Source organism: Hyla sarda, chromosome 3 (assembly GCF_029499605.1).
Source record: "Hyla sarda isolate aHylSar1 chromosome 3, aHylSar1.hap1, whole genome shotgun sequence".
NCBI classification, from domain to species: Eukaryota; Metazoa; Chordata; class Amphibia; order Anura; family Hylidae; genus Hyla; species Hyla sarda.
The window spans coordinates 142781174-143272917 of NC_079191.1; the positions used below are offsets into that span (position 1 = coordinate 142781174).

The 491744-nt window shown below is 42.3% G+C and overlaps 1 protein-coding gene and 1 pseudogene across 15 annotated transcripts; both read right to left on the minus strand.

The window, feature by feature from the left end:
- Positions 1-69818: 69818 nt before the first annotated feature.
- Positions 69819-420357, minus strand: TNIK (TRAF2 and NCK interacting kinase). 15 transcript variants are annotated; one of them, XM_056565174.1, is made up of 35 exons: positions 419946-420337; positions 357234-357299; positions 271100-271156; positions 253042-253167; positions 252850-252960; positions 236842-236932; positions 230245-230375; positions 228115-228169; positions 224075-224153; positions 209340-209515; positions 208291-208357; positions 205013-205217; positions 168404-168508; positions 162381-162467; positions 160271-160486; positions 155741-156130; positions 150078-150242; positions 138113-138352; positions 137867-137973; positions 135969-136132; positions 131062-131156; positions 127929-127952; positions 114786-114860; positions 103838-104016; positions 101746-101863; positions 99525-99689; positions 96746-96881; positions 92301-92471; positions 89721-89864; positions 89205-89339; positions 88858-88958; positions 86537-86686; positions 85137-85296; positions 82177-82316; positions 69819-71674 (listed from the first exon to the last, which is right to left on the minus strand). In XM_056565174.1, exons 1-35 carry the CDS (start codon positions 420000-420002, stop codon positions 71591-71593), a joined length of 4572 nt encoding a protein of 1523 aa, XP_056421149.1. In that variant the 5' UTR covers positions 420003-420337; the 3' UTR covers positions 69819-71590. The 15 variants fall into 15 exon arrangements, with proteins under 15 accessions (XP_056421149.1, XP_056421148.1, XP_056421155.1 ...); XM_056565173.1 differs by having other exon boundaries at positions 168404-168514; XM_056565180.1 differs by lacking the exon at positions 99525-99689 and having other exon boundaries at positions 168404-168514; positions 419946-420339.
- On the minus strand, positions 125142-125274 carry LOC130363249 (U2 spliceosomal RNA; annotated as a pseudogene).
- Positions 420358-491744: the final 71387 nt, after the last annotated feature.

The following is a 491744-nucleotide window of genomic DNA, read 5'->3' on the forward strand; positions in this document are numbered from 1 at the left end:
TCTCCCCCTGGCTGTCGGCGCCGCTGCCCCATTGCCGGCGCCGCTTCTCTCCCCCTGGCTATCGGCGCCGACAATGGGGCAACGATAGTCAGGGGGAGAGAACAGGCAGCGGCGCATATAGCCAGCGGGAGAGAAGCAGCGGCAGCAGGGCTCTAGACCCCAGGAAAGGCAGGGGGAGAGAAGCTGGCAGTGACGGCCTCTCTCCCCCTGCCTTTCCTGGGGGTGTATCGGGGTATATACGCGCACACACGCACCCTCATTTTACCATGGATATTTGGGTAAAAAAACTTTTTTTACCCAAATATCCTTGGTAAAATGAGGCTGCGTGTTATAGGCCGGTGCGTGGTATACCCCGATAAATACGGTAAATATTATAGAGATGTTGTTTTTTTCTATCACATGGTCACACAGAGTCCACTGTTCCATCCCAAAAGTGTTCCCAGCAGCCGGCAGTGTTAGTGATCAATTCCCCTGGTTCAGAGATCAGCCTCACTAACATAAATGAGTGCTTGTACAGTATAACAATGGTATCAGTCTGTTATCAGTTACCGAATGTATATTTCTCCATCAAAGATCCATCAACCTGATCAAAACATCATCCTAATGGTAGTCTATGACTTTACCAGGCATCATACCAGCGATGTAAATAAGATGCAGACACTGCAGATTTATTGCAGATTTTCCCATTGATTTCCATTGAGAAGCTAAATCTGCAACTGCAACAAAATTTTTGAATGTTCAGTAGCAGGGACTCCTGTTTATTCCTGGACTCCCTGACCCTGTACAGTACTGAGTAGCAATGCTAGCAGTACTGTGTACATCACCGTTCACTTAAAATATACCTTTAATTTAAAAAAAACAGATTATTGTGCAGAAATGTGCACTGTAATCATTTTTCTAAATTACGTTTACTTAAAATTTTGTAGAAAAATCACTGTGCATCCTGCTCTAATTCCAGCACTTTAAAATGTAATATGATTCTATAGCTCTGGAGGTAAGATCCAAGGGAACACACCAGGACACTTTGGGGGAGATTCAGCAACACCTGTGCAGAGTAAATGCGGTGCAATTGCCCATAGCAACCAATCAGATCACTTCTTTCATTTTTTAGAGGCTTTAAAATAAATAAATCTGGTTGTTGCTATGGCCACCTGTGCACCTTTACCTTTGCACAGACTTTAATAAATCTCCCCCTTTGTCCTTTAATGAACAGCTGGCAGTGCAGAACAAGGCCAACATGTGCAGCAATTTCACAATAAATTCTAAAGTAAAAGTCATTTAGATAAATTATTATAGTGCATATCTTTCTTTATAATTGCTGGTGCCTCCCTAGGTTATAATTAGTGATCAGTAATGCATACTACGATACAGAAGAAAAGAAGTCTGGGGATAACAGAAGTCACTGCACCTATAAGTTGCAGAATATTTGTACCTAAATTAGGCTGGGTTCACACTACGTTTTCTCCCATACGGGAGCGCATACGGCAGGGGGGAGCTAAAACCTCGCGCTCCCGTATGTCATTCATTTCAATGAGCCGGCCGGAGTGAAACGTTCGGTCCGGTCGGCTCATTTTTGCGCCGTATGCGCTTTTACAACCGGACCTCAAACCGTGGTTGACCACAGTTTTAGGTCCGGTTTCTCCCATACGGGAGCGCATATGGCAGGGGGGAGCTAAAACCTTGCGCTCCCGTATGCCTTCGTATGCGCTCCCGTATGGGAGAAAACGTAGTGTGAACCCAGCCTCAGAATGATTTGATGCAGATTTCCCTTGCAGAAATTGCTGCAGAAATGTTGCAGATTGTCTACTTTAAGCGCTCGTTCACACGAGCGGATTTTTTTTTCCAAATTCGCAGCGGATCTCCCGTGCGCTTCCCATAGCAGAATTTCACCAACAGAATCTCCGCTGTTGAAAATCCGTTGTAGGCCCTATTGACTTCAGTGGGGTCTGCAGCAGATTTTTAACAGCGGAGATTCCGATGGAGAAATTCTGCTACGGGTAGCGCATGGAGACACCGTCCCTTTTCAAACTCGCAGCGGGAGATCCGCTCGAATTTGCTAAGAAATCCGCTCATGTGAACAAGCCCTAAGGGTGCATTCACACGCTAGTAACTAGCAACGGGTTTCCAGCTGTGGGAAACCCACTTGCGAGTTACTTTACCATGCATTTGAATAGGATTGTGGGCAGTCTGCAAATCTGACACTATTGCTGACTGTCTGGGGACCCATTTAAATGAATGGTAGCGTAACTCGCAACGGATCGCCTGAAGCAGCAAAGCCGCAGCTAGTTACAGTGTGTGAATGTACCATAAAAAAATCTGTAGTATTTATACCACATCTGGACACACCTTAATAAAAATGAAGGTCTATTTTTCTCCTGGGAAATAAAAATGTGAAAAAAGAGGGGGTTTGGAACAAATGAATGAAGAGTTTTTACGGCACATCCTCACATTTATACCCTGAACAACTTTTCTTCCTCTCTCATGAGATATGCCTTAAATGGATTGTATGATTTAGAAAAAAATATGAAATTAGGAGTCAGAAAAAAGGCCCACCATATTGAGGACACACCACACATTTATTAGTAATGTATAGAGAAGGCATAGGCAACCTTCGGCACTGCAGATTTTTTGGACAACATCTCCCATGATGCACTTACAGACAAAATGCTGACAAAGCATCATGGGAGATGTAGTCCAAAACATCTGCAGTGCCGAAGGTTGATTATGCCTGGTATAGAGAATGTCCGGCACGGCTCCTGTGTGGACACGTATCAATAGAAGATTGCGGCTCAACCTGATAAAAGGACTAGAACGGGAGTGGAGTTCTATGTAACATTGTAAATCACATATAAAGAATGAAAAGAACGCACTCACCCATGAATAACTTGCTTGAAGAACTTTATTCCTTAAAAGCCAAACATGGTACAGCAGGTAGAAACAGAGGAGCAACCTCACAGCAACATACTGTTTCCTGCGCCCAAGCGCGCTTCCTCGGGCCACTGGTGGCCAGAGGAAGTGCACTTGGGCGCAGGAAACAGTCTGTTGCCATGAGGTTGCTCCTTTGTTTCTACCTGCTGTACCAAGTTTGGCATCTAAGGAATAAAGTTCTTCAAGCAAGTTATTCCCATAGGTGAGTGCATTCTTTTCCTTCCTATTACACTAATGGACATTTACACATTTATTAGTCACAGCAAAATGTGGTAACAAGAAGTATAATTCTGGAGGACCTGGGATATCCATGCATCACATGGGCAGTGCATTTATTTCAGTGTATAATGCTTAAATTCCCCCGTAATGGTGCTGCAGGGAAATTGGACACTTGCTACCACTTTATCCAATTAGATTACAGCTTACTGGTGGATATCCAAACAGTGGGAAACCCTCTGATCAGTTTATTGTCATGGGACCCTTTTAACAAAAGAAAAAAAGTTGAGGGGTGAATGGAGAAAAGACGTCAATAGGAAAACGTTTCTTTATGTTTATCACAGATCAAAGACACAGCATGATGTTTTTGTGCCTCATCCTAAAAAGCTGTTAAAAAAATATCCATGGCTTCTTTCTGTCATCTACTACTTTTTTCACATGTAGATAATGGCTGCATGAACTGGATATAAAGAAGGGAAGGGTTCATACCTTTTGGTTTTAATCTTGTTGTGTGACTGAAATACATACAAGTTGCTCTTGGAATGCAGATAAGATTATTTTGGAACTTTTGTAAGGGTCACGTCACGTGACTAGGTACACCACATAGTCCCCTGTATGCATAATGTTTACAGTTAATACTTGTAAATGGAAACTAAACTGTAGACTCAATATATTTTCCATGCAAAGCTGTTGAACCAGTTTGTCTTACAAGGTACAGAAGAATGCCTATTGACCACTTGGAAATAAAAACAAGTGAATATGTAAGATTGTGGCGAGTTCAGGGGAAGAAGAGACTATTTATGCCAAAGGTTAACAAACACTTTAAACATTTGCCAATCAAATGCTGTCACTGTGTGTTTATTGTGTTACTGACCTTTAAAGCGGTACTCCCCCCCCTGGATATCTTATCCTCTATGAAAAGGATAGGGAATAAGATGTATGATTGGGTGGGGGGGAGGGGTTGGGGGTCTGGCCGCTGGATTTCCCCCCTACCCCCCCCCCCCCCCCCGGATCTCCGAGCAGCACCCCAGAATTCTGAACATTTCTGTTCAGAACGCTGGGTTCGGGCGGACATGGCTGTGATGTCAAACCACGCCCCTTCATTCAGGTCTATGACAGCTGTGGTCGCTCCCCATCCCACAGACATGAATAGAGGGGGTGTGGCGTGACACCACGGCAGCCCAAACCCAGCGTTCTGAAGAAAAATGTTCAGAAGGCAGGGTGCCGCCCTGAAATCGCATGGGTCCCAGCAGGGGTCCTATCTTTTTGATAGGGAACAAGATGTCCACAGGCAGAGCACCCCTTTAACTTAAATGTATACTGTATATATGTGTTTCTTTGCACTCCCAGACCCCTAAGAAGTTGGGAAAGTTAAATGGTCACTGTTGTTTCAAACAAGTTCCAACCATCTGATAGCCTATGTGATTTCTAATATATTTGAAAATCTAAAATTACTTACCCCTAAATTTCACTAAAGCCATGGTGTCTTGCTTTCTTGGATACTACTGTTTACTGCCTGTTAGGAGAATTCCATCTATAGCAGCAAAGTGGAACAACTCTTGGATAGTGCATACATTCCATTGTCCTTGATCTTGTGATCATATAACCAAAGCCTGCCACCTCCTCCTCCAGTGTGTCTATGTAGTACTTGAAAGGTAAAGCCACCCATAAATTCAATCCCTTTATAAAATACTAGGGTTTCTACTTTCAAAGTCCTACCACCTGAAAATTAACTGTCTCATGTCCCTACCTTTAATCAGGCAGCTTGTCATCCTTATTATCAGCAGTGTATTGCTTAGACAATAGCTGCTTTTGTTATGTAAACCCATTCCCCGTTGCTATGCTCTTCATGATTCTATGATACTGTTTGACTACTTTCGGCTCACGTAACACCTTGCGAACACAGTTTATCAAAAAGCCCATCTCCACATGCTATCTATAGTACTGTCAATCCCCAACAGAGTGCCAGCCTTTTAAAGTGAAACTGACAGCTGGTTCACTTGCTTTAAACCAATACACTGGGTATAGTGCAGGTGCATTGTTTACGTCTACCACAGTAGTGAACCTTTATAAATTGTGTTCCACAAATGCAGGACCTCCACCCCAGCGTTGGTGCACAACTGCACTTGGGGTTGAGCACCTCCTGCCATTTCAGACCACGTCAATGTAGTTGTTTGTTTAAATTATGAGTGTTACACATCCACACATTTATCTGGTGTAGGATGCCATTGTGGTACTTGTGACCGTCTGAAGGCATCCTCTATTGTATGCATATTATGCTGGGGATCGCCCATAGCAATGGACCACAAGTGCAGGACCTCCACCCCAGCGTAAGTGCGCAACTGCACTTGGAGTTGAACACCTCCTGCCATTTCAGACCACGTCAATGTAAGCTGTTTAATGTATAAAGTTTATACTAATGCACCCCTTTTATCATATTGGGTAGCAATAAGGTTTCACCTGTGAGGCCGGCAATATATTAGCCAACCAGGGTGGGGCTTGTAGCCTGTCTCCCCCTTCCCATTGTATGTGCGCTTAGTCACACAGGAGGTAACCGGGGAGCAGTCTACAAGTCGGACATAATGCTGCTGTAATTTGGTTCCTGGTTTTGCTTATCCGGCACAGGTAGATTAGTGTTAGGTCCTGTACCACTTGAGAAACCTTGGCGTTTGTGTGCGGGATCAGGTATGTCCTTCATCTATGGATATACTGGCTAATGTCTCAATTTTACATCAGTTTTGAGGGTTAGCTAATGTCATTGTTTACATCTACCACAGTAGTGAACCTATATTGTGGTCCACAAGTTCAGGACCTCCACCCCAGTGTAGGTGCACAACTGCACTTGGGGTTGAGCACCTCCTTCCATTTCAGACCACATCAATGTAGTTATAGTGCAGGTAAATCGGATTAAAATGAGATATCACTTACCCAGATCCGTGGTAAGGTTCTGGAGATAGACCTATTATTAGCCAGCATTGCTAATATGTTAATCGCTAGCTTTGCACAGTGGAGGTGGGACATGGCATACCCAGCTTCACTGCCTCATGACGGGCCCAGTCTCCATTGCGCAAAGTCGGCAAACAATGTATTAGCAATGTCCACTAATAACGGGTCCACCTCTGGAACCGGACCTCAGATCCGGGTATGTAATACCTAATTTTAATCCGGATCACCTGCACTTTAATGGCTTGTATTGGGTTAAGTGCGGGTGTACTGGTTGTCAGCTTCCCTTTAAGTCTCCGTTCTCTAGCAAAGAGAGTAGGTGCTCTCCTATCATTGGCCAAAGAATTTAGGGATAGGTATTCCAGGTGTGAGTACTGCTGAAATACATCGCAGATCTGATCCCACCTCCTCAAATGGAGAGCATGAAAAATAGCAGAAAGTGCCCAAAATCACAGTCACCATTCTGAAGGTTCATTGAAACAACAACACCAGGCAGGTTTTTAAAATTCTTTTGAAAGTACTGGTAAAATTTCACGTCAGGTAGGGAGCATTGCAGACCTGAGTTCGCCCCAAACCACTTTCCCTACCTACTTGAACAATCTTCTGTAAAGCGGTCTGTACACTCTAAGTGCAGGGGCATTAAGGGTGGTTAGAAAGGCAGGGTCATCAACACACGGGCAGAGAAGGTACTAAATCAGTAAATAAGGGGTTAATCAGGGACAAGACCAAAAGGGGAGCGCAGTACAAAAACAGAACCAGAAGCCAAAGCAGGCAAGGGTCAATAACAGGATGATAGTGTCAGGTCCAATGCAGCAGGCTGGTGGGTAGTCAAATAACAGGAAAAAGGACAAGTCAGGAGGTCAATGTACTATTTATTCTGGATCTTGTTGGATTAAGTCTGTTTAGCATGGCATTGGAAGGGGGGGTCCTATGATAGGACCTTCCCTGCCAAATACCATTCATTCATGAGACATAAACTGCAGAAGAGGTTTGAAATGTATTGATTTCATGCTCAGAAAAAGAAATTGTTTTTAACTCTCCTTTTACCGAAACAAATAAAACATTGGTCCTTTTAATTAAAAAAAAGTGTATAGTATACAATTGGAAACATCACCAAATATAGTGAGGGGGGAAGGGAGATGGGGTATAGGTGAGTACCTAATCTAACAATAGTCCTGTCCCTACCTGAAGGACATGACTCTCCCTAAGCTAAGTGTGGACCGGGGGAGTAAATAAAATTACAGTTGTGGCAGGCTTCTCTTAGCCTCCCCCAGTATTTCCCCTCCCCCAGTCCACACTTAGCTTAGGGAGGGTCATGTCCTTCAGGTAGAGACAGGATTATTGTTAGATTCGGTACTTTTCCGTACCCCATCTCCCTGCCCTCTCTCTGTATTTGGTGATGTTTCCAATTGTATACTATACACTTTTTTCAATTCTGTAACATCAATCTTAAATTACTGAAGTAAAGGTTAAGTTTTATTTAATTAGATATCTCATTGGTGTGTTCTTTATGTGATATAGTGTAATTATAAATCACCAAGGGTCATTGATATCTTTAGGTCCAGGGTACCTTTTGCGTCGGTTTCTGTTGGTCCTTTTAATGTAAGATTTGAGAAAATGTGTTTTGGATACAACAAATTTTTTTTTGTGTATATATCAATGGTCCCAACTTGGCCTTTCCAGTTCCATGTACTGTATGAACTAGATGGAGTGGGGTTCAGGAAATTATCTTGGTGTGATAGGCCAAGGTTCCTTATTTTTCACTATGTAAAAAATAAGATTGAATATGTGAAAATCCAGCTTACTTGTTCATGTGGCCCCCAGAACCATTATATCACTGCCTTATCCTAAAGAAAGCAGATTCAGCTCACATAAATCTTATGTGTATAGTAAGGGGATAGGGGATAACATGTCTGATTGTGGGGGTCCGGTCGCTGACCCCCCACTATCTCCGCCACAGCACCCAAGTCATCCGGTGCATAGAGCGAACTCCACTCCGTGCCGGATGACTGGCGATCACAGCCACCATGTCCACTCCAATCATGTCTATGGAATTAGGCATGACGGCTGTGTACTATCCGTCACACCCCCTCCTATAGAAATTAATGGAGGGGGCATGGAGTGACATCACAATCATAGAAGCCCCAGGCTTCCATGACCGTAACGCCGCAGCGCCTGTAAGGAGATTGTGGAGGGCCGGCTGCTGGGACCCCCCGCGATCTATTCTTTGGATAGGGGAATAACATTTCTAGGGGCAGAGTACCCCTTTAAGGCCAGGGCTGCGCTGCAACTTTTGAATGCTCTAGCCACTGCTTTTATTAAGTGACAGCTACAGCACACAAAATTGAATAAAACCAATGAATTTCTATGGACTATAGCTCTAGCATGATAGCTTAAATCAATCTGTAGCACTAAAAAAAAGTCACAGTGTTGTCTAGTCCTTATTGTAGGTTTACATGCTATGATCCTACATGCAAATGGACCTGTTCAGCAGCCTATTCTATATCATAATTTTTATTCACACATTATTGCTGCAAATAGGGAGACAAATGGTGTGCTGTGGCTCAGCAACTAGGCAAGCATCTCACAGAAAATCACAGAAGTCACACTAGCAATAGTTACACCCCCTGCTGCTGATAACTCTGCACCATCCATAAATATTCATCCCCCTTCCTTAGCATGCCTGTAAGGAGAGTGAAGTTATCAACAGAAAGGGTCTTGGTTATCAGCCGATGTAGGTGGGAAAAACCATTGCACATACAACAGCAGTCCGCCTCCTTTGCACTTAAATAGGTTGTCCAGCAAAAGGTCCCTGGCAAACAGGAGGGGGGAGCTCTGCTTTTATCAAGTGTGACAGGACCTCACTGCTACAAACCAGACAGCTCAGCTGATGTAGAGAAATCTGCGCAGTATGACTAAGAACATTATATTAGTAAATTGCTTTATTACACTATTTGACACCATACACAGTTTGTTTATTTTGCTGAACAACCCCTTTAAGAAGATGTTAACACATTAGAAACAAGATGAATTTCTCCTGAACAGCTGCACCAATTTGCATATGGTAAGCAGCGTTAGAAACAAGGTCACCCCCACTACCCACCTGTATATTTAGGTAAGTTTGGTGGACCCTGCTGTCAGTTCAAGCTTAAAAGGAACAGTGGTATTAGGCCTACTTTTATACATTTCCAATTTTGTATTAATTAACCCAATATATCCCAATATGTCCTTGTCTGTGTCAGAAACACAGAAAATTATTTGATCCTTATATGAAACAGAATATACGAATTCAGGGATATGGATGTGTTAGCTGTTCATACAAATGATTCATTAAACAATACAAGATATTATCTACAGTGCAAGATGGGAAATTTGTCAATGTGCATTACTGAAGACTGTGGAATGTCCTTGGGACAAGACACTTTTGTTTGTTCATTAAAAAAAAGTGTCACCTTCTTTTACAACAAATAAAACATTAAACTTGTGGAGTATGCATATATTTATACTATTTTACATCTTCTTATGGTGTCTGGAATGAGTCTGAGGCATTAAAGGGGTACTCCAGCGCTAAGACATCTTATCCCTATCCAAAGAATAGGGGATAAGATGCCTGATCACGTGGGTCCCGCCGCTGGGCTGAGCATTGTGACGTCACGGCCCCGCAGCAGGCTGGACCACTACATTGGAGCCACGGTTCTCCCAGGCTGCTTTATGGTGGTGCAGCATATTTTGACGCAGGGCCGTGGTGCCAACATTGGGACTCTGGCCACGCTTCACCTTCTGCAGACACATATTGCATGTGGCTATGTTGACCTCCTCCGGATGCTTGATGAAATACTGCCACACCGCCGAGTAGCTGATTTTTCCCACCAACAGTCCGCACTAATTGACTGCTACTGCCGCCGTCTGCAGGAACCCCTGTTCCACTACCTCCCGGGAAGGTAGGCTGCCGCAAAGCAGGTGGTCTTCCCTGGGCACGTTTGGCTTCAGAATTTCCACTTCTGCCACCATACTGACTGCCAAACATGCCACCACCTTGCTGGCTCAGCTGCTGCCTCATGGGCAACCTGCAACCCTCTTCTCTTGATGATGAAGCCCCTTCTGTACCCGGCTCCCAATTGCGATCGGCTTCATCATCAACAAGTGTCTGCACGTCACTGATGTCCTCCTCAGGTTCCTCAACAGTGTCTGCTTCAGGACCCTGAATGCTGGCAACACCACCTTCCATGTCACTCTCCTCATTACTACTTGCCCGCCTAGCGGAGGAAGCGGCTGATGTCTCCTCCACTTCTTGGCTGGGCAGTAGCTGCTGACTGTCCTCTATTAGATCGTCCTCACTGAATAGTGGAGCTGAACCCACAGCATAAGATACTTCTTTAGGGGAGGGAACAGCATAGGACAGAGGTAATGGGAGGACAGGGACTACTCCCGGGCCATGCCAACTGAGGGTTGTGTCTGAGGAACCCACCGACTGTTGACTGGGGGTATCAGATGTCACTTGTGATGAAGTGGATGACCGTGTTAACCAATCGATGATGGCAGATGGGTTGCTGGTCGAGACAAGACCGCTAGCTGATACCGGGAGATCAGGCCTCTCGCTGCAACTCCTGCTGCCACTCGCCCCTAGTCTGCTTTGACCTCTGCCTGTGCCTGATGAATTTAGGCCTCTGCCACTCCTCTGTGCACGTCCTGGCACTTCTCTGCCTGATATACTTAGTGCGTATAAAAGGGGAGTACAATAAGCTTCACTAAGCTTAAAACAGTATTTGTCTAGAACAGCAGCAGGTGTCTACTTTTGGCTTTCCTTTCACAGTATCTAGGCCCTTGACAGATTAACAGGTCCAAAATAGTACACTACTAAGATGTAGGTATGTGGTATGCACTTATGAGGGCAGAAAAATGTGCTACAGTACGCTTAAAAAATTATTTGAGTAAAACACCAGCCGGTGATTACTTTTGCCTGGCCTTTCACAGTATCTAGGCCTTCGACAGATTAACAGTTACAAAATAGTACTCTACTTAGATGTATGTATGTGGTATGTACTTATTAGGGGAGGAAAATGCGCTACAGTACGCAGAAAAAAGTATTGGAGTAAAACACAAGCCGGTGATTACTTTTACTCAAAGCTGAGCCGCGCGGCTAAAAATGAAAGTAAAAGTGGCCAGCTAGCTCAGGGAGCTGTTCGGGATCGCCGTGGTATAATCGCGGCATCCCGAACAGCTGTAGCACAGGAGGAGGTCTTCTTACCTTCTCCTGCGCTGCCCGATCGCCGAATGAATGCTTCAAGCCTGAGATCCAGGCTTGAGCATTCAATCGCCAAAAACACTGATTGATCCATTCCTATTGATGCATCAATCAGTGTAAAAGATCAGTACATGCAATGTTATAGCCCCCTATAGGAACTATAATATTGCATAAGAAAAGTGTAAAAAAAAATCATTAACCCTTTCAATTATCCCTTCCCCTAATAAAAGTTTGAATCACCCGGCATTTCCAAGAATAAAAAAAAAACAGTGTAAATAAAAATAAACATATGTGGTATCGTAGCGTGCGGAAATGTCCGAATTATAAAAATATACTGCTTTTTAAACAGCACATTCAATGGCATATGCTCAAAAAAATTCAAAATTCCAAAATAGCGCATTTTGGATCACTTTTTATACCACAAAAAAGGGAATAAAAAGTGATCAAAAAGTCTGATTAGAACAAAAATGGTACTGCTAAAAACTTGAGATCACGGCGCAAAAAATGAGCCCACATAGCGCCCTGAACACTGAAAAATAAAAAGGTTATAGGGGTCAGAAGATGACCATTTTAAACGTATAAATTTTCCTGCATGTATTCATGATTTTTTTTCTGAAGTGACACAAAATCAAACCTATACAAGTAGGGTATCATTTTAACCGTATAGACCTATGGAATAAATATAAGGTGTCATTTTTGCCAAAAAATGTACTGTGTAAAAATGGAAGCCCACAAAACTTACAAAATAGTGTTTTTTCATCAATTTTGTCGCACATTGATTTTTTTCCCATTTCACCGTAGATTTTTGGGTAAAATGACTAATGTCATTACAAAGTAGAATTAGTGACACAAAAAATAAGCCATCATATAGAATTTTAGGTGAAAATTTTTAAGAGTTATTTTTTTTAAGTTAAGGAGGAAAAATTGAAAATGAAAAAAACGGAAAAAGCCCGGGTCCTTAAGGGGTTAAAGAAGTATTGGAGTTAAACACAAGCCGGTGATTACTTTTGGCTGTCCTTTCACAGTATCTAGGCTCTTGACAGATTAACAGGTACAAAATATTACACTACTTAGATGTAGGTATGTGGTATGCACTTTGTTGTGGAACAAAGACACAGAGTTGCGCTAAAAACGTATTCCTCCCTCCTCTGCTAAGCTTTCTCCAGCTGAGCCAGCTTGTTTAAATGTATGGCAACACACAGCTCTCTGCCCCTCTCTGTAATACAATGCTGTATACAATGACTGGGAGGTTAATCGCTGCAACAAAAAAAAAATTCTGTGAAAAACGCACTGCTCTCTGTCAACCAGAATGCTGACGTGACTAGGAGATGAAATGCTGCTGGAAAAAGCTTTTCTGAGTAAGGCTGGGTCCACACTACGTTTTGTCCCATACGGGAGTGCATACGGCAGGGGGGAGCTAAAAGCTCGCGCTCCCGTATGTTACCGTATGCGCTCCCGTATGTCATTCATTTCAATGAGCCGACCGGAGTGAAACGTTCGGTCCGGTCGGCTCATTTTTGCGCCGTATGCGCTTTTACAACCGGACCTAAAACTGTGGTCAACCACGGTTTTAGGTCCGGTTGTAAAAGCGCATACGGCGCAAAAATGAGCCGACCGGACCGAACGTTTCACTCCGGTCGGCTCATTGAAATGAATGACATATGGGAGCGCATACGGTAACATACGGGAGCGTGAGCTTTTAGCTTCCCCCTGCCGTATGCGCTCCCGTATGGGACAAAACGTAGTGTGGACCCAGCCTAACACACACACAAAGCGCTGTCTGTCCTATCTCTCTGCAGTAAAAGGATGAGGTGACTAGCTGGAATATAGCTACCGATTGTATTGGGCTTTGACATCACAGGAGTGACTGGCTGCTGATAGGCTGCATCCTGCATGTGATTCAGGGTCATCCCACCTACCCTTGTTCCCGCCTTCCCAGGATTCCTTGCCCCATGTCCTTACATGTGGATCGGCCATTTTAGATGCCCTGGAGCCTGGACCATACTAAATGGAGTTTAACCTCTTAAGGACCCATGACGTACCGGTACGTCATGAGTCCGCTCCCGTTCTATAATGCAGGGCCACAACACTGTGCCACGCTCTATTAACCCTTTAGATGCAACGTTCAAAGTTGATTGGCGCGTCTAAAGTTAAATTAAACTAATGCCGGTCAACTCAGGGGGCTGTTTGGGATCACCGCAGTGAAATCGCGGCATCCCGAACAACTATAGGACATGAGGAGGATGTCCGATCGCCTAATGACTGCTCAGTGCCTGAGATCCAGGCATGAGCAGTGAAGTGGCAGAATCATCAATCAATGGTTTCCTATGAGAAACCATTGATCAATGTAAAAGATCAGTGTGTGCAGTGTTATAGCCCCCTATGGGAGCTATAACACTGCAAAAAAGAAGTGAAATAAAAAAAGTTAATAAAGATCATTTAACCCCTTTCCTAATAAAAGTTTGAATCACCCCCCCTTTTCCCATTTAAAAAAAAAAATGCGTAAATAAAAATAAAATTAAACATGTGTGGTATCGGCGAATGCAAAAATGTCCGAATTATAAAAATATCTCATTAATTTAACCGCACAGTCAATGGCGTAGGCGCAAAAAAATTCCAAATTCCAAAATAGTGTATTTTTGGTCACTTTTTATGTCATGAAAAAAGCGATCAATAAGTGCGATCAATACAAAAATGGTACCGCTAATAACTTCAGATCATGGTGCAAAAGATTAGCCCTCATACTGCCCCATACGTGGAAAAATAAAAAAGTTATAGGGGTCAGAAGATGACAATTTTAAACTTACAAATTTTCCTGCATGTAGTTATGATTTTTTTCAGAAATATAGCAAAATCAAACCTACATAAGTAGGGTATCATTTTAATCATATGGACCTACAGAATAAAGATAAGTTGTAAATTTTACCGAAAAATTTGCTGTGTAGAAACGGAAGCCCCCAAAAGTTACAAAAGTGTTTTTTCTTCAATTTTGTCGCACAATGATTTTTTTTCTGTTTCGCCGTAGATCTTTTGGTAAAATGACTGATATCATTACAAAGTAGAATTGGTGGCGCAAAAAATAAGCCATCATATGGATTTTTAGGTGCAAAATTAAAAAAAATAATGATTTTTTAAGGGTAAGGAGGAAAAAACGAAAGTGCAAAAATGGAAAAAACCCGGGTCCTTAAGGGGTTAATGAAGCGATTTGCGCTATAGAATCGCAGCGATATTTGCATTCGAATTCAGATTTATCATATTCGATTCGCTCATCTCTAGTGGAGGTAGCTGGAGGGCTTACCTCTGCATTCATGGCTGCCCCCGTGTATCTGCATTTGATTGAGCCGGCCTTGAGCAGTGGAGATCAATGGAGTTCAATAGAACTGAATTGATCTGTATGAGGAATCTAATGATTCCTCCTAATAAAGTGTATTTAAAAAAAGTTTTAAAAAACACCCATTAACCCCTTTCATATTAAAAGTTCATGTCACCCCCTTTCCCTTTTTTTGTATAAAAAATATGTAAGCATAATAAAAATAAACATATTTGGTATTTACGCATGCGTAATTGCGTCCGAACTATTAAAAAATAAAATGTTATATCTCATACGGTCAATGGCGTTAACGTAAAAAAAAAATTTATAACAATTGCATTTTTTATGTTTATAACATCATATCCCAGAAAAAGTTAAGTAAAAAGTGTTCAAAAAAGATGGAAAAGTCACGTGTGACCCATATGACCCGAATCGCGGCAGATCGTTAGTGTGAATTCAACAACGATCTGCCGCGATCGCCGACATGGAGGGGTCTACCTGGGCATTTGCACGGGATGCCTGCTGAACGATATCAGCAGGCATCCCATCCGGTCCCCGCACGGCGGGGACCGAAATTCCCACGGGCGTATGGATACGCCCTGGGTCCTTAAGTACCAGGACGCCAAGGCGTATCCATACGCCCTAGGTCCTTAAGTGGTTAACCCCTTAACGACCAAGGGCGTAAATTTACATAGTGGTGCTGCGGTACTTAGCGCACCAGGACGTACATTTACGTCCTGTACATGACCGTGAGCATCGGAGCGATCCTTGGATCATGTGCGGCTGGTTCCGGCTGCTGATCGCAGCCAGGGACCCGCCGGTAATGGCCGATATCCATGATCACGCGGATGTCTGCCATTAACCCCTCAGATACCGTGATCAATATAGATCACGGCATCTGCGAAAGTGCGGTCAGAAATATGGATGATCGGATCGCCTGCAGCGCTGCCGCGGCAATCCGATCATTCAGAAGGGCGCACAGAGGTCCTTTTTTCCCATTTTACCCCCATAAAGTGTAAAAAAAAAAAAATTTTATACCCATATTTGTTATCGCTGCGTATGTAAATGTCCAAATTATAAAATATAATGTTATTGATCCCGTTCGGTAAACTGCGTGGACGTAAAAAAAAAAAAAAAAAGCAAAATTGCTTCCTTTTTGTCACATTTTGTTAAAAAAAATGAATAAAAAAATATAGAAAAGTTTTATATACACAAATGTAGTATCAATAAAAAAGTACAGATCATGGCGCAAAAAATTAGCCCCATACCGCCGCTTATATGGAAAAATGAAAAAGTTATAGGTCGTCAAAATAGAAGGATTTTAAACGTACTAATTTGGTTAAAAAGTTTGCGATTTTTTTTTAAGCGCAACAATAATAGAAAAGTATGTAATCATGGGTCATTTTAATCATATTGATCCACAGAATAAAAAAACACGTCATTTTTACCATAAATTGTACGGCGTGAAAACGAAACATTCCAAAATTTGCTAAATTGCGGTTTTCTTTTCAATTTCCCCCACACAAATAGTATTTTTTTGGTTGTGCCATGCATTTTATGCTAAAATGAGTGATCTCATTATGCAGGACAACTGGTCGCGCAAAAAAACAAGCCTTCAAACTAGTCTGTGGATGAAAATATAAAAGAGTTACGATTTTTAGAAGACGAGGAGGAAAAAACGAAAATGCTAAAATAAAACTGACCTGGTCCTTAACCACTTAGGGACCAAGGGCGTGAAGGTACACCTTCACTCCCTGGTACTTAAAGACCAAGGGCGTACCTTAACTGTACGCCCGTTGGAATTTCGGTCCCCGACACGCGCTGGGCGGGGACCGGACTGGGGTGACTGCTGATATCTATCCCCCCATGTCGGCGATCACAGATTTGCGGCAATTCCGGGTCTCCAATGACCCGGTGACCTGGAAAATAATGGGGATCGGGGTTGTCCAAGACACCCACGATCCTCCTGAAGGGATAGGAGTGAGGTGGAAGGGGTGCAACCCATCCTATCCCTGCTATTGGTCGTTTAGAAGTGACGACCAATTGCAGATCGGGGGCGGGGGGGTTAACGTTCGGTTCCCCCACTCTGCCCACCCACTCTTGTCCGGCAGCGATCAGTACATGCTGGGAGTTGTAGTTTTGCAACAGCTGGAGGCACACTGGTTGGAAAATATTGAGTTAGGTAACAGAAACTAACTGAAGGTTTTCCAACCAGTGTTTCAAAGTACAACCCCCAGCATGCACGGTCTGTCAGTACATGCTGGGAGTTGTAGTTTTGAAACAGCTGGAGGTTTGCCCCCCCCCCCATGTGAATGTACAGGGTACATTCACACAGCCGGGTTTACAGTGAGTTTCCAGTTTCCTGCTTCAAGTTTGAGCTGTGGCAAATTTTTCGCCACAACGCAAACCCCTAGCAGGAAACTCACCGTAACCCGCCAGTGTGAATGTACCCTAAAAACACTACACTACACTAACAAATAATAAAGGGTAAAACACTACATATACACCACTTACACTGTCCCCCCCAATAGAAATGAAAAACGTATCGTACGGCAGTGTTTCCAAAACGGAGCCTCCAGCTGTTGCAAAACAACAACTCCCAGCATATACGGACAGCCACTGACTGTCCAGGCATGCTGGGAGTTTAGCAACAGCTGGAGGCACCCTGTTTGGGAATCACTGGCGTAGAAAACCCCTATGTCCACCCCTATGCAATCCTTAATTTAGTCCAAATGCACATGGCGCTCTCTCACTTCGGAGCCCTGTCTTTTTTTAACCCCTTAAGGACACATGACGTACTGGAACGTCATGTGTCCACTCCCGATTTATAACGCGGGGCCACGGCGTGGCCCCGCGTCATAGCGGTTCGGGCCCGGCCTCTAACAACGGCCGGGACCCGTGGCTAATAGCGCGCGGCATTGATCGCTGTGCCGCGCGCTATTAACCCTTTAGACGCGGCGTTCAAAGTTGAACGCCGCGTCTAAAGTGAAACCGAAAGCATGCCGGCTAGCTCAGTGGGCTGTTCGGGATAGCCACGGTGAAATCGCGGCATCCCGAACAGCTGACAGGACAGCGGGAGGGCCCCTACCTGCCTCCTCGCTGTCCGATCGCCGAATGACTGCTCAGTGCCTGAGATCCAGGCATGAGCAGTCATGCGGCAGAATCATCGATCACTGGTTTCTTATGAGAAACCAGTGATCAATGTAAAAGATCAGTGTGTGCAGTGTTATAGGTCCCTATGGGACCTATAACACTGCAAAAAAAAAGTGCAAAAAAAAAGTGAATAAACATCATTTAACCCCTTCCCTATTAAAAGTTTGAATCACCCCCCTTTTCCCATAAAAGAAAAAACACAGTGTAAATAAAAATAAAAATAAACATAAATGGTATCGCCGCGTGCGGAAATGTCCGAATTATAAAAATATATCGTTAATTAAACCGCATGGTCAATGGCGTGCGCGCAAAAAAATTCCAAAGTCCAAAATAGTGCATTTTTGGTCACTTTTTATATCATGAAAAAATGAATAAAAAGCGATCAATAAGTCCTATCAATGCAAAAATGATACCGTTAAAAACTTCAGATCACGGCGCAAAAAATGAGCCCTCATACCGCCCCATACACGGAAAAATAAAAAAGTTATAGGGGTCAGAAGATGACAATTTTAAACGTATAAATTTTTCTGCATGAAGTTATGATTTTTTCCAGAAGTGCGACAAATTCAAACCTGTATAAGTAGGGTATCATTTTAATCATATGGACCTACAGAATAAAGGTAAGGTGTCATTTTTACCGAAAAATGTACTACGTAGAAACGGAAGCCCCCAAAAGTTACAAAATGGCGTTTTTTTTTTCAATTTTGTCTCACAATGATTTTTTTTCCCGTTTCACCGTAGATTTTTGGGCACAATGACTGACGTCATTACAAAGTAGAATTGGTGGTGCAAAAAATAAGCCATCATATGGATTTTTAGGTGCAAAATTGAAAGAGTTATGATTTTTTAAAGGCAAGGAGCAAAAAACGAAAATGCAAAAACGGAAAAACCCCCGGTCCTTAAGGGGTTAAGGAAACAGTTTAGGACCACATTTCCGTACTCAGGAGAAACTGCACTACAAATTTTGGGCGGCTTTTTCTCTTTTAACCCTTATGAAAAGGAAAAGTTGGGGTCTACACTAGCCTGTTAGTGTAAAAAATAAAAATAAAAAAATTACACTGCTGGTGTTACCCCATACTTTTTATTTTCACAAGAGGTAAAAGGAAAAAAAGACCCCCAAAATTTGTAACGCAATTTCCCCTGAGTATGGAAATACCCCATATGGGGACGTAAAATGCTCTGCGGACGCACAACAAGGCTCAGGAGTGAGACCGCACCATGTCAATTTGAGGCCTAAATTGGTGATTTTCACAGGGGCGGCTGATTTTACAGTGGTTCTGACAAACACAAAAATAAATACCCACATGTGACCCCATTTTGGAAACTTCACCCCTCATGGAATGTAACAAGGGGTATAGTGAGCCTTAACACCCCACAGGTGTTTGACAAATTTTCATTAAAGTTGGATGGGAAAATGAAAAAAAAAATGTTTTAACTAAAATGCTGGTGTTACCCAAAATTTTTCATTTTCACAAGGGAAAATAGGAAAACATTTCCACAAATTTGTAACCCCATTTCTTCTGAGTAAGAACATACCCCATATGTGGAAGTAAAGTACTCTGCGGGCGAACTACAATGCTCAGAAGAGAAGGAGCACCATAGGGCTTTTAAAAAGAAAATTTGTCCGGAATTGAAGGCCACGTGTGTTTACAAAGCCCCCATATTTCCAGAACAATGGACCCTCACTGCACCCCTTATTAAATAATGGGGTCATTTGTGGGGTATTTCTAATATGAAGACCCTTCAATTCCACTTCAAAACTGAACTGGTCCCTGAAAAATTCAGATTTTAAAAATGTTATAAAAAATTTGAAAATTGCTGCTGAGCTTTGAAGCCCTCCGATGTCTTCCAAAAGTAAAAACATGTCAACTTTATGACGCATACATAAAGTAGACATATTGTATGTGTGAATCAATATATAATTTATTTGGAATGTCTATTTTCCTTACAAGCAGAGAGCTTCAAAGTTAGAAAAATACAATTTTTTCATAAAATTTTCTATTTTCCACCAAGAAATTATGCAAGTATCGACAAAAATTTACCACTAACATAAAGTAGAATATGTCACGAAAAAATAATCTTGGAATCAGCATGAAAAGTAAAAGTATCCCAGAGTTATTAATAAAGCAAATGGTGCAAAAAACTATTTTGCAAAAATTGCAGCTCCCAAATCATAAAATTCAAAATTTATTAAATCATATTAAAATGATCCCCAAAATGTGAAGGATAAAAACAATAAGAAATGCCAACGCGTTTCGAACCGTGCAGTTCTTAGTCATGGTGCCATGTTTTAATTCTTCACATTTTGGGTATCATTTTAATATGATTTAATACATTTTGGATTTTACGATTTGGGATCTGGAATTTTTGCAAAATTGTTTTTTGCACCATCTGCTTTTTTGGATACTGTTCACTCTAGGAATTGCGGCTTGGACCTGTATTCCGTGCTCCCTGCACCATTTGAAATTCCTTCCTATCCAGTGATGTTCATAGGCGGTGAGCTGGTTCGTTTCTCTTATTGACTTTGTTACCAGAGTTATTAATGCTTAAAGTGACAGTGGTCAGATGTGCAAAAAACGCTCTGGTCCTTAAGGTAAAAATGGGCTTGGTCCTTAAGGGGTTAAAGGGGTACTCCGGTGGGAAACTTTTTTTAAAAAAATCAACTGGTGCCAGAAAGTTAAACAGATTTGTAAGATACTTCTATTAAAAAATCTTAATCCTTCCAGTACTTATTAGCTGCTGAATACTACAGAGGAAATTCTTTGGTGGATAAGCAGCCCCAAACAAGTTCCAAAGATATTCAAGCTGCCCTGCAGGCTCTGGGAGCATCAGTGTCAGCACGGACTATCCGTCGACATTTAAATGAAATGAAATGCTATGGCAGGAGGCCCAGGAGGACCCCACTGCTGACAGAGAGACATAAAAAGCAAGACTACATTTTGCCAAAATGAACTTGAGCAAGCCAAAATCCTTCTGGGAAAACGTCTTGTGGACAGATGAGACCAAGATAGAGCTTTTTGGTAAAGCACATAATTCTACTGTTTACCAAAAATGGAATGAGGCCTACAAAGAAAAGGACACAGTACCTACAGTGAAATATGGAGGAGGTTCAATGATGTTTTGGGGTTGTTTTGCTTCCTCTGGCACTGGGTGCCTTAAATGTGTGAAAGGCATCATGAAATCTAAGGATTACCAATGGATTTTTGGTCGCACTGTACAGCCCAGTGTCAGAAAGCTGGGTTTGTGTCTGAGATCTTGGGTCTTCGAGCAGGACAATGACCCCAAACATAAGTCAAAAAGCACCCAGAAATGGATGGCAACAGAGGCTGGAGAGTTCTGAAGTGGCCAGCAATGAGTCCAGATCTAAATCCCATTGAACACCTGTGGAGAGATCTTAAAATTGCTGTTGGGAAAAAGTGCCCTTCCAATAAGAGAGACCTGGAGCAGTTTGCAAATGAGGAGTGGTCCAACATTCCGGCTGAGAGGTGTAAGAAGCTTATTGATGGTTATAGGAAGCGACTGATTTCAGTTATTTTTTCCAAAGGGTGTGCAACCAAATATTAAGTTAAGGGTGCCAATAATTTTGTCCAGCCCATTTTTGGAGTTTAATGTGACATTATGTCCAATTTGCTTTTTTTACTTCCTTTTTTGGTTTAGTTCCAATACACACAAAGGAAATAAACATGTGTATAGCAAAACATGTGTTGCTGCAATCCTTTTCTGTGAGAAATTCTTCATTTTCTTGAAAGATTTCAGGGGTGCCAACATTTACGGCCATGACTGTATAAGGGGGATGAAGGTAGAAGAAAAAGGCTAAATCCACCATAGAGGCCAGATAATCAGTATTCCTCTCCAATAGGGGTGTCCAGCTATGTAAATAGTCCCTCAAAATAGATGGATACTTTTTATCCAGATAGATAACTCATCTTCCTTATACTAGTCACATGATGTAAATAAATTGGCAGTTGCAGTGTGCGATATCCATATGAATTGGGGATCTATACTTTGGGATCATAGCATGGGAATTTGTGAAACTGTTATGGACACAGGAACACCTTTGTAGGTGGAATATGTGACATCAGGGTCATTTACATCCTGTGACTAGTATAAGGAAGATGAGTTATCTATCTGTTTCTTCTACCTTCATCCCCCTTATATATCGTAGGTTAGTCTACTGATTGTTGGGGGGACCAACAATTGTCCAGTTCAAAGAAACTTCAAGCAATATGTCCATAATTATGTCCATGTGATTCATGTGGAATGCTAAGTGTCTTCTTGACTTTCATCTTGTAAATATTTCCAACACCCTTTTGTCACTTTATCTTGCTTATTTTTGTTGTTGCTTATTCTATGTATACATTGTTGTCTGTCAATGTATTTTCCCCTTTCCTGTATACTATTCTATTTGTAATCCCCTGATGAACATCTGTATAATATAGGATACACAGGGAAATGTGTTGGGATATGCAGGTGTTCATATCAGAAGAACTGTTGGTTTACTTGTTATTATAATTGTACCCGAAGAGTAATTTTCTATGAATTTTGAGTATTGATGTAATAGGGTTTTAATGGTATTCATAATAAAGTGATATGTTTTTAGCTCAATTGTGGAAAGTTGTTCAATAAAACTTATCCCTTATCCACAGTATAGGGGCTAAGTTTTAGACTGCGGGGGGGGGGGGATGGGGGTCTGACCGCTGTGACCCCCCATGATCTCTTGCACGGCACCCCGGCAATCCCCAGGAAGGGAGCATGTCGCCCCTGCAGAAGGCCACGGCCAACATGCCCGCTCCATGTTTCTCAATGGGATACATATACAGTATTCATGAAATAGAAATAAATAAATATATATTTTTTATATATATTTTTGGTGATAAATTTTTTTTATACAAAAGAGTAAAAGAAACAATCACAGTCGTCACTTGAGGTGCACAGTGGAATGGCATTTCTTGTGTTTTTTGCTGCTCACTTGGGACATGTCTAGCAGTGTCTTACAAGATTTGGGTGGATATAGCAAAACCCTTTTAATGTACACATTGTCAAAAAGCAACTAATTTATAAATACTAAAAATATTCCAGCAATGTGTCCCCATTTCTTGCCGCTGGTCCTTTAGGAAGTGATGTCATATCATAAGACCATAGCAGCCATTGGTATTCTGATCAGTTTAACAACTTTTCTTAGTTTTTTCTATACCAGTATACTAAAATATTCTGCTCTTAGTTTGGTCCAAATTTCTAAAAAGAAAATATCACCTAATTTTAGTATAATAGTATTCATATGATAAACTTCTTATCCCAGCTTCTGGAAAATGTACTTGATGTTTTCCATGCTTGGAAGCCTGAACTAAACTTGGATAATTTATGTACATTGTATGGTTTTAAAAAACAAAATAGAAAACTGTAAAAATAATAATAATAAATAAATCTGTTCATTGCCGTGTTCTGACCCCTATAACTTTATTTATAGCAGTGAGAGCACTAAATTCAGCTTGGCATCACCACTCTGAAGGGTTTAAAGGAGATATCCAGTGGTGAACAACTTATCCCCTATCCTGAGGATAGGGGATAAGTTGCAGATCACGGGGGGGTCCGACCGCTGGGGCCCCCCACGATCTCCTGTACGGGGCCCTGACAGCCCGTGGGAAGGGGGCGTGTCGACCCCCGCAAGGTGGCCAACACGCCCCCTCAATACAACTCTATGGCAGAGCCGGAGCGCTGCCTTCGGCAATCTCCGGCTCTGCCATGGCGATGTATTGAGGGGGCGTGTCGGCCGCTGCTTCGTGCAGGGGTCAACACCCGCTATCTGGCCGGAGAGCCTGGCCCCCGTATAGAGAAATCGCAGGGGGCCCCAGCGGTCGGCCCCCCCGCAATCTCAAACTTATCCCCTATCCTTAGGATAGGGGATAAGTTTTTCACCACTGGACTACCCCTTTAAGTAACAAAACTTAAAAAAATTAAATTGAATCACAGCTTAACTGTAAGAAATTATACTAGTAACACCAATGCATGCGTGGTCCCAACTAATCTTAGTTTTTTCTGTTTCCTGGAGCAATGACATGCAATAGTTGCCCATGATCCATGCAGCTAGTCATTGGCATCAGAGGTATATGTAGCATATGCTGCTCCGGTCCAGTATTGTTCCAGGACAGTAAAGTCTGAGACATTTAACAGGCCTGATTTTTTCCCTTTTCAACCAGCTTCTATCATTAGTATATTCTATTAAACACGTCTCCTCTTCATCACTCTCAGTTTCTGAGCCTGTAACGGAGGATGAGGTTTCCAGGCTCCTCTCCTCCGCCCGCCCCACTACCTGCTCTAGTGACCCCATGCCTTCACACCTCATCAGGTCTCTCTCTCCTGCTATCAGCTGTCACCTAACTAAAATCTTTAACCTCTCCCTCTCTTCTGGGGTCTTTCCCTCCTCCTTCAAACACTCTATCATAACCCCACTATTGAAAAAACCATCTCTGGACCCGTCTTGTGCAGCCAACTATCAACCCGTCTAATATCTCCCCTTTATCTCCAAACTCCTGGAACGCTTGGTCTACTCCCGCCTTATCCGCTATCTCTCCGAGAACTCTCTCCTTGACCCCTTACAGTCTGGTTTCCGCTCCCTTCACTCCACAGAAACGGCCCTAACCAAAGTCACTAACGATTTTCTGACGGCCAAATTAAATGGCAATTTCTCTTTACTGATTCTCTTGGACCTGTCTGCGGCTTTTGACACTGTGGATCACCAACTCCTCCTCAGTAGTCTCCGCTCCATCGGTCTCAAGGACTCTGCTCTCACCTGGTTTTCCTCCTATCTCTCTGGCCACTCCTTTAGCGTGTCGTTTTCTTGCTCTACTTCTTCTCCTCTTCCCCTTGCTGTCGGGGTCCCCCAGGGATCGGTCCTGAGTCCTCTACTCTTTTCACTCTACACATCCCCCATTGGAAAAACAATCAGTAGATTTGGTTTCCAGTACCACCTCTACGCTAATGACACCCAACTCTATACCTCCTCCACCAACATCACCCCTGCACTCCTACAGAATACCAGTGACTGTCTCTCTGCTATCTCAGACATCATGTCCTCTTTATATCTGAAACTAAATATTTCGAAAACAGAACTTCTTGTTTTTTCTCCATCAACTGATACTGTACCTAACCCTGACATTTCCATCTCCTTATGTGGTACTACCATAACTCCCGGGCAGCAGGCTCGCTGTCTTTGAGTTATACTTGACTCTGATCTGTCTTTCACTCCCCATGTTCAGTCTCTTTCACGTTCTTGTCACCTGCATCTCAAAAACATTTCCAGAATCCGCCCGTTTCTCACTACTGAAACTGCTAAAACTCTCATTATTGCTTTGATTCACTCCCGCCTCGACTACTGTAACTCTTTACTAATAGGCCTTCCTTTCTCCAAACTCTCTCCTCTCCAGTCCATCCTTAATGCCGCAGCCAGACTCATCTTCCTCTCCAGCCGCTACACCGATGCCTCCTCCCTGTGCCAATCACTATACTGGTTACCAATTCAGTCCAGAATACAGTACAAAATCCTCAGTCTCACACACAAAACCCTCCACAATGCTGCACCTCCCTACATCTCCTCTCTCATCTCCGTCTACCATCCTACACGTTCTCTCCAATCTGCTAATGATCTCACACTAACATCTTCTATAATCCGAACTTCTCACTCCCGTCTCCAAGACTTCACTCGTGCTGCACCGGTTCTCTGGAATGCTATCCCTCAAACCCTCAGACCCAACAACAACATCCATAGTTTCAAACGTGGCCTAAAAACACATTTCTTCAGACAGGCCTATAACATTCTCTAATTGGCCTCAACATATCCTCAACAAATCCCCACACCTCTTGTTTGAATAGTTATTGTGTAATATTATGTCTGATACTTGTCTTTGTTTGTACCCCATAATTGTAAGCGCTGCAGAATCTGTAGGCGCTATATAAAAAAATAAAATAAATAGAATAAAATATAACACTTGGACAACCAATTTATGTTACTAATTCACTGTGTTCACTCCGGTACTTAAATTCTTATCCCCTACCCACTATAGGGGATAAGTGTCTGATTGTGAGGATCCCACCGTATAGCTCCCCGATTTTCTAAAGTCTTCTTGCACAGATCTGCGGTGGTTGACACATCCCCTCCAAGCACTGTCTTATGGGAGAGCCGGAGATACAGAAGTGCTGTATTCGGGTATCTCCGGCTTTCCCATAGAGATGCTCTGTGCAGCCATTTTCACACTTGATAAGAAACACAAAAATACCAGGCAGCATTATTTGTGGACTTAATGCAGTAGACTACTAAGTGGTGTTAAAGGGGTACTCCGGTGAAAAACTTTTTTCTTTTTAAATCAACTGGTGACAGAAAGTTAAACAGATTTATAAATTACTTCTATTAAAAAAATATTAATCCTTCCTGTAGTTATTAGCTGCTGAATACTGCAGTGGAAATTCTTTTCCGTTTGAAACACAGAGCTCTCTGCTGACATCACGAGCACAGTGCTCTCTGCTGACATCTCTGTCCATTTTAGGAACTGCCAGAGAAAAAGGAAATCCCCATAGCAAACATATGCTGTTCTGGGCAGTTCCTAAAATGGACAGAGATGTCAGCAGAGAGCACTGTGCTCATGATGTCAGCAGAGAGCACTGTGTTTCAAAAAGAAAAGAATTTCTACTGTAGTATTCAGCAGCTAATAAGTACAGGAAGGATTAAGATTTTTTAATAGAAGTAATTTACAAATCTGTTTAACTTTCTGCCACCAGTTGATTTAAAAAAAAAAAAAAAAAATGTTTTTCACCGGAGTACCCCTTTAAGCTCTCTCTCCCCCATGTAAACTGTAGATATATTGGCACTATTCTTTTTTACGTCATTATGTTAAATAAAGCAGCAGTAAAAAAAAAATGTACTAGATAATGAAGCTATTCTTTAATGGAGTCTATACACCACCATCACAGTGCTGCACTACTAATAATTTACTAAATCCAATCACTGTTGGCTTTTTCTGTGATAGTAATTTATGACTTGTTTCCTCCTTCTGGTCCAGACCATCTTGGGGCTTCCTTCAGAAATAATTAATTTAGTCTTTCATTCATTGTTTTACAGCGTAGATCTACGGTACTTCATTGACGCTTGCTAACTGCATCATTAGTAGACTACATTTTACTTTGCTTTATCTACAACAAAGTTAGAAGAGACATTCAGTCTGGTTTTGTGTCATACCAAATAGTGACATTTCGACACAATGGTCTCCAGCTGTTCAATAACTGAGTTACACCCTAGTTGCTCTAAACGATTTCCTGGAAAAAAAGAACGGAAGAGGCCAACATAACGTCTTTGTTGAGATTCTTATTATTTACCATTTCAGCCTGTACTTGAAAAATCCCTTTGTAGTAAAAGTATAGTAAATTTATATAAACTGCAATAAATAATTATAAACTGTCCTGTAGAGACATGGTCAATAAATCAAAATATATTTTTCATTCTTTAGGTTATTGAACTGATATTAACCCCTTAAGGACCACGGGTTTTTCCGTTTTAGCATTTTCGTCTTTTCCTCCTCACCTTTTAAAAATCATAACCCTTTCAATTTTGCATCTAAAAATCCATTTGATGGCTTATTTTTTGTGCCACCAATTCTACGCCATTTTGTAACTTTTGGTGGCTTCCGTTTCTAGTCAGTAAATTTTTCGGTAAAAATGACACCTTATCTTTATTCTATAGGTCCATACGATTAAAATGATACCCTACTTATATAGGTTTGATTTTGTTGTACTTCTGTAAAAAAAATCATAACTACATTCAGAAAAATGTATATGTTTAAAATTGTCATCTTCTGACCCCTATAACTTTTTTATTTTACCGCCTATGGGGCAGTATGAGGGCTAATTTTTTGCGCCGTGATCTGAAGTTTTGAGCGGTACCATTTTTATATTGATCTGACTTTTTGATCACTCTTTATTCATTTTTTCATGATATAAAATGTGACCAAAAATATGTTATTTTGGACTTTGGAATTTTTTTGCGCGTACGCAATTGACCATGCTGTTTAATTAATTATATATTTTTATAGTTCGGACATTTACGCACACGGCGATACCACATTTGTTTATATTTATTTTCATTTACATGTTTATTTTATGGGAAAAGGGGGGTGATTCAAACTTTTATTAGGGAAAGGGTTAAATTATTAACTTTTTTTTTACACTTTTTTTTGCAGTGTTATAGCTCCCATAGGGACCTATAACACTGCACACACTGATATTATACCCTGTTCACTGCAAAGCCATAGCTTTGCATTGATCAGTGTTATCGGCGGTTGATTGCTCAAGCCTGCATCTCAGACTTGGAGCAAACAATTGCCGAAGGGACACGCCGGAGGAAGGTGTCCCAGCTGATCTGCTGATTTTCACTGCGGTGGTCCCGATCAGCCCCACTAAGCAGCCGGGCAGCTTTCACTTTCGTTTTAAACGCGGCGTTCAACTTTGAACGCTGCGTCTAAAGGGTTAATAGCGCATGGCACCGCGCTATTAGCCCCGGGTCCCGGCTTCAGATACATGACGGGACCGCCCCGATATGACCCGGGGTCACCGCGTGTAATAGTAACATACATACAGATGAATACAATAAAATAAACAAAGACCTGTTAGCCAGGTAAGGCCAGGAAGAACAGGGCAGGCTAATAATAAAATGTGGTAATAACAGACAAATGCTTATAAAATTCAACATATGCAGAACAGAGCCAAAATGAAGCAAAAGGAGTGGTATCGGAGAGAACAGAGCAGGTACAGTTGGACAAAAAAGTATTTAGTCAGCCACCAATTGTGCAAGTTCTCCCATTTAAAAAGATGAGAGGCCTGTAATTTTCATCATAGGTATACCTGAGCTATGAGAAACATAATGAGAAAAAAAAAACATAAAATCACATTGTCTGATTTTTAAAGAATTTATTTGCAAATTATGGTGGAAAATAAGTATTTGGTCACCTACAAACAAGCAAGATTTCTGGCTCTCACAGACCTGTAGCTTCTTCTTTAAGAGTCTCCTCTGTCCTTCACTTGTTACCTGTATTAATGGAACCTGTTTGAACTCATTATCAGTATAAAAGACACCTGTCCACAACCTCAAACAGTCACACTCCAAAGTCCACTATGGCCAAGACCAAAGAGCTGTCAAAGGACACCAGAAACCAAATTATAGACCTGCAATTATTAGAAAATGGAAGACATACAAGACCACTGGTAATCTCCCTCGATCTGGGGCTCCATGCAAGATCTCACCCCGTGGTGTCAAAATGATCACAAGAACAGTGAGCAAAAATCCTAGAACCACATTCGGGGACCTAGTGAATGACCTGCAGAGAGCTGGGACCAAAGTAACAAAGGCTAATCAGTAACACACTAAACTGTCAGGGACTCAAATCATGCAGTGCCAGACATGTGTCCCTGCTTAAGCCAGTACATGTCCGGGCCCGTCTGAAGTTTACTAGAGAGCATTTGGATGATCCAGAAGAGTATTGGGAGAATGTCATATGGTCAGATGAAACTAAAGTAGAAATTTTAGGTAAAAACTCAACTCATCATGTTTGGAGGAGAAAGAATGCTGAGTTGCAACCAAAGAACACCATACCTACTGTGAAGCATGGGGGTGGAAACATCTTGCTTTGGGGCTTTGTTCCGCTAAGGGACCAGGACGACTGATCCGTGTAAAGGAAAGAATGTATGGAGCCATGTATCGTGAGATTTTTAGTGAAAACCTCCTTCCATCAGCAAGGGCAATGAAGATGAAACGTGGCTGGGTCTTTCAGCATGACAATGATCCCAAACACACCGCGGGGCAATGAAGGAGTGGCTTTGTAAGAAGAATTTCAAGGTCCTTGAGTGGCCTAGCCAATCTCCAGATGTCAACCCCATAGAAAATCTTTGGAGGGAGTTGAAAGTCTGTGTTGCCCAGCGACAGCCCCAAAACATCACTGCTCTAGAGGAGATCTGCATGGAGGAATGGGCCAAAATACCAGCAACAGTGTGTGAAAACCTTGAAGACTTACAGAAAATGGTTGACCTCTGTCATTGCCAACAAAGGGTATATACCAAAGTAGTGAGATTAACTTTTGTTATTGACCAAATACTTATTTTACACCATAATTTGCAAATAAATCCTTTAAAAAAAGGCAATGAAGGAGATTTATCATGCTCCGTAATAGATTTTCTTTGCTTTTACTTTTCTATACATTTGATTTTTGCTTATTGTAAAGCACATTTCTGAAATCTGCTCACGTAGTAATTTTTCGCTATATAGTCGCTATTTATGAAGAAAAAAAGTTGCATCTCCATTTAAAAGTGGCATATGTATTTTAGGTCCAACCTGTCTTACAGAAAGTGCATACATCTGCAGAAAAGGACATTAACACCCACTTTAACAACTGTTCTTGTTCTGCATGATTAAATAAAGCTACTACATTAATGTTAATGTTAATTATAGAAAAAATTAATTATATAACTAATAAATCTATTAATTTTAAGGTTAAAAAAACACACTGCACACCTTATTAATTTTAGGACACATACCCACTCAATTTTAAAATTAATGTTGTGTTAAAATAGAATAAGGCACAAAATAATTGTGTAAGAATTTTTATAAAAAAAGAAACATCCATAGTAATCAGCTTCATGCACATTTCGGGGTGGGTGACGCATCGAGCCATTTTTTTAAAATTGTGTATTCATCATTATTTATGTGCCTATTGGTGCTGCGCTGCCTTCCTTTCAGACGCAAACTTCGGCCTCAATGCAGCGACGCAAGACTCCTCCCACCAACGTCACAAAATGCAGGCTCAAAATTAAACAAAAAAGCCTCCAGAGTATGGATATTCATGGTGCTGCATAGTATGTTTTCTGAGGAGGGGGGATGGGTTGTTGCGGGATAACTGGAGTGCAGCTATTTAGTGCCAGGCAGGCCAGTCAGGGTGTCACCCGATGTGGTATGATGTCTCCCCCCCCCCCCCCCCCCCCCTCACTCTCTAGCAACGCTACTGGTAATAAAGGGTAGATAAAGAACTTCGGCTATTAACATAAGGGAAAAAGTTTCCGCTTTAAAAAATGCTTTTTTAAGCGGGTTTCCCGGTTTTGCTTACGTGTGATCTATTTAGCAAGGTTGTGCGACTATTTCATAAATAGGTCGCATGTAAGCAAAAGTAAGTTAAAAAAATTGTTATATAAAAGCCATACGTTTGAAAAGAATGATAAATCTCCTTCAATGTGATTTTATGGATTTTTTTTTTCTCAATAGTTCTCTCATAGTTGAGGTATACCTATGATGAAAATTACAGCCCTCTCTCCTCTTTTTAAGTGGGAGAACATGCACAATTGGTGGCTGACTAAATACTTTTTTGCCCCACGGTATAGCAAGCAACACTGTGCATCGAGTCAGCTAACCACTTGTAAAGTTCAATGTAGACCAAACGGGAACATGTGCAGGGAAGCACGGATCAGTGTACTCGAGCCGGTTCTCGGAAAGGGACTTCCAAACAAAAGAATATGGTGTTCCAGCTCCCCTAAAAAACAACCTTTAATCTAACTATTAAAATAGATTAGCTCAAAACAGCCTTATTAAAAGCTAAATGAAATGCCGACGCGTTTCAGTTTATCACAAAAACCTTAATCATGGCGACAGCTTTACTGTGGTTACTTGCTTCTTATATATCCTATGCCAAATGACTTCAGTGTACTCAAGGTCCACCCACTGTTACCTGACCACACCTAATTGTGTTGCACACACACCTGTTGTATGCAATCTACTGGGCTGCAAAGTGAGAGGCAGAGAAGCATGGGTTCACATACGGAACAATACACATTGGGTAAATGCAAACATATGCGTTTTCTAGTAAATTCAAGTTTGCCAATGTATAAACAAACATTAGTAAATGTGTGCTAGGTCATTTCTGTAGTTCAATCCTTTCGGATATCTGGTGTCCAAATGGAGGATCCAAAACACCTCCCATCTGAACACCAGCTTAGTCCAGTCTCCTCCTCGCTTGGGAGGCTTGACTCTTTCAATACCTTGTAATGTAAGGTGAGAAAGGTCACCTCCTGTGAATCTCCAAAAAATGCCGCGTGAGACCAGACATTGCTTTCTGGGTTTCATGCACATTTTGTGGCATGCAAACATGCTCCACAATCCTGATTTCTAGACTTGCAGCCCACATACTGAAGGCTGCATGCAGAACAGGTTGCCAGATACACAATGTGAGTTGTGGAACAATTAATGAATGACTTTATATGATACGTTTTCCCAGTGCTAATAGAATGAACAGAGGAAAAAGGATTAATATATTTACATACACGGCATCTTGTTTGGTTACATTTATAGGTACCTTTATAGGATAACCATGTGGATTTATCGCAGCTATTTGAAAAGTTACTGGGTGACAATTGATTGTGTAAAGAAAAACTTTTGCGTGGTACCAGTCTTATGCCATTCCTTAATATTTTAGACAAGATTTCATCATGATGTAATGCCAATATATGTTTCAAAATTATATTTTTTATTTCTTGGAAATGAATGCTGTATGGAGTGCTGAATGTAGGCAAGTTATTGTTTTTGTTACTGTTCTTGGTGGGATTACTTTTGATATTTCTCAATATTTCATCATTGTTGGAACTATTTGTTCCATTTAGTTCACTTGTGTTATTTTGTAATCTGTCTACCAGATAATAACCCTCTGGTTTGGAGTCCACAATCTTTTTTGCTCTCATAATTGTATTTTTATTATATCCTCTGGCTTTAAGATGATCTTGAATATCTGCACATGCTATATCATAATCCTCATTGCGGGTGCAATCCCTTTTCGCCCTGACATATTCGCCGATAGGTAGATTGCGTGTCACATGTTGTGGGTGACAGCTTTGAGGAGGCTGTTTCCAGCAGTATCTTTACAGTAAGTTTAGTGTAAACTTTGTTGTCTACAGAAGATCCAATTAAAGTCACATCCAAAAAATTAGTAATAGTAATTTGGTCATCCCACTTCGCTGTAAATTGTAAACCAAACTGGTTCTCATTGAGGTAGGTGACAAATGACTCTTGTGCAGTACCCCTCCATACCTGGAGGAGGTCGTCAATATATCTGCCGTACCAACCCACAAGATGAAAAAAATAGGTTGGTACAGGCATAGAGGATGACCTCCTCCCAGTATGCCTACAAATTGGCCAGGGATGGAGAGAACTCGGCGCCCATCAAGCATCCTTTTATCTGCAAATAAAAAGTGTTGTTAAAGCAAAAGAAAGTTGTTATTAACAAAAACAATAAAACATCCAGCATATATTGAATTACATCAGAACCATAATTGCTGTATTTTTGGAAATGATGTGCAACAGCAGTAATTGCAGTAGAATGAGGCATACATCTATACAAAGAGACTACGTCACAAGATAGCCATGATGCTTCTGTGGGCCATTCCATTTGACTGGTGGTTTGCAGCAATGTTTTACTTTCACGAATATAACCAGGTGTGCATTTGACCAGAGGTTGGAGAAGGGTATCCAACCAGGCACCTAGTTTTTCCAATAGAGAATTGATTCTGGCCACTATGGGCCAAAGTGGTGGAGGAAACTTATTTTTATGTGTTTTGGGAAAAGCATGGAATATCGGACAGCCTGGATGTGATGGTAGTAGGTATTCTTTTTGTTTATTATTTATGATATTTAAATATACTCCATCCTGTAGTAGTTTATCCAATTTATTTTTTATGGTTTCAGTGAGATCACCTGGGATGTTACGGTAGGTGTCAGTATCTGTTAGCATTAACATGACTTGTTGGTCGTAAAGGCTTTCGTCCATCACTACCACTGATCCGCCTTTGTCAGATGGGCATATTGTGATATGTGTATTATTGGATACACATGCCTTTGTTTCGCTGTTAGATTATGTACTCTGGAACTTTCCTGTAGTTCCAAACATCTCAGATCTGACTCCACACGCTGCTGAAATATATTCATTGCCTCGCACCTTGAGTTTATGGGATAAAAGGTAGGGTTGGTTGTTTTAAAGGTGGTTATGGTTGTGTCTATGGAAGATGGAGAGGGGATTGTAGTAATTGTGTGACCATTTGACTGAAGCTTGTTCCATAAAACTAGATGACAGTGGAATCACATTTATCCCTTGGATATTCAGACTTGATTTGGTTCCTATAACGGTACCAGAGTCTCCACTGTCATGTATGCAATCCTTGAACAACAGTTTGAGGGTGCATATTGTTGTGCCAGATGTGTGCTAGTTGTCCGTTTGGAAGCCCAGATCCTGCATCTAGAGGGGCGACTGGCAACAATGAGAAGCATTAACAACATGGAGAGGAGTCTCCTGCTCACTGAGCAGGCACTCTCGGGAGTAGAGGTGGGGGAGGACAGTGGGACGGAGTTGCAGGACAGTCAGGCAGTTAGCTGGGTTACAGTTAGAAAGAGGGGTAGGGGAAAAAGTGTCAGGGAGGCTAGTCCTGAACTGGCACACCCCAACAAGTTGCCCGCTTGGCAGATGAGGGGGGTGCCATTACAGAGCTAGGAGAACTGCAGCAGGATACCACCTCTGACCGCCAGGGGGGTGTCTGCTCCAGTAAGGAGGGAGGGAGGAGTACAGGGCAGGCCAGACAGGTACTAGTGGTGGGGGACTCAATTATTAGGGGGACAGACAGGGCAATCTGTCACAAAGACCGGGATCGCCGAACAGTGTGTTGTCTGCCTGGCGCACGAGTTCGACACATCGCGGATCGGGTTGACAGGTTGTTGGGCGGGGCTGGAGAGGACCCAGCAGTCATGGTACATATTGGCACCAATGACAAAGTAAGAGGTAGGTGGAGTGTCCTTAAAAATGATTTCAGGGACTTAGGCCGCAAGCTTAAGGCAAGGACCTCCAAGGTAGTCTTTTCTGAAATACTACCAGTACCACGGGCCGCACCAGAGAGGCAGCGGGAGATCAGGGAGGTAAACAAGTGGCTCAGAAGCTGGTGTAGGAAGGAAGGGTTTGGGTTCATGGAGAACTGGGCTGACTTCGCTGTCGGTTACCGGCTCTACCGTAGGGACGGGCTGCACCTCAATGGGGAGGGTGCAGCTTTGCTTGGGGAGAAGATGGCTAGAAGGGTGGAGGAGTGTTTAAACTAGGGACTTGGGGGGAGGGAACCTACAGCAAAGAGGGGGAAGATAGTGTAGATAGAGAGGTGGGAATTATAAATGTACCTGGGGGTGGAGCGGAGGGAGGGGTTAGAATAGTTAATAGGAATAAGCTTCACAGGAAAATAAAACTTACACCCTTGAATCCCATTAACCCCAATAACATAAAGGATGGAAATGTAAAGTGTATGTTCACAAATGCCAGAAGCCTAGCAAATAAAATGGGGGAGCTTGAGGCCTTGATACTGGAGGAACATATTGATATAGTTGGGGTCACTGAGACATGGCTGGACTCCTCGCATGACTGGGCTGTCAATCTGCAGGGGTTTACATTGTTTCGCAAGGATAGAATGAACAGAAAAGGTGGTGGAGTCTGTCTGTATGTAAGAAGTGGTATGAAAGTCAGTGTGAACGATGCCATAGTGTGTGATGATTCTGAGGATGTGGAATCACTGTGGGTAGAATTACAAAAGGAGGGAAATACTGAAAAAATAATATTTGGGGTAATCTACAGACCCCCTAATATCACTGAAGAGATAGAAGTTCAGCTTCATAAACAAATAGAGAGGGCCGCCCGGGCAGGTACAGTGGTAATAATGGGAGATTTTAACTATCCAGATATAGATTGGGGTCCGGGGTTGGCTAAAACTACAAAGGGGCGACAATTCCTAAATTTATTGCAGGATAATTTTATGGGCCAGTTTGTGGAGGACCCAACAAGAAGTGATGCCTTGTTGGATCTGATCATTTCCAACAACGCAGAGCTGGTTGGTAATGTAACTGTGCGGGAAAACCTTGGGCATAGCGACCACAATATAGTTACTTTTGACTTAAAATGTAGAAAACAAAGACAGGCGGGGAAGGCAAAAACATATAACTTTAAAAAGGCAAATTTCCCTGGGCTGAGATCTGCACTACAGGACATAGACTGGGGGGAGGTGTTCTCAAATACTGATACAGAAGGTAAATGGGACATCTTTAAATCAACTCTAAATAACTATACAGCTAAATATATACCAAAGGGGAACAAATATAAACGATTAAAACTAAATCCTACATGGCTGACACATGATGTTAAAAGAGCAATAAACAACAAAAAAATAGCCTTCAAAAAATACAAATCTGATGGGTCAGCTATAACATTTAAACAGTACAAGGAGCTTAATAGAATCTGTAAAAATGTAATAAAAACAGCAAAAATTCAAAATGAGAGACAGGTGGCCAAAGAAAGCAAAACTAATCCTAAATATTTTTTTAGACATATAAATGCAAAAAACCCAAGGACAGAGCATGTAGGACCCCTTAATAATGATAATGGGGAGGTTGTCACAGGCGATCAAGAGAAGGCGGAGCTACTGAATGGGTTCTTTAGTTCTGTATACACTATGGAAGAAGGAGCTGACATTGGCCAGGTCAGTGCTGGTAACACATCATGTAATGTACTGAACTGGCTTAATGTAGAGATGGTACAAGGTAAGTTAAGTGATATAAATGTAAGCAAATCCCCAGGACCGGATGGACTACACCCAAGAGTTCTTAGAGAGGTAAGTTCAGTAATATCTGTACCCCTGTTCATGATATTTAGAGATTCTCTGGTGTCTGGTATTGTGCCAAGGGACTGGCGCAAGGCGAATGTGGTGCCAATCTTCAAAAAGGGCTCTAGGTCTTCCCCAGGAAACTATAGACCGGTAAGTTTAACGTGCATTGTGGGTAAATTGTTTGAAGGACTTATAAGGGATTACATACAGGAATACATAGGGGATAATTGTATTATAAGTGATAGCCAGCATGGGTTTACTAAGGATAGAAGTTGTCAAACCAATCTAATTTGCTTTTATGAAGAGGTGAGTAGAAGCCTTGACAGAGGAATGGCTGTGGATATAGTGTTTCTGGATTTTCCTAAAGCATTTGATACTGTCCCTCATAGACGTCTGACAGGTAAGTTAAGGTCTTTGGGTTTGGAAATTTTAGTTTGTAACTGGATTGAACACTGGCTTATGGATCGTACCCAGAGAGTGGTGGTCAATGATTCGTACTCTGATTGGTCCCCGGTTATTAGTGGTGTACCCCAAGGTTCAGTACTGGGCCCGCTGTTGTTTAATTTATTTATTAATGATATAGAGGATGGTATTAACAGCTCTGTTTCTATCTTTGCAGATGACACCAAGCTTTGTAGCACAGTACAGTCTATAGAGGATGTGCATAAGTTACAAGATGACTTGGATAGACTAAGTGTCTGGGCATCCACTTGGCAAATGAGGTTCAATGTGGATAAATGTAAAGTTATGCATCTGGGTACTAATAACCTGCATGCATCGTATGTCTTAGGGGGGATTAAACTGGCAGAGTCACTGGTAGAGAAGGATCTGGGTGTACTTGTAGATCACAGACTACAGAATAGCATGCAATGTCAGGCTGCTGCTTCCAAAGCCGTCAGGATATTGTCATGTATCAAAAGAGGCATGGACTCAAGGGACAGGGACATAATACTCCCCCTTTATAAATCATTGGTACGGCCTTACCTGGAATATGCTGTTCAGTTTTGGGCACCTGTCCATAAAAGGGACACTGCGGAGTTGGAAAGGGTGCAGAGACGCGCGACTAAACTAATATGGGGAATGGAACATCTTAGCTATGAGGAGCGATTAAAGGAGTTACAATTGTTTAGTCTTGAGAAGAGACGTTTAAGGGGGGATATGATAAACGTATATAAGTATATTAATGGCCCATACAAAAAATATGGAGAAAAACTGTTCCAGGTTAAACCCCCCCAAAGGACGAGGGGGCACTCCCTCCGTCTGGAGAAGAAAAAGTTTAGTCTCAAGGGGCGACACGCCTTCTTTACCATGAGAACTGTGAACTTATGGAACAGTCTACCTCAGGAACTGGTCACAGCAGGAACAATTAACAGCTTTAAAACAGGATTAGATACATTCCTGGAACAAAATAAGATTAATGCTTATGAAGAAATATAAAATCTCATCCCTTCCCCAATATCGCGCCACACCCCAACCCCTTAATTCCCTGGTTGAACTTGATGGACATATGTCTTTTTTCGACCGTACTAACTATGTAACTATGTAACTATGTTCAAAAATATATCTTTTAACTGTTAATAACCGGATGAACTTGATATTAAAAATAGTTAATTGTAGCTATGGACCTATTGCCCTGCTGAACTCAGACCTAAAATTGTTCACCAAGGTGTTGGCTGCACGCCTCTGTAATTTCTTGCCTGCTCTTATCCAAAGGGACCAGGTTGGTTTTATTCCCTGTTGTCAGGGGGGGGGGGGGGGGGGGGGTGACAATACGAGACATGTTGCCAACCTCATTGACCTGGTCAACAAACGTTCCGAACAGGCCTTACTTTTGAGTCTAGACGCTGAAAAGGCTTTTGATAGGTTGGGTTGGCCATCCATGTTTGCTACGCTCCAGCAATTTGGAATCACGGTATTTCTCACTGCACTGCGGGGCCCCTACTCATCCCCTACTGCTTCTCTTAAACTGCCCTCTCCCACCTCTACTCCTATTACTATCCGCAATGGCACCAGACAGGGCTGCCCACTGTCCCCCTTGATCTTTGCTCTTTGCATAGAGCCGCTTGCGGCCTTGATTCGGGGGAACCCGGATGTCTCTGGTATAACTTTACATGATAGGACTTTTAAGGTCTGCCTCTTTGCCGACGATGTTCTGCTCACTCTCACTAACCCTCTTTTGTCTTTGCCCTCTCTATATAAACTTTTGCATGACTATGGTAGGGTTTCGGGCTATAAGATCAACCTCTCTAAAACTGAGGCTATGCCTATAAATCTTTCCCCTTCTTTGGTCGCTCAGCTGCATGCTAACTACTCTTTCCGCTGGTCTCCCTCCACTATTAAATACATGGGCGTTTCCCTCTCTCCTAGCTATTCCTTTCTTTACTCTGTAAACTTTCCCTCTTTGTTTCGAGAGCTTCGCTCCCCCCTGGATAAGTGGAGGTCACAATATATCTCCTTTTTTGGTCGTATTGCTGCAGTTAAAATGACTATTCTCCCTAAGTTGCTTTATTTTTTCGAAACACTGTGGGTACGGGTACCGTTGGCTGCATTGCGATCGTTTCAATCGGCGATTTTTCGGTTTATTTGGGATGCTAGGAGACATAGGCTTCCCATGTCCTTCATGATGGCGAACCGATCTTCGGGGGGCTTGGGGTTCCTGATATTGCTAAATATTATTGGGCAGCGCACCTCCGCCATCTTGCAGCGTGGTCCACTCGTCACGCTTATAGCAAATGGATGGAAATTGAGAAATTATGGTTGGCTCCTATTCATCCCAACTCTTTCCTGTGGTCTTTTCCGCTTTCCTCTCCTCCGCCCTCCTTCCTAGGCCCCATGTTGTTTACTAAATATGTGTGGACTTATTTTTCTAGGCGGTTTCAGCTCCTATCTCCTTTCTCTCCTATGCAATCTTTCCTTTATCGCCCGGATTTTCTTCCAGGTGGCACTTCCCTCATGGCCCGGGAGTGTGGCTCCCAGGGGCTGTTCTGTTGGGCTGATATAGTGAGCCCTGCCATGCGTGTGCTCCTGCCCTTTACTGATCTGCAGTCTCGCTGGGGGCTCCCTGCCTCTGAACTGACCCACTATATGCAACTTCGGCATTATCTGTCATCGCAGTGGGGCTCGTTGACTGTGTTTTGAGAGGTTGTGTAGGAGGGGGCCGCAGACGAGGGGGCTCCTATCGAGAATTTATTCTCTACTCTCCGCCCCACTGGACGGTGCCCCCCCCCCCTTCTCATCGTTACATGGGCGCTGGGAAGAAGCCCTTGCCTCCACCATTACGGTTCCTCAGTGGCGGGTGATTTGGGATAGGGCCTCTATCTGTACAGCATACAAGGAGACACAGTATAAAATGCTTATGGGTTGGTACCATACTCCTGTCCTGTTAAATAGACTGAACCCAGACATACCCCCTCAATGCTGGCGTTGTGGGGTGGGCTTGGGGGATGTATATAACATTTTCTGGACATGCCCGCAGATTACCCCCTTCCTGACTATGGTCCAACGTTTGCTCCGGGAGGTCTTGGGAGTTGAGGTACCTCTAGATCCTTTAGTTTACCTATTACAATTGTCTACTAGAACGTTAGCTAAGCAACCCTTTAAATTGTTTCTGCATATTGTCTTGGCGGATAAGACTCTTATCGCGAAGTATTGGAAGCGGACCTCACCCCCTCCTGAGGGTGAGTTGCTTGCTAGAATCCGTGAAATTCGATCCCTGGAGTCTATTACAGCCTTCCTGAATAACACGGTCCCAAGGTTTCTCTCAGTGTGGGATCTCTGGGACAGATTTACCTCCCTGATGCACTGGCCATGGACCTTATTGTTCTTCTTTATTTGTTCTTTATCTGTTTTTCTCCTTTGTTTCTGTCTACTTCTGTTGGTGTACCCTTCCCTGGTGTGGCTCGTATTGTTTCCCTCCTCCCCCCCTCCCCTTCCCTTTCATTTCTCCTTAGTATACTGCTGGTAGGCTTGTTACCATATATGTTGGGGATGCCTTCTAGCGTAATTGTGTTTTCACCGGATGCATGTTGTTCTTATTGATTTTGTAATTTATCTTTTTGGGGTTTGCTCCCCACTGCTTTATGCCTGTTTGTATTCTTTTTGTTCTTCTGACAAAATAAAAAATTACAGTTTAAAAAAAAAAAATGGTTAATTGATATTAAAAATGGTGGAATAAAGATCAAAAGATCTATTAGGAACAAAGCTGAGACCTCTTTCTAACACCTCAATCTGTGGCATGGAAAGGAGGATGGATGCTGATAAATGATACACCAGATAGAAATTTACTTGTAAAGGTTAATTTTTAGGGGAGCTGGAACACCTTATACTTTTGTTTGGAAGTCCCTTTCCGAGAATCGTCTCGAGTGCACTGATCCCTGCTTATGTGCACATCCGTGCTGATGTGTCTACATTGAACTTTACAAGCGGTGAGCTTACTCTACGCACAGTTTTTATTTTGTACAGTTGTATCTGTATTAGAGCCGTGCCTGCCCTGTAATATTATGAACATGATTATGAAAAGATCATTTTCTTTTGATTACCACACAGAACACATCATTCAATTACATGCAACTTTAATTTTTTAATTAAGTATTGTTTTGCTAAATGGAATCTGGAGGGCTTGCCTCTCCTTCACTGTCGGCTCCAGTGCTGAGAATGATAAAGCCTGGCAGGGCCAGTCTTTATCAATCGAGCGCAGAGCACACAGATCAATGTGGTTTTATGGAACCACATTGATCTGTATAAGGAATCAAATTATTCTTCCTAAAAGTCCCCTAAGGGGACTAAAAGTGTAAAAGAAATAAAAAGTTTTAAAAAAGGTTAAAAACACACACATTAACCACTTCCTTATTAAAAGTTTAAATCACCCCCCTTTCCCCAAACTCCATATAAAATATATAAACATAATAAAAATAAACATATGTGGTATTGCCGTGTTCCTAAATGTCCAAACTATAAAAATATCTTGTTAATTAAGCCGCAAGGTCAATGGCGTACGCGCAAAAAAAATTCCAAAGTCCAAAATAGCGCATTTATTATTTTTATACCATAACATTTTTTTTATAAAAAGCGATCAAAAAGTCAGATCAAAACAAAAATGGTACCAATAAAAACTTAAGATCACAGCACAAAATATGAGCCCTCATATGCAAAAAAAATTAAAAGTTATAGGGGTCAGAAGAGGACAATTTTAAGTGTATAAATTTTTGTGCATGTAGTTATGTGGTTATGCATGTAGAATGACAAAATCAAACCTATATAAGTAGGGTATACATTTAATTGTATGGACTTACAGAATAAAGATAAGGTGTAATTTTTCTGAAAAATTTACTGCGTAGAATCGGAAGCCCCCAAAATTTACAAAATTGTGTTTTTTTTCTTTAATTTTGTTGTACAATTATTATTTTTTTTCTGTTTCACCGTAGATTTTTGGGTAAAATGACTGTCATTACAAAGTAGAATTGGTGGAGCAAAAAAAAAAAGCCCTCATATGGATTTGGATTTTTAAGGTGCAAAATTGAAAGGGTTATGATTTTTAAAAGGTAAGGAGGAAAAAACCAAAGTGCAAAAACAGAAAAACGCTTGGTCCTTAAGGGGTTAGAACAATATGTTGAAAAATCCATGATCTCCAGAGGGCTAAGAATCCATAAGAGATCAACATCGGTATATGATGAGGACTTTAACATCAGGTGGGATAATGCCCTCACAAAATGCTCTTTTGAATTGATGTCTCTACTCATAGAAAAAGAACAGGTTAAAAGAACAACTTTAACAGTCAATCGCAACTTTGCATAAATCGTTGGAACCGTACAAAAACACTATCAGCGAATTTGTCAGGGCAAAAAGGGCTTGCACCCGCAATGAGGATTATGATATAGCATGTGCAGATATTCAAAATCTTTCTAAAGCCAGAGGATATAATAAAAATACAAATATAAGAGCAAAAAAGATTGTGGACTCCAAACCAGAGGGTTTTTATCTGGTAGACAGATTACAAAATAACACAAGTGAACTAAATGGAACAAATAGTTCCAACAATGATGAAATATTGAGAAACATCAAAAGAACTCCCACCAAGAACAGTAACAAAAACAATAACTTGCCTACATTTAGCACTCCATACAGCATCCATTTCCAAGAAATAAAAAATATAATTTTGAAACATATACATATGCATTACATCATGATGAAATCTTGTCTAAAACATTAAGGAATGGCATAAGACTGGTACCACGCAAAAGTTTTTCTTTACACAATCAATTGTCACCCAGTAACTTATCAAAAAGCTGTGATAAATCCACATGGTTATCCTATAAAGGTACCTTTAAGGCTAGGTTGAGGCTATGGAATCTCCAGGCAGAAAATTTCCGCCCGGAGATTCAAAGTGCGGCCAGCGCTGACTGAATCAGTTTGCACTAGGACCGCGCGGACACCGCAGTCTCCAATAGACTGCAATGTGTTCCGCGCGGATTTCCGCCTGAAGAAAAAGCAACGCCATTCTTCAGGCGGAAATTTCCAAGCGGATTTTCCGTTCACAAATTCCGCTTCACAAATTCCGAAGTGTGAACTTGTGAACGGAAACCCTTTCACTATACTATGCATTTTAGCAAGCGGAATTTCCGCCTGCAATTTCAAAGCATAATTGCAGGCGGAAATTCCGTAGTCTGAACCTAGCCTAAATGTAAGCAAACAAGATGCAGTGTAAGTAAATATATTAATCCTTTCTCCTAAGTTCATTCTATTAGCACTGGGAAAACGTATCCTATAAAGTCATTCATTAGACGCTTAACGACGCAGATCATATATTTACGTCCTGCTCCGGCTCCCGATATGTGAAACGTGCTCAGGGGCTGAGCGCGCTTCATACCTGGCAAATCCTGGTTGCTTTCAGCAACCAGGACCTGTGGCTAATATCGGACATCGCCGATTGGGCTGATGTCCAGCAATAACCCTTTAGACGCCATGATCAAAGTTGATTTCGGTGTCTAAAACGTGATAAAACTGTTGCCGGTTAGCTTAGTGGGCTGTTCGGGACCGCTGCGGTGAAATCATAGAATCCCGTACAGCTGAGAGGCATCTCACCTTGCTTCCCGCCGTCTGATCGTCACTCTGCTGCTTCATGCCTTAGATCCAGGCTGGGGCAGCAGAGCACCGATAACACAGATCAATGCTATGCTATGGCATAGCATTGTACAGTGTATGCAATCAAAGTATTGCATGTAACTAAGAAAAAGTGTACAAAAAGTAAAAAAAACAAAAAACTTTATAAATGTGATTTAACCCCTTCAGTAATAAAAGTTTGAATCAACCCCCTTTTCCCATATAAAAAACAAAATTTGAATAAAAATATACATATGTGGTATCCCCACGTCTATAAATGTCAGAACTATAAAAATATAATGTTAATTAAACCGCACAGTCAATGGGGTACACATAAAAAAATTCCAAAGTTCAAAATTGCGTATTTTTGGTCAGTTTGTATACCTTAAGAAAATGTATAAAAAGCAATCAAAAAGTCCCATCAAAACAAAAATTGGACCAATAAAAACTTCAGACCATGGTGCAAAAATAAGCCCTCATACATCCCTGTATGTTAAAAAATAAAAAAGTTATAGGGGTCAGAAAATGACAATTTTACACATACTGTATATCCCGGCGTATAAGACGACTTTTTAACCCCGAATTTTCTTCTGAAAAGTCGGGGTCATCTTATACGCCAGGTATTGAGGTCCAGGATAGGAAAACTTCTGATTATCTGCCCGGGCCGCCTCCCGTGTGTGGCTGCAGGCAGGGGCCGGCCAGAGCAAGTAAAAACTAATACTGTATACTAAAAACCAGGGGGCCTCCAGCTGTTGTGAAACTACAACATCCAGCATGGCAAAGGCTGTCCGGGCATGCTGGGAGTTGTATTTTCACAACAGCTGGAGGCCCTGGTTTTTAGTATACAGTATTAGTTTTTAGCTGATCTGGCCGGCCCCCGCCTGCAGCCACACAAGGGAGCCGGCCCGGGCAGATAATCATAGATATTCCTATGCCGGACATCCCTGTGTCCCGAAAAATGTTTCCGGGACATAAGGATGTTCGCCGGTCACTTACCATTCCCCGGCCTCATTACCAGTCCTCCTGCGGTCCGGTCCTCCGTCTCTATGGTTGTATGCACGGGACATCACGTGCCTACAACCATAGAGGCAGAGGAGCGCAGGACCAGGAGGACCGCAGGAGGACGCGCCGACCAGGGCCTGGTGAGTGACCGACCGTGCTATCTTAAATGATCCGGTCACCACTCCCCGGTCCCGGCACCTACTGCTATGGTCCATAGGCCATAGCAGTAGATGGTGACCCGGGCCGGAGGAGCGGTGATCGGAACACTGTGGGGGCAGTACAGACAGACAGCCTGCAGCCATACACTTTATATGGCTGGAAGCTCTATGTCTGTTGGGGGGAGCTGCCAATCTAATGTGGGGGAACTGCTGACCTAATGTGGGGGGAGCTGCTTACAAATGTGGGGGGAGCTGCCTACAAATGTGGGGGGAGCTGCCTACTATTGTGGGGGAGCTGTCTACAAATGTGGGGGGAGCTGCCTACTATTGTGGGGGAGCTGCCTACAAATGTGGGGGGAGCTGCCTACAAATGTGGGGGGAGCTGCCTACTATTGTGGGGGAACTGCCTACTATTGTGGGGGAAATGCTGACCTAATGTGGGGGGAGCTGCCTACAAATGTGGGGGGAGCTACCTACTATTGTGGGGGAACTGCTACTAATGTGGGGGAGCTGCCTACTAATGTGGGGTAACTGCCGACCTGATGTGGGGTAACTCCCGACCTATTGTGGGGGAGCTGCCTACTATTGTGGGGGAACTGCCAACCTAAAGTGGGGGAGCTGGCAATCTAATGTGGAGGAACTGGCAACCTAATGTGGGAGAACTGGCAACCTAATGTGGGGGAACTGCCAACTTAATGTGGGGGGAACTATACTGCCTACCTAATGTGGGGGGAACTATACTGCCTACCTAATGTGGGGGGAACATGATGCCTACCTAATGTGGGGGGAACTACAAGGTACCGTACATCGAGGTAGGAGGGGTAGTCTTATATGGCGAGTATATCCCAAACTCTATATTTTAACTGTAAAAGTTGGGGGTTGTCTTACGCCAAGTTGTCTTATACGCCGGCATATACGGTACTAATTTTGGTGCATGTAGTTATAATTTTTTTTACGTAGTAATATAAAATAAAACCTATATAAATTAGAAATCCTTGTAAACAGATGGACCTGCAGAATAAACACATGGTGTCATTTTTATCGAAAAGTGCACTGCATAGAATCAAAAGCCTCCAAAAGTTACATAATTCCAATTGTTATTTTTCTAAATATTTTTTTCTGGTTTTGCCGTTAATTTTGTGGTGAAATTATTGATGTCATTTTAAAGTACAATTGGTGGGGCAAAAAATAAGCCCTCATATGGGTCTGTAGGTCCAGAATTGAAAGCATTATGATTTTTAGAAGGTGATGAGGAAAAAAAACGAAAATGCAAAAACAGGAAAACCCTGAGTCCTTATGGGGGTTAATTGTTCCACAACGCACATTGTGTATCTGGCAACCTGTTCTGCATGCAGCCTTCAGTATGTGGGCTGCATGTCTAGAAAATTCAAAATCAGGATTGCGGAGCATGTTCGCATGCCGCAAAATGTGCATGAAACCCAGAAAGCAATGTCTGGTCTCACGCGGCATTTCTTGGAGATTCCCTTAGGTGACCTTTCTCACCTTACACTAGAAGGTATTGAAAGAGTCAAGCCTCCCAATCGAGGGGGAGACTGAACTAAGCTGGTGTTCAGACGGGAGGAGTTTTGGATCCTCAGTCTAGACACCAGATATTCAAAAGGATTGAACTACAGAAATGATCTAGTGTGCATTTACTAATGTTTATACGTTGTCAAACTTAAATTTGCTAGAAAACGCATATGTTTGCATTTGCCCATGCTTCTCTGCCTCTCACCTTGCAGCTCAGTAGTTTGCATACAACAGGTGTGTATGCAACACAATTAGGTGTGGTCAGGTGACCGACTGAACAGTGGGAGGACCTTGAGTACACTGAAGTCATTTGGCATAGGATATATAAGAAGCAAGTAACCACAGTAAAGCTATTGCTATAATTAAGGTTTTGTGATAAACCGAAACGCGTCAGCGTTTCATTTAGCTTTTAATAGGGTTATTTTGAGCTCATGTATTTTAATAATTAGATTAAAGGTTATTTTTAGGGGAGCTGGAACACCATATTCTTTTACTATGGGATGTAGAGGGAACAAAGAAAAGCAATCCTGGGATAATCAACAGGAAATTCACAAAAATAGTGCCACACCACTACAAAAAGACAGAAGCGAACTACGACTCTAAGAACAAAAACAGAACAGAAGAGGACACAAGGACAAGACACAGCACTAGGAAAAGAAAAAATAAGAAACGAAAAAGGCACAAAGACCACGAAAAACCAGAGACCAGAGATCCAGAGAAATTATCTGATAAAAAGGAGAACCAGCAAGACACTGTTACGTTATGCGCTCCAGCCGCACACGCTGGCCGTGAGCGCATGGTCCCGTTACCTGCTGCTGCTGGAGGGGCTGGGATTCGCATCACAGGGCACACCTGTATGCGAATCCCAGTCCGTCACTCACCTGGTGCTTCTCCTGCCCCCTCTTCTGCCTCTCTGCTCCGGCGCGCGTGTCCCCGTTTCCTAGGGCGTGTGCCCATTTAAAGTGTGCCCATTTGTGAAGTAACACCTGTGGCTCATTGATAAATTCCTCCACCTCCCACACTTCCCTGCCGGATCTTTGTTGCCCTAGGGCAGGGCCTGAGAGAAAGCGTTCCTGAGAGTTACCTTGCCGTGTATCATACCCTTTGCTCCGTGACCTGACCTTGCTCCTTTGCCGCCTGCCTACTGACCACTTGCTACGTTCCTGACTATGCTACTGTGCCGCCAGCCCTGAACTTCTACTATCCTGACCATGAGTTGCCTTATCCCACCTGTGACTCGAATCTTCTCAGCCGCCCTTGTGGTCGAGCCGTGCCAGGGGTAGCGACCTGAGTGCCGCCTGCTGCAGCAAGTCCATCCCACTTTGCGGCGGGCTCTGGTGAACCAGTGGCACCTTAGACTCTGCTCCGGTCCGAGTCATCTACCACACAGGTCCAGTGGATCCACTATTTTCAGTGTTCCAGTCTACTGAAACGTGTTACAGACTCGAGCCGCCATGAGGAAATGCAAAGGGACAACACACCCACCCCACTATGACCCACCTACCCCAGAGACCTATACCATTGGGAGGAACCGTTGGGCCCAACAGGAGACCCTTCGAGTCAACAGCAGATGGCTGTGGTGCCTGGGGAGGCCAAGGAGGGACCCCTGTCTGGGGGAGGCTGAGGCAGTCAGTGTAGAAGGAGCTGGATGGGTATGGGCAGCAGGGTCCCTCTGAAGAGAAGGCTCATTGTGGCCCACAGTGGAGGAGGCTAAACATAGCATAGGCGGGGGAGACTCCCGGCTCACCTGCTGTCCGCCGGGACTTCCGTCTTCCACCACGGCGCCTCCATGACCCCACACCGTTCGAGAGCAGGAAGCCGGAGACCAGGCGGCGAAGCCATCTTGCGTGATGCAAAGCGCCCTGGAATCTTCTGACCGTGGCTGAAGGAGAAAAAGCCGGGGGCCCCGATGGTAGAGGGGCAGCAGGCGCGGTCACAGCAGACCGTATGACAGGCAGCAGCGTGCCAGGGACGGAGACCGTAGCCGGGTTAGGGTGCTGAGGAGACCACAAACCTCCAGCAGGCCGCACAGCAGGGTCCAGTCCCTTAGAGGATGAAGCCGCCATCTTGCTAGGAGGTAGGGATGTGCACCTGCGTGGCTGGGAACGGGTGAAATCACGTGTTAAAGGGAACCAATCATCAGATTTTACCCTATATAACGCTTGGCAAAGCGTTATATAGGGTAAAATCTTTATTTTCACCATTCCCGGGGGATGCTCCTGCCCCCAGGGATGGTGAAGATATGAAGTTATAAACTAGTCACTGCCGCCGCCGTAAGTAGTCACCTGGGCGGGGAGCTCTTCTCATCTACTCCCGTTCTTCGTCCGGGAGCGACGCCCCCTCCGCTTGATTGATGGGCCGCGTCATTGTTCCGCTCACTGAACAGACGGAGCAGAGTGATGACGCAGCCCATTAATCAAGCGGAGGGGGCGTCGCTCCCGGCCGAAGAACGGGAGTAGATGAGAAGAGCTCCCCGCCCAGGTGACTACTTACGGCGGCGGCGGTGACTAGTTTATAACTTCATATCTTCACCATCCCGGGGGGCAGTAGCATCCCCCGGGAATGGTGAAAATAAAGATTTTACCCTATATAACGCTTTGCCAAGCGTTAAATATGATAAAATCTGATGATTGGTTCCCTTTAAGTCTTTTTGAGGAGAGGATGAACAGGTCTGGGCCCCTTTCTTCATTCTTTTATAATGTTCCCCCATAAAATCTGCCAGAGAACTAGTCAATAACAGGGATGCAGGACCGGAGCTTGAGCCACACACGTCCTCACACTTCCAAAGCAGGCCACACCCCCAATGTATTCATATTTAGAAAATTTTTGTATTCTTCAGTGGGGAGTTTTCACCCATAATATGGATGATTGTAGTGCAAGCTATAATTTTAAAATACATGCATACATTTGTGATGCTATAAAAAGTGGACAGGAGAGACATTACATATACAGTGGTCCCTTAACATACGATAGTAATCCGTTCCAAATGAACCATCGTTTGTTGAAACCATCGTATGTTGGGGGATCCTTGCAATGTAAAGTATAGGAAGCTGTGCTCACCAGTCCCTGCCGCTCCGGACCTGTCACCGCTGCCCTGGATGTCCCCAGCGTCCCCGTGATGTCCCAGAGGTTCTGGAACGTCTCTGCTTCCCCGGGATCCTCGCTCTCCGTCGCAGTCATCACGTCACTACGCACGCCGCTCCTATTGGATGACGGGACGGCGTGTGTGCGCGACGTGATGACGATGATGGAGAGCGCCAGCGATGGAGGGGATCGTGAATATGACACTCCGGAGCCCCGAGGACAGGTGGGAGACCATCACAAGCACACGGGGAACCGTAAACGGCTATGCGGCAGCAGCTGAAGTAGTCTGCGCTGCCGGATAGCCGTTTATGCGATGGCCCCGACATACAAAAGCATCGTATGTTGATGCTGCCTTCAACATGCGATGGCCTCGGAGAGGCCATCGCATGTTGAAATTATCGTATGTCGGGGCCATCGTAGGTCGGGGGGTCACTGTATATAGTAAGGGAGGGATATAGTAAAGGCTAGCTAACCACAAAAGGGATTAATAACATTTTCTTTAGGCTAAGTTTCCACCTTTTTTTTTTTTTTTTCAAAAACTGCCAGGAAAAAAACCAAGTGGAAACTTAGCCTAACAGGGAAGGAATCCGATCAAAAATTTATAGTAGAGAAAACCACTAATAAGTGCCATAAAAAGGACCTTTGTCATGTAATAATAACACCTCCAAAGATCCTGCCAATGTTCTAGTAAAATTTATTAATTTTTATTTTGTGATGTAAGTTTGGTTCACAAGAACCCAAAACGGTGCAAAAATGGTTAGTGGTTGTTACATCAAAATTAGGAACATTAGAATACAAGTACAAACCATCTTTCTAAAATAGTTCTATAACCCCTCAAAACATCATGGGGCAGAGAGTTCCATTGTCTCACTGCTCTTACAGTATATATGTTCTTTTGTATGTTCTTTTTATATACAGGTGCCCAAAATTGGACACAATACTTCATAAGTGGTCTGACTAATGATTTATAAAGAAGCAAAACTATGATCATGTCATGAGCCTCTGTGCCTCTCTTGATACATCCCATGACTTTGTTAGCCTTGGCAGAAGCTATCTGGCATTGATAATTTAAATTGAGTTTACTGTCCACCAGTAGCCCCAGGTCCTTTTCGGTACCCTGACAGATTAAATCTTTTCACTATGACATGTAACCATAGTCTAGCTTAAATAAAGTGTTTTGTGTGGCCAAATGACAATCAATAAAAACCTATTAAAGTACATAAAACCACTAAATAATCCTGAAAGAGAACTTCTTTATTAATAAGTGGATGTGAATGTATGCTAAATAGCAGACAAGTAAATAGGCATATACATACTACTAGGATAATAAGAAAGGTAACAAACCTAACCTAAATACATCCACAAATAGTGAGACATACTGATTAATCTCCGGGTAGGCAGCCCATTTCTTTTCCTTTTACCTGTTTGCATAGAGTCAGACTCCAGGGATTACCAGCAGAACATGGCTCAGAGTATCACACATCCTGCTGCCATCTCTTCTCTGGGTGATGAATACTCACCTGGCCATACACATATTGAGAAGAAAACATTTTCGCTCCATGGTCCAGTTCTAATGTTCACATGCCCATTGTAGACGCTTGGCAGTAGGCAAAGGTCAGCATGGACGAATCACCATATGCAGAAGTTGCAATTTGAACAACAGAAGGTTGGGATCTCATCATCCTTTGCACCCACCTGCATTAATAAGCTTGAGAACCACTGACCTTGTTGCCAGTTTTCTGTTTGACATTTCTTGGACAACTTTCAGTAGGTACTAACTCCTGCATACTGAGTTCACCCACAAGACCCATAGTGTTGGAGAGGCTCTGACCCAGGCAGATTTGGTCCTTGTCATTCAGATCCTTACTCTGGCCCATCTTTCTTGGTTCCAACACATGAATATAAAGAACTGTCTACTTGCTGCCAACTAATTTCCACCCCTTGACAGGCACCATTGTCACATACTCCATGTTATTCATTTCACCTGTCAGTGAAGTTAACGTTACAAAAACTGAGAAGATTCAGAAGATCGCACTCACCATTGTAGCTCCAATCCTTTATTGGGGCATGTAAAGCAGTTACAGAAGAAACAGATGCGGGGGCGCCTCCATGGGACGGTCTCCGTTTCGTGCACGAGGTGCACTTCGTCAAGCCAGGTTGGCTTGACGAAGTGCACCTTGTGCATGAAATGGAGACCGTCCCATGGAGGCGCCCCCGCCTCTGTATCTTCTGTACCTGCTTTACATGCCCCAATAAAGGATTTGAGCTACAGTGGTGAGTGCGATCTTCTGAATCTTCTCAGTTTTTGTATTTGCTAGTTACTTGGATTGGATCTGCACCTCCACGCTCATTCACTAGTGTTCACTCCCACTCCTGCATATGTCCACTGAAGTTGCCCATTCTGTATGAAGTGAAGTGCCAGACTCCTGCCTCTATTTTGTGAAGTTAACGTTATGTCTGACTCAGGTTTTTTTTTTCTAATCTCCTACAACCCCTTTATGCGCAACTATATAGATGTTGCATGCCAAATAATGGGCCATTCACATTTTACATCTTTCTGTAATATTTAAAAACATAGATGAAGTCCAAGCAATGATGATGTGGAAACGTCAAATCCTTTAATAGTTTTGAACTATGATAGCAGTCTGCATCCTGGAACTTACTTTCCTTTCCTAAGCCTTTGATGTCAGCTTGTGCCACCATCTTGTAGACATCTTGTCTGCTTTCAGGGTTTCTCACAATGAGCATACAGAAGTAAACAATAGGCTCCAGCTGTTCAGCTACCTGGTGTAAAAACTTCACACTGAGCTTCTCCAGCTCTTACACAAATACATCTTCCTGGAAAAATTAAACAGGAAAATGCAGCCTTTCCTTAAGAAAAATATTTTTTTTCATCATCATTTTCAGAACTGATTATACTTAATATCAGATCTACTTGTACTGTACACATCATACACCAACATCCCAGTGGCCATAGTTTCAAATAGTTGGACTTTTTTTTGCTACTGTGACATGATGACGTGAATATTATGATACAACTAAATTCTTTTGACCAGGTGACTGAAGATTTGCTATTCATTGCCAAAAAAGCTCTTCAGTTTTAGTTATTTTTGGATATTACATTATTAGTTTTTAAAGAGAATGTTAATTATCTGCATGCAAAATATATAATACAATTTATTTATGCACTGTAGCAGTACACAATATATAATAATTACACATGCACTGCAAAAACACACAATACATAATTATACACACTGTGTTTTCTATCCCCTCTTTTTTTTTTTTTTTTAACATGTGCTGCACTCTTCCCCACCCCCTCAGCCCAACCCTATATAAGTAGTAATTAGCTACACAATGGCCATTTCTTTCCTAGCAGCCTCCCAGTCTGACTGGGAGAGCATGGTAAGTGAGTTATTACACCTTGTTCACACTGGTGTGGTGCTGTGCGGCGTCCGTTGCTGCTGTGGCGCCGTGTCTGCGGGGGGGGGGGGGGGGTGCGACCCATAGGCTGGTTTGAGTGGCATTGGGGACGCTCTGCCAGTGGGTTGTTCCCCCCGTGGGCACTGGTGTCGCGGCGGTGGTGGTCGCCGCCCAGTGCTCCGCCATTTTATGCTAGGGACGTTAGGGACCCACTCTAAATAGGTGGCCTTGACGTGGCGGGTGGGTTTGTACTTTTTGATCAAAAATATATACTAACTACCTGTTAGTTTTTGATATTATGCTGAGAAGCAGTCAGATCATTATACAAGATTGTAGATGTGCGACCATGTCTGTTTTTCTACCCAAATTCATAATTATACATACATTGTAACAGCACAGTATCTTATCATTATACATGTACTATAACAGTGGATACTATGTAATCATCATACATGCAATGTAACAGTACACGGTATATAATACTATATTCACTGTAACAGCACAATATCTAATCATTACATGTACTGTAACAGCACACAATATATAATCATACATGCAATGTAGCAGCACACAATATATCATCATTATACATGCACTGTAACTACACACGATAGATAATCATTATACATGCACTGTAACTACACACAATATATAATCTTTATACATGCACTGTAACTACACACGATATATAATCGTTATACATGCACTGTAACTACACACGATATATAATCGTTATACATGCACTGTAACTACACACGATATATAATCATTATACATGCACTGTAACTACACACGATATATAATCATTATACAGCACACATTGCATTCTGTGTGCAAGCCCTGGAAAAATTTTTGGAATCCACAAATTTAACCGGTACAGGACCTAGGGCGTATGCATACGCCTTCTGTACCTGGGTCTTAAGGACCCAGGGCGTACAGGTACGCCCGTGGGAATTCCGGTCCCTGCCGCGCGCCGGACAGGGATCGGACTGGGGTGACTGCTGATATCAATCAGCAGGCACCCCGCGCAAATGCCGAGGGGGGTCATCAGACCACCCCATGTCGGCGATCGGCGCAAATCGCAAGTAAAATCGCACTTGTGACCCAATGACCCGGAGATACAAGGTGATCGGAGGTGTAGAATACACCCCCTATCACCTACTGTATCACCTACTGTATCTATGGGGAGGCGGCGATTTCGCCACCCCCTCAGGAGAGCTGCTATTGGCTGGACGATCGTCCAGCCAATAGCAGCCGGCAGGGGAGGGGTTAAACGGCATCCTCTGCAGCGTTGACCGTTAGCTGGGTTCAGTCAGCGGTCAGAGCTGCAAGAGGAGCCAGGGACCCCCCCCTCTGCCCTATCGGATCGCCTCAGGAGACCCGAAGATTCCCTAGATCAGGGACAGAATCAACAGAGGGAAAGGTAGGGAAATCCATGTAAATAAAGTTAAAAAAAAAGTTAAAAAAATAACCCCCCCCCCCCCCTGACCCCCTAATAGAGCTCAAGAGTATGCCTCATCTTTTTTTAGCGTGACCCGGGCCCTATTAGGGGTTCAGGGCACTGCGATTTGCCCCCCCCCCCTTTTTTTTGGGCCGCAGCGTTTGTTTGTTTTTTGCTCACATAACGGTTACTCACATTACTAATCACACGCCGTTATACATAGTTACACCAAGCACTCACTACACACTCCCCGCCCCCCCCCCCCACACCCCCCACACCCAAACCCCCCCCCCACCCCCCCCTCCTCCACTGTAGATAAAAGGAGATGGCTCGCCGGGCATTTTCGGTAGCGGAGACATACGCTTTTCTTGCCTCCGAATCTGCCAGTGAGGACGAGGAAGATCCAACATTCCTGTGTTCTTCCTTGTCCTCCACATCATCTAGTAGTGATGATGAGCCCCCTGCACGGCGGCGGAGACGCCGCCAGGCGAGGCCACGCACCCCCCTTGAAAGTGCCCCAGTGGCTGGCACTAGTGCGAGTGGTGATGCCGCTCGTACTAGGAGTCTGACCCCCCAGTCGAATTTACCGGAGCTCCCTTCTGGTGAACCTGTCTGGAGACCCCCAGGGGGTTATCAGCCACGGGTTACGGAGTTTGTTGGCGACTCCGGAATCCGGATTGACACGGCTGGGTTCACTGAATTTGACTATTTCAGTTATTTTTTCAGTGACAGCCTGGTCAATCTAATGGTGGAGCAGAAGAATCTGTACGCCAGGCAGTTCATCGCCCACCACCCAGATTCTTTTTTGGTCAGGTTCAATGAATGGTACGCCGTCAGTGCAGCAGAAATGAGGACATTTTGGGGCCTCTTGCTGCATATGGGCCTGGTCAAAAAGCCTAGTGTCAGGCAGTATTGGAGCGGGGACATCCTATACCAGACCCCGCTGTACAGTATGGCCATGACACGTAAGCGGTTCAAGGCTATTTGGAAATGCCTTTATTATGGGGCCAAATTTTTGGAGGCCTACGTACCGCTTAGGGAGCTCTCGGTTGATGAGTCTCTTATCAGTTTTAAGGGGAGACTCATCTTCCGCCAGTATATTCCCTCAAAGCGGGCGCGGTATGGCGTGAAGCTATATAAACTTTGTGAGAGTACCTCCGGGTACACTCTCAAGTTTAGGGTGTATGAGGGACGAGATTCCCGTATTGAACCCCCAGATTGTTCCCCCACTCTGGGTGTTAGCGGGAAAATCGTTTGGGACCTTATGTACCCATTGCTGGATAAGGGTTACCACGTGTACGTGGACAACTTTTATACCAGCATCCCTCTCTTCACATCCCTTGCCGCCAGATCCACGTCCGCTTGTGGGACCGTGCGGAGAAACCAGAGAGGCCCCCCTCTAAATTTGATCCAGACACCTATTCCCAAGGGTGAGTCCCGTGCCCTTACCTATGAAAACCTGTTGCTGGTCAAGTATAAGGATAAGAGGGATGTCCTTATGTTGACCACTATTCATGGTAACGGCAGCTCACCTGTCCCTGTGCGAGGTACCACAACAACGGTCCTCAAGCCTGATTGTATTCTGGACTACAATCAGTATATTGGGGGAGTTGATCTCTCAGATCAAGTCCTCAAGCCATACATGGCCATGCGGAAAACATGTGTATGGTACAAAAAAGTTGCGGTCTACTTGGTGCAGGTTGCCATGTACAACTCTTTTGTACTGTACCGGAACGCTTGCAACACAGGGACATACCTCCAGTTCCAAGAAGAAGTCCTAAAGGTCCTGATCTTTGCTTACCGGGAAAGAGCAGGCCGGACTTCCCAAGGAACTGGAGTAATAGGTGCCAGGATCGTCCCAGGCCAACACTTTCCAGGTGAGGTCCCCCACACTGGAAAGAAGGGACGATCCCAGAAAAAATGTGTATGAATGTGTAACAGGAGGGGGATACGGAAGGACACCACCACTCAGTGTGACACTTGACCCGATCATCCGGGCCTCTGCATTAAGGACTGCTTCAGGGAGTATCACACTTCCATGGAGTACTAAATTTTCACTCTTCATTTAAATTTTCCATAATTTGACCCCAATGTACCAAGTCCAGAGTACATTTCAAATTTTAACCCCATAAAACCACTAAATTGCCCAAAAAACTATTTCATAAAAAAAAAACTGATAAGACCTCAGGGGGTATTTTTTCCAAAAATGGGTCATGGGTCACTGAGTCACTATCATCGGGGACTTTTTATGTTGCCTCAATTGCGCAGCGCTCTCTCTCTCCACCTGGTGCACATTTGAGGCAACAGGTTAGGGACGGCCACACACGTCACATTCCTAGAATGATGATTCATAGCATAGGGTTTGGGGTGGGCATATTTTTTTTAGTTTTGGCTATGCTCTGGGTCATCATTCTGGGAACATAACCTGTTTTATAATTTTATGTCCCACTGTACCCCTTGTTAGTTATTAGTGTACCCCATATAATGTCCCTTGAGGGGGGGGGTCCCACTGTTCTGGCTCCATAGGCAGCTGTCTAGAAGCTCCAGGCCCCTGACTGCCCTCCTGTTCCTCCGTGACCAGTGAGCAGAGCCGATCTACGCCCAGATATGAGGTATGTCCTTACTCCAAAGAAATGTATTTACAATTTTTTATTTTTTTTTGCTGTTCTGGCACTAAATGTGACATGCCCCCCCATTTCAGCAAAATGTGACTCCTTCTCTTCTGAGCATGGTAGTGCGCCAGCAGAGCCCTTGATATCCTTACATGGGGTACTTCCATACTCAGAAGAGATGGGGTTACACATTTTGGGGGACATTTTCTTCTATTAAACCTTGTAAAAATGTAACATTTTGAGAAAAACTGCATTTTAGTAAAAAAAATAAATAAAAAAAATTCATTTACACATCCAAAGTCGTCAAACACCTGTGGGGTGTTAAGGCTCACTGTACCCCTTGTTACGTTCCTTGAGGGGTGTAGTTTCCAAAATAGTATGCCATTTAGTGTTTTTTTTTTTTTTTTTTTGCTGTTCTGGCACCATAGGGGCTTCCTAAATGGGACATGCCCCCCCCCCAAAACCATTTCAGCAAAATTAGATTTGCAAAAGCCAAATATGACTCCTTCTCTTCTGAGAATTGTAGTGCGCCAACAGCGCGCTTGACATCCACATATGTGGTGTTTCCATACTCAGAAGAGATGGGGTTAGAAATTTGTGTGGGCATTTTCTCCTATTACCCCTTGTAAAAATGTAAAATTTGGGGGGGAAAAAGCATTTTAGTGAGAAAAATAAAATCATTTACACATCCAACTTTAACGAAAAGTCGTGAAACACCTGTGGGGTGTTAAGGCTCACTGTACCCCTTGTTACGTTCCTTGAGGGGTGTAGTTTTCAAAATAGTATGCCATGTTGTTGTTTTTTTTGCTGTCCTGGCACCATAGGGGCTTCCTAAATGGGACATGCCCCCCCTCAAAACCATTTCAGCAAAATTTGATTTGCAAAAGCCAAATATGACTCCTCTTCTGAGCATTGTAGTGCGCCCGCAGTGCACTTGACCTCCACATATGTGGTGTTTCCATACTCAGAAGAGATGGGGTTACACATTATGGGGGGCATTTTCTCCTATTAACCCTTTTAAAAATTAAAAATTTGGGGGAAAACTAGAATTTTAGTGGAAAAAAAAAAGAAAATCATTTACACATCCAACTTTAACGAAAAGTCGTGAAACCCCTGTGGGGAGTTAAGGCTCACTGGACCCCTTGTTACGTTCCTTGAGGGGTGTAGTTTCCAAAATAGTATTCCATGTGTTTTTTTTTTGGTGTCTTGACACCATAGGGGCTTCCTAAATGCAACATGCCCCCAAAAACCATTTCAGAAAAACTCACTCTCCAAAATCCCTCTGTCGCTCCTTCCCTTCTGAGCCCTCTAGTGCACCCGCCGAACACTTGACATACACATATGAGGTATTTCCTTGCTCGAGAGAAATTGGGTTACACATTTTAGGAAGATTTCTCTCCTTTTACCCCTTGTAAAAATTTAAAAAAATGGGTCTACAAGAACATGCAAGTGTAAAAAATGAAGATTTTGAATTTTCTCCTTCAATTTGTTGCTATCCCTGTGAAACACCTAAAGGGTTAACAAACCTTTTGAATGTCATTTTGAATACTTTGAGGGGTGCAATTTTTATAATGGGGTAATTTGTGGGGTATTTCTAATAAGAAGGCCCTTCAAATCCACTTCAAAACAGAACTGGTCCCTGAAAAATTTCGATTTTGAAAATTTTGTGAAAAATTGGAAAATTGCTGCTATACTTTGAAGCCCTCTGGTGTCTTCCAAAAGTAAAAACATGTCAACTTTATGATGCAATCATAAAGTAGACATGTTGTATATGTGAATCAATATATAATGTATTTGGAATATTCATTTTTCTTATAAGCAGAGAGCTTCAAAGTTAAAAAAATGCAAAATGTTCAATTTTTTCATCAAATTTTGGAATTTTTCACCAAGAAACGATGCAAGTATCAACAAAATTTTACCACTAACAGAGTAGAATATGTCACGAAAAAACTATCTCGGAATCAGAATGAAAGGTAAAAGCATCCCAGAGTTATTAATGCTTAAAGTGAAAGTGGTCAGATGTTCAAAAAATGGCCGGGTCCTACAGTGAAAATTGGCTGGGTCCTTAAGGGGTTAAAGGAGGTTTATCCAGCTTTTTTTTTACATTGTAGAAAGTACACATCACAAATATGACACAAAAGTTGTTTAACAGCAGAACATTCTGGCTTTATGAAATACACCGAAACATTTGATTTTAATAAGTGAGATATGTTTTTCTAGATCAAACAGAGAAAAAAATAAGGGTGTATTCAAACGTACAGTATTCTGTGCATATTTGATGCGCAGGATTTTAAAGTGGTACTTTGCTGTTGGACATCTTATCCTCTATCCAAAGGATAGGAGGATAAGATGTCTGATCGTTGGGGTCCCACTGCTGGGTTCCTGCCGCCGTGATGGTGATATCACGCGCACACGCCTTGTGATGTCACACCATGCCCCCTCCATTCAAGTGTATGGCTGACACGCCCTCTTCCATAGACATGAATGGAGGGGGTGTGACGTGACATCACGGGGGCGTGGCCGTGACATCACGATCATGGCTCCGGACGTTCTGAACACAGTTACTTTCATGCTACACGAAATCTGCTACACAGCAGGAAATACACTGTGTATTCTCCTATGAGCAGACACACAGGGCTACCCTTGGCAGCCCTGTGTGTGCAGTGAGGTTTGGAAGTGGGCAGCACTCAGACATGACTGTGATTTGCGGGCCCACCTCCATACCTTACAGCAGACACAGGGCTGCTGCCAGGTAACCCTGCGAGTCTGCTCACAAGAGAATATGCAGTGTATTTCCTGCTGTGCAGTGGATTTTATGCAGCGTGAAATACCCTGTACACATGTACACTATATGTGACCCTACCCTCACATGTGCAGTACAGGTAGATTTTATGCTGTAGAATTTAGTGTTAACTAAATGACTGAACACAGCTTCAGCTTTTCTGTAGCTTCAAATCAAATAAGTGAAGGATACTATATGTGTCAATGGACCGTTAATCACTTAATGTTGAGTGGATAAAAAATCAGGGAATCATGAAAAAAAAAAAAAAAAAAAAAAAAAAACACTGATTTGCACTTCCATAGCCTTCTTTCCATAGGCTTCACTTTAAACAACTTCCCTAATTTGAAAGCATTTCCAATACGATTGTAAATCACTTAATATACCAAAAATGGCTACAGTGGTCCCTCAACATACGATGGTAATCCGTTCCAAACGGACCATCGTTTGTTGAAACCATCGCATGTTGAGGGATCCGTGCAATGTAAAGTATAGGACAGTGGTCTACAACCTGCTTACCTCCAGATGTTGCAAAACTACAACACCTAGCATGCCCGGACAGCTGTTGGCTGTCCGGGCATGCTGGGTGTTGTAGTTTTGCAACATCTGGAGGTCCGCAGGTTGTAGACCACTGTTAGAGGAAGTTGTACTCACCTATCCCCGCCGCTCTGGACAGTCACTGCTCTTCACCGCTGCCCGGGATGTCACTGTCCATCGCTGCGGCCGCGTCTCCAAGGTGTCCCCGACGCTCCGGTAAGTCCTCTGCTTCCCCGGTATCCGCGCTCTCTGTCGCTGCCATCACGTCGCTACGCACGCCGCTCCTATTGGATGACGGGACGGCGTGCGCAGCGACGTGATAACGTCGATGGAGAGCGCCGACGATGCAGGGGACCCCGAAGAGGACGTGCCGGAGCCCCGAGGATAGGTGAGTGACCATCACCGGAGCTCACGGGGCATCGTAAACGGCTATCCGGCGGCAGCTGAAGCAGTAGAGCGCTGCTGGATAGCCGTTTATGCGATGGCCCGACATAAAAAAAGCATTGTATGTTGATGCTGCCTTCAACATGCGATGGCCTCTGAGAGGCCATCGTATGTTGGAATTATCGTATACACCAAAAAATACGAAAGTCTTGACCACTAGACGTTTTTCCCCCTTTAATCTGCTTTTCACTGCCTGTTATTAGGGGAATGCTGTCTCTAGTAACAAAGACCCCATGATATAGATACAAAGTGGGGGTGGGGCTTAGCTATGGATATGTGCAGGACAGGGAGGGCGCTTGGTAAATCAAAGCTTCTCTCCCATCTCAGTAGCAGCAGTTCAGTGCTTAGTGTAAACTCTTTCTAGCTGTGCTGCTGGTTTCCTTAATTTCTACTCATATTACCTTGAAAAGCCAGTGCATCAGTAACCTCTTCTCTCCTCACATGCCATGTATGGTAGTGTACTGAAAATCATCATTCAGCAGAGTGTCAGCCTGTTAAGTGAAGTGCACTTTCATCAGCATTGTGTCATGAAATAGCAGTAGGTGCTATGCTGTGACTGTCCAGAGAAGTATTAGAAAGGAAGTGCCTCATTATACTACTGGCAAACAGCCCATCTCTAATTCCAGCCCCTATAATGGACATAATGAAAAATACTTGTTCCCCATGGAGAGGACTTTTCATCATCATCTTGGCACTACTATGAAGAGTTAATCTAACAAAACCATGCAGGTTTTCTTTAAAGGGGTACTCCGGTGCTTAGACATCTTATCCCCTATCCAAAGGATAAGGGATAAGATTCCTGATCGCGGGAGTCCCGCCGCTGGGGACGCCCGTGATCATGCACACGGCACCCCGTTTGTAATCAGTCCCCGGAGCGTGTTCGCTCCGGGTCTGATTATGCTCGACCGCAGGGCCGGCGGCGTGTGACGTCATGCCTCCGCCCCCGTGTGACATCATGCTCCGCCCCTCAATGCAAGCCTACGGGAGGGGGCGTGATAGCTATCATTATACATGTCTTAGATGTCTAAGCACCGGAGTACCCCTTTAATCCTTTGAAATGACAGGTACGCTTTAACAATCAGCAAAACTCTATATTGAGCTGATTCCAACTCTACCAAAGCACAGTAAACAGAGGAGGTTTCAGGGTGGAGCCTTGGCATCCTTGGCAAGTTTAGAAATTTCTACAATAAATTGTCAAGAAGAAAATGCCACTAAGTTGTTATTCTTTTCCTGAAGAAAAGCTTTAAAGGGGTACTCCAGAGGAAAAAAAGGTTTTCAAATAAACTGGTGGCAGAATTTTATACATATATGTAAATTACTTCTAGTAAAAATCTTAAGCCTTCCAGTATGTATTAGCTGCTCTATGCTCCAGAGGAAGTTCTTTATAGTCTATCCACAGTGCTCTCTGCTGCCTTCAATAACTATTTTCAGTGGTCCTTTACCTGACATTCCACCCCATCCCATAAACCAGTGAAGAAATATGATTTTATTCCTCAGGCATTATCTTTACAATATTCTTAACAAAAGTTTTCTTCTGCCTATTAATTACAACTGCACTCTCCAATATAAAGAAGCAAGGAAAAGAGAAAGAAAAGCTAAATGCACTCATATGGATTAGACTGCAAGATTCCGTCCGAACCAAATACACCCATTAAGCCATCACAATACAAAGAAAAAAATGTAATACACAAAAAATAACCAACAATAAATCATTATGAACACACCATTACAAATCATACGGAAAAGGTTTGTGTAGCTCACTTAGGACTAAGGATGTACCTAAGGTTACTAGTGTTATAAAATTAATTAGCCTCCTATCACCTTAGCAGGGCCCTTGCATCAGATGGAGGGGCTAATACAAATGTGCAATCAATTATATAAGATAAATAAAACAATGCATGTATACCAACTAGATATCGCAATATAATAGCAGCAGAATAGCGTATTGACATTTTATAAATTTTCTGTAGTTTATGTTAGGATATATCTTAATAGCAGCAACTGGTTATAGGATTGTTCATGGAAAAAGTTCCATTTATGAGGCAAAATCGTTGGTGGTATAATAAAGGCAGTATTTCACCTTAAAACGGTGTCTTTAAACAGGGTTTGGTCAGGCCCGGACTTGCCTACTGGGAAATTTCCCAATGTGCCGCCGGCCCTGGGGCCGCTTTTCAGGGCCGGATTAACGTAGGGGCTCCAGGCCCCTACATGAAAATAGGCCCAGCGGCCTGCACAGGCAGCCCACATAGGCTGTCCGGCGACCACGATAAATATGTTAACAGAAAAAGAGGGACGGCCCTGCATTGTCCAAGGCCGGCCCTGCTTCTTACTTACGGCCCTGGGTGGTCAGTGTGGCCGCCTGGGAGAGGCGCTTTGAACTCCGGCGTGGCGCTCTGCTGCGCTTAGATGTGAGGTCACATCACCGTGGGGGTGACGTGACCTCACGTCTAAGCGCAGCAGCGCCACGTCGGAATTCACTGTGCCACCGATCAGTGCGCCTGCCACCCTGCTCTCTCTCGTACAGGCCCTGCTTATCCTCAGTTACAGAACCCTGCTTGTCGTCAGTGCACACGGCCCTGCTTGTCCTCAGTGTTCAGAGCCCTGCTTGTCCTCAGTGTTCAGAGCCCTGCTTATCCTCAGTGTACAGATCTTCATTGGGTAGTTTAGGTATGTGTTTTCATTGCTGCCCAGGTCTGTGCTTATCAGCATATCAATGGAAAACGAAGTGCATAGCCTTGAACAAAGGTACACAGTCTACTGAAGGAAATGAGAACAATTTCAAACTTGCACTTTACTGACAAAGGGGAATAAAGAACACAAATGTGTGTCTCTATTAAATGGGAAAACCTCATAGTGAAGGTCTGCTAGTGGTTGAGAATTAAGATGTCCACAAATCTGATTTTGATGACCTATCATAAGCAAAGGCTAACATTGTTCTAGTCCAGAAAAGCCCCTTTAGATGTTTGCGTGGCGCAATTCATCAAATATTTACCAGGAATGTTTGCTTTTTCGACTTCAATGCTAAAAGATTATAAAGACACGTGCATGCAGATGAATTGCAAAAAAAACAAAAAAATTTAAATTTTAAACAAGCAAAATGTCTGAAGATCCCTTAGTCAGAAGATTAGGGGGTACCATGGCTCCTTCAAAGCTAGTAGTGTCACAAAGAATAAACCTTTACTGGTGGCATCTTTTGACATGACAATGCTCCGGCCCCCATGACCGCCAGTAATCAGACCCGGAGCGAACATGCTCCGGGGACTGATTATAACGGGGTGCTGTGTGCAAGATCACGGGGGTCCCCAGCGGCGGGACCCCCGCGATCAGGCATCTTATCCCCTATCCTTTGGATAGGGGATAAGATGTCTTAGCGCCGAAGTACCCCTTTAAAGAGGTTGTTCAACGAAAGATACAGCCTGTGTTTTGTGTCAAAAGTATAACAAAGCAACATACTAATATTATGTTATTTGTGATAATGTTATTGGTGGACATATCTCTCAGTATTAGCTTTGCTCTCTCACTTGTAGCTGTGACATCACGTCACACACTCTCGCGTTCCTATCCTGGTCCTCCCTAGGTGAAGGGATTAAGAGGATAACTGTGCTCTTTGGGCATGACTGTTTGATGGTAGTCTTCTCACACAAAAATTCCCACACATTACATGGGGAAAATATGTGAATGTTATTGTTATATCTAAACACTGCACACAATGGTCATGGCAAATTGTAATTGCTGATATCAACCCCCTAGACATCATAGGGCATAAATGTACACACTGGGTGATTAAAGGACCATGAAGTGAACACAGGAGCTGCACTCATTTTATAGGCGGTGAGGGACGGCTACTAGCAGTAGCCAGGACTTGATGTTAAATGGTTACTAAATAAGATTTGTAATTTACTCCCTGTAAAAAAATGTCTTTTTGGGTCACTTTCATGGTTTTATAAATCTGGCCACTAGTGGGTCACCATTCTGGTCCAGACTGCATTCCGTCTGCTCAAAAGCAGACTTTGTCTCCTGGAAGGAGACCAAACTCAGGAAGTGTTGTATGGCCATAGGCAGTGAATAGCACTCACTCTCCCCTGTTTCATACACAGGCAGAGAGCGAGTACTATTTACTGCCTATGTCCACATAGCACTTCCTGAGTTCGGTCTCCTGCCAGTCCAGCAGGAGACCAAAGTCTGTGCTTTTGAGCAGACATTTTTTTTTCTTTTTACAGGAAGTAGATTACAATCTTATTTATTTTACCTGCTGTATCATATGCAAAAAAAAATTATTTTAATGACAGTGCCATTTAAAGGAAATCTGTCATCAGTATCAACTGTACTAATCTGTCAGTACAGACAGGTAGTGCAGGTGACTCTGATGACAAACATACTTACCTAGTCCTGTTCTGTGCTCCAGTTCTTCCGCTATCTTCCTCCCTTATTCCGGGGCCGATTTGGAACATGGACGGAGCTTTCTGATGTCAGAAAACTCCGCCTATGCTCCAAGTTGGCCCCGGAACGAATACAATGGAGAAAGAAATACTGATTTTCTTTAATGATTGCGGCTGCTTCCGCCATTAACCCTTTAGACGAAGTGATCAATGCTGATCAGAGACAAAAGTGAAAAATGGCGGTAGCTCATTGGATCTCTGCAACATGAACACGGGGGCCAGGTGAGTTAAAAGTGGAGGGCTGTATCAGCCAGGCTATATCAGTGGAGCAATGATATCACTGTCCAATGCTATGAATATAGAATAGCATAGCATTAAACAGTGAACTTAATATAATAATTGCATAAAAAGTCCCCTAAGGGGACTTAAAAAGTGTAAAATAAAAAGTTATATAAAAAAAAAACACCCCTAAAATAATAAACATTTTGCATCATCCCAGGTGTAATTGTCCGAACTATTAAAATATAATGTATGCCATACTGCATGGTAAACAACATAAATATAAAAAAAATATACCAAATGCCAAAAATGCAGATTTTTTTGTCACATTATATAAAACAATAAATAAATAATGAAAATTAATAAGTAAAAAGTTCCATCAAAACAGAAATGGTACCGATTAAAACTATAGATCATAGCGCAAAAAATGAGGACTCATACAACACTGTATACGGAACAAGTACAACATTTTTCAAAAGGAAAATGGTCAGATATTTTCTCCCGCACTATCCACAGTACTGATGGATAGTGCAGAAGACGCTGATTCCAATGAGCCCTACCTTGCCCGGATCCGCCCGGCCGTTCGCCCACAATTGTAGTTTTATTCTATGTGTATATCTTGCTGTAATTGGCACGGGCAGGGCTTCTGCACTGCCGTCAGCGCCGCTTATGAATATTCATCCCCCCTCCCTCCAGTTAGGAGCGCCGAAGAGAGGGAGAACTGGAGGGAGGGGAAGCCCCGCCCGTGCCAGTTACAGCAAGATATACACATAGAATAAAACAACAATTGCGGGCGAACGGCCGGGCGGATCCGGGCGAGGTAGGGCTCATTTGAATCAGCGTCTCCCGCACTATCCAACAGTACTGTGGATAATGCAGGAGAAAATATCTGACAGATTTCCTTTAAAGGGTCAGAATAGGGCAACTTTAAGCATACTGATTTTGGTAAACTAACAAACAAAAAAAATACACTTTTTATAGTACAGTAATAGAAACTATATAAATTTAGCATCATTTTAATCGCATTGACCTTCAGAATAAAGAGTATATGTCATTTTTGCCATATATTGCAGAGTGTAAAAACAAAATCCCCCAAAAGTTGCAAAATTGTGGTATAATAATAATAATGGGACCCACTCTGAATAGGTGGCCTTGACGTGGCGAGAGGGCTTGTACTTTTTGATCAAAAATATATACTAACAACCTGTTAGTTTATGATATTATGCTGAGAAGCAATCAGATCATTATACAAGATTGTAGATGTGCGCCATGTCTGTATTCTACCCGAATTCACATAATAATAATAATAATATTTTTGTTAATAATTGTTATTAGAAAGTACAATTGGTCATGCAAAAAACAAGCCCTGATATGGGTCTATAGATAAACATTTTTTTTGAGAAGAGATGAGGAGGCACTTGCATTGCAGCCAAACAGAGGTTTATTCCATGAAGTCAGAGATACAACACAGGCCGACGGGCTGTTTCTCGCTCACATGCACTTAATCATGGCCATGGCCGACGGGCTGTTTCTCGCTCACATGCGCTTAATCATTGCCATTAAAAAAATAAAAAAAGTTATGCCTTTTAAAAGGCGAGGAGGAAAAAAAATGCAAAAAATTGTATTGGCTGTGTCCTTAAGGGGTTAAAACGACTGTATTTTTTGGCGTATAACACGCACCCTTATTTAAATAGGGAAATAAAATTAATGACTAGGAAGCTCTGAACTTAATGCCACATCATTTCTCCCACTTTATCAGTCCCTGTGCACATCATATAACCTTCCCCTCTGATCCCCCCGTTTCACATCTGTACCCATCTCTGATTCCCCCCTCCCCGTTTCACATCTTTAGGCACCTCCGACCCCCCCCCCCCTGTGCCATATCTATTCTCACTCCTCCCTTTGCTCCCCTGCTTCCCCCCCCCCCCCCCCTAACCTGACCTGTGTCTCCTGGTGCTCCAGAAGGATCAAGTACAGAAAGCGTCCAGGATGCTCTTCTGTGGGCATTCAGCACAACAATGAGTAGCGTCCTCTGCACGGCTCCTCAGCACGACATCACTTGTCAATTCCGTGGTGCTGGCTGCTTGTTCAAGATCAGCAGCCCGGCTGTGGATACATTAGAACAGTGACCAGCGGCGGATGATTTATCAGCATATAACACACAGTAAGGGTTTCTGCATAATTTCTTAGGGTGCGTTTCCACCTGGCGTATACGCTGCGTATTTCAGGCTGCGCAAAATTTACATCAACAGCGGGAAATACGCTGCGTATTCCTTGCTCACTATACACACAGGCCTTTCCGGCAGCAACCCTATGTGTGCAGTAAGTTTTGGAGGCGGAGCCACACGTCACAGTCTCACCGACACACGGCCCCACCTCGAAAACTCACTACACACGGAAAACCCTGTGTGTATAGTGAGCAAGGAATACGCAGCGTATTTCCCGCTGCTGCCGTAAATTTTGCGCAGCCTGAAATACGCTACGTATACGCCAGGTGGGAACGCACCCTTAGTTTTAAAAGTGCATGTTATATGTGGATAAATAGGATTTGCACCTCCCTACATTTATCTGTCATTCATCCTAGCTGGGCTTTACATTCTATAAATGATCGAAGGTTAACTTCCTCTATAATCTGAACCTCCTACTTTTTTCTACAAGACTTTCCTTCCCCCCCCTCTACGTCTGAATTCAGTACCCCTGACAACAATTATAGTTTTAAGAATATACTAAAAACACATCTATTTCAGAAGGCCTACTACATTGCCTATTTACATTGTGTATTTGAGGATATTTGTGAGCAGGGTCCCGATTCCTCTTATATGAATTGTTAATTAGTTTGTTACTATATCATTCCTGATTTTATCTATATCTGTATCACCTAAATTGTAAAGTGCTGTTGACTTTTTATTATTAAAAAATATTTATTTAAAAGGTAGCTCCCACCATCATGTTTTTTTTTTCTGTCCCTGCCTATTGCCCTTCTATCCCTAACAGCCTCCCTGCCTTTATTTATTTTTTTAACTATTTTAAAAATGGCATTTAGTCTGCCTGGTAGTGTGCTCACTACCAGGCAGACTTCCCCAGCAGGCACCACGTCACTGATGCCTGCTGGGGGGGCCAACTTCCGCCCTTAGTTCTCCTAACAGGTTGCCTCCAGCTGTTTCTCCACTACAACTCCCAGCATGCCCTGACATCTATTGGCTGTCAGAGCATGCTGGGAGTTGTAGCGGTAAACCAACTGGAGGCACCCAGGACAGGAGCTTCATGGGGAAGGAGTGAGCCGGGAGCCGATGCGGGAGGGACGGGTGCGGGGGAGCCTCTTCCTGCCGCTCGGTGAGTAACACCCAAACACCCCCGCACCTTGCAGCAGCGCCCCCCGCACCTTGCAGCAGCGCCCCCGTACCTTGCAGCAGCGCCCCCCATCCCCCCCGCCCCCCTCACCTTGCAGCAGCGCCCCTCGTACCTTGCAGCAGCACCCCCCCGCAGCATCCCCCCACACCTTGCAGGAGCAGCCAACCCCCCGCGCCCCCCGTACCTTGCAGGAGCAGCCCCCCGCACCTTGCAGCAGGGCCATCGGCGAGTGCCGGAAGCCGATGAGCAGCCCTGGCTGTTACTGCGCCTGCGCAAAATTTTGACTGATGCCCTGCCGGAATCAGTCGGAATTTTGCAGTGACGTCACTCCGCACTGCATTCGGCCACTAGGAGGGCGCCCCCTAGTGGCCGAATTTCAAAATGCTTTTAAAATGTTTTAAAAGCATTTTTTAAATAAAAGTATATTAGAGATATGTTATCAATCATATCAAAAATAATTTTTCATGACAGTGCCCATTTAAAATTATTGGAGAGCTTACCTTTTGTAACTATTTGATCTTTGGACTCCTCATGAGGCTGGATGACTACATAAATAGTTAAAGGGGTACTCCACCCCTAGACCTCTTATCCCGGAGGATCGCTCCGTGGCTGATGACAGGTGATACAGGGAACGGAGTATCATGACATCACTGCTCCACCCACTCATGCAAGCCTATGGGAAGGGGGCGTGGTGGCCCTCACGTCCCCTCCCATTAGCTTGCATTGAGGGGGGGGTGTCGTCGCGACGAGGGCGGAGCAGTGACGTCACAGCACTCTGTTCCCTATAGCGCCTGTCATCAGCCACAGAGTGATCCTCGCTCTGTGCAGCTGGAGAACAGGGGTGCTGCAGGAGAGATCGTCCTTTGGATAGGGGATAAGATGTCTAGGGGCGGAGTACCTCTTTAACAGTAGAAAGCAGTATCGGTCCATCCATTACTTTTATTCTGCATACTGGAATTTATATTTTTGATATCTTTGTTATAATTATAACCAGGTCAATCTAGTAAGGGTACATGGAAGCAATGTGAATCCGGCTTTATAATAAAATTGTTTCACACTAAGAAATAATTTCATTTTCAAATTAGCTATTTTATACAAAATACATGAAACAGCAACAAAACAGTCTTTAAACATGAATTTCCTTTATTTCATTACTGTATACCCAAAAAAAAAACAAAAAAAAAAAAACACAATAAAAAGGGAATAAATTTAAACAGTGTATTTTTTTATTATTTTACTGGTAAAAGGTTGTCAGTTAGCAACAGAATGTTAAAAGCACCCGGCGAAAGTACAATCACAGCCACCAAATAAAAACAATTGCAACCAAATTGTAAATGACACAGGGTGCCACACTCTTCTTCCTTCTGACCTGTAACCGCTACATAAGCATTATCCAGTAAATCAGTGTCCAAACAGAGTGCAAACAATTTTATGAATATTCTGCAGTCTTATGGTCTAAAATTCAGTGTATTTAAAGGAAAGGGACTAACAGGATTTAACTGCCAGTTACCAACACATCTCTGCAGGTACTCAAAGGAGTAAGAATGCTGCAATAAACAGATAAAGAAAAGACATCCAAAGAAAGACATAACGAGGTAGGTAAGAAAACAAAGAAATGGAGAAAAAAAAATCCTAAACAAAAATATAATAAAAATTAAAAAAAAGAAGCGCAACACAGTTTTCTGGATGTAACACCCTATTACCACAGCCAGCCATGCTTGTAGCTAATAAAAATAATCTTCTGTTACACGTATTTTAATCATTTCATTATTAGAGCATTTTGTGTTGAAAGACTGAATCACCTGAACTACGTACACACTTATTTTTTATATAAATTTTATATTTTTTGCACAGATGTGGTCTGTTACTGTAGGTTGGGTAATTTTTTGGAAACTAAATATGTCTGTCTTTACAAAGTTGGCCAGTAAAGTTTGATGACTGTAACCGACTTGGGGCAGTTCTCTAAATCCTGCCATCCTTTGGTTAAAAAGATGTATTTTTGACCAATCTTTGACTTAATTGGCCACAGACTTCCAGAATCTCCTGACACCAAAATTTATTAATACTAGAAAGTGTCGCTGTGACAATATTGGCAAAAGTCCTATTATTGCCTAATAGCCATCTATCTGAATAGCTGCATCAGTGTGAATAAAAATTAAAAGGTGCCTTCATCTACACTCGCATATTATTTTCCCTGACCTGTTGCATAATATACAAAAAGAAAAACACCACAGGTAACCCCCTATGTGCCTATTTCACACATAACCCTGCTGCCTATTACTATACCAACACACACCAATATGCATGTATCGATAGACTATATGAACAGACAGATTGAATAATGGCATTAGATTTCTTTAGACTACGGCTAGTTTAGCCATATAAATTACGTTTCCCAAAAGAGGAGGAAACTTTGCTTTCCGATAAAAATTATTTAGGCTGTTGCTATCAAAAAGCAACATTCAGGCTGATGAAGGCAAAAAGGTTTTTTCTTTTAATTACCCAGCTATACAGCTTTAGCTTTCAGCAAAACAGAAAAAGGTACATTATTGTGCTGTCTCATTGTACTCATTGTAATTTTACAACATATGTATATTTATATATAACGTTAGAGCAGGCAGACAGAAATTAACAAACTGGCTCAAATCTCAATACTTTTCTTGTTTTGCCATTCTTACAAAATAAGACACAATGAAAAGGTAAAATGAACAAGCCACTATAACACAGCTTAATCTGTGGAACTCTGAGCCACAGTTCTCCCAGTGTTCAAGTGCAAAGTCTCTGTTCTGGCTGTAGGGCAAGGTTGCTGGATATTTGCACAACCTGCTACCAAGTCATGTGCACTCTGTAGAATCCACAACATGAATGCCTGGCCAGTAAAAATGGTAGCAGACTGTTCCACGAGGCTATGCACATCTACAAAACCAAACCTAGTTTAGAAAGAATGTCTTGGGTAGAGTTCCTTGCAATGCTCTGTTACCAGTTCATCATGGAGTTTCTGTTCAATGTCATAAAAAAGACTTGACTACTGCCTCCTGACCGCACTGATGCAAAGAATACCTGCAAAAGAGAACATGATGAATATGTAGGATCACCTTATAATCCAGATTTATAAAGCATTTTTATACCTGCTTTCTACTAATAATGGTAAAATATATATATATATATATATATATATATATTTTTTACCTGGTAGCTTTTCCTCCCTTCTCAGGTTCTATATTGTCCCTCCTCTATATTTTCTCCCATATTAAAACTATCTTTGCATGCATATTCTCTTTTTCTTTTACTTCTGTACTCAGCTATAAGTTTCAGTAGATAGTACTGCCAGTTTTCTTATACTGCTGATGTTTATGTACTTATATGTGACTGGTGCGGTTTCCATTCTGAATTTGGCACACGCTTCTTAGAGAAACTCCCTTAGCTCCCAGAGAAGAATTTAGGGAGCTAGTCTTTAAAATTTATAAGCGATTTTTTTCTTTATGACGCACATCTACATTTTATATGACAAGTAATAATGGCATTCATTTGTGCAAGATGTGTTTTTTTTTTTAACTACCCCCCCCCCCCCCCGCCCCTTTTTTTCCCCTTTCTTGTATTCCTTTTGTTTTACATAAATAAATAAAAAACATTTTCTCCATAGATCTTTAGACAAAATTGTCCTTACTGTTGCTTCATCTAATTAGTAAGACTAATAACTTGTGCACACATTGCTTGTCATGCAGAGAACTTTAATGTTTTTTCTATCCTTCTATAATATTACATTGGCTGTGAGCTATTCTGTTTAATCCTCATTAATCCAGTGCTGGTGAAAAGGCTCTCTATTTAGCGTTTCTTCAATTTTCTGTTGTGTTTAATGGAACCTGTTTCATGCTGTCCAAACATTGGGCAGCATGAAACTAATACAGGCAGCAGGATGCTGGAACACACTGATTTACTCTGAAATGCCTAAAAACATCAGGACCCGAGTAAGTAGTCATGGGGGGAGGGTCCCCACAGCTGCTCCCTGCAGGCACTGAGTGACACGTCCCTGCGTATACACTTTTAGGGAGAGGCGTGTCCCTCAAGGCCGGCAGGGGGGAAGAACAGCAACGAGGAAGGGGACTACATATCCGGGTCCCAGCAGCTTTTAAAAACTATGATTTTTCCCCATTTTGTTGGCACCCTGCTGCCTGTATCAGTTTCAGACTACCTTTGGTTTGGGCAACATCAAACAGGTTATAATGAGGGTTTTAATGTTCTTAAATAGATCAGAAAAGAACTTTACCCTAAAAAAATGAGAATCACTAAAAGCTCTTATACCCCAGTATCTAATATATGAACTGTAATATTCTGTACAGAAATCTATTGAAGTGAATGTATCACTAAATTGGAATCGTATTATACAGTACATGGAACATTGTGCGCAACCACAGCACTTAACTAATTTGCTTTTGGCAAAATGTATCAAGAATGTTGCTGATAAATCATCATTAGTCAGAAATACAGACAGACATCTGCAAAGAGGATTAAAGTATGTTAATTGCTATAGTGTGGAAATAATAAGGAGGAATCTTTTACAAAGTAAACACGTCCAGAAGATGGATTGTCAAATACAATGCGATGAGTTTTAAACCAAAAGTGTAACCCTCTTCCATGCTCTACATGCAGGGTTTACTGTTACAGGCTAAGGCACTGGTGGCAATATGGGGTCTATCATTTCAAAGAACCACAGTAAATTATTTTCCTATTAGATGAGAAAGCAGAGTTATTATTGTAGTGAGATTTTGTGCTATGATGTACATAAATAAACCTTCCCTTCTGCTGCCTACTTAACAGTCCTATCCTAAGCATGCTCCTTCCTCCAATGCCCTCATAGCAATAGATACTGTACCCCCACAGAACAGTGCCCCACATGTTAATAGTTCTCCTTAGTGGCATTAACAATAATAGTGCCCCTTTTATGTCTCTACAAAGTAAGTGCCCCTTTTGTGTCTCTAGACAGTAATAGAGCAACCTTTTGTGTAATACTACTCCAATTAAAGTTAAAGTCCACCTTAGCAATTTTACTCACTAAAGAATTTAAGTATTTTAATACCTTACCAACCTACCACTGTCTTTTGACAGTGGGCGGTCCGCTGAGGCATCTTTTGGAATCACTGCAGTTGAGTGGTGTTTAAGGCTCCTGAGTTGTTCCTGCACTAAAAACTTACAGCACTTACAACCTTGGTTCATAAGCAGTCTTCAAAGCATGGTTAGGATCACAGAAAGTATGATTAAAGGGAATCAATCATCAGTGTCAGATTGGAAGTGAGGCTGACACTGATGAGAATGATACTTACCTGTCCCTGATGAGTGGACCTGTTATGCCTCTTATTTGGGTGGCAGGCTTGGTGCACAAGCGGAGCTCCAGGAGTACGCTGAGAAAGCTTGAAGAAGCAGCAGCGGTGACATTAGTGCACTCCTGGATCGCCGCACATGCACCAAACCTGCTGCCCGAATAAGAAGCATAACAGGGTCATGGATCAGGGATATGTAAGTATCATTATCATCAGGGTCACCCGCACTACCAGCTTGTACCAAAAGGTTAATGTGGGTGACACTGATGACAGATTTCCTTTAAAAAGGGGATTCCCTGATCGTATCCCCAATCAGACACTGCAGAAATGCTCTTCAGACAGTCATGGGGATCTAGAAAGGACCTCAGGGCTGTTTGTTCAGAGAATCTGCTTCTATGGCACAGTCATGGAGGTATTGGAGTATGTAAGATGTAAAATAAAGATCCTCCCTTTTAGAAGCAAAGAGTGTCTCACATATTCTAAAACTGACAAGTACAGTAACAATGGGAAGTACCATGAATTATTGATGCGATTAAGTAGTTAAAGGAGATCTCCAGTCTTGAAAAACATAAATATAAGTTTCAGATTGCGGGGGGTCCGACCGCTGGGACCAGGGACGTGCACACATAGGGGTAAAAGGGGGCTGAAGCCCCTGCCCTTTTCCTCACCTGCCCCTATAGTGCCCTCACAAAAGGAGCTGCAGACTCAGGGTGACAGGTGCAGTAAAAAGAATCTGTTGCTGGGGAGATTTGTATGTGGTATAATGGAGGGTGCTGTGCCCTCCCTGCAGGAAGGGGGCGCCACTCACCCTGTCATTATCAGCCATTTCTCTGCTTCTCTCCACACGGAGAAGACAGGAGCAGAGGAGGCAGAGAGAAGCCCCACCCACAGCATGTCCGGCCAGAAACTTCAGTCTATGCAGAGAGGGATGGGGCCTTACTTACTGTAAGTGACTGTGTATATATGTGAGTGATTGTATGTCAGTGTGTCTGGTGTATATGTGTGTGTGTATCTGTATGTCTGTGCCTATGCAGAGAGGGATGGCTGGGGCCTTAGTGTAAGTGACTGTGTATATATGTGAGTGATTGTATGTCAGTGTGTCTGTATGATGTGTATATATGTGTGTGTATCTCTATTTATGTGCCTATATATGTGAGCAAGTGAATCTATATGTGTGTATGTATGTGTATATATCTGAGTGATTGTATGTGTGTACCTGTATGTATGATATGCTTATTGGCTATATCTTTTAGTATACATTCCATGTTATATGTGTGTTTGTGTATTTATGTTTCTTAATGTATATTTGTACCTGTATGTATGTGTCAAAGTGTCTCTTTGTATGTGTGTATATTACCTATGTACAGTATGTGCCTTTATGTTATGTGCTTGTATGTATTGTATGAAGCACATTATTAGGGAATTATTGGAGGAATGTAAGCACGTAAATGAAAGCACAGTATATAGGGAATTTATGGAAGCACAGTATATATTTCATTATATTGGAACATAATATTTTTTATGTATGCTGGCACTGTGTATAGATCCTTAGGGTGAGTTCACATGTGCCTATTTTTGCTGCAGATCTGCTGCAGATTTTGCTTCCCATTGGGACTTCAATGGGAAGAGAAATCTGCTAAAGCAAATCTGCAGAAGATCTGCAGCAGAAAATACGCACGTGTGAACGCAACCTTAGTGGTGGCACAGGATAGTTAAATAATAGTGGCACAGTATATAGTTCATTAATGGTGACACAGTATATAGGGAATTAATAGATGAATGGTGCCACAGTATATAGTTCATTAAGGGGGGTACGGTATATAATTAAAGAGAAACTGACCGGCTGTTTACTTGCACTAAACCCAATACACTAGGTTACAGTGCAGGTGAATAGGAGAAAAATAATGTCATACAAAAATTGGTCTTCCCCTTTCTAGGTATTGCCCCACATTGCTAATATGCAAATTCAGTCTTGTGCGCTATGGAGGCGGAGCTTCCCTGCCTCCATCCTGTATGCTGTGCTATGCCCGGCTCTTTGCATATTTATAATTCTTCGTTCTCGCATCTTGTTTTTTTTTGCCAACTCTTGTATATGGTAGAATGTAAGCATATACTTGTGTGGTGTTCATCTCTTCAGTTTAAGAACCAGGGCTGTGTGGAGATTCCTGCATAAGGTGGGTGCTGGGTGATGAGTGCTGGGTGATTGGGGATGGGTGCTGGGTGATTGGTGCTGGGTGAGGCGAGATACAGTGCACGTTCTGTCATATAGAGCTCAGACCGGGGCATATAGGGGGAGATTTATTAAAACCTTTGCAGAGGAAAAGCCTTCTGCAAAACGATCTGATATGGTTGCTATGGGCGACTGCACCGCTCTTTCTCTGCACAGGTTTTGATGAATCTCCTCTATAATACAGTATATTATAGGGCAGCTGTCAGATGTTTTCTGTAAATAAGACTGGCAGCCCACCAAAGAAACTGTTCTTGACTTTATTTTACAAAAACACCAACCTTTATGGGGGATAGGAATGTCGAGGAGGCCTGGCGGGAGTCCACTGTGTCCCTGGGCCGCAGCGCATCTGCCCATTAAGTCTGGCAGACGTTTTTTAAATTATGAAAAGTGCCCTCTTTTTTACTTGAGCCCCTGCCCTCCAAAAGGTCTGTGCACGTCCCTGGCTGGGACCCCTGAAATTTCCCGTACGGGGCCCCAGCAGCCTGCGGGTAGGGGGCATGTCGACCACCACAAGAAGCGGCGGCTGACACTCCCCCTCAATACAATTCTATGGCAAAGCCGAAACGCTGCCTTCGGCAATCTCTGGTTCTGCCATAGCGCTGTATTGAGGAGGGGTGTCAGCCGCCTCTTTGTGCCGTAGTCAACACGCGCTCTCTGGTCAGCGAGCCGGGGCCCTGTACAGGAGATCTGAAACTTTTGTGCAAAATGTGCTATGCTAGAATAGGAAGGTGGATTCATAGATACAGTGAAGCACAAAAGGTGAAATTTGTCACATAACATCTACTATAGGTCGATAAACAGGAAGAAAAGGGAGCAAAGGTTGATTTCTGTATATATAGCTGAATAGAAAAAAGCTAAAATCAATAAGTGTGAATAAATAAGTGAATAGCAAGCTAGCTGATAGCACATTGCACATTGATACCACTACCACTTCTAGATAACGGGTAAATAACATACAGAATGTGTATACCACAGATGTGAATGTTGGAGATTCTAGATCATATAATTATTTACCATGTAAATGATGCATTATATTTTCAATTAGCCCATATTATTCTCTGTTAGGTACATATTTATTTACAGAATAGTCACTGGTGCAAAGTGCTCCTTAGGTAGTTGTCGGCTGAACAGCTTTTCCTTCCTGCTCACCCATATATATGCATTGTCAGCTTGACTGATAGCACAAGTGTTTTCACTAAGGAAGCAGGAATGGCCACCACAGATCCCTCTGGCAGCAACTTATCTTATCAGCCATATCAAAACGCAACATGCCAGATTCCTTTTTTCCCTTGACATCTTAGTAGTCAATGGCTATTTTTTATTAAGCAATGCCTTAATACATACCGTAAATGGACAGATATCTCACTGAATCTCTCTTAATGGGAACCAGTCCCATGAAAATGATAATCTGATCTATCAGCAGCATGTTATAGAGCAGAAACAGCTACGCACTGTGATATATATATATATATGGGAAAAGATTCAAACTTGTAACTTATTATGAGAAATGACTGCCTTTTCCTTTAAGGAGCCCAGTGGGTGGTCTTACCATTGAGTGACAATGTCTACTGGATTCTTTAGTATAGAAAGAACTGGGAATTAAATCAATAAATGATAATTAATACTGAATGATAATTAGCTTATTTCTGCACTATAACATGTTGTTAGATGGTGATTGATTAGAGAGAATTTTAAACAACAGGTTTCCTTTAACTGGTAAGTATCACTTATGAAAAACTCGTCAATATCTCCATCCATTGTTAAGGCATTTCACTATGGAATTCGTCAGGCACTTTTGACGGATATTCTACACTTGGTTATGAGTGATGAAATATAGTAATGAGCATTTGAATAAAGAAGCAGTGTGTCTCCTGTATTTTTATTTGTATAAATCTATAAACTGTATGTGCCACTCTCCAAGGAGAGCTGAAGTTAAAGGTCAAGTTTTTGTAAGTTAGAGAGACCCTTCAAGGCAATGAACTCTACTGTTCCTGATTGTAAGGAATGCTTAAAGAGTACCTGTCATCAAACCATATTTTCTAAACTAACTCAGATTATATTTAGAGATGAGCGAATTTACTGTAAACTCGATTCGTCACGAACTTCTCGGCTCGGCAGTTGATGACTTATCCTGCATAAATTAGTTCAGCTTTCAGGTGCTCCGGTGGGCTGGAAAAGGTGGATACAGTCCTAGGAAAGAGTCTCCTAGGACTGTATCCAGCTTTTCCAGCCCACGGGAGCACCTGAAAGCTGAACTCATTTATGCAGGATAAGTCATCAACTGTAAATTTGCTCATCTCTAATTATATTCCGAAACTACTCCTAACACCCCTCTTGCCCATAAAAAAAAATTCCAAGCTTTAACCACTTAAGGATGAAGGGCGTACCTGTAAGACCTGAGTCCACTCCCTTTCTATAGAGCAGGGCCACGGCATGGCCCCACGTCATAGCCGGTCGGGCCCGGGACCCGTGGCTAATAGGATGTTGCCCTGATCGCAGCGCCACACACTATTAACCCTTTAGACGCGACGTTCAAAGTTGATCGCCGCGTTTAAAGGGAAAGTAAACTGCTCCCGACTAGCTCAGTTGGCTGTTCGGGAATGCCGCGGCGAAATTGCGGCGTCCCAAACAGTTGGACACAAGGAGGGTCCCTACCTTCCTCCTGTGTGTCCGGTCGCCGAATGACTGCTCAGTCCCTGAGATCCAGGCATGAGCAGTCAAGCAGCAGAATCATTGATAAATGTTACCCTATGGGATAACAATGATCAATGTAAAAGATCAGTGTGTGCAGTGTTATAGCCCCTATGGGGGCTATAACATTGCAAAAATAAAGTGGAAAAAAATAAGTGGAAAAAAATAAGTGGAAAAAAATAAGTGGAAAAAAATAAGTGGAAAAAAATAAGTGGAAAAAAATAAGTGGAAAAAAATAAGTGGAAAAAAATAAGTGGAAAAAAATAAGTGGAAAAAAATAAGTGGAAAAAAAAAGTTAAAGGGGTTATCAGGGAAAAAACTTTTTTTTAAATATCAACTGGCTGCAGAAAAAAAATCTTAATCCTTTCAGTACTTCTGAAGTTGAGTTGTTCTTTTCTTTCTAAGTGCTCTCTGATGACATGTGTCTCGGGAACCGCCCAGTTTAGAAGCAAATCCCCATAGCAAACCTCTTCTAAACTGGGGCGGTTCCCGAGACACGTGTCATCAGAGAGCACTTAGACAGAAAAGAACAACTCAACTTCAGAAGCTCATAAGTACTGAAAGGATTAAGATTTTTTAATAGAAGTAATTTACAAATCTATAGAAAAATGTGTGGGGGTGCAGCTCACAAAAAATTAGTCGAGGTATGAATGGGTAGTACTTACACCGCAAAGTACAATGTAATTGAAATAAAATAAATATATAGGGGTCCCATTCACCTCTAGACTAATATCAGAATAAACTGATACATGATGATGATATATATATATGTAATAATTAGAGATGAGCGAATTTACAGTAAATTCGATTCGTCACGAACTTCTCGGCTCGGCAGTTGATGGCTTATCCTGCATAAATGAGTTCAGCTTTCAGGTGCTCCCGTGGGCTGGAAAAGGTGGATACAGTCCTAGGAGACTCTTTCCTAGGACTGTATCCACCTTTTCCAGCTCACCGGAACACCTGAAAGGGTCAATATCCAGTACCCTGAAACGCGTCTAGAGCTATTTTTACCGCAACAATACCGCTACAAGAGAAACCATTGCATTGTTGCCGCAATTTAGCAAAGGATTTCTGCTATCCATCCAGCCGTCCATGTGGGGCTATCATTGCTCTCATTAATCCAGCCGCCAGCATTTGGTTACCACCGCTTCCACTAACAGCACCCACCGGGCTGACATCCAGCGCTGCTGAGCTGACATCACACGCCGAGAATTCCTCCACGAGGTCTGTTTCCATCACCGGAGTTTCTACATATACCTCCGTGACCGGCGGCATTGCTGGGTCTGCGACTAGCGGACCAGTCGCCGGGGCACATGCCAGCGCACATCAGCCTCTATAGGACGATCAGCAACTACAGCTCCAAAGCTCGGCACGTCTATTGCCATCAGCCGGTAAATATATGCTGCATAAATTTATCTAAATGCGGACTTGGATACATGTTCAATCTGTTTAACTGCACTACCTATATGCTGGATTACTGGATCTAAGACTCTTCTGTGGTATTACAATATTTTATATATTTTTTAAAATTATTGTTACCTTTTCTCCACACAAGGGCCCTGTGTGGGATACTGTTATATATTTTGTTACATTGTTATTACCATGTCTAAGATATTTTACTAGCGGTTATTTTATAAGAATAAATACAATCTTGTTTTCACCATAAATCTGAAGCACGGTTCTAATCACTATTATTACATATATATCATCATCATCATCATGTATCAGTTTATTCTGATATTAGTCTAGAGGTGAATGGGACCCCTATATATTTTAATTTACAAATCTGTTTAACATTCTGGAGCCAGTTGATATATTAAAAAAAAGTTTTTTCCAGGATAACCCCTTTAATAAAGATCATTTAACCCCTTCCCTAATAAAAGTTTGAATCACCCCCCTTTTTCCCATTTAAAAAAAACAAAACTGTGTAAATAAAAATTTACATATGTGGTATCGCTGCATGCGGAAATGTCCGAATTATAAAAATATAGCGTTAATTAACCGTATGTTCAATGGCGTATTCCAATTCCAAAATAGCTTATTTTTGGTCACTTATTATTTCATGAAAAAATGAATAAAAAGCAATCAAAAAGTCCGATCAATACAAAAATTGTACCGCTTAAAGCTTCAGATCGCGTCGTAAAATTTTCTTCCTCATACCGCCCCGTTCGCGGAAAAATGAGTTATAGGGGTCAGAAAATGACAATTTTAAACGTATACATTTTCCTGCATGTAGTTATAATTTTTTCCAGAAGTACGAAAAAAATCAAACCCATATAAGTAGGGTATCATTTTAATCATATGGACCTACAGAATAAAGAGAACGTGTCATTTTTACAAAAAAAATGTACTGCGTAGAAACGGAAGCCCCCAAAAGTTACAAAATGGCGTTTTTTCTTACATTTTGTTGCACAATGATTTATTTTGCGTTTTGCCATAGATATTTGGGTAAAATGACTGATGTCATTTAAAAAAAATAAGCCATCATATGGATTTTTAGGTGCAAAATTTAAAGAATTATGATTTTTTTAAAAGGCAAGGAGGAAAAAAACGAAAGTGCAAAAACTGAAAAACCCAGGGCCTTAAGGGGTTAAAATGGTCTGTAACATACATTTCCCCTTGCTCACATTGTGTGAGCTCTCGGCAGGAGAAAGTGGGGGTTCCCCACTGTTTGACTTGTGAAGGGAACAGAACAGTGCCACCTAGTGGCTGTATTTTCAATCACATTAAAAACATATAAAGGCTGATAATTTTAACAGCAAGTAAATAGCAAAGTGTCTTATAATTACATATACACAACAATATATAAAAAAAATTTAGTTTGGTGACAGGTACTCTTTAATATCTCCTTTTTCCAAATACCTGTCCAATCATCAGGTGAGCCTACAGAATCCAAACATAGATTTCTAGGACTCTAAGCCAGAAACAGTCAGGTGAACATATCTAAGGGTTCTTTTACAGGGGTAGATAAATTACCTGTAATAAGTGGCAATTAACAACATAGAAAGTGGAAAGTGGGATCATTCTCATGATTGTTTGATCAAATCCCCCCCCCCCCCCGGCATGACTGTTTGTTGGCAGCAGTTTCCCTGTTTACATGTAGAGATGCTATGTCAACAAATGATGATTTTAACATATGCACAAAAGATGCAATCGGACGAGAAATGTGCATTTCTTGTAGCGTTTATGGTCAATAATAAGACACAAACGTACACAGGAATTTTTGTTCAACTAATCATTAGCATGTGTAAGAAGGCCTTTACATGCCATTTTATAACAGTGGTACATGTTGAGCAAGTCACAAAAGCATTATCTAGAAATACCTTATCATTCCTTTCACACAGAAATTTTAACCTCTGGGCTCTCTTGTGCATGAATACCCCATCTAAATGCCCGGTTTCCACAGAACGTATTTCAATAGCTTTCTCTCCCCAGCCCATTATCTGATTGGAATGGATATAAGCTGGAAGTAAAGAAAACAAACAAAACAAAAACATAGTATTAAGGCAGGAATACAGAACAAATTGATGTAAAGCAAAAAAAGGGCAGTTTATTTTTAGCCATTTACTGTTGATAAAATGGTTAATTTTACATTACATGGTCTAAGTTTGGATGTCCATTATATTATAATAAATACTGTACAGCAACTGGAGAAAAAGAAATAATCTGCTTTTCTGCATATAACCCTACTTATGATGAAGGGTAACCAGAACACACGTTGAAGTGCATTCTTGGTGTTACAGGGTGCAGGTAAAACAGCAGTCATTTAGCCTAGACTATCACTGGTAGTCTAACTGTACTTGTTTGTTGGGCTCCCTTTATGTACACACAAATGAGATCCTTACCTTTCTATGACCCTTTGTTATGTTGCACTTCACTTCATGGTGATCTGTAATCACCAGCGCATTACGAAATATTATGTGCATAAACTACTAACAAGCACAGCAACTTTAAAGCAAATCTGTCATCAGTGTCACCTGCACTAACCTATAGGTACAGGCATGTAGTGCGGGTGACACTGATGAAAAATCACACTTACCATTCCTCGTTCCGTGCCTCCAGTCTTCATTATATACAAATGTAAAGCTTGGTGCATGGTGACATTCCTGAACTCCTGGTGCACGGTGATGTCCGGCCAGCATGTTAATGGTAACGTCTCCTCCCCAGTGTTGAGCCTCCACCACTGCAGAATGAAGCTCCACTCTGCAGAGGCTCAGCATAGGGGAGAAGGAGTCTGCCATGTGTCTTTTATAAATGTAACAACCTAAACTACCTTGTTACCTTGTATAAAAGACACCTGTCTACAGAAGCAAGCAATCACATTCCAACTCTCCACCATGGTCAAGACCAAAGCAGAACCGAGGAGGTCAGTGACAAGATTGTAGATCATATAGAAGGCTGGAACGGGATACAAGACTATTGTTAAGCAGATTGGTGACAAGTAACAATTGGTAATATGTACAGACTCTGCATGAAGTTTGCTAATGAACACCTGAATGATTCAGAGATTCATTGATAAAACTCAGCTAAGCTTTCTTGAGCAGGGGGACCTTGTGAGCGCTGCAAGATTTCAGTCCATTAAGGAGTAGAGTGTAACCAATTGTTTTCTTGGTGACTATCCCAGCTGCAATGAGATCATTGACAAGATCCTCCTGTGTAGTGTTCTGGTGTGATTCCTCACCATTCTCATGATCATTGACACTCCACAAGGTGAGATCTTGCATGGAGCCCCCAACCGAGGGAGATTTTTTTCATGTTTCTTCCATTTGCCAAAAATGCATTAAAGGGGTACTCCGGTGCTTAGACATCTTATCCCCTATCCAAAGCATAGGGGATAAGATGCCTGATCGCGGGAGTCCCGGCGCTGGGGACCCCCGGGATCATGCACGCGGCACCCCGTTTGTAATCAGTCCCCGGAGCATGTTCGCTCCGGGACTGATTACCGGCGACTACTGGGCGGGCGGCGTGTGACGCCATGCTCCGTCCCTCAATGCAAGCCTACGGGAGGGGGCGTGACAGCTATCACGCCCCCTCCCGTAGGCTTGCATTGAGGGGCGGAGCGTGACATCACACGGGGGCAGGGGCATGACGTCACACGCCGCCCGCCCTGTAGTTGCCGGTAATCAGTCCCGGAGCGAACACGCTCCGGGGACTGATTACAAATGGGATGCCGCGTGGATGATCTCGGGGGTCCCCAGCAGCGGGACTCCCGCGATCAGGCATCTTATCCCCTATCCTTTGGATAGGGGATAAGATGTCTAAGCATCGGAGTACCCCTTTAACTGTTGTAAACTTCTCACCAAGCTGCTTGTAGCCCATTGCAGCCATTTGCAGGTCTACAATGTTGTCTGACATATTTGAGCAGATCTATGGTCTTGGTTATAGTGGAGAATTTGGATTGATTGATTTAGTCACTCATTACTTTTGTGGACAGGTGTCTTTTATACATGTGACAAGCTGAGATTTGGAGCCAGAAATCTTGCTGGGGATCACTGAGTAAAATGTAAATCAATTCATAACTTATTATGATGCGTTTTTCAGGATTTCTTTTGTTATTTTGCCTATTACTGTTCAAATAAACCTACCATTAAAATTATAGACTGATCATTTCTTTGTGTGTGGACAAATGTACAAAATCAGCAGGGGCTCAAATCATCCTTGCCAATTGCTTTAGATCTTACACCTGATCATGTCCTAATTTTTTAACCAAATGCTAATTTTGCCGGGGCAGGGAAAAATAAAATATTTCTAGTACATAGTATAATATTTTCAAAAATGAAAAAATAATAACACTTTCATTCATGACTAGGAAAGAACATATATGGACATTTATCAACGGGTTTAGTCAGGTTTTCTTTACTATAATTGTGGCAAAATTGTTGCAACTGCGACTACGCGATTTTTCGTGCAACATTTTGACTGGAAAGCGAGAAAAGCAAGTTTTCCAAAAATTAACTATGTAGTAATAATTTTAAAATGGACTACGGGTAGTCAGGTATTTATTAACTGCGACAGTCGCAACTGCGCAAAAAAAAGTCGCAACAGGGTTAAAAATTGACTAAATTTACTCCAGCTCAAACATGGAGCAGAAAAAGCTACTACCAAAGTAAAAAAGGAAAAATTGCTTACGTGAAAGAAAATTATCAACAGGCTGAAACCAGTTGATAAATAAGTCACACATAAGCAAAAAAAAGTAAGGAAAAAATTACTAAAAAAAAAGAATACATAAGCAAACATTGATAAATGTCCCTCATAGTGAATTATGTATAGAAACAAAACTCACCTACTGAAGTGGGCATTTCACCCCACTGAAGCACTACATCTTTAGTTATTCGGCCATAAGTATTAACATACACCCCTTCATCCTCGTAGCACACAAGCATTTCCATTCCATCTGTTTTAGGCAAGATGACAATGGCATGTGGCGTGATGTTACCTTGAATCTACAAAAAAATAAAAAACAGTTCAGGCATAGGTACAGGCAAAACTAATAGGTCTTAAAGGGGTTGTGCGCTGCCCTGCCTTTTGGAGCTCCGCTCGCAGCGTCCGGAAGTTCATTACTCCGAACGCTGTGTGCAGGCTTCCGTGTTCGCGGCCGCCCCCTCGTGACGTCACGCCCGCCCCCTCAACAAAAGTCTATGGGAAGGGGGCGCGACCGCTGTCACGTCCCCTTCCCATAGACTTTGGTTGATGGGGCGGGCGTGACGTCACGAGGGGGCGGGCGTGGCGTCACAAGGGGGCGAAGCCCGAACACAACGTTCGGAGTAATGAACTTCCGGACGCTGCGAGCGGAGCTCCGAAAGGCAGGGCAGCGCACAACCCCTTTAATATTCTGACATTTTTCTAGTTGATATAAGTAGAGAAGGGCAATTTACAGTGGTTCAGTTCCATTGGTCTAGCAGAAGTAGATAAAAAGGGTGGAAGAAGAATTGTTACTCATCATTCATCTACTCCCTCCAAAGATTATTGACCCACTGCAGAACAGATGTAGTACTGTATTTTGACACAAAAAAAATTTAATTGAAAGAATACAACTACGTAGGCGACACAAAACAGTGTCTATGTGCAATTGCCCCATAGCAGTCTATAGCTAAGCAAAATTTCTTTCCATTAGCACATAATCATATAATTAAGAAGCTGATCGCCCGTACATACTACATATCAGGCTAAAATTTGTTTAAGGTCACATAGCCAAATCCAAAGTTTAAATAGACTAACATAAATACTATTTTATAGAGAGTGTAGCAAAGTGACCAGCACTACTATTGTATTAAATTCGGCTGGAGGTGCAAAGCTAATTATAACGTTATTTACATCAATATTCACATAGAATAGAAAGAAATAGCTTGCACTCACCGCCGCTTGTGATCTTCTTTTCAAGACATAGATTGTAGCAGGGAGCATATTAGGATATTGAAGGGGCGCTCAGAGGCAAGGGACCGCTTTTGTGCACAAAAGCGGTCGCCGGCCTCTGAGCGCCCCTGCAATATTCCTAATATGCTCCCTGCTACAATAGATGTCTTGAAAAGAAGATCACAAGCATGTGGCGACTAACATCAATATTCGGAGAGTTTAAATTGTGTATATCTATTATATTCTTATCTGTATTTATATAACCAATTACAAGGTGATCGATATTTTGAGAAGCATTTTACAATGACACAGTGTTTTTCCTTTACTTACATGAGATGGTATGTAGATGTCGTACGTATTTCCAGAATCAACATCAATGACATGGAATCCAGTGCTAGAGCCAAATATCACTTTTAACCTTTGACCTTCTTCTACAGTCAGGTCACAAAGCAATGGCTTATGTTGTAGATCTGTAAAGGACTAAACATGTGTATTTCATTTTATTCTTAAATCTACAAAATAATGCTTAATTTAATAAAGAAGACGATATTTGCGAGAAGAAAAGATATCACAATGTAAGGAGGAGAAATCTGCTTTCTAAACACATTAGGCATGGATACATGCCTATTTGTAGGGAGTGGCATCAGGGGATGCTTATTGAGCCTTCCAGTATTTGTGAACATGCTTCTTTTAGGGCTGGTAACTGCTCATTTTTCTTGCCTACATCTTATTAATCTGTTTAAAACTTTAACCAATGTTTCTAAAAACACAAAGCATCTAAGAAGTATCGGAATAACAAAATAACTGACCCTGTAAAAAACACATTTACAATGATGTGATGAAAATGGATACACTTTGGCATCAGTTTAAACTCACAGAAATGATACATTCTTTAAAAAAGTTTTTATATTTTCTTGTTACAAGAAAATACACTGCAAATATAGCATTAAGATATTGTATGTAGACTATATTTTGCACTAAATTAGTGGCAATGACCTTTTGCAACTTTTCAAGTAGAGGATTTTCTCATGATTTTGTAGGTATGAAAAAATCAAGTTGTTCTTCTGCAGTGGTCATGAATTTATAGTGTGTGACTTTTGCCTCACACATGCTGTCTGTGGACAGCATTATTAAACAATAAAAAATAAAAATAAAAAGTCACACGAATTGTCACAATGGTTTAAAAAGTCGAAGATGAGGAACCAAATAAAAGTGGTGCCTTACAATGTTTATGAAATACCATATCTATCACATGCCATGCAACCATTTACCATATATACTCGAGTATAAGCCGAGTTTTTCAGCACGATTTTATAAGACATCGATTGTAGCATGCTGGGAGTTGTAGTTTGAAACATCTGGAGGTCCGCAGGTTGAAAACCACTGCCGCGCCTTCGTCATCATCCAGACCCCCCTTTTGTTTTATACTCACCTCCCTTCGGTGGGAAGGAACGGCGAGCTGGTCCGGGCCGACTGTATTCGACCACCTATGCTGCAGGGACCATCTGGTGGGGAGGGTTAGTCGTTCCGGGCTGTCCATCTTCACCGGGAGGCCCTCTTTCCCGCTCCGGGCCAGCCCCGGACTAGTGACGCTGCTTTGACGATGACACGTAGGGACTTTCATGCGCAGGGACGTCACTGCGAGTCGTCGTCAAGGCAATGTCACTAGTCCGGGGCCGGCCTGGAAAAGGGGGCCTCCCGGTGAAGATGGACAGCCCGGAACGACTAATCCTCCCCACCGGACGGTCCCTGCAGCATAGGTGGTCGAATATGGATGGCTCGGACCAGCCCACCCTTCCTTCCCACCGAGAAACTGGGGAGGTGAGTAGAAAACAAAAGGGGGGTCTGGATGATGACGAAGGCCCAGCAGTGGTCTTCAACCTGCGGACCTCCAGATGTTTCAAAACTACAACTCCCAGCATGCCTGGACCGCCGATGGCTGTCCGGGCATGCTGAGAGTTGTAGTTTTGAAACATCTGGAGGTCCGCAGGTTGAACATCTGGAGGTCCGCAGGTTGAAGACCACTGAGAAGGGATTGACAGGCGGTGATGATGAAGGGGGGTGTTAATGACGGGGATGATGATGACTGGGGGTGTTAATGACAGGGGTGTGGATGATGACAGGGAGGGGGGGGGGGAGATGACGTATTTCCCCACCCTAGGCTTATAGTCGAGTCAATAACTTTTCCTGGGTTTTTGGGGTGAAATTAGGGGCCTCGGCACACCAATTAAACACCAATTAAAGGTGTAGAAAAATCCTTCACCTACGCAACCCTTCATAAATTACTCCCCCAGGCACACAGGAATACTATGTTTCTGACCACAGATATAGAAGAGAAAAGGTCTAGGGCATGCCAATTATTGATCCCAAAATCTATTCTGTAAATGTCATAACCTATTTGCGGTGATATACTTGCAATAAATAGACATTGGTGCACTTTGCACTCATGCCACCATTCAAGAAAACTCTTAAGATAGGTGTAACTAATGTCCATAACACAAATTTGCTGCACGTCGTTCACTTTTTGTCACAATCTGCAACCAACTTTAGTTTTTTGCATTTACTTAGTAAATTTCACTTATTGTTGTACACAATTCAATGTAACCTATGTATGTTTTTACACTGTAAATCTGTATGTTATTTATACATACCTTAAAAGCCATAAACTTATGATATGGCTTTGGAGCCCAGGCATAAATCTCTACAGCATTCTTTAATGCAATAACTAAGAACTTGATTCTTTCATATTTCACTGTAAAGATAATTAAAAAAAAGTAAGGCTATTAAAATCCAGAGAAAGCAGCAATGAGACGGTGCAAAAGCTTCCAAAACATCACAATGACATGTAAAGACTGAGTAGGATTATACATGTATGTAAAAATAATACTGCAGCTGTGGATCAAATTGGAATTTACTGCCCAGTATCAATGATACGTAAAGTGTACAATAGAAATGTAAAGTGTACAATAGAAATGTAGGGACCTGGATAAGAACTTACCAACTTTATAATGCACACAGCCTTCTAAGTCACCTACAGTTATCCAGCCCTGTTTTTTCTCCACCTCTGGATCATTGTGCAATATTCGGTTCCTCAACCAGGAAAGGTAGTACACTCTTAGCTTGTTCTTTTTCCCTAAAAGAAAACACATTGGAAAGTTAATTATTATAATTCCCTTTTAAACGTACAGTTACTTATTAATCCAATGAACATGCGTTTGAGCCAGCACTGATGTTTTAAAGTTTTTCTAAAAATATCCAAACATATAATAAGGCAGCCCCATAACATAGACAATAAGAAAATTCACCCATGTACTCTGATGCAAATCATTAGTCATGGCAATGACTGCTATAACTAAGAATCAATCCAGTGCAGGGGTGCGGTTTCTTATTGTCTATTTTATGATGCAGCTTTATTGTATTGTAATATATTAACGATATTTCATGATCGTACCTGAATATTAAAGGCCTACTAATGCTAAACTAGGCTTAAATTCCTGAATTTAGTATTTCACACCTGATATGGTTACAAGGACATTAAGTCCTTCTAGCACATCCATCTGCTGAAACCTTCGCCTGTTGATAAGGTTGTAGACCTTTCCTTGCCCACTTCGATCCAACAACATAAGTCCATTCTCTGTGCCCACTAGCAAGTTTACACCTGTGTGCAAGAAACATGAAATGTGTATAAGCAAAACAGTTGTTATAAAAGCTATATTTTGTTAAGTTCTTTAAAGGAAAGAGTGCAGGATTGCGCGTACACAGAGATGGAAAAACTAATTTAATAAAACTTTCAGAACAGAATGGGAAGCTAAAAAAATTAATTATTGTGCTGGTAAGTTAGACTTCCCCCATGTACTTTAAGGGTATGGTAACATCCGCATATTTTTTATGCTGCGGATGCACCAACAGCAGTCGCACATGGACTCTCTGTGTTCGACCGTACCAGCGGATTTCCTGCTGTAGAAATCTGCCGCTATGAGCAGACACACAACGCTACCTGGCCTCAGCCGAGCGCTAGCTCTGCAGTCCATCTGTGACTGCTGTTGGCGCATCTGCAGCATGAAATATGCGGATGTTACCCTACCCTTAAAGTACATGGGAACAATTCTACTTTAACACAAAAGAAAGTTCATGTTGTATAGTCGAAATCTTTTTTGTAGAGAGTGATAGGATTTTCTTGTCACATCTAAGTTATATACAGTATATATTTGAATATAAAAAGTTGTTTTAGTTGCTTCATTTTGTCCATCAATGTAGCTGGCTAACACAAAAGAAGTTACTCTAAATGATAATTCCCTATACTATCTGTAATCTGAAAGTGCCTGTCACATAATTGCATGGCAGCCATGTAAAATGTTTTTAAGCATACCTGCTTCAAAAAAGATTTTTTAAATGTGTTTTATTTTTTTTATTTTTTTAAGATTCCAAGAAGTGACAAGGTGATTTTACAGCTTTCACTGCTGTTATTAGGTTCCTGAAAGTTTCCTCCATTGTGAACAGCTAATTTTCATTTCAAGGGGTATGTTTGCCAGCAGTACACACATAGTTACTTACTACCTTACACAGCACAGCACCTTTAGTGTTATTTACTAAGGCTGACATTTTACACAGTAGCCTTTAGTAAAGTCGAGGCAGCTATATCATTCAGCCAGATTCATTAAGAGGCTAAAGTCTCTTAAAGGGGTAATCAGGTGTAAAACAAATTTAAAATCAACTTGTGCCAGAAAGTTAAACAGATTTGTCAATTACATCACGTGTGAGTGATGTCAAAATCAAAAGTCACATTTTTGCGCAAACAGAGGCTGTGCAACTTTTCTATGCTTAAAAATCAAAGTCGCTTAATAAATTTACCCCCTAGTACTTACTGCTATGACATCACATAGTTCTAGTAAAATGCTCTGAACTGAACAGGCTGGCCCTGTGCTGTGGGATGATTTACAGTACATTATTATATATGGCATATTGTAACCCTTTCCTTATTGTACTGTTGAGAAGGACGCATTAATCTACCTTTCATGGGCAGCACTGCAGTAAAGGGATTACACTAAGCACTGACCTGCACCTATTGAGAAGGAAGGCTTGATCTTCCTTTCATGGACAGTGCAGATCCTATGGAGGCCTCACCTTACACAGACACATCCTAGGGTCACATTAGATCTTTCACTATCCTGCACAAAGCACACTCTAAGCCCTGTCCCCACTTCCTGTGTCTGCTACTACAGACACCCCCTATTAACAACAATGGATATTAGATTTCAATGAAGAGAAACACCTAGTGGCCAAGACTATAGAGTTTTTTTTTTTTTATAGACTATGGAGTTATTTTTGGTAAATTAAGGGAATTACAAACATGTTCCATATCACATGGGCTATTAAGGGGGTACTCCACTCATAGACATCTTATCCCCTATCCAAAGGATAGAGGATAAGATGTATGATCACGGGGGTCCCGCCGCTGGGGACCCCCGCAATAGAGCATGCGTCACCCACCTGTTTCTTGTCCGGAAGTGCTGGAGAGTCTGGGTCGCGACCACGGGAATGGAAGTCTGTGACGTCACGACTCCGCCCCCACGTGACATCATGCCCCGTCTCCTCAATGCAAGTCTATAGGAGGGGGCGTGACGACCGGCACGCCCCCTCCCATACACAAGATGCAGCCTGGCTTTGTGATGTTGGACCACTAAAAAAGGTATCATAACTGCTAGACTGCAATCTAATCAATATTTTGCACCAATGTGGCCTCTCTGCATTCTGAAGATAAAGAGCCATTTGCATGTGGCGATCACTGGCTGAATTAGCCATAAATCACTCTGTGTAAACAGCAGATCTGCTGCCAACAATTAAGTAAAGTGCTGCACAATTGATCGAGCGATTGTGTGGCCCTGCACTGATAAGCCATGTTAGGGTTTGGGTCTGTTCTTCTAAAAGGACCCTAAATGGTGTTTAGGGGGTTTTCAGGCTTTTTCAGTGAACCAAAACAGATAGTGCAAAGAATGTAAAGTAAAGTATGTTAATTAAAGAACGAAAAAAAAAAAACTAAACATGAACATTTCATTTCGTTTACTACAAATCTGAAAAGTATAGCCTTACTCACCCCATAATGCTGCACAAAGTATCTCAGAATTAAAGCGTTTCTTGTATTTCCGGATCTCTGGAGTATCGCTGTGAGGACGAATATTGGTAGGGTTCACGTTTACCACTGATATTTTTCTGGCCTCATTCAGCTTGGCTTGTTCTTGTCTAAGCAGTTCGCTAGTAAACAGGGCTAAAAAAAACACTCTCTTCATTCAGCAAAAAAAAGAATAAGAAAATGGAGCATGCGTGTTCTGTCACAAATCTCATTATTTAACAATTCATGCTGGGCACAGGCAACCTTTGGCACACCAGATGTTGCTAACCTTCATTACCCAAAACTATCCATGCAAGGGTCACGGAGACTAGAAAGAGCTGGTGTGCCCAATATTGCTAACCCATATTTTCACATTCATTTTCTTAGGGGAAAGGAGATAAAGAAATAAAACTTCAAGCGCAGCAAAAGAACAAAAATAAATCAAAATGCCTATCATCATCACTCAGCCAGGAAGAAGGACAGCTGATACTGCTTCTTTTCTTATGGTACAGTAAAGAAACCTTACATAACATAGGTTTTCTTTGTCAGCTTGTAACCAATTTCTTATGTGCATTTTATTTCGTTCATATATGATAAGTTAGAAAATCATTATGAAGCTTTAGCAAGCTGATATCTCAGGAAAAGGCATGGAAGATGGAAGACTTATGTTCTATTTCAAGTAATGGGGTAGCTAAAACTAAACGCAATGGGGGGCTTCTACTAAGACTAATGTGAAACTGCCAGATGGGTTGGCAGCCTAGAAAAACTGCTGCATACACATGTTTCTCAACATTGAGCACATTTCTAAACAACAGCCGGTTTCACCTAGAAATGATTACTACCACTTTCCTTAGGAAAATAAATTATCCCTTGAAGGGCTCACTGGGAAGAACCACTTACTTTTCTGAACTAAAGTTTACTGCTGCATATGTTGGAAAAAGTCCTGTAAGTATGGCTTTCAGACTGACTGCCATTTTTTCAGTGCATTTGCATTAATACCACTCAGAGCATACAATGTTAATTTATTTTTTACTATATATATATATATCAAGGAAGTATGTATTTCTTTGGGTAACCTATTAATCTTTTTTCTTCTGTGCAACAATTAATAATTTGAGTGGTCACTTTCCTCCCTCCCCACATCAGCCACTCTACCCACTGAAACACAAATGAGCTGCATTCCATTCAAAAGACCAGTGTTTTTTTTTTTAACCAGGGTGCCTACAGCTGTCGCAAAAATACAATTACAGAATGATCTCTTTCCCACCCTGCAGTCGCTTCACCCATTGAAGCAGGACAGGCTTTCTTTGCACACCTGACTAGTGATGCCATGTCTCATCCACACTGCAACCTAGGAAAACCTGAGACCTGAGTAATTTTGTACGCTGTTAAAAATAAATATAGGGGTGAAAAATCACAGAAGAATTGTGAGTCCACCATCACACACAGGTACAGACACTACATTATGAACTAACTTTACAGCCCCTGTAGCATAGTCAAAACAAACAAACTGGAATACCCCCTTTAAAAAGGTTATTCCAATATTAAAACGCTATCCCCTATCCACAGTATAAGTGACTAGGACACCCAGTGACCAAGAGAATGCATGTCCCTTGTCTTCTGAGTAAATAAAGTAAATAAAATATTAGTAAAATGTACCTACTAGGGTTATTTCAAACTGCAGGCCTGTTGATTCATTCACTCCAAGGTGCTCTGGACACTACAGGTCCATATAACCGCAGGCGATAGCATAATGGCTAATCACTAATTGGGATTCGGTATATGATGTTATTGTAGACGAAAGCTTGGGATCTAGTGATCACCAGTCAGTGTGGTTTAATATAAGAACAGTGAAGGAGTCACACCACACAAAAACAAAAGTTTTTGATTTTAGAAAAACTGACTTTTCAAAAATTAGATTAGACATTAAGGAGTCCCTATCAGTCTGGAACAAATTACATGGAGTCCATGAGAAATTGAACTACTTAGAAGACGCTTTATTGAAGGCAACAGAAAATTGAATTAGACTTGTCAGTAAAAGCAGAAAAAGGAAGAGACCACTGTGGTACTCAACAGAAGTGGCCAAAATCATAAAAAAAACTAAAAGCTAGCATTTAGTAATTATAAAACAACCCAGAGAAATGAAGATAGGGAAATCTACAAGACTAGGCAGAAAGAGGCCAAGCACGTTATAAGAGCTTCTAAAGCGCAGGCAGGAGAAAAATTTGCTCAGTCTGTGAAAAAGGGGATAAGACATTCTTCAGATATATAAATGAAAAAAGGAAATTAAAACAAGGAATAACTAAATTAAAAATAAAGGATGGAATGTATGTAGAACAGAATAAAGGGCTAGCCGACTGCCTTAATGAATACTTCTGTTCAGTTTTTACAGAAGAAAAAGAAGGAAAAGGTCCTCCATTCGGGAGGAAGACTAATGAATTGTTTGATGCATGTGTCTTTACAGAGGAAGAGGTTGTACGTTTGCTGTCTAAAGTGAAGACAAATAAGTCACAGGGCCTGATGGGATACACCCAAAATGTTTAAAAGAGTGGTGAGCTAACACAACCGTTAACAGATTTATTTAACCAATCAATGGTAACAGGAGTCGTCCCGGAAGATTGGAAATTAGCAAATGTTGTGCCCATTCACAAGAAAGGTAGTAGGGAGGAATCAATCAACTATAGGCCAGTAAGTCTGACATCAATAGTGGGGAAATTAATGGAAACCCTACTAAAGGATAGGATTGTGGAACATCTAAAATCCCATGGATTGAAAGATGAAAAACAACATGGGTTTACTTCAGGGAGATCATGTCAAACAAATCTTACTGATTTTTTGACTGGGTGACTAAAATAATAGAGGGGCAGTAGACATCGTATATCTAGATTTTAGTAAGGCTTTTGACATTGTCCCACATAGAAGACTTATCAATAAACTACAGTCATTGAGCTTGGACTCCCATATTGTTGAGTGGATTAGGCAGTGGCTGAGTGACAGACAACAGAGGGTTGTAGTCAATGGAGTATATTCAGAGCGAGCAAGGTCTTGTCCCCAGTGGGGTTCCTCAGGGATCTGTACTGGGACCAATATTGTTTAATATCTTCATTAATTATATTGCAAAAGGTCTCAATGGTAAGGTGTGTCCTTTTGCTGATGACACAAAGATATGTAACAGGGTTGATGTTCCTGGAGGGATACGCTAAATGGAAAAGGATTTAGGCAAACTAGAAGAATGGTCAGAACTCTGGCAACTGAAATTTAATGTGGATAAGTGGAAAATAATGCACCTGGAGCGTAAAAACCGTCAGGCAGAATATAAAATATTTGACAAAGTCCTGACCTCAGTATCTCAGGAGAGGGATTTAGGAGTGATTATTTCAGAAGACATAAAGGTAGGAAGACAATGTAATAAAGCAGCAGGAAACGCTAGCAGAATGCTTGGATGTATAAGGAGAGGTATAAGCAGTAGAAAGAGGGACGTGCTCATGCCGCTGTACAGAACACAGGTGAGGCCTCACCTGGAATATTGTGCGCAGTACTGGAGACCATATCTCCAAAAGGATATAGATGCTAGAGAGAGTTCAGAAAAGAGCCACTAAACTAGTACATTGATTGCAGGATAAAACTTACCAGGAAAGGTTAAAGGACCTTAACATGTGTCGCTTGGAAGAAAGACGAGACAGAGGGGATATGATAGAGACTTTTAAATACATAAAGGGAATCAACACGGTAAAGGAGGAGAGCATTATTAAAAGAAGAAAAACTACCACAAGAGGACATTGTTTTAAATTAGAGGGGCAAAGGTTTAAAAGTAATATCAGGAAGTATTACTTTACTGAGAGAGTAGTGGATGCATGGAATAGCCTTCCTGCAGAAGTGGTCGCTGCAAATACAGTGAAGGAGTTTAAACATGCATTCGATAAGCATAAGGCTATCCTTCATATAAGATAGGGCCAGGGACTATTAATAGGATTCAGATTATTGGCCAGACTAGATGGGCCAAATGTTTATCATCGGCCGACACATTCTATATTTCTATTTTCTAGTTTGTACAAAGGAAGTTACCAAATATGATATTGTTCTCTGACACCAATCCCTGCCCTGTAGTCACTGGCTCATGTTGCACCTCAGGGACTTCCTATTCTGCCCACTATACACACAGTATTGGTACTATTGTCCATTCCTGTTGTGTTGGCCTTTTTGTAGTACATAACTGCAAAGATACTGTAGAACATGAGTCTCCAAAGTAATCTGGAACACTATTCCTGCACCACAAAGGAAGCAACCATCATGTCAGTTCTTCCTAGCATTCAATTGGCTAAGCCATCCCAATAAATTAAACATACTCCTAAGCAGGTTGCCTATCTACCTACCTGTTGGCTCCAAGATGGGTACCAACTTATTTAAGTACAAACCATTTTTCCTAATACCTGTTGCAGAAGACTCTTCATCATCATCATCATCGTCATCATCGTCATCGTCGTCATTATCAGTAGGGGAAGTCTGGTAAACTCTTGGATCAACAAATGGAGTAAAGGATGATTTGGTGGTGCTTCCCATGCCATACTACAATGGTTAAAATGGTAAAGGTCAATACTTAATGTTATGAGTGGGTCATGCATAACTAAAAATAATGTATTTTTGCAATAAATGTATATGCAGCAGAAAGAAATCCAAGTGCTGGGAACAGGAACATTCTTCTCAAGTTTTATCATTACTTACTTGAATGTCAGTGATATTTCTGGTAATAGCTGACACTATTCTAAGACCTAATTGGTTTCAGTGGACACCACCTTTACTGTAAGTGCAGTTTTACGCAATATGTTTATAAGTGTGCAGTTTTATTACAAAAACCACATAGAATGCTATATGAAACAACCCATTAAAGATCACTTTAGGGTGCGTTCACACATACAGGATCTGTTGCATATTTTCTCATGATGCAACTCATTAAAGTCAAGGGGGACCAAAATCAACAGCAGAAAATATGCAGCTGATCCCGTTCATGTGAACATACACTTAATCCGTATTTGCTGCTAAAAGCTGCAGACATTGTTGAATAGCTTTTAGGGTAAAAAAGAAAACTCTACCTTTCCTGGAGCTAATGGTGGTTGCCAAACTTCTAAAACCTCCTTTTTATTTTCCTCATCCAGATGTCAAGAGCCAAAGCGGCTCAAGTACAACAACCTGCCATGCCTTCTCCATTGGCCTCACCTCCCAGGCCCTTCTTGACTGACATACAGAGACCTGTACAAGAAGGGTCTGGGAGTGAAGGCCAAGCTGTAGAACCTAATAGCGGTAAATACAGCTGAAAGACTCCTTTCAATGACAGAAATTTTATCTCCTGGTCCTCCAAGATATATATACACACATAGATAGATAGATATATTACAGATATATATTACTTCGATGAAAATTATTTTTTTTTTGTAATTTTAGGGTGTTTCATTTATGCAACATTTCAATAAGCGGTAAAACTAATGTTATTTTTATTCTGTGGGTCATTAAAATTACGATACTAAATTTATTCAGTTTCTCTGCCTAAAGGGCTATTCCCATCTATCTCTTTACCTTGCTGTGCTGTTGCAGGCTTAGTGCAGCTTTCTGGTTTGGCTCTGGGACGAGAGGGTGCTTCTACAGAGGTCAGGCCAGGAGCACACAGTCACACACACACACACACACACACACACAAATAGTCACAAACACACTTTAATCCCCTACTTGCTCTTATCATCCTTGCACTGGCTTGGGACAGATGCTCAGTTATGAGGGCCCCCTCCATAAGAAGTCAGGCAGCTGTCACTAGTAAAGTAAACATACAGATAAGGGTTCCTGCACTTACAGCAGCCAGAAGAGGTCGCCGCCAACCACGGCTCAAGAGAGTAGTACTAGTGGACCGTAGCCTTGACCACTGCTCAGTGCTATCAACAAGACAAAAGCCCATGCAGGAGATTTATCAAAACCTGTGCAGAGGAACAGTGGATCAGTCGCCCACAGCAACCAAGCAGGTTCTTGCTTTCATTTTTCAGAGACCTTTTTAAAAATTAAAGAAGAAATCTCAGAGGTTGCTATGGGCAACAACCACTTTTCCTCTGCACAGGTTTTGATAAATCTCCCCTACATATATTTGAAAGGATGTAAGAAGGATCATTATAAATATTTGCAAAATACAATCTTTCAGATGGGAAGACCCCTTTAAGAAATAATTTTTTTTGCCATCATTATAAATGTAACTTTTAGATTTTTATATTTGAAAAATAGTTGATTTATATATTTACTATGGGTAACATTTTAAAATATTTTATTTAAAGTCATCACTTGATTGCTATAAAAAAAAAAAACACATCCTGAAAGGGGTACTCCCGTGGAAAACTTTTTTTTTTTTTTTAAATCAACTGGTGCCAGAAAGTTAAACAGATTTGTAAATCACTTCCATTAAAAAAAAATCTTAATCCTTCCAGTACTTTTTAGGGGCTGTATACTAAAGGGAAATTAAAAAAAAAGAAATGCATTTCCTCTGATGTCATGACACAGTGCTCTCTGCTGACCTCTGCTGTTCATTTTAGGAACTGTCCAGAGCAGGAGAAAATCCCCATAGCAAACATATGCTGCTCTGGACAGTTCCTAAAATGGACAGCAGAGGTCAGCAGAGAGCACTGTGGTCATGACATCAGAGGAAATGCCTTTCTTTTTTGGATTTCCCTTTAGTATACAGCCCCTAAAAAGTACTGGAAGGATTAAGATTTTTTAATAGAAGTGATTTACAAATCTGTTTAACTTTCTGGCACCAGTTGATTTAAAAAAAAAAAGTTTTCCACGGGAGTACCCCTTTAAAAAAAATGTAGTTTAGTTTATGTCAAGAATAAAATTCACTGAACAAAAAAGCTGCTTAGTTTGTAGATGAAAATATACAGTTCTGACTGGTTGCACTTTTCCAAGTTCACAATGTTAAAACCAGGGCTAACAATGTTCTAATACTGTCAGGATAACTTCTATGAACCTTACAATCACATTTCTCTGCACTGTGACTACAAAGATTATATGCAGCAGAGGGGATAAGATGTAAAATTTATTCCAGCAAGTACTTGCAAAACATGCATTAATAGGGTTAGAAAATGATGCTCATTTATGTAGAGCTACACCAGTATTAATACTCATAACCAGTTAGCCAGCAAGCGTTAAGGTTAGTTTGGTAGTGCCACCACCTACTTCAGTCCCAGTCTCCATTTCCTGTGCATGCGTTGAACCTCTCCCTAAAGCCTCAGTTGGAGTACCCACCGGGGAGTGGCTCTGTTGAACTAAGTCAGGGAGATTTATGTGGCCGGCAAAACCATTACTTTCTGCATGGCCAGAGCGTTTTTTATCTCCAGATGTCTGCAGAGATACGAAGGAAAGTACATGGAACATTAAAATTAAAAGTTCTTCAATTGAACATGTAAAGAAGACCAAGCATGTTAAGTCTTAGAAACATAACTGGGAAGCTATAAAGAAGAATAAAGTAATAATATTAATTATTTTAGTATACAATAGAGTAGCTTAAGCACACAAACTGTCTACATGCAGTGAAATGCATTTCACAAGAATATGAGCAGGCAATTCAGGATTTTTATCAACCCTTTTGTCCCTGATGATGCTAATGAATCTGCAAACAACAAATTGGTTATCACCCGCTTATGCAGAACATTAATGTAGCTCACCCACACCTTAGTATTTTCAACCAATATGACCACAACATAATCAGAATGCAAGTATACTGTTTATTTGAAATCTTACCCATCTGAATGGATTATAATCATCAAAATGATCAAGGAAATTATTATGGAGGCTGAATCTGGCCTGATAGAGTCCTAAGAGGATACCAGCCCATACCACCAGTACACAACTATGACGAACTACAGGCAGGGGGCCCGAATGCAAAACTTGCCTTAAAGGACAGGAGGGCACACAATAAAAAGAATATATGTTTCAAGAATGAATTTACACTGTGACATTTCACAGTACAGTACAGTAATTTGCGTTGCAGACTGAAAACCAAAGCCAAATCACCAAAATATAAGATTGCAACCGAGAAATCAAATCACACAACTATAGTTTAGTCTTGTGTTACTGTCAGTCACAATTCCGAGAGAATAATATTTATACAATAAAATAGCAGGTTCTTCATACCTAAAAAGGTGCCATTTTGCATAGGATTAATAAAATTATTATCTGGACTGGTCTTCCTTCTTTTTAACTACATCCATCAATGCCAGAAGTACCTGCTTTTTGTTTTTTATTTTCAGTGTATCCTTTGGTTACAAGGTGTCGCATACAGTTTTGGTCAGTATGAAGAGCAGTGGTACAACATTTCATATTATAAGGCTTTCAGCTGCACTGTGTTCACATTAGACAATGTAGCCACGGGACATATTACCATATACCTATGTGCACCAGGCTCTTTAATGTATAGTGTAATGCTATGTCCTCCTGCACAAAAGTACCTGCAGCACACATAGGGATCCATATGTAGGCTGCCAGGAGAAACTATAGTTAGTGAACAATGATGTACATCTTATAAAGAGCTACTGGGTGCTATATGTTTTATTGAAACTATTGCTATGAATGTGATACAGGAATTGAAGGCTTATTCATATTAATTCTAGAAATTTATAGAAATTCAGAATGCAACCCTTACCAGGTTGAAATTATGAACGTTCAAGTAGCGAATGCTCTTTTGTTGTCAGCTATGCACAATTCTTTTCCGACATGCACTAGCAGGATTGACATTCATTTAATGAAAAGCTGAATATGAAATACTGATCCTCTCAGCTGCCACATACACATATAGTTCCTGGCATTCATTATTTTGCCAGATTGCTGACATTGTCTTGAGAAATTTTTTTCCTGAATTTTTTTTTTAAAAAACTATAAAATGATTAAAGAAAAATTCAGGCAAGTAAGAAGTTTGAAATTAAATCTACGGGGAGATGGCTAAGCCTTTTCACTCCCACGTCTTGGCTATTTTCCAGTAATCGATGAGAAGTTAAATCAAAACCAGAAATATAACAAGAATGTCAGATGTGCCATCTTCATTAATACATTACTGTCTTATTCCAGTGTGTTTAGAAAACTTCTTCCCTAAATGCACAGATACTTAGTAACCTCAGCATTTAAAGGATTCTGAGTAGCCGCATTGCTGTATAGTACGGTACTTTCTAGGTTGTTATTGTCAATGTGACATATCTGTTTCCATTCTGGTTAGCCATTGCCTATACATCTTTGTTAGGTATAGCTGTCATAAGGATCAATGGCTACCAAAGTGAATGCTAACAGCTAGAATATATGAAATATCCCTGCCCATACAATTTCTAGAAGGGGAATCAATTTACATTCTAAACCAACTTTGGTCCCTGTAAAAGAAGTGGCGTGAATGCAGAATTTAACTTCTTACCTCTCGTATCATTAAAGTCCCTTCCCTTGAGTTACTTCTGAAGGAGTCTGATTGAGAGTTTTCAACATTCTGTGTCCCTGTATTATATGGCTCATTGTTTCCAGACATTCCAGTAGGTCTACATACAAAAAGAAAAGTGTCAGGCCACCACTGAATATGGTCTGTGTGAATTACGTCTGAGCATTGATATTCCCTACAGAAACAATATAAACATTTATGACATCCCTAATGTGTAAGAATAATAAACCCTTTCTACTTTAAGCTATGGTGGAAAAGGTTGTCCAATAATAGGTTTACACTGTGCACCTTGTAAGTGTTATAACATTTTACACTTTGGATATGTGCACACAGGCAAAATGTCTGTGTACAGGGATGTGCCATGGATTTCTATAAGCCAGGGTTAGTGCTGGGGTGCTACCATGTAGAATGACATCAATTCATTATTTTGATTGCATAATTTGATGCAGTAATATGCATCAACTTCATGTTTTTTCATGAGAAAATCGTACCTGTGTGAACATACCCTTAGATTAGAATCAGCTTAGCATTTTTGTGTTTGTATTATGACTAAGTTCTGGCCTATCCACAGGTCTGATGACTTGAACTTACAGCTGACAGTTTAGGAAGTCAGACCACTGGTTGGACCTGAACTTGTGACTATAATATGGATATCTTATGCTAGTATTAACCCAACTGTAGAGGTTAACCTACAGTTAATGTCAATGGACTTTTTGGTGCACAAGGCACCAACTACTGTACATGTTATATTGGGCAATAAAGAGCATTAAAAGGGGGGGGGGGGAAATATGTAAAAACAGATAAAAGCAGGAAGAGTGGAGAAAGAAAGACTCATTGCCAAAGAGAGTAAAACAAACCCCAAAAAGTTCTTAAACTATAAAAATAGTAAAAAGGTTACAATTGAAAGCTTTGCTTCTTTAAAAAATGATGAGGGAGAAATTATTGATAGTGATGAGCAAGAGTGAATATATTAAAATACATTCTTCACTGTATTCACAGGAAAACAATATGTCAGGTGTAAGGTAAACTCCCCTGTCTAACCCAGGGGAAAAAAAAAAAAATCGACAAGTCACCAGGTCCAGATGGCATTTATGGCCAGCATTCAAAGGGAATTAAGTAATTGACAGACTTCTAAATCTAATATTCAAGTACTTTATAAAGACCGGGTCTGTTCCCCAGGACTGGCAATAAAGTAAATGTGGTACCAACATTCAAGAAGGAACCAAAAGTTGACTCTGGTGATTATAGGCCTGTTAGTTTAATCTCTGTTGTATGTAAATTGTTTGAGGGTTTTCTAAGAGACATTGGAGTACCTTAATGAAAAAAGATGTATAACCCTATATCAGCATGGGTTTATAATGTTTTTTTGGGGACAGAATAGGGATATAGGTTGAAAAAAAAGACAATAGATTGACTATTGCCTTTTTTCAACCATATGAACTACTGTAACTACTCTTCCACTTCTATCTATAGGTATGTAGTATATCACAACTTAAATCTATGATTATGCTATGCCTTGAGTTATACATAATGAAATTAAAGGAGAACTCCAGCTGCCAATATCGCTGTCCTGTCCTCTAGCCCTGTTCCTCTTTCGGCGCTTGACACATTACACTGCAGCTCAGAAAATCGCCAGCCGCGGTGATGTCCCACATTGACAAGTGGTAGGCTGGGCTGCAGTGTCAATGTAACGGGTCGGCAAACAAGACGGGACATCGCCGGGAACAAACACCGGAAGAGAACTGGGGCTGGAGAATGGCATGGCGATATCAGCTGCATCAGGGGAGTTGTGGAAGGCAGGTTAATGTTTTTTTTTCTCCCCGGCAGCATAAGGAATAACAAACGAAAAAATATCACCGAGTCCTCTTAAGAAAACTACATCAGCAAAAGTACATTCATATATGTCATAGTCTGACATGGGGCATGGTGTTGGACCTATGGGCACCTGTACATTTGGTGAATCAATAGTGACTGCATGAATAGTTGGTGAAATTATGCCAGATATATGTAAACCCACCCACATTTTTCTTTTGCCATGAGTACATTACCAGCTGTATGATGTAAGAGTACTTACATGAGACGAGGGATGTCATTTACTGCCACAGTTCCATCCTGAGCCTCACTCTCACCATCCTCCTCTTCACTACTCTCAGATTCCTCGCTGGATGAAGAATAGTCTGTCACCTTCTTCATTGGTCTATTGGTCTCCTCAATGCGAAGTTCTCTCAGCTCTTTTGCTAAGGCAGTCAAGTCCTGTAAAAAGATTGATGTTCTTATTTATAAAAAAAAATAAATGAGGAAACAGAGTGCCTGAGACGTCTCCTCAAAGTGAGAGGTAAACTGTGCCATGACCAATGAGAAAGCAGCCAGACAGTTAAAGTACACACATTTCTATCAGACATACAGACAATGTTAAAGGCAGAGGAAACAATAAAAGACAACTTATTTCATTACAGACTTTTTTTTTTAAAACCATAAAGTGCTTATTGCGTATAGCAGATGGATACAGTCCTGTGAAATATTTGAATAGTTTGTCATAGTAAGCTGGAAAATACTTTTAGTGCTTCTATATCTCAGGAAGTTAAAATTATTTTCAAAAGACACAATGTAATATATATCTATATATTTATTTGACTACTGTATCTATCTGAGAATCTTGAAATAAACAATACTTTTCCCAGTTTACTATGAATTAGCCATGATTATAACACAGCATAATTTCTCCACCGGGACATCATAGCCAGCGCAGATTATATATATTGTGTGTATACAGGTCATGCTTGTAAAGCAATGTAGGTGAATTTGTGAAGAAGCATGAGAACTCTGAAGATGATGAATTTGCTGAATCTGTGGAAGAAAACATGCACAAGACAAACACACCATTGGTCTTACCATTTCCCCCTATATTTGTGACCAATGACGCCGCCAATGCATTCGATTAGGGGTTAAGGAAAAAAAAGTATTGAACATCACCACATCCATTTACACCCAGACATACTTAACATTTCTATTGTTGTCTACAGTTATTTTCTCCCTAAGACCCATCATTTATCTCTATAGCTAAATTAATATATATATAGATAGTGAAATGTACATGCATTATCTTCAAACTCCTTGTACAATCTAAATCTAGACATTGGTAACTAAAGATTTTATTTGATGGTCCTGACCTACCAATGAGGGACCCATTGTTGGGCTTAATCTAAAATGTAAAGATGGCCCTCGAATATAGACGCTGCCTTCCAGACAATTTTTATCATGACGCACGGAAGATTAATATAGTGGTCAGCCATAAGACCGAGCAATGAACAGAAGTCCTCCTAAAAAAGGTATGGGTGTAGAACAGATTTCTGTGATTGTTTATGTTGCATAAGATAACCAATACAATGCAACTCTATGTTACTATAAAATGAGTGTATAAGAAATAATACACACGCCTAAATGAAGATTAAAATGCACTAATGCATTTGTATTACATTTTTAATACATAGAGGTATACTGGAAGAATGTCTTGATGTTGACCTTGCCTTATGCACAGACACACTTTTCTGGATTGATATCGCCATAATACAGACTGTCTGAACTAGGACTAGTATTAGGAGAAACAGGCATTTTTTGCTTTTATAATGAAGCACATCTATCTCTTGTAAGTAAAAATAGCAGTAATTACCTTCAGCGGTAATACATTACATTACTGTTCATTAACATGTTAATGGAATACTAAAGTGATAAGAAAACTCTGCACAAGACCAGTTACAGGTCTATTAATTCTAATGCCTTAGGCAGTCAATGAAATTGCTCCATTCTCAGCTTTTACACAAACTGCTGAAGACATACCATTCTGGGTCATGTGTACAAATCATTGTGTGTTCTTTACTCAAATGAAAAAAAAATGTCATTAATTACAGTTTTAAAATTAACGGTGCAAATGGTGATCAATAACAGTACATAATAAAATGAGTATTGGATAAAGGGAACCAAAGTGATGTAGAAATTATGTTAATTTATTTTATTAGTTTCAGCACAACTATATATTAAGGAAAACTGCAGGTCCACATTTTTACAATACTTTCTTGGATGGACCAGATCAACCTTACAAAAATATTCCTACCAAGGCTTTTTCACTAGGATTTTGTGTAGAAACTACATTCGGTAGCCAGAATGCTACATGCAAACTGTAAATCTGAGTAAAAAAATATAGGTTACTGCCTTGGATTTCTGATGTGGATTCAGAGGTAGTATTTTCAGCCTCTTATAACATGTATGAAGGGCTAAATAAACTATTTAAATGAAGTACAGTATGAATGTTCCGGTAGCAATTTCACAAGTTCACATCATTCAGATTTCTCAGGGAACCGTCTATAACACATGTCAATATGATATATTTATATATTTATATATTATATATATATATATATATATATATATATATATATATATATATATATATATATATATATATATATATGGTAAAATCTTCTTCCTCACATTCCCAGGAGACGTTCTGCCCAGAGAGATGGTGAGGATATGATGTTAGAAAGTAGTCCCCGGGGAGGGGAGCTATACAGCCTAGTCCAGTCTTCTACGGCTGTAATCACACCTCCTCAGCGTTACTGACAGAACGTCCCCGGGGATGGTGATGAAGAAGATTTTTAAAATATATAACGCGTTGCCATTTGGTTATGGTAAAATCTGATGGCAGGTTCCTTTAAAAATTAATATATCACCTAGGATTTTTCCCGATTAGAGCCAGTTAATAAAATATTTTGTTTCTAATATATTTATATTTTCTAACTTTCATTTCTTTAATTATAATTTTAGTACATTATTATGAAAGCTGCCATCGGGTCCAAGCTGTTTTTAACTGCATTTAGTAATTGTTTTATGGCAGGACCCATAGACATAGGCCACAATGGACAGCACGATCAGTCATATTGAGTGACATTACTAGAAATTCTCTGTGACCTTTTGAGAGGTCATTCTAGAGGGAGGGAGGATGCTGATCCCAGATGGTGGTGGATCCAGTGTTATCTGTACTTCTTTCTGTGCTGAGAAGGGCACTGCTGGGGAAAGAACTGTACAGAGCAGTTTGAAATCTAATGGACAGAAACTGCAATACTTCAGGATTATTATAAAATATACAGGGGGTTAAATAAGTATTGAGCACACCATGCTTTTCACTAAATATATTTTCAAAGGTGCTACTAACATAAACTAACATTGCAATCCAAGTGATCCAGACATACAAAGAAATCAAAATAAATACATTCAGAAATTAAGTTATGTGTAACAATGTGAAATGAGCACGCTTACTGATATTTATTTAATACTATGTACAAAACTCTAAGTTGGTAATGACAACTTCTATATCCCTCCTGTATGGAGAAACTAGTCGCAAGCATTGCTCTGGTATGATTATGACCCATTCTTTCACACAAAAACTGGCTTCAAATCTTGAAGGTTTCATGGGCCTCTTCTATGAAACATGATCTATAGTTTTTTCCTTTTTCATTGGTATTTAAGTTAGGCGACTAGTTGGACCATTCTAGCAGTTTTATATTCTTTCTTTGAAGCCATATGAGAGTTTCCTTGGCAGAGTGTTTTGGATCATTTTATTGCTGAAATGTAGACCCTCATTTCATTTTCCTTATCCTGGTAGATGGCAGCAGATTTTTTTTGACAAGAATCTCTTGATAAATTTGCCAATTCATTCTTCCTTTAATTATGTCAATTTTGTCAGTATCATTTGCTGAAAAGAGGCCCCACACCATGATGTTCCCACCTTCAAACTTCAGTGCTGGTATGATGTTTTAGGGCGATGTGTACTTCCATTTCTCCTTTAAACAGGGTGTGTATTATGGCATACAAACAGTTCAATTTGCTCTGATCTGACTGCACTATATTATCCCAGTATATTATCCCAAATTTATGGTGAAATGACGCCATCATTATGTTCTGCAGCAAATAGGTTGTGAAAGTCATAAGATTTGTCTTGTATGACACCTTGGCAATGAGATCTTTTTGTACGCCTTCAGCTGAGATTGAACCAGCTGATATTAATTTGCAATGACAAAGGGCTGGATTGCTTTTTAATTACTGATAGATTTCAGTTGTTGTCTTAGCTTTTTATGCCTTTTGCATTTCCTTTTCTTCATTTGTTCAATACTTTTTCCCTGTATCATTCCACATTATTACATAACTTAATTTCTGAGCTTAGATTTTTATTTTTTTTAAATATATGGATTACTTAGGTTGCTACCAACTTGGTGAAAATTTTATAACAATAGCACCTTTGGAAATATACTTTATTAGTGTGAAAAATGGTGACTTCATTACTTATTTTAGCCCGCTGTAGAAAATATAATGGAAAATTAAATAAAACATAACCATATTTTTAAAGAATTTTTGGTAAATAGGTAATTTTCTGATGAAACATGAATAATTAACTCCAAAGGATAATAGGTCATAGGATGTCGGATCGCGGGGCATCTTAGCTGTGCTAGGCTTCAGGTGGCCGTGGTAATCACGCCCTCTCCATTAATATGGAGGAGGTGTGACGGCTGTGGCTCACTCCGTGCAGCGGATAACTGGGATGCTGGGCTGGAGATTGTGAAGGGTCCCAGGGACCAGCCCCCCCCCCCCCCCCCCCCGTGATCATACATCTTATCGCCTTTCCTTTGGATAGGGGTAAGATGTCTAGGGGCGGAGTACCCCTTTAAATCTTAAGGCTAAGTTTCCATTTGCTTTTCCTTCTGGCCCAAAAAAATGCAAGAAAAAATGGCAGATAAAACGCCACGGCATTTTCCTGCTTTTGGTATTTGTTTCTTGCGAGTGGAAATTGCATTTTTGGCCCCTTTGGCGTTTTTTACAAAATTTGTTGGGTACCAAAAAAAAAAAAAAAATGCAGGATGCAGTAGGGATGGAAAATGTATTTAACGAAATTTGTATTTTTTTTATAACAAAATTTTAATTCATTTTTAAACAGGGACCAATTTATGTGGGCGGACAGTGACCTTAAAATGTAGCCAACAATAATAAAAATGTGGAAAGGGGCCATTTAAATATTTTCTATAATAACATTTTGGTAAACTTTTTATTAGTAATGCATTTTAATTATGTGTTAATGATGAGGGTAGTAGTACCTGTACTAGAAACATAGAATGTATCGGAAGATAAGAACCATTTGGCCCATCTAGTCTGCCCAATAATCTGAATACTATGAATAGGCCCTGGCCCTATCTTATATGAAGGATAGCCTTATGCCTATCTCTATCTTATATGAAGGATAGCCTTATACCTATCCCTATCTTATATGAAGGATAGCCTTATGCTTATCGAATGCATGTTTAAACTCCTTCACTGTATTTGCAGCGACCACTTCTGCAGGAAGGCTATTCCATGCATCCACTACTCTCTCAGTAAAATAATACTTCCTGATATTACCTTTAAACCTTTGACCCTGTAATTTAAAACTATGTCCTCTTGTGGTAGTTTTTCTTCTTTTAAATATGCTCTCCTCCTTTACCGTGTTGATTCCCTTTATGTATTTAAAAGTCTCTATCATATCCCCTCTGTCTCTTCTTTCTTCCAATCTAATCATGTTAAGGTCCTTTAACCTTTCCTGGTAAGTTTTATCCTGCAATCCATGTACTAGTTTAGTAGCTCTTCTCTGAACTCTCTCTAGAGTATCTATATTCTTCTGGAGATACGGCCTCCAGTACTGCGCACAATACTCCAAGTGAGGTCTCACCAGTGTTCCGTACAGCGGCATGAGCACTTCTCTCTTTCTACTGCTTATACCTCTCCCTATATATCCAAGCATTCTGCTAGTGTTTCCTGCTGCTCTATTACATTGTCTTCCTACCTTTAAGTCTTCTGAAATAATTACTCCTAAATCCCTCTCCTCAGATACTGAGGTCAGGGCTGTGTCAAATAATCTATATTCTGCCCTTGGGTTTTTACGCCCCAGGTGCATTATTTTGCACTTATCCACATTAAATTTCAGTTGCCAGAGTTCTGACCATTCTTCTAGTTTGCCTAAATCCTTTTCCATTTGGCGGATCCCTTCAGGAACATCAACCCTGTTACATATCTTTGTGTCATCAGCAAAAAGACATACCTTACCATCGAAACCTTCTGTAATATCACTAATGAAAATATTAAACAATATTAGTCCAAGTACAGATCCCTGAGGTACCCCACTGGTGACAAGACCTTGCTCTGAATATTCTCCATTGACTACAACCCTCTGTTGTCTGTTACTCAGCCACTGCCTAATCTACTCAACAATATTGGAGTCCAAGCTCAATGACTGAAGTTTATTGATAAGTCTTCTATGTGGGACAGTGTCAAAAGCCTTACTAAAATCTAGATATGCAATGTCTACTGCCCCTCCGCCATCTATTATTTTAGTCACCCAGTCAAAAAAATCAATAAGATTTGTTTGACATGATCTCCCTGAAGTAAACCCATGTTTTTCATCTTGCAATCCATGGGATTTTAGATGTTCCACAATCCTATCCATTAGTAGGGTTTCCATTAATTTCCCCACTATTGATGTCAGACTTACTGGCCTATAGTTGCTTGATTCCTCTCTACTACCTTTCTTGTGAATGGGCACGACATTTGCTAATTTCCAATCTTCCGGGACGACTCCTGTTACCATTGATTGGTTAAATAAATCTGTTATCGGTTTTGCTAGCTCACCACTAAGCTTTTTTAATAATTTTGAATGTATCCCAGTGTGATTTATTGGTCTTCACTTTAGAAAGCAAACGTAGAACCTCTTCCTCTGTAAAGATACATGCATCAAACGATTCCTTAGTTTTCCTCTCTAATTGAGGTCCTTTTCCTTCTTTAAAAACTGAACAGAAGAATTCCTTAAGGCAGTCGGCTAGCCCCTTATCTTCTACATACCTTCCTTCCTTTGTTTTTAATTTAGTTATTCCTTGTTTTAATTTCCTTTTTTCATTTATATATCTGAAGAATGTCTTATCCCCTTATTTCACAGACTGAGCTAGTTTTTCTTCTGCCTGCGCTTTAGAAGTTCTTATAAAACTTGCTTGGCCTCTTTCTGCCTAGTCTTGTAGATTTCCCTATCTTCATTGCTCTGGATTGTTTTATAATTACTAAATGCTACTTTGTTGTTTTTTTATGATTTTGGCCACTTCTGCTGAGTACCACAGTGGTCTCTTCCTTTTTCTGCTTTTACTGACACCCGATGAGATTGTCCTTTATATTTACAAACCAATGGACACAGTATTGGGAAGATGCTACAGAAAATTTTGTCTACCGTCTAGTGACACTCCAATTACCAGTGCAGGCCGTATAATTTAAACTCCAAACTAATATTTCAAAAACAAAAGAGAGCACAACGGAGTCATTTCAAAAAAAGAGTATCTGCCAAACATGCACAAATATTATTTCCGTAGAAGACCAAACAGTGCATGAATAAAAAACATGTATATGCGAGAAAGAGGAATACAACAATAGATGGTGATATCACCGACTCTGCACAGAAAGAGATCAAGGTACATAAATAATGGAATATATCCCAATTCAAGTATGAAGGGTATATGCGTATAAAAAGATGGCATAAGCACATCTACAGTACATATATATAGCTATTGCACATTAATGGATATTGCACATAACAAAAGTAGCTCAAATACAGAGCTTAACAGTGTAAACATTTAAAGAAAGTGCAATGTGCATATAACAACTGCCTATGAATGCAGCATGAAGGGATACAGACCTAATAGCAGCATGTAAACAAAGTGCTGTGCGCTGGCAGAGACCGGGATAGCACCACTCCAACGTACGTTTCGGTACGTCACCTTCTTCTGGGAGTGGTCCTATCCCCGTCCGGCTGTCTATTTAATTGCCAAGACACCAATCAGAGAACTAACCTTGATGGATAAGTGGCTAACACCTGTGGCAAAGTTTCAGCGTATGAACGCCGTCACAGGCAATCGCCCGGAAGCCGGAAGGGGCCGCGACACATGACCGGGCCATGCAAATAATCACATGACCCCGCCATGACGTAGATGCGATCCTCCGGATCCCAGACAGCACCGGACCAGCGCATGCGCACTGGCAACAGGAATAGTGTTTATAAACCATAAGACACTGAAATAGCCATGCAAACTAGTGTTAGAGTAGACAAAATATACATATGGAGGCAGATGAAAGGTAATATTGTGTATAGATAGGTAATATTGTCATAATTTTTACCAATTTGATAAACAGAAAAAAGGAATTAGATATTATGACTATATGTTAACAAATAAAGGTATAATATTGCATACATGTTTGGGATTGTGTCCATGTGCGTTACATCAATATAAGACAATGTATAAATGTAAAAAAGGTGTAGTATAGGGAGTAGATAACACTACCATGTGTAAGAAAAAAATAATATACACATAGGGAGACCATCACTGGTGTATAAAATCATCAGTCACAGACAAACGTGTGTGTATACATAATGGGCACAGTATGTGTGGGGAAGATATAGGAATCGGGAATAAGTAATATGTGGCATAGGGGGAGAGAAAAAAGAAAAAACATTGGGGGTGTGGCCGAACATCAAATTAGTGAGCCAAACACTGAGAGGTAAGTGAAATGAGTAAAGGGATGTGGAAATAAGTGAGAGTGACGGAGAAGTAGGAGGGTGAATGAGTGGTGATTCTATGAAATGAGTAGGTAGATGATAATAAAAGTGGTAATTGAGTTGGGAGTATGGAAAGTGAAGGGGAAACAAAACAATGCAAAATCAAAAGTGAAAAACTAAAGAAGTGCAGGCGTGAATTAGAAGAAGTGAGTAAAAAATTATGAAATAATACAATAATAATGAATACAGGGATATATAAATAAAGTGTGATGTGATGGTGAATGTAAAGTGAATGACAAAATGGCAAAAAGTGAATGACATGATTGATGTCCTGGAATATCAAGAAAAAACAAAACAACTGTTAAAATATTTTAACAGTTATTTTGTTTTTTCTTGAATTTCCAGGACATCAATCATGTCAGCTATCCTGTATGGAGTGTTGCAGAATAAGCTCTGGAGCATCTACAACGATTTTGTTTCCATTTTGGGAAATTTAAGTCCATGGCATCCATTTTTGTACCATCATTGGTATACTTACATGTGCATGTTCACTAGTAGGTTATAGCCATATATTGTTATATCTAAACCCTGTTAACACTATATCGGCATTCGTTCACTCCTTTATATATTACCTTTTATATATTATGATTGTCACACTACTGTTCTCTTGGGCCATTGGGGAATTATTTGGGCCCTCACCACTCACTATCATTTTGTCATTCACTTTACATTCACCCTCACATCACACTTTATTTATATATCCCTGTATTCATTATTATTGTATTTCATAATTTTTTACTCACTTCTTCTAATTCACGCCTGCACTTCTTTAGTTTTTCACTTTTGATTTTGGATTGTTTTGTTTCCCCTTTACTTTCCATACTCCCAACGCAATTACCACTTTTACTATCATCTACCTACTCATGTCATAGAATCACCACTCATTCACCCTCTCACTTTTCCTTCACTCTTACTTATTTTCACATCCGAAACGCACGTTGGAGTGGTGCTATCCCGGTCTCTGCCAGCGCACAGCACTTTGTTTACACGCTGCTATTAGGTCTGTATCCCTTCATGCTGCATTCATAGGCAGTTGTTATATGCACATCGCACTTTCTTTAAATGTTTACACCGTTAAGCTCTGTACATGAGCTAATTTTGTTATGTGCAATATCCATTAATGTGCAATAGCTATATATATGTACTGTAGATGTGCTTATGCCATCTTTTTACACACATATACCCTTCATACTTGAATTGGGATATATTCCATTATTTATGTAACTTGATCTCTTTCTGTGCAGAGCCGGTGATATCACATCTATTGTTGTAATCCTCTTTCTCGCATATACATGTTTTTTAGTCATGCACTGTCTTGTCTTCTACGGAAATAATAACATTTGTGCATGTTTAGTACATACTTTTTTTTAAATGACTCCGTTGTGCTCTCTTTGGTTTTTGTCCTTTATTTTGCAGAGATGTGCGGCTTTCTCCTGCGCTCGCATCTCTGCACTATACTCCAGGTGGCCAGTGATGTGAATAGAAATTCACATTACTGATTCATTTTTTCCGCCCAGAATGGTGATTGGCTGGATGGTGGCAGCCAATCACTGCTCTCAGCGGGAAATATGAATAAGTGATGTGAATTTATATTCAAATCACTGGCCGGCCGGAGTATAGTGCAGAGATGCGAGCGCAGGAGAAAGCCGCTCCGATTCTCTGCAATAGATCGGACGATCGCATCGGGTGTCAGGAGTGACACCCGTCGTGATCTGTCCTTAACTTCAGGTACTACTGCTCCCAACATGGAGAACACTCTGCTCCATGCGGTTTATTAATGCAAGTACAACAGTTCCCAGCATGGAGCAGATTGTGCTCCATGTTTGGAGCAGTAGTACCTGCAGTTTTTAATGGTACCCTACGAAATTTTATTAAAAAAGGTATCTCCATCCCTTTTTTGGATTTCTAAAGTCCAAAAAATAATAAAAACCACCTGCAAAAATGGCAAAGATAAAACCCACATGGCGTTTTCTTTGGTGTTTTTTTTTTTTTTACTCCCATATTTCTATTGACTTGCAGCTAACATCTGGCCGCAGCTTTTTTTCCCTGAAAAAAAAACAGCGTGGGGCTGTTTTTGGGCAAAAAACTCAAGTGGAAACTTAGCCTTAGTGAATCAACTGGTACAGTCACAGCTAAAATCAGAAACAGAATTCCTTAAGAGTGCACATCAGCATTGCCACAGGCAAATCCGACACCTTGGTTTCCATGACCATTTTACTATGTAATCCTTCTACTAGTTAATGACTATTCAACTTTATAACTGATGTGACGTAAACTTTTTGTCGACTTCAAGCACTGATTTTCAATGTGAACGAACTTGTAGTGAAAGGCAAGAAAGAAGTTTTCTTACCGTTTTGTTTTTAGTTTTCACTCTCCGCGGCATGATCTTTCCATCATCCGCGGGCATTGCCTGTGAGATAACAGCCTGTAGAAAGGTATCAAGTGTGAAAGGAGAGGACAATAAGAAACTTGGGATTTGTTAACGATATGTCCCAGGCTTCCTGACCATACCATTACCAAATATGTGCAAAAGAGTAGAAGATTTCTTTCCCTTCTCACAAGAACTGCAATGTACCCATAAAAATCCATGTTGTAGAAATGAGAAGCAGCGCATAATGGACACCATCACACAAGAGCTGTCTAAATCTCTCCTCACACATGCAGTGACCCACAAGCAAACATGCACAATAGGTCTATGTGAGCGCCAAACACCAACACAACATGCTATATTACGTAGGGAGGTGACAAGTATAGCGATGAGCAAAAAACTTTATTGGAGAGTTAACAATCTCATAAAAGAAAAGAAAAAAAAGAGTTCAACTGCAAGTACGTCCATACTCTACCCACTATATTCAATAATTAAATTTGATGTATTATTCCAAAAATTATGTAACAAGTGAATGCAAACATATAAATAAGGCTTGCATTAATTTAGCCAACACTTTTTTTTACAGAACAATATAGAGGGGAGGGATGCCAGTAGAAGAATGGTTCCATTAAAGGAAAGTCTAGTGGTATGAATAGTAACACAAAACATGTGCAGGTCTTAGGTTCAGCAGTGAATTATTAATTTCTCTAACAAGTCTGGAATAGTACAGCCACTATGTACTTTCTATTTACCTGCCCATTTGAAAAAATAAAATAAAAAATAAAAACATATTTGGCTTTTCTATCAAGCATTTTTATTTGCCTTAGTTTTTTATGTTCTTGCGTTAATTCTTTTAGAAAATCTGAATAGCATAGCATGCTGCACTATTCTATCCACATAACCTGACAAACTCATTATCTGTCAATAACAGTGATGGATCATAATCTGTCCCGATCCTGCAGAAATGGAAGCCATGACACCTGTGTGAGCAGACCTTTCATCTGTACATATGTAACAGGTTGTAAGCCTTCCCCTTAAATGGGTACTCTGGTGGAAAACTATTTATTTTTAAATCAATTGGTGCCAGAAAGTTACACAGATTTGTAAATTACTTCTATTAAAAAAATCTTAACCCTTCCAGTACTTATCAGCTGCTGTATACTACAGAAAAAGTTATTTTCTTTTTTGAATTTCCTTTCTGTCTGACCACAGTCCTCTCTGCTGACACCTCTGTCCATGTCAGGAACTGTCCAGAGCAGGAGCAAATTCCCATAGCAAACCTCTCCTGCTCTGGATCGTTCCTGACACGGACAGAGGTGTCAGCAGAGAGCACCGTGGTCAGACAGAAAAGAAATTCAAAAAGAAAAGAACCTTTGTAGTTTACCAGCAGCTGATAAGTACTGGAAGGATTAAGATTTTAAAAAAAAAGTAATTTACAAATCTGTTTAACTTTTAGACATCAGTTGGTTTAAAATAAATTGTTTTCCACCGGAGTACTCCTGTAAGTCAACACCCTAGTCTTTAAAGGGTTACGCCAGTAGAGAACATTTTTTTTTTTTTTTAATCAACTGGTGCCAAAAAGTTAAACAGATCTGAAAATTACTTCTATTTAAAAATCTTAATCCTTTCAGTACTAATCAGCTGCTGTATGCTCCACAGAAAGTTGTTTAGTTCTTTTCTGTCTGACCACAGTGCTCTCTGCTGACACCGCTGTCCGTGTCTGGAACTGTGCAGTGTAGCAGCAAATCCCCATAGCAAACCTCTCCTGCTCTGGACAGTTTCTGACATGGACAGAGGTGTCAGCAGTGTGCACTGTGGTCAGGCTGAAAAGAACTATACAATTTCCTTTGTAGCATACAGCAGATGATAAGTACTGGAAGGGTTAAGATTTTTTAAATAGAAGTAATTTACAAATCTGTTTAACTTTCTGCTACCAGTTGATGAAAAAAAAAATAAAAAATAAAAAACAGTTTTCCACTGGAGTACCCCTTTAAGACATACTATTGTATTTATCTGCTACAACGGGCCTATAGTTGCCTCCTTTCTAAGAGGTGATACACTAGTTTAAATATTGGCATATTTCTTTCATTTATCATTCACAAATCTTTCTTAAATGCAGTACATGCAGTCACATATACTTCTTAAGCCTGTATACACATGTACAGTATTCTACACATATCTGGTGTGCAGGAGTTGAAGCTGCAGATTTCAATGTAAGCTAAATAACTGAACACAGCTTTAAAACCTGTGCATCAAATATGCACAGGATACTGTACATGTGAATTGACACTAATGGTGCATTAAAACGTACAGAATCCTGCGCATGTTTGATGCTGCAGATTTTAATGCACACTACATGACTGAAAAGAAATCTGCAGCATTAAAAATGCGCAGAACACCATACTTGTGAGTAGGATAAATTCACACATCCCTTTGCTGCAGATTAGCAAAATCTGCTACAGTGTGAACTGGATTTAAGGGTGTGTTCTCACACACCAGATCCACTGTGAATTTGAAGTTGCAGATCTGCAGTTGCAAAATCAGCTGTTGCACATTTTACAAAACAATTACTTTATTAACATGCCAATGAAAAATACTTAAAGGGGTATTCTGATGGAAAACAAATGTTTTCTAATCAGCTGGTTCCAGAAAATTAAACAAATTTGTAAGTTACGTCTATATAAAAATCTTAATCTTCCAATACTTATCAGCTGCTGTATGCTCCAGAGGAAGTTGTTTAGTTCTTTTCTGTCTGACCACAGTGCTCTCTGCTGACACCTCTGACCGTGTGAGGAACGGTCCAAAGCAGAAGAGGTTTGCTATGGGGATTTGATCCTGCTCTGGATAGTTACTGACATGGACAGAGGTTTCAGCAGAGAGCACTGTGTTCAGACAGATGAACTATACAATTCCCTCTGCAGCATACAGCAGCTGATAAGTACCGGAAGTATAAAGATATTTAAATAGAAGAAATTTACAAATCTGCAAAAAATTAGTTTTCCACCAGAGTACCCCTTTATTTGCCTTGTTAAAAAGATTTTACAACTTCAAATCTGCTGCAGATCTGGTAAGAATGCAAACTAAGAATATATGTAAACTGTAGTTACTAGAAAACATGGAGGGAACACAAAGCACGCTAAAGCATATATTTTCAAGTAAAAATGAACACTGCTCAAAAACAGTAAGTAAATTTAGGTCACAAGCTTATCTGTCAAAATTCCCTGACTTTGTCTATAAAGGATTCCAAACTGAATGCTATAACATTCTATTTATTGTTAATATTTATCAATGTTGTTGGTAAACTGCAGTCTTAGCCATACTTCTATGTAAGTAACAGAGGAGACTGATTCTGTTGCCTAGGGTCAATATCCCATTTTTATTGACCAAGTCTGTGGCTATAATTATATTTGGAGCACTGTGCCCACTTACTAGTTAGCTTTGAGTGAAACAAGGTAAATGCCATATTTGAGAATGCCTGACTATTAGGCTGAAATTCCACATTTTTATTTTATTTTAATTTAATGAACGTTTGGCATGACCGAACAATCGTGTCTCAATGAGGAGGGGTGAGCCGTAGCCAGACAGCTCTGGCGGAGGCTTATAACTTCCAGAACAATAAGCGTTGGGCAGTTAAAATTCAACATGGCCAACCCCTGTCTTCACTGACATCTGTTGATCGGGTGTCAGGAGGCCACCATACAGACTGCACAGTAAAACCCATCAAAGGCAGTGTGTTTAGCCGATTATAGATTAAGCTGTATGGGCATCTTTCAGCAACAGGGCCCTACACCCATAGTTCTCTGACTGTATATTTGCAAGGCAGATGCACTTAAAGGGAATTTGTCTGCTATAGGTAAGGTTAGCAACTACAGACATCTGTCAGGGATCAAAACTGGTCTGATGTGCCCACAGCAACCAATCACAGCTGAGCTCTCATTTCTTGTATTGCTCTGGTAAATTGGAAGAGGAGCTGTGATTGGTTGCTATGGACGAATCAGACAGTTTTTGTTTAGACAGAAAGATGCTCCCCCTTGCCTCCTTGTCCCTCCATGATTAACAGTCAGGGATCGGCCTATGGCACCAAGTCCTATCTTCTGATTCTATGGGCAACATGAATACAAATAGCAGTGCATGCATCGTGACTGTCTGAGGCCTGTACCCACAGCAGAAAGTCTAAGTACGGTCACTGCTATTTGTGTTTTCGTATTTCAGTTATACTACACTCCAGTGTGGCTTCTTAAAATTAAAGGGCGTGAAAATTCTTTTTGCCCTTAATGTGGGTATGGAGAAATGGGCTTTCTTCATTTAATATGAAAGAAATTTCGCATTTTTGGATGGAAGTCTTTGCACAGATAGGAGAAAAGCTTAGTAGCTCAATAGACGTGTTGATTAAGATGGCTATTCTTGGGGAAGTGAGGGGAACAGGAAGATTAAGTCTGCTATACTTTAAACTTTTTTTTCCTGGCTAAGCTGGTCATTCTGAGGTTATGGTTTAAGAAGGAACCTTCTATTTGGCATTGGAAGGAATGCAACCTTCATTGGGGGACACCTAACTGATGTGCACATGCTCTTGACACTAGGAGGCGCTGACACTAGGAAGAATAAAGTCTGCTCCTCCCTGGCAGAATATACCTGCCCACTGGTAGTGAGGTAATCAGTTTTTTCACAAAGCAGCAGGAGAAGCCAACAAAAAACATGTCCGAAGGACCCTAGAAAGAATCCCAGGTAAAAAAATTAAAATAAAAAATGGAAAAGATAATCCGGACAAAAAAATAAATGAAGAATGTAAAGGTAGATAAATGGAAGAAATGGTGCGGTGTCCCCAATGAAGGCTACGAGAAAGAGATGTCACAGCGAGTACAAAAAAAAATCTCCTTTTCTCGGTCACTCTTCATTAGGGGACACCTAATTGATGGGACGTACCAAAGCAGTGCCTTAGGGTGGGAACAACAACCACTAGAGAAAGGGAAACAGTCGGAGACCAAACCCCCTTGTCCGTAAGGCCTGCCGACGAGACCCCAGGCCAGAAACAACCGAGGCCCAGAAACTGAGCAACTAAAAGGTCCCACGACCATGGAGACTGACCAGGACGACAAAGGAAGAGACACTACACTAACCTACAGTCCATATAGGGAGACAAGAAAAAGTCGACTAGGAAGCCAGATGGGCCGGAACCATCCCGGAAGTCGGTAGAAAATCAACCCCAAGGAGTACAGAGCCAGACAGAGGGCTAGCTTGGCTGGGCACAACAAGAGAACCCCATGCAGAAGAACACAGACGCCAGAGAGAGCAGTGTACGCCTGAGCAGAAGGCGAGCACCGAAGGTGGAGACCAGAAAACCACTGGATAAAAGAAAGACGGAAGCCGGCTCCAGAGAGGTCTCCCGCATAAGATCAATGACCCGAACATCTGGAGACCCAAAACCCCTGTCTCAGGGGCCTGCCCCAGGCATCCAGAAGGCAAAATTAGCTGGAATGGTGTAATCTGGATGACCCAAATGCCCCCCATCACGGGAGTACATGAATGAACCCCGAAGAAGAAGACTATAGCACTAACAGCAAAAAAAGGAACAGAATGCCCTGAAAAAGGGTCATCCTGGAACGCCGGAGCGACAGACATGGGAACTGGAGGCTCCTGAGTCACCTTGAAGACTGACACGGAAGGATAAATGGCCAAGAAGAATAGTGGTACAGAAAGACCACCCCACCAAGGGATCGCTGAGAAATCTCGGCAGGATCGCTACCCATGCCCAAGACCTCAACCATCACTAAGGCCCAAAGACCTGGCGGGCCAACTCAAAAAAGAAGACATGCCACCGCAGTCTAGGATAGTGTCCAGGCCAAGGAGACAAACCAGAGTTGGACCCCAGCGGTCCGAGAAGACCAGAGCACTCTGAAGCAATGTCCCGTAGGACGGGAATGGAGGGAAAAAACAAAAGGGAACCCAGCAGAGACTCCCAGGTACGCGGCACAAGAATGTCACCCTAAAAGACTGTGTTGTCAGTGTCTCACAACAGACACTGTCAAAGGGAGGATACATATACCTTTCCAGGGAGATTGTGCCAAGAGAGGAAGAGAGCAATGGCAGGACCCAAAGAACAGACAACGGCTAGACTGGCCGTCGCTGAGTCATACATGAGTGCATAAACTCCTACAACAGAGAAGAACACCAAGGCTGCATGAGCAGTAGAAGAAACAGGAAGAAAGCCAGGCTGCAATGGTGGGCAGTAAGACCTAGTGTTGCTCGCGAATATTCGCAATTCGAATATTATTCGCGAATATCGCATATTCGCGAATTCGCGAATATAGCGCTATATATTCGTAATTACGAATATTCGTTTTTTTTTTTTTGTTTTTTTTTCTTCACAGTACACATCACAGTGATCACCCCTCTCTGCTTCCAGCTTGTGTGGTGTAAAGAAGGCTCTAATACTACTGTGTGAGACTGGCGTGCAAAAATTCGCATATGCTAATTTGCGCATATGCGAATTTGCGCGTATGCTAATTTCGTATATGCTAATTTTCACATATGTAAATTTTCGCATACGCGAACTTTCGCATATGCGAAAATAAAACGAGAATATAACGAATATGCGAATATTCGCGAATATATGACGAATATTCGTCCATATATTCGCGAATATTCGCGAATTCGAATATGGCCTATGCCGCTCAACACTAGTAAGACCACAAGCACAGGCAAGGAAAAAGCTCTACTGAATGCTTTAAGCAAAAAACAAGGGCCCAGCCCCACCTATATAAGGGAAGAATGAGATGGCTCCATCTTGGCAGAAGAGAGCGCACAGCGAAATAGCCCCCCAGTGGAGGGTAAAAAATAAAGGGTGGTCAAGAGAAAATCCAGGCACCGACCATGCCAGCACCCTGATCCCCGAACCCCCTGGAAGGGGAATTGACAGTGCTCCAAGGACTGTTGAAGCAAGGAAATGCTGCCCTATGGCGACAGGACAAAGTACTGGGCAGACTGATCCCCCAAGGAGCCCTACGACAACATACAGTGGGGATCAAAAGTTTGGGCACCCCAGGTAAAAATTTGTATTATTGTGCATAAAAAAGGAAAGATGGAAAAATTACTGATTAGACATTCTTATAATATGTCAACCAAAGTTAGATTTTATTTCCATCATTTACACTTTCAAAATATCAGAAAACAAAAAAAAAATGGTGTCCGCAAAAATTTGGGCACCCTGCAGAGTTAATATCTTGTCCTGCCCCCTTTGACAAGTATCACAGCTTGTAAACCCTTTTTGTAGCCAGCCAAGTGTCTTTCAATTCTTGTTTGAGGTATCTTTGCCCACTCTTCCTTACAAAAGTCTTCCAGTTCTTTGAGATTTCTGGGCTGTCTATCACACACTGCTCTTTTAACCCCTTAAGGATGCAGCCCTTTTTCACCTTAAGGACTGAGCCCTTTTTCGCAATTCTGACCACCGTCACTTTACGCATTAATAACTGAAACGCTTTTACCGAATATCCTGATTCTGAGATAGTTTTTTCGTGACATATTCAACTTTATTTTGGTGGTAAATTTTCGGCGTTCCTTGCATCCTTTTTTGGTGAAAAATCCCCAAATTTCATGAAAATTTTGCATTTTTCTAACTTTGCAGCTCTCTGCTTGTAAGGAAAATGGATATTCCAAATAAATTAAATTTTTATTCACAAATACAATATGTCCACTTTATGTTGGCATCATAAAATGGACATATTTTTACTTTTTGAAAAAATTAGAGGGCTTCAAAGTAGAGCAGCAATTTTCAAACATTTCATGAAAATTGCTAAATCTGAAGGGACATATGTTACAGAACTACAACTCCCAGCATGCCTGGGCAGTCTAGGCATGCTGAGAGTTGTAGTTTGGCAACATCTGGAGGGCTACTGTTTGGGCATCACTGTAACAGTGGTCTCCAAACTGTGACCCTCCAGATGTTGCAAAACTACAACTCCCAGCATGCCCAGACCGCCTTTTGCTGTCTGGGCATGCTGGGGGTTGCAGTTTGGCACCCACTAGGAAGAGCAGTAAATATCACTTAATGCCCCCTTCCTATCCCCCCCCCACCATCGTTTCCCTACCTGCACCGTGATCTCCACTGATCGCCGGGCCCCATCGCATCTGGTCCTCAGGTAAAGGCCTCCATCTTCTCCCCCCGTTCTTCCAGACATCCAGGGGTAGGCAGAACGGGGGGTTGCCATGGCAACCCACTGCTCTGCACTGCCATTGGTCAGAACTCATTTCTGACAAATGGCAGGGGATAGGAGGAGATCGCAGCACTGCGACCTCGCTCCTATCCCTCAGGATGATCGGGGCTGTCACTGACAGCTCAGATCATCCCTATTTTCCGGGTGATCGGGTCACTAAAGACCCGATCAGCCCGGAATAGCAGAACCCCCTCTGCGATGTGCCGGGATGCCTACTGAATGATTTCAGCAGGCATCCCGGTCCGGTCCCCAACCGGCTAGCGGCGGGGACCGGAATTCCCACGGGCGTATGCATACGCCCCACGTCCTTAAGGACTCGGGATGAAGGGTGTATGCATACGCCCGGCGTCCTGAAGAGGTTAATGTCTATCCATAGATTTTCAATTATGTTGAGGTCAGGAGATTGTGAAGGCCATGGCAAAACCTTCAGTTTATACCTCTTGATGTAATTCCCCGTGGATTTTGAGGTGTGTTTAGGATCATTATCCATTTGTAGAAGCCATTCTCTCTTTAACTTCAGCTTTTTCACAGAGGGCATCAAGTTAGCATCCAAAATTTGCTGAAATTTTATTGAATCCATTTTTCCTTCTACTCGTGAGATGTTCCCTGTGCCACTTGCTGCAATGCAACCTCAAAGCATGATTGATCCACCCCCATGCTTAACAGTTGGGCAGAGGTTCTTTTCATTAAATTCTGTTCCCCTTCTTCTCCTAACATACCTTTGCTCATTCCGGCCAAAAACTTTGAATTTTAACCTCATCGGTCCACAGAACTTGTTTCCAAAATGTACCAAAACGCAGATTTTTGTGGTGAGGACGTAGAAGAGGTTTTCTTCTTATGACTCTTCCATGAAGACCATATTTGTACAAGTATCTCTTTATAGTGGAATACTGTACCACAACTCCAGTGTCTGTCAAATCTTTCTGGAGGGATTGTGCAGACAAACGTGGGGTTTGAATTGTTTTTCTCACAATCCTGCGAGCTGTTCTGTCTGATATTTTTCTTGGTCTTCCAGATCTTGCTTTAACTTCCACTGTTTCTGATGACTGCCATTTCTTAATTACATTCAGAACAGAGGATATTGACATCTGAAAATGTTTTGCTATTTTCTTATAGCCTTTAGAGATGAGCGAACTTACAGTAAATTCGATTTGTCACGAACTTCTCGGCTCGGCAGTTGATGACTTATCCTGTATGAATTAGTTCAGCTTTCAGGTGCTCCGGTGGGCTGGAAAAGGTGGATACAGTCCTAGGAAAGACTCTTCTAGGACTGTATCCACCTTTTCCAGCCCACGGGAGCACCTGAAAGCTGAACTAATTTATGCAGGAAAAGTAGAATCCCCGTCACCCTGGGAGATCAGGGGAGGCTTAAGAGCCATGGATTGTATCCACTTCGCCCTGCCTAGGGTCCAAAGGACACGTCAGATCACACAACCGGACACAGCGCACTAGCAGTGTGTTACCAGAACTGCAGCTGCAGATACTTCAGCCCTTGGAGAAGTGACAGATGCCAGAGAAAACCATGCAGACCACTGTCTGGCTTACTGGCATGGGTCCATGTAGAAAATGGGGCACTCCTGCAGTCACCTCGAACTAGCAGTGGGCTACCGGAACTTAAGCCACAGATACTTCAGCCCTTGAAGAAGTTGGCAGGCGGCAGCGAAAACCATGCAGACCGTCATATGGCTTACTGGTAAGGGTCCATGTAGACAACAGGGCACTCCAGCGGTCACCTCGTACAATAGTGGGGTACCACAATCCAGCCGCGGACATGGCATTGGAGAGATTAGTGATAGGCGAGACTCCTGGCTTAATGAGAGCAGGTGCAATCCATGGCCACGCAGGGACACTCCCACGGAGAACTCGCCGTGGACGAGGGGATCCAGGACAGCAGGCGTGGATGTGGCAGCCTGTGGAGGAGGGAATTATGTCCGCATGTCAAAAACACCTGCAGACATGGCAAACATGTTATGGCAACCAGTGGTAGAGGAGAAACAGTCCTGACTGTAACCCCGGTATCTTCCAAGTGGTCATGAAATCCCCGGCACGACCCGCCACAGCGAGTCACATATGTCTCTTGGCAAAAACAGGCCAGAGGCATACCTCAATAGACTTAATGCAATGTAATATCAGGTCCCATACATGGTGATGGAGACTATAAGGGGGGCCCCAGTATACAGTCCCAGAAAAAAAAAAAAAAAAGATAAAACTCATAAGAACAGATAGTACACTTGATCTTGGCCAAAAGGCAGAGAAGTGAGATATAGTACAGGCTAAGGCTGTAATTATGTGTCCCTAGAGGTCACGAGGGTGCAGGCACAATTTAATTATAGTCCACAAGAGGGTGCCAAACACCACTTAATGGTCTGAGAGACCAGCAGCAGAGAGTACAATTTTTTTTTTAAATGCACACACTAAGTGCAGGGAACAAGGCGCCTTGCACTCACACTGACCTAGAGATCCCAGAAGGTAGAAGGGGCTAGGAAGCCCACACAATGACCCTCATGCAGGGACACTAGGAATATTCATGCTGCAGCCTCGGAGCGGCAAAGGTAGGGAGCAGTGCGCTTAGAAGCGTCTGCTAAGGAGGAGCACAATGCCAGTGGAGGGGCGGAGCCAGATGCAGGCGGAGGGGCAGCGATAAACGCCGCTGAAGGCACCATCTATACATCTGCATGCTTACCCGCCGGTTACAGGCATGATGTGTGTGGCACGCGAACCAAGAGAGGAGGTGCTGCCTGGCCTCCTGGTCTGCGCGCTCTCAGGGGGAGAAGAAGGGCGGAGCCACGTACGTCCATAACCCCCTGAAAAATGGAGAGGAGGCATAGTCTGGCCTCCTGGGGCGTGCTGGCTCAGGGCAGGAAGAAGGGCGGCCATGTGCCGCCTGAGCCCCCAGCGCGCTGCAGACCACCAAGTGGGGAAAATCATAGACGGTAGAAGTAGGAACAGCAAGGCTGTTCAGAGGAGAGCCGGAAAATAACTCCAGTGGAGAGAACCGCTGCAAAAGGTCGGCGGCTGTCCTCCACAGGACCAGATATGCAACAGCACAGCCCCCAGGGCGCCCCAACATAATCTCCCAATAAAGGACAGCGTCCCTCTGTAAGAGAAAGAGGGGAGGGGGGGGAGGGAATTTACTCACATGTCTTCTTACACTCACCTCAAGATGTCTTCAGCCAGCTTTTAAGTCACCTGCATCACCTCAGGTTGAGACAGCAGGACGAGCAGGGAAGATAGGCGGATCCGGACCCTAGATGCAACCCCAGGCTGTGGCCGTTGGCGGGAAGGGGTTAACGGTGCATACTTTTATGTCCTGTGCCCATTAGTTGCATATGGACTGCAAAATAATAAAAAAAGACCAGGTGTGGGGAACTCTCAGACCTGTGTCTTGCCTCCTAATGACACTAGCTAAAACTGCCAGGGAGGAGCCAACTTTTTTCTTCCTAGGGTCAGCGCCTCCTAGTGGCAAGAGCATATACCCATCAGTTAGGTGTCCCCCAATGAAGAGCAGCTGAGAAATAATAACTTATGAAGCAATGATTGCAAATTGCTCTAAAAAGCTTATAAAAAAAAATTAGGGATCATGAAATTATTGGAAACAACGATTTTTTTCCCGTCTCTCCCGCATTGCGGATAGGGGTGGGGGGAAAAAGGGATTAAGGGTAAAAAAGTAATTTTTTTATCCAAGGCTATTGGTGGACCCTATATCAATAAGTTAAAATGGATAATCTGGGGGAATATCCCTCGTAATATTGGGGTTGTAAATGTTGTCCCTTAAGGACTTTGCCCAATTATATTTTTGCATTTTCATTTTTTTACAAGATATCTGCATCATTGGACTAATACGGCTACTCAAATTTACTATATATATATATATATATATATATATATATATATATTTATTTAAATTTATTGAACATGAGACTTTCAATAAAGAAGAGATTAGGAGGCATGCCAGCCCATGGCACTTCAGGTGCTCTGTCCTGTATGACACTTGTCTCCAGATAAAAAACAAACAAGATTTGGAAGCATACAGAGGGAGATTTATCAAAAGCTATGTAGAGTAAAGGTGGTGCATCTTTCATTTTTAAAAAGGCCTGTGAAATATGAAAGAGGCGATCTGATCCCCCCCGTGTCCTGCTCGCAGCGTCAATACACGCGCCGAGAAGCCACATGGGCCTGCGAGTCCCCAACACGTACTCGCAGTGTACTCACAGACATCAAGGCGCAGCCGCGATGTCTAAGTACACCGCGCATGTGCGTGCTGACTCTCATGTACCTGTGTGGTTGCTCAGAGCGGCGCATTGCCGCTGCGAGCAGGACACGGGTCAACAGCTGGAGGCACAATATAGGGTCAGGTCATCGGCAGATCCGCAGAGGAAAATACGCTGCAGATCAGTTACATGTGAACCTACAAACTACCCTAAAAACATGTCATGGGTATATTTAACTAAGCCTGTGCATAGGAAAGGTTGGTCAGTTGTCCATAGCAACCAGGTTGCTTCTTTCATTGTAGTTGCTAACCTGGCAGATTCCGTTTAAGATATGGCTTTAAAGCAAATAAAAGGGTGTCCATACTTTAAACTGAACACACCTTTTAAAAAACATGAAAAAACTTCCTAAACAGATAGGAAGAGTGTGCCTTTAGTATAAACCTCCCTATTGGATTATTTCCCTAAACGGTTTTCAGGCTTGGCCTATGAGTTTACCAACTTCAGTCAATGGCAATCACATTTTAATTCTATAACTCTAAGATTCTTGCTAATGGATAAAGCATGAGTTGGTCTGGAGCACATAGTTCTAGTCAAGTGAATGGTGGTCAGTGAGTTTGAAATGAAGACACAAAACCTGCTGGATATTACACTCAAACCCTACAGAGAACAGGTCACAATGTGGACTGTAAAATGGGATCACTAACCTCATCTATTGCTTTCTTATAGCTCTTTGAGCAAGGGAGGGATAATCAGCATCGGAGAAAGCAGAGCAGGTCAAGGGAAAGCCACAGGGAAGGAAGCAGGTTAAAAATACAAGTGTTAGTTACATGCTTGTCAAGCTTTTTGAATGGGCAGATACACAGCCAAGTGCTTGCCAAAAAGCGCACAAAGTACACAAAACACTGCGAATGTGTTGGAGCATCATTAACAGACCCTGGATGCTGCTACCTGATAGATTTATTAAGTCATTCTTCATTCGCCTTAGATATGTAATGCAAACATACATCAATGAATATTACTTTGAATGTTTTGCCCACAAGAATTATTGCAGATTATCCAGTGGTATTTCCTTGAACGTACCTATTAACACATTTCTAATAAAAACATTGTTGAGAAGCCAAGGATTATATAAGAAGATGACCTTTGCAAATAGGTCTGTGGAAAACATGCTTTATGCTGTAATATATAGGGCAATGTACATATATTCCAGAAGAGAAAGAGCTTGCTCTCTATTATCAACTATTGGAGGCAGCTTCCCTATCAGCGTGACCCCTAAAGAGCCTTGAAACATGACTAGGATATATCAGACAAACCAAAGTCTCATCCAAAAGGAAGAGGTATCCAATCTGTAGACATCTGTATCAGGGTTGTTGCCCCCAACATCAGGACAGAGCAGAATGCTGGCACTCTGCTCAAAGACACTAATTACCCTCTCAGACCCTCATATAATGGCCTGAAATGTCTTTCTACAAATGGGAGTATCTTCCTTTTAAAGACTTATTTGGCTGATAATCCCTAGCCATAATTCAAAGCCTTTTGGGGGTCTGAGCAGTAAATTCCAGGACAGCAAGAGGTGGCACTACAGAAAAGATTTTTTTTTCCATTGGAGGGCAAGTCAGAATATTTTTTTCCAGGGGGCATTACATGGCTTATAAGATTTACATCTTTGATGTTCTGCCCAAGATGATAGATGGCCCTCTCAGACCAAAATCTAAATATAGTCATTGTTATAGAACTATTACCACATAGTCAGGCATATGTGGTTTATAATTACGGTACTTTATGATATTTGGATCCTGCTACTGTAGTCGAAAAATCTTTCCTCCTCATAACCAGGGTCTCTTATACAAATCTATAAAAGATGGTAATTCTCTCAATCTTAAATTAATACAATAAAAATTATTCAATTTAGTTTTTAGTTATAGAACTAAAGTTATAATGAACAAGTCAAAAATAAATTTTAAATGAGTAACCATAGTGTAAGCGGTTCTCTCAAACACTTCATTTCATAGTCTATCGAGATGCTGCTGCTACACTCTATCACTAATGGGAAATTAAAATACATTTGGCTCAAAATCTCACCTCTCCTCCTGGTGCTTGCATTAGGCTTATTACATTTTGAAAATACAAAAGCACTTTCTATAATCTGTGCTTACAATACAGAGCTGCCAAATCAGTGAATAGTAATATAAAACACCAGCAGACTATGTTGTGTTACTCACAAACCTGTCATCTTTTAATGTCAAAGAGAAAGCATGCTGACGAATGCCGCTCAATAGAGAAATTAGTGGAAAAAAAACATATGGCAATTTATAGTTCTAGTTATATGTGAACCAGTAATGACAAGCTGAGTATCACACTGCTGGATCTTCATATACAATGCAAATAAAGGTATTAAAGGGAAACATTGATTTACCATTTTTTGCAGTGTAGTTACCAAAGATAACTTTTTGTATGATGTCCCCTGAAAAGTGATGTATCCTATTGGACATGAATTTGACGATGAACCTCAGCGAGAACAAAAGATGTATCTGCTCACGTAACTTTAGGAAAACTAAACGCCATAATAACATGCCAGAATATTGTATCGCTGGGAGTCCTGGTGCTGACAAGACCCCCACTGATTGCTAGAATGATGGGGCAGAATTGCACAGCTGCATGTTCTCCGCTTAACCAGCCCTTAAACGGGTACTCTACTGCTCAGCGTTTGGAACTAACTGTTCCGAACGCTGCAGCCGGCGCTGGGAGCTCGCGACGTCATAGCCCCGCCCCCTCAATGCAAGTCTAGGGGAGGGAGCGTGACAGCCATCATGCCCCCTCCCATAGACTTGCATTGAGGGGGCGGGCATGACAAGATGAGGGGGCGGGGCTTTGACATCACAAGCTCCCGGCGCCGGCTCCAGCGTTCGGAACAGTTTACTCTAAACGTTGAGCAGCTGAGTACCCCTTTAACCTGCTGTTTGTGGACAGCTCTCACCGTATGCCCAGTAAGATGCCAATCAGCAGCTGGTGGCTGGAGAATCCTGAATATTATGAATATACTGGACTCTGGTGGCATTGTGCACATTCTATTAAATTAAACACAGCATGGGCTTACCTATATGCTGCATTAAGGTCAGACATGTTACTTTTAAGGTGCTTGACACGCAAAAACTTTTCAAATCAATGACAAATTATTGATCAGATGGACATTTACTGTACATCATTACCATGCTTGCAGCCAGCAGAGATGAGTTTCCGCTTAGCCACATAAGAAGCTGAATTGTTGCCCAGAAATGGCTCTACAGAGATGAAGACTGTAAATGGCACTATAAGAAGAATTTACGTTTACAGGTTGTTATGCTGATAACATTGCTTTTTATGGTAGTATAATCAATAAAATAAAGTACTGTTTTACTTTTTGTCAGCTCTCTAACTGCAGTCACACTGGCCAAATACAGTATTAGGATTCCAAATGGAGTTTCTCTTCTGTTACCCAGCATGATTGGCACTCCCAAAGGTGCCAACATGATACTATTCTAATTCTTCTTGTCCTAAATACTCATCTGTTACTGGATAATTGAGGAAACTGAAGAATAATAACTGTAGCGTCTGATAAAATGCTGTTAGGATGTTAGTCAATGTTCCCCTACCTAAGATGCCTGTGTAAAAAGTGGACAGTCCACATTATATATTTAGTGTGCAAAAATAGTTTTATATTTTGTAGTTGCAAAAATAGATGAATTCTTGTAGCTCTTTTGTTCCACAAAATGGAATACAGTGCAACCAAACAGGACACCTTGTGGAGAAAAAGTATTATGACAATGTGTGACACAGATAAACATGCAATAAACCTACAGCTGGTCGACTTGGTCGCGTCATATTGTCTTCAGTTTTTGCATTCAATCCATCGTTTGGTAACACTGGAGATCCTTCGGGTTTATTGTTACCCGCTACAAAGAAAATAACATGGTATTCAAATTAGAATTGTTAACATGATGACAACTAGCTACTGACAATAAAACAAGAGTTCCCATCTGTATAAAGTCTCTCCTCCTCATTATTTGATGTAACTCCACTTTTGTGCGACCAACAACTGTATGTGTAGTATATTCTGAACATAAAGGGGGAGATTTATCAACCTGTCCAGAGGAAAAGTTGCTGAGTTGCCCAAAGAAACCAATCAGATTGCTTCTTTCATATTTTTAATAGTCCAGGGATGTGGAAATCCTATCGCCCGACGCCCGGGACAAGTAGTTTTGGGCATCGGGCAGGTGAATTGTTTATAGATTTAGCCCTGTATCGGGCTAGCAGGGACAGACAGACGTCCCCCTTATTTTTCATTACTGCCGGTGTGAGGCGCAGGAGCGGATGCAAGTCTACACCTCACACCGGCGCTCAGTGTGTATGGAGGGGCCGGCGGCGGCCCCCAGCAGACCGCAGAGCCCGAGGTCGCACGTTCGCATTACATAATTGAGCCACAACCCCCTTATCTAATCCTCCCGGAGGATGGAGGACGCAGCTACACATAACACAAGAAGACAGGGGGAGAGAAAGGATGTCCACAGCTCGGCACACAACTCCTCCCCTCCCCCGCACACCGCTCTATCCCTCCCCCTCCCCCTGCTCTTTCTTCACAGGACCTAATCCACCACGGGGAGGATGCATGTTTGCATGGGGAGAACACAGAGCAGGGGGGGAGGGGAGAGGATGTCCAGTGTGAGGGGAGATTTTCAAACCCATGTAACCTCACACCGGCCGGGACTACAGCTCTGATGTCCACTCATGGCCAGCTCAGGTGAGGAGGCAGAGAATGCAGACGGCGGCGACAGGAAGGGTGGTTGTATATGTAGGGTGTGAGTGTATGTGTGATGTGTGTATAATGTCTGTGTGTGATGTGTATGAAATGTATGATGTGTGTATGATGTCTGTCTATGTGTGATGTGTATGTAATGTATAATGTGTGTATGATGTCTGTCTATGTGTGATGTGTATGTAATGTATGATGTGTGTATGATGTCCGTTTATGTGTGATGTGTATGAAATGTATGATGTGTATAATGTCTATGTGTGATGTGTATGTAATGTATAACGTGTGTATGATGTCTATGTGTGATGTGTATGTAATGTATAATGTGTGTATGATGTCTGTCTATGTGTGATGTGTATGTAATGTATGATGTGTGTATGATGTCTGTCTGTGTGATGTTTATGCAATGTATGATGTGTGTATGATGTCTGTCTGTGTGATGTGTGTATGTATGTGATGTATGATGTGGGGTGGGCAGCGGTGTATGTATGATGTGTGTGTATATGTATAGTGTGAGTGTATGTGTGATGTGTGTATGTCTGTGTGATGTGTGTATGTAATGTATGATGTGGGGTGGGCAGCAGCAGGTGTATGTATGATGTGTGCATATGTATGGTGTATATGTATGGTGTGAGTGTATATGTGTATGATGTATCTGTGATGTGTGTATGTGATGTATGATGTGGGGTGGGCAGCGGTGTATGTATGATGTGTGTGTATATGTATAGTGTGAGTGTATGTGTGATGTGTGTATGTCTGTGTGATGTGTGTATGTAATGTATGATGTGGGGTGGGCAGCAGCAGGTGTATGTATGATGTGTGCATATGTATGGTGTATATGTATGGTGTGAGTGTATATGTGTATGATGTATCTGTGATGTGTGTATGTAATGTATGATGTATGATGAGGGGGGGGGGGCACTGCCGCCAGTTGTGCTATGTAATTTTATTTATTTTTAGTGTCTTCTGGCCACCCACACTGAATTGCACCCCCAGAATCCCGCCCTTCATACTCATCCGCCAAACAAGAGCCCCACGGATGCATGCAAACACGCCCGAACCAAAACTACAACTCCCAGCATGTTGCACCATAACCTAAACTGTAGAACTATAAAGTGTAACATGCTGGGAGTTGTAGTTTTGGTTCGGGTCAGCTGCAGAGCCATAGGCTGCATCAGGGCATGCTGGGTGTTGTAGTTCCTAACTGCAATTCCCAGTATTCCCTGACACAGACTATGGCTCTGCAGCTGACACAAACCAAAACTACAACTCCCAGCATGTTAAACAATAACCTTAACTGTACTACAATACAGTGCAACATGCTGCAACACCCACACAACCATAGGCTGTATCAGGGCATGCTGGGAGTTGCAGTTGTCTAGTAACTAAATGCAACTTCCAGCATTTTCTGACACAAAATGCAGCACATAAACTGGAGAAGCAGAACCCCCCCCCCCCCCCCCCCTCAGTAACACATAAGTCCCTATGAAGACTGAAAAATAGTAATTAAAATATTTAAAAAAGTGCGTATACATGTGAATAAGCCCCTTTCCTAATAAAAGTTTCCAATTTTCTTTAAATGAAAATAATGTACAAAAATAATCATAAGTGGTATCGCTGCATGTGGAAATGTCCAGGCTATTAAAATATAATGTTAATTAAACCGTACGGTGTAAATGTAAAAGAATAGTCCAGAATTGTTCATTTTTGGTCACTTCATATTAGAAATTTTTTTATGGTGATCAAAAAGTTACATCTAGACTTTTCTGGGCTTGGCCTGGGTGTAAAAGGAGCTACAACTTTCCCGCCGCTAATAGCCTGGCATGCTGCGATCACCGTTGCCGCTATTAAACCATTAGATAACCGCTGTCAGCAGTGTCTAAAGGAATCTTATATCCATCCCTGGTGGTCTAGTGGGGGGGGGGGGGGGGATCAGACTATTTTGGTCGAAATTATTTTATCTACCAGGACAAGTGGATTTTCTTGAGGGACAAGTAGATTGTGTTCCGCTTTAGTCCCTTGGACAAGTAGTTTTTTTTTTTTTTTAATTTCCACACCCCTGTAGTCTCTGGAAAATTAAAGAAGCAATCTGATTGGTTTCTATGGGTAACTCAGCAATTTCATCACTGGTCCAACCTTTAAAAAGTACCTGTCACCAAATAAACTTTTCTAAACTACCTCAGGATATGTTCCCCAACACTCCTCCCACTCTTAAAATTTTTATTCTTGCCCACATAGTGCGATCTCAAAGCAAGAGAAAGGGGGTGTTTCCCAGCAGGCATGACATAACTGAAGTCTGCTGGGTGACCACATCATTGCAGTGCTGTGATGAATAGAAGACCTCAAGCTCTGTGCATCTTTCAGTGAAGCCCTATGCAACTTTCAGTGAGGCTCTGTCCAGCTTTCAGTGAGACTCTTTGCAGCTTTCAATCAAGCTCAGTGCAGAGAAAAACTTCCTGAGTTTGGTCTCCTGCAAGGTCGGGAGGAGACCAAACTCACTGCATTAATTGTGGCAGGGAACAGAACAGAGCCACCTAGTGACCGATTATTCTATTACATTTTAAACATTTATGTTGATAATTTTAAAAGCAATTGAATAGGAAAGTGTCTGCTAATTACACAAGGAACACTATATTAAAAGTTTTATTTGGTGACAGGTACTCTTTAAACCTGACATCTCTGAAAAAAACTGTTGCCAATTAGAAAGTCAGTAAGCAGCCATATTCATGAACGTTTGACTACTTGGTGCGTATATCCAAATAAGTCTATCCCGATTCTGCATGTGCTAAATATGCTGGGGTTGGCTCCGCTCTCACGTATACAGGACATAATACTAAAATAACCCTGAAGCTGCTTTTCTATTGAAATACAGTACAAGGTTGACATTTTTCTATCAGTATCACTGCTTATAAAAGTTTTGTATTCTGGAAGACCAGCATGGGCTGAACAAAAGTGAAAACTACAAAAGCTGAAGAGATAATGAACCAGAACATATCTGAGAAATAAGAGCTGTATTGCTCAGTAAGTATCATAGACCGTATTAGGTATATAGGGTAATAAAAGTTAAAAAGTTACTTCAATTTACATTTTTATTTTTGCAGGTGCTATATGGATTGGAAAAAAAAACAAAAAAACAAGTGGTACTTGTCTATCCCAATTACCCCTCGCTACTGGGTCCAGCAGCTTCCCAATTTTTTTCTCTGCTTCCAAGATGCAAAGTCTCAGCAGGACACTTCTGCATCCAGCAATTGGCTGAGCGGACAGGTCTTGCTTTGACATCCGGATTTGGAAGCAGAGAGAAACATTGAGCAGCAGGGGACCAGAATTTGCTTAAGCAGGAGCTGTGGGGGGAAAGCAAAGTAGGTATGTATCGCCTTTTCTAAATTTTTATACTACCCCCAACAAAATCTAAAAATAACGTATTATACTGGGTTCCCCATTTAAATAGTAAAAAGTATAGCTACCAAGAGAGTAAAACAGATTTGATTTAGGTGAAATATTCTGGAATAGGACTAGCAGTTTTAACTCCTCCTTGGGTACATTAACTTGGATGCGACATATCTAGCTATAGATATTGTACACTGTGTTCTTTGAAAGATTCCATTGTGATTCAATGTTCTAAGACAAGAACTCAGCTGGAAATAGGATGGAATGCCAACCATAATACAAACACAAATCTTTATAAAAGGAAAGTGTTTTATTAAACTAATTCACCCTGGCACAAAATGAAGCTCTACTCGCACACAGATAAAGCTAAAATCAAAAGTCAGAGCAATGCTCCCACGCACACAATCACTTCCAAGAGCTGCATGTGGGTGTAAAAGTGCAAGGCACTGTTATTATTCAGTGCTGTGACAATGCAGCCCTACTGCTCGCAGTGTCGGTGGTGTATACTCATGTGGGTGTACCCTATAAATCTGACTGCCAAGCAGGAGGATTTCTACATCAGCCTCACCTCGAACTCTGTTTCTTTCACTGGAACCTGCTTGAGAACCTGGCTGGGATCCTCCTTGTGAGCTGGGTTGGGAGCTTGGCGTGCTGGAGCTGGAAGAGCTTCCGCTGCTAGTTCTTTGAATGGGGTTTTCTATGACCGTTTCAGTTCTTCTCAGATCAGGGTTACTGTAGAACATAACACTTAATGAAGTCTAAAGATCTCACTGTCCTGAGAGATAGTTACACTGAAGCCAATTAGAGGAGGTTAAAGGTTACCACTACGACAGTGCAAATCTGTATTTCTGAGAAACCCTAAAACAAATATTACAGTGCCCTAATGAGCTTCTTAAGAGCCTATAACTTTCTCATTTGGATATCTTCAAATAATAAATTACAGGGAAACCTCTCCAAAAGACCACCTCTTTAGGAAAGCCACTGCCTCATTGAAACCAAATTCTGTAAAATGGATTTCTAGTACTCATATGGATTTATAGGGGGAGATTTATCATAAACTGTGCAAAGGAAAAGTTGAATAGTTGCCCATAGCAACCAATCAGCTTGCTTCTTTCATTTTGCAGAGGCCTTGTTAAAAATGAAAGAAGCAAGCTGATTGGTTGCTATGGGCAACTGGGCAACTTTTCCTTTGTACAGGTTTTGATAAATCTCCCCCATAGTCCTCATACATTATGCAGTGTGGCCATTTTCTTTTGGAAAGACCACCCCTGTACTAGACCACTTTTCAATGTAATTTTTGCTTTTCTTTTCAGAGAGGTTTCCCATAATTTGAAGAAAGACTGAAATATGGAATTCAATTACAGCAGCATGCAATTATCTGTATGAGAATTAGATCCATAAAATGTAGATAAGTTATAAAAATGCCAATACTGTGCTCTTTTACACTATACTGAAACAACTGGTGCCAAAAGACACCATCCAGGGTGGCTTTTCCACACATAATTATGGACATTTATCAACGGGTTTAGTCAGGTTTTCTTTACTATAATTGTCACAAAATTGTCGCAACTGCGACTACGTGATTTTTTGTGCGACATTTTGACTGGAAAGCGAGAAAAGCAAGTTTTCCAAAAATTAACTACGTAGTAATAATTTTAAAATGTACTACGGGTAGTCAGGTATTTATTAACTGCGACAGTCGCAACAGGGTTAAAAATTGACTAAATTTACTCCAGCTCAAACATGGAGCAGAAAAAGCTACTACCAAAGTAAAAAAAAGGAAAAATTGCTTACGTGAAACAAAATTATCAACAGGCTGAAACCAGTTGATAAATAAGTCACACATAAGCAAAAAAAAAGTAAGGAAAAAATTACTAAAAAAAAGAATACATAAGCAAACATTGATAAATGTCCCTCAATATTGTTAAAATTCTTATAACATCTACTATCACAATAGCATAGGCCAGACCCTATGTATATGACGATAGAAATGTTGATTATTCTTTTATCAACAGGTTATCAATTCTTTTATTATGGTTGGGCTGAAGGATACAAAGAAACATTTCCTCTATAAACAGTGCAGAGCAAAGATATAAGTAAGGCTGCTTTCACACTGTGAAATAGTTCCGTTTAGGAACTTCCGCCAGAAGTTCCGTCACTATATCGGCGAAACCCGGCCGTTACAAAAACGCAGTAATTTTTCCGCCACGATGTCCCGTCACTATATAACGCCCAGAAAGAATTACGGGCATATGCGGGTGCAAACGGGCAGTTACAAAACCCCATAGGCTGCAATGCACTTTAGTCACGGCCGTCAGGGGTTTTGTAACGGCCAGGTTTCGCCGATATAGGGACGGAACTTCTGGCGGAAGTTCCTAAACGGAACTATTTCACAGTGTGAAAGCAGCCTAACCGGATTTAGATTTATGAATCTATTATACTAAACCATTCTTTAAAATGATGCACCTTGCTCGCACAGGCTGTGTGCTCAGTCTACTTCCTAGATTACTGCCATTCCCAGGGCAGTTCCTCCTTGCCAGTGCTGGAGATATTGAAGTAGTCCTTTGAGGCACCTGAAAGTAGAAAAATCTCAATCAGCGAACCAGTTAAGGCATAAATATAATCTCTCAGAAACATCACAGAGGTTACATAGCTGGGTATTGTAGACATAAGAATACACAGTAAAAGCTTAATACATATCAGAAGAATGACCTTTGGTGGAAGATCTTCCTCCTGACGTAACCAAGAACTACGATCAAACTTGTTGTCAATGCGAGGAGGGAGAGGAGGATTCTCAGAGGTCGGGTCTGAATTCTGCCTTGGCATCTCAGGCCGGTGAGAAACCATGCCTTCTTGGAATGCAGACATGCCCTTAGCGGACTGTTCATGTAGTGATTGAGATGCTGAGAGGGATGGTCCTGGGGTTTTCACGGACACCAGCATTGGAAGTTGCTGAACAGATCATGAATATAAGTTTAATTTCATGTTTTAGGAAGCAGTTTTTTTTGTATAAAACAATATGAATACTTTAGACATTTTAATAAGGAAAAAGAGCAGTCTGAAGATAAATTACAATGGGAAATTTATATATAAGGCTTTTATTTATTTATTTTATATTATTATTATGTTTTACCAAAAAGAAATGAATATAGTATGTTAAGTCTGAGTGAACAAAATGATAAAACAGGGAAAGCGTTTTGAGTCTTTCATTAGCTGGAATATTATGTTGAATCTGTAGTCAAATGACCTAGAGATACAACTGACAACCATTTAGTTAAATGTGTTTTCATTGAATCATTGATCAAAACGGATTGTAGAGCACATCATAAGTCTCAGATAGACAAATTGAACAAAACCTTATAGAATTTCTTAGATAATCAGCACCACTGGGACCCCACCAATCCCGAGAACAGTGACAAAATCGTCCATGAAATGAACCTGAGTACATTGTACGTGTACGGCCCCCGTTCCATTCATTCTCTATGAGGCCGTTGAACAATGCAGAGTTCAGCACATAGAAATGTTTGGTGGCTTCATAGAGAATGAATGGAGCAGTGCACTCTCTTCCTTCCAGGGACAATACTGTCCCAGTTTTTTTTTAGATCAGTGGGGTCCCAGCAGTTGTACTGGCACTATGAATAGGTGATAAGCTGCAATGGAAATTTATCTTTAATACTGTGAAGTTTAGATCCCTATTTTTTTATGACACTAAAGGGGAGCAGACAGCTGGTTCACCCGCACTAAACCGAATACACAGGGTTATAGTGTGGATGAATTGGATTAAAATGCCTTTCAACTGTGGTCAGTCTTGAGTGCTCTTCCTCCACAGCAGCTGCCTCTATCCCTAGAACATGCTCACATAACTTTCTGTGCAGTTCCCTTGTCATGAGGCCTACATAGATGAGACCACAGGTCAGTGGCATGATACACAATCTCTATGGTATTGCAAGGGATGGTTTCCTGCTGAGAGTTTGAAAGGGTGCGGTGTCTACGCTGGCTGTCTGTGGGAAATTTCCGACAGTGAAATCTCCGCTGCTGAAAATCCCCCGCAGACCCTATGGAAGTCAATATAGTCTGCGGTGGATTTCCAACAGCAAAGAGTCGCAGCTTAAAATCTGCTGCGGACAGCCCACCTGCTTTTAAACTCACAGCGGGAAACACGCTGTGAGTTTGAGAGGAAATACGCTTGTGTGAATGCACCCTAAGGGTAGGGTCCCACGCTATGCAGATTCCCGCTGCATATTCTCCAGCTGGCATACACACAGAGGTACCCAGGGGAAGCCCTGTATGTTCCATGAGGTTTGGAGCCCCACCTCCAAACCCCATTGAAGGCACAGGGCTGCCGCAGACTAGCCCTGTGTGTATGTTATTCGGAGAATATGCAGTGTATTTCTGGCTGCGCAACAGATTTTTATAAAACTGCTGCCTAAGCGTTACGTTCACACATGAATATTTATGCTGCAGATTTGCAGCTGCAGATTTTGTTGCCCACTGACTTCAGTTGGTAGCAAAATCTTTAGCAGAAAATACGTATGTCTAAAAGGTACGCCAAGTGTGTGTTCCCACTCTAGAATTTCCTTTGCACGGAATTGTGTTTGGGAGTTCCATTGTATGAACCATAACATTGGTGTGAATGGCTCTGCCATGGACCCATTCACACTGCAGAACCACAAGTATGCTGTCTCAAACACTGTTCCCTTCAGTGTCAGTTTGGCTACCACAGTAAGAGGATGTCTCCTGTGATTGCGGCTGCAATGTTATTCACGCTGCTGCTATTATGTAATTAATTTCCCGCTATGGGGACCTTGCGCCCGCGGGGGGATCTGTATGAGATGCTGAGCTTATGCCAACCACGGGAAGGTACTGAGTCATGTAACACATTCAGAGGCAAAACACAAAATATGGCACTACACCGTCAACGGTGGCAGCTCAGGTCTGCCCGGTCCTACTGCCAAAGGATTACATCAACAGCCCCTAATCTCAAATTAGAATTCCATGCGCTGAGATAACGTGGTGTGAACATACCTTAAAGGGTATATATCAACTGGCTCCAGAAAGTTAAACAGATTTGTAAATTACTTCTATTTAAAAATCTTAATCCTTTCAGTACTTATGTGCTTCTAAAATTAAGGTTGTTCTTTTCTGTCTAAGTGCTTTCTGATGACACGCGTCTCGGGAACCGCCCAGTTTAGAAGAGGTTTGCTATGGGGATTTTCTTCTAAACTGGGAGGTTCCCGAGACACGTGTCATCAGAGACAGAAAAGAACAACCTTAACTTCAGAAGCTCATAAGTACTGAAAGGATTAAGATTTTTTAACATAAGTAATTTACAAATCTGTTTAACTTTTTGGAGCCAGTTGATATATATATATATATATATATAAAAGTTTTTTCCTGGATAACCCCTTTAATACTGTTTAAAGGGGTTATTCACAATAATAAGAGGTCCAATTGTCAAACATATACTCACTTATCCAACCCTGCAGCAATCCAGCACAGAAGCTCTGATGGGTGTTCTAGCGTCTGTTTACTAAAAGCCAACACATAGGGGTATTCTTTGTGAGCACACATTTTTTGCGCAATGCAAAACCTGCTCAGTAAGTGTGTTTTCCCAGTTGCTGCTCAAAATTCATGACGTGGTGTACATAAAAAATTAGCGCAAATGACAGGAAGCCCCTAGATAGCACAAAAAAAGCTTACACACATTCATACACCAGACAGTCACTGGAATAAATTTGTGCACAATTTTTCACAAAAATAAGTTGTGTGTAAACAATAAACCAGGGCATCTGCAAACACGCCCCCTGCAAGCGCACAGCAAACAAAATGATGAAACCAATGCAGAGATGCCAGTAATACTATTAAGGCCTCTGATTGACTCAAGTGTTGGCTGATAGCAAACAAAGACTTGGGGCCCAACTGGAACCCATTGGGATTGGACAGGTGAGTAAAGATTTTTATGTTATTTTACAATATTTGGGCATCTAATCACATTTTTTCAAACAGTAGATAACCCCTTTATGTTTTAGGTATCAATATGCAAGAACAATCACATCATAATTTATGTTCTACGGGACCAAAGGAAACAGCAGAATAAACCCCATAAACATTGAATGGAGCTCAATGTGGTCTTGCAGTGAAGAGGAACAGGGGTCTCGTGAGCCATGTTCTAGTGATTGTTGGGGACTCCAAGCTGTGAGACCCCAGGATTATGAAATGTATCACCTGTCCTGTGAATAGGTGATAGATGTCAATTATGGGAAAAACCCCTTTGACGGCCAGTCGGCAAGTCCACAACTCATCACAATTGGCACCTTCAAAAGTGCATTTCACTGTATAGTCTAAACACCTTTAATCTCCATCATCAGACTTTTTACAGCAACAGGAGATGGGTGTGCTGATCCTGTGGGGGTAGAGACTTTTCCGCTGTTGTGATAATGTAAATAAGGCGGAGGCTTGACACGGGTCATGGTGGGAGGGTTACAGCAGCAGGTATGAGATACCAGGTATTCAGGTTCAGAGAAAGTATAGTGTAACACTTGTATCAAGAAAAGACCTTTATCCACTTTTTAGCACTCAGATATGGCTTTTGATGTCTTGAGGCTAATGGTAAATTCATATTCCTTAGAAAAATGTGTATTTGTGTTTATTTAATTTCTTCAGATCTGCAGATCAAAGAAGAAATGTGATTGTTTCCACTGTAAACGAACTACGTCTGAAGCTGCATTTACACTGATAAGACAATGCGGTCCTAAGGACATCCATGATGTAGCTTTATTGTGGACACAGCCCCTATTTGTATTGTTCACAGCCTTTTCATCTACAACCAGGGAAGGACAGGAAATCGATAAGAAAGTTCTTTTCTCTTTTTGCTTTTCTTTATAAATTGCAAACTATACCGAGGGAAAAGAGTAGTGTGAAAAACTACACTGAATGAGGAAGTAGTAATATTGTTGGCTGCAAAGTCATTTTCATAGACTTATTAATTTTGCAATATTTTCCCTATATGTTTACATAACCAAAATAGATAAATAGCAGTGTTAAGCCATAGCTATTGTGTAATATTATATTCTAGCAATCTTTAAGTGCCAATAAATATGCTGATCAAATCTGCTTGACTGAATTTTTGCATCTTCTTTTGACAAAATTATCAGCGTCAACTAATGGACATTTTTGTCAGCCTGTTTAACAATAAGGTCACTAGTCATTATTATTATCACCTGAGAGCATCCCAGGAAATGTATCACTTAAAACCAAATACTGTTTTTTTCTAACCCATTTTTAATTTTTGTTAAAGGTACAAAGTAGAATTTTTATTCTATTTTTGAACATGATTATGGGGCGACCATCTTGCATGAGGTGCTGCTCTTAACAACAGCTTAGAGATTTGCTTCACAGCCCCCAATGAACATCAGATACCCGTATCTAGAGAGGACTCATTTAGGCCATTAAAATAAATAGGACCTGCGCCTCTCTGTACAGGTCAGCATCCCATTCTGATATTTTGCCAACCTGTGCCACAGATGGCAAAAATGTCACGTGAAAGTATTCTTCAGGTCTTTTCATAGAGTCAGACTGACGCCCAATATCACCACCAATCTAGTAGAAAAGCGCTTTTTAGATTGTTCGGCCCTTCACTAACATTGTCAAGGACTCATCACTCGTTTACACACGGAGATGTGTGGCAGTAGACGAATAAGTGTTTGTTATTTAATGGTGACTTCCTGGGTCATTTATATGGGGAAATAATTGGTTTGTTCAACCGATAATCTGCCTGTGTAATAGGCCCTTAAATTAAAATTAGACTAACTTTTTGGCATATCCTGTGAAAAATATACTGCATATGCCTTATTTGATAAATCTGCCAAAATGGCCGCATCGGTGTCCCGTCTAAGTCAATGATCAGTGGAGCTGGCAGGTCCTCTTCACATGTCAATGTACATAGTGTACAACATACAAGACCCTAAGAACTTTACTAACCATTGTACATGTTCAGCTGTACCCTGGAGTATAGCACTGCCACAATGACCCATTTTATTCTTTAATTTATATTCTTAACCTTAGTTTTCTAGTTTTACATGCGAGTTGTAGTGCACCACACTAATATTGGTTTATGCTTTGGCAGAATTGTAGGAGTATATTATTTAAAGTTCTCTTACGTTTTTGGTAACGTTTAACATTAGTGGTACATTCCAATGGTGGTAGGTGACTGTTCAACACTTTCTGGTGGCATCTTGGCAAAAGCAAGTGCCCACTCAGACAATCAATAGCTGTGATGGTGACTTGCCTTAGTCAGCTCTTGACTTAGTGGGCAAGTTTCTGTGTCAAGAGGCAAGCAGGAAGTTGTAAGCTGAGCGGACTGTGTACCTTTGGAGGCTGGGGATTGTGACAGGTAAGTACTGCTTTTTACACTTTTTCACCCAAGCCTGGTCATTATTAGGTTCTGTTCATATGGCGTAATTTTTGTGGCAATGCATTCCCAGTGGGTACCATCGAAAACATTGACCTGTTAGTTCCGGAATTTGAGGTTAAAATTTTTATTTCCACAGCCGAAATTCTGCTGTGTGCATGGTTCAGCAAAGTCCCATTAAAAACCACAGAATTTACGAGCTGAAGTATTCTGCCAGAAATTCCATAGTGTGAACGAGGCTTAAAAGGGGCTGAGGTCAGAAATGTTTAGAAGCCTCATAGAGAATAAACGGAGCACTAGCCATTTTTGCCATTGCACAATTCAGTGCAAATAAGTCTAATAATAAAAAAAAAAAAATTATGTCAGAATTGCTTCCCTTCTTTTTTGTTTTGCTAATATGGCTAATAATGAGAGTATGGGGGTAAACAATTCCTGCACATTCCAGCACTTTAGAGATGAGCGAAGTTACAGTAATTCGATTCGTCACAAACTGCTCAGCAGTTGCTGACTTTATCCTGCATAAATAAGTTCAGCTTTCAGGTGCTCCGGTGGGCTGGAAAAGGTGGATACAGTCCTAGGGAAGAGTCTCCAGCCAACCGGAGCGCCTGAAAGCTGAACTAATTTATGCAGGCTAAAGCCAGCAACTGCCGAGCAGAGAAGTTTGTGACAAATCGAATTACTGGAAGTTCGCTCATCTCTACAGCACTTGTTCCTTCATTAATACAACTTTTAAGACTTCTAAATACTGTAAGAGTAAAAAGCGCTATTTAACCATTTAAAGGGGCACTCCGGTGGAAAACAATTTTTTTTAATCATCTAGTGCCAGAAAGTTAAACAGATTTGTAAATTACTTATATTTAAAAATCTCAATCCTTCCAGTACTTATCACCTGCTGTATGATCTACAGGAAGTTGTTTTCTTTTTAAGTTTCTTTTCTGTCTGACCACAGTGCTCTCTGCCGACACCTCTGTCCATGTCAGGAACTGTCTGGAGCAGGAGAGGTTTGCTATGGGTATTTTTTTCTTCCTACGGACAGTTCCTGACATGGACAGAGATGTTAGCAGAGAGCACTGTGGTCAGACAGAAAAGAAATTCAAAAAGAAAAAAACTTCCTCTGTAGTATACAGCAGCTGATAAGAACTGGAAGGATTAAGATTTTTTTTTTAAATAGAAGGAATTTACAAATCTGTTTAACTTTCTGGAGCCAATTGATATATAAAAAAAATTCCACCGGAGTACCCCTTTAAAGGGGGTACTCCGGTGGAAAACTTTTTTTTTTTTCAACTGATGACAGAAAGTTACAGATTTGTAAATTACTTCTATTAAAAAATCTTACTCCTTCCAGTACTTATTAGTGGTTGTATACTACAGAGGAATTTCTTTTTTGTCACAACCACAGTGCTCTCTGCTGACACCTCTGTCCATGTCAGGAACGGTCCAGAGCAGGAGAAAATCCCCATAGCAAACATATGCAGCTCTGGACAGTTCTTAAAATGGACAGAGGTGTTGGCAGAGAGAACTGTGGTCGTGACAGAAAAGAAATCCAAAAGGAAAATTTCCTCTGTAGTATACAGCTGCTAATAAGTACTGGAAGGATTAAGAATTTTTTATTGAAGTAATTTACAAATCTGTTTAACTTTCTGTCACCAGTTGATTTAAAAAAAAAAAAAAAAAAAGTTTTGCACCGGCGTACCCCTTTAATGATGCTGAAAGGAGTTTTAATTTTTGCACTTTTTTCCTCCTTGCCTTCTTATAGCTAGAACATTTTCTATTTTTCTCCTACAGACCCATACAATGGCTTGTATTTGCACCACCAATTGTTAGTATTTACATCACTGATTTGACAACCAAATCTATAGCAAAAAAACAAAAACAAAAACAACATTTTGCTAATTTTGGGGGCTTCAGTTTCTACGCTTTGCACTTTTCTGTAAAACTTACACATTATATTTATTCTGTAGGTCCATATGTTTACAACTATACCCATTTATATGACCCCTTTAACTCTTAATTTTCAGTATACTGGGCTACATGAAAGCTTATTTTTTGGGCCATGATCTGTAGTTTTTATCTGTTCCATTTTTGTTTTGATAGGAACTTTTTGATTTTTTTATACTATTTAAAAAATGGGAAAAGGGGGTGATTCAAACATACTAGGGAAGGGGCTTTTCACATTTATTAACTTTATTTTCCTTTTATTCACAATTTTTATGTCCCCATAAGGGAACTATTACTTACAATTTTTTTATTTCTATAGCACCGCATTAAGCATTATTATCGGTGCTCCATTGCTACAGGCTACGATGGCTTCCTGCAGCACTGATTGGACATGACGGAGACAGGAAGGGACTCTACGCCTGTACTCACAGATTTCAAAGTGGGTGTCCTGATCAGCTAAGCTGCCGTGATTAGATTTTCTGCATTTTAGACTCCGCAATCAACTTAGCTATGTTTTAAGAGTTAATGCTGTACATCAACCTGATCGTTGATGACCAGTATAAGCCATGATTGGATGCTAAGCACTCTTGATAGACTTGGGAAAAGGGACAGGACATACACGTATACCCTGCGCTGTTAAGGTATTAACACCTTAAGGACAAGGGGGTACCTGTATGCCCTCGTCCCGCTCCCCTTCTATGACGCGGGATCAGGAGCTAATCTCATGTCATAACGGGGTGTTCCCGACAGCTATCAACCGCTGGGACCCGTGGCTAATACCGGACATCACCAATCCCGGTGATGCCCGGCATTAACCCCTTAGGCACCACGATCAAAAAAATTTAAAAAACCCCGGCAGCTCAGCACAGCTGATCGAGACCACTGCTTTAAAACTGTGGTGTCCCGAATAGCTTAGAGGATGGTGGGAGGGCCTTTTACCTGCCTCCTCGCCATCCTATCATTGCTCTGAAGCTCCAGCAAGCCATAGCAGGCTGGAGCAACAGACCACCGATAACACTGATCAGTGGCATAACATTAAAAAGTTATGGGGACTAAAAAATACTGTAAAAAAGTTTAAAAAAAGTGTAGAAAAAAAAAATTTCAATGTGAATTACCCCTTCCTTAATAAAAGTTTTAATCACCCCCCCTTTTCCCATTTAAAAAATGAAAATTTGTAAACAAAAATAAACCTAAACATATGTGGTATCGCCACTTGCGTAAATGTCCGAACTATAAAAATATAATGTTAATTATAAAACAAAAATAGAGAAAAAGAAACAGCCGCACATCCACAATTTGTACTTTGATCTACTTACTTAGCATAAATTCAAACACTAACAGGTTGTTAGTATACATTTTGATTATGAGAAGCAAGTAGATCAAAATAAAAATGGTGGATGTGCGGCTATGCTTCTCTATTTGTGTTGTACATTTGTAGTCTCTCCCTTCCTCCATGGCAAGCACTCCACTCCACCCATTCAGCCCAGGCGTTTATAATTAGCAGGAGACTGCATAAGAGTTTCCTCCTTACATTCTCCGAGCCCTCTGGTAGGGAGCACATGGTAAGTGTTCACACTGGTGTGGTTCTCTGTGGCGGCCATTGTTTCTGTGATGCTTTGTCTGTGGGGTGGTGCGGCCCAAAGCCAGGGGCTTGGTTGGGCAGCGGTGGGGCTGCCTGGCCACTGGGTCGTTCCCCCTGTGGGCATGGTGTCTCGGAGGCAGTGGTTGCCGCCCAGCGCTACGCCAGTGTTAGGTTGGGGACCCACTCTGATTAGGTGGCCTTGACGTGGCGAGTGGGCTTGTACTTTTTGATCAAAATGTATACTAACTTTAAATTATGCTGAGAAGCAAGTAGATCAAAATACAAATGGTGGATGTGCGGCTGTGTTTCTCTATTTGTGTTGCATAATGTTAATTAAACCGTACGGTCAATTACATTTATATAAAAAAAATACCAAAGTCCAAAATTGTGTATTTTTGGTCACTTTGTATACCCTTAAAAACAATGTTTAAAAAGCGATCAAAAAGTCCCATCAAAACAAAAATGTTACTGATAAAAACTACAGATAATGGCGCAAAAAAATTAGCCCTCACACATCCCATCATACAGAAAAATTAAGTTATAGAGGTAAGAAGAGGACATTTTAAAACGGGAACAGGGAACAAAAAATAAATACCAACACGGTTTTGTACTCATGATTAATGAACCAAAACTGCCTGTGTAAAGCAGTTTGTAGCTCTTTATGTAACCCCATGTCACCAAGTACACTGGACCACTAGGTCTCACGTGGTCTACACATTTGTTTGTGACTTTTATATTACTTTGGGAATCACTCTTTTCTGTCTGGTGGCTTTTAGATACGTTTTAATAAATACTATAGTTTTAGCGACACCCCTTTTATAATTTTTTCGCCTTGATATCATTTTTGGTATATTCTTGAGTCTGTGGGGTATCATTTTTGGCTTCCTATATGGTTCATTACAATTACATATAGTCTATCTACATTTTTAAATGTTCTAATTTTGGTGCAAAAAGTTATAATTTTTTTAGCAGTAGCAGAAGTAAAACAAAATCAATTTAATGGGTATCAATTAAATTGTATTGACCTACAGAATAAAGATTACGTGCCATTTTTACCGATAATTGCAAGGTGTAGAATCGGAAGCGCCCAAAATTTACAAAATGGCGTTTTTTTTTTCAAGTTTGCCCTACAAATATTTTTGTTCTGGTTTCGCTGTAGATTTTGTGGTAAAATGATTGATGGTATGTTATGATTTTTAGAAAGTGACGAGGAAAAAAATGAAAGTGCAAAAAAAAAACAAAAAAAAAAACTGTGGTCCTTAAGGGGTTAAAGAGGATCTAGGATAAGGTCGCACGTATTGTATACATATTTCATGCTGCACGGTGGGAAATACGCTTCGTATTCTCCTATGAGCAGACACACAGGGATAGCCGGCAGCAGCCCTGTGTGCGCATGGGGTTTGGAAGCGGGCCTGCATGTTACAGTTACATCATTGGGTTAGCCTTCAAACCTCAATGCACACACAGGGATGCCACGGGTAGCCCTGTGGGTCTGTTCATGTTAGAATGCACAGCATATTTCCCGCAGTGTTAAAAATGCTGCATATACCCTACATGTAACCCTACCGTTAAAGTGGTCAACTCTCAAAATGTTTTACTGCATTATCATTAAATAGCCTAGGGTGCCCCGGACACATGCCTTTTTTAAATTTTCTTGATTAAACCCCTCCGTTCCTGAGATATGAGGGTTTATAGTTTGTCTGACAATTCAGGGAATCAGTGTAGGAGAAGGAGTCGGCACTTCTGTGTTTTTGGTGGTGCGCGTGGAGAAAATCAGGAGCATGTAGAACAAGAAGTCCAGCACTCACCAGGTTACAAGCCAATATTCTTTTATTGTTCACAAGAAAACAGGACGCGTTTCGGCAATAGCCTTCCTCTTCCTCTGCTGTTCCAACAGCAGAGGAAGGCTATTGCCGAAACGCGTCCGTTTCCTTGTGAACAATAAAAGAATATTGGCTTGTAACCTGGTGAGTGCTGGGACTTCTTGTTCTACAATTCAGGGAATCAGTCAGATAGGCATGAACTTCATTTTAAGAGAGAGAGTGAATATCAGGTTATGGGCAGGATTATACAATCAAGGGATGTATATAAGGCATACACACCCCTCAATGTAACACATTCACATCCTGACTGTATTATCCCGCCCATCACCTAATAAACCCACATAAAATCTTATTTTGGGGGGGATGGCCACAGGTCCTCTTTAAATGTTAAAATTTAGCCCCATGTAGTCACTATTGTGAGAAAAGAGGTGTAGTGGGAGGTCAATTAGTTTGCAACAACATGCATTATCATTTCAGAAATTCTTACATGGAGCCAAGAAAGTTTTTTGCTTTAGCCTTGCTAGTAAGTCAAATAATTTTGAAGAGACATTAAAACTAAAATAAATGTGCCACTTAAATTTAACATTTTCTAAAACTTACTTAGAACACAGATTTATGAATCAAAATGACCCATATGCAAATTGGTTGTGCAGGTATATATATATATATAGTAATTTCATCACTAATATGCCATGTTCTGAGATATATATGAGTCAGCTTTGTGTTTTGCCATGATTTAATCATAAGCCGGAATAGGAGATAATTCAGAAGAGGAGAGCAGACAACTACCTTGACAGATTTCACTGTGAAACAAGCCCATGCCATGTACTATTGATTTATATAATATACAAAGCAAGTTCATAAAATAAAACCACATAACATAGCGTATACAATTTACATAACTTTTAATATGTAAAGTTTTACCTGTGGGTCTATCTGTCTGTGCATTGGCGGTGTTCGTGCTGGCTGCACCCCACTGATACTAAATGATTCTGATCTTGGGGGAAGATTTGGGTCAGATATTCTATTAGCTACTTTATGCGGCATTGCAGGGGAGCTCTGACGATTGAGACGTGATCGCTCCTCTACCTATGTAACAGGAAAACAATCAAATAAGCAGAGAAAATTCACATTCTGTGCTCGAGTTAAAGGGGTACTCCGCTGCTCAGCATTTGGAACAAACTGTTCCGAACGCTGGAGCCGGCACCAGGAGCTCGCGAGGTCATAGCCCTGCCCCCTCATTACATCACATCCCGCCCCCCTCAATGCAAGTCTATGGGAGGGGGCGTGGCAGCTGCCACTCCCACTCCTTTAGACTTGCACTGAGGGGGCGGGGCGTGATGTCATGAGGGAGTGAGGCCATGATTTCACAAGCTCCCGACGTCTGTTCCAGCATTCGGAACAGTTTGTTCCAAACGCTGAGCAGCAGAGTACCCCTTTAAGGCTAGATAACACCCTCAAACCAGGTGAATAAAATTAAAAGGTTAAGGTTAGAGAACGGAATTTCATAATATATAGAAACAGGATAGCTTCAGCAAAAAAGCACAACATCACTGTGCCCAGTATTAGCTTTATGGATATGAACCAATGAACCAATTATAAAGCCACCGGTTTGGAAAGAGGTAGAAACAGCCCATAAGAACATATCTAAAAAACCATAATGCTTAAAGGGGTACTCCGGTGGAAAACTTATTTTTTTTTTTTTAAATCAACTGGTGCCAGAAAGTTAAACAGATTTGTAAGTTACTTCTATTAAAAAAATCTTAATCCTTCCAGTACTTATTAGCTGCTGAATACTACAGAGGAAATTATTTTCTTTTTGGAACACAGTGCTCTCTGCTGACATCATGGCCACAGTGCTCTCTGCTGACATCTCTGTCCATTTTAGGAAATGTCCAGAGCAGCATATGTTTTCTATGGAGATTTTCTCCTACTATGGGCAGTTCTTAAAATGGACAGAGGATTCAACAGAGAGCACCGTGTTCATGATGTCAGCAGAGAGCTCTGTGTTCCAAAAAGAAAAAAAAAATCCTCTGTAGTATTCAGCAGCTGGAAGGATTACTTTTTTTTAATAGAAGTACTTTACAAATCTGTTTAACCTTCTGGCACCAGTTGATAAAAAAAAAATAATAATAATAATAAAGTTTTCCACCAGAGTATCCCTTTAAGGTGCATCCTCCACCCACACACACAGCCAGGACAAATAGATGTGTCCAGCACTGTAGGCTGTGAGAAAAGGAAGCAGTTATTCTTCATGAAAAAGGGCAGGTACTCATAGGGAAGATACATTTCTCACTATTTTTACAGATTTAAAAGGTGTTATTAAAAAGGGAAACTGAAGTAATAAAAAGACTAAATAATTTAGCCAGAGTCATACAAATATAGCTTTTATATGATTGGGCGATAAGCTACAGTTTTAAAGTAAAAATATTATTTTAAAATATCATGTTGTAAAAAAACACATGAACGAATAAATACATAAATATAGACTTTGGCAAAGAAGACCCTGCTTATTTGCCTATTAAAAGGATCAGGGCTTGTTCACCACAGTGCTAAAAATGATGGCAGTGACCAACGTTGCCCAACTTACTATAATGGGGTCAGTCAGCTTTTAGCAATGGTGTCTGAAATTTAAGCAGACAAAATAGAGCTATTTTGTCCGGATTTTTGCCTTAATCTGTGATGGAGGCTCTTAACAGAACATATAACACAGATGTGAACAAGGCCTTATATCTACATAGGTATCCGTCTCATACATTGGGATCCTACTGGTATATCTCCAACAGACACTGCAAAACGCAGTCAGAGCAATCGAAGAGATTTTGCTAAAAGGAAGACGATAGTGTCCTTTCATACTGTCTACTTGACTAGAAAAATGTCAATAGTAAAATGATTTATTGCTCTTCTGTTGGGATTGATGTTTAGTATGTGCATTCATTGGCTATTTCTTCATCCACTCAAAGGGGTATTGAAGTTTTAATAAATAAATTGTATTCTTGTATAGTGAAAAGGTGAGTCAATATCTGATATTTTTCAAGATGTCTGCTTGCAGTTCTTCAATATGAAACTTCATTGTTTACTTCTACAGTAGAGTATGCAGATCTGTCCTGTTTATGTCTCAGGGTACTGTATAAAATAATGGTACCATAATTCTAATAGGCCATTCATCTGTGTGTCAACCATGTGACCAGGACATCTTTTTATACTGGAAGTAAAACATGAAGTAAACAGGGGGAAAAGTCAGATAGAAATAAGGGATCAGGAAAATTGGAAAGGAGTCAGAAAATTCAAATAATTATAAACGGGCAAGTAACCAGATAAAATAACAGAGCAGCCGCAAGAAAATGATAATATTAAAAGGAGTGTAATACAGGACTTCTCACCACTGTTTGTCACACTTTGAGCTCATCATTAATAACCGCCAACATTGGTGAGTACATACACTGTTTCACCTCCGCAAGACACAGCAGCACAATTTTACTGTTAGCCATGCACAACACCTCAAAGTAATAGAATATTGTGCTTGAAACATGCTTCAACATAAAAAAAAATGAAAATACATAGATAAACACACAGCACACTTCTATAAGAAAGAGTATTGCATACAATACACAGAGTTTCAGAAAGGATCAATATTAACCACCACCAGCCAATTTAGAGACATACGATTACATATACAGGAATACTCCGCTAACTATAGTAATGGCAGTACAGCCAAAAACGATTTTTTTCTGTTGCTTTTCTAATGTATAGAAAAAGGAAATAAAATTTAGAATTTTTTTTTTTACGTGCTCTATATATAGCTCTATAAAGAATTTTGCATGAAATACCCTTGGTATAAAAGAGTGATTTCAACACTCAGGAGAGACCATCCTAACATGTGCTTTGATGTGACGGGATGAATGATGCAAAGCTATTCTTCCTGCATGCCCTCCTTATTCCACATTGGCTTTGACTAGCTATGATATAGTTGTCAGGGACGTGACAATTCTATTTACCCCTGCTATTACAAGCTTCCTAAGAGTGGCCCTGATTCACTAAGAGTGTTGTGTAGGTTTCTTTGTGGGTTTTCATTCTCTACAATTTTTTTTCCACAATATTTACTAAGGTTTCCCTACATTTTCCACTTTCCCTACACTTTGCTTTTTTTTTTTTTTTTTACACATGCTCTGATCTGTAGGGTTTTCCTCAACTGAAATCCACCACATTTTCTGTGGAAACCTTAGTAAATATGTTGTTTTTTGTGAAAACATCGTGACCACGCCCCTTTTTGGTGACCACGCCCCTTTCCCGGATTCTCTTAGTCAAATGGAGAATAAGGGTGCGTTCACACGCTAGTAGCAAGTTTCCCGATGCGAGTTACGCTACCATTTATTTAAATGGGTCCCATTTTTTGACACTATTGGGGATTGTCCGCAGACCCATTCAAATCAATGGTAGCGAAACTCGCAGCAGGTTTCCCGCAGCATGAAACCCGCTGCTAGTAATAGCGTGTGAGCGCATTTTTTTTTTTCCAATTCAGGCGCAGACAGAATTTGTGGCGTGATGCACCAGAATCTGGTGCACAACCCAACAAAACATGTCGGGTTTGCAATAGTAAATGAAGGCCAATGTATACATTACAGCGTCAAGAGGAAATGGATAGCTAGTCTAAGATATTTATCCTAACCAGTATGTGGTTCATTTGTTACTGTTACAAACAGAGATAAGGCTGATAGTAATCTCAAATGAACCAGCTTTACTCTTGCCAGCTTAATATGTGACACCAAAATAAGAGCATGGGGTTTAGTGCAAAAATAAGACAAAATTTGAGTGAAGCAAATGTGGAAGGGGTAGATATGATATGAAAGTAGGATATTTAGACAGTAAAGAGCAGTTGGATGCACTGCAAAACATGAGACTAGAGAGAATGCAAAAAGGAGGGTAAATGACCCAAATGTGTGCATGCAGAAAACTCTGGATAAGCAACAGATAGCTAGCATAATGCTCCATGATGGACTAGGCCATATAAAGGAGATTGAGAACACTAATGGCTGCTCAAAAGGAGGCGTCACCCAAGAGTTACTGGATTTTATTTTTTAACAGATAGTTGCTTTGATCTGGCCTAATCAGGGCTGTGGGGCACCTAAGAAAATTCTATTATCTTAATATATAATATATTTCGGGGGTAATTTTACTTTCAATACATAAATCATATCTATTACTGAATCTTACAATTTTTTTTTATATAAAATGTTCTAAAATATTTTGTGTATAAATTCCCTGGATATGCCATGATTACATAGGTGCACCATTTGTTTATTACATAGCTCTGAAAACTCAGTTGTAAGGAGAAGTTTTTCTATTTGATGTTTGGACCAGTCTCTTGTCCCCACTGACACACCAGATGCAATAAAGAGTACCTGTCACCAAACTAAACTTTTTTATAATTTTTCCTTATGTAATTATAAGACACTTTGCTATTTACTTGCTGTTAAAATTCTCAACCTTTATATGTTTTTAATGTGATTGAAAAAACGGCCACTCGGTGGCTCTGTTCTGTTACCTGCACAAGTCAAACAGTTAGTTTGGTCCCCACCCGGACTTGCAGAAGTCCAAACTTAGGAAGTGAGCGCGGGGCATGACGAGGCACAGCTCTCACAAGCTTCAGTGATTTCATATCTGCTGGGGAACGCCCACTTTCTCCTGCTGGGAGCTCACACAATGTGAGCAAGGGGGAAAGGTACACCGCTTTTTCTAGCTCAGATTTTTTTTTTTTTTTTTTTTTTTTAAGTGCAAGGAGTAATTATGGAATATAATCTGAGTTATGATTAAAATACGTTTGATGACAGGTACTCTTTAAACAATCCCTTTGACTACATTGGGATCAGTTCTAGTACCAGTCATGACTATCCAATCAGTGACAACACCCAGATTTCAATATACTCATATAGACTGACACAGTGCAGACTCCTAATAAGATGCTTTTCATTTGTTATTTCATGGGGACTACAAGTATTTAATAGTCATGAAGCTGGTAACTTTTTTTTTTTTTTAATACCGCTGTACTAAATTTTAAATGCATATGTACATAACAAATGCCTAAAAATTAGCAAAATTGACATCAAGACTATTTAAAAACTAAGCCTAAAAACTTCAACTCACATACTGCCAACATTTTTGCATTTAGGAGTAGCTGATCAAACAAACTAGAACCTGATGACGTAGAAGACAACACTTAGAACAAGTAGGTGACCAATGAAAAGAGACAGCTGTTAGTTAGTGGTAAAACGGAGATGTAGTAAAGTAACCGTTCCCAAGGTAGTTGTTAGGACTTGATGCTACAAATGACTTTTTATTAAATTTATCTTGAAGCCACCACAGCCAGTTAATATATGAGGTTAATACATGCTTTTAACAGCAGGTATGACATTTTTTAGAATGACTCGTAGTAGCAAGACATACACTACTCATGCATAACCTGTCCTCCCGTGAAGTTACACTTATACACAAGAAAAGCTTGTGACTATATTTCTTGTGCCTTCACAGATGCTTGGTAAATGGTTCATGCATGTATGTTTTGGTAAAAAATCGAAACCTCTCATGACCTTGGTAAATCCTGTATCCCTGGCTGGACTACATCCTTGTGATCGGGACCCTTTAAGGGAAGTTACTGATTTTCTCCCTGGTTCATTTTCTTGTGAGTTCACTTGGAGTAAGAATCTCACTTCATCATCTAGAGATTGCACTTCACTCTGTGTTGCTTGTGACCAGGGCCCTGATTTGGAAATCTGAATTGAAGGCAATATCAAAGGTGGAGCTAAGTTGTCCATTTTCACACGACCTGATGCTTGCAGGTTCTGAGAATTTGGCCTAGTTGAGGGTTGCCAACTAGTAGATGCATCTTTGGTTACCAGGGGCACCTGCTGCTCGATAACAGAAGTGTGCTGCTGCTTAGCTGGAAGAACAGGCGAATTACTAAGAGATCGCTGTTGAACCTGGGAGTGGGATCACACAAAATTATACTATTACAACACAACATAAAAGAAAAACTCACAATGACAAATTAGATCATTTAATGGAGCATGCACATCACATTCCTTAATGACTCTGGCATACCATGTATTTGTTTGTTCATTTTACTTTTTTGTTAGAAATGGTTTGTTGTTACATGCAAAACTGCATTCAAGTTAGGCTTGGGTTACTATGTAATGAGAAGGCCTATGAAATTATTTAGATATTATTTGATACAGGATACACATACATTTGCTTATTAATTTGGTTATTAATTTAATGGGCAATCAGGGTTTTTGAACAACTAGCAAGTATAAGGCTGTGTTTTCATGTTTAGGTTTTTGAAGCCAAACCCAGAAATATATATATATATATATATATATATATATATATATATATATATATATATATATATATAAAAAAAAAAATCTCTGTCTTTTCTTTATTTCCATCCTTCAGTTATGATTTGCTACTGGCTTTAACAAAGAAGAATCTGTGGCAAAACTGAATGAGAGCACACACCCAATCCTTGCAAAGAAGTATGGCTGTCAATCGTACATTAAGATTCTGCTGTTAGAGAGAACCTGTGACATTGCAATTTAATCTGCAGAATATTATTGGAGAGGAGCAGATTGACATCGTTTTGTGGGAAAAAGTTACAGAATAACTTCATTCATAAACGTCATTTATTCATGTTATTAAAGTTTATATAGATGGGCACTGCTAAATACAGACGAGTGCAAAAAATGCCAATAGTACAGACACTAAACAAAAAGAAAAGCTGGCACATATTAAAGATACACACACAGAATAAAGGACGCAATTAAAATACATTATAATCCTTAACCAATACACAGGCTACAAAATAATTTGAAACCAATAGTATTATAGGATGGAGGTAAAAATTAAGTCAAACCTCATGACCCCACCCACACACACCTGTGGCGACTACCACAATGGGAAAAATTTAAAGGCTCCCCAGTATACTATAAGGATATAACGAATATTTCAGCCCCCAAAACCAGAAAATAGAATTAAAAAAACACACTATACACCAGAGTAAAGAAGGTTTCTATATCAGCCCAGAGAGGGATTCTTTACTGTAAGAGCATTGAGACTATGGAACTCTCTGCCAGAGGAAGTGGCCATGGTGAACTCAATAAAAGAGTTCAAAAGAGGCCTGGACATGTTTATAACCTGTAATGTTATAACTATCAATAAAAACTATAAATAAATACATACAAATAAATAAATGCAAAATTGAACTTCATGGATTCATGTTTTTGTTTCAAGCTTAAGAACTATGAAGCATACAATATTTATATATGGACCATCAGAAATGATCAATTTATGTGCAAATAAAACAATAGCTCTTGCAACTGCAAACGTAATATCAGTGCAGCATATACAGCAATATATACTACCAAATCCACAATTAACAGAAAGTTAACAGAAGTGCTAGTGCATTCTAAAATGGGTGGAACTACAGAGAGAATACCTTTGTATGTGCCAGACATGCCAGTTTTTTGTTTAGTATTTATTCATTTGAATTATTCTGGGAAAAGTAGTTATGTGGGTGGTGCTACTCCATGACTCAGTTGTCTGTGTTTAAAGGGATGTACTCTGGCCCTAAGACATCTTATCCCCGCAGGGACCCCCGCAATCTTTCATGCAGCACCCCGCTATCATCAGCCTCCGGAGCCAACATCGCGGGGCGGAGTATTGTGAGATCATGGCTCCGCCCCGTGTGACGTCACGCTCCGCCCCCTCAATGCAAGCCTATGGGAGGGGGTGTGACAGCCACCATGCCCCCTCCCAAAGGCTTGCATTGAGGGGGAGAAGCGTGACATCACACGGGGGCGGAGCCATGACATCACAATACTCTGGCCCCGTGATGGTGATTCATCAGACCTGAAGCAATGTTCGCTCCGGAGGCTGATGATAGCGGGGTGCTGCATGAAAGATTGCGGGGGACCCCAGCAGCAGGACCACCGCGATCAGACATCTTATCGTCTATCCTTTGGATAGGGGATAAGATGTCTTAGGGCCGGCGTACCCCTTTAAGTGTGTACCTAGAGACAGTTGTCAATCACCGAGTAGGAAAGTTCCCCATAAGACTATTTATCAATCTGCTCAGCTCCTACAGTTCCAGCACAGGTTCCCTTCAATTTCAAACAGTTTGGGGAACAGTCTAGGCAACAAATTAAAAAGCAAACTATAATGATTCTCATACATCTTCATAAAGTAACATTTTATGTTGTCCTATGTGTAGGGATAGAGCCTATTAGGTGACGTAAGGAAGTTAGTTCTACAGTTTTATATAGTGAATTGCGCGAGACGGCTCAGTTGCAATACGATTTTCATGTGGATTCTTTCTTTCAAGTTCATCTGGTGTGAAAAACAGAGCAAACAAAGTTGGGGGCTTCCTCAATCATCTTTACCGCTTAAAGTTTCCAAACTTCCAAAGTTTCCTGTGAGCAGCATGGTCTAGAGCAGATGGAGATAAGTAAGTATGTGTTTGTGTGTGTGTATATATATATTATAAATATATATATATATATATATATATATATATATATATATATATGTATATGTATAAAGAGAAGACTCACTGACTCATCAACGCCCAGCCTAAACCCTTGGACCTAGAAAGCTGAATTTTTTCACAGGTGTTGTTTTTAAGACTTGGACCAGGAATAAGAAAGGATTTTTTGAAATTCAACCCTTAAGGGGGTGAAAAAGGGGTAGAAAGTTTGTATGGACGTTCGTAATTTTTGAAGCTAGAAGCATGAAACTTTGTTTTTAGGCTAACAATTAGAGATAAACAAACATGTGTTTTAACGTTTTCTAAAATTCTACCCCTGAAGGGATGAAACGAGGGTTCAAAGTTTGTATGATTTAACCCCTTGCCGCAGAACGCCTGGTATACCCAGCGCTGCGGCACGGGAGGGTTGGCAAGTGAGCTCAGGAGCTGAGCTCGCATCACACCCGCACGGTCCAGGCTACTATCAGCAGCCAGGGCCCGTGGCTATTGCCGGACATTAACTCTTTAGACGCAGCGATCAAAGTTGAAAGAATTCGGGTTGTTTGGACACCCGTAGACTTTACCCAGAGCTGCCTCATTACTATTGGATCGTAAAAAGTAGATCTATGTTACCCCAAATTTAACGCGAGCGAAGCCGCGGGCAAAAGCTAGTGTATATATAAGAATTTTTTTTTTTTTATTATTATTTTTATTTATTTTTCTGGGAAAATATACTGTGTAATTGGTAATTTATTCATCTAAATCTCTGCTCATTCTAGGCTTAGAAATCCAGTCAGACATCCTTTTCTGGGATTGCCGATTAATCTTTTATATACACTCATACAAGAAAGGCTGTTAATCATTGAGCTGGACCACCACACTGGATTCCTAAGACAAAAATGAGTAGAACTTTAGAGAAATAAGTTACATGTTATGATTATTTGTTGGCAAAAAAATCAGTATATCAATCTACTCCGCCGCTTCTGCTCTATGACAAATTGCCTACAAAATGGACTGCATTCTTAACATGACAGGTTCCCAATGGTATTTTTTTAATGATATTTTTCATTTACAGAGAATTCATTTTGCTTGAATCATTTAAAAAAATGTTAATGCAAGAACCAGCTCATATATATCATAAAGCTTAGTTCTCAAATTGCATTTGTTCTGAACACACATCTTTGAACAAAACATTTGTCCATTTCATCTTCAAAATAGTCATAATATATTACATTTTCATGAAGTCTTTTTTCAAATCCACATATTAGTGGAATGAAATTCGAAGGGAGAGGTAATTTTAAGGGAGTAAACAAAATATTTAGTATAAATCTTATTCTTACTTGACATTACATAACATTTTAACAGCTAACATTTTATAACATAAAAAAAATACACCCAAAAAAACAAACAAACACCAATACATGAAAAGATTCACAATGTAAAACAGTTCTCTCCACAGGCTCACCATTACTAAAATCACATGAATTTAAAAAGTACATTAAACATATAAACATGAGACAGTGAACATAAATGGAAGCTCACTGGCCTTACATAAGCTTTAGTGGAGGGCACCCCTTTCTAGATTATACAACCACCATACCTCTTTTGCCCATGCAGGTTTCTCGGCGGGGTTCAGACCCTCCTTGTAATGATAAAGGGGCTTCTTGTCAGGTGGTCTTTGCTCCTGTTGCCGCTGCTGCTGCTGTTGCTGCTGCTGCTGTTGCTGCAGAGAGACTAAATAGTCTCGCTCCTGTTGCAATTGTCTTTGTAGTCTTTCTGCTTGCCTTTGTTCTTCTAGCTGTTTGCGCTTATATTCCTTTAGGAAAACCAACAAAGTACTTCAAGTTATACATGAGTCAACTTTAAGGACTACCCAGCTTAAGCATGGGCGATGTCTGCAGAAAGTGAGTTAATATTCAAAGCACCAAAAATGTGTATTTTACGCGGTGAAGATGATTTATGCGGATTATGTCATTAAGGCTGACCTAACTTTAAGTCACTTCTAACTTAAAGGCACTTTTAATAAAGGACCTGCAAAACCTAAAAGTCTGACGGATATCAATGAAGCCATGGCATAAAAACCAGCGCCTGTACCCATTAACTGTAATTAAAGGTGGGGGTCCCTGCGCTTGAACATAGCAACCGATATGATCTGTCTGATTGATGAGTCATTAAACCGTAATACAGAAATACCCCTTAAATTGGGTAGCACGTCTGATTTATCGCTACCTGCCGAGCTGTCGGCCAATACATTAAGGTGCAAATTAAGGTCGAGCAGTTAATAGTGGAAAATTACAAGCACTACCAACAGCCACCAATGCTATGATTATGATCCCCCTTAAGAGATGGAGTAAAGACAACATCTGCTACAGAAAAAAATATTAATCAAGTAGTTAAAGATTAATCAAGGGGTTTTTCAGTTACACATATTTATGGTCTATCCCTAGGATCTAGTAGCATGCTCTCTGCCTTACAGAGGGCATCAGGCCTTGGCACCCAATAATACCTCATACTGTATTAGGTTCAAACATACATATATATTATGCTCATCATACTAAATTTAATAGGAGTAAATTGATTAAGAAAAATATTGATTAAGAGTCTTTATGAAGTGATGAAGTACAGTCTTGTCCTCTTTAGAGTGACATGCATACAGAGCCTAATCTGCTTCAACCTGCGCAGGGACGTTCATGCGCAGGGACGTCACGGACATCTGCTGCGCACGGACGTCCATGCGCGTCGTCGTCAAGGCAACGTCACTAGTCCGGGGTCAGCCTGGAGCGGAGAAGAGGGCCTCCCGGTGAAGATGGACAGCCCGGAAGACTAACCCTCCCCACCGGACGGTCCCTGCAGCATAGGTGGTCGAATATGGACGGCCCAGACCAGTTCACCCTTCCTTCCCACCGAGGGGAGGTGAGTAGAAAACTAAAGGGGGGTCTGGATCATGAAGAAGGCCGCAGTGGTCTTCAACCTGCAGACCTCCAGATGTTTCAAAACTACAACTCCCAGCATGCCCGGACAGCCGATGGCTGTCTGGGCATGTTGGGAGTTGCAGTTTTGCAACATCTGGAGGTCCGCAGGTTGAAGACCACTGAGAAGGGATTGAAAGGCGGTGACGATGAAGGGGGGGGGGAGAAGATGATGACGAGGGGGGTGATGACGAGGGGGGTGATGACGAGGGGGGTGATGACGAGGGGGGTTTGGATGAGGACAGGGGGGATGATGACATGGGGGGATGATGTATTTTCCATCCTAGGCTTATAGTCGAGTCAATAACGTTTCCTGCGTTTTTGGGGTGAAATTAGGGGCCTCTGCTTATATTATAGTATATACGGTAGATGAAAAAACATAAATTTAACATAATAAAACCTTGTTTAAATATTACATGATTTTCTGATGATACATTTTGATAAATCAATTTCTATTCCAAATGCAAAAAAAATTGGAAAGTTTTTAATCTTCACTTCATGTCCACAATCCATTCATCACATTGAACTCTGGATTCTTTTTGTTTACAGGATGATACTATATTAGGATAAAACATACTATGAAAACAATTGCACAACTAGTGCAAAACATCATAAATAGAGACACAAAAACATGCAAATGTCATACAATATGTCATGAGGGTGGCATGATTGACAAACACTTGCTGTCATGCACACATACACGATGGATGGACATGCAAGAGCAGGGCACGTGTATATTACCAGAAGCAGGGCTTGTTCCTGCAGTAATTGCTGCTGCAATATCTCTAACTGCCTCTGCTCTTCCTCTAGCTGTCTCCTGATGTACTCCTGACCGTGTCCATAGGAAAAAGAAGCAAGAAAGCTTAGAGGTTAGGAAAATAGAACATTGGATGCATAAATAGGAAAAAAACTAATTAGTAAGAAGAGCAGTATAGAGTTCCCCAAATAAAATCAGGTAGAAAAACTAGATACAGGTACTTCAGGTTACTTGCCTAACATTGCAAAAAATGCTGTTTCAAAGCTTTGACCTCTTTTATATTTATTAATCAGCATGTGCCTGCTTGCTCCATCGCATTGTTCTTCTTCCATCCTAATGTAAATTGCTCTTACAAATTTCTACAATACGTAAGTTATAAATTTATGTTTTGGATCTTTTTCAATGGATGCACAATTATTTGTTTGGCTAACGGTATGACCTTATATTTAACTAATAATAAACCTAGAATGGAACCTGTCACATGGAACAAGCAGTCTGACCTGCCAGCATAATGCTACAGTAGCAAGAAGAGCTGAACAAATTGTTGTATACGGGTGGGTTCACACTACGTTTTCTCCCATACGGGAGCGCATACGGCAGGGGGGAGCTAAAACCTCGCGCTCCCATATGCCTTCGTATGCGCTCCCGTGTGTCATTCATTTCAATGAGCCGGCCGGAGTGAAACGTTCGGTCCGGTCGGCTCATTTTTGCGCCGTATGCGCTTTTCCCCCGGACCTAAAACTGTGGTCAACCACGGTTTGAGGTCCGGTCAAAAAAGCGCATACGGCGCAAAAATGAGCCGACCGGACCGAACGTTTCACTCCGGCCGGCTCATTGAAATGAATGACACACGGGAGCGCATACGAAGGCATACGGGAGCGCGAGGTTTTAGCTCCCCCCTGCCGTATGCGCTCCCGTATGGGAGAAAACGTAGTGTGAAACCAGCCTAACCCTGTTGGAAAATATTCAGTATAACTTATTTTATTCCTTTAAGTCCCTGATTATTTCCGTTTTAGGAGTTCAGTGGGTAATCCTAAGTGGGGAGTGGGGATGTTAGTCTAAAAGTTAATAATTTTACTGAATCATTTTACACAAAACTATGTATATCTCTGCTCATCTCCTCATGATGTTGGTAAACGGGGCAGAATTTTCAAGGTGACCTGTTTCTATAACCATAAAAGTATACAGAAGATTGTGCAACAGCTTATACGTGTTTTTGAAGCAAAGTAGCCATAATTTATCAAGATGTTAGGCTCGATTTTTTAGCAAAGCTCACTAATACAATTTTCTTTCTAATTTATGACTTTTTTGGTTTGGAAATGGACTTCAAAGGCCTGACATACAAAATGTACATCAGTTGGAAGCCTCAGCTTTGTACACTGCGTAACGGAGGTGCAAGGGTACTGTAGCTTCAATGGGAGCTGCACAGCAGAACTCCGGCGTTATCACAACACTGTGTACAGAGCAGAGGCTTCTGGATGAGGAACATTGGCCTTGGTTACTAAATAGTGGAGTGGAGTTTTCTTTCCAGACAGGTATATTTCCTAATGGTTCCCTATGTTTTGCTTTTTTACAACTGCTCTGAGCCATGTGGTTTTCCAGAGCTCAAATCATCCACAATATGTTTGGATTTCGGGGACAGGCCCTTTTCCCGGAAGCCATGTCCCTTTTTTGGGTTTTCTAAGTAAAATGTAAAGTTGGTCTGTTTTTTAATTTTTTTTGCAAACTCTGAAGCAATGCTCCCCATTTTGGCGCACAATACAATAGTAAATCGGGGCCATTTTGTATATATTGTCCAAACAGCTGATTGCACCTTACTGATCAGATACTGATGGTCAAACTTGAGGACAGGCCATCAGAATCCTAAAATGAAGAATCCCTTTAAAAGTAATAAAACTTTTAAAAACTCCTCTCTTACCCACAGGACAGGGCCTGACTGTCCCCGATAAGCCCTCCAGCCCCCACCTTCTGAGATGTACTCATCTCAAGAGTGCAGTTTTTAATAACCTCACGTGTACAGTTTCCTGCTCATATTTGATGTGCAGGATTTGAAGCTGCAGATTGTATGCGGAGTTCAACATTTACTAATTGACTAAACACAACTTCAAATCTGTAGTTTCAAATCCTGCACATCAAAAAAATGCATGTATGTATGTATGCATCCTAATTTCCATATACACCTTAAGAAATAATGCAGAGAATGCAGGGATTTCGGCTGGCAGACAATCAAGAAAACAGGGCTTAGGGTATGTTCACACGGTGGAATTTGTGTGTTAAATTCTGTGGAAGAATTCTGCTGAATATTCTGCTGTAATTTACTGCCTACTGATTTCACTGGGATTCTGCAATGCCATTCAGACAGCAAAATTTCTGCGGCAGCATGCTGCTGCGGAAATTCTGCTTTCTGTATTCCGCCGAAAGAAAAGATCAGTTATATTTTGCAGAATTATGCTGTGGAATCCCATTAAAGGAGAACTCCGGTGGAATTTTTTTTTTTTTTAATCAACTGGTGACAGAAAGTTAAACAGATTTGTAAATTACTTCTATTAAAAAATCTTATTAGCAGCTGTATGCTACAGAGGAAATTCTTTTCTTTTTGAATTTCTTTTTTGCCTTGTCCACAGTGCTCTCTGCTGACACCTGATGCCTGTATCAGGAACTTTCCAGAGCAGGAAAAAATCCCCTATGCTGCTCTGGACAGTTCCTGACACAGGCAGAGATGTCAGCAGAGCGTACTGTGGACAAGACAAAAAAGAAAATAATTTCCTCTGTAGCATACAGCTTCTAATAAGTACTGAAAGGATTAAGATTTTTAAATAGAAGTAATTTACAAATCTGTTTAACTTTCTGGCACCAGTTCATTTAAAAAAATAAAAATAAAAAGTTTCCACCGGAGTACCCCTTTAAAGTCAATTGGAGTTAGAATTTCGGAGGAATTCTGTGTTCTGAGAACACAAATTCCGCCATTCCGTTCAGCAAGCTTTGCTGAATGAAATTTGTGTGGAATTGAGGAATTTCCTCCGTGTAAACATAGCCTTAGTTTTTTCCTCCTTACCTTTTAAAATTCATAGCCCTTTCAATTTTGCACCTAAAAATCGATATGATGGCTTTTTTTTTTTGCGCCATCAATTCTACTTTGTAATGACATCAGTCATTTTACCCAAAAATCGAAGGCAAAATGGAAAGAAATATCACTGTGCAACAAAATGAAGAAAAAACACCATTTTGTAATTTTTGGGGGCTTCCGTTTCTACGCAGTAAATTTTTCTGTAAAAATGACACCATATCTTTATTCTGTAGGTCTATACGATTAAAATTTGATTTTGCCATACTTCCGGAAAAAATCATAACTCGATGCATGAAAATAAATACGTTTAAAATTGTCCTCTTCTGACCCCTATAACTTTATTTTTCTGCTTACGGGTGGTATGAGGGCTCATATTTTGAGCCGTGATCTGAAGTTTTTATCATACCTTTTTTGTTTTTTGATAGTTTTTTATTCATTTTTTATGGAGCAATCAAACGCCGATCGGACAGTGTGGAGCCAGGTAGGGAGCCTCGCCCTGTCCAATCAGCTGTTCGGGACACCGCGATTTCACCGTGGCGGTCCCAAACAGCTCCGCTGAGCTAGCCAACATGGATTTCTCCCGTTTTAGATGCCACAATCAAGTTTGATCGCGGCGTCTAAAGGGTTAACACCAGACATCAACCCGATCGGCAATGTTCGGTATTAGCCGAGGGCTGACAGCAACCAGGACACCGCAGATACGAAGCGTGCTCAGCTTGTTAGCACGCTTCACAGATCGGGAACCGGCCACGGACGTTAAGGGGTTAATAACTCTTGGATGTTTTTCCTAATCGTTCTGATTCAGAGATAGTTATTTCGTGACATATTCTACTTTATGTTAGTGGTAAATTTTCGTTGATACTTGCATCCTTTCTTTATGAAAAATTCCAAAATTTCATGAAAAATTTTAAAATTTAGCATTTTTCTAACTGCTTGTAAGGAAAACAGACATTCCAAATAAATTTTATATTGATTCACATATACAATATGTTGGCATCATAAAATTGACATGTTTTTACTTTTGGAAGACATCAGAGGGCTTCAAAGTTCTGCAGCAATTTTATACTTTTTCACAAAATTTTCAAAATCGGAATTTTTCAGGGACCAGTTCAGTTTTGAAGTGGATTTGGAGGGCCTTCATATTGGAACTACCCCATAAATGACCCCATTATAGAAACTGCACCCCTCAAAAGTATTCAACATGTCATTTAGAAAGTTTGTTAACCCTTTAGGTGTTTCATAGGAATAGCAGCAAAGTGAAGGAGAAAATTCTAAATCTTCCTTTTTTTATGTTCTTGTAGACCCAGTTTTACATGGGGTAATAGAAGAAAAAGCCCCCTAAAATGTGTAAGCTATTTCTGTTGAGTAAGAAAATACATCATATGCTGATGTTTAGTGCTCTGTGGGTGCGCTAGAGAGCACAGAAGGGAAGGAGCGACAATGGGATTTTGGAGAGTGAATTTTGCTGAAATGGTTTTTAGGGGGCATGTCGCATTTAGGAAGCCCCTATGGTGTCATAACAGCAAAAACACCCCCACATGGCATACCATTATTGAAACTACACCCCTCAAGGCACGTAACAAGCGGTCCAGTCAGCTTTAACACCCCACAGGTGTTTGACGACTTTTCGTTAAAGTCAGATGTGTAAATGAATTTTTTTCCCACTAAAGTGCAGTTTTCCCCCCCATTTTTACAAAGGGTAATAGGAGAAAATGCCCCCCCCCCTCAAAAAAATAAAATGCTCTGCGGGTACACTACAATGCTCAGAAGAGGAGTCAAATTTGGCTTTTGGAAAGCAAATTTTGCTGAAATGTTTTTTGGGGGGGGGGGGGTAAGTCTTATTTAGGAAGCCTGTATGGTGCCAAAACAGAAAAAAAAAGGCATACTATTTTGGAAACTACACCCCTCAAGGAATGTAACAAGGGGTACATTGAGCCTTCATGTGTAAATGAAAAAAAAAAATTTTTCACTAAAATGCTGGTTTTTCCCCAAATTTTTTATTTTTACAAGGGGTAATAGGAGAAAAAGCCCCCCAATTTGTAATACCATTTCTTCTGAGTATGGAAATACCCTATATGTGGATGCAAAGTGCTCTGTGGGCGAACTACAATGCTCAGAAGAGAAGGAGCTTTTGGAGAGAGAATTTATTTGGAATGGAAGTCAGGGGCTATGTGCGTTTACAAAGCCCCCATGGTGCCAGAACAGTGGACCCCTCCCCACATGTGACCCCATTTTGGAAACTACATCCCTCACAGAATTTAATAAGGGGTGCAGTGAGCATTTATACTCCACTGGCGTTTGACAGATCTTTGGAACAGTGGGCTGTGCAAATGAAAAATTAACAGAGAGCTGAACTTGAGCTGTGGGGGACAAGCAGGTGACTGGGACTAGGATAGTGTGCATTTCTTTTATCTATTTTTTACAGGCTCCAGGACACCATTTATATTTATGCAAGTGCCAGAATACATCTTAAAGAAGAAGTATCGTGGGAAAAAAATGTATCCCCTATCCGCAGGATCTGCTGTATGAAGCCCCGGCTCTCCTCCACAGCGGCGTGTTACGAACCCGCGCCCAAAGTGGGGGCCACCACAGCCCCTCTATATAGCTCTACGAGAGAGCCGGAGATTGCTAAATGGCTCTCCCATAGAGATAGTGGCTCCATACATGAGATTGTGGGGAGCCTGACCCCCGCGATCTAAAACGTATACGTTTTTTTCACAATACTTTTCCTTTTAAGGGTCCATTCACACATTTGAAGTTGTGTTGAGGCATTTCATTTACATTTAACCCAGCAGAATAAAAGCTGCAGCTCCAAATCCTTTGCATCAAATATGTGCAGGATACTGTACATGTGAATACACCCCTAATGGAAATTTTTCTACAATCAATGTTTAAATTCTCACAGTATTCAAATATTATCCAATTTTAAGACATAAAAACCTTCTCATGTTCTGCTCTTCTTCGCTCCTCCTCTCTGCGCATTTGCTCCTCGTATCGCCGACGCTGGTCTCTTTCCTGTTGCTTCCTCATCTCCTTTTCTCTCCTCTGTTGCTACAACAAACAACAAAACGTTGAAGTACAATCAGTTTATAATTCAGAGAACAGTGTGCATTTTAAGTTCTCTTTGTAGCCTGATCTATCATGTGTATATCATGATGTGCTATCCACACTATGTGAGCCTAAAATGCACATCTATTCAATACTTAAAGGGTTACACTGGTGGAAAACTATTTTTTTAAATCAACCGGTGCCAGAAAGTTAAACAGATTTGTAAATTACTTCTATTTAACCTTTAATTCTATTTAAGGTCCGGGTTTTTTTCCGTTTTTGCACTTTCATTTTTTCCTCCTTAACTTTAAAAAATCATAACTCTTTCAATTTTGCACCTAAAAATCCATATGATTGCTTATTTTTTGCACCACCGATTCTACTTTGTAATGATATCAGTCATTTTACCCAAAAATGTACAACGAATTGGAAGAAAAAAATAATAATTGTGCGACAAAATTGAAGAAAACACAATTTTGTTAATTTTGGGGGCTTCCGTTTCTACATAGTACATTTTTCGGTAACAATAATACCTTCTCTTTATTCTGTAGGTCCATATGATTAAAAGGATACCCTACTTAGGTTTGATTTTGTCGTACTTCTGGGAAAAAACATCATAACTACAGGCAGGAAAATGTATACGTTTAAAATTGTCATCTTCTGACTCCTATAACTTTTTTATTTTTCCACGTATGGGGCGGTATGAGGGCTCATTTTTTGAGCCATGATCTGAAGTTATTAGCGGTACCATTTTTGTATCGATAAGACTTTTTGATCGCTTTTAATAAATTTTTTCATGATTTTAAAGTGCCGAAAAAGACACTATTTTAGACTTAGGAATTTTTTTTTGCGCGTACGCCATTGACCGTGCGGTTTAATTAACAATATACTTTTATAATTTGGACTTTTCCGCACGCGGCGATACCACATATGTTTATTTTTATTTACACAGTTTTTTTTATGGGCAAAGGGGGGTGATTCAAACTTTTATTAGGGAAGGGGTTAAATGATCTTTATTCACTTTTTTTTTCACTTCTTTTTTGCAATGTTATAGCTCCCATAGGGGGCTATAACACCACACACACCGATCTTTTACATTGATCAGTGATTTCCTATGAGAAACCATTGATCGATGATTCTGTCGCTTGACTGTTCATGCCTGGATCTCAGGCACTGAGCAGTCATTCGGCGATCGGACACCAGGAGGCAGGTAAGGGGACCCTCCTGCTGTCCTACAGCTGTTCAGGATGCCGCGATTTCACCACGGCGATCCCGAACAGCCCACTGAGCTAGCCGGGCGTAGTTTAGTTTCACTTTAGACGCGGCAATCAACTTTGAACACTGTGTCTAAAGGGTTAATAGCTATTAGCAACGTTAGAGGACAGGCCCGACCCGCTATGACGCATTATAGAACGGGAGCGTACTCGGGGCGTACAGGTACGCACTTGGTCCTTAACAGGTTAAAAATCTTAATCCTTCCAGTACTTAGCTGCTGTATGCTCCAAAGTAAGTTCTTTTCTTTTTGTATTTTTCTGTCTGACCACATTGCTCTCTGCTGACACCTCTGTCCATGTCAGGAACTGTCCAGAGCAGGAGCAAATCCCTATAGACAATGTCTCCTGCTCTGGACAGTTCCTGACATGGACAGAGGTGTTAGCAGAGAGCACTGTGGTCAGACAGAAAAGAACTATACAATTTCCTCTGTAGTATGCAGCACCTGATAAGTACTGGAAGGATTAAGATTTTTTTTAATAATAATAGAAGTAATTTACAAACCAGTTTAAAAGGGGTATTCCGGTCTTCGACATCTTATTGTCACAGCAGTCACGCCCCCTCTCATAGACTTGAAGTGAGGGGGCGTGATGTGACGTCACGAGGGGGGTGTGGTCATGACATCACATCTCGGGAGCAGCGCAGAATGCCTTGGGCTGAACAGAGATTGCGAGGGTCCCAGCAGCGGGACCCATGCGATCAGACATCATATCCTGAAATACCCCTTTAAATTTCTGGCACCAGTTAGTTTAAAAAAAAAAATTGTTTTCCACCGGAATACCCCTTTAAAAGGAAAGCTATATACATGTTCAAACTAGAAATGTACAGAACAGTATTAGAATTTTTTTTTTTTTACATCATAAAATTTGTTCCAAGATTCTAAATACAACAGCATAGTAAAGCTTTGGAAGAATGACAACTGTCCATCCAGCTTCATCTTTAGTGCACGCCAGGGACATTAGGGGGAATTTATCACTGTCTTTAGAGCTGTTTTTGTGTATATATTTTTGTCACACAGTTGGCGCTGCAAAGCAGTCAGGCTCTTTTTTGAGACTTTTTTTTTAATGAATTTATCAATTGTGACTTTAAATAAAAAAATAAATAAAAAAAAGGCTCTAATTTTAACACCATCAAAAAGATGCAAAAATACACCAGCCCAGACTTTGTTTAGATTTCTGGTGTGTATGTAGAGTAAATTCAGAAAACATTTACCTGCACAAAATTTTGCAAATGTTTAATAAATTTGGTGCACCTACACATTACCAGCACACAAAACAAAGGTGTACAAAATGCTTCACTTACACCTACAATGATAAATTCCTCCCATTCTGCACAAAACATGAAATCTCATTTCAAAGCCTTATGGGAAAAGGTAATATTTTAGCAAAAACTAGTCTGGCAAGTCGATGATAAAGAAAAGTGCCAGTTGTTTTAGCTTTTCTATTGTTACCAATCTCAGCCTGGTTATGCAATGACATTTTGTACTATGATGTTTAGCAAATGAGCTTTTCAGAAGACTAGAACAAGTGACAACGGTTGGATAAAGTATGCATATATTTACAATTAATAATACACTGTAAAATCACCCACAAATATGTACAGAGAACTCATAGTTCATATAGAAAAGATAGACGAGACTAAAGTAGACCAGTATTGTGGCCATATAAACCAAAGCCTTGAATATAAACAGAGAACGTTAAATAGATTATCAACTGCAAATGATCAAAAAAAAAAGAATATACTTCAAAGTGACACAATGAATGTGTGAAAGGAGGAGTAATATCTCGTGTGAGATGCTGCGTGAAGCCACATGGATGTATCATAGGGAACGGGCCACCGGAGGGCAGTGCTGTGTTAAATTAGGACAAGTGACTGCATGTGGAATGCTTTATGATTAACATCACATGAAATGTTCCCCAAATCAATCTTTAATTACTACAATTCAGCAAATACGTAGAACATCAAATATGTACAATGTGAACCTGGACCTGGAGAAGGGAGGAAGGAGAAATGTACATAAGCTGTTTTAGGCTGTGTTCACACTGGGCATTTTTAACAAATTTTTTTTGATTGGCAAAATATATGTGATTGACCTGGGAGTTCACCAATCAAAATATAAACTGCACATTTTTAACAACGCAACAAAACCACAAAGGGTAAACAAAGCCTTATAGGCAGTCACGGTGTATATAGCAGACTAATGGAAACTAGAAACATTGATTCCTAAGGGAATATTCACATGTAGTTTTTGGGGCCTCCAGTTGTTGCATAAAATTTATACCTTAAAGAGTACCTGTCATCATACCATATTTTCTAAACTAACTCAGATTATATTCCCCAATGATTCCTAACACCCCTCCTGCCCATAATTTTTTTGTTCTGAGCTTTAAAAAGCCCTGCATCATACCTTTCCCCTTGCTCACATTGTGTGAGCTCCTGGCAGGAGAAAGTGGGCGTTCTCCAGCAGGTCTGGCGTCACTGAAGCCTGCGAGAGCTGTGACACGCCATGCCCCGCACGCACTTCCTGAGTTTGGACTCCTGCCAGGCCCGGAGGAGACCAAACTGACATTAAAAACATATAAAGGTTGAGAATTTTAACACCAAGTAAATAGCAAAGTGTCTTATATTTACATGAGGAACAATATATTAAACATTTAGTTTGGTGACAGGTGCTCTTTAAAAACAGGCCCTTTAACTGCATTAAATTCAAGGGGGAAACGTCTGTCAGTTCACAAGTATAGGCCATAAAAGGTGTCCATTTTTTGAAACATTTATACCACTCAAAATGGCTGGTTTTACTGTAGTCCCTTCCAAAGACTTTTTGGGCCATAAAATATACTGCGTGAAAAGGACCTATGAAGCAGACTGTATAATAATCATGTTGAATCAAGTAATGTCTACAGAATATATATATATATATATATATATATATATATATATATATACATATACACTGTATATACTTAACATATAACACAATTGATACACAGTTATTAAATATACTACAAAGCAGAGGGCAATCTAGAAGCTGTGAAGACATTAAAAACATTACAAATACAGTATACAGTAATATTACAAATACATCCCAAAAATATCAGGTGTGTAGTGCAATACCAAAGGCCGTCCAGGGAAGAAAAAACCCTTAGTCGGTGGTATGGCCATGGGCACCCAAGACTTAGTGATGCATATGAGGGAGTAAATGGTAGCCTGTCTGTTTCACAGAAGTGTTACAGTAAAAAATGTGATAGAATGAAGAATAAAGGTGTCAGAAAACACAGAGAATCCCAGCTTGCTTACTAAGGGTATGTTTAGTCCCTGATTAGTCATGGTGCCCTTGCTGACCCACTATACACCACCAATGTGCCTACAATAGGTACATGGGCATCATAAACACAAAAATGGAAGAAGGTGGCATTTTCTGATGAACGACATTGTGCAGATGGCTGTGTGTACATCACTTGAACACTGCAGCAGCAAGTGTCTGGCTGACTGGGCAGGGAGAAACAACAGGGGACCGGAATAGGAGTAGAAGGGAACAGGGTAGGTTAAGTATCCCTTTTTTTTGTTACATCAGTCCCAACAACATATAAAATGTTGTTAAACTGGAATACCCCTTTAAGGGATGGCCTGTCCTTAGTTTTAAAGTGATATGAAGGGTCCTCCAGAAAAGCTATGAACTTGTTTACCTCTAATACATGGGAATTCCAATAATTTATGGTGCTATTACAACAGGCAGCACTTGGAATGGTTTCATCTTGCAACTACAGGCGTAAAGCAGCAATTAGCAGTAAATCGGAAGAGCTTATCTTGAAAACGCATCTTTAGTCTAGATTCTGTTATAGGATCTCAGAAACCAGAGAATTTCTTTAAAATAACATTAAAGAACTATTTTAGTAACAATCCCCTGGCAATGCTTGGAGGGCAGCAGCAGAGAATTTGACTTTCCCCTCATTACCCTGATGTTACACATATAGCTCCTTCTCATGAACTATTTAGGATTACATTTTTTAGTGAAGTGCATTAAACGCAAAAGAACACCCAATGTGGATCTTCATGTTATATGCTAATAAATTAAACACAATCAGGAAGATGTGAAAGCAACAAGTCACAAAAGAACATATAAAAAGCCAAGTAGTACTGGCAGCTTATGAATAATGCATGTAAAAAGATCCATTCATGGCTCCAACAAAAGTGTTTAAAGCAGACTTGAGGGCAAATATCCAAAACAGTGGAGAAGAGCGATGTGATAAAACATCAGCATGAATCAGGGTATTTCCTGCACACGCGTTCTGCGGAGAACGCCAACCCTGTTTATTACCAAGCACATGGGGATCTATCTACAAATAATATTTTTCACTCCTATAACTGCCTGAATAAAAGGGGAATCCTTTTCTTTTTCAAGGATGTTCTCTATAAATTGAGCATATATAGGATGGTCACTGAAAGACTAATAGCTCTCCATTACCAGGGGCAGAGTCTGTACATGTGGCTTGGAAAGATCTGTTTTGGTGCCAAAAACAAAGTACGTGTGCGTTACATGAAAAACCAACGGTTACAGGAAATACATTAAACAGGGGTGTAAACATAGTGGTAACTGATTAAAATGTAAGGGCATTACTGGAATATAATTAAACAGACCTACTGCCAAAAAGCCTTCTCCAGCCTGAGATGGCTGCATACATGTCTCTGAACGTGTCACCTGTACATCAGATGTTGGTAAGCGGGACTTTAAATCCATTTCTTTCAACGTAAGCTTCAGACAGTTCACAGAACATCAGTAGGGTTGAGACCCCAATGACCATTTTAATTAATGAGAAGCAGAGTTCTTTAAAGCCAGTCATGGACAGTAATGAGAGTCCATGAAAAGCCCTACAGTCCCCTTTATCTTACTATAAAATAGAGGTACAGATTGAAAAAACTGGCAAATTATCAACCAATGAACAACTCTAAATTAAGGTTACACGCAAGATCAAGTTTACGGTCTACAATTTCACCAAATGATCCCCTTACAAACAAAGGTGAGTGTAAAACGGATGCATTTTTTAAATTACCAGTTAGTTCCTTGTATTGACTGCTACCCTTTGTTCACCCTGCATAGGTCATGTGACCAAAACAACCATTTCCGTATTTTAAATGGCCACTTTTACAAAAAATGTTTTTGTTAAATACAATAGATCACTATAAAATATGATTATTTGTAAATACATTCAATAATGTTTTTCATTGATTTAACTTACAAATCGCATGTATAAAAGTGGCCACTAGGGGTCCTAACAAAGGAGGCCCACGCTGATCTCTGTCCGTCGCTGTATGAAAACAGATCGTGGCAACAGTTCTGGCCCGTCAGAATACAGGAAGTGAGGGCGGGCTTTAGAAGTCTCTGCTCCCGGCCTGTCACTCACCAAAAGGAGAAACAGAGGCATGTATTCCCGTGTTGCGTGCCGTGCTGCAGCTGCTCATTCATCCATCACAGGTACTGCCTGGGGCTATAGCTCTATCCCAGTCAGAGTATACGACTGGCTGGGATTTGTAGTCCCATTATGCAATATGTAAGAGGAGAAGAGGATTATATATATTATCCTCTGCTCCTCTTTCATATTGCATTAGATATTGTGTGTAGGGGACTACAATTCCCAGCCAGCCATGGAATATATAAGAAGATTATATATATATATATATATATATATATATATATATATATATATATTATACTCTGCTCCTCTTACATATTGCACAACTGGCTGGGATTTGTAGTCCCAAACACACAATATCTTATGCAATATGAAAGAGGAGCAGAGGATAATATATTATATTTATATACACATATACACAGTGGGGATCAAAAGTTTGGGCACCCCAGGTAAAAATTTGTATTAATGTGCATAAAGAAGCCAAGGAAAGATGGAAAAATCTCCAAAAGGCATCAAATTACAGATTAGACATTCTTATATGTCAACAAAAGTTAGATTTTATTTCCATCATTTACACTTTCAAAATAACAGAAAACAAAAAAATGGCATCTGCAAAAGTTTGAGCACCCTGCAGAATTTATAGCATGCACTGCCCCCTTTGCAACGCTGACACCTGACAGTGTCATGGATTGTTCTCAATCATCATCTGGGAAGACCAGGTGATGTCAATCTCAAAGGTTTTAAATGCTCAGACTCCTCTGACCTTGCCATAACAATCAGCACCGTGGGTTCTTCTAAGCAGTGGTCTAGAAATCTGAAACTGAAAATAGTTGACGCTCAAAATGCTCAGGAAGGCTATAAGAAGATAGCAAAACATTTTCAGATGACAATATCCTCTGTTCGGAATGTAATTAAGAAATGGCAGTCATCAGGAACAGTGGAAGTTAAAGTAAGATCTGGAAGACCAAGAAAAATATCCGACAGAACAGCTCGCAGGATTGTGAGAAAAACGATTCAAAACCCACGTTTGACTGCACAATCCCTCCAGAAAGATCTGGCAGATACTGGAGTTGTGGTACACTATTCCACTATAAACAGATACTTGTACAAATATGGTCTTCATGGAAGAGTCATCAGAAGAAAACCTCTTCTATGTCCTCACCACAAAAATCAGCGGTGTAACTTTGCAAATGAACATATAGACAAGCCTGATGCATTTTGGAAACAAGTTCTGTGGACCGATGAGGTTAAAATTGAACTCTTTCGCCGGAATGAGCAAAGGTATGTTTAGAGAAGAAAGGGAACAGAATTTAATGAAAAGAACCTCTGTCCAACTGTTAAGCATGGGGGTGGATCAATCATGCTTTGGGGTTGTATTGCAGCCAGTGGCTCAGGGAAAATCTCACGAGGAAAAATGGATTCAATAAAATTTCAGCAAATTTTGGATGCTAACGTGATGCCATCTGTGAAAAAGCTGAAGTTAAAAAGAGAGGATGGGTTCTACAAATGGATAATGATCCTAAAACACACCTCAAAATCCACGGGAGATTACATCAAGAGGCGTAAACTGAAGGTTTTGACATGGCCTTCACAATCTCCTGACCTCAACATAATTGAAAATCTATGGATAGACCTTAAAAGAGCAGTGCGTGATAGACAGCCCAGAAATCTCAAAGAACTGGAAGACTTTTGTAAGGAAGAATGAGCAAAGATACCTCAAACAAGAATTGAAAGATTCTTGGCTGGCTACAAAAAGCGTTTACAAGCGTTGCCAAAGAGGAAAGTACAAGATATTTACTCTGCAGGGTGCCCATACTTTTGCAGACGCCATTTTTTTTGTTTTCTGCTATTTTGAAAGTGTAAATGATGGAAATAAAATCTAACTTTTGTTGACATATTATAAGAATGTCTAATCTGTAATTCGATGCCTTTTGGAGATTTTTCCATCTTTCCTTGGCTTCTTTATGCACATTAATAAAATTTTTTACCTCGGGTGCCCAAACTTTTGATCCCCACTGTAATCACTATCCCAGTCACAGTACACGACTGGCTGTGATTTGTAGTCCCAAACACACAATATCTTATGCAATATGAAAGAGGAGCAGAAGATATATATATTATCCTCTGCTCCTCTTTCATATTGCATAAGATAATGTGTGTTGGTGACTACAAATCCCAGCCAGTCATGCAATATGTAAGAGGATCAGAGGATGAGGCGATCCAGAGAGGAAAGGGTTACAGAGCAGCCTGCAGTGATTGGCTGACTGCCAGGCTCCCTCCCAGGCTCAGTGACACATAGTAAGGGAGGAAGTTTAGTCATGTAGAGTGAGGGCAGGAGAGGGACACGCCCCCTGCCTGAGAGAAGATGAGAATCCAGACCACAACTGATGTAAGCTGTTTTTATTAGAAATATAGGGGCTAAACACATAAAATTTACATCAGTACACAACAGTTTTTTTTATTATTTGGGGGAGATGACAGGTACGTTTTAAGCCTTTCAAAGTTTAAAGTTATGATTAAGAGTCTGTGTACTTGAAACATGTTAACCTTGCTTTATTACTGGATGTATTTAATCTGCATTGCAATAAACCAAAGATTTTTTTTTATATCTGCAGCCCAATGTGCTGGACAGTTGGCTTTCCTCTATGTATACTAAGTAAAACATACACTTGCGGCTGGTCCGGGCATTTCAAGGTGGATTAAGGTACATGGTGTTTAGCTGATAATTCTATTTTGATTTGTACCTCTAGATTTTTGTTAGAGGACCGCACAGGAACAGCCCAGTCCACCATGCCTGTGGTCAATCGGAGAGCTACTTCAGCGTCAATAGATATCCAAGTAGCAGGCTACAGCACCAAAAGACTCCTCAATTTTATACAAAGAGTAATGATTTATTGGGTCCCCACATGCAACGTTTCGGCTCAATGTCAGCCTTTCTTTTGTGAATACAAAAGTGCCATACATACACATTGTCCAATGAAATGGTATCTATCAATACTTGTATACAATTACAACTTGATATAAAACACTCCCTCGAGTCCCCATTGGTTATGTTGTTTATCTCCATAGTAACACAATTGTTTGTGTGTATCACATCATTAAGATAATATAGTGCATTTGTATTTGTGTAATTTTTTATTTTATTAATGAAAACATTTTTATTTCATTTTTAAAATGTTTTTATTATTATTTTATTACTTTTTTTTTTTCATTAGAATTTTTTCTTCTTGCTCAGTGGATTTTAAACATGCCGATTCATCGGATTTTAAAGGGGTTATCCAGGAAAAAAATGTTTTATATATCAACTGGCTCCAGAAAGTTAAACAGATTTGTAAATTACTTCTATTAAAAAAATCTTAATCCTTTTAGTACTTCTGAGCTGCTGAAGTCGAGTTGTTGTTTTTAAGTGCTCTCTGATGACACGTGTCTCGGAAACCACACAGTTTAGAAGCAAATCCCCATAGCAAACCTCTTCTACTCTGTGCAGTTCCCGAGACAAGCAGAGATGTCAGCACTGTTGCCAGACAGAAAACAACAACAAATTCAGCAACTGATAATTATTGAAAGGATTAAGATTTTTTAATAGAAGTAACTTATAAATCTGTTTAACTTTCTGGAGCCAGTTGATTATATATATATATAAAAAGTTTTTTCTGGAATACCCCTTTACTATTTTTGTCTTTTCCCCTTTTTTTTTTTTTTTTTTTTTTTTTAGATTGCTCAATTCACTAATTGTTCACCTGGAAAACCACACATTTTTATCAAGAGGAATGTGAAGGGATGACCCTATGGATATGCCACTTCCACTCTTATTAAATTTTTTTTTATACTTTCTTAATAAAAGATTAGCAGTAAATTATATTTGTTTTACTCTTTCTGGGTGTCCAATGAAAAACCATTTTCTTTGCTATCAGACAATATGTGCCCTTATAGATAATAATTTTCTCTGTTGAGTGCTGCACATGCGGCTTCTGCAGTGCACAACCCTAGACTGACATAAGTATAGTATCTGGGCATTGACATAGTGCGCTAGCAATAGGTGCCGATGTCCCTAGCTGTATGCACTGTGAATGCGGTATTCACCATGCGCAGCCGCAGTAATATTTACTGGTCATGTATGGGTATGGCCATGATGCGCTGGCGCTCTGATGCACGGACCAACCAGTTTGGATGGGAAGTGATGTATTGTCCCTGCGCTGCATGTCTGTTTGCATACGGACACTCAGGACTACACTCGTGATAAATGTAAGTTCCGATATGATAATTCATCATCGATCATGTGAGTTTTATGGAATGGAGCTGGCATGACTCACGGACATCCTATATTTTGTGGATTTTAATTGCACTATATTATCTTAATTGGGATGTAACGTGAAGTGATACACAAACAATTGTGTTACTATGGAGATAAACAACATAACCAATGGGGACTCGAGGGAGTGTTTTATATCAAGTTGTAATTGTATACATGTGTTGATTGTCCAATAAAATTTTTCTATGTATTTATATGCCAATTTTGTATTCACTTTATTTATGCTTGAGAAAGGCTGACATTAAGCTGAAACGTTGCATGTGGGGAAGCAATAAACCACTGCTCTTCGTATGAAATTGAGGAGTCTTCCATCTTTTGGTGCTGTGGCCTGCTACTTGGATATCTAGATTTTTGTTACACACACATAGAATTTCACTGTGCACAATCTCTCCAAGTGATCCCCTCTTAAAGGGGTATTCCAGGCAAAACCTTTTTATAGATATATCAACTGGCTTCGGAAAGTTAAACAGATTTGGAAATTACTTCTATTAAAAAATCTTAATCCTTCCAATAGTTATTAGCTTCTGAAGTTTTCTGTCTAACTGCTCAATGATGATGTCACGTCCCGGGAGCTGTGCATGATGGGAGAATATCCCCATAGGAACTGCACAGCTCCCGGGATGTGAGTCATCAGAGAGCAGTTAGACAGAAAGCAACAACTCAACTTCAGAAGCTAATAACTATCGATTTTTTAATAGAAGTAATTTACAAATCTGTTTAACTTTCTGGAGCCAGTTGATTTATAAAAAAAAAGTTTTGGCCTGGAATACCCCTTTAAAAGCAAAGTCAGGTTTTACACAAGCCTAATACTGTTGCATTTTTGCACTTATACTACAGATGCATATTTCAGCTTGACCGCGGGTCTGATAACGGGAATGAACAAGTAGCTAGTCGGAGCCAAGCTTGCATTTGGGCACGAAAATGTGTTAGTATTACGCTAGTGTGAATCCGTCCAAAATCTGCATCAGTGTTTTGAACTTAAATGAGCACTGTCATATACAATAACTTTTGATATGTTATAAAGCATGCAAAAACAATATGTTTTGCAATTGCTTTTATCAAAAAATTTCATTATTTCATAAAGAAAAAGCCAGTTAAAAAAGTGGCTACTAGGGGCCCCCTGCCTCCTGGGACACATACCAATCCTGCAGTGTCCAGTGGTGATAGAAACGTCATGGACACCATGAGTGATTGACAGGGCTGCCGGCAGGTCCAGAGCTGCTGTGCTTGTTCCCAGTCCTCTGAGTCAGAGCAGATTAAGGGAGGGGGAGGAGTCATCACAGTGAGGAGAAGAGAGGGACATGCCCCATGCCTCTGCATGGACAGAAACTTCACTGAGCAATGATGGCAAGTAAATAAAAAGGTAATTATGAGAGAAATGTAGGACATAGACACAAAAAAATTAGATGTACATGATCAGGATGAGGTACTAAGCAACATATAACAGTTTTTTTTGGGGGGGGGGGGGATCTGACAGGTACACTTTAAGGTTTACAATATAGAGTATAAAACTGTAGGCCACTTCTAACACAACATTTTAGCAGTATTGCAACACATCAGAATTTTATAAAATGTGCCTGGTCACTGCACTGACAAAGCTCATATCTCTACCATAAACAATTTTTAATAAAGTTTTACTTAGGAACTACGGTAGTTTAAATCTAATGTGATCATATAATGCAGACTCCCTATATTCAGATGACAGTATTATAACCTATGTGGTTTACGTTTCCTTCCTCATGTCATGTTCTGACATTTTGACTTCTTCAGTGTTTACAAGATCTTAAAGTAACCTTACTGTGCTGTTTTTATCTCTTAATATTGGATGTTACACTATGGGCCTCATTTTCTAAGAGAGAAGTGTCTGTTTGTGTTTCTGTTTTGTGGTTTCTACCTTTTTTTAACTTGGTATTTACTAATCTGTCGCACTTTTCCCAATATTTTTTGTCGCAGGGAAAAATTCTGATGCATGGTCATTTCTGTCACACGGTAATTTCTGTCGCAGGCAGGTTTATTTCTGTCACAGGGTTTCTACTAATTCTAATCATAAAAAGTGGCAATACATGGTAGGACTACGCGTTTCTGAGGGGCTCCCTCCTTCCTCAGGTCCGAGTTACAGTGTGTGGATACAGTACTTTATATATACATATTTCCATGAATACATTAGCCCATTAAACATTTGAATTTTGCCGGGTCTAAATGCCATTGGAGGCTGAGTATGCATCAGCCTCCAGGGTTTATTGGTGGTGTATAGGAATGAATGGGCTAGATCTATAACATTGTGATTTTTTTGCCCATTGTGGTCGATGGAGATCTTGCGGCAAACGGGGTATAAAGCTAAACAGCAGGATCCTGGTAGTAACGTGGATGGGAGACCCTGGTGTAGGTTCAATTCCAGGGTTGGTATACAGTGTTGTGATTATACTTTAATTCGGATAGACTTGATTTTTTGAACCATGGGAACTAGGTCAATTGGATACCACACATTACCTCCTGTTTCAATTAACCTAGTTGCCCATTTATGGTATCCAATTCACCTAGTTCCCACCGTTCAAACAGTTTCTTAACTATCAATTGACCCATATATGTCTATCCTAATTAAAGTATAATCACAACACTGTATATCAACCCGGGAATTGAACCCACACCAGGGTCTCCTATCCACGTTACATCCAGGACCCTGCTGTTTACCTTTCTACCCCGTTTGCTGCAAGATCTCCATAGACCACAATGAGCCCATTGTTTCAATGGGCAAAAAAATCACAATGTTATAGATCTAGCCCATTCGTTCCTATACACCACCAATAGACCCTGGAGGCTGACTTCCTACTCAGCCTCCAATGGCATTCAGACCCGGCAAACTTCAAATGTTTAATGTATTCATGGAAATATGTATATATAAAGTACTGTATCCACACACTAACTCTGACCAGAGGAAGGAGGGAGACATAGATATATGTATTAAATGAGTATATATATTAGACATGTGCAATTAGTTTCGTAACAAATTTTTTTTTTTGTCAGAATTGATCCGTATGTACAAAATATTTACATCCGAATGAATCCGAATTTGTAACAAATAGTAGGGCAACCTACAGTCACTGGAAGAATGTGGTAAACTGAGGGAGGACCTCGATTTATGGGGTCAGAGAGAAGGTGTCACTTCCGGTCTATGCGGAAGCACAGAGTGTGGAAAGAAAGTAGAAAATAGAAACAGTGGTTGTTGTGGGGCAAGGTGCAATATGTAGGTAACTAAAGAATAGGACCATCAATATATAATCAGTGTACCTGTTATGGCTGTAATCTTTAAGTGTGAGGAAGGTCCAGTGTGAACCAAAACGTCATTGTTTCGATGGATTGCAAATAAAGTGCTAATTAATATTGGATGTTGTAATAATTTTGCAGTTATTCCATATTTATGAAGCGTTATTGTCTGCCCAATAGTGGTAAAAAGAATTTTATCATGGGTGTGGAGAATTCAGCAGAATTCACAGGTCAACTGGGTAACAGATTAACAAGTAAGTTCCTAATAATTCCTCATTTACCATGTATAAAACATCTAGGAACTTGCATCTAAGCAGAATGGATAGAGCCAAATGTTTTATTTTAGGAAGTTGTGATCAAATTTGTGATACTCATTTTCTATTAAACATATTCAGAGCTTTTCTGAGAATGAGAAAACCTTCTGAAGCCCCTATATTAATATAAACTAGGGCTGCAACAAATATTAAATTGTGCAATAGTTTTGTCGCCGATAAATTAATTGATTAACCCCTTCAGGACGGAGCCCATTTTGGCCTTAAGGACCGGAGAGTTTTTTGCACATCTGACCACTGTCACTTTAAACATTAATAACTCTGGAATGCTTTTAGTTATCATTCTGATTCCGAGATTGTTTTTTCGTGACATATTCTACTTTAACATAGTGGTAAATTTTTGTCGATACTTGCATCCTTTCTTGGTGAAAAATCCGTAAATTTGATGAAAAATTTGAAAATTTTGCATTTTTCTAACTTTGAAGCTCTCTGCTTGTAAGGAAAATGGATATTATGCATACATTTTTTTTTGTTCACATATACAATATGTCTACTTTATGTTTGCATCATAAAATTGACGAGTTTTTACTTTTGGAAGACACCAGAGGGCTTCAACGGTCAGCAGCAATTTTCCGATTTTTCACAAAATTTTCAAACTCAGTATTTTTCAGGGACCAGTTCAGGTTTGAAGTGGATTTGAAGGGTCTTCATATTAGAAATACCCCATAAATGACCCCATTATAAAAACTACACCCCCCAAAGTATTCAAAATGACATTCAGTCAGCGTTTTAACCCTTTAGGTGTTTCACACGAATAGCAGCAAAGTGAAGGAGAAAATTCACAATCTTAATTTTTTACACTTACATGTTCTTGTAGACCCAATTTTTGAATTTTTACAAGGGGTAAAAGGACAAAATTTTTACTTGTATTTGTAGCCCAATTTCTCTCGAGAAAGCACATACCTCATATGTCTATGTAAAGTGTTCGGCGGGCGCAGTAGAGGGCTCAGAAGGGAAGGAGCGACAAGGGGATTTTGGAGAGTACGTTTTTCTGAAATGGTTTTTGGGGGGCATGTTACCTTTAGGAAGCCCTTATGATGCCAGAACAGCAAAAAAAAAAACACATGGCATACCATTTTGGAAACTAGACCCCTCGGGGAATGTAACATGGGATAAAGTGAACCTTAATACCCCACAGGTGTTTCACGACTTTTGCAAATGTAAAAAAAAATAATAATAATTTTACCTAAAATGCTTGTTTTCCCAAAATTTTTTTATTTTTAGAAAGGGTAATAGCAGAAAATACCCCTAAAAATTTGAAGCCCAATTTCTCCCGATTCAGAAAACACCCCATATGGGGCTGAAAAGTGCTCTGCTGGCGCACTACAGGTCTCGGAAGAGAAGGAGTCACATTTGGCTTTTTGAAAGCAAATTTTGCTCTGAGGGCATGCCGCATTTAGGAAGCGCCTATGGTGCCAGGACAGCAAAAAACCACCCACATGGCATACCATTTTGGAAACTAGACCCCTCGGGGAACGTAACAAGGAGTTAAGTGAACCTTTATACCCCACAGGTGTTTCACGACTTTTGCATATGTAAAAAAAAAATTTTTTTTTTTACCTAAAATGCTTGTTTTCCCAAAAATTTTACATTTTTATAAAGGGTAAAAGCAGAAAATACCCCCCAAAATTTGAAGCCCAATTTCTCCCGAGTACGGCGATACCCCATATGTGGCCCTAAACTGTTGCCTTGAAATACGACAGGGCTCCAAAGTGAGAGCGCCATGCGCATTTGAGGCCTAAATTAGGGACTTGCATAGGGGTGGACATAGGGGTATTCTACGCCAGTGATTCCCAAACAGGGTGCCTCCATCTGTTGCAAAACTCCCAGCATGCCTGGACAGTCAACGGCTGTCCGACAATACTGGGAGTTGTTTTGCAACAGCGGGAGGCTCCGTTCTGGAAACAGTGGTGTACCAGACGTTTTTCATTTTTATTGGGGAGGGGAGGGGGGCTGTGTAGGGGTATGTGTATATGTAGTGTTTTTTACTTTTTATTTTATTTTTTGTGGTAGTGTAGTGTAGTGTTTTTAGGGTACAGTCGCACGGGCGGGGGTTCACAGTAGTTTCTCGCTGGCAGTTTGAGCTGCAGCAGAAAGTTTGCGGCAGCTCAAACTTGCAGCCAGATACTTGCTGTAATCCTCCGCCCATGTGAGTGTACCCTGTACGTTCACATTGGGGGGGGGGGACATCCAGCTGTTGCATAACTACAACTCCCAGCATGCCCGTTGGCTGTCGGTGACTGCTGAGAGTTGTAGTTTTGCAACAACTGTAGGCACACTGGTTATGTATCACTGAGTTTGTGACCTAACTCAGTGTTTCACAACCAGTGTGCCTCCATCTGTTGCAAAACTACAACTCCCAGCATGTACGGTGCATGGTGTACGGTGACTGCTGAGAGTTGTAGTTTGCAACAGCTGGAGGCACACCGGTCGTGAAACACTGAGTTAGGTAAAAAAAAAATATGAGTTTCACAACCAGTGTGCCTTCAGCTGTTGCAAAACTACAACTCTCAGCAGTCACCGACAGCCAACGGGCATGCTGGGAGTTGTAGTTATGCAACCAGCAGATGCGCCACTACAACTCCCAGCATGCACTTTAGCTGTTTGTGCAAGCTGGGAGTTGTAGTTATACAACAGCTGAAGGTACACTTTTCCATAGAAAGAATGTGCCTCCAGCTGTTGCAAAACCATAAGTCCCAGCATGCCCATAAGGGAATGCTGGGAGTTGTGGTGGTCTGCCTCCTGCTGTTGCATAACTACAGCTCCCAGCATGCCATTTTTGCATGCTGGGAGCTGTTGCTAAGCAACAGCAGGAGGCTGTCACTCACCTCCAACGATCCAGACGCTGCAGGTCAGTCCCGCCGCCGCCGCTGCTCCTGGGGCCCCGATCCCAACATTAACGCCGGGGATCGGGGTCCCCAGCACCTGGGGTGCACGTCCCGCACCCGCTCACGTCCTCCGGAAGAGGGGCGGAGCGGGTGCGGGAGTGACACCCGCAGCAGGCGCCCTGATTGGTCGGCCGGTAATCCGGCCGACGAATCAGGGCGATCGTGAGGTGGCACCAGTGCCACCTCACCCCTGCAGGCTCTGGCTGTTCGGGGCAGTCAGAGACGGCCCCGAACAGCCAGTAATTCCGGGTCATCGGGTCACTGGAGACCCGATTGACCCGGAATCGCCGCAGATCGCTGGACTGAATTGTCCAGCGATCTGCGGCGATCGCCGACATGGGGGCGCATAATGACCCCCCTGGGCGATATGCCGGGATGCCTGCTGAACGATTTCAGCAGGCATCCGGCTCCGGTCCCCAACCGGCTAGCGGTGGGGGCCGGAATTCCCACGGGCGTATGGATACGCCCTCGGTCCTTAAGGACTCGGGATGCAGGGCGTATCCATACGCCCTATGTCCTGAAGAGGTTAAATCGATGAACCAGGGAAAAACTGCTAAATAACCAAAAAGTTATTTTTTTTGAGCTTTACGTTAACACAATATGTACAGAAGACATATAAAAACAAGTGAGCAAGGTATTTTTTTTTATATTTCCCCTGCACCCCTATCATTACTTGGCACAGTGTTTCCCATCCTGGGTGCCTCCAGCTGTTGCAAAACTACAACTCCCAGCATGCCCGGACAGCCTAAGGCTGTCAGGGCAAGCTGGGAGTTGTAATTTTGCAACAGCTTGAGGCACCCAGGATGGGAAACACTGACTTAGCATTTAAAGAGAAACAGTCACCTCTGTACGAGGTATGGAGGTGCAGGCACCATCAGTTAGGGCATAATGCAATCTAAGAGAAGGTCCTTTTCCTTACTTTGTCCGCGTTTTGTGAAGTTATAGTCATGCCATTTTGTAATGCCGGTGAACAGTTGGAGGGGCCAGCCAACTCTTGCAGCGGCACGCCTCCTCACCGCCCTAACCTGCTCCCAGCATGGAGCCCTATACGTCAATCATACAGGACCAGAAAAGTAAGGAAAAGGACCTCTTTTGAGATCGCATTATGCCCTAACTGATGGTGCCTGCACCTCTGTACCTCGTACAGAGGTGAGGGCAGCACTGTGGACAGCTCTGATTGGTCAATCAGTGCTGAGCAATTAGAGCTCCCGGCGGGGAATATGACATCACAGCACTGTACCTTCATATTCCAGCGCTGGTAGCCTACCGGAGAGTAAACAGAGCTCAGTGCTGCATGCAGAAGTGAAGCACTGACCCCCAAAAATTGGTTTCAAATGTCATAAGGCCGGCATTATGACATTAGTAACTCGTTTTTTCCTTAACAACGAATCCAGTTATCGATAATAGTGATTAATGGTTACAGCCCTAATAGAAATTATACATTTTTTTTATGTGATGGTAACGGATAGCTTATAATGAGGAAAAAGAGCAAGAGTGTCCGACATTATCAGATATCCATCAACATCATGTGTCTTCCACAATGAGATGCATCATACAACCACAACAGTCAAATAATATAAGCCATGGTGACATTATGTGAGAACACAGTTGAAATTAAAGTTGTAGAATGCCAAATGTCAGTCTGCCAAGATACTTGCTGCAACACAGTAAAGGAGGAGAGCATATTTAAAAGAAGAAAAACTACTACAAGAGGACATAGTTTTAAATTAGAGGGGCAAAGGTTTAAAAGTAATATCAGAAAGTATTACTTTACTGAGAGAGTAGTGGATGCATGGAATAGCCTTCCTGCAGAAGTGGTCACTACAAATACAGTGAAGGAGTTTAAACATGCATGGGATAAGCATAAGGCTATCCTTCATATAAGATAGGGATAAGCATAAGGCTATCCTTCATATAAGATAGAGATAGGCATAAGGCTATCCTTCATATAAGATAGAGATAGGCATAAGGCTATCCTTCATATAAGATAGGGCCAGGAACTATTGATAGGATTCAGATTATTGGGCAGACTAGATGGGCCAAATGGTTCTTATCTGCCGACACATTCAATAGCCCTCATTTACTAAGGTAATCCTGTCACTTTTTGTCGGGTTGTACGACTAAAATTGTGTTGCACAGCTCGCGCGACACTTTATGCCACACATTTTACCGACATGAACCAGCTTCTCTCCGAGTGGTTTTAAAACTTGACAAAAGGGGCGTGGTTTTTGAAAAAAGGGTGTGTTCGTGACAAAAAAAAAAAATCACTGAGTGTGAGAGAAAATACACATAAAAACGTGTTTGTTTAAACCAAAACCCTACACCTTTGAGCAATCGGTAAAGTAATTAAAATGGAGAGTTTATATTGAAAACCTTTTTATAGACCTTTGTATATTATTTAGACCCATTTTTAGATTTTTTTAAAATTATATCTGTTAATTACCTATGTTTATTACTTCGCAACCTTTTAGTATATAATTAAAATTTGTACATAATACATCACAATCAGCGCTGCCGCGGGGATCCGATCATCCAGCATGGCGGCCGAAGGTCCCCTCACCTTGCTCCGGCAGTCTCCCGGGGTCTTCTGCTCTGGTCTGAGATAGAGCAGACCAGAGCAGAAGATGACCGATAATACTGAGCAGTGCTGTGTCCTATACATAGCACTGAACAATATTAGCAATCAACTGAATGCTATGAATAGTCCCCTATGGGGACATAAAAAGTGTAAAATAAAGTTAAAAAAATTAGAAAAATTCCCTCCCCAATAAAAAAAAAAGTAAAACGTCAGTTGTTCCCATTTTACCCCCCAAAAAGCGTAAAAAAAATAATTAATACACATATTTGGTATTGCCGCATGCGTAAAAGTCTGAACTATTAAAATATATTAACTATCCTGTACGGTGAACGGCGTAAACATAAAAAATCAAAAAAAGTCCAAAATTGCTGCTTTTGTCACATTTTATTCCAAAAAAAATTTTATAAAAAATTTATAAAAAGTAAAACCTATGCAAAAGTGGTACTGATAAAAACTACAGATCATGGCTCAAAAAAAGAGCCCTCATATCGCCCCATATACGGAAAAATTAGAAAGTTGTAGGTGGTCAAAATAGGGCAATTTCAAACATACTCATTTTGTTAAAATGGTTTGAGATTTTTTTTAAGCAGTACAATTATAGAAAAGCATAAATAATATTTGTTTGGTTGCGCCATACATTCTATGGTAAAATAAGTGATGTTATTACAAAGTACAATTGGTGACGCAAAAAACAAGACCATCAACTGGCTCCAGAAAGTTAAACAGATTTGTAAATTACTTCTATTAAAAAATCTTGGGGGGCGTGGCCTGAATGCCGGAGTGAGCAGTCGCATCCGGCAGGAGCTCCTGCTATCCCGGCATATGTCACCCTGACTTTCACTCACCCAGAGGTGCTGATCCGACTCTGGTGTGTCCTGTGCACCGGAGAGTCTGTGGGGAGGCGGAGAGCTGGTCCCGTTGGTGGCTGGGGTCGCGGTGGCGGTCGGCTGCCGCAGCCCGTGGATCCGGTCCCTGGAGGTGTGAGGTGGTGGGCCTGCAGAGTGGCGCGGTCTGGTGCTGGGATCCTCCGGGCTGTGGCGGTGTGTGAGGTGTGGAGGTCCCTCTAGCTGGTGGCACTGATATCTGGGTCCCTGGCCTTCGGACTTCATGGGCGGGGCCTAACTGCTGCTAAGGTTACTCCCGCGGCGGCTGCTGCTTAGTGTCTCCTGCTGTGTCCCGTGTCCCCTGCTGGGAAGAAGCACTGGAGAATCCTGCCTACTGCAGTATCGAGTTATTAATCCCTTCTGCTCCTGCTGTCCGGCTCTTCACTGCTGTCTGCCCTACATTGTGGAGTGCACACCTTGGACTGTCTGGTGCTTCCCTCCTCCATTTCCCTATCCTACTGGCTTGGTGGAATGTGAGTACCCTGAGAGGGACTTGGGTGATTGCTGGGACTAGTGGTGCCTTCCCCAGTGGGAGCGTGCAACTCTCCCTTTGCTCCAGGGAGAGCAGTGGTCTTTGGGACTTATATACTAGTGACTTTCTACCTGTTCAGTGTATCCCTCTCGCCATGGGAGGGCTCCCGTAGTAAACGAGGGCATAGGAAATCTACACGTAAGGCTAATGCCTCCAGGCAGACCTCTGATGAGGATGCCTCCTCTGATGATTGCTCCCCTCGTTCCTGTGGCCCTTCTCAGCAGGATTCTGGAGCTCGGATATCGCTTGCTACTAAAGTGTCTGCACAGGCAGCGAAAGCGCTGAGCCAGTTTTCCAGACCTCCGGATGGGCATGGGGGGCTTCTCCTGTTCCACCTTTATCCCTGATGGATGGTTCTCCAGCTTCTCCACAGAGCCTAAACTCTGATAGACCTGCTTATGATGCAGCTGCCTTGGATCACAGATTCTCCGAACTGTTGGCTGCTTTTACCTCCTGTCAATCCATCATGTTGACGAAAGTTGATGAACTGCGGCATGATTTTGTTCTTTTGCGCCATGAGACCCAGAAGATCCGTGAGCGCACTGAGGAGGTGAAACGCAGGGTGTTAGCGGCTGAGGACACTCTTCAGCCAATACCAGATAGGGTGGATTCACTGCAGCACCAAGTGTCAGGAATTCTGGGCTGGTTGGATGACATGGAGAACCGCCTGTGGCGCAATAATCTCCGCCTGGTGGCCTTCCTGATAAGGTGGAAAGGAGGGATCTGGTTCCCCTCCTTGAAATGTGGCTCAAAGAATTCCTTCATGTGGACATTTTCTCTTCGTACTTCTTAGTGGAACGAGCGCACAGAGTCCCGGCCAGGCCTCCTCCTCCTCCTGGGGGTCCCCCACGTCCTTTTTTTGGCCAAGCTTCTCCTAATTCATGGGATTGTTTTGTTTATGCGTTGTTGCATCTGTTTCTTTGTTAACGGTTTGTGCCCTGTTTGTCTTTTTGTGGTATGTGTGTGGTGTGTGTGGTCCTGGTGCTCCATCCTTCCTCCTCTTGGACTTTCATTGCTTCCTACTGCTCCTATCTTTGGTCATTACTAGTGATGGGTACCTTGAAAGTTCTTAGCTGGAATGTCCGTGGGCTTATTTCCAAGTTCAAGAGGGCCTTATGCTTGGACTTTGTGAAAAGACAGTCACCACATATTTGCTTACAGGAGACTCACATTACGGGACAGAAGGTACTTGCTCTGAAGAGGGCATGGATAGCTCAGGGATATCATGCTTCCTATTCCAGTTATGCCAGGGGTGTTTCGGTCTTAGATACTAAGTCCCTGCCATTGGTGGTTTCTCAGGTAGCCTGTGATCACTTTGGGAGGTTTGTCATTTTGCACTGTTCTCTGGGATTTTTCTCGTTTGTCCTTGTCTCTGTCTATGTCCCTCCTCCATTTCAGGTCTCTGTCCTGGAGTCCATTGCTAACCAACTCTTGTCTTTTCCTTCAGATCCTGTTTTACTTGTAGGAGACTTCAATGTAGTTCCTGATCCTCAGCTCGATTGCACCACTGCTGCTGACCCTGGCTCCCTTCATTTTAATACCTGGCGCTCGGCGTTGGGCCTGACTGACCTTTGGAGATGGAAATATCCCACAGCATCTGCTTTTTCCTTCTACTCTGCTGCTCACAGATCCATCTCTTGTATAGATCTCACACTGGTGACTGAGGATCTCCTTCAAGTGGTAAGAGACGTTTCCTACACCACTAGGGGGATCTCAGACCACTCTGCAATATTGGTAGTTCTCACGTTAGGTCCTAGCCCCCCCCCCCCCCCCCCCACTAACGTATTTGGCGCATGCACCCTGGTTGGCTACAGTCGGAGGTGGTAGTAGAGGTCTTGGGGGCTGCTCATTCTGAGTACAGGGTGCATTATGCTCTGTATCCTGATCCTCTAATTCAGTGGGACACCTACACGGCTACAATTAGGGGTGCTTTTGTAGCGGGGGTGACAGGTCAGAGGAAGCTTAGGTTGGCCACGTAGACTAAATTGTTGCATGAAGTTAGTGCTTTTGAGGCAGCTTACATTAGAGATCCTACCCCTGATGGTGAACGGGCATGGGCGAAGGCGCAGAGGGCTCTACTGCTTGTCCAGAAGGATAGGGTTCAGTTGAGGTTAGCTGATAGGGAAGCGGCGCTCTTTGCATTTGGTGATAAGAATGGGAAACTTTTAGCATATTTGGCCAGAAGTGGTCGCCCTGCAGCGTCTATTCCCTGTATTAACCCCTTAACGACGCAGGACGTATATTTACGTCCTGCGCCGGCTCCCGCGATATGATGCAGTCAAGCAGCAGTCAAGCGCCGATAACACTGATCACAGGCGTGTTAATACACGCCTGTGATCTGTGTAAAAGATCAGTGTGTGCAGTGTTCTAGGTCCCTATGGGACCTAGAACACTGCAAAAAAAAAGGTTAAAAAAAAGTGTTAATAAAGGTCATTTAACCCCTTCCCTAATAAAAGTTTGAATCACCCCCCTTTTCCCATAAAAAAAATAAAAGTGTAAAAAAAATAAACATATGTGGTATCGCCGCGTGCGTAAATGTCCGAACTATAAAAATATATCATTAATTAAACCGCACGGTCAATGGCGTACGCACAAAAAAATTCCAAAGTAAAAAAAAGCGCATTTTTGGTCACTTTTTATACCATTAAAAAATGATTAAAAAGTGATCAAAAAGTCCGATCAAAACAAAAATCATACCGATAAAATCTTCAGATCCTAATACTAATAAAAATGAGTCCTAATACCGCCCTGTACGTGGAAAAATAAAAAAGTTATAGGGGTCAGAAGATTACATTTTTAAACGTATAAATTTTCCTGCATGTAGTTATGATTTTTTCCAGAAGTACGACAATATCCAACCTATATAAGTAGGGTATCATTTTAACCGTATGGACCTACAGAATAATGATAAGGTGTCATTTTTACCGAAATATGCACTGCGTAGAAACGGAAGCCCCCAAAAGTTACAAAATGGCGTTTTTTCTTCGATTTTGTCGCACAATGATTTTTTTTTCCGTTTCGCCGTGCATTTTTGGGTAAAATGACTAATGTCACTGCAAAGTAGAATTGGCGACGCAAAAAATAAGCCATAATATGGATTTTTAGGTGGAAAATTGAAAGGGTTATGATTTTTGAAAGGTAAGGAGGAAAAAACGAAAGTGCAAAAACTGAAAAACCCTGAGTCCTTAAAGGGTTAAGGGTTGTCTGATCCCCAGCTAATTAACTCGGTCTTCAGGGATTTCTACTCCTCTCTTTATTCTGTCACTTCTATACCCTGTCAGGGGGAAATTCAGTTATTTTTTTTTTTTAAAGGATTTGTCACTTCCAAGGCTTACCCATACTCAGGGGGAGGCGTTAGATGCCCCTTTTACTCTAGAGGAGGTGACACAAGCTATTAAAGATCTTCCCCATGGGAAGATGGCGGGATTAGACGGGTTGGTGATTGGTACGGGATGAACGAGGAGCGTTTGGCCCATATACTCCTTTACTTGTTTAGATCGGTGGCTGAGGCTGACTCTCTTCCCGATTCTATGAGGGAAGCATTGATAGTGGTACTGCCCAAGCCTGGGAAGGATCTATTGTTACCTGATTCTTACAGACATATCTCCCTATTAAATGTCGATATTAAGATCTTTGCTAAAGTATTGGCTACTCGCCTATATGGGGTGATAAGCGCTATCGTTCATCCTGACCAAACCGGGTTCATGCCGGGCAGGGCCACTGATATTAACGTGAAGCGCCTACAGCTTAATATTGCGGCAGTGGGGAAAGGCTTTCCTTCTAGGGTGGTGGTTAGTCTATTAGTCTAGATGTGTATAAAACCTTTGATTCTGTACTGTGGCCGTATCTCTGGGAGGTGTTGGGCGAATTTTGGTTTGGCCCTTAGTTTTGTACTTAGTCTTAGTCTTTCGTACTAATCTAGATGTTTCCGCTCCCTTTTTCTTGGGCAAGGGGACAAGGCAGGGATGCCCTCTATCCCCTTTCCTTTTTGCGCTGGTGATGGAGCCCTTGGATCCCGCTATCTGTGGTATTCCCAGGGGGTCCATTGTGGAGAAGGATTCTCTCTATGCAGACGAAACTCTGGTATATTTGGCAGATGCAGGGGTTCCCTTCGCTCTTTGATTGACTTACTAGATAGGTTTAGCTCTATCTCAGGTCTACGGGTCAATTGGGGTAAGTCCTCTCTCATGGCTCTCTCGCCTGCAGTTTCACTTCCCTCTGCTATCCCAGCGGGGGTGCAGGTGGTTTCCCGATTTAGGTATCTTTAGGTTACTGCATCTTTGGCCGATTATATGTCCCTGAATTTAGATCCGCTCTTGGCTTCCACGGTAGATAGGTTGCAGGCCTGGTCCTCCCTCCCTCTCTCCCTAGCTGGATGGATTAATATTTTTTAAATGATTTATCTGCCTAAATTCCTTTATCTTTTCCATTTGGCTCCAGTGGTCCCCCCAAAGAAATATTTTAATAGACTGTGTGGTGCTCTGGGATCCTTCTATTGGCAGGGAAAGTCTCCCAGACTCGGTCGGGCTCTCCTTCAGGCCCCTAAAAAGCACGGTTGTTTAGCTGCTCCCGATGTATATAACAATTTTCTTGCCTCTCAGTTGGTCTATGCACCATGGTGGATTGACCTGAATCTGTCGAACTCGGCGACTGCTTTGGCTGGAGCACTGATGGCTTCGAATGAAGCTCTCACTAACTCACTGTATAGGTATCATTCTTGTTCCTCTTATCCTCTCCCTCTGCAAACTATAGCTAAGGTGTGGTCTGCGGTGTCGAGAAGGTTTCCGCAACCGCTGGTCTCTCCTAGGGCACCCTTGTGGGGGAATGTACATTTACCTCCCCTACATGGGTTACCGGAGGCTGGTTTCTGGGGTTCTCATGGAGTCAAATTTGTGATTAATTGTTCCGGGAGGATCAGGTTTTCCTATCCTTTGCGGAGATGAAGGACAGATAGGAAATTCCTGGCAGAGCCTTTTATAGGCACCTTCTGCTGCGGCATGCGGTTCAAGCGCAGTTTGGCTCCCTGATGTTTACCCCTGTGTTTTCTGATGTAGAGATTCTCCTGGGCACCACGGATCTCACTAAACCTCTTACCCAGTCCTATGCTCTCCTTCAGACGCTGGGGCCTAGCCCGTCCTCGCGAGCCTATCATAAGTGGGTGGCTGATGTTCCTGATTTGTCTGAGTGCCCGTGGAAGGTAATGGAGGGCTCCTATTAATCTACGGTGGTTAGTAGTAAGGACATGTTGATTCAGTCAAGGTATGCTTTGAGGTTATACTATACTCCTGTTAAACTGAAACGTATAGGGGTGTCCTCGTCGGATATAGGTTTCCGCTGTTCTGTGGAGATAGGTACTTTTATGCATGCGGTATGGGATTGTCCTGTGATAGCCTTTTTTTGGAGGGAGGTGATTGGGTTTTTAGCGGATAATCTAGATTTCCCCTTCCTGCTTACCCCGGTGGTGTGCTTGTTGGGAGTCCTCATGAGGTGGTAACTGGGTCGCATAGACGAACCCTGATCCGTTTCTTGCTATTCTGTGCCCATAATGTTGTTGTGATGACGTGGAAGGATTCGTACCCTCCCCTTTTATCCCCATCTGGTGCAGCAATGCGAATTTCATATCTTTGCCAGGAGGTCCACACCACTGGGATTTTTTGGGTTTGTTTTAAGTCTTTTAATAATATGGGGGCTCATTTTGAGTATATATGGAGTTGTTGTTAATAAAAGGTGTTGTGTTATTATATGGTGTAATGTTTTTATAGTTCTGATATAAATTTGGGCTGTCTTGTAAGATGCTGACATGACTGTACCATTAGGCTCATGATTATCAATAGCCTCTTATACTACTTGGATTTGATCTTTCTTCTTCAATCCATTAGTCATGTCCCCCCATGATAAAACAATATTATAAGCCTTTTGGACCACTACTTTTCCTGTATTGGTTGGCTTCCTTGCAACTCATGTGATGTTTTCAGGATCTTATCTCCTCACTAGTCTTTTTCCTTTTCCTCTATGGGAATATCCTATCTGCAGCAATGAAGCCTCTTCTTTAACCCCTTGGGGACGGAGCCCATTATAACCCTAAGGACGGGAGCAATTTTTGCACATCTGACCACTGTCACTTTAAGCATTAATAACTTTGGGATGCTTTTACTTTTCATTCTGATTCAGAGATAGTTTTTTCGTGACATATTCTACCTTATGTTAGTGGTAACTTTTTGTTGATACTTGCATCATTTCTTGGTGAAAAATGTTATGAAAAAATTTTAAATGTAGCATTTTTCTAACTTTGAAACTCTCTGCTTGTACGGAAAATAGACATTCCAAATAAATGATATATTGATTCACAAATACAATATGTCTACTTTATATTTGCATCATAAAGTTGACATGTTTTTATTTTTGGAAGACATCAGAGGGCTTCAAAGTTCAGCAGCAATTTTCTAATTTTACAAAAAAAAATTCAAAATCTGAATTTTTCAGGGACCAGTTCCAGTTCAGTTTTGAAGTGGATTTGAAGGGCCTTCATATTAGAAATACCCCACAAATGACCACATTATAAAAACTGCACCCCTCAAAGTATCCAAAATGACATTCAGAAAGTGTGTTAACCCTTTAGGTGTTTCCCAGGAATAGCAGCAAAGTGAAGGAGAAAATTCAAAATCTTCATTTTTTACACTCGCATGTTCTTGTAGACCCAGTTTTTGAATTTTTACAATGGGTAATAGGAGAAAAAGCCCCCCCAAATTATTAGTGCAATTTCTCCCGAGTACGGAAATACCCCATATGTGGCCCTTAACTGTTTCCTTGAAATACGACAGGGGTCAGAAGTGAGAGAACGCCATGCGTATTTGAGGACTAAATTAGGGATTGCATAGGGGTGGACATAGGGGTATTCTATGCCAGTGATTACCAAACAGGGTGCCTCCAGCTGTCGCTAAACTCCTAGCATGCCTGGACAGTCAGTGGCTGTCCGGAAATGCTGGGAGTTCTTGGTTTTCAACAGCTGGAGTCTCCATTTTGGAAACACAGCTGTACGATATTTTTCATTTTTTATTGGGGGGGGGGGGGGCAGTGTAAGGGTGTGTATATGTAGTGTTTTACCCTTTATGTGTTAGTGCAGTGTAGTGTTTTTAGGGTACATTTGCACTAGCTGCGGTTTACGGTGAGTTTCCCGCTAGGAGTTTGCGCTGCGGTGGAAAATTTGCTGCAGCTCAAATTTGAAGCAGGAAACTCTCTGTAAACAGCCCGTGTGAATGTACCCTGTACATTCACATGGGGGGGAGCAAACCTCCAGCTGTTTCAAAACTACAACTCCCAGCATGTACTGACAGACCATGCTTGCTGGGAGTTGTACTTTTGCAACAGCTGGAGGCACACTGGTTGGAAAACCTTCAGTTAGGTTCTGTTACCAGACTCAGTATTTTCAAACCAGTGGGCCTCCAGTTGTTGCAAATCTACAACTCCCAGCATGTACTGATCGCATGCTGGGAGATGTAGTTATGCAACAGCTGGAGGTACGCAGCTACAACTCCCAGCATGCTGAGACAGCTGTTTGGGCATGCTGGGATTTGCAGTTTTGCAACATCTGGAGGGCTACAGTTTAGAGACCACTATATAGAGGTCTCAAACTGTAGCCCTCCAGATGTTGCTAGGCAACTCACCGGCTTCCGTAGGATGCAGGGAGCCGCATCGCCGTCCTCTTCTGCCACAATCCCCGCCGCTGATCGTCGCCTCCGCTGCTGCCTATGGGCAAGGGGATCTTCGGCACCGGTCCTCCTCGGTTTCCCCGTACTGCCCCGCCTATTGCGGGTGGGCAGAACGGGGAAACCGAAAGTTAACCCCCCCCCGCCCCCAATCTTCTATTGGTTGTCGCTTCTAGATGACCAATAGCAGGGATAGGAGGGGTGGCACCCCTGCCACCTCACTCCTATCCCTCCAGGGGGGATAGTGGGTGTCTTGGACAACTCTGATCCCCCTTATTTTCCGGGTCATCGTAGACCCGTATGACCTGGAATAGCTGCAAATCACCGGTGTGAATTCACCGGCGATGTACGGTAAACGCCGACATGGTGTGGTCTCAGGACCCCCTGGGCATTGGCACGGGATGCCTGCTGAATGATTTCAGCAGTCATCCCGGTCCGATCACCGCCCTGCAGTTAGTCCAGTGGTGTAGTCCAGTGGTGAACAACTTATCCCCTATCCTAAAGATAGGGGATAAGTTGCAGATGGCGGGAACCCCGACAGCCCGCGGGAAGGGGAAGTGTCGACCTCCGCACGTAGCGGCTGCCGACACACCCCCTCAATACAACTCTATGGCAGAGCCGGAGCGCTGCCTTCGGCAATCTCCGGCTCTGCCATAGCAATGTATTGAGGGGGCGTGTCGGCCGCCGCTTTGTGCGGTGGTCGACACCCGCTATCTAGCGGGAGAGCCGGGCCCCCGTACAGAGGGATCGCAGGGGGCCCCAGCGCTCAGACCCCCCGCAATCTCAAACTTATGCCCTATCCTTTTTTTTTCACCACTGGACTACCCCTTTAAGTACGGGGACGCGAGGGCGTATCCATACGCCCTCCATCCCCAACAGGCTAAAGGGGTACTAACTAACTTTCTGGCACCAGTTGATTGGAATTTTATTTATTTATTTTTATTTTTTACAGATTTGAAATTACTTCTATTTAAAAATCTCAATCCTTCCAGTTTTCTCAGTTGCTGTATGATATAGAGGAAGTTGTATAGTTCTTTTATGTCTGACCACAGTGCTCTCTGCTGAAACCTCTGTCTGTGTCAGGAACTGTCCAGAAAGGAATGTGAGAGCGCTCCATGGTGCATTAAAAGAGATAAAAATTAATTAATAGGCATGAAAGCCGCTCACCCCAAACTGTTGTGTACCAACATACACAACTATGAATGCACGTAAAATAAATGAGAAATCCGCTGCCCTCTGGCTGATATGGTTCAAAGAAGAGATATGGCTTCAAACAGAACACCGGCTCCATGAGGCGCAGGACAGACTCTACATAAGACCAGGTAAAAGGGAAAGTGGTTTATTACCTAGATGCAATGCGTTTCACTGCAATCTCGCAGCTTCATCAGGCATGACATAGACCGGTAAGATGCTTATTTATAAGGGTAACAATTAACCATCTCACTGCTGTAGCAGTGGTGGAGACACAAGACAGGTGGAAAATTGCTGAACATTCAACAAATATGCGCATACAATTCTAGTAAACAGTAACATAAACCCACATTTGGCTAAAAAAAAGGAAAAGTGAAAAAACAAATAGGACATATATATAAAAACAAAAAAAGAGGAAAAAAAAAAAAAGAAACCAGTGGCAGGGTTAATTGTTACCCTTATAAATAAGCACCTTACCTGTCTATATCATGCATGATGAAGCTGCGAGATTGCAGTGAAATGCGTTGCATTTTGGGAATAAACTTTCCATTTTACCTGGACTTATGCCGAGTCTATCCTGTGCCTCGTGGAGCCGGCGTCCTGTTTGAAGCCATATCTCTCCTAGGAACTGTCCAGAGCAGCAATGGTTTGCTATGGGGATTTGTTCCTGCCCTGGACAGTTCTTGACATAAACAGAGGTGTACCCCTTTAACCATAATCTCTTCCTGACACCTTCATCGGCCTTGCTGCCTTTTCTGTTGCAGGCAGTCAATTCCTCTTTCTGAGGTCATGTAAGTAGATGCCTTCTTTTGAAGCTTTCTGGCCGTAACCCAATTCTCCTTTTGAACTTGAGTCATTCAATCCACAAAATAAGAGTGAGTTGGATGGAACTATGTTAAAGGAGATCTGCAGCCCTAGACATTAATCCCCTATCCGCATTAGCCGTGCGGAGCCTCAACAATGCTTTTTTGGAGATCGCGGGGGGTCAGAGCGGTTGGCCCCTCTGCAGTACTCCTTTAACCACTTAGGGACCCAGGGTGTACAGGTACGCCCTGACTCCCTGATACTTAAGGACCCAGGACCTACCTGTACGCCCATGGGAATTTCGGTCCCCGCCATGCGCCGGGCGGGGACCGGGGTGACTGCTGATATCTATCAACAGGCACCCCGTGCAAATGCCCGGGGGGGGGGGGGTCCTGAGGTTAACACCAAGCACAAACATACTACATACTTCCCCCCCCCACACACACCCCGATTGTGCTCCTGCTCTTCAGAGACCGGTGTGCACCCACAGAGCTGTTTACGTCCAGATATGAGGTATGTCCTTACTCCAAAGAAATGTACTTACAAATTTACGGTGACATTCTCTCTTGAACATTTATCAAACACCTGTGGGGTAAAATTTATGAGCATTTATCTAACATCTGTGGGGTGTTAAGGTTCACCGTACACCTTGTAACATTCCTTGAGGGGTGTAGTTTCCAAAATAGTATGCCATGTGTTTGTTTGTTTTTTTGCTGTTATGGCACCATAGGGGCTTTTTAAATGTGACATGCCCCCCAAAAAGAAGGCCCTTCAAATCCACTTCAAAACTGAACTGGTCCCTGAAAAATTTCGATTTTGAAAATTTTGTGAAAAAATTTAAAATTGCTGCTGAACTTTGAAGCCCTCTGATGTCTTCCAAAAGTAAAAACATGTAAACTTTATGATGCCAACATAAAGTAGACATATTGTATATGTGAATCAATATATAATTTATTTGGAATATCCATTTTTCTTATAAGCAGAGCTTCAAAGTTAAAAAAAAAATGCTACATTTTCAATTTTTTCCATCAAATTTTGGAGAAATGATGCAAGTATCGAACAAATTTTAGTAGAATGTGTCACGAGAAAACTATCTCTGAATCAGAATGAAAGGTAAAAGCATCCCAGAGTTATTAATGCTTAAAGTGACAGTGGTCAGATGTGCCAAAAAATGGCCGGGTCCTTAAGATGAAAATGGGCTGGGTCCTTAAGGTTAAGCATCAAGGAAGCCTTATGTTCTAGTATGTAGTAGTATAATCAGTATGTAGTAGCAAAAAAGATTATTATAGACCTGGGTAATTCTTTAACATCTTAAATGCATTAAATTTTTTTCACACTTGAGATTTTAGTGCATTGGTTGCATTACGTAATTCTAAAACTACAGCACATTTATCTGTATTTCAAACAAATATATGTATAAGAAATTATCTATCTATAACCACAGTAATATGTAGTATACATCTATTTATAAATATATCCATCTGTGCACATACACTTCTTTACTTAGACATGGGTAGTACACTGTAAAGGAACTTGTCAACACTGATGCATCTGTAATCGCTCTCTCCACTTCCTGTTGAAGGGCAGCAGCGCTGCTGCGCCTCAGTGCTTATCAGACAGGACATCTTGTCAAGCATGTGCTGAGCAGCCACTACAGCACCCACTCTTTCCTGTGTTTAGCAAAGCCAATTGCCAGTAAAGGGACATAAAGTAGGCACATAATGCTGCAGTGATATATAATACCTTGAGCTTGTTCATCATTCAGCCTTTACAAAAGATGCAATCTGCCTATGTTTCAGAAAGCCCATATTTAGCTTCCGTGTGCTGTAGTGCTATATGTCAGCCACTCTATTTTAAGTGAGCAGGTTTTTTGTACCTTGGACTATTGAAGAAGTTTTGCAACCTATATTTTGTATAGCAATTTGTGAAGCATAACGGGAACAGTTCATTCATGGGTTGCGCTGCTGTCTGCTCAACATTAGCACCTTAAATTGCTGGTTTATCACAATACAAGAGCTACCGTAGTTGCTTTTTATGTCCACCAACTTACATATAAACTATTTATATACCAAAAACTATTCATATAACAAAGCAAAGAGAACAAAAAATGTCCTCTATAATGTAGTACATTATTGTTAGAGGAAGTAACAAAAAAAAAAAAAAAAAAAACAGTTCACAAACCGGCCAATATCCTAAAAAGAGTTCACATGGAATTCAAAACATACATAGATTAACACTATCATATTAAAAACCAACAGTAACTAGAAGCCATGAACCTTTCCATTTGTGTAGCACATAGAAGCTAGAACATATGCTGCCTGAACCATGAATCATGGCTGTGGCTTTTCTCACTGCCCCTAAGGCCTTAATTCATAGATCTCTCTCTGTTTGGATATACAGTTGGAAGAGATCTTTCAATCTATGCCAATGGGGCCGGCAAACAGAAGCTGCTGGAGACAATCCAATGACTTAAAGGGGTTATCAAGGAACCGAAAAACAGAGCTAAATCCTTTCAAAAACCGCTTCCTGTCTGTCCCCAGGTTGGGTGTGGTATTACAACTTGGCTACATTCACTTCAATGGAACTGATCTGCAGAACCACACCCAACCTGGAGACATACAGGGAGCGTTTTTTGAATGAAATTCGCTCTGTTTTTCGATTTCTGGTTAACCAGAACCTTATTTTACCCTTCAACATATTCCTATTCACCCTCACCCTCCTGCTTTCCTCCAGACTATACAGATTTAACTCTATAAATGGGGTTTTCTGGCAAAATTGAATGGATGATTTCTCCTCAGAAAAAGGTCATCAATATTATAGACACCCGGCAACCCCTCCAATCAGCTGTTTGCCAGGGAACGGACACTTAAATATACAAGTGAAACTCAGCAGGAAGCATGCAGCTCTCTACATGATGTAGTGATCAAGCTAGGTTACTGTAGCTCAATTCCCATTAAAAAATATAAGAGCTAAACTGCAGTAACCGAGTATAACTACTGCACAATGTATGGAGTCACCTGTATCCTGCTTTGTTTCACTGTGTATGGTGGCCGTGTGGCAATGACAAACCGCTGATTGCAGGGGATGGTAGGTGATAGCACCCTGGATCTGTCACCAACGACCTATCCTAAGGAAAGGTCATCAATAATCAAGAAGTTTTACCCAGAAAACAAAAACTATTTTATACATTGCTATTTGTTGATGAGGTCTCCAGAACTGAACACAGTGGCCCAGATTTATCAAACTGTGTGAGAGAAAAAAAAGAACCAATCACAGCTCTGCTTTCACTTTACCAGAGCTCGTTAGCTGAACTGTGATTGGTTGCGGTGAGAACATCACTGTCTTTCTCTCTCACACACTTTGATATACGGTATCTGGGCCAGTATTCCAGATATAGTGTTACTAGAGGTCTATACAGCAGGATCACAATTTCCATCATCCTATAGGTTATACTTCAAGCTATGCAGCAAAGCATTCAACCTGCTTTCCCTACTGCCTGGCAGCACTGTTGACTCATTTGAAGCTAGTCAGAAATCACTACCCCTAAATCCTTCTCTTCTGAAGTCTTTGCAAACACAGAACTGCCCATACTACATTTTAGACAAAGCATTCCTTTTGTGTCATCAGTAAACATTCAAACCTAATAAAAAATTAATAAGAAAATGGCTGAGAACATAAGTACTTGCCTACACACACTGCATTTCAACTATTTATATTGCTTCTAGACAGATTTATTGACTAGAATAACATTTCATTACACCTGCTATTTTGGTAGAGAGCTGTCTTGTATGTTACATATTCAATATACAGTGGTCCCTCAACATACGATGGTAATCCGTTCCAAATGGACCATCGTTTGTTGAAACCATCGTATGTTGAGGGATCCGTGCAATGTAAAGTATAGGACAGTGGTCTACAACCTGATGACCTCCAGATGTTGCAAAACTACAACACCCAGCATGCCCGGACAGCCGTTGGCTGTCCGGGCATGCTGGGTGTTGAAGTTTTGCAACATCTGGAGGTCCGCAGGTTGTAGACCACTGTTAGAGGAAGTTGTACTCACGTGTCCCCGCCGCTCCGGACCATCACCGCTCGCCACCGCTGCCCAGGATGTCGCTGTCCATCGCTGCCGCGGCGTCCCTGACGCTCCGGTAAGGCCTCTGCTTCCCCGGCATCCGCGCTTCCGTCCCGCCATCACGTCGCTACACACGCCGCTCCTATTGGAAGACGGGACGGCGTGCGCAGCGACGTGATGACGTCGATGGAGAGCGCCGGCAATGCAGAGGATCCCGAAAAGAACGCACTGGAGCCCCGAGGATAGGTGAGTGACCATCACCGGAGCTCACAGGGCACCGTAAACGGCTATCCGGTGGCAGCTGAAGCAGTCAGCACTGCCGGATAGCCGTTTATGCGATGGCCCCAACATAAAAAAGCATCGTATGTTGATGCTGCCTTCAACATGCAATGGCCTCTGAGAGGCCATCGCATGTTGAAATTATCGTATGTCGGGGCCATTGTAGGTCGGCGGCGGGGGGGGCACTGTATATCCAAGTAGCATAATTTATATATCTTTTAATTCCGACATAGTAACTGATTTATTATACTTACAATTGTGCTAATAAGCACTATATGGTTGCTCAATTGCGCTCACATATAAAGACTACAGAACGGAGCAAAAAGCGATCAATAAAAATTATCAATAATGTTATCTTTAGTTATCTTTATTTAGATCCAAAATAAGTAATTAAAAAAAAAAAACCTCATTATTATTTTCTGGTGTTTGCCAGTTGTTCCTATGCCACCTGGCTTGTGTACCATATATAATATTTACTATTTTGATACAGACCAATTTGTACCATCTATATGGGTGTATAAATGTCTGCTTTTTAATGTCTCTATTACTTTGGATTTGAGTAAAGATACATTTACTGATCTTACTCATTTTGTACTCTGCACTTTCTTGGTGTGATAATTGATTCCAAATGAAGTAAAATACATGTTTGTATGCAGCACGTGGGAACTTTTCCATTTACGTGTATTTTCTCAGCTAGCAGCATAAATAAAAGCATTAGAGTACAAGAGCAAAAAACCGGACCTGAAGGAACCATTGAGGAATTCTAAATAGATTGCATAGCTTTTACATAATGCAAGCATTGGGGGAAGAGGGGGGCACCACTGATTTCCACAATGGTTTGCTAAATGGATTTTTTTTCCAGGTAAAAATAATATAAAATTAACACTATAAAAATGATTTTTAAAATTTAAATAGATGTGCTCTCTGCCCTAAAAAAACTGCACATTCATTTTCAGAGCGACACAACGCGTACCTCTTCTAAGCGTCGTCTTTGTTCTTTCTGCTCTTCAATACGTTTTTGCCTCTCAGCCAGAAGTTGTCTTTTGTGTTCTTCATTTTCACGCTGCTGCTGTTCTAGTTGCTGACGTCTAAGGGCCTCTGAACGTTCCTTGTTAGCCAACTGCAGCCTCAAAAAGTCCCGTCTGAGGGTGGACTCCCCGGGTAGATTTAAGATGGAGCTGAACACACAGGTAACAAACCATTAAGAAATGCATAATCTATATAGAATGAGCAGGTCTTCTCTGTTTTGTAAGGACTGAGACAAAACAGGAGGTGTTAGCTGATACTATTTCTTAAGATTGGGAAGAAATTCTTTTAGTCCCTAAAAAAGGTGCCATGGCCCCAAGGTGCCTTGAGGGAGCAACCTAGTTATGTGTCCTACACCGGGCGTTCTTTATTACAGAGTGGTTAAAAACTGCCTGGTAGGAGGAAAGGTCTGTCCCATATGTTATTTGGAGTCATGATCATTTCATTAGCTTTTATGGCAATGCTCCTACTTAAAGGCTTAACAGGCACAGGTGATTAGATTTCTTAACAACTTAAAGGGGATTCCCGAGTCCCCTGATCTTAAAGTGTACCTGGAATGACGGGCACACTTTAAGGAGAAGCTGCTATATTTCTGGCTATTATATAAACTGCATAGAAAGTAAAAAAAAATTGTGTAGCTCACCTAGGATATAAGATATAGTACTCGAGGTTAACGGTGTTACCTTCACCCTAAAAGGCCTAAAGCTATGTAGTATTGTAGATATGTAATTACCAGTCCTCTAAAGTACTAAAAGTGTAGATTATAGAATAATGAAAAATAGAGAAAAAGGTTAGGAGATGATGATATAAGTATATAATGTTTATTATATGTAATCTGCCTTCACCTCAGCAGGGCCCTTGCATAAGGTGAACGGCAATATAAAACACTTTGTAAATTGTGGCAGTAAAATTGTATCATTAAAATAAGACAATATAAAGAAATCTAAAATATGCTTGTTGCACTTAATCCGTTGGTGATATAGTTCGTATATCTATGAATTGTAATTGTCCGTAGGTGATATAGGTGCACTTATTGCATTTAGTTTAAGATTATTTGCAGAAACAGTTCTTGCAAAAACAGTTCTGTTTCTGCAAATAATCTTAAACTAAATGCAATAAGTGCACCTATATCACCTACGGACAATTACAATTCATAGATATACGAACTATATCACCAACGGATTAAGTGCAACAATCATATTTTAGATTTCTTTATATTGTCTTATTTTAATGATACAATTTTACTGCCACAATTTACAAAGTGTTTTATATTGCTGTTCACCTTATGCAAGGGCCCTGCTGAGGTGAAGGCAGATTACATATAATAAACATTATATACTTATATCATCATCTCCTAACCTTTTTCTCTATTTTTCATTATTCTATAATCTACACTTTTAGTATTATATAAACTGTATATGTTATTGCTAGCTGATTTCTGTTCTGAAGGCTTCATCTATAATTTGCAGTTCCTACAGAGCTGGTGGGCGGGGCTCTCTCCTCCCCCCTTCATACATTGTATTGCTTATGTAGTAGGATAAAGCTGAGCTGATTTTCGGAGAGGATATGAGCAACAGAAAGGGGGGGGGGGGGGTAATAACAGGACAACTACTAAGATAGATTACAAATGTTTCATATATTCGATTGTAGTGCTGAGATAAACAAGTGGCTCAGAAACTGGTGTAGGAAGGAGTGGTTTGGATTTGTGGACAAAATGTGAGGAGTGTTTAAACTAGGGACTGTACAAGTAAGAAAAGGGGAGGGGTTTGCTTATATGTAAAATCCTGTCTTAGGCCCATTCTGCACAAGGCCATAGGTGAGGAAAATGATCATGTAGAGTCTCTAAGGGTGGAATTAAGGGGAGGGGGTAAGAACAATAATTTACTGATAGATGTCTCTTATAAGTTGCCAAGTATAATAGAAGCAGCAGAAAACCTACTGAGAGAACAAATAGATGAGGCAGCAAAGAAGGGGGAAGTAATTATTATGGAGGATTTTAACTACCCTAATATAGACTGTGAAGCTGAAAACTGTAGGTCCAGAAAGGTAAACAGGCTCTTGGCAGGAAAAAAGGACAATGATCTTTCCCAACAAGAAGGGGGTCACTTCTGGAGAAAAGAGATATTTCTAGTTATATTCTTATACCTAGGCCGGTAACCATGTCAAGGGGACATCCTCTATGTTTAGAGCAGTGGCTTTTTTTTGCCTGAGTATCCCTTGACAGCCCATTCTCAAAAATTGTACCCCCATATTAGACATTTTTGTAATGAATATAGTATAATTAATAAGGTTTACTTTACTCTATATCCTCTCCCCATGCCCCTCTCCCTACCTACCCAATCCCCTAATTCAAAGGTGATGTTTTCTCTTATCGAAGGTGTTTACTTTTTATTTTCTTTACTATCTGGGCTAAATCACCATCGATATTTCTGCAGGTCAAGACCTGTCTCCACAGAACCTACCAAACAAAACATTTTAGGCTCCTTTCAAATCAGAGATGAACTGCGCAGCACAACATAACTTCATTTCATGTTTTTGCTTTTATGTATTAAGTGCCATTTGACTGCTATTTCTGTTTTGTAATAAATTATTCTCCTTAAATAAATTAAAAAATAAACTCATTTACAAGTTGACTGGACACCAATTACACATGCATACCAATTCAGTTTAAAAATACATACTTATGCATTGAAAATATTGCATAACAGACTAGGCAATAGACTAGAAAAGAGGAATGAACATCTTTCTAAGTGCATTATGGTGTACTATGTATTTACTAGAAATTTCAAATGTTGTTTCACCCAAACAAAGTTTAAAATACATACTTATGCATTGAAAATGCATTGAAAATATTGCATAACAGACTAGGCAATAGACTAGAAAAGAGGAATGAACATCTTTCTAAGTGCATTATGGTGTACTATGTATTTACTAGAAATTTCAAATGTTGTTTCACCCAAACAAATCAAAAAAATAAAAAGTATCCTAGAATAAAACTATATACAAATGTTTGTAGTAGTGTCTGTCGTACTATTATTGGTAAAGTCTAAGAGGAAAGGGACACCTCCGCCTTTGGAAAGCAAACACACCCTTTCAGATTGAGTACAATAACCTTGAAAAACTAAATTCATAGTTATACGAAAACCCATCACTGTCAGTAGTTCTTTTAATACATCAAATGTAATTCATTTGAGCAGAGAAGCATTTGTTTATAAAATGATTTACCTTGGTTCCCCTGAATCATTATCTTCCTCCTCCTCTTCACTTCCACTATATTCGTATTCCGTTTCATCTGCAAAGATGCAGTTTACTTTTAACCATCAACTAACAGTTTAGGAGCATTCACTAAACATTTAGTAAGAACTGCTATAGAGAAAGTCTAATCAACATAAATGCAAGAAAGAAAAGGTTTATAATTTGCCTGAAATTAAGCTTAAAGGGGTACTCCGGCACTAAGACATCTTATCACGGGGGCGTGACGTTACAATGCTACGGCCCCCGTGATCACCAGTAATCAGACCCGGAGCAAACACGCTCCGGGGACCGATCTTAACGGACTGCTGCGTGCAAGATCACGGGGGTCCCCAGCGGCGGGACCCCCACGGTCAGGCAACTTATCCCCTATCCTTTGGATAGGGGAGAAGATGTCTTAGTGCCGGAGTACCCCTTTAACTAGGTTCATTCCAACAGCAAAGACATTGGCCCAGATTTATCAAACTGTGTGAGAGAGAAACTAGCTGTGGTAAAGTGAAAGCTGAGCTGTGATTGGTTGCTGTGGGAAAACCACTCCACTTTTTCTCTCACACAGATTGATAAATCTGGGCCACTATGCCATGGTGATAAAAATTAAGAATTGACAAGGCGATTGTCACACTTGACATCTGGCAAACAAAAAAAATAAAAAGCAGCATTGTAAAATCTTCAATAGAACAAGGTTTATTTATTTATTGAACCTTATGTTTCATGCAACATTTTAACCCTTCCATGGAGATGTTGCATGGAACATGCGAGTAAACAAACACTATTCTATTGAAGACTTATGGGGTGCCACTTTCTTTGTCTGATTTCTTGATTGTCTGGACCATTGAGCTGTGTACCCTCTACTATTTCTGGATTTACGCACAGTGCCGTTCATTACATTTTCAGTATATTTGAAATCGGAGTTACTCTTCCATCAAGGTCATTCTTAATCTCATAACCGGGACTGAAATCTGGTTTATACATCATAAAACTCCATTCACAAGTCATGAATATTGGTACGGTAATTTCCTCACCTTTCTCTCCTCTTTTTTTCTTTGTTCGATCAATATGGTCCTTGAGCTGAATTCGAACTTGTCTCTCATTTGGTTGGTCTCTTATAAATGGATGTTTCATAAGCTGCTCTGTTGTGGGTCTTTGGCTATGGTTTTTTACAAGACAGCTTTCAATAAAGGACTGAAATTTTTTAGACCTGAAAACACATTAAAAATTGAATGTAAATATATAATATAAAGATTAGTCGATTTATCTAACACAGGGAATGACATTCCAATACTTTCATGTTCTCAAAGTATGCTATCCAGATACACAAAGAAGGATCAGGATCATGGTTTTAAAACTTTATAGGGGCTGTGTGTTGTGTTTCCACCAATCAGATACTGATTGCCTGAGGATAGGACATCAATGAAAAAATCCAAGAAAAAAAAAGGCTTAAAGAATCACTTGAATAAACTTTTGATATGTAGCCTTTTAGAACATAGCAGGTATTGTCATTTAGAACACAGCAGGCAGTGCACACACAGACTTTCCTCCCTTCGGTGCCATGAGTCACAGGTGCGGGGTCGGGAAGGTGATGCACGCGCACACACACACGCGCACACACACACGCAGGGAAAGGGATACTTTTCTGTTCCTCGTGTATCCACCTCTGGATTCTTGCCTGTCCCCCACAGCTAGGCATGGAGCTGGAACCATAGCTCAGCTTCAGGTACTGCACCCTCTGTCACCCCTCTGTCACCTATGTACACTCCTCTACATTCCTCTGTCACCCCTGTATATTTGTGGAGAAAAGGGGAGGCTGATGCTGGAAAAATGCGGGTTCTGCGTTGAAGAGTTGTGGCTAGAAGAAATAGTCATCTCCCGGGCCAGATGGAGAAGAAAAGGGAAAAGTGAAAGAGTCTGAACAGAGAAGACGTCATCTATGAGATGCTGCATATAGCACCACTGCAATATATATATATATATATATATATATATATATATATATATATATATATATATATATATATATAGCCAACAGATATATAGATATTGTGCATTGCTTCTTTTTAGTATTTTTTTTTTTTTGTTGCGTGTCAAAAAATTTCTGAAAGGGACGCTTCAAGCCGAAAAAAGTTGGGAACTTTTATTCAAATGACAGCAATTAAGCTTTAAGTTTTTTTTATATAATAGTAAAAATGAAAAGTTTCTGATTGATGCTATAGCTGCAAAATCACAAACCAAAACCTTGCAAAGCAAGAATATAAAAGTGGTTAGAATCACAATCTTAGATAAATTTGCAGGGAAGCATGTGCTTCACAGTGTAGGCGATTTAATAACCTGAGATTCATCTATTAAATAAGACTGCATAGGCTGTTTTTCACAGTGCGGCCAGTACTTTGGAGGTAAATATGGTCATACTAGAAGACCAGGATGTTCACAGCAGGCCCATAGAGTTTAATGTTTAGAAGACTGTATGTAGTCTACATGTGACTACATATGATCAGTTCTCCGAATGTATACCTTTATTATTTAGGACTCAAAGCACCGCAGACAATGTAGTCCTATACAATAAACTTATACGTTCAGAAATGAAACCCATTTAGTCACTAGTAGACTACCACTAGAGCTCGCCTCCTGGACACTTGTCATGGCAGAAGCCAGATGTTAAAAACATTATCAGTCATGCAAGTTGCATATGGGAGACATCCGATATCGTTCCACTTCCCGCTCCATCCTCTGTACAGGAGAGCCAGCTGTTTTGGTTGCTTAAAGGGGTTATAAAGAAATTTAAAAAACTGCGGATTTCCTGCAAAAAAGTACCATTCCTGTCCACCAATTGTCTAAGAACATGCAACTTGGCCCTATTTACATCAATGGAGCAGAGCTGCAATACCTCACACAATCTGAGAACAGGTGTGGTGCTAATTTTTGAGAAATCAGTTCTATTTTTCTATTCTACAATAATTCCTTTTAGCCAAGGACAGATTATCTTTTAAATGTGTTTTTTTGTATGGTTTGTTATCAAATGGATAATTCCTAATGAAGATTTAACTGTTCATAGAAAGTTTTATATCAGCAGGCACACATCAGTGGTCAACTTTCCACCCTACATGCACAGCATTTGTTTGGCTCTTCTCCAATAATAATGGCAATAAGGGACTATGTAAGGATTTCTGTATGAGCGGTGGTTCGTTGTATCAGATATTTCAATATACATGCATTACCAGCAATAACAAAATATAATTTAAGAGGTGTCTGTGTACCAGGTATGATGTAGGACGTGTCGGGCAGATGTGATAGAGTACATAGTAAACCAGTGAAAACCAGTTCCTTTGTGCACATTCCATGAACTCATATCACACCTGTTGGCAATAGGTTAGGTACAGCCATATATATCAGAATAGAATGAGGACACACTCCATCTTCTCCTATTTGCAGCTACTCCACCAGAAATTGCATAATCCTCCTATGACAAGTTCACAGCTTCTGTCTTCATTTTAGCCGTTCGCTTTAAAATGTAGTAACAGACTTCCTGGATTCCATCCACCTTAGTCCCTCCCTCCTTCTCTAACCCACATACCGTATCACTCACATTCACTTTCTTAACTAAAGCCATCTGATTCCACTGTCAAACACAAAAGCAGGGATCATAAATCACTGAACCATCAGCTGTCTATCTTTATACCCCCGCCATCAACTGATGTAATCATCTCTACTAATCCTGGTTCACTTACTGCTAATTCCTATTTCTTAGGCTGGGTTCCCACCAAGTTTTTACAATACAGTTATCGTATCAGGCTTCAGGTTTTTGATAAAAAAACGGATTCCTCAAAACCTGACTAAATTGTATCAAAACGTGTGTACAAATTTTAAAATCTTATCCGGTTTTAATAATGATGTCAGGTTGCATCAGTTATTTAAGAAAAAAAAAAAATGATACGCTTTATACTTTTCATTCCATTAAGAATAAAGTTTCACTTGTTTGATTAAAAATTCCAAGCAAAAAAACTGTGCAAACTCAAAAACCGTATGGTGAAAACTGGCTGGAACTGTACGCACATACGGTTCTGTATGGTTCCCATCGACTCCCATGTTAAAAAAATAAAGAGGGCTGGCAGTTCGAAAACATTTGTCGCATGTCTTCTATCTCTTAACTTTGTACTGTTGAAGTTTCTGTCACTGTGCAACAAACTCCCCTTTTTTTGACTTATAACTGCCTTCCTTATTTCTTATTTTGTGTAATACCCACTCACAACCCCTTTCACCACCCAATCTGCTTCTCAGTTTTTTTTAACTTCCTCTTACAGTCTTTTACAACCTTTTTCTGACTACCCAACAAGAAAAGAGATATGCTAGATCTGGTATTTTCACATTTTGCTTTGTTTATGGCTTTAAAGGGGTACTCCGGTGAAAAACTTTTTTTTTTTTTTTTTTTAATCAACTGGTGCCAGAAAGTTAAACAGATTTGCAAATTACTTCTATTAAAAAAAATCTTAATCCTTCCTTTACTTATTAGCTACTGAATACTACAGCGGAAATTATTTTCTTTTTGAAACACAGAGCTCTCTGCTGACATCACGAGCACAGTGCTCTCTGCTGACATCTCTGTCCATTTTAGGAACTGCCCAGAACAGCATATGTTTGCTATGGAGATTTCCTTTTACTCTGGCAGTTCCTTAAATGGACAGAGATGTCAGCAGAGAGCACTGTGATCGTGATGTCAGCAGACAGCTCTGTGTTTCAAAGGGAAAATTATTTCCACTGTAGTATTCAGCAGTTAATAAGTACAGGAAGGATTAAGATTTTTTAATAGAAGTAATTTACAAATCTGTTTAACTTTCTGGCATATCTTTAATATGACTTTCCCTTCTTGATCTCTGACCACAACCTACTCAGGACACACCTATAGATATCTGTATGCCATTAAAGGAGTAGTCCAGTAAAAAAAAAAAAAAAACGTAATCCCTATCCGCAGGATAAGTGTTAAATTGCAGGGTCCGACTTCTGGGACCCCGCGATCTTCTGCCGGTGCCACCACTCTCCATATGAATTAAATGTGTGGAGGGGGAGCGTTAGCCATCTCTTCGTGCCGTGGTCAACACACTTTATTCATGTGGAGAACCAGGGCACTGTGCAGGAGATTGCGGGGTGTCCCAGCGCTCAGACCCCCTGAAATCAAACACTTATCCCCTATCCTGCAGACAGGGGGAGGGGGGATACATTTTTTTTTTTTTTTTAGGCCTTTAGAACTCCTAGATATAGACACTTTAGAGTATGTTTACACTACAGAATCTCCACTTGTTCAACCATGCAAGCGGAAATTCTATCTGGGGGCTGCCAGTGAAATCCTCCAGTCGTAAGACTGCGCAGCCCTGCGTTGTCACTATTGACGGCAATGCAGTGGGCGCATAATTCCGTCGAAAGAATGAACATGTTCATTCTTTCTGCTGATCAGCAAAAAATACCCACATGGCATACCATTTTGGAAACTAGACCCCTTGGGGAACGTAACAAGGGGTAAAGTGAACCTTAATACCCCACAGGTGTTTCACGACTTTTGCATATGTAAAAAAGATTTTTTTTTTCTTTACACTAAAATGCTTGTTTTCCCCCCACATTTTTACAAGGGATAATAGCAGAAAATACCCCACAAAATTTGTAACCCCATCTCTTCTGAGTATGGAAATACCCCATAAGTGGATGTGAAGTGCACTGGGGGCGAACTACAATGCTCAGAAGAGAAGGAGCATCATTGAGCTTTTGGAGGGAGAATTTGGCCATGTGCATTTACAAAGCCCCCCGTGGTGCCAGAACAGTGGACCCCCCCACATGTGACCCCATTTTTAAAACTACACCCCTCACGGAATGTAATAAGGGGTGCAGTGAGAATTTACACCCCACTGGCATTCGGCATGACGGATCTTTGGAACAGTGGGCTGTGCAAATTAAAAATTTTATTTTTCATTTTCACAGACCCCTGTTCCAAAGATCTGTCAGACACCTGTGGGGTGTAAATGATCACTATACCCCTTGTTACATTCCGTGAGGGGTGTAGTTTCCAAAATGGGGTCACATGTGGGTATTTATTGTTTTGCGCTTATGTCCGAACCGCTGTAAAATCAGCCACCCCTTTGCAAATCACCAATTTAGACCTCAAATGTGCACTCACCCTTCTGAGCCTTGTTGTGCGCCCGCAGAGCACTTTGCGCCCACATATGGGGTATCTCCGTACGTAGGAGAAATTGCTTTACAAATTTTGGGGGCTTTTTTTCTTTTACCGCTTGTGAAATTCGAAAGTATGGGGCAACACCAGTATGTTAGTGTACAAAAATTGTTTTTTTACACTAACATGCTGGTGTAGACCCCAACTTTACCTTTTCATAAGGGGTAAAAGGAGAAAAATTGTTAGGCAATTTCTCCCGAGTACGGCAATACCCCATATGTGGCCCTAAACTGTTGCCTTGAAATACGACAGGGCTCCAAAGTGAGAGCGCCATGCGCATTTGAGGCCTAAATTAGGGATTTGCCTCCAGCTGTTGCAAAACTCCCAGCATGCTTGGACAGTCAATGGCTGTCCGGAAATGCTGGGAGTTTTTGTTTTGCAACAGCTGGAGGCTCCATTTTGGAAACACTGCCGTAGGATACGTTTTTCATTTTTAATGGGGGGGAAGGGGGGGGGGGGGTGGGCAGTGTATGTGTGTATATGTAGTGTTTCACTCTTTATTTTGTGTTAGTGTAGTGTTTTTAGGCTACACACTGATGGCGGATTACACTGAGTCTCCCGCTAGGAGTTTGAGCTGCGGCGGAAAATTTGCCGCAGCTCAAACTTGAAGCGGGGAACTCACTGTAATCCGCTGCCAGTGTGAATGTAACCTGTACATTCACATGGGAGGGGGGGCAAAACTACAACTCCCAGCATGCACTGACAGAACGTGCATGCTGGGAGTTGTAGTTTTGCAACAGCTGGAGGCACACTGGTTGGAAAATACTGAGTTAGGTAATAGAACCTATTACCTAACTTTGTATTTCCCAACCAGTGTGCCTCCAGCTGTTGCAGAACTACAACTCTCAGCATGTACTGATTGCCAAAGGGAATGCTGGGAGATGTAGTTATGCAACAGCTGGAGGCACGCAAGTACAACTCCCAGCATGCCGAGACAGCCTTTTGCTGTTCCTGAATGCTGGGAGTTGTAGTTTTGCAAGATTTAGAGGGGTTCAGGCTGGAGATCACTGACAGTGGTCTCTAAACTGTGGCCCTCCAGATGTTGCAAAACTACAAATCTCAGCATGCTAAGACAGCAAACTGCTGTCTGGGCATGCTGGGAGTTGTAGTTTTGTAACATCTGGAGGGCTACAGTTTAGAGACCACTGTCAGTGATCTCTAACCTGAACCCCATCTTGCAAAACTACAAATCCCAGCATGCCAATACAGCAAACAGCTGTCAAGGCATGGTGGGAGTTGTAGTTTTGCAACATCTGGAGGGCCACAGTTTAGAAACCACTCTCCAAACGGTCGCCCTGCAGATGTTGCTAGGCAGCAGACTCCCGGGCACGCCGCCATACTCGCCTCCACCGCCGCCATGATCACAGCCGCCGCCGCCGTCATCTGGAGCTCCGCCGCCGGGTAAGTGACCGCCACCGCCGCTACTACACAGTTCCCCCCGCTGTGCCCGGACACCGATGGGTGGGCATAGCGGGGGGGAACCGAACTTTAACCCCCCGTCCCCAGTCTGCTATTGGTCGGTCGCTCCGCCGATCAATAGCAGGGATAAGAAGGGGTGGCACCCCTGTCACCTCACTCCTATCTCTTCAGGGGGTTGGAGGGTGTCTTGGACACCCCCGATCCCCCATATTTTATCGCGGTGCCGCCGTTGGTGGGCAGGGGGAGAGCGCTCCCCCTGCAAACACCATAGATGCCGTGATCAGAACTGATCACGGCATCTATGAGGTTAATGCTGCCGGAACCGGCGCGATCGCGGCCCCAGCAGCTGCGGTGGGATTCCGGCTGTGATTGACAGCTGAGTCCCGCCGGCGATCTCCTGCGCTGCCCGCGACAGAGCAGGAGATCGCTTGGACGTATGCATACGTCCATTTGCGCGAACATGTAGTTCGCCTGGACGTATGCATACGTCCAATAGCGGGAAGGGGTTAAGGTACATGATAAATTGTTCAAATTTGCCCTATTAACCCCCTTTTGTACTGTTCCTGTTCCACAAATTGGTCATAAAATGTGATCTGATCATCTAAGTCACAATAGACAATCACAGTCTGCTTAAACTAATAACACACAAAGAATTAAATGTTACCATGTTTTTATTGAATTGTCTATAAATTGAGAAAGTTCAGCACTGCTGCTACTCTCCCTAGGAGTGGCCATCCTGTAAAGATGACTGCAAGAGCACCGCGCAGACTGCTCAATGAGGTGAAGAATCCTAGAGTGTCTGCTAAAGACTTACAAAAGTCTCTGCCATATGCTAAACTCCCTGTTAGCAAATCTACGATACACAAAACACTAAACAAGAATGGATTACAGTTTGCACAAGAGCAGTACTGGCAAAATATTCTGTGGACTGATGAAACCAAAGTTGAGTTGTTAGGAAGAAACACACAACACTATGTGTGGAGAAAAAGAGGTACAGCACACCAACTTCAAAACCTCATCCCAACTGTGAAGTATGGTGGTAGGGGCATCATGGTTTGGGGCTGCTTTGCTGTGTCAGGGCCTGAACGGATTGCCATCATCGAAGGAAAAATAAATTCCAAGTTTATCAAGACATTTTGCTGGAGAACTTAAATGGGTACTCAGGTGGAATTTTTATTTTATTTTTTTTTTTTTTAATGAACTGGTGCCAGAAAGTTAAACAGATATGTAAATAACTTCTATTAAAAAAATCTTAATCCTTTCAGTACTTTTTAGCAGCTGTTTGCTACATGGGAAAATCTTTATTTTTTTAATTTCTTTTTTGTGTTGTCCACAGTTCTCTCTGCTGACACCTGATGCCTGTATCAGGAACTGTCCAGAGCAGGAGAAAATCCCCATAGCAAACCTATGCTACTCTGGAGAGGTGTCAGCAGAGAGCACTGTGGACAACACAAAAAAGAAATTCAAAAATCAAAGAATTTCCTCTGTAGCATACAACTGCTAAAAAGTACTAAAAGGATTAAGATTTTTTAATAGAAGTAATTTACTAATCTGTTTAACTTTCTGGCACAAGTTCATAAAAAAAAAAAAAAAGTTTTCCATCGGAGTACCCCTTTAACCCCTTAAGGACCAAGGACGTACCGGTACGTCCTTGGTCCTGCTCTTCTGATATAACGCGGGGTTACACAGTAACCCCGCGTCATATCATGGCGGGCCCGGCGTCATAGTGAAGCCGGGACCCGCCTCTAATAGCGCGCAGCGCCGATCGCGGCGCCGCGCGCTATTAACCCTTTAGCCGCGCGCTCAAAGCTGAGCCGCGCGGCTAAAAGTGAAAGTTCCCGGCTAGCTCAGTCGGGCTGTTCGGGATAGCCGCGGCTAATCGCGGCATCCCGAACAGCTGACAGGACAGCGGGAGGGCCCCTTCCTGCCTCCTCGCTGTCCGATCGCCGAATGACTGCTCAGTGCCTGAGATCCAGGCATGAGCAGTCATCCGGCAGAATCGTTGATCACTGGTTTCTTATGAGAAACCAGTGATCAACATAGAAGATCAGTGTGTGCAGTGTTATAGGTCCCTATGGGACCTATAACACTGCAAAAAAAAAGTGAAAAAAAAAAGTGAATAAAGATCATTTAACTCCTCCCCTATTAAAAGTTTGAATCACCCCCCTTTTCCAATAAAAAAAAAAAACACAGTGTAAATAAAAATAAAAATAAACATATGTGGTATCACCGCGTGCGGAAATGTCCGAATTATAAAAATATATCATTAATTAAACCGCTCGGTCAATGGCGTGCGCGCAAAAAAATTCCAAAGTCCAAAATAGTGCATTTTTGGTCACTTTTTATATCATTTAAAAATGAATAAAAAGTGATCAATAAGTCCTATCAATGCAAAAATGGTACCGTTAAAAACTTCAGATCACGGCGCAAAAAATGAGCCCTCATACCGCCCCATACACGGAAAAACAAAAAAGTTATAGGGGTCAGAAGATGACAATTTTAAACGTATTAATTTTCCTGCATGTAGTTATGATTTTTTCCAGAAGTCCGACAAAATCAAACCTATATAAGTAGGGGATCATTTTAATCGTATGGACCTACAGAATAAAGATAAGGTGCCATTTTTACCGAAAAATGTACTACGTAGAAACGGAAGCCCCCAAAAGTTACAAAACAGCGTTTTTTTTTCAATTTTGTCGCACAATGATTTTTTTTCCCGCTTCACCATAGATTTTTGGGCAAAATGACTGACGTCATTACAAAGTAGAATTGGTGGCGCAAAAAATAAGCCATCATATGGATTTTTAGGTGTAAATTTGAAAGAGTTATGATTTTTTAAAGGCAAGGAGCAAAAAACGAAAATGCAAAAACGGAAAAACCTCCGGTCCTTAAGGGGTTAAGGCCATCTGTCCACCAGCTGAAGCTTAACAGAACATGGGTGTTGAAACAGGATAATGACGCAAAGCATAGAAGCAGAACAGCAGAATGGCTTAAACAGAAGAAAATACGCCTTCTGGAATGGCCCAGTCAGAGTCCTGACCTCAACCCAATTGAGATGTTGTGGCATGACCTCAAGAAAGTGATTCACACCAGACATCCCAAGAATATTGCTGAACTGAAACTGTTCTGTAAAGAGGAATGGTCAAGAATTACTCCTACAGGAAACGTTTGGTTGAAGTTATTGCTGCCAAAGGAGGTTCAACCAGTTATTAAATCCAAGGGTTCACATACTTTTTCTACCTGCACTGTGAATGTTTACATGGTGTGTTCAATAAAAACATGGTAACATTTAATTGTGTGTGTTATTAGTTTAAGCAGACTGTGATTGTCTATTGTTGCGACTTAGATGAAGATCAGATCACATTTTATGACCAATTTGGCAAAAATCCATATAATTCCAAAGGGTTCACATACTTTTTCTTGCAACTGTATGTCTGGATGCAGCGTTCTACTTACTTCTATGAAAATCATCATATGGCACATTTTACCAATTTTGCATGGCAAGACTGACTAGCTGATAAACAGGTGTTTAGACTTCACAGTAACTTCTGGTTTCTCAACAGGAATTGATCAGATCATCTTTCTGTCTGATTATTCCTACCAGTCAGTCAATAAGAAACCCTGGTTGTACTGCATTAAACATAAGGGAGGAAAATCCTCTAACCTTTTTAAAAGCCTTTAGATGTTATTTACTTCTTTTGACCATGCAATAATTCCAAAATACCTCAAACAAAGCCAGATTAGAAGAGATAAGTAAAAAGGAAACAGTCCTCAATGCTCTCTACAGGGATAAGCTGGGACACAGTGGGAGTGGTGATACTGATTGTAGTGTTATGATGCTAGTAATATAAAGGTATGGTAGTAAAAATTGGTTAAAGTAACATTATAAATAAATAAATAAAGAATATATCAAATACCGTATATATAGTGATAATGGTGAGAATTTAGAAAAAGGAAAGGAAAAAGGGGAATAAAGAGATAAAGAATGAAGGGGGAGAGACAAGAGGGGTTGGTAAGGAAGGAGAAGGGTAAAGAGTAAGAGTAGGGAAAAATGATCTGACCACTACTAAATTTATAGCTGATAAAATATGCAATTTATTAATAGTGATTAGGGATGTCGCAGGGCCCTTGCGATTCTCTTCTACAAATAAAGTGATAAAAATGGTGTACAAGCAGTAAAACAATAACAACAATAAAGGAAGTATTACAAATCCCCTGTTTTGCAAAATATGCAATGGTCCTACAGATATATGTCCGTGCTGTAATAAATATTCCTGTAAGGGAGAAGAAAAAAAAATGGCAAAGCAGTATGTCCAATCCGATAAATCAGGCAATCCTATGAAAAGGTGTATACCAGTATCTTGTAGTGGTTGGTAAATGCACTGTTCCTTTATGCTGGGTAGAGAAAGATATATTATTATTGTTTTTGCTGCATATATACCATTTTTTTATCACTTTATGTGTAGAAGGGAATCGCAAGGGCCCTGCGACATCCCTAATCACTATTAATAAATTGCATATTTTATCAGCTATTTATTTACTAGTGGTCAGATCATTTTTCCCTACTCTACTATTTTACCCTTCTCCTTCCTTACCCCAACCCTCTTGTCCCTCTCCCCCTCGTCCCTTATCTCTTTATTCCCCCTTTTCTTTTCCTTTTTCTAAATTCTCACAATCATCACTATATATTTGATATATTTTTATTGATTTATATATTTATAATTTTATTTTAACCAATTTTTACTACCATCCCATTATTACTAGCATCATAACACTACCATCAGTATCACCACTCCCACTGTGTCCCAGCTTATCTCTGTAGAGAGTTTGTTTCAATTATAGCACCTTGGCTATTGTGTGCGTACAGTTAGCCTCTGCTATCTGTCTTGCTGCACAAACCTCTGTACATAGAAGAGATATGTATTATAGGAAAGTAAGTTATGGAATAAAACAACCTGCAGAACTGTAAGCCCCAAAAAAGGCCACGTCAATGATGCGTGGACAACAAGTGGCATTAGCCTTTGTCTTTCCTGAATATTCACTTTATTATTGCCAGACTTTATTATTGCTATTTTTTGAGTGTGACAACAGCTAGAAGGACATTGACTTTCTATTACAGTATGATGCCTCGACTGCACTATTAACATCATGATCCACCGGGCCAAGGGCTAAATGCATCAATATCTGAGATCACAAGCTGTTTGTATCCTGTCACTCTTTCCAGATTTTATTCTATTTCCTTAATATGACTTTATGACCTTTTGTCTCTGCTTATGCTTGTAGGATGTGTGAAGTTTAGTAAGAAGCATACAACAAATCTGCAGGCATCCTCTCTGTTCAGCGAAAAATGTCTTCGGAATTTAAATTACAATTATTGACTCAAATAAATTCCTACTAAACAGATCTACTAATAATTAGGTCCCTACTATCTCTCTATTACAGCTTAAATAAATACATAATAAGAGGATGGGTTCACATCGCACTTTTCCTTTCCATCACAGGTATCAATCAGCATCCCATTATAAACAGGATGCAGACATAGGCTGTGGCAGAGCACAGCTGGTGCCATTCATATTCAATGGCCCAAATGGAAACACAAATAGTGACTTTGGGCTGTATACACTATACACACACCCACTATTGAGTCCCATTAAAATAGCAGTCGAAAGTGGACTAAATGGACTCACAAAGTTACTGTTCGTGCTTTACGTCGGCACTCCGTTTTTTGCACAACTGCCTACTCCACCTATCTTACGTCCTGGTCCTGCTGCAAACAGATGTGTTACCCCTAAAGGAAATGTTAAAGGGGTATCCCCTTTGGATCTTTTCCTTCTGAAAGAAACACATTAACAAAATAAGCTTATTTACAGGATGCCTCACTTCAGTAAATAGTAGTGAACAGCTGTAATCTGCAGAAAAATCTAGTATAAAAAGTATTTCGTTCCCACGCAATTCACCAACACCAGAGGGAAAGCATAGTATTACATGGGGACTACAGAATTTTATGTGATGTGTAATGGGTCTTGAGCATGCGCAGTTGTCTAACTGAAGGCCAGTTAATGCAAGTCATGAACCAGGGATTTCTCTCTATTAAATCCCATCTCCCCGATAGGCTATTTGACAATATATTCTGCAAACCTGAAGGGAGGGGGAAAAAAAATCACTGATTCAGTCTATTTTAATATATCATCGAAAGGAGACTTTCTGATTGTAGGACTAATGGAAATTTTATTTTCGCTTAAGAAAATGTATATTTTATAAGTACTGCATTATACTGCCACACAAAGTTTTTCTCTGTAAAACTATATTGTATGTGGAAAGGGTCGTTGATGCAAGCAATTGTTTTACAAAAGATGACATTTTGCTGTTATTTTGCATTTCTCAGTGCCATTTTGGTGATCTATGCAGGATCACGCCATGTGTTCATTTTTTTTTCCCTGAGCCACATGCACACCAGGTGCTGTTCCCAGTGGAAATGGGAACTTTCTGTTCAGATCACTGAGCTGGCATCTTTCCTTCGTAATGAAAAAGCAGAAAGTTGTATTCTCAAGTCAAGCAGAGAATGAGATAAGACAAAACAGAAGACGATAGCCACAAAGAGGAAGGACTGAAGAACAAAAAAAATGAAAGGACTTAGTAGAAAGGCAAGGCCGAATAACACCTGAAAGAGAAAATATAAGGCCTCACAGCCGAAAAAGAACATAAAAGGCATCATACCATATACAAGTCTTTGTTGGGAATTTGATCACCAACTACCAATAGAAAAGTGGGCACCACGTATAAACAGAATGCCAGCCTGCATGGCAAGAAAAAATAATTCCAAGAAAAGAACACAGCACCTTGCAAAAAATCAACTACACATGCCATACATTGTTATTCTTTGTTTGCGTCACATATAAATGGACATAATTCATTTATTAAAGTGCAAATGCCACGAAAACAGGTGTAAAATCACTTAAAACACTAAGTATAGAATGTTCATTCTTTCGCACAGAAATGCATTGCTGTCTATGGGGAAATAAAAATGAAGACTTCATATACTGGACAGAATATAGGGATCACATTGTGGAAGAATAATGCAGAGTCAATGCAAAGTGAAAATACATATACAACAACTACCCTGAGGGTCTCAAGCTCCAGTGAGGTGTTGGGGCTAAACATTTCACTGGAGTGATGTCCACTCTCTTATCGGGATGTGGCTGGTACATTCAGGCGCGTTCACACCTCGGAATTCTCGCGGATGAATTCCGCGAGTGGAGCTTCCACCTGGCGGCCGGCGCCGAAAGTACTTCAACGCTAGGGCCGCGTCACCATTGACGGCTATGCAGTGCTCGCGGAATCCGCGCAAAGAATGAACATGTTCTTTCTTTGCGCGGAACACTTTCAGCGGCGGAAATGTCCGCCGCTGAAATTCTGCAGTGTGAACGGGTCTCGCGGAAACCCGCTCACACTAATGTTAAAGTTCATACTTTTTCAATAGTGTGAACGGGGCCTTAGGTGGAAATTTAACAACTGGTGTGCTCTGAAAAGTTTAAAATAATCATCAAATTTTTCACTATTCTTATGTTGTCTGCGCTTTGACATTTTACTTGTGTGATTCCATATTTGCTGCGCGGCTGCATGGCAAATATGCTGGATGCCACACGAGGCCTAATTTTCCTTAAAAACTTTTTGTTTCTTTTGACAATAACATATCCCAATAGGAAATCAAACAACAGCTGTACAGAGTAAGTTTAGTTCTACCTTGCCCTGGATTTTTTAAGATTTTGTTTAAGCAATCGGAGAAGCCCATCCCAAGTCTGAATGCTATTTAAGTGGATGCATTCCTAATCCTTCAAGATAAATAATGCCTTACTAGAATGACAAGCTGTTTCCACTGAGAAATTATGTTATGCTACATGCAGAGACTTTGCCAAATCAAGTTTCAACTAGTGAGAGCCTTTACTAGGAAAGACAGTATGCACTGCAAACAGCAACAAAACTGTATAATAGGACAAAAATGCATGTGTAGAGGTGTTTACTGTGTTTACTATCTCTTATCCTGGAGATCTCATATATTCTCTGCATGTAGAGACATAGTGCCAACACAGAGCTTACTTGGGAAAGTCAGTCTCAACAATGACTCACCATTTCTTTGATTTCAATCTAGGAGCTGGATTCCGAGGGATTAGAAAAAGGGCTCTCATGGGATGCATATCACAGAGTGCTAAAGGTTAAGAAAAAGTATGTTACAGACGGAAAAACGACAGTAAGACATTTTCTACTAGACGTAAGTGTGAAATTAAATTTTAGGCAATTGGCTTATAGCGGCAGAAAAATTTACCTGCTATTAACACCTTAGAGATTTACACGCCTTAACACTAATCCACTGAAATCGAGGCCTTAATACCTCATGGCATAGCAAGTAAATTATGAAGTAAGAGAGATACACCAATCACACCAGATGCTTGGGCTGGAATATGAGTGATTTAAAGGAATAGTCTTGTGAAATACAACTTATCCCCTATCCAAGGCATAGGCAACCTTCGGCACTGCAGATGTTTTGGACTACATCTCCCATGATGCTTTGTCAGCATTTTGGCTGTAAGAGCATCATGTGAGATGTAGTCAAAAAAATCTGCAGTGCCGAAGGTTACATATGCCTGCCCTATCCAAAGGAGATATGCCATAGATCACGGGATCATGGGGATAAGTTCTAGATCACGTGAGGTCCGAGCGCAGGGACCCCCCCCCCCCCCCCCCCGCAATTTCCTGAATGGTGCCCCTGCAGTTTGCCAGAAGTGGTCATTCTGACCCCCGCAGGAAATCGCGTCCGGCACACCCTATCCATGTACATGGAGGGGGCGTCTCTGCCAGTGCTCCGTGCAGGGGTCGGCACACTCCCTTCCAGCAGACTGGAGATTGGAGATTGTGGGGGTCCCAGCGATCGGACCCCTCGCGATCTATAACTTATCTCCTATCCTTATAAGTTATATATCACCAGACTTCTCCTTTAAGAGGACCATTAATACAGATATTTTTTGAGCACAAAATGGAAAAGAATAGTCCCTAAACTGTCAATTCAAAGACTTTCAGGTCTAATACAATACATTACCATATAATGTGAAAGTAATGTATTTACTGCATCAGTATCATGTTCTTGACTTCTCTTAAAGAAATGTATTTCAATGGAATACAATATTACAATATTTAATGTTAGATTAATGTTCGCTGAACCAGTCGTGTGCCTACACAATCTCCCTCAGCACCTGGAATTCAATATGCATGAGTTTTTTTGTTCAAGAGTAAGATAGTAAATGGCAACAGTTTACTTCCCATCTACTGAATCAAAAAACATGCGTGCTTGGCCGAACAGAGGATATATGTGTATAGTGGGGTTGGGAGAGATACATGAGTTCTAAGTAAGGTGAACAACAGGTGACAGACAGATGATATTTATTCACTCTTCAGTCTATGAACTCCCTATGGGTAAGACTAGGCTAACATCACACTCAATCCAATTAGCATTCTAATTAAGATATTCTGACTAATAATTGTGCAACTTTTCAATAGCAATAATGTATTTCCTTTTTTTAATTCTTTAATGGCAACATTTGACAAAATATATTATGGTTCAAATCAATAAAATAAATTGCATTTATATGTTCTAGTAAATATCAGTGCATATTAATTAAATAACCAGTCACCAGTCAACCATAATATTTAAACCACTTACAAGTGAACTGAATAATATTGATTATTTTGTGACAATGGCCCCTGTCACGCAGTGGGATCCATTAGACAGCAAGTGATCAGTCAGTACTGAAAGATGGGAGCAGTTGTCCATAGCAGTCAACCAGAATGTTTCTTTCATTTTAAAAAGTCCTCTGATGAACAAAAGCTGGAATCTGATTGGTTGTTACAGGCAACTGAATCCCTATACCTTAGCACAAGATTTGTTACAGCACCCCCATTTGCTTGAAGCAGAATAAAAATAAGTGAGATTTTGACAGTTACCAAATTGTCATGGAAAGACAACCAGGTCCGAGCATCTCTATGTGGGGTGTTCCCGGTGTTCAGTGGTTATTACTTATTAAAGTAGTTCAAGGAAAGAAAACTGGTTTTATGGGTGCCCAAGGCTCATTGATGTGCAGGAGGAGCAAAGACTGGCCAACCTGGTCCCATCTTACAGAAGACCTACAGTCAAACAAATTGCTAAAGAATTTAATGATGTGTGTCCTAAAAGTTGTCAAAACACACCATGCATCATAGCTTATGTGTATGTAGCTACAGACAGGTAAAAAGTGCCAAGTTATTCCCTGTTCACCACTGAAGGCATCTACAGTGGTCCCATCAAAACTGGACCATGGAAAAAAGGTGGCCTGGCCTGATGAATCAGTATTTATTTTACATAATGTGGGTGACCAGGGACAGGGGAGTCACTTCTAAAAACAAGATGGCACATGGATAAACTATGGGAAGATGTTAAGCAGGTGGAGGCCATGTGATACTCTGGATAATGTTCTGCTGGGGAAGCTTAGGCTCTGGCATTCTTGTAGATGTTAATTTAACACATACCTAAACATTGCTGCAGGACAAGTCCACCTTTTTATTGCAAGTGTACTCTCTAATGGCAATTGTGTCTTTAAACAGGACAATGTACTTCCAAAAGCAAAACAAAAATTATCAAGAATGGTTTAACACCCCCCCCCCCCCCCACCCCCCCCCCAAAAAAAAAAAGAAAACAGACCATTTTGGCCTTCAGGACAAAGCTTTTTGATTTTAATTTTGCATTTTCATTTTTCCTCCTTGCCTTTCTAAGAGGTATAACTCTTATTTTTACATCCACAGGACCATCAGAGGGCTGTTTTTTTGCACGACCAAATAAAACTTTTGGAGGGTTTTGATTTTACACCATACACTTTACTGTGAAACAAATCTATTCTCTTTATTCTGTGGATCAATAAAATTAAAACGATACCCATGTTTACAGGCTTTTCTATTATTGTACTGCTTTAAAAAAAACTCAAACTTTAACTAAATAAGTATGTTTAAAATTGCGCTATTCTGACCCTTATAACTTTCTTACTTTTTCTGTTTATGGGGCAACATGGAGCTTATTTTGCCCCGTGATCTGCAGTTTTTATTTCTAAGTACCGTATTTTGTGCTTATGTGACTTTGTGATCAATTTTTATTGGATCTGATTTGACCAACAATCTGCAATTTCAGGCTTTTTTTTTTACTTTACATTTACACTGTATGTCATTAACCGTTTATTATTTTGGACATTTACACACAGCGAAAGCAAAAAGGTTTTTTATTTATTTAAATGGGAAAAAGGAGCGATTAAAATTTATGTTGGTGGAGAGGCTTATTCACATTTCATTTTTTTAACCACTGATCAGTACAAGTACAGATCTACTTGTACGGCTCACCTCTGTGGGCAGACTATACAAGAAAATCCTTCACGCGGCATGGGGCAGGTGTGGAGACCCTGGCCGTCATCTTCACTCATTGGACCTACGCCATGTTGCTGCAGGTGGTCTTATGAGTGCGTCTAAGCACTGTGACCGTTTTAGATGCGACCAGTATTGATCACTGCATCTGAAGGGTTAATGGTGAACATCAGCAGGATTGCTGACGTCTGCCATTAGAAGAGAGGTCCTGACTGCTAATAGCAGCCATCTATGAGGATAGGGGATAAGATGTCTGATGACAGGCGATACAGGGGCCGGAGCATCGTGACGGCCACCACGCCCCCTCCCATAGACTTGTATTGAGGGGGCGGAACGTGACATCACAACGAGGCAGAGCCGTGACATCACGATGCCCCCGCCCCTGTATCGCCCATCCTTACACACACAGCGAGTTTGCTCTGTGCAGTGATGACAGCGGGGTGCCGCAGCCGAGATCACAGGGGTTCACAGCGGTGGGACCCCCGTGATCAGACATCTTATCCCCTATACAAAGGATAGGGGATAAGATGTCTAGGGACGGAGTACCCCTTTAAGGTGTGGTGCTGAAACAACAAGTCTGGTCCATGGAGGTCCCACCTTACAACTTACAGGACTCAAAAGGCAGGAGGATTTACAGGACTCAAAAGGTAATATTAGGTAGGAGGATTTAATGTTATGGCTGACCACTTAAGTCCCTGTTGGAAAACAAACAAACAATCTACATTACTTACGAGGAGCTCCTTCTGCCATCTCTATGGCTGTTATTCCTAGGGACCACAAATCACTCTAGAATAAAAAAAAAAAAATAAATAAATAAATAAAAAAGGTTTATGAAGCAGAGAACATCTTGAAAACAATACAGAATTTATGAATGGTTTACAGCTTCTTATATTACAAGACGTTCTATCATCAATATTCTGTTTTCTGGATAGAAGTGATATTTAGAGTAAAAATAATGAACACGCCATGGTGCTGTCAGTCTATATTGATGGAAAACGCTTTCCCAATAGTGATGGGCTGCAGCTTTCAACCCTGATGAACAGTGACAATGAACAAGATGAATTGTTTGTTATTTGCTGCTTCGGCTGTTGCTCCTTTCCTAGTTTTTATTATTTTCCTTTTTCAGTGAAATGAAATGAAGCTTGAAGTGGGACAGCTGTGTAAGACTGCAGCACTTGCAGGGCTTCCCACTAAATCTGGCTAGAAGAAAAGCTTTTACTGAGGAGGGAATATGATCTGCATTAATCTGAACAGCTGATACAGTGCAACACCAAGTCAGAATGAGTTTTGGCAAATTTTCACACCATTAGGCCACTTGCCGGATTTTATATCAACTTTGGGTTTAAAAGCAGCAGTAGACCTGTGGAGTTGAACAGTATGGCAAAACCTTGCAACCACACTATAAACAATACAGAATGTGTAAGGGCAAGCCAGCTTACGAATGGAGTTTACACTGAAGAAGTTGCACACTAGCATGAGTGTTTTGTAATGACACCTTTTATGTTACTATAATTTGTTGGGGGGGGGGGGGGGGGGTTAAAATGAAAAGCGCAATTTTTCAACTTTTTGATGGCTTTCATTTTAAACCATACACTTTACTGTGAAACTTACCTATTCTCTATATTCTGTGGATTAATACAATTAAATGATACCCCTGTTTACAGGCCTTTCTGTTATTGTATATAGGGCTGCATGGAGCTTATTTTTGAACCATGATCTGCAGTTTTTATCTGTAACAATTTTGAGCGCATGTGATTTTATTGATCACTTTTTATTGGATCTGATATGACCAATAATCTGCAATTTCAGGCTTTTAGTTTTTTTTACTATACATTTATACTGTATGGGATCATTAACATTTAATTATTTTGGACATTTACACACAGCGATACCAAAAAAAGGTTTATTGTTTCTTTAAAATGGGAAAAAGTAATTAAAATTTTTATTGGGTGAAGGGCTTATTCACATTTAATTTTTACATTTTTAAACTATAAATAATACAGTAATACAGTATAAGCCAGCTGACAGATGAAGTTAACGCTGAAGAAGTTGCAACACCGCATGAGTGTCACGGTCTTTCCAAACAGTAGATCGGCATGGTGTAGGTAGTCAGCCCCCTGACAAATATATTAATAGTAACACATTAAATTTATTTAACAAAACAAAAAAGGAAAATACTATATCCTGCTGTTAGTGGGTTATCTGGGTATGTAGATTAAACAAAGATTTTGTACATAATTTTTCATAAAAAAGATAAGAAGACAATCAAACTTCACATAAAAAAGGACCATTTGAAGAATTTAAGCCTATAATAGGATTACATTTAACAGCAGCAGAATGTAAGTACTTCTTATCGGGTCAGATAGTGCTTCCCTTGCATGTTCTGTATTACTTGTTCACAGAGTTGCAGAACAGTCATTGTAAAAAGTTCCAAATATATTATATAGAAATATTTACAGTAAAATAGCAGGACTGACCAGAAAAGAGGTAAAAACAAGCGGCAAAAGATACACAGATGGCAATTTTACTTGAGGCTCAAAATTAGCAAAGCTTCTCTGATAGACTGCATCATTTTCTTTGGAATTGGGACTGAATAAAAGAGGATTTGCTGTAGCTTCAGTTTGCCTGGGGTGTCTAGAAATCTGACTCATTTCTCCAAAAAAATATGGTACACAGAGGAGTGTACACAAGCAGAATATTATTATGGCTGAAGTTGACAACTTTATAATAGCCTTAATTCATTATAGAAGCTGAGGACTTTGTTTTTCGTTGACAGGTACCAAGTATTAAGCAATGTTTATGCCTACAGAAAACCCCACAGGAGGTGTAACTAGCAGCAGTAATATTTTTGCCTTACGTACCTTAAAGTCATATGTTGCATCAGGGTTTTCATCGCAGGCAATGACTTCAGGAGCCATCCAATATGGAGTACCAATGAAAGTGTTTCTTCTTCCTACTGTCCTGTCTAACTGTGCGCTCACACCAAAATCCACTATGGCCAAATATAACAAAAATAAGTTAATCAATGCTGCATATCTAAAAATGACAAATGATGAACTGTTTATGCAAAGTGCAATACAGCATTAAAGGGATTATCTAGAAATAGAAAAAACTGAGCTAATTTCTTTCAAAATCCATTACCAGCCATCTTCAGGTTGGGTGTGGTTCTGCAGCTCAGTTCCATAGAAGTGAATAGAGCCAAGTTGTAAAACCACACCCAACCTGGAGGCCGACATGGAGCTGTTTTTGAAAGAAATTAGCAGTGTTTTTTCTATTCCTGGATGACCCCTTTAAAGGGGTACTCCGAGGAACTAAACCCATAGCTCATCCTTTCCCTCTCACCAAACTATTAAATTGTCTAAATATCACTCATTAGCTATATAGAGCAGTTTTCACTCACATGCAGGTAGTAAGAAAAATAGGTCATCCAGCCATACACTGTGTCTCTGTCCAAGTCTCTCTCTCTCTCTCTGAAAACAGCCCCCAGCCTCCTGAAAGACACAGACCATGTGGTTTCTGCCCTGCACCAATGAGTCATGATGCTACCTTTAGTGCTGGGAGGTGTGTGTAGTCTTAGACAATCACACAGGAGGGTAGGAGTTGCTTTCAGAGAGGGAGCTATGGGAAGCTGGACAACAGAGAGAGAAGAGCTGCACTGGCTGCCAGGAAATGTAGTATTCAAGCTGAAGAGGAAGGATTAAAAAAATATCAAGCAGCCAGAGAAGACAACAGGGGCCACAGGAGCCATGCATACCAGGCAGGATCATTTACAGAGAACATATCCAATTAGGGTGGTAGCTTTGGAGCTTTCTTTTTATATATGTACTTCTCTGGAGCACCCCTTTAATTTCTTAAATAAAGTTGTGCACATTCATTTGGCACACCTCAAATTTGTTAATTTCAGTAAAATGTGTGAGATAAGTTTCAAATGAACCTCTCAAAATGGCATATGCTACTACTTGCCCTATACAACAACCTTGTTACTCATGTTTTATATTGTACCACTGCTGCTGGAAAGCCTACCCTGCACAGGATAAATATAAAAAACTTGAAACCCATGAAACCTCATTAACTTTTTAGGGCAATCGGGGTCCTTCTTATAAGGCCTAAATTTATTCAGATAGAATTGAACCTTACAACCAATTCTAAAGAATTAAATCCTAAAAAAAAATTTTTTAGGAAATTGCCTCATCTTAAAATCCTCAGCTTTTAAGAAATGAATGTCTGATTCCAATTTCGGATAATCTACTAAACTAGCACCCAGTTGTTGTTGCAAGTGTTTATAGGACATGCATAATCACCTTCAGTGGGAAACAACTACATTCATTAATCAGAAAGTCTTCCGAATTTTAATCAGTAACAACATTTCTAGTGTATATAAAAAATAAATATATATTTATATATATATATATATATATATATATATATATATATATATATATATATATACGTATATAGTGAGCGAGATACATACACACTTTACACCCTCAACTAACCTGCTCACTCTAGGTGATCCTGCAATTACATCACATTCATAGTTCACTTGAACCAATCAATTGCCTCTGCAATCTTTTGCTGCCTACAGTGGAGGAAAAAAAATATTCGATGCCCTGGTGATTTTGTATGTTTGCCCACTGACAAAGAAAGGATCAATCTATAATTTTAATGGTAGGTTCATTTGAACAGAGAAAGAAAGAAAAAAAAAAATCCTGAAAAATGCATTTCAATTAAGTTATGAATTGTAAACCCAAAAGAAAAGACAGATCAGGCACAGTCCTATATGACTCTGAATGAAAGCTCCTGATACAACATGATTTGGTAGGGCAGGTATGCCGTCTCCTATGGGTGGTGCTCTGACGCCAATGGCACAGGTAAAAAGTAACGGTCACAGGAAGTAGTAGTAATAGTGGAGCAACTCACCCGGTGTACTGGAGGTGATTCAACCGAGGAACATCGCAGTCAAGCGAGGAAGCAGCGGGATGCTGAAGATGTTACGGGGGGAAGTCAGACATCGGGCCACAGCCGTATCGCACCGTTTGGTGCTTCGTCAGGCCCCAGCGACGTCATCATGTTCCCTCCGGTGGTTTTTATCTGCTTTGTCATGTGATTACAGGCGAGTAGGTGTGGTTCACCATTAACTCTTTTTGCGCTCAAAAGAAACAAAAGAAAAGCAGTAAATTAAAAACTGTGAGAAGAAAACATAATCCTGCATGTGAACAGGTACTAAGAAATTTAAGGACTAGGACCACAGGGTCTAAACGATAAAAATGAGTTGGGTGCTCTAATTTGATATTTAAATATCTCTTAGTACCTGTTCACATGCAGGATTATGTTTTCTCCTCACAGTTTTTAATTCACTGCTTTTCTTTTGTTTCTTTTGAGCGCACAAAGAGTTAATGGTGAACCACACCTACTCACCTGTAATCACATGACACAGCAGATAAAAACCACCGGAGGGAACATGATGACGTTGCTGGGGCCTGACGAAGCACCAAACGGTGCGATACGGCTGTGGCCCGACGTCTGACTTCCCCCCCGTAACATCTTCAGCATCCCGCTACTTCCTCGCTTGACCGCGATATTCCTCGGTTGAATCACCTCCAGCACACCGGGTGAGTTGCTCCGCTATTACAACTTCTTCCTGTGACCATTAAGTTATGAATTGATTTGCATTTTACTCCGTGAAATAAGTTTTTGATCTTCTATCAATCAGCAAGATTTTTGGCTTCCAGGTATCTTCTATACAGGTAACAAGGTAAGATTAGGAGTTGAGCAAAGGTACAGTGATTCGACTCTCCTAGGACTGCATCCACCTTTTCCAGCCCACCGGAGCACGTGAAAGCTGAACTATTTTATGTAGGCTAAAGTCAGCAAACGCCGAGCCGTGAGGTTCGTGACAAATCGAATCACTGTAACTTCGCTCATTTCTAATTAGGAGCACTATCCTAAAAAGGGAGTGCTCCTAATCTAAGTTTATTGTGTGTATAAAAGACACCTGGCCACAGAAGGAATCAATCAGAGTCTAAACTCTCCACCATGGCCAAGACCTAAGTTCTGCCCAAGGATGTCAGGGACAGGATTGTAAACCTACACAAGGCTGGAATGGGATGCAGTTGGTGTGATTATTTCCAAACTGAAGAAACACAAAATAAAAGTTAATCTACCTTGGTCGGGGGCTCCATGTGGAGTTTTAATGATCATGAGATTGGTGAGTAATCAGCCCAGAAATACACAGTAGGCTCTTGCCAATGATCTCAAGGCAGCTAGAACCATAGTCAACAAGAAAAAAAATGGTGACACAATAGGACATGAAGAACTGAAATTCAGCAGCGCCTGCAAGGTCCCCTTGATCAAGAAAACACATGCATAGGCCCGTCTGAAATTTGCCAAAGAACTTCTGAAGGATTGAGAGGAGAGGTCCTTTGGCAAACTTCAAGGGGCCATCCTTGGAAAGCTTATTGGTCTTGGCCATGGTGAAGAGTTTTGAATCTGATTGAGTAAAATGCAAATCAATTCATACATTATTTGAAATGCCTTTTTATGGATATTTTTTTTTTAAATGGTCTTTCACTGTTCAAATAAACATACTATTAAAAGCATAGACATTTTCTTGTCAGGGGCCAAAAGTACAAAATCAGCAGGGGATCAGATAACTTTTTCTTTCTCTGTGTAATTCATGAGATCACTGAGGACAGTGACTGGCTGCAGTACCGCTTGAGCAATGTACATTAGGTCAATGCACACTTCCTGCAGGGGATGACAGAACAGAAGAGTAATTAAGGGCGACTACAGTTATTTTTATTTTTTCTGACTCTAGTTGTAACCTGTGGTAAGTTTGCCTAAAACTATTGGAATATTTTAAAAAGGTAAGGCATAGATACTGGGCAAGAATGGCAGATGGCATATAGTACAGAAAGATGACAACTCACATTCTTAAAAGTTTCCTAATCTGGATCTTACTGTGGCTCCTGGAAAAACCCATTTAACTTTTTACCACTATAAAAATTATATTATAAATAATAGGCTACTCCCCTGCCCTGAACCCTCATCTCTGCCATTCTGATGTCAGTCAATCCCAGCAACTCATCACTTCCTGTCTCCCCCTCGACATAAGGGACTGGCCATTCATCCCATTACTGGCTAAGACTGGTACTATCCCCTGCCTTCGTATCCTGTTTGTATATATAACCTTTTGCAGCACAGGACAAATCACCTTACAGAATCAGCCACCCACAGTGACCGTTTTAGTTGGAAAAGCCAGACACACAGTATGCAAAACAGCAGGATTGATATCTACCAAAAGGTTGAGATCCTGAACCACGGATGATCCATCTGCTGGAATTAATCTAGCATTTCACACATAGATTATGCTATAACTAGATATAGTCAGAATCAGTGGGTTCTAGGCTTTTATGGTTTAGATGGTGGTAGGAGGAGACATCAAGCTGTTGCACTGAAATTGTCCAAAATTTGTCAAGTGTGGTCTCTAATGGACTGCCCAAGAAATATGAGGAACAGAGTGAAATAATTGTGCCATGCGCAGCAGGCATGCTGTTGCACATTTTGTGTTGAACAGTTCACAGCTGAAGGTCTGATTTAGCTTTTCCCTTTCTATTTTAAAAGGTTATGATGTACTTACATCTATATCTTTTTTTTGTGAACCAGCACTGTAATTTTATTTAACTCAGATTACATTTTCAATACATTATGTCTCTTAGTTCTAAGTTCTTTCTTTAAAGAGTAGCTCCCACCATCCTATTTTTTTTTCTGTCCCTGCCTATTGCCAATCTATCCCTAACCCCCTCCCTGCTTTTAATTTTTCTTTTTACTATATTAAAAATAACTTTTTGTCTGCCTGGTAGTGTGCTCACTACCAGGCAGACTTCCCCAGCAGGCACCACGTCACTGATGTCTGCTGGGGACAACACTTCCGCCCTTAGTTTATCTACACAGGGTGCCTCCAGCTGTTTCACCACTACAACTCCCAGCTTGCCCTGACATCTATAGGCTGTCAGGGCATGCTGGGAGTTGTAGTGAAACAGCTGGAGGCACCCTGTGTAGATAAACTATAAGTTAGCGCCATGCGGCGCTACGGCACTAGCCCGTTCCCTCCGTCAAAGCCCCCCCATACCCCTTTCCCTCCATCACAACAGCCCCCCCCCCCCCACCCGCATACCCCGTTCCCTCCATCACAAACCCCCCGCCCGCATACCCCGTTCCCTCTTACTTACAGATACTGCAGAGTCCGGCAGCGGGCGTGCAGGGACAGCGGCGGCGACATGTGCGGGAGGAGTGGCCGGTGAGCCAATGCGCTCGCTCCCACCTGTCTGATTGACAGGCAGGGAGCGAGAGCAGCCTAAATGAAAAAGGACTGATTGCCATGCCAAAATCAGTCCTTTTTCAGGCATGACATCACGCCAGGCTGCAGCCGGCCACAAGGAGGGAGACCCCTAGTGGCCGGTTTTCAAATGTAAATTACACCATGTTAATAAAAAAAAAAAATAATTATGAAACTATATTAGAGATATGTTGTAGTTCATATGTACTACAACATATAAAAAAAAAAAAAGTTGGTGACAGTGCCCATTTAATATGAACTTAACCCAAGGACAATTTTTTAGTCCATGTTACTCAAGTTAATTCTAGAGATATCTACGGTGGAAATACTGCAATTTCATTTTTTTGGGTTTTTTTTTTTTGGGGGGGGGGGAATCCAAGATGCTCTTATAGAATGCTTGCAAAACATAAATTTATGCCAACAAAACCTACATTCATACTAATGTTTGGGGGGTGATCAGTAGGATTTGCACGTGATCACTTGGTATTCTGCAGTAGAAAGTGACTGATGCAGCAGTACTCCGGGTGTTATTTATTGTACCTCCATACTCCTGTACTAGTCTGGCCGATAGCAATGCCTGTGATAGTTGGTCACCACTCCAGTCACTAAGTGGGCAATTCCTTGTGATGAGAAGTTATCAAACAAAGGGGAGTTGTGGGACAAAGCAACGTGGAAACAGCAGCGGCAGGAGATCGCATCAGGAGAGAAAATTTTATTTTATTAATTTTTTTTTTTTTTTACTTTTTTAGTGTAGCTTGGTCACTATTTAAATAATAAAAAAAAAAAAAGCTGGACCTACACTTCTGAGGCATTTATGAAATATATACTGAGAATTTTCTATTTGGAAAAGCATAGCATAGTTAGATCAGCCTCGTCTAACGCACACAGAATCTTTTTTCCTGTGCGCAGCCTGGTAGTTTGATTCAAGATTACACAATTCGGTTTATTAGACTCATGTAACAAGTGATTGTGAATGGCACAGTGATACGATCAGCAAGGGCTTTATCCTGCAGTAAACAGTGTTATTTCATTTACATTGCATTTATGTGACAAGAGTAAAAATACAGTTCAGCAGGAAACATGTTTTTCAGTGCTCATTGGAATTCACATCTTCTCTTACCTAGTTTTACTTCAGCATTTTCTGTCAGCAAGACATTTTGCCCCTTAATATCTCGATGAATCACCTTGTGCTGGTGCAGATGACTCAGACCCTGGAGAGATTGATGAGGAAAAGTAGACTGTAATTTGTATCTCAAGGTAAAAGAATGAATTAACACAGCAATGCCTATCTGTCACCCGAAGAAGGGTATGCAGGACTCCAAGCGCGCTTTTAATCGAGCATTTGTGGCTACTTAAGAGTGGTTTTTAGCATACTGTGCATGCTGATCTGCAGTTTATTCTAAGACAAACACTGCATAAGTAAAATAACCAGAATATTTCTAGACAAACACCAGAGAGATAATTAAGATCTAAGGTATCAGATATGCCTTCTGCAAAATAAGAGAAGACATTTAAAGTGATATTCCCAGTAACTATGGTCTTACTGCTGGGATATGTCCTAATCTGATTAGTAGGATCCAACCTTCGGGACCTTTTGTATGCAAGTATAAACCTGTATTCTATGGTTTGAAACATATTTGATTTATCACTCTGGCATATGTAAACTTTCATCAAACTTAAGTATAATTTCTACTAATCTGTTTGAATGGATATGGATAAAAAAACAAAACATGTTTTATAGCAAGAGGATGAGTGCTGCATAACCTATTTTACTGTGGCCAACCTCTATGACCCTATCTACAGAGAATAAGAATCCCAGAGGTTGGAACCCCACAAACTATTATGTCATTCCAGACGTCCCACCGTATGTCATTCCAGACACCCCACCAATAATAGGCATGGGCACTCAGCCTGCCCTCCCTGACCATGCATTCACCCCCTGAGTCTACTGTGCTGAGTCTCTTCATCTCATCACAGGAGGCTGTTCTGTAAGCCCCTCCTCTCTGTTTTTAGGAGGAGTCTGATGAGCTACCCCAGACACCAGAGCCCCTAAACAGGGGTCAGAAGCAAAGGGACGGCTGTGTGGATGGCTGTTCACCTTGTAGGGGTAGCCGCAATTCTTGGGGGGGAGAAACTGCTGGATAGGTGCTTTAACTCTTCCCAAGAATAAAGAATGTCCAATGCTGTAGATACCTTTACAAGGCCCTCAGGCACTAGCTTATTGGAAGTTACAAAACCCAAAAAAAAAAAAAGGCAATATGGCAATAGGATTATGTTGTGGAGGGACCCCTAGTTTTTTTTTTTGTTTTTTTTTAATAAGCCATGATTTGTATAAAAGGGAGATTTTTTTAATGAAGTATATTAGAAAGGTTGATGTTTTGCCAAGATGTACAACATTTTAAATTCCGACAGTGCCCATTTAAAGCGTACTTTTTGGGTGAAAAAATGTTGTCCCTGCAGATATTGACTGTGTCTCTGTGAGGAGACAAAATACAGGAAGTGTGGGTGGACAAGCAGGGTGTGTCACATAGCCTCACTGCACAGAGCCCCGCTTGTCCACCTACACTTCCTGTATTTGGTCTCCTCACAGAGACATACAGGCAATAGCTGAAGGGACAAACCTATACACATTTTTTAACCAATGTATTTTAAAAATAGTCATATAATGGTCTACATTATACAAAAGGTTTTTGCTAATGATACTTTATTTTTATAAAAGGTGCCAGCAAGTTAAACAGATGTGTAAATGTTCTTCTATTTAAAAATCTTAATCTTTCCAGTACTTATCAGCTGCTGTATGGTCCATAGGAAGTTCTTTTCTTTTTTTTTTTTTTTTGCCTGACCACAGTGCTCTCAGCTGAGCACTCTGGACAGACAGAAAATAAATTCGACATGAACTTCCTGTGGAGCATGCAGCAGCACATAAGTACTGGAAGGATTAAGATTTTTTTTACATTGAAGTAATTTACAAATCTGTTTTAACTTTTTGACACTAGTTGATTAAAAAAAAAAAAAAAAATCCACCGGAGTACCCCTTTAAGGGTTGACCAAAATAAAATGAAAGACTCAGCTCCAATAAATAAAAATTACATTTTTTATTGTTTTCTCATTAAAAATCCATAACCACAAATAGAGCCCATTCGTTTTGGGCCTATAGTCCTTAGTCATGGCTGTGATACAATACTAGCATAAATATATTGTAAATGGAAAGTGCATTTATAAAATCTTCAGCCTTTACAGGCAGATACAATGAATTCTAATATGTTTCACCATATGGCCAATATTCTAACGGAGAAGCATAACCTGCTTACACAGAGGAAGCCATCCTCCCAAGTATGCTCAAGGAAGATGCTGACAAAGTTTAAGGGGGTTGTCTGGCATTGATAACCATTGCCCAAATACTCTGTAAGAGAAACATTAAATAATAGAGGTAGGTCCCTCAGGAGTTTCATCTATCATCCAGTATAGACAGTGCCTATAAAGAATGTATCTCTCACTTTTATTTCATCTACGGCCTAGTATGTTCACCTATTAAAGTAAAGTACTTTTTAGTTACAGAATGCCCATGAGAGTCAAATGTGGCCATTTCTAATATTCTACTTATGAAGATAATGGCCCTGATTTACTAAGAGTGTTGGGTTTTTACTGGTGTGAAATGTTGTTTCCAACTTGCAGGATTCCACTCTATGTACTATGAGAAGTCTCTGATTTACAAGTCGGGAAAGTTTTCTGACCAGCTTTTCTTGGTGAAAATTTCCAGCCATTTATTCACAGGATTTTATGTGAATTCAATAGTAAATAAATTAGGTTGTGAAACCACTCCCCTTTTCCAACCACCCACACCCCTTTTTGTAGGCTAATTATGGTGCAATGTGCCAAAAAATCTAGGGCAGGCACAATTTGTGGCACACAACCGGAGAAGAGCAGTAGAGATTACAAAGGTAATTTAGGGCTAATGTTTCCTCAAGGTCAAAACCTAAGGCCCATTCATAAACAATCATAGCTCCTGATGACAGGCCTGGACCCTAAAAAGATACTGACACCATCCATCCATATATATATATAAAAAAAAAAAAACTCACATCCTTACTGATGCATCCAACTCATTACGGCAATAATTCGACACACAGGGGTCTTGGCCATGCTTGACAAAGATCCACGTGTGAGTCTAAATGTTGCTGCTATGGGTAGGAAGCATCAATTGTAACCCATCATTTGTTGTATATATCATATCCAGTACACCATGCTGACTTTAATATGCATGGTACACAAACAACACCTAACTATATCACATGTAACATAGTAACATAGTTCATAAGGTCGAAAAAAGACCAGAGTCTAAGTTCAACCTATATCCCTAGCGAGTCCCTACTGAGTTGATATAGATCTAGAACCCATAACCTGTAATGTTATTATTCTCCAAAGATGCATCCAGACCCCTTTCAAATTCTTTTACAGAGTTCACCATGACCACCTCCTCTGGCAGAGAATTTCCCAGTCTCACTGCTCTTACAGTAAAGAACCCCCATCTGTGCTGGTGTAGAAACCTTCTTTCCTCTAGATGTAGAGGATGCCTCTGTGTTATAGATACAGTCCTGGGTATAAATAGATCATGGGAGAGATCTCTGTACTGCCCCCTCATATTATATATATAAATAACCCTAATTCTGATAATCTTTCTGAGTACTGTAGTCCTCCCATTCCCCATATTTCCCTGGTTGCCCGTCTTTGAACCCTCTCCAGCTCCACTATATCTTTCTTGTACACTGGTGTCCAGTACAGTACACAGTATTCTATGTGTGGTCTGACTAGTGATTTGTACGTATGAATAGCCATAATGAATTGGCAGTATTCATGCACTATGTGCAGGCACATGGAGAAAATATTTCAGGCATATGAATGCAAGCTACTAACGAGGGGGAGGAAACCATGTGGAGAATATGCTAACAAATCGGGATGCATATTGAATCTGCATGCTCCACACTATGGTCTGTGTCTAAACAGAAGACATGATCTCATACTGCATTCATTAAAACAAAAGTGGGATCTAAAATAATGTAATCGCTTCCTAGAGCTCCTACTTGGTTGCTACTCATCTATTTATGCAGTTATTTTTGATTGAGATGTGAATTTAGTACATGCCAGCCATTCAGATGTAGTATATGGAAAGGCCAGGTTTACCAGAGCAAGAGGTGGTGGGTGATATTTTAGCCCCACCAGGACCAAGGGTGTACAGGTACGCCCTCACGTCCTTGTGACCTAAGGACAAAGGGTGCACCACGTCACCATCCCAGCAAACGCTGTTATTGCTCGGATGGAACAAGGTGGGCAAGCCAGCAGAGCAGAGAAAGGGGAGGGGTTAATGTCCACCTTTCTCTGCTCTGCTCGCTTGCCCACCTCAGCCGGCTAGCAGAGCAGAGAAAGTGTGCCAGAGCCTTCTGTGCCCCCTCAGGGCACTGGTAAGTGGCCTCCTGCCACAGTCTATAGAGCAGGGACAGCAGAGTTAAGGGGACAGGTAGGTAATAAAAAACACAAAAGATTAAAAAAATCTTTTGCCCCTTATTTTATAACTATAACCGTGTATATGATTTCTAATCACACACAGTTATTACAGTTTGCACCAAGCACACACATACATGGGCAAGGTACAAAAAAGTTGCAGTCTACATGGTACAGGTTGCCATGTACAACTCTTTTATACTGTCCCAGTACGTTGGCAACACAGGGACATACATTCAATTCCAGGAGGAATTCCTAAAGGTCCTGATCTTTGGCGACCAGGAAAGAGCAGGCCGGACTTCCCAAGGAACTGGAAATATGCAGAATGTGTTGCAAGAGGGGGAGACGGAAGGACACCACCACTCAATGCGACACTTGCCCCGATCATCTGGGCCTCTTCAGGGAGTATCAGACTTCCATGGAACACTACGTTTTCCCTTTTCATTTTAATTTCCCATAATTCGACCCCAATGTACCAAGTCCAGGTACATTCGAAATAAACCACTAAATTGCCCCAAAAAAAACTTTCAGAAAAATAAATAAATAAAATAAAAACCTGATAAGACCTCTGGGGGTATGTTTTCCAAAAATGGGGTCACTAGTATTGGGTCTTTTTTATGTTGCCTCAAATGCGCAGCGCTCTCTCCACCTGAGTGGTGTGCGCATTTGATGCAACAGGTTAGGGACAGCCACACATCACATTCCCAGAATGATGATTCAGAAGATAGGGTTTGGGGCAGGCATATTTTTTACTTTTGGCTATTTACTTTTGGCATATCAGTAGTAATCTCCCCCCCCCCCCCCCCCCCCCATGGTACACTTCATCCATTCCTGGAAAATAAATTTAGGGAACACCTGTGCGTTCAAAATGTCGACTTTAGCCCTATACCCATTTCTCAAGGAGGGTACTTTCTGTAATTGTGTAACATGTGGGTGTTTCTTTTTGTTATTTTCCGCTGAATATATGTAACAGTCAGCTACTAATATGCCATAGCCCTCAAATGCAAACATAGCTCTATGACTCTTGAGCCCTGTAGTGCGCCCGCACAGCATGTTACATCCACATATGGGGTATTTCCATACTCAGAAGCAATGGGGTTACAAAATTTGGCATTTTCTCCTCTTATCCCTTGTGCAAATGAAAAATTTGGAGTAAGGGTGGGTTCACACTACGTTTGTAGTGTACGGTTGCTGGATTCAGCCCAAACCCCATTCATTTCAATGAGCCGACCGGAGTCAAACGCTGACTCCGGTTGTCTCATTTTTCCCTGTATACGGTTTTCTGACCGGACCAAAAACCGTGGTATACCATGGTTTAAGGTCCGGTCAGAAAACCGTATACGGGGCAAAAATGAGACAACCGGAGTCAGGGTTTGACTCCGGTCGGCTCATTGAAATGAATGGGGTTCGGGCTGGATCCGGCTGTTATACGGGAGCGGCCGGTTTTTGCCCCTCCCAACCAGCAACAGTACACTACAAACGTAGTGTGAACCCACCCTAACACCGACATTTTTGTGGAAAAAAAAATATTTTGTTATTTTATGGACCAATGTTCCAAACACCTGTGAGATATAAATACTAACTGTACCCCTTATTACGTTCCTTGAGGAGTGTAGTTTCCAAAATTATGGCACTTGAGGGGGTCCCACTGTTCTGGCTCCATGGTAGCTCTGTAAACGCTCAAGGCCGCCGACACAGATTTCAGCTAAATTCTCTCTCCAAAAGTCGAATGGCGCTCCTGCTCTTCCGAGACCTGGTGTGCACCCGCAGAGCAGTTTACATCCAAATATGAGGTACGTCCTTACTCCAAAAATGTATTTACAAATTTTGGGGGCATTTTCTCCCATTGCCACTTGTGAAAATGAAAAATTTGGGGTAACCCCAGCATTTAAGTGAAAAAAAAAAAAAAAAATTTTTCCTTTTCACATCCCACTTTAATGAACATTTATCAAACACCTGTGGGGTGTTAAGGCTCACTGTACCCCATGTTACGTTCCTTGATGGGTGTAGTTTCCAAAATAGTATGCAATGTGTGGGGTTTTCCGCTGTTCTGGCACCATAGGGGCTTCCTAAATGCAACATGCCCCCCAAAAACCATTTCAGCTAAATTTGCTTTTCAAAAACAAAATTTTTGACTCCTTCTCCTCTGAGCATTGCAGTGCGACAGTAGAGCATTTGATGTCTACACATGGGGTATTTCCATAAAAATTTTAGGAGGTATTTTCTCCTATTACCCCTTGCAAACATTTAAAATTTTGGGTAAAACCAGCATTTTTGTGAACATTTTTTTTTTTTATTTACACATCTGAATTTAACGAAAAGTCGTCAAACACCTGTGGGGTCTTAAGGCTCACTGTACCCCTTTTACGCTCCTTGAGGGGTGTAGTTTCCAAAATAGTATGCCATGTGTTTTTTTTTTTTTTGCTGTTCTGGCACCAAAGGGGATTCCTAAAATCCACATGCCCCCCAAAAACCATTTCAGCAAAATTTACTCTTCAAAATCCCATTGTTGCTCCTTTACTTCTGAGCCTTCTAGTGCACACGCAGAGCACTTGACATCCACATATGAGGTATTTCCTTACAAGAGAGAAACTGGGTTACAAATTTTGGGGTTATTTCTCTCCTTTTACCCCTTGTAAAAATTCTAAAGCTGGGTCTACAAGAACATGCAAGTGTAAAAACTGAAGATTTAGCATTTTCTCCTTCACTTTGCTGCTATTCCTGTAAAACACCTAAAGGGTTAACACACTTTCTGAATGTCATTTTAAATACTTTGAGGGGTAAAGTTTTTATAATTTGGTCAATTATGGGATATTTCTAATATGAAGGCCCCTCAAATCCACTTCAAAACTGAACTGGTCCCTGAAAAATTCTGGTTTTGAAAATTTTGTGAAAAATTTGCTGCTGAACTTTGAAGCCCTCTAATGTATTCCAAAAGTAAAAACATGTCAACTTTGTGATGCATAAAGTAGACATATTGGGGGACATTTACTAATCTAGTCTATTCTGGGTATGCTTATAGACCAGCGTATGTGGTAGTCTCCTGTCTATTGTGCTCCTAATTTATCAAAGGTCTCACAGCCCTTGATAAATTCTGTGCTCAGACTTCAGGGTCTACAGCTTAAACTGCATTTAGACCTGCTCCAACATGGTCTGACATTTCAGCGTATTTTGGGCAGATGCGACTTGTCGCACAAAAGTCGCACTTGATAAATTCAGCACCAATGCATTTTCCAATGCATTTCTGTCTAAAATAGACTTGCATGCATCATGTTCTAAAAATCCTCTACAGCAAAAGTCGCAGAAAAGTCGCACAGGAAAAACCAGTCTAAATCCTTTAATAAATCTCCCCCACTGTGTTTGTGAATCAATATATAAATTTGGGATGTCCATTTTCCTTATAAGCAGAGAGTTTCAAAGTAAAAAAAAAAGCAAAATTTTCAAATTTTTCATGAAATTTTTTAATTTTTCACCAAGAAATTATGAAAGTATCGCTGAAAATTTACCACTAAAATAAAGTAGAATATGTCACGAAAAAAACTAAATCTTGGAATCAGAATGAAAAGTCAAAGTATCCCAGAGTTATTAATGCTTAAAGTGACAGTGGTCAGATTTGCAAAAATTGATCTGATCCTTAAGGTGAAAATGGTCTTGGTTCTTAAGGGGTTAAAGGGGTACTCCGGTGGGATTTTTTATTTTATTTTTAAATCAACTTGTGCAAGAAAGTTAAACAGATTTGTAAATTTGAATTTATTTCCCGTCTGAACACAGTGCTCTCTGCTGACACCTCTGTCCATGTTAGGAACTGTCCAGAGTAGGAGCAAATACCCATAGTAAACCTATCCTGCTCTGGACAGTTCCTGACATGGACAGAGGAGTCAGCAGAGAGCACTGTGGTAAGGCAGAAAGGAAATTCAAAAAGAAAAGAACTTCCTGTGTAGTATGAAGCAGCTGATAAGTATTTTTATACAGATTTTTATATAAAAGTAATTTACAAACCTGTTTAACTTTCTGGCGCCAATTAAAAAAAAATAAAAAAATAAAATAGTTCTCAGAGTACCCCTTCAAGACAATATTGCAAAAAGTAGAGTACCAAATTGAGATCACCCCTCCATGATGTCTGCAAGCCCTCAAAGCTTATATGGACAAATGGAGCCTGTATGAGACTCCCCACAAATTAAAAAAAGTAGCCGGACTGCCACATCTATCAGCGCTGAACATGATGGGCTCATTTTTTGCGCTCCACTCCAATATTAGCTGGAAACTGTCCTTTTTCCTATAGTAATTATTATGGTTTATGGGCTTTGTAAGATATTTGTGCTCCTCTTAATTAAGAATCATGAGCGCTGAGGTTTAACTAAACATGTGCAGCTTGCAATGAGCTCTTATCACAGCTTGTGGTGCAGCCCAAATAGAGGAGGTAATACGGTACATCAGGCCGTGTCAAATATATATTAACAGGTCTCATGCTAGAATTCTAAGCAAACCTTTATGCTGCAGGAATCTAAACACATTTTCTTGGGACCTGATTTCGATAATAAATCAGGCGCTCTAGCAGGTACCATGTTATTTTTAGTACAGGTGACCCATTTTATGTCCCCGCAAAGTCACTGGTGCCGCTCTTAATAAATAAATATTGAGCAGAAGATTTTTTGTTCCAGGATTTATATCCCAACAAATTAATGAAAAAGTTCACTGGGTGAAAAATGGATATATGTATGATCAGGATACTGTCTCAATCCTCTATATGAAAAGGCAGGACAAGGTTATGTCTGCGCTATCAAAGGTCAAAAGAAAAATGGATTTGTGTTATTTCTCAGTTTGCCCACAATTATACTACAGTGGTCTCTCAAGTTACAATATTAATTGGTTCCAGGACGACCATTGTATGTTGAAACCATCGTATGTTGAAACCAGAACTCTATGGAAACCTGGTAATTGGTTCTGAAGCCACCAAAATGTCATCCAAAAATAGGAAAAAGTGAGAATTAAAGAAAAATAAGTAGATAACTAAAATAGCAAAAGCAAATTCTTACACGTAAAAGTAAAGATCTGCTGGGAGCTGTAAATCACTGTCTATGTCAGTGTTTCCCAAAGAGGGGGCCTCCAGCTGTTGCAAAACTACAACTCCCAGCATGCCCGGACAGCCTTCGGCTGTCCGGGCATGCCTGGAGTTGTAGTTTTGCAACAGCTGGAGGCACCCTCTTTGGGAAACACTGGTCTATGTAGAGGACAGAAGCTTCTCCAGGGTCCTGTACAGAACATGCAATGTCCTAGAAAAAAAGTAAAATGGAGCCGCCCTCACCTGATGCCCAAAGGAGCAGCTAACCCTGGCACAGGTAAAGAGTATAGAACATGTAATACCCCCTGTACTGTAGGGGGCGCTACCAGACACCAGTCAGTGCATACACTTCAGTAATACAGGTAAAGAGTACAGAACATGTAATACCTCCATGTACTGTAGGGGGCACTACCAGACACCAATCAGTGCATGCACTTCAGTAATACAGGGGTTTTACCAGTAAAATGTCCATTCTGATTGGTCGGTTCTTCCAGCCATTGACACGTTTCGCAGAATCCATAGCATTGTATGTTGAGTCTGGTTTCTAGTTACAATGGTCCAGAAAAGACCATTGTATGTTGAAACTATTGTATGATGAGGCCATTGTAAGTTGAGGGATCACTGTATATATAAAATATACAACGCAACAGCAAGCTTTTCATACAGAAGACTTCCAGTCAGCTGTGTTCTAAACCTACAATTCTCCCTGCCATCTGCAGAGCTCCCCCGAGCTTCATACATCTTTGGTAATGCTAAATGTTGGAACATTACACTATACCAGCCTATTTCTACACAATCAGGTAAGAGGCTCCTGACTTCTTTCCTATGGTAAATTACTCTCATGGGACAAAAGGATTGTGCATGAACCGGATAGGGAGCAAAACCTATCTCGAGCTCTGGGGCCCCAAGCCCTCTCTGAATTGGGTCCAGCTGCTGGAAATAGAAGCCAAAACAGAAGAGTCAGCGGTTTTGTTTTTTTACATAACTGTTTATTTGTTGTTTTCAAATTTTTCAAAAAAAAAAAAAAAGAGTAAAAACATAAAGAAAAAACAATATAAAAGATATAAAAGGAACAATGGATAGTGTAAAGTATTACTGACAAGAAGTTAACAAATCTGATACCATCCAAAAACAAGTACAGTGATCCCTCAACTTACAATGGCCTCAACATACAATGGTTTCAACATACAATGGTCTTTTCTGGACCATTGTAACTTGAAACCAGACTCAACATACAATGTACAGACAGTCCAGATCTGTGAAACGTGTCAATGGCCGGAAGAACCGACCAACACCAATGGGCATTCACTGGTACAACACCTGTATTACTGTATGCACTGAATTCCTCTCTGGTAGCGCCTCCTACAGTAAAGGGAGGTATTACATGTTCTGTACTACTATTTACCTGTGCCACAGTTACCTGCTCCTTTGGACACCAAGTAAGGGCGGCTCCTTTTTTAAAACTTTTTTAGGACATTGCGTGTTCTGTACAGGACCCTTAAGATGCTCCTGTCCTCTACATAGACAGTGATTACAGCTCCCAGCAGATATTTCTTACTTTTATATGTAAGGATTTGCTTTATCTATATTAGTTATATACTTATTTTTGTTTAATCCTCACTTTTTTCCTATTTTTGGATGACATTTTGGTGGCTTCAGAACCAATTACCAAGCGTCCATAGAGTTCTGGTCTCAACATACAATGGTTTCAACATACAATGGTCGTCCTGGAACCAATTAATATTGTAACTTGAGGGACCACTGTATACAGAGTTACAATTTGGAGCTAGCATTATATAGCAATTTCCTAATTAACGATTTGAAGTATGGTCAAGTTTGCGAAATAGCTTCAATAAACCACATTTCAAACAAGCCTAATATGGAAAAAGTTTAAGAGGTATTAATAACAAACAAGCTGTTTTATGCAATTTGTGTAACTCTCATTTAAGGGAGTGTAGGCTGAATTTGCTGGCCGTTTTGAATGACCCAGCAGGCGCTAGGACCGCTCGGAAATTTGCCGTCTCAGACTGCAATGCATCTCTGAGCAGAATCCTCAGAAAGAAAAGACAAGTCTATTCTTTCTGCGGACCCCGGAATAGTGTTCTCAGTGCAGCAGTATCCCAATGAAATCAATGGGACTCTGCTGCAGCAGAATACCACACAGACACCCTGCCGTGTGAACATACTCTAAGAGTCAATATATCTTCAATGCCATGTGGATTTGTTGCAGAAAAAATAAAACGACACTTTCATTTGATGTTAGAGAATCTGAAGATATTATAGTAGTAACACACCGGCTGTAGAAGCACTGCTTAGTGTTACAGTTATTGCATTATTCTATTTTTTAGTACATAAAGACCATGGATGATCAGAAGTTGTGAAACGAACACAATAAGCCCATTATAACAGCATGTCGTCATAAGGCCTCTACTAAAAGTCAACATCAGGGTATGTACGTCTGTCTACATAATGCCCCAACATAAGCCCATTCACTACCAGTATTTTTCTTTCCAACAAGCTGCTCATGTATCAGATGCGATGCCCACATGACCCTTTTCATACATCCATGAATATTTATCACTCGCCTCTCCACAGTGAAGAACTGTGTGTCACAAAGGCCTGCCAATGGCTATGGTAACGGTTTATATTAATGACAGAGAGCTCGGCCATTAGAAGAGAGTGGTCACTTATTTAGCTTCTTGCCTCAAATATTCTCCCAAAAGCCTTGAAGAGTATCTGCATCCTAAATGCTAGAGAAGGGTTTAAGATTCATATGTCACAGAAAAGAAGAGAGATCTGGACAAGTATACACTATTACACGAAATGTATTTATATTGGGCCTCAATTACTATTGCAAACCCGACATGTTTTGTCGGGTTGTGCACCAGATTCTGGCGCATTTTGCCAGAAATTCTGTCTGCGCCAAAATTTGCACCAGAATTGAAAAAACCCAACTCACTCTCCATTATACTAAGAAAACACGAAAAGGGGTGTGGTCATTGTGAAAGGGGCGTGTTCACAAAAAAGGGGCATGTTCCTGACATTTTCACAAAAACCCAACATATTTGCTATGGTTTCCACAGAAAATGTGGTGGATTTGAGCTGAGGAAAACCCTACAGATCAGAGAATGTGTAAAAAAAAAAAAAAAAAGCAAAATGTAGGGAAAGTGGAAAATGTAAGGAAACCTTAGTAAATACCATGGAAAATAAATTGTAGGGAATTAAAAGCCACAAAGAAACCTACACAACACTCTTAGTAAATCACGGCCATTATGTTTAAGAAATCGTGAATTTGGGAGGAGCAGAGAGATTAAAGGCTGCCTATCCTTATGCTTCATGCCAATCTTAGATGCTGGGAGGACTTTTTTTTTAACCCTGTATTGCTCCTGCGGCTCCTTCAGGTCCCAGCCCAAGGAAGGGATCAGTCATGTCACCACCCTGTTAGAGAAGCGGGAGGGGATTACTTGGGGGCTGACCCATGATGAAAGCTACATATAAAGATGTCTGCTGTACACACAGATCCTAATCTGTTATGTCATGAGTCACTAGTGGTGAGAGATTACATAGTGAATACACATTTTAACATTCCCAGAAGTGAATGAGGAAGACAACTGTGCTTTATGGTTGCAGTAAACACTGGTGGCATTATTAGGTTGGTTGAATACACAATGGCTCACTTGGGAGCTGACGCTGAATGATTCATTGCCTTTCCACTGCCCTTCCAGCAATACCGATGTAATGACTGCACTACTGACCATAATACACTAAATGCTGAGTATTTCATTTGCACAGGTAAGTAAATATGACATTAACCAGAAGACATTGCATTATGTGCTGGACTTTTCCGCAGGACTTTTCCGCAGGACACTGTTTCAAGACAAGCACCTGTCAGATGTTCGCAAGATGGCCAAAGAAATTTTACTATACATAGATAGGTTCATTGTTAAATGTTGTTACAGTACTACAAAAAAAAGAGAGCAACTGTCCCAGATAGATAATGAGGTCTTCAAATAAGGCTGGGTTCACACTACGGTTTGTAATTACGGTTCCCGTATACGGCTGGGAGGAGGGGTGGGCGGGGCTTAATCACGGCGCCCGAACTCAGCCGTATTCGGGAACCGTATTTAATGTATGTCTATGAGCCGACCGGAGTGAACCGCAGCCTTCGGTCGGCTGCTTTTTCGGCCGTATGCGGTTTCCCGACCGGAAGCAAAAACGTGGTCGACCACGTTTTTGCTTGCGGTCGGGAAACCGCATACGGCTGAAAAAGCAGCCGACCGAAGGCTGCGGTTCACTCCGGTCGGCTCATAGACATACATTAACTACGGTTCCCTATACGGCTGAGTGCGAGCGCCGCGATTAAGCCCCGCCCACCTCTCCTCCCAGCCGTATACGGGAACCGTAATTACAAACCGTAGTGTGAACCCAGCCTAACAATGTTTAGACAAGATACGGTGGATTTTAGCTCACCTATATCTTTTTTCTTAAAAATGTATATAGCAATGAATGTAAAAGTTAAAGTGTAAGTGTAACTAGAAAAAAATCAATAGTACAAGCGAATAAAGAAAACTACTATCAGGGGCGGACACAGACAGCATAGGGCCCCTGTGCAAAGAACGTGAACCCCCCCCCCCCCCCCCCCCCCCTCATACATCAATTGTTCAGGTAGGAGATAAATATGAGATATGAGATAGATAGATAGGATAGAGATAGATATGAGTTAGATAGATATAAGATAGATAGATATGAGATAGATAGATATAAGATAGATAGATAGATATGAGATAGATATGAGATAGATAGATATGAGATAGATAGATAGATAGATAGATATGAGATGTATATAGATAGATAGATAGAAAGATAGATAGAATAGATAGATATGAGATAGACAGATCGATAGATAGATATGAGATGGATGGATAGATAGATAGATGTGAGATAGATAGATATGAGATGGATGGATAGATAGATAGATGTGAGATAGATAGAAAGATATTAGATGGATAGATAGATGATAGATAGATAGATACAGTAGATAGATAGATAGATAGATAGATAGATGATAGATAGGACATGGATATCTTTTTACCAACCAGGGTGCCTCCAGATGTTGCAAAACTAAAAAACTACAACTCCTGGGTAGATAGATAGTGTTTTCCAACCAGGGTGTCTCCAGCTGTTGCAAAACTACAACTCCCAGCATGCCTGGACTGTAGTTTTGCAACAGCTGGAGGCACCATGGTAGGAAAACACTGATCTATGCCCAGTCAATCTATCTATCTCAGTGTTTACCAACCAGTGTGCCTCCAGCTATTGCAAAACTACAACTCCCAGAATGCCTGGACAGTCTTTAGCTGTCCGGAAGTTGTAGATTTGCAACAGCTGGAGGCTTCCTGGTTGGGAAACACTGCCTTAATGGATTAATGATAAATAAACAAGCAGTGTGTCCACATGTTGTGGCCCCAGTGGGGTCACTTTCCCTCCTCCGGGCTCCACAGGTCATCTACAGGTCACATTACAAGAACAATTTTTTGAAAAATCGCGGCAAAAATGGTGCACCATTTTTGCCGCAATTTTTCCCAAAAATTGTTCTTGTAATGTGACCTGTAGCTGACCTGTGGACACCAGAGCAGGGAAAGTGACCCCACTGGGCTGCTACCCCCCAGCCCCAGGTTATACTGCTAGTGAGAGGTAGGACAGGGGACATAACTTGCCCTCACAGCCGCTGTGCTCCTGGGAGGCCGGTCAGCTCTCGGCCTCCGTCCTCTTCCAGTGCTGGGGGCGGAGCCATGAATCAGATTCCTTCATCCCTGCACTACTGCCTGTCTCCCTAATGATACCGGAGCAGGAGCAGCGCAGGGATTTAAAAATAAAAATAAAAATAGAGCTTGTCTGAGAGGGGATCGGGACAACTGTCCTGGATCCTCACCAGCTGCACCTCTATCTCATGGGGACCCTTGGCCAGTGCCTGAGGTCCCATGGCTGAACATGCTGCACATGTGATTTGTCCGCCCCTGACTATTATGTTAGTGTAAAATGCCATATACAAATTATAAAGTGGCCAGAAATAGTGTTACTCCTCATGTACACACGACCGGAAATATACAACAGTTGCCTAAAATACCCTTTTTGCTAAAAACAACAGAGACAATTATTTAGCAAAAATGTTTCTTAATCTACACTTTGGACATAACTACACAAACTGTTCTATTGGATACAAGTTGCTTATATTTTTAGCCATTTTGTTGCTTACTAGCATCTGATTCCTCAACAAATATTTTTAAGGAGCAGTCACAAAATTCAGGGTGAATCAATGGTTACTAACAAAACTGAGAAGTGTACAGAATAATAATTATACAATCCTCCCATTAACCAAACGACAACATTGATTTTCCATTTTAGAGGCCAAAACCTAATAAGCCGTTCTGCATCATTGTATTCTCTGTAGAACAGCCTATTAAAAGGGCCATGAATATTGAGTGGATTTTTTGTGTGATCATTACTTAAAAACAGAAACAACCACTTATCAATGGAATATATAGAAATCATGGAATAAGGACATACCCGCAAGATCTCTCTGCAGATGTACGCGATCCACTCTTCTTTCAATGTATTGCCTTTGGTGTTCTTGATTAAGTCAGTAACTGATCCAGCACCACAAAACTCCATCACCAGCTGAGAAGGAAATGGCACTTGTTAGAAATCTGTGAAAAAGTCAGAAATGCCAATGCTCCTACAAGAATAATATGCCCTTACCCATAGCTGGTCATCCATTCCAGGGGGGTTCTTTTTTATGAATGCTCCATAATATGTGGCAATATTTCTGTGATGTGAATATTTTTTAAGCATGTTAATTTCCTGTTTGATCTCTTCTTCTTCATCCTATAAATTATAAAGCGAGAAGGCTATAATAAAGGATCAGATGACAAGAAAAATACATTCTTTAAATTTATCTTAAATACATTGAAGGGAATTTACTAAAGACTGTTGCTTTCATGCAGGTGTTTAGCTTAACTATGTTGGAGTATGACACAAGATATTTATTAAGGCTGGGTTAACAAATGTGGCAACACTGGATCTTTTACACCTGAGGGTCCATTTCCTGTAGGCTGCAATGGGGTACAGCACCAGACCTGTGGAACATCTGACATATTTGCCATCCAGAGTGAGAACAATCAAAGTTTTTATACAAAGTTTTGTAACTTTCCCCATTTCCCTTAAATTTAACACCAACACTTTAATTGGCATTCCCAGTTCATAAAGTGATGGCATGTCACTAGGGTATGATTGGTGGGGGGCTGACTTCTGGAATATATTGCTGGTGTTGATTTATTGCCTGCACAGCTGCCCCTGGCAGGTAACAGAGGAGTGGCTCCATTTAGGGGACAGGGCACAATGTTCTCCAAGGAAAAACTCAGAAGCGGATGCAGCTCTACACAGGCCCTATGTCCCCTTAATTGACAGAATGAAAAAGGTTTTATGGGTCTGACCCCACTGATCAAATGATGACGTCGATTTGTGTAATCTCTCTTTAAAGGGGTTATCCAGGAACAGAAAAACAGAGCAAATTTCTTTCAAAAACAGCTCCATGTCTGTCCCCAGGTCGAGTGTGGTATTACAACTTGGCTCCATTAATTTCAATGGAACGGAGCTGCAGAACCCCACCCAAACAGGAGAAAGACGGGGAGTGTTTTTGTTTAAAGAAATTTGCTCTGTTTTTTTATTACTGGATAACTCCTTTAACATAAACTGACAATAAGATCAATACAAGTGTGTTGCACTTGGATGCTACACAATTATGTGCTATTAAAAAATGTGAAGTTGGCAATATATTTACATGACAGATTTTGACCTTATGGACCATATTTCACCCCTCACTGCTCCATAGAAATTGTCTAGTGTTATACGTCATAGATTTGCATAATCTCAGGGAGCTTGGCTAGCTCTGCTGTCTGGATTCAAGCCAGCCCCCTGATAAATGTCCCACCTCCCCAGTGACGTATATAGTTTAAGCGCTGCACACCCACCTATGGTGAGCTGTTGCATCATCTTCGCGGCAGTTGGTGATGAACATAGGAGGTGAATAGAGGAGGGGGATTTGGGAGGGTGGAAGGGCTACAGCATGCTGAGGCAAGGAGCAAGAAATGCCAATAGTATGTACTACAGAGATTGACAGCATAAGAACAGGCCCCCGCTCCATTGTTTGATAACCCCTTTAAATCTATAGAAAAAGGACCTTGCTGCAGGAATGCAATACATGTTACTTTTAAATAAACTGTTAGGGTATGTTCCCACTGAGGAAAATTTACTCCAGTAATTCCGCTTGCTTATTCCTCTCCAATTGAGTCAGAAGTGAAAAACCCAATAAAGTAGCTCCTTGGTCACACTGAGGAATTTCCACAATCGGAATTCCGACACTGAATTCCATTCCGCGTGAAAAATGAACATGTTCTTTCTTCATGCGGAATATGCATCTTTTCCCGTAGAAATCAATGACATTTTTTTTTTCAGCCCGACGCCATTCCGTGGGGAATTTGAAAAAAACAAAACAAAAGGAAATTCTAATTGGTGGTTATCGTCCATCAAATAAAAACAGTTTCCTCCTATATTTCTGCACGGAAATTCGGATCAATTCTGCGCTAGAAAATAAAAAAAAATTCTGCGGCTGAATTTTTAAGCGGGAATTCCTCTCAAATTATTAGTTCATATAATGAATAATTAGATAAAGTATCACTGATGACTCCTCTAATGACAGTAAAGGAATGTGAAATCCTCAATGGCTGAATTTGAACTAAAACCTTTTTTGATAAATTTAGAATTTGATAACAATTAATGTTCGTCAAAATTTACTGTTTAACATTCCTCACCTATAAATCAACAATCTGCTCTCTAATGTCATTTGATTCACCTTTGTGCGCCTCGACAACTATGTTATTTTAAAGGAAATCTGTCATCAGAATCACCCGCACTAAACATGTTACACAGGCTTGTAGTGCGGGTGATCCTGATTAAAACGCTCCTTACCTGGTTAAAAATGGTTCAGCGCTTCTTCAGATATCTATATTTTTAGTTTTCTGTTATTCCCTGGCTTGGGACTCAGTGGGAGGTGTTATCATCTGGGACTCGGCCACACGTCATTATAGCTGGGCGGAGCTGCCGCCCTGCTCATGAATATTCATGAACGTATCCTCCTGGTCTAATTCTTCTTTCTCGGTCTGTTTATGAATAAATACACCCTCCGTCCCTCCCTTCCTCCCACCCCCGGCTTTTCACTTATGCAGCCCGTCTTCTTACTTGTATAGGGCTGCAGCTTGAGTGAAGCCGGGGGGAGAACGCCGCTTCCGGGTGTACGGAACGCGGCGCATGCGCGGCCCTCCACACCAGACCGAGAAAGAAGAATTAGACCAGGAGGATAAGTTCATGAATATTCATGAGCCGGGCGGCAGCTCCGCCCAGCTAGAATGACGTGTGGCCGAGTCCCAGATGATAACACCTCCCACTGAGTCCCAAGCCAGGGAATAACAGAAAACTAAAAATATAGATATCTTAAGAAGCGCTGAACCATTTTTAACCAGGTAAGGAGCATTTTAATCAGGATCACCCGCACTACAAGCCTGTGTAACAGGTTTAGTGCGGGTGATTCTGATGACAGATTTCCTTTAATCTATATTATGTAAACTTATGATATTTTAAAGTGAACCTGTCATTTACAAAAACTTTTTATATAATGTAGATAATACATTATATGTATATTTGTAAACGATATTGGTTAAAAAAATGTGTAGATTTTTTGTCCCTACAGCTATTGTCTGTGTGTCTCTGTGAGGACAAGCGGGGCTCTGTACACAGAGGACAAGCGGGGCTCTGTACACTGAGGACAAGCGGGGCTCTGTACACTGAGGACAAGCGGGGCTCTGTACACTGAGGACAAGCGGGGCTCTGTACACTGAGGACAAGCGGGGCTCTGTGCAAAGGGTACATTCACGCAGGCGGGTTTACAGCGAGTTTCCCGCTTCAAGTTTGAGCTGCGGCAAATTTTCCACCACAGCGCAAACTCCTAGCGGGAGACTCACCGTAACCCCCCAAGAGTGTGAATGTACCCTAAAAACACTACACTAACACATAAAGGGTAAAATAATACATATATACCCCCTTACACTGCCGCCGCCCCCCCAATAAAAATGAAAAACGTATCTTACGACAGTGTTTCCAAAACTGAGCCTCCAGCTGTTGCAAAACAACAACTCCCTGCATTTACGGACAGCCACTTACTGTCAAGGCATGCTGGGAGTTAAGCAACAGCTGGAGGCACCCTGTTTGGGAATCACTGGCATAAAATACTCCTATGTCCACCTCTATGCAATCCCTAATATAGTCCTCAAATGCGCATGATACTCTCTCACTTCAGAGCCCTGTCGTATTTCAAGGAAACAGTTTAGGGCCACATATGGGGTATTTCCGTACTCAAGAGCAATTGCACTAAAAATTTTGGGGGCTTTTTCTCCTTTTACCCCTTAAGAAAAGGAAAAGTTGGGGTCTACACCAACCTGTTAGTGTAAAAAAAAAAAAAATGTTGACACTAACATGCCGGTGTTGCCCCGTACTTTTTATTTTCACAAGAGGTAAAAGGAAAAAAAAAAAGACCCCCAAAATTTGTAACCCAATTTCTCCCGAGTACCAAAATACCCCATATGTGGGCATAAAATGGTCTGCGAACACACAAGGCTCAGTAGTGAGAGCGCACTATGTACAGTTGAGGCCTAAATTGGAAATTTGCACAGGGGTGGCTGATTTTACAGCAGTTCTGACATAAACGCAAAAAAATACCCACATGTGACCCCATTTTGGAAACTACACCCCTCACAGAACTTAACAAGGGGTATAGTGAGCCTTAACACCCCACAGGTGTTTGATGAATTTTTGTTAAATTTGGATGGGAAAATGAAGAAAAAAAAATGTTTTCACTAAAATGCTGGTGTTAAATTTGGTGCTAATTTCTCATTTTTACAAGGGAAAATAGGAAAAAAGACCTCTAAAATTTGTAACCTCATTTTTTCTGAGTAAGAAAATACCCCATATGTGGATATAAAGTGCTCTGCGGGCAAACTACAATGCTCAGAAGAGAAGGAGCGCCATTATGCTTTTGGAGAGAATGTTTGTCCGGAATTGAAGGCCACATGTGTTTATAAAGCCCCCATAGAGCCAGAACAATGGACACCACCCACATGTGACCACATTTTGGAAACTACACCCCTCACAGAATGTAATAAGGGGTGCCGTGAACATTTAAGCCCCTCAGGTGTCTGACAGATTTTAAGAACAGCACAGCCCACTGTTCCAAAGATCTGTCAAACACCAGTGGGGTGTAAATGCTCATTGCACCCCTCATTACATTCGGTGAGGGGTGTAGTTTCCAAAATGGGGTCACGTGGGGGGGTCCACTGTTCTGGAACCATGGGGGGCTTTGTAAACGTACATGGCCCTGACTTCTATTCCAACCAAATTCTCAATGGTACTCCTTCTCTTCTGAGCATTGTAGTTCGCCCGCAGAGCACTTGATGTCCACATATGGGGTATTTCCATACTCAGAAGAAATAGGGTTACAAATTTAGCATTTTCTCCTATTACCCCTTGTAAAAATTTAAAATTTGGGGAAAAGCCAGTATTTTAGTGAAAATTTTTTTTTTTTCATTTACACATCCGACTTCAACAAAGTCGTCAAACACCTGTTGGGTCTTAAGGCTCACAGTACCCCTTGTTATGTTCCTTGAGGGGTGTAGCTTCCAAAATAGTAGGCCATGTGTTTGTTTGTTTTTTGCTGTTCTGGCACCGTATTGACCTAAATGTGACATGCCCAAAAACCATTTCAGGAAAATTCACTCTCCAAAATCCCATTGTCACTCCTTCCCTTCTGAGCCCTCTACTGCGCTCGCCGAACACTTCACATACACATGAGGTATTTCCTTACTCGAGAAAAATCTGGTTACAAATTTTGAGGGGCTTTTTCTCCTATTACCGCTTGTAAAAATTCAAAAACTTGGTCTACAAGAACATGCAAGTATAAAAAAAATAAGATTTTGAATTTTCTCCTTCACTATGCTGCTATTCCTGTGAAACACCTAAAGGGTTAACAAAATGAATGTCATTTTGAATACTTTGAGGGTTGCAGTTTTTATAATGGGGTCATTTATGGGGTATTTCTAATATGAAGGCCCTTCAAATCCACTTCAAAGCTGAACTGGTCTCATATTGTATATGTGAATCAATATATCATTTATTTGGAATATCTATTTTCCTTACAAGCAGAGATCTTCAAAGTTAGAAAAATGCTAAAAATTTTAGTGATGATCCAAGTATCAACGAAAATTTACCACTAATATAAAGTAGAATATGTCACGAAAAAACAACCTCGGAATCAAAATGACAAGTAAAAGCATCCCGGAGTTATTAATGCTTAAAGTGACAGTGGTCAGATGTGCAAAAAACGCTCTGGTCCTTAAATTGAAAAAGGGCTTGGTCCTTAAGGGGTTAATGAAGGCAACATGCCTCTAGCAATAAAAAAAAATAAAAAAAAATCCTCCAACATTATGTAGTGTAACATTCCCAAAGTTCACTTTATACAAGACATGATTACATCTCACTGCACACCTCACTGGTTCTTTTACAGTAACAATATTTCGGTGGAATGTTCCGTGTTAATATGTTTATTTTGGAACATGCGAATGACCTTAACTGGAGGCTATCCAGATAAAGCAAGGAAAAGATAACAAAAAACATGTCTGTGGTAGAACATCTACCTCCTGCCAACAGTGCTGTGGATATCCTCAATGAAGTCTGCGGCCTGGAAGTAGCTGTACGTACAGTAGTTGTATCAGATGGCAAAGGAAACAAAGAAAAGCCTCATTCTTTATATCAACATCTACAGATACACTGAGGTGTAAATAGAAGAATAAACCATCACTAGATAAAATTATTCCATCTATCGGAGCAGATAAGCCCCCACTACGCTGGGACATACTGTTTAACATCCTGGATGAATAATGATTCTAGTGAAGACTTCCAGGCGAATTCCTAGGAGTGGGCACATTTTTATATAAATAAAACCTATAAATTCAGTCATTTCTGAGCTATGGATATAAATATTTGCCGATCAATTACACATGAGGTCATGTTTACAAGGTGACTGATGGGTTATTGAGGAAAATAAGAAACAAACTTTAGCCATGTGAAACTTATGTCACAAAATTAAATGGCTGCATTATGTCAAATTAAACATATTGTTTACTCTTTGAGAGAATAATATCCTTTCTTATTTCCCATGTGTCCTCTTTGTTTTGCCCTGTTGTCCTTTGTTATGACCACTGAGAGGGTCAGACATGCTCAGTTCCAACTGCATATTGCTTGTAAGTCCCATGCAAGGGGGATTGTGGGAAAAGGTCATATGTTCAGGAAGGAATCCAGGAAGTAATCAGTACAATGATGTGGGTCCTTTTACCAAAAAACAGCACATGTGCACTCCTTTACATATGTGTAAAGGCTAACAAGTTAGCCTGTATTTGTGGGAGGAGCTGGAAGGACCCATAAGAGCCCGTGGCCGGATACCAGTGTGCGCCGCGGGTTCTTTGCTTCCCCTGATCAGCTGACTTGCCGTAGTCAGCTGACCGGAAGTTGACACGCAGCAGTTCGGCGCAAGTTCAGGTAAGCGGTCGGGGCTGAGCGGGGTCTTGTTGTTGCTTCCACTACGGAGGTGAGCCGTAGATGGAAGGGATCCCCGGTCAGCCCGACCCTAGGTTTATTTAAATTCAGCCCGCTCGGGCCATGCTACAATGTGGGGCGCTCGTTCATGCAGGCTCGGTCACGCTACGGTCCCGGTGTCAGTGCTGGCACAGGCATGACACTCGGGCTTTTCAGTGAGCAGCAGTACCGGCTCAGAGGGCAGTGCCGGCTCGGCCACGCTACATAGCACAGACACGGGGCTGTACCATTATAAGTTTTGTTGCAGGGGGTTATTTTACAAGGGGGACAGGACCGGGTTGTTGTTTTAAATGTCAGCGTTGCTTGGCCACGCTACACAGCGCTGACACTAGGCAGGCTGATTAGTTGCGCTGCTATGCGGGGGGAGCAATGCCGGATTCATTTCACAGTTATATTTACAGGGTCAGCGCCAGACTGGCCACGCTACGTAACGCTAAATACGGGGGGGGTAGGTTAGCTTAAGTCATTACCACAGATCAGGTTATAGGGGGACTGGGTCGGTTATCTATTCAAATGCATATTCACAGGAGACCGCGCTGGCTCAGCTCAGCAAGGCTGGCTCAGGTTACGCTACTACAAAGTACACAGTGAAGGGTATCACTGTCACTAACCATGTACAGGGGGCAGTACTGGCCCAGGTCGCATTATTTAAGAGATCAGTCGTGGCTGACTCTGGTTACGCAATAACTACTGAACACGTTTCTTCAGTTATATTATCCATAGACCTGATCACATTGCTCGACCCAGCCACAGCCTGTCAATATTATGTGCAGAGGCTTCACTAACACGATCAAGTTGCAGCTTGTCCACGAGCGGCAGGTTGGCTGAGTGATTCATTTATTATCCCGAGTCTTTTGCAGCCACAGTACGGTCTCAGGGTTAAGCATTCTGCATAATTCGGGTTACATATACATTTCTTTATCGTATAGTTATTGGTTCAGGTTGCCACCGTCGGTGTGAGTATATATATATATATATAAGTGTTTGTGTATGTATATATACGTGTATGTGTGTATATAGTCGGCAATGGATGGTCCAGGTTGGCTTTAGATGTTATGTTTATGTTGGCAACTGTTTCACAGTCATGGTGGTTGTGTGGTCATTAGGTTCTCATATACTCATCTTTAGTTACAGCTTGAAATTTTGAGTATTCATCATATTTACGTCACGTGCTGTTCGGTCATCTTGCAATACGGATGGTATGTAGCCTCATGGGTTATAGCCAGTAGCGCAATAGTAGTTTTTCAAGTCATGGCCATACTTAGGTACGATAGATTATGTGGCATAGGGAAGCTTACGAGGTTATTAGCTCAGTCGAAGCAAGATAGAATATATAATGAATCACATCGCGCAGCATTGTCACAAGCGATCGGTTCCCACAGTTAAAGATATGCAACTACATGCGCTTTGTCAGAAGGATAACCAATATTGTTGCAATTTGTGTGTATATGATCAGTTACGAATTATTCCTTTTTAGGTCCGGGGTAAAATTGGTCGGTCTTTTGAGTCATCTGCCAGTCTTCAGTAGCTATCACCGTATGAGCAGGAATCAACCAGGTATAGTGCATTGTTAGTTAGTGTTCACGTGGTGACAAGTTGTCATATAATAGGATGTTTTTGATAATTTAGATTATCTTCACGACTTTGTTCGGGCTGGACGTAGTTAGACTAGGCATATTCCTCACGACAAGGAGACTCTCTACATCCGGGTAGGTGATAAAAAAAAAAAATAAATAAAAAAAACTGCTTCAGCACAGGTAGGAGGTAATAACTTGGTGTATTTGATTTCAGTTAGTCGAACAGGGGTGTCATCAGTGAACATTCGCTCTCGTGCAGTAATCCTCAAGTTTCGGTCGTTTTTGGGTACGTGTTCAGCTACTTGTTAGGGGCACCGTTAGTTCAGTCGAATGTTGTGGATGTAAATGGTGAATAATTATAATAAGGTTATTGTTCAGCTTTAGGTGGTGTGATTCGTGATCAGTTCGGGTAAGGTATCCTTTTGTTTATCCTAGATAGTCGCCTCATGAACCCGACACGCCTTTGGGTTGCGACTATCTCGTGGATTCGGTGCACTATTAATCACGGTAGTCGTCACATGTCCAGGACATAGGGTGCAATTCTGGTACAGGTCATGGGTAGATGATTCACTTTTCACGGTTACAACACAGGGTACGTTACCCATCTCAGCTGTTTTCTGGTGGTATCCATTATGTCTTCAGATAAGTTATCGTTGTAGTTATGGTTACAGTCGGCAGGTGAGTAAAGTTCAGGAAGGAATATTGGTTGGTGACAGTCACGCTATTGTACATTCACTGCAGCTAGCTGGAGTAAGTTGAGTCTCATTGTGCTGGGGGGGTTTTTTGGGGTTCTTTTTCAGAATGTCGCATGTCTCAGATATAGAGGAGTCAGCCTCTCTCGTGGACAATCCAGCCAGGTCTTCAGAACGGGGTAGTGTGATGTCATACAGGAACTGGACCATCCCCAAGATTATGGCTGAATTGGCCAAGAAAGGAATCCCCTTTTCTGCGACAGCCAGAAAAGCGGAACTTTACCGGCTATTGGTGTCAGACACAGCGAGTAATTCCAACGAAGTAGTGTCCATGGATACACTACACACGTCGATTACTCAGTTACATACACTTATTAATAATATGGCTACTAATATGTCTGACATGCAAAGTAGAGTGGAGGCTTTAGAAAACAGGCATGTCACTCCAACCACTCCTTCCGCAGGGTCTGCACCACCAGTGGCACTCATACCGTCGGTCATGCCACCACCTCCGGTACCGCAAGCTAGTCAATCAGGTACGGTGTCCACGGTGCCCAATATAGCTCCAGCACATTTCATCCCTGCACACATTAAGAGTGATATTCTAGAAGGGAAAGACGTGAATTTAGCTTCATTATTGATAGCCACGCATGATGTTGCCGAAAACAAGACTATAGCCTGCGGTGATGTTTCGGTAGTACTGAAATCAAAAGATGCTAGGCTTAATAGGAAGCTGACTTTGTCTGAATTTATCATGGCCTTCAGTATATACAGGGATGTTATATGCACAGTCAAACCGCACAGAAGAGAAGAACTAGACCAGTACCTGTACAAGCTAACAGAATTTTACCATAAGTATGGCGGTTATCATTTCTATGATTATCACAAATCATTTGCAGCGAAAGCAGCAGCAGCACTCAGTCAGTTTAATTATGTTGTCAACTGGGCTACTGTGGATACAGAGATATACTGCAACCATTTCGCGGGTCTCAAGGCAGCGGTATGCGCTAGGTGTCAGTCCAGCACACATGTTACTGAGTGGTGCAATTTAGTTAGTTCAGGATCTGCAGACAATCAGCCAAGCACGTCAGGGGCCAACCAGCCGAGAAGCCAGAAGGTGTCCGGGCTGGTTGATAAGCTGGGACGTCCTATTCGTTACCTGGGTAAATCGCAAGTATGCAACAACTACAATTACACCTCGTGCAACTATGGGCAATGCAGGTTGCTGCACATATGCACAATCTGTTTCAGGGCTCATCCGAAAACAGCTTGTACCCAGAAAAACGAAAAGGCGTGACTAAGCGTGGTCAATATAAAATTCTTGAACCTGTTCTTGGCAGATCATCCTGATCAGCGTTTTGTTGAGTTTTTGGTTAACTGTTTCCTCAGTGGGTTTCACACAGGTTTAGTGTCTCTTCCCGAGGTCACACATGAGTGTAGGAATCTACTGTCGGCATTGGCAGATCCATGCACAGTATCTTCCCTTGTCCAAGTCGAGTTGGAGAAGGGTTTCATTATTGGACCATTCCGGCAACCTCCGTTTGACATCTGGAGAGTGAACCCTATTGGTTTAGTCACCGGGAAATTCTCCAATAAAAAGAGATTGATTTACGATTTGTCCGCCCCATATTCTTCGCATATACCTAGTCTTAACTCTCTCGTACCAGCAGAAGAGTTTTCCTTAAAATATGCCTCCATCGACAGTGCCATCGCCATTATCCTTAGTGAGGGGCAGGGAGCGTGGCTTAGCAAAGCTGATATTTCCGATGCATTCAAGCTCCTGCCCATACTCCCTCAACTGTGGAAATGGCATGGCATTAAGTGGTTGGACAGGTATTATTTTGCTATCAAATTGACATTCGGAGCTAGGAGTAGCCCATGGCTGTTTAACAAGTTTGCCGATGCTCTACATTGGATTCTGGAAAATAGATTTTCATCCCATCATGTCATCCATTATCTTGATGACTTTTTGCTTATCGAGCCTCCTCATAAGACGCCTAGGGACTTAGCAATCCTGTTGGCAGCTTTTGAGCAACTAGCGGTACCTGTGGCACCCAATAAAGTAGAGGGCCCCACACAAGTTATCACTTTTCTTGGAGTTGTGCTCGATTCACAAAAAATGGAGGCAAGATTACCAGCAGACAAGTTACAGAGAGTCAGAGAAGCAATTGTCAAGCTAAAAAACAGTCCTCATATACTCAAAGTCGAGCTACAATCAATTCTAGGTATGTTGAATTTTGCGATGCGCATAATTCCACAAGGTCGCACGTTTATTTCCAGGTTGCTTGAACTTCTTCCCACGGCCCCTGAACAAAACAGCATCATTCAGCTAAATCAGCAAGCGGTAGCCGATTTGAGGATGTGGGAACTGTTTTTTCTTAACTGGAATGGGATTTCCTTCTTCATCCCTGAAATTTCTGATCAATCCCCCATAGTGTTTTCAGATGCGTCCGCCATCTTGGGTTATGCTACTATTTGGGGTAAGAGATGGCTGGCGAGTCCGTGGCCTCCCGAAGTAAGCCAGATGCCTGGTTTCCAGCGTAATTCTGCCCTGTTCGAATTATACCCTATAGTAGCAGCAGCCCAGGTTTGGGGTCGTTACTGGGAGAAGTCTACTGTACTCTTTGTATCAGATAATGCAGCTATAGTGGAAGTACTCATGAAGGGTAGGTCCAGAAGCCCCCACATCATGTCCTTCGCTAGGAAACTAGTATGGTTATCATTGTATCATAAATTCAATTTCTCCTGTGCGCACATAAATGGTGTTGAAAACATAGCAGCCGATGCTCTTTCTAGAAGGAACTTTTCGCTTTTTTCACAGGTAATGCCAGAAGCAGAGCCAGAAGGGGCCCAGATCCCGCCGTGGCATTCACTGATCCTAGACTAGTAAAGCACTGGCTGACAGCTAAACAGCTTGTGGTTAATTCTTTATCTCCTAATACTCAGAAGATTTATGATGCTGCATGGAGAGTGTTTCAGAGATTCTGTCTAGATTTTCCAGAAGGAGATGTGAAATCTGTAGAATTTGTTCTAGCTTTTATCGGGTTTTGCCATACTAATTTACAGTTAGCACACAATACAATAAAACTATATTTATCAGGAATCCACCATTACTTTTCCTTGACTGAGCCTGACAGAGACTCTGTGTTTTCATCCCGCATGGTCAAAGCAGCGCTGAAAGGCATTGCTAAAACAGAGCCACCCAAAGTAGCCGTCAGGCAGCCGATTTCAGGAGAGCTGTTCTGGCAGCTTTCGGATGCATTAGATGGTGCCCCATTCGGTCAGCATGACAGTCACGTCGTAAAGGCGGCTATGTATCTTGGATACTATGGTTTTCTCAGACCAGGAGAGTTCACCAGTAGTAACAGTCGCAGCTTGTTTCTTAAGGTGGGTCAACTAGAACGCAAGTTAGATTATTTTGAGTTGTTGTTGAACAGCACTAAGACTACGTTACCGGGGCATGTAGTAGCCATTCGGTATTTCGCCACGACTCATAAGTGGTGTCCAGTTAAAGTATTGGATTCATTATTGGCCCTAGGTCATTTCAGTCAGCCTGATGCTCCTCTGTTATTGTTTAAAAATTCCCCATTAACGACTTCAGTGTTCATAAAACACTTACGCATTCTGGTTAGGTCCGTAGGTGGTGATCCGGCTGCGATTTCTGGTCATTCGTTTCGTATTGGGGCTGCCACTGCCGCGTCACGCAATGGGGTACCAGCGCACATTATAAAGAAGTTAGGTCGCTGGAAATCTGGCAGTTTCACGCGTTACATTCCTAATCCTCGCAGAGAAATGGCGGAGGCATTCCAGTCTCTAGTGATGTGAACTGTGATTGTTAATAAAGAGTTTTGGTTATATTAATGAGTTTTGCCCTCTTTTATACAGGTGTACTCTGCACGCAGCAGTAATGGCACACATCAGACTGCATAGTTAGATACGAGGTGGTCAGGTAGGATAAGAATAGGTAGGGACGTTCGTCTCACGATAAGATCCGACCACAAGTGTAAAGGCTAACAAGTTAGCCTGTATTTGTGGGAGGAGCTGGAAGGACCCATAAGAGCCCGTGGCCGGATACCAGTGTGCGCCGCGGGTTCTTTGCTCCCACCCACCCTCCCTTTATATTTATATTTATATCTATTTCTCTTATAGGGTATGCCCTCTTTTATACAGGTGTACTCTGCACGCAGCAGTAATGGCACACATCAGACTGCATAGTTAGATACGAGGTGGTCAGGTAGGATAAGAATAGGTAGGGACGTTCGTCTCACGATAAGATCCGACCACAAATGTAAATATATATATTTGTGAGAACTTGAAATTCTTATTATTGCCCCCCTTGTGCTGACTTGTGCAGCTATTTACAAGATTCAAGGAACTATGGTATAAATGTGAATTTTAACATAGGAAAATACAATACCTATGGAGCACTGTGGAATCTCCCACCAGATCATTTTTTGGTGCTAGGACGGCATGGACCTGCGCTGTTACCATTGACGGCAATGCAGTCCGTGCATAATTCCATCGAAAGAATGAACATGTTCATTCTTTTGGGCAGGTTTTTTTTTTGCGGCTGATTTATCTGCCACTGAAATTCTGCAGTGTAATTGTGTCAGTAGACCCATTCACACCAATGCTAGATTAGTGCGCAGAATTCCCCATGGTAATTTTGTAGTGGGTACATACCTTTAAAGGGAATTTGTCATCAGAAAATGACCTATTGTTTAAATTTTTTTACAATATACATATTTTTGAAGAATTTGGGGTGATTTATTTATCATTTTCCATTCTCCACATGTACAGTATCCTGTGCATATCTGATGTGCAGAATTTAAAGCTGCAGATTTTATGCTGCAGAGTCCAATTGCAAACTAAAGGACTAAGCACAACTTCAACTCTACAGGCTCAAATATGCACAAGGAACTATACACGTGAAGGGTCTATTTACGTGTACAGTATCCAGGGGCGGACTGACCAGCCAGTCCAATCGGACTTTGTCCGAGGGTAAAGGGCCCCCTGCCACCGCAAATACTATGGATCCAAGACCACTTGTCCCGGATCCCCAGGCTAGCACTGCTTTCAGCTGTGTGCACGACTGACGCATACACAGCTTAAAAGCCTCCTCTCTGTGTGAGCCGCATCTGCGCAACCTCCACCCCCATGCAACACGATGTGCAGGCGCCGATGTCCCTCATCGGTACCTGCACTGTATAGGCTGAAGAACGCGGCCGGAGGTGAAGCTGAGGAGATCGCCGAATGGGACAGCTGAGTATATGTTTTCTTCTTTACTTTTTTTTAATTTAAACTTGGCAGGGAGGGGAGGGGACCCCAGAAACCTGGCTGCCCCACATACCCGACTGCCCCCACATACCTGGCCCACATACATGGCTGTCAGCACATACATGGCTGCCCCCACATACATGGCCGCCCCCACATACATGGCCCACATACATGGCTGCCCCCACATACCTGGCCCACATACCTGGCTGTCCCCACATACCTGAACCGCATACCTGGCTGCCCCCCATACCTGTCTGCCCCCACATTTCTGGCTGGCCCCACATACCTGAACCGCATACCTGGCTGTCCCCACATACCTGGCCCACATACATGGCTGCCTCCACATACCTGGCTCACATACCTGTCTGCCCCCACATACCTGGCCCACATACCTGTCTGCCCCCACATTCCTGGCCCACGCACCTGACTGCCCCCACATACATGGCTGCCCCCACATACATGGCCCCCATACCTGGCCCACACATACCTGACTGCCCCCACATACCTGGCCCACATACCTGACTGCCCCCACATACCTGGCCCACATACCTGACTGCCCCCACATAGCTGGCTCACATACATGGCTGTCCACACATACCTGGCTGCCCCCACATACATGGCCCATATTCCTGGCTACCCCCACATACCTGGTTGTCTAACCATGCCCACATACCTGGCTGGCTAACCTGGTCCACATACCTGGCTGGCTAACCTGGTCCACATACCTGGCTGGCTAACTTCCTACCTACCTTCATACATGGCCTACATACATGTCTGCCTAACTACCTACCTACATACCTGTCTACCTACCTAAATACCTGGCTGCCTTATTACCTACATACCTGTCTACCTACCTAAATACCTGGCTGCCTTATTACCTACATACCTGGTCACAGAACTACCTACTTACATTCTTGGCTACTTAGTTACCTGGATACCTAAATACCTAATTACATACCTACCTACATACAGGATCTGTATATCATATAAGTGATTATATACAGGACCATATAGAGGTAGAGACCAGTTATACACAGGATCTGTATATGTTCATTGTATGTGGGAATACTTGTCTGTGTATAGTGGTTAATTCTATTTTATTTTGTGTGTAGGGGTGGGGCATGGGGAAGGATTTGGGTGGGATAGTGGCATGACAGAGGCGTGGCCACGGGTGGAGTCTCACAGGGGACCCTTGCTTTATTTGGTCCAGGGGCCCTAAGTGTTGTCAGTCCGCCCCTGACAGTATCCTAAGCTTTTTTGATGTGCAGGATCTGAAGATGTGTTCAGTCACTTTGTTTACATTGAACTCTGCAGCTTCAAATCCTGTGCATTAAATATTTTTAAGATGCTGTACAGGTAAATACACATTGACACATACAGGATCTGCTGCATATTTCTGATGCATATTTTCTGCAGCCGATTTTGATACCTATTGAAGATGTGTTCTGTCACTTTGTGTAGATTGGACTCTGCAGCTTCAAATCCTGTGCATTAAATGTGTGTAGGATACTGTACATGTGAATATGCCCTTAATGACACAGCCCATTTTGGTTTTAAGGACACAGTCAATTTTATTTTTGCATCTTTGCTTTTTCCTCCTCAACTTCTAAAAGCCCTAACTTTTTTATATTTCCATCCCCAGACCCATAAGAGGGCTTGTTTTTGGCGTGACCAATTGTAATACATAATGATATCACTTATTTACTATAAAATGTACGGCATACCTAAAAATAATTTAATTTGTCTGAGGAAATTAAAAGGAAAACCAACATTTTGCTCATTTTGGTGGGTTTTGTTTTCCCGCTGTACACGGTAAAAAGGACATTTTCTTTATTCTTCAGGTCAACAGTTTACATACTTTTCAATTTTTTTTACTGCTTTAAAAAAAAAAAAAGCAACTTTTTTTTCACAAAATAAGTTTAAAACGATTTTAAAATTGCCTAATTTTGACCACCTATAACTTTCTTTTTTTTCCGTTTTTTCTGTATGAGCATAATTTTTGCGCCATGATCTGTCTTTTTTGTACCACTATGGCGTATATGTGACTTTTTGATCGCATTTTATTTGTTTTTTAGAATGTGATGTGAACAAAAAGCAGCAATTTTAGGGTCATTTACATTATATTTTGATAGTTTGGACAATTACGCATGTGGCAATACCAAATATGTAATACATTTTTTACGCTAAAGTAAAATGGGGAAAATAGGTGATTTAAACTTTTTATTGGGGAGGGGCTTTTTCATATTTTGTTTATTTACATTTTAAATGTCCCCACAATGTCCCCTATGCATAGGCATAGCACTGATCAGTATTATTGGCAATCTAATTCTCTGGTCTGCTCAATGTCAGACCACAGAAGAAGAACCTGGGAGAGCAGCAGAGGCTGGTGAGGGTAGCTCTGTCCGTCATCTTGGCTGATCCCCGCAGGTAATCAGATCAGCCATTACAAGTGCCGCATTTGCTGTGATCTGTATTGATCATGGCATCTGAGGGGTTAATGGTAGCCATTACCAGCGGATCCCTAGCTGCTGATAACAGCAAGGACCAGTCCGTGCATGATGCGAGCATCGCTCCAGTGTTCGGGTCACGTACAGGACATAAAGTCCCAGGACATAAAGACATACATTTATGTCCAATATCCTCAAAGGATTAAGGGGTTTTCCAGGTAATTGATTCATGGCTTATGTTCCTAGCCTAGCTATGGCTCTGCCAAACAGCTGATTGGTAAAGGTGTCTGATGTCAGCACCCTACCAAATTAGCTATTAAAGGCCTATCCAAGGGTAAGTCCTCAATCACTATTGCTTTGAAAACCCCTTTAAATCTTGCGTTTTTAGTCTAGTCAGTAAGTCCAATAAGTTGACACTTCCTGTTCTATGGAGCAGTGTTTCCCAACTCAGTCCTCAAGGCACACCAACAGTCCAGGATTTTAAGTTTTCCCTGTTTTATTCCAATGGAGTAAGTGAAAAAACCCGGAATGTTGGTGTGCCTTGAGGACTGGGTTGGGAAACACTGCTATAGAGAACACTTTTCAGTACTTTTCTTCTCATTATCACAAGCAGGATTACAATGAAAGATAACGCACCAGAGCGTGGATTAGATTGGATCGGGCCCCTCCCAACAGATGATGGTCAGAGCTCACCCCTCCCTATAATAATCCCTGCTCAGAACACACAGCATGATCAGAAAACTCTCCCATAGAATTAGCTCTAACCATTTCCTATCTCCATGGGGTTTGTGGTAAACCATCTCTCTAAGTGTTGTACAGAAAGCTCAGGGAAGATGGCTGTACTAAAAATTTCACACAGAAACAAAACGAAAGAAAAAAAACATGTTTCAGTATTTGGCTCTACGATTTCATTTACAGTGCACACCTAGAAAATAATCTGCAGAATAATATGTCACAAAGATTAGTTAAAAATAAATAAATAAATAAATAAATAAATGGAATACATGAATGAATGAATGAAAAAAAATTCTTATTTCGGACATAAAAGAAATTAAAGCTGTATTACCCCTGTGACGTCCATGACCTTGATGGCCGCAAGCTGTCCAGTTTTAACATGACGACCCTGTAATGAAAAAAGCAGCTATATTAATCTTATTTTATATGCAGAGAATCAGTGTGGATTGAGGCAATGCATTTATGCCAGTTTGTACATCATAGGCAGGTTTGCAGTCACTTCTGTGATAGATAAGCCTCAATGTAGAAAATAAGCAGATTTGTTGACATTTTTACACAAAGGGAATTGAGTGCACGGCCATTTACAGATCAGTGAGTCAGCTGCTGCTTTCTACATGACTAAGCAGTGTAAGGGTAATTTTTATTGTACCTAGGAACCAGATTGTAAAAAAGGAAAAAAATTAAATAAAATAAAAAAATGTTTAATACACCTTATTGCACAAAATGTACATTTTACAATGAGAATTCTCTCTTGCGACAAGTAAATGAAACACACAGGTCAGCATAAGCATCACATAGAAATGTCAGAAGAAGCTCCCAGGGAGGAACGATCACAGCCCATTCATCTACAAGGGACACTTTCCGATTTTCAGAACACAGGCACAGACATTTTAAGTCACAGGAAGAATGTGCCAAACCTTGAAAAGCCTTACAATATTATAAGAGCAATCTAACTGGACTCTCTCTGATCAAACACCACGGGTGGAAGTCCTATCTTCTCAGTATGACATGATGTGTCTAAAATAACAGCACATAATAAAACAACATCTGGCCGGACGAAGCACGCTAGGCGTGTGAAACAGGAGCTCGGTCGCCACCACTTGTCCCCCCCACCACCCCTCTCTTCTGTACCCTTACTTGTGAGTATGTCTCAATAAAGAAGACTTCACAGCCACATTGGTGAGTGCCGATATTTCTTTATGCTTCTCTATGGACACTAAAAATAAATGTGCACCATTAGACTAAATAGACATTGGACCTTACATAAGCATGAATAATAATTTGGTTACATTGTTTCAAGACGCACATCAGCATGGTGCCAACTGTATGCACTCCCATGTCCATCCCCCCCTTATCCATATTAAAAATGCTTAAAGGAGTGAGAAATTTTTTTATGCTTCTCTATGGACACTGTGAATATTGTCTCTCATATCTGAGCACCGCCTAAGGCAAAACAGCTATACCTGTTCCCACTCGCCATCCTACCTCCAGCACACTCCATAACGCTGTGCCGCACCATCTCCAAAGTGAATCACATTTATTTTTATTTGCACATGACCTTCTTGTGTGTGGAACCCTACCCTTTACCAGTGACCCTGGCACTCTCCTATAACCACCATCTTCTTGGTATCGCCCTAGGCAACAACTCCAGTTGGCCTGCTTCTACATGAACAGGTGAGGATGGTAGTGATTTTATAGTAGAGAGCCGCAGAACGAATGCTCTTGCCTTCTGGATGACAAGGCTAAAAGATGCGTCTGCCATCACTTTATTATAAGTCAACAAAGCGCTTCCCTGTATGTGGCTCATTTCTCAGTTTCCTTGCTTTTACTACAGCGGATTTTGGATGCCAAATTTCATAACAAGTCTGTATGTATTATATTAATATAGAGCTGTTTTGTTGCCAATTGATATGTTATGAACCACGCAATATTTGCCCATATGGGTTTCTTCATCCATGACTTTATTGTGGCACCTTTCCAAGCAATGCGTACAGGATATCTTTCGAAATGGGATCTGGTTCACATGTGAAGCTCCAGCACTGACAAAGCCTTTCCCATCACATGGAAATAAATTATTTGGAAAACAATTCTGACTTAATCTGCCAAGAATTTGTGCATTCCAGCTTCGGTTTTTATAGGAGAGCAGACTATCCACAAGTTATTGACGCAGAGAATTTTAAGCTCACATTTTATACTTTGTGTCAGAAGAAACAGTGGAAGGTTGTATTAAGACAGAATACAGTGGTCCCTCAAGTTACAATATTAATTGGTTCTGGGACGACCATTGTATGTTGAAACCATTGTATGTTGAGACCATAACTCTATGGAACCTTGGTAATTGGTTCTAAAGATCCAAAATGTCATCCAAAAATAGGAAAAAGTGAGAATGAAAGAAAAATAAGTAGATAACTAATATAGATAGAGCAAATCCTTCCATATAAAAGTAAGAATGATCTGCTTGGAGCTGTAATCACTGTCTAGGTCAGTGTTTTCCAAGCAGGGAGCCTCCAGCTGTTGCAAAACTACAACTCCCAGCATGCCCGGACAGCCAAAGGCTGTCCGGGCATGCTGGGAGTTGTAGTTTTGCAACAACTGGGGGTACCCTGCTTGGGAAACACTGGTCTATGTAGAGGACAGGAGCTTCTTCAGGGTCCTGTACAGAACACGCAATGACCTAAAAAAGTAACATGGAGTCGCCCTTAGCTGGTGTCCAAAGGAGCAGGTAACCCTGGTACAGGTAAAGTGTACAGAACATGTAATACCTCTCTGTATTGTAGGGGGCGCTACCAGACATCAGTCAGTGCATACGCTTCAGTAATACAGGTATTTTACCAGTAAATTGCCCACTCTGATTGGTCATTTCTTCTGGCCATTGACAAGTTCCACAGATCTGGACTGTCCGTAACATTGTATGTTGAGTCTGGTTTCGAGTTACAATGGTCCAGAAAAGACCATTGTATATTGAAACTATTGTATGTTGAGGCCATTGTAAGTTGAGGGGTCACTGTATTAGTCCCCAAAGAACGATTGTTAACAATGAATATATAGTAAGGAGCTATTCTTTCTATTTTTTTCAATACAAGCTTGTAATCCTCATGAAATTATTTTAGGGCATCATTGTGCAATTCCTCTTTTATTCCTCCTGGAAGCATATAAGCAGTGGCCTTTAAACCGTTGACCTACAAAACTAAAACTTCCAACGTGCTGGGAGTTGTAGTTTGGCAACACCTGGAGGTACACAGTTTGGTGACCGATGGTATAAATAAAACAAAAAAAATAAAAATAAAAACCTCAACAGAGTATGTTACCTCACAATATTTTCCCCATACAAAAACACAGCAATGCAACAACTATAGTGTAGGTGTGGGAGCCCTGGCCTAAATATATCTATAACCCATAACCCAATCCACTACATTTCTGTGTAGAAAAGAGTATATATTCAGCAGAGTGGCGTGTATGGTCACATGCTCCTCTATAGGAATTCATGATATGAATGGGGAAACCAGCCAGAACACCAGAGAACGAGGGTGGGGAACAGAACTACAGTTTTACAGAAGGTGGCCGCAATATAAACATTTTTTTTGAGGTGTGCCCGATATAAAAGATTTCAGAGCTCAATAAGGCTGGGAAACATTGGCACATACCATAGTGATCGTCTGAACTACTACATTAAAATTACACAATTATTCCTATACAACAGTCATTTCTTCCCAAAAGCATTGCCCAAAGTTGCTTACCAAGCACATGGCTTTACCCACATTCCATGTGGATCTACAACAACCTGGTTAAATCCACTTAAACATTCATATACAGTATATATTAGGGCTACGTAAGTTCTATAGAATTCACATGTTATTGGACTATATAGTTATATGGACTATGTAGAAATCTTGTTTCCCATTTTACTGCTATGTAAACTAAACACTTTGAAACTAGGAAGTTTGCTAGAATAATGAACATTTTGTAGAACTCTCTGAAACATCTGTAATTTTCTTTTATAACTGTACCCAGGAGGGGCTTAGGCTCTCAAGCGGCAAGAATTCTGGTACAAATGCTAGCACCATGGAGAGCACAAAGCCTACAACCTCTCCATTATACTTTGTGAGGACCTTCCTGTCATCTGAACCAGTCACTAGAATCAAAACTCATGATTATGTGCCTGGTCAGACTTAAAGGGGTACTACGCCCCTAGACATCTTATCTCCTATCCAAAGGATAGGGGATAAGATGTCAGATCGCCGCGGTGCCGCTGCTGGGGAGCCCTGGGATCCCCGCTGCGGCACTGTGCTATCATTACAGCACAGAGAGAGTTCGCTCTGTGCGTAATGACGGGCAATACAGGGGACGGAGCCGTGTGACGTCATGGCTCCACCCCTGGTGACATCACAGCCCGTCCCCTTAATGCAAGTCTATGGCAGGGGGCGTGATGACTGCCGCGCCCCCTCCCATAGACTTGTATTGAAAGGGGCGGGCCGTGACGTCACGAGGGGGCGGAGCCGTGATGTAACGATGCTCCGGCCCCTGCATTGCGCGTCATCACTCGCTCTGTGCTGTAATGATAGCGCAGTGCCGCAGCGGGGATTCCGGGGCTCCCCAGCCGTGGCACCGCGGCGATCTGACATCTTATCCCCTATCCTTTGCATAGGGGATAAGATGTCTAGGGGCGGAGTACCCCTTTAAGGGGGGGTACTCCGGTGGGAAAAAAAAAACTCTGCTGACATCATGAGCACAGTGCTCTCTGTGAATTCTCTATCCATTTTAAGAACTGTCCAGAGTAGGAGAAAATCCCCATAGCAAACATATGCTGTGCTCGTGATTCAGTAAAGAGCACTATGTTCCAAATGGAAAAGAATTTCCTATGTAGTATTCAGCAGCTAATAAGTACTGGAAGGATTAATTTTTTATTTTTTTTTATCAATTCTTTATTTTTTAAATTTTTTAGTTTTTTACACAATACAGAAAAACACATCCATGTGAGTCATGCAGGACTTAAATAGTAGTATAGTAACCACAAGTTCACAACCAAATCAAGATAAGCAGCGCCATGGTATCGCAATAAAAGCGGTGAGTATACATAACACGATGGTACAGTAAAACTGCGAGACCATTCTCGTGGATCTATGTAAGAGAGGACCTGCTAAAAACATGTGGTGACTAAACTCAACAACTAAATGAAGAGAACAACAGAGCAGAGAGAAAACAGGGATTAAGATTTTTTTTAATCGATGTAATTTACAAATCTGTTTAACTTTCTGGCACCAGTTGATAATTTAAAAAATTAAATAAAAAGTTTTCCATCAGAGTACCCCTTTAACCCCATGATTTTAGTGGTGCATGGCAGCAATAATAAACCATAGGCCAGTAAAGAGTCCAGATCTAAATCCCATTGTACACGTGTGGAGAGATCTTAAAATTGCTGTTGGGAAAAGGTGCCTTCCAATAAGAGAAACCTGGAGCAGTTTGCAAAGGAAGAGTGGTCCAAAATTCCCGGCTGAGAGGTGTAAGAAGCTTATTGATGGTTATAGGAAGCGACTGATTTCAGGTATTTTTTCCAAAGGGTGTGCAACCAAATATTAAGTTAAGAGTGGCAATAATTTTGTCCCGCTCATTTTTGGAGTTTGGTGTGACATTATGTCCAATTTGCTTTCTTCCTCCCTTTTTTGGCTTAGTTCCAATACACACAAAGGGAATAAACATGTGTATAGCAAAACATGTTACTGCAATCCTTTTCTGTGAGAAATACTTCATTTTCTGGAAAAATTTCAGGGGTGCCAACATTTATGGCCATGACTGTATATAGAATGTTTCAGGGATGTGGAATTCCTGTCGCCCGACGTCCAGGACATGCAGTTCGGATGCTGGGCAGGTGAATTTTTCTGGCCCTTAGCCCATCTTTGGGCAAGCAGGGCCGGACCTGACAAGCACAGTGGTGCTCAACAGTCTGTATGGAGCGGGCTCCCGACTCTTGCCCGCTCCATACTCTGCAGCCACCAGCTGATTTCAGTAGCCGGGGGCCGCCGCTAATAGCCAGCATGCGGCGATCGCCGCAGCTGGCTATTAACCCTTTAGATCGCCGCTGTCAAAGACGTCTAAAGGGACATGTGAATGCTCAATGGTGGGCTTGTGGGGTGAATCGCCCCCCGCAGCACAATCGCAAGGGGAAGATCCACTATAGAGGTAGCCGGAGGGCTTGACTCTGTTCCTTGGTGTCCCTGGCTCTGTCACTGATAGAGCCTGGCTGGACTAGGCTCTATCAATGGATCGCAGAGCACACAGATCAATGGAGTTCAATAGAACTCTATTGATTTGTATGAGGAATTTAATGATTCCTCCTAAAAGTCTAATAAAGTGTAAAAAAAAAAAAAAAAAACATTTTAATAAAAGTTTAAAAGACATACATTAATCACTTTCATGTTAAAAGTTCAAATCACCCCCTTTTCCTATACAAAAACATTTAAACATAATAAAAATAAGCATATTTAGTATCGCTGAATGCATAATTGTACGAACTATTAAAATATAACATTATGTATCCCATACAGTAAATGACCTAAATGTAAAAAAAAATATATATATATACCAAAACCACAGAATTGCAATTTTTATAATATGCCAGAAAAAAAAGTTAAAAAGTGATTAAAAAGACAGATCAATACCAAAATGGTACCAATACAAAAAACAGATTGATCCCTCATAGAGCCTGGTATGTAAAATTAAAAAAAAATAATTTAAAAGCTACAGGCAATTAAAATCACAATTAAAAATGTTCGAAAAAGTTCAGAATTTTTTTTTAATTAGTAAAACATGACGGAAACTATACAAATCTGGTATTGCTGTAATCAGGCGACCTAAAAGTATCACAACAACATGTTAGCTCAACCACAAGGTAAATGGTGTAGAAAAGAAAACCAAATTCACTTCACCAATTATGTATTATATATATATATATATATATATATAGATATAGATATAGATATATATATTATTTTATTTATTTTTGGTTCAGAGAATATGTTATTGAAAAATTAAAAGGTATCATTATAGTAGGTAGTTATGGCTATTATAGGGCGAGGAGGAGAAAACGAGAGTGTAAAAGCGAAAATTGGCCTGGACAAGTGGATTGTCATGAGGGACAAGTCGTTTTTGCTCTGTTTTAGTCCTGTGGACAAGTAGTTTTTTTATTAAATTTCCACACCCCTGTGTATGCATAAAAACCACAGTACTTTTAGCACTAATCCTTTGTACTAATTTAGGTGTAAGTTATACACTCACCATATTGTCTTTGGTGGTAGAGTACAGGCAATCTCCAATAATCATTGTGTGTGTGTGTGTGTGAATACAGCATTAAAGTGTTACTCCGCTCCCCAGCGTTCAGGAACTCAATGTTCACATTGAGTTCCTGAATGCTGTGTGCGGACTTCCGTGTTCACACCCGCCCCCTCGGGACGTCAAGGCCTGCCCCCTCAATGAAAGTCTATGGGAAGGGGGCACGATGGCCATCACGCCCCCTCCCATAGACTTGCATTGAGGGGGCGGGGCGTGACGTCACAAGGGGGCGGGCATGAACACAGAAGCACGCACACAGCATTCAGGAACTCAATGTTCCGGACGCTGGGGAGCAGAGTAACCCTTTGAATCAGAGAGAGAAGGGTTACAGAGCAAGGCTGACAGACTCCTTCAAGAGCAGTGAGTCAGCAGAGTGAGGGAGGGGAGGAGTCATCACACAGTGCAGGCAAGAGAAGGACACACCCCCTCCCTTTGGATAGATGAAAAACCCATTGAGCAGCTATAATGTGCTATTTTTAGTGAAATATCGGTGATAGAGACAAAAATTACATGTACATGATCAGGATGAGGTACTGAGTAACATATAACAGTTTTTTTTTGTGAGATCTGACAGGTACGCTTTAACTTCATGTAACCTATTTTGCAAGGAGTGCTGTATATTTCCAATGATCTTACATGCATACAGACTTACATTGATGTTGTGAATTACCCTGACTTTATCTCTGTTCTGGTTATCATATCCTGTGCACGGATATTAGATTACACTATCTGCATACACATAGTACATTAATGACCCCATCCCCAGTTAACATATACCACTCTTAGCCTGCAATATACATCACAGTGCAGTTTACACTCTCTTGGCATAGACCAGTTTACATATAAATGCACATTTAGTCCCATCTGGTATAAGGCATAAGCACTGAATTTTATCTAGCAGGTTGTTCACTTTTAACATTATTTCTATTTGCCAAGTATCAGGGTTCTAGGAGTGACCCGACTAGTCTTTCACATTAGCTACCGCTCCTGCCACTGCTGGGATCAGGAACTGGAAGCTCCGTCTGATGATAGCAACAGGGTTGTGAGTAGCCGTTAGCGGTACCTCTAAACAGTCACATTTACCCTCTATTTGCATGCACAGCACTAGGAGTTGGCACAAATGCAATGTGTGCCTAAGAGATAACCCACCTAAGAGTGGAACTGTGTTAGGGTTTATGTGTCGGAGTGGGCTACCTTATAACACACTGCAATTGTAATGTTGTCTGACTAACACCGGTGTGTTAACCCTGTGCTATAACATATGTATGCAATATTGTATGTGTCACTTACTGAAGTATTGTAATTGTAAAAGTGTGGTTTTTGCTCTCCTGAGGAAGCAATAGCAACAGATACAATAGCAGAAATGTCTTGGAAGCACTCTACCCTTAATTGTTATTTGTACACTATAGTGCAATTCTTTTCCCATCTGTCACTTATGTTGTTGTACCTTAGCAATGGTCAGGATTGATTACATAGTACAGTGGGATATATTTGACCTATAGTGGTATCTTGCTCACAGAGTTAGGTTTGGGATCACATTTCTTCATGGGGGTTTTTAGTGAAATAGTAATAAAGATTATTTTAGGCACTTTTTATTTTCGGATCTCAGCCTTTTACATTAGCTAGTAAGGTAGCGTATTTAGGGACTGGATAGTAGTGCACCATCCTAAATGCAAGCCTAAAGTAGGATTTAGTGTAGGGACTTACAGGTCCCCCACTTAAAGTATAGAATATTCATTGCCGCGGGTCATGTGAGCGCTGCGCCGACCGAGCGCTCAAACGTGACCTGCGACAATGAATATTCAAATCGAGCCGGCGGGCCCACCTCCACAGCGCAATTCACTGAAGATGGATGCCGATCTTCGGAGGGAGAGATCTCCGGTGTGCAGGTATGTATTTAACCAATTAACCCCTTATCGGTCCCCTGTTCACCCACACTATAACCCAGTACATTGGGTTTAGTGTGGGTGAACAGATGACAGTTTTCCTTTAAGTGTCAGAGAAGATAATCACACCGCTATGAAGACCGCTGCCATAGCACTGCGACAAATGATATATGGGCATTTACTTTATAGGCAAACAAATGACAATTTACCCAATAAAATACTCACATTATATTTTCTATTGAAGAGCTGAAATGTTTTCATTCCTCTCATCTGCAACAAGCACCCTCATTTCGAGAAAACCAATTTACAGAAGAACTAGGAGATAAAATGCCATTCTACTTTCAATTAATTTGTGTAAAATCTATTTTGCTGGCGTGTCTTTGATATTCCACAATTGTGGCTGGATTGCCTTTGTATCATAAAGAGTTGGGAAAACATTTGAAGTTAATTAGAAGCATGGCTGGCTATGGAAATCGGCGCACACTCAAAACCGTGACAGCTTCAAGATGCACGGCAGAGGATGTTTAACATTCAGCTCTAGGTAACTATATTAACCTTGAAAGAAATCTACAAAAGAACATCAGATGCCTGCCTACATTTACTTAAAATGCACATTCATTTAACCGCATTTTTATCATAAAAAATGCTATATGATTTCCAAAAATAATCTTAGGTATTTATTGCTCTGTACATCTGAAATATCTTTGGTTTATTGATGAAAAGGTATGCAAGTGTATACTGCATTGCACTCCTACTGGCCCACCGAGATTAAATGGGCACTGTCATTAAAATTATTTGTTTGCATATGATACAGCAGGAAAAATAAGATTTGTAATTTACTCCCTGTAAAAAAAAAAAAATTATAATTTTTATGTCACTTTCATGACCATATAAATCTGGCCACTAGGGGTCTCCCTTCTGGTCCAGACCGCATTCCTTCCTGGCAGGAGACCAAACTCAGGAAGTGCAATCTAGCCATAGGCAGAATAGCACTCTCCCTGTTTCATACACAGACAGGGAGCGAGTGCTATTCACTTCCTATGGCGAGACCGCACTTCCTGAGTTTGGTCTCCTGCCAGTCCAGCGGGAGACCAAAGTCTGACAGAATGCAGTCTGGACAAGAAGGGAAACCCCTAGTGGCCAGATTTATAAGGCCATGAAAGTGACATTAAAAAAAAAAAAATTTTTTACAGGGAGTAAATTACAAATTTTATTTATTTTACCTTGCAAAAAAAATAAATTTTAAAGCCTATTTAAAGGGAACCTATTAGAAGCGTTATTAAAGTGAAGCAGCTGGCAGTGTGATACAGGTAATTTACTATGCATTCCATCCACGTGCATGATGTATGTGAGTAATCAGTGTTAAAATACGAAACTTTTTTTTTGGTCTGTGTTGTATCTAGATTAAGTACCTCATGTTATTGGGGCATGATACAACAGCTCTCACTAAGGCTATGTTCACATGGTAGAATGTCACACAACATTTCACAGACAGCAGAGCCCCGGCAGAACATGCCAGCGCTAGGACCGCTCGGACATGTACATCTCAGAATCTGCAAAAACATTGAACTTGAACATTGAACTGCCATGTGAATCCGACCTGCCTCTAGCAGCGGGCTGTTTCAAACAACTTTTCTCCATTCGATAGCCTATGTGATCTGTAACAAATTTCTAAATAAATGTATCAAATTTACCAAAAATTACTACTAATTCAAGAAAAAAAAATACGGTTCTCTGCAATGTTCACTGCCTGTTAAGGGAATTCTGCTTAGACACTTGCATTGAGGGGGTGGGGTGTGACGTCACGAGGGGGCGGAGCCATGACGTCACAATACTCCGTTCCATGGACCGCCCGTCATCAGCCACAGAGCTATCCTCGCTTTGTGCAGCTGTAAAACTGGGGTGCTGCAGGAGAGATTGTGGGGTACCCAGCGGCGGGATCCCCACAATCTAACATCTTATCCCCTATCCTTTTGATAGGGGATAAGATGTTTAGCACCGGAGAACCCTTTTAAGGTTAACTGAATTTTCAGGTGTTGAAGGAGTTGGGCTTTAAATCAATGTCCGTGCATTGTGTCATAGGGTAACAATTCTTCCTACCCTTAGAAAACCAAAATGCAAACTTCTAACAAGTCTTGCTTCTTATAAGGCATCAGTGACAATCCTATAATAGCCCCTTAAACTTAATCACAAGAGAGAAAAGATACGCACAGAAAACCCACCGCTCGCCAGATCAAATCATTTTAAAAGTAAAAGAGCCCAGCAGTAGCCGAATCAATGTTCCATGTGAACACTAGGACAAAACAAGGCTAACATTTTATTGATCCCAAATTATTGTCACAAGGGCAGAAAATAGTTACATGTAGACATAACAGAAGCATATCCTGTTTTATCATTTAAATACTTGTTTCATATCTAACAATATTTAATAAGAAGCAGCATGATTTGAGCATCAGCGTGAAGGGTATATGCAACTATATTTGTCCGAACAACTTGTGAAGCACATTAATCTGCAGGGAGCAGCCGGGGGCATTCCACCAGTTATTCATGCAGAACAGTTCCCCAAATTTGTGTGGCCAAGTATAGCCGTACACACTGGGCCACTTAAAGGACGGTAAATTAAACTTGAAGCAGGCAATGTCAATGAAGTCTTTTATATTCTTGTTTTTGCTACTGTTTGGTAAGTACAGATCAGTTGTCCCATGTTGCCTGTGACACAATATGAATGGCTACAACTACTTGTTGTAAATGCAATACCACAGATGGGACATTCAAGAAAAATGGGTTTGCAGCTGACATTTTAAATGCTCAACCACAAAGCTAGGAGCTACTGCATATTGGCATATGAGGCATCTGTACGCAGTTTTAAAGGGTACCTCTCATCAAAAAAACTTTTGATATATTATAGATTAATGTATGCAGAATAACTTTACAATTGCATGTTATTAAAAAATATGCTTCTTTCTATTTAATTTTCCACTTTGAAGAAATGACCACTAGGGGTCTCCCTACCAGTCCTGGCAGCAAGCATTTCAGACTCATGCTGGAGTCCTAAACACTACGAGCTGCCAGTCTGCTTTGTTCACAAAGGAGAACACTCAGAGCTGCCAGCCTGCTTTGTTCACAGCCTGTTTGGCTGTGAACAAAGCAGGCTGGCAGCTCTGAGTGTTTAGGACTCCAGCATGAGTCAGAAATGCTTGCTGACAGGACAGATCGGGAAAAATACAATAGAAAGAAGCATATTTTTCATTAACATGCTATTGGAAAGTTATTCAACATTCATTAATCTAAAATATATCAAAAGTTTATTTCATGAGAGGTACCCTTTAAGAGCGTTGTGGAGAAAAAATTGGTAAAAATGTTCCAGAAATAAGAATAAATCTATAAAAAAAAAAAAAAAAAAAAAATCGACAAAAAAGGGTAGTACCATTTTCAAAAAAAAATCGACATTTACTCATGTAGACTCTGTAATATTGAAAAACTGAAGACCATTATTTTGAGATGAATGCCAACCTTCTCTACTGTAAAGAGAAACAGACATACACTTGCAAATACACCAGAAATCTGACATAAAATTGTGCCAAAAACTGGCTCAGCACCACATTTATTAATGTTCCAGCCTCATGACACCAATAAACCTTGTTTTTTCACCTTTAGGTGTTTTAGGCTGGGTTCACAATACTACATTTTCCTAGTAGAATTCTTCTTGGAAATTTAGATGCCGCTGAAATTTTTCCATCAAAAGAATGAACTTGCTTCGCATGAATTGCAATCTATGGCGAGAGAAATGCCCACGTGGTCCTAACAGGCCACCCTCGGTCCTTCACCTGAAATATTTTCGAGAGGAGATTCAGCAGTGTGAACGCAGATTTAAACAAGGTTTAGCAGTAAAAGAGTGTGGATTAAGACACAATATTAGGCACAAAGCCTGCTGATAGGACATGTTAAGTTTGACAAAAGGTTGTAAAGATTCTAAAGATGCACCAAACTTCTCAAACAGTATGACCCACTTGAAGTGAATCTGCCTTATTACCTTAAAGGGGTACTCCGCTGCCCTGCTTCGGAAGCTCCACTCCCCAGTTTCTTGTTCCGAACGCTGAGTGAGGGTTTCCGTGTTCAGGGCCACCCCTCATGATGTCACATCCACCCCCTCGTGACGTCACGCCCGTCGCCTCAACGAAAGTCTATGGGAAGGGACTTTCGTTGAGGGGGCGGGCGTGACATCACGAGGGGCGGCCCTGAACACGGAAGCCCTCACGCAGCGTTCGGAACCAGAAACTTCCGGACGCGGGGGGGGGGGGTTTTGAAGCTTCCGAAGCAGGGCAGCAGAGTACCCCTTTAAAAAGCATTTGGCCCTGATAGACCTTGGTGGGTCCTGGGAAGGGGGGGTCTCTTGGTTCACAGACATTTCACCCATTACAGTTCATGCACTTCTGAGCCTTTTGTTTTCCATTTAATGTGACGGTCACATCTGTTACTGTTGACTAAATATCTTGTTTTGTAGCACGTTGCCTGTCTTTTTTTGCACTTTACATTCCTGTTCTGAATGAGATACTTTCTGTACTACATTTCTTCCCCCTTTTTATTATATATATATATATATATATATATATATATATATTATTTATTTTATTTTTTTTTGCTCATTTTGCATGATGGTACTTATAGACTTGGGGGGGAATTCATCAAAGCCTGTGCTAAGGAAAAGTTGATCAGCTGCCCAAAGCAACAAATCAGATCGTTTTTTTCATTTTTCAGAAGCCTTTTCATAAATAGAAGAAGCGATCTGATTGGTTGCTATGGACAACTGGCCGGCTTTTACTCTAGACAGGTTTTGATGTATCTTCCCTTGGACTCTATACTTGTGTTTGTGGGTAGGGTGGAGTGAAGGTTAAAGTGGATTGTGCTGGTGGCAAGGTGGGAGTGTTTCATTTTTTTAAATTTTTTTTTTTATGTGAATTGTTTTCTCAAGCTTTAAAAAATTACTCTGATATAAAAAAAAGGCTGTGAGGGGAGATGGGTGGGAGTTCGAAGCATAGAAAAGGAGCAACAGGAAAATGCATTAGAAAAAGTTGTTCAAAAGTAGACATTTTATTTAAAGGGGTATTCCCATGATGTAACATGACGGCATAGCACTGAGATATGGTGGGACTCCCACCAATCCTGAGAATAAAGCACCTGCAGTGCTGTAGAGTCTCCTAACTTTTTAATGTATGGCCTCGATCCCAGCCATCCAGCTGTACATTAACTTGAACAAGACTGTACTGTAGTTACCTTCATGGATATTGGCTGTGGCGACACTGCGCAGGGAACGGTAAAACTAAAATTGCGTCTCCTTCAACCTTCTAAGTATGGTTGCTGAGCACCAATCTCAGCAATGTTCTGAAGCCATGTTGTGATTGAATGGATCGCTGCAGCTTTATTTATTGGGGGGCATCAGACTTCTGTTCTCAGGATCAGTGGTGGTACCAGTGGTCAGACCCCCTCCGATCAGCTATACTATAGCCTTTGGATAGTGGATAACTTTAATTATGACGATACTCCTTTATTAAGGAAAGTAGTTACATAGCTTGGAAACAAAGAAATCCTGATCGACAACATTATTGCTTCATACTTTTTAGCCACAACAGGACTCAGGTCTGTTATGCACTACAAACTCAAAAGCCTTTCTACAGGGTAGCTGGAGCTTGTTGACAGCTTGGCATCTCAGTGCTCCATACAACATGAAGGTTTAGCACATTAGTAACATTTCAGTGCTCAAACTCTATTTACATCACGGTTGCACAGTGCAGGCGCATGCACTAGAGAATTAAATTCAACAGTGGACACGCACACACTTAAAAGGTGCAGATGTTCATCCACCAGAAACCTATGGGAACGTTTCTATACACTGCAGGGTTATTTACAGTATAATAAAGAATGGAATTGGGTCCCACAAAGGATGGAAGTCAACTTTCCAACCCTTTATAGCTAAATAGGAATATATAAACACACATATACACAAACTTCATCTTAAAATTAATGGGAAGAAATGATGATAACCCTTTATAGTACAATAAATGCTTCATAACTAGCTATTAAGTGAGCAACTGAAACCTTAAGGTGAAAGACAAAAAACTAAATTCAACAAATACTAAAAAAAAAGTTTCCTGTAAAACTGTCCATATAAAATATAAAAGATTAATCCTATATGAAGGTTTTGGTTGTGATTAAATTCACTCAAGTGTGAGATTGAATTGCATTATACCTGACACTAGAAAATCATTCCATCATGCTGAAGTACCGGAGTACTATTAATCATATCACTGTACAGAGGGATCAAAGGAGACAACGTCAGATGAGGCCACCGTTTCTACTAATATGATTTTCATACAGCTTTTAGGCTGATTGACTCAAGCAATCCTCTGCTATGGTTTAATTTTTAGATCTCATTTGTGTTTGTGAAATAGATGATCATATCAATTTTACAGGAAGGACTAAGGGCTTTGGTATTGTGCCAGTTATCTCAATCACCAATGCACCTACATATGCTGTCCTGCACAGAGGATGTATATATTCACATCATCCCTGACTTCAGGGGAGCTTAGTCAAATCAGTCCCTGACGAAAAAAAAGTCATGTACGACAGGACCAAGTTTCTGAGAAAGTCAATTATTAAAGTCTACCTGTCATCAACAAAAACTTTATATAAATGTAGATAACACAGTGGTCCCTCATGGTAATTGGTTCCAGGCGGACCATCGTTTGCTGAAACAATCATATGTTGAGGGATTCGTACCAATGATATGCGCAATGATATCCCCATTTCCCCGCTGCTCTGGCCTGTCAGTTCGCCGCTTCTCTGCCCTGCGCCGTCGCTCTCAGTCGCTGTCATCACGTCGTCGCTCACGCCACCCCTATTGGATGACAGGGCGGCGGGAGTGGCGACATGATGATGGCGACTGAGAGCAACGGCGCAGGGCAGCAGCAGCAGAGGAGCAGCTAACTGATGGGTCGGAGCAGTGGGGACATGCAAGTATCATTGAACGGAGCACATCAAATGGCTATACGACGGCAGCTGAAGCAGTAAACGCTGCTGGATAGCCATTTTTGCGATGGCCCCGATACACAGAAGCTTTGAATGTTGATGTTGCCTTCAACATACGATGGCCTCTAAGAGGATGTCCTCACTGCCCAGCGCCCTGCTTGTCCTCACTGCCCAGCGCCCTGCTTGTCCTCATTTCCCAGCGCCCTGCTTGTCCTCACTGCCCAGCGCCCTGCTTGTCCTCACTGCCCAGCGCCCTGCTTGTCCTCATTTCCCAGCGCCCTGCTTGTCCTCACTGCCCAGCGCCCTGCTTGTCCTCACTGCCCAGCGCCCTGCTTGTCCTCATTTCCCAGCGCCCTGCTTGTCCTCACTGTGTTAAAGGCACCACCTGAAAGTAAAGGAATGGAAAAAAAATGATAAGGTCTGATGTAAACACAGATTGTGTTATAGATTGTGTAGTGGCTGTGCTAGTGAACGAAAGCTGAGCAGCAGTGACCCAGCATGGCTATTATACCATGTGCAAAGCCAAAGCTTTTGCAGACTCTGTACAGTGTGCTAACATCTTGGAGTTGTAGTTGAGCCAGCTTGCGGCCAGGAGCCAGGGAGTGGAGCCGGCCGACTCACAGAAATATGAAAGTACGGCACTGTAATTTAATATTTTCCGCCCGTCGCAGTGATCACGCCTCCGGCAGGAAATTTGAAGGTATAGTGCCATAGTTTCATATTTCTGTGAGCCGCCCGCCCGCTAGCTGTTGCAACTACAACTCCCAGCATGCCCTTTCAGTGAGGACATGCTGGAAGTGTTAGATGCGGGCTGGTGGCCGGGGAGTGGAACTACGCAAAAAATTACACAAAGTCGCAATTGAGACTTTTTGTGCAGGTCTGACTTACACTCCCGACTGAGGGGGTTTGCAAAATCTTTTTTGCCTACGTGCGGCTTTGATAAATTCCCGACCACTGCAGAGTAAAAACTGAAAAATGCTTAGGTAGGACTGATTGTCACACTTTTTGTGAGACTTTTGTAAGCAAAAAAAAAAATTATCAAAATAAAACCTCTACATCCCTTGATAAGTCTCCCCATATATTTTAAAAGTTCCCCCTGCCGGCCCCAGAAGTAGTCACCTGGTGAGGAGCTACACTCACCTAGTCCTGCTGCAATAATGCCTACTAAGTATACTGTGACAGTCCGGGCACAGCCCACATCATCGCTCTGCTCCGTCTGGTTAGGGAGTGGAGCAGTGACGAGGACTGTAAATTATGCTGAGGGGGCATGATTACAGCCGAAGCAGCAGGACTAGGTAACTACAGCACCCTCGCCAAGGGGACTTTTTATGAGACCCCCGGGGGACACTTTTAAACTATTTATCCTCACCACCCCTGTCGGCAGGAACGTGTCTAGGCTACAAACCTAAAGTTCAGACAGGATGCCTGGGGTGAGGCTGATTATTACAGCAGGTGATTGCCACAAGGATGAAGTTGGGTGCATATGCTGGTCCTTGAAGAGGCAGAAAGGGAGCACACCCAAACCCTAGATTTAGTGCCAGAAAAAGGTCAGAAGAAGCAGCAAATGCACAGCAATCAGGTAAGTGAGTATGAGATGAGCAGGAGGGTATGTAGCTGGCAATTGACCTATTTCACTTTTGTTATTGCTATTGGTCATATTCTCATACAATTGCTTTGCTGATGTACTTTGTCATACTCTGATGCAATTGTCCTGTTGATGTATTACACGCACATAGGGTATAGCACTTGCCCTTTATGCCACGTATCTCATTTCTATTATGTAAGTTATTTGCCCTGCATGTATAACATGTTAGATTTGAGCACTTGCACTTTATTTTGCATGTTTAATCTCTATTATAGCATTTATGAGCCGACTATGCAATATTACTAGCACTTGCACTTTATGCCATAAGCACTGAATTCATTCATACACATTCTCCCACATGTGATATCGTTTTGGGATTTGTTCATATTTCAATAAAATTTGGGAAAATAAATGTCATCACTATATTTTAGATTTTTGGGCTAATGCATACATTTTTATGGGTATTTTGTGTTGGGATATACTTTCTGTGATTATGCAGAACCCCTTAAAGGGAACCAATAAACAGATTTTGGCATATATAACACTCAACAACGTTATATGCTAAAATCATTCATTTGTGCCCCCCAGGAATGGTGAAGATATGAAGTTATAAAGCCATGGCCTGAGCAACGGGAGTTAGTATGTGCCCGCCCAGGGGACTACTTGCCAGGCGACCGGGGGGGCCACCTGGCAAGTAGTCCCCTGGGCGGGGACTTAAACTTACTTGCTCCCATTGCTCAGGCCGTGACCCCCCACCCCCCCCAAACACACACACACACAAGGCTTGAATGACGGCTCCCTTCATTACTCTGCTTCTTTAGCAGACGGAGCAGAGCAGTGCCGCGCGCTGTCAATCAAGGCGAGGGGGCGGGACCATGGCAACGTGAGCAAGTAAGTGTAAGTGCCCACCCAGGGGACTACTTACCGGGCGGCCAGGGGGGACTTTATAACTTCATATCTTCACCAACCCTGGGGGCACAAACATCCCTCGTGGATGGGGAGGATAACAATTTTAGCATATATAAGATGTTGTTGAGCGTTATATATGCTAAAATCTGCTGATTGGTTACCTTTAAGGACTCAGGGTTTTTCCACTTTTGATTTTTCCTCCTTTCCTTTTTAAAAATCATAACACTTTCAGTTTTCCACCTACAGACGCATATTGCACTAACAATTTTGTAATGACATCTGTCATTTTACCAAAAAAATCTATGTCGAAACCAAAAAAAAAATTATTTGTGAGAAAATTGAAAAAAAAAAAAAACTCCATTTTAATAATTTTTGGGGCTTCTGTTTCTAAGCAGTGCACTTTTCAGTACAAATTACACCTTATGTTTATTCAGTAGGTCCATACGATTTTAATGATACCCAACTTCTATAGGTTTGATGTTTTACTACTGGTAAAAAAATTACAACTTTTTGCACGAAAATTTGTATGTTTAAAAATGTCCTCTTCTGACCTCTAACTTTTTTATTTTTCTGTATACAGGGCGGTATAATGGCTCATTTTTTGTGCCGTGATATGAAGTTTTTATCGGTACCATTTTTGTTTTGATGGGACTTTTTGATCTTTTTCTACATTTTTTAAGGGTACATAAATTTCTTTCTAACAGAAACAAATAATAGTCCGGCACTACATCCCACCTGGATGCAACCTTGGCAACCCCCCCACGTCGTCCTGTCCTATGTAATATGCGAGTATACTAAATAAAGAAGAGAATATGGAAGAATTTGTGAGTGCCGACATTAATTATTCTTTTGGAAGTGTATTTAGATTTATTTTTGTTGACATATTTAATTTATTTTTTAATGGGAAAAGGGAGTTGATTAAAACTTATTAGGGAAAGGGTTAAATCATATTTATTAACTTTTTTTTTTAAACACATTTATAGCCCCCATAGGGGACTATAACATGCAATCTTCTGATTGCAGACACTGATCAAAGCTATACCATAGCATAGCATAGCATTGATCAGTGTTATTGGTGCTCTGCTGCTCCAGCCTGGATCTCAGGCACGGAGCAATAGATCACCGATCGTACACCAAGGAGGAAGGTAGGGACCCTCCTTGCATAATTTACAAATCTGGTTAACTTTCTGGCTCCAGTTGCCACCGGAGTACCCCTTTAATGCAGCCCAAACCCCGACCTACATGAAACCCTGACTGGCTCCCTAATTATAACAATGTATGCTATAACTATGATTACATTGTTCACAGCATAACTTCAGCCTGGAACAATACTCTAAAGATCTCTAAAAATATAAAAGAGAGCGCTCCATAGCGTAAAACCGACTGGGTAGGTATTGGTAGAAGGATTCTTTTTAAAGCCTCTTACCCCAGATGGTTGTGTGAGCTCACACACAACAATGGACAGCATGTAAGGATTGTTAGAGCCTAGTCTGCAGCCTCCCAATCAAGTATACAAGTATTTAGCGACAAATGGACTTCAAAGGTGCGCTGGGTCTTTTTCGACGCTGACTCGGAACAGGCACATCAAGTGAGTATAAAAGGGACATTTCAAGATCACGTTATGCTTTATATTGATATTTATGTTCATTTGAGATCCATACATAATGGAGATGCATGTGGCGATGGACAAGACAGAATAAGTCTATACTTTTTAAAAACAAAACCTCAATGAGTATTGTCATTGAAAAGTATGATTTCACATTCTGTCACAGCAACCTCTCACTGATAAAATAAAAAGAGAATGACTGTGTTCATCTCTCACCAAATTCTCAATACAGAATTTTTTATTTTAAATTCATTTAATGTCAACAGATTTGTAGCTTAGCTTTGAAGTGTGTCATTTTCTAATTACTTCTGTAATCTTTCCTGCAATCTGCTGCTTTAAAAAGCCTTTCTGTTGGGTTGGGCAATGCTCCCCCAGGTCCATTTTATTCACAGATATTAGTAAATTGCTGTACAGAATCCACATAAAATCAGTCAAAGGAATAATACTAAAGTAAAATAGTTCAGTAAATAACAAAAACTACCAACAACATTTACAACAATATCATTTACTGTACTTCTGTTTTAGGCTGGGTTCACAACAGATTTCTTCATTTCCCTTATTCAGTTTCGTTGAACAATTTGAGAAACTAAAATGATCCTGAGTTAACAGATCCTATTCATATAAACAGATGATTTTCATCTCCGACATCCTCAGTTCTCATCAGTTCCAATTAATTTTTGTTATTTTAATAGAAAAAAAAACTTACTGGGCATGCGCTAATTTTTTTCTGCCAGAAATAACAGAAATTCTAACGTACGTTAGTAATTTAACATTGAAGTCTATGGTGACGAAAGTAAGACTCCATTATTTTTACATCTGTTATTGAATTATTAAAAAATAACTACAATTAACAGTGATAAATGGATGTTTTAACAGATAATAATGGATGTTGACTTATCAGTTTCAGATCTTTTAAGAACTACCCCTGTTATGTGACAATGACAGACATTTCATAAACAGATTTCACCAATGCTAATGTGAAAATTGCCTAAAATTATTATTAACACCTTTTAAATCAAACTTCTGTATTTTTCTGGTGGTGCCCATTTATATCCCTTTTCTACTAAATCATCCTGTGTTTTCTTCCCTTCTACCTTCTCCTTGGTTTAAAGGAGCACCCCAAAACAGATGATTACTAGTACAAAACAAGAAGGGGTGACTCTAGAAGAGAAGTCATCCTAGCTATAACAGTTCTTTAAATGGGTACTCCGGTGGAAAACTATTTTTTATATGAACTGGCTCCAGAAAGTTAATCAGAATTGTGAATTACTTCTATAAAAAAATCTTAATCCTTCCAGTACTTAGCTGCTGTATACTACAGAGGAAGTTGAGTTGTTCTTTTCAGTCTGACCACAGTGCTCTCTGCTGACACCTCTCTCTGTGTCAGGAACTGTCCAGAGTAGGAGCAAATCCCCATAGCAAAGCTCTCCTGCTCTGGACAGTTCCTGACATGAAAAGAGGTGGCAGCAGAGAGCACTGTGGTCAGTAAGAAAAGAATAAAGAATCATACAACTTCCTCTGGTGTGCACAGCAGCTGATAAGTACTGGAAGGATTAAGATTTTCTAAAAGAAGTAATTTACAAATCTGTTTTAACTTTCTGGCACCAGTTAATTTGAAAAAAAGTTTTCCACTGTAGTACCCCTTTAACTTTGCCTGGAATGTTCCTGTTAGCGGCATAAACTGCACTCTTACTTAGTCTGCAACTCAAATGCCTCTATTTAAAAGGGAAGCTGCCACTGTATATCATGCTTAGAGCTGCAAACATTTGCAAAATAGCTAATATGGATATTAAATTCAAGGGATATTCCAGGATTTTTTTTTTATTTGACTATGCTACGGGGGGTGTAAAGTTAGTGTAGTTCCTAATATAGTGTCTGTACCTGTGTGTGACGGTTTTCTCACAATTCTTCTGCGATTTTAACTACAATATTTATTTTTACCAACATACAGGTTGCAATACGGCTGAGACCTGACTCACTAGTCAGCTGATGACAGGGAGTCTGTCTGCTTCAATGGGTGGAGGGATCAATCTGCAACTAATGCAACAGCTGTAGGCACCCTGATTTAAAAACACAGGTCTTTTGAATGGATGCAGCTCATTTATGTTTCAATGGGTGGGGTGGCTGATGTGTGGGAGGGAGGAACATTGAATTGTGGGATTTGTCAAAAAAAGAAAAGTCAAACAGGAAATTACAGTTCACAAAAAGCTAGCCACAGTGTTATGGTAATCTCACAACATAGCCATTTAGCCCAAGACAAGCACAGATCCTTCCTAAGCATGTTCATTACTGTCTGCCAGGTACGTACTAAAATCCCTTTATGGTGGATAACCCCTTTAATGTTATCTGTCTCTTAGGCTCCTTTCACACTATAGAAGTTCACCCGTTATAAACGCCCGTTTGAAAAGCCATTTTAAACGTGCGTTAAACAACCCCATTCAAGTCTATGGTGTTTTTATATTACACATTATGACCTGTTCTAGCCAGTCATGAATAAAGGACGTTATTTGTGACGGGAGAAATAACGTGACATGCACTAACTTTTTGCTCATCACAAGAAACGTGTAAATTAACGTCTGTTATTTATAACATTGAAGTCTATGGCTGACATACGTTAGGAAATACACCCGTTAATGCCAGTTATAATAACGTCCTTAGTTTTACTGAGCATGCTCAGAAGAAGTGACATCAGCAGACTCCTGCATTGCTGAGGGACTACTACTACTCCCATCATGGAACAGACTTGTTTCCATTATGGGAGTAGTAATTCCCTAGCTACGGGAGTCTGCAGACAGCTGGGGAGGCTACATTAGTGTTTGTACTACTACCCCCATCATGGAACAGAGTCTGTTCCATGATGGGGGTTGTAGTACAGGGGCTGGGGGATTGATCGCACTGGGTTTCACTTCTGAGACCCGATGCGATCTGAAGTTATTAAGCAGGGGAGCTGGCGGAAAGCTCCGCAACCCTGCGATGTATCAGTGTGTTTTAACTTTCATTTTTGAATCCTTCATTTTTGGTACTGAGGAGCCATTCAGGGCTCTCAGAGGGAGATTTAAAAATGAACATTGTGACTAGCAGGGGCCATATGTATATTAAAAGAGCTGTGGGGGGCAAAATATATAGCGCTTCAGGGGGGGGCAGACACATACCCTATATATCTAGCCCCCCAGCAGCGCATTAGATATGACCCCCGCTGGCGCATTAAATATATACCCCCCGCCGGCACATTAAATATATACCCCTGCAGCGCATGTATAATGTAGCCTCGCAGCGCTTCTATATATCTATGCCACTGCAGCGCTATATGTGAAAAGCATTCTAGCAGCAGCATACATAGCACAGTGCCGGCATATGTATATTCTATATACATATATCCCTGTAGCGCTATTAAAGGGGTACTTTTTTTTTTAATCAACTGGTGCCATAAAGTTAAATAGATTTGTAAATTACTTCTATTAAAAAATCTTAATCCTTCCTGTACTTATTAGCTGCTGAATACTACAGTGGAAATTATTTTCCGTTTGAAACACAGAGCTGTCTGCTGACATCATGAGCATAGTGCTCTCTGCTGACATCTCTGTCCATTTTAGGAACTGTCCAGGGTAAAAGGAAATCCCCATAGCAAACATATGCTGTTCTGGACAGTTCATAAAATGGACAGAGATGTCAGCAGAGAGTTCTGTGTTTCAAAAAGAAAAGAATTTCCACTGTAGTATTCAGCAGCTAATAAGTACAGGAAGGATTAAGATTTTTTAATAGAAGTAATTTACAAATCTGTTTAACTTTCTGGCACCAGTTGATTAAAAAAAATAAAATAAAAAGTTTTTCACCGGAGTACCCCTTTAATAAAAAGTATTTCTATTAGCAGTGCATAGTGTTGGCAGCCGTCTCCTGGCACTATGCGATCCTTATAGAAATACTTTTCATTCAGCAGATGCTGCTGCTAGAATACTTTTCACATATAGCGCTGCAGCGGCATAGGTATATAGCAGCGCTGCTGTGGCATAGGTATATAGAAGCACTGCGAGGCTACATTATACATGCGCTGCGGCGGGTATATATTTAATGCGCCAGCAGGGGGGTATATATTTATTAATGCGCCGGAGGGGGTCATATCTAATGCGCTGCTGGGGGGCTAGATATATAGGCTATATGTCTGCCCCCCCCTGCAGCGCTATATATCTTGCCCCCACAGAGCTTTTAATATACATATGGCCCTTGTTGTCACAATGTTCATTTTTAAATCTCCCTCTGAGAGCCCTGATTGGCTCCTCAGTACCGGCCATTCAAGGCTCACCGCGGGGGATTCAAAAATGAAAGTTAAAACACACTGATTGATTGCATTGTTGCGGACCATGCCGCCCGCTCCCCTGCTTAATAACTTCAGATCGCATCAGGTCTCAGAAGTGAAACCCAGTACGATCAATCCCTCAGCCCCTGTACTACAACCCCCATCAAGGAACAGACTCTGTTCTAAGGTGCCTGCGTACATGTCCAGACTATCAAAATATAATGTTAATGATCCCGGTCATTGAACTGTGTAAATGTAAAAAAGTAAAGTCTAAAACTTGATACTTTTTGTCACATCACATTCCAAAAATTTATAAAAAGCAATTAAAGTCACATATACTTAAAAGTGGTACTAAAAAAATTGCAGATCATGGCACAAAAACTGATCCTTCAAACAGTCCTGTATACGGTAAAATGATAAAATTTTCGATGATCAAAATAGAACAATTTTAACCCCTTAAGGACGCAGGACGTAAATGTACGTCCTGGTGAGGTGGTACTTAACGCACCAGGACATACATTTACGTCCTAAGCATAACCGCGGGCATCGGAGCGATGCCCGTGTCATGTGCGGCTGATCCCGGCTGCTGATCGCAGCCAGGGACCCGCCAGCAATGGCCGACGCCCGCGATCTCGCGGGCGTCCGCCATTAACCCCTCAGGTGCCGGGATCAATACAGATCCCCGCATCTGCGGCAGTTCGCGATTAAAATGAACGATCGGATCGCCCGCAGCGCTGCTGCGGGGATCCGATCATTCATAACGCCGCACGGAGGTCCCCTCACCTTCCTCCGTCCGGCTCCCGGCGTCTCCTGCTCTGGTCTGTGATCGAGCAGACCAGAGCAGGAGATGACCGATAATACTGATCTGTTCTATGTCCTATACATAGAACAGATCAGTATTAGCAATCATGGTATTGCTATGAATAGTCCCCTATGGGGACTATTGAAGTGTAAAAAAAATGTAAAAAAATGTAAAAGTAAAAGTAAAAAAAAGTGAAAAATCCCCTCCCCCAATAAAAAAGTAAAACGTCCGTTTTTTCCTATTTTACCCCCAAAAAGCGTAAAAAACATTTTTTATAGACATATTTGGTATCGCCGCGTGCGTAAATGTCCGAACTATTAAAATTAAATGTTAATGATCCCGTACGGTGAACGGCGTGAACGAAAAAAAATTTAAAAAGTCCAAAATTCCTACTTTTTTAATACATTTTATTTAAAAAAAAATTATAAAAAATGTATTAAAAGTTTTTTATATGCAAATGTGGTATCAAAAAAAAGTACAGATCATGGCGCAAAAAATGAGCCCCCATACCGCCGCTTATACGGAAAAATAAAAAAGTTATAGGTCATCAAAATAAAGGGATTATAAACGTACCAATTTGGTTAAAAAGTTTGTGATTTTTTTTAAGCGCAACAATAATATAAAAGTATATAATAATGGGTATCATTTTAATCGTACTGACCCTCAGAATAAAGAACACGTCATTTTTACCACAAATTGTACGGCGTGAAAACAACACCTTCCAAAATTAGCAAAATTGCGTTTTTCGTTTTAATTTCCCCACAAAAATAGTGTTTTTTGGTTGCGCCATACATTTTATGATATAATGAGTGATGTCATTACAAAGGACAACTGGTCGCGCAAAAAACAAGCCCTCATACTAGTCTGTGGATGAAAATATAAAAGAGTTATGATTTTTAGAAGGCGAGGAGGAAAAAATGAAAACGTAAAAATTAAATTGTCTGAGTCCTTAAGGCCAAAATGGGCTGAGTCCTTAAGGGGTTAAACACTCATTTTGTTAAAAAAAAATGGCAAAGTATCTAAACATAGGTATCATTTTAACCCTCATCAAATTAACCAACAAAGTAAAGAAAACTTGTTATTTTTTGCATAAAGTGTACAGTGCGAAAATGAAACCCTCCAATTTCAATTTCCCCACACATGATATTGCTTATGGTTTTGCCATACATTTTATTGTAAAGTGAGTGATGCCATTACAAAATATAATTTGCTGTGCAAAAAAGAAATTTCCTCATATGGGTCTGTGGATGGAAATATAAAACATGTATGGCTCTTTGAAGGCGAGGAGTAAAAAATAAAAATGCAAGAATTAAACTGGCTGTATCCTTAAGGTCAAAATGGGCTGTGTCCTTAAGGGGTTAACATTATGTGAGCAGGGCTTTAGCAAAAATGTAGCACAAGAATAATTTTATGGCAGACAGGAGGCTCGTATCAATTGCATATTCTTTCTTTAATATGCCCAATAGCAGAAAAAACAAATGTAACATGAATGTAAAATGGAAGAAAAAAGATGCAGGTCACCTAGCAACCTGACCGCACCCCTTCCAACATCTCCACCAATCCCATCCGGGCTTGCTCCATAAAAGACAGTGTAGCCTCCGCCTCCTCCTCTTTCTTTCTGCTCAATAGACAGATAAGTACCATTGTGATAACTGTATGATAAGCTATTCACTGTTCACTGTTTCTATATAGACTTATATAACTCTTTCCTTGGGAACAGCTGGGAGTCTTATTCCCACTCCCTTATTCCCATTACCCTTTTGTTTCTACATTTTTTCCTGTGTTTTTTCTTATATATATATATTCATATTTTTCCCCTGGGTGCTGGCGTAGATACTGCATACGCCCGCACCCTCTGTTTTTTCGTTACCTGGTGATTCAGAGCGCTACCGCGCTTCACTGTAATGCCCACACTTTAGTCCTATTCCCTATTTGTCCTCTCTGCCGGGCGGCCGCCATCTCCGGTGACGTCACCCTTCTTCTTCAGTTGTTGCGCCGCCCATCTTCTCCGCTGCCAGCGCGCGCTTCCATCTCTTCAGGAGCGCGGCTGATATCGCGAGATTTCGGGCGGACGAACGCCACGCCCACCCCACCCCTAGTGCGGCGCTCGCGTCGGGATTCGCAGAGGATCGGAGGACTTGTGTCTCCTCTCACACTGTTCCTCCTGCACTATGCCGATCACTTTAGTTTTTGCCTAGGGCAGCTCCCCTCCTTTTTACTTGTGGCCTACATCGCTCCACATGTTTATATAGGGAGACATACTTATTTGTATAGGTATATATGTATATATAATATACATATATATATATATATACATTTATTCGTGTATATATATTTTTCCTATGTGTATATATTTATACCATATTAATAAATTTATACTTATTCTATACATATTATATTCTCTCTCCACAGTCCCGAGTTTTTGCTGTAGTTTTATCTACGTTCAGTAGCTACTATGACAGACGGAAAAATGGATTTGACCATGGGGGAGGGCCCCAACGGCTCGCATGACCAGGATCGCATGTCCGCTGAACAAATTCAGCAACTGGTCCACAGGTCGGTACATACTGCCCTTGCAGCCGCCATGACAACGGTTAATGACACCATTACCCGATCTGTATCTATGGCCATATCTCAATCGCGCCAAGACGCACCTATTCCACCAGCTTTAGTGCTGGCAGGTCCCTCAGAGCAGACTCACCCTTCTGGCTCATTGAGACCCGGGAAGTCGGCCCGGAAGAGTCACCATTGTACCGACACAGCGACCTCTGCTATGTTGCCAACCCCATTGAGTGGTGGCCACTCTCTTGCAGCTGACCATTTGCCTGAGGGCAGCAACCCGTTTACGGGCAAAAGACCCTCCGCCCGGGAGGAAGTTGATACTAACCGGGTTAAACGGTCCGCCAAGCGGATTAAGCCTGATTCCTATGTGGATAGATCGGATTCAGAGTCCGAATCTGTTTCAGATGATTCTGGACACTCCGCTTTCGATAGCGGGGAGGATGACGGTTGTGATGAAGATGAGGTTCAACCCTCTGGTTCTTCTCACAATGAGGACGTTTCCGTCAACGCTGTTCTGGACTCTCAGGGAGTCCCCTTCTTCGACCCGGAGGCTATCAAGCATCCGCGGTCAGGTGAATGGACACCGATCCCTCAGGTCGCTAAATACATTGAGGCATGGTTGAGAAAACCCCTGGACAGGGGTAACAGGAACAAGCTCAGGTCTGAGTGTCCCCGTCCTTCGGTCGCCAATAAGGTGGCAGTGACCCCAGAACTCGACCCGATCTTGGTAAAATACCTGTTGAAATCGGGCAAGAACCCTAGTAAGGGATTGGATAGGTCCTTCAAATCGGTGCAGGATAAACTGCTTGATTTATTAGGTCCGTTAACAAAGATTCTGAACATGGCGGAGCAGGCGGTGGCCGCAGGTACGCAAGTGGACGCGGAAGTTCTGAGAGGTTGGGCTCTCAGAGCCACGTGCCTGCTTGGTAATGCCAACACGGCCATGTCATCTGAAAGACGACGTTCTGTTTTGATGAGATTGGATCCTCAGTTGACCCATCTTGCGACAGAGGAACCAGGCCCATCTGCGGAGGGCCTTCTCTTCGGAGATTCGCTCATCAAAAACATTAATAAGTTCGTGGGTCTCTTTTCTAGCCTGGATAAGGCACAATCCTCTTTAAAGAAATCCGCAAAGGTTTTCGGGAAGGCTGGAAGGGGTAGGGGTCGCCCTTCCGGCCGAGGTGCCTATTTCAGACCCCACAATAGGGGTCCAGTGCAGTACGTACAAGAGAGGCCACAGGTGCAGGCGGTCGCCGCTACGGTTCCCGCTACTCCTTTCTTTCCATCCAGAAGTCGGCCCTGGAGGGCTCGGGGAGGTTCTCGAGGTTTCCCTAGAGGAAGATCCACAGGTAGGCCGAAGCAACATGCCGTTAACGAATATCCCTGTGGGGGGCAGACTGAGATATTTTTCCCACGCTTGGTCCCTGATTACATCAGACCCGTGGGTTCTGCAAACGGTGAGGGGATATGTTATAGAATTCGTAGCGCCCCCGCTACAAACACGTCGACCAAGACGCATTGTTTTCTCAAACTCAGACAGAACCTTAATTCGCACCGAGATCACAGATCTCTATGCCAAGAACGCTATTTGTCCAGTAACGATGGACGAACCGGGTTTCCTCAGCAACATTTTTCTCGTAAAAAAGAAGGATGGAGGATACAGACCGGTTATAAACCTGAAAGGCTTAAACGAGTGCGTTTTATATCGCCATTTCAAAATGGAGGGCATTCATCTCCTAAGGGACCTGTTGCTCCAGAACGATTGGTTGGCAAAGATAGATTTGAAGGACGCGTACCTTACGGTACCAGTCCATCCTTCTTCCCGCCACTTTCTCCAGTTTCTGTGGGAAGGTCAGAAATGGGCGTTTACCTGCCTTCCGTTCGGTCTGTCATCGGCCCCTTGGTGCTTCACCAAGCTCATGAGACCGGTGGTGTCGGCGTTAAGAAGCCGGGGGGTCCGACTGATCATATATCTAGACGATATATTGATTATGGCCAGGTCAATGCATCAGACCCTGCTACATGTAGAGTGGACAATCACTCTTCTTACAGAGCTGGGATTCCTGGTCAACGAAAAGAAGTCGGTGTTCAGACCAGCACGAATCATGGAGTTTCTGGGATTTCAGGTGGATACCCGATCGGCAACCTTGAGTTTGCCGAACAAGAAACTTGTGGTGCTGCGCAAGGAGATCAGATTGTTGCTCCGCAAACAATTGGTATCTCTTCGGGCGGTGGCCCGCATTGTGGGACTGTTGTCCTCTTCAGTTCAAGCGATTTTTCCGGCCCCCCTACATTACAGGGCGCTGCAGAGACTGAAGATCAGTCATTTGGCGGGTGGCCTAACGTACGCAGATCAGGTTCCACTGTCGCAGGAAGCTCGCGAGGAACTGTTATGGTGGCTCCGACACGTCCAGGACTGGAATGGAAGAACGATCTTCAATTCCAAACCGGACATTATTTTGGAGTCGGACGCCAGCATGAGCGGATGGGGTGCCCGGTACGGGTCCTCGACTACAGGGGGCAAATGGTCCCCAGCAGAATCTCAGTTGCACATCAACTGCTTGGAACTACTCGCGGGTTCTTTTGCTCTCAAAAGCTTTGTGTCTCACAAGACAGATTGTTGCGTATTGTTACGCATGGACAGCATCACGGCAGTGCAGTACGTCAACCGTTTAGGGGGCACGAAATCCCAGAGGTTGACGGACATTGCGAAGAAACTCTGGCTGTTTTGCCTGGGGAGGAATATAGTTCTTCAAGCGGAGTATCTACCAGGAGTATCCAACTCTGTGGCGGATTGGAACTCCAGACATTTGGTGGATGGCAGCGATTGGACACTGCACATCACAGTTTTTCGTGCCCTCCGGGAATTATGGGGTCCTTTGACTCTGGATTTATTTGCGTCCCGACTCAACTATCGGATTCCCAGGTTCTTCAGTTGGAGGCCGGATCCGGAGGCGCTGGCGACGGATGCGTTCAGACAGGTGTGGCCTCAGGACACGCTGTATGCGTTTCCACCGTTCACCATGATACCCAGAGTATTATGGCATGCGGAAGCACAGGGGGCGACTTTGGTGTTGATCACTCCATGGTGGCCGACCCAATCGTGGTTTCCTCAGATATTGGGGATGACCGTAGATTGTCCGAGGATCTGTCCCCTGTTCCCCGAATTGCTTCGCAATCCATCAGGGGAATCGCATCCTCTGGTTTTGTCGGGTCAATTACCTTTAGTAGCCTGGCTGATTTCGGGTCGCCAGGAGTTGATAGACGACTATCACGGTCAACTAGAGACCTCATGTGCGAGGCTTGGGCTCCGGGTACCAGATCGGCTTACCGATCGGCCTGGGGACTATGGGTTCATTGGTGCTCACAACGGCAAATGGATCCCGTTCATGCCCCTGTGTACGGAGTGTTAAATTTTTTGTCGGAAGCGTTCGATGCTGGGAAGGCTTATAGGACCATTAATGTCTATAGGTCTGCGATTTCAGCACATCACATCCCGATGGATGGTGTACCGGTGGGACAACACCCCATGGTTTGCCGTCTTCTGAAGGGAATTAGGTTTAAACGTCCTCCGACTCCACGTTATTTAGCCACGTGGGATGTGTCAATGGTGCTCCGAATGTTTTCCTCTTGGGAGGATAACGGTTCGTTGTCGCTCAAGCTTCTGTCATATAAAATGACTATGCTGTTGTGCCTGGTGTCTATTAAGCGTGTTTCTGATGTGCGCGCTTTAGACATATCCAGGAGACAATTTACCCCTCATGGGGTGAATTTTTCTATTACTAGGCGTACTAAGACGAATTTGCGCACTGTGTTCTATCCGCTGTTTCCTTCTCATCCCAAACTATGGGTAGTGCGGTGTTTGAAGGAATATGAGATTAGAACGGCGTCATTTCGTTCTCCGCGTTTTTCTCAGTTATTGATTTCGTTTTGTGCACCGTATCTTCCGGTTTCTTCCCCGACTCTGGCGCGTTGGGTGAAACTGACGATGGCTATGGCAGGAGTGGATGTGTCTCTATTTCGGGCACATTCTACCAGGGGGGCCATGGCTACTAAAGTAGCTCAGGCAGGAGGTTCTTTGTCTGATATTTTGAAAGCGGCGGATTGGTCTTCGGAGGAGACTTTCCGCAATTATTATTTTAGACCTGAATCTCATATAGCTATGTCAGTACTATAATGTTTGCCATGTTATATATTTATTATTCCTTGCTTTGAACTTGCAATTGATACGAGCCTCCTGTCTGCCATAAAATTTAGGATTTTCCTAGTATATTGACGGAAAATATAGATTTTATAAAGACAGGAGGCGAGTATCATCCCACCCGATGTTTGGTGCCCTCCCTGTTATGGTGTGTTTTTTCTTTTTTCTAGGATACTAAGAGGACTGTCTGGCGGATCCGCGTGATGTGGGTCATCACCTTCAGTTTCTTCGGTTGAATGATCCGATGTTCTTTTGGAGATCACGATCAAGTTGGAACAAGTGATGTTGTAGTTGCGTCTTCACTGTTCGGAGACGACTTCGGTGCTCGGCTGCGTTGGAATTATGGTTACAGTCCAGGTGTTTTCGGCATCAAGAAAGAGGAGGAGGCGGAGGCTACACTGTCTTTTATGGAGCAAGCCCGGATGGGATTGGTGGAGATGTTGGAAGGGGTGCGGTCAGGTTGCTAGGTGACCTGCATCTTTTTTCTTCCATTTTACATTCATGTTACATTTGTTTTTTCTGCTATTGGGCATATTAAAGAAAGAATATGCAATTGATACTCGCCTCCTGTCTTTATAAAATCTATATTTTCCGTCAATATACTAGGAAAATCCTAAATTATTGGTTTCCCAACAAACTATTATACATCAGCTATGGCTCTATCAGTACACTACTCTTCCTGTAATCTCCTCAGTAACTAACCATATAAACATTGATTAAAATGTGAGTGTTACAGACATGAAAAGTAAATCCTTTTTATGACTGGGTGGTGTATACCATCTGTATGCATTCCTAGGGATTTGCACAATGATTCTTCCAATTTTGGGTTTGCAATTATTTCCATAAAGTAACCAAATAATGTTATTTGGATACTTTATGGAAATATGGCACCAGAACAAGTCCCTGGATCAACGTTCTATCCCCATAAATAGTAGTATCCATAACTATTTGTACATTGTGATCAAATCGCCCCTAAGATGTCTTTTCTCCAAACTAAATAACCCCAAGCTTGATAATCTGTCTTGGTCCTGTAATCCTCCCATACCTTCATTTATCCTCGTCACCCTCCTCTGCACCCTCTCCACTTCAGCCATGACCTGCTTATATAGAGGTGGCCAAATATGGACACAATACTCCATAGTGGTCTGACCAATAATTTATACAGAGAAAAATATACGTCCCCGATACATCCTATGACTTTCTTAGTCTTCGCAGCATCTGCCTGGCTCTGATCACCAAAGTTGAATTTACTGTCCACCAGTACCCACCAGTTCCTTTTCGGTAGAAGTTTTTTCTAATGTTTTATTATTTAGCGCATAATTGATGTAAAATGATTTTGTGGCCTAAGTGCATAACCTTACATTTATTTAAACTAAACGTCATTTGCCATGTCTGTGCCCAAGCCTCCAGCTTCCCCAGATCCTTCTGTCATATTAGGTTATCCTCCTCTATGGTGATCACCTTACCCAGTTTAGTGTCATCTACAAATATAGAAATTCTACTCTAATCCCTCTACTAGGTCATTAACAAACATATTGAAAAGAAATGGACCCAGTACTGACCCCTGTGATACCCCACTAGTAACTGTCACCCAACCAGAATAAGTTCCATTGCTCCCCCACCCTCTGCCCCACCCACTGAGCCAGGTGCTAACCCATTTACATACCGTATTTTTCGCCGTATGAGACGCACTTTTTCTTCCCCAAAACTGGGGGGGAGTTGGTGCGTCTTATAAGGCGAATACACACCTATCGCGGTGGTCCCTGCAGCCATCAACGGCCGGGACCCGTGGCTAATACAGGACATCACTGATCGCGGTGGTGCCCTGTATTAATCCTTCAGACGCGACGATCAAAGCTGACCGACGTGTCTGAAGCGAAAATAACACTAACCCGGCTGTTCAGTCGGGCTGTTCGGGACCGCCGTGGTGAAATCGCGGCGTTCTGAACAGCTTACAGGACACCGGGAGGGACCTTACTTGCCTCCTCGGTGTCTTCTCTGAGCCGGGATCCCCTGCATGGCCGGCGCTCTCCTTCGTCGTCATCACGTCGTCGCACACGCAGTCCCGTCATCCAATAGGAGCAGCGTGCGTAGCGGCGTCATGGCGGCGACGGAGAGCGAGTATACCAGGCAGCAGAGATGTTGCAGAGCGACGGGGACACCCCGGGGACGCGGCGACAGCGATGGAGGGAGACATCCAGGGCAGCGGTGACTGGTCCGGAGCAGTGGGGACACACGAGTACTGCCTCCTATACCAGTTGTCTTCAACCTGCGGACCTCCAGATGTTGCAAAACTACAACTCCCAGCATTCCCAGACAGCCGTTGGCTGTCCGGGCATGCTGGGAGCTGTAGTTTTGCAACATCTGAAGGTCCGCAGGTTGAAGATCACTGTCCTATACTTAACATTGTATTTGGTTCAGAATCTTTATTTTCTAGATTTTTATCCTATAAAATTAGGTGCGTTTTATATGCCGGAGCGTCTTATTTGATGAAAAATACGGTATATCCTCTAATAGTCCCAGCATCCTCATTTTATGAGCTAACCTTTTGTGTGGCACAGTATCAAATGCCCAGGTCCAATCTATAACTGACCTCCTCATAGAAGCTGATCAGATCCTGCAGAAACCCATGTTGGTGCTGTGTTAGTAGTTATTTTCATTCATTTTAAAAAGAAATCTGCCCTCAGTGTCACCTGCACTAACCTGTTGGTACAGACAGTGCAGGTGACACTGATCACAATGTCACTAAGCTCCGCCCATGCTTCAAGTCGGCCCCAGAGCTAAACTGGTTATAAATATAGGTATAATTAACCTCTTAAGCATTGCAAATATCTTATGCCAGAATTAACCACCTTGTGCCAATGGAAAATACATTTTGGGAGAGATTTATCAAAACCTGTCTGGTGGAAAAGTTGCCCAGTTGCCCATAGCAACCAATCAGATTGCTTCTTTCATTTTTAACAAGGCCTCTGCAAAATGAAAGTAGTGATCTAATTGGTTGTTATGGGCAACTGGGCAGCTTTTCCTCTGGACAGGTTTTGATAAATCTCCCCCTTTGGTCTTAACAGTTAATATTATATATTACTTATAATTGCATTCAATGCATTTATGACCCACAAGGATGCAGTAGTCCGTAGATGTTTGCTTCATCACCTAAGCACCATTCTTTAGCATATTTCAGGTACCAGATAACAACCAACAAGCAATTATACGCGAAAGGTATTGCACATATCTGTGTACATAGCACATATCTGTGTATTTACTTGTCTGTACTTTTCAAAAAATTATTTTGATTAAAAAAAAGCTACTCGAAAAATATTCCTATTTATGCCATTCAGCACACTTTAGCATCACCATGCAAATAACAAAATCCATCCAGCAAGTTGTGCCATAACACTCACCAACTACACCAATTTCTCCTTTTAATGCAATAGTCAAAGGATATAGACACAAACCAATGGAAATGTGCTTTCTCATGGCATAAGAGTGGAATGCTGGCCCCCTTATAGGTCTGCTGAATAATCTACAGTGAAGTCAGAACACATTCTGGGGGGCACTTATTGGAGACAGCTATGTTGCCAATGACAGTCCAGGGATGTGGAATTCCTATCGCCTGACGCCCGGGACATGCAGTTCGCTCTCCGAAGGTAAGTGTAAAAAAAAAATACCAAACCACAGAATAGCAATTTTTATAATATCCCAGAAAAAAAAGTTAAAAAGCAATTAAAAAGTCAGATCAATTAAAAAATGGTACCGATACAAAAAAACAAATTATGGCGCAAAAAATGAGCCCTCATACAGCCTGGTATGCGGGAAGAAAAAAAAAAAAAAAAGCTATGGGGGTCAAAAAAATGGCAATTAAAAAAATTCGAAAAAGTTCAGAATTTTTTTTTAATTAGTAAAACATGATGTAAACTATAAAAATCTGGTATTGCTGTAATCAGGCGGCCTAAAGTATGAAACTAACATGTTATCTGACCACAAGGTAAGTGATGTAGAAAAGAAAAACCACCAAATCTGAAAAATGTTCTTTTACTATTTCAATTTCACTTCACCTAAGAGATATATAAAATAAATATATATATATATATATATATATATATATATATATATATATATATGTGTGTGTGTGTGTGTTTATTTGTCTTTTTCTTTTGTTTGCAGAATATGTTATTGAAAAATTTAAAATGTATCATTATAGTAGGTAGTTATGGATATTATAGGGCGAGGAGGAAAAAATTAGAGCGTAAAAGCGAAAATTGGCCCCGGACAAGAGGATCGTCCTGAAGGACAAGTAGATTTTTCTCCATTTTAGTCCCGTGGACAAGTAGTTTTTTTTTTTTTTTTTTATTTCCACACCCCTGGACAATCTTGGAAGTTTGAACCCAGAGGATTGTTTGCAGGTTGTACAATCAGTTTCAGCCCTTGAGAAAATGTTTTGCAGAGGAAATTGGTCTTCACTAGGCCATAGTCATAGGATGTAGATACAGACTGTATTGGTAAAGCTGGTGAATGTTGTAAAGCATTCTTTTTGGTTTTGTTTGGACTTCTATGCTTTGTTGTCACTTACATGGAGTTCATCTTCAGTAAAACTCATAAACCCAATGTAGGAGTACAAGTCCTACAATAAAAGGCCAGCAAATCTTCAGTGAGATTTGTCAAATCTCTTTCTCTTAGTGTAACAACAAACAAAAAAAACACAAACATCTACTCACCTCCAGAGCTCCCGTAGTGCCGCTGGAGATCCTGCGATCCACTTTCTGCTTGTGGTGATCGACACATCATGCTCCGGCTCAGATTGCATGCCGCAGCAACACGCTGTCTTGGTCATGAGGGCAACGTGATGTATTGGGCCCGGCATCAGGAAGAAGACGACCAGGGCCGGGGCTAAACACTCAACACTGACGCTCCACCCATTACTGGCCAATTTGGAACATTGGATGAAGCCAGTGATTAGCCGAGCTGCAGAGTGATGTGTTGATCCCCAGAAGCAGAAAAAGGATCACATCAGGGACTAGAGCAGGACACTGAAAGTACCATAAAAGTGCTGAGATTTTTTTTTTTTGTTTAAACATACTTCACAATAGGCATAGATTAAAAAAAAAAAATGTATAAAAAAACTCCCACCGGATGATCCCTTTAATGGGCATTCCATAAGATTCAGTAATATTTGCCTAATATTACTGTAGAATCGCTCACCAATAGCTTGTTCATTTGTCCTATTTGCATGGCAGCATTCTATTGGACTGTATATCCCATACTTAAGTATTGATAGCATGGGGCACACTTGCACAATGAGTAATACCAGTGTGGTCTATCAGAAACTCTAGAAAAAAAATGTCACGTTTCTAAAGGTCTTTTCAGACAAAAATGTCTTCATAGACCCTCAGCAGCCATGCCCCATAATAGGCTGCATTAACACTTCAGTCCCTGGATCTGAGATGTTAGAGAAGACACTGTATTCTGCAAAGGTTGTTGTAGTAAACACAAAACAGTCTAAAATAGACTGTTAAATTCTAATTGCCAATTTATGATGCTTTTATATTTTGACAGGCAATGTTTTCAATTTTTTATTTCTATATTCATTTTAATGGATCGTGTCAGTTTAGCATAAGCTTAATATCGCCGGGATCAAGAGTCTATAAGCATTTATATGATTATCTCTAAAAGTATTATGGGTGCAAATTAAGCATTTATATGATCATCTCTAAAAGTATAATGGATGTATGCGCCATGCTTTTTTTTTTTTAATAAACAATTGTATTGCATATAATCCTATTAAATGCTTAAATCCCATCCTATGAGAGAAAGAGCTTTAGCCCAGGAGCTGTAAGGGGCCCATTTACTGTCCAATCATATTGCTCCTTTTTCTGTTCTGAATGGAATAGCCTTAGTTACAGATGTCACTGCCTCTGGGTGTCTGGCCTTCCATCTGACACCCTGCTTTCTTGATAAAGCTTGTGCTTGCATTAGGACATACTCCACTTGCAGTGTCCCATTGTTCCTCCAGACTGAGGTAGGGTGACATTGTCAGTAGTACAGCCGGCAAGCCAGCTGGATCTGGAATATTAAACAAATGAGCACACATAAAACGCTCCCTGCTTTCTTCCCAAGACCTACAGAATCGAGCAAAAGAACAAATGGAAAGCTTTCTAAGAAACCTTGTAAATAGGATTTCTTGTTGAGAAGTAACAGTATGACACCTCATTATTTTTAGTAAAGACCTATGGTTTGCAACATTCATTGTAGCTGGAAGCGAATGGAAATTTGTGTGTTGTGATTTATTCTAAATAATTTAACTCCGGAATATATGCTTGCAATATGCCACTATGCACAGCCAAGAAATGGAGGAAAAATAGGGAGCATTCGCTTTGCTTGCCAACTGAAATACTTAACATTTCTTTTAAAATATACATTGTGCCTGAAATCTACACAAGACAGATTGCATATTTGCTGATCCTCTAAATTATTCAAGTAATGAAGATATTGCCCTATTTCCTGACTAATGTTCAGATCTTAATCTTTCTGCAGAAAATGGGCCCAAGCAGTGCGAAGTAGAAGCAAGGCAAAAATATAGCACAAGTTTGTGGCTGTAAATGACAGCTGGATATAGAAAGCTAGAGTGTATTTCCGCTTAGAAATTAAGCTTGGAAATCCAGATGCAGCAAAGTCCCATTGCTGTTAATGGGATTTGGCTGCACAGTTCACACAGTTTCAGCGGCGCAGCGAGCGGTACTGCCCATTTGGGCCTAGTGCCCACAAATTCAGAGCACCCACGGAGAATCCGCAATGTAAAACCTGCCTTAAAAGGGGTACCCCGCCCCTAGAAATCTTATCCTCTATCTAAAGGATTATCCCCACCACTGGGGACCCCCGTGATCTCAGCTGCGATACCCCAGACATCCGTTGCATGGAGCGAACTTCGCTCTGTGCCGGATGACTGGCAATGCGGGGCAGAGGCTTGTGACGTCATGGTCATGCCCTGCTCGTGACGTCACGGCTATGCCCCCTCTATGAAAGTTCATGGGAGGGGCATGACAGCCATCTCGCCCCTCCCATAGACTTGCATTGAGGGGGTGTGGCCATGATATCACAAGCCTCCGGTGCTGCACCCGACACTCTAAACGAACGCCAACTGCCGCAGGGAGATCCTATCCTTTGGATAGAGGATAAGATGTCTAGGGGCGGAGTACCCATTTAACCCCTTAAGGACTCAGCCCATTTTGGCCTTAAGGACTTAGACAATTTAATTTTTACGTTTTCATTTTTTCCTCCTCGCCTTCTAAAAATCATAACTCTTTTATATTTTCATCCACAGACTAGTATGAGGGCTTGTTTTTTGCGTGACCAGTTGTCCTTTGTAATGACATCACTCATTATATCATAAAATGTATGGCGCAACCAAAAAACACTATTTTTGTGGGGAAATTAAAACGAAAAACGCAATTTTGCTAATTTTGGAAGGTTTTGTTTTCACGCCGTACAATTTATGGTAAAAATGACGTGTGTTCTTTATTCTTAGGGTCAATACGATTAAAATGATACCCATTATTATATACTTTTATATTATTGTTGCGCTTAAAAAAAAATCACAAACTTTTTAACCAAATTACCGTATATACTCTAGTATAAGCCGAGTTTTTCAGCACGATTTTTCGTGCTGAAAACACCCCCCTCGGCTTATACTCGAGTGAACTCCCCCACCCGCAGTGGTCTTCAACCTGCGGACTTCCAGAGGTTTCAAAACTACATCTCCCAGCAAGCCCGGGCAGCAATCGGCTGTTCGGGCTTGCTGGGAGTTGTAGTTTTGAAACCTCCGGAGGTCCGCAGGTTGAAGACCACTGCGGCCTTCAACATCATCCAGCCCCCTCTCACCCCCTTTAGTTCTGAGTACTCACCTCCGCTCGGCGCTGGTCCGGTCCTGCAGGGCTGTCCGGAGAGGAGGTGGTCCGGTGGGATAGTGGTTCCGGGCTGCTATCTTCACCGGGGAGGCCTCTTCTAAGCGCTTCGGGCCCGGCCTCAGAATAGTCACGTTGCCGTGACAACGACGCAGAGGTGCGTTCATTGCCAACGTACTTCTGCGTCGTTGTCAAGGCAACGCCTCTATTCCGGGCCGGAAGCGCGGAGAAGAGGCGCCCCCGGTGAAGATAGCAGCCCGGATCACCTCCTCACCGGACCACCTCCTCTCCGGACAGCCCTGCAGGACCGGACCAGCGCCGAGCGGAGGTGAGTACTCAGAACTAAAGGGGGTGAGAGGGGGCTGGATGATGTTGAAGGCCGCAGTGGTCTTCAACCTGCGGACCTCCGGAGGTTTCAAAACTACAACTCCCAGCAAGCCCGGACAGCCGATGGCTGCCCGGGCTTGCTGGGAGTTGTAGTTTTGAAACCTCTGGAGGTCCGCAGGTTGAAGACCACTGAGGGCGAATGATGAGAAGAGGATGATGAAGGGGGGGTGTGGGGATGATGAAGGGGGGTGGGGATGATGAAGGGGGGGGGGTGTGGGATGATTACAAGGGGATGATGAAGGGGGGGATGTGCGGGATGATAAGGGGATGATGAAGGGGGGATGTGTGGGATGATGACAAGGGGATGATGAAGGGGGGATGTGTGGGATGATGACAAGGGGATGATGAAGGGGGGATGTGTGGGATGATAAGGGGATGATGAAGGGGGGATGTGTGGGATGATGACAAGGGGATGATGATGAGGATGTTAATGACGGGTCTGGATGATGACAGGGGGGGATGAGGTATTTCCCACCCTAGGCTTATACTCGAGTCAATAACTTTTCCTGGGATTTTGGGTTGAAATTAGGGGTCTCGGCTTATACTCGGGTCGGCTTATACTCGAGTATATACGGTAGTATGTTTATAATCCCTTTATTTTGATGACCTCTAACTTTTTTATTTTTCCGTATAAGTGGCGGTATGGGGGCTCATTTTTTGCGCCATGATCTGTACTTTTTTTTTATACCACATTTGCATATAAAAAACTTTTAATACACTTTTTATAATTTTTTTTAAATAAAATGTATTAAAAAAGTAGGAATTTGGGACTTTTTTAATTTTTTTTCGTTCACGCCGTTCACCGTAGGGGATCATTAACATTTTATTTTAATAGTTCGGACATTTACGCACGCGGCGATACCAAATATGTCTATAAAAAATGTTTTTTACGCTTTTTGGGGGTAAAATAGGAAAAAACTTACGTTTTACTTTTTTATTGGGGGAGGGGATTTTTCTCTTTTTTTTTACTTTTACATTTTTTTACATTTTTTTTTACACTTGAATAGTCCCCATAGGGGACTATTCATAGCAATACCATGATTGCTAATACTGATCTGTTCTATGTATACGACATAGAACAGATCAGTATTATCGGCCATCTCCTGCTCTGGTCTGCTCGATCACAGACCAGAGCAGGAGACGCCGGGAGCAGCACGGAGGAAGGAGAGGGGACCTCCGTGCGGCGTTATGAATGATCGGATCCCTGCAGCAGCGCTGGGGGCGATCCGATCATTCATTTAAATCGCGAACTCCCGCAGATGCCGGGATCTGTATTGATCCCGGCACCTGAGGGGTTAATGGCGGACGCCCGCGAGATCACGGGCGTCGGCCATTGCCGGCAGGTCCCTGGCTGCGATCAGCAGCCGGGATCAGCCGCGCATGACACAAGCATCGCTCCGATGCCCGCGGTTATGCTTAGGACGTAAATGTACGTCCTGGTGCGTTAAGTACCACCTCACCAGGACGTACATTTACGTCCTGCGTCCTTAAGGGGTTAAAGACTAACACTGGCAAAACATACACATGTTCATTATCCACAATGTCAGAGATAACTTCAATGAAGGAGCCCCTATAACTGATATGGGGCCCTACAGTACCTGCCCCACTCCATCCCTTTCTCCTGCCCGTCTTGGTCTCTCTTAAAACAGCCAAGCAAGTCATAAAGCTGTGCGTACTGGGCAACAGAGTCTTGTGACATACATGGCTCACAATGCCAAGGAAATTGCTTAGCCAATCTTTTGACCCTGCCATGGCCTCAATGATACAGCAGACATGGTTTAGCCATGAAAAGTTTGCAGAAGCAAACAAAGTAAGTGGCAGTTTAGGTAGAGGACTACACAGTGAGTGATCTGTTCTGGCATCAGTATGAATTTAGGGATCTGATTAGATGTCTATTAGTTAAGGAGAGCAGGCTGAAGTCAGACTAGACCCCTAAATAAATTCTAAAGTCTGGCTTAATTTTAGGGCCTGATCTGGAGACTGGCAAATGTGCCCTTACCATAGCTTCTATTATCGAAAATTGCTTGATGTTGGGGGGGGAGCACATCTAGTTACATCCTTGCACTAATAGGGTAACACAACAAACTTGGCAAATACATCAACTCAAAGAACTAAATAACTGTGTGCTTGTTGATGGCTTTCAAAGTTGTATATCACTATTAAGGCAAACCTAATACTGATAAAAAAAATTCCTCCTCAACTCCAATGTTATAACATTCAAATCATTGACAGGTGAAGTGCTATATACACATCGAGGGAGATTTATCATTATATGTCTATTGTAGACACAGTTCTACCCCTTTACACTGCTTGTCTATTGTACACTCTTGCTCAGAATTTACTAAGGCTGTACACTCCTTTGATAAATCTTGTGCAAATATAGAAACGCCCCCCCCCCCCCTCCCCTCACTCTACCGTACACTCCTTCTCTACCTCACAGGAAAAGTGGACTTAGGGACTTTGTTCTATTGCTTTGAGGTCGGATTTTTTGTCCATCATAAAAAACGGCAGAAAAACTGTCCCAGCTTTTTCCTGCGTTTTGTCAGTTTTTCTTGCGTTTTTGCTGGTGCGCGGAAACAAAAAAATTTACTAAACTTTTTGTTGTTTTTTTTCTTCGAAATTTAGATACGAATGCAGAGGAGTATGTCAGATTTTGTGGATTGCAACGATTAACAGCTTTTTTTCTTTGTCAATAAAAGTGATAACGAGGGCTGTGGGGGAAGTGTTTTAAAAAAAAAAAATTTCCAATGTGTTGTGTTTTTTTATGATTGAATTTTCAGGCTTATTAGTGGAAGGCGTCTTGTAGACAGAATCCATTACTAAGCTGGCGCTTAGTGTTAGCCTGCAAAACAGCTAGCGCTAACCCCCAATTATTACCCCGGTACCCACTGCCACAGGGGTTCCGGGAAGAGCTGGTATTTTTTTTGCTCTCCCCTGGGAAAAGTGCACATAATGCAGAGTGTTCATAAACAGGGAGCCTCCAATTGTTGCTAAAGGAGAATTATACTCACCGATTATTTTCTGGGAAGTCTCCACGACAGCACCCTGAGATTGCCTCCACCTGATTGGACAGGGAAAAATACTGAGAGGTTAAAAGACCCTCCCCTTCCTCTCCCCTCCAGTGTATTTATAAAGAACACAGAGTAGAAAAGGAAAAAGTGGTAACTAAAAACCAGCACCAAAACTATCACCAAGGGTGGGATGTATGGGTGCTGTCGTGGAGACTTCCCAGAAAACAAATTATCGTTGAGTATAATTCACCTTTCTCTAGTCGTCTCCATGACAGCACCCTGAGAAATACCAAAGAATTATTAGGGAGGGACCACAGCACCTAGGACTTTACATCCAAATGCCATGTCTTGTCCTGACATTACGTCAAGTCTATAGTGTTTGGAAAAGGTATGCAGCCTTTTCCAAGTAGCAGCTTTGCAGATCTGTTCCACCGAGGCTGAAGCTTTTTCTGCCCAAGAGGAGGATACTGCACGAGTTGAATGAGCCCTAATCTCTGAAGGGGGATCCATCCCACTAGCTGTATAGGATTCTGACACGGCTAAACAAATCCATCTAGAGATAGAGCTTTTAGAGGCCTTTTTGCCTCTATTAGGGCCTGCAAATTGTAATGCGGGATCAGTCTCCCGCACCTCTCAGGTTACCTGCCCCCAATCAGGCGGAGGCAATCTCAGGGTGCTGTCTTGGAGATGACTAGAGAAACTACAACTCCCATCATAGGAGGCTGTAGTTAAGTAACAGCTGGAGTCTCCCTGTTTGGGAATACACTGCCAGAAAGGCTCTGTTCCCATTAAGCAAAACACATAATGTGAACAGAGATCTGTCCCTCTGCCCTTGGACTACTACTCCTATCATGGGACAGAGCCTGTCCCATCATGGGAGTAGTTGTAGTAACGCAGCTCTGAGGGACGGCACTAGCACATCCCCCGACTGTGGGACTTTTAGAACTACTACTCCCATCATGGACAGACTCTGCCCATGATGGGAGTTATAGTCCAGGGTCTGAGGTGCAGGTCGCACCGGGTCATTCTGCAGAGACCCGCTGCGATCCGCATTTATTAAGATAACAAGCCGGAGGTACATGCGTCTACACTGAGCTGCCACCGGCTTCTATATACAGCGGTCATAATTCATAATCCCCGCAGCCGGGAGAAGGAAGCTCTGATTGTTCAATAGCTATCCACCAATCAGAGTTCCCATGTTCCGTCAGGGATTATGAATTATTACAGTGTATATAGAAGCCGGCGGCAGCGCAGTGTAGACACATGTACCGCCGGTTTGTATAGTTAATAAATGCGGATCACAACAGATCTCCAGAAAATGATCTGCTGCGATCAACATTTAAATTAGAAAGGCGGTGGTACATGCAGCTACACTGCGCTGCCGCTGGCTTCTATATACACTGTAATAATTAATAATCGCCGCCAGGAGAGGGGAGCTCTGATTGGTCAATAGCTATTCACCAATCAGAGCTCCCATGTTCCGTCAGGGAATATGAATTACTACAGTGTATATAGAAGCCATCGGCAGCGCAGCGTAGACAGATGTTCCGCCAGCTTGTATAGTTAATAAATGCGGATCGCAGCGGGTCTCTGGATAATGTCCTGCTGTGATCTGCACCTCAGCCCCTGGACTACAACTCCCATCATGGGTAGATTCTGTCCATGATGGGAGTAGCAGTCCTAACTGTGTCAAAATAGACACTTTGGTACGTGTCCTCAAAACTGCACAAAAATGCAGTTTGTGCATTTTTTTGCGCAAACATCCCCCCGCAATTAGTGAATTCAATTCTACAGTAGAAAGTGCTCTACGGTAAATGAAACGGTAGACAAGGGGATGAAAAAAATCGAAAAAAATGTGCGCAAAAAGATAGACCCGAGACAACTCTATATATACACAATGATAAATTCCCCCCATCATGTTTATGGCTTCTGTTTAATGTAAAAGCAGAGACATATGCAATAAAAGGCTGCCTGTAATGAATGCATTCTTGCATATACGTGTAACAAAAAAATATATATATATGGTTAGAGTTATATAGGATAGTAATGTCCACTATGAATTTATATATGTTTATTATACAAGTAAATATTCAATGTTTCAATTTATTTTTTTTGGAACCAGAAACAAAGTGATTCGGAAGGTCCCTTCATGCTTCTGTGATGCCTGATCGGATCTCTGATTCTCAGGATAGAGCAGCAGAGCACAGATAATACTGATTAATGCTGTGCAATAGCACAGCACTAAGCAGTGTTCGCAATCTAAGTACTGCATATTATGGTCCTAATTGAAAAAAAGCATGAAAAATAATTTACAAAAAAAAAAAAAATGTATAAATGTGAATAAGCCCCATCCCCTAATAAAAGCTTGAATTACCCTCCTCTTCCCATCTTCAAATAAAGTATTAACAAAAATAAATGCACATATATGCGGTATTGCCATGTGTGAAAATGTCCTAACTAATAAAATATAATGTTAATGAAACCACATGGTGAATGGCTTAGAAGGGAAAAGCATGTACAATTAGGGATGTAACATCACATGATAATTTCTTTTTACCTAACTAACCTGTGATGTCTGATTTTACTACAAGAAATCATTGAGATTGCATGATACAGGGCTGGACTATCTTTAGCTTCAATATTCTGCAAGTGGGTGCCTGCCTAGCGCCGCCCGGGTCGCTGAGAAAGTAAGGACTTTGAGTTGGATGCACAGTGTGTTTGTAGACATAGAAAAACATACCAAAATCAAGAATTGCTGACTTTTGGTCACTTTATGTACCAGAAAAAAAAATTTATAAAAAAATTATCAAAAAAAATCACATCAAAACAAAAACAAGCATACTTGTATAATTGTTTTACATAAAAGTTATATTTTCCAACTACTAAAATGAAAAATAAAAATAAAATAAAAAATAAATTATATTATATTATATTATATAATATATATATATATATATATATATATATATATATATATATATATATATATATATATATACACACACACACACACACACACACACACACACATTAGGGATGTAAGAAAAAATCGATTTGCGCGATTATCGCGATTTTTTCATTTGCCGATACTTAATTGATTCAAAATATTTTTTGAATCGATTGTTTTAGGGCTGTGGAATTTGTATCTCCTGACGCCCGCAACAGCATGTCCCGGGCATCAGGAGATACAAGTTCCACATTTGTGGAGCCGGGCAGGCCGGATCTGATGCGGCGGCGCTCTGGGTGTATGGAGCGGGCTCCGACTCGTGCCCGCTCCGTACTCTGCGACCCCCGGCTGATTTCAGTAGTCGGGGGCCACTGATGCATCACCGCCGCTAGTATCCAACATGCGGTGCTCTGCATTGTGTATGGAGCGGGCTCCGGACTCGTGCCCGCTCCATACTCTGCAGCCCCTGGCTGTTCTCAGTAGCCGGGGGCCGCCGCTAATAGCCAGCATGCGGCGATCGCAGCGGCTGGCTATTAAAGGAGTACTCCGGCGCGCACTTTTCTCGTTTTATCCCGTCCGGGCTGCAAAATAAAAGAAAATGCACTCTCTCTTACCTGCCTAGGCTCCCCCGGAGCTCCGGTACAGGTGTTTGGTCCCCGGGCTGTTTTCTTCTTACTTCCTGTTAGCCCGGCACGTCACACGGAGCTTCAGCCTATCACCGGCCGCAGTGATGTCCCGCCTCGGCCGGTGATAGGCTGAAGCTCCGTGTGACGTGACGGGCTAACAGGAAGTAAGAAGAATACAGCCCGGGGACCGAACACCTGTACCGGAGCTCCGGGGGCTCGTTGGCAGGTAAGAGAAAGTGTGTTTTCTTTTATTTTGCAGCCCGGACGGGATAAAATGAGAAAAGTGCGCGTTGGACTACTAGATCGCCGCTGTTAAAGCTGACAGCGGCGTCTATTGGGATCTATGAATGCTCCCAGGTGGGCGATGTATCGGGATATATCGTGATGTATCGTCACCTAGACGGTAATGCGATATATCGAATCACCACACTGGTATCGCGATTCGAATCGTATCGCCAAATTCTTGGCGATTCACACCCCTAATACACACATATACATAAACTGGGTATCATTGTAATCGTATGGACCTACAAAATAAGAATAACTTCATTTTCTCGTAAAGCGCATTCCAAAACTTTTATTTATTTTTTTGCCCCAGATTAGTATTTTGGCTTCACTGTACATTGTGTGGTAAAATGAGTAATGTCAATACAAAAGTACAACTAGTCCAGCAAACAACAAGCCCTGTCGATAGAAAAATTAGTTTGAAGAGGAATGGCTATCAGGGTAAAGAGGAAAAAAATAAAGGCAAAAAAACAAAAATTGCTGCATCATAAAGAGGTTAACGAAGTCTTGATTTTAACAATAGGTCATTTTCTGACAACAGATTTCCTTTCAGAGGAACCACATCAAGTGGTGTCCCATAGCTAAAAAGCCTGCTGCCTTTAGGTTAGCAGCTCTTCACGCACAAGCACTCTTACCACCAACATGTTGCATGTCAAATTACACCCAACAGTGATATATTGTGCCAAGTTAAAGGGGTTATCCAGGAAAAAACGTTTTGTGATATATAAACTGGCTGCAGAAAGTTAAACAGATTTGTTAATTACTTCTATTAAAAAATATTCATCCTTTCAGTACTTATGAGCTTCTGAAGTTGGGTTGTTCTTTTCTGTCTAAGTTCTCTCTGATAACACAAGTCTCGGGAACCACCCAGTTTAGAAGCAAATCCCCATAGCAAACCTATTCTACTCTGTGCAGTTCCCGAGACAAGCAGAGATGTCAGCAGAGAGCACTGTTGCCAGACAGAAAACAACAACTCAACTTCAGCAGCTGATAATTATTGAAAGGATTAAGATTTTTTTTTTTTTATAGAAGTAATTTACAAATCTGTTTAACTTTCTGGAGCCAGTTGATATAAAACATTTTTTTCCTGGAATACCGCTTTAAAGGAGATGTCCGGTGCTCACTTTTCTTATTTTATCCTTTCCGGGCTGAAAAAGAAAAGAAAACAAATTTTCTCTTACCTGCCTAGGCTCCCCCGGTGCTTCAGTACAGGCATTCAGTCCCCAGGCTGTATTCTTCTTATGTCCTGTTAGCCCGGCACGTCACACAGAGCTTCAACCTATCACCGGCCGCAGCAATGTCCCGCCTCGGCCAGTGATAGGCTGAAGCTCCGTGTGACGTGCCGGGCTAACAGGAAGTAAGAAGAATACAGCCTGGGGACCGAACACATCTACCGGAGTACCGGGGGAACGTAGACAGGCAAGAGAAAGCTTATTTTCTTTTTTTTTTTTTCAGCCCGGAATGGATACAATAAGAAAAGTGAGAACCGGACATCTCCTTTAATTCCTTAAAACAGAAGTTTTAAATGTAGCTTTGAAGATGAGTAACCACAATGGGCACACACTTTTAGAATATGCTGGGAACTGTGATTTAAAATGTTTAGATCTCAGATTAGTAATCGCATCTATATTATGGATTTACATGCCTTGTTTTGCATTTATTTAGCTGCAATTTTCATGATTGTGGCAAAACCTTGGCTCTTTGTGTTGGAAAGACCATTCATATTTGTCTACATCGCCAATAAAAATAGACTGAAAAGAAATAAACCTTTAGGCTATTAGCCTTAGCCTTAAACATAAGAAATTTGGATCAACTTTCGTCTGTTTATCATAGGAAGTTCACCTTTATTTAAAGGCAGCATCTCCCACATGCGTACCCATGATGCAGGTGCAGAGCTCAGCCTTATAATGCAGTTTAAGCCACTATTTAATTGCAGCCTTTCAGACTAGCGGAGCAGGAAAATATAATAATTAGAACTGTCGCTATGTACCCTCATGTAATGCTCACATTAGACTATTTATAACGGCTAATATTGTGCTTCTTGTGTTACCCTCACTTTCTATGTCCTGGAGATACTGCAAGGAATATTCATTCGTTTCTGGTTAAATATATTTTAAAAACGCAAGAAATGCATACAGTACAATCAATGAAAAAATTAATGACTTCACTGCACAGTTTCCATAAATGTAAGGTACTGTACTGTTCACAATGGTGCTAAAGGGGTACTCTGGTGGTCAAGATTTTTGGCTATATTGCATCTTCTTTTAATGTTCATGTTTTTTGCAATTGACATGTATTATATGTTTGTGTAGCATGTGTCTTTTTTTCTTACCTGTTTGTGGGCCAGGAAGTTCTGCAGTTCTGTGTTGGATCTCTTAGGCTACATGCACACCACGTTTTCCCTACGTTTTGAACTGTATATGGCTGGGGAGAGGGGGCGGAGAGTCGGGGGCGGGGCAACCGCACGCTGCCGTATGTGGTCCCGTATCTAATGTATTTCAATGAGCGACCGGAGTGAAACGCTGCCTCCGGTCGGCTCCGTTTTGCCCCGTATATGGCTGTCGACAGCGCCACCCCCGACTCTCCGCCCCCTCTCCCCAGCCGCATACGGTTCAAAACGTAGGGAAAACGTGGTGTGCATGTAGCCTTACTGTTGTCCACAACATCAACCATATTAGGATTAGGCTGTGGACAACATTTCATGGCTTTTTTTTTTCTCTGTTCTTTCAGAGCCCGGAGGATGCAGGTCTGCATGAGACAGATAAGCCCCGCCCCCTCATCTCCCCGTCCAGGTGGTCGCAGGTGTGCATGAGAGAAAGAAGACAGAGCAGGGGGAAAGAGGACGTACACAGCTCCTCATCTCCCCTCCCCCTGCTTTGTCTTCTGAGGACGCAGGTCTGCACTGAAAGAAGACAGAGAAGATAAAGAGTGTTATGTGAAGGGGAGGATAACAAGGTGCATGGGCTGGGGATGTATAGACTGCAGGGGAATAAATCTCATACTGGGAATGATTTCTATGTGTGAAGGGGGGGGGGGGGACTCCTGAATGACACATGCTGGGAGTTGTAGACCCTGTTATGTGTGTGTATGCTAGTGTTTACAAACCAGTGTGCCTCCAGCTGTTGCCAAACCACAACTCCCAGCATGCCTGGATAGACTTTGGGCATGCTGGGAGTTGTAGTTTTGCAACAGCTGGAGGCACACTGATTGGGAAACACTGGCCTAGCCTATTCAGTATATTACAAACAAAGTGCATTGTTTACCAACCAGGGTGTCTTCGGCTGTATCAAAACTACAACTCCCAGCATGCCTGGACAGTGTGCTGTGTATAAGGGAGCTGACCCGGTAAAATAGTAGTGTGGGTAAAGGTTGGAACAAAAAAAAAAAAGGAGCCGCCCCAAACCAGCAAGGCATGTGGCATGCTGGGATTTCTAGTTTTCAGCACAGCAAGAAACAGGAAATAGAAGCAAAGATAGGAAAACAAAGAGGGGGTTTAAAAAGTAGGGATTGACTGATATTGATTTTTTAGGGCCGATACTGATAATCTGTGACCTTTCAGGCCGATAGCCTATAATAGGGATCGAACGATATCGTTTTTTTAGGGCCGATACCGATAATCTGTGGCCTTTCAGGCCGATATTCCGGTATAAATTATCGGCTATTTCTCCACCCCCCAAGAAGCCGCTGCAGATCATTGATTTAAAGCGGGCATTTTAAATCAATGAACTGCAGAGGCTTTGGCTGAATCAGAGACCACCGCCGCCACCTCCTTCTCTCACCCTGCCTTTCCGGGGGTCCTCCCAACCACCGCCGCTGTCCCCCAGCCATCCCCCCCTACTCCCGCACCGCACACCGCCGCTATCCCCCCCTACCCCCGCACCGTATAGCGCCCCCACCCCATTGCCTCCCCTATACCTGGCTTTATAATTACCTGTTCCCGGGGTCCGAGGTCCGCGTTACTTCTGGCTCCCGTCCTGAGCTGTCAGTGTGCGCACTGACGGTGACGTCATATTGAGGACGTCACTGCGCTGCGCAGCGCACAGCGTAACACAGGACGCAGCAGGAGCCAGAAGTAGCGCGGGCACCAGACCCCGGGAACAGGTAATTATAAAACCAGGGATAGGGGAGACTATGGCGGCGGCGTGCGGTGCGGTGAGCGGTGCGGTGGGGGGCATTGTGTGGTGGGGGGGCGGTGTGCGGTGCGGTGGGGGGGCGGCGTGCGGTGGGGGGGCGGTGTGCGGTGGGGGCGGGGGGCTTGACATTATTGGATTAACGGCAAGGTAATTTCCGATAACGTCAAAAATCGATAATATCGGCCAAACCGATAATCTGTCGATCCCTAGCCGATAACTTATACCGATATTGCCGATACTGATAATGTCCAAAATCGTGAGTATAGGCCAAACCCATAATCGGTCGATCCCTAATAAAAAGACAACAAAGAATGGAAATAGAGTTGCCTAAACAACAAGAATAGAAATGAAACCAAACTAATAGGGTAAGTCAAAAACGGAAAAACACGTTGACCACCGGAGTACCCCTTTAAAGGGGTACTCCAGTGCTTACACATCTTATCCCCTATCCAAAGGATAAGGGATAAGATTCCTGATCGTGGGAGTCCCGCAGCTGGGGACGCCCGCGATCATGCACACGGCACCCGTTGGTAATCAGTCCTTCTGATTACGCTCGACCGCAGGGCCCCGTGCGATGTTGCGCTCCCCCTTCAATGCAAGCCTACGGGTGGGGGCATGATAGCCATCACGCCCCCTCCCGTAGGCTTGCATTGAGGGGCAGGGACGTGACGTCACACGGGGGCGGGGGGCGTGACGTCACATGCCGCCGGCCCTGCGGTCGACCTTAATCAGACCCAGAGCGAACATGCTCCGGAGACTGATTACTAACGGGGTGCCGCGTGCATGATCACGGACGACCCCAGCTGCGGGACCCCCGCGATCAGGCATCTTATCCCCTATGCTTTGGATAGGGGATAAGATGTGTAAGCACTGGAGTACCCCTTTAAGAGCCCCTGTCTTTGTTTGGTCATCCAGCATTTCTGCTGGCAACAACAGTATAGTTCACCAGCAAAAGAACCTCAACATATAGTAAACCATTCAAGTCAAATTGGTCAGTCTAGTGTCACCACTATGAACTTGAAATTGGAGGCTACTTAGCTTTTAACGGACCATTATAAAAGAAAAGAAGCAATAAAGCTTATGTAAACAGAGCCTAATATTTCAATAGGTACTGTAAGGGCTCATGGAGATGCTAGAGGAAGTAAGCAAGCAGTGAAGGCAGAACTGAAAGTGTGGCTTAATCTTGAATTATTCTTTCAATAGAAGAACACTGAAGTTAGTGTAGATTAAAGCATACCTGCACTTTTATAAGATTTTTATTTTAGATGAGCCTTTAGAGTGATTACAAGACAATTTTAGTGATTTCGCTGCTTTCACAGAGTCCATGAGAGTCCCCTCCATGGCGAACAGCCCAGCTCTAGTCCCACGTCTTTTTTAGTAGGTGGGACTAGAGCTGGGCTGTTTGACAGTAGTACACACAGGCACTTCCTTTCCTTTACTTGTCTGGCCACTCACAGCGTCAAGGATGCCTTAAGGTGAGGCCTTAAACTGTGAGTGACTACCGCTGTGTTACTTTGCTGTGTGTCGACATAAGCAAATTCACACCAGACAATGTTGGTATAAATCCCCTTCTCAGCACTGACTCCCAAGGAGTTCTGCCCTTTATTAGAAAATCACATTAGTTTTTACAATTGACAAAAAAAGGAGGGTAAAACTATTGCATCAAATCATAATTTTATATGCTGATTGGTCATTTGAGCATGGCATAGCATAGGTCACTTGTGCTGCAACTTCTCTATCTTGAGATTTTTCCAATCTTTTTACAAAAGACCAATGTTTAGACTTCAACTCCTAACTTCTTGTATCTTCAGGCTCCATCCCAAGGTTCTCATCTTAATTACAGGCAAAAAGCAAGCTGAAATGTTTTGATTTAAGGAAAACAAAGTTCTTCTGCAATATTTTAGCAATAGCATATAGCATTTAGCAAAGGCATACTAGTATAGATCTAGGGATCAATATATCAGGGTATTATAGACCCAAAAACAGCACTGCAACCCTCTCTGCGATGCTATGCCATGACATAGTACTGGCATAGATGACATGACATAGCTCGGCAAAACAGAGTCTGAGCAGAAGCATGGAAATTCTTCTGTGTGAACAAAACTTTAAAAAGGAACCTGTCATTAGATTTTACCATATATAATTTGTGACAACACCTTATATATGGTAAAACCTTCTTCCTTACCATGCCCCTGCCAGCCCGTAAGTGATGTGGTTAACAGCAGAGGCACGGCCCATGTCATCACTCTGCTAAGTCTTCTGATGACAGGTTCCCTTTAAAAGGGGTTAATATGGTGTTAAACTTTAATTTAAAAAATCCCAGCCAGCTGCCAGCATTAAACTAAATAAAAAAAAATAAATAAAAAAATCGCTGCACTTCCTCCACAGTCTTCTTCTGGTTTGACGCCCCAGACTGCTGCTCAGCTAATTTCTGGCCATAGTGATAGGCTGAGCAGCAGACTTATGTATTGAATCCTGGCCTAAAACTTCTTCCCTGGCCCAATGTGTCACACTGCCACTCAGCCAATCACTAGGCATTCCTGCGACCAGCAATTAGCAGAGCAGCAGTCTCTGGCAACCAGGAAGGAGACTGCAACAAAAGATTCTGGAGGAGTCAGGGGAGAAACGGGAGGCAAGTCTGTTTTTTTTTTTTTTTTTTTTTTTTTAAGAAAAGTTAAACACCACATAACCCTTTTAATGGAGGGGGAAGAGGAGATTACAATCATGGGGCAGCTCTGTGTACATAGTATGGACACATTTACACAAGGGGCAACTGACAAAAGTTTATAAATGCTTTTCGAGGGAAGTCTTAATTTACCTTATAAACCTAATATCAATATCAAAGCCCTGCTCCAGTTTTCTGCATCCTGTCTTTTCTCTTCTGCTAATCATTTAATTCCTCTAACCGGCATTGGGCAGCATATTGCAGGAAAACACCTAGAGCCCAAGATTTTAGGGCTTTTATTTTCTGGGTAAGGAGTCAATTTTTATAAATAAAATGATTTACAAACGTTCACCAAATCCAGTAGCCTATCAAATGGATGAAAGTTGTTTGAAGACAGTGGCCATTTAAATAAATTATAACAATATCAAAGGGAAGCTGTCAGTTTTACTTTCTGATAAGAGCTGCAAACACCACTGGATGGCTGTTCGTATATAAAAGCAAACTGTACCTTTTCTGGAGCTCATGGTGGCTAATAAAACCATAAAATTGCCTTTCTATTTCTCAAGTGTTAAGCTGGGGAAGCCAAACTTATGGGATTTTACTTATATGTAGAGACTGATGGCACCATTTTCATCAGTAAGATAAAGTTATTGGTCACTGCTTGTTGGAGTGGTTTCATCCGCATGTAGTAGCAGTAAAATGGGATCGGACCATTATAGGGACATATCTGAACCTGCCATCCATGAGTTCCATAGGTGATAGATGGATCAAACATGTCCTTTTATTGGAAAGGAAAGGTCTTCTAGAAAGACATGCAGTTCATCATATTCTAAAGTTAAGAGATGCTAAATAGATCCGGAAAAATTTAGGGGATAGAACCAAATTATCCCATAAAAAAAATAAAAATAAAATAGAGATGCTTATTTAAACAAAGTTTTACAGAAATATACCCTTTTCCCCACAGTGGATTGCTAATTCTCTAATGGCTCAAAAGATCAGCAAAAAAGAAAATAGAGAAGTTTCTAATCTATGAAGCCTTGGACAGTTTTACAATATGACCTACTTTTCACCGGCTGGATTCACATGAATGACCAAAGCTTCAAGGAGTTGCTTTCTGCAGGGTATGTTCATTAAAATATCTCGATTCTTCATGGCTTTCTGCTTAGGGGGATGAAACCACATTTCACTTATATGGGGTCTCATTGAAAGGTTTGAGTAATAAATTTAACACCACAAAACAAAGAGGAAAAAAGAAAATACCATAGCTAATTAGAAACCAGCCATTCATTCATTTATTGAAAACTGTCTTTAGAGAGACCCTATAGCCTTAACATTTCGTTACATTTTATTTCACTACTTACTTGGATGTCCATACATCAATTTAAAGAAAAGATGTGCAAAAAGAGGCCACTGTAATATATATATCATATAAAATATTACTTTACAATTCTATACTGATGTATGCACTGAAATATACACTGCATCCATGGTCCTCCAGACTCAGACTTCTCTTTTAAGGAGAAATGTTTGCCGCAAACCAGGCACCACAGACTTTGCAGCAGGCTACACTTGACTGTCACATTTATATTGTAATTGCATCCAATTCATTGCTTCTGGCACCGCAACTGAGAGGCCATGCTGCTTTATAGTTTGGCAGATAAATGTTCGTAAACTATACTCTGGGAAGATTTGCTGCATCAATTTTCTAATTCTTTTTTATATGATCTTTGTTTTCAAGCAAAGCCACCACTTTTGTTCGAGCCATAAAAATAATGATTGTTCTTATGGTGGATCACAGTACTGGCAAACCATCAAGTGAGCTAAGACTTGCTGGTGGTGGCCACATTACTGTATCGACTTAAAAAGGTAAAAAGATGTGTCTCAGCAAATATGGTCCATTGTTACACTTCCTACAAATTCCACCACCAAAATCTCAATGAGACTGTTGTAGAAAAAGAATTTATATACCGTAATTGATCACTAGAACCCCCATTTTCCCACCCATATATAACCCATAAAACTTAACCTTTATTGCCTTCACTAGTTAAAGTACATCTACTGGTCTCACTAAACTATATCATGGCTATTGCATGCTAATGCACGCTATTTGACTTACATTCACTCAAGTGTCATGGCTGCAGTGCGTGACTACCTAACATTGAGACCACTAAGATGCATTAAAAATTATAACAGTAATAAGTAATTCTGAATGACTAATTCACCTAGTTAGGCTCTTTCTCATTAGTGTCATGGCTTCTTAGATCCACTTACTAATATATATTTGCATATCCTGATGGACCCTAAATAACTAAACCTTTATCCACAAGATAGTGGATAAATAGGGTCTGTACAAGTTCTAGATTTTTATGGCACCAGAAATAGTGCGCAAACTATTATTTGGCATCAGAAAACAAAAATGCCAATGAAATCATGTAAGGCAAATGCCAACAAAGCCTTAGGGTCTGTTCACGGCATGTTTCAGCCTTCCATTAACCCCATAAGGACACAGCCCATTTTGGCCTTAAAGGGGTACTCCGCCACTAGACATCTTATCCCCTATCCAAAGGATAGGGGATAAGATTTCAGATCGCCGGGGTCCCCCTGCTGGGCTGGGACCCCGGGGATCCCCGCTGCAGCACCCCGCTATCAATACTGTGCAGAGCGAGATCGCTCTGCACGTAATGACAGGCAATACAGGGGACGGAGCATAGTTACGTCACGGCCCGCCCCGTCAATACAAGTCTATGGGAGGGGGCGTGGTGGTCGTCACGCCCCCTGCCATAGACTTGCATTAAGGGGACGGGCCGTGATGCCATGAGGGGCGGAGCCATGACGTCACGCTGCTCCGGCCCCTGTATCGCCCGTCATTACGCACAGAGCGAACTCGCTCTGTGCAGTAATGATGGTGGGGTGCCGCAGCGGCGAACCCCGGGGTCCCCAGCAGCGGGACCCCGGCGATCTGACATCTTATCCTCTATCCTTTGGATAGGGGATAAGATGCCAGGGGCGGAGTACCCCTTTAAGGACAAATTTATTATCGCATTTTTATTTTTTCCTCCTCACTTTCTAAAAATCATAACTCTTTAATATTTCCACCCACAGACAAGTATAAGGGCTTGTTTTTTGCACGACCAGTTGTCCTTTGTAATGACATCATTCATTTTACCATAAAATTTATGGCGAAAAAAAAATAAAAAAATACTATTTGTATGGGGAAATTGAAAGTAAAACCAGAATTTAGCAAATTTTGGAAGGTTCTGTTTTCACGCTGTACAGTTTATGGTAAAAATGATATTTCCTTTATACTGTGGGTCAATATGATAAAAATGATACCCGTGATTACATACTTTCCTATTATTGTACCGCTTTAAGAAAATATCAAACTTTTTAATCAAATTAGTGCGTTTTTGACGAACTATAACTTTCATTTTTCCGTATAAACGGCGGTATGAGGGCTCTTTTTGCGCTGTGAGTAGTAAGTACTGGAAGGGGAAAGATTTTTAATAGAAGTAATTTACAAATCTGTAACTTTCTGGCACGAGTTGATTTAAAAAAAAAAAAAACAATATTACGTCGATCCCTATTTTAAGCCAGAGACATTGTGTAACACAATTTAAATGTGTTATTTGGATTTGTGTATGTTATTCAGGTTAAAATGTGGTCATACTTTTATTTACTAGTATATGCAGACATGGATCACTTCTCCATTTTCTTTGCACTGTTCTTAAAGGGGTACTCCACTGGAAAACTTTTTTTTTTTTTAAATCAACTGGTGCAAGAAAGTTAAACAGATTTGTAAATTACTTCTATTAAAAAAATCTTAATCCTTCCAGTACTTATCAGCTGCTGTATGATCCACAGGAAGTTATTTTCTTTTTGAATTTCCTTTCCTTCTGACTACATTACTCTCTGCTGACACTTCTGTCCATATCAGTAACTCTCCAGAGCAGGAGAGGTTTTCTATAGGGATTTGCTTGTACACTGGACAGTTCCTAATATGGACAGAGGTATCAGCAGAGAGCACTGTGGTCAGACAGAAAGGAATTTTGAAAAGAAAACAACTTTCTGTAAAGCATATAACAGCTGATAAGTACTGGAAGGATTAAGATTTTTAATAAAAGTAATTTACAAATCTGTTTACATTTTCTGACACCAGTTGATTTAGAAAAAAATGAGTTCCAGTGGAGTACCCCTTTAAAGGGGTTATCCACCATAAGGTGATTTTAGTACGTACCTGGCAGGCAGTAATGGACATGCTTAGGAAGGATCTGCTTTTGTCTTGGGGCTAAATGGCTATGTTGTGAGATTACCATAACATTGTGGCTAGCTTTTTGTGAACTGGTATTTCCAGATTGACTTATTGACTTTTTTTTTTTGACTACAAATCCCATAATTCCATTTTCTTCCCACCCACCCATTGCAACATAAATGAACTGCATCCATTCAAAAGACCTGTGTTTTTCAATCAGGGTGCCTACAGCTGTTGCATTAGTTGCAGATTGATCTCTCTCCCACCAAGCGATCCCTCCACCCATTGAAGCAGACAGGCTCCCTGTCATCAGCTGACTAGTGAATCAGGTCTCAGCCGCATTGCAAGCTGGGAAAAATCACAGTCATTTTGTATGCTGGTAAAAATAAATATTGGAGTTAAAATCACAGAAGAATTGTGAGAAAACCATCACACACAGGTACAGACACTATATTATGAACCACACTAACTTTACAGCCCCTGTAGCATAGTGAAATAAAAAAAATTCCTGGAATAACCCTTTAAAGGTATAAGTCACTGTGTCAGAACATCTATTATTTGTATCTTTAATGTAACTAATACAATATACTGTTTTAGCATTAAATTGGTTTCTGAACTATGTTTTCTTGGTGTGTAAATAATATTGGAGTTCTCCAGTTAATGGAAAGGACTAGAGATGAGCAAACTTACAGTAAATTCGATTCGTCACGAACTTCTCGGCTCGGCAGTTGATGACTTATCCTGCGTAAATTAGTTCAGCCTTCAGGTGCTCGGGTGGGCTGGAAAAGGTGGATACATTCCTAGGAAAGAGTCTCCTAGGACTGTATCCACCTTTTCCAGCCCACCGGAGCACCTGAAAGCTGAACTAATTTACGCAGGAAAAGTCATGAACTGCCGAGCCGAGAAGTTCATGACGAATCGAATTTACTGTAAATTCGCTCATCTCTAGAAAGGACCTTTAGAGACAAAACGATTTTTGTATGTACTTATTAAAGGGGTACTTCGGCCCTAAGACATCTTATCTCCTATCCAAAGGATAGGGGATAAGATGTCTGACCGCAGGGGTCCCACTACTGGGGACCCCTGCAATCTTGCATAAGACACCCACCTCTTTGAGCTGCACGCCGCGCTGCCAGAGTATCGTAATGTCACGACTCCGCCATCATGTGACGTCACCCCCCGCCCCTGCTATGCAAATCTATGGGAGGGGGCGTGACTGCTGGATAGGGTGATAAGATGCCTTAGTGCCGGAGAAGCCCTTTAAAGACTATCAATATATTTAAGATGAGTCTCGGAGGATTTTCATATTTATGTCACAGTACATTCAGTGTTCCCTCAATGAACTGTACAAGCAGGACTCATGCAGGCCCAGACCTTGAAACTCCCATGTTTGACTGTAGGCATAACACACTCGTCTTTGTACTCTTCACCTGGTTGCCACCACACACTCTTTACACCATCTGAACTAAGTCTCCCTTGGTCTTATAGGACCGTGTACATGCTTCCAGTAACCCATGCACTTTAGTCTGCTTGTCTTCAGCAAACTGTTTGCAGATGTTTTGTGCTTCCTTCTAGGACATCAGCCATGCAGACCAATTTGATGCAGTGTATAGTCTCAGCAATGACAGGCTGAATCCAATCTCTTCAACCTCTGCATCAATGCTGACAGCACTCATACATCTATTTACGAAAGACAATCTTGAATATACTGAGCACATGCACACAACTTTTTTGGTCGACCACGGTGAGGTCTGTTTTGAGTGGGACCTGTCCTGTGAAACCACTGTATGGTAGAGCTGGGCGGTATGACCAAAAATGTATATCACGGTATTTTTTGTAAGTTACTGCAGTTCCACGGAATTTAACAGTATTTTCCTCGCCACCCCCCCCCCCCCCCATCATCACCTGACACGTGGGCGCTGCTTCTCTAGTATGTGACAACTCTCTTCCCCCCCGGTTTATCAGCCCAGCACTGCGCTGTCCCCCACATCGGGGAATTAATCATATTACCTGCAAGCACTACTCTTCTCATCCTCCTGTGAGTTGCGGGCCAGCGGCGCTGGAAATCTGTACTGTACTACATATTTCTTGTGCCCAGGCTGCTAAACTAAAAAAATTACTTTAACTTGCCTTCCTACATTCCCCCGTTGCTCCGGTAACGGCCTAGCACTGGGGATGGGAACGTCACAGAGCCGTCAGCCTATCACCAGCCACAGCAATGTCCCATCTCGGTCGGTGATAGGCTGAGCGCACTGTCATGTAAAGGAGCCGGCCAGCTTCTTACATGACAGTGCACTCAGTCTATCACCGGCCAAGGCGGGACATCGCTGCCCTCGGTCATAGGCTGACGGCTCTGTGACGTTCTTATCCCCAGCGTGATGGCCGTTACCGGAGCAACGGGGGAACGTAGGAAGGCAAGTTAAAGTTTATTTTGTTTATTTTTGCAGCCAAGCACAAGAAATATGTAGTACATTACAGTGTTCCAGCACCGGCGGTCCGCAACTCACAGGAGGATGAGGAGAGCGGTGCTTGCGGGTGACATATGATTAGTTCCCCGATGTGGGGACAGCGCAGTGCTGGGCTGATAAACAGGGGGGGGGGGGGGGGAAGAGAAGTAGAACAGTGCCAGCGGTCACATATGATTAGTTACCCGCTGTGGGGACAGCGGCTGATGTTGATAATTCATTAATTCATTCCTTCGAGGGGGGTGGGGTCCCAACCGGTATTGCGGTATGGGAAAAATTCATATCGTACAGGAAAAAAAAAAATTGGTATTCGGTATGAACCGATATACCGCCCAGCACTACTGTATGGTCTTGTCCACCAGGCTGCAGCTCAGTTTCAGGGTATTGACAATTTCCTTATAGCCTTAGCCTTTTTTTTATTTCTTTACATCCAGTTTTTGCCCTGACGTGCCATGTTGAACTTCTAGTGACCAGTATTAGATAGGGAGAAATAGATAACACCAAATTTAAGATCCCTGCTCCCCATTCACACCTTAGACCTTGTAACACTAGGAGTCACATTACACTGAGGAGGGGAAAAATTTCTCATTGGGCCCAATTTGGACATTTCACTTAGGGGTGTGCTCACTTTTGTTGCCAAGGTTTAGACATTAAAGGCTATGTGTTGAGTTATTTTAAGGGGACACAACATTAAAGTGGTACTCCAGAGGAAAACTATTATTTATTTTTATTTTTTTATCAACTGGCACCAGAAAGTTAAATATATTTGTAATTTAATTCTATTTAAAATCCTTCCACTACTTAATAGCTGCTGTATGTTCCAGAAGAAGTTCATTTCTTTTTGAATTTCTTTTCTGTCTGACCGAGAAACAAGACAGAGAAGGGAATTGGCTGAAGGCACTCAGAGATCAGGAGACTGTGGATATACCGATTTGATTGTTTCCAGCCAAAAGGTTTAAATAATCGTGCCGATTTGTTCTTTCACTATTAGAATTCAGCTTTTTCCCTCCCTCTTATTCTTTCCAGCAACTATTACTTTGGTTTTGTTTCATATTTTAATGCTAGTTAAGAAAATGCGGTTTTTTTCAGTGGATATTTGTATCTACATGTGAGAGGTGTATGAGTGCTTAGTGAAGGGCCACAAAGGGTTAATACCGCAACAGGTGTCGACTATCACTATCCACTCCCCCTCCCGCTTTCTGACTATATATGTTATAGCTATGTACATGCCATAGGTTTCGTTAAAGAGTCATAGACTGGAAACGCATTAACAGTGGATGTTGACTGTTCTTTACCTTGTTCATGATGTTTTTAAAGCTGCAATAAATCTGGAGTTTTAAAAGTGTGTCGGCCGTTCCATTTCCTTCTCCCGTCTGCTGAGTGTTGGACCGTGCACCCCGCCCCCAGTCAGCTGACACTTGCCTTGCTGTTTTATTTACTAATCTGTTTAACTTTCTGGCACCAGTTGATTTCTTTTTAAATGTCTTCCACGGGAATATAGTCTGTGCACTCAATACTTTACATCATAGCAGAAAGTCATTTCTTCAGTGTTGTCACATGATATAATAAAATATTTAAAAAAATTTGAGGGTGTACTCAAGTATGTGAGATACTGTATAAGACAGTGATACATCCCTAACGTGATATGAACAGAGCTTTATGCAAAAACTACTAAGGTTGTGGCAAGGAAAATGGGAGGTAAATTTAACAAAATATGTTAGAAGAACGGAAGTGCTAAACTTCACAAACTGTATTTCCTAATCGCTTGTTTGCTGAGAGCACCTTTCACTTTTTATAGCATGCCTGTTTAGGATATTCCTCAGCTACTCCTCCTGGAAATGTATGAACTAATAAGTGCATAACCATTCAAGTTCTCAAAGAGGCAAGTCCATATGCAGTCTGACATTGTCCAGTCAGTGCTGACTGTTTTAGAAACACCTCTGTTGAGAAGAATGGTAATACCCAGTTGTCATTTTATCCACACATTTTCAAGATGATTACAGGGCAAAAGGAACAACATAGATTCAAAAAAAATGTTTAAATCAACTGGTGCCAGAAAGTATAACAGATTTGTAAATTCTATAATTAGTCCTTCCGGTACTTATCAGCCGCTGTATACTATAGAGGAAGTTCTTTTCTTTTTGAATTTATTTTCTGTCTGACCACAGTGCTCTCTGCTGACACCTCTGCCCATGTCAGGAACTGTTTAGAACGGGAACAAATCCCCATAGCAAACCAATCCTGCTCTGGACAGTTCCTGACATGGACAGAGGTATCAGCAGAGAGCACTGTGGTCAGAAAGAAAAGACATTCAAAAAGAAAAGAACTTCCTCTATAGTACACAGTTGCTAATAAGTACTGGAAGGATTAAGATTTTTAAATAGAAGTCATTTTACAAATCTGTGTAACTTTCTGGCACAAGTTGATTTATAAAAAAATAGTTTCCCATCCCTTAAAGGGGTACTCCGCCCCTAGACATCTTATCCCCTATCCAAAGGATAGGGGATAAGATACGATGTCAGATTGCCGGGGTCCCGCTGCTGGGGACCCCGGGGATCACTGTTGCAGCACCCCGCTATCATTACTGCGCAGAGCGAGATCGCTCTGCACGTAATGACGGGCAATACAGGGGCCGGAGCATCGATAAGTCACGGCTCCGCCCCTCGTGATGTCACGACCTGCCCCCGTCAATACAAGTCTATGGGAGGGGGCGTGGAGGTCGTCACGCCCCCTCCCATAGACTTGCATTAAGGGGACAGGCCGTGATGTCATGAGGGGCGGAGCCATGATGTCACGCTGCTCCGGCCCCTGTATCTCCCGCCATTACGCACAGAGCGATCTCGCTCTGCGCAGTAATGATAGCGGGGTGCTGCAACAGTGATCCCCGGGGTCCCCAGCAGCGGCGATCTAACATCTTATCCCCTATCCTTTGGATAGGGGATAAGATGCCAGGGGCAGAGTACCCCTTTAAAGGGGGAAAACAGTAATTCACTGAAACACAAGTGAAGAGAGCTGACAAGTGATATATAAGGAATAGGACTGCATGGAAATTCAGAGAAAATCTCAATGTTTCACTGCTTAGCTGGTGAAGTTCAGTTCTTGAAATAAATCAGCGTATATGTTGAGAATTTTATTTCATCACAGCTGGAGAGGAATGTGTTACTTCCCAAAATATTGCGCCTTGCCAGTTGTTACTGAGCAAATCTTGCATTTACTTCACTGTCTTCTTGATTAGATCTTGAGCAATCAAAATAGAGGGAAGCAGTGAACTACCAGAGAACCCTGGCACAGATTATACTTAGTCTCTGACCAAGTGCTATTATTATAAAAGCTTCAAAAAAATGCCAAAGGCAGCAGACAAATCAACATCCAGAGTGACAATAGAGATCTGTCAAGCTTAAATACAGCCAGATAATGTTTAACCACAATGTACAAAAAGATATACAAACTTCTACAGCATCAAGACTTACTGTATCTCAAAATGACAACAACCCCTTTAAGAAATTAAACGCTAGAAACGGCTCTTCATCTTTAACCCCTTAACGACAATGGACATAAATGTAAGTCATGGTGACGTGGTACTTAGCGCACCATGACGTACATTTACGCGCTGACATGATCGCGAGCACCGGAGCGGTGCTCGCGTCATGCCCGGCAGGTCCCGGCTGATATCAGCAGCCAGGGACCCGCCGGTAATGTCGGACATCCGCGATTGCGCGGATGTCCGCCATTAACCCCTCCGATGCCGTGATCAATACAGATCACGGCATCTGCAGCATTGCGGTAGTTTGAATGGACGATCGGATCGCCCGCAGTGCTGCAGCAGGGATCCGATCATCCAGCATGGTGGCCGGAGGTCCCCTCACCTGGCTTCGGCCGTCTCCCGGGGTCTTCTGCTCTGGTCTGAGATTGTGCAGACCAGAGCAGAAGATCACCGATAGCACTGCACAGTATTAGCAATCAGCTGATTGCAATGAATAGTCCCCTATGGGGACATAAAAAGTGTAAAAAAAATAAATAAATAAAAAATGTAAAATAAAAAAGTAAAAACATTTGAAAAATCCCCCCCCCCCCAATAAAAAGTTAAACGTCCGTTTTTCCCCATTTTACCTCCCAAAAAAGCGTAAAAAAAATTAATACACATATTTGTTATCGCCGCGTGCGTAAAAGTCTGAACTATTAAAATAGATTGTTAATTATCCTGTACGGTAATTAAAAAAGTCCAAAATTGCTGTTTTTTTGTCACATTTTATTTTTAAAAAAATTTATAAAAAATGAATAAAAAGTAAAACCTAATGTGGTACTGATAAACTACAGATCATGGCACAAAAAATGAGCCCTCATATCGCCCCATATACGGAAAAATTAGAAAGTTATAGGTGGTCAAAATAAGGCAATTTCAAACATACTAATTTTGTTTAAATGGTTTGAGATTTTTTTAAGCAGTACAATTATATACCGTAAAAGAATATAATCATAGGTATCATTTTAATCGTATTGACCCACAGAATAAAGAAAACATGTCATTTTTACCGGAAAGTGTACAGCGTGTAAACAAAACCTTCCAAAATTTGCTAAATTGCAGTTTTCTTTTCAATTTTCCCACATAAATAATATTTGTTTGGTTGCGCCATACATTTTATGGTAAAATAAGTTATGTCATTACAAAGTACAATTGGTGACGCAAAAAACAAGCTCTCATATGTGTCTGTGGATGGAAATATAAGAGAGTTATGATTTTTAGAAGGCGAGGAGGAAAAAACGAAAATGCAAAAATAAAATTGGTCTGGTCCTTAAGGCCAAAATGGGCCTGGTCCTTAAGGGGTTAAAGAGGACTCTCCCCAAATAACTTTTAGCTTAAAACAACAACAACAACTTGGACACTAACCTCCTCACCCAAAGTGTCATAAGAATAAGGTGACCAGAGTTCCTATGGCATTCTCAACCCCTTAAGGACCTGGCCCATTTTGGCCTTAAGTATGCAGCCAATTTTATTTTAGCATTTTCGCTTTTTCCTCCTCGCCTTCTAAAAATTATAACGCTTTTATATTTCCATCCACAGACCCATATAAGGGCTTGTTTTTTGCGTCACCAATTTTACTTTTTTTAATGACATCACTTATTTTACCATAAAATGTACGAAGCAACCAAAAAATTATTTCTTATGTAGGAAAATTAAAAGCAAACCGCAATTTAGCAAATTTTGGAAGGTTTTGTTTTCACACTGTACACTTTCTTGTAAAAATGTAATGTTTTATTTATTCTGTGGGTCAAGATTATTAAAATGATACCCATGTTATATGCCTTTTTATAATTGTACCGCTTTTTAAAAAAAATCTCAAACTATTTTAAAAAAAATTTATGTTTGAAATTGCCCTATTTTGACCACGTATAATTTTCTAATTTGTCCGTATGCAGGGCGATATGAGGCTTAATTTTTTGAGCCATGAACTGTAGTTTTTATTGGTACCACTCTTGCTTATATTTTACTTTTTATAAATGTATTCATTTTTTTAAAATAAAATGTGTCAAAAAAAAAGCAATTTAGAAAAAAAAAAATGTATTTACGCCGTTCACAGTACGGGATAATTAACAACATATTTTGATAGTTCAGACTTTTACGCATGTGAAGATAGCAAATATGTTTATACATTTTTTTTAATGCTTTTAGGGGGAAAAACGATGATTTACATTTTAATTGGGGGAGAGGATTTTCCTTTTTTTTTTCCCCTTGGCGTTTTTTTTTATTATCCTTTTGTCGTTTTTTCACTCTTTTTTGGCGTTTTTCAGCTCCTTGGTGGTTTTGCAAAATCGCAGCATGTTGAGCTACTGGCATTTTTTTCCCCCTGAAATCTTGGTGTTTTTCTCTCATAGAAGTCTATGTGAGTAAAAAAAAAAAAGCCAAGAAAAACGCCATGTGGGTTTTAACTTTGGCTTTTTTTAAGCCGTTTTTTCTCCTCTTTTGGACTTTAGCGATCCGAAAAAGATACCTTTTTTTTAATAAAATTTCGTAGGTACCATAAAAAAAAAAAACTAAATATAAAATACAGTAGTAATGGAAAAAAATAGTATTTAACGAAATGTTTTAATTTTATTTTAATTTAACGAAATTTTTTAGGGCCGATACCGATATACCGAAATATCGGCCTGAAAGGTCATAGATTAAGTTATTGGCTATTTGCTACCCCCCCCCACCCCCCCACACACACAAAAGCCGCTGAAGATCAATGATTTAAAGCGGTTGCTTTAAATCAAAAAACTGCAGCTGCTATTGCGGGGCCAGAGACCGCCACCCGCTTCTCTCCTTCTGCCGGTCCTGGGGTCCTCCCTAGTCCAACCACCACCCCCGCTGCCCCAATGCCTCCCCGGTTTTATAATTACCTGTTTTCAAAAAACCAAGTTGAAATATAATTACCTGTTTCCAGGGCCCGGGGTCCGCGCTACTTCTGGCTCCGGCAGCGTCCTGAGCTGTCACTGTGCGCACTGACGGTGACGTCGCGTTGAGGACGTCACTCATCATTGCGCAGCACACAGCAATAGCGTAGGACGTCGCAGGAGCCAGAAGTAGCGCGGACCCCGGGAACAGGTAATTATAAAACCGGGGATGGGGAAGGCAATGGGGCAGCGGCGGCGGTCTCTGGACGGGGAGCGGGGCGGCGCATTATCGGCATATCTGCAAGGTAATTGCCGATACCAATAATGTCCAAAATCGTGAATAATCGATAATCGGTCGATCCCTAATAAAAAATTTAATGTGTGTGTTTTTCACTTTTTATTCTTTATTTTTTAGGTGGTACTACTACTCCCAGCATGGAGCCAACACTATTCCATGATGGGAGTAGTAGTACCTGTACTAATTGACAGATCTCCCTGGGTTCCGTTGCAATCCTTCTGTATAATTTATAGATGCGGCCGGCCGCTCTTCTATGGTCCCCTGCACTGACGTATATACACACCTATTCATATTTCCCTCAGAGAGCTGTGATTGGCAAGATGGTTCCAGCCAATCACAACTCTTTGTGGGGAATATGAATCGGTGTATATATACGTCAGTGCAGGGGACCATAGAAGAGCGGCCGCCCGCATCTATACATTATACAGGAGGATCCTGACATCCGGTGTGATCTTTCCTTAACTGCAGGTACTACTGCTCCCAACATGGAACAGAGTGTGCTCCATGATGGGAGTAGTAGTACCTGTAGTTAAAGAAGGATCACAGCAGGTGTCACTCCTGACATCCGCTGTGATCATCCATAATATAGCAGAGATGTGGAGCGGCTCTATACAGCACTGCATCTCTGCACTAATAGACATATCGCCCGATGCAATCGTTTCTAATATAGCAGAGATGCGGAGCGGCTCTGTACAGCGCTCACATCTCTGCACTATACTCCGGCCAGTGACGTGAATAGAACATCACTCATTCATCTTTCCCTCTGAGATCTGTGATGGGCTGCACCCATCCGGCCAATCCCAACTCTGGGCGGAAAATATGAATGAGTGATGTTCTATTCACATCACTGGCCGGAGTATAGTGCAGAGATCCGAGCGCTGTACAGAGCCGCTCCGCATCTCTGCTATATTAGGAACGATCGTATCGGGAGATATGTCTATTAGTACAGGTGCTACTACTCCCATCATGAAACAGTGTGTTCCATGCTGGGAGTAGTAGTACTACCTGAAAAATGTTTTAAAAAAAAGTGAAACACACACACACTATTAAAAATTAATGAAAATTTTATTATAAAAAGTATAAATTTCGTTAAATACATTTTTTTTTTCATCACTACTGCATTCTTTTATTTTTATTTTTTTTGGGACCCAACAAATTTTAGGTACCAAAAAAAATAAAAAATAAACCGCCAAAGGGGCCAAAAATGCAATTTCCGCACAAATGAAAAAATGCCAGAAAAAAACCCCCAAAAAAACATCAGACGCAGGAAATTGCACTGGCGTTTTTCTTGCGTTTTTTTCAAGCCAAAAAAACTAATAGAAACTTAGCCTAATATTGTTGAGTGCTATGCATAGCACTAATCAGTGTTATCGGCTATCTTCTGCTCTGGTCTGTTCGACCAGAATAGAAGACCCCGGGAAACGGCTGGAGGCAGGTGAGGGGGGGGGACCTCCGGCCGCCATGCTGGATGATCGGATCCCCGCGACAACGCTGTGGGGATCTGATCATCCATTTAAAGTATTGATCATGGCATCTGAGGGGTTAATGGCGGACATCCGCGTGATTGCGGATGTCCGGCATTACCGGCGGGTCCCTGGCTGCTGATAGCAGCCGGGACCTGCCGCACATGACGCAAGCACCGGTCCGATGCTCGCGGCCATGTCTGAGCATAAATGTACGTCATGGTGCATTAAGCACCACCGCACCATGATGTACATTTACGTTCATTGTAGTTAAGGGGTTAAAGAGTACCTGTCACCAAATAAAACTTAACATATTGTTCCTTATGTAACTAGCAGACACTTTCCCATTCACTTCCTTTAAAAATTATCAACATAAATATGTTTAAAATGTAATAGAAAAACGGCCACCAGGTGCCTCTGTTCTGTTCCCTGCCACAATTAATACAGTGAGTTTGGTCTCCACCTGGCCTGGAAGGAGACCAAACTCAGGAAGTGCTTCTCTGCACAGAGCCTCACTGAAAGCTGCACAGAGCCTCAGTGAAAGCTGCACAGAGCCTCACTGAAAGCTGCACAGAGCCTCACTGAAAGCTGCACAGCAAACCTTCTTGCCACAGCTCACATTAATGCGCCATCCTGGATGAGCTGCAGTACCTGAGCCACTTGTGTGGGTTGTAGACTCCGTCAAAAGTGACCAAAACATCAGCCAGGAAGAATAGGAACTGAGCAGTGGTATGTGGTAACCACCTGCAGAACAATCCTTTATTGAGGATGTCTTGCTAATTGCCTATAATTTCCACCAGTTGTCTGTTCCATTTGCACAACAGCATGTGAAATTGATTGTCAATCAGTGTTGCTTCCTGAGTGGACAGTGTGATTTAACAGAAGTGTGATTGACTTGGAGTTACATTGTATTGTTTAAGTGTTCCCTTTATTTTTCTTGAGCAGTATATATTAGAAGCTGTGGATGTGTGTGCAATTGATATTGTTGAATGGAGTAACAAATTATTCCCCAAGGATAATAATGTTGATTAAGGGAAATTAGTATCTACATGCAGCACCTCAAAAGAGAAATTGAAAAAAAAATAAAAAAAACTCACTTTTTGGCAAAAATTCGTTTTCTAGGGGGCTGCTGAATATTCTCCATAGAGAATAAATGGAGTGCTGGCCCTATATGCTCCGTGAGTGAAAGTTCAAGCTGAAAACAATTTTGTTATTGTACTTGTGATCTGCGGGGGTCCCAATGGTCAGACCCCCACGGATCAACCTGTTTTCCTCTATCCCAGTGGGAACCAACCTGAGGTAGAAGTGTAGACATGACCTTTTATTTTGTCCAAAAATCTACGGCGAAACAGAAAAAAAAAATCATTGTGCGACAAAATTGAAGAAATGCCATTTTGTAACTTTTGGGAGCTTCCGTTTCCACAAAGTAAATTGTTCGGTAAAAATCACACTTTATCTTTATTCTGTAGGTCCATACAATTAAAATGATACCCTACTTATATAGGTTTGATTTTGTCGTACCTCTGGAAAAAACTACATGCAGGAAAAGTAATATGTTTAAAATGATCATCTTCTGACCCCTATAACTTATTTTTCCGCGTACGGGGCGGTCTGAGGACTCATTTTTTAGCGGTACCATTTATGCATTAATTGGACTTTTTGATCACTTTTTATTCATTTTTCATTATATAAAGTGACCAAAAATACAGAATTTTTTGCACATACGCCATTAACCATGCGGTTTAATTAAAGATATATTTTTATAATTCGGACATTTCCGCACGCAGCGATACCACATGTTTATTTTTATTTACACTTTTTTTATGCGAAAAGGGTTCAAACTTTTATTAGGGAAGGGGTTAAATGACCTTTATTCACTTTTTTATTTCACTTTTTTTATTTTATTTTTTATTTTTTGCAATAACACTGCACACACTTATCTTTTACATTGATCAATGGTTTCTTTGCATCCGAGATCTTGGGTCTTCCAGCAGGACAATGACCCCAAATATACGTCAAAAAGCACCCAGAATTGGATGGAAACAAAGCGCTGGAGAGTTCTGAAGTGGCCAGCAATGAGTCCAGATCTAAATCATATTGGACACCTGTGGAGAGATCTTAAAATTGCTGTTGGGAAAAGGCGCCTTCCAATAAGAGACCTGGAGCAGTTTCCAAAGGAAGAGTGGTCCAACATTCCGGCTGAGAGGTGTAAGAAGCTTATTGATGGTTATAGGAAGCGACTGATTTCAGTTATTTTTTTTACAAAGGGTGTACAACCAAATATTAAGTTAAGGGTGCCAATAATTTTGTCCAGCCCATTTTTGGAGTTTGGTGTGACATTATGTCCAATTTGTTTTTTTCCTCCTTTTTTGGTTTAGTTCCAATACACACAAAGGAAATAAACATGTGTATAGCAAAAGATGTGTTACTGCAATCCTTTTCTGTGAGAAATACTTCATTTTCTAGAAAAATTTCAGGGGTGCCAACATTTACAGCCATGACTGTAGCTGAGCTCGACCGAGCATGTGAGGTGTCTATATATATTGTGAGGAGTCCATGTATATTCTGAGGTAACCTGTTGGCTGTAGGTAAATGATGAAGCAATCGCTTTATAAGCCTCAGAGATGGTATAGCTGAGCGGGTGTTTGTATATAGTGAACCAATAGTGGATCAAACACTTCACACAATACAGATTTTGCCTTATATAAAAAAAAGGCATTTTTATGTTGTTCTCTTCCACATAGACATGTATAACCTGAAAAGGGCTTTGTCTCTGAAGTGTCCAGTATATATATATTATATATCCTATTAGACAGATAAAAGGTGAAAAATAACAGTTTAAGGCTGGGTTCACACCACGTTTTTGTAATACAGATCCCGTATCAGGTTTTTGATAAAAAAATTAAAAAAACGGATTCCTCAAAATTATGCCGAAAATCTCTCTGCAATTGTAAGATAGGTGTTTGACCAGAAATACAGATTTCCCAGGATAATAGAAAACAACTGACAGGAAATATACATTCACACTTAATTACTGGACACTTAGTAGTGGTAATTTGGGAAAGATTTGGTTCAATTATGTGGTATAAAAAAAAATAAAAAATACAACAAATTTTTGGCTGCGCCTCACAGCACATCTGTTTCTGAAGAGCCACAAAAAAGGAGAAGCCCTGAGTGGGTGGAGTTTAACCTGAGGTTCAAGCTATCTTATAGCAAGAATCTCTTTGTTGCCCTTAGAAACCTATCAGACCTCAACTTTCAATTCTCACATTGCTCTAGTGAAATGAAAGCTGAGGTGTGATTGGTCATGGGCAACAAAAATAATTTTATTATAAGACAGAGCGATAATAAATATTCCCCATATTTAGGACATCAGGGAAAAAAAAAAAAACAATGTGGCATCCAACTTAAATGAGCAGTTAACAACTGCAACATTCGCATGACATCATTCTAAACACATTAACAACAAAGCAAACATATTTGCATGTTTTAGAGTAGAAAATAACACAAAATAATTAGATATGCTGCTGGAGCATAATAAATTAAATTCCACATGCACCAAGTCTCATAGGAACCAGACTCAGATTATGAAACATATAGGTCATGGCTGTCATCATAACATCCAACATTTTAGTAGCTAATAGCTAAATGTTGATAAAAATATAACACAAAAATACATTGACTACCTTAATAGACAGAAATGCATGATAGTTACTACAGTAAAATCTCCCTTAGCGGACATCTCCCAATAGCGGACAGTATTTAATTCCCTGGCAGAGTCCCATAAGACAATGTATTTGCACCATCTGAATAGGGGATACTCCCAATAGCAGTCACTGAAACCCCCGAAAGGGAACAAAACACTCCTAATTAGGGGACAACCAGGCTTATGTGCCGGCCCTACCTTGTACACAGGGCTGCCGCCAGGGGGTACAGCCAATACACCAGTAAGGGGCCCAGGCCCCTGATGCACACCCCTGCAAAGAAGCAGAAGACCACTGTTTAAACAGTGGTCTCCTGCTTCTGTACGTCCACCAGCCACATCATTCACCCCTCTCCTTTCCTGATGCCCCGTGGCACTTTATTTCCCCAGTGTTAACCTTTTTCCCCAATAGGGGACATCTCTCAATAGCAGACACTTATTTCCCGTGAATGTCCGCTATTGGGAGATTCTGCTGTACTTTAAAAAGACTATCCAGCTAGGAGTTATTATAACTCAGGGCGCACTAGTAGAGGGGACTACGCACATGGGCATATAATTCCTTTACACCATTAACTGATTTATCTTCTATTAAATAAAAAAATAAAACAATGGAGTATAAGCCGCCACACTTATGGCTTCACATTACAATAGTTCATTTTTTCCCTATCTATTCACTATACATGCAGTCATTTTCCAAAAGCATATGCTGTTTTGTTAGCATCACTCAAAAGCATGTAAATCCATACTTTGGTCACACACAAAAAAAAAAAAAAATTAAGAAAAAAGAATACAGTAAGTCGACCTACTGTCGCCCAAATTTGTCAGGATACTAAGGAAACAAGTGCAGTATCTTTTTGCCTGTTAACATTATGTATTTTATCCTACAATGTGGCTCTGTAGCTTTGCTGCCAAATACAACAGACGGATAAAGAATGTTCTGTATTTCATAAATTGCATGTATCCTGAATTTGTCAATCACTAATTTTCTGAAGCACTTATTTCCAAAGTTAACAAAAATATCACAAACATGAGGAACTATATGTTCCGAAGGGAACAAATGAAAAGTACAATTGCTACACAACACTTCCTTTACTGAATGTGCAAGAGTGACCTAGAAAGCATTTATAACCTGGTACACGGAAAATCCAATTTCGTATTCCTAGCTTAATTGGCTAATATTTCTGTATAGGTTATATACTAATATTTCTGTATAGGTTATATACTAATATTTCTGTATAGGTTATATACAGATATTCATAGGCAGCCCGGCAGTTAGAGCTTTTTGGCTTAAAGGGGTATTCCGGGCAAAAACATTTTATCCCCTATAGGGGCATAGGGGATAAATGTACATGGACATAATGTCACACCAAACTCCAAAAATGGGCTGGACAAAAATATTGTCACCCTTTCAAAATTGTGAAAAAATAAGATTGTTTAAAGCATGTGATGCTCCTTTAAACTCACCTGGGGCAAGTAACAGGTGTGAGCAATCTAAAAATCCCACCTGAAAGCAGATAAAAGGGAGAAAAGTGCACTTAGTCTTTGCATTGTGTGTGTGCCATACTAAGCATGGACAACAGAAAGAGGAGAAGACAACTGTCTGAGGACTTGATTTGCCTTTGTCCACAGTGAGCAACATTATCAAGAAGTTTGCAACCCATAGCACTGTAGCTAATCTCCCTGGGCATGGACGGAAGAGAAATTTGATGAAAGTTGTCAATGCAGGATAGTCCGGATGGTGGATAAGCAGCCCCAAACAAGTTCCAAAGATATTCAAGCTGTCCTGCAGGCTCAGGGAGCATCAGCGTCAGCGCGAAATATCCGTCGACATTTAACTGAAATGAAACGCTATGGCAGGAGACCCAGGAGTACCCCACTGATGACACAGACATAAAAAAGCAAGACTACATTTTGCCAAAATGAACTTGAGTAAGCCAAAATCCTTCTGGGAAAATGTCTTGAGGACAGATGAAACCAAGCACATCATTCTACTGTTTACCAGGAATCTGAGGATTACCAACGGATTTTGGGTCGCACTGTAAAGCCCAGTGTCAGAAAGCTGGGTTTGCGTCCGAGATTTTTGGTCTTCCAGCAGGACAATGACCCCAAACATATGTCAAAAAGCACCCAGAAATGGATAGCAACAAAGCGCTGGAGAGTTCTGAAGTGGCCAGCAATGAGTCCAGATCTAAATCCCATTGAACATCTGTGGAGAGATCTTAAAATTGCTGTTGGGAAAAGGCGCCTTCCAATAAGAGAGACCTGGAACAGTTTGCAAAGGAAGAGTGGTCCAACATTCCGGCTGAGAGGTGTAAGAAGCTTATTGATGCTTATAGGAAGCGACTGATTTCAGGTATTTTTTCCAATGGGTGTGCAACCAAATATTATGTTTAGGGTGCCAATAATTTTGTCCAGCCCATTTTTGGAGTTTGGTGTGACATTATGCCCAATTTGCCTTTTTCCTCCTTTTTTGGTTTAGTTTCAATACACACAAAAGGGAATAAACATGTGTAGAGCAAAACATGTGTTACTGCAATCCTTTTCTGTGAGAAATGCTTCATTTTCTTGAAAAATTTCAGGGGTGCCAACATTTACGGCCATGACTGTATATATAAACACACCTGTAATATTTCTGACATGATCCAATTCTGAGAAAATTCTATTTTGTAGACAGAAGCAGAAAAAAAGTGTTTTCAGATAAACCTGTAATGCCCATATGCTTGTGATAACATTGTGATACTCAGAGTAAACTTCCCATTGACACAAGGATATCAATGAATTTTAATATAATCAGATCTGAGCAAAAGAACAGTTTCCATGGAAATCACTGAATGAGAATACATAGCAGTTACGGAAATAAATGGCTTTAAAGCGTAACTGTCACCATTTATTAACCCCCCAGACTACTACAATGTTATTACTGATGACCATTTGGTGAGTCTAACCATACCTTTACCACTGCTCTTTCTTCTTTTCTAACTTCTAAAATACTTTAATCCAGCGGTCAGCCACAGTCTGATAGGCGTGACTTGGGGCTCGCAAAGCCCTGTTGCCGCCTCGCCTATCCTCTCTTTCAGCGCTGGGACCACTGTAGTAAGACACAGTGGTCCACAGCGCATGCACCCCTTCCTGACTGCTCTGATGTGTGCGCCGCTGCCCTGCATTGACAGAGCGAGTGCTCACTCCCTCACTCCATGAGCGCTCGCTCCCGCAGTCTTTGCGCTCTGTCAATGCAGGGCAGCAGCGCACGCACATCAGACCCGGCAGCGAGGGGCACATGCACTGTGGGCCACTGTGTCTTACTACAGCGGTCCCAGCGCTGAAAGAGAGAATAGGCATGGCAGCGGTGAGGCTTTGAAACGGTGCCTGATCGCTGTATAAAAATATTTTATAACTTAGAAAAGAAGAAAGAGCATTGATAAAGGTATTAACCATACCATTCTCGCCGCTCTATATGGTCATCAGTAACAACATTGTAGGAGTCTGGAGGGATTAATAGATAATGACAGTTGCGCTTTAAAAGGGAATGTATTACCTGTATTTTTATTTTTACTAGTTATAACCAGATACTGATACATATTTTCTCTTTTTTTTTTTCTTAGTGTAGATTTTTTTCACTCTATTTTCTGTACATTATTAGGATGGCAGCCATCTTTTTTATAGAAGTCATTCACAAATCAGTTTAAAGGGGTACTCCAGTGGAATTTTTTTTTTTTAATTAACTGGTGCCAGAAAATTAAACAGATTTGTAATTTACTTCTATTTAAAAATCTTAATCCTTCCAGTACTTATCAGCTGCTGTATGCTCCAGAGGAAGTTCTTTTCTTTTTGAATTTCCTTTCTGTCTGACCACAGTGCTCTCTGCTGACACCGTTGTCCATGTCAGGAACGGTCCAGAGTAGGATAGGTTTGCTATGGGGGATTTGTTCCTGCTCTGGAAAGTTCCTGACATGAACAAAGGTGTCAGCAGAGAGCACTGTGGTCAGACAGAAAAGAAATGAAAAAAGAAAAGAACTTTCTCTGTAGTATACAGCGGCTGATAAGTACTGGAAGGGTTAATATTTTTAAATAGAAGTAATTTACAAATCTGTTTAACTTTCTGCACAATTGATAAAAAAAAATTTATAAAAAATATTTTTCCACCAGAGTACCCCTTTAAGGGGTTATGGCAGATTTATCTCATGCTTTGTTTAAAAAAAAAACAAAAAAAAAACAAACAGATTCATGTGCATTTATTAGGCTGTAATTCCACTTGGCATATTTTTGGACTACTGCCAATGCAGTTTTTGAGTCAAAGCCAGAAGTGTATCCAGTAGGAATGAGAAGAATAAGAGAAGTATAAGGGTGCATTCACACCACGTTTTTGCAATACAGTTCCCGTATATGTTTTCAATGTGAAAACCGTATGGAACCGTATTGAAAACCGTATGCATTGATTCTCTATTGAAAACCGTATGCCAAACAATGCATCAGGTTGTGTCCGTTTTGCATCCTGTACGGTTTTGTCAGTTTTTTTTTTCCCGTACCCAAAACCGTAGTCTACCACGGTTTTTGGTCCGGGTGAAAAACTGTATTAAACCGTATACGTTTTTTTTTGGTTTTTTTTTAACATGGGAGTCAAAAGTTAAACTTTATTCAAAATGTCGTGAAAAGTTAAACGTATACGTATTTTTTCTTAAAAAACAGATGCAACCGGACATCATTTTCAAACCGTATACAGGTTGAAATTTGGACACGTTTTGATACAGTTTAGTCAGGTTTTGAGGAATCCGTTTTTCATCAAAAACCTGATCCGGGATCTGTATAGCAAAAACCTGGTGTGAATGCACCCTAAGTCCTTCCTTCATATTTCCTATTCATTTTAAACAATGATGCAGCGATTTTTCATTTTTTTGCGTTTTCATTTTTTCCTCCTAGTCTTTTGAAATCTATAACTCTTCCAATTTTTCATTATTATTTGACGGACTTATTCTACTTTGTAATGACATCTCATTTTACCACTAAATGTACGGTGAAGCCATAAAACTATTTGTGGGGCAAAATGGGGGAAAAAAATGAAACATTTAGGGGATTGCTTCTGGGGGAGATTTATCAAAACCTGTGCAAAGAAAAAGTTGTGCAGTTGCCCATAGCAACAAATCAGATTACTTCTTTCATTTTGCATGGGCCTTGTTAAAAATGAAAGAAGCGATCTGATTGGTTACTATGGGCAACTGGGCAACTTTTCCTCTGGACAGATTTTTATAAAATCTCCCCCAATGTCTTTATTCTGTAGCTTTGGTTGAAGGATCTGAAGAGATAATGGCCTTGTAGTGGCGATCACCGCTGCAGGCTATTAGCTGCGGCCCCTGGCTGTTGATTCCAGCCGGGGGGCACGCGGTAAGGGGCAGGATGACGTTGCAATCCCGCTTCATAACTGCTCTCTCCTTCCCAGGACGTACCCATACGTTCTGGGGAGGGAAGGGGGTTAAATACACTTCTGGCTTTGTCTGAAAAACCACAGTGGAAGGATTCCAAAAAACTGCCAAGTGGAAACCCAGCCTCAAGCAGCACTGCCAGAGCTCAGAGTCCAAATGGAAACAAAAGCCTTCTACCTTGTGAACATACCAATTTACTGACCACCAAGGTGTGGGAGGAGAGAACTGGCGATACCCCACTAACCTGCTTGACCTGTGCATATAGAAGGTATGCCCAGCATAACACCTTCCTGTGAGAGGCATACCTTCCCCTGTATTGTCCACCTATTGTTACCAATTTTAACAAAAGTGATGCTTTTTTTTTAAATTGATTTTAGCCCTGTACTTTATTAAGCCATATAGAAATCACAGAAGAGGCTCCAACTCAGAAGCCCCCTAAATGAAACAGGAGAGCTGCTCTAGGATCTACGCCACTGATGAGTTCTCAATGGAGAGTGCGCTCAGGTTCATGCTCCTTTAAAAACTTAAAAAGCAGTGGTGGCAGTCATCAATGCTCAGTAGTTCATAGAAGATTAAGAAGAGTTCTTCCCACTAAGAACTGAGCAGTACAGTGATCCCTCAACTTACAATTGCCTCAACATACAATAGTTTCAACATACAATGGTCTTTTCTGGACCATTGTAACTTGAAACCAGACTCAACATACAATGCTTGGAATCTGCGAAACGTGTCAATGGCTGGAAGAACAGACCAATCAGAATGGATATTTCACTAGTAAAACCCCTGTGCATGCACTGACTGGTGTCTGGTAGCGCCCCCTACAGTACAGGGAGGTATTACACTTTACCTGTGCCAGGGTTAGCTTCTCCTTTGGGCATCAGGTGAGGGCGGCTCCATTCTCCATTGCGTGTTCTGTACAGGACCCTGAAGAAGCTTCTGTCCTCTACATAGACCAGTGTTTCCCAAAGAGGTTGCCTCCAGCTGTTGCAAAACTACAACTCCCAGCATGCCTGGACAACCTTTGGGTGTCCGGGCATGCTGGGAGTTGTAGTTTTGCAATAGCTGGAGGCACCCTGGTTGGGAAACCCTGAAATAGACAGTGATTACAGCTCCCAGCAGATCTTCTATGTAAGGATTTGCTTTATCTGTATTAGTTAATGACTTATTTATCTTTAATACTCACTTTTTCCTATTTTTGGATGACATTTTGGTGGCTTCAGAACCAATTACCAGGTGATAGGACTCAGGAGGACCCCCGGGCAGGCAGGGAGAGAGAAGTGGGTGCCGGTGGCGGTCTATGGCACCGCAAAAGCCGCTGCAGTTCATTGATTTAAAGCGCCAGCTTTAAATCAATGATCTGCAGCGGTGTCACGGGGGGATAAATAGCCGATAACTTATACCGGAATATCGGTATAAGTTATCGGCTATCTGCCCTAACCTGCATCGATTATCGGTATCGGCCCTAAAAAAACGATATCGGTCGATCCCTACCTGGAACCAATTAATATTGTAACTTGAGGGACCACTGTACCGACTCCCTGTTAATCTATGCCTATTTTGTATATTGGAAGCCAAAATGAACAGTATCAATTGTTGAGGAACCTTGGGGGGAAAAAGTTGTGTAATAATAGAACGCTAATAAAAGTCATGTCTGTCGTGAGAGATTTATCAAACAGGGTACATGCAGTCATAAATTAACCTTGCAATAACTTTAGCTAAAATTACTCAAATTTTGAAGCATAGGCCAAAGTAAGCTAGAAACTTCAGTGTATTTATACTTGCACCTATATTAGAATCAAGAATTAAAAAATAGTCATGTAAAAAGTCAGCTTAAACAGTTTAGCGCAAAAAAAAAAACTTGCCGAGTAAAAACGAAGGCCGACATTTATCATTGTCTTTAGACTGATTTTGTGTCTAGAAAAGGCACAGTAAAGGGGCAGGTTTTATTTGTGCCTTTTGGTTTACACATTTCTGCTGATTTTGAGTTGCAATCCACTGATTTTGGCAATACACATGATATGGAAGGGTTTAATGAACTGCGCCTTTTTGTGACTTAGCTTAGCTTTTTGATGTGAAGAGAGAAATTTCTGAAAATGTGACCATTTAAAGGAAAATTGTCACATATTTTCTCCCGCACTATCCACCGGTATTGGTGGATAGTGCGGGAGACGCTGATTAAAACGAGCCCTACCTTGGTCTGATCCGCGCCGCTGTTCGCCCGCACTTGTAGTTTTAATCTGTGCATATCCTGCTGTAACTGGCAAAGGCGGTGCTTCTGCGGGCTAACGGACACTGACGTCAGCGCCGCTCATGAATATTCATCCTTCCTGTTCTCCCTCTCTTCGCCGCTCCTAACCAGAGGGAGGGATGAATATTCATGAGCGGCGCTGACGTCAGTGTCATATAGCCTGCAGAAGCACCACCTTTGCCAGTTACAGCAGGATATACACGGAGATTAAAATTACAATTGTGGGCGAACGGCAGTGCGGATCAGACCAAGGTAGGGCTCGTTTTAATCAGCGTCTCCCGCACTATCCACCAGTACATGTGGATAGTGCGGGAGAAAATATGTGACCGTTTTCCTTTAATAAATTTGGTGCTCCTACACATTACCAGCACACAAAAAAAGGTGTAGAAAAATGCTTCACTTACACTACAATGATAAATGCCGGCAGAAATGTATTTTGTTACTTGTCCAAATAGGTTTATTTCTTAACAATCCTTCAACTCTGAATGAAATTGGTGACTTCTAAACCTCTAATAAAGATACAGAGACCTACAGGTAGGGAAGATAGTGTATATACTTCATGGAGGATTAGCTTGGTAAGTGGAAACAGCGTATAGAAAACGTGTTTTAGATTGGAATGCAAATAGTTATGGTGCCAAGAAGTTATGCTGAAGTTTCAACTTGCCTATGGAGAACTCTAAGAAAAACCTTAGAGATAGTAAACAACAACTCACACTGCTTAGCATAGCAAAATGTATAGTAAAGGTAAGAGCATTTTGCAAGAGCCAAGTCTAACAAATAAGTCCGCTTCCCATTTATGGTCCACCAGTAGAACGCATTCTGGAGTTCCAACCTACAATCACAAGGTAACACTACTTTTTTGGGCTCCTATACATATCCAACATCATTCTCCATACAATTGACTTAATTTGTGTCCTAGCAATCCAATCTAGTTTATCTGTGAATACACATCAATAGAGGACACTTATTCTTTTCAGATTTGTAAATTAATTATTTTTAAAGATCTCAATCCTTCCAGTACCAACTTCCTACTTTTACTTTAAGCCTTACTCCAGTGGAAAACTATTATTTTTTATTTTATTTTTTTTATCAACTGGGGCCAAAAAAGATGAAAACAAATTTGTAAATTACTTTTATTAAAAAAAAATCTTTCTTTCTGACCACAGTGCTCTCTGCTGCCACCTGTCAATGTCAGGAACTGTCCAGAGCAGGAGAGGTTTGCTATGGGAATCTGCTTCTAATCTGGACAGTTCCTGACAAAGACTGAGGTGTCAGCAGAGAGAACTGTGGTCAGACAGAAAAGAACTATACAATTTCCTCTGTAGTACACAGCAGCTGATAAGTACTGGAAGAATTAAGATTTTATTTAATAAAAGTAATTTACAAATCTGATTATCTTTTTGGCCCCAGTTGATTTAAAAATAAATAAATAAATAAATCGTTTTCCACAGGAGTAAGACAAAGTACAAGTAGGAAGTTAGGGGGAGATTTGTCAATACCTGTGCAAAGGAAAAGTTGCCCATAGCAACCAATCATATTGCTTCTTTCATTTTGAAGAGGTCTTGTTAAAAATTAAAGAAGTGATCTGATTGGTTGCTATTGGCAACTGGGAAGCTTTTCCTCTGCACAGGTTTTGATGAATCTCCCCCTTAGTGATACAAGAAGAACCAGTTTAGGGTAGAAGATGAAGGAAATAGAAAAGGCAAAGCTTAAAGGGGTACACCGGTGAAAAACTATTTATTTTAAATCAACTGGTGCCAGAAAGTTAAACAGATTTGTAAATTTATAAATCCTTCCAATGCTTATCAGCTGCTGTATACTAAAGAGAAAGTTATTTTCTTTTTGAAATTATTTTCTGTCTGACCACAGTGCTCTCTGCCGACACCTCTGTCCATGTCAGGAACTGACCAGAAGAGGAGCAAATCCCCCTAGCAAACCGCTCCTACTCTGGACAGTTCCTGACATGGACAGAGGTGTCAGCAGAGAGCACTGTGGTCAGACAGAAAAGAAATTTGAACCGAAAAAAAAGTTCTCTGTAGTATACAGTACTGGAAGGATTAATATTTTTTAATAGAAATAATTTACACATTTGTTTAACTTTCTGGCATCAGGTGATTTAAAATAAAATTTTTCCACCAGAGTACCCCTTTAAGAAAGCTTTAGTTTAACCCCTTGAGGATGCAGCAGTAGAATACTGTGTACTTTAAGTCAAAGGAGCCGAGAGTTCGTCATAAAATGCATAATACAGTAAAATCTCCCTTAGTGGACACCTCCCAATAGCGGATAGTTTTTTTATTCCCCAGCAGAGTCCCTCCGAATAGGGAACACTCCCAATAGCGGACGCTCCCAATAGTGGACAAAACACTCCCAATAAGGGACACCCAGACTTATGTGCGGGCTCTACCTTGTAAATAGGGCCGCCTTCAGGGGGGTAGAGCGAATACCCCAGCAAGGGGCCCTGGCTCCCACTGCACCCCCAGCACAGAAGCAAAAGACTGTTTACACAGTGGTTTTCTGCTTCTGTACATCTGCCAGCCACATCATTCGCCCCCCTGACCCCCCCATGCCACTTTATTCCCCCTGCGCCAAATCATCACCCCTTATTACCCCCTGTGTATTTTCTGAATAAAAATGTAATCCCCACTCCCAGCATCCAGTAAGTAGGCATAGGGGTGGTGCTGCATGCTTTGGCCCCAGCCCTCCTCCCCTGCCAAGTGCTGAAAACTTTATGCAAAGCCTCGTACTCAGGATGTCAGTAAAGCCCGAGTGCCTAGGAGGAGGGCAGAGGCAGCATGTAGTTGTGTCTGACTTTTAAAAGGTCCTAGGAAGCTTTTACAAATTGTGGTTCCCTTTAAAATAAAACCAACGATTTAATAAGCCAAAGAAATGTCAGTATAAGGAGTTAACTTATGAGTTGCACTTTGGATGACCGGCGCTAGCGTCACTCATTTCCGTGACTCATTAGAAGTTGCCCGATTTCAGCTCCTAGAATAATGCTGCTTTTATCTCACTGTGACCATTGATTTACAAAGATCAAAATTTCCAGATCTGAGCCCTGTTTTGTGTGAGCTATTTGATGATTAATCAAGGTGCACAAGATATGCAGTATTGTTCATGAGCTATTCCTTTTAGCAATCTTTAGCTTCAGAGACGGGATTTAGATATGGCATGAATATTAACATATGAATGGAACGCCATTAACAGAAAAAAAATCTCAACTCTTTAATATTCCAGGTTACATGCTATTGTCCGTGATTAAATGGGTCATTGCTAATGGACTCTTGTCTGGTTTTGTACCCATTGTCTATGATCATCTAAAGCCATGATGCTAGGCATGTGCTAGTAACATATAAGAATAAGAACTAAACTATTGCACCCTAATGAAGGCTTTATTGGACATTTTTAAGCAATTTTAGGCAACTGGTTTGATGATAGACGTATCACATAGAAATATATATAAAAGGGAGTTCTAAATTAAAGCTGTGTTAACAGTTAACAAATGATCATTTCCATTCAAAAATATTTCAAAGGGATTTATGTTCCAGTAGTAATGGAAAGAACAATATAGAGCATGTGCTGGTGTGTCACTGGATTATTAGCATCCCTTGGACTCATGGAGCACGAGGTACTGCTGTGAAACTCATGCTGAAATAATAAGGAAACCTATTGTAGCCCAACTGCAATCTGTGCAGACTTTAAATAAAAGTCCCAGAGCGTGTTCTGATGTCACTTTCCTTTGTTCTGAACAAATGAAACACTGCAAGTCTTTTCAGCTCTATTGTTAACAACTTTGTTCTGTAAACTGCTCAGCCAGGCTTTAAATTGCCAAGAGAAGGTTTTACCGTATTTTTCGCCATATAAGATGCACTTTTTCTTCCCCAAAACAGGGGGGGGGGGGGGGGGGGGAAGTTGGTGCATCTTATGTGGCAAATACACATTAAAACCGGCAGTCCCTGCGGCCATCAAGGGCCGGGACCCGCGGCTAATACAGGACATCACCGATCGTGGTGATGCCCTGTATTAACCCTTCAGACAGGGCGATCAAAGCTGACCGCCGCGTCTGAAGCAAAAGTGGCACTAACTCGGCTGCTTAGTCGGGCTGTTCGGGACCGCCGCTGTGAAATCGTGGCATCCCGAACAGCTTACAGGACACCGGGAGGGACCTTACCTGCCTCCTCGGTGTCTGCTTCGTGCCGGGATCCCCTGCATGGCCGATGCTCTCCTTAGTCGTCATCACGTCGTTGCGCACGCCGTCCCATCATCCAATAGGAGCTGCGTGCATAGCGACGTGATGGCGGTGACGGAGAGCGAGGATACCGGGCAGCAGAGATGTACCGGAGCAATGGGGACCCCCCGGGGACGCGGCAACAGCGATGGAGGGCGACATCCAGGGAAGCGGTGATGAGCGGTGACGGGTCCGGAGCGGCCAACGGCTGTCTGGGCATGCTGGGAGTTGTAGTTTTGCAACATCAGAAAGTCCGCAGGTTGAAGATCACTGTCCTATACTTTACATTGTATTTGGTTCAGAATCTTTATTTTCTAGATTTTTATGCTTTAAAATTGGGTGCGTCTTATACGCAGAAGCATCTTATATGACGAAAAATACGGTATATGGTCACTTCTAAAATTACATAATATAGTTTTATTTAGCTGAAACATATCTCTGATTTGGCAAAGCAGACAGTAAAGCTCAACAAGATCCAACAACCTGGAATTTTCCAAAATAGACTATTTTAGCAATAACAATGCCCTGCAAAAGGGGAATCTGTGGGCAAATTGGCACCCACTAAACATTGCCTAAACTTAGATGTTTGGGAGACAACAAATACCATACAGCCAATGTAAAGGAGATCATGTGAGCTCTCTGTAAGGGTCTTAGAGTTGGGGGAGATCATGGTAGCAACCCTCCTACCTGCAGAGTAGGGATCGACCGATATCGTTTTTATAGGGCCGATACCGATAATCTGTCACCCTTCGGGGCGATAGCCGATAACTTATACCGATATTCCGGTATAAATTATCGGCTATTTCAACACCCCACCCCCCACCCCGCGCGGGGCAGAAGCCGTTGCAGATCAATGATTTAAAAGGGGCGCTTTAAATCAATGAACTACAGCGGCTTTTGTGGTGCCAGTGACCGCCGCCGCTGCCCGCTTCTCTCCCCCTGCCTGTCTAACCACCACAGTTGCCCCATCGCCTCTCCCCCATCCTCTGCCCACATACCACCGTCGCAGCCCAATCACCCCCCCATCCTCTGCCCACATACCGCCGCCGCTGCCCCATCGCCTCCCCCCCCATCCTCTGCTCACATACCGCCGCTGCCCCATCGCCTCCCCCCATCCCCGGTGTTATAATTACCTGTTCCCGGGGGTTCGCGATCATTCTAGCTCCGTCGACGTCCTGTGCTGTCACTGTGCGTACTGATGGTGACGTTGCGTTGGCGACGTCCCTCGTAATTACGCAGCGCAGTGCACAGCAACAGCGCAGGAGCCAGAATGATCGCGGACCCCCAGGAACAGGTAATTATAACACCGGGGATGGGGGGGGAGGCGGCGATGGGTCGGTGGGGGGGGGGCCCGGGTGCGGTGGGTGGTGCGTCGCGGTGTGGGGCATTATCGGCAAGGTAATTGCCGATACCGATAATGTCCAAAATCGCAATTATCGGCCGATAATATCGGCCAACCGATATTTGGTCGATCCCTACTGCAGAGTACCCATTATTTCAGTACTCTAAAAAATGAAACCCTGTCTAGTGACAGGTGCTGTGTTAGCTGAATAAGCTGCATGCACATTGCATCCCCAATGAAGTAAATCAGGAAATATGTTAGTGATAGCCTGGAAGATCTGAAGATCTCGGAAGTCTAAGAATTAATGACTGCTCTGGGTCACAGGCTTGCAAGGATGACATTCTAACATGTGAAAAGCTGTCTAATAGGTGAACCTTAACCAACCTTCTGTTCAAACCTAAACATTCAGGCTTGACATGTTTTTCATTACAAAATGTTTGTCTGTGGAAAAAATGTAATAGCTGAAATAGTTTTAGAAAAAGGCAAACTTAACACAATCCTTTCACAATGTATCTTTTAGAAGTATCTTACCTTGTACACTTGTCCATACGTTCCATTTCCAACTAGTTCTACTAGTTCAAAAATGCCTGCAGGATCCTATGAAACAAGAAACACAAAACAAAAAATTTACAAAAGCATTTAAAACACACTTCATGAGAAAAAAAAATGTCTTAAAAACCTCAGACATATCACATATAGTAAGAACACAACTACTCATTTTGGAAGAGATTCTTGCTCAGTTAACAATTCATGTATCACCAGGGCTCTAGCACCGACTAGCAGGGACGCTAGCTCAGATAGGCTGCAGCAGGGAGTTAGCACTCTTCCTTCTAAAAGGAGAGCTAGTTTGCATACTTTTTTCCCCCAATGGAGTACTCCATGGCCTACAGGACAGTTTGGCACTCTCCTCAAGAAGATACATTTCCTTCAAACACTGAAACACCCAATCCCTTGTAACACCAGTCGCCAGGCTGCCCCCACAACTAAATCTCGACACAATGTTTTTGCTATTCCTAAACACACACATATATACAGTGATCCCTCAACTTACAATGGCCTCAACATACAATAGTTTCAACATACAAAGGTCTTTTCTGGACCATTGTAAGTTGAAACCAGACTCAACATACAATGACAATCTGGACAAAGACAGTCCAGATCTGTGAAACTTGTCAATGGCCGAGAGAACTGACCAATCAGAATGGGCAATTTACAGGTAAAGCACCTGTATTACTGAAGTGTATGCACTGACTGGCGTCTGGTAGCGCCCCCTACAGTACAGGGAGGTATTACATGTTCTGTACTATTTACCTGTACCAGGGTTACCTGCTTCTTTGGACACCAGGTGAGGGCGGCTCCATGTTACTTTTTTAGGACATTGCCTGTACTGTACAGGACCCTGAAGAATCTCCTGTCCTCTACATAGACCAGTGTTTCCCAAGCAGGGTGCCCCCAGCTGTTGCAAAACTACAACTCCCAGCATGCCCGGACAGCCTTTGGCTGTCCGGGCATGCTGGGAGTTGTAGTTTTGCAACAGCTGGAGGCTCCCTGCTTTGGAAACACTGACAGTGATTTACAGCTCCCAGCAGATCTTTCTTACTTTTATATTTAAGGACTTGCTTTATCTATATTAGTTATCTACTTCTTTAATTCTCACTTTTTCCTATTTTTGGATGACATTTTGGGGCTTTAGAACCAATTACCAGGTTTCCATAGAGTTATGGTCTCAACATACAATGGTCATTCTGGAACCAATTAATATTGTAACTTGAGGGACCACTGTATGTATATATATATATATATATATATATATATATATATATATATACATACACATACATACATACATACATACATACACACACACACACACACACCCACACACCAAAATAAAATAACAAAAAAGGATCCACCTGCAACTAGTTTACACTTCAAGGGAAACTGACAGATGGATCAACCCGACTAAACTAAAAAAACACAGGTGGTTAGCGTGGGGGAGCCTGAGAAAAACCAAGGTATTCCACACTCCAATGCAGTCAAGTTTCCAAGATATAGCAGCACCTTGCAATATGTAAATGAGCTCTTAACTGCACTGAAGGCAGGTCTAAAGACTATCTGCACCACCGACACTGTCCCCTTGCACAAGCCCTCACAAAACTGCACCGTCCCCCAAAAGAAGCACCCCTGCCCGAGTACATGTCTGTCTCGCACCTGTAAGGTGACACCTGGATCTTCAATACAGTTAATAACAGCAGCATTGGTGAGTGCCATTATCTTTCGTTCTTATGGACAGTATTTGTGGACATTCCTTGCATCTTGTGATCAGTGAGCACCCCAGGCTGTATAAGTGTTAAAATCCAGGATCTGGAGCATGTGTGTCAGTCATCCGCATAGAAAATGTATACACAGCTTAGCAGTACCGAGTGTGTTTCATATGAAGAGTATTTAATAATATAGAAGGACTGAGAAGGGCTTTTTGCATCAGAGATGTGGATTATGCTTTCCTTTTTTTTTTTTTCCAAACTTCAAAATTGCAAAAAGAAGATTGTTACAATGACTATTCCCCATTACAGAATCCAAACAAATGGCAAGACTGCTTATGAAGTCAACTAATAACATTTAAAAAGGACTTACCGTTTTTTTCACCATATAAGATGGGGGGGGGGGGGGGGGGGAGTTGGTGCGTCCTGTACGGCAAATACCTGTCCTATGGCGGCGGTCCCTGCGGCCATCAACGGCCGGGACCCACGGCTAATACAGGACATCACTGATCGCGTCCCTGTAGAGTTGTAGTTTTGCAACATCTGAAGATCCGCAGGTTGAAGATCACTGTCCTATACTTTACATTGTATTTGGTTCAGAATCTTTATTTTCTAGATTTTTATCCTATAAAATTAGGTGCATTTTATATGCCGGAGCTTCTTATATGACGAAAAATACGGTAGATAGGGATGGCAGAGCCAGGTATAGACTATGTAAGCTTATTTAAAGGTGGATTTTTTATATTTTGTGAGCTTTTCCCAAGGTACCAGGCTCTGTAGCAAATTATATAGATTTTGTTTGTGGTACGCGAAATAGTTAATTACTATAAATAAATTAAGAAATCTTCCTGACCAAAGCATCTATGACCAGGACTGATCTATTTTAGACCACAATTCTTTACTCTTTAGCCCCGAGGAACAAAGATTGCTAATAATTACCGAGACTATGATGTATCTCTTTTATTATACATTCCTTAAATATATATTAAGCCAGGTTTATGTTATTAATATTTTAAAATGAAGACTCCATGGTGGGGTTAGAAGAATCTTCAAGGTATAAGGATTTTATAATGAACCTCATGTGAACGAGCCAGCACTTTTTTCATTCAATAAATACTTCTTTATAGCTCTGAAAATGTGCAGCTTGTGGTCTACTGGGCCCAATTCATTAAGCAGTGATGGCTTTATCTACAGAATTTTACTATCTACTAATGTAGAGGTCATTGGTCTTTCTTTGAAAGTAGCAAAGCTTGATTCAACGGTCATTCCATTACCCACGTGGTTTGAAACAACTCTACATGGACTTTCAGAACCTAGTTTACTGCTGATCTCAAGGATGTTTTTCTCCATAATAGGGACTATGGGAGAGATTTATAAAAACATGGGAAAAGGAAAAGTTGGCCAGTTGCCCATAGCAACCAATCAGATTGCTGCTTTCATTTTGCAGAGGCCTTGTTAAAAATGAAAGCAGCAAGCTGATTGGTTGCTATGGGCAACTGGGCCACTTTTCCTCTGCACACGTTTTGATAAAACTCCCCCTGTATGAATACTATCCCCTCCCTCCTTTAATATGGCAAGCTTACGATAAATATGTTAAAAGATCACAACAATCCTGTTAAAGTGAATCTGTCATCAAAAAAAATTACCTATCCATAAAAACAAGCTTTTATGGTAAACATTTTTTATTATTATTTTTTTATTTCAAATTGTCAATTTTACTATATATTTTATAAAATAATCCTGAAATCTTCCATTTTTCATTCTAAACACTAAAAAAAAAAAACACGAAGCGGAGACTTCCTGATTTGTACACGTGTCCCAGTAGTGCCCTCCTTCTCATCATAGAGAGGATTACAGTGAAAGGTGACACTAGTGAAGATCTTCAGTGAGCAAAACAGTGCTGTCACCTTGTGCAACAGTGCATGTTGTCGTATATGAATTAAAAGAAGAAATACGGAAGAATTTATTTTTCTTTTGAAGTCTATTCCATTACATTGAAGGCTGCAAGTCCCACACTGGCGGAGTACGGGTCCAGGTGGGATGCAGTGCCGGACTATTGTCTGTTTCTGCTGGACACCAGTGAATAGATAACACAGAATCTACCACCATTCACAAAAGCTGATGGCTCGTTTCGTCACGTTCGTGCCCCGCTCGTGATGTCACTGCCACACCACCTCCCATAGACTTGCATTGAGGGGGTATGACCGTGACGTCACAAGCGGGGCCTGGAGTCACGAGCCTCCGCCCCGCATCCAGCATGGAGCGAAGTCTGCTCCGTGCACCGGATGTCTGGGGTGCCAAAGCTGCTGGGGACCCCCACAATCAGACATGTTATCCCCTATCCTTTGGATAGGGGATAACATGTCTAGGGGCGGATTAAACCTTTAAGAGAAACATGCACCAAATCTATGATGTAGCATTAGATACTGTGATAAATTTTCCTGATCTAAATTTTTATACAAGATAAGTAAATGTGCTGCAGTATGTTTTGTTTGTATTTTAACTCATTTGAAGCTAACGCCACATATGCATCAATACCTTCAAGGTGGACATACACCTCACAAACCTGAAATTTCTAGCTGTAATAAGCAGTGTTCCCCTTCCACGTGAATAGCATGCAGCAGAAGCCTCACCACTTGACTAGACATTTTTCTAAACCCACAAGTCTGAGTGCATTTAACTACTCATTTACAGGGAGGAAATCATGCAGAAAACATGAGCGCACATTCTACAGCGCCGCTGCTCCTGGGTAACCTAAGCAACTCTAAATTGTCCCCAAAGAATTTATAAAAAAAAACAAAGGGAAATGACAGTTTTGGTAATCACGGCTGTAGACTTCCAAGAAATGCACAGGTGCATTAGCAAGCGTCTACAATGTTTAAAAAGCATCTATCAATATTTATGACCTATGTACATATGGAATTAAATGAATAAATTATTGAAGGTAATGGGATTTCGTGCAAAAAGGAAGAGCAGTCACCAGCAGGAAAGACACGTTATTTATACATTAGTCTAAGCCACAAAACAGATCCTGGACCTAGAGATTTACAGAATTTATTACACTGTGTATTTAACACCATGGTGTATGACCGCCCACCACCAGCGCAGCTCCGGATGCAGAGTTTTTTTTTTTAGTTTCCCGATCCTATCCAAGGCCGGCTTTCTTTTATGAAGATGTAACCATAAGTGTTATATTTTAACAGGCGAGTGCTGATCTAAACTTCTTGTTTTGGATTGTAGTGTGGATGTCTGCATTTCTGCATTGTGCACCCCTGTCCCCAGGTACTATTACTCCCCATCAGTGTTTGCTTTCAATTATTTGCCCTGTTTTGTGATGCTCAGTAGTGCCGTCCTATCTTTCCCCTACTGCCTACAATTTACTGAATCTATTGTCGTAATCACAGGGACAATGCTATGGGTTCATACCGTCAGGTATACGCTTTTATGACCAATGACCCACCATATAGTAATGTGTGGCCAGAAAATAGCAAAACAACGTGTTTCCATCCATTTCAAAAATCTGAAACAGCGTCACTGTCATTACTGACAAAAGTTAAAAGAAGAATTCTGGGTGTAATTTTTTGCCCATATCAGGCACACTCACCATCACTAGTTTGAGTGCCAGCTATATCATTTCAACACAGCTGAATATATGCGTTTCATTACTGTTACTGGGTCACATGATCACCAGCCTGACCACAGAAAGTCACAGTGGGTAATTTGTCAGATGAAATAGTCAGTCCTGTGTCAGCTAACTTCCTGTAAACTGCAGGAGGATATAATCACCTACCAGATCTCTTCTGGCTGCTCACAGACATCTCCCCTCCCAGGACCATTTGTATGCTACTGCTGCTATCTCTAAGAGATCAGGATATGTTTAGACTTCTTCTGGATGAAGTCTAGCCAAGTAATTACATCAACAGGTGATCCCATTAGGGGTATTGCAGTGATGAGACTCTACCGCTCTCTCTCTGAAAAACCATGAGAAATGTAGGCAGCACTAAAAAATAATCGGAATTAGTATGGCTGAAAACCTATGCCAGCATCATCAGCTTTAACTGGTAAACACAAAGCATACACAAAAAATTCCCAGAATGCTTTTTTATTTTGGACTTGCTCTTGTCATTTTACAAAACTTTTGACATTTCACAAAAACAAGAGTTTTGATTGGATGAAAACAGAGGTACTTCATGTCATGCTGGTAAAGACAGCCATAGGTCTAACACCATCAGTTGCTGCTGGTTATATTATTGCACGAAGACTTAATTGATTAAAAGGGGTTTTCTACTTGTGACAATCCCCATTTGCCAGGCCAGTATGCTGAAACAGCTGATCAAAAAGTGTCCTATGATCAGCTGTAGTCTGTTGAGAAACATGGCAGTAAGGTAATGTTCATACAGGGTATATTCTGTGGACTGTCTGGCCAGATATTTTGTCCATCAGGGACTGATTAGTCGGCACTAGGACAACTCAGAAATGCACCATCTTCATAGAAGGCACTGTATTGTCATGCAGATTCTGCAGAAAGAATTGACTTTCTGCCACAAAAATTCCTCTGTGCTAAATTTTTCAACTGGATTTCGCTCAGAAATTCTGCTATGTGAACCAGAAATAGGTGTTCAATTTCCTACAGAACTATCACAGGAGAAGCTAAGCATTACACAGTGCCGATTCAAATCAATGGTTGTCTATGTAAGGCTCTGTTCACAACTATGTCAGAGGTTCTATTAGGAGCCTCCATAGCACAATCAAAATAACACAGTATGATATAGTTTTGTCCAGAAAAAAATTTCAGCACCTTCTTCCAAGAACAGCACAGCACCTTTCCTTAGGGGTGGTGCCGCTTTATAAAGAAAACAGAATAGTTTTTTTAATACTGGATAACGCCTTCAAAGACAATAGGGTCTGTGGAAGCCAAAGTTTCAAGGCATACAGCTGATCAATGATAGGAATGTTCGTTATTCTGCTTCTATGAGGTTGCAGAATGAAGGCAAAAATAATGTCAGATTAATCCTAGCCTAATACATGACAATCAAGATCCTCCAAAGGTAATGACGCTCTTTGTAATCACTCTTCACAATTACCAAAAATTCTGAACAGATGACATCCTCCCCCACGTAACTAACATCTCTATTAAAAGGATTTGTCATCAGAGTCACCGAACTAAGCTATTGGTACAGACAGGTAGCGCAGGTGACACTGATAATGACCATACAGTGGGGATCAAAAGTTTGGGCACCCCAGGTAAAAATTTGTATTAGTGTGCATAAAGAAGCCAAGGAAAGATGGAAGAATCTCCAAAAGGCATCAAATTACAGATTAGACATTCATATAATATGTCAACAAAAGTTAGATTTTATTTCCATCATTTACACTTTCAAAATAACAGAAAACAAAAAAATGGCATCTGCAAAAGTTTGGGCCCCCTGCAGAGTTAATATCTTGTACTGCCCCCTTTGGCAAGTATCACAGCTTGTAAATGCTTTCTGTAGTCAGCAAAGAGTCTTTCAATTCTTGTTTGAGGTATCTTAGCCCATTCTTCCTTACAAAAGTCTTCCAGTTCTTTGAGATTTCTGGGCTGTCTGTCACACACTGCTCTTTTAAGGTCTATCCATAGATTTTCAATTATGTTGAGGTCAGGAGATTGTGAAGGCCATGGCAAAACCTTCAGTTTACGCCTCTTGATGTAATCCCCTGTGGATTTCGAGGTGTGTTTAGGATCATTATCCATTTGTAGAAGCCATCCTCTCTTTAACTTCAGCTTTTTCACAGATGGCATCAAGTTAGCATTCAAAATTTGCTGAAATTTTATTGAATCCATTTTTCCTTCTACTTGTGAGATGTTCCCTGTGACACTGGCTGCAATACAACCCCAAAGCATGATTGATTCACCCCCATGCTTAACAGTTGGACAGAGGTTCTTTTCATTAAATTCTGTTCCCCCTCTTCTCCAAACATACCTTTGCTCATTCCAGCCAAAAAGTTAAATTTTAACCTCATCGGTCCACAGAACAGGTTTCCAAAATGCATCAGGCTTGTCTATTTGTTCATTTGCAAAGTACAAATGCTGATTTTTGTGCTGAGGACGTAGAAGAGGTTTTCTTCTGATGACTCTTCCATGAAGACCATATTTGTACAAGTATCTCTTTATAGTGGAATAGTGTACCACAACTCCAGTGTCTGCCAGATCTTTCTGGAGGGATTGAGCGAGCTGTTCTGTCTGATATTTTTCTTGGTCTTCCAGATCTTGCTTTAACTTCCACTGTTCCTGATGACTGCCATTTCTTAATTACATACTGAACAGAGGATATTGACATCTAAAAACGTTTTTGCTATCTTCTTATAGGCTTCTCCAGCTTTGTGAGCGTCAACTATTTTCAGTTTCAGATTTCTAGACAACTGCTTAGAAGAACCCATGGTGCTGATTGTTGGGACATGGTCAGATGAGTCTGGGCATTTAAAGCCTTTGAGATTGAGAACAATCCATGACACTGGCAGGTCTCCGCTTTGCAAAGGGGGCAGTGCATGCTATAAATTCTGCAGGGTGCCCAAACTTTTGCAGATGCCATTTTTTTTGTTTTCTGTTATTTTGAAAGTGTAAATGATGGAAATAAAATCTAACTTTTGTTGACATATTATAAGAATGTCTAATCTGTAATCTGATGCCTTTTGGAGATTTTCCATCTTTCCTTGGCTTCTTTATGCACATTAATACAAATTTTTACCTGGGGTGCCCAAACTTTTGATCCCCACTGTACTTGCCTGTCCCTACATTCCTAGTCCCGTTCTCCTGCTATCTTCCTCCAATGTGGCTGCAGGCTTGGGTGAAGCTTCATGATGTCACTGCTGCTGTTTGTTTGCAGAGGGACACAGCAGAGAAGTAGCAGCGGTGAGGTCAGGAAGCTCTGGCCATGCTCGAAGCCTACTGCTTGAATGGAAGGAATGGAGGAAGATTGCAGGAGAACGAGAACACGAATCAAGGACAGTTAAGTATGGTTATCATCACTGTCACCTGCACTACCTGACTGTACCAACAGGTAAGTGCTGGCACAAATTTTTCTCCTGCTACTCGCTGCTAAAAAATAACGGGTCCCCAGCATAATAAATGGGGTCTATCGGGACCCGTCAACCCGTTAATGGGCCCATTTTCAGCTTGAAAAAAAAAAAAATAGAGCCTGATGGACAGTTAGTGATGGGTCCCAACGGCAGTGTGAAAGGAGTGGTGACACTGGTGGCAGATTTCTTTTAACTCAGTATTCCGCCCTACTCAAACAAGTTTTGTAAGCTTTAATTATTTTTAATTACTTTCTTACTTTTGAGAGCTTAGCTGGAGGACACGTTATTGGAGATTTATGTATTCTTACTGCATTGCATAGCACAAAAAATATAGACTGTACTGGTTTCAAAGCGTGAATTCTTCATGCAAGTATATTGCAGTTATAAGTAACTTGCCTCTTATCTACTACAGCACAACTGACCTGTCATTCAGGCATTGAACCGCACTCTGATATGCTAGATCATTGCGAAAAACAAAAACTAGTTTTGCATGTTTATTGTGTGTGTGTGCTCTAGCACTAGTCTGAAAGATATAATCAAAAGAGAAAAAAAAAAACACAGTTTATGAGTAAGATCTCATATGCTGTATTTTGCTGTGTATTTTCTGCAGCTGCTTTTTCTATATATTGACTTCAATGGGTAGAAAAATAAGCAGCAGCAAATATGCCACGTGTGACCCTACCCATAGGGAAGGGTCACACATTCCGCATTTTGCTGCACAATCTCTGCTGCATATTTTCTTATCCATTGAACTCAGTGGGTAGAAAAATCAGCCATAAAAAATATGCAGCAAAATACTGCATGTGTGGCCTTTACCTATAAAGAGAAGTCATTTCTGGATGATCTATTCCCAGTAAAGTTTTAATGTGTTTTTTATTCAATATATCATACGTGTAGTATTTTTATGCATGTTAATGATGGAAACAACTAAAAGCATGTTTTAAGTCTGGTCTTGCGTGGAAAGAAACGATTCCTCGTGTATTAACACAACAAGCTGTGTCATTATAAAAAATACACTACTGGCCTGGCTTGCTCTGGCTGAAGTTTACCAAAGACACTACAGTGAGTGAGCACTACACTACTCTATATAGCTACGAAAGAGAATTAATAACTTATAATGCTGTTCTTTTGGTCATGAATTATGCTTCTACCAGAGGTAAAAATAGAGCAGGCTCTGCTAGGAACGGATCCCTTCCACTTGCTTGCGCTTGTTTTAAGTAACACTTCAGAGGTGATTTCGGGTAATGAGGCGACGGTCCACTTTCTAAAGTGCGAGTTCTGACAAGCTGCACTAATCAACTCACTGCTGAATGCTTCCTAATACACAGAATGGGCCTGGGCCAATTTAGATCGTCTACTCTGAAAATGTCCTGAAATACACAAGGGCAAGATAAAAAAAAAAACCTTATCTGAAATATAGCTGCTTTTTATCTGCCTAGGGAACATTTGTATAAAGACGGAAAAAAGAACAAAAATCTAATAAATACAAAAAGTTCCCAAAACTGCAATTCAATTTTCAGTAACCTACATCATAAGATTGGTGACATGGAATAAAAGTAATTGAAAACACTGCTGTTTCTTGCCATTCATGGTAAAATATACAACTCAACCTCCCTAGTATGCTTCCTTTAATGTATCAATTCTGTGGAAAAATCTTTTTTTCTATTAAAGCCACTTACCCCTGCTTGAAGGGGAACTCCAGTGGAAAACGTATTTCTTTTTTTTCTACTCAACTTGTGCCAGAAAGTTGAACAGATTTGTAAATTAGTTCTATTTAAAAAATCCTAATCCTTCCAGGACTTATCAGCTGCTGTATGCTCCACATGAAGTTCTTTTCTTTTTGAACTTCCTTTCTGCCTGACCACAGTGCTCTCTGCTGACACCTCTGTCAATTTTAGGAACTGTCCAGAGTAGGAGCAAATCGCCATAGCAAACCTCTCTTGCTCTAGACTGTTCCTGACATGGACAGAGGTGTCAGCAGAGAGCTTTTGGTCAGACAGAAAGGAAATTCAAAAAGAAAAGAACTTCCTCTGTAGTATAAAGAAGCTGATAAGTACTGGAAGGATTAATATTTTTTTAATAGAAGTAATTTACAAATCTGTTTAACTTTCTGGCACCAGTTGATTTGAAAGAAAATGTTTTCCAGTTGGTGTAACTAACAGAAAAAAAAAAGCTGCGGCCAAAAAAAAAAAAAAAAAGTGGTGGCACACGCAGCACCCTGAACCCCTAATAGGGCCCGGGGTCACACTGATCAGGTGACGGCGGACCCTTGGGGACCTATTCGGGGGTCGGGGGGTCGTTTTTTTTTTTTTTTTTACTGTTTTACCTTACATTTCCCTGCAAAAAGCTGACCCTGATCTAGAGGCTCTTCTTTATGAGGGGGCTCCGGCACTCCAAGGGGGGGGGATCCCGGTCCTCTTCACACAGCTCTGCCCTCTGACTGAACTCAGCAAACGCGCAGAGCTGCGTGAGGAGACCGTTAACCTCTCCTCTGCGGCACTGCTATTGGCCGACGATCGCCGGCCAATAGCAGTGTTGCTGGGGAGGTGACAGTATTGTCACCGCTCCCCAGCAACTGGAGGTGATTGGCGGTGTATCGTACACCGCCGATCACCTTCCTTTTCCGGGTCACAAGTGGAATAGCCGCAGATCGCGGACGTGAATTCGTCCGGAGCCCCCCCTCAACATTTGCACGGCATTCCTACTGAACGATATCAGTAGGCATGCCGTTCCGATCTCCGCCCGGCGGAGACCGGAAAGCACTAGGGCGTATGGATACGCCCTGGGTCCTTAAGGCCCAGGGTGTGAGGGCGTATCCATTTGCCCTGGGTCCTGAAGAGGTTAATGTGCCCCAAAAAATGCAGCCATCCTACTATGGCTTGCACACTGGGATCAATCGATTTTGGAAGTTATCGGTATTGGCAATTACCTTGCCGATAATCAGATAATGCCCCGCCCCCCCGCAACGCCTCCCCCCATACTGCATATGTGCCACACTTGAATTTTTCAGATCACCATACCACTTAATATTAGAAAAGGATAACTGGAGTAACACAAAATGTTTTTGAGCAATCATTTTATTTATTGTGGTTTAGCCCTGTATGGCTTTATCTGAAAAGCAATCATCCAATTAGTTAATGAAACAATCAGTTAGCCAAATTAAAATTTACTATAAATAATTATTGTTGAGCAGACTAGATGGGCCAAATTGTTTTTAATTGCGCAAACATTCTATATAATGGGGTATACTGCCAGATCTATTGAATCAAAAAATCACAAAGGAAACTTGTCAAATTAAAAATTCTGCCTGTACTTCAGGGTTTAGGGGGTCGTGTGGGTAATCCTACTCAGTTATTGACATCTCTTTATACATGTACATACAGAAATAGCTGTCAGTCAAAAAGTTAGACAGAATGAGTAGGAATATAAAATCACAAATTCCACTATGCCATTCAACGTAACAGGTTTACTTTCAAGAACCACTTTCTTATATAGTGCAACATAGGCTACTATTAGAGAATAATGCAGGGGGGTGTGTAAATTTTATTTAAAAAAACTACTTGTCCACGGGACTAAAACGGAGCAAAATCTACTTGTCCCTCATGACAATCCACTTGCCCGGGCCAATTTTCACTTTTACACACTCGTTTTTTCCTCCTCACCCTATAAAAGCCAAAAGTAATTACTATAATGATACTTTTTAAATGTTTTCATAACATATTCTCTGAAACAAAAACAAAAAAAAATATTGGTGAAGTTACCGTAAATTAAAATAGTAAAAGATAATTTAGCAAATTTGGGGGTTTTCTTTTCTACGCCATTTACCTTGTGGATGAGATAACATGTTGTTTTGATACATTAGGCCGCCTGATTACAGCAATACCAGATTTTTATATTTTCCGTCATGTTTTACTAATTAAAATGAAATCAGAACTTTCAAATTTTTTAATTGCAATTTTTTGACCCCTGAACCTTTTTTTTTTTTTTTTTCCCCCGCATACGAGGGCGCCATAATCTGTTCTATGTATCTTTTTCCATTTTGGTATTGATCTGACTTTTTAAAATCGCTTTTAACTTTTTTTCTGGGATATTATAAAAATTGCAATTCTGTGTTTTTTTTTTTTTTTGTTTTTTTTTACATTTACGTCATTTACCGTACGGGATACATAATGTTTAATTTTAATAGTTTGTACAATTACGTATGCAGCGATACCAAATATGTTTATTTTTATTATATTTACATGTTTTTATATAGGAAAAGGGGGTGATATGAACTTTTAATATGGAAGGGGTGACTTTTTAAACTTAAAATGTAATTTTTTATTTTTTTTTTACACACTTTATTAGTCCCCTTGGGGACTTTTAGGAGGGATCATTAGATTCACATGTGATCCACATGTCCCTTTAGACGCCGCTGTCAGCGGCGATCTAAAGGGTTAATAGCATGCTGGCTATTAGCGCCGACCCCCAGATACTGTAAACAGCCAGGGGCTGCAGAGTACCAAGTGGGCTTGAGTCATGAGCCCGCTCCATACACCTGAGCGCCGTCAAGCTTGTCAGGGGCCTTTCAGGTCCGGCCCCGCTTGCCCGAAGCAGGGCTAAGGGCTTGAAAAATTCACCTGCCCGGAACTGCATGTCCGGGGCATCGGGAGATATGAATTCCACATCCCTGCAGAGGTTGTAGTGTATGCATTATGTATACCTATTTTAGTTGATGTGGTAAGCATGGGTTGTCTGCAATATTGATTCCAATTCCTTTCTGATATAAGTACAGGTATGCTTTAATCTGCAGTTTTCTTTTTATGATAAAATACCTTATGATTGTTGGATTACTAGAATAACATTTGGTTGAGCCACATCATCAACTTGGCCTCCACTACTTACTTTCCTTAGCATCTCCAGCTGAGTGCAGGAGCCCGTACAGTATCTAATATTAGGCTCTCTTCAAATTAGGTTCATTGCTTCTGTTTATAATAGAACCCTTGAAAGCTGAGCAGCATTCATTTTCGAGTGGATAGTGGTGACTCTTGACTGACAATTGACTTTAAATGGTCTACTACAGTATTTAACATACAATAAACAATATAATACACAAAATACTGTACACACACATACCAGCTATGGATTCATGTACTTAAGAGTTATCAGCAGCTCACAATTTCCTGACAAACGTTGCAAACACAGGAACTGCACTGCACTGTACTGTACTGATCTAGTGACCTCTTCACATAGGTACTATAGTAATGAACTAGCAGCACGTCACACTAAATATTTTTACACCAATTTACAAATACATTTCTTGACTACAAAAGCTGGGTATAGTGGATCAAATTCCTGCCATACTATAGTGAAAAAGAATATGAAAATAGGATCATCCTTCAGTCAGCTCTCATGGGTTTAGCAGTTCAACCCATTACTCCCTGTAGCTAGCTAATAAAGGTACAAGTCTAAAGCTTGCCATACACTTTGTGTTATTCCTAATAAGGCACCACTGGTGGTAGAACACCTTCCTTGAGAACAATGGATTGGATGAGTATGTCAAAGGGGTTATTCCAAGACAAACGTATCATCTAGCTACAGAAAAACTATAAGACTAGTAGGGGCCTGACCACTGGGGCACCCACAGATCCCAAGAACAGAGGCCCCTTGGCCTGAATGAACAACGGTGCAGTGCACATGCCAAGTCAACACACTATTCACCCTCTATGGAACTTCAGAACGTAGCAGTACAGAGCTCGACTACATTCGGAAGTCCCATGCAGAGCATGCACGCTGCAGCTCCATTAATTTGGGAGAAAAGGGACATCTGTTCTCCTGACTGCTGGGGGTCCCAGTGATCAAACTCCAACTGATTCACTAGTTATTACTAGGGATGTCCCGATACCATTTTTTTAAGACAGAGTACGAGTACTGATACTTTAATTCTAGTGCTCGCCGATACCAAGTACTTCTATTTTAAAGGGAATCTGAACCCAGGGTGACCCGGTTTCTGGCGCTGCTTACCGTGCTGATATGTGGGTTCCTTGTTGTGTACAATGGAGCCGGCTGCTGTAGTATGAGCCAAGATTTCTCTCTTCTCCATTGGGCAGAACAGGAAATTTGCATTGGCGGTGAGACCGATGACCACATGGTGAGCAGCGGTAGAAACCGGGTCACCTGCACTATCTACCTATAAATTGAAGTTAGTGCAGGTGACTCTGCTGTAAGATTGCCTTTAATAGTAGGGAGTATCCCCCTGCATACATTAGCAGGGGCCCCCCCTTTAGACATTAGCAGGGGCCCCCCTTTAGACAGTAGGGACCCCTTTTAGACATTAGCAGGGCCCCCTTTTAGACCACAGCCCTCACCCTTGTTGACAGCTCACCTGCAGCTGTCCTCCAGTCCACATCATGGCGATCTATGGAGGAGCATGTGACATACACGTCACTCTGCTTCCTCCGTAGTGTTACGCTGGGCGCAGGGGAGGAGGAATGACGTGTGTGTCACATGCTCCTCCATAGATTGCCATGATGCAGACAGGAGAACCGGTGTTCGTGAAGATCGGGACACAGAACACTTCAAGACACAGTTTTCTTCACTACACCGGGCAGCAGAGCGGCAGCAGGTATCGGACATGGTATCGGGGACATTGAACGAGTCCCCAATACCATGGAAATGGCCAGTATTGGCCCAGATACTGATACTAGTATCAGGACATCCCTAGTTATTACCTATCCTATTAATTAAATCTTAATAAAACTGCTTTAACATTTAATATGCCTGATCCTGCACAATACAATTTTGCAAACCACCAATAAACAATCCCACATACAATTGGTAGAACCCTAATTTGCCAATATTACAATCATGTTTACATCCCATTTAAATGTAAATGTAAGATACTTCTATAAAACCAAAGGGATGACCAACAGTTACATTAGTGTATGAATGATTTAGGCAGGGTTCACATCTCAAAAATGGCAGCTGCAGAGCAGACATGTTGGTGAATTGCCAAGATGGGATGCCGACATATACAGACAGACACGGCCCCAATGATTTTAATAGCTATATAGTCAACTAGTGTCTATCTTCAGGTTATTTCCCAAAGGTATACATGTATCGGCTCTGCTTCTAAACCTTGGGGTTGGGGCAGGCTAAAGGTTCCAAAGTTTTTCACCAACACTACATTAGGTTTCCAATAGATATACAGTAAAACCTCTCTGAGAGATGACCTGCTTGAGAAAACCGCCCTCTTATCCAGACCTGATTAACCTCTTCAGGACACAGGGCGTATGGATACGCCCTGCATTCCGAGTCCTTAAGGACCGAGGGCGTATCCATACGCCCGTGGGAAATCCGGTCCCCACCGCTAGCCGGTTGGGGACCGGAGACTGATGCCTGCTGAAATCATTCAGCAGGCACCCTGGCACATCGCCCAGGGGAGTCCTGAGACCCCCCCCCCCCATGTCGGCGATCGGAGAAAATCGCATGCCAATTCAGACATGCGATTTACTCCAATTCCGGGCTGATCTGGTCTCTGGTGACCCGATCACCCGGAAAATAGGGCTGATCGGAGTTGTCAGCGACAGCCCCGATCAGCCTAAAGGATAGGAGTGAGGTCGCAAAGCTGCGATCTACTCCCATCCCCTGCCATTACTCAGAACGGAGTTCTGACCAATGGCAGCGCAGGACAGGGGGTTGCCATGGCAACCCCCGTTCTGCCCGCCCCTGGATGTCGAGGGGCTCTGGGAAGAAGATGGAGGCCGTACCTGCAGGAGAAGATGCCTGGGGACCTGGGATCTTCGCTGGAGCCTGCTGGATCCTGATCAGGTTGGGAATCGACAGGGGGGGGGATTGTAAGTGAAAGTAAATTGATCTTTACTGTGGCAACCACTAGGGGGGCCAAACTGCAACTCCCAGCATGCCCAGACAGCCAAAGGCTGTCTGGGCATGCTGGGAGTTGTAGTTTTGCAACATCTGGAGGGTCACAGTTTGGAGACCACTGTTACAGTGGTGCCCAAACAGTAGCCCTCCAGATGTTGCCAAACTACACCTCTCAGCATGCCTCGACTGCCCAGGCATGCTGGGAGTTGTAGTTCTGTAACATCTGTCCCTTCAGATTTAGCAATTTTCATGACAATTTTTGAAAATTGCTGCTCTACTTTCAAGCCCTCTAATTTTTTCAAAAAGCTAAAATATGTCCATTTTATGATGCCAACATAAAGTGGACATATTGTGTTTGTGAACAAAAATAAAATGTATTTGGAATATCCATTTTCCTTACAATTAGAGAGCTTCAAAGTTAGAAAAATGCTAAATTTTCCAAATTTTCATGAAATTTTCGGATTTTTCGCCCAAAAAGGATGCAATTAACGCCGAAAATTTACCACCAAAATAAAGTAGAATATGTCACGAAAAAACAATCTCAGAAGAATATTAGGTAAAGGCGTTTTCGCGTTATTAATTCGTAAAGTGACGGTGGTCATAATTGCGAAAAAGGGCTGCGTCCTTAAAGGAGTAGTCCAGTGGTGACTCAGTGGTGAGCAACTTATCCCCTATCCTAAGGATAGGGGATAAGTTGCAGATCGCGGGGGGTCCGACCGCTGGGGCCCCCTGCGATCTCCTGTACGGAGCCCCGACAGCCCGTGGGAAGGGGGCGTGTCGACCTCCGCACGAGGCGGCGGCCGACACGCCCCCTCAATACAACTCTATGGCAGAGCCGAAGCGCTGCCTTCGGCAATCTCCGGCTCTGCCATTGAGATGTATTGAGGGGGCGTGTCGGCCGCCGCCTCGTGCGGGGGTCCACACCCGCTATCTGGGCGGAGAGTCGGGGCCCCCGTACAGAGAGATCGCAGGAGGCCCCAGCGGTCGGACCCCCCGCGATCTCAAACTTATCCCCTATACTTAGGATAGGGGATAAGTTTTTCACCACTGGACTACCCCTTTAAGGGTGGCAAATTTTATATCCACCATACATTATGCATAGAGGCAGTAAAAATATTAAAAAAACTTTAAACTTACCTTCTGCTGTTCCCCGATGCTGCTGAAATCAGTCTCCAGTCCTAACAATTAACACTAAACCCGGTTATTTAATCACCGGCCGCAGCAATGTCCCACAGCAGTAGAGTCATGTAACCCGCCCCAGCCTTCTTCCTTGTGCCCGGGCCTGTTACATCACATTGCCTCACAGCCAAGGCAGGACATTGCTGCAGCCTCTGATTAGCTAACCAAAGAGTTACGTGTCAGACCCCAGAAAACTGGGGCCAGAAGACTGGAGACTGATTCCAGCAGCACCAGGGGAGCAGCGAAAGGAAAGTTAATAGGTTTATTATTGTTGTTGCGGCAGCCCGGGCAGAAATTTAAAAACAAACAAAGCAAAAACACAGGATAACACCTTTTACTTGTGAAGAATAAATAGTTTGTGTTTTAAGACATTTGGCCATTCCCATGTCTGGGCTTCACATTTACCATCTAACTAGTTCACATTAAATGACAAATGTTGAAACTGTATTAGTACGCAACATATTCAGCATTTATTACATAGGAAACAGATTATAAAAGCCACAACTTTTACTGATCTGAGACAACGGGTTAATTTTAAAATAATGAAAAGTTGCACTTATTGCATTCTCTTGGACATTGTAAATGGACATAGTATTGGCTTATGAAAGATGTCCTTGAAATAGAAAGCATACTGTGTGTTTACAAGCTTTAGAGGAACTTGATAAGTTGGTCCAAATGCCCCTTTTGGAGAAACCAGTCACATTCATAGGATGGTAGTGCATAATGGGGCTTCCCCTCTCTATGTAGGAGACGGTTCCATAGATGGATGCCATAAATAAGTTAGGATGGAATACGTTTTTTTTAACCACAATGGGCAGCAATTACTTTACAAGGCCATTACAATGTTTGCATTAACTGTTCCCCGACATCCATTTAAAGTTTTGACTTATGTTCCGGGAAAAGTTGTACATTTTACCGGCACCCTTTAAATTTACCATATAATTGAAAAAGAAAACAAAAAATTTAGGGCAAAATTATAAAAACAGATGAAAAAAAAGAATTGTGCAAATGTGTACAATTTACATAAAACTGAAAAACTGACATATGAAAAAAAATATATATATATCTGTGCATGTTCTCAGTAGATTTGTCACCGCACCCACGGAGGCCTTAGGCTGCATCGGGGGTGCCAATCGAGCCACTAAACTGTCAATGACGACATCAATAAACTGTTTAGATGCCACGATTGCTATTGATCTCTTTTGGTCATTAATGGTGGGTGTCGAAAGCAGATAGCAGTTGGCACCCACTAGTTATGGAGAGGGCTCAGCTCCCAAGCTAAATGGATTGCTGTATTCACATTGTTTAAAGCTAAATAAGAAATTCCTACATTGGTCCCTCTTTCTTCCTGGAGGTTCGGCCTTGTCAAAGAAATACAATGGGCCATTCAGCAGGAGAGTCAAGGTGACCATATACTTTCAGTCACTGTTGGCCAAACTGCTATCATCCTCATACTTCTGGGCTTGGGTGAATGTTTAGGAGTTTCTAATGCAGTTAGGAGTGGCAGGCACCCAGACAGCTCTGGTGGCAGCTTATTACTCCAAGAATAATAGGGTAGCACAGTTGGAATTCATCATGCCTGACCCTTCCATTTCAGACATCTGTCTAAAGTGTATGCCAATTCCCCTTTTTCTGACTCCGTTTAGACACTTCATGGACACAATTGTATCTATTAGTTTAGTTGGCAAAGCGCAGTTAAGGTAAGGCTCTTCTCGTATCTGCAGTTAAGCCTCTGGTGCAGTCTTAGGCTAAGTTCACATCACGTTTGGTGCCTCCGATAAGTCAGGAAAATGTCATTGATTTCAATGGCCCAAGTGTAGTAAGCTAGTGAATAAACTCCATTATAATAAACGAGGTCTGTAAAGCGCCACTGATATCTGTCATGTGACGTATTTAGCACTATTATTGTATTTTTTAATCAATTCTTTATTTAACATATTAATAATAATAAAAATAATAATAATAATACAGCAGTTCCAGTACAGCCAGTACATCTACATGCAGTGTCAAAGTCCAGCACAATCTGTACAACAGGTCAGAGTTACAGGTCCTCATATCCCACGTGTGATTAATAGATATGTAAAACGGGCCTATGGGCATAATAAACACAATAAAATGAGGTGAAACATCATTATTACTATTAGATGAGGAACAGTATAATAGTCCAAGAACGTGGCTCACCATTTAGGCCCAGCATAGCACCGCCCTGTAAGTAATTTTTCTGTTTCTATTCAGAATTACCATCACACGTGACCAGAGCCTTAATTTGCAAAATAAACCTTAATTTGTTTCAAATAACATGTGAAAACTCAGCTCTCAATTATAACCCTTCAGTAGATACAGTGTGACAATGGAAGGCAGGGGGCTTTGCTACTCAGGGAACGTAAAGCAGAATAGCTAGGGGGAGTGTGAAATATTTAGCAGCTTCCTCCAATTGCTAATTACATTTCTCTATTTCCTCCATCGGAGTCTTGTATTTCCTAATGCTTTCCAGCAATTTCTGCTCAAGAAACGTTCACAGGAGCTTGAAATGCCAGCTGTGACATGAGGACAGCTATACAATTACCACAAAGACACCATTTAAAGTATATTTTGGAAGTATGCGCTATAAAGCACATAAAAACTATACTTGCAACTAACTTGCATTTTTATCTTTATTCTTACTCTTCTGTGGGAAACAGGGAATTCGCCTACATGTATTAAGAAGTCTTTGACCTTTACCTTTTAGCCTTCGCTGTGTAGTAAAACTGACCAGACAAAAAAAACTCACAATGGCCTTTTGCTAGAATAGACCTTTTGGTCCAGATTTACTATCGCTGGGACGATTTTTTTCGGCTGGAAATGCACCACAATTGTGGAGTACAGGAACTGAGACACAGTTATTATGCACTCTGTACCAGAAATATTAAAAGGGGTGTCACTTTATTGGAAATGAACATGGTTAATGAACAAAAATGATGGCACACAATATTAGACTTAAAAGGGTTTGCCCAATGAAAAGGTGGCCGCACAGCCTGTTTGCAGCTGGCAGAGATGGTTGGGCGCAGAGAACAGCAGACCCAGCTGTATTACGCAATTTATCTAACTCCAATTGATATTAAAAGCACAGCAACAGGAGGTTCATAAACAGTGTAGATTTCCGGGCATGCCATTTGTTTAACTCCCATTAGTGTCACATGGCCATTTCGGCTGTTTTCTGCACCCAACCATCTCTGTTCCACAGGTTGGAGATGGCTAGCCGACTAACAATTGGTTTGAAGTTAAAAGGGGTATTCCAGGCCAAAACATTTTTTTTATATATATATATATATCAACTGGCTCCGGAAAGTTAAACAGACTTGTAAATTACTTCTATTAAAAAATCTTAATCCTTCCAATAGTTATTAGCTTCTGAAGTTGAGTCGTTGTTTTCTGTCTAACTGCTCTCTGATGACTCACGTCCCGGGAGCTGTGCAGTTCCTATGGGGATATTCTCCCATCATGCACAGCTCCCGGGACGTGACATCATCATTGAGCAGTTAGACAGAAAACTTCAAAAGCTAATAACTATTGGAAGGATTAAGATTTTTTAATAGAAGTAATTTACAAATCTGTTTAACTTTCCGGAGCCAGTTGATATATATATAAAAAAAGGTTTTGCCTGGAATACCCCTTTAAGACTAAACCGTGTAAGCCTATACCAGAGTCTAAAAGATGCTCCATATTTCCCTGTGTATGATGAAAAGCAATTAACAAGCGGATATTCTATATAAATGGATAGAGCGATAGAAAATACGATCACTGTTTGACTTTCTAGCGATTACAGCCAAGCATAATGTTATTGTTCTGCTTAATATAGTTATAAGTTATAAAGTCAGCTGTTCATTTACGATTTCCCTTTACATATCACAGTGTAATAATGTACATTTACATAAATGACTATTCGCACATTCAATAAGCATTTTAATGGCTTTTTGTCATGTAAACTACCGTATTTAGAATAAACAATAATTGTACACGCTCACGCTTTCCCATTTCTATCTAACAGATTACCTGCTTGTGTAAATGGGCCTTTTGGGGTAAGAGGGAAAAGAAGGGGATAAATAGAGTTTGAGATTTCAGTAACTATTCTACCCTGTCGGGGTAATCAAAGATGGTCATGGAGAACAGAAACACCTTGGCATCCATTCTCATAACCTTATTATTACTTTATAAGGATGGGATGTTTACCTTGGTATACTGTAAATGGGTCCATATGTTCTTTTAGAGCACATGGATGTCATAGAGAGGAAATTCCACACTCTCAAAAACAGCAAAAAAAAAAAAATAATTAAACTCAGACCCACTGCCACCATTTATTACACAACCGGTCATTCATTAATGCCATGAAAAGTAATTACCATGGTGGTGGCGAGATGGTTGGCCAGGGCAACATGTACACCCATGACTGTTTTAACAGGCAGCCCCTATTATCCGTTTAATGTAATGCAGGTAACCCACACAGACACACAATATATATATATGGCCTCCAGCGAATCCTAAGACCTAAGTCTTCATTAGACTGGAGCAGCAGGATGCTCATTCGGGTTGTAGCTCCATTCATTCTCAATAGGAGCTGCCAAAAAAGTAAAAAGTACAGTGTTCTCGGGTTTCGTTGAGGTCGTTGGGCACCCCCAGTGGCCGGACCCCCATGCAATCAGATAGTTCTCCTCTATGTTATGGATATGGGAATAGCCTTTAATGGAAAAAATACTAGTGAATGTAGAACTTTAATTCATACAATTCCTTCTGGAGATGCACACACCTAGACAACTGGGCATTACCATTCTTAATTTCAATAAGGTGTGTCCCTACACAGGCTGGGACGGTCAGACCTTATTAGTTACTTTCAGTGTGAAAGGACACACCCAGTTGACACTTGTAATACATTTCCAGTAGAAATAATCAACAGCACAATTCAGAGTTTAAAAAATAAATAAATAAAAAGCTAAATAACTATTTTATGGGGAATACAAGTATTTACAAACTAAACCAGTCAAGTCAGGAAAGCCAAGTCTTCCATAGCAGAAACTGAACAATTCAGAAGCCATCTGGCAAACTGTGAATGTCAATTTCAATTCAGAGTTCGCCAAATGGCTTTTGAATTGTTCCCAGTTTCAGCCATGGAGGATTTTAGCTCATGAAGGAACAAAGAGGCTTACAGTCTAAACAATGCTACTACACTAAGAGAAACCTTATTTAAGGTTATAAAAAATATACAATAAAAAAAAGGAAATTCTGAGAGAAGAATGTAAAGTATCTGCACAAAATCATGAGCATTTAGAGGAATGAAGACTGAATAGCTGATGAATAATAAAAAAAGGAAGCAAAGCAAGTTCATGTGAGGTAAAAGGTAGACTACAGAAGCATCTCATAAATCTATGATGGATGCAACCGTCGTATAGACAGAAGGTCTACAATAGTTTTACACCCTGGTTGTTAAGCTCTGAGCAATTCCATTTGTTGAGATAAAAAAGTGGAGCGGATGATCCGATCACAAAAAAGTGGAACATCTGAAGGAGCGCAGACCTCTGCCTACACGCCCCCGGAGCTCCGGTACACTCCGGTACAGGTGTTCGGTCGCTGGGCTGTTCGAAACAGCCCGGCGACCGAACACCTGTACCGGAGTGTACCAGAGCTCCGGGGGCGTGTAGGCAGAGGTCTGCGCTCCTTCAGATGTTCCACTTTTTTGTGATCGGATCATCCGCTCCACTTTTCTATTGATGTGCTGGAACCTGGATGCTGCGACCCCTCTCTAATTTCTAAGTGACTGCAGGTGTTATGCTCTGAGCATAACACCGTAAGGTAAGGGACCACCCTGCTGGCCCATTTATCTAACCATTTACACACAAAGTTATCTTGTTTACCTGCACGAGGTGCGCACCGTTCTCTTTCTTGTATTCTATTTGTTGAGATAAGGGATGGAAGAGTTCTGTGGCAGCCGCTCATCCTCTTTCATTAAGATACAGGTTTTGCTGGACCAAGGATGAAACCTGTCTGCTACACAATGGTTCTGGTCACAGCTTACTGTCAAAGACAGTAGTAGTTTTGCTAACGTAAATATTTTTCATACTATTTATCCTTTTAATGTGGTACTCCAGGATACTAAAACTTGGGGGGGGGGATAAGTGTCAGATCAAGGGGGGCTCGACGGATGGAGCCCAGAAGCGGTCAGCGGCAATTCACAGCATAACTAGATTGGGAAGTAGTAGACCCTGCTTTTTTTTAACGCATAAAGAAAATACAAAATTGCAGGAAGAAAATGTTATGCTATTCACTGCTTAGTAAAACCGACATATTTATTCATGTTTAAATTCATATCGTTTTTGTTATGCTTTATTCCTTTAAAAAATAAACACTTGTCATGTGTGGGCGAGCATTATTCTGCTGAAAAAAAATGCCAAATGGATGCCCTGCCATGATAGGTAGCACATGTGGCTGCAGGATGTCCTGCATATATGGTTGAGCTGTTAGTGTCCCTCATATCACGACAAGAGGTGACCGACTGTCAAACAATGGCTCCACACTTCACCACACCAGCAGTTGGGGCGGTGTGCCGTTAAACAGCAAAGGCAGGATTAAAGCGCTCACATGAGGTCTCCATACTCTAACAAAACCTTTGTCTGATCCCAAACAGAACCTCTAATTGATGCTAAGGATACAGTTTCATAAAATAGCAATTCTAGGTTTCTCGTCCACGACACTACTGGAAAACATATGGCCTGACTGTCAATTGCAGGACACCCAATAGGCACTGTGACACCAGTTTATTTACTTTAAACCAAGAAATAATCCAGGCAGAGACAAGGATGTGTAATGAAGGTGCAAACTTTGTCTGGATGGTGAACAAGAAAACTGAGTGTTGCTTAAGCACAGGTTAAATGACCCTCTGTACATGTGGCCGGTCTGGGCCATCTGGAGTCTGATTGTCATGTGTGCATGCGCTCTCACATAACCATCGCTCCCAACAGAAGGGTCACAACCATATAGTTGGTGGGTAATTTACTTCTCAGTCCAATGATGAGCTCCCTCTCAAATTCAAGTGCTTCACAGGAGGCATGTCTAGCAGTCACCAATCTCCCACAAAGAGCTACACTATCCAAGAGTAGCCTCAGAGCCAAGATCCATGGGGAGATGTATTAAAACCTGTGTAAAGGAAGAAAGGCACACAAGCTCATAGAGGCCTTTAAAAAAATAAAAAAAAAATAAAATGGCAATCTGATTGGTTGCTATAGGCAACTGGTCAACATTTCCTCTGCACAGGTTTTAATAATCCCGCCCCCAGTATCTAATCAGATCACACCTGTAATGTAATCCTATGTAGTTTTGTAGCAATCCAACATTTCTATCTGTACATTCGTAATTTTTCTTGTCAATGAGTATATTTTAATTGTAATTGTGTTGCAATGGTGAACCGGAATGCAATTCCAAATCACCTGCTTTACCATCTATACAGCAAAGGAAATACAGATGTGGGCGTCTTTTATATGGGCATTCAAGTTGTATTAACGCTCGAATTACTGTCATGGTCTGGCAACTCCACAGTACACTAGGTAGTATTAAAAAAATATATATTCATTCCTTTATCAGAGCCCTTTAAGAGTGACTGTGTTCCACAGAAAGATTTATTTTAAGAAAGATTATTTTGGTCAGACTAACTGCAGAACTGTTTCAGCCAATAATGTCAGAAACGTGCATTTTCCATGTCAGCGAACATAATGAGCACCATTGAAATCATTCACTAGCTGCGTTACATGCACAGAATTAATTACAGCATTTTATTGATGAAGCACAACATGCCGGCTACAAAGAAGTAATCTGAATAATAATATGGAAGAGGAAAAAATAAAATAAACCCTTATGTAACATGTACATCTTTGCATTAGTGAAAGGTTACCAGAGTGCACCAACTAAAAACAGCATATAAAGGGAGTCTGCCTGCAAACTGCCCTATTTACAGGTTACAGAGGGGAGGATACAAATGTCTGTTTTTTCAGTCTTGCAACTCAAAAAATAGTTCTGCCCACCACTGTCTTCTGGTTAGGCAAATATAGCTCTCCGTATAGAGTTAAAGAGTTTCTGCAGGTGATAGTGAGGGGGTTATTCTGGGGAAGCTCTCAATACAAAGAGTGCAGGACAGCTAACAATAAGAGGCCACCTCCGGGACACTTGCCCTAGAGGCACATGGAACATTTTCCTTGGTCATGCAAGTAACATCACCGAAAAACTCCCTTTCCGTGATCTCTTTTAGGATTGTCTGCAATTCTGAAGGCTCAAAACCACTGATGTAACCCTAAGTTGCTTTATTAAAGTAAATAATAGTTGATGGCCAACATTAAACAGTTTGTAATCTCCAGAATGGGGCCCTTCACTCCCAACTTCTATTCTGCCAATTGCAGGATGAAGCAGGACATCGCTAGGGCCGGTGATTGGCTGAGCTTGCCATAACTTGCAAGACGGTTTGTCTTGGAAGGTGGAGGCTGAAACGCTCAGAGTTAAGAGATGGGCCCAATTTTGGAGATCACGTAAGAAATCTTAGCAGTTGGATCCACTTTTGTGGATAGGGGATACGTTTTAATAATTAGACACCCCCTTTAATAAAAGTTATTAACGTTTGATTGTTGGGGGCAACCACTGATTTTCATCATTGTATATGAAGTCCCAGAGCTGGTACTTCGTTGCCTCATCTCAGATCAGCTGGGACTGTGTGAGGAAGTCTATCACATGGATGATGGGTGGACAGTTTTGTTCCTTTAATAAATAAAGTAGTAATTATACAATTCCGTAATACTTGCTTGTCCTTAGCACTGTATAGATTTTTACCTACAGTGCACGTTATGTACGCCACCATAAGAATTTCCACACAACAGCTAGCGTTAACTATCAAAAATAATCTGAGCTTAGATACCTCGACCAATGAAGGAGGAAATGGTCAATCTGTGTATAAAGACCTACAGCATATAGGAGCCGGAATGACTCATTGACAGAAAGCTTACATTCTGGCTCGCGGGGATAAAGCTTTACTCAGAGAACGAGTGGGAGCAGATAGCAAATGACGTTTCGTAGCAGGTGCTAAACAATGAAAGCACATGGACTTTACCCGCCCACAGAGCACTTGCAAAACGTACATTCAAAACCATCACAGTCCTAAATACTTGTCGGAAAATACAGCATTAAAAAGATCACATTGTGCTCACACTGCAGCCAAAGCATCCTTTTACATAACTCCTTGAAGGTATTGATAAGGAGGCATCAGACTGTCCAAAGCATACAGTCACTTATGTAGAAATAAGCAGCAGACAACGGAAGAGGACATAGGCAACAGGGGATTAAAGGGGTACTACAGTGGAAAACATTTTTATAAGTCAACTGGTGCCAGAAAGTTAAACAGATTTGTAAATTACTTCTATAAAAAAATCTTTGAATTTATTTTTTGTCTTGTCCACAGTGCTCTCTACTGACATCTCTGTCCGTGTCAGGAACTGTCCAGAGCAGCATAGGTTTGCTATGGGGATTTTCTTCTGCTCTGGACAGTTCCTGATACGGGCATCAGGTGTCAGAGCACAGTGGACAAGACAAAAAAAGAAATTCAAAAAGAACAGAATTTCCTCTGTAGCACACAGCTGCTAAAAAGTACTGGAAGGATTAAGACTTTTAATAGAAGTAATTTACAAATCTGTTTAACTTTCTGGCACCAGTTCATGAAAAAAATAAAAAAAAAGGGGTTTCCACCAGACTACCCCTTTAATATCTTCTGACCACATAGATTGTATCAGCGAGGCTGCGTTCCCGGGATGTTTTCTGAACAGAATATGCTTTTTTCCTGTGACTTTGGCGAAGTTGTGGCAAAAATGGCCTCAACATTTGTTAGAAGGTATTGCAATAAAAAGTGATATCTAGTGATAGATCATCAACCTGCACTCGCAAGGACAGGATGCTGGAACATTTGCCTGGTACCATTGTTATAAAATATAAGAAAGAGGGGGGACGACTCCCAGCATTTTTTTTTGCAGTTCTTTACTCTGTTTTTTGAGCACTCCTTATTCCCCCACCTGCCACCAGATATGTCTCTTGCACTCCATAGACTAATGCAGTAAGAGAGTCAAATTGGATTGACAGCCAGGAAGTAAAGCACATGCGGCACACTCCCCCCAGCTATTACTCAAGATTGCAGTGGATCGCAGTCCTGACAAATCCTTACAAATTACACTTACACTTTAGGGGTTATCCAAGATTATACAAACAAAGCTGATTTAATTAAAAACAGCACCACATCTGTACTCAGGTTGTGTGAGGTATTGCAGCTCATTTTAGAACAAGAGAATGCAGAAAAGTTGTTATCACACACAACCTGAGGACAGGTGTGCTGCAGTGTATGGAGAAAAGTAAAAACTTTTTATTCCTGGATAACCCCATTAAACTAAATTTGTTAAAGGGAACCAATCATCAGATTTTACCCTATAAAACCCTTGGCAAAGCTTTATATAGGATAAAATCTTTTTCCTCACCGTCCCTGGGGGAAGTTCCTGCCTGCGGGGATGGTGAGGATATGAACATATAAACTGCTCCCCGCCACGCCCGCATGTAGTCCCCTGGTCGGGGAGCTCCTCTCACCTAGTCCCATCCCCAGGGACGATCCTGCCTGCAGGGATGTTGAGGATATGAAGATAGAAACTGCTCCCCGCCGCGCCCGCAAGTAGTCCCCTGGGCGGGGAGCTCCTCTCACCTAGTCTCGTGTCTTCGGCCGGCAGGGACACCCCCTCTGCTTGGGTTGCGTCATTGCTCTGCTCACTGAACAGACAGAGCAGAGCGATGATGTGGCCCGTCAATCAAGCTGAGGGGGAGTCGCTGCCCGCCAAAGACACAAGACTAGGTGAGAGGAGCTCCCCGCCCAGGGGACTACTTCCGGGCGCGGCGGGAAGCAGTTTATATGTTTACTAGCTGCCCGTTTTTTTCTACCTTTTCCTTGTGGGGGAGGAAAAGCAACAAAGGAGGAAGCTTTTGTCCTCATATCCTGTCCCTAAATCCTGACCCCATATCCCGACCCCAAATCCCCTCCTCATATCCCGACCCCATCTCTAATCCTCATAACCCATTCTCAGGTTGGGCTGCGTTGTGGTAAAGATATTGTAAGCTGAAACTAAAAAGGGTGTGGCTTAAAATGTGGGCGTGATGGGACATGGCATGCAGTAAGGGTGTGGCTTATCAGCCGGACTGATGCATTCACCAGGAGAAGCAGAGCGGAGCTTGTGGAGTAAGGCACCAGAAGTCCTATATACTTGTATGGGACTTGAAACAAAAACCCCATCCTTCACATATGGGGGCAAGTTAGGGGTTAATTTAACTATTATATATTTTTATTTGACATATAAGTAACATGTGACCAAGTATTATCGAAATATCTCCAGCTGTTTGGAAGTTAAAAGTAACATACATTTCCCAAAGACTTGTAAGGGACTTTAAATAAAACCCCCGACTCTCATAAATGGGGGTGGGTAAGGGTTAAATTACCTATCCTATGTTTGTTGGTGACATATAAGTAACATGTGGACCAAGTTTCATGTTAATATCTTTAGCCGTTTGGAAGTGATACTGTAACATACACACATACGTTGAGATATAGAGAGATATATTATATATATATATATATATATATATATATATATATATATATATACACACACACACACACACACACACACACACACACACACACACACACACATTAGCTGAGTACCCGGCGTTGCCCGGTTTTTCGTTCCTAATCCTTGTTGGGGAGGAAAATCAACAAAGGAGGAAGCTTTTGACTTCATATCCCGTCCCCCTATCCCAACCTCCTCTCTTTGTGAGATGGGGTGTGGCTTGCAAGCACATTTACCAGGAGAAGCAGAGCGGAGCTTGTGGAGTAAGGCACTGGAAGTCCCATATACTCGCATGGGACTTGAAACATAAACCCATCTTTTATATAAGGGTGTAGGTAAGGGTTAATTTAACTATCATATCTTTTTAATTTTACATATAAGTAATATGTGTTCCAGGTATTATTGAAATATCGCCAGCCATACGGAATTTATGTGGGAACATACATTTCCCATTGATTTGCATGGGGGTAGTTAAGGGTTAAATTAACTATCCTATATTTTAAGTGGACATATCAGTAACATGTGACCAAGTATTATCGAAATTTTTCCAGCCGTTTGGAAGTTATGCAGTAACATATTTCCCATAGACTTGTATGGGACTTTAAACAAAAACCCCGACTCTAGCAAATAGTGGTGAGTAAGGGTTAAATCACCTATCCTATGTTTGTTGTCGACATATAAGTAACGTGTGTGCCAAGTTTCATGTTAATATCTTTAGCCGTTTGGATGTAATGCTGGAACATATACACACAAACACACACACACACACACACACACACACACACACACACACACACACATACACACATACACACACTGAGCTCCTCGACCAGGGGAATACTTGTGGGCGCAGTGGGGAGCAGTTTATAAGTTCATATCCTCACCATCCCCGCAGGCAGGAACATCCCATGGGGATGGTGAGGATAAAGATTTTACCCTATATAATGCTTTGCCAAGCGTTATATAGGGTAAAATTTGATGATTGGTCCCCTTTAAGTGGAGTATATGGGACCTCTCTCATAAGCACTTTTTTACTTTCCACCATTAGATGGCAGCAAAGTAACAACACACATTGGTAGAGAAAAAAAGGTAGCCAGCATTCAAACACGTCTTCAACTTTATTGTAAAATCAGATAAAAGGTCACACACAAGTGACGGATGCAGATAAAAGCATACAGATGAGCAAACCCCAAGCATAATGCGTTTCAAGTCACTTGACTTCACACTACTTGGAAAACGCTGCTTTAGACCCACGTTTGGTTTTGGATCAAAATCAATGCATTATAACTGCATTGTGTGAACCAGGCATTTTACAAACCAGTATTATAATGTAAAATCATTGGTACAATACTATTCAATTCTGTATGTAAAAATATTTATGCATCCATTATAACATCCCATGTCCCAACCCCCACACACAAAAATTCCTTTCTCCATAGCAATGCATGCCTTAGCCTTCACCACTGGTTACTGTTATTTCCCCATCTTTATTTCCTCAGGGACAGTCATCCTGAGATCTCCAGTGGTATATAACCATTGGATTACGCTTTCTTCGCTTTGCTGAAAATAATGACAATTGATTTGCCGCAGCCTCTTCATGTCCAGTTTTTCAGCACTTTCACTGCACAGAAATTCCAGTCTGAGTGGTATATAAGAAGCAAGCCTTGTTCTAAACATACTCATTGAGGGGATTCTAATGGTCTTTCCATTAACTTGACAATAACCTTCTTGTATTCACAATTTAATGCATTTAACTGATAGCAAATGTCTCAGAATGGTTACTTTGTGAGATACAGCTGATGAAAGGTTCTCACATGAAGTATTTTGTTACAGAACTTGGAGCAGGAGCAGATCAATTGTTTAATGCAAATGTCTAACATTGCAAAAGCTCTATAAGGCTCATTAGAGACACCACAAGCTATGGGAACAGTCCCTATGGCAGTGAGGTGGAGACCACAAAACAGCCATAGTCCACTAAGGGCCCATTCACACTACAGAATCTCCTTTCAGAAATATTCCAGGCAGAGATTTAAAGGGGTTATCCAGGAAAAAACTATTTTTTATATATCAACTGGCTCCAGAAAGTTACAGATTTGTAAATTACTTCCATTAAAAAATCTTAATCCTTTCAGTACTTATACAGAAAAGAACAACCTTAACTTCAGAACCTCATAAGTCCTCTCTGATGACACGTGTCTCGGGAACCGCCCAGTTTAGAAGAAAATCCCCATAGCAAACCTCTTCTAAACTGGGCGGTTCCCGAGACACGTGTCATCAGAGAACATTTATCATTAGTGGTAGAGCAGTTTTCTTGTCTATTTTAGGCACAAATTTTTAAGGGTTTCATTGAGCTACAATTCACATGGTGTAGCTGTAAGGGCTTTCGTAAAAAGTGTTGTAGTAGGACAAATTTCAAACTGTGATTTGTAGTGGTAACGTATTTAAGAACTGTGCCTTTTGCACAATGCATGACATTTTGGCACAAGTAACTTGTTTTTATTTTCCCTGCTGCACCCGGTATTCGTTTAGAGGTGCAATGCCAGAGACTCGTGACATCACGGCCACGCCCCCTCAATGCACGGCTTGCATTGAGGGGTGTGGCTGTGATGTCACAAGCCTCTGCCCTGCATCGCCAGTCATCCGGCACAGAGCAAAGTTTGCCCCGTGCACTGGATGTCTGGGGTGCCGCAGCTGAGATTGCAGGGGTCCCCAGGCGCGTAGGGGATAAGATGCCTAGGGGCGCAGTACCCCTTGAATGCTGTAGATCAGGGCTTAGTTATCCATATGATTAAAAAGAACAGCAACAATCAACACAGAACACAGGAGACACCTAGGAACACAGACAGGCGTGAGAAAAATATGGGAGAAAAGTCCATGAACTGAGAGACACCGCCGCCGACCAGTACAGGGAAATATGTATCACTAAAGGCTATCCAGGCCCAATCTATATGCACACTCCCAATGACCCCATATCCCTTGAAATTTACAAACGGCCTTAGGTTTTTCATAAATCCCTCTTTCCCACTGAATAAGCAAAACCCAGGCAATTAGATCAGCAACCGTAGAGGGACTGGCCCTTATCCCAATATGGCACAAGTAGCTTTAACAACATTTTTGCATGAGTTAGGCAAACTGTGTGGACTTGTGCCTAATTTATTATACAGCATGCACCGTTTTAATAAATTTGACACAAGTACACAAAAAAAAAAAAAAAACTACAAACTGTGCGGAAAATTACTTCACTCATACAATCATTGATAAATTCCTCCTAAAGCCCCAAAAACCAATTCACTTTTGAGATACATTTTGGACCATTTCAGCTTAAAGTAAGGCCGGAAAAACTATATTTTGGGCCACAAACTGGGGAAAACAAGGATTTGAGAATATTAAGACTAAAATTAGTACGTGCTTAAACAAATGGCTATTTTACTACTGAGTCCAAAAGAAATCAGTAGAAAAAATGTGGCGGGCTTTGCAGAACTTCCAGCTCACTCTCACACTGATTGTTGGCAGGCCTGTTGTGAGGTTCACCCCCCCGGCCTGCCCGCCATTGTTGGACCCGCCTCTGGCCTGCGATCATGCTCGGGGACTTCGGCTGCGCTCCAGGAGGCTCCTGCTACCATATCGCCGCAGGCTCACCCTCTGCTGCTCCCCAGAGTTCCTCCCGCCTCTGTGCCCAGCGACCCCGCGGCTTTCTCTGGGTCCCATGAGCCGCCATCCAAGGTACCTGTGTCCCCGGTGGGCGCTGCGGAAGTGACGCGGACCCAGGAGCCGGACCATCCCCCTCAGGACCTGCAGGTACCGGCTTTAGTCTCAGAGCCCCCCCCCCCCCTTGGCTAAAAGGGGGTCCACGTCCTGGGACACCCTCCCGACATGTATTCTGTGTGTTCGGGACTCCCGATACCCACGCCTACGCCCTTTGACCTCAGTCAGCTGTTGTCACAAATCCCCACTAAAAGAGGACTTTCGCTCCTTAATATCTGAAGTCAAAGAAGCCTACCCTACCCGAAAGAAGACGGCACCCCATGGTCATCGTGGGTCGCCCTCTGACGTCAACACCCCCCACCCCCCCCCCCCCCGAGTGGGGGCCTGGATCCATGTTGGAGCTCCCCCTTGTGTCTCTGTGGCTTGGTTCTTTCACATATTTTGCCTTCGGGACGATCCTCCTTGTTATTGACTTGCTCATGTTGATCTGTTCTAGTTATCTCCTGTGACCTTGTTGGCGGTCACCTATTCCTGCTACCTTTGGCATGGCGTTGTGGGGTGAGCCTCTCTGGGCTGGTCCCGTTTTCTTGACGTTGGTCTCTCATTTGACCACTGAGGCCTTCCCAAATGAACTGATGTTTTGGTGGTGCTTAGGCACCTTGTTTATGCTGCTGTTTTGTGCCTTATCTTTGACCCAGTGGTCAATGGTTAATTCCTTGATTTGTTGTTTGTTTCTCTTCATGTTTCTGTGTTCCTTGTTCTGTTTTTTGTGGTCTGTCTTGTCTACCCCCTTCCTTCCATGTCTCGCCCTTCCTCCCTCCTCCCCCTCTCTTCTTCTAGGCTTCCTGTGGCGGGTATGTTTCCACTTAACTTCTCCCTTCAGTGATGGAACTTGGGGCTCTGGGACTCTTCTCTTCAAACCTGGGTGAGTGTTTTTTCTTTTTCAGCTTCCTTGACCATGAATGTTAAGGTCCTCAACTCCCCCCTAAGAAGCACCTCCTGCAGCGGGAGTTGGTTTCGCAGAGGGAAGATATTGTCTTTCTTCAGGAAACGCACTTTGACCCCACTGGCTCTTTCCAATTCTTGCATCATCTTTACCCTCTGGCTTTCTCGGCTACTTCAGGTAGAAAGACAGCGGGAGTGGCGATCCTGGTCTCCAGGTCCTGCCCCATTCAGGTATCCTCCACCTTTCTTGACCCCCCAGGGCTGGTATGTGATAGTGGAGGGCTCCCTTGGCGGTAAGTCTCTGCTCCTCTGCAATGTTTATGTTCCAAATACGACCCAGATCCCCTTTTTGCATCAGGTTCTTGCACGGTTAAGTAAATACCCTCTGTCGGCTTGGCTTTTTGGTGGCGTTTTTAACCTTATTTTTTCTCCATCTATGAACCGCCACTCAGCTACTGGCAGTCCTATTCCTCCTGCTCAACTGCTTCTCGCCTCTCTGTTTCGCTGCTTGATCCGCGGAGGATCAATCAAACCACCGACGAATCATTCTCGTTTTACTCCCACCCGCATAAACTACATACCCGTATAGACTACTTTTTTGGTCACTTACCCATAGTTTGCATGGTTTCCTCTGCCTCTCTTGACTCTCTTTCTTGGTCTGATCATAGCCCTGTCCTTCTCCTCCTCTTCTCCTATTCTTGATGCTGACACTGGCGACTTAACGATTCCTTACTTAAATCCCTGCCCTCCCGGGAATCAATCCAGGCCTCCATAATTTAATATTTTGCTCTCAACCAGGGTTCGGTCTCTTCTCAGGCAGTTCTCTGAGTGGCGCACAAATCCGTAGTTAGGTGGCATTGTATTGCCCTGGGTTCTCGATTGAAGCGGGATGCCTTGGCTCGAACCCGGGAGTTGCAAACCCAAATCCGTACTCTGGAGGCTGCCCTGCTTTCCGCTCCTTCCCTGTCAGTACTGAGGCGTCTGGTTACTGCACAAGCCAACTGGGTGAGCTGGCTCTCCGTAAAGTGGAGCGCCAGCTTCTCTATGCTAAACAACAGTTTTAGGAGAAGGGTAATAAGGCTCACCTGATGCTATCTAGACGTCTGAGAGACCGTGCTGCTGCCTAAATTGCTCAACTTTTTAGGAACGCTTCCCATTCGTGTACCACTGTCTGCCCTGTGAGCCTTCCAGTCCGCTATTTTTCATTTTATCTGGGATGTTAAGAGGCACTGTCTCCCGCTGTCTGTTATACTGGTGAGTATGGGCTTGTTGGTGCCAGATGTAACTAAGTATTATTGGGCTGCTCACATAAGACATCTAGCTGCCTGGACCACCTACCATGCCTACAGTCGTTGGATGGAAGTTGAAAAGTTGTGGCTGGCACTGATTCCCCCCCAACATGTTTCTCTGGAGTTCCTCCCTTCCTGTAGCTCCCTCTGGCCCCTTGTTAAGTACTATGTCCTTCTCTAAGTATGTTTGGGGATCTTGCTCTAGGAAATACCGCCTGTTTTCTTGTGTCCCCCCCTCTGCAGTCTTTCCTTTACCATCCAGCCTTCCCTCTACTATGGTCAGAGAGTGGGGTGGCAGGGGACTCTTCTGTTGGGCTGATAGTGAACCCCCTGTCCCGTACGCTAGAGTTCTTTGAGGACTTAGTCTCCCGGCATGGTCTTACCTCCTCCGAACGACTTAATTATCTCCAGCTCAGGCACTTTATGTCATCTATGTTGGGGACTCTTGTGGTTTCCCTGCCTACGGCCTTCGAGCGGTTGTGCTGCTCTGGGCCACAGACGAAGGGTCTTCTCTCAGACATTTTCTCCATTATTAACGCTCCCCTTGATGGGAGTGCCCCATCTCTTCGTTACATGAGTTGTTGGGAGGAGGAATTGAGAACCACTATCACCCTGCCCCAATGGCAAATAGTTTGGGAGTGGGCTTCGAAAGCCTCTATATGTACAGCCTATAAACAGACGCAATTTAAGATGTTAATGGGCCGGTACCATACCCCTGCACTGCTTAACAAGTTGAATCCGACTATCCCCCCTCAATGCTGGCGATGTGGTGTGGGGCTGGGAACAGTCTTTCACATATTTTGGTCTTGCCCCCTGATTGCCCCTTATTGGGAGGTTGTGAAGGGTCTGGTGGCTGATGTGCTTGGGGTTTGGGTCCCCTTAAACCCCTTGGTGTATTTGCTGTTCCCATTGACTAGGTCACTACCTAAAAGACCTTTCAAGTTGTTCATGCATATGTTCTTAGCGGCCAACTCTTATCGCAAAATATTGGAGACAACCCCTTCCTCCTTCTGAGATGGACCTGGTGGCACGGATAAGGGAGATACGCTCTCTAGAATCCCTAACTGCCTTGCTTAATAATTCCATTCCTCTTTTCCTCTCCGTCTGGGAGCCCTGGGATAGGTTCCTGGATAGGCAACCTCCTTAATTCTGCTCTCACCTCCCCCCCCCCCTTCCCTTCTCCTCCCTTCCCTCCTGGTTTCCCTGTCTTTTTTGTATGCTCTTATTCATGTTTGTCTGTGTGGTCATGTATAGTCTTGTTCTTTGCCGTCTCGATAGGGCATGAATTGAGCCTTTCTGGGGGTGATTCAACCATTTTTTGCCTTGCTGGATAGTTGTGCTCTGCTCGAGGGGTTCTGTGCAACTGCTTACTTTGTCGTTCTGATTGTTATTCGATTCTCTCTGGGTGTTGCCCTTAATTTCTGTTTGTATTAGCATGTATTATGCGGTTTTTCTTTTCACCTTATGTACCCAAAATTCTTAATAAAAAAAATTTACAGTTGAAGAAAAATTTCATGTCTTACTGGTAAGGGGTTTTCTAGACAGCTGTAAAGACAGTATTATATCTATGATCAGTACCCTGTGTTATGTATCCATCTCTGAGAAGCCGTGGCTTTCCACTTACACACTCCGGTGTGAGGTGCAGCACCACACACCAGCGCTACACTGCCTTAACCTCGCTGTGCCGTCAGAGGGAACTCTGGCAGTGTGCATTCCCTGCTCCAGATCCTCCTCCCCCCTCTACCCCAGGTATCGATCGGTGCGGTCCAGGCCCCACCCATGTGATGTCCAGCATTAACCCTTTAGATGCCGCGTTCAAAGTTGATTACGGCATCTAAAATTCCGAAAACAATCTGCGGTAGCTCAGTGGAGCTGATCGAGACACCCACGGGGTCCCGATCAGCTGAGAGGATTGTCAGAGGTTCCCTACTTTTGTCTGTCCTGTCTGATTGACGCTCCAATAATGCAGGACTTAGCAGCCTGTAGTAATGGTGTGCCGATAACACTGATCAGTGCTGTGCTATAGGCTCCTATAGCCTAGCATTGATCAGTGTCTAAAAGTAAAAAATGACAACTGTGTGTCTCCAGCTGTTATAAAACTACAACTCCCAGCATGCCCTACAGCCCTTGGCTGTCTGGGCATGCTGGGAGTTGTATTTTTGTAACAACTGGAGACACACTTTAAAAACACTGCCCTATGGGGACAAAAAATATTGTTAAAATATTTTTGTAAAAAATAAAGTCAATAAATGTAAAAAAAAAAAAAAGCCCCTCCCCCTAAATAAATCACCCCCTTACCCCCCTTTTTCAAATAAAATTAAGTTAACAAAAAATGTCTGAACTATTAAAAAGATAACGTTAATAAAACTGCACAGTCAATAGAGTAAATGTAAAAAAAATAATAATATATACCAACGGCCAGAATTGCTTATTTCACTTAACCTGATACACCGGGTTATAGTGCGGGTGAACAAGAGACCGATGCGGGGTCTCGGACTGCTATACCTACCTGCAGTCCGGAATCCCGATCCTCTGAAGGTCCCCCTCTTTCAGCTCTAACTTGCGCTCTGGAGGCAGGCCCGCCAGCTGGATTTAAATATTCATACTACTGAGCACTCATGTGACCAACTCTTATGAATATTTAAATCCAGCCAGCAGGCCCACCTCCAGAGCACAAGTCAGCGCTGAAAGAGGGTGACCATCAGAGGATCGGGGTTCCAGAATGCATGTAGGTATAGAAGTCCGAGACCCCGAATCAGTTACTTGTTCACTAACCCAGTGTATCAGGTTATAATGCGGGTGAACATTTTCCTTTAAAGGAAAGGATAAGTGTCTGATCGCGGGGGGTCTGGACACTGGGACCGCTGCACCCCCCCCCCCCCCCCCCCCCCAAGTGATCTCCTGCACTGAGCCATGGCTCTGTCACGGCTCTGCCATGCAGGAAGCGTGTCGGCCGCAACATGACGTTGCAGCTGACACGCTCCCTCCATGTACCTCCGCATACCCTCGACCTCACAGAGATAGATGCTACACGCATTAGCAGGTGCACAGTGCGGCAATGTGGGCCCCGTTTGGGAGATAAGGTAAGTGTTTGATCGCGGGTTGTCTGACCGCTGGGTTATAAGGGGGAGATTTATCAAAACGTGCTGAAGAAAAATGGAGTAGTTGCCCATAGCAACCAGATAGGTGTGTAGCCTAGTGTGTCGTGGAGTCAATGTATGGCGAGTGGCAGTGCTGTGGCTCTCAGCTCGGCCAGTACCTTCAATAGCCACCCTGCATCCCCTTCAAGTACATCATTGTAAAATTCTAATACAATTTTACAAAAGCTATATTGAAAAAAAAGTGGGCGGGGCAATGCATTTTCGGTTTCTGTTTTCAGCCAAGCACAGCCTAAATTTTCGGTTTTGGACCAAAATTTCCCTTTCGGTGCATCCCTAGTACCAAGAGGATATAGACTGCAGCAGTCACTGGCTCTGTAAACTTTAGAAGCCAAACTTTATAGAATATCCATTAAAACAACTAACAGGTTGGGTTACAGTGCACCATAAAGCTTGCTGGGCTACAGCTGTTTCACAGTTTATTTCATTTCCTCATGCCTCACACAGACAGGCAAGAGTTAACTGCATGCCGACCTGTTGTTCACAAAACTAGTGAATGCCCCAGTCTATATTCTCTTTATACACTACGCTGTTGCCCTTGTAATAGGCTGGGTTCACATATGTCCGGCTCAGTTAACCCAGCCTAAACTCGCCACAACTGATGACAAAAGTGCATTAGTCGGCATCAAATGTTTAGGATCTGGCAATCATTAATTGTGCATGCCATCAGGTGTCCAACTTAATTGGATGAATGGATGAATGTGGACTAATGAAATGAATGGGATCAGTTCTAAAATCAGTTTCCTTCCAATGCTTTTTTTACGGCGCTGCAGGCAAACGCTGCCACATATGTGGAGGGGGCCCTATTTAGCAGTGCACCACCAAACATGCTCCATGAACATGCCCTCTCTCTCAGAAACTTGAAGGGGTATTCCAGCCAAAGACATATCCCCTATCCAAAACTATCTCTGAGCAGCACCCACATTCTATGTGGGGCTGCTGCTCCAGTCTCGGAAACTTCTTTGTTTCCGAGACTGGAGCAGCAGCTCCGCATAGAATGTGGGTGCTGCACAGAGTTTGCAGGGGGGTGGGGGGGTCCCAGTGCCGATCCCCGCAATCAGACATCTTATCCCCTATCCTTTGGATAAGGGATAAGAGATCTTTGGCCGGAATACACATTTAAAGCTGCACCTGTTGGTAATGCTGGTGGACTTTTGTTGACAAACCAGAAGTGAGATCATACCTGTCCATACACCAGATATTGGTCTTCTATATATTGTGTTACCTCATAATGTTACAATTGGAAACACATTTTGATTGATCTAGCATTCGTAAAATTCAAGGATACTATTGAAGCTAGCTGTTTATGGTCAGTCTTGTGCTTCTAATGGAGGTGGCATGAACAACTCTGTTCTCTTTCACGTTTTCTCCCATACGGGAGTGCATAAGGCAGGGGGGAGCTAAAACCTTGCGCTCCCGTATGTAATTCATTTCAATGAGCCGGCCGGAGTGAAACGTTCGGTCGGCTCATTTTTGCGCTGTATGCCCTTTTCCCCCAGACCTAAAACTGTGGCAAAATTGAGCCGACCGAACCAAACGCTTCACTCCGTCCGGCTCATTGAAATGAATTACATACGAGACCGCATACGAAGGCATACGCAGGGATGTGGAATTCCTATCGCCCGTCGCCCGGGACAAGCAGTTCCGGGCGCCGGGCAGGGCCGGACCTGACAAGCGTGGTGGCGATCTGCAGTCTGTATGGAGCGGGCACCCGATTCCTGCCCGCTCCACACTCTGCAGCCCCCGGCTGTAAAAAAAACTGTGTCCTCCGAAGCAGGTGCAGGGGAGATGAGAAACTGTGTATTTGTCTTCTCTCCCCTGCTCTGCAGATCTGTGGGGGAGATGAGGGGGCGTGGCTTCTTGCTCCCTGTGCAGACCTGCGTCCTCTGCCTTCACTCCCCCCAGCTGTAGCTTCGGAGAGCTGGGGGGAGGAGCGGACTGCATGCGGCGCTCACAAGGGAGTATGGAGCAGCCTCCGGACTCCTGCCAACTCCATACTCTGCAGCCCCCGGCTGATCTCAGTAGCCGGGGGCCGCCGCTAATAGCCAGCATGCAGCGATTGCCACGGCTGGCTATTAACCCTTTAGATCGCCGCTGTTAAAGCTGACAGCGGCGTCTAAAAGGGACATGTTAATGCTCCCTGGTGGGCTAGTGGGGTGGATCGCCATCCCCCCCCCACCCCCGCAGCGCGATCGCAGGGGGGCGATCCACTATGGAGGTAGCCGGAGGGCTTACCTCTGTTCCCTGCTGTCCCGGCTCTGTCATTGATAGAGCCTGGCTGAATTAGGCTCCATCAATGGATCACAGAGCACACAGATTAATTGAGTTCAATAGAATCTATTCATCTGTCTGAGGAATCTAATGATTCCTCATATAAGTGTAATAAAGTGTAAAAAAAAAGTTTGAAAGACAATACCCAGTGGTCTTCAAAATGTGGCCCTCCAGATGTTACAAAACTACAATTCCCAGCATGCCAGGACAGCCGTTGGCATCAACCCCTTCCATGTTAAAAGTTCAAATCACCCCCTTTTCCTATATAAAACATGCAAAAATAATAAAAATAAACATATTTGGTATCGCTTCGTGCGTAATTGTACAACCTATTAAAATATAACATTATGTATCCCATACGGTAAATGTAAAAAAAAAATACCAAACCACAGATTTGCAATTTTTATAATATCCCAGAAAAAAAAGTTAAAAAGCGATTAAAAAGTCAGATCAATACCAAAATGGTACCGATACAATAAACAGATTATGGCGCAAAAAATGAGCCCTCATACAGCCTGGTATGCGGAAAAAAAATAAAGCTACAGGGGTTAAAAAATGGCAATTAAAAAAATTTGAAAAAGTTCAGAATTTGTAAAACATCACGTAAACTATACAAATCTGGTATTGCTGTAATCAGGCGCCTAAAGTATAAAACTAACATGTTCTCTCAGCCACAAGGTAAACGGCGTAGAAAAGAAAACCTTCAAATCTGCTAAATTATCTTTTACTATTTCAATTTCACTTCACCTAATATATATTTTTTGGTTCAGAGAATATATGTTATTGAAAAATTAAAAGGTATGATTATAGTAAGTTTTATGGATATTATAGGGCGAGGAGGAAAAAATCAGAGGGTAAAAGCGAAAATAGGCCCCGGACAAGTGGATCCTCATGACGGACAAGTAGATTTTGCTCCATTTTAGTCCCTTGGACAAGTAGTTTTTTTAAAATTTCCACACCCCTGATACGGGAGCACGAAGATATAGCTCCCCCCTGCCATATGCGCTCCCCTATGGGAGAAAGTGTGATGTGAACCAGCCCTTATTTTACGGTTTCATGACAATATACACTTTGTGCTCTTATAAGTGTTCTCTTATTTTTTGTACCTTATGTATTAACAGTGATCTATATTTTCTTAGTACCATAGGATCGCTCTCTTACTTATTAAATGTTAATTGTTGTCTCTAAGCAGATCTGCCGTCACGTACAAGTTCTGATACTATTGCTCATTTACTCATTTCAGTGTCTTACTGAATCTCAATAATGAAAACACAGCGGTCACTTGAGGTTAAGAGTTTTCATTTTCTTCCTTAGAGAATAAGTTCATGTCTGCTTCACAGGCTTCATTTGGAGCCTTCGCCACATATGCAGTCACCACAAGATTTCTAAGTAATGGACTGCTCAGGAAAACCAGACTGGCCCCATTATGAAGTCAATGAGGTGCATCGTGGGATGGATCCTGTATAGTAGGGATCGACCGATTATCAGTATGGCCGATATTATCGGCCGATAATCGCGATTTTGGGCATTATCGGTATCGGCAATTACCTTGCCGATAAGCCGATAATGCCCCGCCCCCCGCACCGCGACTGCCCCTCCCCCCCGACCCACCGCGTCGCACCCCCCACCGTAGTACTGGGCGGTATACCGGTATGAACCGGATACCGTTTTTTTTTCTCCCACGGTATGGATTTTTTGCCCATACCGCTATACCGGTCGGGCCCCTCCCCCACCCTTCGATCACGTCAATAAAAAAAATTAAACTTACCCGTAATGGGGGTGGTCCGAGCCATCCATCCTTCCTGTAGTGTCCGGCGGCATTCCGGGTGGAGGGTGAACCGGTCCGGGCTGTCCTTCTCTGGGTTCCTCTTCTCCACTCCGGGCAGGCTCCGGCCTAGTACGCTGCATAGACGCCGCTACGCCGTGACGTCAGGTGCGTCGCTGCCCAGCGGCGTCTATGCAGCGTTACTAGGCCGGAGCCTGCCCGGAGTGGAGAAGAGGACCCCCAGAGAAGAAGGACAGCCCGGACCGGTTCACCCTCCACCAGGAATGCCACCAGACACTACAGGAAGGATGGATGGCCCGGACCACCCTCCCCGGACGGTCCTTGCAGCAACTGGGAAGGTGAGTCAGGGTTCTGGGATGGACAGGGGTCTGTATAATATACTATACCTACAGTAGGCCCTCCAGCTGCTGAGGCCCTCCAGCTGTTGCAAAACTACAACTCCCAGCATGCCCGGACAGCCAACGGCTGTCCGGGCATGCTGGGAGTAGTAGTTTTGCAACAGCTGGAGGCACCCCTAGGCGTGGTGTGGCACGGCGGGGGGAGCGGTGGCGGTGATAGGTCTCAGGACCCCCGGACAGGCAGGGGGAGAGAAGCGGGTGGCGGCGGCCTATGGCACCGCAAGCCACTGCAGTGCATTGATTTAAAGCGCCCGCTTTAAAATCAATGATCTGCAGCGGTGTCGCAGGGGGATAAATAGCCTATAACTTATACCGGAATAGCGGTATAAATTATCGGCTATCGGCCCTAACTTCCACAGATTATCGGTATCGGCCCTAAAAAAAAACGCTATCAGTCGATCCCTACTGTACAGCATTGTGGCTTCTATTATAAATGAACACCACAATGCAGATGTGAGAGTCTTGACTGGTCAGTTCTTCAGGGCAATTTCCTGAACTATTATGGAAGGATGTGTGATCCTTCTACACAGACCCAGAGGGCTTCACCCCTGCTACAATGAATGTGGTGAAATCTGCTGTGAACGTCTGCAACTAAAATATTTCTGCACATAACAAGTCTGCAGCATGTGGTACTCTAATATACAGTACTGTGGATTTCACATGCACAAATCCACATAAAATCTGGGCGGATATTCTATAAGAAGCAGCGGCCGCAGATATCAGCCAGCACTAGGACCGCTTGCCACTAGTCAAAAACGGCTATGCATCTCCGAGCGGATTCTGATGAAAAATGTAACTTGTTTTAAGCAGAGTCCAGAATTAAACATTTCCACTGCAGAATTTTTAGCAGTGGAAATTCTATAGTGTGCCAGACATAGCAAAATCCCATTAAAACAATGAGAGGCTGCTGTATCAGAATTTGCAAGCGGAACTTCTCCACTCAAAAATTCAGTGTGAATAGGTCCTAATGTTTCTAGGGAATCTTTAAAGAGAATAACTTGGTAATCAAAAATGGATAAAAATCCGCTAAGTTGTTTTAAGTACAAGCTTATGGGCACTGTCACAGACATATCAAAAGTTTTGATCGGTTGGGATCAGAGGGGGAGATTTATCAAAACCTGTCCAGAGAAAAAGTTGCCCAGTTGCCCATAGCAACCAATCAGCTCGCTTCTTTCATTTTTAACGAGGCCTCTGCAAAATGAAAGTAGTAATCTGATTGGTTGCTATGGGCAACTGGGCAACTTTTCCTTTGGACAGGTTTTGATAAATCTCCCCCAGAGTGTTTAGACCTCAACTAATCAGTAGAATGAGCCAGGGGGAGTGCGCACTTACCGCATTCTTTCCTGGCTCTGTCATGTGACTCACACAGACACAGAAGGTAGAGAAGCGCACAAGAGAATGAAGAAAGAGGTGGTTGCACTTGTGCGCAGCCCTTTCCTTTCACTTCTATAGAAGTTACAGAAATATCCAAGCAGGTGTGCACGTGATTTATGCGATTGAGGAGTACACATACCTCCACCAGGAAGTGCCAACACTATGTACATTAGTACAATCCACACAACAATGTGTTAAAATGTACTAACTGTCTAAACTACAAGTTGCCATAGTGACACAAAGCAAAATAAATGTATTCACAACAATAAAAAAAAAAACTGTGATATGTTGCTCAGTATCTCATCCTGATCATGTACATGCACTTTGTATGTGTCTGTTACCTACATTTCTCTCAGAATTAGCTTTATTTCTGAAATACCTTAATTTTATCCCCCAGAAACAGGGGGCGGGTACTCACTGTGATAACCACTCCCCTCTCCTCCCCCTCCCTCTCCTCAGTCCAGTGCTTCCCAACCAGGGTGCCTCCAGCTGTTGCAAAACTACAGCTCCCAGCATGCCTACAAATCATTTGGCTGTGCAGGCATGCTGGGAGTTTTAGTTTGGAAACAGCTGGAGGATATGATTGTAGTCCCCCTTTATCACACACAGGCTTCATATATTCTTACACATACACAATCGAAACACGGCTACACACACACACGCATGGACACTTACTTTTTCGTCTGCAATGCATGTTTCTGCCTCTCTCATTGATGTCTGCTGTGTGAGATCCCGGCAGCAGTCTTCCTGCCCCTCCCCTTCTCTTCACGAGTCTCTGCAGTGTGTACAGCCCCTCCCCCCTCCAAAACATCCTGGAGTCCAGGACGAAGCAGTGTAGACAAAAGCACTGAATGCATTTCAGGAGACAGGGGGGGCAGTTGTTTGACTGAAATACTGAACATTTTCTAATGAAAGCAATTGCAAAACCTATTGGTTATACATGCTTTACAACATATCAAAAGTTTTTATATCTGACCGTGCCCATTGAATTTTTCTTTGTTTTACACATTTTAAGTCTCCATAGGGGACTTTTATACGCAATGAATTGATGGCATTTACTGTATAATGCTATGCCTATGGCCAAGCCAGGCTACATCAGTGAATTGGCAATCAGCATCAGGAGGCGGCCCGTCAATCAAATCGGGGGAGGGGGGCGGTGGTCGTCGCTGCCGGCCTAAGTAACGAACAAGGTGAGAGGAGCTCCCCACCCAGGGGACTACTTGCGAGGAAGGCGGGGACTAGTTTATAACTTCATATCTTCACCATGCCAGGGGGCAGGAGCATCGCCGGGGGATGGTGAGGATAAAGATTTTACTCTATATAACGCTTTGCCAAGCGTTCTATAGGGTAAAATCTGATGATTGGTTCTCTTTAAGTACCAGGGGACGAGGGTGTACCTGTGCGTCCTTAAGGGGGTTAATAAATCCCGTCCACTGCATAGTCAATAATGAAGCTCTGCATTTCACAGTCACTTTTGCCAAAGTTGTCTATTTTGAAATTGTGCAAACATTTTGCGCCAAATTACAGCCAAATGTCTTGAAGGCTATGATAAATCTCCCAGTGTGCATAACCACAAACCAACCTATATTTGAAAAGGTACACGGCGATCTAAGAATTGTGTGTAGTTGCTCATTCATCCTGAGGTTTATGGCCATCATGGCCTACACTTATGTAGCCTCTAAGGTCTAACGTGTGTTTGCTCATAGAAATAACCAGCACTTAGGCTAAGATTCCACTTTGTTAGTTTTTTGGGCATTTTGCCCCCAAAAAATGCCAAAACTGCCCCCATGGCGTTTTTTCATTGGCCAGATGTTAGCTGCAAATAAATACAAAAAAAACTAAATTCTTTTTCCACTTTGCGTTTTTCAGTTTGGCGTTTTTTTAATCCTTTTGTCTTTTTTTCTCTTTTTTTGGCATTTTTCAGCTTCTTGGTGGCAAAGTCGCAGCATGTTGAGCCTCTGGCGTTTTTTTCCCTGAAATCGTGGCGTCTTTCTCCCATAGAAGTCTATGGGAGTAAAAAAACGCAAAGAAAAACCATGTGGGCATTTTTGCAGGCGGTTTTTATTCTTTTTTGGGACTTTAGCGATCAAAAAAAAAAAGTGATGAACATACCTTTTTTTATTAAAATTTCGTAGGGTACCAATAAAAATAATAAAAAAAAGATACAGTAGTGATGGGAAAAATTGTATTTAACTACGGTACATTTTTATTTTTTATAACTAAATTTTTATGAATTTTTAAACAGGGATCAATTTATGTGGGTGGGTAGGGCACTAAAAATGTAGCAGACAATAATAAAAATGTAGTGTGTGTGTGTATGTGTGTGTGTGTGTGTGTGTGTGTGTGTGTTTTTCCCCTTTTTCTTTATTTTACATTTTTTAGGTAGTACTATTACTCCCAGCATGAAACACACTGTTCCATGATGGGAGTAGTAGTACCTGTACTAATTAACAGATCACCCGGGTCCGTTGTGATCCTCCTGTATAGTGTATAGATGCGGCCGGCCACTCTTCTATGGTCCCCGGCACTGCCGTATAGACACACCTATTCATAACCTATTCATATTTCCCACAGAGCTGTGATTGGCCAGATGGTTCCAGCCAATCACAACTCTATGTGGGAAATATGAATAGGTGAATATATACGTCCGTGCAGGGGACCATAGAAGAGCGTCCGGCCGCATCTATACATTATACTGGAGGATCACAGCATGTGTCAGGAGTGACATCTGCTGTGATCTTTCCTTAACTGCAGGTACTACTACTCCCAACATGGAGCACACTCTGCTCCATGCTGGGAGCTGTAGTACCTGCATTAATAGACAGATCACAACAGGTGTCAGAAGTAACACTCGCTGCGATCTGTCTATTAATGCAGATACTACAGCTCCCAGCATGGAGCAGAGTGTGCTCAATATGTCGATTATGCCCTAACAAATATTAAAAAAAGAGAGAAAAAAAATAAGTGAAACACACACACACACACTATTAAAAAATAATAAAAATTTTGTTAAATACATTTTTTCCCATCCCTACTGCATGCTTATTTTTTTATTTTATTTTTTGGGTTCCAACAAATTTTGTAAAAAACGCCAGAAAGGGACCAAAAATGCAATTTCCACTCAAATGCAAAAACCCATAAAAAACGTCAGATGCAGGAAATTGCACTGGCATTTTTTCCGGTGAAAAACACACTGCAAAAAAATAAAATAAACTAAAAACAAGTGGAAACATGGCCGTACAATTGACCAGCGCAGCTTTAGCTAAGAGGCTGCAATAGAGCCAGATGTGATCAGGTCACTCAGCTGACATAATGTCCATATGTCATTCATTTGCTAAGATGAAAATATGGGCACATACAGAGTGCTCCATTTCTCAGAGTTTATCCAAGGACACCTCAGCCAATCTTCTATCACTGCTGGGCATTTTCTTATGGTGTATGTGGTTTAGATCTGTAACCAATAGACGATAAGCCCGTGTACAGATGTTTTATGTATTCCCTTTAATCCCAATGGAACTTTACCTGACGAATTGCCATATTTATGTCTATTATCCTCACAAAATAAAACTATATTCAAAAGCAACATTACAGTAAACAAAAAAAAAACAAGTTATAAATGTTAAAAAAATTATATTTTAGCAAATAAAAAGCATGAATCTATTGGAACAGAAGCGTTAAAAACAGAGAAAAATGTTATATGGGTACGTTCACACGGGTGGAGTACCTGCAAAATTTCCGCAGCAGATTTTGTTACCTTTGACTTCAATGGGTCTGAAGGAAAATCTGCAAATCAGCCTTTATTGCGGATTTTCTGCTGACCCAATGAAGTCAATGGTAGCAAAATGTGCTGCAGATTTTCTGCAGCAAATACGCTGCAGAAATTCCACAGGTAAACCGCCCATGTGAACGTACCCTATGGGTTCTTTCACACAGGCAGAATATCCGCTTGCGGAATTCTGCCCCAAATGAAAGCCCAATAGACTTCTATGGCGAATCCGCACAAGCCAGAAACCACCCATTGGAAGCGGAATTAGTGCGGAAATTCCGCCCGTGTTAACATATTCTATGGCTGTATTTCCTATAATCTTTTTCACTGTCTAGCACCAAGAACTAGCAGCTGACTTGTGTTCAATATACTTAAAATGTACATTTAAATTGTATAATGACCCAAAATAGTTCTTTGGGTTTAGCATTACTGGGTTGACAAAACTGAATATATGGTGTGGATGGAGGAAGAAATGCAACTCAATAAAGTCAATGTGCACCACTGGGGTCCATTGTGCATCAGACCTTATTTTTGTCCCTGAACGTGGGCTGTAACGGAGGATGTTAAACTAACAGTCTCTGATGCAGATGAACGATGCTTTACATGGAATGATTCTTCAGCCTAACACTCAATTATTGCTGTGCAAAGGCCCAGCGAGGAGCCTAAGAGAAGATTATTATTAGTAAGCGGAACATCCCACCGCCACAGGGAATTCGCTGTCGTCAATAATGGAAGTGAACGGCCACAGGAACTTTACAGTTATCATTCGTGTGGCCACATACTCCCAATAATTGGACTGTCTAAACGGTCGATTCTACAGGCACCTATTTGCACATGTTGATCGGCGCTTGTATCAGGCAATTATCTTAGGTAACAGGAAGCGATGTAAACCTACATTAAACTTTCCTTACTATTTATTGTACCCCGCAACTAAGTAGCAATATCTGATCATAGCTATGACTATAAGGAGCAGCATTGGCCAATCAGTACTAGACCAGTGGGGCCTACTCCCAGTTCTTTGCCGATCAAAGATCGGTATTCCAGGGAAAAACAATATATATATATGTGTATATGTATATGTATATGTATCTCAACTGGCTCCGGAAAGTTAAACAGATTTGTAAATTCCTTCTATTAAAAAAATCTTAATCCTTCCAATAGTTATTAGCTTCTGAAGTTTTCTGTCTAACTGCTCAATAATGCTCACGTCCCGGGAGCTGTGCATGATGGGAGAATATCCCCATAGGAACTGCACAGCTCCCGGGACGTGAGTCATCAGAGAGCAGTTAGACAGAAAACAACAACTCAACTTCAGAAGCTAATAACTATTGGAAGGATTAAGATTTTTTAATAGAAGTAATTTACAAATCTGTTTAACTTTCCGGAGCCAGTTGATATAGAAAAAAAAGTTTTGGCCTGGAATACCCCTTTAAGGGAGTAATTGCTCGCATCATACTATTTGTAGTAGTCGTGCAATGTTCACTTGAATGCAATAATACTGTGGCCAAGATTTATCTGAAGACAAAAACTGTGTAATTTTCCCCTTAGTAGGTGCACGCTGCTCTACTGTATGTCTCCGATTTTGTAAGGAGGCACGGCATACCACACTGGTTGTGTATAAAGCTTTCCTCTCCAATAGGGCTGCACAACATATCTCAATCGCATAGTGATTTAAGCATTTTTCAATATGTCGATTATACGCTAACAAAAATTTAGCAATTACCTAGGCACTGCTAGGAGGAGCAACAGTAGGACGCACCCTGGAGGGGCCAGGCTAAACTGCACGGGAGCTTACAAGAAGTTGAAATGCGGCAGCTTGGTTCCCATGTGTCACCTGACTGTCGGCTCCCGTCCGCTGCAGGGGATATCATCAAGATATCATAATTAAGTAGTAAATTGAAACAAAACCTCAAGAATAAAGATAATCATGGGCCCAATTTATCAAACTGCGTGACAGAAAAAGTGGAAAGATTTTTCTTTTTCTAGCAAGCTGTGGTAAAGTGAAAGCTGAACTGTGATTGGTCGCTGTTGCAAAATCCCTTCACTTTTACTCTCACACAGTTTGATAAATCTAGGCCAATGTGTCATCTCTACTGAGGAGCGTACTGCATAGGAACACTCCCCTCCTCTCCAAATGTTGCGAAATATTTAATTTTTTTCTCTATTCCTCCCCACAAATATTTTTTTGTTTCAGTAAATGATGTCCTCCTTACAAAGTACAACTGGTGCGCATAAAACAAGCCTTTACTTGGATTTGTAGGTGAAAAACTGAAAGCATTATGGCCATTAGAAGGCGAGGAGGAAAAAATGAAGGACCTCCTTCCCAGAAAATAAATAAATGGCCTGGACATTCAAAGGGTACGCCGCTGGAAAACATTTTTCTTTAAATTAACTGGCTCCATCTTTTAAAAAATCTTAATCCTTCCAGTACTTATCAGCTGCTGTATGCTCCACAGGAAGTTATTTTCTTTTAATATGACCACAGTGCTCTCTGCTGACACCTCTGTCAATGTCAGGAACTGTCCAGAGCAGGACAGGTTTCCTATGGGGATTTACTCCAACTGGCATGATGATGCCAATAATACCGAATTCGTTGCGGTGTCCTTCCTAAAGGGGTATACTTCTATTTTGCCCTCATTGCTGGTTAATGTTAATGTCGGTGAACTTCTTAGCTATAACATTAACCAGCAATGAGGGCAAAATAGAAGTATACCCCTTTAGGAAGGACACCGCAACGAATTCGGTATTATTGGCATCATCATGCTATCCAAGGCATGTGATTAACAATATTCCGTTTGGGGTACTCTGCAGGACCAAAAGAACTGTTCAGACAAGATGCGGTTTGAACAGGTAAAAAAGGAAACAGTGGATAGGTTCAAGAAGAGGGGATATGGGGATAAAGTGCTCCTAGACTCAATGGAAAGAATTGATAAGTTAGATAGAGAGGCGTTAACAACATACTCAAATAGAGAAGGTAGAAGAAAGAAAAAAACAGAGATGATGGTACAAGAAAACCTTATTTTGTTACGCCCTATAGTTTACAATTTAATCAAATAAAAAGCATAATTAATAAACATGTCCCGGTACTACAAACAGATCCCATATTGAAAAATATAGTACAAGATGGTATTACGTCAGTTTCACGTAGAGGTCCTACCTTGGGATCTACATTGTCACCCAGTTTGTTTTCAAGCCAATCCAATCCTAGGAAAAATAGAGGGACTTGGCTGGAAACAACAGGGTGTTGGAAATGTGGACACACTAGATGCATTACCTGTAACTTCATAGAACAAACAAATAAAATAATCTCCTGTTGTACGGGTAAAGAATATAAAATTAAAGACTACATTAATTGCAACTCGAAATCAGTTGTATACGTGGCCACATGTACTGCCTGCAAGATTCAATACACAGGTTGTACAGGGAATACTTTAACCCCTTAACCCCTTAAGGACTCAGCCCATTTTGGCCTTAAGGACTCAGACAATTTAATTTTTACGTTTTCATTTTTTCCTCCTCGCCTTCTAAAAATCATAACTCTTTTATATTTTCATCCACAGACTAGTATGAGGGCTTATTTTTTGCGTGACCAGTTGTCCTTTGTAATGACATCACTCATTATATCATAAAATGTATGGCGCAACCAAAAAACACTATTTTTGTGGGGAAATTAAAACGAAAAACGCAATTTTGCTAATTTTGGAAGGTTTTGTTTTCACGCCGTACAATTTCTGGTAAAAATGACATGTGTTCTTTATTCTGAGGGTCAATACGATTAAAATGATACCCATTATTATATACTTTTATATTATTGTTGCGCTTAAAAAAAATCACAAACTTTTTAACCAAATTAGTACGTTTATAATCCCTTTATTTTGATGACCTATAACTTTTTTATTTTTCCGTATAAGCGGCGGTATGGGGGCTCATTTTATGCGCCATGATCTGTACTTTTTTTTGATACCACATTTGTATATAAAAAACTTTTAATACATTTTTTATAATTTTTTTTTTAATAAAATGTATTAAAAAAGTAGGAATTTTGGACTTTTTAAAATTTTTTTCGTTCACGCCGTTCACCGTACGGGATCATTAACATTTTATTTTAATAGTTCGGACATTTACGCACGCGGCGATACCAAATATGTCTATAAAAAATGTTTTTTACGATTTTTGGGGGTAAAATAGGAAAAAACGGACGTTTTACTTTTTTATTGGGGGAGGGGATTTTTCACTTTTTTTTTACTTTTACTTTTACATTTTTTTACATTTTTTTTTACACTTGAATAGTCCCCATAGGGGACTATTCATAGCAATACCATGATTGCTAATACTGATCTGTTCTATGTATAGGACATAGAACAGATCAGTATTATCGGTCATCTCCTGCTCTGGTCTGCTCGATCACAGACCAGAGCAGGAGACGCCGGGAGCCGCACGGAGGAAGGTGAGGGGACCTCCGTGCGGCGTTATGAATGATCGGATCCCCGCAGCAGCGCTGCGGGCGATCCGATCGTTCATTTTAATCGCGAACTCCCGCAGATGCCGGGATCTGTATTGATCCCGGCACCTGAGGGGTTAATGACGGACGCCCGTGAGATCGCGGGCGTCGGCCATTGCCGGCGGGTCCCTGGCTGCGATTAGCAGCCGGGATCAGCCGCGCATGACACGGGCATCGCTCCGATGCCCGCGGTTATGCTTAGGACGTAAATGTACGTCCTGGTGCGTTAAGTACCACCTCACCAGGACGTACATTTACGTCCTGCGTCCTTAAGGGGTTAAGGACCGGGGGGGGGGTTCCGTTTTTGCATTTTCGTTTTTTGCTCCTTGCCTTTAAAAAAATCATAACTCTCAATTTTGCACCTAAAAATCCATATAATGGCTTATTTTTTGCGCCACCAATTCTACTTTGTAATGACGTCAGTCATTTTACCCAAAAATCTACGGCGAAACGGAAAAAAAAAATCATTCTGCGACAAAATTGGGAAAAAAAAAGGAATTTTTTTGTAACTTTTGGGGGCTTCCGTTTCTACGTAGTACATTTTTCGGTAAAAATGACACCTTATCTTTATTCTGTAGGTTCATACGATTAAAAGGATACCCTACTTATATAGGTTTGATTTTGTCGGCCTTCTGGAAAAAAATCATGCAGGAAAATGAATACGTTTAAAATTGTCATTTTCTGACCCCTATAACTTTATTTTTCCGTGTATGGGGCGTTATGAGGGCTCATTTTTTGCGCCGTGATCTGAAGTTTTTAACGGTACCATTTTTGCATTGATAGGACTTATTGATCATTTTTAACTGATATAAAAAGTGACCAAAAATGCACTATTTTGGAATTTGGAATTTTTTTGCGCGTACGCCATTGACCGAGCGGTTTAATTAACGATATATTTTTATAATTCGGACATTTCCGCACGCGGTGATACCATATATGTTTATTTTTACTTTTATTTACACTGGTTTTTTTTTATGGGAAAAGGGGGGCGATTCAAACTTTTAATAGGGAAGGGGTTAAATGATATTCATTCACTTTTTTTTTCACTTTTTTTTTGCAGTGTTATAGGTCCCATAGGGACCTATAACACTGCACACACTGATCTTTATCATTGATCACTGGTTTCTCATAGGAAGCCAGTGATCGATGATTCTGCCGCTTGACTGCTCATGCCTGGATCTCAGGCACTGAGCAGTCATTCAGCGATCGGACAGCAAGGAGGCAGGTAGGGGCCCTCCCGCTGTCCTGTAAGCTGTTCTGGGTAGCCGCGGCGAAATCGCGGCATCCCGAACAGCCCACTGAATTAACTGGCACTTTTTACTTTCGCTTTTAGCCGCGTAGCTAAGCTCTGAGCGCGCGGCTAAAGGGTTAATAGCGCGCGGCGCTGCGCGCTATTAGCGGCGGGTCCCGGCTTCACTATGACGCCGGGCCCGCCGTGATATGATGCAGGGTTACCGTGTAACCCCGCATTATATCACGGGAGCAGGACCAAGGACGTACCGGTACGTCCTTGGTCCTTACGGGGTTAAAAACAAGATTCCGTAAACATGTAGCCGATATTAAAAACAATGTATCTAGTGTGTCCATGCTTTCCAAACACTTTAGAGAAGTACATGCAGGGGATGATAGCTCCCTGAGGGTTACAGGAGTGGAAAAAATCCAATTAGGAGTAAGAGGAGGTGACTTAAGGAGGCGGTTATATAATCGTGAAAAACATTTTGGATGTTTCTATTAGCAACTAGGCATCCACAAGGTCTAAATAAGAGACTAGATTTGATAATTACTTGTCCCTGAAAAATATCGCCTCAACTTATTGCGTTCCTCATAAAAAATTGGTTTACATTTGTTTAGCTTTTGCCGTTGAAAATAAAATAAAAATAAAACAATATAAAATAAATTAAAATTTACTAACAATAATGCTATTTATAAAGTAATATAAATGAAAAAAATAATGTTATAAATCATATAAAAATAGAAATAATAAAATAGTAAATCGGCAAAAAAGATAATCATAATAAATATTAAACAGTAATATGTAAACAAAAATATCAAGAATAAAAACAATAATAAAAGTATCAAATATACTAGTAACCATATAACAATAAACATATGTTATCACAGCAAATATTGCAATAGAAATCTAGCATCTTTTAACCAACAAATATTTATATATAAGAAATAATATGAATTCACATGTGCTATGCATTATATACATATATCCATACTATTATGTATAATGGATATATGCATACTTTACTATATAAATCAATATAGGTTATACTATTCAAAATAATTATAGTTTTGGTGCCATCTCATAATACCTTGCAGCCGTTGAATTAGATCTCAGGCTAGTTAGTATCAGCTATTTTGCTTCCTTTGGTCCCCAAGAGGTATAAATATATACATGGTCTTATCGTTACACATTAGTATGTAGATAGTATCAGGGAAATATCAAATGAATGAGGTTTGCGGTTAAATCCGTATAACTCTAGAATAAGTTTCACACATAAAAAAAAACGGCTAAGTAGGAACGTGTGAACTATCGTGTAGTTAGTCACCTCAGGCTATTCTAATAGGAGTGCGATCCATGTGGTATCCAGGTATGTGGTATCCCGTGCTATAACGCGGGGTCACGCGGGTCGGACTCGGCACCTAGCAACGGCCAGGACCCTTGGCTAATACCAGACATCACTGATCGCGGTGGTATCGCCTCGTGCATAAAAGTGTCCGAGCTATAACAAATATACAGTTAATTGAACTGCACGGTCAATGATATACACGTAAAAAAAAAGTCCAAAATAGGGTATTTTTGGTCACTTTTTATAAAATGTATAAAAGAAAACAAATAAAAAGGTGATCAAAAAGTCCCATCAAAAATAGCACCAATAAAAACTTCAGATCACGATGCAAAAACTGAGCCCTCAAACATCCCCGTATGCAGAAAAACTAAAAGTTATAGGGCTCAGAAGAGGACATTTTTAAACTTAATTTTCGTGCATGTAGTTATGATTTTTACCAGAAGGAAAACTAAATCAAACCTATATAAGTAGGGTATCATTTTAATTGTATGGACCAGAAGATAAGGTGTCATTTTTACCAAAAAATGCACTACATAGAAATGGAAGCCCCCAAAATTTACAAAATGGTGGGGTTTTTATTCTTCAATTTTGTCCCACAAATATTTTTTTTGTTTCGCCGTAGATGCCTTGGCAAAAAAGGACTGAGGTCATTACAAAGTAAAATTGGTGGCGCGAATAACAAGCCCTCATATGGGTCTGTAGGTGCAAAATTGAAAGGGTTATGATTTTAAAAGGAAAGGAGGGGGGGGGGAATGCAAAAACTGAAAAACATTCAGTCCTTAAGGGGTTAAGAGAGGTCACTTCCTCCCAGCACTTTATGGTGCAACACAGATGAGTGGGAGAGAACAATGTAACAACGCTGCAGAGGGTGCAGAGGCCCATGAAATGCAGAGGACCTCTCCCTGTTTCATATCCAATCCCTTCCATTTTATGTTTAGTCAATGAACATGAAATGAAGGGGATTGGAAATAAAATGGGGGGGGGGGGGGTATTGGCGATATGAATTTCATAAAGCCTTTCTGCTCATTACATATGAAAATTAGTGCAATTAAATGAGGGCAATGGCTATATAAAATAGAGGGGATTGGACATGAAATTAGTGGAATGGTAATTAAATGTGGGGGGGGGGGGGCACACCATTCGTTTATTATATTGCAATTGCATATTGAAACCACAATATTTACCTCCATAATCGCAACTGCGCACTTTCTCCAAATTGTTCAGCTCTGGTCTCCAAGAAGCATTGTTTTACGTGAGACACACCATGAAGCTGAAAAAAGGCTATGGGGCCACGTAGCCTCCAGTGTATGGCTTAACCATTGGCATAAGGGCTAAATGCAGACCTTTCCTCAAACTCATATCTGCTATAGATGTGCCAGACGATCTGCACAAGGGCCATTTACAAAGGGCAATTATCAAGGTGACTACTACCCTGTGTAAAATCAGGCGAACTAGTAAACACTATTTCATTGGGTGAGCACTGGGATCACGAGCCCCTAAAAATCATTGTTGGTCGGCAGCACATTTCTCCATGTAAACAGAGGATGTCTAGCCGACAATGATGTAAGTGAAGGGCCTTATGAGCAACCCTGCGATCATTGGTGCAGCGCTGCGAATAACTGGGACGTGTAAAGGCTTCTTCAAAAGAGTGAAAATCTGACAGATTTGTACCAGGCAGCCATCTCCCCATCTAAAAGGATCAGTAGCCCACTTGTATTACAGCAGGGCTAACCCGCAGCTTTTCCAAGCGGAATCTGCACATATATAAAGCGTGGTATAGACTACAAAACCTCCAGCCCAGTCATTATTTCACATAGATTTTTTGTGCTGCATGTAAATGGAGTACTGTATAGAATACCACCTCAATTGCATTGGAAATGGAATTTTAGCAAATTTGATGGGAATTATGCTCAAGAATTCACACCAATATAGTCATCAAATCCTGAGCATGTGAACAAAATTACTGAACAGCCATATAACAGACCTCTAGCAGTATACCTAGAAGATTGTCAAATTTACCTCCAGACAGAAGGACATACCAAGAACCTTTGGAATATAACATTTCTAATGCGAAACAAAAATGTGCAAATTTTGATGCCTTAAAGGGTACCTTTTATAAAAAAAAACTTTTGATATATTATAGATTAATGTATGCAGAATAACTTTCCAATAGCATGTTATTAAAAAATATGCTTTCTATTTAATTTTCCACTTTGAAAAATGACCACTAGGGGTCTCCCTACCAGTCCTCTTTTTATAGATTTTTGACTCATGCTGGAGTCCTAAATCTCAGACTGCAGCCAGGACACAGACAAGCACAGCACTGCTCCCTGGCAGTGAGCAGTGCTGCGTTTGTCTGTGTTCCGGCTGCAGTTTGAGATTTAGGACTCCTGCACGAGTCTGAAATCTATAAAAAAAAAAAAAAAGGACTGGTAGGGAGACCCCTAGTGGTCATTTTTCAAAGTGGAAAATTAAATAGAAAGAAGCATATTTTTTAATAACATGCTATTGGAAAGTTATTCTGCATACATTAATCTATAATATATCAAAAGTTTTTTTGATGAAAGGTACCCTTTAAACATATCCACCCTGATTCATCAAAGTGTGTGAGAGAAAAACTGGAGAGATTTTCCCATAACAGCAGCCAATCACAACTCAGCTTTCCTATCCTAACGAGCTGTGGTAAAGTGAACGCTGAGCTGTGATCGGCTACTGTCAAAGCAAAATCGCTCCAGTTTCCCTCTCACACAACTGGATAAATCAGGCCATCATTTTTTTTTTAACTTTAACTGCAAGTTCTTTTTTAAATACGGCAACATAGGTAGCCTGGACTACAGCACAGGAGATAGACTTGTGCTGCCACTTTGCTCATAAAGCATGAAGGGATCCAGGCCTGAACAAATCCCAGGAACCATATTCCAGATCTGAAAAAAGCCCAGGAACTAAACTCCAAGCCTAAACAAAGCCCAGGAACCATATTCCAGATCTGAAAAAAGCCCAGGAACTAAACTCCAAGCCTAAACAAAGCCCAGGAACCATATTTATGGGCTGAACTGTAGGGTAGATTTATCAAAACATATGTAAAGGAAGAGTGGTACAGTTGCCCATAGCAACCAGATTGCGGATTTCATTTTTCAAAGCCCTTTCTAAAAATGAAAGAAGTGGTCTGATTGGTTGCTATGGACAACCACACTACTCTTCCTCGACTTCCACATTCCAGGTCTAGACAAATCCCAGGAACCATATTTCATATATAAACATCAAATCCTGGCACTTACCACTAGAGATGTAAGCTTTAAAGTGTTAATTTACATCACAAAAATCGGGGTACAGGTAGTATTTCGGTTGTTAAGCCTATATTAGCTGTGTTCCTAAAAACCCGAAACGCATCTCTTTGAATAAACACTTTGAAGTTTACATCTCTATTGGTGAGTGCCAGGATTAGATTTTTCTACATGCATTGGATTTGACTCCACCATGTGCACAACCTAAAGCAATAGTGCTGACATTTATTTACCACAGGAAACATATTCCAAGTCTGAACAAATTCAGGTATGAAAGTTCTTATTGCCCTTTCACTAAAAATATCAGCCTGACGGACCCTTGTAGGGAGAGAGTTACCCCCTACAGAATCCAGTCATCTGATCATTCTTGATCTATACAAGTGGTCTTCAACCTGCGGACCTCCAGATGTTTCAAAACTACAACTCCCAGCATGCCCGGACAGCCGCTGGCTGTCCGGGCATGCTGGGAGTTGTAGTTTTGCAACATCTGAAGGTCCGCAGGTTGAAGACCACTGATCTATACAAAGTCTCATTTACCAGCTTTCAGGGATGCGCAGGACCGGGCCAAAATGACTTATGTTCGAAGCATAAAGATGTAAATGATAAGGCCTAATGCATGACAACTATTATAACAAATCTAGAATATATTAAATTCATTACTGGAGGTAAAAAATAAAATAAATAAATAAAAAAAAATAAAAAATAAAACACTCTGATCTTGAGTCCTTGAATGGCAGTGACCCCCACCATGGTGATGTGTTAATTATATATATAATATAGTTATAGTTATAATATAGTTATTAGTTATAGTTATAATTATAATATAATTATATATATAATATAGTATTAGGGTATGTTCACACTGAGGGTTTGGAGAGGAATTTCCGCAAGTAATTCTGCTCGCTTATTCCTCTCCAAATCATTTAGCAGTGAAAACCCCCATAGCATGTAATAAAAATTCTGCTCCTCAGTTCACATCTAGCGGAATTCCGTCACTGAATTCCGTTCCGCATGAAGAATGAACATGTTCTTTCTTTCTTCATGCGGAATTCGAGTCGTAACTCCATAGAAGTCAATGTAAAAAAATTTCAGGCCGCAACACTTCTGTGCGGAATTTGCACGGAAATTGCGCAAAATTCCCGCTAAAATTTATTTTTACAATGTCTCCTATGCTGCGCCGAACTCCGCACTGATTTCTGCGCTAAATTCCTTGCAGAAAAAAAAAAACTGTCATTTCTGAGCGGATTTGTTCAGCGCAAATTCCGCTCAGATATTTGTCAGTGTGAACATACCCTTAATCCAATAAAGAGAACCTGCCACATTGATAATATGGTTTTATCTACAGCACCAGGTTAGAGAGTAGTAGGAGCTGAACAGTTATCTGTATATAATGGTGAATATACAGCTGTCAATCACAGAGTAAGACTGACCCACATGACTCCTTAACCCATGAAGAGCAGAGATAACTAGGTATTTACCAATCCAGAAGACCCTAAACAAGTAGAAAGTGGACAATGCCCTCCTAGGTCTGCTATATTTGGAAACAAGTATAATACCCAATTTCTTGACTCCACAGAGAAGCAAGGGTTAAACCAACAAAAACCATGCCGGGAAACTGTAAGTCTCACTAAGTCACTATTGATCCCAAATGATACCGTGTGTAATGGGGAAGCCATGAAAGCATCACTATAGCTCCTGACCTTCTACAGTCCTCATAAATTCTAGTCAAGCGCTACAAGAGCTCAGGCTGCTACTACTGATCTAGGGGAACATCCTCTGCCCAAATATGCAAATATCCTTGTCAATGTGCCAACTACATTCTGGATCCAGATGATTCTTGCAATGCAAAACTACAAAAACACATATTTATCCATCGGCCTTCAGTGATCACATCTCCAGCACAGAAAGGAAGCAATATATTTCTACTAGAAGGGCTCCTGGGTAAGACAGCTAGTCTGGGCAGTGGAGCAGAGCTAAGTCTCTCATTCAGGCGATGTGACTAGCCATGTCCATGTTTAATCTCAGTGGCATATGAAGACATACAGTACAAAGGGGCTCTTCTATTCCAGCCCATGTGAGCACGACATGCTGCAATCTCATTAGCATAGGTCATTCTAGGAGGGCCCCTGGTAATAACTCATTGATCTATGGAGCAAACACACACAGCCCTATGGATGTACACACACACACACACAGCCCTATGGATGTGTACACCCACACAGCCTTATGGATGTACACAGCCCTATGGATGTACACACACACAGCCCTATGGATGTACACACACACAGCCCTATGGATGTACACACACACAGCCCTATGGATGTACACACACACCGCCCTATGGATGTACACACACACCGCCCTATGGATGTACACACACACCGCCCTATGGATGTACACACACACAGCCCTATGGATGTACACACACACAGCCCTATGGATGTACACACACACAGCCCTATGGATGTACACACACACACAGCCCTATGGATGTACACAAACACAGCCCTATGGATGAGCACACACAACCCTATGGATGAGCACACACATGCGCACACACAACTCTATGGATGAGCACACACAAGCGCACACAACCCTATGGATGAGCACGCACACACAACCCTATGGATGAGCGCACACACACATAACCCTATGGATGAGCACACACACACATAACCCTATGGATGAGCACACACAAGTACACACACACAACCCTATGGATGAGCAAACACAAGTACACACACACAATCCTATGGATGAGCACACACAAGCGCACACACAACCACACACACACCCCTATGGATGAGCACACACAAGCACACACACACCCCTATGGATGAGCACACACAAGCACACAACCACACACACAACCCTATGGATGAGCACACACAACCCTATGGATGAGCACACACAACCCTATGGATGAGCACACACAAGCACACACACACCCCTATGGATGAGCACACACAACCCTATGGATGAGCACACACAACCCTATGGATGAGCACACACAAGCACACACACAACCCTATGTATGAGCACACACAAGCACACACACACCCCTATGGATGAGCACACACAACCACACACACAACCCTATGGATGAGCACACACAAGCACACACACACCCCTATGGATGAGCACACACAACCACACACACAACCCTATGGATGAGCACACACAAGCACACACACACCCCTATGGATGAGCACACACAACCCTATGGATGAGCACACACAAGCGCACACACACAACCCTATGGATGAGCACACACAAGCGCACACACAACCCTATGGATGAGCACACACAAGCGCACACACAACCCTATGGATGAGCACACACAAGAACATACACAACCCTATGGATGCACGGTCAGCTCTATGGATGCACATCCTCACATCAAATGAACATGGCATCCATTTAGTAACAATGGCTGGCGTGCTGTATGAAAAAAGGGCTGGATGCAAAAAAATAAGGAAGGTTGGGATCAGCAGCATCCATGTGCTAGAGGAGAATCAGTGTATAGAAGCAGAGCCCTGACCTGGGGGCACAGCACAAATGCCTCTCCTGCTATCAGCTCATTGTCTCAGGCAGGCAAGCACTGGCCATGGAATGCAAACTACATTCTCCATAGGAAAAGTAGCCTGTCACTGGAATTAACCATTCAATGGGAGCAAGTGCTGCTGCCATACAAAGAGCCCAGATAGCACGCTGCCAGCCATACAGAAAGGAAGCGGCTGTCATCACCATGTATAGGAACAGATCACACTGTACATAACCTGCGATATACATCACCAGTGCGGGGGAGAGAGGCATCACATGCCCACAGAACAATGCCATAATCCGGGCATCACTACAGCATCAATCTGATGGGCAGAGGATGGGGGTGATGACGGGCAGATGGGGGTGATGACGGGCAGATGGGGGTGATGACGGGCAGATGGGGGTGATGACGGGCAGAGGAGGATGGGGGTGATGACGGGCAGAGGAGGATGGGGGTGATGACGGGCAGAGGATGGGGGTGATGACGGGCAGATGGGGGTGATGACGGGCAGAGGAGGATGGGGGTGATGACGGGCAGAGGATGGGGGTGATGACGGGCAGAGGATGGGGGTGATGGGCAGTGAAGCTGCTCCCTGTGCTTCCCTATGGGGGTGCCATGTCTTACCCTCAGCGCTGACAGGTCTATCTCATCCAGGCTGCGGGCTGGGGAGTCGCTCGCCATATTTCCTCGTCTCTGCTATGCCGCCGATCTCGCCCTGTCTCAGCAGCGCAGCTATGTGCTTCCAGCGGGAGTCTGTGCTTCCCTGAGCCGAAGAGGTGAGCGGCAGGAGGGCGGCTCTATCAGCGGGGACGGGGGGGAGGATGGATGCGGGACATGCTGAGGCGCTGCCGGGAGGACGGCAATCAGGAGGCACATACACAGCACTGCTGGGATGGAAAGCTGCTGCTACTGCTGAGAGCCGCCTGTCACTGCTTCCTGGGCGGATCCAGACTCGGGAGGTGTGTCCCTCCCCGGCCGCTTCATGCTGGAGGGGGCGCTGCTGCACACTACGGACACACGGGCACTCCTCCGGCCGGACAGCGCCTCCTCCTAGGTACCAGCCGGGTGCCAAGGTCCTCTCAGCTGGCCGCCAATCATGTCTGTGCGTAGAGACACCTATGGGGGGCATTTCCGGGCTGGGCTAAAGGGGGCAGGTCCCGGCTGTTTTATGGGGGCAGGTGGATGCCCTGAAGGGCCACTAAATAGTGCCCGGACATGTCTCTGGATTATGCTGGGATTAGCACAAAATTGTGACAAAATGCTTCGGTTTTTTGCAAATCCCAGTAACACACAGGACAGGTGCAAGGAGATATGTCAACACTCCCCCTTTGAATGCAGGAGAATGGCAGTACATACAGGTTTAGAAATGTACCATAATACCCCCACCCCAAACTACTGCAGTGACTACATAATACCATCATCATACTGTTATAAAAACTACTGTTCACAGACCAATATCACCACTATTCAAGGGACAAATAATACCATGACTACTACTATTAGCACCGTATAGTGACTGGATAATACTACCATACTGCACCAGTGGCATCACTAGGGGGTGCTATGGGGGCTGAAGCCCCTATATCCCTGGGTCTGGCTACCTAACTACCTACCTATCTAGTTACCAAACTACTTACATACCTGGCTACAGAACAACCTACCTACATATCTGGCTACAGATTTGGCTACAGAACTACCTACCTGGCTACAGAACAACCTGGCTACCCACATTCTTGCTACATACCTAGCTACCGAACTAGCTACCTAACTCTTTACCTGGCTACCTAACTACCTAGCTAGAAAAAGCATCACTGCACAGCACCAAGAACAGAGGCTCTGGATATTCAGTTGAAGCTGGTGTTTTGGTTCCCCAACATGCAACATTTCAGCTGCATTAGCCTTTGTCAATTGCTTAACTAAGGCTTATGCAGCCGAAACGTTTCATGTTGGAGAACCAATAAAACACTAGCTTTGATTGAATATCCAGAGCCTCCATTCTTGGTGCTGTGACCTGAAGCTTTTTCTTTCTATAGATCTCTGAAATGCAGTTCAGATGGTCACAGGCACCGCAGATGAGTCCAAGTGCTGTCCTCTACCCTCTCTACTTGTAACTACATAGCTAGCGACCTACCTACATACTTGGCTACCTAGCTATCTACCTACCTACCTGGCTAGTTACCTACCTATATACCTGGCTACATACCTACCTGCCCTTTTACTGTGCTTGACTCCAAGTAGGAGTATTATAACAGGTCAGGGCCTTTAGATACGGAGATCATGTAGAGGAAGGGAAGGTACTGGAAAAATGTGGAGTCTAACATGTTTGTCCTGCAGATGCTGAAGAGATGAGTTTTGGCTGGAAGAAGTTGACATGGCAGTCTGATCCGGACAGAGAAGAAAAGAAAATAGGACAACACTGATCAGAAAAGACTTCCATTGTGAGTCCCTAGATGTAACTGTAATCACATATATGGTATACAAATCCTGTGTACAGCTTGTGTCTATCTCTATATAGTCATGGGTAAAATCACTTGTATAGTGGAATTTCTTCAGAAACAATATAACAGTATTAGTCAGTGGTAATGGTAGTGGTGGTCATGATCCGGCATTATTAGTCAGTGGTAATGGTAGTGGTGGTCATGGTGTGGTAGTATTATTTGTCCATTACTGGTAGCAAACAAAACTAGCAGTGTGCACCTAGGCACATATTTCCCTTTGTTTGGAGGTGATAAAATGTTTGTGTTTTTACTGGTAATTTTAGTGTTATTGGTCTAAGTTTTGATCAGATTTGGTCAATAACAGTATGGTGGTAATATTCCTCCTTGTATACAGGTATTATTGGTAATATAAGTCTCAGTATACAGGGTTTGGTCACTATGATGGTAATTATAGTTTGGTCACTATAATGCAGTGTTTTTCAACCACTGTGCTGCGGCACACTAGTGTGCCGTGACATAGTGTAAGGTGTGCCGTGGGAAAAACACCCGCCGGGTGTTATTTCCGCGGGACATCTCTGTGTCTCGAAAGTTGCTTTCGGGACACAGGGATGCCTCTATTAAGTCCCTGCGGCCCCGCGTTTACTTTAAAAATGCAGGGACCGCCGGGAGGTAGTGCACGCAGGGACGTCACTGACGTCCCATGCGTGCGCCCATAGCAACAATCACGGAGGACCGGAGCAGCGAGGAGGACGTGCGCTGTCAACTTGGTAAGTGTTACCAGCGGCGCGTCTCCTTCGGTGTTCCGAGCACCGCTCCTCCGGTCCCGGGACCTACTGCTATAGCCGGACCGGAGAAGCGGTGCTCGGAACACCGAAGTGGGGCAGTACACAGGCATACAGCCTTCAGTAATACATTGTATGGCTGAAGGCTGTATGTCTGTGGGGGAACTATACTGCACCTAATGTGGGGGAATTATACTGCACCTAATGTGGGGGAACTATACTGCACCTAATGTGGGGGAACTGCAACCTAATGTGGGGGAACTGCAACCTAATGTTGGGGAACTACAACCTAATGTGGGGGTAACTATACTGCACCTAATGTGGGGGGACTATACTGGGCCTAATGTGGGGGAACTATACTGGACCTAATGTGGGGGAACTATACTGGACCTAATGTGGGGGAACTATACTGGACCTAATGTGGGGAACTATACTGGACCTAATGTGGGGGAACTGCAACCTAATGTTGGGGAACTACAACCTAATGTGGGGGTAACTATACTGCCAACCTAATGTGGGGGTAACTATACTGCCAACCTAATGTGGGGGAAAATAAGATATATGCAAGATAAGATATATGCAGTGTGCATAGGAATTTGTTCATAGTTTTTTTTTTTTCTTTACTCGTCAACCTCGGTAGGGGTGCCCACGGAAAAAAAAATTTACGAGGTGTGCCCCGACCCAAAAAAGGTTGGGAAACACTGCTATAATGTATTGTTGAAAATATTGGTCAGGGAATTTGGGGATTTGATCAGTAATATTAGTCTCAGTATACAGGGTTTGGTCTCTATGATGGTAATTATAGTTTGGTCACTATAATGTATTGTTGATAATATTGGTCAGGGAATTTGGGGATTTGATCAGTAAAAGTATGATGTTGATATGTATGTTTATAATATTTCCTTCTTGTATATCAGTATAATTGGAAATATTGGTTGGTCTCAGTATACAGGATTTGGTCAGTAACAGTATGATGGTAAAATGTATTAGAAAATAGATGGGGAGCTGTATATTTGTATAATCAACTGGGCCGAGGTACTGAGATGCACTTTACCCATAGTGCCAAAAAGCTAATAGTGAAAAATTGGAAAATTAGGACCTCTAGGCACAGTTAGTATTTTAATGGGGAATAATACAATTAGAGATCTGGCTGGTATCAAAATGTATTATACTTTATTTAGTAGTTTAAAATAGGATCAAGTCTCTGAGCAGGGCCCTTGCTACAGATACAGTGGTTGGTTTAATATATGTTATGTTAAAAGTAGTTTATCATAATATGGCATAAATAATAGTTTTAAAATAGTGTTTACCAGTCTTGACAAGGATAATATATGCAATATAAAATTAAATAAAAAATAGCGCTGGAAATATACAGTTTGTGGGTGACACAGTTATAGTCTGTTATAGTATATTATATTAATAGAATAGCGGTGTGCGGGTTGGCACGGGTGCTGGTGCTCACAGCTCACCCGGCCTGATGGAAAATATCTACAATCTTCTTTGAGAGTTTGTCCCGTCTGTGGTGAAGATGTCTTGACACAGAGGTCTGTTAGAAAGATGGCTTGGATCTGCGTCTGGCTCTGGATTGGTGAGTTGCCGGCAGCGAGGATAGGGATCGCGGGAGCGGGAATATGCAGAGCACTCACTGCGGCCGCGTCCTCGTGCTGTAGCAGTTGCTCGGTGGATGGTGGTCTGCTAGGAGACTCCAGCACTTGAGAATGAAGGTTAGGTCCTTGTCAAGGATAGGAATGGCAAATAAGATTGCTGGATAGTAGCCAATAGTAGCCAGATGCGTTTTGGGGAAAAGCCCCTTTTTCTTTTAAACTGTAAATTTTTATTAGGGTTTTACAAAAATAACAGGAAAACATAATCCAACAGCAGATAAGGGAATAAAAATCCCACAAATCAGTGAAGAACAACTGGTCATAGCAGAGCAAAATATCAATGAAGAAAGTTTCATTAAAGTAAATAAAGCGAAGGAAAACAGGAAGAATAGATCCAGTCAACAACACATTTAGAGGGTGGACAGGAGGGCTGTCCTACAATACAGAAAGAGTGACTGAAGAAAGAAAACATTAGGAAAAAAGAGGGGGTGGAGGTCCGGACGAGGAGGAGAGAGCTCACAGGGGCTGTCTCTCTGTAAATCTATCCCACAGGTCCCATATAGATATGAATGTCAGAATAGTGTTATTCAAAGAGGCGGTAAGAGACTAAAGAGAGTCAATCTCACGTATCCTAGCTAGAAGTTTGTCCTCTGACGGGGGTAAGGTTTGCTTCCAATGCTTGGCAATAAGGATTTTGGCCGCAAGGACAAAAGAGTTTAAACGTTTTTTTGGTCAAAGCCTTAGTAGACAGGTGCTGCAGGAAGACTAGAGGGTCAGGTGGACCATAGTTTCCAGAACTGCATGGACTTACTTCTGCACCTGGGTCCAATAAGGAACTATCAATGGACAAGACCGAAATATGTGGAAGACAATGCCCAAACCCACTCCACATCGCCAACATTGAGGAGGGATAGCAGGATTCAGTTTGTTAAGTAAAGCCGGCGTATGATACCATCCCATGAGCATCTTAAATTGCGTCTCCATGTACTCTTTATAAATTGAAGCCTTGGAAGCCCCCTCCCATATTAACTGCCATTGAGGGATAGTAATAGTAGTGTTGAGAGCCTCTTCCCAGCAGCTCATATAGCGATGGGAGGAAGGGAGGCCATCCGGGGGAGACATCAAAGAGGAGTATATATCGGAGAGCATTCCCCTCATCTGAGGACCACCCCTACACAACCCCAACCCCAAAACCTTTCGGTAGGAAGACAGTTAGGGAGCTCTGTCTAGAGAAGTAATGATGAAGTTGTGTTTCCTCAGAGGCAGGGAGATCCCAACGAGCAGCCAGTTGGCTAAAGGATAGAAACTAGCAAGTACGGGGATCTACCACATCAGCCCAGCAGAAAAGACCTCTACAGCCCCATTCCCGGACCATACTAGAAATTAAAAACAGGAGGAAAGTCAGGGTGGTATAGAAAGGATTGTAAAGGCGAGAAAGAGGAGAGAAGTCCAAAACGCCTGAAGCAGTCGGACCAGACGTATCGGAAATTACATTGGGCCTAGGAGGGGACATTCAGGGCAGGGGAGCGGAACTGTCCACAAGAGAGAGTTAGGATGAATAGGGGCCAGACACAATTTTTCTAACTCCATCCATTTACTGTATGCATGGGAAATAGACCAAGCCGCCAGGTGACGAAGATGGGCCGCCCTGTAATATTTAGTCACGTCCGGGACACCCAGCCCCCCCTTAGCATCCCAAAGGAACCGGAAAATAGCCGAGTTGAGGGTAGTTAGCAGAGTATAAAGAGGAATAGTGAGGAGAAAGTGACACACCCAAGTAGGTGATGGCATAGGAGGACCATTGAAAAGAGTAATTAGCTTGTAAGAGGGAGATTAAGGAGGAAGGAAGGTTAAGAGGCATGGCTTCAGATTTAGAAAGGTTAACTTTGTAGCCAGAGACAAGGCCATAGGCATGTAACAGTTTATATAGGGAAGGCAGAGATATGAGGGGGTTAGTAAGACTAAGCAAGATATCATCAGCAAAGAGGCTGATCTTAAAGTCCCTGCCATGAAGTGAAACATCAGAGATGTCCGGATCCCCCTGGATCAGAGCGGCAAGGGGCTCTATGCACAAAGCAAAAATCAAGGGGGATAACGGGTACCCTTGCCTAGTGCCATTTCACAAAGTAAATGTTGAGGAAGAGGCATGGGGGAATTTGAGAGAGGCGGTGGGAGAGGAGTAGAGACCCCTCAGTGCAGTAAGAAAATTACCAGAGATACCAAATTTTTGGAGGGTAGCAAATAAAAACGGCCAACCCAGCCTATCAAAGGCCTTCTCAGCATCTAAACTCAAAGCCTGCTCCAACCTCCGATTAACTACATCGATAAGGTCCACCACCCTTCTCGTGTTATCACCTCCCTGCTGACATGGGAGAAAGACCACCTGATCTTTATGTATAAGGGAAGGCATGAATGTCAAAGGCAGTTCGCTAAGATTTTGGAAAACATCTTCAGATCAGAGTTGAGAAGGGCAATGGGAAGAGAATGGAGGAATAAGTCTTGTAATATGAGTAAGTGAAACCATCAGGGCCTGGAGAGTGCCCCGCAGGAAGAGTCTTGAGAACTTCTGCGAGCTCCTTAAGAGTGGTCGGGGCGTTCAACAACTCTCTATCAGCCGGGAGGCTACATCTAGAGAGAAAAGAGTCAAGGAATGCAGTTTGCTCTCCAGCGTCTGAGGGGAGTTGAGAGGGGAGTGAATAGAGTTTAGAGTAGTAGTCAAAGAAAAGCTTAGAGACAGAGTCAGGGTGGTGTTGGAGGGTACCAGAAGAGTCATTCAGGGCAGAGGAGGCCTGAGTGGCAGCACGATCCCGAAGTCGCCGCCCCAGCATAGTGTATGCCTTGTTGCCTTTCTCGTAGAAACGCTGCTTGGCATATAGCAGTTGGCGCTCCACCTTGTAGAGGGCCAAGTCACTTAACTGGGATCTGGCTGCAACCTGGCACCTCAGAACCAAAAGGGAGGGGGAGGATAGGAGAAGAAATTCTAAGCGAGTGATCTGAGCCCTAAGTTCTCGGGAGTGAACTGAGGCGTTATGTTTCAATCGAGAGCCCCAAGCAATGCAATGGCCACGAACTACTGCTTTGTGGGCTTCCCATAAGATCACCGGTGAGGACACAGAGTCCTCATTTTTTGCAAAGTAGGTATTTATGCTCGCCTGGATCGAGTCCCGGGAAGAGGGAGTTTTAAGCATCAGGACAGGGCTATGATCAGACCAGGAGATAGGCTTCAAAGAGGCAGAGGAGAGCATGTGGACCATAGGATAGTTACCGAAAAAATAGTCGATGCGGGAGTGGAGTTTGTAAGGATGAAAATAAAAGGTAAAAGAGCGATCAGAAGAGTGATGAATTTGCCGGAGATCATAAAGGGCTGCAAAAAAGCGAAGACAGGCGCATCTGAGAAGGAGGAGGCGACGCGCCCACCATCGAGTGATGATCAACAGAAGCGGAAAAAAACTAAGTTAAAGTCTCCCCCCAGGAGCCATGCAGAGGAGAAGTGTTTATGTAGGCAAGATAAGACCCTGTGCAAAAAAGGGATCTGGGGGGTGATAGGAGTGTACACATTGCAAAGAAGTAATTGTTTACCCCCCAGTGTCCCAGAAACAATAACAAACTTACCTAATGGGTCTGCATAGGACGAAGAGACAAGAGGACAGGACCTAGAAATTAAGATAGCCACTCCGCCACTTCCCTGTCTGTAGAGGCTGAGTATACTTGAGGATAGAGGTGGTGTAGGAAGTGGGAGGAGAAAATATTGTCAAAGTGTGTCTCCTGAAGATTAACAGCATCGGCCTTCAGAGCTACCAACTTCCTCTGCAGCAGACGCCGCTTAACTGGGGAATTAAGGCCCTTCACATTCAAGGAGACACACTCAGCCATGAGGAGGCAGGGGAGTGTGAAGGTGCAATATGGTAGGGTACTCACTCAGACTGACAGGGAGATCACAAAATGACGGAAGAAGAGGAAGGCCTAGGGAGCCCCAGCGACATCCATCCGGATCTAGAAAGACAAGAGAGACCAGCAAAGAGGGAAACCAGGAGGACGAAAGACAAGAACAGGGGACAAAAAACAGACAAGTTGGTACATAAGGAAAGGAACAATAGGGGAACAAAACCGTAAATTAACCAATGGCTTAGGAGCCAGAGAGGAGACCATGTAAGTACAATAAAACAAAACAAGAAAGTAGAACATTAACATTTCTGACTTTGTCTTGGCCTCAGAGGGGAAAGAGGACGTACTCCCCAAAGGGGACCACTCGAGAAAACATGAGTCCAGCCCAGAGGCCAGGCCAAAGTATTGCCCTGTAGCCGTGTCAAAAATGGATAGCAAGTAGGCTAACAAATAAGATGAGAGATAAATTAGATGGTTATATAACAGCAGGGAGGGGGAACAATAATCAAATAGCCCCATAGCTTAACAGTGAACCCAACACTAAAGTCCCAAGGGAGATCTCATGGGGGGTCTGGTCTGGAATCATTGGAGCTGGGAGAAGGCGGAAACCGGACAGCCCTGTGGCGTTTCCCTCAGACAGGCTCCCATACTGAGGGCGTTGGGGGAGTCAGGCCCAAGTCCATGAGTTGCGGGACCTGGAGGTCAAGGGCAGCACAGAACTCCGGCAAATCTGCAAAAGACCGCAGCACAGCAGAGTGTCCATCACGTCTGGCTTGGAGAGCAAATGGAAAGGACCATCTGTAAGGCACCTGGGCAGTGCATTGGGTACAAAAGGAGAGGTTGCAGTATCCTCTGTTTGCATAGGGTAATCCAAGAGAGGTCCTGGAACAGCTGGACAAGAGCCCCATCAAAGTCGATTTAGCCATAATCCGCTCCTTGAATTGAAAGTCAGCAACACATCAGAGGACCATTAGAGAGGCTGGGACCAATGGGAGGACCATTGGAGGGGCTGGGATGGAGAGCCTGATGTGCAAGGTCCAGCTTAATCCGGTGGTATGAGGGCTCGCCCAAAATCATGTTGAAGATAGCTTCCAATGTGACATACAAGTCCTCCGCTTGAGTGGCCTCAGGGAGTCCACGGACTTTAATATTATTACGCCTGCCCCTGTTATCCAGGTCCTCTACATGGGAGTGCAGATCACTAAAGAACTCAGACTGGACAGAGATAGTAGCATGAAGCTAAGCAATATAAGATCTGGTAGAGTCGCACACCCCCTTCAAGTCATCCACCCTGCTTGTTACATACTGAAGGTCTTGGCGGAGCACAGATATTTCTGCCCGACAAGCATACTTGACCTCTGTGATAAGGGCTTTAAAATCGTCCCTGTTGGGAATTTAAGAAAGCAGTTGGTTGAGATCTGGAGGTGTCGGGGTAGAGGCTGGGACCCCAGAGCATTGCAAGTCAGAGTCCAGCCCTACATCCCAGACAGGGAGATCAGCAGCAGAGTAGGAGGCCCCCGAGGGCCTAGAGGTGGAAGGGGGGGGGGGGGGGTCCAGCAAAGACCCAGTCCTGGGGGACCTACTGAATTCTTGTGTGTTGACATGGCCCACTGTGGCTTAGGGGAGTCACTGGGGAGCAATAGAGGAGTCCCAGGGGGGTGTCCACTCACTGTTTCTGAAGATAGGAGGGGAGTAGGGGTAGTGGGAGCAGCAGACAAGTCAGATGAGGACCAAGGTGAGGAGGTGGACTGAGGGCTAGGGATAAGGCACCCAGGTGGGGAAGGCGCTCCTAAGGCAGGAGAGGCTCCTTTAAACAGGTCGGTCCAGGATGGCGTCCCAGGGAGAGGCAGGTCCTGAGGGGCTGGGGAGCACAGGGGGGCAGTAGGTGGAGGTGAGCCCAGCTCAGGTTGTAGCAGTGCAGGGACAGCACTTACCCGCCGAAGGCAACTCTGTTCGGCAGAGTCACTTGCAGCAGCGCCCAGTGGCTGCGCCATCAGATCCTTAGCTGCAGCACAGGAGGAGGTAGAAGATGGCGGGCGGGAGGCAGTGTCATCCCCACTGAGGATCTCCGGGGTCAGAATCGGCAGCAGGAGCGGTGGATAGGAGACACTCCGGCCGTATCCCCGGGCAGCACAGGGCAGGAGGGAGTGCGCGCCACAGCAACCCCCACAGAGCGGTACCAGAAAGAGCAGGCCGGGCCCGGGGAGGTAAGCGGAGAGCCCGGGGCAGAGGAAGAGGCCGGGCGGAGATACCGGGTGATGGTCCAGGCAGGCAGGCGGGTTCCTCCTATAGTGGCGGGTCCCTCTTGGCATCAGTCGGTGGGCAGTCTGGGGCAAATGCAGCTAATGGAAGGCCTCGAAGTGCGGGAGCTCACCAACTAAGCGTCCATCTTCGTCTGCGGCAAGCCACGCCCCTAGAACCCCCTTTTTCAATGGCAAAAATTTGAATAGTCCTGGAAATCTGATCTTCTATAAGGTGCCATTTTAATTGGCATATGGCTGTTAAGTAACAACAGATGATACAAATCATGGATTCCTCCATGGGATTTAGGAGTGATGTAGGTATCTATAAACCTATGTAAACCACGGACTATACATGGTTTAAACCAATCTAAAAGTAGATAAACTGTTTATGCAAGTCTTTAAAAAGCAAGATTACAGCCAAAAACTCTCAATTTTATAATAAATTATTTAATCAATAAAAACTAGGGATGTCCTGATACAATTTTTTTAAGACTTTACTTTAATTCTAGTACTCGCTGATACCAAGTACGATTACTTTTATTTTAAAGGGAATCTGACACCAAGGTGAAGCTGTTTCTGGCGCTGCTTACCGTGCTGAAATGTGGGTTCCTTGTTGTATACAATGGAGGCGGCTGCTGTAGTATGAGCCAAGATTTCTCTCTTCTCCATTGGACAGAACAGGGAATTTGCATTGGCATCGAGACCGATGTCTCCGGAGCGATTGCGCTGATGTTCACATGGTGAGCAGCAGTAGAAACCGGGTCACCTGCACTACCTACCTATAAATTCAAGTGAGTGCAGGTGACTCTGCTGTAAGATTGCCTTCAATAGTAGGTAGTAGCCCCTTGTAGGTAGTATAGATAGTTGCAGACATTAGTAGCACTGGTAGCAGCCCCCCACCCTTGTAGACAGTGCCCCATTGTAAACAGCAGGCCCCCCTTGTAGACAGTGCCCCCATGTAAACAGCAGTCCCTCCCCCTTGTACAGTGCCCCTTTGTAGATAGCAGCCCCCCCTTGTAGACAGTGCCCCCTTGTAAACAGCAGCCCCCCCCCTTGTAGACAGTGCCCCCTTGTAAACAGCAGCCGCCCCCCCCCTTTGTAGACAGTGCCCCTTGCAGACAGCAGCCCCCCTTGTATACAGTGCCCCCTAGTAAACAGCAGTGCCCCCTTGTAAACAGCAGCCCCCCCCTTGTGGACAGTGCCCTCTTGTAAACAGCAGCCCCCCCACTTGTACACAGTGCCCCCTTGTAAACAGCAGCCCCCCCTTGTAAACAGCAGGCACCTCCTAGTAGACAGTGCCCCCTTGTAAACAGCAGCCCCCCCTTTGTAGACAGTGTCCCCTTGCAAACAGCAGCCCCTCCCTTTGTAGACAGTGCTCCCTAGGTAAACAGCAGGCCCCTTAAATTAAAAAATTAAAAAAGTCCAAAAATGCTGCTTTTTTGTCACATTTTATAAAATTTTTTATTTTTTTATAAAAAATTATCTAAAAGTTTTATATATGCAAATGTGGTATCTATAAAAAGTACAGATGGAGAAAATGCCTACTAAAATGGCACCTTATGTAAGACCAGATTTCCAGGACTATTCTCATTGTCATTTTTGCCAAAATGAGCCCTCATACCGCAATATATATGGAAAAATGAAAAAGTTATAAGTGGTCAAAATAGGGTGATTTTGGATTACTGATTTTGTACAAAAAGTTTCAGATTTTTTTTTAAGCGGTACAAAAATATAAAAGTATCTAGCCATGGGTATCATTTTAATGGTATTGACCCACAGAATAAAGAACACATGTCATTTTTACCCTAAAGTGTATAGTGTGAAAACAAAACCCTCCAAAATGTGCAAAATTGTGGTTTTCATTTAAAGTTATTCCCTAAAAAATGTTTTTTGGGTTTGCCATACATTTTATGGTAAAATGATAGGTTTCATTACAGAGTACAATTGGTCACGCAAAAAACAAGCCCTTACATGGGTCTGTAGATGGAAATATAAAGGAGTTATGGATTTTAGAAGGCGAGGAGGAAAAAACGAAAATGCAAAAATAAAATTGGCCTGGTCCTTAAGGTGAAAATGGGCTTGCTCCTTAAGGGGTTAATGGCCACATGCCTATTAAAATGGCACCTTATGTAAGACCAGATTTCCAGGACTATTCTCATTGTCATTTTTGCCATTGAAAAAGGGTGTTCTCCCCAAAACACGTCTGACTACTATTGGCTACTATCCAGCAATCTTATTTGCCATTCCTATCCTTGACAAGGACCTAACCTTCATTCTCAAGCGCTGAAGTCCCCTACCTAGCGGACCACCATCCACCGAGCAACTGCCACAGCACAAGGAGGCAGCCACAGTGAGTGCTCTACATATCCCCACTCCTGCAATCCCTATCCTCAATGCAGGCAACTCACCTATCCAGGGCCGGACGCAGCTCCGAGCCATCTTTCTAACAGACCTCGGTGCCAAGACATCTTCACCACAGACGGGACAAACTCTCAAAGAATATTGTAGATATTTTCCATCATGCCGGGTGCACTGTGAGCACCAGCACCCATGCCAACCTGCACACCGCTATTCTACTAATACAATATACTATAACAGACTATAACTGTGTCACCCACAAACTGTATATTTCCAGCGCTGCAACTATTTCTATTTTTTATTTTATTTTTTGTTGCATATATTACCCTTGTCAAGACTGGTTATTACTCTTTTAAAACTATTATTTATGCCATATTATGATAAACTGCTTTTAACATAACATATTAAACCAACCAATGTCTCTGTAGCAAGGGCCCTGCTCAAAGACTTGATCCTATTTTAAACTACTTAATAAAGTATAATATATTTTGATACCAGCCACATCTCTAATTGTATTATTCCCCATTATACGTGCACAAAATACTAACTGTGCCTAGAGGTCTGAATTTTCCAATTTTTCACTGATGGTAAAATGTATGGTGATAATATTCCTCCTTGTATACTGGTATAATTGGTGATATTGGTCCCAGCATACATGATTTGGTCAGTAACAGTATAGTGGTTTATATATGGTGATAATATTCCTCCTTGTATGCTGGAATTATTGGAATAGGTAAGTATGTAGGGGGAGTGAGTGGTGGTGAGTACGTAATTTCCCCTCATTAGTTAGATGCCCCCAGATGCCTTCCCAAATTTGCTACATATCCCTAGTAGGTTGGTAGATTGGTAGGAAATTCCCCCAGTGGATAGACAGGTAATCCTCTCCCCCATAGATAGATATGTAGGTAGATGGCCCAAATAGCTATTGAAATGGCAGGACAAGAAAAAAAAAGTTTTCTCCATTCAGTTCCTGCCAATAAACGGAAACCAGAGGGACCCCATTGTAGAAGTCATTGGGATCCATTGGTGTCTGTTGTAGAACAGACTATCTGGCTCAGTTTTTCTACTATGAACAGAGCTTGTGGCGGAGGCCCCAAACAGATGTGCACAAGGTTTTGGAAAAACACGTAAGCACACATGGACATGACAAAAGTTTTTTCAAATGACAGTAACACTGTAGATCAGTGTTGGCAAACCTGTGGCTTTCCAGCTGTTACAAAACTACAATTCCCATCATGCCCAGAAGGCCAAAGGGTGTATTTAATTTGTTGACATATTCCACATATACATTGGCATCCTTTCAAAATGGGAGGCCGACATGCACATAAACTTTCAGGCATGAGCCTCTGACTACAAAGGCACAAGCTAATGACTACATTGGGATCATTTTTAAAACTTATAGCAAGCCAGGCTTTAGGGTCTGGGTCAAAACTTGTATATATTTGGAGAACAGAACACTGCACAGGATGGGACCACCTAGAGGACACTTGAGATCGAAGCACAAGGAGGATTGTTTTCCTCAGCCTTGCCAGTAGCATGCCCTTTCACCTAGGTATGTGTAAATATTTCATCTCTCATCTCTCTATAGGACTGTCAACCACTCCCTTTAATGTATATTACGATAAAGTTCAGAGAAAGAAAATCTGTTATATGGTACAGCTGTAAATATGGGTTAAACAAACCTTCCTTCCAGGAAAATAGATTGCTTGGTTCACTATTAGGGAAATTGCATTATGTGATGGCTCTTCACTTTTTAGGACCTAGATTGCCGAACCGGAGGGCAGGAGTACTTGGCAGTGCCAACTTGTTCAGGCATGGTGGCTGACTGTGGATTGTTATATGTCAGCTAATTTCCACTTGTCTATCGAAAGCGTGTTTGTGAACTGGAGGCCAACATATGCTTGTTCATCAGGGAGCAGTGGTGTGCTAGAGGCCAAACATTTGGCACCTTGGAAGAGACAGCAAACTGTAGGCTTGGCCAAAGGGGTGTGTAGAGAGGCTGTACTATTGGTTAGTCTAAGGTGCTCTTAGAAAACTAATCAGATGCAAGTTCTTATCTAGAAATCGCTGAACAAAGCCTGAGTGTCACCGTCAGCTAAAGGCTTGTTCACATTAAAGGGGTATTCCAGGATTTTTTTTTTATTTGACTATGCTACAGGGGCAGTAAAGTTAGTGTAGTTCACAATATAGTGTCTGTACCTGTGTTTGATGGTTTTCTCACAATTCTTCTGTGATTTTCACTCCAATATTTATTTTTAACAGCATAAAAAATGACTGTTGTCTCAGATTTTTCCCAGGTTGCAATGCGGCTGAGACCTGACTCACTAGTCAGCTGATGACAGGGAGCCTGTCTGCTTCAATGGGTGGAGCGATCGCTTGGTGGGAGAGAGATCAATCTGCAACTAATGCAACAGCTGTAGGCACCCTGATTGAAAACCACAGGTCTTTTGAATGGATGCAGCTCATTTATGTTTCAATGGGTGGCTGATGTATGGGATGGAGGAAAATGGAATTATAGGTTTTGTAGGCAAAGAAGAAAACTCAAAAAGGAAAACTCAAAATACCATTTCACAAAAAGCATAGCCACAGTGTTATGGTAATCTCACAACATAGCCATTTAGCTCCAAGACAAGTGCAGATCCTTCCTAAGCATGTCCATTACTGTCTGGCAGGTACTTACTAAAATCACCTTGTGGTTGATAACCCCTTTAACGTCAATCCCCGTTAATTCATGCCCTTTCTAAAATCCATTTAAGCCTTTTGCAAACAGATGTAAAAAATACCCCCATAGTAAGCAGAAGTACCCCCATAAGATGCAGCAGTACCCCCATAGAAGGCAGCAGTACCCCTATATTAGGCAGCAGTGTCCCCCATATTAGGCAGTAGTGTCCCTCATATTAGGCAGCAGTACCCCTATATTTGGCAGCAGTGTTCCCCATATTAGGCAGCAATGCCCCCATAGTAGGCAGCAGTACCCCTATATTAGGCAGCAGTGTCCCACGCCGGCACCTCACCATACTAGGCGGTAAGAGCCACAGTTAGCGGCTCCCTGCGCTACATGCAGGTTGGTGCATCGCCAGCTGTCCACACTACAGAACCGTCCAATGACGGCACTCCTGAAAAAATAGGGAACTGGCTACAACACACTAGTGTCTGTTACTTGTGCATTTTTTCTTTACAGGTTGGGGGACGAAATTCCCTTATGCCAAAATACATGATTACTACTTATGAAGTGTTGCCATGTTTCTCTCAACATGTCGTAGCTAATTAATTTACAAATATTTTTATGCCCTTGAACGGCTATTTATTTACTTGTGGTTTAAACTTTCTTAAATGTGAATAACCCCCCTGATGACGCCTGGCTATACAGTGAGGCAGAAACGCGTTGGTGGTTAAATCCTAAGCATACTGACCCATAATCTGTCCCTGCTGGGGCAATGGGCCGGTGTTGCTGATCGATAAGACTAGTACCTGTGACGATAGGGGTATTACACTACCCGACTGTCTAATGGACTAGCATTTATGCCGCAAATTGTATCATTAGTTTGATTGTTTTGGGGTGCACAGGCACATTACAATTTTGGTGATTTTTATGATAATAGTCATCAAAGGTTATATTTTAGCACACCCTGAGCACATTTATTATTTAAGTTGTCTCATAAATTGATCTCTCAATGCTGGGTGAATTCGTCTGCTTAGCAGGGGTCCATACAGAACCCATTACTCAATACTGTACAAATTAATTTGTCTCTTGAAGCTTATCACGTTTCTGGTATTTACAGCAGTGGTATCCAAACTGTGGACCTAGAGAAGTTTCAAAACTACAAATCCCAGCATGCCTTGACAGCCGCAGTTGGCATCTGGGCATGTCGGGGGTTGTAGTTTTGCAACATCTGGAGGTCCATAGTTTGGAGACCACTCATATACAGTATATACTCCATGTATCAATAGACTTAGATTCTGTAAGTTTCTATATAAGAAGGTCTTTATATTTGGAGGTATGGAAGGGGCCGCTGCGCTTTACATAACTCTACTGAACCCAGTTCGTTCTGGGGTTCACTCAGAGTAATAGCAGTCATTGCCACATGGTCAGCCCTATCGCCATGGTCAGTCATTGATAGCCTACCCTATAGATATGTAGTAAAATAAAAAAACCTATAAAGACGTCCTGCCTTTCAGCAATCATAGAATCATATGATAAGTACATAATGCACAACTATCGGACTGAGATTTTCTTCCATCATGGCCATAACTTGACATTCTCACTACAAAGTAAACATTATTATAGGCCTAGATTTATTATACTGTGTGAAAGAAAAACTGGAGAGACTTTGCCCACGGCAACCAATCACAGCTCAGCTTTCATATCTTAATGAAAGATGAGCTGTGATTGGTTGCTGGGCAAAATCTGTTTAGTTTTTCTTTTTCACAATTTGACAAATCGGGCCTAAGGCCAAGATTACTTGACCCCCCCCTGAGGACCAGATGACTGGGGTGTCACAGCAGAGATGGACCCCCATGATCAGACATCTTATCCCCTATCCTTTGGATAGGGGATAAGATGTCTAGGGGCAGAGTACCCCTTTAAGGACACAACATATTTTCATTTCTGCATTTTTGTTCTTTCCTCCTCACCTTTTAAGAGCTAAAACTCTTATTTTTCCATCTACAGACCAATATGAGGGACATGTTTCCTGTACGACTAATTGTACTTTGTAATGACACTTTTCATGTTACTATAAAATGTACGCCAAAACAAATCAAATATTATTTGTGAGGCGAAGTAGAAAAGATATATGCAGGTTTTGTTTTTAGGTAGTGCACTTTATGCTAAAAATGACATGTTCTCTTTAGTCTGTAGGTCAATGTGATTAAAACGATACTCAGTTTATATTGTTTTTCTGTTATTGTACTAAAAAAAAGTCAAACTTTTAACAAAATGAAAATGCAGAAAATTGCCCTATTCTGACCTCTATAACTTTTTTATTTTTCCATTTACGAGGCTGTAGGAGGACAAACTTGATGCACTATGATCTGCAGTTTTTATTGGTATCATGTTTGTTTTAATGGGACTTTTTGATCACATTTATTAATTTTTTCTAATATATGTTGTGACCAAAAATCTACATTTCTGGCATGAGTTTTTTGTTACATTTATGCTGTTCACCGCATGGGATAACAATAATTATATTTTATTAGTTTAGACAATTCTACACGTGGCGATACCAAACAAGGCTATTTTTTTGTATTTGTTTTTATAATTTTTTTTAAATGGAAAAGGGGGGTGATTGAAATATTTATTAGGGTTGGGGCTTTTTTACATTATTTTGGTGGAATTATGCACGCATTGCTTTGTCATCAATGGTGAAGCACAGGTCCGTGTGGTCTTAGTGCCGAAAGATTTTGTCAACAGCTGTGCACTCCGAATCTCCAACCCAGAATGTTTCTGGGATATGTTTACACGGCGGAATGTCTGTCCAGAATTCCCTTAGAAATGAGATTCTGCTGTACTGTGCCCACAGTGGAATTTCCGGAAATGCATTGCCATCTGTGAGACAGCACATTTCCAAGCGATTCTGGCGCTCACCGGATTATTCAAATGTGCAGAATGTCTGCCCGTGTTTTTTGGGCAGGCATTCCGCACATTTTCACCCATGTGAACCAGTTCTAAGACTAAAAATTCACTCAAAAAAAGAACACACCCTAAGGCATCAATTTAGCCTGTAGCAGCAAGTGGTGGCAGCAAGAAGTTCTATGTGGAATGATTTTGGAGTACAAATAAATTATTTTAGTCTAAGGGCTTGTATACATGGGCAAAAGTGTATCAAAAATCTAAAAGACCATATCTCAAGAAAGATACACTGAAAAAAGCCAATTTTCTGTGAGATTTCACATCAAAGCTCCCACTGGCACAAAAGTTTGGAAAAACACATGAAAAGCCATAAAAGCTTTTTACACTGTTGCTGCTTAGCCCTTTGCTTGCACTACCAAGAAAAACATTTTTTGTCCTTGCCATCACCATGGCCGTGTCTAGAATATGGGCTATTCTGGTTAGGTGCACAAAGCTGCATGCACTGCCATTCCCCAGCCCTGGCTCTCATAATTGACAGCTTTAGCGTCTAATCTCAAGATAACTAATGCTGTCAATAGTAGCTGAGAGGGCTGGGGTAGCCCTCGATACAGACAGCTCAGGATACTAAGAATTACCTACTGGGCACTTGTCATGGTGGCAGCCAAGACTTCAAACATTTTTCTCAGTCATGCAGGTTGCAAGATCAAGACACCAGGTATTGACATTAAAATAATAATTTTTTTACATAGCGCCATCATATGCTGCAACTTGGGGTTACTTAGTTTGGAAATGAAGATGGTTACGGGGTGATTTGATCACAATGTACTAATATACAAATAGTAAAGAGACCTTTTTTTTTACATCTTTTACACCTAGGCCTGTAATCATGGCAAAGGGGCATTCTTTCGAGAATGTCTAGAGAAATTACGGTTTCACCATCATCTCAGAGAGGTATTCTTAACTGTAAGAGCAGTGAGACTATGGAACTCTCTGCAACATGATGTTATGATGGCTGATTTCTTGAACAAGTATACAATAAGAGGGACCTGGATGCCTTTCTTGGAGAATTTTACAGGTTATAGTTGCTAGATCTATTAAAGGTGGCCTGTTGACCAATGAAATTAATTTTGATTGCCATGTATAGAGGTCAAGAAGCATTTCCCACTATAAGGCTAAGTTTCCACACAGTGGCAGTTTGCCGAAATAATGCAAAAAAAAAAAAAAAAACCTGTGTAGAAACCTAGCCTTATGGGGCAAATGGCATCTGTCTTATAAGGCAATTTGCTTCATCTGCTTAAACACGAAGAGCCAGATCCTGAAACATTAGTTTTTTTTTCTAATCAGTTCCTGTTTTCTAATTGTAGTTTTTTTTAAATTGAATTTATTTCTATAATGTGGGCTGCCATCTAGCCTAACAGCATTTAGATATGTTTACATAAGTCTTATAGACATAGGCAACAAAAGACAAGAGCTATCCTACTGTCATGAATAGGAAAGGTTTAGGGGCATGCACTGAGGTTATTTCACAGGGATGGGGAGGCTGAGCTCTGAGCTTTAGCTATTGTGAAGATCTTATCTATATACTAATATCACCTTTCACTGTAATGCTGTACTGATCACTTCTTAGCAGCCTCCTTATCATCACATACAAAACAGGAAGTCGCAGCTTACTTTTGAGCTTAGTGGTGAGAATGAAAACTGCAGTATTTCAGGATTATTTAAAAATCTAAAGAGTAAGATGGGGAAAAAAACAACAACAAAAAACACCAAAAAGTCTTAAAAAGTATGTTTAATATAAAAACACTATTTCAACAATAGGTAATTTTCTGAGAAAACATTCCCTTTAAACATTATCAGCTATGTAAATCCTGCAAAATCCACAAAGACAATGTAAACTATGCAGAAACACAAAACACCAGCCTCCAGTGACCATTGAATATAACAACTTTTTTCTTAACTGATCCAGTTTCCCCTTATATAGCATCTTCCGGGACTTGATAGTATGACATAATCAAAGCCAGACAGCTAGAATGTAACCTCCATTTCATCAGGTAATAGTAAATGGCAGATTTCTCTACATGACATCAGGGTCAGATAAAGAATATAAATGATCCTGAATTATTAAACTTGGTTTTCTACTACACATTTTCATCCTTTTTCATTTTCTCAATTTATCGAGGACCTTGACTTGCCCTGTGTATTTTCTTTATAAAGAACAAAATAGACCTAATCTACATGTGCAAATAATATTTTTCCATCCCACTGAGGTTTCAAGGTTCTCTGCAGCTCATACAAACCTAAGAAAACACAGCTTTTATCCTATTTCCCTGAAAACATCAGTGAAACATGGCTTCTCGCCCACCTTAACGCACAAGCATTCTTCTTCAACACTTTGTATTCATTAACATCAAGGACACCAACTTCCTACAGGCTTTGTTATTAGAGACCTCTATTTCTCTACCTGACTGTCCATAGGGATGTTACCTGGCTCTTTGTGGCTCCACAAGTGCAGACGTTTGTCTGAGATCCGCATTTCTAAAGATTTCTAATTTACAGCACAGAAGTCGCTCCCTTACCAAGTCACATGATCAAAAATGACTGGATAAAGCTATTCATATTTTTACCCAGTCTTCAAATGTGGGCATAAGGTTTAAGTCAGCCTTCATTTACATGAACAGGAATAAAGATATTGTTAGGATTCGGCTAGCTGGATGTGGATCCTCTGTGTCAGCGAGGGATTGGCGTAGACTGTGTCGGTGGACCGGTTCTAGGGTTGCTACTGGTTTTCACCAGAGCCCGCCGCCAAGCGGGATGGTCTTGCTGCGGCGGTAGCAACCAGGTCGTATCCACCGGCAACGGCTCAACCTCGCTGGCTGCTGAGAAGGTGTGGGACAGAAGGACTAGGCAGAGGCAAGGTCAGACGTAGCAGAAGGTCGGGGCAGGCGGCAAGGTTCGTAGTCAATGAGGATAGCAGGAGATCTGGAACACAGGCTTTGGTGCACTGGCCCTTTAAATCTTAGAGAGCTGGCGCGCGCGCGCCCTAAGGAGCGGAGACGCGCGCACCAGGACGTGACAGCCGGTGACCAGGACAGGTGAGTGACTTGGGATGCGATTCGCGAGCGGGCGCGTCCCGCTATGCGAATCGCATCCCCGCCGGCAATGTCAGTGCAGCGCTCCCGGTCAGCGGGTCTGACCGGGGCGCTGCAGAGAGAGGAACGCCGCGAGCGCTCCGGGGAGGAGCAGGGACCCAGAGCGCTCGGCGTAACAGATATCTTTTGGGATAGCCTAATGACAAAAGTCAAATGTATACTTTATATTTCATATCTTCTTATATTTTATCTTTTCATATATTAAAATGGGTGCTATAGTGTAATGGATTAAATATAGTTTAAATATACTATGGGTTTTTTTAAGCCCCCAATTATAATTTTTTTTTTTGCAAAAAATTTGTGATGTCATCAGGTAATTTGTTAGTATTATTGCAAAGCATTGTTCAATTTTAGCAATCTAAAGATTACCACAGTCCTTACAATAAATGTATAGCATAAATAATAATACTAGCCCTTCCCCTGATAACATTTAAATCACCCCTTTTCCCATTTTACAAATAAAATGTAAAAAACTAACAAACAAAAATTTGTATCTCAATGCGCAGAAATGTCAGACCTATTAAAATATTTTTATGATCTTACACGCTGAACGGTGTAAACATAACAAAAAATTTTTTTTACGTAAAAAGTTATCAAAATGTCCTATCAACATAAAAATTGGATTGATAAAAACTACAAATCATGGTTCTAACAATACAGCCCTGTAAAGTTAAAGCAGTCAGAAAAGATCAGTTTTATACATATTTTGTTAAAAAAGTTAGAATTCTTTTTTTAAGTATCACAGCTGTAATCATGGATATAATTTTATTCATATTGATCGACAGATTTAAGATAACATTTATGTTTTACTGTAAAGTACACTGAGTAAATATGAACTCCCCCTAAAAGTTGAACATTTTTTTAAATCTTTTTTTTATCTCCACCCAATGAAATGGGCATACCTCTGGAAATATCTAACCTAAAATGTAAGTTACTCTTCTTTTCACAGATATTCACCCGCACTATATCCCATATATTGGGTTTAGTGCAAGTGAAATAGCTGTCAGCTTCTCTTTAAAGCAGGGGTTCTCAACCGGTTGTACGAGTACCCATAGGGGTACGCCACCAGTTGTGCGGGGGTAAAAAGAGAAAAAATGGCACAAGGGCATTAAGATGGAGGGGGAGAGAGGGATTATGGCAAAAGGGGATCAGAGGGAGGGAGGAATTATGGCACAGGGTTATTAAGAGAGGGGGGGTAATAATTATTCCCCCCCCCTCCATCTTTATCCCCTTGAGCCATTATTCCCCCCTCCCTCTGATCGCCTTTTGCCATTGTCCCTATCTTAATCCCCTTTTGCCATTATTCCCCCCCCTCCCTCTGATCCCCTTTTGGCATTATTCCTCCCCCCCCCCCCCCCTCCAGGGGGGAACAATGGTACAAGGGGATTAAGTATCGCATTAGTATAAAGGTAAGCACACGCCTTTTGTCCCCGGGTACCCCTCCCACCAGATGCACAGTGCAGTAGAATCCCATTGACTGTTGGACTCTGCTGCAGCGGAATGTACGTGCGGAATATTCCGGCGGAATTTCGCATAGACATTCCGCTGTGTGAACATACCTTTAAAGAAGTACTCCGGCAGAAAACAAATTTTTTTTTAATCAACTAATGCCAGCAAGTTAAACAGATTTGTAAATTACTTCTATTTAAAAATCTTAACCCTTCCAGTATTTATCAGCTGCTGTATGCCCCAGAGGAAGTCCTTTTCTTTTTGAATTTCCTTTCTGTCTGACAACAGTGCTCTCTGTTGACACCTCTGTCCATGTCAGGAACTGTCCAGAACAGGAGAAAATCCCTGCTCTGGACAGCTCCTGACATGGACAGAGGTGTCAGCAGAGAGCACTGTGGTCACACAGAAAAGAAATTCAAAAAGAAAAGAACTTCCTGTGGAGCATACAGCAGCTGATAAATACTGGAAGGATTGAGATTTTTAAATAGAAGTTATTTACAAATCTGTTTAACTTTCTGGTACCAGTTGATTAAAAAACAACAACATTATTTCCCCCTCGAGTACCCCTTTAAGGGGTTAAAGAGAGTTCTGTGAGTGGAACTGCTGTACAGTATTTAATTAAATAGATCCACATATTATAGGTTCCCTCTCTATAGCAGCACTGCACATAAGAGTCACTGTAAGGATCCGGACTGGTAGCAGGAAGCGGTACTGGTAGTGGATCCCCTGTGTCAGTGAGGGAATGGCGTGGACCGCACTGGAGGATCAGTTCTAAGTAGTTACTGGTTTTCACCAGAGCCCGCCGCAAAGCGGGATGGTCTTCATGCGGCGGTAACTACCAAGTCGTGTCTTCCGGAAGCGGCTCAACCTCACTAACTGCTGAGACAGGCGTAGTACAGAAGGGACACGCAGAGGCATAGTCAGACGTAGCAAAAGGTCAGGGCAGGCAGCACAGATTCAGAGGCGGTTGTCGTTAGCAACGGGTTCGGCAACGGAAGGAATACATAGTAAACGCTTTCTCTTGGGCACTGAGGCAACAAAGATCCGGCAAGGGCAGGATACATTTATAGGGACAATCAATGGTGCACTGGTCCGTTAAATTTTACACAGCCCGCGCGTGCCCTATAGTGCAAGGATGCGTGCGCCGGGAACTACTTGACCGGGGAGCAGAGGAGAGAGTCGGAGCGGGTGCGGGTAAGTGAGGATGGGACGCGGGACGCGCGCGGGGACATCCCGCAGCGCGGACCGCATCCCCGCCGATGACAGAAACGGAGTGTCCCCGGTCAGTGAGTCTGACCGGGGCACTCTGCGGGGACAAACGTAGTGAGCGCTCCGGTCCAGGAGCAGGGGCCGGAGCGCTCAGCGTTACAGTACCCCCCCCCCTTTGGTCTCCCCCTCCTCTTGGTACCCAGAAACCTGAGGATGAGATTGCGATCCAAGATGTTCTCTTCTGGCTCCCATGATCCCATGGAGGTGGAGCTGGTAGCACACTAGGTTGATCCTTTTCTTGACTCTGTAGGGTCCCAAGTAGCGAGGACCTAGCTTATAACTAGGGAACCTGAAGCGGATGTACCTTGACGAAAGCCAAACTCTGTCCCCGGGAACCAGGACAGGAGGGGACCGTCGTTTCTTGTCTGCTTGGACCTTCATGCGGGAAGAGGCCTGTAGTAGGGAGAGACGCGTCTCGCGCCAGATGGTAGCAAAGTCCCGCAACAAGATCATCCACAGCAGGTACACTGGAGGAGGAGGACAAGGGTAGAGGCGGCTGAGGATGACGGCCGTAAACCACGAAGAAGGGAGACCTGTTGGAGGAAGAAGAGTCCTTGTGGTTATAGGAGAATTCTGTCCACGGGAGGAGGTCGACCCAGTCATCCTGGCGGGAGGAGACGAAGTGACGAAGATAGTCGCCCAAAATTTGATTTACTCGCTCCACTTGGCCGTTGGTTTGAGGGTGGTATGACGAGGAGAAATCCAACTTGACTTTAAGCTGTCCACAGAGGGCCCTCCAGAATTTGGACACAAATTGTACCCCCCTGTCAGAGACAATATGCGAGGGTAGCCCATGTAAACGGAAGATGTGCCTTAAGAAATGCTTAGCCAACTGTGGCGCAGATGGTAAGGCTGGCAATGGGATAAAGTGCGCCATCTTAGAAAAGCGGTCCACGACGACCCAAACTACCGTTTTGCCGTGAGATGGTGGCAGGTCCGTAACAAAGTCCATAGCGATATGGGACCATGGGGACTCCGGTACTGGAAGGGGCTGGAGAACACCAGCGGGTCTCTGACAAGGGGTCTTGTCTCTAGTGCATATTGAACAGGCCTGCACAAATTCTGAGATGTCCTTTCAAAGGAAGGCCACCAGTATCTTCTGGAGATAAGTTGTACCGTTTTCCGGACTTCAGGATGTCCTGCGAGCAAAGAAGAATGCCCCACTTAAGGACTTTCAGGCGTAGACGGGGAGAAACATAGGTCTTCCCTGGAGGGAGATTGCGCAGGTCAACAGGAGCTACGGTGACCAAACGTTCCGACGGAACAATGTGCTGTGGCTTGACTTCATCTCCTGAGACATCGGACGAGCGGGAAAGAGCATCGGCTCTGATGTTCTTACTCGCAGGATGAAAGTGGATCAGGAAATTAAATCTGGCAAAAAATAGAGACCAGCGAGCTTGGTGGGGGTTAAGTCTCTGAGCAGACTGGAGGTAGGACAGGTTTTTATGGTCAGTAAAGATGTTCACTGGGTGTACTGATCCTAAAAGTAAGTGTCTCCACTCCTCCAGAGCCAACTTGATGGCGAGCAGTTCTCTCTGTCTCCTATGGAATAATTTCTCTCTGCAGGAGAGAAAGTTTTAGAGAAAAATCCACAGGTAACAGACTTGCCTCTCGGAGTCTTTTGCGTGAGTACGGCACCAGCACCCACGGAGGAGGCGTCTAGAAGGATCAGGCCTGGACAGGACTGGAGCGGTGGCAAAGGCAGACTTGAGAGCGCAGAATGCCTCCTTGGCCTGAGGAGGCCAAGACTTTGGATTTGCCCCCTTCTTGGTCAAGGCCACGATGGGTGCCACAAGGGTAGAGTAATGCGGGATGAACTGTCTATAATAATTAGCGAATCCGAGAAACCGCTGTATGGCTTCAAGGCCAGAGGGACGAGGCCAGTCCAGGACTGCAGAAAGCTTGGCAGGATCCATTTGTAGTCCTTTGGCGGAAATTATATAGCCCAGGAAGGGCAGACTAGTGCGGTCAAACAGGCACTTCTCAAATTTAGCATAGAGACGGTTCTTCCGTAGACGGGAGAGTACAAGGCGGACATGTGCACGATGTTGATCCAAATTTGAGGAGAAAATGAGGATATCATCCAGATAAACTACTACACAGGTATAGAGCAGGTTTCTGAAGATTTCGTTAACGAACTCCTGGAAGACAGCTGGAGCATTACAGAGTCCGAAAGGCATGACTAAGTACTCAAAATGACCGTCTTGAGTATTAAAAGCCGTCTTCCACTCATCACCCTTTCGGATACGAATGAGGTTATAGGCCCCCCTGAGATCTAACTTGGTGAAGTACTTGGCACCTTGTAGACGGTCAAAAAGCTCTGAGATCAAGGGAAGAGGATAACGATTCTTGACGGTAATCTTGTTTAGACCTCTGTAATCTATGCACGGACGGAGGGAGCCGTCCTTCTTGGAAACAAAGAAAAAACCGTCCCCAGCGGGGGAGGAAGATTTCCTTATGAAGCCTCTCTGCAGATTTTCACGAATGTACTCCGACATGGCGAGAGTCTCTGGTGGTGAGAGTGGGTAGATTCTACCCCGGGGTGGAGTAGTACCGGGCACCAAGTCGATAGGACAATCATAAGGTCTATGAGGTGGAAGAACTTCAGCCTGCTTCTTACAAAAAATGTCAGCGAAGCAGTGGTAAGACTTCGGGAGACCAGGTGGGGGAGGAATGACGGGGTTCCGTTTGACAAGAACAGACTTGAGACAACGACCGGAGCATTAGGGACCCCACCTCAGGATCTCTCCGGAGGACCAATCCAGGATGGGACTGTGGCGCTGAAGCCATGGCAAACCCAAGAGGAGTTCTGAGGAGCAGAAGGGAAGGACCAAAAACTCCAGCATTTCAGAATGCAGAAATCCGATGCCCATCTGTCTGTAAAGGCAAGGTGCGGTACTGCACATTGGCAGAAAGTCTCTCCCTGTTGACCGTAGAAATGAAAAATGGCTTGGGCAGACGGACCACAGGGATTTGATGCTTGTCAACCAGGGAGGCATGGATGAAATTGCCAGCAGATCCAGAATCCAAGAAGGGGGTGGCAGTGAAGGTAGACTTGGAGGAAACAAAGTTGCACTGATACCATGAGACGTGGAGAGGAAGTATTCACACCTAGCAACGCCTCTCCAATGTTGACTAGGTGCGGGCGTTTCCCTGACGCGGTGGACGAAGAGGACAGTCCTTTAGGAAGTGCTCAGTACTAGCACAGTACAAGCAGAGGTTCTCGTCTCTACGGCGGTTCCTTTCTTGAGTGGTCAGGCGAGACCGATATACCTGCATGGCTTCCTCAGCGGGAGGCCCAGAAGAGGGTTGCGGTGGATGCTGGAAGATAGGAGCCTGACGAGGAAAGCGTCAGGGATGAGCACTTTCCTTTTCTTGTAGCAGTTCCTCTCGTCTCTCAGCAAAACGCAGGTCAATCCTGGTGGCCAAATGGATGAGGTCACTCAGGTTGGTAGGCACTTCTCGTGCGGCCAGGACATCCTTTATGGCGCTGGACAAGCCTTTCTTAAAGGTAGCACAGAGCGCCTCATTATTCCAGGAGAGTTCCGAAGCAAGGGTACGGAAACGAATAGCATAGTCTCCCACAGAAGAACTCCCTGGGACAAGTTCAAAAATGCAGTCTCTGCTGAGGAAGCCCAAGCTGGCTCCTCAAAGACACTCGAATTCCTGGAAGAAACTCTTGACACTTGCAGTGGCTGGATCGTTGCGGTCCCAAAGCGGTGTAGCCCAGGCCAGGGCCTTCCCAGAAAGCAGGCTAACGACAAATGCCACCTTGGCTCGCTCCAAGGGGAACTGGCCAGCCAACATCTCAAGATGAAGAGAGGATTGGGACAGGAATCCACGGCACAACTTGGGATCACCGTCATACTTGGCCGGCATGGGCAAACGGACTCTAGAAGTGGCAGCGGCCACAGGCTGCGGTGGTGAAGCTGGTGCAGGCGGAGGTAGCGGCTGCTGCTGCGCTGGAAGAAGTTGCTGCAGCATGGCGGTCAACTGTGCCAGCTGTTGACCTTGCTGGGCGCTCTGCTGCGACTGCTGGGCCACAACCGTGGTAAGGTCCGCGACACTAGGCAGGGGCACCTCAGCGGGATCCATGGCCGGATCTTACTGTAAGAATCCGGACTGGTAGCAGGAAGCGGTACTGGTAGTGGATCCCCTGTGTAAGTGAGGGAATGGCGTGGAGCGTACCGGAGGATCGGTTCTAAGTAGTTACTGGTTTTCACCAGAGCCCGCCGCAAAGCGGGATGGTCTTGCTGCGGCGGTAACTACCAGGACGTGTCCTCCGGTAGAGGCTCAACCTCACTAACTGCTGAAACAGGCGTAGTACAGAAGGGACAGGCAGAGGCGTAGTCAGACGTAGCAAAAGGTCAGGGCAGGCAGCACAGATTCAGAGGCGTTAGTCATTAGCAACGGGTTCGGCAACAGGCAAGGAATACACAGTAAACGCTTTCTCTTGGGCACTGAGGCAACAAAGATTCGGCAAGGGCAGGAAGGGGCAGGATACATTTATAGGGACAGCTTTATATTGGATTGTGCACTGGCCCTTTAAATTTTACACAGCCGGCGTGCGTGCGCCCTATAGTGCAGGGACGCGCGCGCCGGGAACCACGTGACCGGGGAGCAGAGGAGAGAGTCGGAGCGGGTGCGGGTAAGTGTGGATGGGACGAGGGCCGCGCGCGGGGACAAACGCAGTGAGCGCTCCGGTCCAGGAGCAGGGGCCGGAGCGCTCAGCATTACAGTCACACCAGCAAATCTTGTCATTACAATCTCTCAGCCTAAAGCTTTGGGGCCTGTGACCTTATTCATCTCAATAATAAAGGAAAATATGTTTTGCCCATTTTATATACACACTAAAGGGTCTTTTTAATAGGTTTTACCATTTTGCTACAGAGGGTTGTAAATTGAACATAGTGATATTATTGGAGCAGAGGTTATTAAAATTCAGTTTTTAAACCAATCTCTCTGTTATATAACCTGTGTCCCGCAGTAGCTTTACATTACACTGGGGGTTTATCTACATTACCATGACACCAAGGGACACCGCTGACAGATGAGGAGGAAGCATACAGCAGTTATAATGGATATTATGTCACTCACACTAAGGCGCAGGGCTGTTTCCATCACTTCCGCTATGTCAAAATGGGTGAAATATGCCATTGTTTCAGTATGACAATGTTGCCTATGTGTTTTACAATGTAAATTAGAATACATACAGTATTTAAGCATTAAAAAGCTACAGAATTGTCTGCCTCTTCCAACCTTTTGTGCATAATAGTAAATGCACTTAGGCCTCCTGTAAACGCACACTTTTTAATGTGTTATTTTTGCTTAAAAAACAAAACAAAAACACTGTACCTAGAGCATGCTGTGTAAAAAATGCCACAGACTAAAAGAAAAAAAAAGAAAAAAACACCAAAATGGCACCAAAAATCATTACTTGTAGTATGCTTTGCCTGTTTTTTTCTTTTTAACATTTGGAAAGATATTTCAAAACCTGCGCAGAGGAAGAGTGGTGTAGTTGCTTCTTTCATTTTCCACAGACCTCTTTGAAAATAAAAGAAGCGATCTGATTGGTTGCTATGGGCAACTGCACCACTCTTCCTCTGCACAAGTTTTAACGTCTTCAGGACGCAGGGCGTATGGATACGCCCTGCATCCTGAGTCCTTAAGGACGCAGGGCGTATCCATACGCCCGTGGGAAATCCGATCCCCACCGCTAGCCGGTTGAGGACCGGAGCCGGATGCCTGCTGAAATCGTTCAGCAGGCATGGCGGCATATCGCCCAGGGGGGGTCATGATGACTGAATTGTCGCTGGACAATTCAGCCCAGCGATCTGCGGGGGATTCCAGGTCAATCGGGTCTCCAGTGACCTGGTGACCCGGAATTACAGGCTGTCTCTGACGGCCCCGAACAGCAATAGCCAACAGGGGTGAGGTGGCACTGGTGCCACCTCACGATCGCCCTGATTCTTCGTCCGGTTTACCGGCCGACCAATCAGGGCACCTGCTGCGGGTGTCACTCCCGCAACCCGCTCCGCTCCTCTTCCGGAGGACGTGAGTGGGTGCGGGAAGTGGAATCCGGCAGCTGGGGACCCCGATCCCCGGCGTCCCTGTTGGGATCGGGGCCCCAGGAGTGGCAGTGGCGAGGGACTGACCTGAAGCGGTGGCTTGCAGCAGTAGGAGGTGAGTGAGAGCCTCCTGCTGTTGCTTAGCAACAGCTCCCAGCATGCAAAAAGGGCATGCTGGGAGCTGTAGTTATGCAACAGCAGGAGGCAGACCACCACAACTCCCAGCATTCCCTTATGGGCATGCTGGGACTTATAGTTTTGCAACTGCTGGAGGCACATTTTTTCTATGGAAAAGTGTACCTTCAGCTGTTGTATAACTACAACTCCCAGCTTGCACAAACAGCCAAAGTGCATGCTGGGAGTTGTAGTGGTGCATCTGCTGGTTGCATAACTACAACTCCCAGCATGCCCGTTGGCTGTCGGTGACTGCTGAGAGTTGTAGTTTTGCAACAGCTGAAGGCACAATGGTTGTGAAACTCAGAGTTTTTTTTTAAATAACTCAGTGTTTCACTACCGGTTTGCCTCCAGCTGTTGCAAACTACAACTCCCAGCATGCACCGTACATGCTGGGAGTTGTAGTTTTGCAACAGCTGGAGGCACACTAGTTGTGAAACACTGAGTTAAGTAGCAAACCAGTGTGTCTCCAGCTGTTGCATAACTACAATCCCCAGCATCCCCAGCCAAAGTAGTATGCCTCCAACTGTTGCATAACTACAAGTCCCAGCATGCCCTTCCGCTTTCCGTACATGCTGGGGGTTGTAGCTTTTGCAACAGCTGAAAGCACACTGGTTGCAAAACACTGAGTTTGTTACCAAACTCGGTGTTTCACAACCAGTGTGCCTCCAGCTGTTGCCAAACTACAACTCCCAGCATGCACTGATAGACCGTACATGCTTGGAGCTGTAGTTTTGCAACAGCTGGAGGCACACTGGTTGTGAAACACTGAGTTAGGTCACAAACTCAGTGATACATAACCAGTGAGCCTACAGCTGTTGCAAAACTCAAACTCTCAGCATTTACAGTCTGTCAGCGCATGCTGGGAGTTGTAGTTTTGCAACAGCTGGATGTCCCCCCCCCCCTCCCCAATGTGATTGTACAGGGTACACTCACATGGGCGGAGGTTCACAGTAAGTATCCGGCTGCAAGTTTGAGTTACGGCAAATTTTCTGCCGCAGCTCAAACTGCCAGCGAGAAACTACGGTGAACCCCCGCCCGTGCAACTGTACCCTAAAAACACTACACTACCACAAAATAAAATAAAAAGTAAAAAACACTACATATACACATACCCCTACACAGCCCCCCTCCCCTCCCCAAGAAAAATGAAAAATGTCTGGTACGCCACTGTTTCCAAAACGGAGCCTCCAGCTGTTGCAAAACAACTACTCCCAGTATTACCAGACAGCCACTGACTGTCTAGGCATGCTGGGAGTTTTACAACAGCTGGAGGCACCCTGTTTGGGAATCACTGGCGTAGAATACCACTATGCAAGTCCCTAATTTAGGCCTCAAATGCGCATGGCACTCTCACTTTGGAGCCCTGTCGTATTTCAAGGAAACAGTTTAGGGTCACATATGGGGTATCGCCGTACTCGGGAGAAATTGTGTTACAAATTTTGGGGGGTATTTTCTGCTTTTACCCTTTTTAAAAATGTAACATTTTTGGGAAAACAAGCATTTTGGGTAAAAAACTTTTTTTTTTTTTACATATGCAAAAGTCGTGAAACACCTGTGGGGTATAAAGGTTCACTTAAACCCTTGTTACGTTCCCCGAGGGGTCTAGTTTCCAAAATAGTATGCCATGTGTTTTTTGTTTTTTTTTGCTGTTCTGGCACCATAGGGGCTTCCTAAATGCGGCATGCCCCCAGAGCAAAATTTGCTTTAAAAAAGCCAAATGTGACTCCTTCTCTTCTGTGACCTGTAGTGCGCCAGCAGAGCACTTTTCACCCCCATATGGGGTGTTTTCTGAATCGAGAGAAATTGGGCTTCAAATTTTGGGGGGTATTTTCTGCTATTACCCTTTTTAAAAATGTAAAACTTTTGGGAAACCAAGCATTTTAGGAAAAATATTTTTTTTTTTTACATATGTAAAAGTCGTGAATCACCTGTGGGGTATTAAGGATCACTTTATCCCTTGTTATGTTCCCCGAGGGGTCTAGTTTCCAAAATGGTATGCCATGTGTTTATTTTTTTTTGCTGTTCTGGCACCATAGGGGCTTCCTAATGGTGACATGCCCCCCAAAAACAATTTGTCGCTCCTTCCCTTCTGAGCCCTCTACTGCACCTGCCGAACATTTTACATGGACATATGAGGTATGTCCTTACTCGAGAGAAATTGGGTTTCAAATACAAGTAAAAATGTTCTCCTTTTTACCCCTTGCAAAAATTCAAAAATTGGGTCTACAAGAACATGCGAGTGTAAAGAATGAAGATTGTGAATTTTCTCCTTCACTTTGCTGCTATTCCTGTGAAACACCTAAAGGGTTAAAACGCTGACTGAATGTCATTTTGAATACTTTGGGGGTGCAGTTTTTATAATGGGGTCATTTGTGGGGTATTTCTAATATGAAGACCCTTCAAATCGTCTTCAAAACTGAACTGGTCTCTGAAAAATAGTGAGTTTGAAAATTTTGTAAAAATTGCTGCTGAACTTTGAAGCCCTCTGGTGTCTTCCAAAAGTAAAAACTCATAAATTTTATGATGTAAACATAAAGTAGACATATTGTTTATGTGAACCAAAAAAATTATTATTTTGAATATTCATTTTCCTTACAAGCAGAGAGCTTCAAAGTTAGAAAATGCAAAATTTTTAATTTTTTCATCAAATTTGGGGATTTTTCACCAAGAAAGGATGCAAGTTACCACAAAAATTTACCACTATGTTAAAGTAGAATATGTCATGAAAAAAACATTCTCGGAATCAGAATTATAACTAAAAGCATCCCAGAGTTATTAATGTTTAAAGTGACAGTGGTCAGAATTGCAAAAAATGGCCGAGTCCTTAAGGTGAAAAAGGGCTAAGTCCTTAAGGGGTTAATAAATCTCCTCCATTGTGGCCAGATGTTAGCAGGAAGTCAGTATGGAGCTATAAATACCTACAATGCTTTTTAGCGATATATATATATATATATATATATATATATATATATTATTTTTTTTTTGGGAGGGGGGGGAGGGGGTTAAATGCTGCATATAGGTGTGGCATTTATTCACCCAGCTAGTGAAGTGCATGAGTTAATGTCTATTGCATTGTTTGGTGAATTTTTTGTGTTGCTTTTATTTTTCACATCCTGCTAGTGAAATCAAAGAATCACATGACTTGTAAGGACACATGTCACAGAAAAAAACTGGTAGGCTGAGGTTACACACAATTTTTGAGCCCTTAAAAATTGTGAAAACTGCGTGTAAGCAAAACAAAGCAGCTGAAAAAAAATGCTCAAAGATAGCGTTTAAGCATTTTGTAGTAGTTTTCAATTTAGTTTTTAAGCCACATCCAGAAGTGGATTCAGAAGAAATTAGAAAATATAAAGTAAGGACTATGAGGGAGATTTATCAAGAGCTGTGTAGAGAAATAGTGGTGCAGTTGCCCATAGCAACCAGATTGCTTCTTAAATTTTTTAAAAAGGTCTATTAAAAAATAAAAGACGCAATCTGACTGGTTGCTATGGGAAACTGGTCCACTTTTTCTCTGCACAGGTTGCTCCAGACAAGTAGGGAGACACTTAGTGGCTGCTTTTTTTTAAACACAAAACACAGAAAACTTTTTTTTTTTTTAAAACAAAGTATATTAGAAAGATTTTGTATTTACCATAAGGAGTGTAATAGCAAAAACATCTTTTAATGAGAGTTAACATTTAATCTTAATAATGGGAGTGAATATCAGGTGATGGGCAGGGTTATACAGTCAGGGGGTGTGTATTCAGCATACACACCCCACAAAGTACAACATTTACACCCCATGACTGTATAATCCCAACTATCACACCCATCTGACTGATTCCCTGAATTGTTAAACAAACTAAACACCCACATACCTTGGGAACGGGAGTGTGTATTAAGAAACGGTAGAAAGGTGTGTGTGATCAGGGCACCCTAAGTTCATTTTTTTTGTGGTTGACCACAGGTCTCCTTTAAATGCATGCTGTGTTTAATTTATCACTTTCTTATTCTAGGTTGCCTAATTACTATGTTATCTTTTACCCCCTATCTGGTGGAAGTATAATTTATTCCCATAGCAACAGTGAGCACAAAAGCAGGGAGTTCAGTGTGACATTTCACTATACATTGTTTGAATATTGTACACTAATGGAAGTAGCTGGTATCCTTGGGGAAATCATATTGCATACTTACAACTCATTTGTATTGCCCCTGGCCATATTATAATGAGAGGAAAATGACATTTGACCCCAGGATACCTTTTAAAACACCTTAAATTGAATAAAGTGCAAGTTGACTTTATTGTGTAGTTCAGTCATAGGCATTGCTGTTTGATTCAGACCAGTGCTTTAAGTGGCCCAAAAGAGGTGGCAGTACTCTATTATTATTATTTTTATTATTTTTGCTGACTCCCCTCCTCCCCTGAGGTAACAACAACTATATTGAAGGGGTTTTATATGCCGCAGTCAACAGACGACCTTATAAAAAATAATAAATCCTTTTATTAGTTTGTGGATTTACTTGAGCTAGAAATAGCTACTGAACATAAATAAAATGTGCAAAAGGATTTAGAAAAAATACCCTTAGAAAGAGCTACTGTAAAAAGAGCTACTGAACATAAATACCCCCCCCCCCCAGTAGGCAGGTAGTACCCCCAGATTAACCCCCCTCCCCTCCAGAACCAGTAGGCAGGTAGTTAGTAGTACTCAGGGACGTGCACACATAGGGGTAAAAGGGGGCTGGGGCTGGAGCCCCTGCCCTTTTCCTCACCTGCCCTTATAGTGCCCTCACAAAAGGAGGTGCAGACTCAGGGTGATCGGTACAGTAAAAAGGATCCGTTGCTGGGGAGATTTATATGTGGTTTAATGGAGGGTGCTGTGCCCTCCCTGCAGGAAGGGGATGCCACTCCCCCTGTCATTATGAGCTATTTCTTTGCTCTTCTCCACACAGAGGAGACAGAAGCAGAGGAGGCAGAGAGAAGCCCCGCCCACAGCATGTCCGGCCACAAACTCCAGCCTGTGCAGGGGGGGATGGTGCCCTTACTTACTGTAAGTAACTGAAAATATGAGTGAGTGATTTTGTGTGTGTGTGTATCTTTATGCATGTTCCTGTGCAGAGAAGGATGGTTGGGGCCTTACTATAAGTGACTGTGAGTGTTTATATATGAGTGATTGTATGTCAGTGTGTCTGTATGATGTGTATATATGTGTGTGTGTGTGTGTCTATGTATGTGCATATATATGGATATGTGAGCAAGTGAATCTATGTATATCTGTGTGTGTGTGTATATGTGAGCAAGTGAATCTATGTATATCTGTGTGTGTATATATGTGAGCAAGTGAATCTATGTATATGTGTGTGTGTATATATGTGAGTGATTGTCAGTGTGTCTGTATGATGTGTATATGTGTGTGTATGTATGTGCCTATATATGTGAGCAAGTGAATCTATGTATATGTGTGTGTGTGTATATATGTGAGTGATTGTATGTCAGTGTGTCTGTATGATGTGTATATGTGTGTATCTCTATGTATGTGCCTATATATGTGAGCAAGTGAATCTATGTATATGTGAGCAAGGGAATCTATGTACAGTAACCCCCGACCTACGATGGCCTCGACATATGATAAAATCGACATACGATGGCCTCTCAGAGGCCATCGCATGTCGATGTCAGCATTGACATACGATGCTTTTATATGTCGGGGCCATCGCATTAACTGCTATCCGACAGCGCAAAATGCTTAAGCTGCTGGCGGATAGCAGTTTAAGCATCCCTGGCAGGTTCGCTCACCTATTCCCGCTGCTCCGGGTCCACTTCGCGATCCTCCGGTGTCTTGCGCATCTTCTCCAGGGTCCGGGCCTCGCTTTCCGGCGTCGTTATTACGTCACTACGCACGCCGCGCCGGCGCAGCAGCGTAATAACGTCACCAGAAAGCGAGGCCCGGACCCTGCAGAAGATGCGGAAGAAGCCGGAGGATCGCGAAGAAGACACCGGAGCAGCGGGACAGCATCGGGAGCCCCTGGGACAGCAGGGGGAGCAGTGAGGACCTGGTCCGGAGCGGCGGGGACAGGTGAGTACAGCTTCCTATACTTTATATTGCACGGATCCCTCAACATACGATGGATTCGACAAACGATGGGACGTTTGGAACGAATTACCATCGTATGTTGAGGGACCACTGTATATGTGAGCAAGTGAATCTATTTATATGTGAGCAAGTGAATCTTGTCAGGATCCGGACTGGTATGCAGCGAGGACACTGGTGGTGGATCCTCTGTGTCAGTGGGGTGATGGCGTGGGCTGTACCAGGGGAACGGAGTCTAAGGGGTTACTGGTTTTCACCAGAGCCTGCCGCAAAGCGGGATGGACTTGCAGCGGCAGGTAACCCCCAGGTCGTTCCACCCGATAGCGACTCAACCCCAGCTGACAGCTGAGACAGGCGCGGTGGCATCAGAGGAACGAGAAAGGGCGTCAGCTCTGACATTTTTGTCTGCGGGACGGAAGTGTATCTCGAAGTTAAAGCGGGCAAAAAACAACGACCATCTAGCCTGGCGAAGATTCAGACGCTGAGCAGACTGGAGGTATGAGAGATTCTTGTGGTCAGTGTAAATGACAATGGGGTGTTTGGAACCCTCCAATAGATGCCTCCACTCCTCGAGTGCTAACTTGATGGCCAGAAGTTTACGATCTCCAATGGAGTAATTATTTTCTGCCGGAGAGAAAGTTTTAGAAAAAAAAACACAAGTAATGTTAAATCCAGTAGAGTTTTTTTTGAAGAAGAATGGCTCTGGCTCCGACTGAGGAAGCGTCAACTTCCAGGAAGAAAGGTTTCAATGGATCAGGTCTGGACAGCACTGGTGCAGAAGCGAAGGCAGTTTTGAGACGATTGAAGGCCTCATCAGCTTGAGGAGGCCATGACTTAGGATTAGCATTCTTCCTGGTCGGGGCCACAATGGTGGAGAAGTGGGGAATAAACTGACGGTAATAATTGGCAAATCCCAGGAAGTGTTGGATAGCGCGGAGTCCAGAAGGGCGTGGCCAATCCAAAACCGCTGACAGTTTATCTGGATCCATTTGAAGCCCTTGGCCAGAGACTAGATAACCTAGGAAAGGAAGACTGTTGCATTCAAAGAGACATTTTTCAATTTTAGCATACAGGTGGTTTTCACGAAGTCTTTGGAGCACTAGACAGACATGACGATGGTGTTCCTCCAAGTTAGAGGAAAAAATCAAGATGTTGTCCAGGTAAACCACAACACAGGTATATAATAAGTCCCGAAATATCTCATTAACAAAGTCCTGGAAGACTGCAGGGGCGTTGCAGAGCCCAGAGGGCATAACTAGATATTCGAAATGTCCATCTCTAGTATTGAACGCGGTCTTCCACTCATCACCTTTCCTGATGCGAATAAGATTATATGCGCCCCTTTAGTGAATATATTAGCTTCCAATTTAGTGAATATATTAGCTCCACGAAGACGGTCAAAGAGTTCAGAGATCAAAGGCAGGGGATAGCGGTTTTTGATGGTAATTTTATTTAAACCGCGGTAGTCAATGCATGGTCATAAGGATCCATCCTTTTTAGAGACAAAGAAGAACCCCGCTCCAGCAGGGGATGAGGACTTCTGAATAAAACCTCTCTTTAGGTTCTCCTGGATATACTCGGACATGGCTCGAGTCTCTGGAGCAGACAGAGGGTAGATCCTGCCCCGGGGCGGAGTGGTATCAGGAAGGAGGTCAATGGGACAATCATAAGGCCTATGAGGAGGTAAGATCTCTGCTTGCTTTTTGCAGAAAACATCAGAAAAGTCCTGGTAGACCTTGGGAAGGCCCGGTATAGGTGGAGCCACAGGGGTTTGACCAGTGGAAGCAGATGTGAGGCATCGTTTGAGACAAGAAGGACCCCAACTTTTGATCTCCCCGGTGGTCCAGTCAAGGGTAGGAACATGACGTTGGAGCCACGGCAGGCCAAGAAGAGCTTCAGAGGTGCAGTTGGGCAGAACAAAAAATTCAATTTTTTCATGATGCAGTCCAATGCTCATAGGCAGGGGTTCTGTGCGGTAGCGCACAGTGCAGTCCAACTTTTCTCCGTTGACAGAAGAAATATAGAGCAGTTTGACGAGACTGGTCACTGGGATGCTGAACCTATTAACAAAAGAGGCCAAAATAAAATTTCCTGCAGAACCAGAGTGAAGAAGGCCACAGCTGAGAAGGAGGAATTGGCGGAAGGAGAAACCCTACAGGCACAGTCAGACGTGGAGAAGCAGAATTCACACCAAGAGTCTCTCTCACCTTTGTGAGGTAATGGAGTGCGTTTCTCCTGACGCGGAGGGCGGATAGGACAGTCTTTTAGGAAGTGTTCGGTACTAGCACAGTAAAGGCACAGATTACGGCGGCGAGTCCTCTCTTGTAAGGTCAGGCGGGACCGATCCACTTGCATAGCCTCCTCGGCGGAAGGCACAGGAACAGATTGCAAAGGACTTTGGAAGAGAGGAGCCGGGGAGAGAAATCGCCTGGTGCGAACAAGATCCTTTTCCTGTCGAAGTTCCTGGCGTCTTTCAGAGAAACGCATGTCGATGCGGGTAGCCAAATGGATAAGTTCAGACAAATTTGCAGGAATTTCTCGTGCGGCCAGGACATCTTTGATGTTACTGGATAAGCCTTTCTTGAAGGTCGAGCAGAGGGGCTCATTGTTCCAGGATAGCTCTGAGGCGAGGGTACGAAACTGGATGGCGTATTCGCCTACTGAAGAACTCCCTTGAACGAGGTTCAGCAAAGCAGTCTCGGCTGAGGAGGCCCGGGCTGGCTCCTCAAAGACACTACGTACTTCAGAGAAGAAGGACTGGACTGTAGCAGTGGCAGGATTGTTGCGGTCCCAGAGCGGTGTGGCCCATGACAAGGCCTTTCCAGACAGAAGACTGACCACGAAAGCCACCTTAGACCGTTCAGTGGGGAATTGGTCCGACATCATCTCCAAGTGCAGGGAACACTGGGACAGGAATCCAAGGCACTGTTTAGAGTCCCCATCAAACTTGTCCGGTAGAGACAGGCGGAAGCTGGGAGCAGCCACTCGCTGCGGAGGAGATGCAGGGGCTGGCGGAGGAGATGATTGCTGAAGTTGCCGCAGAAGCTGTTGCAGTCTGACGGTCAGTTGAGTCAGCTGCTGTCCTTGTTGCGCGATCTGTTGGGATTGCTGGGCGACCACCATGGTTAGGTCAGCGACACTAGGCAGCGGGACCTCAGCGGGATCCATGGGCAGATCTACTGTCAGGATCCGGACTGGTATGCAGCGAGGACACTGGTGGTGGATCCTCTGTGTCAGTGGGGTGATGGCGTGGGCCGTACCATGGGAACGGAGTCTAAGGGGTTACTGGTTTTCACCAGAGCCCGCCGCAAAGCAGGATGGACTTGCAGCGGCAGGTAACCCCCAGGTCATTCCACCCGATAGCAACTCAACCCCAGCTGACAGCTGAGACAGGCGCGGTACACAGGGACAAGGCAAGAGCAAGGTCGGACGTAGCAGAAGGTCAGGGCAGGCAGCAAGAGTCGTAGTCAGGGGCAACAGCAGAAGGTCTGGGAACACAGGCTTGGGAACACACTAAACGCTTTCACAGGGCACAAGACAACAAGATCCGGCAAGGACAGGAAGGGGAAGTGGGTTTTTATATACATGGCACAGGTGCAGGTACTGATTGGACCAGGCACCAATTAATGGTGCACTGGCCCTTTAAATTTCAGAGAGCCGGCGCGCGCGCGCCCTAGAGAGCGGGGCCGCGCGCGCCGGGACTGAACAGCCAGAAGACGGGGCAGGTGAGGAGATTGGGATACGACCCACGGGCGCGTCCTGCTACGCAGATCGCATCCCGCTACGCGGATCGCATCCCCGCCGGTGACACCAGTGCAGCGCTCCCGGTCAGCGGGTCTGACCGGGGCGCTGCACAGAGACGAACGCCGCGAGCGCTCCGGGGAGGAGCAGGGACCCGGAGCGCTCGGCATAACAAATCTATGTATATGTGAGCAAGTGAATCTATGTATATGTGAGCAAGTGAATCTATGTGTGTGTATATAATGTGAGCAAGTGAATCTATGTATGTGTGTGTGTTTATATCTGTGAGTGAATGTATGAGTGTACCTGTATGTATGATGTGCCTGTTGGTTATATCTTTTAGTATATATTCCATGTTGTATGTATGTGTCAAAGTGTCTCTTTGTATATATTACATATGTACTGTATTGTCTTAATGTTATGTGCTTGTATGTATTGCATGAAGCACATTATTAGGGAATTAATAGAGGAATGTAAGCACAGTATATAGGAAATTTATGGATTCACAGTATATATTTTATATACTTTTATATTTTATATTGGAACATTATATTTCTATGTATTCTGGCACTGTATAGATCCTTAATGGTAGCACAGTATAGTTACCGTATTTATCGGTGTATAACACGCACTTTTTAGGCTAAAATTTTTAGCCTAAAGTCTATGTGCGTGTTATACGCCGATACACCCCCAGGAAAGGCAGGGGGAGAGAGGCCGTCGCTGCCCGCTTCTCTCCCCCTGCCTTTCCTGGGGTCTAGAGCCCTGCTGCCGGCCCTTCTCACCCCCTGGCTATCGGCGCCGCTGCCCGTTCTGTCCCCCTGACTATCGGTACCGGCGCCGATAGCCAGGGGGAGAGAAGCGGCGCCGACAGCCAGGGGGAGAGAAGGCGCAGCGGCACCCATTGCCGGCGCCGCTGCCCCGTTGCCTCCCCCCATCCCCGGTGGCATAATTACCTGGGTCAGGTCCGCGCTGCTGCAGGCCTCCGGCGTGCGTCCCCTTCGTCGTTGCTATGCGCTGCACGGCGCGGCGCATGACGTCAGTGCGCCGCGCCGTGCATAGCAAAGACGCAGGGGACGCACGCCGGAGGCCTGCAGCAGCGCGGACCCGACCCAGGTAATTATGCCATCGGGGATGGGGGGGAGGTAACGGGGCAATGGGTGCCGCTGCCCCTTCTCTCCCCCTGGCTGTCGGCGCCGCTTCTCTCCCCCTGGCTATCGGCGCCGGTACCGATAGTCAGGGGGACAGAACGGGCAGCGGCGCCGATAGCCAGGGGGTGAGAAGGGCCGGCAGCAGGGCCCTAGACCCCAGGAAAGGCAGGGGGAGAGAAGCGGGCAGCGACGGCCTCTCTCCCCCTGCCTTTCCTGGGGATGTATCGGGGTATACACGTGCACACACGCACCCTCATTTTACCATGGATATTTGGGTAAAAAACTTTTTTTACCCAAATATCCTTGGTAAAATGAGGGTGCGGTTATAGGCCGGTGCGTGGTATACCCCGATAAATATGGTAAATAATAGCAATGTCGAGGAGGCCTGGCGGGAGTCCACTGTGACCCTGGGCCGCAGCACATTAAGTCTGGCAGACGTTTTTTAAATGATGAGAAGTGCCCTCTTTTTTTTACTTGAGCCCCTGCCCTCCAAAATGTCTGTGCACGTCCCTGGTAGTTCTAGTATGGTACTAGTACTACTAACTACCTGCCTACTGGGTCTGGAGGGAAGGGGGGTTAATCTGGGTGTACTACTAGTAGTACCCCTAGGAATACAGGGCAGAACCTTTGCTTTAATCACATTCACACTTACTGTCAGAGTGAGTTGGCAGCGCTAACGCTGCGCGCGGTAATGATAACACTGTCAGTTCGCGCACTGCGCATTGTTATGTCATGCTCTATGGCTAGCGTCAGGACGTAACGCCGGCCCTTGAATTCTGGGACTTAGAGCGTGACGTCACTGAGCGTGAGCCGCGCGGACGGTGAGCAGTGACGTCTCCAGCATTCATATTGAGGGGGGGGGGGGGGGGGCGCACATGGGGGGCCAGTGACAAAAGTGTGGGGGGGGGGGGGGGCAATTTTAAAACGTGTGTGTGTGTCTATAGACACACACACCGTGCAGAACATGTTTAATAACTCCCTCTGCAAACTGCACTCTCAAGTAGGAAAGGTAGCCGCACTGCTCGCTCCACTCATTCCCTCTGCAAACTGCTTTCTCAGGTAGATGATGTGAAGCCATACTGTCCGCTCCATTGGCACCCTCTGCAAACTGCAATCTCAGGTAGGTGAGGTGTAGCCGCACTGTCCGCTTGCTCTGCTCCTCCTTTCTTACTCAGGTCCCCCTTACTTGCTCTGCTCTCAGGTCCACCTTACTTGCTCAGCCCCCTCCTTACTTGCTCTGCTCCCCCTTACTTTCTTAGCCCCCTGCTGCTCCTTACTTGCTCAGCCTCCCTTGTTTGCTCAACCCCCCTTACTTCCTAAGCACCCCCTTATTTGATCAGCCCCCCTATTAGCTCAGCCCCCTTAATTGCTCAACCCCCCTTACTTGCTCAGTTTCCCCCTTATTTGCTCTGCTCTCTGCTCCCCCTTACTTGCCCAGCCTCCTATTAGCTAAGCCTCCTCTTACAGCTCAGCCCCCCTTATTTGCTCAGTCCCCCCTTATTAGCTCAGCCCTCCCCCTTATTTGCTCAGCCCCCTCATTTGCTCATCCCCCTCTTACAGCTTGCCCCTTATTTGCTCAGACCTCCTTACTTGCTCAGCTCCCCCTTACCTTACTTGCTCAGCCTCCCTCACTTATTTGTTCATCTCCCTTTACTTGCTAAGCTCCCCCTTAACTTACTTGCTCATTCCCCTTTGTTAGCTCAGCCCCCCTTAAGTTATTTGCTTAGTCCCCCTTTATTAGCTCAGCCCCCCTTACTTGCTCAGTTTTCCCTTACCGTACTTGCTCAGCCCCCGTTATCAGCTCTGCCCCCCTTATTTGCTCAACCTCCCAGCTTATTTGTTCAGCCCCCCCCTATTTGCTCAGTACTAAATATAATACTACTTTACACTGCACTCTTTGAATATAAACCTTCCACACACCGTACCCTCTGAATATAAATCTGCCACATACTGTACCTTCTCAATATAAATCTGACACATACTGTACCCCCTAAATATAATACTGTCACACACTGTACCCTCTGAATATAATACTACCACACACTGTACATTCTAAATATACTACCACATACTGTACCCTCTAAATATAATACAGCTGAACACCATATCCTCTGAATATACTACCACACACTGTACCCTCTGAATACTATGACATACTGTACCCTCTGAATATACTACCACACACTGTACATTATGAATATAATACTACCACACACTGTACCCACTGAAAATAATACTATGACACACTGTACATTCTGAATATAATACTACCACACACTGTACATTATGAATATAATACCAACTGAATATCAACCTGCCCCACACCATACCCTCTAAATACAATACTAATATACACTGCGCTCTCTGAATATAATAATACCCCACACTGCACCCTCTGAATATAACCTTGCCATACAGTGCACCCTGGTCACTACACCACTGGTAGCACGGATGCAGCTGGGTGCAGCAGAAGAACTTAGTTTGGCACTCTGGCCCCTCCCCCCCCCCCCTAGCGACGCCACTGACTGTGAGCTGGGGGCAGGAACAAAAAGGAGCCGGAGGCCGCGGCTTTAGTCTCTGCCTCCCGTCCAGCTCCAGGCACGCTCTCGCACTGCTGGCATGGCAGGCCGACAGGGCAAGCTCCCTGCGGAACCAGGATAGCGCAGGAGGACATGACAGGCAAACACCGACATTGCTTGGGGGCCCTGGGCCAGCTTGGTTTGCCTGTCCTGTAGCGACGGGCCTGCATTCTGATACACTAAAAGCACGTTCTGGGCGCACAGAGAGGTGGTGGTACACCCAAGAGCTATTTTTGGAAGTGGCGGTACTGAGTACCGGCGCATACTGGCCCAATTAAAGCACTGATTCAGACATTAGGTAACAGCTGTTGCATTCCTTAGAAATTATCAGCTTATGGCCAATAGTGTGCAATAACAGAAAGGGTTAGATCTTGTTTACATCTGTATCCAAGGCTCCATTGCCAAACAGCCCCGACGGAGTCTATTGACTTTATTGGGAACCATCTGGTTTCTGTCTGGTATCCGTTTTTATTAAGCAGGATCTGACTGGACAATAAAAATTTCAGATTGCAGCATTTTTTTTGTCTGCATAGGTCCCACTATTAAAATGGATTCTGCGATGTAGCTCTCCGAAACGGAGCTCCGACATAGATGTGAACATAGCCTTTAACTTCTTTCAGTATAGCAAGTGTAGGTGACACCTTGGCATATGAAGTCTGATAAGTGCACATTCCGGATCCCCACCTATCTTGAGATTGAGGACTGGAGGTGGTTTAACACCAAAAACAGCCACCAATACCTCCTCACCATAGACTTTTAGTTCAATAGTTCTTGTTTTCTTATGTCTAGGTGTGTGAATTAGGGCCATAGCACTAGCGCTTCCCATTGGAGCACTAAAGAACAGCTTCCGTCTTCTCTGGCTAAATGTAGGGAATCCAAAATAAACACGGATTCTCTGTCTCTGTAATATCTGGCCCAACAAACATTGGAGTGGTATGTCACAGGCATCTAAGCTCTTTGGTAACAAGTACAAATCTGGGCCCTACATGAAGCCCTTGGCAAGCAAACATGGGCAACTTGTCCAGGCATATCTAGGACTGAATTACAACCATGAATATGGATGTATGAAAAACACATCAGTCATCCCATCCTCATTTAACCCACTACCTGGCAGGTTATTCATTATGGAGTATGATGTTTTCCTAAATTTGCCATCTTTTAAAATTTTAGAATAATTTTAAATAAGAGTAAACATTGAGAAATCAAAGCCTTCCACATGGAATCACGTGTCCTATTAAATAATCTATTATGGCCTAACATTATCATAAAAAACTTCAGTATCATTGTTTCCCAAGTATCCGTGCCTGGCACAATACTTACAAGGAAATTACTTTGTTTCTTAATCAGGAAAGAAGGAAATTAACAACTGTAATGACTTAGATGACTCACATAATGCCTGATGATCCTTCCTGGAAAGAGGAAACCTCTGCTTGTGTCTTTTTTGGCAGTATACGCTAATGTTTTTGTTTGTCTTTTTAGAAGGGAATGTGTCACCTAGATTTTTTTTCTCGTTACAGCCAGATACTAAAACATGTTCTCTTTTTTTTTTTAATCTGTTTCAGTTTTCAATTGTGGAGGCAGACATATTGCCTGAGCTTTATCTCTGTTCTGTTAGCAGGATTTAGTGATATTCCTTATAATAGCCCCATGGACCTAGGAAATCATTGATTTCTAGACTGTTTTAGGCATGCTCTGTGACCTATGCAGAGGTCATTGTGCAGAGAGGGGAGGAGGTGAGCTGTGACATCACTTAATGTGAATAATCTGGTCCTGTCTTATCTATAAACTTATGTCACCTTTCACTGTACTTCTATCTGTGATGATAAGGAGACTGTTTGATACGTTTTCAGAACAGAACAGGAAGTCGCAGATTATTTTTTAGGCTTAGTGGCCAGAAGCAAAAATGCATGATTTTAGGATTATTTTGAAATATATATAGTAAAATGGAAGTTTAGAAAAAACATGAACAAACTGAATAAAAAAATATGTTTAACATATACACTTGACTTAAACAATAGGTAATTTATGATGACACATATGCTTTTTTTGTGGGAAGTCTAGCAATAAATACAATAGAGATACAATACAATCAGATTTTTAACAGTATCCTGTTTCTCAAATTTTATATCTAAAGAAGAAATACCTGAACTTGAAGTGCTGCAGTCCTTTTGGAATATATCTACCTGTATCCCGTGACCTGGGTTTGACTGATAGCACCCACCACAATTTGGTGTGCTGCTCCATATTGGATTTCTAAAGAAGAAATAAACACATAGCACATCAGAGGAGACCAGAAGCAGCAACTGCTCCAAGTTGCATGGATGACACCACTGCTCCAAGTTACATGGACAGAGCTGGACTGGCCATCAAGCACACTGGCACTTGCCCGGTGGGCCGGGCCGTCCTCAGGGCAAATTTAACTATAAGCGCGTCTAACAGAGAGTTAAATGCAGGGATGGACTGATTGACAGAGCGAAGAGCCATTGGCTCCTTGCCCTGTCGATTAGTCTTGGGGACCCAGGGATATGCAGGCAGCCAACAAGAGGCCCGTGCGTCCGTCCTATGCACTCTATGCTCCGGCTCATAGGTGATGTCATCATCGTGTGCTGGAGCACATACCGAAGGAAAAGACAAGGGGGGGGGGGGGGGACATGTATAATTTCTAGAAGAAGTGCCATGAGGAAAATATCCAGCACTTCCAGAAGTAATAAGATTTATACCTTGACAAAGGACTAACGAAACGCATCTGTGTTTTTATCCATTACTGCTTTTTTGTACTATGCCTTTTATCTCTACAGAGCCCTAATAAAGACGTTATATATTTTTTTCTCTGAAAGTGCTGGATATTTTCTTCATGGGACTTCTCCTAGAGGTGGATTTTCCATGTTTTCCTGCACCGTACTACGGCTACGTGTTTTCCATGCACACGGAGTCTGCAGCCTGAGAACAGAGACATTTGTACTGGACGGTGAGCTGTATTGGTTTCTTTTTTCCTACTTATGACATTTATCATTGTTTGCTTTGGTAAGCAAGTTGTGAAGTTATTTTTCTTTTTTGCTTTAGTTTTGCTCATGTGCTACAAATTTATCATACTATCACAGGGGTTTGATAAATTTGGAGCACATAAGCAAAAAAAAAAATTTGCAGCTTAGACTAATGTGAAACTTTTTTGCGACTTTTTAAATTTGCTCACGGGAGTTTTGTACTCCATGTCAGACCTAGAGCAGACTTGCAACTTTTTGTAAGGGATTTGTATCAAATACCTGTGAAAAGTGAAATTTCCTTAGGTAAGGCTGTTTATAACTTTTTGCTCACTCACAAAAGTTGCACAAAAATGTGCTTACACACGTGAGACTTTTTGTGTGACTTTTGTAAGCAAGAACAAAAAAAGGCTCTAAATACCTTGATAAATGTCCCCCAAGATGAGGAGAGAAGGCCACGCTTCTGAGGACTACGGGTGAACCAGGTGAGAATGTTGTTTTTGTTTTGTTTTTAACTCAACATTAGAGGCTGCTGCACTACAACTATCTAAAGGGGGCTGCTTCACTAAAACTACCTAAAGGGGGCTGCTGCACATAAGTTTACCTAAAGGGGGCTGCCACAATTACATTTACCTAAAGGTTTTGCTGCACCTACATTTACCTAAAGGGGACTGCTGCACCTACATTTACCTAAAGGGGACTGCTGCACCTACATTTACCTAAAGGGGACTGCTGCACCTATAACTACATAAAGGGGGCTGCTGCACTACAACTACCCAAAAGGGCTGCTACTATATACAGGGGGCTACCAGCTACAAGGGGACTTGTAGGGGGATGCTATTACCTAAAGGGAGTAACTATCTACAGGGGCAGCTACCTACAGGTGACACCTACCTACAGGAGTACCTACCTACTCAGGGCACCTGCATAATGGGGGAAACTACGTGAAGAGACCTGTATACCTACTGGAGCTACCTAACTACTTCATGGGGGGGGGGCTACCTATTATTTCCCAACCCCCTTTTCTACTATGGAGGACACTAAGAGGGTTATTATTACTGTTTGAAATAGCGCAGATCCTAAAATGGAGAGGAGTTGTGGCTGAAAGAAGGAATCATCATGACGGTCTGTGCCAGATGGAGAAGAAAAAGGTAAGTGAGCGACTCCAATCAGAGAAGATATCACCTGCGAGTCACCAGATTTAACTGTATGTTATCAACTGTATGGTCTGCAGAGCAGTATAAAGCTGATATCTACCACTATATGGTCACTGTAGGGGGGGATATTTCCTACATGTATACTGTTATTATTGGTAATATTAGTCTCAGTATGCAGGATTTGGTCAGTACCAGTATGCTGGTAATATGTATGGTGATAATACTCCTCCTTATATACTGGTATTATAGGTAATATTGGTCAGTATACAGGATTTGGTCAGTAACGGTATCATGGTAATATGGTGATAATATTCCTCCACATATACCGGTGTTATTTGGTAAATATTAGATTTATATAAAGGTTCATGTATTTAACATGGGGAATTGCAATATATAAGGAGATTTTTTGTACTCACCATAAAATCTTTCTCGTAGCCTTCATTGCTGAACACAGGAGACCATGGGTATATGCTGCTGCCACGAGGAGGCTGACACTAGGAAAAAAAAGAAGCTAGCTCTTCCCAGCAGGATATACCTGCCCACGGCACTGAACTAATCAGTTGTGTCACCAAACAACAAAAGGAGAAACGTCCAAAGGAAACCAGAAAGTAACAACAGAAAACAAACAACCTGACCAGGAACCGTAAATGGGTGGCTGCTGTGTTCCTCAATGAAGGCTACAAGAAAGAGATTTTACGGTGAGTACAAAAAAATCTCCTTTTCTCGATCGCTTCATTGGGGAACACAGGAAACCATAGGACATAAAGCGGTCCCTGGGGTGGGAAAAACAACTGCCAGAGAAGAAAAGGACAGTCCAGAGACTGAGCCATATCCCTTCATAGAAGAAAGCAGACGAGGCCGAGAGGAAACTGGAATCCGGAAACCAACAACCCAGAAACCCACACAAAACATTAAGGGAGAGCTAGGATCCCAAAAGCAGAAATTGTGCAGAGATTGGGGTCCAACAGCCAACCAAAAAATGGTCACCCAGAAGGCCCGCTGGGGCCAAGCCCGTCCTGGCAGTGGAGAACAGCTCTGAAGAAGGACAGAAGACACAGGACCACCTAGGCCTGGGCAAAACGGGGAAGAGAATGTGCCGAAGACACTCGAAGGGAGAGCCCCATCAGGAGGCCAGCTGCAACCATAGGACAGAGGCTATGAGGAGGGAGAACAACAAGAGAAAAGCAGCCAGCAAGAAGACAAGACTCAGAAGGTGGAAACCAGAGCTGCCAGAAAGAGACAAAGATCAAAAGAGAGCAAGACTAATTTCCAGGCCCAAGCAAACAAAGACCCGGTCAGGAAGAAGGCTAGGGCAAGGTGCACCTGCTGACCACCCGAACCAAGAGGCCCAGACTCAATCTACAGACCCAAGGCCATCCCGCCAAAAAACGGATGGAAGAGAGATCCCAAAGAGTATGCTGCATAGCCAATAGAGCGGGAAAGGGCCTGCAACGCAATCAGAACAACCTGCAGGCCCACAACCCCAAGCCCTCCACACCGGGCTCCTTCTACTCTGAGGGAGAAGGAGGAAGTAAACAGGCCGGTAGGGAGGAGCAGAATCATTCGGAACACCAGAGCAGCCACCCAGAGGAACAGAGAACCCCAGAGCCAAAAAGAACTGGAGGGACCCTTGAGCCCCGAATCCGGTGAGGCGGAAAACCTCAAGCCAGGGCGAAACATTTCAGCTGACAAGCACCTAGGCCGGGAAAGGGCATGGAGCGGCGAACAGAAACTGCCTCCCACAGACAAAAGGCAGAAAGGAGTAAGCCCGGAACCCCGCCAAGGCCAGAGAAAAGAACCACCGGAATGGTGGAAGCATCAATAAAACCACCCCGGAGAATGAGGCATGGAAAGGCCACTTGGAAGAGAGCCCAAGGCAAAGAGGGTCTGAGAAGGCAGAATACCGAAGGGGAGGATCCCAAACGAACTGGGGCCACCAGGAAAAAAGCCACATTCCCTGGGGGAAAATAGCGTGCAAGAGAAAAAAGGCACCGCTACTCCGGAGGTCACCATGCTGCCCTGCCCTTGCAGACACAAGAGACTAGGTGGCCAGAACGGAATGGCAGACCAAGAGAGCAACATCCCAGAACGACCAGTCCCAAGGGGAAGACAGAGGGGACCCAGTGAGATGTAAACCAGCTGAAGTGACAAGGCGAGGTAACAGAAGACCTATCGAGGGCGTTGGAGCGAGCCAACTCAGACTGTTCGGCAAGCCCGGTACAATTGAGACACTTCCAAAAATGAAGAGTGACCTGCCACAGCCAAGACTGTCGTGTAACCTCGGGAAGCCCAAAGCAGCCCGAACAGAAGGGCCATAACGAGGAAGGCCAAGAGACACCCCAAGCAGAAAGATTGCTGGAGAATAAGAAGAAGTACAAGGACTGCCAGGACGGCTCCCAAACAAGACCTACTCCACCAGGGAGAGAGGGCATTACGAGGGGCTGACAAAGCCAGGGTATAAACCTGATCAGAATCGACAGTATCCCACCGAGAGGAAGAGGGGAAGAAAACAGGAACAGCCCCAGCAGGATTAACAAGTGCCTAAGAAGGTCAATAAGAAAGCCAGGATGGCAACCACCAGACAGCAATAGCTGCAACTTGTGAAATCTGTCAGAACTCCAACAAAAAGGGGGAAAAGGAAAAGTTGAAAGAAGAGAAGGAATGTAAAAAGAAACTCTCCGATACTGAAAAACCGAAGGTCAACAGCTGCAAAAGCAGGAACCATACAAGCACCACAGGAACCCTTTTAAAGAAGGGGAAGCATAAAGTCTGAAAATCCGAAAGTCGGCATCCCACTCAGCCATCCCAAAGCTGGCAGCGGAAGGGGTCAGCAAGATGGCTGAACCAGCCACAGGAGGGAGTATAGAATATTGACAGCACATCTAAAATAGGATAAATGAAAGACTGCCCGTGAATAGCAGAAACCTAGAAAACTCCACCCTAACTCCAGGGGGGGGGGGGGGGGGGTTTGGGGGCGATCCAAGGCAATGATAGGCATCCCATAATAGGCAATAGTACAGCCAGAGCACTAATACACGAGGAGGAAAGAAACGGTTGTACTGGCCAAGCAGGCTCCCCGCCACTGACCCCTCGTTTAAGGGTGAAGTGAGATGGGTAAGCTATAGCAGGTGACCACTGTCACCAGAGGGTCAATAATCCCCACCTCTGGAGGGGGGAAAAGGTGGATGCCATAACCATCAAGCACCCTAGGAATACATAGGGGCATCCACTGGGCTCCTCATACTAGAAGCCGATACTGCCATAAAACCAATGGAACACCACCCATGTAAGAGGATGTCATTGTCGTAAATGGTCCATTGCACCTGCAGGGACACAAATGTTTGTTAGTTAGTCTCTACTATCTGGTAGTGGAGGACCGGAATCAGCCACAGAAAGTGCACTCCCATGGACGATGGGGGGACCTGTGAACATGCAGGGACACCCTCTCTATGACACCCACATGCCGTGGTGCATCAGGACTGCAGCTGTGGATGTGGCAGACATCAAATCAATAAACCAGTCAACTCTGACATATAGGCGGGAACTGGAAACGCAAATACGAATGCGGCAGACGACGCAACCTCTATGGATAGTAGAGAAAGTCCATTGTACACCAGAGAACTCTCACTCACAGTGGAGAACTGGAATAGCAGCTGTGGTAGATGTCCCAACCTCTATGGATGGTAGAGAGGATCCATAATACATTGGTTAACTCTCACTCGCAGTGGAGTACTGAAAAAACAGCTGCGGCAGGCGTCCCAACCACTATGGATGGTGGAGAGGGTCCATTGTACATCGGTCAACTTTCACTCACAGTGGGGTACCGGAAGAGCAACTGCAGCAGACGCCCTGACCTTTATGGATGGTGTAGCGGGTTCATTGCACATCGGTGAACTCTCACTGACCGTGGAGTACCAGAAGAGCAGCTGCGGCAGACCGCACACCCACCATGGACGTTGGAGATGGCCCCACACAGTGGTAAAGGGAGCAGGCGAATCCAGGATTAATGTTACTCAGCGTGGCAGCGACACAAATTAAAGGACAACTGCAGCGTTATTACACTTATCCCCTATCCACAGGATAGGGGATAAGTGTTTCATCGTGGGGGGTCCAACCGCTGGGACCCCCACGATCTCCTGAATGTGGCCCCCCTCAGTGAAAACACTAATGCGCATAGTGTCAACCTAGAGAGGTTGACGGTTTTGCCCCTCCCCATACAGTTCTATAGGAGAGGCCTCTCCCATAGAACTACATGGAGGAGGTGTGTTGGCCGCGGCATCATGCTGTGGCCGGCACGCCTCCTGCACGGGAGAGCCGTGGCCCCGTGCAGGAGATCGCGGGGGTCCCAGCGTTCTGATCCCCCTGATCAAACACATCCTGTGGATAGGGGATACATTATTTTCGGCCACAGATGGCCTTTAACCCCTTAAGGACTGAGCATTTTTCCGTTTTAGTAGTTTAATTTTTTTCTCCTTACCTTTTATAAATCATAACCCTTTCAATTTTGCCACTAAAAGTCCATATGATGGCTTATTTTTTGCGCCACCAATTCTACTTTGTAACGACATCAGTCATTTTACCCAAAAATGTAAGGTGAAACGGAAAAAAAATCATACTGCTACAAAATTGAAGAAAAAACGCCATTTTGTAACTTTTGGGGCCTTCCGTTTCTACGCAGTGCATTTTTCGGTAAAAATTTCACCTTATCTTTATTCTGTAGGTCCATACGGTTAAAATGATACCCTACTTATATAGCTGTCAGGAACCTACCAGGGAACAGGGAGAGTGAGCCCTAAACTGACCCTAAAACTGCCTACTTGCCCATCCACCCTAAACTCTGGATTGACAACTGGGCGCCAGTCCCTTCCTGAACTAATGTGCAGGGGCCTTATTAAAACACATACTAATAAATAGTCGATCACAAACCAGAAACATAACAGGAACATAGAACTCTATAGTATAAGGTCAGAGGACACAGATCAGTGAGCAGCACAGGAGACACTATGGATCAGCAGACATGAACAGAGGACACTATAGATCCGTGGTCATGAACAGAGAACACTAAATATCAGTAGTCATGTACAGAACTCCAAAGATCTGAAATCAAGAACTAATAAACAGAGTTCAAAACACCAGACAGGAAAACTGATAAGTCAACAGACTTTAGGAACAGACAGGAATATAGCATAATCCCCCAGAACATCCAGTAGACACAAAGTCCCTATCACCCAGAAACAGGGATCTATCGCTAATCAGGAATATTCACATTCCCTATGCAAACCTCCAGTAGACACGAAGTCCCCATGGACAGGTAACAGGAATGCAAGATACACAGGATATATTTATAGAACACTGTTCACACTGAACACAAGACAGGAATAATTATAATCCCTTCAGAACACCTCCAGTAGACGCAGGAATAACAATACCCTCTGAGTTCCCATGGACAGGTAACAGGAATACCAAATAGGACACTGTTCACACTGGACACACAAACTGGACACTCCACTCCACTATAGGAGTAGCCATAAATAATAAATCCAAGTAGACTACTGGCCAGCGGCACACTCACCAGTGTGGACAGGATGCTGGCCCAGTAGGAAAACAGAAATATAAAACACAGAATTTCACATAAATGGATACAATAGAAAACACAGTGTGAACAGACACATAGCAGAAAGGATAAACAAATCCTAAAACAGACTAAACAAACACAGCTTAAAATCCACTAAGAGCATGCCACCTAACATGGCTAAAACCAGAAAATACAAAGTGCATGTGTCAGGATCCGGACTGGTATGCGGGGAGGACACTGGTAGTGGATCCTCTGTGCCAGAGAGGCGATAGCATGGGCCATACCAGGGGACGGAATCTAAGGGGTTACTGGTTTTCACCAGAGCCTGCCACAAAGCGGGATGGACTTGCTGCGGCAGGTCGTTCCACCCGGTAGCGACTCAACCCCTCTGGTGGCTGAGACTGGCGCGGGACACAAGGACAAGGCAAAGGCAAGGTCAGACGTAGCAGAAGGTCAGGGCAGGTGGCAACGGTTCATAGTCAGGGGCAACAGCAAGGGTCTGGATACACAGGCAAAGGGCTCACAAAAACGCTTTCACTGGCACAAAGGCAACAAGATCCAGCAAGGAAAGGAAGGGGAAGTTGGTTTTTATAGGAATGGGAGTGATTACACTTGATTGGGCCAGGCAGCAATTAGTGGTGTACTGGCCCTTTAAATTTCAGAGAGCCGGGGCTGCGCGCGCCAGGACGGAACAGAAGGAGGACGGGGCAGGTGAGAGGATTGGGATGCGACCCGCGGGCAGGGGAGTCTCGCCACGCGGATTGCATCCCCGCCGGGGATACTAGAGCAGCGCTCCCGGTCAGCGGGTCTGACCGGGGCGCTGCACACAGAAGAACGCCGCGTGGGCCCCGGGGAGGAACAGGGACCCGGAGTGTTCGGCGTAACAGTACCCCCCCCCCCTTTGGTCTCCCCCTCCTTTTGGAGCCCAGGAATCTGTGGACGAGTTCTTTGTCAAGAATGTTGGCCTCAGGTTCCCAGGACCTCTCTTCTGGACAACAATTCTCCCAATCAATTAAAAAAAATCTTTTACCTCGGACGACCTTGGAGGCGAGGATCTCTTTGACAGAGAAGACATCAGAGGAGCCAGAAACAGGAGCAGGAACAGTGACCTTGGGAGAATAACGGTTAAGTATGAGAGGTTTAAGAGAAACATGGAAGTAGTTGAAAATACGAAAAGAAGGGGGAAGATGAAGTTGGTAGGAGACAGGATTGTTTTTTTTGATTTTAAAAGGTCCAAGAAAACACGGAAAAAAGGCACACAGAAACAAATGCACCTAGCTGAAAGCCACACTTTGTCACCAGGGGCAAAAACAGGAGGAGGTCTTCTCTTTTTATCGGCATGTTTCTTCATGCGAGATGAGGCCAGCAAAAGAGAATTACGAGTCTCACTCCAGATGGAGGAAAAATCTTGAGTCAATTCATCCACAGCAGGAACTCAAGAGGAAGAGGGACTAGGGAGGGGGGGGGGGGGGGAATCGGGTGACGGCCGTACACCACAAAAAAATGGGGACTTGGAAGAAGACTCTGAATCTTTAAAATTGTATGAAAATTCAGCCCAGGGCAAAAGGTCCACCCAGTCATCTTGACGGGAGGAGACAAAATGACACAAGTAGTCACCGAGTATCTGATTTACTCTTTCCATTTGACCGTTGGATTGAGGGTGGTAAGCAGAAGAGAAATGTAATTTGATTTTTAATTGACTACATAGCGCTCTCCAAAATTTGGAAACAAATTGCACGCCTCTATCAGAGACGATGTGCATGGGAAGCCCATGGAGGCAAAAAATATGAAGAAAAAATTGTTTCGCCAATTGAGGCGCAGTAGGCAGTCCTGGCAGAGGGACAAAATGAGCCATTTTAGAAAAACGATTAACGACCACCCAAATGACTGTATTGCCGTGAGACGATGGAAGGTCAGTAATGAAGTCCATGGCTATATGGGACCATGGCTGTTCAGGCACAGGCAGAGGAAAAAGAAGACCTGCAGGTTTCTGGCGTGGGGTTTTGTCACGGGCACAAACAGTACAAGCCCGAACGAAATCAGTCACGTCCTTCTCCAGGGAAGAACACCAATAGTGTCTGGAAATTAACTGCACAGACTTCTTGACACCAGCATGTCCGGCCACATAAGAGGAGTGACCCCATTTAAGGGTTTTGAGCCGAAGGCGTGGAGGTACGAAGGTCTTTCCAGGAGGAATTTGCACAAGGGTGGTAGGAGCAGAGGAGATAAGGCACTCAGGAGGAATAATGTGCTGAGGAAGAGTTTCAGATTCGGAGACATCGGTGGAACGTGATAGAGCATCAGCCCTGACATTTTTGTCGGCAGGACGAAAATGTATTACAAAATTGAAGCGGGCAAAAAACAACGACCATCTAGCTTGGTGTGGATTCAATCGCTGTGCAGATTGAAGATAGGAAAAGTTTTTATGGTCCGTATAGATGATGATGGGGTGAACGGATCCTGCCAAGAGATGTCTCCACTCCTCAAGTGCCAACTTGATGGCCAAGAGTTCTCGGTCACCAATCGAGTAATTTTTCTCTGCAGGAGAAAAGGTTTTGGAGAAAAAAAACGCAGGTGAGGGTCTTTCCCGAGGTTTTTTTTTTTTCATTAATATTGCACCAGCTCCGACAGATGAGGCATCAACTTCGAGGATAAAGGGCTTCAATGGATCAGGCCTGGAAAGTACAGGAGCAGAGGCAAAGGCAGCTTTGAGGTGGTTAAAGGCTTCCTCCGCCTGCGGTGGCCAGGATTTCAGATTAGCATATTTCTTGGTTAATGCTACAACAGGAGCAACGATGGTGGAGAAGTGGGGAATAAATTGACGGTAATAATTTGCAAATCCGAGAAAGCGTTGGATAGCTCGTAGACCAGTGGGGCGTGGCCAATCTAAAACTGCAGATAGCTTGTCAGGGTCCATTTGAAGGCCCTGACCGGACACTATGTATCCCAGGAAGGGTAGACTGCTGCGCTCAAAGAGACATTTTTCAATTTTGGCATAAAGATGTTTTTTGCGTAGACGCTGGAGCACTTGACAGACATGGAGGCGGTGTTCATCTAGGTTGGAGGAAAATATGAGGATATCATCAAGATAGACTACCACACAGGAACACAGCATGTCCCGAAAAATCTCATTGACAAAGTCCTGAAAGACTGCAGGGGTGTTGCAAAGTCCAAAGGGCATGACAAGATACTCAAAGTGTCCATCTCTAGTATTGAACGCGGTTTTCCATTCGTCACCTTCTCTAATACTGATGAGATTATAGGCACACCTAAGATCGAGTTTGGTAAAGATTTTGGCTCCCCGCAGGCGATGAAATAGTTCTGAGATGAGAGGCAAAGGATAACGGTTCTTTACAGTAATTTTGTTAAGACCACGGTAATCAATGCAAGGCCATAGGGATCCATCTTTTATAGCAACAAAAAAGAAGCCTGCTCCTGCAGGAGATGAAGATTTTCTGATAAAACCCCTTTTTAAGGTTTTCTTGTATATATTCAGACATGGCCTACGTTTCTGGAGCGGATAGAGGGAAAATCCTGCCACGGGGTGGAGTAGTGCCAGGAAGCGAGTCAATGGGACAGTCAAAGGGTCTGTGTGGTGATTGGACCTCTGCTTGCTTTTTACAGAACACATCAGAGAAGTCCTGGTAAGCCTTAGGTAAGCCTGGCAGAGGTGTAATGTTGGAAACTTGACAAATGGGTAGAGACTTCAGGCATCGCTTGTGACAGGAAGGACCCCAACTTTTAATGTCCCCAGAAGACCAATCTAGGGTGGGTGTGTGGCGCTGCAGCCACGGCAGGCCAAGTAAGACTTCCGAGGTACAGTTAGGAAGTACAAAAAATTATATGTCCTGGTGATGGAGGACACCAACACCCGTGCGCAAGGGTTGAGTGCGATAGCGCACGGTACAGTCCAGATTTTGACCATTCACGGAGGAAATGTAGAATGGTTTGAGGAGACGGGTCACAGGGATGTTGAATTTATTGATCAATGAAGCTTCAATGAAATTTCCCGTTGAACCAGAGTCCAGAAAGGCCTCAGCAGAGAAGGAAGACTTAGTGGGCAAGGAAATCCGTACTGGTATAGTCAGACGTGGAGAGGAAGAATTCACACCTAGTAATGCCTCTCCCACGTTCACTTGGTGCGTGCGTTTCCCTGACGCGGAGGACAAAGAGGACAGTCCTTTAAGAAATGTTCAGAGCTTGCACAGCACAGGCACAAGTTCTCGTTTCTACGGCGAGTCCTCTCTTGTTGGGTCAGGCGAGACCGGTCCACTTGCATGGCCTCCTCGGCGGAAGGCATAGAAACAGGTTGCAATGGATGCTGAAAGAGAGGAGCCAGGCGCGGATTATGCCTGGTGCGAACAAGATCCTTTTCCTGGCAAAGCTCCTGGCGTCTTTCAATGTAGCGCATATCAATGCGGGTAGCCAAGTGGATGAGTTCAGTCAGGGAGGAGGGTATCTCTCGTGCGGCCAGACAATCCTTGATGTGGTTGGATAAACCTTTCTTGAAGGTCGCGCAGAGAGCCTCATTATTCCAGGCCAACACAGAGGCCAGTGTGCAGAACTGTACGGCATATTCGCCCACTGTGGAGTCTCCTTGGACGAGGTTTAGCAAGGCTAATTCAGCGGAAGATGCACGGGCAGGTTCCTCAAAGACACTGCATACTTCAGTGAAGAAGAACTGAATGGTAGCAGTGGCAGGATCATTGCGGTCCCAAAGCGGTGTGGCCCAGGACAAGGCCTTTCCAGATAGCAGACTGACCACGAATGCCACCTTAGACCGTTCTGTGGGAAACTGGTCCAACATGATCTCCAGGTGCAGCGAACACTGGGTCAGGAACCCACGGCACAGTTTAGAATCCCAATCAAACTTGTCAGGTAGAGACAGGCGGACACTGTAGCCACTGCAGCTCGCTGTGGAGGAGATGCTGGAGCTGGCGGAGGAGATGCTGCTGTGGAGGCAGAAGCTGCTGAAACATGGCAGTCAACTGAGACAGCTGTAGTCCTTGTTGGACGATCTGCTGGGATTGCTGGGCGATCACGGTGGTGAGGTCAGCGAGACTTGGCAGCGGCACCTCAGCGGGATCCATGGCCGGATCTACTGTCAGGATCCGGACTGGTATGCGGGGAGGACACTGGTAGTGGATCCTCTGTGCCAGAGAGGCGATGGCGTGGGCCGTACCAGGGGAACGGAATCTAAGGGGTTACTGGTTTTCACCAGAGCCCGCCGCAAAGCGGGATGGACTTGCTGCAGCAGGTAACCCCCAGGTCATTCCAACCGTAGCGACTCAACCCCTCTGGCGGCTGAGACTGGCGCGGGACACAAGGACAAGGCAAAGGCAAGGTGAGACGTAGCAGAAGGTCAGGGCAGGTGGCAACGGTTCGTAGTCAGGGGCAACAGCAAGGGTCTGGATACACAGGCAAAGGGCTCACAAAAACGCTTTCACTGGCCCAAAGGCAACAAGATCCGGCAAGGACAGGAAGGGGAAGTGGGTTTTTATAGGAATGGGAGTGATTACACTTGATTGGGCCAGGCACCAATTACTGGTGCACTGTCCCTTTAAATTTCAGAGAGCTGGCGCGCCCTAGCGAGCGGGGCCGCGCGCGCCGGGACGGAACAGAAGGAGGACGGGGCAGGTGAGAGGATTGGGATGCGACCCGCGGGCGGGCACGTCCCGCCACGCGGATCGCATCCCCATCGGGGATACTAGAGCAGCGCTCCCGGTCAGCGGGTCTGACCGGGGCGCTGCACACAGAAGAGCGCCGCGAGCGCTCCGGGGAGGAACATGGACCCGGAGCACTCGGCGTAACAGTATGCTAAAACCAAGATAGTAGATTAAAAGCTCAAATAAGAAGAGTTTCACCCAAAGCCTCCATTAGCAGCATGGCCGAAGCAAGATGTAATGAAGTATCACCATGAGCTCCCAGCAGCATATCCAGCATACCCAGAGGCTAGACTGGGCTGACATTAAATAGACACACCCTAGGAGCTATTGGCTGAAAAAGCCAGAGGCATTAACTATTCCCTGGCCGGGGAACATAAAACTGTTCACACACAAGCAATCCAATAGTTGTGTGTGAACAAAGACCATGACAGACATGACAATAGGTTTGATTTTGTCGTACTTCTGGAAAAAATCATAACTACATGCAGAAAAATGTATACGTTTAAAGTTATCATCTTCTGACCCCTATAACTTTTTTATTTTTCCGCGTACGGGGTGGTATGAGGGATAATTTTTTTTGCACCATGATGTGAAGTTTTAGGTTTTTAGCAGTACCATTTTTGTATTGATCAGACTTTTTGATCACTTTTTATTCATTTTTTCATTATATAAAAAGTGACCAAAAATTACGCTATTTTGGACTTTGGAATTTTTTGCGCATATGCCATTGACCATGTGGTTTAATTATCAATATATTTTTACATTTCGGACATTTCCACACGCGGCGATACCACATAGGTTTATTTTTATTTACACTGCTGCCGCATGGGACCGGAGACACGCTGCCCCAGAAGACGGACACTGGGGCAGCAGGCATTGAGTCTCCGGCCAGAGGAAATGCAAATGCAGCCAGGTCATTGTGTGAGGCCGCAAGACATGCATGGCCCGAAGAGGGGGGGGGGTGCATCGGACAGTCCCCTCCAGAATGGCGCCAGAGGCCATGAGGGTTCTGGTCCAGTACAGCCACGGTAATGGCGGAACCCCTGCCCCAGAGGAAATAAAAAAGATAGGGAAGAAAGAAGTCCTCCTGGGGCCCCAAGTATCAGAGCCCCGGGAAAAGGCAGGGGAGATTTATACTCACCCTGTCCCAAAAATGGGGGGGCAGAGCCTAGATGGGGACTGGTATGGATGTGTGAGCCTACTCGTGATCTACCACCTCTCACTACCTCTTTATTTGCTCACGATGGTCAGAATTGGCCGTGGAATACCTGGTGACCCCAGAGACTCTCCTAGCTCGGGCAAAACCAAGCGGACATGTCCAAATTCTTTAAAAAGAAAGGTGGTGTCTCGCCTGCTCAACATGGCGCCGGACGCTCACTCTCAGCACGACTCCCAGGAAGAAGGGTAGCCGGACAGTGACACCAGCAGTGGTCACACAGAACTTTCTAAAATCCTTCATGAAGAAAGCTCTCGCTCAAGCAGTGAAACCGATCATGGCGGAACTTGCCGAAATAAAAGCGGAGGTGCAGGCAGTTGGTACCAGAACGGAGGCCTTGGAGGCCACCTGTGCCGCCCTATCCTCTCACTCTGCAGCAGTCTCGGACCGCACAGAGCTTATGGAAGCTCACCTCAACGCCACGTACTCCCTCATTGAAAATCAGGAGAACAGGAGCCGACGAAAGAACATAAGATTTAAAGGCATACCTGAATCGTGGGCCGCGGACGCTCTCCCGAAAATTGCCCGCGACGTCTTCTCGGATCTGCTGGGTCTGGAGCGGACTAAAGTGATCGTGATAGAGAGGATCCATAGAGCGCTGAGACCAAAGCCGAAACCCTCTGATCTTCCGAGGGATGTTATCTGCAATCTTCTCTCTTTTGTTGATACAGCAGCTATTCTCCAAGCATCTAGAGAAAAGAGGCCTATCACATATGGAGAAGCTGAAATAGCCCTGTACCAGGACATTGCACCCTCCACCCTTGCTAAGCAACGGATGCTACGCCCCGCTATTGGAACAGCTGAGAGGTGTGGAGCTCCAATATGCCTGGCTGTTTCCATTCGGCTTGTCAGTCTCCCACAATAACCACCGCATCATGATCAGAACACCGGCGGACCTGGAACTCCTCTGGCCCACATTGGGGATAATGCCTATAGAGATACCCTCCTGGCTGCCGATAGCAGACCTGAAGCCGCTTCCTCCTTTACCGAAGCCGGACGAGTGGAAAGTTGTGTCTCGTACCAAATCTAACAAGAGGAAGAATACGCCGCTTAAAGAGGGTCCTCCACCACGTTGAAGCCCCCAGACGTCTCCTGAAGTATCCTGTGTTTGCTTGTGAGCTGCGAGGTGCCCTTCCGACCTTGTCTACAATGATATGTTCGTTATCCCCTCCTGGGGACACCAGGTTTGACGGTTCTAGGACCTAAGTGCCCATTTGTCTTCTTCTCTCCAGTTTGCAATGCCCGTTGCCTTGCTCTTCAGTTCCAGAACAGCCCCAATCCACCCCACTAGGCATCTCGCTTTAGCATCATCCCTGCGTTACTCCAGATCCCCCATCCCCCCCAGCATCCCCTCTCCCACACCCTGGTTTCACTGTGAACTCTGGTTGCAGACATTGCGTATTCTGCTCTCACAATTTCCATCCTATGGACTGTACCGGGTCAATGCTGGTTAACAACAGCGGAGATGTGCAGAAGTAACTCTGTATTCCAGCCAGACTTCCAGCGTTTGCTATCCCTATATGTCACCCGACCTATCAGGAGTGTTATGCCTTAATGTTTTGTGTGTTAATTTGCCATACATGCACCTGCTGATTTCTCTGCTCTTTTCCTTCCTGTTTGACTACAGCCATTCGCCATTCCTTCCTCCTGACCGCTACCTCTGATTACCCCTTCTCTATGTCCCTACCCACCTCCCCCCAGTCCCCCCCCCCTTTTCCCCTGATATCCTCTCTTGCTTTTTTCTTTTTCTCTGTTCTACTGCGTTCTTATGTAAAGTATAGCATCCTTGATTCTACATGATGCCTTGGCTAAGATGTATATGAACCTTGTAACTAGTTACAACAGAGTGTTCCTCTGACAATCATCAATCCAGAGGTGCCGATCACGGGTGCTCACAGACTAGGTAGTGTTGGTTTAACCTAATACACCCCCCCCTGCACAGTTCGACCCCTCTGTCACTGAGACTGGTTGATACCCTTCCACGGTTCCATTCCACCCTATCCCTCTCTGATTTTACCCTACTGTGCCTCCCTCCCGACTCTCCCTACCCATTACCCCCCTATTCACCCTTACACATATTTGGTGGCCTTGCCCTGCCATTATGCAGTTCCGGAAGGAGCTTGAATCATCCATTAACACCATTATCCCCTCTTTTGAACCTGATATGGTCCTTCTTGGTAGGCCCACCTAGACATTTCGTCCTCATAAGGATGCACTAATGGCCCATCTATTGGCAGCGGCCAAATAACTAATCTTACTAAAATGGCTTAGCCCCCAACACCCCTCTGTGGCGGAATGGGTAACCAAAGTCCACCAACTATGCAGATTTGAGGAGATGTCTGGTAGGTCTGAAAGGGCTCATGAGAGTTTCTTGCGCACTTGCACGCAATGGCAATGAATAGCCACATTGGTTATACTTAAATGATCCCCCTGTTCTCCCTCTAGTGGGAGAGACATTGCTTTCCATGCCCGGACAGGCATCATAAATATGTTTGATGATGCTTCCTCCACTGAATTTAACATGTGCAACCCTGACATCACCCCCCCCCCCCCCTATTTGTCACCTGCGTTATGGTCAGGCTGAGGCAGCGGGACAAGCAGGGATATTAGGGGAAACACCAGGCACTGGCCATTGGCGAGAAGGGGTTAACAGTACATACTCTATGCCTGTGCCCCTTTATCGCATGTGGGGGAACAGGTAGCCCCAGGTAGGTTGTCCCCAAGCACTGTTCATATCAGGAAGATCTGAAAATAATTATTTAAAGCTGCTCTGTCTAGTTTCCTATATGCTTACCCCTTACTGGCCAACATGGGACAGAAAGGGGGACACTCAGGCTGGGTTCACATGGCGATTTGAACCTCTGATGCACAGATTCGATTTCTGCAGATTTGAGCTTCCGAAATCGTATCTGTTCAAGGACAGGTACGGAGCCATTAACTTATATGGGGCTGTGGACCTGATCGTAGTTAACTAGTGACTATGATCAGGTAGTTTTCTCAGGAGATCTGGTTTTTGACACAGACTGAAAATCGTGGCAGACCATAGGCGACAAGACCCATGACAGTGTAGGTTGGCATTCCATTGTGTGACACAGCTACCCTGGTTTTCCGAGGGTCTAGACCAGCCTCACTTCAGCTCCTCTATTGTATAAATCCAATCTATAGTATACAGCAACAGGAGAATACAGCAGCACACTGCTAGCACAAAGATATAGATGAAACATGAGTATATAGATAAAACATGAGTATATAGATAGAACATGAAAAGCTATACAGCTGTAGTGCAATAAATGAAAATATGAAACTATGAAATTATGAGGTACTTAGCTGGCAAATTTGGCGCCAAATAGCATGGACCGTCCCACCACGGTAAGGTGACCTCATTCTGGGACGGACCCTACACTATGAATATGCCTCTGTGTGAACAGTACAGCAGGCATTGCAAGGTCTGAAACATCCAAGGCACCTTATATACACCTAATAGAGGTGGGTGGGGTGCAAGAGCCAACATGGAGGTAGCCACTCCCCCGTATGTGTAATACAACTAAAGAATAAGTTGGCCAGCACTTTTGATTCCAAACTATCGTAAAGACCTGGATTACAGGTGCAGGCTGCTGGGCTAAATATACAGCAACAGGAGAATACAGCAGCACACTGCTAGCACAAAGATATAGATGAAACATGAGTATATAGATCGAACATAAAAAGCTATACAGCTGTAGTGCAATAAATGAAAATATGAAACTATGAAATTATGAGGTACTTAGCTTGCAAATTTGGCGCCAAATAGCGTGGACCATCCCACCTCTGATGCACAGATTCGATTTCTGCAGATTTGAGCTTCCGAAATCGTATCTGTTCAAGGACAGGTACGGAGCCATTAACTTATATGGGGCTGCGGACCCGATGGTAGTTAACTAGTGACTATGATCAGGTAGTTTCCTCAGGAGATCTGGTTTTTGACACGGACTGAAAATCGTGGCAGACCATAGGTGACAAGACCCATGACAGTGTAGGTTGGCCTTCCATTGTGTGACACTGCTACCCTGGTTTTCCGAGGGTCTAGACCAGCCTCACTTCAGCTCCTCTATTGTATAAATCCAATCTATAGTATATATTTTCCTTACAGGATACATCATTCTCTATCTTAAAAAATAGTACCTAAAAGTCTATATATTAAAACATGTCGAAAGAACTATTTTGCCTTACGTCAACCTATGTTATATTATAATGATGCCCAAGCATCATAATATAACATTTATCAGGGTAATGGCTAGTCTTCACCTTCTAGTGCCATCCTATTCTCCACTTCTCATGTCCTACTATACTACAGAGTATTAAAGGGGTACTCCGGTGAACTGCCATATCAACTGCCTGCAGAAAGTTGAACAAATTACACACATATTATATATATATATATATATATATATATATATATATATATATATATATAAATCATTAATCCTTCCAGTACTTATCTGCTGAAGTTGAGTGGTTCTTTTCTGTCTGCGTTCTCTCCTGACACCTCTGTCTGTCTCAGGTACTGGCCAGAGTAGCAGCAGATCCCCATAACAAATCTCTCCTGCTCCAGACAGTTCCTGACATGGACAGAGGTGTCAGCAGAGAGCACTGTGGTCAGACTGAAAAGAGCTACTAAACTTCAGCAGCTGATAAGTACTGGAAGGATTAATATTTTTTTAATAGTAATTTACAAATCTTTTTAACTTTCTGGAGCCAGTTGATATGAAAAAAACTTTCTTCATATCAGTTCAGCATACTGAAATTAGGATCAGCAGCACAACACCCACATGTGTACAAAGGCTCCATCATAACTACATCTTGACAGACAGGGAACATTCCAGCAGTATTTTTAACATACATTTTCCCACTACTATTTCTCTGTAAGAATTAATTTAGCTCTTACTGGAAAGTGTTTAGAACAATTGCTATTTCTTTCTCAGTGGGGAACACATTTCATACCTGACTTCATGGTTACTTCTGTAAGACTAAAATCTTGCTGGCCACTGCCAAATAAGAAAGAGAGAGATTTTGTGGTTTTTATTTAGCACTAAAATAATGAATCTGAATCTAAAATGGCTCATGCATGGTAATTTAAAGGTTGCACTCAATAGATTTCAGCACGGATGGATATGACATTTGAATGTACAGTAGGATCAGTATACTGTATTGACGGGCAAATTGTAACTGTTACTTAAAATTACATCACGATTCATAGCCTGCTTCCCATACCTATGCAGTGGGGTTAAAGGGGTACTCCGGTGGAAATTTTATTAATTTTTTTATTTTAAATCAACTGGTGCCAGAAAGTTAAACAGATTTGTAAATTTCTTCTATTTAAAAATCTTAATCCTTCCAGTACTTATCAGCTGCTGTATACTACAGAGGAAGTTCTTTTCTTTTTGAATTTCTTTTCTGTCTGTCCACAGTGCTCTCTGCTGACACCTCTGTCCTTGTTGGGAACTATCCAGAGCAGGAGAGGTTTGCAATGGGGAATTGTTCCGGTTCTGGACAGTTCCTGACATGGAAAAAGGTGTCATCAGAGAGCACAGTGGTCAGACTAAAGAAATAAAAAAAAAAGAACTTCCTCTGTAGCATACAGCAGCTGATAAGTACTAGAAGGGTTAAGATATTTAAATAGAAGTAATTTACAAATCTGTTTAACTTTCTGGCACCTGTTGATTTAAAAAAAAAATAATAATAATAAAATGTTTTCCACCGGAGTACCCCTTTAACGTAAATGTACGTCCTGGTTTGGCGGGACTTCGCACACCAGGACGTACATTTACGTCCAGTGTATGACCGCGAGCATCAGAACAGTGCTCGCGTCATACATGGCAGGTTCCGGCTGCAAGCAGCAGCCGGGGACCCGCCGGTAATGGCCGACATCCCCGATCGTGCAGATGTCCACCATTAACCCCTCAGATGCCGTGATCAATACAGATCACGGCATCTGCGACAGTGCGGAATTTTGAATGGATGATCGGATCGCCCGCAGCGCTGCTGCGGCGATCCGATCATCCAGCATGGTGGCCGGTGGTCCCCTCACCTGGCTCTGGCCGTTTTCATAAAAATTTCCTGCCTAAAATTTTTTTTGGGGGTTCACTGTACATTTTAGGGTAAAATGAGAGGTTTCATTACAAAGTACAATTGGACACGCAAAAAACAAGCCCTTATATGGGTCTGTAGATGGAAATATAAAAGAGTTATGGATTTTAGAAGGCGAGGAGGAAAAAACGAAAACGCAAAAATAAAATTGGCCTGGTCCTTAAGGTTAAAATGGGCTTGATCCTTAAGGGGTTAAAACTTTTTTTTAATTTGTATAGTTATCATATTCTGCAGAAATTGTCATCATGCACATTGTTTGTTGTCCCTACTATCTGTCGCAAAACTACTACAAGGCTGTCCGGGCTTGCTGGGAGTTGTAGTTTTACGACAGCTGGTGGCACCCTGGTTGGGAATCACTGTACTAGACAGTGCAGATTATAAAATCAGGACAAACTGCAAACTAAGCAAAAGCTGGGTAACAGATATGACTAGGTGACATCAGCTTTACTACTGCTCAACCTGTCGTCCTCATAGTTGTGTATGATAGCCTTACATATTTATTACCAGCTCTGCAGGCACATAAAATATAATTGTTGTCAGATTTTTGCCACAGGGAAACAACATCAAAATGTTAATCGCATACTTTGCTGCTTACGTCCTGCTGTTTGTCTCCTTCCTGTTAAGGCTTCTTTATGTAATCCAGCACATGAACATGTGTGATAAGGATTGACAATGTTCCTGTGCATATTATAACTATATTATGGTAGATGCTAGAAAGAACCTTCATACGATAGCAAAAGAATGACCTTTACCAAAAGACAGGTCTTCTCCATCCTCCTAACTTCTAATGCCCAGCTAGTGGCCTGAAGGTCTGTAACCTTTGTGACCGGTGATAACTGTCGATGTATCAGACTTGTTACGTCATGTCTATACTTGTATGTTGTGACGGCAGTATAAGGCTAAGAATGGGCTAGAAAATGGCCTAGAAAATGGCCTAGGGGACAAATAAGAGAGAAGGTCAAATACTTTAACACTGACCATATACAGGAAAAAATTTACCTATTGTACAGTCCTGCAGTACAGACACGGACCTAGGTGTGCAGTAGGGAATAAGTTACTTACAACTTCTCAGTTTGGCCATGTTCACATGTCGGAATTTCCAGGATCAATGGGATTCTGCTGCACTGTGCACACGGCAGAATTTCCACACCACATTATTCTGGCATGGAAATTCTGAATTCTGTGTCGGCAGAAAGGAAGAATTAAAGGAGATGTCCGGTGCAGACTTTTTCTATTCCGTCCTGCCCGGGCTGCAAAAAAGAGACAAAAAAAACTTTCACTTACCTCCATATGTTCTCCCGGAGCTCCGCAACAGCTGTTTGGTCAGCCGGGCTGTCTGCTTCCTACTTCCTTTAGCCCGGTAAGCGATGTCCCGCCTCAGCCGTTGATAGGCTGAAGCGCTGTGTGACGTACCAGGCTAAAGGAAGTAGGAAGTAAACAGCCCGGCTGACCGATCAGCTGTTGTGGAGCTCCGGGAGAACATATGGAGGTAAGTGAAAGTTTGTTTTGTCTTTTTTTGCAGCCTGGGCAGGACAGAATAGAAAAAGTCTGCGGGCATCTCCTTTAACCAGTCTATTCTTTGTGCAATGCATTGCCATCTATGAGACAGCGCATTCCCTTGCGGTCCTAGTGCTGGCATGTTATGCCGGCACCCGCAGTCTGGAATGTCCACATGGAGATTTCACGCGCAGACATTCGGAGGTGTGAACATAGCCTTATTGGCCCATGTGTCAACTACCTTTTTGTAGGGTCAAAGCTCAAAGTAAGCGACCTCCTACAGCACTACTGAAGTATATGGGCATAATAGATAAACGGCTCTTTCTATAAAATTTTCGTGTACAGCCAATGGGATATTCTCCAGCTATAAAAATAAACATTAGTGGCCGAGGGAGGGAACACATCCCATTACCTTATACCACCTATCCCATCTTGTCCATGATCTGATCTGCAAGGGTTTCAAATAAAAGGTATAGCCAAGAGTTGGTCCTATACAAGTTTTAATAAATATGTGCACTACAGAAACCTCTAATATTAGATGAGAGCACCGAAGTGAATAGAAGTGTCAAGTGAAACATGTTAGCTGCGGTCCATACAGAGAATTTAATGGGACAGTGATGTGACATTTTAACTGCTTTGCAACTATTAGAGCAGATCTGTCAGGTCTCCTATGTTACCATATTAGAGGGCAGCTTTACCTCTCTCCCACACACTGCTGACTGACAGCTTTTCCCGCATTTGTTTAATGCACAGAGAGCTGTCAGTCGGTGTGTGTGGACATGGATGCAGCACTTACACGCTTCTGGTCCCAGCGGTATTTAGATAGCTTGTTACGTGAAAACACTAAAGGAAATAATAAAAAATGACAAATCCCCTAGCATTTCCCTGCAGCCCTAAGATAGGAGAGCATAAGAGACCTGACAGAGCTGCTTCCAGCTGATAAGTCATAACACATTGGGTAACAATAAATAAAGGTGGATTTAAGGTGCCGTTTACACTCTTTGCTGGTGCCAATCTAGTTTCCTGGTTCAAGAATGATCATGGCTATTTTACTTCCTATTTTTAAAACATCTTAGTATTGGTTTTAAAATGAGAATTCAAATGGAGATATTCTATTTTGTCAAATAAAAGAAACATCCAGTGACAGGTGTAAATAATGGCTTCGGGGGGCTCTAATGCAAAGAGTGGCAGAGCTACCCTTTGGGCCTCTTCAGTTTCCAGAGTCCAGATGTAACTGCTACCACTGCACCCATTAAACTAGTGAACAAACCTGCTTGTACTTAAGGCAGACACTTATTGAGGCTACAAAAGTAAAAAGGCCTTTATGTGAATAAGCATAAATGCCAGCTCCAATTTCCTCCACAATTATTCTAAATAATGTAGTGACGACTGGGGAATATTGTGCCATCTGCGGGAATATTAATAAGTCACCTGCAGTGAGCCAGCAGAGCGACACAGTGGAGTAAACTAGGATTCACATATACATAAGCCAAAATAATGACACGGTTCAAATACATATACAGATATATGATAAAATGATGTGAGTGGATAGTTCAATGGATTATGCTAAAAACTTTAAAGATATGTTCACATTTCTATTTTTCTCAATAACAAGGGTATCACCATACGTGATGTACAGTGAACAAGATCTGCATTATGAGCACCTACTCAGTAATGGGTTGGTTCACTTTTTTTTGGAGATGACAACTTGATGACATCAGGGAACAGATTCCACAAACATCCTCCATACTGAACTTGACCCAGTATGGAGGTTGGCTGCAGTAGCTCCATCAGTTGGTATGCATTTTTTAGAGGAGAAGGAGCATATCTCACAGTCCAATCCAGCATAGGACAAACATGATCAATAGGGTTACAGTCTGGTGTGATTGGGGGTCAAGGCAGAATAGAGTATTTATTGTTGTGTTTCTCCAACCACCCCTATTAATCTGAACTCGATGACAGGGAGCATTGTCCTGCTGAAAGAGGTCACTGTGGGTGTGGATGGTTAGCTAACAGGTCCCTATAGATTTCCCCATTTTAGGATTGTGGTATAATGAGAAACAGTCCTAAGGCATGCCAGGAAAAAAAAAAACAACTTCCCAGGCCATGACCTCACCACCGTGCTGTAGAACCCCAACAATGCTTTCATTGGATAAAGCTTCATGCTTACTCTAGATGAGGACCCAACCATTTGTGTGATTTAACAAGAAATAGGACTCATCAGTCCAGACAAACATCTTTCCTTGGCCCACACGAGGCATTGTTTGCACCGATATGGAGTGGTTAGCGACACTCTTATTGGTCTTGAGTTATTGAGACCCAGTTGATGGAAGGTGCATAGCATGGTTATTGTAAAAAAAAACAATTGTTGTTGTTGAAAGGGTTATCTAGTGGGTGAAGGGGTATTTAAAGCTCTGCCCATTGTGTGGCATATGACATAAATCTTTACTTACCTCCAGCGCTCCCACTGTACCTCTGTTGTCCTATTATGGTCCCCTGCTGTGATCATCTTCCTGAGCTGCAGTGTGACTGTTGGGCCAGGAAACATCTTGGCCCAATGTGTCCTACTGCGCTTCAGTGAATCGCTAGCCCAGGCTGGTGTTAGCTTCAGTGGGAGCTTCAGCCACTGATTCACTGAGCTGCAGTATGACACACTAGGCCCAGGTACTTTCTGGGCCTGACACGTCACACTACAGGAAGATTATCACATTGGGGACTGAAGCAGGAACACCAGAGGCACAGCGGGAGTTATACCCCACACAATGGGCATAGTTTTGAAAAACAAAACCGCTGAATAACTCTTTACCATGGTCACAAGATGTAAGGCACCAGCTATGTCTTAAATTTTCTGCACTGAATTCTGCATACATTTCTAGCCAATACACTTCAATCGGATTCTGCTGTCTCATTCACACAGCAGAATTTCTGCTGCAGGAATTTCATTGAAGTGAATTGGCTATAAATTCATGCAGAAATTCTGCCATGTGAACCTGGCCTAATGAGCTATAAGCCACGTTATATGGTGTACTCTAATTAACAGGTGGTATACAAGCCACACATCACAAAAGTGCATTGAAAATCTGCAAATTAAATAGAAAGAAGAATCAACCATGGAATGTACAGCACAAATCTAAGGCATACCCTTGTATTTCTGCTGCAGATGTTTACTTCATGCACAGCTTTAGATGCAGATTGGCCACACTGTCCTGGTAATATGACGAGCCACTTTTCTTTTCTGCATTTGCCTTTTCAAATCTGTGTTTCAAAAATTAAGAGTAAAACATAATAATAATAATAGTATGTTGTTTTGGTTTGGAAATCAAGAGGATTTTGGCACAGGATAAGCACTGAAATGTGTGTGTGAATAAAGCCTAATGTTTAGCATTTTTTCTGGCTGTTGAAGAAAAGGAATAATATAGGTGTGATTATTTTATCATATGGATCAGTCTTTATATAGAAATTACAGCAACACAAGGCTGCCTATTACTTTAAGAATAAAGTGCTATGCAGCAAAGTATTTTATTCTTGGGAGAACAAAGACAAAGTGAGTGATCCGTGTTCTTTTGCTCTGTATTGTCTTTCCTACCAGGACTAACATTTCATCAGACACAGTGATGTTCACAGGAAGAATAATTGCTGCATTTAAGTCTGTAGCCTTAAATTACTGTGACATTT

Coding starts and splice junctions, on each gene's coding strand:
- TNIK (XM_056565173.1), bottom strand. CDS start 420,002: ATGGCGAGCGACTCCCCAGCCCGCAGCCTGGATGAGATAGACCTGTCA. Junction 228,170..230,244: donor ATGCAACATATGACTTTAAG/GTACGTAAGGCA, acceptor TTTTTATTCTAG/AGTGATTTGTGGTCCCTAGG. Junction 127,953..131,061: donor CGCGACCAAGTCGACCAGCT/GTAGGTTTATTG, acceptor CCTTGCTCAAAG/AGCTATAAGAAAGCAATAGA.